We start from the raw sequence: 576716 nt of genomic DNA on the forward strand, positions 1-576716 counted from the left end.
TACTCAGGGCCATCAGTCCCATGTTTTAAAATTCAAGCACAACCCTCCCAAGTTAACATGGACACCACTGGAATCTCATCCTGACAATGGAAGAAGGATATTATATATAGATTACACAGAAAGTGTAGTTACTGTTTCGAATTTAGATATTTGCTTTTAACCGTTTCGAAAATAGACTCATCACACGAATTCTTTGAGAAAAATCCCACTCCAGTATACCCCCTGACATACCACTCCCGATGCAAGTTAACAAGACTAAGGATTATGGAATCGAGTTATTGTATTTTTGAGGAAACAACCTCACTAATGACTATGTGGGATTTAAAATACCATATTCCAGGTAACAGGGACTCAACTGACATAAAATTAATGTAGAAGAAAATAAGTGGGTCGTAGTTGTGATTGACTTGGCTCCCTAGAATCTGAGGATTGTTACCCTTACTTAAGGAGGAATACGGTATCTCAGCTCTCCAAACCCTTAATATAACGATAAGTTATATTCAATAAATCAACTCTCGTCGCTGCGACATACTATGGCAATACTGAAATGCAAGAAATGTGTAAACGAAGCCAGCAGTTTGCGGACCAATGCAGTAGTGTTACCCGTCATTTACACAGCAATATCTCCTGTTCACATCCGGTCATTCTAACCTCAGGAGGATGGAACGCTACCACTAGAAAAACGAACCGATCAGCTTGTCGCATATGGTAACTAAGCAACTGGCTACATCGCTGGACCCCGCTCACAAGATGTGAACTGCTCAAAGTTTGGGAAATATTACGAGTTCGAGAACATAATCGCAGTACTGAACTGTCAGGACAATCAGATATCGAGAAATATCAGCAAAACATGACTAGACGTGACCTTTGGACATGTTTCACACTTTCTAACTCATTAATAGTTCTCCAGGGCATTCTGTCGTTTCCAGCGTGGTCAGTCCAGGAGATTCTGAGTGTGCATCTATGGGCCCCGATCTCAAAGGTGTCCAGTGTCTTCGTTGTGATCTTGTTCAGCGTCAGTTCTACTGCAGCTTACTTCTACAGCAGTTCTGAAGTTCTTTTTTCTTCTGGAAGTGTCCCACACTCTGTCGTCAAAATGTTGGATAGAAATTAAACTGCCTAGTGATCTGGTTGTAAAATCTGAAGCAATTTTTACTTTAATCACATTAGCAAAGTTGTAAGTTTATGTTTCGGGAATCTTGGGACATCACGGCAAATCGTCCATGAAGCCACAGAGGTTCAGTGCTGCCATTAATGAGAACAAGTATTAATCATGTCGTATCACGGCCGGTGTGATATTAACCAGGATTCGTGTTTGCTAGGTGAATCGGGGACAAGTGTTCACTTTTGCACAAATCAATCGCTTTTACCCAGTATGGCGTAGGACAAGTAACGTAATGACGTCAATATTTTTGATAATTTCTCGTCATTAGATAACATCTAACTTTTCAGAAAGCGAGACTGTGGAAAAGGGAAGAAAGAGCAGGGTTAACAATGAATTGTCATTTCAGAGTGTTTCTAGTCCACACTGCATATTCTCGTCCGCAACATGGCCTTTCCATTTGGAGTGCGTTATTTTGCATTTGAAGAAACGATCAGTGAGTAACAAATCACACGAAGAACTGGAACATTCCTGATAATACACTCCTGGAAATGGAAAAAAGAACACATTGACACCGGTGTGTCAGACCCACCATACTTGCTCCGGACACTGCGAGAGGGCTGTACAAGCAATGATCACACACACTGCACAGCGGACACACCAGGAACCGCGGTGTTGGCCGTCGAATGGCGCTAGCTGCGCAGCATTTGTGCACCGCCGCCGTCAGTGTCAGCCAGTTTGCCGTGGCATACGGAGCTCCATCGCAGTCTTTAACACTGGTAGCATGCCGCGACAGCGTGGACGTGAACCGTATGTGCAGTTGACGGACTTTGAGCGAGGGCGTATAGTGGGCATGCGGGAGGCCGGGTGGACGTACCGCCGAATTGCTCAACACGTGGGGCGTGAGGTCTCCACAGTACATCGATGTTGTCGCCAGTGGTCGGCGGAAGGTGCACGTGCCCGTCGACCTGGGACCGGACCGCAGCGACGCACGGATGCACGCCAAGACCGTAGGATCCTACGCAGTGCCGTAGGGGACCGCACCGCCACTTCTCAGCAAATTAGGGACACTGTTGCTCCTGGGGTATCGGCGAGGACCATTCGCAACCGTCTCCATGAAGCTGGGCTACGGTCCCGCACACCGTTAGGCCGTCTTCCGCTCACGCCCCAACATCGTGCAGCCCGCCTCCAGTGGTGTCGCGACAGGCGTGAATGGAGGGACGAATGGAGACGTGTCGTCTTCAGCGATGAGAGTCGCTTCTGCCTTGGTGCCAATGATGGTCGTATGCGTGTTTGGCGCCGTGCAGGTGAGCGCCACAATCAGGACTGCATACGACCGAGGCACACAGGGCCAACACCCGGCATCATGGTGTGGGGAGCGATCTCCTACACTGGCCGTACACCACTGGTGATCGTCGAGGGGACACTGAATAGTGCACGGTACATCCAAACCGTCATCGAACCCATCGTTCTACCATTCCTAGACCGGCAAGGGAACTTGCTGTTCCAACAGGACAATGCACGTCCGCATGTATCCCGTGCCACCCAACGTGCTCTAGAAGGTGTAAGTCAACTACCCTGGCCAGCAAGATCTCCGGATCTGTCCCCCATTGAGCATGTTTGGGACTGGATGAAGCGTCGTCTCACGCGGTCTGCACGTCCTGCACGAACGCTAGTCCAACTGAGGCGCCAGGTGGAAATGGCATGGCAAGCCGTTCCACAGGACTACATCCAGCATCTCTACGATCGTCTCCATGGGAGAATAGCAGGCTGCATTGCTGTGAAAGGTGGATATACACTGTACTAGTGCCGACATTGTGCATGCTCTGTTGCCTGTGTCTACGTGCCTGTGGTTCTGTCAGTGTGATCATGTGATGTATCTGACCCCAGGAATGTGTCAATAAAGTTTCCCCTTCCTGGGACAATGAATTCACGGTGTTCTTATTTCAATTTCCAGGAGTGTAGAACCCATGTCGAACAGTGATCAGTGAGTCATACGATGAATGTACGTAGAACAACTGGTAGCAAGGTGGGAGATGGATAAAAAAATGGACAGAAGAGGAAAAATAATGTTTGACGTTTATTTAGAGAACAGAAAGCTCGACCAATGTCGGACTTGTGCTTCGTGGCGCGACACTCGCTATTTTCTCCCTCAAAGGAGCGGCCCACAGTGGCGCTCTCGGCCGGAGAAAGGGGTCAGGTCAGACGCCGAGCGACCGCCGGCGGCCGCGGTTCGCTGGTCAGACAGAGCACACCGGCTGGCACTGGCGAGGCGGCTGCGGGGGCGGCGCGCTGCGGGGGCGGCAGCCACGCAATTACGTGCGCGCCGGCGCTGTTTTATTGCTCTCCTTCCCAGCTCCTCCTCTGCTCGTCCTCTTCTGTCGCCCAACTTCCTGTGATTTCGTCGCTCACATGCCAGTTGCTGCCGTTGGAATACCTGACCAATTCCTCCAACTTTTGTACTTCAACTATGCTTTGCCTTTTCTTTCCCTTATATAAAGTAACTGGAATTTGGTGGTTACTAGTTATGTTACGATGATATCTTCTCAGCTATTATGTGCTCTATATATCCTTCCACTGTTTCATTAATCATCATTCTAACTACGTGTTAAGGTATACGTGTTAAGGTATACATGGTATGTATACCAAATGCCAGTAAACACATAATAAAAAGTAATAAATATAATAATAAATATGGAACAACAGTTGACTAAAACATTCAGACATACCATTTTAAAAGAGAACACAATAGTAAATAACTGCTGTAAACAGTTTTCTCTATACGTCTCTTTCTCTCCCCTTACTAAAACACACACACACACACACACATACACATACACACACACACACACACACACACACACACACACACACAGCTTAGATGTTTTTAGACTTCAGCTCCACCTCTGTTTCCCCTTTCCATCTTTTCCTCTAGTCACTAATACAGGATTTTCTCTGCCTCGTGATGGCTGGGTGTTGTGTGCTGTCCTTAGGTTAGTTAGGTTTAAGTAGTTCTAAGTTCTAGGGGACTGATGACCATAGATGTTTAGTCCCATAGTGCTCAGAGCCATTTGAACCATTTTTACCCGAACTGGTTACATTCAGATGTTCTTCATTACTAAAGTCTAGCAATTTGACGTTTTAATAGCCCGTTATTCTATATTATATAAACTGTTCTTGCATGTTGGATTCGTACGCTGGATCCTAGAACACAAGGTATTTCTCAGTTACTATTACAGCCTTGTGCCAGTTGTACAGAGGAGTTGCTACATAATACAAAGGATTAAAACTAAAGCAGAACTTGGAGCAGAAGATGGATCCCAGAGAATATGGAGGAGCCCCCAGCAGCATTCAGGCCGCAGCCACTGTTAAGCCGTCGGCACACGGACCGCGCTGTCGAACGTCAACGTTGAGCGTGCCAAGTTCAACGTGCTGCTGAACGCTCAGGAACGATGCGACTTGTGCATACGGTACGTGGGCCCCAAGGTGCTACACTCGATCGCAACGCACTCCGGCGGCAGTTGTGGGAAGTTTCTAGATTTGATTAGATTAGTACTTGTTCCATAGATCATGAATACGACACTTCGTAATGATGTGGAACGTGTCAGGTTAATAAAAGGTGTCTATACAAGATATTACATTAGACAAAATATTACATGACACTCAATATTTTTAATTTTGATTTTTTTTGTTGGGTTGGGATACTACCCACTTACTATATCCAAAAATTCATCTAATGAGTAGAAGGAGTTGCCATTAAGAAATTCTTTTAATTTCCTTTTAAATGCTATATGGCTATCTGTCAGACTTTTGATGCTATTAGGTAAGTGACCAAAAACTTTTGTGGTAGCATAATTTACCCCCTTCTGAGCCAAAGTTAGATTTAACCTTGAGTAGTGAAAATATCCTTTCTCCTAGTGTTGTAGCCATGTACACTGCCATTACTTTTGAATTCGTTCTGATTGTTAATAACAAATTTCATAAGTGAATATATATATATAGTGAGGCTACAGTGAAGATCTCTAGCTCTTTAAATAAGTGTCTGCAGGATGGTCTTGGATGACCTCCAGCAATTATTCTGGTTACACGCTTTTGTGTAATGAACACTCTTTTACTCAATGATGAGTTACCCCAGAATATGATGCCATACGAAAGCAGAGAATGAAAATAGGCGTGGTAAGCTAATTTACTCAGATGTATATCGCCAAGATTTGCAATGACCCTAATAGCATAAGTAGCTGAACTCAAACGTTTCAGCAGATCCTCAGTGTGTTTTTTCCAGTTCAACCCCTCATCAATGCACACACCTAGAAATTTTGAATATTCTATCTTAGCTACCGATTTCTGATCGAAGTCTATATTTATTAATGGTGTCATTCCATTTACTCTGTGGAACTGTATATACTGTGTTTTGTCAAAGTTTAATGAGAACCCATTTGCAGAGAACCACTTAATGATTTTCTGGAAAACATCGTTTACAATTTCACCAGTTAATTCTCGTCTGTCGGGTGTGATAGCTACACTTGTATCATCGGCAAAAAGTACCAGCTTTGCATCTTCGTGAATATAGAATGGCAAGTCATTAATATATATTAAGAACAGCAGAGGACCCAAGACCGAACCTTGTGGCACCCCATTCTTGATTGTTCCCCAGTTTGAGAAATCACCAGTTTTTTGCATATTATGTGAACTGTTTATTTCAGCTCTCTGCACTCTTCCAGTTAGCTATGATTTAAACCATTTGAGCACTGTCCCATTCATACCACAGTACTTGAGCTTATCTACAAGTATTCCATGATTTACACAATCAAATCACACTGTTTACTAAACGGTTGCCCGTAGAATTACTACGTTACCTCTATTAAAACGCACATTTCCTCCACTGTCCACGAAAAGGGAAGTACCATGTCCAATCAATAAGGACACATTCTTATATAAGTTCCAATACAAACAGTGCGATACAAATTTGCAATACTTCTCCACGTAAGGTAAACATTGTTTCATCATTCCCACATTTTAGTAAAGCCCCAAGGTCAGTCTTACTTGATCACTCTTCCTACCCAGTAGCAGAATCTTTGCAACGCGCGAATTACGAAGCGTAAAAGAAAAAGGGGTAAACTAGCTTTACACAAATAGCGAAAGCTGTCCTGTAGATCAAGCCAATCGAACACTCAAAGAAAGGTGAACTTATATTTACATAACATAAAAATTATAGTATATACTTATACTAAACTAATAATGAAGTAACAGAACCTAATAAAAACTCAAATGTTACGAAAAAAAAATTATGTACTGGCGAGTCGCGAACCACCGCCTAAACGTTAAAAATGCACTTATTAGTGACGCTACTCACCAAGCTAAACCAACATCATTTTGTTAACTGCTATATCTAGGATGTTACCGACCTTAGCACTTGATGAAAACTTTAATCGTAGCTATGTTACTAACTGAAATTTAATTATAACAAATTGTACCAAGGACAATGCGTTTTGGGTGAATCCTCAGTGTGTCGCTGCCTTCAAATAGCATACTCTCATAATACGCAAGTTACAATAATTCTTTTGTCACGAATATGATGTTTCTCATTATTTTATTGCAACGGATCACACAGTTAACAACGGGTTTTCTAGTGATTCTCAATTTGCTGGTGCTCAGAAACGGCATATGTACGTATAGGCTTGAAATGAATGCCAATATGGCATCTCACAACTTTGTGCTGAAGGGAGATGGCGTGCATGTGACGTAGGTGGCGCTGTGTCATCTCATTGGTCAACGCTCAGACGCACGCTCAGAGTATCTGACATGCTAGATATTGCTCTGCACGTTCGGAAGGACTCCCGAACGTGCAATTCCACGCTATGACGTCAGAAACTCGGCACGCTCAACGTTCGGATGCACGGTCCGTGTGCCGACGGCTTGAGCGAGTGTTGGTCATTGAGCAGCACGGTCAGCGGAAGCAACCAAGTCAGATATCTGTGACACGTAAGAATACAACTGGAAAGTAGTATTAGATTCGTCATGCTGAGCATTAAACAGCGTAGGTGGTGGTCATATAGACTCACTTGGTTCAATAGCGGTGAGTTTCCGAATATCGGGAGGTAACTTTTGGATTAATGTAGACGTTTTATCACAGTCAGCAGTGGTTACAAAGTCATATTCGCTTTACGTTTCCTGGTTGTACATCATGCCAAAACTAACTTAGAATGACGTATAGTAGAACTGGAAGTACCACTGTGTCATCTTAGTTTTACAGCCAAAAAACTATTTCAGTCATAAGGAACGGCTGACACATCATGTGGGGCACCTATGCTGTCTACAAATTCCCTTAAGGTGAACCCACAGGATATCTGTGTGCTGTTGGGCCTTTGCTTGAGAGTGAAGAGTTAGGTAAAGTACAATTTTCTGCATGTCTTAGTTTATCATACATACGGAAAATTGATGGAGATGTGCCTATCAGTATTGATAACTTTAGCTAGTCTAGTAGCTAATTTAGCAGTACTAGATGAGAACGAACTGAACAGGTATTTCATCTCCGACTACACAACACTGAGGCAATCTGGAATTTTTACTGCACTGAGGAAGAAAATAGCACATTTAGAGGAACAGGACAAGGGCGATACGGAAAAATTATTAGAAGAGTACATACGATTATTCGATCCCCCTGGACCATTGTCTGCCACACCATTAACCCTACGTCATATTCCCAAAGGGAATGAAGCACATGTCTGTAAGAAACCGTATTGAGTCCACCAAAATTTACAGCCTGTTGCTACGTGGCACCTATTCCCCGAAAGTGTCACACAGCATGTTTCATAGTATGCTCATTTTCTTTGGTCAATGTAGTCGATCTCTTACACTACATCGTAGCTGCATACACTATTCAGTGCTCCCAGTGACTGCCCAGCTAACTGCTTCTTCTCATCCCTTCTTTTATTATGACGAGAGCCTCTGCAGAGATAACAGCTTCCAGGCTGGCTGGGAAGACATAGAATTTTACTTAAATGGACGGGGAGGAACCATACATGCATTCAGAACTGAGGGCTGACTTCAGAATGGGTAGTCGAAAACAGAATTTGCTTTGCTCAACACCACAATTCAGATGGTATAAAGGCCAAGTTGTCTGCCAAAAAACAGTATTATTCGAGATATGGGGAATAATTCTTTTAGAAAAGATAAAAATCTAAGCCAAGTACAGACTGTCAGAGATGGAGCAGCATGAGAACCACCGTCTGCTTCGGCAGCCACGTCGTAGAAGCATGTTTGTTTCAAATTCTTACACAAGGTTTTCTGATTGGTTCATAGTGTTTGTTTCTGTAGAGTGCATCCTTTCTCCTGCATGTCTAAATGTAAGCCTTTCTATTTATCAGCTTCAGAATTATGCTATGTTGTGGGAGAGGTTTCCTGACTTCCTCCTCATGCAACAGCACTATTGGTTAATTATAGCAAAACCCACAGGAATAAGTGTTCTTTTAACCTTTTTTCAAAATTATTGCTAGATGGAACTCGCAATATCTGCTGCTACTGGCCAATGAGGTTCCTGCTCTGACAGAAACAGGCAAGATTCGGACCATTAAGATGCAGAACACATGTTGCTGGGAGACTGAAGGAAACATTTGCCACTGGGGAATCAAAGAGTGAACACTTACCAAGGATGAACTGGAGAATCTCCTGCCGTTACTGCTGCTGACTTCCACCTTCACGCTGTATGAGAGTGGTAAGAATGACATGGAGCTGGAATCACTGGTCCGGTAGGGATCTTCCATCTGGAGCTAGTTGTACGGTTATAACGGTTCATAGCCACCTAGTTGCTTCCATCACGCACGTTGGCGATCTTACTGGTGTCCATACTTATACTCCTGCAGTCATTGGCTGTATCTATTAATTACTCTAATAATTATACCTTTATCATGCTCACACACCTGTGCCTGTGTTAGATTTAACAGTTATAATTCCCTGTTCATTTATTAACTGATCATTCGCTTATCTCAGTGGGTAATTCATGCGTTGACCCTACACACTAATAAAACTGGGTATTACAGTGACGACTTGTTTATGTTATAGACAGATGATCCCTCCTCTCATTAATATATCCATGTGCGGTGTCACATTTCATTGGACCATCTCCATAAATTATCACTGAATAAGATATTTCCGTTTGTGCAACATTATCATTTTCTGAGAGTTGACATCATCTTATTGGGAGCTTTGCTTCTCTGTAGGTCACCAGAGATCAGACTTACAGCATCCTAGGCATATGACAAACAGTCCAGTGTGCACCCCACTATGCCATAGAAGAATTTACAAACCAGCAGCTTCAAGATCTGACCATAGAAACAAATAATAGACCCTGAGATGCATCTGTTGTCATTGTCCCAAAAAAATTGTCAGATGTGACCAAAGCATGTACGTTCTATTGGGACTACCGTTGTTTAAACTAGAATAAAATTTTAAATGCCTACCCTTGGCGAGATATAACAGAAATCCTAGATAATCTCAGCCAGTGAACCTATGAAGTGGGTACCACCAATTAGAGGCAGCAGACGATCATCTGAAAACAGCATTCTCAACCATTTCTGGTCATTATCAATATATTTGCATGCCTTTTGGGTGGAAAAACGTGCCAGCTACTTTCCAGCAACTATTAGATGGTGTTTTGTGAAGATTAAAACAGAAGCAACGTATGGTTTATTCAGACAACATCATTGTGTTCTCTAAGGATGTCCAGGAACATTTATGCAAAAATGCAGCGCGGCTAATTCTTAGCCTGGAAAAGTGCCATTTCGTTTTGGAAGAAGTCGATTACCTTGGGCCACATTATGAGTCGAAACGGTGTACACACCGAGCCATGACACCCACCATAATAAAGGAATTGCAGTCATGTTTAAGCCTAGCAAATTTTTATCGACAATTTGTTCCAAAATTCGCTGATACCTCATGACCTTTTCTCCCACTAATTGAAAAAAGGAGTAAGGTGTCAATGGCCTTCAGATAATTAAAAATCATCTGCAAAACTAAAGATTTATTCACCTCTAGTCCAACACAAGCATTTCCAGATTACCAAAAACAATTTATACTGTTGTGTGAGACCAGCAGTTTTTTCTTTTTAAGTCAGGAGATATATATACAAGAACATCATATAGTTTATGCCCTCAGATGTCTTAGTGATGCAGAAAAAATTATTCTTCTACTAAGAAAGAAATGTGGAGCAATGTACTTCTGATGTTAGTTATACAGATGACACTTCATAGTAATAACTAGTCATCTAGCACTTAACTGGACCTAAGATCTAGTTCGTAGGTTAACCAGATGGATGTTATGTTCGATTTTGGAGTAATACATTATCCAGGCAGATGGCACAAAAACGCAGATGGTCTGAGTCGCGAAATTCACACTGTGGACCATACCAGTGTGGACTCAGAAGAATGGAAGGAAGTGCAAAGCAGTGACCTAGACTATAAGCGGTTGGCAAAGCAACCACAGTTCAGCATGGAAGATGGAGTGCATAACAGAAAGACGAGATGTAGTTTAAATATAGTCATACCAGCAAAATTACGAAATGAGGTGTTGAGGCAAGGCCGTGATTCAATTCTGGTCAGACCCAATGCTCACAGAGCCACAGAGTGCAGAGCAGCGTAAAATTAATGGTGGATGACATGAAAAGAGGATGTCAGTCAATGCGTAAAGTCTGTATCCCTTGCTCTCAAAGGGCAGAACTCAGTCACCATTAGTTTACTTTACAAAGTTTGCCAGAGTCATATATACCATTTCAGATGATTGGCATGGATGTACTCAGAAAATTTGCTTAAACATCAACAGGAAACTGTTATGTGCTAACAATAACCGATTATTTTTTATGTTTCGTTTCCATGATTGCCATACCTAACCGGTAGGCAGAAACAGTGGCATGTATTGTGGTTAACCTTTGGATACTTAAGTTTCGAATATCAATAACAATGCTAACAGACCAAAGAACGTTTTATTTGACACACTTAATGAACAAGTTATGCTGCTTACTGCACATTAAGAAACTTAGGAGCAGAGCATTACACACAACTCTGGAACAGTGCATTATACCCACAGGCAAAAGCATGTACTGAGAGCATCCCTGAAATGATTACAAAAAAATGTTAAATTACTGTGTTAACTTTCATCACAACGACTATGACACCCTATTTCTGTTTGTTGAGGGAGTGTGCAGTTCAAAGCCCACAAGAGCGCAGGGTTATCCCTGTATGATGTTGATTTTGGCCAGAAGATACTTTCTCCTTTTGTACCTTGTAAGTCCCCATGAAAACAATGTAATGTCAATAAAAAATTTCTCTAAAAGGTTGTAGACTATATGCTCCCAGGTTAAGAAGATGAACACCAAAGCTTTACAATGATAAGAAAGAACTCATAATAAGAAGGCAGTTTTAGCAAAGTATCATGTAGGGCAGTGGGTTACAATGAGCAATCCCTACGTACCAAAAGGAAGGACAAAACCACTGTGATGTGTTGTCAGGGAGAATTTCAAGGGTTTCAAATGACATCAACAGTCAAACTCAAGTTACAGCTTCGAACTCACGTCACGGTAGTTCATGTAAGTCTTGTTAATCCTTCTAAAGGAGCCTCAGTTATTCTGATACATTGCTAAACACTTATGCCGTAAGCAGGAACACGTAGCTACCAAGAGGAATGCAGTATAATGGGGACGCCTGGTGTATGTGAATTTTGTGTATTTTTCTTATTACTATTAGGGATGTGAATGTATGTATGTTACAGCATGGTTAGGTTTATGATTTAGGGAGTACTGTATTATAGAGAGTGATGCTTTATGAAAGAGGCTCTTGTGTGAAAATGAGGGAAACATTTTATATAAGTACTAACCTGAAGCAAGTTGTAGCGAAATCTTATTTGCAATATTATTAATTGCAGAAAAACTCTAATGATTACAGTGGTAAGAAAAACATTGGTGTACAGTGTACGCACACAGTGCATAAAAATACAGGTTCGAGGATTATTGGTCAATGACACCTGATGAAATATTTCCAGACCAACTTTTCGATTACCTGCCACCATCACAAGAATTAACATCCTAAATATCAGTGGCACGACAAATTACCTACCCAACCAGCCTCTAGAGATTCGACCCGCTGTAAATCTGAATTACTTGAATAACACTTTGGACCCAACCCTGCTCGCCTCGACAGATCAAATACTAGTGACATAAAACGGCTGCATATCCACTGAACTCCTTTTAGATCACATAAAAAGTACCGCACAGAGCATCAACGCCAACTTGTAACTATGGGAACCTCAACCCCAGCAGCTTGTATGAGCCTAGCCATAACAGGAATTGCTTACCACCACTTCAGGTGGAAAGACGCACAAATTCCATCCGCACCAAACTTCAACTTACGGGTACAAACCAGTTATAGAATGACCAGCGAGAAACAACCTGACCAAGGACAGTATTAATTGCAAATGAACACTCTGGGTGTGAGACAATGTAAGTAGGCTTTTAGGTTTTCTTATTGGTAACGCCGCGTAGCGCTCTGTATGAAAAATCACTGGCTGTGCTGTGGGCAGTCTGTGGATAGTTTGCATTGTTGTCTGCCATTGTAGTGTTGGGCAGCTGGATGTGAACAGCGCGTAGCGTTGCGCAGTTGGAGGTGAGCCGCCAGCAGTGGTGGATGTGGGGAGAGAGATGGCGGAGTTTTGAAATTTGTAAGACTGGATGTCATGAACTGCTATATGTATTATGACTATTAAGGTAAATACATTGTTTGTTCTCTATTAAAATCTTTCATTTGCTAACTATCCCTATTAGTAGTTAGTGCCTTCCGTAGTTTGAATCCTTTATTTAGCTGGCAGTAGTGGCGCTCGCTGTATTGCAGTAGTTCGAGTAATGAAGATATTTGTGAGGTAAGTGATTTGTGAAAGGTATAGGTTAATGTTAGTCAGGGCCATTCTTTTGTAGGGATTTTTGAAAGTCAGATTGCGTTGCGCCAAAAATATTGTGTGTCAGTTTAAACATAGTCGTGTATAATTTTTCTAAGGGGACGTTTCAACAAGTGGTAGTGAGGTCAAAAGGAGTGTGAAAAAAAGGCCAAGTGACACCGTGAATGAAGTTAAAAATATAAAGTGAAAATACTTGTAAAATATTCAGAGTTTATGTTACAGCAAAATTTTCAGTGGAAATCTGAGGGCAGATTTTTCTTAGGTGGGATGAATTTATAGGGACTAAAATTAAAGCAGAACCTGGAGCAGAAGATGGAGCCCAGAGCAGTAATCAGGTCGCGGCCACTGTTGGGCAGTGCTGGTGACTGAACCGCGTGGTCAGCGGAAGCGACCGCCCCTGTGTTGTCAGACCACGCGTGCCGAACCCTGGGCCAGTGTCCAGGAAGTGCTAGAGACCCAGTCACAATGCTTCTGTTCCAGACTGTTCAGCGTGTTACACACATGCAGTCACTACTGAGCTGCGACATTGAAGCCCGTCCGAAGCAGCTCGTCGTCACCGGACTGTCGGGGCAGTCACATTATGCGCAGTCAGTGACGGGTCAGTGCCACGCCGTATCTACCGCCGCCTCGTCCCGAATCTCTGCCCATTGTCTGAGCACCTGGATGCCCCGGCAACTCAGCTGTTTGCCGCCGTCTCGACAGCACGACGTGAACGTCCAGCCATCTCCACCTCCGATGAGGTGACAACGGAGGACGTCTGCTATTGGCAGCACTGGACAGTGACGCAACCAGATGTACACTATGGATGGGAAAAACCGAGCGGTTAAATCGATATCGGCATTTTAGTTCTGAGTAACCGGTATTTTTCGGTATTTGTTTGGTTTCGGTGATAACATATATCTTTTAGTTTCTACTAACAACGGAGTAAAAAAAAAAAAAAAAAAAAAAAAAACGAAAACGAAATACCAATTAGCCATCGCAGCAGTGCTAAAATTTTTGGATTTTAAATAAATCGTTTTCAGGAAAAGAGTAATTTTTATTCGTTGAAAAACTGCGTTATTACAGAAAACGGAAAAGGCGATCAGTGCCATTTTAGTAAGAGGTGGTGCACAGGTGGTGCTTACGTTCCTATGGGACCAAAAGGCTGAGGTCATCAGACTTAATCAGACTTAATGAGACTTAAACTAACTTACGCTAAGGACAGCACACCCATGCCCGAGGGAGGACTCGAACCTCCGATGGGCGGAGCCGCGAGAACCGTGGAAGCGGCTATCCAGCGCGGCTTTTAGTAACAATGGTGGCAGAAACGAGCAACAATTACTTGGCATAACAATTGGTACAGCATCGCCTAGACAGTAATGTTCCTATTGCCGTGTGACGTGCCTTAAGGTACGCTTGCTTGTACGTCCAGTGTGCGAGACTTGGTCTGCACCTGGTCTGTTGGCTGTCGTTACCGGACTCCATTGTAATGTAGAATGGCACCAGCCCTAGACTGGAAACATTTTTACGAAGTGACGTAGAAATGAAGTAAAATGCTTCATTTCCGTTAAAAGATAAAAGATTCGTATGCCATTTCTATGGAATAATTAGAAGAAGGAAATTATGGTTAGGCTTATAGCCCTCGAAAACGGACAAATTAAAACGAAAAGATGAGTTCTTCAACCTCAGTCTACATCCTTTAGCAGTACGTTTTCGTAATGCCCAAATAGTGGTACGATTCTGATAACAGCATGAGCAGAGTTCCAAAAAATTAGATTCATTAAGAGAATACTGGTGATTTTTGTACTATTCAGCCACTTACCACTTTTTGAGAAGAGCGTCGAATAATGAACTGAGTAAGTTTTCTATTATTTGCTTATTTTGTTTAATATTTAGGTGCTATATATCTTGAAATTGAGGGAGCCAAAATTTTTCAATTTTTGTTGGATTTCTACGTGTTTTACACGAAATAATACGAATAAAAAGCCGAAAATCGGTTACTCCAGTAACGGTTTAATATGAGCAGGTTTAACACTCAGATTAAATCAGCGTGGACAAAACAGATATAGCAGCGAACCGGTTACTTCATCGATAACCGCCGTCGATAAAGTACGCAGAGCTACTACCGCTGGACTGCCCGTACTTCGGCCAGAGAAGAAAACAGCTTCTCGCAACGCGACAGCGGCGGCGGCGGCGGCGGCACGCACGGTCAGCAAGCAGAGGCAGTCATAGCGGGGGCGCTGTCGCCGTGACAGACTGTCCACCTAGCCCATTAGTGCAGCCTGCAGTTTTCGAGTCCCGGGACTGTAAAGTAACAGCAATAAAGAAATTACTGTAACCTCACCAGGACCTTCTTGTGCTGCACCACCATCCATCTTCAGCAGAGAACCGCCTCCCACACCCAGCCGTCCTCTCACCCCGTTGCAGTAAAGCTCTGATAGGCAACTCTGGAAATTTACCATTAAGTCTGAAGATGGAATCCCTTTCAAATCTGTTGCTTCACGGTGACAACACAGCAGAGGAAATAATGACTTTGTCCTGCACGCTGTACAGAAGACCGTGGCGTGGCCAGTGTTCTGAGTACTCATCCTCTGGCTTTGTTCTGCGTGACGGAGGACCCCCTGTTCAAAGTCGAGAGTGCAGCGCGCCCGTGAAGCACCACAGTCAGAGCCCTCCTAGTTGCGGCCGTACCACATTTCCCCAGACATTGTTTCTGTCAGATGAAAGTGGCATCTGATGACGTAACTACAATAGCAACTGATGAGGGCACCCCTTTCTCAGTTCTTGTGAGTGCCGTGAAGTGGGAGACTTTGAAGTCATTCGGTTCTTCAAACTTATTTTAAATCCAAACGGTACATTTTCGGACATTTGTTCCTCGTCAGAACTTCATCTACCAAGACCCTTCTACAACCCTTATAAGCTTGTAATAGGAACTGTGAAACTTCCTGCACATTCCTGTGTGAAATCACATGATTATTCAATAAAACATTTCAACCTGTAATTGTAATTTTCATGTTTTATTTCAATCTTTAACAGGAATACAAGATATTATTACTTTGTTCCATATAATATTTACTTAAGATTGTTTAAAAAATATGATTTTGTTGTCTAAGACGTATGTTACTTACATCTTTGTACTACTGAATATCCATTCTATTTCAATTGTCTTCGAAACTTGTAGTGGTATTTTTGAAAACTGTGTGAGCCATGTGTGAAACTTACTTCACTGTAATATCATTTTTTGTTTTAGGTCATCAGTCTTCTAACAGGTTTGATGCATCTCGGCACGAATTCCTCTCCTGTGCCAACCTCTTCTTCTCAGAGTAGGACTTGCAATCTACGTCCTCAATTACTTCCTGACTGTATTCCTGTCTCTGTCTTGCTCTGCAGTTTTTGCCCTCTGCCGACACATCTAGTATCATGGAAGTCATTCCCTCATGTCTTAACAGATGGCCTATCATCCTGTACCTTCTACTTATGAGTGCTTTCCATATTTCCTTTCCTCTCCGCTTCTGCGCAGAACCTCCTCATTCCTTACCTTCTCAGTCCACTCAATTTTCAACATTCGTCTGTAGCACCACATCTCAAATGCTTCGCTTCTCTTCTGTTCCGGTTTATCCACAGTCCATGTTTCACTGCCGTGCAATGCTGTACTCCAGAAGTCCATTCTCAGAAATTTCTTCCTCAAATTAAGGCCTACGTTTGATACTAGTAGACTTCTCTTGTCCAGGAATTCCCTTTTTGCCATTGCTAGTCTGCTTCTGATGTTCTCCTTGCTCAATCCTTCATTGGTTATTTTACGGCCTAGGTAGTAGAATTCCTTAACTTCATATACTTCGTGACCATCACTCCTGATGTTAAGTTTCTCGTTCTCCCCATTTCTGCTACTTCTCATTAGTTTCACCTTTCTTCGATTTACTCGCAGTCCATATTCTGTACTCATTAGATTGTTCATTCTACACTCCTGGAAATGGAAAAAAGAACATATTGACACCGGTGAGTCAGACCCACCATACTTGCTCCGGACACTGCGAGAGGGCTGTACAAGCAATGATCACACGCACGGCACAGCTGACACACCAGGAACCGCGGTGTTGGCCGTCGAATGGCGCTAGCTGGGCAGCGTTTGTGCACCGCCGCCGTCAGTGTCAGCGAGTTTGCCGTGGCATACGGAGCTCCATCGCAGTCTTTAACACTGGTAGCATGCCGCGACAGCGTGGACGTGAACCGTATGTGCAGTTGTCGGACTTTGAGCGAGGGCGTATAGTGGGCATGCGGGAGGCCGGTTGGACGTACCGCCGAATTGCTCAACACGTGGGGCGTGAGGTCTCCACAGTACATCGATGTTGTCGCCAGTGGTCGGCGGAAGGTGCACGTGCCCGTCGACCTGGGACCGGACCGCAGCGACGCACGGATGCACGCCAAGACCGTAGGATCCTACGCAGTGCCGTAGGGGACCGCACCGCCACTTCCCAGCAAATTAGGGACACTGTTGCTCCTGGGGTATCGGCGAGGACCATTCGCAACCGTCTCCATGAAGCTGGGCTACGATCCCGCACACCGTTAGGCCGTCTTCCGCTCACGCCCCAACATCGTGCAGCCCGCCTCCAGTGGTGTCGCGACAGGCGTGAACGGAGGGACGAATGGAGACGTGTCGTCTTCAGCGATGAGAGTCGCTTCTGCCTTGGTGCCAATGATGGTCGTATGCGTGTTTGGCGCCGTGCAGGTGAGCGCCACAATCAGGACTGCATACGACCGAGGCACACAGGGCCAACACCCGGCATCATGGTGTGGGGAGCGACCTCCTACCCTGGCCGTACACCACTGGTGATCGTCGAGGGGACACTGAATAGTGCACGGTACATCCAAACCGTCATCGAACCCATCGTTCTACCATTCCTAGACCGGAAAGGGAACTTGCTGTTCCAACAGGACAATGCACGTCCACATGTATCCCGTGCCACCCAACGTGCTCTAGAAGGTGTAAGTCAACTACCCTGGCCAGCAAGATCTCCGGATCTGTCCCCCATTGAGCATGTTTGGGACTGGATGAAGCGTCGTCTCACGCGGTCTGCACGTCCAGCACGAACGCTGGTCCAACTGAGGCGCCAGGTGGAAATGGCATGGCAAGCCGTTCCACAGGACTACATCCAGCATCTCTACGATCGTCTCCATGGGAGAATAGCAGCCTGCATTGCTGCGAAAGGTGGATATACACTGTACTAGTGCCGACATTGTGCATGCTCTGTTGCCTGTGTCTATGTGCCTGTGGTTCTGTCAGTGTGATCATGTGATGTATCTGACCCCAGGAATGTGTCAATAAAGTTTCCCCTTCCTGGGACAATGACTTCACGGTGTTCTTATTTCAATTTCCAGGAGTGTATTTACCAAATCATGTAATTCTTCTTCACTTTCACTTAGGTTAGCAATGTCATCAGCGTATCGTATCATTGACATCCTTTCACCTTGAATTGTAATTCCACTTCTGAACTTTTCTTTTATTTCCATCATTGCTTCTTCCATGTACGGATTGAACAGTAGGGGCGAAATACTACTTCCCTGTCTTACACACTTTTTAATCTGAACACTTCGTTCATGGTCGTTCAGCCTTATTATTCCTTCTTAGCTCTTGTGCATATATCATATACAACAGAAATGAAGAAAATTCACAGTGTGACGTCCCCTCTCCCCCTTGTTGTTGCTGTTGATGTTGAGCCGCTGCTGCTACAGCTCGGTCGGTGGAATGGAGACGCGACGCTCAGTGATGGTTGTCCCCGTCGGATAACGTGGAACAGCTCCTGAAAATCTCTAAAGAAAATTGTTCCTCGCGTAATGTATGAAAGTCCGTTTGCGAGTGCGCACAGTCTTCTCGGCGATGTGAACTGCTGATTTTAATTGTCTGTTATGGTTTTATGATTATTTGCTATGCCTGGTTAGTTACTTATTGCAGTATTGTGTGAATCATTCATCACCGGCGTCGTTTCACACCACTGAAGCGAGGAAAAATTCATTTGCGGTTCAGTATCAGTAGTTGCTGTTACGTTGCTAGGCAGAATTGTTCACTACGGCACGACGCAAATCCCGAGATAATCTATAATGCTATCTTGCTTTCGTGCGTCGTAATATTATTTCGGCAAAACACTCCTTTCAATGCTCAATGTTGATCAAGTCACACTTTCAATTAAAATGTTCACAGTTAATTAATTTTGATCATCAACTATCATACAGTTCAATTAATGATGGAGCCAACACGTGAGATTTCCATTACAGACGAACAATTTTTATTGTTCCTTCTTAGCAGCCGGCCGCGGTGGTCTAGCGGTTCTAGGCGCTCAGTCCGGAACCGCGGGACTGCTACGGTCGCAGGTTCGAATCCTGCCTCGGGCATGGATGTGTGTGATGTCCTTAGGTTAGTTAGGTTTAAGTAGTTCTAAGTTCGAGGGGACTGATGACCACAGATGTTAAGTCCCATAGTGCTCAGAGCCATTTGAACCATTTGAACCTTCTTAGCAGTTAGTTTATAATCATCACACCACACGCACACCGACGGATCAGATCAATCGGCGTAATTTGTATTATCTTCCCGTGGTCGTATTAATGTTTCCTACTTAAGGCTAATCAGGTATTGCAGTCTTCGATACTATGTTCATTCTTCGTTGTAACTGTTCACTTTGATGACGGTTGAGACCAACAATAATATCTCCGATAATTACAGTTCATTAAGTCGTCGTACAGTATAAGAATATCACTTCATTTCAAGTTCTCAAGTCAGAATAACTGAGAACAAAGTCCGCGCATCTCTGTCACGCAACAGTACTTTTTTTGAATAGAAACCATCTCGTAGCGTTCCGTTTGTAGTACTATAACAAACGATGCTCTCTCACGATTTGATAGCAAGCAAGCTAGCAAGCGACTAACATTTCCATGATCGAGCATTGTAGACGCATTGAAATTCCTTTTCGCCGCGTTTACAACTCTCTTTCACAATAAATGTTATCTCTGACCGGTATATTACTTTGGTCTTAACTTTCGTCGTACTGATTTGCAGTTATTACTGAGATGTTTGGTAGCTAATTAAAAATAACCTTTCTTTCTTTCTACCTTTATATCATGACATACTCAGTAATTATTGAAATTGGTGTTCATCAAAACTTTAAGGTGTTATATTATTGTCAAAGTTGTCGTACCTGTCAGGATAACACTTTTCCCTACTTTAAATTATTGTGACATTCTTATTTGGGTTTTCGGGTTTCTTGGGGTGTTACAACAGGTATACTATAAGTTTTAACAAAATATGCATATGTTATTGTGCTTTTCTACTTATGCTGTACCAGAACTTCACAGATTTCGATTAAGAACACGCTATAGCCTCACACAGACACAAGTTTCTGGCCTACTGACCCCACATTGAAGGTCCTTCGATAATCAGCTGAAGCCCTGATAACGAAGCTGTGTTTCGGAATGTATACTGGCGAATCAAGTACTTTACTGCAAAGATGGTGCGCGGATTTTATCATCAATTTTCCATTGCTCTCACTGTCTGTCAAAAACGATCACGTTGCATACGGTAGGCATGTGCAAGAGGGGTAAGATGGGACACTTATCTCCCCATCCCACGTAGTCTGCAATACATTTATTCTCTACCCACTCTACCTATAACAAATACTGAGTGGGTAACCGTTTATTTTCTGGAATACAGCTATGTTTTTTTATTCACCTACAAAATTTAATGCTTCCGGTATGACACATCTCCAGAATGATGTTCTCAGTTACATAAAAAATGGCATTTTTAGTATCTTTCGATTTTGTCTGAATCACTGTTTCTCATGTCTCCTCAGTAAACACACTCATCGGCTCTTGGAGAGCCATAGAGAGCCATTTGGGGCCCTATTGTGTTATCGTGTAATATCGTCAGGAAGAGCACTCCCCAAGTTTAGCAGCCGGTTGGGAAGGCAAGCGGCAGTTTAGAACGTAACGCCCGCAGCTTCACCCCTGCCTCCCTGCTCCTGACGTAATAACGGAGGGCGTGAAGGCTACAAGAGCGCCCCGCCTTACAGTACAAAACACGCCGTGCTGCGTGACGCATCGCCATCTGTCAGCACACCCCCACCCCGTCAGCAGGGACTCAGTACGCGCTGTCCCACACCGCACTGGATGCAGCCGACCAGAAAACACTTTACAAACACAACAATTATGACCATTCTTTACTGAATCTTGATCTGGCCCGGAAATGAGTCGATCGTGCCACGACAAAAAGCAACCTTACCTTAAATAGTCCAGCAACAACGAAACTACTGTTTCCTCTGTTAGACTAGACACGGTCTTCAACTTTCACTCCAAAACACATACACACACACGCATGCACAAACAGATCACAAATACTTAAAAAATTACACTCGGAAGTTGGCAATAACATTCGATCTTTGGCAATAGTATCCGACAGTCGATGTTAAGTCCCATAGTGCTCAGAGCCATCCGACAGTCGGCAACACAAACCAAAAAATTGCATCAACACATGCGTTCAGTACCTAGTGCTGTGAAATGTGGAAAAAATCCCAAGTGACAATTATAAGAAGAGGAACGGCACAAAAAATGGAACAGAAACGTGATATGTAAAATATCGTCCACGCAACCTGTTAGTAGAACTTAAACTATTACTACATCATGGCAAAAACCAGCCACGAGAACTGTTTATTACCTATCGGTACATTACCCAAAAATGTAAACTAAGTAGTAAAAATATGTACATATTTCGGGCCACTGAATAAGCCTTGCAGAGAATAAAGGCGAAAAGCATATGGCATGAAAATTGTTTCATTGAGTTGTAGTCAGACGGTCCAAAAAGTCTTGGTCATTGAGATTACCGCCGTCAAAGCCAGCGACCACAAACAGTAGATTCGACACTAATAACGGTCATTTACGAAGGGTTTCTTGTGTCACGATTCCCGGCGGGGTCAGGGATTTTCACCTGCCTCGAGATGACTGGGTGTTTGTGTTGTCCTCATCATTTCATCATCATCCAGGAAAGTGGCGAAATTGGACTGAGCAAAGATTGGGTAATTGTACGGGCGCTGATAACCACGCAGTTGAGCGCCCCACAAACCAAACATCATCATCATCATCATCTTGTGTCACGTCTTTCCTGGGCGCAAGCCTGCCCTAGCACTGTCCAGAAAGTCTTATAATAACAGTACTTTCCCTTTTCCAGTTAGAAGGTCATATATGTACCATGTTTGGTTGGAAACGAACAGTCATAGTTATTTTCACCTTTTTCCAACTTTTCATTCGCAATCCCTAATCCTAGCGTTGATAAGAGTGCCCTCAACCACAGAGATTTTTTAAAATTCTGTTTTTTTTTTCATTTTCAACGACATGTTTGTACCATGTGTGGTTGAAATTGCTCTATCAGTTCTACAGTTCTCACACGTATCACCTACCACAGGATAGAGGAAATCAACCAGACAATAAAGTGTGTGCGTATAGGGGGCGTCATGCTTTTCCAAGTATTCTCCAGCAACTCCGCAGTAGTCATGCCCCACCATCTAAAAACGAAGTGAAGGGATGAAGGTAGCCTTATTTCACCCATATCATCAACCACGGGATACAAAAAAACAACCAGACAATAAGGGGGCGCAGTACAGGTGACGTCGAAACGAACAAAATTTTCCAGACAACCGCAGGTCCGGAGTGCACCGTTGGAAGTGTGTGCATTTAAACTAACGTCGTAGTAAAACGAGCAGGAACAGACTGAATTAGTCAAAGGTAAGATTTCAATTGAACAATCAAAGTGAATTAATTCCAGTTAGTCAATAATAGCATGCTACCAGTTTACCTCCAAGGTTGAAATATGGACTAGTAGTTCGGTTGACAAATTAAACGACTGCTAATGCCGTTGACTATTAGCTAACAAACTTTTTTCCATTCGCGCGCTGCGCGGGGTAACCGCGCGCTCAGGCGTCTTGTCACGGTTCGTGCGGCTTCCCCCGTCGGAGGTTCGAGTCCTCCCTCGGCCAGGAGTGTGTGTGTTGTCCTTAGTGTAGGTTAGTTTAAGTTATATTAAGTAGTGTGTAAGCTTATGGCCCGATGACCTCAGCAGTTTGGTTCCACAGTACTTACCACAAATTTCCAATTTTTTTTTTTTTCATTCGCGCGAGGACGTCCGAGGAAAATCATGGAAGACTTGAAACAAAGCTAATTCAACGCTGTTCCTCATTCAGCAGTTTACAATGAATCAAGTATTCATGCGGTTACACAAGTTGGTGACACGTAAACAGTTCTGAATGTATCTGTTACTGTGATCAGTTTTCACTGAGTATGTAACAGTCAAAAATGCTACTCAAGACGTTGCACATTGATATATAGTTCTGGCATGGTTTGATTAAAAGGCTTTCCTTCAAAAGGTTCTGCTTAAAAGTTTCATTTCAAAACGTGTATGACGGAGTCGTGTGTGAAACCTATCAACACACAAACACGAGATACTGTGTACTGTAGATTCAGTTGGAGACGACATCACCACGACGTCATGTTGAGATGGCAGGGCAGATGATCAGGGTGTGAAGGTGAAGGAAGATCCTTCTTGATGCGGGAACCGGTGTGGATGTGCGGGAACAGGGCTGATCCTCAGACAAGGAAGCAGCAGTGACTCGACCCTCATAACACCACACTCGCCACAATAGAGTGTTGACACGAAAAGATTCCAGGCACGTATTAGCGTTTATTTAAATTTATATTCCTCGAAAAAACAAGTTACTTTAAACAGTTTATGCATTTCATTTATGGCCTGAATTCCTTGATTGAGAAAAAGTTGCTCACAAATCGGATTCAGTTTGAATCGATAATCAGTATTTCCCAAATGTATGTTATTCCATATCACAATCCACTTGTGAACATGAGACGACCTTATCAACAGTCATAGTGGCGTGGAAGGACTGACGTTTGAATATTGTAGGGAAAGTAGAAAATCTGAAAAGGGAAATGCTAAGGTTAAGTCTAAATATAGTGGGGGTTAATGAAATGTAATGGGAAGAACACAAGAATTTTTGGACAGACGAGTATAGTGTAATATCAACAGCTGCAGAAAACTGTATAAAGGGAGTAGGAATGCCGGCCGGGGTGGCCGAGCGGTTCTAGGCGCTTACGGTCTGGAACCGCGCGACCTCTATGGTCGCAGGTTCGAATCGTGCCTCGGGCATGGATGTGTGTGATGTCCTTAGGTTCGTTAGGTATAAGTAGTTCTAAGGTCTAGGAGACTGATGACCTCAGAAATTAAGTGCCATAGTGCTCAGAGCCATTTGAACCAATTGATTTGGAGTAGGACTCGCTATGAATAGGAACGTAGGGCTGAGTGTGTAATCTGAGATCACTTCAGTGAAATCGTTATTCTCGTCGTAATCGACAGCAGACTAACAACGACAGCAGCAGTTCAGGTATACATGTCAGCCTCGCAAGCTGAAGATGAAGAAATAGAGAAAGTATGTGAGGATAGTGAACGAGTAATTCAGTACGCAAAGGGAGATGAATATCTAATAGTCATGGGGGATTTCAACGTTGTTGTAGGGGAAGGAGTAGAAGAAACGGTTACAGGAGAGTATGGTGTTGATAGTAGGAATGAGAGAGGAGAAAGGATAACTGAGTTCTGCAACAAATATCAACTAGTAATAGCGAGTACTCTGTTTGAGAATCACAAGAGCAAGAGGTATACTTGTAAAAGGTCGGGGGCTACGATAAGATTTCAGTTAGATTACATTCAAGAATGGTAGTAGGAGTAATCCACTAAATTACAAGCCCATATCGCTAACGTCGATATGCAGCAGGATTTTACAACATACATTGTGTTCTAACGTAATGAATTACCTCGAAGAAAACAGTCTATTGACACACAATCAACATGGGTTTAGAAAACATCGTTCTTGTGAAACACAACTACCTCTTTATTCACATGAAGTGCTGAGTGCTGCCGGCCGCGGTGGCCGTGCGGTTCTAGGCGCTGCAGTCCGGAACCGCGGGACTGCTACGGTCGCAGGTTCGAATCCTGCCTCGGGCATGGATGTGTGTGATGTCCTCCAGTTAGTTAGGTTTAAGTAGTTCTAAGTTCTAGGGGACTGATGACCTAAGATGTTAAGTCCCATAGTGCTCAGAGCCATTTGAACCATTTTTTTGCTGAGTGCTACTGACAAGGGATTTCAGATCGATTCCGTATTTCTGGATTTCCGGAAGGCTTTTGACACTGTACCACACAAGCGGCTCGTAGTGAAATTGCGTGCTTGTGGAATATCGTCTCAGTTATGTGACTGGATCTGTGATTTCCCGTCAGAGAGGTTACAGTTCGTTTTAATTGACGGAAAGTCATCGAGTAAAACAGAAGTGATTTCTGGCGTTCTCCAAGGTAGTGTTATAGGCCCTTTGCTGTTACTTAACTATATAAACGATTTGGGAGACAATCTGAGCAGCCGTCTTCGGTTCTTCGCAGATGATGCTGTCATTTATCGACTAATAAAGTCATCAGAAGATCAAAACAAACTGTAAAACGATTTAGAAGAAATATCGGAATAGTGCGAAAAAAGGCAGTTGACCTTAAATAACGAATAGTGTCAGGTCATCCACATGAGTGCTAAAAGGAACGCGTTAAACTTCGGTTACACGATAAATCAGTCTAATCTAAAAGCCATAAATTCACCTAAATACCTAGGTATTACAATTACGAACAACTTAAATTGAAAGGAACATATAGAGATTGTTGTGGGAAAGGCTAACGAAAAGACTGCGTTTCATTGGCAGGACACTTAGAAAATGTAACAGAACTACTAAGGAGACTGCTTACACTACGCTTGTCCGTCCTCTTTTAGAATACTGTTGCGCTGTGTGGGATCCTTACCAGATAGGAGTGACTGATTACATCGAAAAAGTTCAAAGAAAGGCAGCACATTTTGTATTATCGCGATATATGGGGGAGAGTGTCACAGAAATGATACAGGATTTGGGATGGACATCGCTAAAAGAAAGGCGTTTTTCGCTGCGACGGAATCTTCTCACGAAATTCCAATCAGCAACTTTCTCCTCCGAATGCGAAGGTATTTTGTTGACACCGACTTACATAGGGAGGAACGATCACCACGATAAAATAAGGGAAATCAGAGCTCGTAGATGTAGATGGTGAGGGAGAGATTCGGAAATGAGACATTGGTTTGTAAGGCGTACCCAGGAGCAGATATAGATTCATATCACAATTTGATAATGATGAAGAATAGACTGAAGTTTAAAAGACTAGTCAGGAAGAACAAATGCGGAAAAGAAGTGGATATGGAGGTGTTAAGAAATGAAGAGATACTCTTGAAATTCTCTGAGGCTACAGATACTGCGATCATGAACAGCTCAGTAGACAGTTCAGGTGAAGAGGAATGGCCTTCTCTAAAAAGGGCAATTACAGAAGTTGGAAAGAAAAACGCAAGAAGAAGGAAGGTAACTGCATAGAGTCCATAGATAAGGAAGGAAATACATCAGTTGATCGACGAAAAAAGGAATACAAGACGTTCAGGTAAATTCAGCAATACAGAAATACGGGTCACTTAGGAATGATATAAATAGGAATTACAGGAAATCTAAGGCGAAATGGCTGCATGAAAAACGTGAAGAAATCGAAGCCGATATGATTATCGGAAGCACTGACTCAGCATATAGGAAAGCCAAAACAACCTTTGGTGAAATTAAAAACAATGGCGGTAACATTAAGAGTGGAATGGCAATTCCACTCTTAAATGCATAGGAGAGAGCCGATAGGTGGAGAGGTCTCTATGATGGGGAGGATTCGTCTAATGACGTAACAGAAGAAGAAACAGGAGCTGACAGGGAAGAGATAGGGGATCCAGTATTAGAATCAGGATTTAAAAGAACTTTGGACGACTTAAGACCAAATAAGGCAGAACGAATAGATAACATTCCATCGGAATCTCTAAAATCATTGACAGAGGTGGCAACAAAACGACTGTTCACATTCGTATGTATTGCAGAATGTATGATACTTGCGATATACCATCCGACTTTCGGAAAAACGGTATCCAAGCAATTCCGAAGATAAAAAGAGACAACAAATGCGAGAATTATCGCTCGTTGTTGTTGTTGTTGTAATGGTCTTCAGTCCTGAGACTGGATTGATGGAGCTCTCCGTGCTACTCTATCCTGTGCAAGGTTCTTCATCTTCCAGTACCTACTGCAACCTACATCCTTCTGAATCTGTTTGGTATATTCATCTCTTGGTATCCTTCTACAATTTTTACACTCCATGCTGCCCTCCAATGCTAAATTTGTGATCCCTTGATGCCTCATAACATGTTGTACCAACCGGTCTCTTCTTCTAGTCAAGTTGTGCCACAAACTCCTCTCTAATTCTATTCAATACCTCCCCATTAGTTATGTGATCTACCCATTTAATCTTCAGCATTCTTCTGTAGCACCACATTTCGAAAGCTTCTATTCTCTTCTTGTCCAAACTATTTATCGTCCACGTTTCACTTTCATACATGGCTACACTCCATACAAATACTTTCAGAAACGACTTCCTAACACTTAAATCTATACTCGATTTTAACAAATTTCTCTTCTTCAGAAACGCTTTCCTTGCCATAGCCAGTCTACATTTTATATCCTTTCTACTTCGACCATCATTAGTTATTTTGCTCCTCAAATAGCAAAAATCATTTACTACTTTACGTGTCTCATTTCCTAATCTAATGCCTCAGCATAACCCGACTTAATTCGACTACATTCCATTATCCTTTTTTTGTTTTTGTTGATGTTCATCTTATATCCTCCTTTCAAGACACTGTCCATTCCGTTCAACTGCTCTTCCAAGTCCTTAGCTGTCTCTGACAGAATTACAATGTCATCGGCGAACCTCAAAGTTTTTATTTCTTCTCCCTGCATTTTAATACCTACTCCGAATTTTTCTTTTGTGTCCTTCACTGCTTGCTCAATATACAGACTGAATAACATCGGGGAGAGGCTACAACCCTGTCTCACTCCCTTCCCAACCACTGCTTCCTTTTCATGCCCCTCGACTTTTATAACTGCCATCTGGTTTCTGTACAAATTGTAAATAGCCTTTCGCTCCCTGTATTTTACCCCTGCCACCTTTAGAATTTGAAAGAGAGTATTCCAGTCAACGTTGTCAAAAGCTTTCTTTAAATCTACAAATGCTGGAAACGTAGGTTTGCCTTTCCTTAATCTGTCTTCTAAGATAAGTCGTAGGGTCAGTATTGCCTCACGTGTTCCAACATTTCTACGGAATCCAAACTGATCTTCCCCGAGGTCGGCTTCTACCAGTTTTTCATTCGTCTGTAAAGAATTCGTGTTAGTATTTTACAGCTGTGACTTATTAAACTGATAGTTCGGTAATTTTCACATCTGTCAACACCTGCTTTCTTTGGTATTGGAATTATTATATCCTTCTATTAGTCTGAGGGTACATCTTGCTCACCAGATGGTAGAGTTTTGTCAGGGCTGGCTCTCCCAAGGCTGTCAGTAGTTCTAATGGAATGTTGTCTACTCCCTGGGCCTTGTATCGACTCAGGTCTTTCAGTGCTCTGTCAAACTCTTCATGCAGTATCGTATCTCCAATTTCATCTTCATCTACCTTCCATAATATTGTCCTCAAGTACATGGCCCTTGTATAGACCCTCTATATACTCCTTCCAGCTTTCTGATTTCCCTTCTTTGCTTAGAACTGGGTTTCCATCTGAGCTCTTGATATTCATGCAAGTGGTTCTCTTTTCTCCAAAGGTCTCTTTAATTTTCCGGTAGGCAGTATCCATCTTACCCCTAGTGAGATAAGCCTCTACATCTTTACATTTGTCCTCTAGCCATCCCTGCTTAGCCATTTTGCACTTCCTATCGATATCATTTTTGAGACGTTTGTTTTCCTTTTTGCCTGCTTCATTTACTGCATTTTTATATTTTCTCCTTTCATCAATTACATTCAATATCTCTTCTGTTACCCAAGGATTTCTACTAGCCCCTGTCTTTTTACCTACTTGATCCTCTGCTGCTTTCACTACTTCATCCCTCAGAGCTACCCATTCTTCTTCTACTGTATTTATTTCCCCCATTCCTGTCAATTGTTCCCTTATGCTCTCCCTGAAACTGTGTACAACCTCTGGTTTAGTCAGTTTATCCAGGTCCCATCTCCTTAAATTCCCACCTTTTTGCAGTTTCTTCAGTTTTAATCTACAGTTCATAACCAATAGATTGTGGTCAGAATGCGTTACCCCTATTTGATTTAATTATCGCTCACTCAGCTTAAAAGCTCTTGTTTACAAGTTGCTGACAAGAATAATATACGGAAGAATGGGAAAGGAAATTGAGGATCTTTTAGATGGTGATCAATTTGGATTTGTGGAAGCTAAAGGCAGCAGAGAGGCAGTTCTGACGCTGCGGTTGATAATGGAAGTAAGACTCAAGAGAAATCAAGAGAAGCTCATAGGATTTGTTGACCTGAAAAAAAAGCGTTCGACGATGTAAAACGGTGCAAGATATTCGAAATTCTGAGGAAAACAGGGGTAAGCTATAGGGAAAGGTGGGTAATATACACTGAGTGCAAAACCGAAGAGGGAATAATAAAACTGGAAGACCAAGACCGATGTGCTTGGATTAAAAAGAATGTAAGACAGCCATTTAGCCTTGTGCTGCTAACAAAGCTAACTCTTTCTCATCCCATAGGCTTTCTTGACTACCCCGTCTATCTGCCATTTCTATATTGTTACAACTAGTGATCTGTTGTGCTATTAAGCGTGCTTTCACCCTAGTTATCATGACGTAGTGCCTGATAACAGTTCACTCTTAAAAGTACACGCAATTTACACTACCCACATTTATTATGTAATGGGTAGTTAACATAAAACATCTACAACAAGCTAAACTTATGGCAACATCATGAACGAGCAGTGTCGTTTCAGTAAAAACAAAATACAACGACAAATGACGTAACATAAATATCAATAAATTGCCGCCAGCACGCTGAAGCACAGCGCCTATGAAAAGAAATACAATAATACACACAATTATTATTTCTAATGTTATTGTGTGACTTTATCACTGCAAACTATACACACAAGCTGGTGATCACTATCAGTAACACCCAAACATTGTAAATGGGATAAAAGTTTTTTGAAAATATCTGATGTTTCAAACCTCTTTATGACTACTATCAGAAGAAAGTAGGTTTCTGGCAGGGTCGCCATATCCAAGATGCTACTCCACGCGAGTGTAAAATGAATGTGCACAATGGAATATACGGAACACGAAAATGAAGATTTGGCCCTGTCTGACTACCCCCTGAAGCAGATCTTGGAATCTCTTAATGGTGATATTATCTCCTCCTTCTTGCTCTTTAACATACAAATGACAACATCAAAATAAATGAATAATTAAGGGAACTAGTAACTACTAATTGATAAATGTTGTTTCTGCTTATACATTTATTGTAGATTAAAACCCCTTCATATTACAAATGTTCATATTTCCTAACTAATGTTAGTGATCAGTTACCCAAATCTGCCCCTTTTTATGGCTACACGATGTAATATAAATAATGTGAGATGACAGACATCATCTACGTACCGAACACTAGAAGACACTATTTTTCAAAGATGATGTAAGTGGTGTGCAACCTCAGTGGAAATAAAAGTTATGTGATAACAGCTGTTTAGCTTTATAGCCCTAGGAAGCCGAATCAATTAGAAATATCACTGTATGTACTTCATCTGGTGCATAGGAGTGATGGTTCTGTACACGTCTGCGACGGCGGAAGAGCTCCAGCTATAAAATATAAAAAAGAACTCATTCAAACACTAGAACAGTAGAAGATGGTCCTCTGACTAGTATAATCTAATACTGTCTTCTCCTGTTAGGGTTCTACAGACGAGAAACGTGAACTCCCAGTCACGAGGGCGGAGTTCAGATAACGTCTCAACGTGAGTATAGGCAGAAGAAGTGCTCTCAATCACTGAACGCCGTATACTCAACGACGACTCCCTACCCGAAGGCGAAGTCCAGAATCGTGTAAGTTCGCAGCAGTACAGTGCCTAACCCTCCTACCTATAAAATCTGCTGAAAGAAAAGACAGCAAGTCCGTTCTATACCAACAAAGCTGATACTGAGCAACCGTCAGACACGAGCGCTCAAAACGGAAGACCTCATTCTCTCCACTGCTGGCTTCCCAGCAAAGCTCGGCTTCCCTCCCTCAGAACTGCAGAAGGTGAATCTTATTCTCGAAAACACGGAATATTCTCCCTCTCTACAGATTCCTCCGAACGCTAACCAACCATATTTTCGTCTTTAGTCGTCCAGTGCGGAAAGTTTGCGAGGAAATACCTACCCCTGTAAATTAGGAATTCATACAATGGTACGCAACTCAGAGTAAAAATCCTCGGAAACAACCCAGCCTGCGTGATTTCTGAGGTAACGCTTCCCCGTTCCTTTCTGCTGCGTCCAGGATTTTCAGAGTTTCCGAAGTACACTGCTGGCCATTAAAATTGCTACACAACGAAGATGACGTGCTACAGATGCGAAACTTAACCGACAGGAAGAAGATGCTGTGATATGCAAATGATTAGCTTTTCAGAGCATTCATACAAGGTTGGCGCCGGTGGCAACACCTACAATGTGCTGACATGAGGAAAGTTTCCAACCGATTTCTCATACGGGAACAGCAGTTGACAGGCGTTGACTGGTGAAACGTTGTCGTGATGCCTCGTGTAAGGAGGAGAAATGCGTACCATCACGTTTCCGACCTTGATAAAGGTCGGATTGTAGCTTATCGTGATTGCGGTTTATCGTATCGCGACATTGCTGCTCGCGTTGGTCGAGATCCAATGACTGTTAACAGAATATAGAATCGGTGGGTTCAGGAGGGTAATACGGAACGCCGTGCTGGATCCCAACGGCCTCGTATCACTAGCAGTCGAGATGACAGGCATCGTATCCGCAAGGCTGTAACGGATCGTGCAGCCACGTCTCGACCCCTGAGTCAACAGATGGGGACATTTTCAAGACAACAACCATCTGCACGAACAATTCGACGACGTTTGCAGCAGCATGGACTATCAGATCGGAGACCATGGCTGCGGTTACCTTTGACGCTGCATCACAAACAGGAACGCCTACGATGGTGTACTCAACGACGAACCTGGGTGCACGAATGGCAAAACGTCATTTTTTCGGATGAATCCAGGTGCTGTTTACAGCATCATGATGGTCGCATCCGTGTTTGGCGACATCGCGGTGAACGCACGTTGGAAGCGTGTATTCGTCATCGCCATATTGGCATAACCCCCCTGCGTGATGGTATGGAGTGCCATTGGTTACACATCTCGGTCACCTCTTTTTCGCATTGACGGCACTTTGAACAGTGGACGTTACATTTCAGATGTGTTACGACCCGTGGCTCTACCCTTCATTCGATCCCTGTGAAACCCAACATTTCAGCAGGATAATGCACGATCCCATGTTGCAGGTCCTGTACGGGCCTTTCTGGATACAGAAAATGTTCGACTGCTGTCCTGGCCAGCACATTCTCCAGATCTCTCACCAATTGAAAGCGTCTGGTCAATGGTGGCCGAGCAACTGGCTCGTCACAATACGCCAGTCACTACTCTTGATGAACTGTGGTATCGTGTTGAAGCTGCATGGGCAGCTGTACCTGTACACGCCATCCAAGCTCTGTTTGACTCAATGCCTAGGCGTATCAAGGCCGTTATTACGGCCAGAGGTGGTTGTTCTGGGTACTGATTTCTCAGGATCTTTGCACCCAAATTGCTGAAAATATAATCACATGTCAGTTCTAGTATAATATATTTGTCCAATGAATACCCGTTTATCGTCTGCATTTCTTCTTGGTGTAGCAATTTTAATGGCCAGTAGTGTATTATCCAGTTATCCTTCCGGCCGCACTACAGAACCGACCGGCCGCCGCTGTATTGTGCTTCAGCACTCAGGTGCCCCGACCAGTCCGTCTTGGCTACTTCCTGTGTCAAGCAGGACCGACACACCTGTATGGCCTTTTCCTCCCAGGTCTTGAGTTACTTCTGCCGTTTCGTTTCCACTGGCGTTCGAACCTCTGCTAGTATAGGCAATCATTCATTACTCCATTTTAATAATAAAGACACTCCGTCACCTTTCATGCAATAAGCGTTAACAACTATGTACAAGGTGTACGTGATAATGTCAGTCTTCTTTAAATATTCATATATACGATGTACAACCTATCAAATCATACCCAATTCCGGTTGTAAATCACGCCAAAGTATGTATATGAGTGCTTGTAAGGTGCGGAATTATAACCACCTTACACCATTATCCATTTTCTTTCCACACGAGTTGCCAACTGTACAGCTGGTGGCAGCCATCATTGTTTTTAAGGGACCGCAGATTCAACGTGGCTGATATTGTCTGTGTAGTGGTCACCAGTCTCCACTCCCATCGCAACATCACACATGTTTATTTCTTCAATCTCGTCATTATTGGCACATTTTTTTGTTGTGTAAGGTATGTAATGTTTGAGATAGGAGACTGGAAACGAGTTGCGTATTATGTTATTTATTTATCTGCCCTTTTTTATAATAAATTCTGATCCATCCATCTTTAATTTTACAGTAGGTCGATGATCCTGTTTTACTTTTGTTTGATAATAACGTACACAGGGGCACACCGCGACTCAGTTGTCAGAGCCACCCAATAAATTATTTCGGTTTCCGTTACGCACAGTCATAAGAAACACATTTTGAGGTCCGCAGCTCGTGGTCGTGCGGTAGCGTTCTCGCTTCCCGCGCCCGGGTTCCCGGGTTCGACTCCCGGCGGGGTCAGGGATTTTGTCTGCCTCGTGATGGCTAGGTGTTGCGTGGTGTCCTTAGGTTAGTTAGGTTTAAGTAGTTCTAAGTTCTAGGGGACTGATGACCACAGCAGTTAAGTCCCGTAGTGCTCAGAGCCATTTGATTTGAACCATATTTTGAGTCAGAGCGAGGTGGAATCATTCAAACTGATTCCCATTTCTGCATACCCAGCTACGAGGGCCGCGTTTCATTTAGGACCCCATCCATAAATGGCGGACCCTGCCGTGAGAGTTTAGGCCCCTTGCAATTTTAGCACCCAATTTTGTGCTATTCCAAACGAAGTGTCGCCGTACTGGACACACATCTGCCAAAGTAGAGTGAGCGGGAACAAGGATCCATTCCGGCTGCTGAAGGCACCTGATAGGGGAAGTTTGCTAGCAGACATTTTTGGTCTCCGAAAATACTAACAGCAGACGCGAACTAGTCCATTAAATGTATGGAAAACATTTATATTTCGAACTAACGTACAATTAGAGATTTCTTTTTGTATATAGTGAAACAATGTACTTACCTAGAAACGTTATCGTAGGGAAATTACACGAACATCTCTTTTATTGATGGGGTCGGTCAGAAGTACGAGTGTGTAAAGTAAAAACAGCAGTTAACAAATGAAGTTTCTGTGTGTGGTACAGTCAGTAGATATAGCAGTTGGCTATAAGCTGGTAAAGAAGTATTTGAAATCTACAATAAACTAAACATGTGTCAGTGTTGTGTATTTAATTTTATGTGTATGTAGCGAATTAAATTTTCAAAATCTTAAATGTGGCTGCGAATCAGCAGCTGTACAGATCTGAAGAGGTTGCAAAAATCTGTCAAGCAGCTGCAAACCGAAGTTTTACTTAGCCCGTGACCTAGGTTTCGATATTTCCTTCTTCAGAAGGAATGGGCGTTATTACGTGACATGGTGGTGAATTATATCAGCTGAAGCCGAGCGATTCTTGGCATATCTGAAAGTGATATAAAAACCAGAAACATCACAGGCCACGGCTAAAGAGAGCAGCAAGATTACCTTCAGCGTACGTCAGAATAAAGGCACAACGTATTCGCCAACTGGTAAAATTATAGCAGGAGTTCAAAAGATAAAATATTGGCATAACTTAAGTATTCACGATGCCAGAGACAGAGGCCATTGTCTCTGGCATGGTGAATACCGGCTTCAGCTAATGTAATTCATCACCATGTGGTACAATAAGGCCTACTCCTTCTCAGGAAGATATTTTTAGACGTATCGAAACCTAGGACAAGAGCTAAATAAACCTTTGTTTTGCAGCTCGTTGGCTGATTTTTTCGCCCTCTTCGAATTAACTTTTTCTGCTTAATGAAAGGTTGTTACCTGGACTACAATAATAAAAATATACAATAATACTCATGGTTTCTCTGTTTTCCTCCTACATGCGCGTATTCTTGCTGTCTCTATTGCTATAACGACCACATGAAAATAAAAATTTATTGGCCAAATAAGCAGCTTTCTGTGACGAAGCTCCCAGTATTGAGTTTCGACGGTTCATTCGCTAATGCGGACTGTGAAACTGCACGAGAGGGGAGAATTCTGGGGTCGGTGCGCTGCTGCGGCTTCCGCAGGGGAGAGGGCGTGAAGAATTCCGCTCCGGAGTCGCTCCCCTACGGCAAATCGGGAAACGCTTGTGGGCAGTGTTTGAAGAACACGGGGCCCTCTGTTTGGTTTGTCGGCGCCACGTGAAGACGCGAGCAGGGGAGCGGGCGGTCGTAACGAGCACTCGGGAATGCCGCAGCACGCGTTTAAAATTAGCGGCCTGGCTGGCAAACAGGGGGTGGCGGTTCCCGCTGCCGGCTCACGTGAACCCCCAGCCCTCCCTCTCTTCCACAGCAGCACGCCGACCCGCGTAGCGTTCTCTGCTTCTTTTCGTCCTCACGCGCCTTTGAAATAAACTGACCAGACGTCCCGTATTAAGCAGCACAGTCCGTTCTTTTATGAGTCTCTGTCCTGTCTCTTTTTAAAGGTAGAACGGGACGCCAAATGGCCCTTTTGTGTGGCATGACTTATTGTTGTTGTGGTCTTCAGTTCACAGACTGGTTTGATGCAGCTCTCCATGCTACTCTAGCCTGTGCAAGCTTCTTCATCTCCCAGTACGTACTGCAACCTACATCCTTACGAATCTGCTTAGTGTATTCATCTCTTGGTCTCCCTCTACGATTTTTACCCTCCCCTCAAATGCTAAATTTGTGATGCCTTTGTGGGGCGGCGGGTGGAATAATAGAATAATTTTTTTTGTATTTATGCTGTTGTTTGCCGTTCTCAACACTGGCTCTCTAACTACAATATTGGCAACCAGACATTGATTAGCGAAACGTGAAGCCTGTAATTAGAATTCCTAGTGCCCACTTCATCTGAGAAATAGATTTATAGCTACAGCTTATAGCTCTGAGGAATTAGGAGATTGTATGGGATTCATAATCAAAAACCATTCTCTCTAAAATGTTCACTATATTCTGAAAGTCACAGACCAAAAAGAATCCACACAATCCAACTACCAGAGCAGTTCAGAGTCTAATGCGCTGGTGCCACTATAACTGTTCAAATTAAATGTTTAAGTGAATGCTCGCCCTAATTTGATGATAATGTTCATCAAACGCCACGCTAATAATGGTAGAATGTCTGTCCTGCGGCGGCACGTGAAAATACGACACACGCAAACTGAAGATAGATCATCAAAGTCATCCCAGAATTAACACTTCACTCGAAAACGATTTCATGGTTACGCGTATCCCGAGTAACTTCTTACTGCATTGGAGGCTGTTTATATCAACGATACCGACGCGACGCGACGTGACTCCCGGCACAGGTGGTGCGCTAATCAGCATCTGGAGAGAATTGGGGCCTTTTTTCTCTTTCACGCAGCTTTCTTACATATAAAGCCGCGGTGCGGACGGCTAAGGGAACACCTGATCAAATCCACTCTCCGGACTAGCAGCTGGGCTAGTAATGCACTACTTTAAGTTATCGAATAAATCATTGCTTCCTTTGCTGATGGCCGATGAAGCTCTTAATTTAAATGTGCAATCAGCACACAGGTAAGTAATCATAATACAAGTCTGACGTGGCTAAGTCAAATATTTTGGGCGAGATAATTAATTTAATTACACTACACGCCGTAGACGAGCTCTGAACTTGCCCTTTGGAGATACGCTATCGCTATAGTTTTATAGTTATTGAGTTGAAACTTCTCACATCTTTATGATTATAGCGGATCTCCCTTCTACTTAAATTTAAACATCCTAGCTTTATTTATTCGCCTACTTAATCTATCTTGCTTCCTTAATTTTTAAGATAAAAACCAGAAAGTCATGAATTTCAACTAAAATTTTAATTTGTGAGATCCAGAATACTATTTCTACTAAATTATTATGCAAAAGGAATCTAAATATAAATTTTTAAGTTTCTAGCTCTTTTCTGTTGCGCCAATGATTTTTACAGAAAAACATCCAAATTTCGAAAATGGTTAAAGTTATTGAACTGATATTCAACACATATTGATTTAGTATTACTCCTGACATGCTAGAAACGTTTCAGGTTATTTACTTGATTTTTAAAGTATTGCGCAACATTTATGACGTCAGAGCTAGTTACAGCGGACTACTTTGAGTTTCTCATTTCCCTCAGCATTGCCTGATTTAATTTGACTACATTCCATTATCCTCGTATTGCTTTTACTGATGTTCATCTTGTATTCTCTTTTCAGGAAACTGTCCGTTCAGATGCTCTTCCAATTCCTTTGCTGTCTTTGACAGAATTACAGTTTCGTCGGGAAACCTCAAAGCTTTTTATTTCTTCTCCATGGATTTTAATTACTACTCCAAATTTTTCTTTTGTTTCCTTGACTCATTGCTCAATTTACAAATAGAATAACATCAGAGATAGGCTACAGCCCTGTCTCATTCCCTTGTCAACCACTGCTTCCCCTTCATCCACCTCGACTCTTATAACTGCCATCTGGTTTCTGTGCAGATTGTAAATAGCCTTTCGCTCCCTGTATTTTACCCCTGTCGCCTTGAGAATTTGAAATAGAGTACTCCAGTCAACATTCTCAAAAGCTTTAACTAAGTCTACAAATTCAAGAAACGTAGATTTGCCCTTCCTTAATCTATCTTCTAAGATAAGTCGTAGGGTCAGTATTGCCTCGCGTATTCCAACATCTCTACGGAATCCAAACTGATCTTCTCCCAGTTTTTCCATTCGTCTGTAAAGAATTCGTTTTAGTATTTTGCAGCCGTGACTCGTTAAATTGATACTTCCCTAATTTTCACACCTGTCTTGACTTGCTTCCTTTGGAATTGGAATTATTATACTCTTCTTGAAATCTGATGGAATTTCGCCTGTCTCTTACATCTTGCCCACCATATGTAAGAGTTTGGTCAGGGTTGGCTTTCCCAAGGCTATCAGTAGTTCTAATGGAAAGTCGTCTCCTTCGGGGCCTTGTTTTGACATAGGTCTTTCAGTGCTCTGTCAAATTTTTCTCGCAGTATCATATCTCCCATCTCATCTTCATCTACGTCCTCTTCCATTTCCGTAATATTGCCCTCAAGCACGTCTCCCTTGTTTAGACTCTCTATATGCTCCTTCCAGCTTTCGGCTTTCCCTTCTATGCTTAGGACTGGTTTACCATCTGAGCTCTTGATATTCATACAAATGGTTTTCTTTTCTCCAAAGGTCTCTTTAATTTTTCCGTATTCGGTATGTCTCTTAGGCCTAGTGATATATGCTTCTACATCCTTACATCCGTCCTCTACGTATTCTCGCTTAGCCATTTTGCACTTCCTATCGATCTCATTTTTGAGACGTTTTTATTCCTTTTTGCCTGCTTCATTTACTGCATTGTATTATTTTATCCTTTCATCAATTAAATTCAATATTTCTTATGTTACCCAAGGATTTCTACTAGCCCTTGTCTTTTTACATACTTATTCCTCTGATTCCTTCACTATTTCATCTCTCAAAGCTACCCATTCATCTTCTAGTGTATTCCTTTTCCCTGTTCTTGTCAATCGTTCTCTAATGCTCCTCTGAAACTCTCTAAAACCTCTAGTTCTTTCAGTTTATCCACGTCCCATCTCCTTAAATTCCTACCATTTTTCAGTTTCTTCAGTTTTAATCTATAGTTCATAATCAATAAATTGTGGCCAGAGTCCACATCTGCGCTTGGAAATGTCTTACAGTTTAAAACCTGGCTCCTAAATCTCTGTGTTACCATTATATAATCAATCTGAAACCTTCCGGTGTCCTGCTACGGTCGCAGGTTCGAATCCTGCCTCGGGCATGGCTGTGTGTGATGTCATTAGGTTAGTTAGGTTTAAGTAGTTCTAAGTTCTAGGGGACTTATGACCTAAGATGTTGAGTCCCATAGTGCTCAGAGCCTTCCGGTGTCACCAGGTCTCTTCCACGTATACCCCCTTATTTCATGATTCTTAAACCAAGTGTTAGCTATGATTAAGTTAAGGTCTGTGCAAAATTCTACCACGCAGCTCCCTCTTTCATTCCTGACCCCCAGTCCACATCCACCTACTACTTTTCCTTCTCTTCCGTTCCCTGCTATCGAATTCCAGTCCCCCCATGACAATTAAATTTTCGTTTGCCTTAACTATCTGAGTAACGTCCTTCATCGCATCATATATTTCTTCTCTCTCTTCATCATCTGCGGAGCTAGTTGGCATATGAACTTGCACTACTGTAGTAGGCGTGGGTGTTGTGTCTATCTTGGCTACAATAACGCGTTCACTATGCTGTTCGTAGTAGCTTAACCGCGTTCCTATTTTTTTATTCATTATTAAACCTACTCCTGCATTACCCCCATTTGATTTTGTATTTATAACCTTCTATTCACCTGACCAGAAGTCCTGTTCTTCCTGTCACCGAGCTTCACTAAATCCCACTATATCTAACTTTAATTTATCCGTTTCCGTTTTTAAGTTTTCTAACCTACCTGCCCGATTAAGGGATCTGACATTCCAGCCTCAGATCCGTAGAACGCCAGTTTTGTTTCTCTTGATAATGACATCCTCCTGAGCAGTCCTCTTCCGGAGATCCGAATGGGGGAATATTTTACCTCCGGAAGATTTTACCCAAGAGAACGTCATCATCATTTAGCCATACAGTAAAGCTGGATGTCCTCGGGAAAAATGCCGACCGTACTTTCCCCTTTCTTTCAGCCGTTCGCAGTACCTGCACAGCACGGCAGTTTTGGTTAATGTTACAAGGCCAGATCAGTCAATCATTCAGACTGTTGCCCCTGCAACTACTGAAAAGGCTGCTGCCCCTCTTCAGGAACCACACGTTTGTCTGGCCTCTCAACAGATACCCCTCCGTTGTGGTTGCGCCTACGGTACGGCTATCTGTATCGTTGAGGCACGCAAGCCTCCCCACCAACGGCAAGGTCCATGGTTCGCCTTGTGGAGATTCGCTTCGAAAACTATTGTTGCGGACGACAATTGAACTGTTTCGGTCTGCGTTATCAACTAAAAAATTGTAATCACTCGTATTTAATGTGAATGCCGCTAACAATAACGAAAACTGTTAACACGTATGCTTGAATGTTAGTCAAAAGGGATTAATTACATTTGTCACTTTGGTATAATCCAGTACCTGTTCTCCATTTGTGAAATAATAAAGTATAACGAACTTTTGTGAATTGCGAGTCCTAAATCACTTGAAATTAATATTGTGCCACCGCTGAAAAGCAAGTTTGTTTTTAATAGTGACATACACAAGGAATACCCATACATTAAAAAGAAAAAAATTCTGCCTCAAAGATCCGTTGCAATAAATGTGATTCTACTTTCAGTATAAGCCATGGCGGGCGATCGGATATTCCAAAACGTATAAACAGTGTGTGCAATCGCTTCTTCTATCATCGACTACTTTTTTAAAAAGTGGATGTTTTAGTAATGAAAATATGAAATTAGCAGTTGTTCAACGACCGTTCGCTTATCGCAACCATTCTTTCAGATCAATGGACTAGGCTGCTAAACTTATCCAATGTACTTTTGAACCAAAATTTACTTTTGGCGGTAGCAAACCTGAAGTAATTACATTAAATATTTCAACCACATTTGCCACTTCTCAAGTAAGATCTGATTTACAGAAAACTCATTTTATGTCAATAATGACTGATGCATCAAACTCTAAGGCCGTAAAAATATTTACATTGCTTGTTAGGTACTTTAATCCTACTAATGGGAATCAAGTTAAAATACTGAGTCTGAAATCTTTGCCTGGAGAAACTTCAGAAATCATTGCTACATTTCGTTGAAATTAATAATATGTCACTGTGCGTCTTTGAAAAAAAATCATAATTGTCTTTGTGCAGATAATACGGACTGTAATTCGGAGGCGTATCTTGAGAGGGTGTCAAGAATGTCTTCACAAAACTGAAAGGAAAGGTAGGCCATAACTTTCTTGGGGTTGGGTGTTCTGCTCATATAACCCATAATGCTATTCTGATGACTGCTGATGTCCTTCCTATTGATACTGAATGCATTAGTTCTAAAATATATTGTTATTTCTATGTGAATCCTGTAAGGGTCGAAAATCCTAAAGAATTTTGTAAATTTGTAGACGAGGGGTACAGGCAAGTATTAGGCTGTCGCAAACCAAGGTGGCTTGCTTTATGCCCTGCAGTTTAATGTCTTCTGACTGTGTTTTTTCTTCCGAAATCACATTTCGAATCTCAGAATAAATGTTCATTTGTTATCAAATTATTCTTGAAAATCCCTTATGAGCGGTTTGGCTATGCTTTCTTCACAACCAAGCATCAACTTTTCACATTGTAGATCAAAGAGTAAAGGGTGAAACAATAAACAATTAACAGTTTTGAAGCAGTTTCTTTGTTAAATGATTTACAAGTTAATTTAGTTTTTGTAGGTGAAGGCTGTTTCATAACATCAACTGTCAGATCAATTCTTGGTAAACTGGAAAATGAAAGTTTATCATCATATATTGCAAAATTTGAACATTATTACACATATTTTATTAAATTGCAGGTGAATATTTAAATAAGTGGTCTGAACCCACTGAGAGTTTGTGGGACTGCAGATGGGTTGTACTTAAGGCAGGAGTACCCCAATGGAAGGATAAACAAAAAGATTGAAGATTTCATTCGTACAGCGGCTCTTTCAACGATGACAGGTTGTAGGTGTGTATGATGAGTGCGTCTGTAATAAAAAATATATATATCATCAAAAATATTAGAAAAGTGAAAATTGGAAACATCACCCAGCGGCTATTGGCTAGAACTTATTTCACATTGTTACATGAACAATGTGTCTTATACTAATTTTCCTAAAACATTGGAATTTCTTCTTTGTTTTCATGGAACCAACGGCCCCACTGAACTAATGTTTTCTCATGTGACTGTTTGGTGGACAAATGGCAAGAAAGCTATTTCAATACAGACTTCGAGAGCTGTGTTGATCAATAAGATGACCTTCCATCACACTTTTACAACACATTGTGTGGTAAAGTGGACTTACTGAAGAAGATCCATTCATCAGCGAAAATACCCATGGGGACCGTCTCCTGCACTAATAATTCTACAGGACTGTTTGGCTGGAGCGAATTCAGAGCTACGACATACGTAAGTTACACATTATTTATTTATTTATTATTAGTTTAGATTTTTTTGTATTTATGAAGAAACAATTTTAAGTATTCTCTCTTGCCTCTTGTTTGATCGAGGAAAATTTAAAATGTCCCGTTTCCTTATTTCAAAGATTTGGCCACCTTCGTTTGAAAGCAAGTCAAAATGTTTGTGAGCGAATGTATATAATCGTAGGAGAAAACCTGAATCACATCAGGTTTAAACACTTACGAGTTCTGATGGATTTCATGGACGCACGGCTACATATTGTATGTCACTGACCCTTCGTAGCTCATATGCGATTATGTCAGGTGTGGTCATGATGTTGTAACTATCACCACGACAAATGAAATTACGTAAGTAATAATTTTAGTTTCTTTGCAAGTACATCTGCGAGGTCGTGGTACACACTGAAATTTTCGCGCCACAGTACCGTAGAGACGACATAACAATTGTCACAGACCACTACTAAAGCGGAGTTAGTTTTTCTTTTCCTGCCACAAATTCCTCTACGGTGTCAAACTATTCATCTCAAAGTAGCACTTGCAACCTACTGCCTTACGATTTTCCTGGAGGTATTCCAATCTCAGTCTTCACCTACAGATTTTACTCTCTACAGCTCCCTCGTATACCATGCGGAAAGAACGAACACCTGTATCTTCCCGTAAGAACTCTGATTTCCCGTATTTTCTCACGGTTTCTTCCTATGTAGGCCGGTGTCAGCGAAGTATTTTCGCATTCTGAGGAGAAAGTTAGTGATTGGAATTTCGTGAGAAGATTCCACCGCAATGAAAAACGCCTTTTAATGATGTCCACCCCAAATCCTATATCATTTCAGTGACACTCTCTCCCCTATTTCGCGATAATACAAAACGTGCTGCCCTTCTTTGAATTTTTTCGATGTACCCCGTCAGTCCCGCCTGGTAAGGATCCCACACCGTGCAGCAGTATTCTGATAGAGGACGGACACGCGTAGTACAGGCAGTCTCCTCAGCAGGTCTGTTACATTTTTTAAGTGTCCTGCCAATAAAACGTAGTCTTTGGTTAGTCTTCCCCACAACATTTTCTGTGTGTCCCTTCCAGTTTAAGTTGTTCCAAATTGTAATTCCTAGGTATTTAGTTGAATTTACGGTCTTTAGATTTCACTCATTTATCGTCTAACTGAAGTTTAACAATATTAGTCGATAAACGACAGCGTCATCTGCAAACAACCTAACATGGCTGCTCAGATTGCCTCCCAAATCGTTTATATACACTCCTGGAAATTGAAATAAGAACACCGTGAATTCATTGTCCCAGGAAGGGGAAACTTTATTGACACATTCCTGGGGTCAGATACATCACATGATCACACTGACAGAACCACAGGCACATAGACACAGGCAACAGAGCATGCACAATGTCGGCACTAGTACAGTGTATATCCACCTTTCGCAGCAATGCAGGCTGCTATTATCCCATGGAGACGATCGTAGAGATGCTGGATGTAGTCCTGTGGAACGGCTTGCCATGCCATTTCCACCTGGCGTCTCAGTTGGACCAGCGTTCGTGCTGGACGTGCAGACCGCGTGAGACGACGCTTCATCCAGTCCCAAACATGCTCAATGGGGGACAGATCCGGAGATCTTGCTGGCCAGGGTAGTTGACTTACACCTTCTAGAGCACGTTGGGTGGCACGGGATACATGCGGACGTGCATTGTCCTGTTGGAACAGCAAGTACCCTTGCCGGTCTAGGAGTGGTAGAACGATGGGTTCGATGACGGTTTGGATGTACCGTGCACTATTCAGTGTCCCCTCGACGATCACCAGTGGTGTACGGCCAGTGTAGGAGATCGCTCCCCACACCATGATGCCGGGTGTTGGCCCTGTGTGCCTCGGTCGTATGCAGTCCTGATTGTGGCGCTCACCTGCACGGCGCCAAACACGCATACGCCCATCATTGGCACCAAGGCAGAAGCGACTCTCATCGCTGAAGACGACACGTCTCCATTCGTCCCTCCATTCACGCCTGTCGCGACACCACTGGAGGCGGGCTGCACGATGTTGGGGCGTGAGCGGAAGACGGCCTAACGGTGTGCGGGACCGTAGCCCAGCTTCATGGAGACGGTTGCGAATGGTCCTCGGCGATACCCCAGGAGCAACAGTGTCCCTAATTTGCTGGGAAGTGGCGGTGCGGTCCCCTACGGCATTGCGTAGGATCCTACGGTCTTGGCGTGCATCCGTGCGTCGCTGCGGTCCGGTCCCAGGTCGACGGGCACGTGCACCTTCCGCCGACCACTGGCGACAACGTCGATGTACTGTGGAGACCTCACGCCCCACGTGTTGAGCAATTCGGCGGTACGTCCACCCGGCCTCCCGCATGCCCACTATACGCCCTCGCTCAAAGTCCGTCAACTGCACATACGGTTCACGTCCACGCTGTCGCGGCATGCTACCAGTGTTAAAGACTGCGATGGAACTCCGTATGCCACGGCAAACTGGCTGACACTGACGGCGGCGGTGCACAAATGCTGCGCAGCTAGCGCCATTCGACGGCCAACACCGCGGTTCCTGGTGTGTCCTCTGTGCCGTGCGTGTGATCATTGCTTGTACAGCCCTCTCGCAGTGTCCGGAGCAAGTATGGTGGGTCTGACACACCGGTGTCAATGTGTTCTTTTTTCCATTTCCAGGAGTGTAGATAAGAAACAGCAAAGGGCCTTGTAAGTAGGCTGTTTATGTTTTCTTATTGGCAATGTTACATAGCGCTCTGTATGAAAATCACTGGCTGTGCTGTGTGCAGTCTGTAGCTAGTTTGCATTGTTGTGTGCCATTGTAGTGTTGGGCAGCGGCACCTGGATGTGAACAGCGCGTAGCGTTGCGCAGTTGGAGGTGAGCCGCCAGCAGTGGTGGATGTGGGGAGAGAAATGGCGGAGTTTTGAAATTTGCAATACTGGATGGCATGAACTGCTGCATATATTATGACTATTAAGGTAAATACATTGTTTGTTCTCTACAAAAATCTTTCATTTGCTAACTATCCCTATCAGTAGTTAGTGCCTTCAGTAGTTTGAATCTGTTATTTAGCTGGCAGTAGTGGCGCTCGCTGTATTGCAGTAGTTCGAGTAACGAAGATTTTTGTGAGGTAAGTGATTTGTGAAAGGTATAGGTTAATGTTAGTCAGGGCCATTGTTTTGTAGGGATTATTGAAAGTCAGATTGCGTTGCGCTAAAAAATATTCTGTGTCAGTTTAAGCACAGTCATGTATAATTGTTCTAAGGGGACGTTTCATATGTCGACCCTTAGCCGAGGATACCTCACTGGAATCTTCTGATTTCTTCTTGTAGTTTGTGCAATTAGTGCAGCCTTTGTTTATTGCTAGCACGTAATTGTACAGAGAATTTCCTTTGTAGTTGTAGTTTTTCATTCTTGTACAGTAAAACAGTTGTGGCATCCATGTAGATTTGTACCAAGTATTTCGCAGCTGCGCTTGCAATTAACTAGATATTATTTTCAGTGCTATGTTATTGTGTTCTCTTATTGTTGCTCTTCAAATTGTGTTTTTCTGTGTTATCGTGTGAAATATTGTGACAATAATGGCGGGTGAAAAACGTTACACTAGGCTTCAAAGTAAACTGAGAAATAATAGTGACGACGAGCGTAGCTTATCACCACCACTGTGTAGTGAATTAACAGACATTCGAAGTAGTAATTTGGTAACTGTGCATAGGGAAATGGAGCGGGAGGCAAACAATGGCGTAGGCAGTGAAACAATTAGTGAACAGGGAAGCATTATCGATCGATCGCACGGCAACAGCTCGCCTCAAGAATCCGAAATGATAGGACACAATTTTGCAAATACCGTAGATTCAGGTTTTGCGTCCTCACCGTTTTCTCAAATAAGTCAAGACACATTTTCTGCTTGTCAAAATGAAAATGTTGCCGGTGCAAATGCACTGCCGAAAAGCGTAGAGGAACTGATTCCAGACACAAATGCATTGTTATTACAGTTAATTCAACAAATGGGACAAAGGCTACAAAAGTTAGACACAATGCTTGAACAAAATCAGAAACTAATGGGACAAAATCTCCAGAAGTTAGACGCAATGGAACAAAATCTTCAAAAGTTAGACACAATGGAACAACACCAGAGACAAACACAGCAACAGTTAGACACAGTGAAACAAAATCTTAAAAAGTTAGACACAATGGAACAAAATCTTCAAAAGTTAGACACCACACTTGAACAAACACGTGAAGATTTAACTACTGAGTTACATAACATCGAATCGAAATGTCAAAAAGTCTGTAATGACGTAAAAACACAAATTTGTGAGCATTTCCAACCTATTTTTTCGCGTCATGAAAATGCATTACAGAATCACGAAGCAGCCATAAAAGAACTGCAGACTATTGTTCATGAACATCATGAGACCTTGCAAGCTAAAATGGACTCAGTTGCATCTACAGATTCGGTTACGCAACTTGCAAAAACTCAGGAAAACTTAAAGGACACAGTAGAAAGACACATGAAGGAAATTAGATCATTATCAAAGAAAGTAGTTGAACTTTCGGATCAGCTAAATAATTTATCTACGAAGGTATATGATAATCTGAATGACACAAAACCAGTAGTCTTTAATGACACAGAAGAGTGCGTACAAATTAGGAAACTGAAACAAAATCTGAATCAAATTAATACGCAACACCAAAGAGAAATCCGGGAAGTACAAGATCAGCTGACACAGGTAATACAAGAATTACGTATTACAGAGGACACTCGCGCTCCAATACGGGAAGAGGGACATAGAAATACGGAACAGCCACAAAATAATAACACAGGACACTTCGGAAATTATGAAAGAAATTGGCAAGGTACACCGAATTTTGAGATGGAACGACGGAACAATGACCGACATGCGACTCGCCGACATGATGATTTTGACTAAAAGCTGTTCATTACTACACGTAAATTCAAAACGTTTAAGAATACTGCCAACGACATTCATCCACAAGCGTGGCTCCATCAATTCTCTCATTGTTTTCCTCCCAACTGGTCATTAGAGCACAGATTAGAATTTATGTGTGGCTATTTAGAGAATGAACCAGCTGTAAGAATGCGATCGGTCATTCACGATTGCTACAGTGAAGGAGAATTTTACCATGCCTCCCTCTCAGCATATTGGTCTCAAGCTACACAAGACATGATGAAACATTTCGAACAATCTGAATTTTCCAGTCTTGTGAAATATTTTGAAGACATGTTGCACAAGAATCAGTACCTGTCAAACTCATACAGCCCCTCAGAACTCATCCGCATTTGCTTAATCAAATTACCTGAACATTTAAGACATATTATTTTGGCAGGACGTTGCAAAGACGACATTGAAGCTTTTCAGGGACTCATACAAGAATTAGAAATTGACACTGACAATTGCGGAACGCGAAAACAGGAACACAACAATTACAGGTCACATCAGTCACAATTCCGCGATGACAGACATAATATACAAGGCTATTCTTTCAATGTAAATCGTGACTGAAAGAGACACCACCCGTATGACAACCGTTGGCAGAGTAGTAATAATTACAGGGAAAGATCACCTCTCCGCAGTAATGACTATCACAGAGACAATCAGAGAAACAGACAATATGGGAACCAAAATAATTATTATCAAGGGAGACAGAATAACTTTAGACGCAACGGTCCAGTGTGCAGTTACGACTCAGGGAGAAATTCTCCACCACGTGACCGACAAGAAAGAAGCTACAGGAACTACCGATATGACGACAGACGATATAATCGTAACGACAGACCTGAATTGCATCAGAACTGGCGAGATTTAAACAGGGCAGGGCCCTCTCGTCACGGTGAATTTGTAGAAGTTAGGTCTCCAAATCCCAATAACGACGCACGCCAACAAAGAGACAGACAATGACTCGCACCGCAGGCTGCTGCGTGCGCCGGCTGGCTCAGAGAAAAATAACATAGACACAAACCTTGAGAAAAATTCCAGTATTCTTTACCGACGTATACCACATGATAATTGCGTTAAAGTTGAAACTCTGCGTACTAGGAAGAGTAAAGGTTTACACCACATTTCACATGTAAAACCGTTTATTGAAAGATAATATGCTTTTTAACTTTGTCTTTGCCATAAAACGTTTCACTTCACGTTACTAGTATGCTTTAGAAACTGTTACAATGCAACAATGTTTGAAGTTAAATATCCAGTCAAGAACCAAGAGAACTTATTCAAACAGAAATTGCGAATGCATTGTTATTGCGAACAGACGACACAGTGTTATTGTGTGTGTACATTCTTGCTTGTTAGTTGCACGATTACGTAATGACTATAAGGCTCACATACTTAAGAAATTGCGAATGCATTGTTATTGCGAACAGACGACACAGTGTTATTGTGTGTGTACATTCTTGCTTGTTAGTTGCACGATTACGTAATGACTATAAGGCTCACATACTTAGAACATTTACCAGTACTGCTAATGAGATTTTAATGCAACATTTTGGTTTACTTGAAAATACATTCTGAATTAAAGTACTTTCTGAGAGATACTAGATGACACAGTGGTTAGTTTATGTGACAGCTACACTATTATATCACGACGTTACTAATGAGTGACAATTTACAATGTTGCTTTTGCGGTGTTTCTGTTTTATACCTGCACAGTTTTTCTGAATTATTCTGGAAAGTAAAACATGTTTTAGTAGTAACTTTTGTGGTATAGCTACAAGGAGACAGCCTTTTCCGTAGCACAACAATACGTTACAGCACAGTATGTTCCTCATCACAACAATAAGCGTTATAACTAAGATATCTATACGCAAAGCATTTCACTTTTATTTATCATGAGGTAAGTACATTGGCTTCTACAGAACTTAGCTTTCGGAGGACAATAACTACGATACTTCCACAGAGATTATCTTACAAGAAGATGCACATTTAGCGCTACAGGACACGCATTTCAGTGATTAATTTTGTACTTAAAACATATATTTTTAAAGATTTTTGAATTACAAAGAAAGTTTTCCATGATACATTTCATTCCATTGCTGTAATCAGTAACACCTGAGGGTATAATTACATTAATCCTCAGGGGGGTACACGCTTACTTTGTGTATCGTGTTTGGCAACCACAAGGAGCCCTAGCTAATACGATATTTGCTTATACAACTTTACACATCGGTACCATATTCCTCTAACACATAAATTATACAGCTATCTGATCATTCAGCTGAGAGACACAAACATTTTTTACTATGTCAGTGACACATGTTTACACAATTACACCGTTGGATAACTTCACACTTATGAAATTGTATTTTGTCTGTACTTTGTGAACTGTTCATATTTTTTCGGACCCATTGTGATATTATGAGAGCTTTGAATGATATATTTGGTATGGGATCATGATTTTTAAAGTACGTTTGAGGCAGATGACACTTTTGACATGAGCAGAGAATTTTTTAGGTTTTGAAATTATTGCAGAAAGCTACGAAGTTTTTGAGATTTGACTGAGATGTTAGGATATTACTACGATGACTATGTGTATTATGCTGTTGCGGTATGTTTATGATCAATAAGCTGATGCTATATGAGTTATTAGAGTATGCTACTTATCTGTTATGATGAAATATTGAAGAAGTGTCGACGAATATATATATGTGTATTAAGGTAAGGAGTAATGAATAGTGGTTAGGGACTCTGACTTGTGAAAAAGGATGTTGGAAACCAAGAATCGTACTTTAAGAGTTATGAAATGTGTGTATATGCATGAATGTATCACAATGCCGGCGAAAATTTTTTGGACACTGTTATATTTACAGGATTTCGTTTCTACACATTTGTAACGCTAATTTTCGACCTGTGAAATTTTTATATGAGACTGCCACTGTAGCGGAAACTCCTGTCGTAAATATTTCAGTAAGAAAGGTAAGTGACCTTGATGTAATGCGTTTTGGGCGCCCAGCTGTGAGGTAGTCGTCTGACAAAAGAAAGCCATTAGGTGGTGAAAAAAAGAGGCCATTATCCTCGCCGTTGACATTCCTTTAGAGAAAGCATCGCAAATACGACACGCTCATTACTTGGAAAGATACTTACATCTGCACACCTGATTATGACAAGCGTCTTTCTACGAGAGTTGAGAGAATTTCTACTAACTTATGAAATGTCACATGACTATTGAATGATATTTTTATGCTTTGCTTTTCATAGTTGCTTATTTCATTTGATATCTAGTTTCCAGCTGTGTTGCAGGATTGGTTTTATAAAATAAAATAAAATGCATTTGCTAATGTGAACACTTTCTGTCAACAGATCTATTAAATAATTATTTTCTGATCCACATTCTTCGAAAAAGGAGCTCTTGGAATGGAAAGAACAATAAGAAGGGACTAATAACAGTAACTGCATATATAATTTTCTTTTCAAGTACTTGGTAATTTTTTGTAGAATTAGTTTTTGTGGTGCACCACTTTAATTACATAGACATTAAGATGTGAATATACATTTCCCTTATCTGCATTGTTGTTTTTACTGTAATATTTTTTCTGCTTGATCTATGTCATGTTTAGGTATAAGTTACTGCTGTTTGCCAGGCATAGTGTTACTGAATTTGACTTTGTGTTACTCTGCTAAGCCAGTTTATTACTGATTTATTTTTCTTGTTTGCTGCTCATTGCCTTATATTAGTTGTAATATTGTTGCTTACTTTGCCAATTTGAATTTCTTTGTCATTGCTGATCGTGTTAATGGTTTTGTGCTGCTGCATTGCCTTGTCCCTTAGTTTAGCTTCTGAGCTCAGTAGATTTAAGTTAGCTTAAGAGGGGGTAGCCTATAAGAGAATGAGTTGTGAGGAATTTGAAGAAATGCACTGAGAGGTTATGTGAGAAAAATACAGAAAGCATGCTTGGATAGGATTTTTTTGGCTGGAGCAAATATTTTAAATAAGACGAAAGATCTATGGAATGAAGTTTTGGGTTGGGCTGCAGTACCAAATGTTACACTGAAAACAAACCCTGTCCTTTCCTTTTGTGTTATCCCACTATGTGTTTGTGTACCCTTGTGTATTTGTTTTCTTCCTGTCTCTGTGTAGTTTCATAGAATTTTTTCTTCTTCTAATACTAAGCTATATTCACTATGATGAGGAATACTGTTATCCTCTAATATAATTGGCATTAATAATATGTTATTTACCTTGTAAATATGCTTAGACATTATTTATTCTGTTTTGTTTTAATGATCATGTGTAAAGTTGGTGTTTCAAAAGTTATTCTGCTCTTTTATGTATTTACTTATGTCATAATTCCTGTAACCCTGATGTATATGTTATTTCTATTCTTTTGTAAAGCCTGTATTACTACAAATGTTATCTGTATTGTTATGTTCTTTAATGATGTATTTTGTACCTTTGTTATTGCATTATTATGCTATAAAATTGTAATTGACACCAGTTCATCGAATTAAGTAACTTGTAAGTTACATTTCACTGCACACGTTTCTGTTGGTCATAGTATATGGATAATATGTGAGAAGTAGGGACTGATAGTGTTTGCACGTGTGTTAATAATTCAGCAAGGGACTAGTTAACAGCATTGCTGGTTCTAAGGACAATTCCAAAAACCTTGTGAGTGCACAAGTGGTGGTTATGGACTTGCTATATTCTCCGCAAGACTCTTCGATGGTGATTGTGCACCTGCACAGTCGCAACAGATGGCTGCTGGCCGTCTCTACAAGGACTACAGTGGGTCCTCACCTTTGATGACCCACCAATACCATTATTTCTACAAGGACTACAGTGTGTCTACACCTTTGCTGACTCACCAGTACCATTATTTCTACAAGGACTGCAGTGGGTCTGCACCTCTGGTGGCCCACCAATACCACAATTTCTACCAGAACTACAGTGGGTCTGCAGCTCTGGTGGCCCACCAATACCGTAGTCTCTACCAGGACTACAGTGGGTCTACTCTGTGATGACTTACCTACCAATATTCTTCAAAACGTCGAATGACTCTGCTGTGGGTTTGCTCTGTTGTGGCCCATTACCTGTCAGCATGTCAAGAGTCAGCACTGTCTTTCCGTTGGAAGGACAACACTACTTCTTCGAGACTGCATGGAAATCCACTACTTCCGTGTGCATTTTCTTTTACTGCTCAGACTTCGGGAAAAACACTGCAATTTTAGTGTGATGACCAATCTGGACTGTCTTTATGGACTGTGAGAAAATTTTAGCTTTTGACCAACATTGTATTAATAAGTGTGTGCATTGGATATCTTTGTTATTGTAATTATGAAAAATTTAATCAAATCATTATTGGCCACTGCCCAAAACAATTTGTAAAATTTTTTGTGGGGAGCATGGGGGCTATGTAAGTAGGCTGTTTATGTTTTCTTATTGGCAACGTTACATAGCGCTCTGTATGAAAATCACTGGCTGTGCTGTGTGCAGTCTGTAGCTAGTTTGCATTGTTGTGTGCCATTGTAGTGTTGGGCAGCGGCACCTGGATGTGAACAGCGCGTAGCGTTGCGCAGTTGGAGGTGAGCCGCCAGCAGTGGTGGATGTGGGGAGAGAAATGGCGGTGTTTTGAAATTTGCTATACTGGATGGCATGAACTGCTGTATATATTATGACTATTAAGGTAAATACATTGTTTGTTCTCTACAAAAATCTTTCATTTGCTAACTATGCCTATCAGTAGTTAGTGCCTTCAGTAGTTTGAATCTGTTATTTAGCTGGCAGTAGTGGCGCTCGCTGTATTGCAGTAGTTCGAGTAACGAAGATTTTTGTGAGGTAAGTGATTTGTGAGAGGTATAGGTTAATGTTAGTCAGGACCATTGTTTTGTAGGGATTATTGAAAGTCAGATTGCGTTGCGCTAAAAAATATTCTGTGTCAGTTTAAGCACAGTCATGTATAATTGTTCTAAGGGGACATTTCAGCCTATAACACTACCATGAGGAACGCCAGAAATCACTTCTGTATTACTCAACGACTTTCCGTCAATTACTACGACCAGTGACCTCTCTGACAGGAAATCACAAATCCAGTCACATAACTGAGACGATATTCCATAAGCATTATCGCAATATCTACAGCCTTAGAGAGAATCATGCTTATCTCTTCATTCATTAGTATTTCCCATTCCGTAGTATCCCACTTCTTTGCACTTCCATTCTTCCTGAAGAGTCTCTTAGGCTTTATCCTACTCTTCATAACTAGAAAACTGAGATCTGAATGTATATCTGCTACTGGGTACGCCTTCCACCCCAATATCTTCTATCTGACTTCCTGCCTGACCATGGTGTAGTCTGACTGAAATCTTCGCGTATCTCCCGGCCTTCTCTTGTGACTCTTGAACACCTTATTCGCTATTAATAGCTCAAATTTACTGCAAAACTCAATTACTCTTTGTCCACTCTGATTCCTACTACCAAGCCCGTTTTCTCCCGTAAAGCTTTCTTCTACTCCTTGCGCAACAAGCGCATTCTAATCCCCCACGGCTATTAGATTTCCATCTCCCTTTAAGTATTGTACCCATTCAATATTCTCTCACACTTTCTCCAGCTCTCCATCTTCTGGTTACAAAGTCGGCATGTATACCTGAACTATTGTGTCGGTGTTGGTTTGCTGTTGCTTCTCATGAGAATAACACGATCACTGAACTGTTCACTAAATGACTATCTCTCTACTTTCCTACGCGTAACGAATCCTACTCCCGTTATACCATTTTCCGTTGCTGTTGTTACTGCCATGTACTCGTCTGACAGGAAATCCTTTTCTTCTTTTCATTTCGCTTCACTGAGTCCCGCTATCTCTAGACTGAGCCTTTGCATTTCCTTTTTCACTTCTTCTAGCTTCTCTACCACGTTCAAACTACAGACATTCCGCGCTTAAGCAGGTAAAGCGTTAACCTTTCGTTGGTTTTTCAGTCTTTTTGCCTTGGTCACCTCCCACTTGGTATGCTCTTCCCGGAGATCCGGATGGGGGTCTAGCCCGGAATCTTTTGACAATGGAGAGATCATCATGATACTTTTCAGTGACAGGCCACACGTTCTGTGGATACAAATTATGTGAATGCAGCGATTTACATTGTCTTCTGCATCCTCATGCCGTAAATCATTCCTGATTCTGCCGCCTTTTAGGGCAAGTTTCCGCCTCAAGGGCAAGGAAGTGACATGAACCGCTGCTGTTAAAATCGCTCAAAAGAGGAAAGGTCTCTGGACCTGATGGGATACCAGTTCAATTTTACACTGAGTACGCGAAGGAACTTGCCCCCCTTCTTGCAGCGGTGTACCGTAGGTGTCTAGAAGAGCGTAGCGTTCCAAAGGATTGGAAAAGGGCACAGGTCATCCCCGTTTTCAAGAAGGGACGTCGAACAGATGTGCAGAACTATAGACCTATATCTCTAACGTCGATCAGTTGCAGAATTTTGGAACACGTATTGTGTTCGAGTGTAATGACTTTTCTGGAGACTGGAAATCTACTCTGTAAGAATCAGCATGGGTTTCGAAAAAGACGGTCATGTGAAACCCAGCTCGCGCTATTCGTCCACGAGACTCAGAGGGCCATAGACACGGGTTCACAGGTAGATGCCGTGTTTCTTGACTTCCGCAAGGCGTTCGATACAGTTCCCCGCAGTCGTTTAATGAACAAAGTAAGAGCATATGGACTATCAGACCAATTGTGTGATTGGATTGAGGAGTTCCTAGATAACAGGACGCAGCATGTTATTCTCAATGGAGAGAAGTCTTCCGAAGTAAGAGTGATTTCAGGTGTGCCGCAGGGGAGTGTCATAGGACCGTTGCTATTCACAATATACATAAATGACCTGGTGGATGACATCGGAAGTTCACTGAGGCTTTTTGCAGATGATGCTGTGGTGTACCGAGAGGTTGTAACAATGGAAAAGTGTACTGAAATGCAGGAGGATCTGCAGCGAATTGACGCATGGTGCAGGGAATGGCAATTGAATCTCAATGTAGACAAGTGTAATGTGCTGCGAATATACAGAAAGATAGATCCTTTATCATTTAGCTACAAAATAGCAGGTCAGCAACTGGAAGCAGTTAATACCATAAATTATCTGGGAGTACGCATTAGGAGTGATTTAAAATGGAATGATCATATAATGTTGATCGTCGGTAAAGCAGATGCCACACTGAGATTCATTGGAAGAATTCTAAGGAAATGCAATCCGAAAACAAAGGAAGTAGGTTACAGTACGCTTGTTCGCCCACTGCTTGAATACTGCTCAGCAGTGTGAGATCCGTACCAGATAGGGTTGATAGAAGAGATAGAGAAGATCCAACGGAGAGCAGCGCGCTTCGTTACAGGATCATTTAGTAATCGCGAAAGCGTTACGGAGATGATAGATAAACTCCAGTGGAAGACTCTGCAGGAGAGACGCTCAGTAGCTCGGTACGGGCTTTTATTGAAGTTTCGAGAACATACCTTCACCGAAGAGTCAAGCAGTATATTGCTCCCTCCTACGTATATCTCGCGAAGAGACCATGAGGATAAAATCAGAGAGATTAGAGCCCACACGGAGGCATACCGACAATCCTTCTTTCCACGAACAATACGAGACTGGAACAGAAGGGAGAACCGATAGAGGTACTGAAGGTACCCTCCGCCACACACCGTCAGGTGGCTTGCGGAGTATGGATGTAGATGTAGATGTAGATGTCCGCTCCTCCGCCCTCTTTGACAAGGGCGATAGTTTCGTGTGGGTGTTTTCTTGTGCCGGAAGTCTTTGGCTTCCATTGCTGACGATTTTTATTCAAAATTTAAGCAGTGGCGGGGTTCGGACCCGTGACCGAGAACGTTTAGATCACTTGTTACGGACGGTGCCGCTAGATCGCTGGTGCGGTAGTTCGTTTCTCGTATTTGTTGCACTGTACCTCAACAATGCACCATCATATGTTGCAGTGGCACAGGCGCTTCCAGCGCGGTCAGTCAAGTCTGAATGGCGAAGAACGAAGTGGCAGACTGCCCCGCCGTGAAACACCGGGAACCGCGGAAACAGTGGAGGCGCCGGCGCTCCAGACGTGCTCGTCACACCCAAGGTGACGGTGGAAAAACTGAAAAGCAGTCGTAGATCAGTTGCCAACGTGTTGCACAAGATTCTAAACGCGACAAAGTCGCCGCCTGATGGGTTCCGCGATTACTCATTCAAAATGCCCGTCGGATCGGCCGACAGTGGAAGCGTTGCACCTGTGTCAGTAACAGTTCGGGTAACGTGTTCAGCCACCACTTGTATCACTGTGACACCGAGACGATCGAACAAAGCCAGCCGTGCACATATCTGGATTCATCGCCGCCGATTAAGGCGAAGACTAGACCATCGTCAGGTAAACTAACGCCGATTCTTTTTAGGAAGCGCTATGGCTGATGCTATCAAATTATGGTCGTTACGAGCAACCTGACACACTAACATCCTCGTGACATCTCCATACAACGTTACTGGAGTCTGTCAAGACGAAGCACCCCCGAGGAGTGGGCGGGTGTTCTTGTTCATCTACATCTACATTTATACTCCGCAAGCCATCCAACGGTGTGTGGCGGAGAGCACTTTACGGGCCACTGTCATTACCTCCCTTTCCTGTTCCAGTCGCGTATGGTTCGCGGGAAGAACGACTGTCTGAAAGCCTCTGTGCGCGCTCTAATCTCTCTAATTTTACATTCGTGATCTCTTCGGGAGGTATAAGTAGGGGGAAGCAATATATTCGATACCTCATCCAGAAACGCACCCTCTCGAAACCTGGCGAGCAAGCTACACCGCGATGCAGAGCGCCTCTCTTGCAGAGTCTGCCACTTGAGTTTGTTAAACATCTCCGTAACGCTATCACGGTTACCAAATAACCCTGTGACGAAACGCGCCGCTCTTCTTTGGATCTTCTCTATCTCCTCCGTCAACCCGATCTGGTGTGGATCCCACACTGATGAGCAATACTCAAGTATAGGTCGAACGAGTGTTTTGTAAGCCACCTCCTTTGTTGATGGACTACATTTTCTAAGGACTCTCCCAATGAATCTCAACCTGGTACCCGCCTTACCAACAATTAATTTTATATGATCATTCCACTTCAAATCGTTCCGCACGCATACTCCCAGATATTTTACAGAAGTAACTGCTACCAGTGCTTGTTCCGCTATCATATAATCATACAATAAAGGATCCTTCTTTCTATGTATTCTCAGTACATTACATTTGTCTATGTTAAGGGTCAGTTGCCACTCCCTGCACCAAGTGCCTATCCGCTGCAGATCTTCCTGCATTTCGCTACAATTTTCTAATGCTGCAACTTCTCTGTATACTACAGCATCATCCGCGAAAAGCCGCATGGAACTTCCGACACTATCTACTAGGTCATTTATATATATTGTGAAAAGCAATGGTCCCATAACACTCCCCTGTGGCACGCCAGAGGTTACTTTAACGTCTGTAGACGTCTCTCCGTTGATAACAACATGCTGTGTTCTGTTTGCTAAAAACTCTTCAATCCAGCCACACAGCTGGTCTGATATTCCGTAGGCTCTTACTTTGTTTATCAGGCGACAGTGCGGAACTGTATCGAACGCCTTCCGGAAGTCAAGAAAAATAGCATCTACCTGGGAGCCTGTATCTAATATTTTCTGGGTCTCATGAACAAATAGAGCGAGTTGGGTCTCACACGATCGCTGTTTCCGGAATCCATGTTGATTCCTACATAGTAGATTCTGAGTTTCCAAAAACGACATGATACTCGAGCAAAAAACATGTTCTAAAATTCTACAACAGATCGACGTCAGAGATATAGGTCTATAGTTTTGCGCATCTGCTCGACGACCCTTCTTGAAGACTGGGACTACCTGTGCTCTTTTCCAATCATTTGGAACCTTCCGTTCCTCTAGAGACTTGCGGTACACGGCTGTTAGAAGGGGGGGCAAGTTCTTTCGCGTACTCTGTGTAGAATCGAATTGGTATCCCGTCAGGTCCAGTGGACTTTCCTCTGTTGAGTGATTCCAGTAGCTTTTCTATTCCTTGGACACCTATTTCGATGTCAGCTATTTTTTCGTTTGTGAGAGGATTTAGAGAAGGAACTGCAGTGCGGTCTTCCTCTGTGAAACAGCTTTGGAAAAAGGTGTTTAGTATTTCAGCTTTACGCTTGTCAGCCTCTGTTACAATGCCATCATCATCCCGGAGTGTCTGGACATGCTGTTTCGAGCCACTTACTGATTTAACGTAAGATCAGAACTTCCTAGGATTTTCTGTCAAGTCGGTACCTAGTATTTTACTTTCGAATTCACTAAACGCTTCACGCATAGCCCTCCTTACGCTAACTTTGACATCGTTTAGCTTCTGTTTGTCTGAGAGGTTTTGGCTGCGTTTAAATTTGGAGTGAAGCTCTCTTTGCTTTCGCAGTAATTTCCTAACTTTGTTGTTGTACCACGGTGGGTTTTTCCCGTCCCTCACAGTTTTACTCGGCACGTACCTGTCTAAAACGCATTTTACGATTGCCTTGAACTTTTTCCATAAACACTCAACATTGTCAGTGTCGGAACAGAAATTTTCGTTTTGATCTGTTAGGTAGCCTGAAATCTGCCTTCTATTACTCTTGCTAAACAGATAAACCTTCCTCCCTTTTTTTATATTCCTATTAACTTCCATATTCAGGGATGCTGCAACGGCCTTATGATCACTGATTCCCTGTTCTGCGCTTACAGAGTCGAAAAGTTCGGGTCTGTTTGTTATCAGTAGGTCCAAGATGTTATCTCCACGAGTCGGTTCTCTGTTTAATTGCTCGAGGTAATTTTCGGACAGTGCACTCAGTATAATGTCACTCGATGCTCTGTCCCTACCACCCGTCCTAAACATCTGAGTGTCCCAGTCTGTATCTGGTAAATTGAAATCTCCACCTAAGACTATAACATGCTGAGAAAATTTATGTGAAATGTATTCCAAATTTTCTCTCAGCTATTCTGCCACTAATGCTGCTGAGTCGGGGGGTCGGTAAAAGGAGCCAATTATTAACCTAGCTCGGTTGTTGAGTGTAACCTCCACCCATAATAATTCACAGGAACTATCCGCTTCTACTTCACTACAGGATAAACTACTACTAACAGCAACGAACACTCCACCACCGGTTGCATGCAATCTATCCTTTCTAAACACCGTCTGTACGTTTGTAAAAATTTCGGCAGAATTTATCTCTGGCTTCAGCCAGCTTTCTGTACCTATAACGATTTCAGCTTCGGTGCTTTCTATCAGCGCTTGAAGTTCCGGTACTTTACCAATGCAGCTTCGACAGTTTACAATTACAATACCGATTGCTGCTTGGTCCCCGCATGTCCTGACTTTGCCCTGCACCCGTTGAGGCTGTTGCCCTTTCTGTACTTGCCCGAGGCCATCTAACCTAAAAAACCGCCCAGCCCACGCCACACAACCCCTGCTACCCGTGTAGCCGCTTGTTGCGTGTAGTGGACTCCTGACCTATCCAGCGGAACCCGAAACCCCACCACCCTATGGCGCAAGTCGAGGAATCTGCAGCCCACACGGTCGCAGAACCGTCTCAGCCTCTGATTCAGACCCTCCACTCGGCTCTGTACCAAAGGTCCGCAGTCAGTCCTGTCGACGATGCTGCAGATGGTGAGCTCCGCTTTCATTCCGCTAGCGAGACTGGCAGTCTTCACCAAATCAGATAGCCGCCGGAAGCCCCCCTCCCCCTCCCCTCCCTGATTGTGCACACAACACAGTGACACGTACTACTTCTCTGGGCAACCAAATTTTGCGTGAACGTCAGTTTTCTCCTGGCAGGTCACACAGTCACTTCTTCTCCTTCTCTAGCAGGACGAAACCATTGCGTAGCAGGCATTACCAGAATGACGACAAAGTTTACAAGTGAAACGTTTCCTGAACAACCAAAACGCAGACTTCTACAATCAGTGGCCCCCTACGACTAATCCATCGTTCAGAGAAACGTGTCGCACTGAAAGGTGGATGTGGAGTTAAGGAATAGCACCATCGCCATGTTTTACGATCCCAAATTGACTTACTTGAGTGTATAACATTAAAAATATGTTTTCCCTCGTATATAGTTTCCCTGTACATTTCAACGGGAGTCTAGTTAACCTAGTATGCAACGGGTCACCATTAATTTCGTTTACGGAACGAACGTTCATTTTCTTCGACATTCGTTGTCTTAAATGTGGATGTTAAAAGCTAACTCTTCCGTTTCTGCATAGTTATCGACTCCTGTATTACTTAGGATTATCTTTCTTGTAAGCGTCTGATGAAATATTTACAAAAAACTGTTCTGGGCTATTTTGTGACCTATGCAATCATATCTTCTTTGTTCGGATGTTTTGCTGAGTGTTCTTTCTTCACCTGCATAGTTCTTAGTTAGAAGGTAGATGCCATGTTTCTCGACTTCCGCAAGGCGTTCGATACAGTTCCCCACAGTCGTTTAACGAACAAAGTAAGAGCATATGGACTATCAGACCAATTGTGTGATTGGATTGAAGAGTTCCTAGATAACAGAACGCAGCATGTCATTCTCAATGGAGAGAAGTCTTCCGAAGGAAGAGTAATTTCAGGTGTGCCGCAGGGGAGTGTCGTAGGACCGTTGCTATTCACAATATATATAAATGACATTGTGGATAACATCGGAAGTTCACCGAGGCTTTTTGCGGATGCTGCTGTAGTATATCGAGAGGCTGTAACAATGGAAAATTATACTGAAATGCAGGAGGATCTGCAACGAATTGACACATGGTGCATGGAATGGCAATTGAATCTCAATGTAGACAACTGTAATGTGCTGCGAATACATAGAAAGAAAGATCCTTTATCTTTTAGCTACAATGTAGCAGATCAGCAACTGGAAGCAGTTAATTCCATAAATTATCTGGGAGTTGGCATTAGGAGTGATTTAAAATGGAATGACGATATAAAATTAATCGTCGGTAAAGCAGATGCTAGACTGAGATTCATTGGAAGAATCCTAAGGAAATGCAGTCAGAAAACAAAGGAAGGAGGTTACAGTACACTTGTTCGCCCACTGCTTGAATACTGCTCAGCAGTGTGGGATCCGTACCAGATAGGGATGATAGAAGAGATAGAAGAAGATCCAACGAAGAGCAACGCTCTTCGTTACAGGATTATTTAGTAATCGCGAAAGCATTACGGAGATGATAGATAAACTCCAGTGGAAGACTCTGCAGGAGAGACGCTCAGCAGCTCGGTACGGGCTTTTTTTGAAGTTTCGAGAACATAACTTCACCGAAGAGTCAAGCAGTATATTGCTCTCTCCTACGTATATCTCGCGAAGAGACCATGAGGATAAAATCAGAGAGATTAGAGCCCACACAGAGGCATACCGACAATATTTCTTTCCACGAACATTACAAGACTGGAATAGAAGGGAGATCCGATAGAGGTACTCGAAGTACCCTCCGCCACACACCGTCTGTTGGCTTGCGGAGTATGGATTTAGATGTAGAAGTAGATCAGTGTAGGCATCTCCAGCACCGTACCTCGGATGCTTTCATCCCTCGTATACGTTTCATAGCTGTCAAGTTTCATGCTCCAAATGCAGCATTTAAGCTGTTTCTTTTACCTCACTTCAGTATCACTGCCGTTAGACCACAACTCTCAAAAATTCATAAATATTAATTTTGTTTCTCTAATTCTTTGTTTGATTTTCTCTTTACCTCTTCTGTCTTCAGTTGTCTCACTTCCTAATTACTTGTATGATCTTCTTGGTCCCAAGCCGTACCTACAAGAAACAGTATCATATTTATTTCGATCATCTGTACTTTTCACTTAGGCTGAGACCCTATGAGCAACTTATTTGTAATGGCAGTGGAAAAAGTTTACTCTTGTCGCTATTACGGTTACTTTAAACGACACAGTCACTGACGTTGTTTAATATCGCGATCATATCCTCTAAAACGACCTCATTCTGATAAGGTTTTCCAATGATGTGTTTCCATTGGTTGACAACATTCTTCCCGTCTCCAGAGATGACTTCCGTAATACCTTTGCTGCTGAGTGCTTCGACTGCAGTTACAGCTTTCTATTGCTATAACTGGCAATATACACTCTATTATCAGTCCGTATCAATTCTATTGGATTGGAATGTAGGGACATAGTGGCAACCTGATGACTGTACGTCCGCATGTTTTTGACAGCTCGTCGGTGTCGTTGTGGGGAATCGTTGTTTACGGAGAGATATTAGATCCACAAGCTCCGCCTTTTTAAATTTAATCACTTACTTCGTCGTTTCGGCGCTGAAGCTGGCGATCTTTCCATGAGACGTCTTTCAGCAAAAAAATGGTTGGGAGTTTTATCGAGAACGGATGAAGAAACCACTTTGTGGTGGGCATTTACAAAGTGACGGTGTAGTGATGGAGCGTTTCCTGAACAGGCAGGAGGCAGACTTGTGTAACGAAGGTCTCCATCATGTCATCCGTGGCTGAGGAGAACGTGGCGCATTGGGGGTTTAACATGTAGAATAGGACTACCATTGTAACCAGGTTTCGGAGCTTGAGTTTTTCGAGGTAATAATGCAAACTCTACGACTACCCCTCGTATTTTCATAGCGACATACCGACAAGAAACGTTCTTCTCATCTTTCTCGAAAGACCAAAACTTTCTCCAGAGTTGTACGACTTGGAAATTACGTTGCTGAGAACTTGCGAATATTCCCAGCAGTAATACTCTGCAAAATGCTCCACGCAATTAAGGTTAATGAGGCGTCCGAGTTAAGTGGTCTCACAGGTGAAGAAGAAAATGAGACGGCCATGTAAACGTATGTGAATGACGCGTGCGTATTTTCTGTAGCACCCTGGCCAGCAAGTGGGAATTTCCGCTATATAATAGAACCAGAAATCACACTGAAGTAACTTCAGAGCATTCTGATATATGGACACAAGCACAGTGATGCGTGAACGAGAGAATGGAATGACTTTTCGCCTTCTCTGCTCCTTCGTTTCAGAACATGCAACCGGTCCACTTCGGCAAAGATTCGTTGACTCCTTTTCTTGTTATTAATATTTACTTTTATCTCGTGCGGCTCACTTACGTTTAAACTCTCGTCACTCACCCATTAGCGATATGATTTTTCTCTCGGTGATATTTTTGTCGAAGCACTTTTGTAGACGGTTGCTGTCTGATGAATTCCCACACGTCTTATGCCGATGAAGGCCTCACAGAGAACGTAGAACGTATAACCTTCCATAAAAAAAAGGTTTTGTCGCCATTGTATTAGCTATTTATAAAACCATCGTCGTCTTCGTGGTTCAGAGGGGATCTTCAAATATAGTGGGACATTTGGGTGTGAAACGAATTCTCCTTAAGAATTGATGTTAGTACGTATTCTTTGCCAAAACATGTATACAACAGGTAATCGTATAAGTCCTGCGAGTGTTTTTAGAGAATTTCTATGATAACCTGCGTCGTATATTCGTAACCCGTTTAAAAAACGCAATGTTGGTTTTTCTGTCTTAAAACACGTTTTACCATTTGAATTTCTTACAAGACAGGTACTGAACAGCGAACTGATTTCGAAAAAGACACATTTACGAAATACGATTTCATAAGAAAAAAAATAAGAAAAGAGATGTCCTGCAGGTACTTCGCAGACATCTAGAAGACGGACTACGCAGGTATCTCATTCTGCAGCAGACGTATTTTGTGCGCTTTGTCTTACTGAGGAGCCATAACTCCAAGTGTAGGGCTCCCATAAATTGCGAGTCCATGAACCGCTGAGCGGTGAAATAGGACCAGAGACGGACGAATGGGACCTAGAGGGAAATATTCTTACGAGCAACATTTTTCGAGTGTGTACTTTTCCAGCAAAAGGTAAAATTTCAATAAGTCTTAATTCTATTGAGATAAATAGAGCACGCAAATACAATATTTAAAATAAATAAATAATATGTAATTAAACCCTGAAACTGAAGAGCCTTATTGTTTTTTGTTTGAACTGTACGTTTTAATACCTCTCATAGAAATTTCTGTCGGATTTCTGATGTGATTGTTGGACAATATGTTTTCAGTGGTTCAGCCGGGTTGGCGATTCTATTTTTGTGCGCTGTATTTTGAAGAGTGAGCTAGTCGGTCCCTCCGGCTACTCGGGCTCTGGACTCGAACGTCACTGAAAGCTATTGTTTGACTTTTATTGTTCATTCGGTCGCATGTGAGGGAGCGCACTGCAGCTGCTAAAACCGCTCTTCAATGAAAAGAGTGCAAAGTTAACATTGCCTGAATAAAAAAGCAAAACAACTAGAAGCTCTGCTACAGTTTTAAAACATTTATGAATTTTAGGAATTAAGATAATTAAGACAACTGAATTACAGAAAGAAGCTGACTGTACAGACGCTACTATGATGTGATGGTTTTGCAGACGGAAATATGCTTACCGTAGCGGAATCTTTAAGAACACGCAGAAGACGATTAGCTATGAAAAAATGGTTCAAATGGCTCTGAGCACTATGGGACTCAACTGCTGTGGTCATAAGTCCCCTAGAACTTAGAACTACTTAAACCTAACTAACCTAAGGACAGCACACAACACCCAGCCATCACGAGGCAGAGAAAATCCCTGACCCCGCCGGGAATCGAACCCGGGAACCCGGGCGTGGGAAGCAAGAACGCTACCGCACGACCACGAGATGCGGGCATTAGCTATGATTTTGGAAGGGTGTGGGGTAGAGAAGAAAGGGTAACTCAACGGATAAACATGGATGGGGTTAGAGTGGACCATTCTTGACTCTGTATGTTACGACGGGAGCATATCAGAAAGCATTTTATGGTTAGGAAGTGGAAGATGGCTGAAATTACGGATGGAGAGGGTGCTTAAGATACGGAAATGCATAGCAGGAGGAATATGAGAGGAATAGTACAACAGGGAACCTAAATTAGTGAGTTATGATGTGGGGGCTGTGCTGGGGCTGTGATTTTTCAGTTGTATTGAAGAAGAAGGTGTGAGATGTACATGATTTTATATAGGACACGATATGAGAAAAACAGGTAATGTAGAAAGCGAGAGGGGCTGCATGAGTGGAGAGCTTTAAAGGATTTATAAATTATTGGAAAGGCCGAGAGGCAAGAAACATTTGTTTGTTTAAGACGGGATGAGTGAGGAATTAACAGTTAGGGTAACGGTAGGACAACGTAGGCACCAGTTGCAGTATGTTAATTTTAGTCTTGTAACAGTTGTGTTACTAAATGTGACGCTTCTGTCACTAAATGTAACTGGGTTTTCTCTTTTGATGCTGTCAATTGTCAGGATGAGCATTCTAAAGCATTCTGTCAGGGTGAAAATATTAAATAAATTAACTTTTCTCTCTTAACAACATGTGGGCAGGGTGGGTTCTTCCTTGGCTCGGGTATGAGGTCGAATGAAACATCATTTTTACATAAGATAACTTTTATTGAAGATTTGTACAACTGTATCTTACGGGATGTTCTGGTTCGGAGAGCGGCAGCTGTGTCGTTTACGTAGCCTTCTGCTGCGGCAGCGGCGGCGGCGGCGGCGGCGGCGGCGTCTGATTACGCGTAGCGGTGTGTATCTCGTGTCGCCGTCTCACCCAGCTGACCGGAGACGCGCAGCGCGAGGTGGCCCGTTTAATTATTGCAAGCGACGTCGTGCATCGGATGGTGATACCTTGAATGTGGCGTCCCAGTGTTTCTCTTCTCTAAGCGGCCGCGTGTGTTGTGCGTCGGCCAGCAGGGCGGCGCGGCGGGGGAAGGCCAGTGTCCCGGACTCGAACCACGGACTCCCGCTTGCCAGTCTTCGGCTGTCAGGTCTTCATCCCAGCTCACAGGTGACTGCTGAAGTGAGGCCGTCTCCTTCCCGTCCTCACGAGTCACCCGGGTACGTAAAGATCAGACTTCAAATGCCTTTTAACTTCTGTCTTCTGGCGCCGAGGCTGCTGCTTGCTATTCCATTACAGCGGCGGACTTGGTGCGTCTGTGCATGATGTAGTCTCTTCTTGCATGACGGTCTTCAGCACCGAAACTAACTTAAAACAACTGCTACGCTTCTTCACTTCTTCGTCTTCTTCGTCGCTCGTCTCCGTCTACGTCTCCGTTTTCGCCTTCGTCTTCCTCTCGTCTTCATCTGTCGGGCCCACTGCGTCTCGCGTATTTATTCACTTCAGTTTACTGGAGGTGAACGACTTCACGGCCATTGCCTCTTCTGTCACGTTGAAAAGATTCTCGAAGATTCTTCTTAACGTCGGTCATTGGCTCTTGGAATGTAGGCGAGGGCCTTTGCTCACATGCGACAACTGAGAAACACGTGAGCCGGTCATTGCCTCTTCTGTCACGTTGAAAAGCTTCTCGAAGAATCTTCTTAACGTCGGTCATTGGCTCTTGGGATGTAGGCGAGGGCCTTTGCTCACATGCGACAACTGAGAAACACGTGAGCCGGTCGGGCGATGCCCTGACGGCTGAATCGACAGCGCCCGCTTATGTGGAACTTGCTGACTTCACGGTCATTGTCTCTGCTGTTCTGCCCGCTGAATGCCAGTATGTAACTCTCTAAACTAAACCAAGTTTTTCATTTATATTCTAATTTCTACTTCACTTTGATTTCACTAATTTATTTACTTAAGTACCACTCAACAGTCTGTTGTAAACATAGGAGTGTGTGTTCCAGGTTAGTTTTCTGTTAAGGGTTAGTCTTAAATACACTAGTGTGGTAGTTGGGTGAGTTCGATGTGGACTGTAGGACGTGCAGTGTCGCTGCAATGTAGGCTCCCGTGCTGTGTGTGGAATTGTAGGCATGCTCAGTTTAAGATGATTTCGCGGATATCTCATTGTTTGTGGCATTCACGAGTACATCTCCAGTAGATCTTTACAGTGTTTCACGCACATCGATTTCAGGTATAATTTATTTGTGTATTTATTTAATCTGACAAGATTAGTATCATCGCATCTAACCAGGTATTATGTATGTATTTTACGTTACGTGAATTTCGGTAAGCATGTTATACTACATCTATAAATCTAGTATTTCAGTCATACAAATAGGAAAAAACATGCAGTTTATATTCTTACATGATAAGTACAACAATAATTAGCAACTTACAGTAAGGTAGATTTTAAATTATAAGTGTTGAATCCTGCCTAGTCGTTAAAGATGGGGCGTATAAGAAACCTGCTTTCTCGGATCGCTAGACAACAATTCAAGCAAATCGTATTAATAAGGTTCATTATAAAAAAATGACAATACTCAACTTTGAGAAATACAGATGTGTCGCAAGCAAAGGGTGACATACGAAATGAACAATCTCTTCAGCATAAAAATTCCAAGGTTGAGCTACATACGAGGGTCACTCCAAAAGAAATGCACACTATTTTTTTTTAATCCATCTTTTATTCTACATGTTTGAAAGTTTTACAGTGTGTAGATACATCATTTAGGAACAATATTTTCATTTCTCCACATAATTTCCATCCCTCTCAACTGCCATACGCCATCTTGGAACCAGCGCCTGTATACCCGCGCGGTAAAATTCTGGACCAACCTTTTGGAGCCACTGTTTGGCAGCGTGCACAAGGGAGTCATCATCTTCAAACATTGTTCCACGAAGAGAGTCTTTCAGTTTCCCAAAGTGATTATAGTCACATGGAACCACGTCAGGACTGTAAGGCGGGTGTTTCAGTGTTGTCCATCCGAGTTCTGTGATCGCTTCCACGGTTTTTTGACTGACATGTGGCCGTGCATTGTCGTGCAACAGCAAAACATCCTGCTTTTGCCGATGTGGTCGAACACGACTCGTTCCAGCATGAAGTTTCTTCAGTGTCGTCACATATGCATAAGAATTTATGGTGGTTCCACTTGGCATGATGTCCACAAGCAAGAGTCCTTCGGAATCGAAGAACACCGTAGCCATAACTTTTCCAGCAGAATGTGTGGTTTTGAATTTTTTTTCTTGGTTGAATTTGCATGATGCCACGCCATTGATTGCCTCTTCGTCTCTGGTGAAAAATGATGGAGCCTTGTTTCATCACCCATTACCTGTCACAATTCGTCCAAGAAATTCATCTCCACCATTCTCGTAAGGTTCCAAAAGTTTGCTGCATACCGTTTTTCTTGTTTCTTTGTGAGCTACTGTCAACATCCTGGGAACCCATCTGACACAAACCTTTTTTAACGCCAACACTTTCATTATTCTGCAAACACCTCCTTCCCCTATCCCAACGTAGTGTGACAATTCGTTCACTGTGATGCGTCTGTCAGCAGTCACCAATTCGTTAACTCTCTGCACATTGTCTGGAGTGTGTGCAGTACGAGGCCTGCCGCAGCGAGGACAATCCTCAATATTGCCGTGCCCGCTTTCATCACGTAACCTGCTTGCCCATCGACTAACTGTACTGCGATCGACAGCAGCAACTCCATACATCTTTTTCAACCTCTTGTGGATGTTTCCCACTGTCTCGTTTTCACAGCACAGGAATTCTATGACAGCACGTTGCTTCTGACGAACGTGAAGTGTAGCAGACATCTTGAAGACATGCTGTGACTGCGCCACTCACGGGAACAGGTTGAACTAAATTTGAAAACAAGCGGAAAGGGTGTATTTACACACTATGAAACTTTCACAAATGCAGAATGAAAACTGTATTTTTACAAAAATAGTGTGCATTTCTTTTGGAGTGACCCTCGTAGAATGTACGAGCAAAGTAATTAGCTTTGACGCTTCTGTCCTAGTTGCTAGTTTTCAAGCTGCTGTAGAACTGGACCGGGGCCAGTCGGGTGTGGCGCTTATGTTCTCTTCCCATAGAGGCCCTTGCAGTCGCGTTGTCATCTTTGAGAGGTGTCGGTCTGCGTGAAATTGGCTGGTGTCTTCTTTACAGCCCTCTCAGCTCTCTCGTTCCCGACTGGCATGTCGGTGCTCGACTTTACGCCTCAACATTGACCGGCAGCAGCAATGGGGCGAGAGAAAGCGGTGGAGAAGGGAGGAAAAGAGGAATGTGAAAAGATTCAGTTGAGGAATATAAGGGAAAAAAGGTGGCGTGACTTATAGAAAAAGGAGAATAACTGAGAGAAGATAGGAGCACTGGCGTTCCCAGTCGTCAGAGGGGAAGTTGGACCATATACGTTAAGCTTTTAGGAAAACATTATGAGGGTGTCAGAAAGAAGTGCCTCAACTTCTTTTTAAAGGCAGCAGGGTCCTGCTTTTGTTCTCAGAGCGCAGCCCAGTTTGTTCCAGAGGCGGGCAGAAGTGCCAGTGGAGGAGTTTGCGACTCTCTTTGTTTCGTTGCTAGACACGGGTAGGGTACTAGTTTAAGTGGGACCTTTTGTGTCGATCATGACGGCCTGACTGGTGTTTCACCTCTGATACGAGGTACCGGGGTGCCTGCGCGCTGTAGTTCAGGCATCGTCGCCCCTGTACCGTGAGACTTGCCTCCAGTCTGCGTTTCCGAGTCTGAAGGACGAGACGATAGGGGAGGTCTGAAGAGCTGTGTGCCGAATCAAAAACACTGCTTGAACTGAAACCACCTCCGAACCTGTCTACAAGGTTTTTCACGCTCTTGCGTCGATACACAGTTTGATGACGTCGCTCAGAATTTGGAGGCAGCTGCACGATACTGGCCTTGCCGTGTTTCATTTCTTGATTATATCCGCGTACGTGCGCGGCGACAGCTGATTTGTCTTGACGTTGTGTTACCGGACGTTAAAGCGATCGGTATAGGGTGCATTTAAACATTGCGTGTTACTGCTATGTCACCTTTTTGGTTTTCCTTGACACTGTACTATGATGTTCAATATTTTGAGCAAAGTGCGACATCAGCCTCCCGTATATAAATAGCATCGGCAGTCTCCGGGCACTTATTGGGATACGGCCATGAAATGAGATATCATCAGCATCGCGTAGCACGCTTTAAGCTTCTGGGACGGTTCGTAGAGTTGCTGGGCTGACACTAGTTCTCTTTGTTAGGCCGATTACAGGAGAGTCGCATCAGGAAATCTCATATTCGGCAACACCTGAGTTCACATCCAGGATTTTGGGCCGGCCGGAGTAGCCGAGCGGTTAAAGGCGCTACAGTCTGGAACAGCACGACCGCTACGGTCGCAGGTTCGAATCCTGCCTAGGGCATGGATGTGTGTGATGTCCTTAGGTTAGTTAGGTTTAAGTAGTTCTAAGTTCTAGGGGACTTATGACCACAGCAGTTGAGTCCCATAGTGCTCAGAGCCATTTGAACCATTTTGAACCAGGATTTTGGTTGTCTGTTATCTCCATAATCACTACACTTGAATGACAGTTTGTCTGTTATCTCCATAATCACTACACTTGAATGACAGTTTGGTGCCTTGCACAGACCACGGCCCCTTGGTTATGCGCCCATGTCAAAACGAGCGACTGTTCTGTCAATGACGGCCTGAACGTCAACAAAATATCTTGACCTCTACCCTTCTTCCATTTCTTACATCCACGGATTGTTAATAATGACCTTTGAACAGGTTATTAGTGAATTTCAAGCAACAGAAGCTTTCAGATCCGCTGCAAAAACTATTTTCGTTATCAACGGTCAAGAGGTGGTGATGGGCAGTGACTATGAGGAAAGACTGAAGAAAGGAGCTTAAAATGACGTGCTTTAACGTGGCATTAAATCATTTTACTTAACTCTGGAACAATTTCTGTAAACTGCTCTGGCTGCATCTCATTACTTTCTTTATAATTAAATTTGTATTCTGTTAAAGTTTGAAAGTATAAGGGCGGTAAAATGATAATGAGACAAGGGAAAGAAAATAATCGTGTTTCAAAAGCTGTTAATACATTTATCCCACTGTGATACAAGACGTCACTGCCTTCATGGAAACTGTCTGCGGCTAGCCACGAAACTTTGAATGTACGCACCTCTTCGTGCAAAGCAAATAAACAGCCACGAATGTTTTTCTTCAGGACTGCAAGAATATGAAAATCGCATGGGGTGGGGTCGGGAATGCGTGGAGGATGTGTAAGGGCTTCCCACCGAAACTTCTGCAGCTTAGTCGAAACCATCTACGCAACATGTTCGCCTGCTTACATGTCTCGACTACATTGCAGACGTTTCGCTGGGAAGCCTTTATACACTCCCATAGCCGTCCCAATGTCTCCCCATAGGATATTCATATTTTTGAAACCCTGAAGAAAGACATTTGTGGTCGTCGATTTGCTTTGGACGAAGATGTGCACTTCCGGGTACACTAAAAAAATCATGGTTCTGTAAGCAACCTCAAACATTTTTCCATGAAGGCGTTGACTGTCCTCCCTCACAGTGGAATAAATTTATCAACAGTTATGCCGATTACTTTTGAAATAACGAACCGTTTACTTACTTTTTCACATGTGTCTCGCCTTCATTTGACTGCTCCTTATAATTTCTATTTTTAAACTACAGACAGGGTGTAATTTTATAATCTGATAATAGCAGAATCTCAAATCTGCCGTGCGAAGTACGAGTGTAGCGGAACATAATGTGGCGTGTGCATTTCAACGAAAATACAGGGTGATTCAAAAAGAATACCACAACTTTAAAAATGTGTATTTAATGAAAGAAACATAATATAACCTTCTGTTATACATCATTACAAAGAGTATTTAAAAAGGTTTTTTTTCACTCAAAAACAAGTTCAGAGATGTTCAATATGGCCCCCTCCAGACACTCGAGCAATACCAACCCGATACTCCAACTCGTTCCACACTCTCTGTAGCATATCAGGCGTAACAGTTTGGATAGCTGCTGTTATTTCTCGTTTCAAATCATCAATGGTGGCTGGGAGAGGTGGCCGAAACACCATATCCTTAACATACCCCCATAAGAAAAAATCGCAGGGGGTAATACCAGGGCTTCTTGAAGGCCAGTGATGAAGTGCTCTGTCACGGGCTGCCTGGCGGCCGATCCATCGCCTCGGATAGTTGACGTTCAGGTAGTTACGGACAGATAAGTGCCAATGTGGTGGCGCTCCATCCTGCTGAAATATGAATTGTTGTGCTTCTTGTTCGAGCTGAGGGAACAGCCAATTCTCTAACATCTCCAGATACTGTAGTCCAGTTACAGTAGCACCTTCGAAGAAAAAGGGACCAAAAACTTTATTGGCTGAAATGGCACAGAAAACGTTCACCTTAGGCGAGTCACGTTTATACTGAGTTGTTTCCCGCGGATTCTCAGTGCCCCATATACAGACATTGTGACGGTTGACTTTCCCGTTAGTGTGGAAAGTTGCTTCATCACTAAACACAATCTTTGAAACGAAAGATTCATCTGTTTCCATTTGAGCAAGGATAAAATCACAGAAATCGATTCTTTTAATCTTATCAGCTGCAGACAGTGCTTGAACCAATTTCAGACGATAAGGTTTCATAACTAACCTTTTTCGTAGGACTCTCCATACAGTTGATTGTGGAATTTGCAGCTCTCTGCTAGCTCTGCGAGTCGATTTTCCTGGGCTGCGAACAAATGCTTGCTGGATGCGTGCTACATTTTCATCACACGTTCTCGGCCGTCCAGAACTTTTCCCTTTGCACAAACACCCATTCTCTGTAAACTGTTTATACCAACGTTTAATACACCACCTATCAGGAGGTTTAACACCATACTTCGTTCGAAATGCACGCTGAACAACTGTCGTCGATTCACTTCTGCCGTACTCAATAACACAAAAAGCTTTCTGTTGAGCGGTCGCCATCTTAGCGTCAACTGACGCTGACGCCTAGTCAACAGCGCCTCAAGCAAACAAATGTACAACTAAATGAAACTTTATAGCTCCCTTAATTCGCCGACAGATAATGCTTAGCTCTGCCTTTTGTCGTTGCAGAGTTTTAAATTCCTAAAGTTGTGGTATTCTTTTTGATTGATCCTGTACTTGTACTATCTAGGACAAAATGATTGTCAAGAACAAACCTTTGTCCGTTCTAGACAGTTTTAAAAAAATGAATTCTAGGAAGCAAACTCCTGTTTGGCTTTCGCTTTGAGAATGGTGAGGAATGTAATTCATCGACGAAGGATACTCGTTGCTAAAGTGATTTATTCTTGTGTACTGGTCCCCTTATCATGTGAAGAGGCAACGGCCTCGCCTCGCTGAACACACTGGTTCTCGTGAGATCACCGAAGTTAAGCGACGCTGGGCGCGGGCAGTACTTGGAAGCGTAACCACCTGGCCACGCCACATGCCGTTAGCCGTTAGTTGTTCTTCCTTTGCCTTTACTGGAAAGGGGTGGAGGGTAGTGTTGGCGGGGGGGGGGGGGGCGGGGGGGCGGGGTGAGAAATTCCTGAGCACCAGACTCTGCGCCAATGCCGTGGATTAAGTTCCACACCTCTCCGCAGTGTCTCGTGGAGCGAGGGCATGTGTGACACTTGCGCCTTTGGGTACTATTCAACAGGAGTATAAGCAGATGCTGGCACCGGCATCTGCTTTACCTCTTCTCTCGCCATCACAAACACGACACCGCACTACACACACCCATTATAGTCACCTACATTCGTCAGATGCCCCTAAGCACACATCTCCATTACTTTCCGAAGGGACGATGCCATTGTGCGCGAAAGACAAAAATATTCCCAATTAGGCGGCTGAACATGCCCTTCGGTATCTCCTAGCCAGCAATACCACACGAATTTACCTCTTATCAGAGAAACTAAGTATGCAAGAGAGAAATAGGTACAAAGATGTTCACAGCAGCACGGAAAATGATCACAGGCAGTGTACTAAGAGAAGCTGCTTGAGGCTTTCCCGACGGGCTAGTTGTAAATATGGTTCTCGGACGAGACGTCGAAAGTCGTAGAGTATTTTCCACAACATTTCATCGGCGCATCTGACGGACAGTTGCGGCGAACACTCCTGAAGACGTCGATCTGTTGTACCGAAGAAATATTGTGGAAAATACACAACGACATCCCACATCTCGTCCGAGAACAATAATTACAAATATACAGGGCTACTACAAATGATTGAAGCGATTTCATAAATTCACTGTAGCTCCATTCATTGACATATGGTCACGACACACTACAGATACGTAGAAAAACTCATAAAGTTTTGTTCGGCTGAAGCCGCACTTAGGGTTTCTGCCGCCAGAGCGCTCGAGAACGCAGTGAGACAAAATGGCGACAGGAGCCGAGAAAGCGTATGTCGTGCTTGAAATGCACTCACATCAGTCAGTCATAACAGTGCAACGACACTTCAGGGCGAAGTTCAACGAAGATCCACCAACTGCTAACTCCATTCGTCGATGGTATGCGCAGTTTAAAGCTTCTGGATGCCTCTGTAAGGGGAAATCAACGGGTCGGCCTGCAGTGAGCGAAGAAACGGTTGAACGCGTGGCTCATGCCACAACTCGAGACCGACAGCGCCGACTTCATCTTTCAACAGGATGGTGCTCCACCGCACTTCCATCATGATGTTCGGCATTTCTTAAACAGGAGATTGGAAAACCGATGGATCGGTCGTGGTGGAGATCATGATCAGCAATTCATGTCATAGCCTCCACGCTCTCCCGACTTAAGCCCATGCGATTTCTTTATGTGGGGTTATGTGAAAGATTCAGTGTTTAAACCTCCTCTACCAAGAAACGTGCCAGAACTGCGAGCTCGCATCAACGATGCTTTCGAACTCATTGATGGGGGACATGCTGCGCCGAGTGTGGTAGGAACTTGATTATCGGCTTGATGTCTGCCGAATCACTAAAGAGGCACATATCGAACATTTGTGAATGCCTAAAAAAACTTTTTGAGTTTTTGTATGTGTGTGCAAAGCATTGTGAAAATATCTCAAATAATAAAGTTATTGTAGAGCTGTGAAATCGCTTCAATCATTTGTAGTAACCCTGTACAAAGATAATAAGTATACTGGTGTATTTTACTGTTGATAATAGTTTCAATGATGCCGGATGACTTTTAAAATTTTTCTTTCGTCACAGCAATAGCGATACCACGTAGGTAGTCGTAAATAAGTTTATATCATCTGACACTGGTCGGACTTTCGAAATGGGTAACAATTAAAAATTGACCAGCCCCTCTTCAAGTTTTTAATACGACATTCTTTGAACATATATGAAGATAGTAACTGTTCTCGAAAGAACAGATACCATTGAAGACCGTGCAGCTTCTGTAGAATAGATAATAATTAACTGAAACCCTCACCTGCCGACAGGTGTCGTTGACATACACTCCTGGAAATTGAAATAAGAACACCGTGAATTCATTGTCCCAGGAAGGGGAAACTTTATTGACACATTCCTGGGGTCAGATACATCACATGATCACACTGACAGAACCACAGGCACATAGACACAGGCAACAGAGCATGCACAATGTCGGCACTAGTACAGTGTATATCCACCTTTCGCAGCAATGCAGGCTGCTATTCTCCCATGGAGACGATCGTAGAGATGCTGGATGTAGTCCTGTGGAACGACTTGCCATGCCATTTCCACCTGGCGCCTCAGTTGGACCAGCGTTCGTGCTGGACGTGCAGACCGCGTGAGACGACGCTTCATCCAGTCCAAACACGCATACGACCATCATTGGCACCAAGGCAGAAGCGACTCTCATCGCTGAAGACGACACGTCTCCATTCGTCCCTCCATTCACGCCTGTCGCGACACCACTGGAGGCGGGCTGCACGATGTTGGGGCGTGAGCGGAAGACGGCCTAACGGTGTGCGGGGCCGTAGCCCAGCTTCATGGAGACGGTTGCGAATGGTCCTCGCCGATACCCCAGGAGCAACAGTGTCCCTAATTTGCTGGGAAGTGGCGGTGCGGTCCCCTACGGCACTGCGTAGGATCCTACGGTCTTGGCGTGCATCCGTGCGTCGCTGCGGTCCGGTCCCAGGTCGACGGGCACGTGCACCTTCCGCCGACCACTGGCGACAACATCGATGTACTGTGGAGACCTCACGCCCCACGTGTTGAGCAATTCGGCGGTACGTCCACCCGGCCTCCCGCATGCCCACTATACGCCGTCGCTCAAAGTCCGTCAACTGCACATACGGTTCACGTCCACGCTGTCGCGGCATGCTGCCAGTGTTAAAGACTGCGATGGAGCTCCGTATGCCACGGCAAACTGGCTGCCACTGACGGCGGCGGTGCACAAATGCTGCGCAGCTAGCGCCATTCGACGGCCAACACCGCGGTTCCTGGTGTGTCCGCTGTGCCGTGCGTGTGATCATTGCATGTACAGCCCTCTCGCAGTGTCCGGAGCAAGTATGGTGGGTCTGACACACCGGTGTCAATGTGTTCTTTTTTCCATTTCCAGGAGTGTACCTCAATAGGGACAACTGAAAATGGGTTGGGAATGTGCGTCTCACAGGAAGCGTGCAAAGGATAAGTCCCTGCAGTCGCGTTATTTATCTGTGTCCTCGGTGGCTCAGATGGATAGAGCGTTTACCATGTAAGCAGGAGATCCCGGGTTCGAGTCCCGGTCGGGGCACACATTTTCAGCTGTGCCCATTGAGGTATATCAACAACACCTGTCGGCAACTGAGGGTTTCAGTTAATTATAATTTATTCTTCGAGTACTTGTCAGCTATGATGCACCACTTTCACAAAAATTGTTTCCTTATCCTGCACGTCTTGTCGTCCCTCCGAATTCAGTTGCTACGTAGGTAACGCCTGTGCCAAGTTGCTACTCAGGGAGAGTGCAATATACCTTTATCATTGGATGCCTCACAAAAATTTCTCCCAGTGTTGGAAGAAAGTGATGAGCTGCTAGGTTTCTGACAGGAGAAACACGCTCTCGGTCGCTTCCGCAGAAGTTGGTGCTGGATGCTGTCGCCAGATGCTCATCGACTGGCCGAGGCGTCTGTCGCGTAGGGGTGAGCAGGAAATCGCGTATCTGTTATAAATCACAGTGATTCAGAAGTCACAGATATCCCAATAACAACTTTACAGAAATTCGCTGCGATTTCAGTCACAACCAGGAGCCGCAAGTAGTATTTAACAATCAACGCCGTGTGGCATCTGCTGGCCGAATTTCGTACTTCTTCCTGTCAACCTTTTGTCTAGTTGCGGTTTCAGTGACAAGTCGCAAGTGAAAGTCGCCGGTAGCAACTAAAAAGCGCAGTTAACATAAGATGCCATCTGTTGACCAACATTCGTACCTCGTTCTAGGAACCTTGAGTTTTAACGACATGGATGTATTATTACATGCTTATGATCGAAGACAGAACCAAGAAGATGATTTGTTCTGAGAAAAATTTCATACTCGGTTGAGAATTGGTGCAGCCGAGGAATGTGAAGGCCGAATAAATTTTCGCCATAAAAGCTAAAACTGCAGGGTAATTTCGGAAAACAGATAATGGATAAGGTTCTGACGAGTATTTTGATGCAATTAGACACATATATCGTACATAAACTACTAAAAATGCAATCTGGGTTTACTACGTAACTTTTACCAAAAGCTTAACAACTGTGTTCACAAAATGGATATTTTTTTCCGACAGTGCAATTCGCAGTAAGACTTTTGTCGGTATTTTCAAATGTCAGCTTTCAACCGTAAGGTCAGTACTTCCCACTATTTTCACTTGCACATCATCAACCTTAAAACACAAAACCTTCCAGCCTTACCTAGATCCTGAGCTGCGCTACAGGTAAATCTGTCATAGCAATCAACTTTCAAGGCGGGAAGGATGGACGGGTTACTATCACACTCTAGCAAATCTTTCTCACTAGGCCGGCCGTTGTGGCCGAGCGGTTCTAGGCGCTTCAGTCCGGAACCGCGCGACTGCTCCGGTCACAGGTTCAAATCCTGCCTCGGGCATGGATGAGTGTGACGTCCTTCGGTTAGTTAGGTTTAAGTAGCTCTAAGTTCTAAGGGACTGATGACCTCACATGTTAAGTCCCATAGTGCTCAGAACCATTTGAACCATCTCTCTCACTAAATACACGACAGAAAAGTTTGGGGCATGGGATTAAAGGCGAAAATGGAAGTTTCATTATTCATTCGCAGTGTAGTTCACATTTATTTATCACCCCTTTCAAATCACATAATGACTTCAATGAAACACTGTACCAATACTCATTTTGCACATTTACGTCGATCTTTAACGCTGCAAATTTTTCAGGGGTCGTTTTGAATCTTCACGATTATCTCTTCTAGATGTGGATGCGTACACAGAATAGTCAGTAATCGAAATGGGAACTGCGTCTGGAAAATCACGAGGTTTATTAAAGTTTTTTACTGCTACCAATTACTAACAATATAATTCATATTATACAAGTGATAATATTTCTGGTAATGAAAACAGTTGAGTGTGGCGAGGTTTCACACTTTGCATAAACGATGGCCCTACGTTCATTCACAAACTTAGAAACTAAGACGATGTAAAGAAGCTGTGGCAGCTTTTCCAGTTCTGCTGTCACTGATATTTTGAAGTACGAGGGTCGTCCACAAAGTAAGTTGCGTTTCTATTTCTGTCCGCGGCAGCGCTACGATGTCAGTTCCGAGCACGCGCTCAAGGAGAAGACATGTACGCCATTTTGAGATCCCTGCTGCCGACGTGTGCTTTGTAGTGCTTCTTTATAATGTCAGCCGTAATTGAAAATGCCACCGCCTGTGAAATCAGATCTGTGATTCGTTTTCTAAATGCAATGAACGTTAAACCAAAGGAAATTCATCGGAAAAACTGCGAGGTTTACGGACAAAATGCTGTGAGTGATTCAATGGTTAGAAGATGGGTCAGACTGTTCAATGAAGGACGTGATCAAGTGCACGATGAAGAACGAAGTGGACGCCCGTCTGTGGTTACTGATGAACTGGAAAGCGTTTGATCATCCCCCGTACAGCCCTGACCTCGCTTCTAGCGACTTTCATCTCTTCTTACACCTAAAATCTGTCCTTGGTGGGCCGGCCGCGGTGGTCTAGCGGTTCTGGCGCTGCAGTCCGGAACCGCGGGACTGCTACGGTCGCAGGTTCGAATCCTGCCTCGGGCATGGGTGTGTGTGATGTCCTTAGGTTAGTTAGGTTTAAGTAGTTCTAAGTTCTAGGGGACTTATGACCTAAGATGTTGAGTCCCATAGTGCTCAGAGCCATTTGAACCATTTGTCCTTGGTGGTCAACACTTCAACGATGATGACGAGCCGAAAGAACATGCTACCACATGGTTGAATACACAGGCGGCAACCTTCTATGAAGAAGGCATATAACAATTTGCGCCGCGCTGTGACAAGTGCCTACATAATTTCGGAAGTTATGTAGAAAAGTTTAACAGCTCAATATTTTTGTACAATAAATATTTTTTCTGTATCTGTACACGTTTGTTTTATATAACCAAACGGAACTTACTTGGTGGACGACTCTCATATTGCTATTTCGAGTAACTGAGAATGTGGTTCAGATACTTGTGAACGTAACAACGTGGTTAAAATCTGTGTTCTAAACATGTGGCAATTTGTGTTATGATTCTCAACATCACACTACCAATATTTTCACATTTGTTCCGTCAACATAAAAAAGCCAAAGGAAGAATATAGGTAAAACATACTTAATACTGACTGTTTTGCCGAGATGAAATTTTGTCTGTGGCCAATCGTATCTTTCGTATATCGTGTAACAACTGAGGAAGAAACATTGGAAATATTAGTAATACATTTTCACTTAACTTTTTGTCAGGTGGGTTACTGAAGCGATACGTTAGGCCTGACAAATAATCGCCTATGCAGACGAGACATATTTCTCGGTTGCTTTGATACAGTTCACTTCTTACTTGCGACTAATAGCAGTGTAACATCTGCGGTGATAATTCGCAGAACTAGCGAAAGCGCAGAAGTCACAGAAATCACGTAAGTCGCAGAAATCGCGTAAATCCGAGGACTAGCAAAAAATCGCAGAATTTGTAGAAGCAGTGGAGCGATGCAAGTTGTGAATTCGTTAACTGCGATTCTCAACTGCTACAAATCGCAATTAAGAATCGCAGTTATCGAAAAGTAGCACTCACAGAAATCACCGATATCGGAAAATCGCAGTTGAGCACATCCCTACGCGAAAAGTAGCACTCACAGAAATCACCGATATCGGAAAAATCGCAGGTGAGCCCATCCCTACGCGAAAAGTAGCACTCACAGAAATCACCGATATCGGAAAATCACAGTTGAGCCCATCCCTATGCGAAGAGTAGCACTCACAGAAATCACCGATATCGGAAAATCGCAGTTGAGCCCATCCCTACGCGAAAAGTAGCACTCACAGAAATCACCGATACCGGAAAATCGCAGTTGAGCCCATCCCTACACGAAAAGTAGCACTCACAGAAATCACCGATATCGGAAAATCGCAGTTGAGCCCATCCCTACGCGAAGAGTAGCACTCATAGAAATCACCGATATTGGAAAATCGCAGTTGAGCCCATCCCTACGCGAAAAGTAGCACTCACAGAAATCACCGATATCGGAAAATCGCAGTTGAGCCCATCCCTACGCGAAAAGTAGCACTCACAGAAATCACCGATATCGGAAAATCGCAGTTGAGCCCATCCCTACGCGAAAAGTAGCACTCACATGAATCACCGATATCGGAAAATCGCAGTTGAGCCCATTCCTACGCGAAAAGTAGCATTCACAAAAATCACCGATATCGGAAAATCGCAGTTGAGCCCATCCCTACGCGAAAAGTAGCCCTCACAGAAGTCACCGATATCGGAAAATCGCAGTTGAGCCCATCCCTACGCGAAGAGTAGCACTCACAGAAATCACCGATATGGGAAAATCGCTGTTGAGCCCATCCCTACGCGAAAAGTAGCACTCACAGAAATCACCGATATCGGAAAATCGCAGTTGAACCCATCCCTACGCGAAAAGTAGCACTCACAGAAATCACCGATATCGGAAAATCGCAGTTGAGCCCATCCCTACGCGAAGAGTAGCACTCACAGAAATCATCGATATCGGAAAATCGCAGTTGAGCCCATCCCTACGCGAAAAGTAGTACTCACAGAAGTCACCGATATCGGAAAATCGCAGTTGAGTCCATCCCTACGCGAAAAGTAGCACTCACAGAAATCACCGATATCGGAAAATCGCAGTTGAGCCCATCCCTACGCGAAGAGTAGCACTCACAGAAATCACCGATATGGGAAAATCGCAGTTGAGCCCATCCCTACGCGAAAAGTAGCACTCACAGAAATCACCGATATCGGAAAATCGCAGTTGAGCCCATCCCTACGCGAAACGTAGCACTCACAGAAATCACCGATATCGGAAAATCGCAGTTGAGCCCATCCCTACGCGAAAAGTAGCATTCACAAAAATCACCGATATCGGAAAATCGCAGTTGAACCCATCCCTACGCGAAAAGTAGCACTCACAGAAATCACCGATATCGGAAAATCGCAGTTGAGTCCATCCCTACGCGAAAAGTAGCACTCACAGAAATCACCGATATCGGAAAATCGCAGTTGAGTCCATCCCTACGCGAAAAGTAGCACTCACAGAAATCACCGATATCAGAAAATCGCAGTTGAGCCCATCCCTACGCGAAAAGTAGCACTCACAGAAGTCACCAATATCGGAAAATCGCAGTTGAGCCCATCCCTACGCGAAGAGTAGCACTCACAGAAATCACCGATATGGGAAAATCGCAGTTGAGCCCATCCCTACGCGAAAAGTAGCACTCACAGAAATCACCGATATCGGAAAATCGCAGTTGAACCCATCCCTACGCGAAAAGTAGCACTCACAGAAATCACCGATATCGGAAAATCGCAGTTGAGCCCATCCCTACGCGAAGAGTAGCACTCACAGAAATCACCGATATCGGAAAATCGCAGTTGAGCCCATCCCTACGCGAAAAGTAGTACTCACAGAAGTCACCGATATCGGAAAATCGCAGTTGAGCCCATCCCTACGCGAAAAGTAGCACTCACAGAAATCAACGATATCGGAAAATCGCAGTTGAGCCCATCCCGACGCGAAAAGTAGCACTCACAGAAATCACCGATATCGGAAAATCGCAGTTGAGCCCATCCCTACGTGAAAAGTAGCACTCACAGAAATCACCGATATCGGAAAATCGCAGTTGAGCCCATCCCTACGCGAAAAGTAGCACTCACAGAAATCACCGATATCGGAAAATCGCAGTTGAGCCCATCCCTACGCGAAAAGTAGCACTCACAGAAATCACCGATATCGGAAAATCGCAGTTGAGCCCATCCCTACACGAAGAGTAGCACTCACAGAAATCACCGATATCGGAAAATCGCAGTTGAGCCCATCCCTACGCGAAAAGTAGCACTCACAGAAGTCACCGATATCGGAAAATCGCAGTTGAGCCCATCCCTACGCGAAAAGTAGCACTCACAGAAATCACCGATATCGGAAAATCGCAGTTGAGCCCATCCCTACGCGAAAAGTAGCACTCACAGAAATCACCGATATCGGAAAATCGCAGTTGAGCCCATCCCTACACGAAGAGTAGCACTCACAGAAATCACCGATATCGGAAAATCGCAGTTGAGCCCATCCCTACGCGAAAAGTAGCACTCACAGAAATCACCGATATCGGAAAATCGCAGTTGAGTCCACCCCTACGCGAAAAGTAGCACTCACAGAAATCACCGATATCGGAAAATCGCAGTTGAGCCCATCCCTACGCGAAAAGTAGCACTCACAGAAATCACCGATATCGGAAAATCGCAGTTGAGCCCATCCCTACGCGAAAAGTAGCCCTCACAGAAGTCACCGATATCGGAAAATCGCAGTTGAGCCCATCCCTACGCGAAGAGTAGCACTCACAGAAATCACCGATATGGGAAAATCGCAGTTGAGCCCATCCCTACGCGAAAAGTAGCACTCACAGAAATCACCGATATCGGAAAATCGCAGTTGAACCCATCCCTACGCGAAAAGTAGCACTCACAGAAATCACCGATATCGGAAAATCGCAGTTGAGCCCATCCCTACGCGAAGAGTAGCACTCACAGAAATCATCGATATCGGAAAATCGCAGTTGAGCCCATCCCTACGCGAAAAGTAGTACTCACAGAAGTCACCGATATCGGAAAATCGCAATTGAGCCCATCCCTACGCGAAAAGTAGTACTCACAGAAATCACCGATATCGGAAAATCGCAGTTGAGCCCATCCCTACACGAAAAGTAGCACTCACAGAAGTCACCGATATCGGAAAATCGCAGTTGAGCCCATCCCTACGCGAAAAGTAGCACTCACAGAAATCACCGATATCGGAAAATCGAAGTTGAGCCCATCCCTACGCGAAAAGTAGCATTCACAAAAATCACCGATATCGGAAAATCGCAGTTGAGCCCATCTCTACGCGAAAAGTAGCACTCACAGAAATCACCGATATCGGAAAATCGCAGTTGAGCCCATCCCTACGCGAAAAGTAGCACTCACAGAAATCACCGATATCGGAAAATCGCAGTTGAACCCATCCCTACGCGAAAAGTAGCACTCACAGAAATCACCGATATCGGAAAATCGCAGTTGAGCCCATCCCTACGCGAAGAGTAGCACTCACAGAAATCATCGATATCGGAAAATCGCAGTTGAGCCCATCCCTACGCGAAAAGTAGTACTCACAGAAGTCACCGATATCGGAAAATCGCAGTTGAGTCCATCCCTACGCGAAAAGTAGCACTCACAGAAATCACCGATATCGGAAAATCGCAGTTGAGCCCATCCCTACGCGAAGAGTAGCACTCACAGAAATCACCGATATGGGAAAATCGCAGTTGAGCCCATCCCTACGCGAAAAGTAGCACTCACAGAAATCACCGATATCGGAAAATCGCAGTTGAGCCCATCCCTACGCGAAACGTAGCACTCACAGAAATCACCGATATCGGAAAATCGCAGTTGAGCCCATCCCTACGCGAAAAGTAGCATTCACAAAAATCACCGATATCGGAAAATCGCAGTTGAGCCCATCCCTACGCGAAAAGTAGCACTCACAGAAATCACCGATATCGGAAAATCGCAGTTGAGTCCATCCCTACGCGAAAAGTAGCACTCACAGAAATCACCGATATCGGAAAATCGCAGTTGAGTCCATCCCTACGCGAAAAGTAGCACTCACAGAAATCACCGATATCAGAAAATCGCAGTTGAGCCCATCCCTACGCGAAAAGTAGCACTCACAGAAGTCACCAATATCGGAAAATCGCAGTTGAGCCCATCCCTACGCGAAGAGTAGCACTCACAGAAATCACCGATATGGGAAAATCGCAGTTGAGCCCATCCCTACGCGAAAAGTAGCACTCACAGAAATCACCGATATCGGAAAATCGCAGTTGAACCCATCCCTACGCGAAAAGTAGCACTCACAGAAATCACCGATATCGGAAAATCGCAGTTGAGCCCATCCCTACGCGAAGAGTAGCACTCACAGAAATCACCGATATCGGAAAATCGCAGTTGAGCCCATCCCTACGCGAAAAGTAGTACTCACAGAAGTCACCGATATCGGAAAATCGCAGTTGAGCCCATCCCTACGCGAAAAGTAGCACTCACAGAAATCAACGATATCGGAAAATCGCAGTTGAGCCCATCCCGACGCGAAAAGTAGCACTCACAGAAATCACCGATATCGGAAAATCGCAGTTGAGCCCATCCCTACGTGAAAAGTAGCACTCACAGAAATCACCGATATCGGAAAATCGCAGTTGAGCCCATCCCTACGCGAAAAGTAGCATTCACAGAAATCACCGATATCGGAAAATCGCAGTTGAGCCCATCCCTACGCGAAAAGTAGCACTCACAGAAATCACCGATATCGGAAAATCGCAGTTGAGCCCATCCCTACACGAAGAGTAGCACTCACAGAAATCACCGATATCGGAAAATCGCAGTTGAGCCTATCCCTATGCGAAAAGTAGCACTCACAGAAGTCACCGATATCGGAAAATCGCAGTTGAGCCCATCCCTACGCGAAAAGTAGCACTCACAGAAATCACCGATATCGGAAAATCGCAGTTGAGCCCATCCCTACGCGAAAAGTAGCACTCACAGAAATCACCGATATCGGAAAATCGCAGTTGAGCCCATCCCTACACGAAGAGTAGCACTCACAGAAATCACCGATATCGGAAAATCGCAGTTGAGCCCATCCCTACGCGAAAAGTAGCACTCACAGAAATCACCGATATCGGAAAATCGCAGTTGAGTCCACCCCTACGCGAAAAGTAGCACTCACAGAAATCACCGATATCGGAAAATCGCAGTTGAGCCCATCCCTACGCGAAAAGTAGCACTCACAGAAATCACCGATATCGGAAAATCGCAGTTGAGCCCATCCCTACGCGAAAAGTAGCCCTCACAGAAGTCACCGATATCGGAAAATCGCAGTTGAGCCCATCCCTACGCGAAGAGTAGCACTCACAGAAATCACCGATATGGGAAAATCGCAGTTGAGCCCATCCCTACGCGAAAAGTAGCACTCACAGAAATCACCGATATCGGAAAATCGCAGTTGAACCCATCCCTACGCGAAAAGTAGCACTCACAGAAATCACCGATATCGGAAAATCGCAGTTGAGCCCATCCCTACGCGAAGAGTAGCACTCACAGAAATCATCGATATCGGAAAATCGCAGTTGAGCCCATCCCTACGCGAAAAGTAGTACTCACAGAAGTCACCGATATCGGAAAATCGCAATTGAGCCCATCCCTACGCGAAAAGTAGTACTCACAGAAATCACCGATATCGGAAAATCGCAGTTGAGCCCATCCCTACACGAAAAGTAGCACTCACAGAAGTCACCGATATCGGAAAATCGCAGTTGAGCCCATCCCTACGCGAAAAGTAGCACTCACAGAAATCACCGATATCGGAAAATCGAAGTTGAGCCCATCCCTACGCGAAAAGTAGCATTCACAAAAATCACCGATATCGGAAAATCGCAGTTGAGCCCATCTCTACGCGAAAAGTAGCACTCACAGAAATCACCGATATCGGAAAATCGCAGTTGAGCCCATCCCTACGCGAAAAGTAGCCCTCACAGAAATCACCGATATCGGAAAATCGCTGTTGAGCCCATCCCTACGCGAAACGTAGCACTCACAGAAATCACCGATATCGGAAAATCGCAGTTGAGCCCATCCCTACGCGAAAAGTAGCACTCACAGAAATCACCGATATCGGAAAATCGCAGTTGAGTCCATCCCTACGCGAAAAGTAGCACTCACAGAAATCACCGATATCGGAAAATCGCAGTTGAGTCCATCCCTACGCGAAAAGTAGCACTCACAGAAATAACGGATATCGGAAAATCGCAGTTGAGCCCATCCCTACGCGAAAAGTAGCACTCACAGAAGTCACCAATATCGGAAAATCGCAGTTGAGCCCATCCCTACGCGAAGAGTAGCACTCACAGAAATCACCGATATGGGAAAATCGCAGTTGAGCCCATCCCTACGCGAAAAGTAGCACTCACAGAAATCACCGATATCGGAAAATCGCAGTTGAGCCCATCCCTACGCGAAACGTAGCACTCACAGAAATCACCGATATCGGAAAATCGCAGTTGAGCCCATCCCTACGCGAAAAGTAGCATTCACAAAAATCACCGATATCGGAAAATCGCAGTTGAGCCCATCCCTACGCGAAAAGTAGCACTCACAGAAATCACCGATATCGGAAAATCGCAGTTGAGTCCATCCCTACGCGAAAAGTAGCACTCACAGAAATCACCGATATCGGAAAATCGCAGTTGAGTCCATCCCTACGCGAAAAGTAGCACTCACAGAAATCACCGATATCGGAAAATCGCAGTTGAGCCCATCCCTACGCGAAAAGTAGCACTCACAGAAGTCACCAATATCGGAAAATCGCAGTTGAGCCCATCCCTACGCGAAGAGTAGCACTCACAGAAATCACCGATATGGGAAAATCGCAGTTGAGCCCATCCCTACGCGAAAAGTAGCACTCACAGAAATCACCGATATCGGAAAATCGCAGTTGAACCCATCCCTACGCGAAAAGTAGCACTCACAGAAATCACCGATATCGGAAAATCGCAGTTGAGCCCATCCCTACGCGAAGAGTAGCACTCACAGAAATCACCGATATCGGAAAATCGCAGTTGAGCCCATCCCTACGCGAAAAGTAGTACTCACAGAAGTCACCGATATCGGAAAATCGCAGTTGAGCCCATCCCTACGCGAAAAGTAGCACTCACAGAAATCAACGATATCGGAAAATCGCAGTTGAGCCCATCCCGACGCGAAAAGTAGCACTCACAGAAATCACCGATATCGGAAAATCGCAGTTGAGCCCATCCCTACGTGAAAAGTAGCACTCACAGAAATCACCGATATCGGAAAATCGCAGTTGAGCCCATCCCTACGCGAAAAGAAGCACTCACAGAAATCACCGATATCGGAAAATCGCAGTTGAGCCCATCCCTACGCGAAAAGTAGCACTCACAGAAATCACCGATATCGGAAAATCGCAGTTGAGCCCATCCCTACGTGAAAAGTAGCACTCACAGAAATCACCGATATCGGAAAATCGCAGTTGAGCCCATCCCTACGCGAAAAGTAGCACTCACAGAAATCACCGATATCGGAAAATCGCAGTTGAGCCCATCCCTACGCGAAAAGTAGCACTCACAGAAATCACCGATATCGGAAATTCGCAGTTGAGCCCATCCCTACGAGTGGCGCAACATCAGGCTTGAGATGGGGTCAGAGGGCCAGGGCGGTGGCCGCCTCGCCATACAAGGGCGGCGCGCGCCCTCTCTGGAGCCTCCGGCACCGCCAGCTGCCCAGTGTGGCCCCAGACAGAGATAGGCGGGGAGCCAGCAGCCAGCAGCCTCTGCATCTGGGTCAGCGAGAAAAGAGCCGCGAGGTATCTTGCTCCTGCCGTGGAATATGTGTCTGGCGGTTTTTCAAGAACGTCAGTCTTCCAACAGTAAATTATCTCTCTCCGTACAGAGACTTCCGAGAGCTGTGGTAGCCACGAATACTGTTATTCCATGTTACCGTAAAGTACAGGGATGTTAGCTGCTTAGTATTGACGAAGGAAAATATTTTTCTTATCTTTTAGTTGCATTTATCGGTGTTAGCTGTATGCGCTATTTACACTACTGACCATTAAAATTGCTACACCAAGAAGAAATGCAGATTATAAATGGATATTACAATGGCTCTGAGCACTATGGGACTTAACTGCAGTGGTCATCAGTCCCCTAGAACTTAGAACTACTTAAACCTAACTAACCTAAAGACATCACACACATCCATGCCCGTGGCAGGATTCGAACCTGCGACCGTAGCGGTCACGTGGTTCCGGACTGTAGCGCCTAGAACCGCACGGCCACTCCGGCCGGCTAATGGATATTCATTGAACAAATATATTATACTAGAACTGACGTGTGATTACATTTTCACGCAGTTTGGGCACATAGATCCTGAGAAATCAGTACCCAGAACAACCACCTCTGGCCGTAATAACGGCCTTGATACGCCTAGGCATTGAGTCAAACAGAGCTTGGATGGGGTGTACAGATACAGCTGCCCATGCAGCTTCAACACGGTACCACAGTTCATCAAGAGTAGTGACTGGAGTATAGTGACGAGCCAGTTACTCGGCCACCATTGACCAGACGTTTACAGTTGGTGAGAGATCTGGAGAATGTGTTGGCCAGGGCAGCAGTCGAACATTTTCTGTATCCAGAAAGGCCCGTACAGGACCTGCAACATGCGGTCGTGCATTATCCTGCTGAAATGTAGGGTTTTGCAGGGATCGAATGAAGGGTAGAGCCACGGGTCGTAACACAGCTGAATTGTAACGTCCACTGTTCAAAGTGCCGTCAATGCGAACAAGAGGTGACCGAGACATATAAACAATGGCACCCCATACCATCACGCCGGGTGATACGCCAGCATGGCGAAGACGAATACACGCTTCCAATGTGCGTTCACCGCGATGTCGCCACACACGGATGCGATCATCTTGATGCTGTAAACAGATCCTGGATTCATCAGAAAAAAATGACGTTTTGCCATTCGTGCAACCACGTTAGTCGTTGAGTACACCATCGCAGGCGCTCCTGTCTGTGAACTCCGAGCTGATAGTCCATGCTGCTGCAAACGTCGTCGAACTGTTCGTGCAGATGGTTGTTGTCTTGGAAAAGTCCCCATCTGTTGACTCAGGGATCGAGACGTGGCTGCACGACCCGTTACAGCCTTGCGGATAAGATGCCTGTCATCTCGACTGCTAGTGATACGAGGCCGTTGGGATCCAGCACGGCGTTCCATATTACCCTCCTGAACCCACCGATTCCATATTCTGGTAACAGTCATTGGATCTCGACTAGCGCGAGCAGGAATGTCACGACACGATAAACCGCAATCGGGATAGGCTACAATCTGACCTTTATCAAAGTCGGAAACGTGATGGTACGGATTTCTTCTCCTTACACGAGGCATCACAACAACGTTTCACCAGGCAACGCCGGTCAACTGCTGTTTGTGAATGAGAAATTGGTTAGTAACTTTCCTTATGTCAGCACGTTGTAGGTGTCGCCACCGACGTCAACCTTGTGTGAATGCTCTGAAAAGCTAATCATTTGCATATCACAGCATCTTCTTCCTGTTGGTTAAATTTCTCGTCTGTAGCACGTCATCTTCGTGGTGTAGCAATTTTAATGGCCAATAGTATAGATAGCTTTATTATAGGATTCATTGAATCAATGTAAACTCGCAAACTAATACTTACGCATGCATATTACACTTGAAAAACTCCTGTGTAACTACAATACTGGTGGACAACCAATAGACAACTGCTCTATATCAGTAGGGGTAGACAAAATCGCGTCGCCCTGGCACAGGCCATTTGTCTGAGTTTGGTACTACTTTACACTTCGGAACTTCTGTTTACAAATGTCTTGATCGCATTAGGTACATTTACGACAGTAACCGGTTGCGACTCTAAACAGTTATTACCCGAACTAAAAATCCTGAAGACAGAAATGCAAAATTACTATTAAATGCAAGCATTTATAACAACATTAAACACTGCAAGATATGACGAAATAATGAAGATATACACCTACTACCTCGTTAGGAAACTGCTGATTTACTTGAATGCACATTGAAACTTTAGTTTTAGAATACTTAATTTGTATGGTGTTAACTATCATTGATGACCAAACATTGTGACCACCTGCTTAATAGCTTGTTTGTCCGGTTTTGGAACGAAATTCGTCACTGAAAAAGGTTCAAATGGCTCTGAGCACTATGGGACTTAACATCTGAGGTCATCAGTCCCCTAGAACTTAGAACTACTTAAACCTACCTAACCTAAGGACACCACACACATCCATGCCCGAGTCAGGACTCGAACCTGCGACCGTAGCAACTCATTTGCGAATGTGGTGATGGCGCTCGACAACGACCCAGATGGATTCCATAGGACTTATATGAGCGGAATTTGGTCGCCGAGACACAACAAGAACCGATATTTTGATCAGACAGAATGGGCATATTATAAGCGAGTCGGAACAGTTCAAGTTCCTAGGCGTTCGGATAGATAGTAAGCTGTTGTGGAAAAACGCATGTTCAGGATCTTGTTCAGAAACTAAATGCTGCTTTATTTACCATTAGAACAATATCTGAAATAAGTGACAGTTCAACACGAAAAGTATCTACTTTGCATATTTTCATACGCTTATGTCGTATGGTATTATTTTTTGGGGTAATTCTTCTGATTCAAAATGGGTATTTTTGGCTCAAAAACGGGCTCTTCGAGCTAAATGTGGTGTAAGTTCGAGAACCTCTTGTCGACCCCTATTCAATAGTCTGGGAATTCTGACATTGGCCTCACAGTATATATTTTCTTTAATGTCGTTCGTTGTTAGCAACATTACCTTATTCCCAAGAGTTAGAAGCTTTCACTCAGTTAATACTAGGCAGAAATCAAATCTGCATGTGGAATGCACTTCCTTGACTCTCGTGCAGAAAGGACTGCAGTATTCTGCTGCATCCATTTTCAATAAGCTACCATAAGAACTCAAAAATCTCAGCAGTAGCCCAAACACTTTTAAGTCTAAACTGAAGAGTTTCCTCAAGGCTCACTCCTATTCTGTCGAGGAGCTCCTGGAAGAGCTGAAAAATTAAGCAAATTCCAGTGTTACATTGTTGATTTTCTTTATTTAAACGTACGACTTGTCGCCTGAATACGTTAGGAAACATAGTAGGTGAATATGGATTGGGGGGAAGGAATGAAAGAGGAAGCCGCCTTGTAGAATTTTGCACAGAGCATAACTTAATCATAGCCAACACTTGGTTCAAGAATCATAAAAGAAGGTTGTATACCTAGAAGAATCCTGGAGATACTAAAAGGTATCAGATAGATTATATAATGGTAAGACAGAGATTTAGGAACCAGGTTTTAAATTGTAAGACATTTCCTGGGGCAGATGTGGACTCTGACCACAATCTATTGGTTATGAACTGCAGATTGAAAATAAAGAAGCTGCAAAAAGGTGGGAATTTAAGGAGATAGGACCTGGATAAAATGAAAGAACCAGAGGTTGTAGAGAGTTTCAGGGAGAGCATAAGGGAACAATTGACAGGAATGGGGGAAAGAAATACAGTAGAAGAAGAATGGGTAGCTCTGAGGGATGAAGTAGTGAAGGCAACAGAGGATCAAGTAGGTAAAAAGACGAGGGCTAATAGAAATCCTTGGGTAACAGAAGAAATATTGAATTTAATTGATGAAAGGAGAAAATATAAAAATGCAGTAAATGAAGCAGGCAAAAAGGAATACAAACGTCTCAAAAATGATATCGACAGGAAGTGCAAAATGGCTAAGCAGGGATGGCTAGAGGACAAATGTAAGGATGTAGAGGCTTGTCTCACTAGGGGTAAGATAGATACTGCCTACAGGAAAATTAAAGAGACCTTTGGAGAGAAGAGAACCACTTGTATGAATATCAAGAGCTCAGATGGCAACCCAGTTCTAAGCAAAGAAGGGAAGGCAGAAAGGTGGAAGGAGTATATAGAGGGTTTATACAAGGGCGATGTACTTGAGGACAATATTATGGAAATGGAAGAGGATGTAGATGAAGACGAAATGGGAGATAAGATACTGCGTGAAGAGTTTCACAGAGCACTGAAAGACCTGAGTCGAAACAAGGCCCCGGGAGTAGACAACATTCCATTGGAACTACTGATGGCCTCGGGAGAGCCAGTCATGACAGAACTCTACCATCTGGTGAGCACGATGTATGAGACAGGCGAAATACCCTCAGACTTCAAGAAGAATATAATAATTCCAATCCCAAAGAAAGCAGGTGTGGACAGATGTGAAAATTACCGAACTATCAGTTTAATAAGTCACAGCTGCAAAATACTAACGCGAATTCTTTACAGGCGAATGGAAAAACTGGTAGAAGCCGACCTCGGGGAAGATCAGTTTGGATTCCGTAGAAATACTGGAACACGTGAGGCAATACTGACCTTACGACTTATCTTAGAAGAAAGATTAAGAAAAGGCAAACCTACGTTTCTAGCATTTGTAGACTTAGAGAAAGCTTTTGACAATGTTAACTGGAATACTCTCTTTCAAATTCTGAAGGTGGCAGGTTGTACAGAAACCAGATGGCAGTTATAAGAGTCGAGGGGCATGAAAGGGAAGCAGTGGTTGGGAAAGGAGTAAGACAGGGTTGTAGCCTCTCCCCGATGTTATTCAATCTGTATATTGAGCAAGCAGTAAAGGAAACAAAAGAAAAATTCGGAGTAGGTATTAAAATTCATGGAGAAGAAGTAAAAACTTGGAGGTTCGCCGATGACATTGTAATTCTGTCACAGACAGCAAAGGACTTGGAAGAGCAGTTGAACGGAATGGACATTGTCTTGAAAGGAGGATATAAGATGAACATCAACAAAAGCAAAACGAGGATAATGGAATGTAGTGGAATTAAGTCGGGTGATGCTGAGGGAATTAGATTAGGAAATGAGACACTTAAAGTAGTAAAGGAGTTTTGCTATTTAGGGAGTAAAATAACCGATGATGGTCGAAGTAGAGAGGATATAAAATGTAGACTGGCAATGGCAAGGAAAGCGTTTCTCAAGAAGAGGAATTTGTTAACATCGAGTATAGATTTAAGTGTCAGGAAGTCGTTTCTGAAAGTATTTGTATGGAGTGTAGCCATGTATGGAAGTGAAACATGGACGATAACTAGTTTGGACAAGAAGAGAATAGAAGCTTTCGAAATGTGGTGCTACAGAAGAATGCTGAAGATAAGGTGGGTAGATCACGTAACTAATGAGGAGGTACTGAATAGGATTGGGGAGAAGAGAAGTTTGTGGCACAACTTAACTAGAAGAAGGGATCGGTTGGTAGGACATGTTTTGAGGCATCAAGGGATCACAAATTTAGCATTGGAGGGCAGTGTGGAGGGTAAAAATCGTAGAGGGAGACCAAGAGATGAATACACTAAGCAGATTCAGAAGGATGTAGGTTGCAGTAGATACTGGGAGATGAAGAAGCTTGCACAGGATAGAGTAGCATGGAGAGCTGCATCAAACCAGTCTCAGGACTGAAGACCACAACAACAACAACAACATCTGTTTCTACTATCGTGTTATATTTTCATGTATTGACTCGTTTCATGACCATGGAGACTTCTCCTTAATTTGGTCCTACGGAACAATAAATAAATAAAACTAAAATGCTCCTCAAACCACTTTAGCACGGTCCTGCCTCCGACACACCGACAGCTATACTGCTGAAAGCTGACATCAAGGATGAAGGGATACTGGTGATTCGGAGCTCTCAGCGTGAGTTCGATTACTACCACAGATCCCATTCAAGAACAGGAGAATGCCTCTCATAGGATAACACTGCGTCCGTGGCACGCCGCACGTTTCGAGCCGCCGTTCACCTCGATGACTGTGTCTGTGGAGACAACCTGAGACCTAGTGCCAAAAATGTGATTCCTCGAAATCCGGGACGTTTGCATTGATCGACGGTCGAATCCGGATGGTCTCGTGCCCACTGAAATCGTAACTGACGATGTTGTTTGGTCAGCATGTGAGCACGTAGGGATGGTCTGCTGTGGAGCTCCATGTCCAACATTGCACAATGAACGGTGTGCTCAGGTACGTGCACCAACATTGTGTTCTTTCGGAAGAGATGCCACGGATCACCACCAATCTTACTACGCGTAGCAGACAAGCCTCCGAAACTCACGTTCTGTGAAGAGTCGTGGATGTCCAACCAATTAGCTCCTAGTGGTAGTTTCATTGTCATTCTACCTTCTTCTGTAGATGCTCACGACAGTAGCACGTGAACATTCGACTAGCTTCTCCGTTTTTGAGATACTCGTTCGCAGCCTCTGCATAATAATAATCCGCCCTTTGTCAAAGTTACTTATCTTGATGGATTTCTTCACTTGCAGCCCATATCTTCACTAAGGTGATACTCCGCCCTTGTCTGCTCCGCTTTCATACTTTTGTTACAGAGTCACGTGCCCGAACGCCACCAGGCGGCATCCAGCGTCGCAATGTGCAGTGGTCATAGTGTTTTGCGTATTCAATGCATACTTAAAGCGTCTTTCAAATGGGTAGCAGGCTAGTAATTAAAAGCCAATTAGAACATGCTGCAACATTTGGTAACAAATAAATGAAGTGAAATTAATCATTAGAGGAAATTAAGTTTTTTGCTACTTAATCACCTGTGGCCGACCGGTGCGGCCGAGCGGTTCTAGGCGCTTCAGTCTGGAACCGAACGACCGATCATGCCTTGGGCATGGATGTGTGTGATGTCCTTAGTTTAGTTAGGTTTAAGTAGTTCTAAGTTCTAGGGGACCGATGACCTCAGATGTTAAGTCCCATAGTGCTCAGAGCCATTTGAGCCAATCATCTGTGGGCCAGATCACAATCATAAATTGATTTAGTGGCACGACTGCTAATCTAGGGGCCTGGTTGTGCGCTGCTACATTGTGCCCTAACCAAATTCTTTTAAATCATAAAAGCCCTGCCTAATGAAAAGTCAATAAAAAACAGTGAACTATTAAAAATTACTCTGTTTCATTTAGCACAGGGAAACAAGTTTTGTAGAATGGTGGCTTTACAGTGGCTAATATTATACAATGTAGGCTTTCACGGCCGGTGTTGTCTTCAGTTAAAACTTGGGGGCTGAGAGGCCGTGGTCGATGTATAAAATTTCTACCTGACGTTTCGTCTCCATCTGCGGGAGACATCTTCTGAGGTCGTCCGGCTACAGTGGCTAATATTGTTCACAGTGAAACAAATATATATTATAAAATCTCAGTTCCTTCGAAGCAAGCAGAACATAGTCAGACAATGTTTCACTAGTGCTGGTGGCATTGTACAGGAACAAAATGGCGGTCACCTTATTTCTTGAACTGTGGCTTCTTGGTGGTAGATATTTGCGGATGTATACGTACAAGTGACTAAATGTCCTGGAAGGGACTCGCAAAGGTCTATAATTATACCGTGGCCCGCGACCCGCTGTAGGTGAAATGCGGCTTCAACTTTTCGCTGAGGCAAAAATGGAGCTCGCTTTGTCGCCGAGAATCTTGTTAAGGAAGTGAGAGGTGACAAATCGTGTGGTGCAAGGACACCGCATTTTCTGCCATCATTGTTGCCTCTGTCCTACGCGAGTGGTCACAACTAGGGTAGGAGATTCTACCGATCAAATCAACAAGTACGCCTTGGGCGCCAGAACTTTCAGGGTAAGCTGATTAATTAAACTACCAATAATACGCTTGTACTCAACCCTACCTCATAGAACTTTTTAATCCTTGCTCTCGCTCTCTGCGTCAATTTCTTTTTACAACAATTTTTTATGTCTTGTCTGTCACCGTTATTTCGAAGGAAAAGAAAACCGGTATTGTTCCAGTTTTAAGGAATTGTCCTCTTTGCAGACAATCTGCGGAGTATTGTGTATCTTCCCTTTCCTCCAGCTTCAATCGTTTCGCTTGAAATTACCGAGCGAGGTGACGCAGTGATTAGTACTCTGGATTAGGAAGTACAGGCGACGGTTCGAATAAGCGTCCACGCATTCAGATTTAAATTTTGCGTGATTTCCTCCTAAATCCCTCCAAGCAAATATAATTTGCATGGATGGTTCCTGTGAAAGGGCACGGCCGATTTCCTTCCCCATCCTTGAAAAGTTCAGAGCCTGTACTCCGTCCCTAATAACCTCCCTGTCGAATGGACATTAAACCTGAATCTTTCTTCTTTCGGTTGAGAATCCATCACGTCTAGGTTCCTTCTTTTTCTTCGTACCTCGAATGCCTGTACACCTCATGTGGTACTGCTTGCAGGATGTCATAATTCTCTTTGTTAACTTTGTCTCTGGTTGATCTGTTTCCTCTTGCCATTGTGGCTCTATCAGAATTAATTTATTTCTTGCAGTGTGAAATCGAATTGTCGGTATGAGGCGTAAGTATGTACAGAGAGTGAATCAATAGAAATTATCGTTAACGAAACACATTATTCGGCAGGGCCTAGGAGTCAAAAAAACTGTTTTTAATTCAGAAATACGATGCTAGTCGAAAATGCTTTGTTGTATTGGTCTTCCGACGGCCGAAAACGCTGAAATTTTTTATAAATAATACGGTTTACTCTTAAGCTGCGGTTTAACGATGTCATTTGCCAAGCACCACAGAACATTTGAGCCTCTACCAGGTTAAATATAAACCTCACAGAAAATAACGAATACGATGCGGGGAAAACGAGGCGCTACAATTTGTCACTAATGGCTGCTCTTTGTGTTTACCTCACGGGGAATTTTCTCCAACGCTGCGCTGCCCCGGTGCATGAAATCCTCTCAAACGCAATTGACAAATGTTTGCGTAACAGTGATCCATAATTGCGGTGTTTGTTCCACTAGACTGAGAGGGAATTTGCTATATAATTACAAAATTACGAAACTGTCACTCACCGGTGCTCAAAGCTCGCAAAACTGCTCGTTCTGAAAAGTTCTCTTCGTAAATGTGGCAATGTCACATGGCTATTATGCGTGAAGTATCGTGTGCAATATTTTCATTCAGCGGGACTGCAAGGCAAAATCATCGTTTGCTCTTCTGTGGTTCATAGGAATTTCAATTCTGTGCATAGCTCCGTATACAGGGTGGTCCATTGATAGTGACCGTCCCAAATATCTCACGTAATAAGCATGAAACGAAAAAACTACAAAGAACGAAACTCGTCTAGCTTGAAGGGGGAAACCAGATGGCGCTATGGTTGGCCCGCTAGATGGAGCTGCCATAGGTCAAATGAATATCAACTGCGTTCTTTAAAATAGGAACCCCCATTTTTTATTACTTATTCGTGTAGTACGTAAGGAAATATGAATGTTTTAGTTGCACCACTTTTTTCGCTTTGTGATAGATGGCGCTGTAATAGTCACAAACGTATAAGTACGTTGTACCACGTAACATTCCGCCAGTGCGGACGCTATTTACTTCGTGATACATTGTTGTTGTTGTTGTCTTCAGTCCTGAGACTGGTTTGATGCAGCTCTCCATGCTACTCTATCCTGTGCAAGCTTCTTCATCTCCCAGTACTTACTGCAACTTACATCCTTCTCAATCTGCTTAGTGTATTCATCTCTTGGTCTCCCTCTACGATTTTTACCCTCCACGCTGCACTCCAATGCTAAATTTGTGATCCCTTGATGCCTCAGAACATGTCCTACCATCCGGTCCCTTCTTCTTGTCACGTTGTGCCACAAACTCCTCTTCTCCCCAATTCTATTCAATACCTCCTCATTAGTTATGTGATCTACCCATCTAATCTTCAGCATTCTTCTGTAGCACCACATTCCGAAAGCTTCTGTTCTCTTCTTGTCCAAACTATTTATCGTCCACGTTTCACTTCCATACATGGCTACACTCCATACAAATACTTTCAGATACGACTTCCATATTACCCGTGTTAAAATGGACCGTTTACCAATTGCGGAAAAGGTCGATATCGTGTTGATGTATGGCTATTGTGATCAAAATGCCCAACGGGCGTGTGCTTTGTATGCTGCTCGGTATCCTGGACGACATCATCCAAGTGCCCGGACCGTTCGCCGGATAGTTACGTTATGTAAGGAAACAGGAACTGTTCAGCAACATGTGAAACGTCAACCACGACCAGCAACAAATGATGATGCCCGAGTAGGTATTTTAGCTGGTGTCGCGGCTAATCCGCACATCAGTAGCAGACAAAATGCGCGAGAATCGGGAATCTCAAAAACGTCGGTTTTGAGAATGCTACATCAACATCGATTGCACCCGCACCATATTTCTATGCACCAGGAATTGCATGGCGACGACTTTGAACGTCGTGTACAGTTAATGTTAATGTATGGTGATGCATTGTATAAATAGTGCAGTGAATGCTGATTTCCTACGTAATGTTCTACCGATGTTACTACAAGATACATGACAAAATGGCGATATACTTCCAACATGATGGATGTCCGGCAAGTAGCTCGCGTGCGGTTGAAGCGGTATTGAGTAGCATATTTCATGACAGGTGGATTGGTCGTCGAAACATCATACCACGGGCCGCACGTTCACCGTATCTGACGTCCCCGGATTTCTTTCTGTGGGGAAAGTTGAAGGATATTTGCTATCGTGATCCACCGACAACGCCTGACAACATGCGTCAGCACATTGTAAATGCATGTGCGAACATTACGGAAGGCGAACTACTCGCTGTTGAGAGGAATGTCGTTACACGTATTGCCAGTTGAGGTTGACGGACATCATTTTGAGCGTTTATTGCATTAATGTGGTATTTACAGGTAATCACGCAACAACAGCATTCGTTGTCAGAAATGATAAGTTCACAAAGGTACATGTATCACATTGGAACAACCGAAATAAAATGTTCAAACGTGCCTTCGTTCTGTATTTTAATTTAAAAAACCTACCTGTTACCAACTGTTCGTCTAAATTTGTGAGCCATATGTTTGTTACTATTACAGCGCCATCTATCACAAAGCGAAAAAAGTGGTCCAACTAAAACATTCATATTTCTTTACGTACTACACGAATATGTAATAAAAAAATGGGTGTTCCTATTTAAAAAAAAACGCAGTTGATATCCGTTTGACCTATGGCAGCGCCATCTAGCGGGCCAATCATAGCGCCATCTGGTTTCCCCCTTCAAGCTAGACGAGTTTCGTTCTTTGTAATTTTTTCGTTTGATTCTTATTTCGTGAGATATTTGGCCCGGTCACGATCAATGGACCATCGTGTATAAAACAAAAACCAAAGTAAGTTTGTACTATGTACTATTAAAAAACGCATGTACACAATGTAACAAGCAAATATAATCTCTCTCACAGCGTTCTAGACTCATTTTCAGTTTGTTTCGATTGTATGAACGAATAATGAACTCACAAAAAAATTCTAGCTTAGAGAAGGTGTGGATCACAGCCTACGAAGAAGATCGTGACAGGAGCAGACGCCCAGACAAACTTTTTTAAAACATATTTCTAGCCAGAATTCGATTACGAAACTTTGCATATGCTATCTTTAAAGAATGAGCCTAATAAATTACGCAATAAAGAGATTCTAAGTGTTTCGCACTTTTGCCCTACATCTGCCCATAAGTAACAGCTGCATCACAAGAGCAGGGCACTAGCCGAGAATAACACGGAAATGGTCGTCTGCTAGGAGTGTTGGCGCCTTTACCTAGAGAAGTAGAGAGATGATACGCGTCACGTGATCCTACGTGGCGCTGGAAATGGTATCCCTATCCTGCAGAGCCGCTCGCGGTGTAAAACGCTGTGGCACGCGTGTCAAGGCTGGTGGCGCCGCGCAGGCGCGATCCGACATGATATCCGAATCGCTGGTAGCCAACAGAAAGTATAATATCAATGTAATGTATTGTAAGAGGTCCATGGTTAAGGAATTTGTTGCTAGCGCACTCGAGCAGATGTAATTTCGATGGATTCCAATTTAAAAAAAACGCAGTTGATATCCGTTTGACCTTTGGCAGCGCCATATAGCGGGCCAACCATAGCGCCATCTGGTTTCGCCCTTCAAGCTAGACGAGTTTCGTTCTTTGTAGTTATGACGCTTATTTGGTCAGATACTTGGTCCGGTCACGATCAATGGACCATCCTGTGTTCTTTGTATGTACGAGACAAGTTTTATTCTCCATAGTGCCGTGAATGCGCAGAAGTCTCACGTATGGGGTTGTATTCCGCCACATGTTGTGCAGGAGTATCCACTGCACTCAGCTTATCTGACTGTTTGATGTGATTTGACTGGTGTGGTTTGACGAGCTGCTGCACTCTCGGTCCGGATGACACCTCGCGGGCCTGTTATGAGTACAGTGACGACTGCACATTTTAAAGACGTCATTGTGCAACAGGAGATTCCAACTTTGCAGGAACGCAACTGTGTCCACAACACTACATCTACATCTACGTGGATACTCTGCAAATCACATTTAAGTGTCTGGCAGAGCGTTCGTCGAACCACCTTCACAATTCTCTATTATTCCAGTCTCGTATATCGCGCGGAAAGAACGAACACCTATATCTTTCCGTACTAGGTATTTTCATGCAAGATGGAACGACGCTACGTGTCACTTGCCAGGTGGAAAGTCTGCTGCGAGAAGTTTTTCTCGGTAAAGACCGCATCATCTCTAGGAAAATTCAAGATGTGCGGCCTTCCAGCTCCCCCGACCTAAATGCATGTGACCTCTAGTTGTGGAGATACCCGACAGATCGTTTCTATCAAGGATGTAGCTGTGACTCTTCCTCATCTGACAGATAGTATACGAGGGCATATCGCTCTGATTACATCGGAAATGCTGCGAGCAACTGTTGACTATATCGTGCTAGCGTTGCAGCATGTTGCTGTCTGGAGAACGTATTGAACACACATTGTAAATTGTGACCATAGCCTAATAAACGTGCCAGAACAACCGTTATCATCTGCATATACACGACATTATGAATACTTACACTATCATATTTTCACATGGTGGCAGGAAGTGGAACTATTATTTTTTTTCAGCATTCTCTGTGAGCGCACCTGTGAATGAACATACATACGATGTTTCAATGTTCTCTGAAGTTATACAGCCCGCACTGCAGCGCTTGGATCATCGTCAGTTTAATTACAACCAGCCAGTACTACATATCTTCGTTTCAATAGCAAAGTATGGTTGTTTTTCTCATTTTTATTTTTATTCACGCACTGCAGGCAGTTTCGTGAGCATGTACAACACATGTCATTGCATTGAGAGTTAGATGGCCACAGGTATATTACGTGCTCTATCCACTGTTAAAAAAGTTACCTCATGATGATCGGCTGATCGATACTGAGAGTGAATAAAGATTTATTTCATAAGTCATTTTTGGTCGTTTACAAACACAATTTCATTCCAACATTTTACCACTGTGGAGCACCACGTGCTCAAAAAATTAATTAATTTCATTTGTAAAATATTCGATAGGCCTGAATAGCGCACGACATTTTGTAATAGTTTGCAATATTTATTATTTAACTGACTGGTGGTCGGCTGTTAGGCTTTCAGCAGATACGGAAATGAATAAGTGTCACTGTGAATTAAGTGAGACCTCAAATTTTGTGTTCGCTGTACCCAAATAGTCAACTGACTGTCAAAAACAACAGATGCAAACGATCGATATCAGACTAAAATGAGAAGAAATATTTCGATGAGAATGTATAGTAAGAAGTATTTAGCTTAGATAAAATATGTCCCACATTTATAATGTCTCATATATTATCTGCGCTAAATAATTCTTCTAAATTTAGTCTTATATCGAACGTTAATAACTGTTATAGTTGATGGCCAGTTGAGAGACTTTTTTATACACCTAGTTTAAAATTTTTGATCTCACTGAATTCACAGCCAGACATACTTATCTTTGTACCTGATGATGGTCTAACAGTGGAAAACTATTCAATTAAATAAAGAATATTGTAGAATATTACACAAACGTAGTGTATTTTTCATTCATAATCTATAAAATATTATACCATGAAACAGTAAAATAACATAAGCAGAATATTCATTACAGCTCTCTAATGTTTCATCGTCATACTGTCTAGGAAATCACTAGTTGCTCGGCACGAACTGCCATAATATCTAAATTTGTGTATTATGAAGAAACTGTCTGATTTTATTTTTTTAGTTTTTCAGCAGGATTTGGATGTACTGCAGTTACACCACGCTATCCTTCGCTAATATTCGAAACCTTTGCGTTCTATACTTGGAATTCTAAAGTTTGTGAAATTTATGGAGGACTCTCGTCGTTTTAACTATTTTTTTACGGCGAAACATTGACGACAGGATGTGGGATTTTACTGCCACTGAATAACTATGATTACTGAGGCCGTGAATGCGCGCACTGCAAATGAAGCTATACAGGAAACGCAGCCAGCGAAAAGGGACATTACTCACTCAGTGAGGTGAGTTTTACGGGCCACGTGGAAGGCAGCATCTCCATAAATAATGTGTGCCACCACCATTCCCATTATACTGCTTTCCCGCCATATTCGCCGCCAAAGTTTCCTTGTCCAATACGACCCGTTGCAGGCTGCGGTTTTGCTGTGGATTTGCCAAGGAACACGTCAAATATCAATGGCCAGACATAGTGGAAGTAGTTAAATAACTTTTTTTTCTGATCAAATAATGCTATGGATTATTATTTTTACGTCTCAGGATTTTCTTTGGTTGACGGTTCTTCAGTGAAACTCGTGCATTAGACAATATGACTAAGGTTTGGTCTCGAATAAAAACTACAGTGAACAGCATTTCTCTAAAGTCCATTCAGTGGGTGTTTGATTAGATGTAAAGACCACAAGAGTCTCACATTGAAATGTTTGATGTCTTCACAGAATACGAGTACTAATCCTGCGCCTGTAATATTGTTCTACTGTTGAGCTATTTTAGCATTTTTTAAGATTCCCTCTCGGTGTTGTAATTTCTACAATCAACATCACACGCGAAAAGCCTGTACATTATACACACGTCATAATACGACGTCGGAATGGAATATTAACGAAGTTTCTGGTTGAAACTGAAATCGTTGTCTTGCATTCCTGATTATTAAACAGTTGATCACAAGCAAATTATACTGTTCTAGAAATTTTTAAAAGTTGTGCTCAGTAGAAAATGATTTGTGGGTGAATTTTCTTGCAAGTAAAGCTTAAATTAATTGATTAGCTCTTACTCTTGAGAGACTATTTTTTTGTCTCTATCTTACAAGTGAAGATGAAAAAAATTGGTAAATGCTTCAATAGCGTTTCGTTTTAGCCTCCCTCTGGTTCTGAGCTGGAAAAGCCTCCCTTTTGCAGTGTGGAAGTACTCACTTAACGTGGAAATACACTCCTGGAAATGGAAAAAAGAACACATTGACACCGGTGTGTCAGACCCACCATACTTGCTCCGGACACTGCGAGAGGGCTGTACAAGCAATGATCACACGCACGGCACAGCGGACACACCAGGAACCGCGGTGTTGGCCGTCGAATGGCACTAGCTGCGCAGCATTTGTGCACCGCCGCCGTCAGTGTCAGCCAGTTTGCCGTGGCATACGGAGCTCCATCGCAGTCTTTAACACTGGTAGCATGCCGCGACAGCGTGGACGTGAACCGTATGTGCAGTTGACGGACTTTGAGCGAGGGCGTATAGTGGGCATGCGGGAGGCCGGGTGGACGTACCGCCGAATTGCTCAACACGTGGGGCGTGAGGTCTCCACAGTACATCGATGTTGTCGCCAGTGGTCGGCGGAAGGTGCACGTGCCCGTCGACCTGGGACCGGACCGCAGCGACGCACGGATGCACGCCAAGACCGTAGGATCCTACACAGTGCCGTAGGGGACCGCACCGCCACTTCCCAGCAAATTAGGGACACTGTTGCTCCTGGGGTATCGGCGAGGACCATTCGCAGCCGTCTCCATGAAGCTGGGCTACGGTCCCGCACACCGTTAGGCCGTCTTCCGCTCACGCCCCAACATCGTGCAGCCCGCCTCCAGTGGTGTCGCGACAGGCGTGAATGGTGGGACGAATGGAGACGTGTCGTCTTCAACGATGAGAGTCGCTTCTGCCTTGGTGCCAATAATGGTCGTATGCGTGTTTGGCGCCGTGCAGGTGAGCGCCACAATCAGGACTGCATACGACCGAGGCACACAGGGCCAACACCCGGCATCATGGTGTGGGGAGCGATCTCCTACACTGGCCGTACACCACTGGTGATCGTCGAGGGGACACTGAATAGTGCACGGTACATCCAAACCGTCATCGAACCCATCGTTCTACCATTCCTAGACCGGCAAGGGAACTTGCTGTTCCAACAGGACAATGCACGTCCGCATGTATCCCGTGCCACCCAACGTGCTCTAGAAGGTGTAAGTCAACTACCCTGGCCAGCAAGATCTCCGGATCTGTCCCCCATTGAGCATGTTTGAGACTGGATGAAGCGTCGTCTCACGCGGTCTGCACGTCCAGCACGAACGCTGGTCCAACTGAGGCGCCAGGTGGAAATGGCATGGCAAGCAGTTCCACAGGGCTACATCCAGCATCTCTACGATCGTCTCCATGGGAGAATAGCAGCCTGCATTGCTGCGAAAGGTGGATATACACTGTACTAGTGCCGACATTGTGCATGCTCTGTTGCCTGTGTCTATGTGCCTGTGGTTCTGTCAGTGTGATCATGTGATGTATCTGACCCCAGGAATGTGTCAATAAAGTTTCCCCTTCCTGGGACAATGAATTCACGGTGTTCTTATTTCAATTTCCAGGAGTGTATTTCGTCTGCGCCGGCCGAAGTGGCGTGCGCTTATAGGCGCTGCAGTCTGGAACCGCGAGGCCGCTACGGTCGCAGGTTCGAATTCTGCCTCGGGCATGGATGTGTGTGATGTCCTTAGGTTAGTTAGGTTTAACTAGTTCTAAGTTCTAGGGGACTATTGACCTCAGAAGTTGAGTCCCATAGTGCTCAGAGCCATTTGAACCATTTCGTCTGCTTTTGTGCTTTCACTCAATTAGAACAACGTGATGGTGCCGACGCTCACCATGTCCATCGCTTTCACAACCACAGTCTAGCGATAAGTAAACTTCTGTTGATACGTAGTATTACAGCTATTAAGAGGATCAGCCGTAAGTTCTTAGAAATTTTCTGTTTTGAAGTTGTCTATACAGATAAATGAAATGTACATACAAGGATAGGGATTTTGTTTTCTTGTTGAGCCATAGCACTAATTCAAAATGGTGTACCTTCAAAAAGTCTCTCATCAGTGGCGCAGGTACAGTGGTTGGGCCCAGTCCCTATAGCGTGGCCCCCCTGCTTCTCTAGCACGTCCACCCCCACACATTCCACATCCAAATCAGCAAAATACTGCCCACTCTCTCACAGCCAGCCCTCTCCCCCATGTCACACACTACGTTACACCGTTGCCCGGCCACTTGAGGGAAAATGTTAAGTAACTAAGACAAACTTTTATTTTAAATACATCGGTGGCGCGAAATATGATGTGAAAAATTTTTCTATATTATATCCGTGAATGAAACAGCTATTCGTCTTTATCATTGCACGAAACAGTTACTGCACACTTCTCAAGGTACATTTCTAGTAAATACGAAACCGAACTGTTGGTTACGATAGTCTGTATTTAGTTAGTAAGACATACTTTTGTTACCCCCAGACTAAAAAAAAAATATTTAAAATTAATTAAACACTGAATATTCTCGCAAAAGTGAAAAAAATCTAATACTTTACTGCAAAACAAAACAAGAGTATGCAGGTACTTTCAAAGATGTACATAAATTTAAACACCCACGAAAAATGTAAATTGCTAATGAAATATACATGTCCAGTGATCTATATTATTGTGACTCTTCAAACTTTCCCGGCAGATGTGTTGTAAACAGTCTTCACGGGTTTGTCGACCATGAAATAAGAAGTATGTTGAGGTAAGCAAGTGTTTCAATAATGCAACTATGGCCTCCTCAAACATGTTGCTAATGAATTCCAAAGGGGCCGGCCGCGGTGGTCTAGCGGTTCTGGCGCTGCAGTCCGGAACCGCGGGACTGCTACGGTCGCAGGTTCGAATCCTGCCTCGGGCATGGGTGTGTGTGTGATGTCCTTAGGTTAGTTAGGTTTCAGTAGTTCTAAGTTCTAGGGGACTTATGACCTAAAATGTTGAGTCCCATAGTGCTCAGAGCCAGCCAATTCCAAAGTGTCCTGCAAGGGCATCTTTGTATATAAAGACACAACATCGAAACTTACTGAGAGTATATGAAGATGGTATCTGTTCTTTCGTACATGTACGAAAGAACAGATACCATCTTCATATAGTTAAGTCTGACCGGCCATTGACCTTCCTCTTCTATGCTGGATGCACACGTATTGCCCGAACTCTTACGGGACTCGGTAAGACAGTCTGCCACGAATAATGAATGTAATGGTCAGGGGCACTACGAACGTAGTGTGTGGACATTAAGTTGGGAATGTGGGTCTCACGGGGAGCGTGTAAGGTATGAATCCCTGAAGCCGCCCTGTCGTCTGTGCCCTCGGTGGCTCAGATGGATAGAGCGTCTGCCATGTAAGCAGGAGATACCGGGTTCGAGTCCCGGTCGGGGCACACATTTTCAACTCTCCCCGTTGATGTATATCAACGCCTGTCGACAGCTTAGGGTCTTGATTTAATTATCATTTCATACTTACTAAGAGATCCGACGATTGCAATCTAAGAGTTTTCACGCGACCTATGAAATTTTCAGAGTTTTGAATATGACGGTCGCACTTGCCTACGAGAGGTCCCAATAGCGATTTCGGATATTTGGCAACAAAATAAGTAGGTGCTCCTATGTTACGATGGGATGGAGAGGCGCCCCATTCTTATGGATCTTGGGTAGGCCGTAGAGTCTAGGAGGAACTGCAGCCTGTTGACGCAAACCCTTAGCGACTTGCGCTGGAATCGAGCTCTTCCTGATGAGTTCCAAAGTCATTCTCTGGATCCTACCTGTCGGATCACTTTTTAATTTACTGTAAGCAGGATCGTCGAGCAGTCTGTATATCTTGCTGTTGTACTCTGTGCACGAGAGAAGCACAGTAGCATTTCCTTTGTCAGCAGGTAAGATGACGATGTCTTGGTCTTCTCTCAATTCTCGTAGAGCATTTCTTTCAGCTGAGATGATGTGTCACGCTTAATCTCTTCGGCAGCATCCATAGGAAGTTTCGAAACAGCATGCTCTTCTCCACTAATCACATCTCGGATGGGAATGGTCCCTGGTGTAGGTGCAAAATTCAGACCATTCTCTAGCACCGAAACTGCAGCTTCGTCCAAAGTCTTCTCCGTGAGATTAAACACTGTACGTGTTCTTGGTATGTCTTCTTGCGTTCGGGCTTCGAATCGATCGTATTTAGTCATTGGACGAACCTTAGCTTGTCGTTCAGTCCAGTCAGCCAGTGCCCAAGTGGCGCTGTCTACCCAGTTCTAGGAAGGTTCGCTGAAAGGTTCGCTGAAATCTGGGCAGCAAGCACATAGCGCACCCTTTCTCTCACAAGTGCCGCACTCGCCTGTCGTTTAATTATGATGACAGCCGCAGAATTTATACAATGTTTAAATTTAGCAAAGGTAAGGATGGTTTGCTTGTCGCGACATCTCAGTAAAAATGCAAGGCTGCTCAACAATCTACCTCTCTTGCGACGTAACTTGTCAAACTCACATACGTTCTTCGCCATCTCCTCCCGGTAAAGGTACCAGATGTGACTCTTCAAGCTTTCCCGGCTGATATGTTGTAACCACGTGAAAACTATTTACGATCTATATTATTGTTTTACTTAAACGACCATACAGTACAGTATCTCCGTCTTTGGTGTTTTTCATTTTATGAATGTTACGCCTTGGTCAAAATCACGTTTGCCGGCAGGAGTGGCCGTGCGGTTCTGGGCGCTACAGTCTGGAGCCGAGCGACCGCTACGGTCGCAGATTCGAATCCTGCCTCTGGCATGGATGTGTGTGATGTCCTTAGGTTAGTTAGGTTTGATTACTTCTTAGTTCTAGGCGACTGATGACCTCAGAAGTTAAGTCGCATAGTGCTCAGAGCCATTTGAACCAAAATCACGTTTCTCTGCATGACGCGTTCCCTTCCTAATGCTGGAGACGTCATCAGAGGCTATAAAAACTCAGACAGTAGTTTCAAACACAAACAAGGTCAGCATCTCGACGGCTGGTTTCGTGACGTCATCAGGCCTCCGCCTAAGACGGGCGAGTCGCGACGGCGTGTGTTGCGGAGTTTGTAGTGGCGAAGAGGTGACACTATTTGCCTAGTTAGGGCGCGCAGCTTGTCTAGTATCTGTCCTTCTTCCTTGAACAAAGCGAACAGCGTCAGCTATATAGAAGATAGACTGCGAGACTAGGTGAGCTTCAACAGTTGGGCCAGCTGAGCTTGTTTAGGATTGAAACTGCTGCCTGAGTCTTTACAGCCTCTGACGACGTCTTCACCATTAGGTGGGCGATGGCCTTAGGCTCATAAAACAGCAGTTGGGTAAATGAGTTTTTTCTCGTTCTTGTATGTGCAAAACGGTCGATTACTTAAGCAAAATCATTTCGTGGGCTTTCATTTTCTATGTAAACTTATACACCTACATTTTCAATTTTCCCTGCGAATGTTCGTAAACTGCGTGACAGAGGACAATTTCTGTGAACCGGAAATTGAAGTCTCCTCACGTTCCACCCTCGAATGGATCGTGTGCTTATAGGCTTGTTTCTTGGCCGAACTTCATCTGCACGATCTCTTCACGGCAGATATGCAAGAAGCTCAACATTTTCGGTTTCTGCGCTGAGAGACGGATCCTGGAGTTTTCCGAGCACCTTCTGAAGATGTCTGCGGCGTCTTGCATCAAGATTGACTAGTTAAGTCTTGTCAACATTTCTGTTCTCTCTCACCAGTCAAGTAAACCGGCGAGAATTCGCGCCACCCTTCTCCTGTTGACAGTGCTGCCAAACTCGACAGGCTAATTGTGAGATATTTTTTAACTTGGAAAAAGGACGCCCGGTTTTTGCAACAGCCGTAGCTGTTGCTAGACACACCTTGACGGCTACGTTTACGCCATGATAACTTGACATCTGCTGCGCTGTGTTTTGAAGGCCAGACATCGGGACTGCTTTCAGTTAAGTCCTTATCAGCATGATGAACTAGAAGAGATATGCCACAAGAAAATTCATTGAAAAACTTAACTGCATTATTTTTAACAACTTCGTCACTGACTGTAGATACGAAAAAAGGTTGTATTGATTTCTGTACAACCAGGTGTTTTAGTTGCAAATAAATGTTGTCAGTCTTTGGGCTCTTCATATCCCCGTCTGTCCATCCAGAATGCTTCAGGCGAATGTCAGGATGGTTCCTTTCAAAAAGGATTCGGCTGATTTCCTCATCCATCCTTCCTCTACCCGAATTTGTGCTCAGTCTCTATGACCTCGTCATCGACGGAACTTTAAACCCCGATCTGCAATCATTACTTCTGACAGCGCCGTTCCTAAGAAGTCCTATGCAGCTGCAACGTTCGTACTCTCAAGACTCAACGTTTTGCTTATCGTACGAACTTTTTAGTAGTTGATATTGAATCTGAGCTGGATAAGAGTATGTTTTAACTCCTGTTGCTACACTTCGTTTGTTACACTTCTTATTACTACGAACTGTCTTTGTCAGAGCCTCAAGAACGTCAATGAATCTCTCTTCAAGTGTAAAGATACTTTCTTATCTGCTAGCCCAACGCGCTGGATTTGGTGTCTTTCCCTACGAAAAACGAGCTTTTAAATCCTACCACTACAGTATGCTGTGACAAAAAAAAGTATAGATGTTCTCAAGTGGTTCGAAATATAGGGTTTGTTCCTGATTAGCCTCTTTACCTCTACAGTACCTTTAAAGATTAAATCTGAATTGATATAATTGTTTTTCCCATACTATTCTCTACGCCACATATGAAAGGTAGTTGGAGTAATCCACTAAATTACAAGCCCATATCGTTAACGTCGAAATGCAGCAGGAGTTTAGAACATATATTGTGTTCGAACATTATGAATTACCTCGAAGAAAACGGTCTATTGACACACAGTCAACATGGGTTTAGAAAACATGGTTCCTGTGAAACACAACTAGCTCTTCATTCACATGCAGTGATGAGTGCTATTGACAAGGGATTTCAGATCGATTCCGTATTTCTCGATTTCCGGAAGGCTTTTGACACTGTACCACACAAGCGGCTCGTAGTAAAATTGCGTGCTTATGGAATATCGTCTCAGTTATGTGACTGGATTTGAGATTTCATGTCAGAGAGGTCACAGTTCGTAGTAATTGACGGAAAGTCATCGAGTAAAACAGAAGTGATTTCAGGCGTTCCCCTAGGTAGTGTTATAGGTCCTTCGCTGTTCCTTATCTATATAAACGATTTGGGGGACAATTTGAGCAGCCGTCTTCGGTTGTTTGCAGATGACGCTGTCGTTTATCGACTAATAAAGTCATCAGAAGATCAAAACAAACTGCAAAAAGATTTAGAAAAAAATGTCTGAATGGTGCGAAAAGTGGCAGAAAAGAATAGAGAAAAAAATATAGAAAAGTGTGAGGTCATCCACATGAGTGCTAAAAGGAACTCGTTAAACTTCGGTTACACGATAAAGCAGTCTAATCTAAGAGCCGTAAATTCAACTAAATACCTAGGTATTACAATTACGAACAACTTAAATTGGAAGGAACACGTAGAAAATGTTGTGGGGAAGGCTAACCAAAGACTGCGTTTTATTGGCAGGATACTTAGAAAATATAACAGACCTACTAAGGAGACTGCCTACACTACGCTTGTCCGTCCTCTTTTAGAATACTGCTGCGCGGTGTCGGATCCTTACCAGATAGCACTGACGGAGTACATCGAAAAAGTTTCTAAGAAATGCTTCACGTTTTGTATTATCGCGAAATATGGGAGAGAGTGCCACAGAAATGATACATGATTTGGGCTGGAAATCATTAAAATAAAGGCGTTTTTCGTTGCGACGGAATCTTCTCACGAAATTCCAATCAACAGCTTTCTGCTCCGAATGCGAAAATATTTTGTTGACACCGACCTACATAGGGCGGAACGATCACCACGATAAAATAAGGGAAATCAGAGCTCGTACGGAAAGAAAGGTGTTCATTCTTTCCGCGCGCTATACGAGGTTGGAATAACAGAGAATTGTGAAGGTGGTTCGATGAACCCTCTGCCAGGCACTTAAATGTGATTTGCAGAGTATCCATGTAGATGTAGATGTAGATGTAGATATGATATACGCTCCGTCATAGCCTTGATCGATACTTTTGCTCACATCTAATTCCATCCATTCTATATATTCAGTTATTTCAGTATCTTCATGTTCATATCCTAGCGCAGAGTTTTGCCCTAGCTAAAATAGGTAAATGATAAGCAATATTTACGTAGAATGTCTTTTAAAAAGTGTTTCATTATTTTAACATACCGAAAGATTTCAGTTGACAGATCGATTTCACTAACTTTTTCACTTTTCCTTCTCATTTTAATTTTTCATTTCTCCTATTTTTTTTTCTTTTTCTTTCCCGAGGCACGTTATCCTCTGGAGCATTGTCTCGGTTGTCCCAGCCTAGTTACGCCCCGGCTGTTATGGTTGGATTTGAGCCGTGGCGGGACCGGCGCCAGTAGTATCTCTGACATGAGTACGATCGGTTTCCTAGTGCAAAGGTTTGTTTTGGGGCTTGGGCCGGCTCGGGATATAAGGTGGTGCAAACCTCGAGTAAAGGTACCCTCCATCTCTACACCCTACATCTCCTTTCCCAAGGTGGCTTCCGTCAGCTCCCCCTCCCGGATGATGCCCTCTCTCCCTCCATTTATCCTTCCTGTCAACTCTGATCCTCAACCCCCCCTCCTTTCCTCCGTCCTTTCCCTGGGCTCCCTCTTCCTCCCCCCCTTCCATCCTGTGATTTCTCCCCACCTCTCATCTCCTTTCTCCCCCCCCCCCCCGAGTCCTTTTGTACTCCCCTCCTCTGCCTTCCCCACTCCCTGGCCCGTCTGCTCAGCACCCCCCACCCCTCTTATGGGTCCTCCTCTCCCATTGGCTCCTTTCCCCCCTCCCCCTTCACTTTTCCTCTCCTTCCCCCCCTTTTTTCCGTCATCTGACCAGTTTCCCCCCACCTGCTGTCGGGTGTGGTATGTTGTATTTGTGCCAACTTTTAGCGCAGTGTTTAAGTGAGTGTTCAGTGTAGTGCGTCCTTCCACAGTGTTGCGAACGGAAATCATGCTGTCGCTGGGTGTGCTTTTTATATCTCTTGCGAACAGAACCCAGACTGTCGCCGTGTTTTTTTTAATTGTCTGTCTGTTGTTTTTCTGCTTCCTGTGTGTTCTATTAGCTTCATCGACCCTGTGTTTTATGTTTTATGCTCCAGAATTTTCTGCCATTTTTACCTTTAAGTCACCGATTTTATCGCCAACTGTTATTATTTTTTATTATCTTCATCTTTTTAACACAACTTCTGTAGGCTGAAGAGCGGCGTAATAAGCTGCTGCCAGCCCGCCCCCTTTAGGGGGAATCGAAACCCAATAAAGGAAAAAAAATCGAGTAAAGGGTAACAACGCTTTGAGAACGGAAGGCGGGGGTCGCGAGTCGGCGATTGGCTGGCGGGCAGAAGCGAAGTCGGCGTGACTCAGGCGGACCACCTCCAAAAACAAATCAAAAAGCCTATAATCTCAATACACCATCTGACAAAAATCTGATGAGGAACAAACTATGAGTGTAAACATCTAAGAGCTTGGTTCTAAAAATAATTCTGCAGACCGATGTAAAAAATAGTCATAATGAAGAGTACAGGCTAGCGAAAATTAGTTGAAAAACATACTAGTTTCGTGGACCTTAAATAGATCATATTCAGAAGCTAATTTTTTCAAACAGATGAAAATTACTGAAGGAGTCATTACTATGAATAATATTTAAGACAAAGAAAATGGTCAAATCATTGACATAACTTGTATCACAAACACTGTGTTCAGAAGTATCAGGACACCCCCAAAAACGTCCGCCGCTCGTGGTCTCGCGGTAGCGTTCTCGCTTCCCGAGCACGGGGTCCCGGGTTCGATTCCCGGCGGAGTCAGGGATTTTCACCTGCCTCGAGATGACTGGGTGTTTGTGTTGTCCTCATCATTTCATCATCATCCAGGAAAGTGGCGAAATTGGACTGAGCAAAGGTTGGGAAATTGTACGGGCGCTGATAACCACGCAGTTGAGCGCCCCACAAAACCAAACATCATCATCATCACCCCCAAAAACATACGTTTTTTCATATTAGGTGCATTGTGATGCCACCTACTACCAGGTACTCTATATCAGCGACCTCAGTAGCCAGACATCGTCAGAGAGAAGAACGGGGCGCTCCGCGATACCCACGGCCTTCGAACGTGGTCAGGAGACTAGGTGTCACTTGTGTCATACGTCTGTACGTGAGATTTACACACTCCTAAGCATCCCTACGTCCACTGTTTCAGATGTGATAGTGACATGGAAACGTGAAGGGACACATACAGCACAAAAGCGTACAGGCCGACCTCGTCTGTTGACTGACAGAGACCGCCAACAGTTGAAGAGGGTAATAATGTGTAACAGGCAGACATCTATCCAGCCCATCGCACAGGAATTCCAAACTGCATCAGGATCCACTGCAAGTACTATGACCGTTAGGGAAGAAGTGAGAAAACTTGGATTTCATGGTCGAGCGGCTGCTCATAAGGTACACATCACGCCTGTAAATGTCAAACGACGCCTCGCTTGGTGTAAGGAGTGTAAACATTGGACGATTGAACAGTAGAAAAACGTTGTGTGGAGTTATGAATCACGGTACACAATGTGGTGATCCGATGGCAGGGTGAGGGTATGGCGAATGCCCGGTGAACGTTATCTGCCAGCGCATGTAGTACCAACAGTAAAATTCGGAGGCGGTGGTATTATAGTGTGGTCTGTTTTTCATGGAGGGGGCTTGCACCCTTTGTTTTGCGTGGCACTATCACAGCACAGGCTTACATTGATGTTTCAAGAACCTTCTTACTTTCCACTGTTGAAGATCAATTCGGGGATGGCGATTGCATCTTTCAACACGATAGAGGACCTGTTCATAATGCACGCCCTGTGGCGGAGTGCTTACACGACAATAACATCCGTGTAAGTGAACTGGCCCGCACAGAGGCCTGACCTGAATCCTACAGAACACCTTTGGAATGCTTTGGAACGCCGACCACGAGCCAGGCCTCACCGACCGACATCGATACATCTCCTCAGTGCAGCACTTCCTGAAGAATGGGCTGTCATTCCCCAAGAAACCTTCCAGCACCTGACTGAAAATGCCTGCGAGAGTGGAAGCTGTCATGAACGCTAAGGGTGGGCTAACACCATACTGAATCCAAGTATTACCGATGGAGTGCGCCACGAACTTGTAAGTCATTTTCAGCCAGGTATCCTGATACTTTTGATCACATAGTGTGTAATTACTGATAAAAGATAAACTGAGGAGAAGAGGGGGTAGGTTGCTGGACGATTATTTTGTTTTAATAAAAGTAGTACACAGTTTTAAGGCGACGGGATGTTGTAGGGGGCGAGGGTGGAGGAGCAGCTGTATTTTTTAAAAAAGTCATGGTCCACCCCTCACGACCATTTGCCCTTCTCAGTTTACCTTTTGTTAGCTGTTATGTAATACAAATTAGGTCAATGTATGACTGCTCCAATAATTTTCATCTGTTTGAAAAAAATTAACTTCTGAACATGATCTGAGTTCTATATTCCTGGTATGTTTTTGAGTAAATTTTCGCTCGATTGCAGTCTTGGTTTATGATTTTTTTCTTTTATACGCAGATATCAAGAATTATTTTTCTAATCAAATTTTTACAGGTTTACGTCCGTAGCTTTTTCCTTTCCAGAGTTTTGTTGGATGGCGATTTTAAAATGCTGGCATTTTGTTGTACTCGTACAATTTTAGATGCACTTCATCTACATGCTCTATATATATATTTAGTGTTTTTTCAGCTGTTGCAAAAATTATGGAATCTTGCTATCCTTTTTGGTTTAATTTGTATTTTACACTAATTGATTTATGTAATGAAGTTATTTAGTACTCCAGATATCGTTACATTTACTGAACCGCTGAAAACCATGGTTATGTTTATTAAATACTGTGTATATGTAATGTTCTATTTTATTTCGTTCCTACTGTTGTGCAATTTTAATTAGAGTTAGAACTGTACGTTTTAGGCACTATGAATCGATAATCACTCAATCCTGTAATGAAAACGTCCTTAGGTTAGGAATGTTATTCTTCTTTAACTCTTAATATCTTTGCCTTGTTTTGCTTTCTGCTTATACATCGACTGCTCTTATTTTTCAACTCAGTCTGCATGTTAATCTCCTGTTTGGTCCCTGAGCCATGTTGCGGCTCGCGTTGGTGCCCTTGGTATGTGGGCAACATGTCACAGGGATAATGGCGTCTTGTTTTCTTCTTGTTTACTGGCGCCACTACGTTTGCTAACATTGACTGTCCGTGAGTGGCAGCAGCAGCGGTTATTGATATCTAGTACGGTGCTACTATCTTTGGAGGGGCATCAAGTCTTTTCCGGGTCGGAGTGTGTTCGGGAGTTTAGTTGGGACGGAGCAGCAGCGAGGACAGGCCGGGACTAGTGCTGCAACGCTCCGTGTTTGACCGGTCACGGTTCGCCTGTTGACGGGGGGGACCGAGCCACTCGTGTCCGGCCCACACCACTCGGCTCGGCCACGTACTCGCCCCATGTCTGTTGTCCGGATTCCGGACACGCGGATAACCGAGCATGACCGGTCACCGCTGACGACTCACCTCGCCTAGCCCCGGCTAGCCGCTCTGTACTGTACAAATCCAACGCCTCTCTCTCTCTCTCTCTTTCTTTTAATACAAAAGTAACATTTCCAAGAACGGGTACGTGACACAACTAAATTCATAAAGCACCTCGAAAGTAAAATGATATTTCAATACAATCGCGGATAGAAGACGAGTCTCATTTCCAAACAGAAGATTTATTTTTCCTTTCATTTACAGGAAACATTAAATAAGTGCTTTCCCTGTAATCTAGAAGACAACCATCTTCATAAAGAAAGCATACAAAGAACATTAAACATTTACAGACGTAAGTAACTTGTCATACTTTTCAAATGTTTGCAACATAAACAAAATTATAGTTATTGTTGATCAGCAGTAAATCACTAACGCGTTCCGGATTTAATTGGCTGCGGCAATTTGTTAGTAACATGCCGGCTTTACTAAAGCACCTTTCACTAGGTGCGCTTGTTGCTGGGATACATAAAATACGTCTTGCATCTGCAGCCAAATCTGGCAGATCTGTTTCATGTGTGCTCCACCACTTTAAGATGTCATCATCATCTCCGGAGTGCATTAAAATGTACAGATCTACTTCATCTGCTGCGGATGATCTGTTGTTCCTCCATTCCTTGAAACGATCTCTCTTTCTGGGTGGTGATGACACAGTACTTGAAGGATCTATGATAATAAACAAAAGAGACAAGTAATACAGAACTGATATTGAAATCGTCGAAACGTTCCCGTAAGAGACCGAAGACCTCGCTTTTTGGTCTCTCCCCTAAACAACCCGACCCCCGTTCCCATAAAAACGAGATGTTTTACGTTAATGAAATATTATACGAGTCACAACATTCCCGTTTCTCTATAATACACTTTCCACTAACTATGCAAAAACGATTATGTTAATGATTGCATGTTGTACCTGCGTACGTAGCACACATTGTCGCACATTGCTAAGAATTTATTGCTTTTCACTTATTTCAAGCATATTAAGATCACGGAAGGATGGCCAAAGAAACGACCTTTGTGAGGTTTCCTGCAACTGTGTTTCTTTAAATGAGTGGTTCCCGACTGAAAAACAATAAAGTGGAGCAGTTTATGCACGATAAGTACCCAGCAGACCAACTGTTTTCATCTACAACCAACAGAAATGTACTCCATACTTGGCTTTTTAGACCTTCCCGTTTCTTTAATGTGTAAACATTGGTTTCAATCTTACGTCTTACTACACTGGCTTCCTCGCGCTGCTTGATTACAGAAAGAGAGACACCACAAATGAGAAGCCCGTACTGGCTACAGTGTCTCACGGATAATAACACGTGTAATGTGTTTGAAGTTATGTGCTACGTATTCGGTCACGGCTTCTATGCTCGGTCACCAGAACTAGTGCAGGTAGCCTATCTAGTTAGGGTGTGCTCGCCCCAACTCGTATTTTGTGCTCGCTTACTCGGTCATGCAGGACTCTAGCCGGGACCTCTGACGGCACGCAGGCACTGCCGGTTCGAGGGGCTGTAGTTGCGAGGGCCACAACCTCGTTGTCCACCGGACCCAGGACGTTTGAGTTGAGTGAACATTAACCCAGTAGCGAAACCTGCACTATTTTGAGATCACGCCGTTTGTTCGTCTTTGCTGCTCGTAAGGTCGCTGAGACAAAGAGCAAGGAGCGGAGAGTTTGGAGTTGGTGAAATTAATTAGCTGTCCTCCACTTCTTATTATTAATCATTGAATTCCTTGTGTTATTATTGGTGAAGTTCAACCGGCAGTATTTTTCTGCCTAATGGCCGCTGACGCCCCAGTTACCTGCCCTGGAGGTTAGCATATTTTCGCGGCAGTGTACCTTTCCTCGCCTTGCCACTGCTGTCTAGTAAGGCGTGTAGTTCGACAGCCTCCTTGACTGTGGTTCGGATATTTTGTTTCTTTTGGACTAGTTTGGTCGTAGTGGGTACTTCTGCTTCTGGATGTTCTAAACACCGGATTCTGAAAACGCAGTGCTGTCTGCCAGTTCCACCTTGCCTGGGTTGTTCCATCGTTTTGATGGTTATTAGACGTTAGGTAGATTTTGCAAGAGTTTGCCATCCGGTTAAGTGAATACAGCTCTTGGCTGCCTGTCTCATCATTCACGAAGTTGAGCGACTTTCCCAGCTCGATCCTTGGAACACTGTCTGAGGCGCACTTCCCTCTTGATTTGATCAGATGGTGATAATTGTTATTTTAAAAAAATTAATTTTAATTTTGAATTATTACTGTTTGGGCCTTCAGCAGACAAAGATTTTGAATTTCTTGTTAATAAGGCCTTCAGCCGTGAGTGTAACTTGTCTTAAGAAATTTTAATTAGACAAAATATCTTAACACAACAAATGTTGACTATTGTCCTTCAAATATCTCTCGAAGAAGTTTAATTGCTTCTCGAAAATTCGCTATCCAGGCCTTCAGACGTGCATCTGTTTTTTTTGAGTTATTACTATTCAGCCGTGAACGCAATTGGTCTTAACAATTTTTTAATTAGATATTCTCTTAATAGTGAAATTTTGATGATAGTCTTTTTTAAAATATTTTAGTATCTCTTGGAGAAGTTTAACTAGTTCCTAAGAATTTGCTATCCAGGCCTTCAGCCGTCGAATTGTTTTTTGAGTTATTACTATTGAGGCCTTCAGCCAACAAATAATTTGAATTTCTGGTCAATAAGGCCTTCAGCCATGAGTGCAACTTGCTTAAGAATTTTTTTAAAATTAGACATAGTGTGTTAACAGTCATATTTGATAATTGTTCCTTATTGTCAAATTTATTTGCAATTGTTTCCAAATAAAGTGTACGTGATTTTGAAAAAAAAACTGAGCAACCAATGGTTACCAATTACGGCCTCGTCCACACCGAATCCTGCCTTCCCCTAAGTGCCAGTTCTCAGTCGCATTTGTTGTTAAAGTTGATTTATGTAATGTCTTTAGATCTTCGAGGCAATTCACGTATTCCTCGTTAACTTTATCTCAAGACATGTATATGTAATATTTTTCGTCAGTATCTGGTTCTTTCTACTGTATTTGTGGGTTTCACGTTTTATTTTCATTGTTACATTAGGTAATGTTTTATACCTGCCACAAAGATGGTTTAAAATGGAAACCAGCTGCAAATAAATATTATTATAAGTCTCACGCATTTCTTGAAGCCTCTACAGAAGGCCTTATTTGATTTTTAGTGCCGGAAGAAAACACGGCTTTGGCTGTATCAGTGGTTCAAACGCAACATTTTTTCGGTGAATGACTATCTCTCCCGTCAACCTTTCGGTGAATAATGCTTGTCCTATCGTAGGGGCTTGGTGTGTAATAACCGCTTCGGAGGAGTGGAAGAGCCGGTATCGGACAGTCAGGAAGACATTCGGCTCTCCCACCTGGGCGATGCGGCTCAGTGGGCTGGCGAGGACCACAGGAGTGAGTGGCTGCAGGTGTGCGGGGAAACTCTTCACTTCTCCAACAAGCACAGACTAGTTGCAGGTACGTGCCCCCTCGTCTGGTGCAGCCTGGCGTCGAACCTCCCCCTCCTCCCCCCACCCTCCCCCACCCCCTACCCACGTTCCACAGGCGCTCTTTGGCCCACGGACTGGCCGTCGGCTGAGGAGGATGCTAAGTTCACCGGACTTGGATACGATGTGACGTTGAAACGTCCCCTTAGAAAAATTGTACATATGAAACGTCCACTTAGAACAATTGTACATGACTGTGCTTAACCTGACACACAATAATTTTAGCGCAACGCAATCTGACTATCAAAAATCCCTACAAAAGAATGGCCCAGACAAACATTAAACTATACTTTTCACAAATCACTTACCTCACAAAAATCTCCGTTACTCGAACTACTGCAATACGGCGAGTGCCACTACTGCCAGCTAAATAAAAGATTCAAACTACTGAAGGCACTAACTACTGATAGGGATAGTTAGCAAATGAAAGATATTAATAGAGAACAAACACTGTATTTACCTTAATAGTTATCAATAGTCATAATATATACAGCAGCTCATTACATCAATTTTTACAAATTTCAAACTCCGCCATCTCTGTCCTCACATCCACCACTGCTGGCGGCTCACCTCCAACTGCGCAACGCAATCTGCTGTTCACATCCAGCTATAGCAGTTCATGACAACAATGGCAGGCAACAATGCAAACTAGCCACATACTGCACACAGCACAGCCAGTGATTTTCATACAGAGAGCGCTACGTAACGTTGCCAATAAGAAAACATAAACATCAAACTTACATAAAGGAAACATAAACAGCCTACTTACATAGCCCCCATGCTCCCCACAAAAAAATTTTACATAATATTTTTGGCCAGTGGCCAATACAGATTTGAAAATTTTTTTCATAATTACAGTAAGAAAGATATCAAATGCACACACTTATTAATACAATGTTGGTCAACAGCTAAAATTTTCTCACAGTCAATAAAGACAGTCCTGATCATTCACCACAGTAAAACTGCCATTTCTTTTATCAAAGTCTGAGCAATAAAAGGCAATGCACACGGAAGTAGTGGATGTCCATGCAGTCTTGAAGAAGTAGTGTTGTCCTTCCAACAGAAAGACAGTGCTGACTCTTGACATGCTGACAGGTAATGCGCCACAATGGAGCAAACCCACAGCAGAGTCAGTCGACGTGTTGAAGAGTATTGGTAGGTAGGTCATCACAGAGCAGACCCACTGCAGTCCTGGAAGAGAGTATGGTATTGGTGGGCCACCAGAGGTGCAGACCCACTGCAGTCCTTGTAGAAATAATGGTGTTGGTGAGTCATCAAAGGTGTAGACCCACTGTAGTCCTTGTAGAGACTGTGGGGCCACCAGAGGTGCAGACCCACTGCAGTCCTTGTAGAAATTGCGGACAGGCCCACTGTAGTCCTGGTAGAGATGAGCAGCAGCCATCTGTTGCCACTGTGCAGGTGCACAATCACCATTGAAGAGTCTTGCGGATAATAGAGCAAGTCCATAACCACCACTTGTGCACTCACAAAGTTTTTTGGAATTGGCCTTAGAACCAGCAATGCTGTTATCCAGTCCCTTGCTGAATTAATAACACACGTGCAAACACTAACAGTCCCTACTTCTCACATATTGTCCATATACTATGACCAACAGAAATGTGTGCAGTGAAATGAATGCTTACAAGTTACTTAATTTGATTAACTGGCGTCAATTACAATTATATAACATAAGAATACAATTACAAAGATACAAAATACATCATTAAAGACATAACAATACAGATAACATTTGTAGTAATAGGGGCTTTACAAAAGAATAGAAATAAACATATACATCAGTGTTACAGGAATGATGACATGAGTACAAAAAGAAAAGATCAGAATCACTTTTGAAACATCAACTTCACACATGAGCATTAAAACAACACAGAATAAATAATGTCTAAGCATCTTTACAAAGAAAATAACAGAGTATCAGAAAAATTCTACAACATAGCTCTCATCAGCTAAACACATAAAGACAGGAAAAACACAAATACACAAGGGCACACAAACATATAGTAGGATAACACCAAAAGGAAAGGACAACACACAATTACATATTGGGAAAAAGCAGCAAAGAGGAAAGGACAGGGTTTGTTTTACTGCAGTATTTTGCTTGGAGATCTCCCTTCATTCCATAGATCGTTCGTCTTATTTCAACCTCTGCTTCCACCAAAAAAATCCTATCTAAGCATGCTGTCTGTATTTATATGTTCACACATTGCTTACCTCATCATTTATTTCCAAGAAAATCCTACCTATACCTCCTTCCTGTATTCTATTCATATTTCTTTCAAAATAATTATTTCTGATTGTACAATACTCAGTGGGGCCCAAATCTTTCTTCGCAATGCATTCTTTACCTATTCTTCATAGTCAGTTTCTTATATAGTCTACCCCCTCTTAAGCTAACTTAAATCTACTGAGTTCAGATATATATATACCAAGGGACGAGGCAATGCAGCATCACAACAAATCAACACAAACAGAAATGACAAAAAAAATGCAAATTGGCAAAGCTAGCAGCATAAATTAGCAAAGCAAGTGCAATATTACAACTAATATAAGGCAATGCAGGAAACAAGAAAAACTAGCTTAGAAGAGTAACACAAAGTCAAATTCAGTAACACTATGCCTGACAAACAGCAGCAACTTATACCTAAACATGACATAGCTCAAGCAGAAAAAATATTACAACAATGCAGACAAGGGAAATGCATATTCACATCTTAATGTCTATGTAATTAAAGTGGTGCACTATAACAACTGATTGTAAAAAAATATTACCATGTACTTGAAAAGAAAATTTTGTTTTACTGTTGCTAGTTCCTTCTTATTGTTCTTTCCTTTCCAAGTGCTCCTTTTTTAAAGAATGTGCATCATAAAATAATTATTTAATAGATCTGTTGACAGAAAGAGTTCACACTAGCAAATGCATTTCATTTTATAAAAGCAATGCTGCAACACAGCTGGAAACCAGATATCAAATGAAATAAGCAATTACGCAAACCAAAGCATAAAAATATCATTCAATAGTCATGTGGCATTTCGTAAGTCAGTAGCACTCAACTCTTGGAGAAAGACACTTGTCATAATCAGGTGTGCAGATGTACGAATATTTCCCACCAATTCATAAGCATTTCAGTAATTAGCACAAAGTGCAAGTAATCATATGTTTTTAAGTAACAAGGGTGTCGCATTAGCGATGAAAGGCACACCCTAATGGCTTGTTCTCCAGGTGTTTGACACAGCTGTGTGCCCACAACGCATTACAAACATCATATGTTTTCAAGTAACGAGCGTGTCGCATTAGCGATGCCCTCTACAAAGGAATGTCATTAACAGTGGTATAGGCCTCTCTTTGTCCTTCTCTTCCACCTGTGCCTCTGGCACACCCTAATGGCTTTCTTTTCTACCTGAGCGTCTGAAAAGGCTTGTTCTCCAGGTGTCTGACACACCTGGGTGCCCACGTCGCATTATGTGCAGGTGGTCACTTAACTTTCTTACGGAAATATTTACGACAGCAGTTTCCGCTACAGTGACAGTCTCATATAAAAATATTTCACAGGTCAAGAATTTGCGTTACAAATCTGTAGAAACAAAATGCTATTGATATGACAGTGTCCAAAAAATTTTCGCTTGCATTGTGATACATTCACGCATTTACACACACATTTCATAACTCTTAAAGTACGATTCTTGGTTTCCAACATCCTTTTTCACAAGTCAAGAGTCCCTAACCACTATTCATTACTCCTTACCTTATTCGTCGACACTTTTTCCATATTTCATCATAACAGATACATAGCATAATCAAATAACTCATATAGCATCAGCTTATGGATCATAAACTTACCGCAACAGCATAATACACATCGTCGTCGTAAAAATAACATCATAAAACCTCAGTCAAATCTCAAAATCGTCGTAGCTTCCTCCAATAATTTCAAAACCTAACAAAATTCTCTGCTCATGTCAAAAGTGTCACCTGCCTCCAACGTACTTTAAAATCATACTCCCTTACCAAATACATCATTCAAATTTCTCATAGTATCACAATGGTTCCAAAAAAATATGAACAGTGCACAAAGTACAGACAAAGTACAATTTCTTAAGTGTGAAGTAATCCAACTCTGTAATTGCGTAAACATGTGTCACTGACGTAGTAAAAAGATGTTTGTTTCTCTGTTAAATGATCAGATAGCTGTGTAATTTATGTGTTAGAGAAATATGGTACCGATGTGTTAAATTGTATAAGCAAATACCATATTAGCTAGGGCTCCTTGTGCTTGCCAAACACATGGTACACAAAGTAGGCGTGTACCCCCCTGAGGTTTATTGTAATTGTATCCTCAGGTATTACAGCTTACAGCAATGAAATGAAATGTATCACGAAAAACTTTCTTTGTAATTCAAAAATCTCTAAAAATAAATGTCTTAAGTACAAAATTAATCACTCAAATACGTGTCCAGTAGCGCTAAATGTGCGTCTTGCTCTAAGATAATCTCTGGGAAGTGTCGTAGTTATTGTCCTCCGAAAGCTAAGTTCTGCAGAAGTCAATGTACTTACCTCATGATACACAAAAGTGAAATGCTTTGCGTATAGATATCATACTTATTACGCTTATTGCCGTGATGAAGAAAGTACTGTGCTGTAACGTATTGTTGTGCTACAGAAAAAGCTGTCTCCTTGTAGCAATAGCACAAAAGTTACTACTAAAACATGTTTTACTTTACAGAAGAATTCAGAAAAACTGTGCAGATATCAAACAGATACACCGCAAAAGCAACATTGTAAATTGTCACTCATTAGTAACGTCGTGATATAATCGTGTAGCTGTCACACAAACCAACCACTGTGTCATCTGGCATTTCACAGAAAGCACCTCAAATCCAGAATCCACTCGTAAGCAAACCAAAATGTTGCATGAAAATTTCATTAGCAGTGCTGGTATATGTTCTAAGTATGTAAGCCGTATATTCGTTATGTAATCGTGCAACTAACAAGGAGGAATGTATAAATAACAACACTGTGTCGTCTGTTCGCAATAAAAATGCATTCGCAATTACTTGTCTAAGTTACCTATGTTCTTGACTGGATGGTTAGTTAACTTTAAAAACATAGTTGCATGTTAACAGTTTCTCAGTGGGACAAATTGTACAAGTAACGTGAAGTGACAATTGCAAAGACTAAGTTAAAAAGCAGATTATCTGTCAATAAATGGTTTTACATGAGAAATGTGGTGTAAACCTTTACTCTTCCTAGTACGCAGAGTTTCAACTTTAACGCAATTAACATGTGGTATACGTCGGTAAAGAATACTGGAATTTTGCTCAAGGTTAGCGTCAATGTTATTTTTCTCGGAGCCAGCCGGCGCACGCGGCAGCCTGCGGTGCAAGTCATTGTCTGTTTCTTTGTTGGCGCGCGCCGTTACTGGGATTAGGAGGCCGAACTTCCACAAATTCGCCTTGCCGAGAGGGCCCAGCTCTGTTAGAAACCCGCCAGTTCTGATGAAATTCACGTCTGTCGTTTTGTCGGTAGTTTACATAGTTTCTTTCTTGTCTGTCACGTGGTGGAGAATTTCTGCCTGAGTCGTAACTGCGTGCTGGACCGTTGCGTCTGAAGTTATTCTGTCTCCCTTGATAATAATTGTTTTGGTTTCCATATTGTCTGTTTCTCTGATTGTCTCTGTGATAGTCATTACCGCGGAAAGGTGATCTTTCCCTGTAACTATTACTCTGCCAGTGGTTATGATATGGGTGGTGTCTGTTTTGGTCACGACTTACGTTATAAGAATAGCCTTGTCGTGTATTATTTCTGTCATCGCGGAATTGTGACAGATGTGACCTGTAACTGTTGTACTCCTGTTTTCGCGTTCCGCGATTGTCAGTGTCAATTTCCAGTTCTTGTAACAGTCCCTGAAAAGCTTCAATGTCGTCTTTGCAACGTCCTGCTAAAATAATATGTCGTAAATGTTCAGGCAGTTTGATTAAGCAAATACGGATGAGTTCTGAGGGGCTGTATGGGTTTGACAGGTACTGATTCTTGTGCAACATGTCTTCAAAATATTTGACAAGACTGGAAAATTCAGATTGTTCAAAGTGTTTCATCATCATGATGCTATGTTTCACGCGATCTTGTGTAGCTTGTGACCAATATGCTGAGAGGAACGCATGGTAAAATTCTCCTTCACTGTGACAATCGTGAATGACCGATCGCATTCTTACAGCTGGTTCATTCTCTAAGTAGCCACACATAAATTCTAACCTGTGCTCCAATGACCAGTTGGGAGGGAAACAATGAGAGAATTGATGGAGCCATGCTTGTGGATGAATGTCGTTGCCAGAATTCTTAAATGTTTTGAATTTACGTGTAGTAATGAACAGCTTATAGTCAAAATCATCGTGTCGGCGAGTAGCATGTCGGTCACTGTCACGTCGTTTCGGCGGTTCCATCTCAAAATTCGGTATACCTTGCCAATTTCTTTCATAATTACCGAAATGCCCTGTGCTATTATTTTGTGGCTTTTCCGTATTTCTAAGTTCCTCTTCCCGTGTTGGAGCGCGAGTATCCTCTGAAATATGCAATTCTTGTATTACCTGTGTCAACTGATCTTGTACTTCCCGGATTTCTCTTTTGTACTGTGTACTGATTTGATTTTGGTTTTGTTTGAATTTTCTAATTTGTTCATACTCTTCTGTGTCAGTGAAGGCTATGGGTCTTGTGTCATTCAGATCATCATCTACCTTTGTAGACAAGTTAGTGACCTGATCCGAAAGTTCGGCTACTTTCTCCGATAGTGAACACATTTCCTCAGTGTGTTTTTCTGAACCAAGTTTCAGAGTGTCCATTTGTGTTGAAATCGAATCTACTGTGTTCTTTAAGTTTTCCTGAGTTTTTGCCAGTTGCGTAACCGAATCGGTAGATGCAACTGAGTCAATTTTAGCCCACAAGGTCTCATGATTTTCATGAACAATGGTTTGCAGCTCTTTTATGGCTGCTTCGTGATTCTGTAATACATTCTCATGACGCGAAAAAATAGGTTGGAAATGCTCACAAATTTGTGTTTTTACGTCATTACAGACTTTCTGACATTTCGATTCTATTTTATGTAACTCAGTAGTTAAATCTTCACGTGTTTGTTCAAGCGTATGTTCCACTGAGTCTAACTTTTGAAGCTTTTGTTCCATTGTGTCTAACTTTTGAAGATTCTGTTCCATTGTGTCTAACTTTAGAAGATTTTGTCCCATTTGTTGCATTAATTGTAATAACAATGCATTAGTGTCTGGAATCTGTTCCTCTACGCTTTTCGGTAGTGCATTTGCACCAGCAACATTCACATTTTGACAAGCAGAAAATGTGTCTTGACTCATTTGAGAAACCGGTGAGGACCCAAAACCGAAGTCTACAGTATTTGCAGTATTGTGTTCTGTCATTTCGGATTCCTGAGGCGAGCTGTTGCCGACCGATCGATTGATAATGCTTCCCTGTTCACTACCTGTCTCACTGCTTACGCCATTGTTTGACGCCCGCTCCATTTCCCTGTGCACAGTTACCAAATTACTACTTTGAACATTAGTTAACTCATTACATAGTGGGGCCAACACACTGCTTTCGTCTTCACTGTCATTTCTTAGTTTACTTTGGAGCCGAGTGTTACGTTTTTCACACGCCATTATTGTCACAATATTTCACACGATAACACAGAAAAGCACAATTTGAATAGCAAAAATAAGAGAACACATTAACATAGCACTGAAAATAATATCTAGTTAATTGCAGCTGCGAAATACTTGGTGCAAATCTACATGCATGCCACAACTGTTTTACAGTACAACAATGAAAGGCTGCAACTACAAAGGAGATTCCCTCTACAATTACGCGCTAGCAATAAACAAAAGCTACACTAAATACACAAACTACAAGAAAAAATCAGAAGATTCCAGTGAGGTATCCTAGGCTAAGGGTCGACATATGAAACGTCCCCTTAGAAAAATTGTACATATGAAACGTCCACTTAGAACAATTGTACATGACTGTGCTTAACCTGACACACAATAATTTTAGCGCAACGCAATCTGACTATCAAAAATCCCTACAAAAGAATGGCCCAGACAAACATTAAACTATACTTTTCACAAATCACTTACCTCACAAAAATCTCCGTTACTCGAACTACTGCAATACGGCGAGTGCCACTACTGCCAGCTAAATAAAAGATTCAAACTACTGAAGGCACTAACTACTGATAGGGATAGTTAGCAAATGAAAGATATTAATAGAGAACAAACACTGTATTTACCTTAATAGTTATCAATAGTCATAATATATACAGCAGCTCATTACATCAATTTTTACAAATTTCAAACTCCGCCATCTCTGTCCTCACATCCACCACTGCTGGCGGCTCACCTCCAACTGCGCAACGCAATCTGCTGTTCACATCCAGCTATAGCAGTTCATGACAACAATGGCAGGCAACAACGCAAACTAGCCACATACTGCACACAGCACAGCCAGTGATTTTCATACAGAGAGCGCTACGTAACGTTGCCAATAAGAAAACATAAACATCAAACTTACATAAAGAAAACATAAACAGCCTACTTACAACGTCATTATGACGTATACACGCTACATTGAAAACGATAGAAACCGTATATGAACTATTCGACTTTTGTGAACTTTCGAGAGGTTGTGACAGGGTAGCGCTGTGCTCTGCGCCATTCGTTTGTGAACAGTGGACTCCAAAGCTGAACTGAGTATATGATGACCTAACACATTGGTTCTCCGAGTAAGAGATCTTTACTGTTGCCATCTTCTGCAAGCTGCATCCAGCAAAAGTAACGACTTCTGTATAGTTTAAGGTATCCGCTCATGTTGTGATGCAATTCGTATTTTGCATAATCTTGTCTTAGCAAATTATACTGCTGACATAAACCACATTGACATGGCCAGGTACATGCTAAAACTGTTGTGGTTGTATACATGACATAATAAACAGTACGTCTGGTTTATCATACCACCGTGGAATGCTTTGCCACTGCATTCAATTATTTCATACGTCAGTCAGTACTAGACACTGACCTTTGGTTAAGATTACATTGAGAAATCTACTTCCCCTCGTATTTCATCTCCGGTCGACGATTTTACTTCAACAATGCCTCATATTTTTCTTTTTAAGTTCGAAATTGAATCATTCTACACACCAGTCATTACTGGACACTAAGGTACCTGTCTCTGCAGTCCGAGTGTAAAATTACTTGGAAGTATGGTTGATAAAAGACTATCTTGGGATGGACATATAAATTACTTAGCTAACAAACGTGCACGAGTTCTCTTTCAGCTATATAAATTAGGAAAAAGTCACCAAGAGTATGCTGCTACAATCTAATATGTACTGACAAGACCAATTGCATGAAACCATACTAAAATGTTGATAGTAAATAAATATTATTTTCGGCGTAAGCATTCAATACAACAATCACACAATCTAATCTGGTCGAGACATAAGAAGACTTCACTTTTTTTACGAAACGTGTTGTCCGTGGTGTTTTCAAGGCCACGGTCAGGAATATTTCTACTAATATCCAGCTCTTCTACTTTTATTTTGGCGAAATACATATACGCTGCCACACTGAGCTGTTTTCAGAATCGCGCGTGTCAAAACAAACCACTAGCAGACGACAGTTTAGTATCTCGAACGTTCGTAAAAGTCGATAGGTGTGTTAATCGACTAAAGCGTATATACGTCATAATGACGTCACATCATATCCAGGTTGGGTGAACTTAGCATCCGCCGTCGGCTGAGGCCGGTCCGGCGTCCCCTCAGGCCGGTGCCTCACCACGGGCGCCACCAGCTGGAGGACGGCGCCACCTGCGGCTGGGGGGCTGGCCGGCGGCGCGGTGCGCAACAACGCACGAGGTGGACTCTCAGCTCCTGGACTTCCGCGTCAGTCAGAGGCTGACACAGTCACACTCCATAACACGACGAGTCGCCGCTGCGACGGATCATCAAACTGGCCGGAGCGTGAACCCGTGTGCTTCGGTGTCGCGGCTGCACCAGTCACGTTTGTCGCGTTCCAAAGTGTCCCTGGTTTCGGTATACCTCGGGGCATCGTTCGGCAGGCAGATGGAGGTGAGCGCTATGGTGCAACGTTGCCTTAAGTGCCCCGCTTTAAGGAATCGTCATTCCGCCTACGCTGGTGTCGTTACACTGTCAACATTTTTCTCATATCAGCATGCGTTTGTTTTGTTTCAGCTGCATACGCTACAGAAATACCCTTAGGTGACAAGTTATTGGTTAACAATATGCGTATAGAGGGTGAAAAGTATTTAAACCGACAGACTCTGGGATGTTGTAGGGGACATCAAAACAAATATTAAAAAAAAAATGGTTCAAATGGCTCTGAGTACTATGGGACTTAACTTCTGAGGTCATCAGTCCCCTAGACTTAGAACTACTTAAACCTAACTAACCTAAGGACATCACACACATCCATGCCCGAGGCAGGATTCGAACCTGCGACCGGAGCAGTCGCGCGGTTCCGGACTGAAGCACCTAGAACCGCTCGGCCAAAATATTTTTCCATAATATCATTTTTTCCTACGAGGATTATTTAAACCGGTGGAGGCCGAATTACGCTCTTCAGCTGTTAGAGGCAGTATTACGATCTTCAGTTGTTTGAGGGCGTATTACGCTCTTCAGCTGTAGGCAACTGCTGTCCACCAGTGTAGTAGCGCATTGTCTCTGTCTACTAATGGAGCGATACACCTGGAGTGAGTACACTGATATGGTTGGTGCGTACTACGTAGCGCACCGCAACGGACGAGTTGCACAGCGGGTTTATCAACAGCAATACCCTAATCGCCGTATCCCACATCATACGGCCTTTGCTGCTGTGTACCAACGTCTGTGCGAGACTTGGTCATTTAGCAGATTACCTGGAAAGGGACGCCGTCGCACTGTAAGAACGCTGCAATTTGAAGAAGCTGTCTTGCAGCATATGGAGCGGGATCCTCCAATCAGCACTCGTGCAACTGCACGTAACATGGGGACAAATGTAACAGTCCTTCGAGAGCAATTGTTACGTCCACTCCACTTACAGTGTGTCCACAACCTGGAACCAGTTGATTATCCACCCAGAGCACAGTTTTCGCAGTGGTACCTGGAACAGTGTGAAATGCATCCTACATTTCCATCCGCCGTCTTGTTTACCGATGAAGCAACGTTCGGGCGTGATGGAGTCTTCAACATGCACAATTCGGATATTTTGAGTGAGGATAACTCACATGGCACAGTTACTAGCGCTCAAGTGCGGTTCTTCGTTAATGTGTGGGTCGGTGTTGTTGGGGACTGTTTAATTGGACTGTATCTGCTACCTAGGCCATTAAATGACCCGCACTATTACAATTTTCCCGCCAGAGCATTGCCAGAATTGCTGGAAGACCTCCCGCTCCCTGCAATACGACGCATGTGGTTCCAACATGACGGGGCGCCGGCACATTTCAGTTGTCGTGTGCGTCGATTCCTGCCCCGACGGTTCCCAGAAATGTGGATTGGTAGAGGTGGTCCTGTACCGTGGCCTGCTTGATCCCCAGATATGTCCCCTATGGACTTTTTTGTGTGGGGAGAGATGCGCAACCTTGTTTACGCAACTCTTGTTGCTTCAGAAGAGGATCTGGTTGCCGGGATAGTAGCAGCAGCAGCAGGAACAATTCAGGATACTCCTGGGGTTTTTGCCCGTGTCAGACAGAACACGATCCGACGGTGTAACCTTTGTTGACGTGTCAATGGAGGCATTTTTGAAAATCTACTGTAGTTGAAATTGGGTTGTGTTAATGTGTTGTCTCTAGGTCACAAAAAAATGGAAAAGTGTTTGTTGGTTTAACTGATTTGCTGCCAGAGAAATCTTCCTCTACCGGTTTAAATACTCCTCACAGGAAAAGATGATGCCGGCCAGAGTGGCCGAGCGGTTAAAGGCGCTACAGTCTGGAACCGCACGACCGCTACGGCCGCAGGTTCGAATCCTGCCTCGGGCATGGATGTGTGTGATGTCCTTAGGTTAGTTAGGTTTAAGTAGTTCTAAGTTCTATGCGACTTATGACCACAGCAGTTGAGTCCCATAGTGCTCAGAGCCATTTGAACCATTTTTTTGAACAGGAAAAGATGAAATTAGGGAAAAGTATTTGTTTTGATGTCACCTACAACCTCACTGAGTTTATCGGTTTAAATACTTTTCACCCTGTATACAGATGGCGTTAGTATGGCGTAAACAAGGTAAAAAATAGCAGTGCATTGACGGAGCTGACGTTTGTACTCAGGTGACTAATGTGAAAAGGTTTCCGACGTCATTATGGCCGCACAACAGGAAGCGACAAACTTTGAAAGCGAAACGGTTGCTAAAGGCAGACGCATAGAATATTTTATTTCGTAAGTTGTTAGGAAATTCAATATTCCGAGATCCACAGGGTGAAGAGCATGCTGAGAATACCAAATTTCAGCCATTGCCTGAGCTGTGGCTGGCTCATGCTATGCGCTGCATTAAACCTTCATTGCCATTCTGTCTTTAGTCTGTCGCAGTTATCGCGATTATGCTGTTATCCTCTCCTTCCGCTGGTGGCAGCAGCGGTGTGGATCGATACTGGCACCTTGGACTATCTTTGGCCTGGCGCTTGTATTTTCCAGCTGGGCAGTGTGCGAGGAGTCGGTCGGTTGGCGTGGAGCAGCGAGGAATTCTCGGCGGGACGTAGTCTGGCCGGGGCCCGCTGGCGGTCTCTACGCGGTGTCGAAGAGTGCGGCGCTGTTCCCAATGCTACGAGGTCCGTGACTCGCCGACCCAGGACACGAAAGATGAGTTTTGATTTAAACTACCAGCGAGTCAAAACTGTTCACATTGTGTCGTTTGGAGTTCGTTGTCGGCTGTTGGGATATCCCCGCGAGCAACAACGTGGTTTTCAAGTTGGAAAATTCAAGCAACCCTCCGGTGGAGTTTCACTGTATTTGGTTATTTGAACTGAAGTGCACCAGCGGAATCTTCTGTCTTGTGGCCGTTAACGTTCCGGTTACCTGCCCTGGGCGTTGACGTATATTTGAGGCAGTGTAGTTTCCTCGTCGCGTTGTTGCTGTCCAACACGATGTGTAGTTTCACAGCTGCGTGTATGATTGGTAGTGGGCGCCAATATCTTCTACGTTGTTCCGTTGAACTCCCTGTTGTGCCCTGGTCGGGTGAAGTGGAAGTCGCGGTTCTAGGCGCTCAGTCCGGAACCGCGTGACTGCTACGGTCGCAGGTTCGAATCCTGCTTTGGGCATGGATGTGTGTGATGTCCTTAGGTTAGTTAGGTTTAAGTAGTTCTAAGTTCTAGGGGACTGATGACCACAGATGTTAAGTCCCATAGTACTCAGAGCCATTTGAACCATTTTTTTGAAGTGGAAGTTATCTTGTCGGTGGGTCCGCTGACTGTCGGTCGGTTGGGTTGTCGTCGGATCGTGAATGGTTGGCCCGACTGCCTGTCTCACCTAAGCGAGCGTTAGTGTTTGAATTACAGGCCGACCCTCAAACATCTGGGCGTCCTTGTGGAGACTGCCTTATTTTTTTAATTTCTTGTTGTTGCTGGTACTTGCATGGGTTCTAGCCGGTTTTGTGTTTTAAATTAGGTATTTTATTCTTAAGGCCTTCACCCTAGTTTAAAGTACTGTTTCACGTAAGCCCTTTGGCATTTTAAAAAAAATTTGAATTTTTAAGTCTTCGCCTTCAGCCAATTTGAATTTAACTTGTTTACTTCAATGTATTGAATTTTTAAGTCTTCGGACTTCAGCCGGTTTGAGTTTCAGTGGTTTGTTCTTAAGGCCTTCAGCCTAAATTAAAGAACTGTTTCACGTAAGGACTTTGGTATTTAAAAACATTTTTTTGATGTTTTGGAGTTTTAAGTGTTCGGCCTTCATCCTAATTGAATTAAATTTGTTCACTTCAGCCTAACTAAAGAACTGTTTTAAGATAAGGTTTGCCTTTTAAATTTCTGATTTTGCTTGCGTTTTAAGTTTTTGGCCTTCAGTCGTTTTTAAATTAAAGTGGCTTTCAGCCAGTAATTAACTCCCAAAGATTAAAGCTGTGGGTTTAAAAATTTTTTTCGGCTCTTGTAATGTTTGATCAGATAATAAAGTTCTATGTTCGGATGTAACTGACAGCCGCTTATTTTGGCCCCTTTCCACACTTTTATTCTATCTGCCCTGTCCTGCGGGTTAAGCAGGGCATTTCATTACCTCTCATCACGAACAACGCTTAACGAACGGTAGCAGCGGCGTTTGCATACACCTGTCAAAGCCAACAGACAAGTGACTCTGCTGCAAGTAACCGGAGGAATCAATGTGGGAGCACGACGAACGTGTCCGTTAGGGTAGTGCGGTGAAATCTGGTGTTACTGAGTTCTGCCAGCAGATGAGCGACACAGGTGCCTTTACTAAGACCACGACATCGCCTACAGCGCCTCTCCTGGGCTCGTGACAATATCGGTTTGTAACGCCTACGCTCGGGCGGACGTTAACTCTTTAAAGCCTGTACTATGGTAAGTTGACGGGCTTCACCTTATAAGAAAGGATTTTAGTAAATATGTTGACCGCGTGTACCTGAATGGAGGCAAAATCAGACTTACACCCACTCAGTAACAACAATAATACGTCAAGCAAGTCTAAAGTGCAACTACACGTTAGAATGGACAAGAAACACACACAGCAGATGCTACCAATTGTTAATAATACGGTCGCCAGCCTAATTAGGCATTAACTGAGTTTCTTCCCTGTACAAGAGGAAGTACGTTCAAGCATAACAACACGTAGTAACACTGCATTATATGGTAAATTTAGACCAAAAAAAATCTACTGGACTAATATTTTCACTATCTGTACTAATTTGGACAAGCTATAAATACACAACATTACACTATAATGATTACTACAAACTGCGTTTTGTCTATTGATCCGACTAAAATCGGGCATAGGTTACCCTAGAAACAGCACTTTTGAAACACACATACAATGTCAATTTTAAGAAGGGTAAAAAACTGATAAATTTAGGTTTTATATTGACTTTAACTTTGCTGGTCAAAGCAGTTCAGCACACTTCAGGATTCAAATGAGTAGAAAAGAAAGAAAGAAGGGGGAGGGGGCACCCTGAAACTATTATGAGCACTGTAGTGAAAGTTTGATCATTCAGAGCCTTAAGCATTCTAGATTTCCAATATATGATTTACCACTCTTTTTGTCTTATTTCCTGCTCATTTAACTACCGTTATTTTGGTCTCAATTTAAATAAACTTCATTACTAAACCAATTTCAATATTATCTTCCAACTTGGTCAGACCTATATTATTCGTCCAGTATTTCATTAACAACAAAGTTCTTTAAACATCATTCTATCATAGATAGGTCTGCAGGTAATAATTATTAACATAAACTTTAAATCTTCATCTTGGGAAACTCGGATTGCACAACATGTGGAAAGGATCCTGTCTAGGTTAGTTGTGAGGATAATTGATAGGACAGTTCTGGTAAAATTTAAGTTATTATTGAACAGTATGTAGCAAAAGTAACACTGGTCCACACGAATACAGTACTGAAAGTTTCAACCTGTTCGTATCGATGAGGCAGTCGGCAGGCGGCGAGATGGCGAGGCACAAAGCACACGTGCGATCACAGCAGTGGCTCATGAAATATCGGCACTTTACTTCTTCATGGCGTCGCAATGCTTTTCCATTTAGTGCCTGTTGTCATGCTGTATAGACGTCGGAAACAGCGCGTCCGAGACTCAACGAAACCACTTTTTCCAGGAGAGCCTCCTCGATCCAGCACGTGTTTCTCAGATCGATGCCCAACTCCGACTACTACTACTGAGCCCGTTATGCCGTGCAGCGCCCGTGTGCATTTTCCCGCGCTCGCCTGCCTCCACCTTTTCCTGCTCCCCTACAGACAGGGTATTCACCAAAGGTTTTACATTCCACATATTCTAATACATTGCCTACGTATGGACCAGGCGTACAAATACAACTTTCACATCTTACAATAGTTTCAACATTAGGTACACTTCCCTTCGATTACAACATTGCTTGAAATTTGACATAAATATTAAAATTTACATCGAAAATTGTTTATAGCTTCAACATAATGGCATGAAACAAACAAAAAAAAAGAAATCAGAACATCGATTATACTAACTTATTGAAACTCAGAAGAAAAAATGTATTACATATATAGTAGGATAACGTTAGTGTTGTTACAGGTTGGCCTCCAGACGACAGGAAAGCCGTCGCCTGGTCAGATGAGTCGCGACTTCAGTTGCTAACAGCTGATGGCACAGACCCCACAAAGCCATGGACTCTGTACTGTCAACAAGGCAATGTGAAAGCTGGTTGCGGCTCCATAATGGTCCGGGCTGTGTTTACACGGAATAGACTGGGTCCTCTCGTCCCAATGAACCGGTTATTGGCTGGAAATGGACATATTCGGCTATTTGGAGACCTATTGCAGCCATTACTCGACTTCATGTTCCGACACAACAATGGAATTTTTATGGACGACAATACGCCAATGTCATCGAGCCAGAACTATTCGCAATTGGTTTGACGAACATTCTGGAAATTCGAGCGAATGATGTGGCCACCCACATCGCCCGCCGTCAGACCCATCAAACTTTTGTGGCACATAATCGAGACGCCTGTTCGTGCGCAAAATCCTGTACGGCCGTCACTTTGGCAATTACGGACGGCTGTAGAGGCAGCAGGGTTCAGTAATTCCGCAGGGGACGTTCAGACGATTTGTTGCGTCCGTGCCGTGTCGAGATGCTGTCCTACCCGGGCAAAAGGGCGTCCGACGCGTTATTGGGAGACATCCCATCACTTCTGTCATCTCAGTGTGTAAGCAGTGTTGACGCCATTATCTGCAACTGTTCTTTTAAGACTTTTCTTCGAAGTGTCAATAAAGAGTCGTCAGTGATTAGGACCGTGCGTCATTTGGGGACGACCATTACTTACGCGAGGTTTTCTCCTTTTTTAAATTTCACCCCCATTCTCTCTTAGTGAGATTTGGTGAGATGTGATAGGCCCCACACTCCCCATCACGTGAGATTTACCCTGCAATTTTTAAATAATTAAATTTATATGAAATGTTCATATTTTTTCTGCATATCACGAGAAACACCTGTCACGATGCTCAGAATTTATTTTATAAAATAAAATGTTATTCGTTATAATAATACGTATTCTCTAAATATTCTCTTCCGTTCGGCAGCTTTCAAGACAATTAATTTAATTTAATTCGTTATTATGCACCTCAGAAGTTATTTTCATCTCTAATTTCACAGAAAAACGCAGTAGTTACATTTAGAAAGTGTATCAAACAGTGTTTATAACAGGTGATTAAATTAAACAGGCTTCATTCTAAACGTGCCAAGCCTGACCAGCATTCGAGTGGAAAGATCGAGTCAGACAGGCAAGTGGGGAAAAAGGCTCTGCGGAAACACTAAGTTATTAACCGTTCTGGTGCTTCCCTAAAAGACTGACCTTCTACTGATTTATTATATACATTAAATGTCATCGATCTTTACGAACTTTGCACATGTAAAGCAAAACTGTTCGTATCTTTCTTCGAATTGTACCAACACCTAGCTTTCGAATCTCTCCATTTATAGTATCACTAAGAATTACTGGCGGTGAACTTCATCTTAGCTTCCGTCCTTCAACATCTTACTGGCACGAAAGCATTCAGTTCAGAGAGGCCATAAAAATTCGTGCGCGCTTTAATATTGTCTACACTCGGCAGTAATTTTGTAAAGCAAAATCTTATCCGTTACAATAATGTAAAGTCTCTGAATTAAAAAGTTGACGGGAAATCTTTATATCCTCTTCCCCCTTCGTTAAGTGACGTCTGGGGACTTTTCTGGTTCCCTCCCTCCCCCCCCCCCCCGCCCCTCACCTCATTTTAACCTTAGCTCTATTGAGAAATTGTCACTTTTTAGGAGTCTTGTAGATACTTCAGCTGTTTCAGACGTGATGACGAAAGTTACGACTTACTTTCTGGAAGTTCTGATTCCCTGACTTAGTCACTGAGTTGCGCTTGTCTTACCTTGTGAATCGAAGAAGAGGTGCTTGTAGAGAATCGTTGCCCTCTCGAACTCGAAGGTTTCTCATCTCAAGTTATCGATTCAGTAGAGCTCGCAGAAACCTATTCTGTAGGTTCAGTAACAGAAAGTTGAAGTTCAGGGTGGATTCCTGAAGGTGTATCTGGGTACAAAGCTCTCCGTTTTCTCGTCACGGAAACTTTTTTCTTTGCACGCCAACCACAGAGAAATATGCTTTTCAATATATTAAGTACACAGCCAACCGGTTGTGTAAGTTTAACGTAAAAACGTTGTCCAGGTTTCGATACCACCAAGGGCACCTTTTTCAGAAGGAAGTCACATAAATCACAGGACGTTAAAATTGTATGTTGTTGTGGTCTTCAGTCCAGAGACTGGTTGGATGCAGCTCTCCATGCTAATCTATCCTGTGCAAGCTCCTTAATCGCCCAGTACCTACTGCAACCTACATCCTTCTGAATTTGCTTAGTGTATTCATCTCTTGGTCTCCCTCTACGATTTTTACCCTCCATGCTGCCCTCGAATGCTAAATTTTCCCTTGATGCCTCAACACATGTCCTACCAACCGATCCCTTCTTCTAGTCAAGTTGTGCCACAAACTTCTCTTCTCCCAATCCTATTCAATACCTCCTCATTAGTTACATGATCTACCCACCTAATCTTCACCATTATCCTGTAGCACCACATTTCGAAAGCTTCTATTCTCTTCTCGTCCAAACTATTTATCGTCCATGTTTCACTTCCATACATGGCTACACTCCATAAAAATACTTTCAGAAACGACTTTCTGACACTTAAATCTATACTTGATGTTAACAAATTTCTCTTCTTCAGAAACGCTTTCCTTGCCATTGCCAGTCTACATTTTATATCCTCTCTACTTCGACCATCTGTTATTTTGCTCCCCAATTAGCAAAACTCCTTTACTACTTTAAGTGTCTCATTTCCTAATCTAATTCCCTCAGCATCACCCGACTTAATTCGACTACATTCCATTATCCTCGTTTTGCTTTTGTTGATGTTCATCTTATATCCTCCTTTCAAGAAGACACTGTCCATTCCATTCAACTGCTCTTTCAAGTCCTTTGCTGTCTCTGACAGAATTACAATGTTATCAGCGAACCTCAAAGTTTTTATTTCTTCTCCATGGATTTTAATACCTACTCCGAATTTTTCTTTTGTTTCCTTTACTGCTTGCTCAATATACACATTGAATAACATCGGGGAGAGGCTACAGCACTGTCTCACTCCCTTCTCAGCCACTGCTTCCCTTTCATGCCCCTCGACTCTTATAACTGCCATCTGGTTTCTGTACAAATTGTAAATAGCCTTTAGAATTTGAAAGAGAGTATTCCAGTCAACATTGTCAAAAGCTTTCTCAAAGTCTTCAAATGCTAGAAACGTAGGTTTGCCTTTCTTCTAAGATAAGTCGTAAGGTCAGTATTGCCTCACGTGTTCCAACATTTCTACGGAATCCAAACTGACCTTCCCCGAGGTCGGCTTCTACCAGTTTTTCCATTCGTCTGTAAATAATTCGCGTTAGTATTTTGCAGCTGTGACTTATTAAACTCATAGTTCGGTAATTTTCACATCTGTTAACACCTGCTTTCTTTGGGATTGGAATTATTATATTCTTCTTGAAGTCTGAGGGTATTCATACGTCTTGCTCACCAGATGGTAGAGTTTAGTCAGGACTGGCTCTGCCAAGGCCGTCAGTAGTTCTAATGGAATGTTGTCTACTCCGGGGGCCTTGTTTCGACTCAGGTCTTTCAGTGCTCTGTCAAACTCTTCACGCAGTATCTTATCTCCCATTTCATCTTCATCTACATCCTCTTCCATTTCCATAATATTATCCTCAAGTACATCGCCCTTGTATAGACCCTCTATATACTCGTTCCACCTTTCTGCTTTCCCCTCTTTGCTTAGAACTGGGTTTCCATCTGAGCTCTTCATATTCATACAAGTGGCTCTCTTTTCTCCAAAGGTCTCTTTAATTTTCCTGTAGGCTGTATCTGTCTTACCCCTAGTGAGATAAGCCTCTGTATCCTTACATTTGTCCTCTAGCCATGCCTGCTTAGCCATTTTGCACTTCCTGTCGATCTCATTTTTGAGATGTTTGTATTCCTTTTTGCCTGCTTCATTTACTGCATTTTTATATTTTCTCCTTTCATCAATTAAATTCAATATTTCTTCTGTTACCCAAGGATTTCTACTAGCCCTCGTCTTTTTACCTACTTGATCCTCTGCTGCCTTCACTACTTCATCCCTCAGAGCTACCCACTCGTCTTCTACTGTATTTCTTTCCCCCATTCCTGTCAATTATTCCCTTATGCTCTCCATGAAACTCTGTACAACCTCTGGTTTAGTCAGTTTATCCAGGTCCCATCTCCTTAAATTCCCACATTTTTGCAGTTTCTTCAGTTTTAATCTACAGTTCATAACCAATAGATTGTGGTCAGAGTTCACATCCGCCCCTGGAAATGTCCTACAATTGAAAACCTGGTTCCTAAATCTCTGTCCTATCATTATATAATCCATCTGAAATCTGTCAGTATCTCCAGGCTCCTTTCATGTATACAACCTTCTTTTATGATTCTTGAACCAAGTGTTAGCTATGATTAAGTTAAGCTCTGTGCAAAATTCTACCAGACGGCTTCCTCTTTCATTTCTTAGCCGCAATCCATATTCACCTACTATGTTTCCTTCTCTTCCTTTTCCTACTGTCGAATTCCAGTCACCCATGACTTAAATTTTCGTCTCCCTTCACTACCTGAATAATTTCTTTTATCTCGTCATACATTTCTTGAATTTCTTCGTCATCTGCAGAACTAGTTGGCATATAAACTTGTATTACTGTAGTAGGCATGGGCTTTGTGTCTATCTTGGCCACAATAATGCGTTCACTATGCTGTTTGTAGTAGCTAACCCGCACTCCTATTTTTTTATTCATTATTAAACCTACTCCTGCATTACCCCTATTTGATTTTGTATTTATAACCCTGTATTCACCTGACCAAAATTTTTGTTCCTCCTGCCACCGAACTTCACTAATTCCCACTATATCTAAGTTTAACCTATCCATTTCCCTTTTTAAATTTTCTAACCTACCTGCCCGATTAAGGGATCTGACATTCCACGCTCCGATCCGTAGAATGCCAGTTTTCTTTCTCCTGATATCGACGTCCTCTTGAGTAGTCCCCGCCCGGAGATCCGAATGGGGGACTATTTTACCTCCGGAATATTTTACCCAAGAGGACGCCATCATCATTTAACCATACAGTAAATCTGCATGCCCCCGGGAAAAATTACGGCTGTAGTTTCCCCTTGCTTTCAGCCGTTCGCAGTACCAGAACAGCAAGGCCGTTTTGGTTAGTGTTACAAGGCCAGATCAGTCAATCATCCAGACTGTTGCCCCTGCAACTACTGAAAAGGCTGCTGCCCCTCTTCAGGAACCACACGTTTGTCTGGCCTCTCAACAGATACCCCTCCGTTGTGGTTGCACCTACGGTACGGCTATCTGTATCGTTGAGGCACGCAAGCCTCCCCACCAACGGCAAGGTCCATGGTTCACACATAATTAGCTAAGGAGCTCAAGTCAGAAGGTGAAAACATGAAATAAAGTTCTTATGTAAGCAGTAAAAATTGTTACAACAGGTACAGCTTGTTAAAAGGATAGACATAGACTGAACTTGTTGAGAGTGGACATTAAACATCAGACTGAATTGGTTGGTTATGCGCTTTATATATTGAAAATTTATTTACAGTTGCTGCTGTAAGCCATATTTGAAATTGACAGAGAAATATGGTTTGTGTACTTCCTCCAGATCTTCAAGAATCCAAATTATACAGAAGTTATTTTCCAGTTCATCCACGCGTTCGGGATGGATGACACTTAGTACAGCATTTTTTAAAAAAAAAAAACAGTCGGTGTCACTGAACACTTCCTCGAAGTAAATGTCACTTCACTGTGAATACAGCAGAAGTTATATGCGCTATGGACACATTCTAGAGACAGTATTAAACACGCTCGTTTTAATATTTTTTTTGTGGGATCTAAAATTTGAAAACCTCTCACACCGGCCTGATTTAGCTTCACTGATCAGGATAGTAAAAACATGCGTATATTAAGGGAATTTTCATTCACAATGCAGGCTTATCACATTCACATAGTTCAATACTGTTCTATCCTGATTAAATTGAGCTTAACTTAAATTCTATAAGGCAGTGAAGCAATTTCGAAGTCTCGGTGCGACGAAAATTGTCAGTCGATCTCCTGAAAACATTTGTAATAATTATTAACTTTCGGTGGGGAAGATCGGGGATCTGCTGGTAAGACCGTGTTAGCCTATTTATTTGAAGTAACTGGATATCTTGAGCATTCAAAACGGCAGGTTCGTCCAGTGTAAATCAGACGTTCCCCACTGATCCCGTGCAACACAGCGTAGTAAGCAGACACTGTCAATAATAATCAGTTAAATAATACGCGAACACACTTACTTTAGTTTAGTTCATGTTTTAAATTCCTTCTCATACAGAATCTCATCAAGATGGCGACTAGCTCAACAATGAATACATATACATCCTCCTTCTTTCACGGCTAATCGGCAAGATTCCGTCATTCTTTTCATAAGAGAAAACATAGGTAACAAAGAAGCTATTCCATGGAGTAAATGGACGCTCCAAGGAATAATAGGGCTTGAAACTACTTTGCACTGATAATCATCGTATATTAAAGTTTAGGAATCGGTAAGATAATAAGACATATTTTGAGGTATATCCTGAGTTATATAATTTATAAAATTTCTGAAAATATCGCGGAGAGAGCGCTGCAAGAGACATTACACCGTTAATAGTAGATTTGCCACCTGGAGGTATATAATAACGTTATTCTCATGAAAGCATATAAAGAAGTGTCAAAACATGACCACATTACTGTAATAAGTCTTAAGAACTTGGTGATGTTACCCTCGACAGGAATCGCGAACTGTTATCGCCCCATCACAATTAGTGTAATTAGAAGTTAACAACAGTTTGAGGTTAGCAATCATGTTAACTGGTTATGACTACTATTTAATTACTGATTTTATGTGAGTTATAAGGGCGAACGGGAGATACACAGTAAAGAGTAGTGACGCCACGGTACAGACATTTTTTATATTTGTTGCAAGTCGCAATTGCAGCTAATCAGAAATTACTGATTCTCGTGGAAATGGCGTTCCCCGTTGTAACGGCCCCTTCGTACTGTTTTAACAGCTCTTCGTGCTCGAATAGGCCAGAGAGGTGCCAGAGGAGTGGCAAGCTAACAAATCTAAGCGACTTGCCTAAAACGACGTAGACGGGCACAGTTAAGTTGGCAGTGCCCTGTGTGCTGTTGGCCGTTTTCTTTGAAACCCGCTGGTACACAAGTTCTCACGCCTTGCAGATGCCTCCACAACACACAGCTCTGTCGCTTAGGCGCCATGTCGAGGCAACTGAGTGTCGCAGGCGCCAGAAGGACGATAAGAGGTAGCCGGTTAGCTAGAGCTACAATGAATGATATTATCGCTAGCCAGCTGCAACAATCACATTATCCGGAATTAGGATGGTAAGTCGTCGTTAGGATCAAATCCAGACCATTGACGCTGAGGCAGTCTGCTTCTACTGCCGCCTGCCACCGTTACCTGCTGTCTCTCTATCTCGCCTTTACTTAAGTGTTTTATTTCTTCATTTTGTGTCTTGAGTGCGTGGTTCTTCTGACTGACCAGGTGCTGTTTACCTCTACAGTAATAACGTTCGGCTCTCCAGGAACTTTTCTACATCTACATAGAAGGAAAAACGACTGTCTGCCTCCGTATGAGCCCTAATTTCTCGTATCTTCTCTTAGTGGTCCCTACGCGAAGTGTATGTTGGTGGCAGTAGGATCGTTCTGCAGTCTTCTTTGGATGCCGGTTCTCTAAATTTTCTCTATAGTGTTTCCCTCTATGTATTCCCATTTGAGTTCCAGAAACATCTCCGTAACACTTACATGTTATTAGAATCTACCGGTAACAGATCTTCCAGCCCGCCTCTGAATCGCTCCGATACCTTCCTTCGATCCGACCCGGTACGGATGCCAAATACTCGAGCAGTACTCAAGAATAGGTTGCACCAGCGTCCTATATGCGGTCTCCCAGTAAACCGAAGTCCACCATTTGTCTTCCATACCACAGTTCTATCCCCCCCCCCCCGATAGCTGGGTGGTCAGCGTGACAGATTGCCGTCCTACGAGCCTTGGTTCGATTTCCGGCTGGGTCGGAGATTTTCTCCGCTCGGGGACTGGGTGTTGTGTTGTCTTTATCATTTCATCCTCATTCGACGTGAAGGTCGCCCAATGTGGAGTCGAATCTAGTAAGACCTTCACTAAGGCGGCCATACCTGCCCCGCAAGGGGCCTCCCGGCCAATGACGCCAAACGCTCAAAAATTGCTCAAATGGCTCTGAGCACTACGCGACTTAACATCTGAGGTCATCAGTCGCCTAGAACTTAGAACTAATTAAACCTAACTAACCTAAGGACATCACATACATCCATGCCCGAGGCAGGATTCGAACCTGCGAACGTAGCGGTCGCCCGGCTCCAGACTGCAGCGTCCAAAACCGCACGGTCACTCCAGCCGGCCCCCAAACGCTCATTTCCATTTGCCACAGTTCTCACATTCTCGTTCCACCTCACATTGCTTTCAAACGTTATGCCTACTTATTTAATCGACTCGAATATGTCAAGCAGGACATTAGTAATACTGCATCCGAGCATTACAGGTTGGATCTTCCTACTCATCCGCATTAACCTACATTTTTCCACATTTAGGGATAGCTGCCATTCATCACATCAACTAGAAATTTTGTCTAAGTCGTCTTTTATCTTCCTATAGTCATTCAACTTCGATGCCTTACCGTACACCACTTCATCTGAAGCAACCGCAGATTGCTACCCAGCCTGTCCGCCAAATCATTTATGTGCACAGAGAATAGCAGCTGTCCTGTCACACTTTCTGGGTCACTCCTAACAATAGCCTTGTCTCTGATGAACACTCGCCGTCGAGGACAACAATCTCCGTTCTATGACTTAAGAAGTCTTCTAGCCCCTCACATATCTGTAAACCTATTCCATATGCCACCCATTTAAAAATCTTTTGGCCCTCTTAAAGCTGTGAGCTTAACTGTTGATTTGTTTACGGCCATTTATGAAAAAATATATATTTCACTGAGTAGACTTACAGTTAAGCAGACTACCGATATCGCCTTCCGTGCTTAAAGTATCCACTGTGGTTGTGAAGACAAGGTCGAATTACGCCTGTAGTCCGAGGCGAATTAGCTGCTTTAGGCACGGCCGGGGAAGTAGGGTAGTGCGTGCTCGCTTCCAAGCCTCACGCGGATTCATCTTTTAATAAACTGAAGAGTGTTACCTGGCTACAACGCTAGTGACCCCATGATGAATACGCACAGAGCATGTATCCGATGACTGATGACCATAGATGTTAAGTCCCATAGTGCTTAGAGCCATGTATCGGATCACGGCACCCGATATTACAGAAGCTGTAATTCGAATACCAGGTCTAATATGCGAATTTTAATATCAGTTTCGAATTCAGTGGCACCAAATGAAGAAAATTTAGCTACTTTGATTTAATTACAATAACATTTTGCGTGCTGAATAGTGTTTCCCGTCTGTCGTATATCAGATTAAGGGGACACTGCATCAAAGGATTCGAAGCGTCGTCTGGTTTGATAATTTTGCGGCATCTGCTGCGGCGAGGACTGTTCGTGAGCATTCCACTTCAGAATATGACTTTATTTTCGGATCATTGGCTTTGTCCGATGCAATTAGGAAGCATAAAATTTCGCAGGAATTGACAGTAGTTCTTATTTTCGAAAGAGCCAAGCCATAGCCGGGACTTGCGTCATGAATGCTAACAACGCATAAGACAATAGTGTGGTTACCGTGATATTCCATCGTCACATTCCGTAGTTTAAAATGAAGAAATTTTAGCTAATTTCATTTAACTGTCATAACGTTTCATGGTTAAGGGATGTCACTGTGATTTAGCAACATCCACGGTCTTCCCTGTTAGGAACAGACAAGACCTTTCACGTCAGCTGTTACTTAACCGACTTTGTCTCACTAATCTAGGTTTGAAACTATCGCATTTTTGACGCAAAACAAAGGTTTTTATGACGACTTTTTCGATATATGACAATTGTCACCGACAAGCCAACGATATTCGCTTTTAACTGAATAGGAACGATACTTGGAACAGACGTGGTGAAGCCAAAGTATGCGTGATAAATCAATCTGTGCGCATGAAAGAAAGAAATAAGTCAGAGTAGTGTGAAAAACATGAAAAATGGCACCGATATCGTGTATGCTGGTAAAAATGTTCCTAACACTTTGCCGGGTGGCTTCATACGGCAGTTGCACAAACAACAACGCAGGACCAGAGCAGATGTGCCCAATTTACTAACAACATGCACCAAAGAAGACGAAGTAAATATTCCAGAATTCCAATCAAGAACAACTGCCAAGATGAGAAACTTAGAATTAGATATCCTCGGAGTAACGAAGCACCTCAAATTGCTTAATAAAGGCTAGGCCTCCGGTCCAGATTGTACACCAGTCAGGTTCCTCGGAGAGTATGCTGATAAAATAGCTCCATATTTAGCAATTATATGCAACCACTCGCTCACAGAAAGATCCGTACCTAAAGACTGGAAAATTGCTCAAGTCACACCAATACCCAAAAAGGGAAGTAGGAGTAATCCGTTGAATGACAGGCCCATATCACTAACGTCGATTTGCAGTAGGGTTTTGGAACATATACTGTATTCGAACATTATCAAGTACCTCGAAGAAAACGATTTATTGACACATATCACGGATTCAGAAAATATCGTTCTTGCGAAACACAACTAGCTCTTTATACTCGTGAAGTATCGAGTGCTATCGACAGGGGATGTCAAACTGATTCTATATTTTTAGATTTCCAGAAGGCTTTCGACACCGTTTCTCACAAGCGTCTTCTAACCAAACTGCGTGACTATGGAACGTCGCCGGAGTTGTGCGACTGGATTCGTGATTTCCTGTCAGAAAGGTCACAGTTCGTGGTAATAGACGGAAAATCATCGAGTAAAACAGAAATAATATCTGGCGTTCCCCAAGGAAGTGTTATAGGCCCTCTATTGTTCCTGATCTATATTAACGACGTCGGAGACAATCTGAGTAGCCCTCTTAGATTATTTGCAGATCATGCTGTCATTTACCATTTTGTAAAGTCATCAGATGACCAAAATGAAATGCAAAGTGATTTATATAAGATTTCTGTGTGGTGTGAAAAGTGGTAGTTGACCCTGAATCAGGAAGAGTGTGATGTTATTCACATGAGTACTAAAAGAAATCAGCTAAATTTCGATTACGAAATAAGTCGCACAAATCTGAAGGCTGTAAATTCAACTAAATACTTAGGGATTGCAATTACAAATAACCTAAATTGGAAGGATCACATAGATAATATTGTGGGTAGAGCAAACCAAAGACTGCGATTCATTGGCAGAACACTTAGAAGGTGCAACAGGTGTACTATAGAGACTGCTTACACTAAGCTTGTCCGCCCTATTCTGGAGTATTGACGTGCGGTGTGGGATCTGCATCAGGTGGGACTGACGGATGACGTCGAAAAAGTACAAAGGACAGTTCGTTTCGTATTATCGCGAAATAGGGGAGATAGTGTCAGACATGATACGTGAATTGGAGTGGCAATCATTAGAACAAAGGCATTTTTCGTTGCGTCGGGATCTTCTCATGAAATTTCAATCACCAGTTTTCTCCTCCGATTGCGAAAACATTATGTTGGCACCCACCTACATAGGGAGAAATAATCATCATGATAAAATAAGAGAAATCAGGGCTCGCACAGAAGAATTTAAGTGCTCGTTTTTCCTGCGTGCCGTTAGAGAGTGGAACGGTAGAGAGACAGCTTGTGTAAGTAGGCTGTTTAGGTTCTTATTGGTAACGCCACGTAGCGCTCTGTACGAAAATCACTAGCTGTGCTGTGTGCAGTCTGTGCCTAGTTTGCATTGTTGTCTGCCATTGTAGTGTTGGGCTGCTGGATGTTAACAGCGCGTAGCGTTGCATAGTTGGAGGTGAGCCGCCAGCAGTGGTGGATGTGGGAAGAGAAATAGCGGAGTTTTGAAATTTGTAAGACTGGATGGCATTAACTGCTATATATATTATGGCTATTAAGGTAAATACATTGTTTGTTCTGTATTAAAATCTTTCATTTGCTAACTATGCCTATCAGTAGTTAGTGCCTTCCGTAGTTTGAATCTTTTTATTTAGCTGGCAGTAGTGGTGCTCGCTGTATTGCAGTAGTTCGAGTAACGAAGATTTTTGTGAGGTAAGTAATTTCTGAAACGTATAGGTTAATATTAGTCAGGGCCATTCTTTTGTAGGGATTTTTGAAAGTCAGATTGCGTTGCGCTAAAAATATTGTGTGTCAGTTTAAGAACAGTCATGTATAATTTTTCTAAGGGGACGTTTCACTTGAAGGTGGTTCATTGAACCCTCTTCCAGGCGCTTTATTGTGAATAGCAGAGTAATCGCGTAGATGTAGATGTAGAAGAACAAATTGCGTTCTGTTGCCCATATTATACGTTTGAGACCTACTGAAATTGATCGGACGATGGAGGCCCCTCAGAGCACAATTGTCACAGCGACAAGCCTACAAATGAAATTGGAAGTCCGTAATTGGTACCACTTCCGCGACCGATGCTAGCTGTCTGTGTGGCGCGTACAGCACCCAGAAAACACTGCAGCCATTGAAAACTTCATCACGGAAAATTGCAGAGCTACAGTGAATGAAACTGCAGCAGCTGTAAGAATTTGTCATCATTCAGCACACTACATTTTGCATAATGTGTTTCTGTTCCTCACTTCCGGCAGGATGGTTGCCCTCGTAGCTGGCTCACTTCTGAATTGAAACAGCGACCTGTTGACGACTGTAACCAGTTTTTGCAGCGCACTGATCAAGAAGGTGATGCCTTCCTTGCATGAATCGTCATCTGGAACAAAAGCTGTGTCCACTCCCAACAACTGTATTCAAACATTCCTCGAAGGTAACGATCTTTTGATACGTAATCAGAATGGTTTCAGAAAACGTCGTTCTTGTGCAACGCAGCTAGCTCTTTATTCACACGAAGTAATGGCCGCTATCGACAGGGGGTCTCAAGTTGATTCCGTATTTCTAGATTTCCGGAAAGATTTTGACACCGTTCCTCCTCACAAGCTACTTCTTATTAAGCTGCGGGCCTATGGGGTATCGTCTCAGTTGTGCGACTGGATTCGTGATTTCCTGTCAGGAAGGTCGCAGTTCGTAGTAATAGACGGCAAATCATCGAGTAAAACTGAAGTGATATCAGGTGTTCCCCAGGGAAGCGTCCTGGGACCTCTGCTGTTCCTGATCTATATAATGATCTGAGTGACAATCTGAGCAGTTCTCTTACGTTGTTAGCAGATGATGCTGTAATTTACCGTCTAGTAAGGTAAACCGAAGACCAGTATCAGTTGCAAAGCGATTTAGAAAAGATTGCTGTATGGTGTGGCAGGTGGCAGTTGACGCTAAATAACGAAAAGTGTGAGGTGATCCACATGAGTTCCAAAAGAAATGCGTTGGAATTCGATTACTCGATAAATAGTACAATTCTCAACGCTCTCAGTTCAACTAAGTACCTGGGTGTTAAAATTACGAACAACTTCAGTTGGAAAGACCACATAGATCACATTGTGGGGAAGGCGAGCCAAATGTTGCGTTTCATTGGCAGGACACTTAGAAGATGCAACAAGTCTACTAAAGAGACAGCTTACACTAAACTCGTTCGTCCTCTGTTAGAATATTGCTGCGCGCTGTGGGATCCTTACCAGATGGGAGTGACGGAGGACATCAAAAGGGTGCAAAAAAGGGCAGCTCGTTTTGTATTATCACGTAATAGGGGAGAGAGTGTGGCAGATATGATACGCGAGTTGAGATGGAAGTCATTAAAGCAAAGATCTATTTATGAAATTTCAGTCACCAACTTTCTCTTCCGAATGCGAAAATATTTTGTTGGGCCCAACCTACATAGGTAGGAATGATCATCAAAATAAAATAAGAGAAATCAGAGCTCGAACAGAAAGGTTTAGGTGTTCGTTTCTCCCGCGCGCTGTTCGCGAGTGGAATGGTAGAGAGATAGTATGATTGTGGTTCGATGAACCCTCTCCCAAGCACTTAAATGTGAATTGCAGAGTAATCATGTAGATGTAGATCAGAGGTGTGGCGCGCGTAGGGAATGACAGCATTCCCCATAATTTGAAGCGAAGTAGTCCTGAACACAACCCACAGCAGAGAAGATTAGCTGTCCGTCTTTTAGCATTGAAAAGGCATCATCTTGGAGCAAAACATACTGAAAGGAATCCCAATCACTAGTGCATCATTCTGATTCTTCGTGAGAATTATCTTCGACCTAAAATCAAATAAGAAAATTGAGCATATGTTTTTGGAAATGTGTGATAGCACATATCGATACCATCCTACCGGCATATTCAAATGTTCAAATGTGTGTGAAGCCTTATGGGACTTAACTGCTAAGGTCGTCAGTCCCTAAGCTTACACAATACTTAACCTAAATTATCCTAAGGACAAACACACACACACCCATGCCCGACGGGGGACTGGAACATCCGCCGGGACCAGCCGGACAGTCCATGACGGCAGCGCCTGAGACCACTCGGCTAATTCCGCGCAGCTACTGGCATATCAAGTTGGTGGCAGAATAGAAAGTTTCCATCTGACGACAACAATGGTCGTGCTGGATCCGGCGGACCCAATGGAGCGCACCCACTGGGCCACACCTCCGGCGGCCGTGCACTTGGAGCGCCCTCTGCCGCCGCAGTGTAGGCCAGCTCGCGGCAGCGACTCAGCCCCACTCGCGCTCGAGTAAGTAACACCAGTGCTGCATACCGCAGACGAAGCAGTAACAGTGGAACAAAGCAGTAGTTCCGCTCACTCAAATGGAGATTTTTGGAACCCCAAAATAGCCACTTTTTGTTTATTCACGACTCCGTTCTGGTCGAAATGCGCTTCAGCTGTGCAGCCAACATCAAAAACTCCGTTATCAATCGTTGTGTTATCTGGTTCGCAGAGTCAGCCCTCTGTCGCACAGCTCGTACATGTGGCTCTGGATTGTGAATGGAAACATATGTAGGCTCTGTCTCAGTATTTTCCTGGTGTTGGAACGCTTCAAACCAGTCTCTGCTGCAATTATTCTCGACGGATTTCTTCGAATTTTGCTGAATAATTCCGAAAACTGTGGCGACATTTTCAGGAGTAACTATAGTTTGCCTCGGGCCAACATTTTCAACTACACACATAAAAAAAAATCTTGCATCAGTCGGCCGGCCGTGGTGGCCGAGCGGTTTTAGGCACTTCAGTCCAGAACCGCGCGATTGCTACGGTCGCAGGTTCGAATCCTGCCTCGGGCATGGATGTGTGTGATGTCCTTAGGTTAGTTAGGTTTAAGTAGTTCTAAGTTCTAGGGGCTGATGACCTCAGATGTTAAGTCCCATAGTGCTCAGAGCCATTTGAACCATTCCACCAGGAAGTACACGGCTTGTGTTGTCTGTAGTTCAACCATGCCTAGACGGTCAGTACCGTGGTTCGATCGCGTCCGCATTGTTACTTTGTGCCAGGGAGGGCTCTCAACGAAGGAAGTGTCCAGGCGTCTCGTAGTGAACCAAAGCGATGTTGTTCGGACATGAAGGAGATACAGAGAGACGGGAACTGTCGATGACATACCTCGCTCAGGCCTCCCAAGGGCTACTACTGCAGTGGATGACCGCTACCTACGGATTATGGCTCGGAGAAACCCTGACAGCAACGCCACCATGTTGAATAATGATTTTCGTGCAGCCACAAGACGCAGTGTTACGACTCAAACTGTGCGCAATAGGCTGCATGATGCGCAACTTCACTCCCGACGTCCATGGCGAGGTCCATCTTTGCAACCACGACAACATGCAGCGCGGTACAGATGGGCCAAACAACATGCCGAATGGACCGCTCAGGATTGGCATTTTCTCTTCACCGATGAGTGTCGCATATGCCTTGAACCAGACAATCGTCGGAGACGTGTTTTGGAGGCAACCCGGTTAGGCTGAAAGCCTTAGATACATTGTCCAGAGAATGCAGCAAGATGGAGGTTCCCTGATGTTTTGGGGTGGCATTATGTGGGGACGACGTACGCCACTGGTGGTCATGGAAGGGGCCGTGACGGCTGTACGATACGTGAATGCCATCCTCCGACCGATAGTGCAACCATAGCGGCAGCATATTGGAGAGGCATTCGTCTTCATGGACGAGAATTCGCGCCCCCATCGTGCACATCTTGTAAATGACTTCCTTCAGAATAACGACATCGCTCGACTAGAGTGGCCAGCATGTTCTCCATATATGAACCCTATCGAACATGCCTGGGATGGATTTGAAAAGGGCTGTTTCTGGACGACGTGACTCACCAACCACTCTGGGGGATCTACGCTGAATCGGCGTTGAGGAGCGGGACAATCTGGACCAACAGTGCCTTGATGAGCTTGTGGATAGTATGCCACGACGAATACAGGCATACATCAGTGCAAGCGGACGTGCTACTGGGTATTAGAGGTACCGGTGTGTACAGAAATCTGACCACCAGCTCTGAAGGTCTCGCTGTATGGTGGTACAACATGCAATTTGTGGTTTTCATGACCAATAAGAAGGGCGGAAATGATGTTTATGTTGATCTCTATTCCAATCTTCTGTACAGGTTCCGGAACTCTGGGAACCGAAGTGATGCAAAACTTTTTTTTTGATGTGTGTGGATCGTCAGCCACTCTGCCTGTCCGTTGGAATTTGGCGAAGAGCTTGCGAATGGTTTTCACGTCGGGTCCTTTTGGCACACTGAATCAAGTTTAAGACCTGCGTCTAGTTGGCATAGAGCTGTGCTATTCGACTTACGTGATTTCAACCTCTTCCTCTGGTTCGCTAATCTCCTTCCACGTTTCAGCAGCGGAAACGAACTGCAGAGCACTATTTATAGGCCCTTTGAATTGCGATTACAGAACCGTCTGTTAGCAGCGTTTAGAACTATTTCGGAACGTCTGTATAAAATTCTCACAGCTTTCGCAATAAACATAGTTTATTGCATTCATCTGTCGATCGTAGTCTTAGAGATATTTAATTTTGAAATCAGAGACACTTTCGCTGGACATCCTGTACACCTTGCACGGGAACTGGACTGCAGTTATAAACGCTGAAGGACTTTAAAGGGAAGCAGTAATTGAGAAGGCTGAAGTAAAGAGGATATAAAATGCAAACTGGCAACTACAACAGACTTCCTGCGATGGGTTTTTAAAAAATATATATCCGTTGTTTTTGCCTGTCTTTGATTTTTAATTTAAAACAGAAAACAGCCCCACATTTTGTTTGTATTTCTCGTTAAAATTTTTTTAATTAATCTGACTGAAGAGAGGAGGAGAGTATCGCTGACAGCTCGCCTCCGAGACTATGTGGGAAAAGAGGGGTGAAATAACAGTAAAGGGAAAGAAAACTGCAAGAGAAGCATTTCTAGGAATTTGTTAACATCTAAAATAAATTTAAGTTAAATATCTTCAACATTTAGCGGCCCTGTCAGCAACTGTGTAGGTATTAATTTTAATTTTAATAATTAACAGCCTCAGTTGCACCATTTAACTAGATTTTACCTAGGCTTCAGTCGGGATAACCCAACCTTCTTCAGAATAACAGTAACTACCGTTTGTCCATAGTGGACATCGTCAAGCTGAAACTACAATTCAAAAACCATCGTCAGACTATTAAACTTATTTGGAACTGCCTCGGCCGCACTTCGCGACCGCGATGCGGCAGCCACTAATGCTGTACTGGAACTGGAGATCCACTACAGCACTAGTGGCTGGCCTGTCGCGGTCGCGAAGTGGGGCCGAGGCAGTTCCAAATAAGTTTAATAGTCTGACGATGGTTTTTGGATTTGTAGTTTTAGCTTACGATGTCCGCTATGAACAAACGGTATTTACTGTTGTTCTGAAGGTTGGGTTATCCCGATTGAAAGCTAGGTAAATTCTAGGTAAACGCTGCAACTGAGGCTGTTAACATTTAAAATTATTAATTTTAATTTTAGTAATTATCAGGTCCTTCCTGAAGGGCCGGCCGGTGTGGCCGAGCGGTTCTAGGCGCTTCAGTCTGGAACCGCGCGACCGCTAACCGCGCGACCGCTAAGGTCGCAGGTTCGAATCCTGCCTCGGGCATGGATGTGTGTGATGTCCTTAGTTTACTTAGGTTTAAGTAGTTCTAAGTTCTAGGGGACTGATGACTTGAGATGTTGAGTCCCATAGTGCTCAGAGCCATTTGAACCATTTTGAACCTTCCTGAAGGTATTTGTCTCAAGCATAGCCTAGTCTGGAAGTGAAACGTGGGGCAATAAAACAGTTCAGTGTAGAAGCAAATAGAAGCTCTTGAAATGTGGTACTACAGAAGAATGGTGAAGATTGGATTTGTAGATTGTATAACTAATGAAGAGATACTAAAACGAACTGGGAACAAAAGAAAATTGTTGGACAACTTGATTAAAAGAAGGGATTAGTTGAAGGGAGGCAGTATGAGACAACAAGAAATCGTCAATTTGTCATTAGAAGGAAGTTTGGGAGTAAAAAATTCTAGAGGGAGACCAAGACTTGACTACAATAAGAAGGTTTAAATGGATGTGGGTTTCTGTAGTTTTAAAGAGCTGAGACGGCTCGCACCGGATGGCCTAGTGTGGAGACATGCACCAAACGACACCTTTCTACTGAAGACGACAACAAATATATAGTGATGTGATTACACGTAGCCATGAAACATTTTAAGGGTTTAAAATAAGCAAGAAGCCTAGATGCAAACTGAAATAAAAAACGCAGATACAGAGTGAGTTCATCTTGTGACGTATCAACAGGTTTCGATTAAAATTCATTAGCCCACACGGAACATCGTAAAAAGTAATGTATGCCATACGACTGTATTATTCTTTGACGAAATATCGAAAGCTGTTAAAAAAGTGCATCATTCCATAACAAAGCTATGGTTACTTCCATATCTCGGTGAATAAAACAGTTTCGGTTATTAGTCATACAATTAAGTTTGTCTCTCTTTGCGGGCTGTCATTTGCAAAAAAAATCCGATTTTAGTGCCTTGAATCGCTTATGAAATATGTCGATTGTTCTGACCACGTTGTTCCTAATGAGCTGGGACAGAACTGGGGGCGGTGCACTTGACCCATGTCTATATATAAAAAAAGCAATACACAGAGAACGAAGAGGGATGTCATTCTGCTCTCAATTTCGACATGTAGGCTACATTTCATGCATTATAACGTATGACCTAAAATGAGCCAAACGCAAAATTTATGCAGTACGTTTTTACCTTTGCAAACTGTTTAAAATTTCGTACATCATTTTACTTAGTTTCATGCAGCGTAGCAACTATGCCGAATAACGAAATGAAATTCATTCCTTTATCGAGCAAAGATACGAGGCTGTAAAATGTGGAGGAATGAAATTTTTTCACCAAATAGTTTCCTTAAAATGGATGGTAAGTATTTAGTAGTGACCAGTGCGTCGGTGCTGGAGATTCGGCGACAGTTCGTGTGACTGGATCATCTACAGCTACACGCGCCGCGCGCTTTTGTGGACCTGCAGCATGGCAAGTGGCACCGGAACCAATTCGACGTGTAGAAACCGCGACGGTGAGCCTGCTGCGACACGCCGCTGAGGCTGTGTCCACGGGAACCCTAATGCTGGTGCCGCGTGCTCTGTCGAACCCTTCCGGCATATCAGCACGCTCATGTGCCCACTCAAAGTTCTCCAAGGCACTGTTACGGAGATATACCAGTCCTAAACTCTACAATTGCCTTCGCCCTGTCTGATCCCAGATTTTGACAGTTTGTTGGTTGGTTGTTTGGGGAAGGAGACCAGACAGCGTGGTCATCGGTCTCATCGAATTAGGGAAGGATGGGGAAGGAAGTCGGCCGTGCCTTTTCAGAGGAACCATCCCGGCATTTGCCTGGAGTGATTTAGGGAAATCACGGAAAACCTAAATCAGGATGGCCGGAAGCGGGATTGAACCGTCGTCCTCCAGATTTTGACAGTTATTCATTAACATCACAAGCATGGAGGTTTTGATTAAAGTGTGCTTCATAAGAAATACACAGGGAACGATAAATCTGACTAAACTACTATACATTTGAGAAGTAAAAATAATTGTTCACAACTGACACTGTTGGGACAGGACGGTCGTTCTGTCTGCAACCCGCCAGGGTAGCCGAGAGCGCTAACGCGCTGCTTCCTGGACTCAGGTAGGCACACCGGCCCCGGATCGAATCCGCCCGGCGGATTAACGACGAGGGCCGGTGTACCGGCCAGCCGGGATGTGGTTATTAGGCGGTTTTCCACATCCCGCTAGGTGAATACCGGGTTGGTCCCCACGTTCCGCCTCAGTTACACGACTCGCAGACATCGGAACACGTTCGCACTATTCCATGGATTAGACTAGACGCAGATAGCAGGGGTACACTCATTCCGTCCCAGGGGGTACGGGGTGGCGGCGCGAGGGGCATCCGGCCACCCCTTTACACTTGCCAAATCCGTTCCTAACAAAGCCGACCCTGTGTCAGTGTGGGACATGGCTCCAGTGAAAGAAAGAAAGAAAGAAAGAAAGAAAGAAAGAAAGTCGTTGTGTCTGCACTGTGAGCTCGTCCTAGTAGCTAGTTTGGTTGTTGGAGCCAGTTTCTAGCGTTCATAGTAACAGAGCTTTGTTTAGACTGGAGATCGTAGGCCAATTTTTCTCTGCTCTTTCTAAATAAGTCGTGGTCAGGGCCTCCTATGCTGGGTTAAGGTCTATTGATTTTTCGCATTATTACAGGAGTTTTTGTAGCACCTGCTGGTGACAAACTTCTGTATGTTCTGGCAAGAAGCAGCATTTTGCAGAGGAATGTTGCCAATGGGGGCAGAAAATGGCCAAAAAGATTTCCTCCGTTCCTCGTCCTGAGGTTCGCTGGCTGAAGGGCAAGCAACTGAAATAGTGTCTCGGAGAGGCTGGGAGGCCCGGGTGTCAAACAGTGGGCTGACATCCTCGCGGCTGCAGGAGGCGAGTAGTGGGCTGGGAGTGACGTTATGAGAGAGCCTTGTGTATCCAGGTGGGAGTCAGTGATCGTTTGTGGTCTACAGAGTCTTTTTCCTTCAATGGAGAAAGCTTCAAAGCTTACGTAAGTGCTTTTCCTGGTGCGGGCGCAGAATTCTAAGTGCTTATTTTGCAGTTGTCTTTAGAGTGTTGTAGTCGTGTGAGCGTGCACGTGCTCAGCAGCCAGGGGAAAGACATGAGACCGCAACCCAGCAGCCGGCTGCAGGTGGAGTTCCGTGATAGAGGCCGACTTGGTGGGGTATAATCGAAAGCAAAATATTCAATCTGTTTCCGGGGAAACTTGAAGCGTGACGTATTTATGGTGTCATTTGGTCATCTGGCTTTGAACTGTATTCCTATTTTGTCTTTGTGGACACTATCCAGTTTAGTTGTCGGATCTCAGGAGTGTCTGAAAGTACTTGGATAAACTGTCTGACAAAAAATAGTGAAGCGTCTAGCAGGCGAGGTATTGAAGTGAAACTTGGCGTGTTGAGAGGTTGCGTACAGTATTGAGTCAAATTTACGGAGAACGTGGCTGTATGAGCCCACCGAGCAGTGCGACGCCGCATCCACTCTGGCCCGGCTGCAGGCTCTGATTCGTTTGGGAAATGTGTCATAAGGCTGCTGTATTCTCTCCTGCCATCTGAACAGCCTTTTCCAGATGCCAACATCTGGTTGCAGTCTTTTTTGATTTACGTAAAGCATACAACACAAACTGGCGACATACAGGGTGTTTCAAAAATGACCGGTATATTTGAAACGGCAATAAAAACTAAACGAGCAGCGATAGAAATACACCGTTTGTTGCAATATGCTTGGGACAACAGTACATTTTCAGGCGGACGAACTTTCGAAATTACAGTAGTTACAATTTTCAACAACAGATGGCGCTGCAAGTGATGTGAAAGATATAGGAGACAACGCAGTCTGTGGGTGCGCCATTCTGTACGTTGTCTTTCTGCTGTAAGCGTGTGCTGTTCACAACGTGCAAGTGTGTTGTGGACAACATGGTTTATTCCTTAGAACAGAGGATTTTTCTGGTGTTGGAATTCCACCACCTAGAACACGGTGTTGTTGCAACAAGACGAAGTTTTCAACGGAGGTTTAATGTAACCAAAGGACCGAAAAGCGATACAATAAAGGATCTGTTTGAAAAATTTCAACGGACTGGGAACGTGACGGGTGAACGTGCTGGAAAGGTAGGGCGACCGCGTACGGCAACCACAGAGGGCAACGCGCAGCTAGTGCAGCAGGTGATCCGACAGCGGCCTCGGGTTTCCGTTCGCCGTGTTGCAGCTGCGGTCCAAATGACGCCAACGTCCACGTATCGTCTCATGCGCCAGAGTTTACACCTCTATCCACACAAAATTCAAACGCGGCAACCCCTCAGCGCCGCTACCATTGCTGCACGAGAGACATTCGCTAACGATATAGTGCACAGGATTGATGACGGCGATATGCATGTGGGCAGCATTTGGTTTACTGACGAAGCTTATTTTTACCTGGACGGCTTCGTCAATAAACAGAACTGGCGAATATGGGGAACCGAAAAGCCCCATGTTGCAGTCCCATCGTCCCTGCATCCTCAAAAAGTACTGGTCTGGGCCGCCATTTCTTCCAAAGGAATCATTGGCCCATTTTTCAGATCCGAAACGATTACTGCATCACGCTATCTGGACATTCTTCGTGAATTTGTGGCGGTACAAACTGCCTTAGATGACACTGCGAACACCTCGTGGTTTATGCAAGATGGTGCCCGGCCACATCGCACGGCGACGTCTTTAATTTCCTGAATGAATATTTCGATGATCGTGTGATTGCTTTGGGCTATCCGAAACATACAGGAGGCAGCGTGGATTGGCCTCCCTATTCGCCAGACATGAACCCCTGTGACTTCTTTCTGTGGGGACACGTGAAAGACCAGGTGTACCGCCAGAATCCAGAAACAATTGAACAGCTGAAGCAGTACATCTCATCTGCATGTGAAGCCATTCCGCCAGACACGTTGTCAAAGGTTTCGGGTAATTTCATTCAGAGACTACGCCATATTATTGCTACGCATGGTGGATATGTGGAAAATATCGTACTATAGAGTTTCCCAGACCGCAGCGCCATCTGTTGTTGACAATTGTAACTACTGTAATTTCTAAAGTTTGTCTGCCTGAAAATGTACTGTTGTCCCAAGCATATTGCAACAAACGGTGTATTTCTATCGCTGCTCGTTTAGTTTGTATTGCCGTTTCAAATATACCGGTCATTTTTGAAACACCCTGTATATCCTTGCCACATTGTATGAGTAGGGAATCCGGGGCCCGCTTCCGATTTATCCAAAACTTCCTGTCGCTCCGTACTTTCCGTGTCCAAGTCAGTGCCTCCCATAGTTTCACCCGTATTCAGGAGAATGGCATTCCGCAGGGCTTTGCTTTGAGTGTCTCTCTATTTTAGTGGCTATTAACGGTCTAGCAGCAGCTGTACGGCCGTCGGTCTCGCCTTCTCTGTATGCGGGTGACTTCTGCATTTCGTACTGCTCCTCCAGTACTGCTGTTGCTGAGTGGCGCCTACAGGGAGCCATTCACAAGGTGCAGTCATGGGCTCTAGCCCACGGCTTCCAGTTTTCAGCTGTGATGTAATGTGTCACGCATTTCTGTCGGTGTCACACCGGTCATCCAGAACCAAAACATTATTTTAATGACGATCCACTCATTTTAGTGGAGACATATCGATTCTTAGGACTGGTTTTCGACGCCCGATTGATATGGCTTCCTCGTCTTCATTTGAAGCGAGAGTGCTGGCTACACCGCAATGCCCTCCGTTGCCTGAGCAACACCAACTGGGGTGTACATCGCTCTACGGTGCTACAGCTCAATAGAGCCCTTGTTCAATCCTGCCTTGACTATGGGAGTCTGGTTTACGGTTCGGCGGCGCCAGAAGCGTTGCGGTTACTCGACCCAGTGCACCACTCAGACATTCATCTAGCGACAACAGCTTTTAGAACGAGACCGTTGACCAGTGTCCTGGTGGAGACAGGAGTCCCTCCATTGAAAGTTTTGCGTGCACAACTGCTCGCCAGTTACGTTGCACACGTTCCTAGTTCTCCTGCACGTCCAAATTACCGTCTCCTTTTCCCAACCACGGCGGGTAATCTGCCGCATTGTCGACCCAGGCCAGGACTTACGATTGCGGTTCGCGTCCAGTCCCTTATGTCTGAGCTGTAGTCCTTCTCTTTACCGCCTGTCCTCGAGGTCCACTCACGTAGAGCTCCACGGTGTACATCTATGCTGCAGATTCTTCTGGACCTCTTACATGGCCCTAAGGACCCCGTTAACCCTGTGGCTGTCTGCTCTCACTTCCTCTCGACTGTCGACATGTATTGGGTCCATGAAGTGGCTTATACCGACGGCTCTATATATCCCATATACTGGCACAGCCAGATAGATATTGATAGTCGACATCCGAGCTGAGCTGATGCCACACGTGTTCTATCGAGGACACATCTGTGGACCTTGCTGGCCACGGGAGTACCTCGGCATAACGCAGAAAGTGTTGAAAAATGTTACAAGATACTATCACATGAGTGGTACACATCAGGACCCACCGTTGTCCCAACACATTTCAATCATTACCAGCCGTGAGCTAAAGTCATACACTTTACTAGGAATAACACCGCTGTGTCTCTCCAAATCGTTGCAAGAGAGAGCCCTCTGCGCACGTCATCGACTTATTCGCCCATACGATGGCCAGCCGGGGCATTGCAGAACCGTCGTGCACCGCTGAACACAGTACCACGATGTTCATCAGCACTCGGCGCTTCCTGTTTATGAAACCATTCCATATGCTGTGTTAACAGGTGTCTGTGTATCAGACGGTAATTTCCGACCACTTGTATGGGGAGGACCTGGAAAGTGGAAGTACGTCCGTTACTTCTTCTCGCATGGCAGACACACCTGTGAAGGGATTACGAAATGATTGGCGTATGATACGACGATCCTTCCCGGTGGTGGTCGAGCGTGGTTGGCGATAATCGTGATGACGTGCTGTGACTTCCCCTCTCCGCCGCGTGCTGGTGTTGTCGACACCGTGGAGCTGTTACTGCTACAGCTCGGTCGGTGGAGTCGAGAAGCGATGCGCAATGGTGGATGTCTCCGTCGGTTAACGACGGACAAGATCTGAGAAAGCTCGTAAGAAATCGTTCCTCGCGTAATGATTAAAGTTTGATTGCGAGTCCGCACAGTTTCCTTATTAATGCGAACTGCGCACTCTGATTGTCTCTTATGGTTTGAAGTTGAATTATTATGTGCCCGGTTAACACTTTAGTGAAGTAATTGATGAATCTTCCCTCATGCGCATCATCCACATCACCAAAAGCGAGGAAAAAGTTCAATTGCAGATCGTATTGGTCGTTGTTTGTTAGTTGCTAAGTAAAATTGTTCCCTCTGTATGTCGCGAGATCCACAGATACTCTTTAACAATGTCTTAATTATCTTGCGTCGTGATATTATGTATGTCCAAACCTTCCTTGTCACAACTAAAAGTCCACGAATTTACTTCCAAGTTAGTCACTCTTCATTAACTCCGATGAGCAATTACCAAATATTCATAGAATGATGGAGGCGACACGTTGAATTTCCACTTTTGATGAACAATTTCATTGTTCCTTTTCGCTAAATACTTTATAAACATCACGCCACACGCACACACGGTTAATTAGCACTGGCAGTTCCGTTAGTTTCAAGTATCGTGACAATTACGACAGCTTTAACCCTCGGCGTAATTGTATCTTCTTCACGTATTCATGTCAGTGTCTCCAACTCGAGACTAAACGTGTATTATAGTCTTTTCAAACTTTGTCCATTCCTTTCTATAAGTTCATTTATATGAATGTTGAGTCCAATATTGCCTACTTCCGTTAATAAAGTCCAACAAGTCGGTATACACAGACTATCTCGGTTCAAGTCTCTAGTCTGAATATCAGTTCACATAATCCGTGCGTCTACGTCACGCAACAGCGACTCTTGAAAATAAAACAATCTCGTCGCACTCCGTTCGCTCAACTATGGCAAGAGCTGCTCTCGTATGACTTGATAGCACGATAGCTAGCAAGCGACTTACTTTTTCCGTGAATGAGTATTGTAGACGTATTGAATTTCTTCGTTGCGTTTACAACTCTCTTCCACATAAAAGTTATCTCTGACCGACGTTTCTTTGAACTTAGCTTTCATGGTATTAATTTGCAATTATTTCTTAGATGTTCGGCAAATAACTAAAGATGACCTTTCTTTCTTCTTCCTCTCTACCAAAACACACTCTGTAAAGCTTAATGTTGGTGTTTACCAAGACTTTCTGGTGTTGTATCATCGGCAAAGTTCTCGTACCTGTCAGGATAACTTTTCGCTGCTTTACATCATGATGGTCTTCCCTGGTTGGGTTTTTGGGTTCATTAGGGTGTTACAATGCGTCCCTGCCCTCACTTTCGGATACCAACCAGCGTCAGGCCGCTGTCGCATCTGACTGCCCCGAAAATCTGGATAGTTTGTTACCTACCTAGTTAGTTAATTAGTTAAGTGTTCCATTCATCAATCTCACGGTAACCGTTATGATGTGGAACCTGCCAAGTGCATAAGAAATGCACACATGAACCAAGATTCTTCTTTTTTAACCTTAAAATTTTTATTACGCACCCAATTCCACTAAATGTCAAAAAATTCATACATTATACCTATAGATTTATTTATTTCTGTTCAAGAATTCGTCTATGGTATAAATTTCAGTTTCTTTTTGAAACTATTACTGCTGTCTGACAGACATTTTATTTCATCTGGTAATTTATCTACATCTACGTCCATACTCCGCAAGCCAACAGACGGTGTGTGGCGGAGGGTACCTTGAGTACCTCTGTCGGTTCTCCCTTCTATTCCTGTCTCGTATTGTACGTGGAAAGAAAGATTGTCGGTGTGCCGCAGTGTGGGCTCTAATCTCTGATTTTATCCTCATGGTCTCTTCGCGAGATATACGTAGGAGGGAGCAATATACTGCTTGACTCTTCGGTGAAGGTATGTTCTCGAAACTTCAACAAAAGCCCGTACCGAGCTACTGAGCGTCTCTCTTGCAGAGTCTTCCACTGGAGTTTATCTATCCTCTCCGTAACGCTTTCGCGATTACTAAATGATCCTGTAACGAAGCGCGCTGCTCTCCGTTGCATCTTCTCTCTCTCTTCTATCAACCCCATCTGGTACGGATCCCACACCGGTGAGCAGTATTCAAGCAGTGGGCGAACAAGTGCACTGTAACCTACTTCCTTTGTTTTCGGACTGCATTTCCTTAGGATTCTTCCAATGAATCTGTCTGAGATCTGCTTTACCGACGATTAATTTTATATGGTCATTCCATTTCAAATCACTCCTAATGCCTGTTCCCAGATAATTTATGGTATTAACTGCTTCCAGTTGCTGACCGGCTATATTGTAGCTAAATGATAAAGGATCTTTCTTTCTATGTATTCACAGCACATTACACTTGTCTACATTGAGATTTAATTGCCATTCCATGCACCATACGTCAATTCGCTGCAGATCCTGCTGCATTTCAGTACAATTTTCCATTGTTACAACCTCTCGATATACTACAGCATCATCCGCAAAATGCCTCAGTGAACTTCCGATGTTATCCGTAACTTCATTTATATATATTGTGAATAGCAACGGTCCTACAACACTCCCCTGCAGCACACCTGAAATCACTCTTACTTCGGAAGACTTCTCTCCATTGAGAATGACATGCTGCGATCTGTAATCTAGGAACTCTTGAATCCAATCACACAATTGGTCTGGTAGTCCATATGTTCTTCATTTGCTCACTAAACGACTGTGGGATCTGTATCAAACGCCTTGCGGAAGTCAAGAAACACGGCATCTACCTGGGAACCCGTGTCTATGGCCCTCTTAGTCTCGTGGACGAATAGTGCGAGCTGGGTTTCACACGATCGTCTTTTTCGAAACCCATGTTGATTCCTACACAGTAGATTTCTAGTCTCCAGAAAAGCCATTATACTCGAACATAATACGTGTTCCAAAATTCTACAACTGATCGACATTAGAGATATAGGTCTATAGTTCTGCACATCTGTTCGACGCCCCTTCTTGAAAACGGGGATGACCTGTGCCATTTTCCAATCTATTGGAACGCTACGCTCTTCTAGAGACCTACGGTACACCGCTGCAAGAAGGGGGCCAAGTTCCTTCGCGTATTCTGTGTAAAATCTGCAAGTTTTACAGCAGCATATTTTCCCCCTTTCTGTGCCAAAGATAGGTTAAGTAGAGAATAGTGTAAATCTTTCTTTGTTCTGATATTATCATCACGAATGTCACTGTTGTTTTTAAAATGGTCCATGTTGTTGACAACAAATTTCACTGCTGAGTAAATGTACTGTGAGGCTGTTGGAAGAATTCCTAACCTTTTAAAGAGATGCCTAGATGATGTGCGGCTATGAGCCCCACACATTATTATTACCTCTTTCTTTTGAGCAGTCATTACTTTTTGCCTAAGTGTTGAGCTACCCCGAAAATATTATTCCGTGTGACATCAGAGAGTGAAAGTATGTTGGCTTACTAATTTGTATATCCTCAAAATTGGCAATTATTCTGATTGCAAAAGTTGTTGAACCTTGTCGCTTTAGGAGATCCAGAATATGAATTTTCCAATTAAGTTTCTGATCTATATGTACACCCAAAAACTTAGTGTCCTATACCCTGGCTACTGCATTCTCTTGATGTGTTATATTTATTGAAGAAACTGTACTCCTTGCAGCAGAAAATTGGATGTACTGTGTTCTTTCAAAGTTCGGAGCAAGTCCATTCACAGAAAAAAATAGTAACTTTTTCAAAGACATTATTTGTATTACTTTCTATTGGAGTTTCTTTTACTGGATTAATAATTATGCTTGAATCATTAGCAGACGGTGTCAGTTTAGCTTCTTGTTTCAGATAAGAATGGAGGTCATTCACATATATCAAGAACAGAAGGGGACCCATGAAAGAACCCTGTGGAACTCTAATTTTCACCACAGTTAGATGAAGTGGCAAACTTCCTTAAATCACTTAAACCATATAAAGAAACGTTTTCCTTCCTGTTCTGTAGATATGACTTAAATCATTCATGTACCGCTCCGTTTACACCATAGAATTGTAATTTCTGTAACATAATGTCATGGTTCACATGATCAAATACTTTCGATAAGTCACAGAACATATTGATATTTTTCTACTCAAAGACTATATTATGTGGACAGTGAAATTGTATATTGTTGCATCTGTGGAACAGCATTTCCGAAATCCGAACTGTGATTTACTAAGTATTTCATTACTGTTGAGATGGCTAAGCACTCTTGAGTACATTACTTTCTCGACGATTTTGAAAATGCTACAAGCAAGGATACTGGCCGGTAAGTATTGACATCTGTGGTTTCCGCTTTTTTGTAGAGAGGCTTCGCAATGGCATATTTTAACCTGTCTAGCAAAGTACCTCGAGTTAGTGACACATTACGTATGTGACTCAGATCATCAGCTGTAACTGCTCCACATTGTTCTAATGTCTTGTTAGAGATATATTATTTTCCAAAGATTCATCCAATCGCCCAAATTGAGACTCACACTGAAGCTCTTTTCAAACTCTGTAAGGTTCTGGTAACTCTGCCCCGCACTATTTGTCGGCATCTCCGTGTCACTCAGCATGTGACGCTGTTCGCGCTACCTCTATGTAACATACCAGTCCCGGTAACAACAATAAACACAAGCAACGCTAATGCACTCTGGCGGCCGTTCCACTCGTCACAGAGAACAGCAACTCTTAATGATTTGCATTTCCGACGACGGCTTGTACGTGTACCAACGTACACTGACATCCGGCTACATTTTCTGAGTGATTCACTTTTTTTTGTCGGACTGAGTAGTTACAGGCTTTAATTATTGATTTCGGAGTATTGACGAGTTTAACCGCACTTCGCTGCTCAAAGCGAGACTGGCAACCATAATTTAGATTGGTTTTAATTATGCATCAATCTACAGGAGTAATCTGGAACCGTCAATAAACGTTTCCGAGAAACTAGGGGTGAGTTACGTCGGGTAATTTGTCTCGCGCGCTGCCCGCAGCCAGACGTACGTGTATTCTGACCGCAGAGCGGGTGGGACTTGGTGGGAAGCCGTAGTACGTGCGACACGCAAGCGCGTCTCATAGCTCCGATCTGATGAACCGGTACGACACGCGATAGGTGAACGCTTGCAAGGACTCTCAAACTAATTCTTTTCTATAGAAATTCAGTTGCTTCATAAGTGACGACGAAGGTGCGGCAAATCATCTCGGAAGATAACGCTGTTCGAGCCGAAGCCGCGCAGTAAGTACGAGGGTCATCGAATAAGTAATGCCTCACATTTTCTTTCTCAGAACATATTTATTGTTAAGAGTCAGAATTTGGTGACAATGAACAACATGTCTTGACCATGTCCTATTTTTCTACGTAGTCTCCATCACGTGTTAGCGCCGTACGCCAACGATGTGGAAAAGCATGCATTCCCTGCTGGTAAAAGCTCTTGTCCTGTAGGCGTAGCCTAGTGGCGCACCCAGCTTTCGTCTCCCGTAACGAACCGTGACAGAAAGCCCTCTCCGTCGGTTCCAAAACGCTACAACAATTCAGATGAAATGGCCTTTCTTTGAATCTTGTAGTCCAGTGTGAGCATTCGTGGAACCCATCGTGAGCACCTTTCTGAATATCCGAGAGTCACGATCATTGCAGATGCACTTCCAATGCTGACAGACAACTGTAAAGCCAATTGTCGAGTTGTGATGTGCCGGTCGGCACGAATAATGGTTTCCGCACGATTCAGCATGTCTGGAGCAGTGGCTGTGACAGGACGTCCCGATCATGGAGGTCTGTTTCTGCATTTACTGAGGTTGTAACTTTCTTTACCCATCGCCCAACTGTACTCTTATCCACTGCAGCATCGCCATACAGTGCACACAAACGTTGATGGAGGTTCACCGCGGTTTCTTTTTCTGCACACAAGAATTTAAAAACAGCACGCTACTTGTAACGTGAGTCGTATGTGGACGACATTTTGACTCTTTACTATGGCTCTGCCATCTGCACAGAACGCTTCGGAACTTCATCGGCACACAGAACAAACATCAAAGGTGGAGCACCAACAATGACGTTTGTCATGTATGTTAATGGCTTTTTGAAAAGTTTGGGGCATTACTTATTGAACGACCCTCGTAATACACGTAATTTTTTTTGAAAGGTAGGTCGTCATTTGACTCAAACCTGTACAGATGCAGCAGTAACATCAGCTTGGAATTGCTTACTGTTTGGATTCAAGATAGTGCTGTCCAAGGAAATATTTTTGTCTCAAGCACTTGCTTCGTCGTAATTGCGTCACAAATTCAGTACTTCGAGATACTTCAGTAGAGAGTGAGTGCAATTTCATTATGAGGCAAAGATACGAGTACTCATTGACGGAGAAAAAGCAGTCTAAATGACAGCAGTATGAAGCACAGGACGAATGAATGTTCTGTACGACACGAGCTTAAGTACTGGGTATAGCATTAATGTCCGCCTCAGTAAAGATTGGATGACAGTTTCACTGTGGCAATCACTTCTGTCACGCCATTTCCATAGAGCAACTTCCTGTGTTTCATTCTATTGGAGGTTTCATTAAATCACCCTGGACGGTTTGTGGACTGTTGAATTAGTTACAAGTATCTCATCACACAACTACGTGCTGAAATGTGTATTCTTATAGGACAACTATCCAAGGAGTTCCACCCAATAATATCCAAACAGCAGACTCTGCACACAATTTATTAAATTGCCAATACTAAAGTCTTTTAAATAACAACAAATTCATATAACTTACAGAACCTAACAAATGGTTAAAAGAATGAACTTTAAAAACAACGGCGGCTTGCCACCATAAAATCAAAGAACCTTTTACAATAGTGCTTTTAGAGTTTACCCAAGAGACAAACTCCAATAATAAGTTAACTTGGCATTACAATTTAAGATCATTCATATAAAAAACTTTGAGAAAGATAATGGCGCTTGGCACCTTAAAATGAAAGAAGCGCAACACACAACCAGTAAATATAACAAAATAATAATTTGATACAACCAAAGGACAACGCCCAACGCAGTCACAGACGTTCGAGCTCTCAACACTTCGGAGCCTTCCCCCTAGAAACGGTCCCCGAAATCAACAGCTGAGAGCTCCCCGACATGCCTTCCACAACTACCCATCACTTACGCACCTTGGTTATGTTCTGTAACACACGACAGATAACATCAACACAAGATAAAACTCAAAAATCTTATAACAATATAACATCCCGACAGCACATGATAACTACGGCGCCGTTAACTCGGGCGCTCTTAACAAGTGCCGGAAGCCAACACACACAAATCTTAATAAACAATTCTCGCTTCTTAAAACAAAACAATAAAAGCCAGGCGCACATGAATAGTCAAACTACAGTCTTAGAAGTGCCTTAATGACACCAAACGCGTCTATTCCACAAAGTTAATAATAACACAGTGAGATAAAAATACAGAACATACCTCTAAATGCTGTTACACTTGACGAGATCGTGTTGTTCAGGTGGGCGAAGACCACATATACCAAGCAGCAGTAATTCACTATGCATATACTGTCCTAAACCGCCTTTCTTAGGCAGATTTTACCTAACACATCAAATGTCAAATATACCGTAAACGAACGTAACTCCGGGCAGGTGACAGGAACCACCTACGTGAATTCCTTCAACAATGGGCAAAGAAGCAGCACCAAAGGTAACGCTGAGCAGACCGGGTGGGCAACGACCCACTCAGAGGGATAATCAAAAGATACTCCATTTGAGCAAATAAATTAGTACTAACAAATGTCGTAACGTGCCACACACACGTCTAATTTTTCAAAAACGAAAGACGATTAAAAGTGAAAATATCTTCAGAACTAATTTGGACCTTTTATTAGCATCATGCCCATACATTCATACAAAATAGTATTGATTTCAGACGTTCTGAATGTGCATTTTTGTTTGACTTAATTGTATCAATTTTCGCTATTACCATTTTTATTCTGCTGTGTATCTTGGAAATGTGACGTCAGAGAGAAAAACTGATTTTACCAGTGTATTCAGCACCCCAAAATTAGGTAAATCCACTCGTTTACAAACCAGATGCAGAAAAATGTTTAAATTTGCTAACTAGTGTTGTTATAGCTTCCAAGGTAAATACACAACGACAGGGAGAGCTGTGTGCCGACCGCACGCTACTCCACAGCGCATCCGGTGACGCCATTGGCAGAGGCTGAAAAAGCCCGTCACTCGAGCTCTATTGGCCCGTGTGGGACCAGAAGTTGGAACTTCACCTCTTTTTAAAGCTGAGAATAATATCTAAAATAAGAACACTTTAACCACCCGAAGGAAATTGTTAAAGTACACGTAAGTAAAAGAATTAATATCAAACTGGATGGGTTATTTCGAGCAATTTTGTGTAGTGGCCGAAAGTGTCTATATGTTACATAAGACACACCGCCGTGTCATCCTCAGTGGAAGATGCGGATAGGAGGAGTGTGGGGTCAGCACACCGCTCTCCCGGTCGTTATGATGGCATTCTTGACTGAAGCCGCTACTATTCGGTCGAGTAGCTCCTCAATTGGCATCACGAGGCTGAGTGCACCCCGAAAAATGCAACAGCGCATGGCGGCCTCGATGGTCACCCATCCAAGTGCCGACCACGTCCGACAGCGCTTAACTTCGGTGATGTAACGGGAACCGGTGTATCCACTGCGGCAAGGCCGTTGCCTTACGCGTCATGATGGACGAGAGAAAAGGAGAGGGAGGGCGCAGTTTCACGCCGGGATGTAAAGTGAAACAGCAGCAGTACTGCAGGCTTCTATTTCCAGCAGCCTTGTACAGCCCAGCGTGCGTACGGGCGCAGACGCCTGTGGAATGCGTTGGCGCCCCGATGCCGCCTACACAGTCTGTTTCCGTGGGTCACGGGCGGCTGCTACCGTCTGAGCTGCCAGTGGGTGAGGAACGGGCGTGGTCCGCCAGGAGATTCGCTGGCTACGCACCCCTGCACGCACTCGCGGTCTCCAGGTGGTGCACTTTCCCTAGATGCTAGAAGCAGCGCAGGAATGTCTCGGTCACCAGCATGGATCGACCAGGACGGTGGCCGATAACGTCTAGGTGGCTAGGAGGCCTCGACACCCCCCCCCCCCCCCCAACCTAGATGGATCGTAGCTTTGCAGTCCATCGGCCAAAGTCCGTCAGAGGGTGGATGGCCGGCGCGGGCAAACATTCCTCGTCAGTGAAGTTACCGAAGCCCCGCAGCTGCGACGCCACAGGTACGGCTCGCCTCGCACCAGAACTCGGCGAGTTAAGCACCGGGCAGCAGACTTTCACCACCAAAAGTTACTCGCGGCTCCTCTGAAACTGAAGTTTCGTCATTCTCTCTGCCTCACGATGCAGACGGAATCGCGGCACAACTGAACGCCTTGAGCTTCTAAGCTCGATTATTTATACCCTCACAGCTACGCTTTTGACGTAGTGCTAGGGGGTGGGGGGACGATGGGGGAGGGGGTAGATTAGTGATATTACTCCTCCTGTCAGTTTTTCATAGCTCGCCCAGCACTGCACTGCTAGGCCCTGTTAAATTTGCAACGTGCGAGTTTCTACGTAGCGCGGGACTGCTGCGAGTTTCAAAATGTTACCTCATTCTTGGTCACACCGAATTGCATCGTTAGCTGTTCTATGCACTTCAGCCATGATCGTTGTCGCAAATTCCTTTCCAGCCAGTGTATTTTCGGAAATTTTGGAAGTTTGTGGTAAGTTCCTATGGGACCAAAATCCAGAGGTCATCGGTCCCTAGGCTTGCACACTGCTCAATGTAACTTAAACTAACTTACGCTGAGGACAACACACACACACACCCATGCCTGAGGGTGGACTCTAACCTTCGACGGGGGGGGGGGGGGGGGGGAGCCACGCGAATCGTAACAAAGCGCCTGAGACTGCGCGGCTACCCCACGTGGCGCCAGTGTTTTGACTTACGAGTACTGCCCAGTGGCTTACCTCATTAGCACATCACCGAGCAGGCCTCCCTTGCCTGGGACCCTATTCTGTATCGTTCGTACCGATCGGTGTAGTAGGTTAGTCTCGGTAGTGACGTCATTTTCGGTTCTTTATCGAAATATCCTATTCAGTAAGCTTCTGAGACCTGCTACCGAACGGTCCTCCCACGGATTTTACGATAATTGCACCAAGAGGTTTTGGATTTCGGTGTGGCCCTGTCGATCGGTGAGCTGTTGTTTATGTACACCTATAATCTGTTATTTTAAACATATTTAGCGTTTTTAGCTTTGGAGTTAGTGATTGTGTTACTAAAGAATCACTAGAAGACGCATCCAGTTGGAAAGTGTGTTCATAGTAGACAATTTACCTTTGTTAGAAATTTGTTAGGTTAGGCTTTTACTGTGAATGATTACATCAAAAAGAAAGAAACGTTTTCGGTCAATATTCTCTCAAAATACGTGTTATCTTTATGCAAATAAGAGTTTAAAGATCATTAAATATCAAGAGATTGGCTCTGCTTATGTATATTACATCAGTGTGAACTGACGTAACTAGCGACTTTGTGTACTTTTTCCCACAAATGGTTTAGTTAGTAATTATCGAAACGTGTTCACAAATTTCAAGTAACAATGGAAAGCAATTATTTGAAGCTTGATATTGGAAACCTTCCTATCTATCACGCATTTATGACTTCCGCAGCACCGTTTGGCAACGAAGTCAGCCTCCGTTCCTCTACGCAATAGTAAAAGAATTGAGCTGTGTTCTTATGTTGTTTGGCGTGGCCAAGTGGTTAGCGCGCGGGATATATATGAAAGGACATGGGTACGCGCACAGAGGAGCACAAAAAGTTATTTTTTCTCTTCATATATGCAACACGTTCAGAGACATTGTTATTCGTGTAAGTTAAGATTTTCCTGCAATATTCGTTATTACTTACATGTAAGTGCGCACTTCCTCAGTAATCATTTCGTGATTTCTGTGTGTTTAGAAAAAGAAATATGATATTGCTCGAGATGAAGTTGCTGTGAGTGAAACAACCTGTAAGGTGCCAGGCAAATCCAACACCTTCCATGAAAATCCTGACATGATAAGCAAATCCAGTAGTATGTCACATAGCTCCGAATAAATCGTGACATTAAATTAACCAAAGTAATACGAGTAATGAGTGAGCAAATGGAATACCACAGACTAACACAAGAATACCTAAATGCATGTCATACCTTCCCACCGTAAGACAGACGCAATTCCGTGGGGAGAAACGAGAACAGAAGCCGAGAGCAGAACTGTGTTAAGCTAGAAGGCCCTACAATAAGGGACGGACACCCACGTCGCCAGCTAACCACCAGGACCACCCCCCAGCCCATGTTATAAGCTAGAGCCCTCCAGAAGAACAGTATAGATCTTACGATAACACTAAAAGGGCCAGACAAGCCGCGAGTTTTAGGGTGAGACTTTTTCGCGTCTCTGTTACGTTGCAAACGTTAAAAACATTGCCCCACCACGAAAAGTATAACGTTTCTCAATGGATAGACAGAATTTTTGTAGGCGGAGCTTAAGGTTAACATTGAGACCCTGATTGGTCAGATTAGAACACAGCCAGACAGTTTTTTTTAACCAACTTCGGTAAATTGTAGTAAGGAGAAGTTAGGAAGGAGTTGCTTCCGAGACGGCGAGCTGGATGGAGCTGCGCCGGCCGCCGCCCCGTGACGGAACACCGACAAGGTAATGAACGCACGCGCTGCCGCATTTTTGAGCGCATAAGGCTTCACTCAGAACTGCAGAAGTCTAATCTGTTACATCCCCTTTTTACGTAATACTAGTGTCGATCGTCAATTGAAGCTCATGGTATTCTCATTAGCTACGTAAGTTAAAATCTGAAACGCGGTGATTTTTCTGTTATATAATTATTGAGAAGCCACATCAGCCACTGTAATTTACGACAAGTTAGATAAGTAATTAAAGATAATTGAGGGTCACTGTAGACCATTTTGATAGTTTTCTTTTTTGTGAAACTTAATTTAAACCTAGATTATAGATGTGATACGGCATAGGTCATCCTTCGATCCATTGTAGAACTTGGAAACCCATTCAGGGAATATTCGTTCACATTTTTGTTGAACGCAGTGCAGTGGAGCTGACGCTGAAATAATTAAGCATTTGGTTATATCATCGCTAGTCTCACTGAATGCTTCTGAACTCTACATGTCATGTGTGGTCTAGCGTCTCCTTACCAGCAACAGGTCCCAGGTTCAAACTAGTCAATTCCCTAAAAAAACACGCTCCGAGCGTCGTTGCGCGAAAGTGATAGGGAGACACGACATAGAACAACAGACACCACGCAGAATGTTAGAAACCGACAGTGACCTTTATATTTTTTCTTGTCAGAAATAATTCACCATTATTTCTGAATAAGTAGCAATTTCCGAGTACGCGGTTAGACAGGTATCTAACACCACAGATTAAATTACTGGGAATGTAACTAGCAGCAGTCATCTTCATAATCTTGCTTGTCACAAGTATTAATCCTCAACAACAGTAGACAGAGATGAAAGATCTCTGCTGTAATATTTTTAGCTTGTAGCATCATATACGAAACATTTTCATTCATGAGATGCGTGTTATAAACTTCGACGAACTGCAGGAGCTCGCGAAAAAGCGTTTTTTCAATTTTTTTTAAAGAGCCAAATCGTTGACGTATCATATAGAGAAGTCGGCTAATCAATCATTTTGATCACTAGGATCGACTTATAACCACATTCTGTTTATCTTCTTATTCTTTGATACTCTCAGAATCAATTTTTCGGGTGTTTTTATAGATGTATTAGTTTTCGTTTTACGAAACGAAAAATCCAAAACACGATGTCATTGTGAATGAGAATAAGAAGACATAATGCAGCATTTAACACAATCTTCAGACAACAGTCAAATACGTTATCGTTATTATGCATGCATGGAAACACGAGGTCAGGGAAATTGTAAAAATATCTATGCATTTCAGCTGAGAGTCATGGAAATGGATACACTGCGCCTGATACTGTTAAGGAGGAGGCAAGGGCGATGAAGGCGGGCACAGCAGCTCGATGGAATGCGCCCTCATGCGTTATGGCAATGTAAACGCAATTTTCGGTACTTGGAAGAATAACGCCCCTTGTCGCCTGCTAGCCGCTTTGTGTTCGTGGCGCTGTGCGCGCTGCAGTGCGCATGCGCGAATGTGCTGCCGCTCGGTTTTGATTGGCTTGCGCGACGCGAACCGACAACAGCACTTCGGTTCTCTAGACCCGAACGGTATCGCTGCCGAAATGCAAGCTGAATAATGCAGGGGCTCTAATTCGAGTACTAGACCGTTCGTTGCTCTTGAGTACCGAAACGATCTGCACAATGGCGGAAAGATACAGAACAGGTACCCTGACCGCAGCTAGGAATAAAAGCTTTTTCGGATCACAGCACTGTTTTCATTCGAACCCATCGCTTTGTAAAAGATTGATCGGTTTTAATCGATCGTTGATTTATGAAAAGTACGGCGAACCGAACAGATTTATGTCTCAACAGCGCCACTTCGATTGGTCGACCGGTTACAAGGAGGTCACCTGTGTCGGGAAGCCCAGGCGCCTTTCTCTGTGTCTCCTCCACACTGGCAGTTCGCTCCCACGCACTGCTGACATTGTAACCGTTGTCCCGATATGAAATTAAACGAGCATGTGAAGATGAAGATGATGGTGGGGAAGACGAATGGTCGACTTCAGTTTATTGGGAGAACTTCAGGAAAATGCAGTTCATCTGAAAAAGGAGACCACTTGTATGGAGCGAGTTACTGCTCCATTATTTCCCATCCGCACCAGGTCAGATTACAAGAAACATCGAAGCAATTTGCAGGCGGGCAACTAGATTTGTTACCATTAGGTTCTAACAAAAGGCAAATTTTGCGGAAATGCTTAGGGAATTCAAATGGGAATTCCTAGAGGTAAGGCGACGTTCTTTTCGAGAACACTATTCAGAAAATTTAGAGTACTGGCGTTTGAAGCTGACCATACCGCCGCCGCCTTGTAGAAGAAGATAAGATGGCTAACCTGGAGCCATGTAGGGGGTAGTTTTCCCGTCACTCTATTTGCGAGTGGAACAGGAAAGGAAACAAGTAAAAGCGGTAGAGTGTACTCTTCATTACACACCGTACGGTGGCATGTGAAGTATGTATGTAAATGTATACGTAGATGTAGAAACTGTTCCAGGTGTGTGTGTGTGTGTGTGTGTGTGTGTGTGTGTGTGTGTGTGGTTTGAGGTTTTCGGGCGCTAAACAGCGTGGTCATCAGCGCCCAAACGCATAGAAACAGGAACACATGCGGTGAAGAGACGAAGACGGACAGCGAACAAGGAGAACGGCTAAAAGACACAGGTCTGACGCAGTTCCAAATCCTCACATACAGAGGAAAAACAAGAGGAAAAGAAACGCACTAAAAAAGGAAAGGAAACACAAGGAAAAGAGAACAGAAATCGAAGTGCAACAAGTAGGTAATCGTTCCATCATATTGTACTTTCTTTAGTGGCAGAATATAGACGACATTTTAGTTTCGTCGAACATTGTTCTGTGTTTATTTGCGACAGTGTGTTTAGCAAAGGCTGATCCCTCCAGTGCTCGACTTTTAATGTGCCTTTGGTCTTCTATCGTTAGTACATGTTGTAACACCTCCGATTTCATTTTTAGCCGACCTGTTCTGATCGTATAGCAGCCCAAATAATTATTAATTAATGTGACCGTGTACCTAATGGGGCTGGCAATCGTAATTGACTGCTACGGAGTTGTTACTTTCCAGTTTGTCCTTCTCAAATGCTGTAATAATAAAATGTCTGGTAACAAGAAGAACACCAACACAGTTTCACTAATCAAAAACCTATATTCGTCTGAAAAACACAAAAAGGAGGAGACAGCCACTGCCTTCGTCATACATATTTAATTACGGCTAATCTCAGCACAGGCTTCTTCGTTATTCATTATCGTCACACGCTAATCCAATCACTGCAATCCAACACTGCAATCCAAAATGATGCCGGCGCGGTAGACGCGAAACCAAAATATCGGCACTAGAAATATCACTGATCACTGTCGTAATTATACTTCTTCACTTTCCCAGTATTATTCTAACACAAAGGGGTTAAACCGCGGCGATGGCCACTCACTTTGTCGGTAAAGCCTTGCATTACAACAACTGGCCTCCACACACCTCGAGCACGGGGTCCCGGGTTCGATTCCCGGCGGGGTCAGGGATTTTCACCTGCCTCGAGATGACTGGGTGTTTGTGTTGTCCTCATCATTTCATCATCATCCAGGAAAGTGGCGAAATTGGACTGAGCAAAGATTGGATAATTGTACGGGCGCTGATAACCACGCAGTTGAGCGCCCCACAAACCAAACATCATCATCATCATATCCACACACCTCGGCCCGCAACATGGGACTGACTCAACTCCACACTCGCTCTCGCAACACGACACAATCGATTGTTTGCCCTATCGACCTGTGCCGAGTGCAAACTTATAGTAAGGGCCTACGGACCCCTTACAATGTCCTCCCATGTGTTAATATTAACTGCATTGAACAAAATAAATGTGGAAACATATTTTTAAAATGGGGCTTGAAGTGATTTTTGAGGTGGCTAGGACCGTTGAAAGGTGCTGATAATCGTGCATCACAGGTGTTCCATGTAAGTTTATGTGACTGTATTTCATCGGAATAATGTTTTTAAAGGATATTACGTGTATCGTATTTGTATACCATGCTCGTGTACTATGCAAGCATGCATATTTATCAGTAAAATATATTTATGGCGCCGTGCTAAGAATATGCAATACTGTAGGTTTTAGGAGTAGGACGTCTTCAGACAAACTGCTTTGGAGAAACGTCCATAGCACCGTCAGTCCGCCCACAAGATGATTTATTTTTGTGCGCCTGTTGACTACAGTCGATGGATTGTAGCTGATCGAGAGTGAACACACGAGGCGCTCACATTATAGCTGCGTGTTGCGTGCTGGCTGTCACTCTGTGGCAGTGGTGGCCACGGTCGCAGGTGGGAGAAAGACCGCTTGCATAATTACATTTCCCTGTGCTGATCCAGAGTATCCCAGTTAAGGGCCGTCTGACGGCAGACTGGCGTCGTGTATCACCACACGACACAGTTACTGCGTTTTCACCATCGCTGGCATCGTTTGAATAAGAGCAACTATTTAGATAGAATTTACGTTGTAGTTGTACCAGTGATAATTTTTTATCAGGATTCATTTCAGAATATAATTCAGTTGTAAACCGTTTTCTTTTCCTTAGCCATTGTTATCTGGGATAGGATGTTGTTTCCTATTGTCCCACTTGAAAGTCTGAATATAATCACCATTAAAAAACTGAGTCAAATGCGCCTTTTCAAATTCTGTTTATGTAAAATGTTCCTTGAATTTCGTAAAAGGATGTAAGTTTTGGTTTGGCAGCTTAATTACTTGAGCGCTTATTAGGTTAAAATCAGTTACATTAAAAAGAAAGAGATGAAAACACAAGTATACTAGATGATTAAAAGTATCCGGACATTTATTAGCAGACAGTAGTACGGGGTTTTGTCCACGCTTGACCCTTATGTTGGCTTCAACTATACTGGAGAGACTTTCAGTGAGGTGTCTTAATGTCTGTGGAGGAACTGGCTGCACGTTCCTCAAGAGCTGAAACAAGAGAAGGCAGTGAAGTTAAACCCTGAGGTCTGAGTGGAGTCGACGCTCTGACTCGCCCCAAGGGTGTAACGGAGTCTGAGCAGGCCAGTCCATTTCAGGAATGTCATTGTCCACAAACGGTTGCCTCACAGATGTTACTTGATATCATGCTGCACTGACATACTGACAAAAACAAACATCGGTTCTGATCTGTTCCTCTATTGTACGTAGTACACAATGCCGCAAGATGTGTTCATATCCATCTCCGCTCAGACTTCTCGTAAGTACCTATCCAAGAAAAATATCCACTGACTGTAACATCTCCTCCTCCCTCCACTTTGGCACTACACACGATGGTAGGTAACGTTCTCCAGGCTGTCACGTCACAGAGTAGAAAAGGGCAGGAATTAGTTCGCTCTGGTGGAGCCACAGGTGACACCAGGCAGAGGTGGTGACACAGCTATTCAGCGGAAAAAAACAATCAACAGTGTAAGTCTGTCCCAAATATGAGCACACCTTGCTGCATCCGCACCAGTTGCCAGGTATAAGCTACACACTCAGCAAAATGTGCACTGAGAGAGTGAGACAGAGATATATTCGTTACCTCTTGTTATGTGGAGCCATAAGCTGCGACTCGGACACAATAACATGCATCAGAGACTTGACAGTGCAGTCTCTCTGTCAGGCACTTAACTGTTCAAAATGGTTCAAATTGCTCTGAGCACTATGTGACTTAACATGTGAGGTCATCAGTCCCCTAGAACTTAGAACTAGTTAAGCCCAACTAACCTAAGGACATCACACACATCCATGCCCGAGGCAGGATTCGAACCTGCTACCGTAGTGGTCGCGCGGTTCCAGACTGAAGAGCCTAGAACCGCTCGGCCACACCGGCCGGCCACTTAACTGTGAATTGTAGAGTAATCACATGGATGTAGATGATAAGAACCTGTAACAGACCGTCAAGCAAACATACAGAGCTTCTCGTTATTGCTTCCATCTCCTTAAATACAGTAGTTCGCCTGATTGAGTTGGTCATTAGGATCGATGCGTTCATACTGAAGCACTCAATTTAGTGATAATTCATACACTGGATGTTCCAGCACTTCACACGAATAAACTGCCAGCCCTTCCTGAGACCTGCCGCTTGTGGGATTTGCACTGGCCGCCTCCTGATCCATCGCCAGTCCATCCTGCAGCAGTTATCCCACTAACATCACCGCCACTGCTGCGTGCGAAGGCCGTCCAGCGCCTCTGTCCCTGATCGTCATTACAGGCACTTCTGGGAGCCAGGGCCCATCTGTCCAAAAGGGCAAGGATCAGCCGACTCCATGACTCCCGACATCACAGTACGTCCCCATAGGCCACCATGGTGTCATCGTCATCTTCCAGGGAAGGATCGAGGATGATCTGACGCAAACCCGTGCTCCAGCTTTGCCTACCGGACAGCAGCCTGCGAGACTTCGGCTGAATTTTTGGAGCAGCAGCTGTGGCTGACAGCACAAACGAGCCGACAACAACAGTCAGCGGAACCTCGCCGTGTCACTACAACTCGGCGCCAGCTGAGGCTGACGAGAAGGCCTGTAAATCTGAATGAGTAAATACTGACTTGCTAATCACACTTTATTAGCCCCCAAAGATGCTCTACAGGACCCACAACACCACACTGACGACGCAGAGGTGTTCAGCTATCTTTGCAAGGCATACACCAAAGCCACACCCTTCCGCCGGACTGTCATTGTTAAAAGACTTATTGTTGTTCTTAAATACGTGCGTGTCACAAATTAGGCAATTTCTCCTGCATGCACGAGTTCACCCCTCAACATCGACGTTATATGTCCGAAGACCTAATAGTTGCAAGGGAATTCGTCCTTAGTCGAATGGAGACTTTTCCTTGTAGTTATTCAGTTTCTTTGCAACAAAACATATTATTACTGCATACACTAGTTCTTCAGATCACAACTATTACAATTTTGTGCTCAGAGGTTGATAGGAGGATTACAGTAATTTATGACAGTATGTTTTACAAATTCTTCACTATGATTTCCCTTGTTTCGGAATCTACGTCCTTTTTTTGGATCCATTCAGGTGGCCCATCACTTGGTCTACAGATTGAGTGATCGAAGGTAAAGGGTGTGCATCACATGGTGACTTCAAATTGTTATTTAAAGATAGACTGGAAGATCCCTTAGATAATGCAACAGAAATAGGCATACAGATAAATTTTCACTACACATATTACTAAAGAACGTCGTCTTATGACGCTAAAATTGATTAGAATTTTGTAACTATCGACTTTCAGAAAGTTACAAGTGTTAGAAAGAAGGTTCCAAAAATTTATAAAGAAGTTTACCTTCGAGGTAAGCGCTAATCCTGAGTGTTAATGCAGAAATCGCATTTTTTGGGTGGAAAGAAATGGGTGGTTGTTGGCGGTTAGGCAATCCACAATACAGTCGTGCATGTCGCGTGACCTGATACCCTGTCCGGTATCCAATCCTAAAGCAAATGGCATACAAAATTGAGAATTTAACACTGGCTAAGACCCGCTTTCATATCTAGTGACAACATATAACTTTTCACTACGTGTATTAGGGAGTGGATAGAGAGGGAAACAACAGGCAAATGATGGATACTGCAAGAGCTGCATGTCATTGACGGGTGGTCAACATTTCGAGGACATCCTGTAATTATATAGTTATATTCGAGGCAGGTGAGACAGTGTTCGGTGGGAGCTGAATAACTTGGCTACATTTGTGTTTTTTGCGTCTTCGTTCAACCGTTTTTGCACCTTTTTCAACAAGAATTGAACTTAAATTTATTAATAGTCAAGAAATTATGACAATAAGCACATATAGAATGACATCAACTTAAAACTAAATAGCAAGATAATTAAACAGAAGCAATTGTGAAATTTTGTTATCTCAATGAGATTAGATTACATTTAGTTTTCGTTCCATAGACCCAAAAATGAGATATTCTCGCAGGTGTGGAACATGTTGGAAAGTATATCTTAAAAAGCATGCTCACTTCCCTGAAAGACTGCCAAGTAAGTGAGTAAATTACAGCAAACTAGAACTCATAATAGTTACAGAAATAATACACTTTTTGTGGTTGTGCACTGTTGTGATGAAGTGCGGTCAACACTATAATCTAATAGACATTTTTACTTACGCTGGTCTAACAGTCCATGTTAGGATATTCACTTATAGAGTACAAGGGGTTGTCTATTAAAAAGTCTCTCAAACTCTGTATAAACCTAACTTTATCTGAAACCAAGTTTTTTAATGGTTGCTGGCAATGTATTGAAAATGTGTTCCCGAATATTAACCCCTTTTTGGACCAAGTTAAGCGATTTTAAGCCTTTATGTAAATAGTTCTTATTCCTCGTACTGATACTATGTATTGAGCTATTGTTTGGAAAAAGAGGCACATTACTTGCAACAAATTTCATTAAGGAATAAATATGGTGAGAAGCAGTGGGTAGAATACACAGTCCCTTGAACAGGTATCTACATGATGTTCTTGAATTACCACAAACGAGTCTTGGAAGCTTTTGCGCTCTAAGAACTTTTTCTCGGTTTGACGATTTACCCCAAAATATGATCCCATATGACGTAATAGAATGAAAGTAAGTAAAGCATGAAAGTTTTTTTTCCAGTTTTATCTGCTACATCTGACATAATTCTCACTGCAAATACAGACTTCTTTAGGCGCTTAAGCAATTCTGTGGTGTGTCCTTATCAACTGAATTTGTTATCAAATTGTAGTCCCAGAAATTTAACACTGTCAACCTCTAGATTTCCTGGAAGGAAATCACTTACAGGTTCTGAATTAGATGTTGTGGGTCTTTTCGAAGCTTAATGACACTGAATTAGGTTTAAACTACTTATTTATATCAGTAAAAATTTGATTAGCAGCCATTAGTAAATTTGTATTTGACTTGCTGTTTATTGCAATCTTTCTGTCATCTGCAAACAAAACAAACTTTGCATTTGGCAGTGCAACAGACGGGAGGTCATTAATGTACAAAAGAAAAAGCAATGGACCCAAGATGGAACCTTGAGGAACACCTCATGTAATTAATTCCCACTAAGATGAAGGCTGATTTCTTACTCCAAACTTTTCGCAACAATACCCTTTGTTTTCTGTTACTTAGGTAAGACTCTAACCATTTCTCTGCACTGCTCAGTGAAGGAGGATGGTCGTTATTAACACCAACAACCAATTCAGTCTTCCTTTCTTGCCGCAATGGAGACAGGAGGGCGGGCACACGTGCCACCAAGGTCCCGGTAGTCGATGACCGACCACCACAAGAGACGATCGCCGTATTGTACAACAAGCACAAGATAACAGCCTCATATGTGCGCCTGCTGTCGCACAACAGGTAACGTACTCCCTGCGACATTGGTTGAAGAGTTGCAACAACAAAACTACGGAATCACCATCCCACGCGTACGCTGCCTTTACGACTACAATAGAAATGGCTGCGTTTGCAGTGCCGCCGTGATGGATAAGCATGGCCCGCTGAAGAATGGCGTCGCAGTGTGTCCAGCGATGACTCCTGCTTTTGGACCGCCCCAGAAGGCCGTCACTGGCGAGTACGTCCGCAACCCTGGGGGAGACGGGCCCCACTCATCCAAAGTTTTGCAGAGGTACAGCGGCGTTACTCTTGGCGTCGCGGTGAAGGCAGCCATCTGGTCGCCGCTGGTAGTGACAGCACAACACGGAACGTCGCAGACATCCTACTTCCTCACGTGATGTCCCTCGTGCAGTAGGTAACAAGTCAAGTACGGACTCAGAAATAACTGCTAACCAAATTTTTAGTGACATCAATAAAATGTTTAAAGCTAATTCGCTGTCACTAAACTTTGAAAAGACCCAGTCATCTTTCAAAAGATGGAGTTCACAACCTGTAAGAGATTTCCTTCCAGGATGTGTATAACATATGAAGACATGCAGAACGAAGAAGTTGACAGTGTCAAATTTCAGGGGCTACAGTTTCATAATAAATTAAGTTTGCAAGGGCATACCACAGAATTGCTTAAGCGCCTAAATAAGTCTGTATTTGCAGTGAGAATGATGTCAGATGTGGCAGATAAAACTAGAAAATAAACTTTCATGCTTTACTTACTTTCATTCTATTATGTCATATGGGATTATATTTTGGGATAAATCGTCAAACCGAGAAAAAGTTCTTAGAGCGCAAAAGCTTCCAAGACTCGTTTATGGTAATTCAAGAACATCATGTAGATACCTGTTCAAGGAACTGTGTATTCTATTCACTGCTTATCTGTATACTTATTTCTCAATGAAATGTGTTGCAAATAATATGCCTGTTTTTCCAAACAATAGCTCAATATATAGTATCAGTACTAGGAATAAGAACAATTTACGTAACACAACCATTAAAAACTTGGTTTCAGATAAAGTTACGATTATACAGAGTTGGAAGACTTTTTAGTAGGAAACCTCTTCTAGTGCATAAGTGAATATCCTAACAGAGACTGTCAGACCAGCTTAAGTAAAAATGTCTGTTATATTTCAATGTTGACAGCACTTGATCACAACAGTCAACATTACGAATTTGGTGCATGAGAAATTTATTAAAAGTGCATAACAATGTTTCATTCCCACAGAGTATTAATTCTGTAAATATTAGCAGTTCCAGTTTACTGTAATGTATTAACTTATTTTGACAATGTCCTGACTAATGGCGAGGGCAGTAAATATTGTATTCAAATGTTATATGTTTTTTATGTTATACTTTTTGACATGTTCCACACTCACGAGAATCATCTCAATTTTTGGTCTATGGAACTAAAACTGAATGTAATATAATCTATCGGTGTGCTACTTTTCGACAGGACAATGATCGTCCATGCATATAGAAGAGATAGGGGACTCAGTATTAGAATCAGAGTTTACAAGAGCTTCGGAAGACTTAAGATCAAATAACGCTGACTGCATAGACAACGTTCCGCCACAATTTCTAAAATCGTTGGGGTAAGTGGAAACAAAACTACTATTCTTGTCGGTGTGTAGAATGTATGCATCTGGCGATGTACCACCTGACTTTCGGAAAAAATATCATCCACACTATCCGGAAGATTGAAACAGCTGAGAAGTGCGAGAATTATCGCACAGTCAACAGTTCGTGCATGACTGGAGATCACGAAGAAGATGAAGTTAAGGAACTGTGCTACCTAGGCAGCAAAATAACCAATGATGGACGGAGCAAGGAGGAAATCAAAAGCAGACTAACTCTGGGAAAAGGGGTATTCCTGATCAAGCGAAATCTACTAGTATCGTACATTGACCTTAATTTGAGGAAGAAATTTTCTGAGAATGTACGTTTGGAGCACAGCATTGTAGGGTAGTAATACATGGACTGTGGGAAAACCGGAACAGAAGAGAATCGAAGCATTTAAGATGTGATGCTACAGAACAGTGTTGAAAATTAGGTGGACTGAGAAGGTAAGGAATGAGAAGGTTCTCCGGAGAATGGGAGAGGAAAGGAATACATGGAAAACACTGATCTGACGGGAACCGTTGTTACCACTGCGGCAGGGCCGTTGGCACTGGATGAATACAGTGAGGTAATTTTGCGCGCCATGTTCTGTGGAGGCCCAAGAAGTACACAGTATCTAACTGTAATGCTTCGCTTAGTGAGTTAAATCTTTAACATAAGATTATACCTCTTAATAGTTTATGCCAGCACTTCAAATTTTTAAAATCGGTCAGTAGAAGTACGGTGCGAGGTGCCGGGGTGGAGAAGAGGTTGCACCTCTTTAATTCAGACGAACTTCGCATGCGAACGAGACATGCATTCGACCCCCTCCTTATCTACCAGCTAATTAATTATGCACACATCGGTAATGGAAGGAAATTATGGTGAACCCTGCTAGTTGGTGAAATAAGGAGTGCACACTCTCAATAATTTAATAAAAATCGTAATTTACTCAAAAAAAGACAACTTTATCATAATGAACAAAAGGAAATGAGATTCTGCCTATATCTACGAAATGATATGCGGATTAAATATTGCAATCAGATTTACTATATATCAGAACATAAATGCACATGATTGTCGACACACACAGTAGGTTAAAGGATAAGGTATACTGAAATATTATGAGAATAAGAGTTAGCTCGAGAACAAGCGGGTCCTACCCTCTGTGATGCAATAGACTGACGATAATGACTTGAGGTCCTAATGAATCGAATATTAATCTCTCGACTATATAGCAGTATTGCAATTAGTAGTGAGAGCTCAAATGGGATCACACGGAGAAACAAGCAAGGTGACTTGTAGCAAAGCGAGCGCGCGTGCTGCTGAGGGATTCAGTATAAAATTAATAAGGTGCTACAATGCCGGAGCCGTAAAATGCTGTACCAGTACTGAAATGTGCAGCACGTCGTCGGTAGGCAGCGTCCTGATGACGTAGGCGCCGACTTCTGCCGTGCAGCAACTCTGTGTCAACCCCTGGCCGCGAAGGCTGTCCGAGAATTCTAAGTTCTTGCGAAAACCAGCGACCAAGTCGCAAGACCGTCCGACTCCGAGGAAGATCAGATCCCGAATACTACTGCCCGTGCAATGCAAGAGCGAAGCCAACATTGCTCTACTCCCTATTCTCCTCGAAAACTGCGAATCAGCATTCAGTTCTGATTCCAGAATTCCCCCACACTGTCTCAGAACAACATTCGCGCCAATGGCGACAGTTCCCGCCAATTTCGAGCAGGGCTTTATGACGTCAACTAGCCTCAGTTTAAGTTGACCAATCATGCCTCTGCTATTCAGCTGAGGGCACTGAACTTGCCGTTTGACTGGCTACGAAAACAACATGCGTAGACCACCGGTCATCCGGCGCCAGACAGTCACACCCAGCAGGGCACAGTCCACAAGTATTCTCAGAATCAAGACGAAAATGCAGTCGGTTGGAGTCAGGAATCTTCGTTCCGGACGTGCCGGAACGGTAAACACATAAAGTGCGGTGACACTCACATGCCTCGCAGGTCATTTCGCCCTGCATACAATAGGCGAGACTCGACCGACGTCAGTTGTTCCGCCAGGCGCTTAATCCTATTGTAAGAACGCCTCAGAATTCAGGGAAGTGCAGCCCCCAACCGGAAACGCAGTGTGCCGCGTCCTCCGATGCTCGACTCGCACAGGCCACCCAGGGAAGTAACCCAATATGTTTAGGAATCGAGTGAAAAGTATTTTTTGAGCTGTCAGTACAACTACTTTCATTACAATAACCTTATTCGGTGTGTTACTACCGTGCAATGGCATAGAACATTAATAAAATTGATGAAAATGAGAGGAGACATGCAAAAGAGGGCATGAAACCTCTCAACGGAATATTGAAAATCAAATTTTCGTTGTCCCCGGAAGCCGTTTGAAGGGAGAGTACGACTATGACCGTGTCCCGGTTGATCCGTTGAAACAAAACTGTACATCGTCCTCTCTTACGAATGATGGACTCCTTTCTGTAAAAGGGTAGAAGACGTACCGAAGGTGACAAAACACTAGAATTATCGAGAAATGAATAGAGCAGCACAAAATAACGAACAGTGCTTGCGGCGGTAAGGCACCGCCGTTAGATGACGATGGCTGCGGTGATAAAGACGACAATTACGATGAGGTGAAGACAGGCGGAGTATTAAATCGCTGTACGAAACTCTCCGCTGACTGTGGTGTGTGAGGCTGGAGCAGTTACACGGCGGCCTGCATCGAGCCTGACACCTGCTTTACGCTGATGGCTGACGGCGCCACAATTCCAGATGTCAGCATCGGAGGAGAGACGGCGTCAGCATCCGACGTCGCTTTGCTTTGCCGGGGGCGGCAACTCGCGCGCGTGCGTCGCGGCGCCTAATGAACGGCGGGCCCGGAACGCAATACGGCAGCCGCCGCGTCCCCTGGACCGTGGCGTGGCGTAGCGTCGGGCGGGGGCGGAGGCGGCGTCGAAGCCGTGAGAGTGTATCAGTGTCTGAGGCTGCCTTACTCCGCCTGAGGTAGCGGCCCCAGCGGAGGCCCTTAAAGGCCCCCGGTAACCGAAACTGCGCGGGTGAGCGCTATTTACTCGCCGCGGTGTGCTGCGCCCCTTTGTATCCGCTACGGGAACAGGTGGCGCCGTAGTGACAGTCAGGCGGGGTGGCTAACACGGCTAGTAAGCGGAGAGGAACTGCAGTACAAACTCACACCTACAGCAGGGCGAATCTGAGTTGAGGCGAGAAGCAATAACAGCACAATGCGTCGGGCAGGAGCGCTAAGTGACGTCGAACGTGAACCACTCGTAGGGTATCGCCTGACAAGGGAACCTCCCCATCGCAACCCCCTCAGATTTAGTTATAAGTTGGCACAGTGGATAGGCCTTGAAAAACTGAACGCAGATCAATCGAGGAAACAGGAAGAAGTTGTGTGGAACTATGAAAAAAATGAATAAAATATACAAACTGAGTAGTCCATTCGAAGATAGGCAACATCAAGGACAATCGGAGTCAGGGAGCGCCGTGGTCCAGTGGTTAGCGCGAGAGCTGCGGAACGAAAAGTCCCTGGTTCAAGTCTTCCCTGCACTGAAAATTTTACTTTCTTTATTTTTGCAAAGTTATGATCTGTCCGTTCGTTCATTGACGTCTCTGTTCACTGTAATAAGTTTAGTGTCTGTGTTTTGCGACCGCACCGCATAACCGTGCGATTAGTAGACGAAAGGACGTGCCTCTCCAATGGGAACTGAAAACATTTGATCGCAAGGTCATAGGTCAACCGATTCCTCCACAGGAAAACACGTCTGATATATTCTATACGACACTGGTGACGGCATATGCGTCACATGACAGGAATATGTTGTCGGCCCACGTAACTTGTACACTTAGCGAATGGGTAAAAAGATTTTTCTACCTTGCCCGATTTAGGTTTTCTTGTGGATGTGATAATCACTCCCAAAACAGTGATGAAAACATAAGAGTTTGTCACATATACTGAAAATAAAAAATTAAACTTTTCACTCGATGGAAGACTTGAACCTGGGACCTGTCGTTGCATAGCTGCTCTCGCTAACCACGGGACCACGGCGGTCCTTGATTCGCCTTGTCCTTGATGTTGCCTATCTTCGCATGGACTACTCACTTTGTATATTTTACTAATTTTTTTCATAGTTCCACACAAGTTCTTCCTGTTTTCTCGATTGATGTGTGTTCAGTTCTTCAAGGCCTATCCACTGTGCCAACTTACAACTAAATCTGAGGGGGGTGCGATGGGGAGGTTCCCTTGTGGGTAATAAATCCAGGAGCGAAATTACAAGCCTTCAGCCAAAGTCGACTGCTGATGATATTATTGTGAAATGCAAACGCAAAGGAACAGTCACAGCTAAATCGAGGCCAGTGTGCCTATTCTGTATCTCCGCCATTGTGCCAATAGTTTCGGTACTCAAGAGAATCGAACGGTCTAGTACTCGAATTAGAGCCCCTGCATTATTTAGTATGCATTTCGGAAGCGATACCGTTCGGGTCTATTGAACCGAAGCACTGTTGTCGGTTCGTATCGCGCAAGCCAATCAAAAGCAAGCGGCCCCAGGTCCGCGCATGCGCACAGCAGCGCGCAAAGCGCCACGAACACAAAGCGGCTAGCAGACGACACAGGCGCGCTATTCTTCCAAGTACCGAAATTTGCGTTTACGTTGCCATAACAGATGACGCCGCATTCCATCGAGCTGACGTGCCCGCCTTCATCGCCCTTGCCTCCTCCTTAACAGTATCAGTCGCAGTGTATCCATTTCCATGATTCTCAGGTGAAATGTATAAAATTTTTTACAGTTTCTCTGACCGCATGTTTTATGCGTGCATAATAACGATAGTGTATTTGACTGTATTCTGCAGATTTTCGTAAATGCCGCATTGTCATCTTGTTCTCATTCACACTGACATCGTGTTTTGGATTTTACGTTACGGAAAATGAGTTAGGAATAGTGTATAGTACCACATTGTACTAATGCATCTATAAAAACACCCGAACAACTGATTCTGAAAGTTTCAAAGAATAAGAAGATAAACAGAATGTGGTTATAAGTCGATCCTAGAGATCAAAATGATTAAGTAGCCCACCTCCCTATATGATACGTCAACGATTTGTGTCTTAAAAAGAAAATTGAAAAAAAAAACGCATTTCCAAGAGCTCCTACGGTTCGTCGAAGTTTACAACATGGATCTCATGAATGAAAATGTTTCGCATATGGTGCTACAGTCTAAAAATATTACAGCGGAGATCTTTCATCTCTGCCTACTGTGGTTGAGGATTAGGTCGCAGACAAATACTTGTGACAAGCAAGATTATGAAGATGATTGCTGCTAGTTACATTCCCAGTAATTTTAGTTGGGCTCTTAGATTCCTGTCTAACCGCATACTCGGAAATCGCTACATATTCGGAAAAAATGGTGAATTATTTCTAAAAAAAATGTAAAGGTCACTGTCGGTTGTTTCGCTCCAGCAATTTCATCTCCAGCAATTTCATATTTCGCATTTTAAACACATAGAAATGACGAAATCATTACTGAGGAAGTACGGTCTTAAATGTAAGTAATAACGAATATTGCAGAAAAATCTTAACTTACACGAATAACAATATCTCAGAACGTGTTGCATACATGAAGAGGAAAAAAAAAATTATTCTACCCATCCGTGCACGAACCCATGTCCTTACATACAGCATTCCCTGGCTCTAACCACTTGGCCACGCCAAACAACGGAAACAGAGAGCCCAATTCTCGTACGATTGTGTAGAGGAACTTAGGCTGACTTCGTCGCCAAATGGTGTTGCGTAAGTAATGAATGAGTGATAGTTTGGAAGGTTTCTAGTATCAGGCTTCACACAATTGCTTTCCACTGTTACTTGAAAGTTGTAAACACGTTTCGCTAATTACTAACTAAACCATTTGTGGGAAAAGTACACAAAGTCACTAGTAACATCAGTTCACACTCATGTAATATAGGTAAGCAGAGCCGATGTCTAGATATTTAATGATCTTTAAAGTCTTATTTGCAAAAAAATAAGACGTGTTTTGAGAGAATATTGACCGAAAACGTTTTCTTTTTTTTTTTAAGTTGTAATCATTCATAGTAACAACCTAACCTAACCATATTTCTAACAAAGGAAAATATTCTATTATGAATCACTTTCCAACCGGATGCGTCCTCTGGTGATTATTTAGTAACACAATCACTAAATCCAAAGCTAAAACAGTTATATTTCTTTAAAATAACAAATTATAGGTGTACATAAACCACAGATCACCGATCGACAGGGCCATACCGAAATCCAAAACCTCTCGGTACAATTGTCGTAAAATCGGTGGGAGGACCGTTCGGTAACAGGTCTCAGAAGCTTACTGAATAGGATATTTCGATAAAGAACCGAAAATGATGTCACTACCGAGACTAACCTACTACACTGATCACTATGAACGATACAGAATAGGGCCCCAGGCAGACCTCACGCACTAGCGGACAGCGACTGTCGAGCACTGCGGCGGCTGGTTGTTGGGAATGGCGTGGGACTATTGGGAGAGACCAGTCGTTAGTTCCAGAGTGCTGCCAGCAGACAAGCCAGCCCCGCTAGTGTGCTCAGGGAGTTGAAACGATTGGAGTACAAAGGTCGATCAGCTCCTCAGAAGCCACACATTGATGTATTCATTACTAGCGTAAGTGACGATTTTTGTGGTGTGAAGAGCAGGTGACTGGACATGACTGATTTGGAGTGACCAGTCACTCTGCATCCCGAGTTTAGGTTTCGCGAATACCTGGAGAACGCTACTTGCCATCATGTATATCGGGAACAGTGCAATATGGAGAAGGTGTTGTTGTTTCGATATGGGTGTTGTTTTTTTGTGGTTACAGTGTGGTTCCCTTATTGTGCCCAAGGATATGCTGAACGCTGAAGGATATAACACATTTTACAGCGCTATGTTCTGCGTTCAGTAGACGTGCCCGGTTGTATTTGGATGACACTGCACCCTGTCATAAAGGAGCATCTATGAGGCAATGGTTTGTGGAAAATAATTTTCCTGATCTGACTGGTCTGCCCGGATCCCCGGCGTGATCCCATGGGACACCTACCGGATGAGTGTAATTAAAACTGCAGGTGATTCTGCGATGAGTTGGTACTGTTGTTCTACATCTACGTCGATAGTCCGGAACCCAAGTTACGGTGTGTGGTGGAGGGTACTTCGCGTACGGCGATCACTACAACTTGGTCATCACTCCATACTCCATCATCTAAAATGACTGCCTTTTCTGGTTTCGACTTCTGACAGATTCAGACACCCGACTGGAAGTGTCCCCGGCACAGTTCAAGCTGAATGTAGAAGATTAAGAACATACTTTCAACATACAGACGTAAGGTGACGTATGAAAATTTGTGCTGGACCGGGAGTCCATGCTGGATTTCTCGCTTATCATGAGAGGTTGCCTTACCAGTTAGGCTATCCGATCACGCTCCTTGGACCGACCTAAACTTGCATATTATAACGATATGTTTACGTAATGAGTATACATAAACATACAGCTATAAACGTCCCCGTTCGTAGTCGCTAATTATAACAATATGTTTACTTTTGTGCTGTAACATATAACTAAAATCAGCGGTGGAAACATATTTGCGAACGCCGACCGTGTGCGGCTGATTCTTCTTTGATCGTCTGATCAGTCGGAAGTTGCATTGCAGAGGAGAGTAAATGCCTATTCAAAATATAATTATTTTGGATAGCTCAACATGAATTTCCTAAGGGACCGTAGTTTATCATGCATTTACCAGTAGAATATGGCGCGGAGAAAATATTTCGCCGCATGCAACTTCCGTCCGAACTCGACGAAAGAATTCGTGACTGTGAACTCTCTATTTGGCAGAAACATAAAGAAAATTAAATAACTTCATGAAGGAGTGAGACATAGATTCTATAGTAAATGAGTAGTCCATACACCATTTCCATGAAACTCTGAATTTATGGCAATTAATAGACGAACTTACACTGCAATGAAGGATTTAACATGGATGACGTTTTGACTGGCACTTCTCTTAATGAAAACAATTCCTTCGACGTTTTCACATACACGTCGCACAATAAATATACTGCTAGGCACTTTTAGTATTACACATTTACACTAGAACAATATTAATTTTAACAATAATAATACGGCGGCAAGACATGCGCGTCCGACACAAGTTACAGGAGACAAGAGAAGAATGAGTAACTGTTCATCGAGAATATCTCGTACCTCAAAAAAAAAAAAAAAAGTGTAAAAGTGTTCTTCTTCTGTCTGTTTTTCGCGCCGCGGTTTTCAAAGTCTATAACTCACTGCATCTCTGACGGCGCTTCGACAATAAACAAGTTACGTCACAGGTCGTTCACCTTTTACATTCTCGCAACATTATTTGCTAACTGTAGCTGTTGCCGAGCGACTGCTCGATTAGTGAATGATTTAAAATGATAAGACAATCACATAATGTTACATTGCCTTCCATGGGAATCTTGGAAATCAAGGAGATTACCAAGATTCACATGTCGCCGTTAACATTATGGGATTGAGTACTTTACAGATTTACTTTGATCAAACACAGTATTCCTGTCATTTGATTATTAGGATTACACAAATATGGTGATCTCTCATTCATAGACAAAGACAGTTCTTAAGGTAAAGATACACAAAAAAAATTAAAAAACTAAGACAGTAAATCTACGAAGTTTACAAAGGACATTATACATTATACTCATTACAGTCTTTTTTTTTTTACAGAGTTCATACCGACCATCCTTGTGGCCTCAAGTTATTGTCCAGAGCTCATAGGCTCTTTGCTCCTGAAAGAAAACACATAGGATTCATGATTCATCTTTTTATACGCACATAATTCTCACACATGGAATTTCTCACACGTGTCCATTTTTATACACATATAATTCTCACACATGGAATTTCTCACACGTGTCCATTTTCCATTGCTCACTAGTTGTCATGATTTTTACGCTTTCACTGTTTGTGTATTGACAGGTAAGTTAAAATTTGATTCTTCTCCAGGTGAAGCTTATGCCTTGAGAAGTTGGATCGCTACTTTGCGGTCTCCGAGTAGAAAACTTTTCATCAGTTCTGGCGGGCGAGTCTCACTCGCACGTTACGTACACACGTTACATGTAACAAAAGAAATATAAATACCCATTAGTCTAAAAACTAAGCTTAAATCTATTTTAGGACTTGGGATTCATAGGAATTTGACTTTGTCACTATTCGCATGTGGTTTGGCTGTTCACATTTCATCCACGGGATATAACATTAGCATTGTATGTGATATGTTGTGAACTCATATAAGAGTCTTTTATTTTGGGAGCGGCTTTCATGGAAAGTCCGTTTCGTCGAACTGCAGCGGGAGTGCTGTGCTAGTACATCACTTTAAATTTAACGCGTTTGTTGCGTCGATGTACGTTGACACAGGCTGATTGTTAGAGCTGAATCGCAACTCGAGGCGCTCACTAGCCTCCACGCGGTACTTCAGCTTTTCCGCGCACGGTTCAGTGAACACGTTGCGTCGATGGTGTTGTGGTATTTTGTGGTTTGCTGAGGCTGGTGAGGAGGGACGAGGATTACCAGGGACAGAGGCTCCATTGAAACCATCCCTGTCTCCACATTTTCCAGCCGATTTTGAAGATTTTAAGGTAGGCTAGCGCTCGCACTTTGCAAAGCAGCTAACACACTTGGTTTCCGATGCACTGCACGCAATCACATCACCGCCTTCGGTTACACAACCGGACTATCATTGTCCGTCGGCCTATCTGCACGTTTAACACTTTTTTCTCTTCACCGTGAATGAAATTATCACTTACTAATAACAACGATGCATTGCTTCGTGTCTGTGGCAGACTTCCACACCATTTTAAGCCTTCACTTATACACTACTATGTGCACAATTTTTTTTACAGTTTATAATCAAATAGTTTGTCTCACTTTGAAGCTTGTTAATTCAGAGCTTTGATTATCATGTCCATTTCAATTTCTGTTACTTTGTTGGTAACTACCTTAACATTTCGCTTTACATTGTTCCTCATCTTTCTCTAAGACTAATTATGCTTTTAGTTCACAGTCACAATACATTAGTTTCTCCGATTTGCTAGCAATTATTATTATTTTAATTCATTTCAATCGTTCTTTCTATTTATTAGATTCATTAAAGTTATCACTGTCATTTCAACAAAAATTCTCTTTTTACTAGATGTGAGGATCAATCAGTCACATTTGATCGCCCTCTCACATGAGAACAGAACACCATTCAAGAAAATTTCAAATTCCTTATCGCGATCTCGGTTTGCGTCTCGGATTGACTTTAAAAGGAAAAATAAAGACATTTCAAAACTAGCTTTTCCCGATTTCGTTCACGCGCTTCCTTTTGAAAATCGTATGCCAAACCAGCCTTCCACGTCAACCGCATTTCTCAATCTGTGACGTCAAGTCTACGGGACGGGTTTAGGCGGGTTAGGGTATTTACACAAATTCAAAAGAAAGACATAGATATAATAGTACATAGAAGAAGAAATCTAGCAAACAACTCATTGTTCCTTATGTCTCAGAAATTAATTTTCCTTTGCGCCGTACGTCTGCGTACACGCTCCAATTACAAACTAGCTACTTTGTTTTGCCGGCGGTTTCATTGTCATTTTATTCTCGCCTTGACGCCTGCTTGCACTACACTGCATTGGCCTCTATATATGACCTTAACTCATAATTGCTTTGTCCTTGCCACTTACACTCTTATACTTGGTATTTATTTCACTTATGGCTTTGAATGTATCTGTCCTGCGTATTGCAATTACAATTAATGCTACTTTGTTTATCTAGCTGAAGGATAGCGCTTTCGTGGTCATGTTGGTACTTACAAGTAACTCACATGCTTCGTAAACATTACGTTATTTTAATGCAGAGATGAACCTGTTCCAGATTTCTATGTACATTGGAACTTAATCTAGACATAGCTGACTTAGAAACTAGTTACTTGTTTTCCTTTTTAGTGGGATCAGGAACCAATAATTGTCAAGCGACCCTTGTCCTTGACGAAAATAAATTTCGTTTCTGGATCATTGCTCCTTGAACTTAAAAAAAAATTCTTACATACTATGTTTTATTTTCACTTCTTTAGCATTTCATATCGCAGAAGCCGGCTTGTTAGGCACATCCTTCGCTTTATATTTCATTTCTCTCTCTTAAATATTATCTCCTTAAAACTAAATCTTAAAACTAGAGTTCTTGGAGTTGATCACTTTCTTTGTTAAACAAGATTTTTTTTATCAGGTTGTCTGTACTTAAATTATGGCTCAAGATAACATATTTTAAATTGTCTGCTGTATAGCAAGATAGACTCACTGTCGTGTAATATATTCTAAGCATTTTTTTTTTTAACGAAGTCAAATCAGTTGTCACTTAGTCACTAGCGGCTAACCTTCTCTTGTCATTATAAAGCTTTCCTTTTGACTTATTCTGTAGCATGATATTTTTTAAGATCAGAGTGATGGTATAATCCTTTTATTTTTCCATTTGCGGGATCAGAAATCAGATAACAACCTATATGCGGTATACGAAGGATCTCGTAAGGTCCCTCAAAAAGACTTTGCCATTTTCGATTTTTGTGTAAGAGCAACGATGGTTTAAAGTGTGTTTTTAGCAAGACCTTTTCGCCTACTTTATAAGTTAACACCTTATTAATATGTTTGTCATACGCCTTCGTGCGTAAATTGGCTTGGGTGGTCAACGTTGTTAGAGCTTGTCTTATTCTGGCGTCTAAACTAGCACTTGCGTTGTTACACTTAGGAATTGAATTGACCTTGAACATCCTTGGACTGGTAATGTTGGAATTTTAGTTAATGTACTAATTTGCTTATAGAAACATAAGGACATAGCATTAATATTTGCACCTGTATCTAGGATTACAGTCGTCAAAATTCCGGCTATAGGAAATTTTGTCATAGCTTGCACTTGGTCATCTATCGGTTCATCACCGTCAGTTGTCTCTTTCTCTTGTAATAATTCTTGTCTCATGTCAATCCCGTCATTGTATCTCAGTACAAGTACGTCATGGTTAGTCTCTCCGTCGAAGTGGTAGCCCCCATTCTGTCTCACAGCATCACTTAGGGAGCTTTCAGATGCTGGACTTAGTTTTCCTGCTTGTGTGGTTTTGATTGGCCTTCATCATTAGAAAGTTCGACCAATCTGACATTGTGAGAACACTGAGGAACAAAATTACTGTTATGCACAAACCTCGTGTCAAAATGTTGCTGCGTTGGTTCTGGTGTCCAATACGTGTTACTGTCTTCCGCGTTTGCGAAAAATACAGGGGGATTGTAATGCCTTCGCGGGGTCTGATGATTTTTATTACTATTATGATTTCCGTAATTGTTACTGTGAAATCCACCTTCACACTGTGGTTTGCCGTTAAACTGTGTGTTTCTGTGCATTCCCTGCGCTTGATTTTTACTAGGCGCGGAGTTGTATTGGTATGAGTGGGCGTTATCAACTGTTTGTTGCTGCCCGTAATCTGAGTGTTGGCTGCGCGAGTACGGTGCATTCCATTGCGATCCGCTCTGCTGTTTCCAACCTTTTTGACTGAAACCGTTTCCAAACTTCTGCTTGTACGGTTGATTGCCGTACTGGTTACCAGTCGTGTTATAAACGGGATTGAATCGGTTGTGTTGATTATGTCTATTCCTTTTGTGCGGATACCCACTGCCTTTACTTCCGTTTTGCCAATCGTTACTATTTTTTTGAACCGTTCCCTGGCTTTTAATAGCCGTTACTGTCGTAATGTTGTGGCCAAGAATTGTGCGGAGTATTCCGCGGTTTGTTAGCTCTCATGTCCTCATAGATCAGGTCTAGGGAATCTAATATCGACAGAAAGGTATCTGGATCATCATCTGGTATGGCTATCAGCTTTTCACGAATCGAAATGGGTAATTTAGACTTGAGAATCATTATTACATCTTTACTATTGATGGGGTTATCCCAATACCTAATTTTGCCAAGATATTTTTCGAAGTACTTTCTCAGGCTACTATTCCTGGGGTCAAATTGTTCTGCATTATAGACTTCTTTACGAAGGCGCTTCTGAACACCTTCGCTCCAAAATTTGCTGAGGAAACAGTGCTCAAACTCCTCATATGTTCGACACTTATCAACCATTTCTGTTCCCCATATTGCCGATTCGCCACCTATATATCCGGTAACAAATTGGATACGCTGTCTATCAGTCCACGAATTTGGAAAAATGCCGGAGAATCCACGAAGAAAGACAATTGGGTGGATATTTCGTTTTTCTGGGTTAAAGGTTTGAAAAACTCGATGCTTTATCATGCTTTCTTCCTTCATCATTTTTACTACTGAGTCAGATTCTTGATTTCGGTGACTAACTGGAATATGTGGTGGTGAAGTGTGTTCATTAGATACAACAGGTATTCGGAATTGCCGAAATAATTCATCTTCTTCCTCTGAGGCTAAAGAGTTAGGATAATTCGGTCTCTGTATTCGGGAACTACTACTCACTTGTGCCTTCAGGTTATTTAGCTGTTCCGTTACCTCTTGCTTCCAATTTGGTAATTCTTGCTGAAGGGTACGCCTAATGCTACCGAGTTCAGACATTACGGTATCTCCGGAGCTTCCAGGAGCTGACAAGATACCAAGAGTGGTTGCTTTCACAGTCTCTACTAGGTCTTTGTTAATTTTATCTTCGACAAATTTGTCCTTTCCAGCAATCCAGTTCTCATACTTTTCTCTAAATTCTCTCTCATGACTATCTAGCCTCTCCTTTACTTTCGTTTCCGTTTCCAGAGTCAAATTTGACATTCCCTCAGTTAGTTTTTCTACCTGCGTAGTTACTCTGTCTAATCTGTGATTAACCGTGGTTACGGTGGAGTCAAGATTCTTGGTTGCGTTTCGGATGTCAGCTGTCTCGCTTTGCATGGTAGCTAAAGTGTCATTCAGTTCGAAAATTATTCCACTTCGCATTTGAGAAACAGCATCCTTAACTTGCTTTGCTACTTCTTTGGCTACGTTTTCTCTAACAGTTTTTATTTCTTCGCTTACTGTAGAAAGTTTATCTTCAATTGAGGCTAACATTTGTCTATTTTCGTCTTTCAAATCATTTTTAATGGAATTCACCATTTGGCGATTTTCCTCTTTCAATTGGCGATTTCCGTCCTGCATCATTTGACTTATTTGACTCAGTAGCTGTTTGAATACATCGTCTGTCACTACCCCTGAATTGCTTTCACCTGCCTCCCTTGCAACCGGTATATGGCTACGACTACTAGTGGCAGAAACTATGCTGGCATTGTCTAGTTCAGTACCAGTAACATTATGGTGTGAGGCACTAAAGTCCGTAAGATTTCCCACTTCACTTTCTACAATTGTTTCAATTGGTGTCTCAGCCCTACTAATTACCCTGCGGGACCGTAAGCGACGCGACAGTTCACTCGTTTCATTCTGTTCATTTGAATCTAGTGATGACATTTTATCGTCTGCCATAGCTTACTTATTTACAAACAGTAAGTCAATGAAGTTCGTTTGAGCTACGGCCGTCAGCTGTCGACAGAGATGTAATTTATCGGTTGCGAGTCGGTTGTCACTGCTACGTCACAAGATCGGAATGTCGGGAGATGCACGTCACGAGAACAAGAGACTATTCTGGACCGTAAAGAAAGTATGGCTGCACACTGTTCAAAATAAATGAAAACTAAGGCTGGTCAGCTCCGTGAACAGGCAGCGGACATTTAAAAACAAATGATATGCAATACACAACAATGGAATTTAAACAATACTTGAAGAAATTACTAATCTACTAAATGCAATCTACTGAATTCAAAGCAAATTTTACTGCAACTACTAAAGATCGCCACAAATTGATTAATGTCGGCTGAAATTAAGGAAGCTTGGCTACGGCTAACAAAATTTTAACTTGCGTTACTGATGACTTGGGCGTTGCAACTAGATTTTCGCACAAATTCTGTTCCACAAAAAAATCTCTCTTCCGTAATTTTCTCTGAATATCTCGTTTCTTTCGCTCAATGGAAATTTTATTGGATGGCGTTTGATGTCATGTAACAAATAAAAAGCACAAGATTAGCTACAATTATTTATGAATATTCCCACAATGCGTATCTTATATAAATTATTATTCCATTGAGTATATTTTTTTTTTTAATTCGGGTCCCTGTTCGGGCGCCAATTATAACGATATGTTTACGTAATGAGTATACATAAACATACAGTTATAAACGTCCCCGTTCGTAGTCGCTAATTATAACAATATGTTTACTTTTGTGCTGTAACATATAGCTATAATCAGCGGTGGAAACATATTTGCGAACGCCGACCGTGTGCGGCTGATTCTTCTTTGATCGTCTGATCAGTCGGAAGTTGCATTGCAGAGGAGAGTAAATGCCTATTCAAAATATAATTATTTTGGATAGCTCAACATGAATTTCCTAAGGGACCGTAGTTTATCATGCATTTACCAGTAGAATATGGCGCGGAGAAAATATTTCGCCGCATGCAACTTCCGTCCGAACTCGACGAAAGAATTCGTGACTGTGAACTCTCTATTTGGCAGAAACATAAAGAAAATTAAATAACTTCATGAAGGAGTGAGACATAGATTCTATAGTAAATGAGTAGTCCATACACCATTTCCATGAAACTCTGAATTTATGGCAATTAATAGACGAACTTACACTGCAATGAAGGATTTAACATGGATGACGTTTTGACTGGCACTTCTCTTAATGAAAACAATTCCTTCGACGTTTTCACATACACGTCGCACAATAAATATACTGCTAGGCACTTTTAGTATTACACATTTACACTAGAACAATATTAATTTTAACAATAATAATACGGCGGCAAGACATGCGCGTCCGACACAAGTTACAGGAGACAAGAGAAGAATGAGTAACTGTTCATCGAGAATATCTCGTACCTCAAAAAAAAAAAAAAAAAAATGTGTAAAAGTGTTCTTCTTCTGTCTGTTTTTCGCGCCGCGGTTTTCAAAGTCTATAACTCACTGCATCTCTGACGGCGCTTCGACAATAAACAAGTTACGTCACAGGTCGTTCACCTTTTACATTCTCGCAACATTATTTGCTAACTGTAGCTGTTGCCGAGCGACTGCTCGATTAGTGAATGATTTAAAATGAGAAGACAATCACATAATGTTACATTATGTCACACACATATTTCTTTCTTTTCGTAGGGTATTAATTCATTTACCCAGACTCGCACATCTAGTGGTTTCGGTGCAGATTTTAGAATCAAGTCAACGAGAAGTCGTAGACTATCTTTGGAGTTGTCGTCACAGATCCGCTTTCGTCTTAGATACATTTACATCTGATGACGAACTACAATTTCAACTACTGCAATTTATTCGTGAAATGCATCTTAATTTTAATAGGTGCTGATGTACTACCTAGACAGAGCATCATATGAAAATTTGTGCCATACCGAGTGTGGGTAAATGAATTAATAATCTACGAGAATAAACACATATGTACATATGGAAGTTTTGAGCGGTCCGGGGAATGTGCTCGGATAGCCTAAGTGGACGACGACTAAGTATAGGCACCTACTAAAGACAGTCCAAACGAGTGTCAGCAGGTACTAGTTACGAGCGCTGGATATGATCCGACGGGTCACCTATGTCAACACATACATGGCATCCAAAATACCGCACCTGGCTCAGAATTTTCCAGACGATGCCGTGATAGCACGGCAACTACATGCGGTATTCGGTTGTTTCGTCAGCGCTGGACGTATCCTCAAGGTACGGTACGACAGCCTCACCCTCCACACACGCGACGCTGGGTCGGCACTCGTCAATGTCCGTGCGACGGCAGCGGCACTGTATGTCATCAGAGCGGCTGAGCTGTGGTGTCACAGCCTCAGTAATGTCGCTGGTCTCGTGCCTGCAGCGCTGTCGGCTGCGTCTCGGCTTCCGGCCATTGCCGTCGCACACATCGTGCCATCTTTTTCACATATAAAGACCTTTCTCCTTGAATATAGTTACGTTTGTGCTGACTTCCCCAGCACAGACAACTAACGGTGAGGGACATATATCACATGACGATGATCATCCATGCCCGGAATGCGACCGAGGGTCGGCGTCCCAGGGCTACGTGTCCTTTGGTGTGGCGTACCATCCACCGTGGCTTTCTCGGTACGGCGGTGCGCGCCTCCTGGTGTGTTGTGATCAGTGGGAAAATCGAGGCGCGGATTCGACTGCACGGTGCCGGTAACGGTTGACTCCCACCTCCGCTCACAGCGTCGCCTGATAGACACGGACGAACATCGGCTGATGTACGGACCTTCAGCAGCCGTGTGGCTGCTGGTACGGAGGATCCTCGCCATTTATATTCTAACTACGCGATCGAGCTAGGGATGTTACTCTGCCTGGAAGACACCCATTTTCCATCAATGAAGGTCCACGCTGTGACGTGGATGAAGGGGCTATCAGTTTACAGTCTCTTTCGAGATAGTACATAGGATCTGCTACACAAATTGGTATTCTTACAGGAACGACAAGACTCTTTAATCAAACTTTCTCGATATCGTCATCTTTTTCGCCAATTACTTGTGTATTGACATCTTGGGTTGTGATGATGATGATGTTTGGTTTGTGGGGCGCTCAACTGCGTGGTTATCAGCGCCCGTACAATTACCCAATCTTTGCTCGGTCCAATTTCGCCACTTTCCTGGATGATGATGAAATGATGGGGACAACACAAACACCCAGTCATCTCGAGGCAGGTGAAAATCCCTGACCCCGCCGGGAATAGAACCCGGGACCCCGTGCTCGGGAAGCGAGAACGCTACCGCGAGACAAACACATCTTGGGTTGTCGGGTGTTCTGCCGGATATCAGCGTCGTACTTGCACGATATTTCGGTCACGTAGCTCGTGACCTTCATCAGGTGCGACCTGAGGAATCTGTAGAAATCAGCATGGGTTTCGATAAAGACGGTCGTGTGAAACTCAGCTCGCGCTATTCGTCCATGAGACTCAGAGGGCCATAGACACGGGTTCCCAGGTAGATGCCGTGTTTCTTGACTTCCGCAAGGCGTTCGATACAGTTCCCCACCGTCGTTTAACGAACAAAGTAAGAGCATATGGACTATCAGACCAATTGTGTGATTGGATTGAGGAGTTCCTAGATAACAGGACGCAGCATGTCGTTCTCAATGGAGAGAAGTCTTCCAAAGTGAGAGTGATTTCGGGTGTGCCGCAGGGGAGTGTCATAGGACCGTTGCTATTCACAATATACATAAATGACCTGGTAGATTACATCGGAAGTTCACTGAGGCTTTTTGCAGATGATGCTGTGGTGTATCGAGAGGTTGTAACAATGGAAAATTGTACTGAAATGCAGGAGGATCTGCAGCGAATTGACGCATGGTGCAGGGAATGGCAATTGAATCTCAATGTAGACAAGTGTAATGTGCTGCGAATACACAGAAAGATAGATCCTTTATCATTTAGCTACAAAATAGCAGGTCAGCAACTGGAAGCAGTTAATACCATAAATTATCTGGGAGTACGCATTAGGAGTGATTTAAAATGGAATGATCATGTAATGTTGATCGTCGGTAAAGCAGATGCCAGACTGAGATTCATTGGAAGAATCCTAAGGAAATGCAATCCGAAAACAAAGGAAGTAGGTTACAGTACGCTTGTTCGCCCACTGCTTGAATACTGCTCAGCAGTGTGGGATCCGTACCAGATAGGGTTGATAGAAGATATAGAGAAGATCCAACGGAGAGCAGCGCGCTTCGTTACAGGATCATTTAGTAATCGCGAATGCGTTACGGAGATGATAAACTCCAGTGGAAGACTCTGCAGGAGAGACGCTTAGTAGCTCGGTACGGTCTTTTGTCAAAGTTTCGAGAACATACCTTCACCGAAGAGTCAAGCAGTATATTGCTCCCTCCTACGTATATCTCGCGAAGAGACCATGAGGATAAAGTCAGAGAGATTAAAGCCCACACAGAGGCATACCGACAATCCTTCTTTCCACGAACAATACGAGACTGGAATAGAAGGGAGAACCGATAGAGTTACTCAAGGTACCCTCCGCCAAACACCGTCAGGTGGCTTGCGGAGTATGGATGTAGATGTAGATGTAGATGTAGAGACTGCTCCTCGAGTTTTTTTTTTTTTTTTTTTTTTTTTTTTTTTTTTTTTTTTTTTTTTTGCACTTTTCATTCTCTGCCCTAAGGGGGCAGAGCGGGCTGTTGTAGGGCTTGCTATTTGCCCTTTTCAGCCATGGGTTTTTGTTGTTCTGTTGGGTCTCTGTTTATTATTTTTCTTGCTAGGGGGCGGGGAAAGGGGTGGATATCTCCCAATTGGGAATTTATTTGTATTTATGCCTATGGCCTTCCCCCTCCATCAACGGCGGCAGGCGCTTCCTCTGTGGTCCGCGCCCATTCCCTGCGACCTGCTGGAGCGTTGTTGCTCCGTTTTCCGTCCGCTGCGGCTCTAGATGTTCCCTCTGCGGTCCGCGCCCACCACTCCCACTTCTGGGTGTTCCATCTTCGGTCTGGTGCGCCTGGCAGTCCGTCAGGGGCTCGTTTTCCATCTCCATGTCTCTGGTTCTTCTGTTTGTGTAGTGTTGCAGCTGGCCCCGTTGCTCCTTTAACAATTCCAGAGCCGGATCCCAGGCTTTGCTTAGCTGGTACCCTGTGTCACGGTTCATAAGATCGTCAACCATTTTAATTTCTATCGATTCTCTTATAACACTGTCCCAAAATCTGGGTGTTTGTGCAAGAATCTTGGTATCCTCATACTTCATGGCATGATCTAGTTCTAGACAGTGTTCAGTAATGGCTGACTTAGTCACCTGTCTTAATCTAGTGTGCCTCTGATGTTCTTTGCACCTGATCTCCACAGTTCTTGTCGTCTGGTCAATGTAGGACATGCCACATTGACAAGGTATATTGTAAATCCCTGGTTTTCGTAACCCCAGGTCGTCTTTGACACCCCCCAATAGTCCCCCGATCTTGTTGGATGGACAGAAAACACACTTGATATTGTGTTTACGGAGGATCCTACTGATTCTGGCAGAAATAGAGCCAGCATAGGGCAGATATGCCACCTTCTTTGCTTCATCTTCGTCTTCTTCAGGAACCTGTGGTATAGTGGCTGGTTGGAGTGCCCTCTCAATTTGTCTGTCCGCGTATCCATTCTTGGAGAAAACTGTTTTGAGACGTTCTATCTCTATAGGTAGATTCTCTTGGTCTGACAGGGCACGTGCTCTGTGGACAAAAGTCTTCAGAACCCCATTCTTCCGTGCAGGGCGGTGACAGCTGCTCGTCTGCAGATATAAATCAGTGTGTGTTGATTTTCGGTACACACTGTGGCCGATTGATCCATCTGCTTTCCTGTGGACTAGTACATCCAGAAATGGCAGCTGGCCATTCTTCTCCAGTTCCATGGTGAACTTGATATTAGGGCGGCATGAGTTAAGATGTTCAAGAAACTCATTGAGCCTGTCCATCTCATGTGGCCAGATCACGAAGGTGTCATCCACATACCTAAAGAAGCATGTGGGTTTAAATGTGACTGTCTCCAATGGTGGAGGGGGAAGGCCATAGGCATAAATACTGGACCAGGTCCACTCGAGGAGCAGTCTCAGGTCGCACCTGATGAAGGTCACGAGCTACGTGACCGAAATATCGTGCAAGTACGACGCTGATATCCGGCAGAACACCCGACAACCCAAGATGTCATTAGATCGCCGGGAAAGCCTGAAGAGTTACTTGTGTATTGTTTTCACGGATTCCCCACCACAGTTGGGGTGCACCGGGCAGGAGAAGATGACCTGCTGCTCCTCTTGCTACGGTCCCTGACGTGAACACGGAGCCACGACTGTGTGTCTTCCACGCGCCAGGGGCCTACTACTCGTTTATTCTTTTTGTGTTATACTGTGTTCGCCGACATTGTTTTGCTGTTGCCTGAGAGGGTCTTCCGTATTTATTGCTTGCATACAGCTAAAAAAAAAAGGCGGTTAAGACTACGTATTGCGTAAAGCGGGAAATCTCTATTAGAGTCCTTAAATTAGAGAAAAAAAGAAGTCTTAACGCGACCGCTTGCCACAAGCGCGAAATCCGGATAAGAGTCCCAGTCTGGCACAAATTTTGTAAGCTGGCTGTAATTTCGCCACCGTACAAGCACTCATCCACATACTTTGCCGTGATCTGCAACCACATTAGGTATTATTTGATAGGTGGTACATCGTATATATGAATACACTACTTGCCATTAAAATTGATACACCAAAAAGATGACGTGCTACAGACGCGAAAGTTAACCGACAGAAAGACGATGCTGTGATATGCAAATGATTAGCATTTCAGAGCATTCACACAAGGTTGCCGCTGATGGCGACACCTACAACGTGCTGACATGAGTAAAATTTCCAACCGATTTCTCATACACAAACAGCAGTTGCCCGGCGTTGCCTGGTGAAACGTTGTTGTGATGCCTCGTGTAAGTATGAGAACTGAGTACCATCACGTTTCCGACTTTGATAAATGTCGGATTATAGCCTATCGCGATTACCGTTTATCGTATCGCGACATTGCTTCTCGCATTGGTCGAGATACAATGACTGTTAGCAGAATATGGAATCGGTTGGTTCAGGAGGGTAATACGGAGCACAGTGCTGGATCCAAACGGCCTCGTATCACTAGCAGTCGAGATGATAGGCATCTTATCCGCATGGCTGTAACGTATCGTGCAGCCACATCTCGATCCCGAAGTCAACAGATGCGGACATTTGCAAGACAACTATCATCTGCACGAACGGTTTGACGACGTTTGCAGCAGCATGGATTACCAGCTCGGAGACCATGGCTGCGGTTACCCTTGACGCTGCATCACTGACAGGAGCGCCTGCGATGGTGTACTCAACGACGAACCTGGGTGCACGAATGGCCAAACGTAATTTTTTCGGATCAATCCAGGTTCTGTTTACAGGATCATGATCGTCGCATCCGTGTATGGCGACATCGCGGTGAACACACATTGGAATCGTATATTCGTCATCGCCATACTGGTGTATCACCCAGCGTGATGGTATGGGGTGTCACTGGTTACACGTCTCGGTCACCTCTTGTTCGCATTGACGGCACTTTGAACAGTGGACGTTACATTTCAGATGTGTTACGAACTGTGGCTCTACTCTTCATTCGATCCCTGCGAAACCTACATTTCAGCAGGATAATGCACGACCGCATGTTGCAGGCCCTGTATGGGCCTTTCTGGATACAGAAAATGTTCGACTGCTGCTCTGGCCAGCACATTCCCCAGATCTCTCACCAATTGAAAACGTCTGGTCAATGGTAGTAGAGCAACTGGCTCGTCACAATGCGCCAGTCACTACTCTTGATGAACTATGGTATCGTGGTGAAGCTGCATGGGCAACTGTACCTGTACACACCATCCAAGGTCTGCTTGACCCAATGCCCAGGCGTATCGAGGCCGTTATTACGGCCATAGGCGGTTGCACCCAAATTGCGTGAAAATATAATCACATGTCAGTTCTAGTATAATATATTTCTCCAATGAATAACTGTTTATCATCTCCATTTTTTCCTTTGTGTAGCAATTTTAATGGCTAGTAGTGTATTTAAAGGAGACTGACATTGTCACGTACATCTTGTAAATAACTGTTAATGCTTATTGCATTAAAGGTGACGGAGTGTCTTTATTACCACACTAGTAGAGGTTAGAATGACAGTGAATACAGTGAAAATGAAATGGCAGACGGAACTCAAGCCCTGGGTGGAAGGCCAAGGCAGGTGTGTTGGTCCTGCTTAAACACAGGAAATAGCAAGACAGACGTCTTAGCACCAGCACCTAAGCGCTGGAGCATAATAGAGTCGCGACCGGCCAGTTTTGCAGCCGAACCAGAAGGATAACCGGATAATACTTCCGAAAGCTGAAAATCTTGGACGCAGGTGAGAGGAACGAAGAAGCGGCACCTTGGAAACCATGCAGACTGGCTTGTTTAACAAGAAATTTTACTCAGAAGCATACCACTGTACAAGTATAGGTTTTTCCTCGCAAACTTTCCGCAGTGGACGGCAAAAGACTAAAATATGGTTGGTCGGCGTTCGGAAGAATCTGTAGAGATGGAGAATATTCTGTGGTTTCTGGGATATGATTCGTTTTGGGAATTACGAGGGTGTGGAGCCGAGCCTTACTGGGAAGACAGCAGTGGCGAGACATGGTTTTCCGTTGTGAGCGCCCATGTGAGACGGTCGCTCGATATCTGCTTTTTTTGTTACAGACGGACTTGCTGTCTTTGCTTTTAGTAGAGTTTATAGTTAGAACAGTTAGGCACTGTACAGTTGCGAACCTATACGATTCTGGACTTCACCTCCGGGATGGAAGTCGTCGTTGAGTACGCAGCGTTCAGTAATTGTGAGAGCACTTTCTCTGTCGATACTTACGTTGAGACGTTATCTGAACTCTGTCCTTGTGGTTGGGAGTTCGCGTTTCTCCTTTGTAGAATACGGAGAGGAGAAGACAGAGTATATTAGTCAGAGGACCGCCTTCTGCCTTCCGAGTGTACGGAAGACTTTATTTGTGGTTGGCGTTCTTCCATCGTCGCACCAGACGCAGTTCATACGGTGATAGCGCAGATTGCTTCGGCTTATTAGGGCTATAAAAGCTAAACAGCTGTGATCACGGTAGTTTATTTCCACTGAGGTTCCACACCACCGTAGATCATCTTTGAAAGTAGTGTGTTCTAGTGTTTGGTACGTAGATGAAGTCAGTCATTTCTCGTTATTGATATTAGACGGCGCAATCATAATAAGGGGCAGATTGAGGGGCAATTGATTAGTAATTTTACTTAGGAAATGTAAACTTTGTAATATATAGATTTTTTTAAATCTACAATAAATATATAAGCAGGAACAACGTTTATCATTTAACAGGATTAGTTGCCTTCATTCATTTATGTTTAGATTGTAATTTATAGAATTAAGGGATCCTGAGATCTGCTTCAGGGGGTAGTCAGACAAGGCCAAATCTTCATTTTAGCGTTTATTATTCTCCGTTGTGCACGGTCATTTTGTACCTCGCCTGGAGTAGCATCTTGGAATTTTCTTACATCGGTTTAGGTAGTACAGCCATACCTATTACATGTAAGTTAAATTTCATAAATAAATTTCGTATTAGAATCTGTAGTACATCATAAAATATACACTCCTGGAAATGGAAAAAAGAACACATTGACACCGGTGTGTCAGACCCACTATACTTGCTCCGGACACTGCGAGAGGGCTGTACAAGCTATGATCACACGCACGGCACAGCGGACACACCAGGAACCGCGGTGTTGGCCGTCGAATGGCGCTAGCTGCGCAGCATTTGTGCACCGCCGCCGTCAGTGTCAGCCAGTTTGACGTGGCATACGGAGCTCCATCGCAGTCTTTAACACTGGTAGCATGCCGCGACAGCGTGGACGTGAACCGTATGTGCAGTTGACGGACTTTGAGCGAGGGCGTACAGTGGGCATGCAGGAGGCCGGGTGGACGTACCGCCGAATTGCTCAACACGTGGGGCGTGAGGTCTCCACAGTACATCGATGTTGTCGCCAGTGGTCGGCGGAAGGTGCACGTGCCCGTCGACCTGGGACCGGACCGCAGCGACGCACGGATGCACGCCAAGACCGTAGGATCCTACGCAGTGCCGTAGGGGACCGCACCGCCACTTCCCAGCAAATTAGGGACACTGTTGCTCCTGGGGTATCGGCGAGGACCATTCGCAACCGTCTCCATGAAGCTGGGCTACGGTCCCGCACACCGTTAGGCCGTCTTCCGCTCACGCCCCTACATCGCGCAGCCCGCCTCCAGTGGTGTCGCGACAGGCGTGAATGGAGGGACGAATGGAGACGTGTCGTCTTCAGCGATGAGAGTCGCTTCTGCCTTGGTGCCAATGATGGTCGTATGCGTGTTTGGCGCCGTGCAGGTGAGCGCCACAATCAGGACTGCATACGACCGAGGCACACAGGGCCAACACCCGGCATCATGGTGTGGGGAGCGATCTCCTACACTGGCCGTACACCACTGGTGATCATCGAGGGGACACTGAATAGTGGACGGTACATCCAAACCGTCATCGAACCCATCGTTCTACCATTCCTAGACCGGCAAGGGAACTTGCTGTTCCAACAGGACAATGCACGTCCGCATGTATCCCGTGCCACCCAACGTGCTCTAGAAGGTGTAAGTCAACTACCCTGGCCAGCAAGATCTCCGGATCTGTCCCCCATTGAGCATGTTTGGGACTGGATGAAGCGTCGTCTCACGCGGTCTGCACGTCCAGCACGAACGCTGGTCCAACTGAGGCGCCAGGTGGAAATGGCATGGCAAGCCGTTCCACAGGACTACATCCAGCATCTCTACGAACGTCTCCATGGGAGAATAGCAGCCTGCATTGCTGCGAAAGGTGGATATACACGGTACTAGTGCCGACATTGTGCATGCTCTGTTGCCTATGTCTATGTGCGTGTGGTTCTGTCAGTGTGATCATGTGATGTATCTGACCCCAGGAATGTGTCAATAAAGTTTCCCCTTACTGGGACAATGAATTCACGGTGTTCTTATTTCAATTTCCAGGAGTGTAGATATGATGACAGCATTGTCTGCTGGTAGAAAATGAAAACAATAAAAACATCGACATAGAGAGCGATGGCAGTCAACGAGAGACAAGAAATCTGCATCGATGTATGAACAATTCTTGTGCGGGAGAAAAGAAAACATCTATACCACAGACACGGGTTCTAATAGTCCCGGAATAAGCTACACGGCGCTAATATTATTAATTACCCACCAGGCTAGCCGAGAGCGCTAATGCGCCTCTTCCTGGGCTCGGGTAGGCGGATTAACGACGAGAGCCGGTGTGCTGGCCAGCCTGGATGTGGTTTTTAGGCGGTTTTCCACATCCCACTAGGTGAATACTGGGCTAGTCCCCACGTCCCGCTTCAGTTACACTACTCGCAGACATTTGAAAACGTTGGCACTATTTGATGGCTTACACTAGATGCAGACAACTGGGTTGCACTCTTTCTGTCCTGTGGTGGGGGGGGGGGGGGGGGGGGAGGTACTGGGTGGCGACAGTAAGGGCATCATGCCACCCTCTGACAGCAACATCACCACATCCATAGTAACAAGGCCGACCGCACGATGAAGTGGGCAAACGCCCCAAGAAAATAATGAAAATGATGAGCTTTTATTATTAATTCTTCTCCCTGAACTTTCTTTCTCGTTCCAAATACCTCCCCGTTAAATGCGATGTAATCTCATCGTTCGCTACCGGCAATGCGGCTCGCGCGGTCAGAAGGCGCCCGGAGGTTTCCTCAGACAGAAAGCGGTGGCTCTCTGCGCTGCATTTATCTACTGCGCCGCCGACAGAAAGAGCCCCGTCCCGGTTTATAAATACCCGGACAGAATCCGGAGGCAGACGCAGGCCGCGGCGGGAGGCAAACAGGCAGAGCGCTGGCTGGCGCCCTGTTTACGGCGCCGTCGCCACCTGAATAAACCCAGTGCCACTGTGCCTGCCTGCGTCTGTGTGTGTGTGTTTGTGTGTGTGTGTGTGTGTGTGTGTGTGTATGTGTCTGCGTGCTCGCGCTCTGCTGCCCGCCCCAGCACCGCGCCGCATCCCGGCCAATAACAAAACTCTGCCGGCTGGCGCAATTAACAGCTCGTCTGGTGTGATCGAGCACCCACCCTTCCCAACTCGACGTTGTCACGCGTCCCATGCTTGGGATCTGCGGCCACACCGAGTCGCGCTACCTATCCAACTTGTGGAGTTCATAAATATTATCTGCTGAATTTCAGTGGATGCAGTCGATTCCAGAATTCTGATCCAAGAGTCCACTTTTCCTATCAGGTTCCTCTACGAACACAGTGCAACAAATTTAAAGGTTACTTTTTCGAAACTCCGTAACTGTCTCCCATTCCTATGGAGAAATTTGGCCAGAAGGTGCTTACAACATTCATCTGTAAAGGTCCATAAGCAGGGAACCCCGCCACGTCACCCTTGGGCTTGGAGACACTTCAAACATCAAGGTGTCGACATCCGCAAAAAATGGGGCAGAACACAGAAGCTCACGTGAGGTTGAAAGTGGGTTGATGATGTCACATTGGCACCAAAGTTCACCATGCTCAAAGCCACCGGGCAAGTGGCATACAAAGAGTCAGAACCGCGACGCTCTGAGATGAAATCACACGGGTTTCCTATCGGTGCCCGAGGACATTACAGAGGCATTCAGAGTCGACACGTAAATGTCTCAGAGGGTGGCATAAAGGGTGTCAATGAAACCACCGTTTTCCCTGGGCCGTTCATTCCCACACATTTCGCAGTGTGCTGTGCAACAGGTCGACGTTTTTGAAAAACTTTGACACTCTTGTCTGCCCCGGACGATTCATTGGTTTGTTGGCTGACTCGGGGGAGGGTACCAAACAGCGAGGTCATCGGGCTCATCGGATTAGGGAAGGAGGTGGAAGGAAGTCGGCCGTGCCCTTTCAAAGGAACCATCCCCTGAAGCGACTTAGGGAAATGACGGATAACCTAAATCAGGATGGCCGGACGCGAGTTTGAACCGTCGTAGTCCCGAACGAGAGGATAACGTTCTACGAGTCGGGGCGTGGAATGTCGGAAGCTTGAACGTGGTAGGGAAACTAGAAAATCTGAAAAGGGAAATGCAAAGGCTCAATCTAGATATAGTAGGGGTCAGTGAAGTGAAGTGGCAGGAAGACAAGGATTTCTGGTCTGATGAGTATCGGGTAATATCAACAGCAGCAGAAAATGGTAGGATTCGTTATGAATAGGAAGGTAGGGCAGAGGGTGTGTTACTGTGAACAGTTCAGTGACCGGGTTGTTCTAATCAGAATCGACAGCAGACCAACACCGACAACGATAGTTCAGGTATACATGCCGACGTCGCAAGCTGAAGATGAACAGATAGAGGAAGTGATGAGGATATTGAAGGGTAATGCAGTATGTAAAGGGGGACGAAAATCTAATAGTCATGGGCGACTGGAATGCAGTTTTAGGGGAAGGAGTAGAAGAAAAGGTTACAGGAGAATATGGGCTTGGGACAAGGAATGAAAGAGGAGAAAGACTAATTGAGTTCTGTAACAAGTTTCAGCTAGTAATAGCGAATACCCTGTTCAAGAATCACAAGAGGAGGAGGTATACTTGGAAAAGGCCTGGAGATACGGGAAGATTTCAATTAGATTACATCATGGTCAGACAGAGATTCCGAAATCAGATACTGGATTGTAAGGCGTACCCAGGAGCAGATATAGACTCAGATCACAATATAGTAGTAATGAAGAGTAGGCTGAAGTTCAAGACATTAGTCAGGAAGAATCAATACGCAAAGAAGTGGGATACGGAAGTACTAAGGAATGACGAGTTACGTTTGAAGTTCTCTAACGCTATAGATACAGCAATAAGGAATAGCGCAGTAGGCAGTACAGTTGAAGAGGGATGGACATCTCGAAAAAGGGCCATCACAGAAGTTGGGAAGGAAAACATAGGTACAAAGAAGGTAGCTGCGAAGAAAACATGGGTAACAGAAGAAATACTTCAGTTGATTGATGAAAGGAGGAAGTACAAACATGTTCCGGGAAAATCGGGAATACAGAAATACAAGTCACTGAGGAATGAAATAAATAGGAAGTGCAGGGAAGCTAAGACGAAATGACTGCAGGAAAAATGTGAAGACATCGAAAAAGATATGATTGTCGGAAGGACAGACTCAGCATACAGGAAAGTCAAGACAACCTTTGGTGACATTAAAAGCAACGGTGGTAACATTAAGAGTGCAACGGGAATTCCACTGTTAAATGCAGAGGAGAGAGCAGATAGGTGGAAAGAATACATCGAAAGCCTCTATGAGGGTGAACATTTGTCTGATGTGATAGAAGAAGAAACAGGAGTCGATTTAGAAGAGATAGGGGATCCAGTATTAGAATCGGAATTTAAAAGAGCTTTGGAGGACTTACGGTCAAATAAGGCAGAAGGGATAGATAACATTCCAACAGAATTTCTAAAATCATTGAGGGAAGTGGCAACAAAACGACTATTCACGTTGGTGTGTAGAATATATGAGTCTGGCGATATACCATCTGACTTTCGGAAAAGCATCATCCACACAATTCCGAAGACGGCAAGAGCTGACAAGTGCGAGAATTATCGCACAATCAGCTTAACAGCTCATGCATCGAAGCTGCTTACAAGAATAATATACAGAAGAATGGAAAAGAAAATTGAGAATGCGCTAGGTGACGATCAGTTTGCCTTTAGGAAAAGTAAAGGTACGAGAGAGGCAATTCTGACGTTACGGCTAATAATGGAAGCAAGACTAAAGAAAAATCAAGACACTTTCATAGGATTTGTCGACCTGGAAAAAGCGTTCGACAATATAAAATGGTGCAAGCTGTTCGAGATTCTGAAAAAAGTAGGGGTAAGCTATAGGGAGAGACGGGTCATATACAATGTGTACAACAACCAAGAGGGAGTAATAAGAGTGGACGATCAAGAACGAAGTGCTCGTATTAAGAAGGGTGTAAGACAAGGCTGTAGCCTTACGCCCCTACTCTTCAATCTGTAAATCGAGGAAGCATCATCATCATCATCATCATCATCATTTAAGACTGATTATGCCTTTCAGCGTTCAGTCTGGAGCATAGCCCCCCTTATACAGTTCCTCCATGATCCCCTATTCAGTGCTAACATTGGTGCCTCTTCTGATGTTAAACCTATTACTTCAAAATCATTCTTAACCGAATCCAGGTACCTTCTCCTCGGTCTGCCCCGACTCCTCCTACCCTCTACTGCTGAATCCATGAGTCTCTTGGGTAACCTTGCTTCTCCCATGCGTGTAACATGACCCCACCATCTAAGCCTGTTCGCCCTGACTGCTACATCTATAGAGTTCATTCTCAGTTTTTCTTTGATTTCCTCATTGTGGACACCCTCCTGCCATTGTTCCCATCTACTAGTACCTGCAATCATCCTAGCTACTTTCATATCCGTAACCTCAACCTTGTTGATAAGGTAACCCGAATCCACCCAGCTTTCGCTCCCATACAACAAAGTTGGTCGAAAGATTGAACGGTGCACAGATAACTTAGTCTTGGTACTGACTTCCTTCTTGCAGAAGAGAGTAGATCGTAGCTGAGCGCTCACTGCATTAGCTTCGCTACACCTCGCTTCCAGTTCTTTCACTATGTTGCCATCCTGTGAGAATATGCATCCTAAGTACTTGAAACCGTCCACCTCCTCTTACTTTGTTCCTCCTATTTGGCACTCAATCCGTTTATATTTCTTTCCCACTGACATTACTTTCGTTTTGGAGATGCTAATCTTCATACCATAGTCCTTACATTTCTGATCTAGCTCTGAAATATTACTTTGCAAACTTTCAATCGAATCTGCCATCACAACTAAGTCATCCGCATATGCAAGACTGCTTATTTTGTGTTCACATATCTTAATCTCACCCAGCCAGTCTATTGTTTTCAACATATGATCCATAAATAATATGAACAACAGTGGAGACAGGTTGCAGCCTTGTCTTACCCCTGAAACTACTCTGAACCATGAACTCAATTTACTGTCAACTCTAACTGCTGCCTGACTATCCATGTAAAGACCTTTAAATGCTTGCAAAAGTTTTCCTCCTATTCCATAATCTTGTAGAACAGACAATAACTTCCTCCTAGGAACCCGGTCATATGCCTTTTCTAGATCTATAAAGCATAGATACAATTCCCTGTTCCACTCATAACACTTCTCCATTATTTGCCGTAAGCTAAAGATCTGGTCCTGACAACCTCTAAGAGGCCAAAACCCACACTGATTTTCATCCAATTGGTCCTCAACTAATACTCGCACTTTCCTTTCAACAACACCTGAGAAGATTTTACCCACAACGCTAATTAAAGAGATACCTCTGTAGTTGTTACAATCTTTTCTGTTTCCATGTTTAAAGATTGGTGTGATTACTGCTTTTGTCCAGTCTGATGGAACCTGTCCCGACTCCCAGGCCATTTCAATTATCCTGTGTAGCCATTTAAGACCTGACATTCCACTGTATTTGATGAGTTCCGACTTAATTTCATCCACCCCAGCCGCTTTATTGCACTGCAATCTATTGACCATTTTTTCCACTTCCTCAAATGTGATCCTATTTCCATCATCATTCCTATCCCATTCTACCTCGAAATCTGAAACATTACTGATCGCATTTTCACCTACATTGAGCAACTCTTCAAAATATTCCCTCCATCTGCCCAAGGCATCCACAGGATTCACCAGCAGTTTTCCTGACCTGTCCAAAATACTTGTCATTTCCTTCTTACCTCCCTTTCGAAGACTGCTAATTACACTCCAGAATGGTTTTCCAGCAGCTTGACCCATAGTCTCCAACCTGTTTCCAAAGTCTTCCCACGATTTCTTCTTGGATGCTGCAATTATCTGTTTGGCTTTGTTTCTTTCTTCAACATAACTTTCTCTGTCTACCTGGGTTCTGGTATGTAGCCATTTTTGATACGCCTTCTTTTTCCTTTTACAGGCTGCCTTGACTGTATCATTCCACCAAGCTGTTTGCTTCATCCTACTTTTACACACTACTGTTCCAAGACATTCTTTAGCCACTTCTAGTACTGTGTCCCTGTACCTTGTCCATTCCTTTTCCAATGACTGTAATTGACTACATTCATCTAACTGGTACCTTTCTGAGATCACTGTTATGTACTTGTGCCTGATTTCCTTATCCTGAAGTTTCTCAACTCTTATCCTCCTACATATGGACCTGACCTCCTGCACTTTCGGCCTCACAATCTCAATTTCACTGCAGATTAAATAATGATCAGTGTCATCAAAGAATCCCCTGAATACACGTGTGTCCCTCACAGCCTTCCTGAATTCCTGATCTGATATTATATAGTCAATGACAGATCTGGTTCCCCTGCCTTCCCAAGTATACCGGTGAATGTTCTTATGTTTAAAAAAGGCGTTTGTGATTACTAAGCCCATACTGGCACAGAAATCCAAGAGTTGTTTCCCGTTCCTGTCGGCCTCCATATCCTCTCCAAATTTACCCATAACCTTTTCATAACCTTCTGTTCGATTTCCAATCCTGGCGTTAAAATCACCCATGAGCAGAACACTGTCCTTGTCCTTTACTCTAACAACTACATCACTGAGTGCCTCATAAAAACTATCCATCTTATGTTGATCTGTCCCTTCACAATGCGAATATACTGACACAATCCTAATTTTCTTGCTAGACACTGTCAAATCTATCCACATCAGTCGTTCGTTTACATACCTTATTGCAACTACGCTGGGTTCCATTTCTTTCCTGATGTAAAGCCCTACACCCCATTGTGCTATTCCTGCTCTGACTCCTGACAGGTAGACCTTGTATTCTCCCACTTCCTCTTCTTTCTCACCCCTTACCCGAATGTCACTGACAGCTAAAACGTCCAGCCCTATCTTACTTGCAGCCTCTGCCAGCTCTACCTTCTTCCCAGAGTAGCCCCCATTGATATTAATAGCTCCCCATCTCATTACCATTTGTTTGCCAAGTCGTATCTTAGGAGCCCCTGGTTTGTCAGTTAGAGGTGGGACTCCGTCACCTCCAAAGGTCCGAGGCATTTTGCTCTGATTATTGCCAGCATCATATTTAAAGTACCAGGGAAGCAGGTTGCTAGCCTTACTTGCCCCGAGTCCCATTGGGTTTTACCCCTAACGGCTGAGGGACTAACCGGTGGATTTGGTAGTCTTTGCCGTATGAGCACAAAGGTGACCACGACTCAGAATATGCCCGAGATGCCCAGCCTTATTCCAAAGTAACTGGTATCCCGACTGTCGGGACCACTTACTTGGCCACTCATACGTTGCCCGTGGTTCATGAACTAGGACATGACTACAGGAACCCACACCATGAACCATCGAGGAAGCAATGATGGAAATAAAAGAAATGTTCAGGAGTGGAATTAAAATACAAGGTGAAAGGATATCGATGATACGATTCGCTGATGACGTTGCTATCCTGAGTGAAAGTGAAGAAGAATTAAATGATCTGCTGAACGGAATGAACAGTAATGAGTACACAGTACTGTTTGAGAGTAAATCGGAGAAAGACGAAGGTAATGAGAAGAAGTAGAAATGAGAACAGCGAGAAACTTAACATCAGGATTGATGGTCACGAAGTCATTGAAGTTAAGGAATTCCGCTGCCTAGGCAGTAAAATAACCAATGACGGACGGAGTAAGGAGGACATCAAAAGCAGACTCGCTATGGCAAAAAGGCATTTCTGGGCAAGAGAAGTCTACTAATATCAAATACCGGCCTTAATTTGAGGAGAAATTTCTGAGGATGTACGTCTGGAGTACAGCATTGTATGGTAGTGAAACATGGACTGTGGGAAAACCGGAATAGAAGAGAATCGAAGCATTTGAGATGTGGTGCTATAGACGAATGTTGAAAATTAGGTGGACTGATAAGGTAAGGAATGAGGAGGTTCCACGCAGAATCGGAGAGGAAAGGAATATGTGGAAAACACTGATAAAGAGAAGGGACAGGATGATAGGACATCTGCTAAGACGTGAGGGAATGACTTTCATGGTACTAGAGGGCAATAACTGCAGAGGAAGACAAAGATTGGAATACGTCAAGCAAATAATTGAGGTCATAGGTTGCACAGGAAAGGAATTCGTGGTGGGCCGCATCAAACCAGTCAGTAGACTGATGACCAAAAAAAAAAAAAGTCCCGAATGCGACGCGAGTGTGGTAACCACTAGCCCACCTGGCTTGCTTCGGACGATTCAACCTTTGTCTAAGGACTTCGTGGCCCCACAACTGCCATTACATGCTTGTCCCACTTCATATCGCTCTGCAATGTTACGCCCAAATATTTAATCGACGTGACTGTGTCAAGCGCTACACTACTAATGGAGTATTCAAACATTACGGGATTCTTTTTCCTCTTCATCTGCATTAATTTACATTTATCTATATTTAGAGTTAGCTGCCATTTTTTACACCAATCACAAATCCTGTCCAAGTCATCTTGTATCCACCTACAGTCACTCAACGACGACGATGACGACGACGACGACGACGACGACGACGACGACACCACAGCATCATCAGCAAACAGCCTCACATTGCTATCCACCCTATCCAAAAGATCATTTATGTAGATAGAAAACAACAGCGGACCTACCACACTTCGCTGGGGCACTCCAGATGATACCCTCACCTCCGATGAACACTCACCATCGAGGACAACGTACTGGGTTCTATTACTTAAGAAGTCTTCGAGCCGCTCACATACTTGGGAACCAATCCCATATGCTCGTACCTTAGTGTGCAGTGGGGCACCGAGTCAAACGCTTTCCGGAAGTCAAGGAATATGGCATCCGTCGGATACCCTTCATCCATGGTTCGCAAGATATCACGTGAAAAAAGGGCGAGTTGCTTTTCGCAGGAGCGGCCAGCAGACACGTAGCGCCACTCAACTGAGGTGTATCGAAATGGCTGCTTGTCACACCGGCGTCTAGGAATAAGCGAATCACTATCCCTGTCGAGGCACATTTTTAAAGTGGGTAACAAAGGTGTGCGGATGGCACCGAAATTGTAGCCGAACAGGGCAGACGCTTTGACGTACCATCCTCCCTCACACTCCCTCGGCATCACACCACACGAGAGAGCAAGAGAGGATTGCGGGAAAAGCATAAACGCCCTTTGCCAGCGGCTGCGGTCTTCTCGTGTAGATTCTGAGCGGTCATCCGTAAGGAAATCACGTGATTTCAAGGCTGGGCGTTAAGAGAAGGGGGTGAAATGTGGATAAGAGGGTGTGTAGCGACTTTCCTGTCGTGTGACACATCCTAGTGGCGTTAAGCGGAATTGTGGAGAAATTTTGTGCCAATGTGGCGTCATCAACACAAATCACACCACAGACGAACTTCTGAGCTCGTGGAGCCCGAGGGTGAGGTCGCAGGGTGCTATCCTTTTGTATCATTACAAGTTTTTGACACCTGAGACCCAAATTTCAAACTTCTGCATCGCAGTAACAGACAATTAAGGGATTTCGAAACAGTGAACCTTTAATTATGTTGTGCAGTGTATGTGCCATGTAAATACTGTTAAGTCAAAACTTGTCTGCATAGCACAACACATTTTACGTAAAACAACTGGCAAAAGGTTTTCACCATAACTACTTCGTACTTTTTGCAGTCTACATTTGGATAACTGTCACAGAAAGCGAAAGTATTAGAGGTCCACACGACCTACCACAACGTCAGTTCACCCTGAGCTACCCTTCGTCCTCTCTCTAAACCCTACTTATGCTGGACGCGCTGTTTGAGGCGCCATGCCACGGATTACGCGGCCCCTACCGCCGGAGGTTCGAGTCCTCCCTCAGGCATGAGTGTGTGTGTTGTTCTTAGAATAAGTTAGTTTAAGTAGTGTGTAAGTCTAGGGACCGATGACCTCAGCAGTTTGGTCCCTTAAGAATTCACGCACATTTGAACCCATTTGTTGACACGCCTCTCCCCACCAATTCAAGGTCACGAAAACGAGATATGAATATTAACTCAGAAATAGTATTAAACTTCCTGAAGACTAGCGCTGGTTTGCTGGTTTAAAAGAATTTTTCCTTCACATACTAATTTTTTTGAATTGTATATGAATGTGTATGGAAGTATATTTGACTATACTAATGTTTCCACAGCTCTGTCTGTCATCTTAGGAAAAGAAAATATACGAACTTTGTACGAAATCTGAAACGACTGATAATTGATTGTAAAGTGTTTCATCTCAAAGGAATCTGTCTCCAAAAGTGGTCTTAGAGTTTGCGTATCTGCAATATTTCCGAAGTTATGGAGAATTCGATATTATGATTTATATTTTAGGAATATTAATTCAGTTCATTAGTTTGGATTAATATGGTAAGTATAAAACACGATGTTATGTTCTCCAGCATCAGTTTAATAAACGTTATATTTCAAAACAGTGATTTAACTAAATTTTTATGTTCTGCGACAGTTTCTTTTGTTAATAGATGTTCTAATTTTGAAACTAGTCGATCGAGTATATCCACCATGAAACTTGTTATTCTATTATGGTCTTTATTTGTTAGTGATGCTCAAATTGTGATAGAAAAATATGAAGTGACGAATTTAACTGGTTTCAACAATCGAAATACGGTTTTCTTACAGGAATCTCTGTACACAGTTTCAGGGAAGTTGTGTAGTACGACGGAATCAGTTATGATTTAGTAATATCACAAGCTGCGACATGGTCGCGTATCGAACAGTGACCGGAATATAGAATAAATTTCTTTTACTTCACGTCTATGGTCACAAATTTTTTGTCATCAGACTACCGGTTTCGGTCTGTAATGACCACCTTCAGATCTGTTTTGTAAATACCTGTCCTAATGTACTGCAGCTACTATGGCTCCAGTATATTATGACATGTTTTCGTAAAGCAAATGTGAAGATGGTCATTACAGACCGAAACCGGTAATCTGATGACAAAAAATTTGTGACCATAGACGTGAAGTAAAGGAAATTCAGTAATAATGTGCTGTTGTTGTAAATATGTTTTTATGTATAGGAAAAGAGAGGGATTAAAGTATTTGAAACGTGCTATTTGCTTCCAGTGATACGATAAGAAGCAGCGGGTCCATATTACCAAACATACACAGCTTGTGTTAAACAATGTTTATTATCTAGTACAATACAATAAAATCGATCAATTTAAAAAGCACAATACATTTTTTCTTAAATCCCTGTTGAAAGCTGCATAATAAATGCATAAAACATTAACAAAATTTCTGTTGATGTAAATACTTAAGACAGTCAAAACTTTCCAAACTCTGAACCCACAAGACTCTCCTGTACAATGACTTCTCCTTTGCAATATAAACTCATAGCAAGGTAGAGTATTAAGGCATAACGGCCGACCGGTGTGGCAGAGCGGTTCTAGGCGCTTCAGTCTGGAACCGCGCGAGCGCTACGGTCGCAGGTTCGAATCCTGCCTCGGGCATGGATGTGTGTCATGTCCTTAGGTTAATTAGGTTTAAGTAGTTCTAAGTACTAGGGGACTGATGACCTCAGATGTTAAGTCCCGTATTGCTCAGAGCCATTTGAACCATTCTGATTAAGGCATAACATAATGCACACAAGTAACCTTAAGATAGCTTCTAAAACTTGATCGCTCAGCAATGAAGATACCGGGCACACAAACTTCTGACTAAATAATAATCCAATTGAAATTTGCACTCTGCAGCGGAGTGTACGGTGATATGAAAATTCCTGGCTGATTAAAACTGTGTGCCAGACCGAGAATTGAACTCAGGACTTTTGCCTTTCGCGGGCAAGTGCTCTACCAACTTTTTTTTCTACTTTATTTATTTATTTATTTTTATATATTTGTTGACATCACATAGGACGCCCTCCAGGCGAAAAACAATTATGTGTTATTACCATCAATAACAAACAAAATAAAGAGGAAATTATAGAATTTAAAGAAAACGCCCTCCTGGCAGAACAGACAAAATGGCATCCGCGTCCCGCCAAGTTGTGGGTAGACGCACTTTGAATCCCAAGGCAGTCAGGTATGTTCCAGGCACGTCTTCACGAAGAGTATTGCATTTGCCGACATATTGGATCGAGTCCTGCTATTACACAATCTCACTGAAATCACCTTCTCATACCTGGGACACCCCACCTGCAGGGAGGATCGAAGAAGGCACTACCGAAAAAGTTGGCATAGTACTGACTGTATCACGGATGGTGCACGACAAAGGTAAAGCGATCTTGTAGGAACGTCCAAAAATCAAGAACGCTCTTATCACCTTCATGGAGCAAATAAGAGATCGAAATGCCTTTTATCCAGTTCACAGCGTTGGTCTTCGTAAGGGGGAAGTATGTCTCATCTAGGAACAGAAGAGATTGCAGTGTAATGGCATGGGGAGCCGTACGTAGAAGAAAGGCAAGCATCTTCTGAATCAGCTGCCACACCTCTGCAGAAAATCCACACATCAGTCGATGTTCGTCCGTATCAAGCGTGTGACAACGAGGACACAGCGGCGAATCTGTCATTTTTATGGCATGTAGACGAAGTTGTGCCACGGATTTTCCATTAACGACGAGATACCAGGTCGCACGAGCGCTCGTCTCGAGTATGTGGTGTACAGAACGCCAAACCAGCGGCCATGAAATCGTAGGATGTCGGCTTTCCACAATATTCCGAGTATGATTTCTCACCATTAGGCGGTAAACATCACGTGCGGTAGGGTTTCTGGTACTAGGCAAGTCGGCATGGACATAACTATAGTTGATGAGAAAGGTCCTGACATGTGACAGCGAGGAAGAAATATGGGATACTGCAACAGGTGCCACACCTGAGGGAGGGGCCAGTTCGTCAATCAGGCTTCCCGATAACCCGGTTCAGTGGCGCGTCCACGATTTAACCATCGTACTTACATAAAGGACAGCTGATCTCGCTTGGACGTTGACAAGGCCGAGGCCGCCATCTCGAGGAGGAAGTGTCAGCGTGTCGTAGCGGACTTTGAAGATAAGAACCGTTCTTACAAAGTAGCCGAACGCCGCCTGAAGTCTGTGTGCCATTTCCTTTGGCATCGGTAAAATCTGTGCTAAACGGGGCGAGACTAGTATGAGTGTTAACAAAATCCACCCTTTGTGACATGTCCAATGCTCTCAGGAGGTTGCCACGAACGTTCGCGCGGATAGCTTGAAGCAGGCAATTATAGTTAAATGAGATCGTGCGCTGTATATCACAAATGAAGGTGATCCCCAAATATTGTCCACTAATGGCAATGGAGCCACACTCTCTGCTGGATACCTCTACCGACGGACATAGCACTAGATTTCGTCAGGTTTACACGGCTACCCGCTGCAGTCCCGTACTGGTTGATCCATAGCAGAGCCTCTCGCACTTCATCCTCCGATAGAACCAATAACACCACGTCATCTGCATAGGCGCGGCAGATGAAAGCATTCCCCCTCATTGTTATCCCTGTGAGCCAGCTCCTCAAACCGTGTAATAGTGGCACAATGGCGATGGCCTAGTAACTAGTATCTAGTTACTGGTTACTAACCACCTTCCACACGGAGCACGTCCGTATCTCACCACTGACTTCTAGTATCAGCCGCACGCAGTTGACGTCAACAAGTGTATGGGTCTGAAGATTACGTTGTTACAACGTTGAAACTAGTTGCCAAAATAAAAGCGACACCTTAAATACAGGTGGAGGAATTTCCTTATTTTTAATGTAAATTTATACCAGCTGACGTCCCACTGTCCTCTATTTCAACTATGGATGTACGAAGATTCTTCCCTGTTAGAGCTTCCCATGATGGGGTAGCCTGCCGGTGTGGCTGTGCGGTTCTAGGCGCTTCAGTCAGGAACCGCCCGACCGCCACGGTTGCAGGTTCGAATCCTGCCTCGGTCATGGATGTGTGTGCTGTCCTTAGGTTAGTTAGGTTTAAGTAGTTCTAAGTTCTAGGGGACTGATGACCTCAGATGTTAAGTCCCATAGTGCTCAGAGCCTTTTTTTTTTTTTTTTTTTTTTTTTTGTGCCAGGTAACGCTATCTAGACATTTGCTGAACCCAAAGCCTTCCATCGGGCTGCGACAGGGTACAGCGTGACTCATTCCTCCAAATCACTTTTTTCCAGTCGTCTGTTGTCCAGTACGTCGCTCTTTACACAGCCTCAAGCGTAGCTTCGGATTGAATACAAATGAGATGAAATGTCAGCTTGTCTCTATTTGCCGGGAGTCTCATCTGTGATGTTCGGTCGTCTTGTGCAAGTCGTTTGATTTGACGCCATCGCCACGCCTGCAATTGCGCGTCTATAAATTGAATTTAGCACTGGAGGGCAGCGTGGAGGGTAAAAAACGTAGAGGGAGACCAAGAGATGAATACACTAAGCAGATTCAGAAGGATGTAGGTAGCAGTAGGTACTGGGAGATGAAGGAGCTTGCACAGGATAGATTAGCATGGAGAGCTGCATCAAACCAGTCTCAGGACTGAAGACCACAACAACAACAACAAATTGAATCACACACACACACACAATTATCTGGAAAAATAGATATGACGCAGAGATTCATTGGAAGACTCTTAAGCTCACCCACGAAAGAAGTGGTTTGCAAAACAATCGTTCCGCTGAATATTGAGTATTTCTCACCATTCTCGGACGCTTATCATGTTGAATTAATAGAAGAGATAAAGAAGATTCAGCGAACACGGGTGCGTTTCGTCACGGGATCGGTTAGTCGGCGCGAGAGCGTTGCAAAAGAGCTCAACAAACTGCAGCGGCAGACGTTGCAAGAGAGGCGTTGCGCGTCACGAAGACGTTCACTGTATAATTCCGAGAGAATAGGCTCCTGGAGTAGTCGGGCAATGTCTTACTTCCTCCCGTGCCCGTTTCGCGAAATGACCACCACGAGAAAAATACGAGAAATTAGAGCTAATACGGAAATTTAGCGACAATTGTTCCCGCGCGCCATTCGTGAACAGGAAAGGGGGGAGCAGTAGTGGTACCAGAAGCAGCCTCCGCCACACACCGTAGAGTATCTTCCGTTGTGCAGACGTAGATGCAGATGTACAACGGGAAACCGCAGTCTCGAAACAAACCACTGTGTACCAGAGCGGGACCCCGAAAACTTTAGTAAGCGTGGAAGGCAACAGAGACCTATAGGGCGAAGTGAAAAGTGTGAGGGCAGGTCGTCGGTCTTCAGTCGGCGGTGCACTTGCACGCCAAAGGCAAAGGTCTTAGGTTAGAGCCCCGGTCCGGCACACGGGTTTCATCGACCAAGAAATTTTAAATCATTGCAGATTCCACCGCAGCGCGAAGATTCATTGTGGAATCAACATTCAAATGCGATTCCTGAACGAGAAACCGACCGCGTAATATTTCATTATACGGTGTGGTCCAGGAGGAATGATAAACATTTAGCGATATCACATGAACGATCATTCGAAGCGTAAAAGTCAAGCGGACATGGGCTCTAAAATACATACCTTAAGAGCTTTGAACACTTGTTCTGTAGAAGAAATGTCTTGAACACTAGCGAAGACGAACAAGTTCTCACAACTCTTAACCTATGCACATTAGAGGCCATGTATACTTGACAATTTTCTCTAGTCTTCGTTCGTACTAACACTGCTCGAAATACGGAAAGCTTGCAGTATAATAGGTATGATTCACAGTTCTTAACGTATGGGTTCTAGAGCCCATGTTCCTTCATATCCCTGAATACTCACCATTGCAGACAGAAAGTATAGGGCATTGCTCCTACTTTGGCGGCTGCTAATGATAACAGTTTTTGTGTCCAGGCGTGTAGTAAGTACACTCCACGCCAGTTTCACGTTTGTTCCACTCTGCCTTCATGGTTTTGCAGTTTTAATGGCCAGCATTGTACGGATCATCTTAAATTCACATTTCTGACAAGGTTTGCACTTTTTGTCAAAGTCATTTAATGGTCTCGCGGTTGATTTTCGTAATAAAAGCCGAACTGCCTTCTGCATAGATTAGGTTTTTAATACTGATTACATTTCACAAGTTATCTACTTGTCTGCTATCTGGCAGTCTCTAAGTTAGCAGTACTCTTGTGAGTCGGCTGAAGTCCATTTTATGTGCCAGAAATGCTAACAACTGATGCAATTACTTATCATATGAGGCGTGTTTTTTAAGTAAGTACCGTTTTGAAACTAAAAAAAGACGTGCTAAGATACCTCAATAATTTTATTTTTACATGAAAGCCTGTACCTTAATCTACGCACTGACGCCCTTACAGTCTGATTGTTCCTTGTTTACTTTGTGTACTGAGTGTTCAAGATGCCTCAGATAATCGTGAGTCCCGCCGACTGTGAAGTACGGGCTGTTATAAGATTTCTTAGTGCTAAAGGTCTAAAAACGATCGATATTCATCGTGAGATCTGTGCAGTTTACGGAGAAAACGTTATGAATGATTGAATGGTAAGAAAGTGGGTGACAGTGTTTAAAGATGGCCGCACAAATGTGCTTGATAAACAACGGTCGTTAATGAAAGTTTGGTGCAGGAAGTGGACAATAAGGTGAGAGAAAACAGACTCTTTACAATTTCCTCCTTGCGGGATGACTTTCCTAATGTTTCTCGTAGTGTTTTGTATGGCACTGTGACCGAGCACTTGAATTACCGAAAGTTGTGCTCACGTTGGGTACCGAAAATGTTGATGGATGTGCACAAAACCAAACGTTTGGACAGTGCATTGACTTTCCTTGAGCGGTACCACAACGACGGTGATGATTTCTTAAGCCAAATTGTTACGGGCGATGAAACATGGGTGGCCTACGTCACACCAGAATCACATCTTTTCGATGGGAAACTCTAGATCATCCTCCGTACAGACCCGATCTTGTTCCTGCACTTGAAGAAACAGCTGGGCGATCAGTGTCTTCAAGACGATGACGAAGTCAAACCAATGGTGATGCAGTGGTTAACAAGTCAGGCGGCAGACTTCTATGAGGAGGGTATTCGAAAACTGGTACAACGTTATGACAAGTGCCTCAGCATTGACGGAAATGATGTAGAAAAGTGGATTAAGGTACAGGCTTTCATGTAAAAATAAAATTATTGAGGTATCTTAGCACGTCTTTTTTTAATTTCAAAACAGTACTTACTTAAAAAACGCGCCTCGTACATCCGAATGGTTTTAAATCTAGCTGCTGTCGCATTTGTTCGTTTCTGATGTACTTTGCTCTTGACTAACCTTTCGTTCGTCTGTGAAATTTTATGTGTGTATTTCGTAATTTGTGTAAATTTCTTTTCGCAGGTACCCATCACTTACACTTACGAATTGCACAAATAATTTTATGAAACTTTACATTTGTTTGTTACGTCAACTCGTTTTTAAACTTGTATGGATGGCGGCACAACTGCATATCAAAAATTTTTCTGTCTGTATGTCAAGGCTAATCTCAGAAACTACTGTATGTATTTTGATACGGTTTTCACTAATAGACAAAGCGATTGCCGTGGGAAGTTCGTGTATGTAACGTACTACGGCTACGCCAGATACGCCATCCGGCCGTAGAGAAGATACCCCTGTCAAGCCGGCTGCAGGTCTCGGGTTGTATATCTAGAGCCTTCCTGGCTTACTGGCTGCATTCGTATTTTTCTTTACGCAACTTTCACAGCCCCAAAAATAAAAGAATGTTTTTTTTCTCAATTATGCTGTTCATAAATATGTTTGGGCCCTAATCTGTACTTTGTTGGGTGAAGAGTCTCTCTGTTACACGGTTATGACGCAAGGCAGTGCTATATTTCGACAGGTGACTTTATTTTCACTGCCAGTAAAGACCTAAAGACACTTGCAGGAGCTGTTTACTGTTGCGTGGTGGAGAGGTGTTCCAGCGATGAAGATTCTTACGAGACAAAAGAGACGACTTATCATGGTCGACATGAACTTTATAGTCATCGTGAACTGCAGAATGTGTAACTGAAACACCGAATGTGATTGCAGAATTTTTATATAATTTTAAAAGTAAAAATGATGGTTTTGTTTGCTGTTTTTTAGGGAAGTACTTGCAGCTAAATGATTCAGTACAGTAAATTGGATTAAAAGCTTATTGTTTTCTGACTAAATCAACGGGAATTATTTTTTATTTCTACAGGAAAGTATTACGAAAATATTTTATGTGCATATTTTATGTTTTAATCTATAAATGCGTGTATATTTGATGAGTTATTTCTGATTCCAGTCTATATTAATTAGACTCTATTTGGGAGACGGGGACCATGTATTGGCACGTAATGCCTGCCTGCGATTCACAGGAGAGACATAGTTTCTGAAAGACCGTTGTTTAGAGGAGAAATGTTTCACTTGTGGACACTGTTTTCTTTTTTATAAAGGTTGTGACATTGTCAAACATATATTTTACAGTAATTTAAGAGGAAGGCATCGAGTTGTAGCATGTTCTCGCATTCATTGTTTCATTTGCGGTTTGTCGGCTGAATTTGGTGGACTTACGTATACTCTATATATTATCTCGGAGATGACTGTGGAACTGTTGACAGGTTTCATTTCAAATGGACTACCGAAGGAACACAATATGCAAGCAGTTCTAAAACAACGTGTAATGCGTTTCATAACCAGGTGATACAACAAAATGGACGGTTCATATTTATTCGGAGGTTTCCATATGAACTACGTTAGTAGCGCCGAATCTAGAGAAGTTCGTACCTAATGACACTTAAGGACGTTGTTGTTGTCGTCTTCAGTCCGCAAGCCTCTTCATCTTCCATCCCTACTGCAGTGTACATCCATTTGAATACGCTTACTGGTGCGAAGCCTTGCTCTCTCTTACACTTTTACCCTTCCGTCAGTCGCACTCCTTCTGAAAAATTGACGACTCTTTGATGTCTCAGGATGTGTGGCATCTCTTGTTTTGATCAGGTTGTGCCGCAAATCCCTTTTCTCTCCAGTTCGATTTCGATTCAGTACCTCCTCGTTAGTTATCCAATCAACCGCCCCCCCCCCCCCCCCCCCGTCAATCTTCAAAATTCCTCTGCAGCACCATATTTAAAAACTTTCTGTCTTATTTTCTGAAGCGTCTATTTGTAGGTTTCACTTCCATACACGGCAGACGCCACACAAATGAGTCCGATACCTTACCACTGAGCCAGATGCAGATGCCTCTTTTTCAGAAATTGTTTTCTTGGTTTTACCAGCTGCCTAAGTGCAAGCTTTGTCTTCTACTTTTAGTGTCTCAGTTTCTAATCTAATTTCCTTTGTATCATCTACTTTAATTCAGATATTAAAAGTTACACTTATTTTATTTTTTTTATGTTTATCTTGTAAGCTCTTTTCAAGACACTATCCATTCCGCTCAACTTATCTTCCATGTCCTTGCAGGCTCTGACAGAATTACGTAATCGTAAAACCTAGTTTTGAACTTTAATGGCCTTTCCTAATTTTCCTTGTTTTCCAAAACTGCTACTCAGTGTATAAGTTGAATGCGTGGGCAGAAAGACTGCAACCCTGTCTTACTTCCTTCCCAACTGCTACTTCCCTTTCGCGTCCCTCGACTCTTAAAATTGCGGTATCGTTTCTGTACAAGTTGCGGATTACCTTTCGCTTTCTGTATTAACCCTGCTGCCTTCAGAGTTTCAAACAGTGTATTCCAGTCAACGCTAAAAAAAGCTTTATTTGAATCGAGAAATGCTATAGATCAATGTTTGCCTTTTTTCAGCCCATCTTCTAAAATAAATAGTCAAGTACAACTGGGCTGTCTGCAATGCAGAGGACCTGAGTTCGATTCCTGATACTACCAGGCATCTTTCCTTGCTGTGGGAATTGGAGTGGGGTGCATTCAGCCTACTCCACACCACATCCGCGTGATGTCATTGGCTGAGGATGACACGGCAGTCGGTCGGTCCCAGTTGGGCCGCCTGTGGCCAGTACGGCGGAACTTTGGTTTCTTTCTGAAATACACTCCTGGAAAATGAAATAAGAACACCGTGAATTCATTGTCCCAGGAAGGGGAAACTTTATTGACACATTCCTGGGGTCAGATACATCACATGATCACACTGACAGAACCACAGGCACATAGACACAGGCAACAGAGCATGCACAATGTCGGCACTAGTACAGTGTATATCCACCTTTCGCAGCAATGCAGGCTGCTATTCTCCCATGGAGACGATCGTAGAGATGCTGGATGTAGTCCTGTGGAACGGCTTGCCATGCCATTTCCACCTGGCGCCTCAGTTGGACCAGCGTTCGTGCTGGACGTGCAGACCGCGTGAGACGACGCTTCATCCAGTCCCAAACATGCTCAATGGGGGACAGATCCGGAGATCTTGCTGGCCAGGGTAGTTGACTTACACCTTCTAGAGCACGTTGGGTGGCACGGGATACATGCGGACGTGCATTGTCCTGTTGGAACAGCAAGTTCCCTTGCCGGTCTAGGAATGGTAGAACGATGGGTTCGATGACGGTTTGGATGTACCGTGCACTATTCAGTGTCCCCTCGACGATCACCAGTGGTGTACGGCGAGTGTAGGAGATCGCTCCCCACACCATGATGCCGGGTGTTGGCCCTGTGTGCCTCGGTCGTATGCAGTCCTGAGTGTGGCGCTCACCTGCACGGCGCGAAACACGCATACGACCATCATTGGCACCAAGGCAGAAGCGATTCTCATCGCTGAAGACGACACGTCTCCATTCGTCCCTCCATTCACGCCTGTCGCGACACCACTGGAGGCGGGCTGCACGATGTTGGGGCATGAGCGGAAGACGGCCTAACGGTGTGCGGGACCGTAGCCCAGCTTCATGCAGACGGTTGCGAATGGTCCTCGCCGATACCCCAGGAGCAACAGTGTCCCTAATTTGCTGGGAAGTGGCGGTGCGGCCCCCTACGGCACTGCGTAGGATCCTACGGTCTTGGCGTGCATCCGTGCGTCGCTGCGGTCCGGTCCCAGGTCGACGGGCACGTGCACCTTCCGCCGACCACTGGCGACAACATCGATGTACTGTGGAGACCTCACGCCCCACGTGTTGAGCAATTCGGCGGTACGTCCACTCGGCCTCCCGCATGCCCACTATACGCCCTCGCTCAAAGTCCGTCAACTGCACGTACGGTTCACGTCCACGCTGTCGCGGCATGCTACCAGTGTTAAAGACTGCGATGGAGGTCCGTATGCCACGGCAAACTGGCTGACACTGACTGCGGCGGTGCACAAATGCTGCGCAGCTAGCGCCATTCGACGGCCAACACCGCGGTTCCTGGTGTGTCCGCTGTGCCGTGCGTGTGATCATTGCTTGTACAGCCCTCTCGCAGTGTCCGGAGCAAGTATGGTGGGTCTGACACACCGGTGTCAATGTGTTCTTTTTTCCATTTCCAGGAGTGTAAATCCTTGTGCCAGTAGCGCCTCGAACGGTAACACATTTCTCCGAATCACATTTTATCTCTCCTCAAGTCGCATTCTCAGTCTTACTAGTCTTCTGAAAATAACTTGTGTTAGTATTTTGCAACCTTGACCTGTTAAACTGATTTGCGATAGTATTCATACGTGCCTCCACATTCCTTCTTTGGAACTGAGATTATTAAAAGTCTTCTTGCAATCTGAGTAAATTTCGCCCGTCTCAAGTATATCCCCGATGCCATATTTTGTAGTATTGGCGTGGTTGTTTCTCTCAAGCATGTCAATATTTCTGAGGGAATGTCGTCTACTTCAGGCGTCTTCTTTGGAGTTAGGTGTTTCAGTGCTCTGTCCAGGTCAGCTCGCAATATCACATGTCGATTTTCATTATCTAGTTCCTCTCTCCTTTCAATGCCTTCAAGTTCTTTATCTTTATTTAAGGGATCAGTAGACTCCTACCTTTTACGCTACCCTAGTATACTTAGTACACGTGAGGTGTCACTTTTTTTCCTTGAAAGTACTTAAATCACAGTATAACAGAGATAAGGTATTAAGAAGATCATCCAATTTCAAATTATTTTGTTCATTATCTTTACATTTGAATTTCCTTTTTTTTTTATAACTAACGTTTCGAGCAACCTAATTTTTTCAAACAGGAAAAGATCTACCTTAGCTGCGTTGTTTTTTTGAAGTTCAGTTATCTCGAAATTTTTCAAGGTAAGCTGTGCCAGTTTAGATGCGCTATACTGTAACCTCCCAACAGAAAAATTATATAATAACCTCCCAACAGTAAAAATACAATATAATTATATCATTCACATTCAGTGTAACTACCCAACAGTTAAATTCCGCAACCTACCAATAATAAAATGTGACTAACCTCCTAAATAAAAAATCTGACTCATATACAACCTTTCAATAATTGACTGTGAATTTAAACTGGTAAAACATGGACGTCTGATTTTTCTTTACAATAATCGGCATTACCGTGGATTGGAGAAATTAGTAAATTCTTGAAATTGAGATGAATTATCGTCAAAAGTTACTTTTTGTGAGAAAGATTATTATTAAGAGATTTTTTAAAACATTTACATGGGACTTGATATAACAATACTACATATGCGCGAGGCTGCTTTTACCTTATACTACAATACTCATTCTCCGCCATCGCTCCCCACGACCGGCCCAGCCAACTCGATACACCAGACTACTAGCTACTACTAACTCCTACTACCACACAGTTCCTACTGCATACAACACTGCTCTCTGGTCTGAGATTCTCTTATAGCTTACATTTCGCAGGCAGCGCGTGAGAAGGAGGAGGATATTAGTGTTTAACGTCCCGTCGACAACGAGGTCATTAGAGACGGAGCGCAAGCTCGGGTGAGGGAAGGATGGGGAAGGAAATCGGCCGTGCCCTTTCAAAGGAACCATCCCGGCATTTGCCTGAAGCGATTTAGGAAAATCACGGAAAACATAAATCAGGATGGCCGGAGACGGGATTGAACCGTCGTCCTCCCGAATGCGAGTCCAGTGTGCTAACCACGCAGCGCGTGAGCAATCCATCGAAATTACATCTGCTCGAGTGCGCTAGCAACAAATTCCTTAACCATGGACCTCTTACAATACATTACATTGATATTATACTTTCTGTTGGCTACCAGCGATTCGGATATCATATCGGATCGCGCTTGCGCGGCGCCACCAGCCTTGACACGTGTGCCACAACGTTTTACACCGCGAGCGGCTCTGCAGGATAGGAACACGATTTCCAGCGCTACGTAGGATCACGTGACGCGTATCATCTCTCTACATCTCTAAGTAAAGGCGCCAACACTCCTAGCAGACGACCATTTCCGTGTTATTCTCGGCTAGTGCCCTGCTCTTGTGATGCAGCTGTTACTTATGGGCAGATGTAGGGCAAAAGTGCGAAACACTTCGAATCTCTTTATTGCGTAATTTATTAGGCCCATTCTTTAAAGATAGCATATGCAAAGTTTCATAATCGAATTCTGGCTAGAAATATGTTTTAAAAAAGTTTGTCTGGGCGTTTGCTCCTGTCACGACCTTCTTCGTAAGCTGTGATTCACACCTTCTCTAAGCTAGAATTTTTTTGTGAGTTCATTATTCGTTCATACAATCGAAACAAACTGAAAATGAATCTAGAACGCTGTGAGAGAGATTCTATTTGCTTGTTTCTTTGTTTACATACGTTTTTAATAGTACATAGTACAAACTTACTTTGGTTTTTGGTTTATACACGGTTGTCCATTGATCGTGACCGGTCCAAATATCTCACGAAATAAGAATCAAACGAAAAAATTACAAAGAACGAAACTCGTCTACCTTGAATGGGGAAACCAGATGGCGCTATGATTGGCCCGCTAGATGGCGCTGCCATAGGTCAAACGGATATCAACTGCGTTTTTTTAAAAATAGGAACCCCCATTTTTTTATTACTTATTTGTGTAGTACGTAAAGAAATATGAATGTTTTAGTTGGACCACTTCTCTCGCTTTGTGATAGATGGTGCTGTAATAGTCACAAACACATGGCTCACGATTTTAGACGAACGGTTGGTAACAGGTAGGTTTTTTAAATTAAAATACAGAACGTAGGTACGTTTGAACATTTTATTTTGGTTGTTCCAGTGAAATACAAGTACCTTTGTGAACTTATCATTTCTGAGAACGCATGCTGTTACAGCGTGATTATCCGTAATAACCACATTAATGCAATAAATGCTCAAAATGATGTCCGTCATCCGCGATGCATTTCGCGATACGTGTAACGACATTCCTCTCAACTAAGAGTAGTTCGCCTTCCGTAATGTTCGCACATGCATTTACAATGCGCTGACGCATGTTGTCAGGCGTTGTCGGTGGATCACGATAGCAAATATCCTTCAACTTTCCCCACAGAAAGAAATCCGGGGACGTCAGATCCGGTGAACGTACGGGTCATGGTATGGTGCTTCGACGACCAACCCAACTGTCATGCAATATGCTATTCAATACCGCTTCAACCGCACGCAAGCTAAGTGCCGGACATCCATCATGTTGGAAGTACATCGCCATTCTGTTATGCAGTGAAACATCTTGTAGTAACATTGGTAGAACATTACGTAGGAAATCAGCATTCATTGCACCATTTACATTGCCATCGATAAAATGGGGGCAAATTATCCTTCCTTCCATAATGAGGCACAATACATTAACCCGCCATGTCGCTGATGTTCCACTTGTCGCAAGCCATCGTGGATTTTCCGTTGCCGTATAGTGAATATTATGCCGGTTTACGTTACCGCTGTTGGTGAATGACGCTTCTTCGCTAAATAGAACACATGCAAAAAATCTGTCATCGTCCTGTAATTTCTCTTGTGCCCAATGGTAGAACACGAAGTTCAAGGTCGTCGCTATGCAATTCCTGGTGCATAGAAATATGGTGCGATGTTGATGTAGCATTCTCAACACCGACGTTTTTGAGATTCCCGATTCTCGCGCAATTTGTCTGCTACTGATGTGCGGATTAGCCGCGACAGCAGCTAAAACACCTACTTGGGCATCATCATTTGTTGCAGGTCGTGGTTGACGTTTCACATGTGGCTGAACACTTCCCGTTTCCTTAAATAACGTACCTATCTGGTGAACGGTCCGGACACTTGGATGATGTCGTCCAGGATACCGAGCAGCATACAAAGCACACTCCCGTTGAGCATTTTGATCACGATAGCTACACATCAACACGATATCGACGTTTTCCGCAATTGGTAAACGGTCCATTTTAACACGGGTAATGTATCACGAAGAAATTACCGTCCGCACTGGCGGAATATTACGTGATACCACGTACTTATACGTTTGTGACTATTACAGTGCCATCTTTCACAAAGTGAAAAAAGTGGTCCAATTAAAACATTCATATTTCTATACGTACTACACGAATAAGTAATAAAAATGGGGGTTCCTGTTTAAAAAAACGCAGTTGATATCCGTCTGACCTATGGCAGAGCCATCTAGCGGGCCAACCATAGCGCCATGTGGTTTCCCTCTTCAAGCTAGACGAGTTTCGTTCTTTGTAGTTTTTTCGTTTGATGATTATTTTGTGAGATATTTGGACCACCCTGTATATATCAACCTGTTTTGTTCGAAATCGGTCGTAACAGTGGACGCATATCCAAAAAAGTGAGGACATGTTGAATTTCAGGTGTAAAAGATACAGGAAATTTAAACAACACTGTTACAGATGCTGCTCGACGTCACTGAGTTCATCGATGAAGAAATGATGATGCTGTGTACAGCGCCAAACACTAGATTGCCAGTGATTTAGGTTAACTGACTTACAAATACACTCCTGGAAATGGAAAAAAGAACACATTGACACCGGTGTGTCAGACCCACCGTACTTGCTCCGGACACTGCGAGAGGGCTGTACAAGCAATGATCACACGCACGGCACAGCGGACACACCAGGAACCGCGGTGTTGGCCGTCGAATGGCGCTAGCTGCGCAGCATTTGTGCACCGCCGCCGTCAGTGTCAGCCAGTTTGCCGTGGCATACGGAGCTCCATCGCAGTCTTTAACACTGGTGGCATGCCGCGACAGCGTGGACGTGAACCGTATGTGCAGTTGACGGACTTTGAGCGAGGGCGTATAGTGGGCATGCGGGAGGCCGGGTGGACGTACCGCCGAATTGCTCAACACGTGGGGCGTGAGGTCTCCACAGTACATCGATGTTTTCGCCAGTGGTCGGCGGAAGGTGCACGTGCCCGTCGACCTGGGACCGGACCGCAGCGACGCACGGATGCACGCCAAGACCGTAGGATCCTACGCAGTGCCGTAGGGGACCGCACCGCCACTTCCCAGCAAATTAGGGACACTGTTGCTCCTGGGGTATCGGCGAGGACCATTCGCAACCGTCTCCATGAAGCTGGGCTACGGTCCCGCACACCGTTAGGCCGTCTTCCACTCACGCCCCAACATCGTGCAGCCCGCCTCCAGTGGTGTCGCGACAGGCGTGAATGGAGGGACGAATGGAGACGTGTCGTCTTCAGCGATGAGAGTCGCTTCTGCCTTGGTGCCAATGATGGTCGTATGCGTGTTTGGCGTCGTGCAGGTGAGCGCCACAATCAGGACTGCATACGACCGAGGCACACAGGGCCAACACCCGGCGTCATGGTGTGGGGAGCGATCTCCTACACTGGGCGTACACCTCTGGTGATCGTCGAGGGGACACTGAATAGTGCGCGGTACATCCAAACCGTCATCGAACCCATCGTTCTACCATTCCTAGACCGGCAAGGGAACTTGCTGTTCCAACAGGACAATGCACGTCCGCATGTATCCCGTGCCACCCAACGTGCTCTAGAAGGTGTAAGTCAACTACCCTGGCCAGCAAGATCTCCGGATCTGTCCCCCATTGAGCATGTTTGGGACTGGATGATGCGTCGTCTCACGCGGTCTGCACGTCCAGCACGAACGCTGGTCCAACTGAGGCGCCAGGTGGAAATGGCATGGCAAGCCGTTCCACAGGACTACATTCAGCATCTCTACGATCGTCTCCATGGGAGAATAGCAGCCTGCATTGCTGCGAAAGGTGGATATACACTGTACTAGTGCCGACATTGTGCATGCTCTGTTGCCTGTGTCTATGTGCCTGTGGTTCTGTCAGTGTGATCATGTGATGTATCTGACCCCAGGAATGTGTCAATAAAGTTTCCCCTTCCTGGGACAATGAATTCACGGTGATCTTATTTCAATTTCCAGGAGTGTACTTGTCCATATGATTAATGTTTGACGTCCATGTGAACTTTAAACTGTATGATGACAGTAACAGAACTGGCGTCGTAAGTAATATACATATTTTGTGTAAAGTTTGTAAGTATGATGTTCAGTTCAAGACTTGTGCTGTCTATAAGAAGATGTATGCCCCGAATACAAGATTTGGTTACGCCATGAGATGCTTAGGGGTAGGCGGAGAAGGCACAAATTTGTTTTGTGGTTTGATGAATATGACTGCATCAGTGACTAGATTCAGTTAGTGCTCTTGAAGCTGAGTGCGAGATGGACATGAACGCATCTGTTGAGGAAACTGTAGAGATTAACAAGGATGGGGAAGAAGAACAGTTTGTAGTGAGGACAGATCTGCGTGTCTCTTGTAATCGAACCTGGATGAATGGGGCCGTACATCACTTCATCGTGTATTATCTGTCATTTAGTGTGGATACAGTGAAAATCTTAGACTTGCAAGTAATGAGAAAATATTGCTCTCAGTGTGACACAAGAAAGAATGATGGCAGTGAAGAAGAAGGTAGCAGCAGAACATAAGGAAGTGTGCAGCAAGAATTACCAGTGGTCAAGTGGTGGGATGGAAGCAGCTGGGATGAAACTAATATTCCAAAGTTCAGTTTAACAATATGGTGTTGCGTATACGAAGAATTTAGGTGATGGAGATTCCACTGCTTTTAAGATTGTTTTAGAGAGCAATCCTTATGGCTCAAAAACTAAAATTGAAAAACTGGAATGTATCGGGCATGTTCAAAAGCGAATCGGAGGAAGACTTCTCAGAGTCAAGAAAGAAATGACAGGCAAGAAACTAGAAGATAGAAAGCCACTGTGCAGTGTTAACAGACTGACAGACTAGGAGATTCACACTTTACAAATATATTATGAAAAAGTTATCAGGGATAACTTACACAGTGTGAAAACTAACAAGCCGTGTGGCAATATTCTTTCACAAACTTTCCACGGATGATAATCCTCAACATTCTCTTTGTGACATTATGTGGTGCAAATATCATCAGGCAGAAGCTAGTGGAAAGTCATACACCCACAAACATGGTTTGCCACTTGCTGTTTTAGATGTTACAAAAACCAACTTTCAGGGACATATCTAATCCTAAACTGCTGAACAAATGTCAGCATGGGAAAACACAGAATACAAATGAGAGCTACGGTCACCTTATGTGGAGTATTTGTGTCCTCAATTGTTATGAAGATATCTGCATTCGATGCCTGTATAGTGCTCAATAGTGGAAATGTAGGTAGTATTAAGGGGAGTCGTACCGCCCTGTCTCGACAATGTTAAATTGGCTATATAAATGCACCGTTTTCTCAGGAACTGTTGAGTATATAAATATGGTGTTTTTATCACATGTTCTCCCATGTATTGTGACTGTATTGCTCTACAATCACTTTAAAATAAGAACTGGAAAAAAAGTTATGATTTTTTCCCTAAACATGTATTTTTTGGTGTAAATTTTCACAATTTTAATTTCTTGAATTTTATCTGTTACAGTAAATACTACTAAAGTAGAGCTGCAACATCATTGTACTATCTATGTTATGTGGTAAATAATTCATTATGTAGATTCAGAAGTTTCTAAGAAAAAGGGGCTTTTACACCGAAAAATGTTATGTTTAGAAAATTGCGTTTGAGAAAAAATTTTAATGTACAGACAACTGATACATAAAAAATACTTTAGAATCCCCCTGGATGGTAGTCCTCATCTCCTCCTTCATCTTCCTCACCCAGTGTTGCCCTCTTTCTCTTGGACCTGGCTTTAGTTGACATATTGTTTGTTGCAACCTCTACCTTCATAATTCGCAGTTGGTCCGAGTCCATCACACTTTTAGTGGTGTTGTAACCTTTATGAATGCCAAGATATTCCAAAACCTGTATTCTTCCAGAATAGCCATAATTAAAAGTAAGAACAGCATCCAAAACACCAAATTCAAAAACTGACCTTCCAAGAAACAGACTTTTTGGTATCCTTGACCATACAACAGTGTTAAATGATTCATTCGCATTTTGTGTTTTGCCCCTGAGACATTTATTCAACAGCTCTGGTTGAGCAAGATCCTGAAACACAGGTTTCATGGCAAGCATAAAAGCATTTGGTATAGTAATTTTGTGTGAGAAAGTGTCTACTTTACCCTCCTCTTTTGCCTTCAAGTATTTACACAGGTTGTGTATGGGTTCAGCATCTGTAGACAGCTTGTGAAAATAAATTGCCCAAACAGCTCCCTTCATACCATCTAAATTATCTCTGTTACTTCTAATAGCCATACCATAATATTATGTAATCTGATCAATTTGTTTGTCAGTCAGTCGACGTCTTATACTTAGACCATCAGATAACTTGGTACTTCCCAACTGCTGTTCAAGTCTAGTAGTCTCGTGCCCATCCTCTTTTGCACATGATTAATGCACTCTAGTTTTGTAATAGACAAATTACCATAGGGTTTACTCTCCACCCCCAAGAAAACTCATGTAGCGAACAGCACGGTCATGCTGGGAACGTTGAAACATTTTCACTGCAGAAGCAACTTCCATCCCTCCACTAGTTCCTTCATAGTTTCTCTGACAATTCATTTCATGCTTAGTTTGCTTTTCAGTACTCTTGCCTGCTTGCCTACAACCCTGAAAGTACATGGTCAACACATCAATATCCAACACTTTCCCATTGTCTATGCTGATAATAGATGCACATGAATTCTTTGACTGGAAACCTCTTTTTTGCCAGGATCCGTCAAATGATAATGTTATGTCAGAACTACCATTGTCTGCTACAGCCTGCTCTGCTGCTGTAGTCATTGACTCCATAGCACACGCCTTGACACTGCTTCTTACTATGGAGTTGTATTTGACAGATTTTGTAGGGGGGCTAGGGAGGTTCAGCAAGCCACAAAGAACCTTACCAGCGTAATGGCCTTTCCCACATAAGTATCTTAGATTAGTGTCAAAAAGTCCCTTCTTTACACTTACTTCTGAAGTCTTGAAAGTCTTTTCACTTTTACAGTTCACACACATTATTTGTAAAGTGCACACCAGACCATTAAGTTGAGATAGCTTTTCAGAAATTTCAATTTCCCGTCAACATACACGGCAACACACTGTTTCACACAAAGCTGAACTAAATATATGGAGATTAATAATGCTATTGCAGTTTGTTTCACTGTCTGAAGCTGCGTACATCATTACCCAGCAGTTTTTTCTAGGAAGCACTCGGAGGAGTAGGACTGTCACTACTTACAACCAAATTATCACGCCCTTCGGCGCTAACCACTCTTTTTACTGCTGCTATATTTGTTCTGTAGTATCTGTTTCCTTTGTTTCCTATTTTTTTAAACACTCCTTTTGGTTTAGTTATGACGAAAACTATCACGGGAAACACACAAACTAAAACGCGGATAGTGGATAACTGTTGTTGTCACACACAAATATATGTACAGTTCAAAGAGTTTACTGCGAAGTACCGCAAGTGTAGGCAACTTATGAAACGGACAGTTCTCTACAAAACGAAAGAAACCACAACCTTCTAGACTATATGGATCCAGAGAAAAATGCCAATATGCGAAATGATGGAAAACAAAATTCTAGGAAATGTCATTGCATGATTATTTTCAAATATTTATTTAAAATAGTAAATAATCGAATATTTCAGTACAACCAACACCAAATTAAGCATAAACATCCATATTTTCATAATTTGCATGAAATTAAAAATGTCAGATTTTGTCATTTTGGGCGGTACGACTCCCCTTTGCCTGCAGCATCTAGGCTTCTGTCCAGATGCATTCACACTGAAGATACTCAGAAGCATCGATGAAGAGCGGCTAGACAAAGCTCAGGCAGCAGAAGAAAAAAAGCAAAAGTTGACTAGGCAGTGGGGGCATGGGAAGAAATTACTCCAGGAAGACGAGGAAGAGACTAAAGATTATGGATGTGGAGAGGTTTAGTCACTAGAGGTGTAGCAATACTGTCAAAAATTGAAAAACAAATTTTAAATGCGAATTGCCATAAAATGACTTTTTTGAGCTGTAATGTACCTTTTCTTAACACTATAAAAGCTAACATTCTGAAATTTGCAGTTTGTAAGAATTACATACTGAACAATCCTGTGCAGTACTTCTCTGTTATCTTCTCTCTGAGGAAAGCTCTCCTTTAAAATTTGAGATAAATAAAGCTGTCCTGGGTAAAACAAAACTGAAAAATTAATTTTAAAGCAACTATGACCTTAAAAAAATCGGTTCCACTCGTTTTATTAGCTTCTTATGCAGATGAAACTGTGAAATTCCAGTTTTGTTACTTGATTAGTTTACGAAAAAAGGTACATTATAGAAGCAATGTTAATTAAACATTCAAATCCTTATAAAATGTACGTCGAAGTTCATCTTCAAACAAAAATTGCTCAGAATATCAAGCATTATGTTGTACACAATAGTCTCAAGCTTTACTATTTTAGCTGTAACATTTTTGGAGATATACAGGGGGGTCCATGATAGTAACCGGGCCAAATATCTCACGAAATAAGCACCAAACGAAAAAAGTGCAAAGAACGAAATTCGTCTAGCTTGAAGGGGGAAACCGGATGGCGCTATGGTTGGCTCGCTAGATGGCGCTGCCATAGGTCAAACGGATATCAACTGCGTTTTTCTAAATAGGAACCCCCATTTTCTATTACATATTCGTGTAGTACGTAAAGAAATATTATTTTTTTAATTGGACCACTTTTTTCGCTTTGTGACACATGGCGCTGTAAGTCAACGTATAAGTACGTGGTATCAGGTAACATTCCACCAGTGCGGACGGTATTTGCTTCGTGATACATTACCCGTGTTAAAATGGACCGTTTACCAATTGCGGAAAAGGTCGATATCGTGTTGATGTATGGCTATTGTGATCAAAATGCCCAACGGGCGTGTGATTTGTATGCTGCTCGGTATCCTTTACGGCATCATCCAAGTGTCCGGACCGTTCGCCGGATAGTTACGTTATTTAAGGAAACAGGAAGTGTTCAACCACATGTGAAACGTCAACCACGACCTGCAACAAATGATGATGCCCAAGTAGGTGTTTTAGATGCTGTCGCGGCTAATCCGCGCATCAGTAACAGAAAAATTGCGCGAAAATCGGCAATCTCAAAACCGTTGGTGTTGAGAATTCTACATCAACATCGATTGCACCCGTATCATATTTCTGTGCACCAAGAATTGCATGGCGAGGACTTTGAACGTCATGTACAGTTCTGCCACTGGGCACAAGAGAAATAACGGGAAGATGACAGATTTTTTGCACGCGTTCTATTTAGTGACGAAGCGTCATTCACCAACAGCGGCAACGTAAACCGGCATAATATGCACTATTGGGCGACGGAAAATCCACGATGGCTGCGAAAAGTGGGACATCAGCGACCTTGGCGTTTTAATGTATGGTGCGGCATTATGGGACGAAGGATAATTGGCCCCCATTTTATCGATGGCAATCTAAATGGTGCAATGTATGCTGATTTCCTACGTAATGTTATACCGACGTTACTAAAATATGTTTCACTGCATCACAGAATGGCGATGTACTTCCTACATGATGGTTGTTCGGTGCTTAGCTCGCGTGCGGTTGAAGCGCTGTTGAATAGTATATTTCATGTCAGGTGGATTGGTCGTCGAAGCACCATACCATGGCCTGCTCGTCCTCCGGATCTGACGTCCCTGGATTTCTTTCTGTGGGGAAAGTTGAAGGATTTTTGCTATCGTGATCCACGGACAACGCCTGACAACATGCGTCAGCGCATTGTGAATCATGTGCGAACATTGCGGAATGCGAACTACTCGCTTTTGAGAAGAATATCGTTACACGTATTGCCAAATCCATTGAGGTTGACGGACATCATTTTGAGCATTTATTGTAATCACGGTGGAAGAGCATGCGTTCTCAGAAATAAGTTCACAGAGGTACATGTATCACATTGGAACAACCGAAATAAAATGTTCAGACGTACCTACGTTTTGTATTTTAATTTAAAAAACCTACATGTTACCAACTATTCGTCTAAAATTGTGAACCATACGTTTGTGACTATTACAGCGCAATCTATCACAAAGCGAGAAAAGTGGTCCAACTAAAACATTCATATTTCTTTACGTACTACACCAATATGCAATAAAAATGGGGGTTTCTATTTTTTTAAAAACGCAGTTGATATCCGTTTGACCTACGGCAGCGCCATCTAGCGGGCCAACCATAGCGCCATCTGGTTTCCCTCTTCAAGCTAGACAAGTTTCGTTGTGTGTAGTTTTTTTCGTTTGACGCTTATTTCGTGAGGTATTTGGTCCGGTCACCATCAATGGACCACCCCGTATATGTTTACGTACAGCAATGCATTTTGCCCTCTGTCTTTAAACAATGACCACTGTGGCGGTCTTAGATATAACGAGGTTTAGTGTACGAACAACAAAATTCGGTGTCTCTCGATGTGGGACGGCACATCATTAGATGGCTTAAGAAATATCGATTATGAGGGATAGTGATGTTACGACTGTTAACATTTGATCGGGTAACCGGTGGCCGGGCTTTCCTTGGGGGGATATCACAGGGGCCAGGGGCAGTTCGGGGAGAGAGTCACTGGAACGGGAGGGGCGGGCCGTTGGTGACTGATGCGCCGCTGCTGCCGGCAGGCTGCACTGGACGTGGCTCTTGTCGGCTCGGAGCGTTCGTTCTGGTGAGAACAGCCTGCAGCGAGGGTTATGACGGGAACAGAACGATTAGGTTTTCGCTTCGTTTCTTTTAAAGTCATTGGATAACGTGTCTTGATATTATGTCTTGCATCAGAGTGCTCATCCAGGAACGAGCAGGTTTAGATCTTTGCATGTGAAATCAATACCTCGTTTCGTGGTACGATTGGGGGAATTACGACATACCCAGTACTGGTTATGTGTTTGAGAGGAGGACTTGTTGAGAAGATCGTCTCTCTTACATTATCCATTCCTTGTGCAGCTGTGTAATGAATTTAAGATGCAGTTAAAGTATCCCAATATTGTAATTCTTCAGGCTTTACCGGCGACTGTTGGCATGTTGAATAATCGAGATACGTGCTGAATTTCGCGTCGTTCTCGCACGGTATTTCGACTGTGTAATTCGCTGTCTACTTGTGCTCGCGAGAATGTTCCTTGGATGGATCGAGCCCAATGGTGCAGGGCGCTCCGTAATAGGTCTTCCGTCCGCGGTCCGGGCCGCCAGGCGCCCTCCACTGTTGCAGCTCCAGCTCTCCCTACTGACGTCCCTGATCTCATCCGGGAACGAAATCGCCTCAACACAGTTTGGCATGAAACATGCCAGCCTCAGCTGAAGCGTCAAATCAACCATCTACGCCGCACCATCAAGGCTGCACTTGCTGCCCATCGTATACGCCAATGGGAGGAGAAGTTTGCCTCAGTTGATCCTGGGGCTGACACGTGGGAGATTGTCCGTTCCCTCAGTCGACATCGGCCACAACTGCCGCCACTCACTACCACGGACGGATCTGCCTTTACACCTGCAGCTGAAGCAGAGGCCCTGGCGACGACGTTCGAGGCAAACTTCAGGCCACTTGTGGAACCAGTTAACCTGGAGAACGTCCAAACTGTCGAGATCAGACTTGCTGCCTTCCTCGATGGAGACCGTGGTGACGTCACCATTGTACCGACGTCTGAACAGGAGGTTACGGAACACATTACACGTTTGCCTCCGAAGAAGGCCCCAGGGCATGACAACGTTGATGGGAGATCAAATGGTTCAAATGGCTCTGAGCACTATGGGACTTAACATCTCTGGTCATCAGTCCCCTAGAACTTAGAACTACTTAAACCTAACTAACCTAAGGACATCACACACATCCATGCCCGAGGCAGGATTCGAACCTGCGACCGGAGCGGTCACGCGGTTCCAGACTGAAGAGCCTAGAACCGCTCGGCCACCAGCGGCCGGCGTTGATGGGAGAGTTCTCCGCATGCTGCCCAGGCTAGCCATCTTGAATACAGTAGCTCTCTTCAGCGCCATCTTTGAGCAAATGCGGTTTTCTGAAGCTTGGAAGAAGGCCGTCGTTGTGGCGGTCCCAAAGCCGGGCAAAAACAGGACCTTACCGACGAATTATCGCGCCATCAGCCTCCTCCCGGCGTTGAGCAAAGTGTTTGAGAGAATCCTACTCTCCAGATTCGGCCAGCTGCTTCAGCAGGACAACGTCAGTCCACGGGAGCAGTTCGGATTTCGTCAGCATCACTCTACTACTCAGCAGTTGCTCCTCGTCGTCGAGGAGGCAACGCTGCCCTTCAGCAACCGGGAGTTTTGCGGTCTTGTGCTGCTTGATGTGTCAAAGGCTAAAAGCTGTTCCACCTTGGAATCCTATCGTGCTTCGTACGCCTCCTTGCCAGCTACCTCGAGGGGCGTACTTTGGTCGTCCGGGTTGGTACTACGACTTCTGTTCGCCAAGTCCTTGCCGCAGTACCACAAGGGAGTGTTCTTCGCCCGATCCCGCAGAAGGTCTACATCTCTGACCTGCTAGTTTCCCCGAGAGTCGTTCGCGCCATCTACGCAGATGACACGGCACTCTTCTCGCGACATCGGAATATTGATGCCGTCCTCTGACGTTTACAAACCGCACTGCAAGACCTAGAGCGTTGGGCTGCCGACTGGAGGATCGGCTTCAACGCCACCAAGGCTCAGGGGACGATATTTACCCGCCGTCGCCTTCGTGACGCGCAACCATGACCTGGACAACTACTGCCATCTACCTTAGAGTCCTCCACGATCGCCAGCTAACCTGGAAGGCTCACATCGCCGCTGTCCGCCAGAAGACGTCTCAGAGGGCCGGGGCATTATACCCCAAGCTTAACGCAACCTCCTCGCTCCCAGTCGACAATGGTCTGCGCCTATACCGCACCTGCATCCGTCCAGTCATGGACTACGCATGTGAAGTCTGGGGCAACGCTGCCCCCTCGCACATACAGAAGCTCCAACAACTACAAAGCGAGATTTTGCGACGCATCTACCACGTACCAAACGACTTTCCCCACCGTCTCCTTCACGAAGCTGCAGAAAAACCCCTAGTAAAGGAGCGATTTCAAGAAGCGGCGCCCCGGTTTTACAACACCACCCGCACTTCCGACGACCCACTCGTCCAGCAGCTAGGACGACCAAGTGACAATCACGACCACCATAGGCGGCCCGTTGCCCTGATCGAATAGACAGGTCAACATAGAAGCTTCACCATCACCGAGTCCTCTCCGAGACTAAAACCATCAAACAAGATGTCCACCACCACCTACAATCCACAGCAGTGGTAGGAAATGCCCTTCTGGGTAAATCCTACGTTACAGATAGACTTGGGCTACTCAACACCCAGTCCAGAAGATACGAGACTTCCTCTCCAGACTTCCCCTCTGGTTGCCGGCGTTCCGACTGCCGCCCGCGTCCGGCTCGGCTGTCCTCTGGGGTTGTGGTCATCATCTGAGGTCTGTCAAATCCGACCTGTAACGTCTGGTGCTCTGTCTCATGGCTGTTTTCTCGGTCTGCACTTCTGTTTCTTGCGAAATCTCGAAACGTCCTACGTTGAGTTTTCAGAAGCTCAAGGTCTGGATCCCGGGCATTGCTGAGGTGGTCTCCAGTGTCACGATTGGTGAGATTCCCGTGACCTCAATCTCGATGGATTCTTTTATGTCATTGTAGTTCATCGAGAGACCAAGTTCAAGACAGTGTTCTGCTATGGCTGATTATATTACCTGTCTGAGTCTGGTGTGCCTTTGGTGTTCTTTACATCTGACGTGCACAGTCCTAGTGGTCTGGCCGATGTATGACGTCTCACACTGGCGTAGAATGTTGTAAACACCTGGCTTGCGTAGCCCCAGCTCACCCTTTACGTTCCCCAGCATTCTCCCAATTGCAAAGTCAGAAAGGATAGAAAACACTGAAATTTTACGTATTTGGCATATTACAGGAAGAATACAAGATTGACTTTGGGGCATACAGTGAAATGTAACACATAGCTGCCACTTCAGGCAGCAGCAGTGGTTCGAACCCGGCTGGTCATAGCTTCAGACTGATCTCGGATGGCGAACACGGTTTCGTCATTCAGTGCTGCTTCACCTCTGTGCCAGAGATCATTAATCGCAGGGGTTGGGGTGTTGGCGTGCAGTCCGTGACCAGATGTATTCAGTGGGTGAGAGGGATCTGGAGAGGGTGCAGGCTGAATTACGGTCTGGACTGCGTTCGCATCGTCGTAAGTAGTTCTTGTTGTCTAACCGATAGGAGCACACTGTGTTTACAGCCTTGCACACTATCTGCAACCCTTTGCGCCACTAGTGTACTCTGACGGAGCTGCTGCAACAGGACATTGCGACATGTGACTGGTCTTTGCTTTCGCACAAATCTTTTGATGAAAACTTCAAAGAATTCGCAACTGTCTCTTAACCCCACACATCGCATAATCTAAACCCAATCGACCATTTGTGAGATGCACTCGATACTTCTGTACGCCCAATGAAAATACCAACTGCACTAGATCATCCGCAGGATGCGAGGATGAATATCTCTGCAGAACGATTCCAACATATAGTAACATCTTTGCCTTGACATGTTACTACAATCTTGAAGGTTCGTGTAGGAGAAATTCGCTGTTAAGATCACTTCCAGTGCCTTCCCATGCCATTTGGCCTCTCAGTGTGTGTGTACATTTGGAAACATAGTTTCGGGAAGTCCTTGCAGCAAGCAACTCTCTGCAGAGGGGGTGCAATTAGCGGGACCAGCAAATGGCCAATGCATGCTGCACTCCGGGTTGACTGGTTGAAAGGCATAGATGTTAAAACATTTTGTAGAAGACTTCGAACTTCAAAAATAGAGGATTCGGCAGGAAGCTCTCGTAGAACTTAGCGAGTGCCAATACTGCTTCCAAACAGGCAGGTCTGTTGAAGGCGGAGTCATTGAGCACTTGAATCTGTCGATGGATCTAGAAGTAAGTACATAGTAGAAATCATGATAGACATCACAGGTGCATTTGACAACGTCTGGTGGTCTACAATGTTCGAGCACCTCAGGGATCTAGGAGTCTCATGGTATCTCCACAACAGCTTCCAAGATTATTATTATGGACACACCGTTGAATGGTACACGGGGAAACAAAAAGTTGTTAAACGATAATAAAAGTCCGACCACAAGGCTCTATAATTGGTTCCATCTTCCGGAACTTAACCGTTGAATCCCTCCTGTTTCTCCTCAGTGAGGGAAACACTGTTGATAAGGTATTGGTGCACCAGATAATGTCCTGTTGGTGATATCTGTGGACTCTCGAGCGGAGATGGAGGAAAAGGCTAGTTATGTGCTGGAGGGGATGTGGCGATGGTCTTCAAATAACAAACTAGCCCTATCAGAACACAAAACTGCCGAAATACTAATCAGACGACGATTACCTCAGACTAGAAACCCTATGATTAAAATCATATCACACAGCAAGGTCTGCAGATATTCGGGAGTCTAATGGGATCAAAACAACAATTTTACACCACATATTAAGGTATCCACGCCAAAAGCAATGAAAATTATCTACACGTATCACGAATTACAAGGTACCAATGCATGCTGATAGGGCACACCACAATGCTGTTTTCAGTCTCATACTTGGTTTCGCAGTCTGTATGGACACGTGGGCAGCAATTTCAGAAGTGCAGATGTATCTTTGAACGAGTGCAGAGGAAGCTCCTCAGGCATTCTGGGCTTCGATATAACCTGTCGAGGCTACACTTGTAGTGATGGGGATCTGATCGATATAGAGCAGTGTGCTGCCGCTTGAGTAGAGGGGATTCGACCGAGTGTGAGTGAGTACTGCGGTAAACATCAATAGCAAAATTGAACTTCGGGCCTGCAGAACAGACGAAAAAATGGCAACATGAGTGGAACGACAGGACCAACGCTAGGCGCGTGTGTAACTTTTTCTTAAGTGTAAAGAACGACTCGGTGTATGACCAGATGACCCAGCTAAGGGAATGGAGGACTTCAGCACTGGACATGGTCTTTACCGCGTCTATTAACACAAAATATGTAAACGGGCAACAGCTCTCTGCATTTGTGGAGAAATGGGGATGCCTGACCATGTGCTGCTCCATTGCAATATACACTAACTGCAAGGGGTGTCGGACTGGATGATCTGAACTAGCAAGGAATACGCCAAGACCTCTACCGCCAGTAAAACATCAACAGAGCTATACCTGGCAACCGAATGGGTCACCATCAAGGAGGTCTGAGTGTATGCTTTCAAGAAGAAGAGCAGCAGTGATACAGCCTCGAGAACGAGTTCAACAATCGAACTGTGAGCAGGAAAGCTGAGAGGACATTACAGGTTCGGAAGGAGACGACGACTAGTCGGAATGGGATGCTGACGAGCTGGCTAATTAATCATGTAATGTGTTCATTAAAAGTGCACAGCTGTTTAAATTGAGCAAAAAAGAAAAAAAAAAAACAAGTGGTAATGCGAATGCTCGAATGCTACCGAGTCACGCAGGATTATGTTTCAACAGTTTGATATAGAGATAAACTTAGATGTAGTAATCTCCAAGATCAGTGGTCACCACTGTAACGGAATAGGGAGAGAGGGTCATGTGACGGTGGGTTTTTCTTTCACCTCTACTTCACTCCTCTTGCTTTCTTCCATTTATAAACTGTTCTGTAGATAAGGTATTAGAATTTCGTTGCAGATGTTTGATATTGTTTATTCAGTGTCATATTGAAAGGAATATAGAATGTGTAGACTGTAACAAGCCGCCTTAGGGTGACGAAACGGTGGAGTGAATTGTAACAACAATAAATAAACAAATAAATAAATACACTCCTGGAAATGGAAAAAAGAACACATTGACACCGGTGTGTCAGACCCACCATACTTGCTCCGGACACTGCGAGAGGGCTGTACAAGCAATGATCACACGCACGGCACAGCGGACACACCAGGAACCGCGGTGTTGGCCGTCGAATGCCGCTAGCTGCGCAGCATTTGTGCACCGCCGCCGTCAGTGTCAGCCAGTTTGCCGTGGCATACGGAGCTCCATCGCAGTCTTTAACACTGGTAGCATGCCGCGACAGCGTGGACGTGAACCGTATGTGCAGTTGACGGACTTTGAGCGAGGGCGTATAGTGGACATGCGGGAGGCCGGGTGGACGTACCGCCGAATTGCTCAACACGTGGGGCGTGAGGTCTCCACAGTACATCGATGTTGTCGCCAGTGGTCGGCGGAAGGTGCACGTGCCCGTCGACCTGGGACCGGACCGCAGCGACGCACGGATGCACGCCAAGACCGTAGGATCCTACGCAGTGCCGTAGGGGACCGCACCGCCACTTCCCAGCAAATTAGGGACACTGTTGCTCCTGGGGTATCGGCGAGGACCATTCGCAACCGTCTCCATGAAGCTGGGCTACGGTTCCGCACACCGTTAGGCCGTCTTCCGCTCACGCCCCAACATTGTGCAGCCCGCCTCCAGTGGTGTCGCGACAGGCGTGAATGGAGGGAAGAATGGAGACGTGTCGTCTTCAGCGATGAGAGTCGCTTCTGCCTTGGTGCCAATGATGGTCGTATGCGTGTTTGGCGCCGTGCAGGTGAGCGCCACAATCAGGACTGCACACGACCGAGGCACACAGGGCCAACACCCGGCATCATGGTGTGGGGAGCGATCTACTACACTGGCCGTACACCACTGGTGATCGTCGAGGGGACACTGAATAGTGCACGGTACATCCAAACCGTCATCGAACCCATCGTTCTACCATTCCTAGACCGGCAAGGGAACTTGCTGTTCCAACAGGACAATGCACGTCCGCATGTATCCCGTGCCACCCAACGCGCTCTAGAAGGTGTAAGTCAACTACCCTGGCCAGCAAGATCTCCGGATCTGTCCCCCATTGAGCATGTTTGGGACTGGATGAAGCGTCGTCTCACGCGGTCTGCACGTCCAGCACGAACGCTGGTCCAACTGAGGCGCCAGGTGGAAATGGCATGGCAAGCCGTTCCACAGGACTACATCCAGCATCTCTACGATCGTCTCCATGGGAGAATAGCAGCCTGCATTGCTGCGAAAGGTGGATATACACTGTACTAGTGCCGACATTGTGCATGCTCTGTTGCCTGTGTCTATGTGCCTGTGGTTCTGTCAGTGTGATCATGTGATGTATCTGACCCCAGGAATGTGTCAATAAAGTTTCCTCTTCCTGGGACAATGAATTCACGGTGTTCTTATTTCAATTTCCAGGAGTGTACATAATGAGGAAAGTCACGCGCCCAGTGGAGTGGAGATTATATTTTAAGGGTGTTGTGTGTAAGAGTCTGGGAGTGAGTGATCCCCAGTGATCCATAAAGATACTCTGCCGGAGCAGAGAGCATAGCAGGATTCGAAAGTGCGTTGCTGTGGGCGGAATTATGCCGTTTTCCAGTTTCCTAGACGAGTGTTGGGACTGAGGAAGCGAGCACGTGCTCGCCACGTGGAGAGGCCTGGCCTCATGTCGGACCGTCGAGCGGCTGGCCAGCGGGAAGTGATGTCTGGTAAAACATTCGTTTCTGTGGAAACTTTAAGCAGGTTCTGTTATGTGATTTTCACCTATTGGTTTTGAACCACTTTTTTTGTTTACACATAATCGGCGGAAGTTATTAGAAACCAGCTGCTGTCGGTTAATCAAGTGGTCTGTTGTACATTCTATAGCCCATTCAGAGTAATTAATGTAGTTTACAAGATTTTAAGAACTTATGAAGTGCATGATACACACTGTGGTGTCTTACAATACATTTATTCACTATCCCCGATCATGGACCCTCTTCACAGCGGAAAAATATTTGTGGTAACTGCACATGGCATATTTAACCAGGAAAGTATGTGCCATTGCTGATCAGAAAACGTAAGAAAATTGATACTTAACTCCGTAATACAGTCTTAACCAAGCAGAAAATATGAAAACAAGTGCAGTACGTGCACAGCACCATTGCTCAGGCACAACAAGCAAACTATGCCCGGGCCACTGAAACACGTCACTTCAAGGTCACTCCCCAAGCGCCGTAGAGTTGGTAGTATAACTAACAAACAAGTGAAGCACAGGAGGCGCCGCGTCTTCTGAACCAATAACAGCACCGAACAAAAGCCGGTTCAGGCGTCGACGCTACCACGTTGCCGGCTTCCGTGTAAACATTGTATATTAGTGCGCGAACGCCTGCTGTTGTGTTGTGTTACCGGCTTGATTAGAGTTTTTGTTTGTTAAACAATGTCACCAAAACGATGTCGTTCACCAAGCGACAATCCGTTGCGCTTTGGAGTGCCATTAAATAGTCAGGCTTCGGAATTGCTACGGAGGACGCGTGAGTTTTATGAGCAAGAAAAAGAATTTGTTTCTGTTCATGGGCTTGCGTCGATTCCTGCCGATAAAGTTTTAGAGCGTACCTCGAAAACTCTAGGACTCAGTGAAAGAACAGTTATAAGGAAAGGGGTGCTACTTCAAGACTTACAAGATAGTGAAGTAAACAGTGTGGAAGAAAGCTCCTGTGGAAGAAACAGTGTGTTTTTAAGTACTCCAGGAAAGAAAAAAAAGCAGCCTCGTCCTGTTACAGATATTGATTCTTTCCAATCCGATGCAATTCGTCGTCACATATAGGGATACTATAAAAGGAAAGAATACCCCTCAATAGCGACGATCCTAATTTCTTTAAAAGAAAACAAACTTTTCTCTGGGGGGAAAACGTCACTTAAGATGATATTAAAAAGTTATGGCTACCGTTTTAAAAAGTTAGATGGACGAAAACTGTTACTAGAAAAAGCTCACGTCGTTGCAGCTCGTACCATTATCTTACACAGAATTGTAGGAAAGGACACACACTCAGTCATATGGTTAGACGAAACCTGGGTCAACGCTGGAGAATCAGTTGAGAAATGCTGGGCAGATGATACTTCGAATAGCAGCGATCATCAGCCAACGGGAAGAGGATCAAGATTAATTGTGGCCTATGCAGGATCTTCAAACGGCTTTGTGCCCGAAGGACTTCTAGTTTTTCGATCGAAAAAAACCGGTGACTATCATAAGGATATGGACCATCCACGGTTTCTACAGTGGTTTAAAAATTTGTTGCTACAGTTTAGTGTTCCAACAGTTTTTGTGATGGACAATGCACCGTACCATTCCGTGATTTTAGATAAAACTCCGACCACTAGTGACCGTCAAGAAACTATGGCGCAGTGGTTGCAGGCGAGAGACATTGCTGCGGACATGAGCATGACAAAGCTGCTGTTATACTCTCTCGTGAAACAAAATAAGCCTGTGCAACCTAAATACGTTGTAGATGAAATTGCCAGCAAACAGGGTCACTTGGTAATTAGGCTATCGCCTTATCACTGCCATTTTAATCCAACTGAATTGGTTTGGAGTGAAGTGAAGGCGTACATTAGAAGCAACAACAAGACTTTTACTATAACAGAAGTGGAACGACTGTTACTTGAAGGTCTTGCAACTGCAGACGCTACCTCATGGAGGAAAAAAGTAGACCATGTTGCTAAACTGATAAGAGAAGCACAGACTGTAGATGGTATTAAAAATGAAAACGAACAATTAATGAGTTCTCTTAATGATGATGACGATGATGATGATGACGAAGACAACGGTTTTGGTGCCGATTTCGATGATAGTGAAGGAAAACTGGATGGAAGTGCGCTGTTGACATCGTAAACTGGTGAGTGTAAATGTATACAGAATTAATTGTTTTTCTCCCTGCAATCGGGTAGGCTACGTATGTTTTGCTTTATTTCTTTCTATGAGTGTGGATAGCGTGTTATTTGGTATGCTTAGATGTACATTATTATACGATGTCTTACATGCACCTTTACTGTAACAATTTGGAACGACTTTTCATAGATATTGTCATTAACTTCGGGTGTTTTTATTTCCCGGTTTCATATACCATCAAACGGTTAGTCTCCGTCGTCGTTCTCTCCATTGTTAGAAAAACGTACTTTGTTGCACTTAACCGTATAAACATTGATTGTAGCTTATATTTACAAAACGTACTTCGGAGTTGTAGGCGTGTGCGGTGGCAGCTATTGCAACCTCGCAATCGCAGTGTGGCCAACCACACGCGAGCTGTCAAATGACATGTTTCACCGGCCCGTGTATACCATCCAGGCTGCTCGAAACGGTGGTGGTAATAGTGTGGTCTGGCCGACATTTCACGTGGACCTCCATGGGACCTATGGCAGTATTCAGAGGCACCACGACAGCTTCGGACTAGATGAATATTATGTACAAATGCTTGCTGTCGCGGCGATAACCTTTAATACGACATTCTCAGTTTTCAAGCAGCGTCAAGGGGTTATCCGTCCAGTTAACTACTGACGTGGCGTGAAACCGAAGAATGTTTTATTAAGCGAACGTTATTGCGAAGCACGTGGATCTCTTCCTGCCTGGTATCTTAAAGCAGGATAACTGTCTTTTATAGTTCTTATTTTTATTCTTCCTAATACATGAGCGTTTTATTAATGTGATTACGTATTATTATTATTATTTGATTTTTTATTTATGGTTTGGCTTACCGATTCCTTTTTACTGTTTGCTCCTTTTATCTGAGTCCTTTTAATGATGTTTGCGGTGGTTATGAAGTCTAAATTCCTTACTGTTGTCCGTAAGTTAAAGAATACGGCAATGCCATGTGAGTTTCGCAGCAGCAGATCCCCTCGAGTCTCCGTGATGGAACTTCTCCACCTGAAATCGCTAAAGATAATTTACCGCTGTACGGAAATCGATCGCTACAGCCAAGTGCTATGCTGTGTCATGTGTATGGAATGTGGCGTCCAACTTGAGTTCGTGAAATTGTTTAGGTCTTAGGAGACATATTCTCGACGAATCCCAAAACTGTGTAAAACTGCAGGTTCGCACCATCAAACCACACAACACTTCCGAACGACTTGCGTCCTTACAATCACTGAATATTTCTTTTGAAATGATTAAGGGTTATGAACTCTACACGCCTGAAACTCCTTTTGTGCTTTTATAAGTATTTATTTTCTTCATTACCATAAAACATAGATTACTGCCTTTATGGCGGCTTCCAACAATCTCCTCTCAATCCGACATAGAACATCTCCCATCCAATGTCCAACATGGAATAACTATCTCTTTGCCGTAGCTTAATACAGTCTGTATATCTTTGTTGTCGAGTTCGCACGGAGATACTTAAATTCCACAGTTTTTATCTCTCGCGCAGGTATTTTACATTTATCGTCGTATTAGTAGTCTTCCGCTCTTAAAGCAGTGGCACCTGCCAATGTTAGGCAATAAATTCTGCCTGACTCATGTAATATCACCGTCAGAGGGTGGTACGGGACTACAAGTCCCACCGCCACACCTCCAAAGTGAATTGCAGTGACGCAGTCACTGCACAGTGGAAATTTACTGGCTCACCAACACAGCTAGACCGCAACAGACCGGTGATGCTGTATTGTAACCTATCACCTCGGACTACAAGTCCTCGAAGCTCAAAACCGCCTTCTTGTCCAGGACCTTCTTACAAATATTCTAAACTGTTGTCTCACGCCTGGCCCTTTTTCGCCCTCAGCGGAAACAAGCCAAGTTGATTGCGATCCACAAGAGGTTCAAGGACCCTACGGTCACCACCAAGCCCATCAGCCTCATAAAATACCATGGCGAAGGTCCTTGAATCTGTGATCCTTCACCGAATTTCCCAACCTCTTGCGGCGGCTGGGACAATCCGTCCTGAACAGTTTGGATTCACTTCGCACCTCTCTGCTGAACTTCAGGTCCTACGGTTCACTGAACACGTCAGCAAAGGCTTCAACATTGCCAAGTCGACAGCTGCCGTTTTTCTGGACTTGCAAAATGCCTACGACAAGATCTGGCAAGACAACCTCGTACACAGGATGCTGACACAGACCCCTATACCGGATATTTATGTCAAGATCGTGGATGACTTCCTCCGTGGTAGGACTTTCCTAGTTTCTCAACTGGGAATGCGTTCTGGCATTCGCCAATTGTCGGCAGGCACTCCGCAAGGATCGGTGCTATCTCCCATCCTTTTTAATATCTATGTAAATGATATGCCAGTCACCCCCGAGTGCCACCTTGCACAGTATGCTGACGACACAGCACTATACACCACAGGCCGCATTACTGACGCCGTCGTCGCCCGCCTCCAGCGACAGGTGGACGCCACCATCACCTGGTGCCCGACAAACAATATAGCTCTCAATACCGCCAAAACTACGGCAGTCTATTGCACGGAACGGCTCCCAGTCCTCCGGTGCAATATTTCGATTGCAGGCGTGCAGGTGCCCCGGTCCCCGACAACCACCTATCTCGGGGTCCAGATGGACCACAAGTGCTCTTCCACTGTCATGTGGAGTATGTCGCCAACAAGGGACAAAAGCTGACCAAGGCTTTGTACCCACTCTTTCGCAATAGGGAACTTAACCTGCATACCAATCTCCGCATCTACCGAACAGTTATCCTGCCTGCCCTCACGTATGACTCTGCTGCATGGTCTACGATTAGTGTCACCAGGATGCGGAAGTTGCAGGGCCTGCAGAACAAGGTGCTCAGGTCGAGCCTGCACGCCCCGCCACTCACGAGAATTGTCGCTCTCTACGAGAAAGCGGATATTGTCCCCCTCAAGACGACCATACGTAACAACGCGCGGCGGCTCTATGAGAAAGTGGATGGCTTGCGGGACACTGTCCATGGGTTACGCCACGTTGGGACCACACTTCCACGCCGCTGGCATCGACATCCGGTTCCCCTAGAGGAATCGGATTCCGACCATGGCTAACGATAGGCCTGGCATGCTCACCATGGATGCATCCTTTGGCGGTACTAGCCCCGATTCTACGGCCAATACTTTCCCACCCTACCTGCCCACGTTAGGCTAAATTTTTCTGCCCGACTGATGTAGTACTGTCACCGTCGGAGGGTGGTACGGGACTGCAAGCCCCACCGCCCTATCTCCAAAGTGTATTGCAGTGACGTTGCGTCACTGCCCTGAGGATAAATTTACTGCCTCACCAACACAGTAAGACCACAAAAGACCGCTGATGCTGTATTGTAACGTATCACAAAAAAAGTGGGTTGTTGCATCACAAAACGCTACAGTCTCAAAGCCACCACTGTGAACCCGGTGGAACACGTCTTGGATGCTACCGACCGTCAGTTTCACATCTACAGATCAAATCATGGATCACTGTTTAGCGCCCAGTGGACTACAATATTGTCTTGGAATACAAAATAGTTGTTTAGAATGGCAGACAGGCCTTTCACGTGATCTGCCAACCACTGTGCTCTTCTCATTACAAGACACACATCGCAGATGCTGTATCCTCGATGCGGATACCACTAAGCAGTCGGACAAGGGACGTCACTGAAACGAGCTGAACGCCTACTAACGAACCGTCGCCAAACATCGACGCCTCCCGCGACATGGCACGCGTTCCGTGCCTGCTAGCCTAGTCTACTGAACTCGACATGGCAACGGACAGCGCGCCGCCAGCAGGCGCCGCCTGTTCGACACGCAACCCGCCACACAGCGGGCCGCGGTTGCGCCTCCCCGAGGACAGGCAGCGGCCGCACGTGCGCGCTGCACATCTCTGCGCACAATCGTGTTTGGCACGCGGCCTGCGGCTGCGCGCCGTGTGTACGTGTAGTCGCTCCATCGCTCCCGCGCACTTTGCTTTGCTTTACTCCGCTTTCGTTCGCCGCTGCTACACGTCCGCCGGCGATGCACACACTACCTTGTCGGCCCGCAGCTCCCGCTCTGAAAGAGGAAACGTCAGAACGTGGCCAGCAGCACGCTCGACCATCACGGGAACGCGGCTACTGTGGGAACTTCAACCACACAAAAAAAAGTGAAAATTTGGTTCCTTTTAATCTCTCTCGTCTGGAATTTTACTCATTTAAACTCCGCCAGTGTTCGCATTCTCCAGTCCAACAAAATTTTTCTTCTCCGTTACACTCACAAACTTTGTTACTGGCGCCCCGCGTGCATATGCGTCTGACTGCCCCGGGTGGTCACGAACTTTATCACCTCGAAAATATTAGGCTGCCTCCGTGACATTTAACGTAAGCCCTACTCCACACATTCACCATTAAGTGCGACATATTTTTCCCAAATGTGGATGATTTGTTGGATGGTTCAAATGGCTCTGAGCACTATGGGACTTAACATCTGAGGTAATCAGTTCCCTAGAATACTACTTAAAGCTAAGTAACCTAAGGACATCACAAACATCCATGCCCGAAGCAGGATTCGAATCTGCGATCGTAGCGGTCGCGCGGTTCCAGACTGAAGTGCCTAGAACCGCTCGGTCACTCCGGCCGGCGATGATTTGTTGGAGACGTTCATTGTACGGATCTGCGGTTTTTGGAGTTCAGGAAACGTTCTATGAGGAAAATAACGCTGGAAATACCTCGCACACACGCGTTTCAGTATCCAAAGAGGGAACAAAGAAGTCATAGTGCACTGCTGTCAAGAGACTATTTACCCACTACGAGCACAGTCTGTCCACACCAAGCATCGAGCTCCCAGAAAACAGTCGGCGCTACATTCTGTATCTACATCTACATACATGCTGCGGAAACTACTGTGCGGGGTGCGGAAGAGGGTACCCTGTACAATTACTAGTCATTTTCTTCTTTGTTCTACACGCGAAAACATCTACATCTACATCCATACTCCGCAAGCCACCTGACGGTGTGTGGCGGAGGGTACCTTGAGTACCTCTATCGGTTCTCCCTTCTATTCCAGTCTCGTATTGTTCGTGGAAAGAAGGATTGTCGGTGTATCAACCCTATCTGGTACGGATCCCACACTGCTGAGCAGTATTCAAGCAGTGGGCGAACAAACGTACTGTAACCTACTTCCTTTGTTTTCGGATTGCATTTCCTTAGGATTCTTCCAGTGAATCTCAGTCTGGCATCTGCTTTACCGACGATCAACATTATATGATCATTCCACTTTAAATCACTCCTAATGCGCACTCCCAAATAATTTATGGAATTAACTGCTTCAAGTTGCTGACCTGCTATTTTGTAGCTAAATGTTAAATGATCTATCTTTCTGTGTATTCGCAGCACATTACACTTGTCTACATTGAGTACTTTCAAAAATTTAAAATAATATTTCATAAAACAATTACATTACCAATAAACTATAATCTAAAAATCAATTCTACAAAATATACTAAGACAAAATTTGACAAAATTATTTTTATTAAATAATTAAATAAACAAAAAATAAATATAATAAAATAAATAATCAAGATATCCTGATTTGCACAGAAAAATTTTCAGTGTAAATGAAACACTTTACTAATAAGTTATATCTTGAAACTCTTACTAGATACACTTTCCAGTACATCTACTATGTTACGACTTATCTCATCAATTGCCATTCCCTGCACCATGCGTCAATTCGCTGCAGATCCTCCTGCATTTCAGTACAATTTTCCATTGTTACAACCTCTCGATACACCACAGCATCATCTGCAAAAAGCCTCAGTGAACTTCCGATGTCATCCACCAGGTCATTTATGTATATTGTGAATAGCAACGGTCCTATGACACTCCCCTGCGGCACACCTGAAATCACTCTTACTTCGGAAGACTTCTCTCCATTGAGAATGACATGCTGCGTCCTGTTATCTAGGAACTCCTCAATCCAATCACACAATTGGTCTGATAGTCCATATGCTCTTACTTTGTTCATTAAACGGCTGTGGGGGACAGTATCGAACGCCTTGCGGAAGTCAAGAAACACGGCATCTACCTGTGAACCCGTGTCTATGGCCCTCTGAGTCTCGTGGACGAATAGCGCGACCTGGGTTTCACATGACCGTCTTTTTCGAAACCCATGCTGATTCCTACAGAGTAGATTTCTAGTCTCCAGAAAAGTCATTATACTCGAACACAATACGTGTTCCAAAATTCTACAACTGCCTATACGCCTCCGTAAGAGCTCTAATTTCTCGTATGTGACCTTCATGGTCCTTACATGAAACATCTGTTGGCGGCACTATAATCGTTCTGCAGTCAGCTTAAAAAGCCGATTCTCGAAATTTTTTCAGTAATGTTCCTCAAGAACGTCGCCTTCCGTACAGGGATTCCCATTTGACATCTGGCATCATCTCCGTAATATTTGCGTGTTGTTCGACCTACTGGTAATAAATCCAGCATCCGATTTCTGAAATCATTCGATGTCTTCCTTTAATCCGACTTGGCGCAGATCTCAATCAGTCGAGCAGTACTGAGGAATAAGTCGCACTAGGGTACTATATGCAGTCTCCTTTACAGGTGTACCAAACTTTCCGAAAATTCCTCCAATAAACTGAAGCCGACCATTCGCCTTACCTAACACTGTCCATACATGCTCGTTCCATTTCATAGCGCGTCGCAACGTTACACGCAGATAGTTAAACGAAGTGACTGTATCAAGCAGTCACTTTTGATTTACCTTCTCATTCGCATTAACTAACATTTTACATTTTTTTTTTCATTTATAGCCAGTTGCTATTCATCAAAACAACTATTTATTGCCCACCCCGTCCACCAGATCATTTATGTACATAGAAAGTAATAGCGGTCTTATCACACATCCGTGGGGCACTCCTGACGGTACCCTTGTCTCTGATGAACACTCGCCATCGAGAACAGCATCTGGGTCCTGTTACTTAAGAAGTCTTCGAGTTACTCACACATAAGTGAACCTGTTCCATATGCTCATACCTTCGTTAACAGTTTACAGTGGGGCACCGTTGAAAGAGGTCCGAGCAGATGTAATTTCGATGTATTGCTCACGCGCTGCCTGCAATATGTAAGGTATAAGAGAATCTCAGACCAGAAGGACAGTAGGAACTGTGTAGCAGTAGCAGTAAGTTGTTGCTAGTCTGGAGTCTGCTCTGGTCTGGCCTGGTGCAGCGATGCCGGAGCATTATTGTATAAGGTAAAAAGCAGCCTCGCGCATATGTAGTATTGTTATCTCAAGTCCCATGTAAATGTTTTAAAAAATCTCCTTATAATAATCTTTCTCATAAAACGTAACTTTTAACAACCATTCATTTCAAGTTAAAGAATTTACTAATTTCTCCAATCCATGATCATCCCGATTATTGCAAAAGAAAAATCAGTTGTTTCCTTTCATAAATGACAAATCTATCGGCCAGCATTGCACAGGGCTGTGCCAAAAAATTTTTTGTAAGAGGAGATATATATGCGTTATCCGGCGACCTTCATTGAGGTAAGAATTTTTCTTTTTTATTCAGAATGATCTTTCAAGGCCATGAGGCAGCACTGCTGACGTCCAAAATCTACCAGGTTAAATTCACAGTCAATTATTGAAAAGTTATAAGTGAGCGACAATTTAATTGAGAGGTTAGTTACATTGTATAATTACCGGGTTACTGAATTTATTTTTTGTTGGGACGTTACACTGAATGTGAACGACATAATTATAATTTTTTACTGTTGAGAAGTTTAGGAATTTTTCTGTTTTGAGGTTACACTAAATGAGAATTAATTTTTTGTGGGGAGGTTACACCGTGTCAAATGGTTTTCGGAAATCCAGAAATATAGAATCCACCTATTCCTCTTGTGCATAGTTCGCAGTGTGTCATGAGAGATAAGAGCAAGCTTTTTAAAACCGCGCTGATTCGTGGACATAAAGTTTCGATCTCAAGGAGCTCAGAATATGTGCAACAGTTCTGCAGCAAACCGATGTTAGGGATATTGGTCTGTAATTTTGCTGGTCCGTTCTTTTAAGAAATTATGGAAATTTGTGGTAAGTTCCTATGGGACCAAACTGCTGAGGTCATCGGTCCCTAGGCTTACGCACTACTTAATCTAACTTAAACTAACTTACGCTAAGGCGAGCGGTCTAAGGAGCTGCAGGCATGGACTGTGCGGCTGGTCCCGGCGGAGGTTCAAGTCCTCCCTCGGGCATGGGTGTGTGTGTTTGTCCTCAGGATAATTTAGGTTAAGTAGTGTGTAAGCTTAGGGACTGATGACCTTAGCAGTTAAGTCCCATAAGATTTCACACACATTTGATTTTTACGCTAAGGACAACACACACGCGCCCATGCACGAGGGAGGACTCGAGCCTCCGACGGGGGAGCCGTGAAAACCGTGGCAAGGCGCCTCAGACCAGGAGGCTATCCTGCATGGCGTTCTTTTAAGCTTTTTATATTCGGGAGTCACCTGCGCTTCATTCCAGTCACTCGCGATTTTGTGCTGGGCGAGAGATTCGCTATAAATGCAAGCCAAGTTAGAGGCCAGCGCCATAGAGTCTTCTTTGCCAACCCGAATTAGGATTCCATCCGGACTTAGTGGCTTATTTGTTTTCAACTTTTTCAGTTGTTTCTCAGCTGTTAGGAATGCTTGTTACCACGTCTTCCATACGGAAGTCTATTCGATTATCAAAATGGGTCAAATGGCTCTGAGCACTATGTGACTTAACATCTGTGGTGATCAGTCCCCTAGAACTTAGAACTACTTAAACCTAACTAACCTAAGGACATCACACACATCCATGCCCGAGGCAGGATTCGAAACTGCGACCGTAGCAGTCCCGCGGTTCCGGACTGAGCGCCTAGAACCGCTAGACCACCGCGGCCGGTTATTCGATTATCAGACGACAATATATTTACGCGACTGTCCTGCGCGAACGATTTCTCAAAGGCGGAATTTAAAACTTCGGGTTTCGTTTGGAAGTATTGGACCCTCTTATCGATTTTACACAGGACCATAAGTTTGTTGCCTCATGGTAGTTGGGTCTGCGCGTTTTTCGAAGGTGGTGAATCCGAATGTTTTTCTTGCTCGCTTTGCTTCTTTGTCTCAGGGTCGTTGTATATATTTAAGACTCGTCCATCAGACGGCTAAATAGCCACCTGGAGTGGTCTTCATGGCTGCGACATTTCCCGCTGTTGACTGAGTCCGGTGAGCTTTTGAACTGGTGGCTGTCGGCAGTCGCGGAGCTCAGACATCGCTGAGCGTTGTCGCACTCAGTAATCGTGCAACATGTCAAATGGCTCAAATGGCTCTTAGCACTATGGGACTTAACTTCTGAGGTCATCAGTCCCCTAGAACTTAGAACTACTTAAACCTAACTAACCTAAGGACATCACAAAGATCAATGCCAGAGGCAGGATTCGAACCTGCGACCGTAGCGGTCGCGTGGTTCCAGACTGTAGCGCCTAGAACCGCTAGGCCACCCCGGCCGGCGCCCAACATGTCGAAAAGTGATCCGTGAATGATATTCATCGTTTCCACTACAGCATCGACTGCGACGCGCTAGTCTCGCAGCACCAGAGCTTGTAATTATCTCACTATTCCTGGTTTTCCACTGAAAGGCGCTCAGCCACTTAGCTCTTCGTCGTTCAGAATTGTCTGACCACACTGGAAGCGTTCGATGCGCCTGCCCACTGCCTCACGTGACCCTGCACTGTCGCCGTATACCTGCTGAGCGGGGGTTGCCCCTGCAGGGAACGCGGCAGGCTACCGTGCGCTACTCCCCTCCGTCAGTGTGTTGCGCGACTTTGCTTTGATCCCTCTGGTAGAGTGCTACGACTTTGGCGACGCAACTTCCTAGAATACTACATCTGCACACGTGTACCTGCAAACAAATAAAAAAATTTATGTTTATTTTTAGAGGCGAAAATAAAACCTTTACGACTGCCGCTTCTATAAATTACGCTTGTTCCCAAAATTGAACTGTAACGCATCGAGCGGAAATATTACAAATTATAAGCTGTATCACCTTCAAAAAACTAATCCTATCTTCCAATACAGAATTTTTTATTAAACATACGTTACCATAAACCTACATTCTCGGACGTAGCTACTACTATAAACCAGATTAAAGTCTTCACGTTCTTTTGTTAGTTCCTAGAAAGTGTATAGTGTATAGTTCTGCTAAAAGAAATAACTGTGTTGATAGTAGTTTCTCCAGTATACTAGTATATACTAATACGTAGTGATATTCCAAACTCTGAACGCCTGTAATGCCTCACTATTAAACTCAATATTATTATAAGGTACATGAGACATTACTCTCGTCAATATTTGAACAAACTGATCTAAAAATCATTTTACGGTTGAGCCTTTATGCCAATGTACGTGTAACTGGTACACGAGGGCGTGCTGAAAGGTAATGGCTGCGGTTTATTTATGCGAAATCTCTTAGAGCCTTTTAATAAAACAAACGTCATTAACGTTCTACATTTTTATTCTTTATGTCTACACATTTATTTCTCAACACCGCCACCCTGGCGACGAACACATTTCTCCCAATGAAAGACCAGTTTGTTGATACCGTCACTGTAGAGTAGTTACGTTACATACCGCCATGTTACACACTACAATTCGAAGTTATCTAGTGGCAAAGGGCTGTAGATAAGCAGACATGGAGAATCGAGTTGAAGAATGTTAACAACGTTCGTTTTATTTTAAAAAATTTGACAGTTTTCACGTTAAAAATTTGGAGGCTTACTTTTCAGCACGATCTCGTGTAACTGCTGGTTTTTGAATTCTGTTTTCGTAATAGAGGAAACGTACTCTATTTAGCAGAGAACAACTTCATCTATCGGATGCAGTATCTGGGTACGCATATTGTATAATAGACCTCTTTCATGGCTGAAGTGTCCTATAAGTAACGTCCCTTAAGGCTATATTTTAAATCGGTTACGTATATCTCTTCCTTTGTAAATATCGTAACTACCTCTCGCTACATATTTTTTCTTTTTAAGAGCTGGTGTAACCACAACTGTTACCAAACTTATGCTTAGTCTTGAACCACTAAATACGTAATTACATAGGCATTAAATCAACATATTGTACGCCTGTGTAAAACTCTACTAAACTATTGAGAAAAGTATAAATGAATCTAATAAACAAGCTCTAAATTGGCTTTACCGTATTATTCCTTCCTCTTCTATTTATACTAACAATAAAACTGTAAAATCGTCGTTTCTATCTGTTTGTCTGATTCACCACGGTCATCTCCAAAACTGCTAGACGAATTTTCACGGGTTTACATAGGTTACTTGAACGTAGCTTTAGTCAACGTACAGGTTTTATTTAAAAAATCGAATAACGGAAAAAATATATCGTGATCTAAAGTTTTATCTAAAGCTGTGGAGTCTGTCTGTTTCAACACGCTGATCTCCAAAATTACTAGACGAATTTTCATAGTGTTTTTCCAGGTAACTTGATTGTGGCTCGGGGCAAAATATACATTTCGTTTCAACAAAATCGGCTCAAGACAAAAAAAAAAAAATCGTGATTTTAAGTCTTACCTAAATCTTCTGTTCAGCTGAGAAGTACGGATGTTTAATCATGCAGAGAACCAATAGAAGGCGCTGTTAGTTTTTCAGTACACCAAAGAACCAACAGACGACGTGGTTAGCGTTTTTTAACTCATTGTCATATGTATTTTCTGGAGTTTACGTCAGTGAAAGAGTTACGCACCACTATCTTATATTAGCGAATACAAGCGAACAACGAGTTTACTTGCCTAGGATATATGGATTCACTAGTTTCATTTTGTGATTAAAAAAGTTAACGACATTGCTTTGCTTCTTTCGGAAGATTTTATTTATGTTCTCCGCTATGAAAAGAAATTTAGTAAGTTTGCTCTATGATTTGGGTGTCTATTCATTCCATTCTTATTTCGTTCTGTTTACAGATAAAAATGCCTAGTAAACAGTTGAGTCTTGCTCAATACATTGAAGGTTTAAACTAATGAGGACTACACGGTCTCAAGAACCCAATGAAAATCGTGAGGCGAGACTTACTACGGTTCGAGAACATCAAGCTTTAACGGTTTTTTGAAACTCCTTCTAAAAACGAGGTACTATGTAACGCTGATCGAGAGCATCCTGTATATTCTCGCTCCTTAGAACCCTTCACACACAGAGGCTTAAAGTTACTTCTCTCCGACGTAACACCATAGAAGCGGAAATTTTGAAGGGAGGTAACGCAGGCAAGCGAGCCTTTATCCCTCAAATCCATTTTAATCGAACTAATGTATCATGTCACTTTAAATGTGCACAATTGCCGGTGAGTTTATGTTATGCCATGACCATAAACAAGGCACAAGGCCAGACGCTGTGCGCTGTGGGCGCGAACCTTAGCGTCAGTCGCCTTTCCTACGACCAGTTCTACGTGGGTGTCTCGCACGTTAGTGAAGCAAACAAGCTCTTCGTTCATGTCCCCAGTCACACTACTCAAACATTGTATACAGAGAAACTTAATAAGAAAAAATAAATTCGGCACTTACGATTCTTGGGGACAGCTATAAATAAATACCTGTTGCAATGCCACGTTTCTCATCTATTAGATAAAATTTACACGTTCGGATATCTTCTGTCCTGTGTAACTGCTTATTACAGGTGCAAAGATACAATTACTGGTACAGTAAACGGTATCATTTTCGTGCTTCCTAGAAGTCATGGATTATAACAACTAAATATTTTTCTTTTATTTCTCTTCTTGTTGCTATTTATTCCTCGAGTGAGCTGAAGTAGGGTGTAAGAGGTGCATGACTAAGAAATTTATTTCTAGCGCACTCGAGCAGATGTAATTTCGATGGATTGCTCACGCGCTGCCTGCGATATGTAAGCTACAATAGAATAGCAGACCAGAGAGCGGTGTCGGCTGCTGTAAGAGCAGTGTTGGCAGCAGTACGAGGTGCATTCAAGTTCTAAGGCCTCCGATTTTTTTTCTCCGGACTGGAAAGACATAGAAACATGTGCATTGTTTTAAAATGAGGCCGCGTTCATTGTCAATACGTCCCAGAGATGGCAGCACCGTACGGCAGATGGAATTTTACCGCCAGCGGCGAGAATGAGAACTGTTTTAAATACTTAAAATGGCGACGTTTTCCTTACTTGAACAGCATGCAATCATTCGTTTTCTGAATTTGCGTAGTGTGAAACCAATTGAAATTCACCGACAGTTGAAGGAGACATGTGGTGATGGAGTTATGGAAGTGTCGAAAGTGCGTTCGTGGGTGCGACAGTTTAATGAAGGCAGAACATCGTGTGACAACAAACCGAAACAACCTCGGGCTCGCACAAGCCGGTCTGACGACGTGACCCAGAAAGTGGAGAGAATTGTTTTGGGGGATCGCCGAATGACTGTTGAACAGATCGCCTCCAGAGTTCGCATTTCTGTGGGTTCTGTGTACACAATCCTGCATGACGACCTGAAAATGCGAAAAGTGTCATCCAGGTGGGTGCCACGAATGCTGACGGATGACCACATGGCTGCCCGTGTGGCATGTTGCCAAGCAATGTTGACGTGCAACGACAGCATGAATGGGACTTTCTTTTCGTCGGTTGTGACAATGGATGAGACGTGGATGCCATTTTTCAGTCCAGAAACAAAGCGCCAGTCAGCTCAATGGAAGCACACAGATTCACCGCCACCAAAAAAATTTCGGGTAACCGTCAGTGCTGAAAAATGATGGTGTCCATGTTCTGGGACGGCGAGGGCGTAATCCTTACCCATTGCGTTCCAAAGGGCACTACGGTAACAGGTGCATCCTACGAAAATGTTTTGAAGAACAAATTCCTTCCTGCACTGCAACAAAAACGTCCGGGAAGGGCTGCGCGTGTGCTGTTTCACCAAGACAAAACGCACCCGCACATCGAGCTAACGTTACGCAACAGTTTCTTCGTGATAACAACTTTGAAGTGATTCCTCATGCTCCCTACTCACCTGACCTGGCTCCTAGTGACTTTTGGCTTTTTCCAACAATGAAAGACACTCTCCGTGGCCGCACATTCACCAGCCGTGCTGCTATTGCCTCAGCGATTTTCCAGTGGTCAAAACAGACTCCTAAAGAAGCCTTCGCCGCTGCCATGGAATCATGGCGTCAGCGTTGTGAAAAATGTGTACGTCTGCAGGGCGATTACGTCGAGAAGTAACGCCAGTTTCACCGATTTCGGGTGAGTAGTTAATTAGAAAAAAAAATCGGAGGCCTTAGAACTTGAATGCACCTCGTATTACAGGTGCAAAGATACAACTACTGGTAAAGTAAACGGTATCATTTTCGTGCTTCTTTGAAGTCATGGATTATAGCAACTAAATATTTTTCTTTTATTTCTCTTCTTGTTGCTATTTATTCCTCGAGTGAGCTGAAGTAGGGTGTAAGAGGTCCATGACTAAGGAATTTATTTCTAACGCACTCGAGCGGATGTAATTTCGATGGATTGCTCACGCGCTGCCTGCGATATGTAAGCTACAATAGAATCGCAGACCAGAGAGCAGTGTCGGCTGCTGTAGGAGCAGTGTGGGCAGCAGTAGTAGTTGTAGCTCGCAGTCAGGTGGTTGGGCCGGTCGTGGGGAGCGCTGTATTATAAGGTAAAAGCAGCAGCGTGAATATGTAATTTGTAACAACTGGTTTTGTACTGTTGTTGTATCAAGTCCCATGTAAATGCTTTTAAAAATCTTTTAATAGTAATCTTTCTTATAAAGATAACTTTTGACAATCATTCATTTGAATTTAAAGATTTTACTAATTTCTCCTATTCATGATCATCCCTATTATTGTAAAGAAAAATCAGTTGTTTCTTTTTATACATAACAAATCTAGTGGCCAGCATTGCACTGGGCTGTGCCAGAAAAATTTCGTATAGGAGCAGATATATACCCGTTATCCGGCGACTTCATTGAGGTAAGAATTTTCAGTTTGTTCAGAATGATCTTTCAGGGCCATGACGCAGCACTGTTGACGTCCAAAATTTATCAGTTTAAATTCACAGTCAGTTAATTATTGAAAGGTTATATGTGAGCCACAATTCTATTGGGAGGTTGCAAGGGTTTACCCTCAATACTCGTTCGATAATTACAGGTTTTTCCATCCTTATTATATTCTCTTTCTTATGTTTTCTTTCAAATAAAAAAAAATGCTAGACTTTTAGTAACAATGCTATTTTTGCTACACTAGTATTTCAGCCTACTCTCTACACATTACAAATTTTTTTTATCTTTTCCTTAATTTTCGTTTACAAGCATGTGTAAATAAATTCTCCTAGCCAAAATTGACTAGTGCGGTACTGTTTTTGCTTGTAAGAAAGAAAAGGTTTTATTTAAGCACAAGTTGATATAGAAGTCATCTCTGAGAACGGCTACCAGTTTGCTTAAGCTACCAATAAATCTACTGTGTATAAAAAATGTGCTACTGTCACTGCAGTTTGCCCTATTAGTTATGCAGATCATCGAGACTCTACCTCATCAAGAGTTGACGGCTACACTATCGTTCTCCTCAAATGTTTGGACACTCGACACAGATTTTCCTAAGTGGACATAACGCAGAAAGTGAATCAGGTTAACGGTTCCCATTAAAATTCGGGAATAGATCTTGTCTACCTAAGGGATAATTATGCTGCGTTGCAAATCACGAGTTCTGGTATCAAACACCCAGTGGGTGCAAAACAATACGCTCAGTCCCGAACTGCGCGACTACTACGGTCACAGGTTCGAATCCTGCCTCGGGCATGGATGTGTGTGATGTCCTTAGTTTAGTTAGGTTTAAGTAATTCTGAGTTCTAGGGGACTGATGACCACAGATGTTAAGTCCCATAGTGCTCAGAGCCATTTGAACCATAACAATAAAACGCACTGGAGTCGCTCACGAATTCAATGGAACTTCATTTACCCACCAAAAATAATCAGGAACCATCCCTATTTACTGCAGGGTTCTGTATAGGACCACTGGTACCATTAATACCGATTCTAAACCACTCTCAACATCCAATCTCCACTCAATAGTTATTCTGCAAATTCATAGCCAATAGTTATCGTCCGTTATTGATTCCGCAACCTATCTATAGTCCAAGAGTACACTGGTGCTATACAAGATCTTGATTGAATTGAACTCCATACCGTGGTTGAACTTAAAGTCATAAAATATCCCAACGAACCATATGATAATCGTTTGAAAATCAGCAAGTGCTAGCAGTGGACTCAGGTAATTCATAGGCAGCGAAACGATTACCTTGATTTTCCGAATTCGCACCTTCGAATCCGACTGAGTCATGTGGGGAGGTCGATACCTCGTATCCGACGAACTTGGCTGGTTGATTTGGGGGAGGGGACCAAACAGCGAGGTCACTGATCCCTTCTGATGATGGAAGGATGAGGAAGAAAATCTGCCGCGCCCTGTCAAAGGAACCGTCCCAGCATTTGCGTATAGCGATTTACGGAAATCACGTAGAAGCTAAATCAGGTTGGCCAGTCGCGGGTTTGAACCGTCGTCCTTCCGAACGCGAGAACAATGTGCTAACCACTGCCCGGCGAACTTGATCACCATCTTAGTGCCAACGTACCACCGAAAATGCAGGATGCATGGCACCTGATACCTATATCTATATTTTTTTCTGAATTGTATGTAAATATTTGTAATTTAAATGCTTTCTTTTAATAAGTGTGGACATTGCTTCACTGTATGTGTATATTTAGGTAGAAGTCTGTAGACGTTTCGTTGTATTTAAATGTGTTTTACTGTGAAACTTAAAAGATCTGGGAAAAAGCCAAAAGAACTGTTGTTTGCATCGACTAGCAACGATAATGGCAGTGCTTGTCCGTTGTAAAATCTTTGGGTAGGGGGTTGTTGCGCAGAGCGCGCGGAGAGAGTGAGAGACGGGTTCCAGCGCTTGTAGTGTACGGAACTGTGGTGTTACCGGTCTCGCAGTAGAGAGTACCATTTTCGGCGCCATCATGTACAGATGTCTAGACCAGGAGTGCGGACAGTGGACGGGCGAAAGAGGCTGTATTAATTATGATTGCCCGTTCCTATAATTAGTCGTGGCTCCACAATATGCTACCGTCTTCAACAACGGCAGCGGTTCCAGCAACACAGTTTCGTCGTAGGCTCCGAGTTTCGTCGTATGCACAGCACTGAAGTAAGACTGTTCATTGGTAGAAGGTATTAACGGTTAACCTAACAGCACAACTGAATGTGATTTTATTGATAAGATTTATTTAAATAATAATCAGTTAAACTCAGGGCGATTGTGTCATCATTGCCCCCAGACATTGTTACCAAGCAGGATCCTTGTTCCTTTTTTCCTAATAAATTAATTGATTGTCATAAGAAACAAATTGAATAGTTACAGCCAGTATATTAATGATAAATTCTCTTTTAATAATTTTAGCTCAGTCTACTTTCAATTAACTGTTAGACAACAGAGGCTTCAGTACGAGATGCATTCAAATTCTAAGGCCTACGATTTTTTTTCTAATTAACTACTCACCCGAAATCGATGAAACTGGCGTTACTTCTCGACGTAATCGCCCTGCAGACGTACACATTTTTCACAACGCTGACGCCATGATTCCATGGCAGCGGCGAAGGCTTCTTTAGGAGTCTGTTTTGACCACTGGAAAATCGCTGAGGCAATAGCAGCACGGCTGGTGAATGTGCGGCCACGGAGAGTGTCTTTCATTGTTGGAAAAGCCACAAGTCACTAGGAGACAGGGCAGGTGAGTAGGGAGCATGAGGAATCACTTCAAAGTTGTTATCACGAAGAAACTGTTGCGTAACGTTAGCTCGATGTGCGGGTGCGTTGTCTTGGGGAAACAGCAGACGCGCAGCCCTTCCCGGACGTTTTTGTTGCAGTGCAGGAAGGAATTTGTTCTTCAAAACATTTTCGTAGGATGCACCTGTTACCGTAGTGCCCTTTGGAACGCAGTGGGTAAGGATTACGCCCTCGCTGTCCCAGAACATGGACACCATCGTTTTTTCAGCACTGGCGGTTACCCGAAATTTTTTTGGTGGCGGTGAATCTGTGTGCTTCCATTGAGCTGACTGGCGCTTTCTTTCTGGATTGAAAAATGGTATCCACGTCTCATCCATTGTCACAACCGACGAAAAGAATGTCCCATTCACGCTTTCGTTGCGCGTCAACATTTCTAGGCAACATGCCACACGGGCAGCCATGTGGTCATTCGTCAGCATTCGTGGCTCCCACCTGGATGACACTTTTCGCATTTTCAGGTCGTCATGCAGGATTGTGTGCACAGAACCCACAGAAATGCGAACTCTGGAGGCGATCTGTTCAACAGTCATTCGGCGATCCCCCAAAACAATTCTCTCCACTTTCTCGATCATGTCGTCAGACCGGCTTGTGCAAGCCCGAGGTTGTTTCGGTTTGTTGTCACACGATGTTCTGCTTTCATTAAACTGTCGCACCCACGAACGCACTTTAAACACATTCATAACTCCATCACCACATGTCTCCTTCAACTGTCGATGAATTTCAATTGGTTTCACACTACGCAAATTCAGAAAACGAATGATTTCACGCTGTTCAAGTAAGGAAAACGTCGCCATTTTAAGTATTTAAAACAGTTCTCATTCTCGCTGCTGGCGGTAAAATTCCATCTGCCGTACGGTGCTGCCATCTCTGGGACGTATTGACAATGAATGCGGCCTCATTTTAAAACATCTACATCTACATCTACATTTATACTCCGCAAGCCACCCAACGGTGTGTGGCGGAGGGCACTTTACGTGCCACTGTCATTATCTCCCTTTCCTGTTCCAGTCGCGTATGTTTCGCGGGAAGAACGACTGTCTGAAAGCCTCCGTGCGCGCTCTAATCTCTCTAATTTTACATTCGTGATCTCCTCGGGAGGTATAAGTAGGGGGAAGCAATATATTCGATACCTCATCCAGAAACGCACCCTCTCGAAACCTGGCGAGCAAGCTACACCGCGATGCAGAGCGCCTCTCTTGCAGAGTCTGCCACTTGAGTTTGTTAAACATCTCCGTAACGCTATCACAGTTACCAAATAACCCTGTGACGAAACGCGCCGCTCTTCTTTGGATCGTCAACCCGATCTGGTACGGATCCCACACTGATGAGCAATACTCAAGTATAGGTCGAACGAGTGTTTTGTAAGCCACCTCCTTTGTTGATGGACTACATTTTCTAAGGACTCTCCCAATGAATCTCAACCTGGTACTCGCCTTACCAACAATTAATTTTATATGATCATTCCACTTCAAATCGTTCCGCACGCATACTCCCAGATATTTTACAGAAGTAACTGCTACCAGTGTTTGTTCCGCTATCATATAATCATACAATAAAGGATCCTTCTTTCTATGTATTCGCAATACATTACATTTGTCTATGTTAAGGGTCAGTTGCCACTCCCTGCACCAAGTGCCTATCCGCTGCAGATCTTCCTGCATTTCGCTACAAATATCTAATGCTGCAACTTCTCTGTATACTACAGCATCATCCGCGAAAAGCCGCATGGAACTTCCGACACTATCTACTAGGTCATTTATATATATTGTGAAAAGCAATGGTCCCATAACACTCCCCTGTGGCACGCCAGAGGTTACTTTAATGTCTGTATGTACAATGCGCATGTTTCTATCTCTTTCCAGTCCAGAGAAAAAAAAAATCGGAGGCCTTAGAACTTGAATGCACCTTGTATATGACTAAAGTAAAGCAATTTCATTTTTCGAGTTTGAGAATCAATCATTGAAAAAACCCAAATCTAAAGAAATGCACAAATTAAGAGTGCGGAAGTTTTATTTATTTTACATATATGTTGGAGGACATGGCTGTTTGGTTAATTTTAATGTCGTGTGACGAGGGGCCTACCGGCGGGTAGACCGCTCGCCTGGTGTAAGTCTTTCGATTTGACGCCACTTCGGCGTTTGCTCGTCGATGGGGAAGAAATGATGATGATTAGGACAACACAACACCCAGTCCCTGAGTGGAGAAAATCTCCGACCCAGCCGGGAATCGAACCCGGGCCCTTAGGATTGACAGTCTGTCACGCTGACCACTCAGCTACTGGGGGCGGACATGGCTATTTGGTTTGGTACGTATTCTAGTATTTAATTTTGTTCAAGTCAGTAATAAAGGCTCAGTTGTTCAGACAATAATATGAAATCCAATTTGCAAAATAAGTAACGGCAAAGTAAAACGTGCTTCCTTTTTTTCTACATTTCTTTGATGACGTTATGCTGAGGTCATTGAAAGTCATTATTCACGTAACGAAGTTCAGTACTAACATACAGTTTGGTTGCATATTTTCAAAATTTAATGCCAAACATAATGTAAGAGTGACTTCTCAGTTTTCTTTATCATTACATACTCACTTAAGATTACTGCCAAAAAAAAAAAAAAAAGGGCTGGCAACCTTTAGTTGCCACGACAGTGTTTAATAATACATATTTTTCTTTCCCACCATCTTGTACAGGATTCTGGATATAAATTGCCCTTGTGGGCTGGCGACCGTTAATTACTTCCTTTTCGTTCATTAGTGCAACTTTTGAATTCATGATCAGTGGTACCCCTTTCTGTCCCGTGTTGTTCGTGAGTGAATGCACAAAATAACTTTAATTTTCCAAATTATAGCCCTGTTCGGTTTAATTACTTTTATTTTTAATAGAATTTCCATCAAAACGGTCGGTTGTACACTTTCCTCCTACTTATCGGTATCACTTCTTCGGGAAAGATAGCCTGATACAATTAGAAAAAAACCATCAGGCATACACGCGATCCACGATCATACTTCATATCGCAAGCAGGATAGGCCGAGTAGTAAGAGGGAGGTTACACGTTCTCTGGCGGAAGAATGGTGGAGGTGACAGTCGGGCCGAGACTTGGGGGAGTCTTGGAGAGGGCGGTGCGTGAGGCAGACCAGCTGTTCCAGTGTGCACATGTTCCAGCAGCAGGCACCGTGTGCTGGACCTATTTTTACAGGGCTGTGCGGCAGTTACTGCTACGTGCCAGCCGTTTGGTGAGTAGTTTGACCGGACATTCGCCCGGCTGGCTGGTCGTGTTTGGTCGAAGACACAGTTTTGGATCTGCAGCTACCTGTTTCAATGGTGAACGTTCTTTGACATTTCTGCGACACTTGCTCCGGCCAGTGTCTCTCGTGTGCGCTGCACTGGTTTAGTGGTTACTGGCTGTTTGGTGCTCAACTCTCCGCCACCCGTTTTGTAGTCCTGCTTTCTTAACGTCTATTTCTGAAATTTGGTCACGTGTGCTCAACTCTCTTCCTTGTAGGCACCTATTATGGCTAATTTCTCTTAAACTAAAAAGACAAATACCGCAGGGAGACCAGTTTAGGTGATGGTTATTCGTGTTAATTCTTTCAGAGGGTCTTGCGACCTGTATGTATTGTTTTATTTTAACTGTTCAGCTGCGTTTATCAACAAGGGAGCTCCCCTTGGTAGTAGTAACAACCGTTACACGGAGGCATTAGTGATTTGTAATTCTCGTCAAGTTTTAATTAATAGTTGCCTGAGTAATCCGTTGGACGTAGTGAACTGCTTGTTTCTCGTCGGCGCGTTTACCTCAAATCCTCTAGCCTAGCATTTGTTCACGGTTGGGGTAACCGGTTGCAGGTGTGTTTCACCTTGCATTGTCTGGCAAGCTTGATGAACTGGGGGAGACCGGCATCTGCCGAATGACAGCACTATCATTATTAATGATGTCACTCAGGTGAAGGGGCAGTCTTTAGGTTGTGGGGATTCGGGGCATTTCGCTCTATCGCTCCACCGAAAACCTAAATCCCAGCAGAGCAGCTGACACCAGTTGTTGAACAGACACCGTGGTACGTACTTTATGCCTAGCGTCTGTAATCATCTGAGTATGGGTAGTTTAAATCCCCTCCCTTCTGCTTGTGCAGGAATCAGTGTGAGGTTTTTTAGACACTGGAAGCTCAGTGTCTGTGTTGAGCTTTGGGTGGTATCTTAGACGCCTTACTATTTGTAAATTTAGTAGGTTGCTGCCTGTGGTTGCCAGGTGCCGTACCGTTAGCTGGGAGTAGCTCGCCACAGTGGTTTCACTGCGACGAGGTGACTTTTCATGACCCTTAAAAGACTGAGTGTTGATTTTCTCCTGGTCTGCAACTTCATTAGTAGGACAGGACTTGTCTTGGATTGAGGCCAAGGGGACTTCTATTTCAGCTTTGCTCTTTCGGTGAGATTCCCCTTTTGTTGGCGTGCTTATAAGTACGAGGGTCGAATCGGCAGATAAAGGGCATCTGTCCGTAGAGGAGGCGCAGAAAATGTGGACTGTGCTGCGGCAATACCCTAATGTCCTTACGGAGAAATTGGGAGTGACAAATAAAATCGAATATCGTATTTAACTGACAGATAAGGTGCCTGTTAGTCAATCGCCCTATCGCCTGGCATAACCAAAAGTGAAGTCCGCCGCTCGTGGTCTCGCGGTAGCGTTCTCGCTTCCCGAGCACGGGGTCCCGGATTCGATTCCCGGCGGGGTCAGGGATTTTCACCTGCCACGAGATGACTGGGTGTTTGTGTTGTCCATTTGATCATTTCATCATCATCCAGGAAAGTGGCGAAATTGGACTGAGCAAAGGTTGGGAAATTGTACGGGCGCTGATAACCACGCAGTTGAGCGCCCCACAAACCAAACATCATCATCATCATCACTGCCTTGGGAGGAAGAGAATATGTTGGCAGAAGAGGTTATCTCGCAATCCATTTCACCCTACACTTGTTCCATTTTCCTTGTAAAGAAACCTAATAAGGAAGTTAGGCCTCTCAATGATTACCGTGCCTTGACACAGTCGTTCTGGAATCGGTTCCATTGCCCGATCTGCGCCATTGTTGTTTATGGTTTGCCGGGGCAAGGGATTCGACCGTCCTGGACCTCTAACAAGCCTATTATCAAACTCCCCTGGCGGAGGAATCAAAGGCCGCGACGGCATTTGTTACAGTCTGGAATTCGTAAGAATTCAGTCGTGTCGTTTTCGGGTTGTCCGCTGGAGCAGTGGTTCTGTACCGCTTCCTCGATTGTGTATTGGGTGATATCAAGTTCTAGTTTGTTTGCAGTGGTTTGGATGACGTAATTACTTTCAGAAAGACATTTATCAAACACCTGTACCACCTCCGTCGGGTGTTGGTAAGGCTAGGGGCAGCGGGGTTAATGGTTAAACCTTCAAAAGTTAACCAACTGCGGTCCAAGATTTCGTTTTTAAGGTATTTAGTATCATTTGACGGGATTCAAGTGGACCATACCCGAAATCGAGTATTTGAAATTTTCGTCCTCCTAGAACAAAAAAGAGAGTATCTCGGTTTGTCAGTATGATAAACCAACAAAACACTTCCGCACTCTTTCGTGACTCAAGTTGCTCTGCTTTCTCTGTGCTTGCAACGCGACAGAGAGTCGCCATGCGCAAAGATAAACAACGGTACAGCTGTTACCCAGCGATTTACAATATTTTCATTATAATTACAATCAATTATATACAGTCAAAAATAAATACATAGTAGCTCGATTACGTATTAAATATGCCTTCTATAATACAGCTTGCAGCTTCAGAATCAAAAGTACAGAGCAAGTTATCAAGGAGTATTAAACGGTGAAAATTTTGGATGGTGCAGAAGGTATTTTATCCGCATTTTCGGTGTTACAGAATGTTAAGTGGGTACCGGCCCGTGTATGTGTGCGGTAAACATTCGTTGTGCGGGACAGTCTGGAAGTGATGCCACTCGTAAAGGACGCTTCGTCCTGGACTCCCTTTGGGTGGCGGGCGCGCAAGACGCTTGCGTGCCGGCGGGCAGCACTGAGCAGGGTGGTGCACCACACCACTGAGCTGTTGTGTCTCAGGTGACTTTCTCCACTTGCATTGGTTTTCCCTACTCAGGGAGAATTCGCGGCCTAGTCACTTTACAGCAAATAATTAACACAGAACGGCGGCGTTTCCAGAAGTTAACCAATAATGTTTTATAGTAGGTGATTAACTATTGTAATAAAAAGTAGCCTTACCCCGACGTATCTCTGTTTATTCCGTGTTGGGAACGTTTTGGCGGCCTTCGCGTTTTTGTTAGTTCCTGCTGCTTCACATGCTGTATGCAGTGTGTTGGGTGTATCCTTTGTGCGATGCGGCACACCGGTGTAGGCATAGGTAGGAGTCGGTTGAGCTTTGGCTGTACTAACAAGGGAACCTCCCCATCGCACCCCCCTCAGATTTAGTTATAAGTTGGCACAGTGGATAGGCCTTGAAAAACTGAATATAGATCAATCGAGAAAACAGGAAGAAGTTGTGTGGAACTTTGAAAAAATAAGCAAAATATACAAACTGAATAGCCCATGCGCAAGATAGGCAACATCAAGGGTAGTGTGAACTCAGGAGCGCCGTGGTCCCGTGGGTAGCGTGAGCAGCTGCGGAAAGAAAGGTCCTTGGTTCAAGTCTTCCCTAGAGTGAAAAGTTTACTTTCTTTATTTTTGCAAAGTTATGATCTGTCCGTTCGTTCATTGACGTCTCTGTTCACTGTAATAAGTTTAGTGTGTGTGTTTTGCGACCGCACCGCAAAACCGTGCGATTAGTAGACGAAAGGACGTGCCTCTGCAATCTCCAATGGGAACCGAAAACATTTGATCGCAAGGTCATAGGTCAACCGATTCCTCCACAGGAAAACGTCTGATATATTCTATACGACACTGGTGACAGCATGTGCGTCACATGACAGGAATATGTTGTCGACCTACCTAACTTACACACTTCGCGAATGGGTAAAAAGATTCTTCTACCTTGCCGGATTTAGGTTTTCTTGTGGATGTGATAATCACTCCCAAAAAAGTGATGGAACCATAAGAGTTTGTCATGTAAACTGAAAATAAAAAATTAAAATTTTCACTCGAGGGAAGGCTTGAACCAAGTACCTCTCGTTCCGCAGTTGCTCTCGCTAATCACGGGACCACGGCGCTCCTCAGCTCACCTTCTCCTTGATGTTGCCTATCTTGCACATGTACTACTCAGTTTGTATATTTTGCTTATTCTTTCATAGTTCCACACAACTTCTTCCTGTTTTCTCGACTGATCTGTGTTCAGTTTTTCTAGGCCTATCCACTGTGCCAACTTATAACTAAATCTGAGGGGGGTGCGATGGGGAGGTTCCCTTGTAAGCAAGTCTCGGTGTGCTGTTTTCTAGAGGTTACGGAATCTGCACGGGGAAGTACAATACAACAACAGTTTTAAATCCGTTACTGTCACAAGCAAGTTATGCCATTACAATGTTCACAAAAAATTCGCGTTATTACGTACTTTTGTTCTGGGCAATGCATAGATGGAGGCTAATGAGCAAATAAAAAGGCCGTCCGTTTTGTGTAGCAAGGTACGTAGCCCGGCCATAAGCACGGCAATCCAGCGCTTGAGCTTCACCAGGCTTGTGTCTGTTGCAGTAATTCAGAGTTTTGGTAGCACATAAGAGCGATGTTCGTAAACCCAGCAATTAAAGCAATAGTCCTTCCTGCGGAGCCATTCGCACCAGTTGGAAGGCACAGTACGGTTAAATCCCGCGAAACGTCTGACCAGCGTGGCAGCACTTTGTGACGTCAGACGCCGCCAGGACTCCTAATTGGCCAGCGCTGAAAGCATTCAAAGAATCCTAAAGCGAAAATAGCACGGGAGCTACCACCAGAAAACACACACAGGTTCCTGCTGGGAAACAGGCTCGCAGCCACCGGCGTCTGCTTGCGAGCCATCGAGCAAACGTATGGCTTTACATCAGCACCGTCATCGACATGTCTGCTCCGCGCAGCACCATACGGTGTGAGGCGGAGAGCATTTCCGCCACCAGCATCATTTTTCCCATTCCCTTCGTGAGTGGTGAGTGGGAAGGACACTGTTGATGGACCTCTCTGTGGGCTCAATAGTACCTAAAACATGTAATAGAAACGCAGCAGTTTCAAATGATGTCAATATTACACTCGTCTTGCTAGTTGAGCAAGTACTGAAAAACTGAAATAAACTCTATAGTCAAAAGGAAGGGTCTCGCTGAAACTCGCTGCCAGTAAGATGCAAAATGTGAATTTGCTGTAACTGTTGCTGCTGGTGTTGTCTCCTCCAGTCCGGAGATGGTGTGACGCAGCCCCCCACGCTAGACCGTCTCTCTTTCCTTCTGCATAACGACTGCACCCTTCATCCATCTTAACCTGCTTGCTGCATTCGAGCCTCCGAAGCTTGGTTCCCCTCTTCTATTGTTACCCCCCACCCTCCTACACTTCCTTCCATTACCAGACTGGCGACTTCTTGATGTCTCTTAGTGTGGTCTATCAACTGATACTTTCTTTTAGTCAAGTTTTCTTTTCACTCCAGTTCGGTAACGTTCATTAGTTACTCAGTCTACCCATCAAACCTTCAGAATTTTTCTGTAGAACCACATTTGAAGAACTTCCTTTTTTGTCTGAATTGCATATTGCCCTCATTCCAGTAAGGTATAAGTCTATGGCTTCACAGAAGACCTTCAAGCATTTAAATTTATATTCTTGTTACTGAACTTTTCTTTCTCAGAAATGCTGTACTTGCTATTGCCAGTAAGCATTTTATAACCTCTCCACATGTCGACCATCAATTATTTTGCTGCTCAAATAGCAGAACTCACCTGCTTTTAGTGCCTCATGTCCTAGTCAAGTTCGGTCAGCATTACCTAATGCAGACTGTTTTGTATTCCCCTTGTTTTTCTTTTGTTGATGTCCGTCCTATAACTGCTCTTCAACATACTATCCATTAAGTTCAAATATTCTTACAAATCTTTTGTACATATTTCGTTCTCCTTGAGCTTCAATTCTCTTTCCAAATTTCTCCTTGTTTTCCCCCACACCTTCCTCGGTGTATACAATGAACGACTTCGGAAATGGGATACAAGTATGTCTCACTAAATCCTCGACTACTGCTCACTTCCAGGTCCTTTGACTGTTATATGGCTCAAATGTCTCTGAGCACTATGGGACTTAACATCGGAGGTCATCAGTCCCTTAGAACTTAGAACTACTTAAACCTAACTAACCTAAGGACATCACACACATCCATGCCCGAGGCAGGATTCGAACCTGCGACCGTAGCGGTCGCGCGGCTCCAGACTGTAGCGCCTAGAACCGCTCGGCCACTTCGGCCGGCTGACTGCTATAATTGCAGTCTGCTTTCTGCACAAGTAGTAAGCAAGCTTCCGCTGCCTGCATTCTATCCCTGCTGCCTTAAGAATTACAAATATTGTCAAATGCTTTGCGTAAATCGACAAATGCACAGATGTATGTTCATCTTTTTGCAATCTATCTTCTAACAAGGAACCGCTTGAGTGCGACGTCGGAAGTTCAGTCTTCAGTGAGGCTCGTTTAAAAGTGTTCTATTAACAACTATGACAGGAAAAATACTAGCTGCTAACGACCCATCACGCGCACCAGAAGGGCGACAGAAGACGAGTATCCACTCTTAAAGAATCCAAATAGAATCATATTTGTGTGACGTGGGGGGCTGAGAAATGCTGGAATGTGATGGCATACAACCGAATGCGAAACAGTCTGTCGTGGAGCTTGTCGTGAAACGGGGTATCCTGTGAGACGTTGCTGCAGACAGTCGTATAATATGTTTTATAGGCACACATCCGGAGACTGAATTAGTCCACTGGTTCCAGATAGTACGAAGTGCAATGCCACAAACTTTTCAAGAACGAAATTTTCACTCTGCAGCGGAGTGTGCGCTCGCACGAAACTTCCTGGCAGATTAAAACCGTGTGCTGGACCGATATTCGAACTCGGGATCTTTGCCTTTCGCGAGGAAGTGCTCTACCAACTGAGCTACGCAAGCACGACTCACGACCTCTCCTCACAGCTTTAATTCCGCCAGTACCTCGTCTCTTACATCCCAAACTTCACAGGAGCTCTCTTGCGAAACTTGCGGAACTAGCGCTCCTGGAAGAAAGTTGCGGAGACATGGCTTAGCCACAGCCTGCGGGACGTTTCCAAAATGATACTTCCATGATGATATTTATACGTTGACCAGCAATCAAGCAAAAGCAAGTTATTTTGACCAGATATTGGCGAAAGCAGTGATCGTAGCATAGTTGTAGTTCTGTTATACCCATTTTCCCACTCTTGCTTGGTTTGACGTGAATATTCCCTGCTGCCCTTGTAAGATCACGCGCACAAGAAATAATCGTAGGGGGAAGAACACTTCCAACTTCTCGCAGCAGAATAAATAAATTACAGCCAATTTACCATCTTCATTAACAGTCGACATAATTGTATACAGATGAATTAAGACATTGATGTTAGTTGATCTTGATACGACTCTCTTGATACGTCTGATGTCCAGGGTTCCTTTCATATCCATTTCCTTTTCAAATCCCGTTTGGTCAGAGTTGAAAACAAATACCCTACTGAACGGAAGCTAGACCTATATCTCTGTCGTCGATCAGTTGTAGAATTTTGGAACAAGTATTATGTTCGAGTATAATGACTTTTATGGGGACTAGATATCTACTCTATAGGAATCAGCATGGGGTTCGAAAAAGACGATCGTGTGAAACCCAGCTCGCGCTATTCGTCCATAGAGGGCCATAGACACGGGTTCCCAGGTAGATGCCGTGCACCTTGACTTCCGCAAGGCGTTTGATACAGTTCCCAACAATCGTTTAATGAACAAAGTAAGAGCATATGGCCTATCAGACCAATTGTGTGATTGGATTGAAGAGTTCCTAGATAACAGAACGCAGCATGTCATTCTCAATGGAGAGAAGTCTTCCGAAGTAAGAGTGATTTCAGGTGTGCTGCAGGGGAGTGTCGTAGGACCGTTGCTATTCACAATGTATATAAATGACCTTGTGGATAACATCGGAAGTTCACTGAGGCTTTTTGCGGATGATGCTGCAGTACATCGAGAGGTTGTAACAATGGAAAATTGTACTGAAATACAGGAGGATCTGCAACGAATTAGCGCATGGTGCAGGGAATGGCAATTGAATCTCAATGTAGACAAGTGTAATGTGCTGTGAATACATAGAAAGATCCTTATCATTTAGCTACAATATAGCCGCTCAGCAACTGGAAGCAGTTAATTCTATAAATAATCGGGGAGTACGCATTAGGAGTGATTTAAAATGGAATGACCATATAAAATTAATCGTCGGTAAAGCAGATGCCAGACTGAGATTCATTGGAAGAATCCTAAGGAAATGCAGGCCGAAAGCAAAGGACGTAGGTTACAGTACACTTGTTCAACCCCTGCTTGAATGCTGCTCACTGGTGTGGAATCCGTACCAGATAGGGTTGACAGAAGAGATAGAGAAAATCCAACGGAGAGTAGCGCGCTTCGTTACAGGATCATTTAGTAATCGCGAAAGCGTTACGGAGATGATAGATAAACTCCAGTGGAAGACTGCGAGAGAGACGCTCAGTAGCTCGGTACGGGCTTTTGTTGAAGTTTCGAGAACACACCTTCACTGAGGGGTCAAGTAGCATAGTGCTCCCTCCTACATATATCTCGTGAAGCGACCATGAGGATAAAATCAGAGATTAGAACCCACACAGAGGCATACCGACAATCCTTCTTTCCACAAACAATACGAGACTGGAATAGAAGGGAGAACCGATAGAGGTACTCAAGGTATCCTCCGCCACACACCGTCAGGTGGCTTGCGGAGTGTAGATGTAGATGTAGAACGGTGGGATAAGTTTGGTTATCTCATCTACAAATTTTTGAGCCGATTCTGAAGTTGACTGCGCATTATCAAGTTGAGGCTTTCATTGAAATTTCTTCATCTTACCTCTTGCAATTGTGTAGCACTGTTTGAAGTTCTGCAAGCATCCACTGCTTCCCTTGAAATCACTGTAATCCATGAAGCGCCCAATTTGATGTGCATAACGTAGTAGGTCACCATCATGCACAATCTGTAAAGTATATCGAGCATCTCTCAAACTCGCAAACACCAGTTTTTGTAAGAAGTGCGTATTGTCCTCCCTCGTCCACATTGTCGAGCATATACAACATCACACATTCCACTGCCTCATGTTGCAGAGAAGCTAACATTTCATCTGACACATCTTTCCCACTCTGCGAAATTCCTTGGGTTCCTTGCTGTCGAAATGTCAACTTCGGCACCTGTTGTTGTAGATATAACGTAATGTTTGCGTTGCTTTGCATTAAGACCACTAGCACTGTCGACTAAGCAGTTCAGCTACGCCCCGTAGCGTCCTGCTGTGCTCGGCACTGGATACGTCCGGTGCCGCCCCCTATTGCCATTAGCAGCCAACAGTGTGGTTGCATGGTAAACAATATGTTGGGCGTCGAATGCCGTAAACATAACTGGCTTTTTGCGACCTCCCACTCTTGGGGTTCCTTGTAAGATATGTCGCGAGGCATACATTTCTCCGGAACCCAAACTAACTTCCCCAAGGCTCGTGTCTTAACAGTTTTTGCAATCTTCTGTAGGTAATACGTGTGAGTATTTTGGAACCGTGACTTGTGAAACTGATGGGTCGATAATATTCATAGCTATCAACACCTATCTTCTTTGGAATTGGAATTATTAAATTCTTCTAATAGCCTGCGGGTACTTCTGCACTCATATATTTTGCAAACCAGGTTGAATACCAGGAGTGTTCAATAAACAATGCAATAACTTTTTTCTCGACTGTTTCGGTTGCAAAAGTGAAGAATTTATCGTGGTACTTCGTGCAAGATTCCCGCTTCAGCCCCTACAGTTTGTAACGTATTACTATCTTTACGACAATTCTCCTCTCCAAGGATCAACTGTGCACTGTGTTGAGCTACCCTCAGGAGCCTGTAGAAACTATGGCTTCACATATAGATACCGCCCCATGGGCGTTCCATAATTGCTAACGGAACAGCAAGTTTGCATCTGACACCGCTAGCGGTCGCGCGGGATTTGCAGACCCAATGGTGCGCGCCTGCTGAGCCACTCCTCCAATGGGCCCGGACTACGAGCGCCCTCGTCTGCAGCGATACTGGTCGGCTGGCGGCAGCCACTCTGCTCTGTCGCGCTTCGAGCCTCTTCCTTGTGATATCGACAGCTCGACTCCGTATCTTGTTGCATTATTTGTAATGAACCTTCATATGCTTAGATAAATGTTAAGTAAATCTGCTTGCTGTGCTGACACGTTCGCTAAATCTTTCTGCTCCTGTCCAGCTTTCCTACGACGACATTTACTGCTCCACTCTGTAGCCTACCTCTCCTTACCATTGTGTACAAAGCCGTACAAGGCAGAAACGACTTCAGCGTGGTCATCGCACCAAAAATGCAAAATAACTCCTCCTTCGCCATGACAACGCAAGGCCAGACACCTCTGGACATCAGAGAGGAGCTCACAAAACTACTTTGGACTCCTCTTCCTCATCCACCCTACGGCTCAGATCTCGGAACTTCCGACTTTCATATTTTTGGCCCAATGAAGGATGTACTCCGCGAGAAGCAGTACGTGGATGTTGGGGGGGTTATTGATGCAGTAAGTCGGTGGCTCCGACGTAGACCAACAGAGTTACAACATGCGGAATCTAGGCCCTCCCAGTAAGGTGGCGTAAGGCAGTCGCAGTGAACGGAGATTATGTTGAAAAATAGTATTTCGTAGCCATATATACACCTACATCTACATCCATACTCCGCAAGCCACCTCACGGTGTGTGGCGGAGGGTACCTTGAATACCTCTATCGGTTCTCCCTTCTATTCCAGTCTCGTATTGTTCGCGGAAAGAAAGATTGTTGGTATGACTCTGTGTGGGCTCTAATTTCTCCCTTCTATTACAGTCTCGTATTGTTCGTGGAAAGAAAGATTGTCGGTATGACTCTGTGTGGGCTCTAATTTCTCAGATTTTATCCTCGTGGTCTCTTCGCGAGATATACTTAGGAGGGAGCAATATACTGCTTGACTCCTCGGTGAAGGTATGCTCTCGAAACTTCAACAAAAGCCCGTACCGAGCTACTGAGCGTCTCTCTTGCAGAGTCTTCCACTGGAGTTCATCTATCATCTCCGTAACGCTTTCGCGATTACTAATTGATCCTGTAACGAAGCGCGCTGCTCTGCGTTGGATCTACTCTATCTTTTCTATCAACTATATCTGATACGGATCTCACACCGGTGAGCAGTATTCAAGCAGTGGGCAGACAAGAGTACTGTAACCTACGTCCTTTGCTATCGGACTGCATTTCCTTAGGATTCTTCCAATGAATCTCAGTCTGGCATCTGCTTTAATGACGATTAATTCCATTTTAAATCACTCCTAATGCGTACTCCCAGATAATTTATGGAATTAACTGCTTCCATTTGCTGACCTGCTATATTGTAGCTAAATGATAAAGGATCTTTCTTTCTATATATTCGCAGCACATTACACTTGTCCACATTGAGATTTAATTGCCATTCCCTGCACCATGCTCTAATTCGTTGCAGGTCCCCCTGTATTTCAGTACAATTTTCCATTGTTACAACCTCTCGATGTACTACAGCATCATCCGCAAAAAGCGTCAGTGAACTTCCGATGTTATCCACAAGGTCATTTATATATATATTGTGAATAGCAACGGTCCTACGACACTCCCATGCGGCACACCTGCAATCACTCTTACTTCGGAAGACTTCTCTCCATTGAGAATGGCATTCTGCGTTCTGTTATCTAAGAACTCTTCAATCCAATCACACAATTGGTCTGATAGTCCACATGCTCTTAAAGTCATAAACCATAAGGTTGTGCTGTAAAATGGTATATTGGAATCCTGAATAAAACCAAGCTGCTGCCAGAAAAAAATTGCTGCATTACTTCTATAACGCCCCTCGTAATTTCGTCATGGCAGGCTTCCCCAAGTACCTCAATAATTTTGAGGGAATGTCGTCTGCTGCTTGTTTGGACGTGTATATAAAGTATATAGTTAGTGAGACTGTGCCTCGTAGATACACCAACACGTAATAACAATGCAAACGAAACTTAGCAACCAGTTCGGTTTTGCTTGCAAGCTCGTAATACACTACTGGCCATTAAAATTGCTACACCACGAAGATGACGTGCTACAGACGCGAAATTTAACCGACAGTAAGAAAATACTGTGATATGCAAATGATTAGCTTTTCAGAACATTCACACAAGGTTGGTGCCGGTGGCGACACCTACAACGTGCTGACATGAGGAAAGATTCCAACCGATTTCTCATACACAAACAGCAGTTTACCGGCGTTGCCTGGTGAAACGTTGTTGTGATGCCTCGTGTAAGGAGGAGAAAGGCGTACCATCACGTTTCCGACTTTGATAAAGGTGGGATTGTAGCATATCGCGACTGTGGTTTATCATACCGCGACATTGCTGCTCGCGTTGGTCGAGATCCAATGACTGTTAGCAGAATATGGAATCGGTGGGTTCAGGAGGGTAATACGGAACGCCGTGCTGGATCCCAATGGCCTCGTATAATTAGCAGTCGAGATGACAGGCATCTTATGCGCACGGCTGTAACGGATCGTGCAGCCACGTCTCGATCCCTAAGTCAACAGATGGGGACTTTTGAAAGACAACAGCCATCTACACGAACAGTTCGACGACGTCTGCAGCAGCATGGACTATCAGCTTGAAGACCATGGCTGCGGTTACCCTTGAAGCTGCATCACAGACAGGAGCACGTGCAATGGTGTACTCAACGATGAACCTGGGTGCACGAATGACAAAACGTCAGTTTTTCGGATGAATCCAGGTTCTGTTTACGGCATCATGGTTGTCGCATCTGTGTTTGGCGACGTCGCGGTGAACGCACATCGGAAGCGTGTATTCCTCATCGCCATACTGGCATATCACCCGGCGTGATGGTATGGGGTGCCATCGGTTACACGTCTCGGTCACGTCTTGTTCGCATTGACGGCACTTTGAACACTGGATGTGTTACGACCCGTGGCTCTACCTTTCATTCGATCCCTTCGAAACCCTACATTTCAGCAGGATAATGCACGACCGCATGTTGCAGGTCCTGTACGGGCCTTTCTGGATGCAGAAAATGTTCGACTGCTGCCCTGGCCAGCACATTCTCCAGATCTCTCACCAATCGAATACGTCTGGTCAATCTGGTCAATGGTGGCCGAGCAACTGGCTCGTCACAACACGCCAATCACTACTCTTGATGAACTGTGTTATAGTGTTGAAACTGTATGGGCAGCTGTACCTGTACACGCCATACAAGCTCAGTTTGACTCAAAGCCCAGGCGTATGAAGGCCGTTATTACGGCCAGAGATGGTTGTTCTGGGTACTGATTTCTCAGGATCTACGCACGGAAATTGCGTTCTGGTATAATATATTTGTCCAATGAATACCCGTTTATCATCTGCATTTCTTCTTGGTGTAGCAATTTTAATGGCCAGTAGTGTATAGTGCACCAACAAACCGTCTACGCTCCGGTGCTGCTCGAACGGAGTGGGGCCCTGAATGAGGAGTGTGTGCTTCAGAAAAAAACAGAGACAGAGAGAGAGAGAGAGAGAGAGAGAGAGAGAGAGAGAGAGAGCGGGCCACGTCGAGTAGCTCAGGTCGGCGACCGCCCCGTGTGCTCTGGAAGTAATTCTGCGCAGCGGACAGCCTCTCCGGCTTACTCTTAGCTCTTGTGATCCAGAGCGAGGGATTCCCCTGCGGCCGAGATACTGTGCGGGCAGGCGCTGCCCTCAGCAGTAATCCGCCGACGGCGGCGGCCGCCTCGTGTTTGCGGTGTGCTCAGCAAACGCAATAACAGTAGTGCACTGTGTGGCCTCCGACACCGCCGGCGCTAACGTAAACACGCGCCGCAACTACGCGCTAGGTGTCCGAGAACTTCGGGCGCCCTCTTCTGAGCTGAGCTTCGCGACGGGCAGGTACCGAAACGCTCGCACAGGGCAGAATGTTTCCTTTGTTGTCTCTCTCGTGGATACAGTTCAGCACTTCATTTTCAGGGAGTTGACATCAGAGGAATATCTTTCCTCGTACCCTTCCTTTCACGCTACCCGACGGTTTAGTTACCTCCACGTTTCGCGGGCCGTAACTGCGATAAAACATTGACGTGGAACGATATAATTTTACAGTTATGACGATTCATCAAGAACTGTTAATTATCAGCTCGAAAAAATGAAGTTAGGTAATTAATTTCTTGTTTGTTTTGTCTGCAGGTACATGTGTAAAGCCCTCGTACACACTGCAAATCCCTCGACACACTACTGTAGCATGGCGCTCAGGGTGACAAAATAAAAAAGGCGTTTTCCATTTTGAAAGACTGTAATGCCGCACTGTGATTTGTTTTCCATATCTGAAGAGAACAACGCATCAACAATCCATGTTGAGTTGATGGAAGTATATGACAACAATGCACCAACGCCTAAGACGTTGGTTAGTGAGGCGTAGCGCTGTATACCGATCCTGCCTTAGAGGCTAACCGCCTCGGATGTGTCTCAGAGCCGGATAGTGACAGATGGTGACGCGAGACTGGACGCGCACGTAGTTTATGTATCAGCCGATGGAGGACAGTATTGGAAAGGGGACTGTGATTCAGTTTCGATTGTGCCCACTAGAGTGCATTAAAGTAATAGAATGTTTTTCATAAACCTTTCTAGTATTTTAATAAAGTGTTATGTCTTTTTGTGTATGTAAAATGCTATACATGTGTTTTAGCAATATGAATGATGCGTGAGTGTGGTTTAAAGTTAATATGAAGATAATTGTTTAACGAGGTACGTAGTGGGATTTAGTGTGGGAACATTTCGAAAGAGTATGGAGGTGGACAAAGGGGATTTTTGTAGAATAGATTTGTAAAGTAAGTTTATGGTAAAGGGAAAGTTAATTCAGGTATAAATAACAATAGCAAATAACTTTATGCATAAGCAAAACTTCAGCATATTAGATAATTACGTCGGTGAAAAGTGCAGTCGTTAGTTTTACTATTTTGCGATTGGTTATTGGCGAAAAGCGCGGACTGACGGGGGAGAATGTTGCTTTGCTATTACCTGTTGGTAAACTGACCAATGGTAAAGCAATATTCTTCACGCGCCTTTCTCTGCAGTTAGAGAAGACTTGGAGTATTGTAGAGAGGAGTCGGAGCCTAGTCGTGAAACAGTTCGGACGTGTGTAGTAGCAGTTCCGATGGAAATGATAAGTTGCCGGATCTAGCAGTGTTTCATACATCAAAAGTGTTGTGAAGTGACGGCAGAATTATTCCGATGGGTGTGTAGAAATTTCGGAACTTTTAAGTGAAGTTTGTGACAAGAAAAGACATAAATTCCGGTGGCTAAAAACTGTGACTGCATTAGATACCGACAGACTTAATATTTGTCGAGCATTCTCAATCAAAAACAATCGGTATTTTTGTAGCTATTACGTTTTCGGGAAAATCAACACCATAAACTTGCTAACGTGAGTGAAAGGGATTGTGAGTGACTGTGTTAAGACTAGCACGGGCTTGGCAGTGATACTTGTTCACCTAAGTTTCAGAATATATTAATTAACGACAAAATTTCCAACATTTCATTTCGTGTGAAAACTGTCTCCCGAAACGTAGATTAGTGAGTTTAATTGCAGCCTGGATCACGTCGAAATACAGTAGGTTTCCCTACTGATGATCTGCTGAGACAATGTTCACAGGTAGGTGCAGGTCCGTCGTAAAAGGGACGGAAGGAACCGTGCCGCCGCAGTTAGGTAACGCAGACACTTTCATTGCGGTCCATTTGGTCTGAATGTGGAAGGGCGATGCGACACAACGCGGGAAGAACAGGCGGTCGTTGGGGAATTGGGGCCGGTGCTCTACAACCTGCATATCACAAGCGAGCAGACAGCGTAGAAAGTGAAAATTAATGGCGGCTAAGTTTTCGACATGTTGCACGACATTCTGGGTGTGTCAGAGAGTGCGGATGGCTGGGCTTCTCTTTCAGAAAGCCCGCCGATTTCTCTACCCGTCTAATCACCATGCATGAATGCTGGGTGTATGACTGACTTCAAGATAGAGGAGCAAAGCAAACCGAGGAAACGTGTCGATTCCCCACCGCTGAAAAAGGTGAAGACCGAACTGTCGACCGGCGGGGTGATGCTGTATGGTTCTTTGCGACTGCCATGGTGTCGTGCTAATAGACAACTGTCGTAAGGGGGCAACCTTTAAGGAGCAAACCACCAAACTCTCCTCGAGGAGTCCCGGCAAACTGTGAATACGAAGCGACAGTAGCCCCTCTGACAAACACTTTCTCAGTCAGAAAAAAAATTATATATATATTTTCTGACTGAGAAAGTGTTTGTAAGAGGGGCTTATATATATATATATATATATATATATATATATATATATATATATATATATATATATATATATATTAACGGCCTTACCGCAGTGGATACACAGGCTCTCGTCAGATCACCGAAGTTAAGCGCTGTCGGGCGTGGCCGCCACTTGGATGGGTGACCATCCGGGCTGCCATGCCATGTTGCCATTTTACGGGGTGTATTCAGCCTCGTTATGCCAATTGAGGAGTTACTCGACCGAATAGTAGCGGCTCCGGTCAAAGAAAACCATCATAATGACCGGGAGAGGGGTGTGCTGACCACGCTCCCCTCCCATCCGCATCCTCAGCTGAGGATGACACGGCGGTCGGATGGTTTCGATGGGCCACTTGTGGCCTGACGACGGAGTGCTTATATATATATATATATATATATATAACAAAACTTATTTTATACAACGATAGAGCTAAAAATGCTGTAGGTCACAAAATCCGGTCGGTTTATCGTTTCTGTCTGCATTTAATGCCCTAGATTTAATATAAAATACTTTTCCAATCAAACAGAACTGTAATTTAATCTTCCTTTCCTAAAATATGCTATATCTTCGTATTAGTGCATTGCACTTCCTTGACACCCATGTAGTTTGTAAACTCTTTGTTGTAAATCGAAACGTGTGGTGGACGTCGAAAATAATTTATATCACCAAACGAAAGTGTTTTACAATGCAAAACAACGTATGTGATTGCGAAAATATAAACATCCTTGACAATGTGTTTCATTGCAAGAAAACTGCTAAAAGAAATGCGCCAGTTTCACGTAATTTGCGTTCCAACACAAAACTGTATGGCAACCATTTTAATTACACGTTTCTTATTGTGAATTTTTGTTTTTAGCCTAGGGCAACTGACATGAAACCAATATATAACTTGTTTTGATGAAAGCATGAAAAAACCGTCAGATGATGAATTGTGAAAAATTCAAACCCAATAACGTCACTTTCTGAATAAAGTAACTCAAAGATTTGTTATTGGAGAGTGTCTGCCTTGGGTAAAACATAACTTTAGTTAGTGGTAGGCATAACCATTACATGCCCAGTTGTACATTTTCGAAGTAAATAACTGTTCCACGTTTTCAGTATGGTTGCAGGTGACTAACTGCGAAACAAAACAACTGCATTAAATAACTTAAAATTCAGAATACTCAGAGTATGTTGTAACAAACATGTAAATACTGTCTTAAAAAAACTTACTGTGCAATTAGTAAAGAGCATTTTTTCTCTTTTATAGAAGGTAATAAAAAAACCCTAATTATGCTGAAACTTCAGCGAAACATGTCTGCGGAATAAAAATAAAAATTGTGCTTTGCTCAAGGTGAACCTCTCCAAAAACAAATATATTTGCAGACAAATATGGACAGAAGAGCTTCGACCTCAAGATGATTTAAAGTAACATAAAACAAATTTGTGGCTTGTTGCTTTACACCAGGAACAATTTGTTACACAATACTAGTAATTTTATACATATTGTAAGTGCTTTGTAGTCTTTGGTTTACTCTTCCATGTGATCTAGACACCGTTGTAAAGGAGGTGGCAGCAGTTCTTACAGCATATGGCTGATTATGTACCCAACGTGTGTCCCGTGTGTTCGATTGGGCACCACGTGACAAGGGGAATCGTAATCCCAAAAACACAGTGCAAGTACACGGAGCTTTGCTGTAGGTTTTGGTTTGCTGCACAAAGATTAAATATACGTGTCTCCTTAAAACATGAACACATAACGGAGAAAGCTCGGAAAAAGAGGTAACGCTACTCTGTTATGTCACCGCCGTCGTATGTCCGGCGTAGAAAGCATAAGAGTGATTAGGGCACGTGGAAAGACAAAGACTATCATTATTCTACCTCAATCAGTATGTATGATTGGAATATGAAAGACAATCAATAATACTACCACAACGTAACCTCCGAGATTCACCGGACAGAAGCTTGTACAGTACGCGGTTAGACGTATATGTAGACGGTGCTATAGGGGGGCTGCAACGTCAGTAGGCCGTAACGAAATGCACGAATAAGAACAGCGTACGATCGACTACTGATATAGTCGCTGTCTGTAAATAAATGTAACATATTGTGTATATAAAGAGAAAAAGAGGTCCATTACTGCTCGATTACGCTATTAATAGTAAACCACTGGAATCAGTAACAAGCATATAACACCTTAATGTACAATGTTTTCATAATACAACTCGTATGGAGAACAGGATGCCGTGCTGGTGCTCGCTGGCAGAATCTTACGGAAATGCGATCCATTATCTAAGGAATACATGGCTTACAAAATACAATTTTGACGGTGTCGTCCTCTCACACACGTCTCTTGAAATTACAGTTATTGTGAAGGCTCAGTCAAAGGATCACTACTACAGTCCTGTATATGTGTAAATTACGAATGCGGTAATATCATTGTTGTGCGTAACATTGTCAAGCAATGCAAACCTCGGTGTATAGAATCCAGCCATCTGCATTGTTACTGTTCCCAGAAATATTATTATTGTGCAGGTCTTAAGAAAATCCCTGAATGTGGTATCGGACTCGGTTACTAGCAATGACACTGTCGAAGACACGACGTTAAGCTACAGTCTTCCTTTAAATTTTTTTTTAGCCCTCCATCAAAATAGTGTCCAGTGTCAGTCACCATGCAGTGAGTCATGGATTTTTTTTTCTTTCCCCGCTCTAGTGAAACGGTTACTGTGACTCGGCATTATGCTGAGCTGTATAAAATGGAATGTCACTTCTGCCGGTTTTTGATGTTTAAGACTGAGACCAGCCACTCTTGTATAATACGGCTGCGTCCATCCCTTAATCGCACAAAATACTATACAGATAAACAGCGACATTCGATAAGAAGAAATCCCTCTCGCTCACTTATAACATTCAGCATTGTTTTTTAGCTTCTTGTCCATTATAGGAAATTTTGTTAATATGTGATTCAGAGACCAGTGACATGGGTTCTTGACTTAATTCATCACAGAATGCTGCCGGTGACAGAAGGATGGAAACAATGAGTGTAATCCGCACCCAAGGAAAACAATGTTATGGCGCCAGCTAGCGCCCCTTAGGTAGGTAACACAATTTCAAAGAGCACTCATTGTGACGTGACTTTGCAGATTACAGTAGTTTCTATGGTTATGGAAAACAAAAAAAGTCAATTGGGTTACAAGAAACTGTGGTAAAGTAATCTCACTCAAGATGATTGATCAGTAATACCAGGCAACTGGAGCTCTTGAAGTGTTGACATAAATGCCAACACCGTTTCTTGAGGAGGCCGAAATGCACGCTGTAAAAGCTCACGCAAGCTGTCGTGAGGTCTGGAACAGGTCAGAGAAATAAGACTAGCAAACAGGAGGTAACTGGTAGAATACTTAACTTTATTCCATAATTGGAGAACATAGGTCTGACGGTACAGGCTGTATAAGATAACCAGCAAAAGATAAATCACGCCTTGCTAGGTCGTAGCAATTGACGTAGCTGAAGGCTATGCTAACTATCGTCTCGGCAAATGAGAGCGTAATTCTCAGTGAACCATGGCTAGCAACGTCGGCTGTACAACTGGGCGAGTGCTAGTACGTCTCTCTAGACCTGCCGTGTGGTGGCGCTCGGTCTGCAATTACTGACAGTGCGACACGCGGGTCCGTCGTATACTAGCGGACCGCGGCCGATTTAAAAGCTACCACCTAGCAAGTGTGGTGTCTGGCGGTGACACCACAGCTCTAAGCGTACCACTACTTGCAAAAGTACATATGCAACAGGTCTCTTCTGCTCCCAGCTGGAAACCACGTTTGCGCAACTCGTCCGAAATTCCCTGCAACGAAAGAATTTTACAATATCTCGCCCACGCTACATGTGTAGGAAATAAAAGATGGAAAAAATAACGCAAGGAGTCACGGTATTACTGAACGACTATAAAAAGTTCGTCATTTATTGGGTTTCCAGTCTTCTTCGTAGAGAACTATTGTAGTTAACAAGACTTTGCATTACAGTGTAGAAACCGACACGAGGACGCGTAATGCACAATGACATGTGCCACGTAATCAGTGGCATCCGACAGCTTGTTAGATACACGACCATACAGATACACGACCATTTGTCAGGGTGACAATGTTAATAACGACTCACTACTGGGAACATTCTCGAGAATAAGAGACATATTATAATAATAATAAAAAATGCAGCAGTTAACACAGACCGCATCCTGTGTCCTAGCCATCTTATTGAGGTTGCTGCTGCCCGAATCTCGATAAAGGTGTTCCAAAAGGATAGGCTAAACACGGTTGGCGGAGGCGTGTTAGTTGCTGTCAGAAATACACTCCTGGAAATGGAAAAAAGAACACATTGACACCGGTGTGTCAGACCCACCATACTTGCTCCGGACACTGCGAGAGGGCTGTACAAGCAATGATCACACGCACGGCACAGCGGACACACCAGGAACCGCGGTGTTGGCCGTCGAATGGCGCTAGCTGCGTAGCATTTGTGCACCACCGCCGTCAGTGTCAGCCAGTTTGCCGTGGCATACGGAGCTCCATCGCAGTCTTTAACACTGGTAGCATGCCGCGACAGTGTGGACGTGAACCATATGTTTAGTTGACGGACTTTGAGCGAGGGCGTATAGTGAGCATGCGGGAGGCCGGGTGGACGTACCGCCGAATTGCTCAATATGTGGGGCGTGAAGTCTCCACAGTACATCGATGTTGTCGCCAGTGGTCGGCGGAAGGTGCACGTGCCCGTCGACCTGGGACCGGACCGCAGCAATGCACGGATGCACGCCAAGACCGTAGGATCCTACGCAGTGCCGTAGGGGACCGCACCGCCACTTCCCAGCAAATTAGGGACACTGTTGCTCCTGGGGTATCGGCGAGGACCATTCGCAACCGTCTCCATGAAGCTGGGCTACGGTCCCGCACACCGTTAGGCCATCTTCCGCTCACACCCCAACATCGTGCAGCCCACCTCCAGTGGTGTCGCGACAGGCGTGAATGGAGGGACGAATGGAGACGTGTCGTCTTCAGCGATGAGAGTCGCTTCTGCCTTGGTGCCAATGATGGTCCTATGCGTGTTTGGCGCCGTGCAGGTGAGCGCCACAATCAGGACTGCATACGACCGAGGCACACAGGGCCAACACCCGGCATCATGGTGTGGGGAGCGATCTCCTACACTGGCCGTGCACCACTGGTGATCGTCGAGGGGACACTGAATAGTGCACGGTACATCCAAACCGTCATCGAACCCATCGTTCTACCATTCCTAGACCGGCAAGGGAACTTGCTGTTCCAACAGGACAATGCACGTCCGCATGTATCCCGTGCCACCCAACGTGCTCTAGAAGGTGTAAGTCAACTACCCTGGCCAGCAAGATCTCCGGATCTGTCCCACATTGAGCATGTTTGGGACTGGATGAAGCGTCGTCTCACGCGGTCTGCACGTCCGCCACGAACGCTGGTCCAACTGAGGCGCCAGGTGGAAATGGCATGGCAAGCCGTTCCACAGGACTACATCCAGCATCTCTACGATCGTCTCCATGGGAGAATAGCAGCCTGCATTGCTGCGAAAGGTGGATATACACTGTACTAGTGCCGACATTGTGCATGCTCTGTTGCCTGTGTCTATGTGCCTGTGGTTCTGTCAGTGTGATCATGTGGTATATCTGACCCCAGGAATGTGTCAATAAAGTTTCCCCTTCCTGGGACAATGAATTCACGGTGTTCTTATTTCAATTTCCAGGAGTGTAGTTTAACTTGTCGCGAAATTGAAGTAGATACTTCCTGTGAGTTATTATGGGCAGAGGTCATTGTTGGCAAACGGAATAAAATAATAATTGTATCCTTTTACCGACCTCCCAATTCAGATGATACAGTTGCTGAAAGGTTCAAAGAAAACTTGTTTGATTTCAAACACGTACCCGAATCATACGATAATACTTGGTGGTGACTTTAATTTACCCTCGATATGTTGGAGAAAATACATGTTTAATTCCGGAGGTATGCATAAAATATCATCCGAAATTGTGCTAAACACATTCTCCGAAAATTATCTCGAGCAATTACTTCAAGAGCCCATGCGAATAGTAAACGGTTGTGAAAACACACTTGACCCCTTAGCAACGAATAATCCAGAGTTAACAACGAGCATCAAAACCAATTCAGGGATTAGTGAACACAGGGCTGTCGTAGCAAGACTGAATATTGTAATCCCCAAATCCTCGAAAAATAAGCGAAAAATATACCTATTCAAAAAAGCAGATAAAAATTCACTTGACGCCTTCCTAAGAGACAATCTCCACTCATTCCAAATTAGTAGTATAAGTGTAGACCAGATGTGGCTTAAATTCAAAGAAATAGTATCGGCAGCAATTGAGAGATTTATTCTAAATAAATTAACAAACGATGGAGCTGATCCTCCTTGGTACACAAAACGGGTTAGAACACTGTTGCAGAAACAACGAAACAAACATGCCAAATTTAAACAGACGCAAAAACCCCAAGATTGACGATCTTTTACAGAAGCTCGAAATTTAGCGCGGACTTCAATGCGAGATGCTTATAACTTTGTCTCGAAACCTGGCAGAAAATCCAAAGCGATTCTGGTCGTATGTGAAGTATTTTAGCGGCAAGAAACAATCAATGCGTTCTCTGCACGATAACAATGGAGATACCATCGAAGACAGTGCTGCCAAAGCAGAGTTACTAAACACTGCCTTCCGATATGCCTTTACAAAAGAAGACGAAGTAAATATTCCAGAATTCAAATCGAGAACAGCTGCCAACATGAGTAACGTAGAAGTAAAAATCCTCGGAGTAGTGAAGCAACTTAAATCACTTAATAGAAGGAAGTCTTCTGGTCCAGACTGCATACCAATTAGTTTCCTTTAGGAGTATGCTGATGCATTAGCTCCATACTTAACAATCATATACAACCGTTCGCTCGACGAAAGATCCGTACCCAAAGACTGGAAAGTTGCACAGGTCACACCTACAGGGTGTTTCAAAAATGACCGGTATATTTGAAACGGCAATAAAAACTAAACGAGCAGCGATAGAAATACACCGTTTGTTGCAATATGCTTGGGACAACAGCACATTTTCAGGCAGACAAACTTTCGAAATTACAGTAGTTACAATTGTGAACAACAGATGGCGCTGCGGTCTGGGAAACTCTATAGTACGATATTTTCCACATATCCACCATGCGTAGCAATAATATGGCGTAGTCTCTGAATGAAATTACAAATTACCCGAAACCTTTGACAACGTGTCTGGCGGAATGGCTTCACATGCAGATGAGATGTACTGCTTCAGCTGTTCAATTGTTTCTGGATTCTGGCGGTACACCTGGTCTTTCAAGTGTCCCCACAGAAAGAAGTCACAGGGGTTCATGTCTGGCGAATAGGGAGGCCAATCCACGCCGCCTCCTGTATGTTTCGGATAGCCCAAAGCAATCACACGATCATCGAAATATTCATTCAGGAAATTAAAGACGTCGGCCGTGCGATGTGGCCGGGCACCATCTTGCATAAACCACGAGGTGTTCGCAGTGTCGTCTAAGGCAGTTTGTACCGCCACAAATTCACGAAGAATGTCCAGATAGCGTGATGCAGTAATCGTTTCGGATCTGAAAAATGGGCCAATGATTCCTTTGAAAGAAATGGCGGCCCAGACCAGTACTTTTTGAGGATGCAGGGACGATGGGACTGCAACATGGGGCTTTTCGGTTCCCCATATGCTCCAGTTCTGTTTATTGACGAAGCCGTCCAGGTAAAAATAAGCTTCGTCAGTAAACCAAATGCTGCCCACATGCATATCGCCGTCATCAATCCTGTGCACTATATCGTTAGCGAATGTCTCTAGTGCAGCAATGGTAGCGGCGCTGAGGGGTTGCCACGTTTGAATTTTGTATGGATAGAGGTGTAAACTCTGGCGCACGAGACGATACGTGGACGTTGGCGTCATTTGGACCGCCGCTGCAACACGGCGAACGGAAACCCGAGGCCGCTGTTGGATCACCTGCTGCACTAGCTGCGTGTTGCCCTCTGTGGTTGCGGTACGCGGTCGCCCTACCTTTCCAGCACGTTCATCCGTCACGTTCCCAGTCCGTTGAAATTTTTCGAACAGATCCTTTATTGTATCGCTTTTCGGTCCTTTGGTTACATTAAACCTGCGTTGAAAACTTCGTCTTGTTGCAACAACACTGTGTTCTAGGCGGTGGAATTCCAACACCAGAAAAATCCTCTGTTCTAAGGAATAAACCATGTTGTCTACAGCACACTTGCACGTTGTGAACAGCACACGCTTACAGTAGAAAGACGACGTACAGAATGGCGCACCCACAGACTGCGTTGTCTTCTATATCATTCACAGCACTTGCAGCGCCATCTGTTGTTGAAAATTGTAACTACTGTAATTTCGAAAGTTTGTCCGCCTGAAAATGTACTGTTGTCCCAAGCATATTGCAACAAACGGTGTATTTCTATCGCTGCTCGTTTAGTTTTTATTGCCGTTTCAAATATACCGGTCATTTTTGAAACACCCTGTATATTCAAGAAAGGTAGCAGGAGTAATTCACTAAATTACAGGCCCATATTGTTAACGTCGATGTGCAGCAGGATTTCAGAACATATATTGTGTTCGAACATTATGAATTACCTCGAAGAAAACGGTCTATTGACACACAGTCAACACGGGTTTAGAAAATATCGTTCCTGTGGAATACAATTAGCTCTTTATTCACGTGAAGTGCTGAGTGCTATTTACAAGGGATTTCAGATCGATTCCGTATTTCTGGATTTCGAGAAGGCTTTTGACACTGTACCACACAAGCGGCTCATAGTGAAATTGCGTGCTTATGGAATATCGTCTCAGTTATGTGACTGGATTTGAGATTTCATGTCAGAGAGGTCACAGTTCGTTGTAATTGACAGAAAGTCATAGAGTAAAACAGAAGTGATTTCTGGCGTACCCCAAGGTAGTGTTATAGGCCCTTTGCTGTTCCTTATCTATATAAATGATTTGGGAGACAATCTGAGGAGCCGTCTTCGGTTGTTTGCAGATGACGCTGTTGTTTATCGACTAATAAAGTCATCAGGAAATCAAAACAAACTGCAAAACGATTTAGAAGAAATATCGTAATGGTGCGAAAAGTGGCAGTTGACCTTAAATAACGAGAAGTGTGAGGTCATCCACATGAGTGCTAAAAGGAACTCGTTAAACTTCGGTTACACTATAAATCAGTCTAATCTAAAAGCTGTAAATTCAATACCTAGGTATTACAATTACGAACAATTTAAATTGGAAGGAACACACAGAAAATGTTGTGGGGAAGGCTAACCAAAGACTGCGTTTTATTGGCGGGACACTTAGAAAATGTAACAGACGTACTAAGGAGACTGCCTTCACTACGCTTTTCCGTCCTCTTTTAGAATACTGTTGCGCGGTGTGGGATCCTTACCAGATAGGACTGACGGAGTACATCGAAAAAGTTCAAAGAAAGGCAACACGATTTGTATTATCGCGAAATGTGGGAGTTAGTGTCACAGAAATGATACAGGATTTGGGCTAGGAATCATTAAAACAAAGGCGTTTTTCGTTGCGACGGAATCTTCTTACTAAATTCTAATCACCAACTTTCTGCTCCGAATGCGAAAATATTTTGTTGACACCGACTTATATAGGGAGGAAGGATCACCAGGATAAAATAAGGGAAATCAGAGCTCGTACGGAAAGATATAGGTGTTCATTCTTCCCGAGCGCTATACGAGATTGGAATAATAGAGAATTGTGAAAGTGATTCGATGAACCCTCTGTCAGGCACTTAAATGTGATTTGCAGAGTATCCATGTAGATGTAGAAGGTGCCCTGCCGGTGTTGCGTCAAGCGTGTGGGACGCTTATATGCTTATGACTGCCGCCGGCCAGCAAGACAGAGAGCACTCGAGAGGCCGTTCTCGTCCTCACCTGCCTTCCCTCCAGTAGCATTACCTGTCACGTGTGGGCGTTGCTTTGACGGCTGGTGCGACAGAGAGCGCCCAAGGTGCCACCGTCTCACTTTCACTCCCTCCCTCCAATACTCTCCTTCCCCAGGCAGGTGCGCGCTCGGCAGCTGCCTGTCTCACTCGCACCCCAGCAGTGATGTAGCGAAAGGTATGTGAGTGGGACGATTCTGCCTTTTAAACATCCGATGTCTCGTATTTACGTGCGTCTTTAGAATGGGGAGCTGGAGAAGTTCAGCCAAAAATTATCCCAACTTTGTTAATAGCAATGGGAGGTGCTCATATGTTGGAGTGCTTAGAGAAAAGCTATGCTTTTAGCAGACTATTATAACACTGACAAATAGACGTCAACAATACTTACATTCGACTGTGCAGTTTGTTTTTATTATGCCTGGGACCGTGACTGACCTCTCTGCTGTTCACCTCACTACGGTGCACAGAACGAAAATGACTGGAATCACGCAACTAGCCTAGAGAGAGATAGAGATAGAGATAGAGAGAGAGAGAGAGAGAGAGAGAAACCTTAATTTCTAGCCGCTTTTAAATCATCCAGTTTTGTCTAGAACAGTGGAGCGGTGGGGAGGGGGAAGGTGACCATTTTCCAGCAATTTTTAGTCACACAATTGGCCTACAGCGTTTGGCAGCGAAGGGGGAGGGGGGCGGGGGAGGGCGTTAGCTGACAAGTGATAGTGATTGGCACCGACCTACAAGCTACATAGTGACCTTGAATTTACCACACACACTTGTCCGAGGGGTGTGGATGCGATATTGGGTTACATAGTGACCTCGAAATAGGTCGTTATCTGCCCCAGAATTCTCTTTAATATCGAACTACATAACTAGTAGTCATTAAGGGGCTATACCGAAAACTCATACAGATGAATGGGAATTCTTGTTCATTTTATTCGTAATAGTGCAGAGAAAAACAGATATTCACTCTGTAGAGGCTGTCACAATATACGTATGATAAGCTACTGTCAGGTTTAGTGAATGGTTTTTTCTTAACCTTACTAATACGTATACAAGGGTTTAATGTGCAAAAAATTTAAACCCAAGTTTCACTTAACAGTGTACCAATCGGAGCCTCTTTTCTTCTGTGTATAAATACTGTACCAATCACTGTCATACCATAGAGACGAAGTTTTTCGAGTGACTTAGTCGGAACAGAAAATTCTTAGACATATAGTGCGTTACCTAAGGTACAACTTAATAACCACGTATTTTCTAGTTTTCTTTGTGTGGTTGTGATGTCCCACTACTCTATTTCCGTTCTATTTCTTTAGCATGTCGTTGACGACTGAGAATTTTCTAATTTATTTAATCTCTTGAGGGCGTGCTCCACGGGTCACCTAAGATCCTTTCACTTCTCCCTGTGGTCAACGTAATGCGAAAACTGTGGTATGTGCAATACACCTTGGAAATCACGTGTTTTCCTTTTGCCGATTTCTTATCCCTTTTAGACAGAAACTAAAAGGGCAGGCGAAGAAAACTGGAAATTTTGCATGAAATCGCTGGAAAAATTGATATCGAAGGATGATATGAAAAGACAGAATATATACGGAACAGAAACACAAGGGAGAAATGTTTGGAGGTAAAATAATGGTCAGTTAAGAGGGCAGACCAACCAAAATACTTAGGAGCATGGCTCCAACACGATGGACTGGATAAAGAGTTGGTGAAAGGAAGAGCCAGAAAATTAGACCTTGCTTAACAAACTAACACACAACAGTACAACAAAGGAGCTATATACTACGAGGCCAAATCATGCACTATAATTCACTTATAACCAGAAGGTCTATGGTTTCTAACTCTACCACTGTGTAAGGTGTCAGGCAAATCCAACACCTTCCATGAAAACCCTGACATGATAAGCAAATCCAGTAGTATGTCACATAGCTCCGAATAAATCGTGACATTAAATTAACCAAAGTAATACGATTAACGAGTGAGCAAATGGAATACCACAGACTAACACAAGAATGCCTAAATGCATGTCATACCTCCCACCATGAGACAGACGCAGTTCCGAGGGGAGAAACGAGAACAGAAGCCGAGAGCAGAACCGTGTTAAGCTAGAAGGCCCTACGATAAGGGACGGAGACCCACGTCGCCAGCTAACCACCAGGACCACCCCCAGCCCATGTTAGAAGCTAGAGCCCTCCAGAAGAACAGTATAGATCTTGCGATAACACAAAAAGGGCCACACCAGCCGCAAGTTTTAGCGTGAGACTTTTTCGCGTCTCTGTTACGTTGCAAACGTTAAAAACATTGCCCCACCACGAAAAGTAACCGCCAGGACTAGCCCCCTAGCCCATGTTAAAATATAGAGCCCTCCAGAAGAACAGTACAGATCTTACGATAACACTAAAAGGGCCACACCAGCTGCAAGTTTTAGCGTGAGACTTTTTTGCGTCTCTGTTACGTTGCAAACTTTAAAAACATTGCCCCACCACTAAAAGTATAACGTTTCTCATTGGATAGACAGAATTTTTGTAGGCGGAGCTTAAGGTTAACATTGAGACCCTGATTGGTCAGATGAAAAAACAGCCAGACAGCTTTTTTTTTAAAACCAACTTCGGTAAATTGTAGTATAGAGGAGAGAGTTGCTTGCGAGAAGGCGAGCTGTATGGAGCTCCGTCGCCCGCCGCCCTCTGACGCTGCATAACCAACGACAAAGTAAAGAACTCACGCGATGCCGAATCTTTGAGTGCATAAGGCTTCACTCAGAACTGCAGAAGTCTCATCTGTTACATCCCCGTTTTGCGTAATACTAGTGTCGATCGTCAATTAAAGCTCCATTTGCAACGTGAAGTAAAAATCTGAAACGCGATGATTTTTCTGTTATATAATTATTGAGAAGCCACATCAGCCACTGTAATTTACGACAAGTTAGATAAGTAATTAAAGATAATTGAGGGTCACTGTTGACTATTTTGATAGTTTTCTCTTTTATGAAACTTAACTTAAATCTAGATTATAGATGTGATGTGGCATAGGTCACTGCAGAACTTGGAAACCCGTTCAGGGAATATTCGTTCACATTTTTGTTGAACGCAGTTGGTTTTTATCATCCTGTATTAAAACATTTCCTTTTATCAATAGTGCAATTTATAAACAATGTTTTGTGAGTAGAATAAAATTTCCAATGGTGAACTTAACTGCTTTTTCGACGTTATTTTAGCAGCTAACTAAAAATAGGAAAGCCTTGAACCCCTTCCACTAAATTTAGTTAGTATTCAGATTCTTTAAAGAGAGTGCAGTGGAGCTGACGCTGAAATCATTAAGTATTTGGTTATATCATCGCTAATCTCACTGAACTCTAAATGTCATGTGTGGTCTGGCGTCTCCTTACCAGCAACAGGTCCCAGGTTCAGACTAGTCAATTCCCTAAAAAACATGCTCAGAGCGTCGTTGCGCGAAAGTGGTAGGGAGACACGAAATGTTAGAACTGCAACGATCACGGGCACAATGCGAAAACAGTCACTGAATTTTTATGGACACCGAATAGCAAAGGACAAAAACCATCTGGACAAAAAGATCTTCGGTTACATCACACCATTAAGTCCACCTGTAAGTGGGTAGAAGAAGTCGAAAGAAATGCACTGCTGCCGTAATGGAGTTGAATGAAAATAGAGAAGGGTTCAGAAGCAAAGTCAACAACGTAAAATTATTTGAAGAAAGCCATTAAAAAGGAGATCCATACATTACGTTTCCAATGGAAGAAGAAAGAAAAGATGTGAAAGAATGTGTAAGTAGGCTGTTTATCTTTTCTTTATGTAAGTAGGCTGTTTATGTTTTCTTATTGGTAACGCCGCCGCCACGTAGCGCTCTGTATGAAAATCACTGGCTGTGCTGTGTGCAGTCTGTGGCTAGTTTGCATTGTTGTCTGCCATTGTAGTGTTGGGCAGCGGCAGTTGGATGTGAACAGCGCGTAGCGTTGCGCAGTTAGAGGTGAGCCGCCAGCAGTGGTGGATGTGAGGAGAGAGATGGCGGAGTTTTGAAATTACATATACACTCCTGGAAATTGAAATAAGAACACCGTGAATTCATTGTCCCAGGAAGGGGAAACTTTATTGACACATTCCTGGAGTCAGATACATCACATGATCACACTGACAGAACCACAGGCACATAGACACAGGCAACAGAGCATGCACAATGTCGGCACTAGTACAGTGTATATCCACCTTTCGCAGCAATGCAGGCTGCTATTCTCCCATGGAGACGATCGTAGAGATGCTGGATGTAGTCCTGTGGAACGGCTTGCCATGCCATTTCCACCTGGCGCCTCAGTTGGACCAGCGTTCGTGCTGGACCTGCAGACCGCGTGAGACGACGCTTCATCCAGTCCCAAACATGCTCAATGGGGGACAGATCCGGAGATCTTGCTGGCCAGGGTAGTTGACTTACACCTTCTAGAGCACGTTGGGTGGCACGGGATACATGCGGACGTGCATTGTCCTGTTGGAACAGCAAGTTCCCTTGCCGGTCTAGGAATGGTAGAACGATGGGTTCGATGACGGTTTGGATGTACCGTGCACTATTCAGTGTCCCCTCGACGATCACCAGTGGTGTACGGCCAGTGTAGGAGATCGCTCCCCACACCATGATGCCGGGTGTTGGCCCTGTGTGCCTCGGTCGTATGCAGTCCTGATTGTGGTGCTCACCTGCACGGCGCCAAACACGCATACGACCATCATTGGCACCAAGGCAGAAGCGACTCTCATCGCTGAAGACGACACGTCTCCATTTGTCCCTCCATTCACGCCTGTCGCGACACCACTGGAGGCGGGCTGCACGATGTTGGGGCGTGAGCGGAAGACGGCCTAACGGTGTGCGGGACCGTAGCCCAGCTTCATCGAGACGGTTGCGAATGGTCCTTGCCGATACCCCAGGAGCAACAGTGTCCCTAATTTGCTGGGAAGTGGAGGTGCGGTCCCCTACGGCACTGCGTAGGATCCTACGGTCTTGGCGTGCATCCGTGCGTCGCTGCGGTCCGGTCCCAGGTCGACGGGCACGTGCACCTTCCGCCGACCACTGGCGACAACATCGATGTACTGTGGAGACCTCACGCCCCATGTGTTGAGCAATTCGGCGGTACGTCCACCCGGCCTCCCGCATGCCCACTATACGCCCTCGCTCAAAGTCCGTCAACTGCACATACGGTTCACGTCCATGCTGTCGCGGTATGCTACCAGTGTTAAAGACTGCTACGGTCGCAGGTTCGAATCCTGCCTCGGGCATGGATGTTTGTGATGTCCTTACGTTAGTTAGGTTTAACTAGTTCTAAGTTCTAGCGGACTAATGACCTCAGCAGTTGAGTCCCATAGTGCTCAGAGCCATTTTTTGTTAAAGACTGCAATGGAGCTCCGTATGCCACGGCAAACTGGCTGACACTGACGGCGGCGGTGCACAAATGTTGCGCAGCTAGCGCCATTCGACGGCCAACACCGCGGTTCCTGGTGTGTCCGCTGTGCCGTGCGTGTGATCATTGCTTGTACAGCCCTCTCGCAGTGTCCGGAGCAAGTATGGTGGGCCTGACACACCGGTGTCAATGTGTTCTTTTTTCCATTTCCAGGAGTGTATTATGACTTTTGATGATATTAAGGTAAATACATTGTTTGTTCTCTATTAAAATCTTTCACTTGCTAACTATCCCTATCAGTAGTTAGTGCCTTCAGTAGTCTGAATCTTTTATTTAGCTGGGAGTAGTGGCGCTCGCCGTATTGCAGTAGTTCGAGTAACGAAGATTTTTGTGAGGTAAGTGATTTGTGAAACGTATAGGTTAATGTTAGTCAGGGCCATTCTTTTTTAGGGATTTTTGAAAGTCAGATTGCGTTGCGCTAAAAATATTGTGTGTTAGGTTAAGCACAGTCGTGTATAAATTTTTCTAAGGGGACGTTTCATATGTCGACCCTTAGCCTAGGATACCTCACTGGAATCTTCTGATTTTTTCTTGTAGTGTGTGTAATTAGTGTAGATTTTGTTTATTGCTAGCGCGTAATTGTAGAGAGAAACTCCTTTGTAGTTGCAGCCTTTCATTGTTGTACAGTAAAACAGGTGTGGCACGCATGTAAATTTGCACCAAGTATTTCGCAGCTGCGCTTGCAATTAACTAGATATTATTTTCAGTTCTATGTTAATGTATTCCCCTATTTTTGCTCTTCAAATTGTGTTTTTCTGTGTTGTTGTGAGAAATATTGTGACAATAATGGCGTGTGAAAAACGTAATACTAGGCTCCAAAGTAAACTGATAAATGACAGTGAAGACGAAAGTAGTGTGTTAGCGCCACCATGTAATGAATTAACTAATGTTCAACATAGTAATTTGGTAACTGTGCATAGGGAAATGGAGCGGGCGGCAAACAATGGCGTAGGCAGTGAAACAATTAGTGAACAGGGAAGCATTATCGATCGATCGCTCGGCAACAGCTCGCCTCAGGAATCCGAAATGATAGGACACAATTTTGCAAATACTGTAGATTCAGGTTTTGCGTCCTCACCGTTTTCTCAAATAAGTCAAGATACATTTTCTGCTTGTCAAAATGTGAATGTTGCTGGTGCAAATGCACTGCCGAAAAGCGTACAGGAACAGATTCCAGACACTAATGCATTGTTATTACAATTAATGCAACAAATGGCACAAAATCTTCAAAAGTTAGACACAATGGAACAAAATCTTCAAAAGTTAAATACAATGGAACAAAATGAGGGACAAACACAGCAAAAGCTTCAAAAGTTAGACACCACACTTGAACAAACACGTGAAGATTTAACTACTGAATTACATAACATTGAATCGAAATGTCAAAAAGTCTGTAATGACGTAAAAACACAAATTTGTGAGCATTTTCAACCTATTTTTTCACGGCATGAAAATGCATTACAGAATCACGAAGCAGCCATAAAAGAACTGCAAACCATTGTTCATGAAAATTATTATCAAGGGAGACAGAATAACTTTAGACGCAACGGTCCAGCGGGCAGTTACGATTCAGGGAGAAATTCTCCACCACTTAACCGACAAGAAAGAAAGTACAGGAACTACTGACATGATGACAGACAAGGTAATCATAACGGCAGACCTGAATTTCATCAGAACTGGCGGGATTCAAACAGAGCAGGGCACTTTCGACAACGTGCATTTGTAGAAGTTAGGTCTCCTAATCCCAATAACGACGTGCGCCAGCAAAGGAACAGACAATGACTCGCACCGCAGGCTGCCGTGTGCGCCGGCTGGCTCAGAGAAAAATAACATAGACACTAACCTTGAGAAAAATTCCAGTATTCTTTACCGACGTATACCACATGATAATTGCATTCAAGTTGAAACTCTGCATACTGAGAAGAGCAAAGGGTTACACCACATCTCACATGTAAAACCGTTTATTGAGAGATAAACTGTTTTTTAATTTAGTCTTTGCTATAAAATTTTTCACTTCACGTTACTAGTACTCCTTGTCACACAAACTGTTAACATGCAACCATGTTTTAAAGCTAATTAACTATCCAGTCAAGAACCAAGAGAACTAATTTCAACAGAAATTATGAATGCATTGTTATAGTGAACAGACGACACAATGTTGTTATTTGCACATTCTTGCTTGTTAGTTGCACGATTACATAACGACTATAAGGCTCACATACTTAGAATATTTACCAGTACTGCTAATGAGATTTTAATGCAACATTTTGGTGTACTTGAAAATACATTCTGAATTAAAGTACTTTCTGAGAGATTCCAGATGACACAGTGATTAGTTTATGTGACAGCTAGAAGATTATATCACGACATTACTAATGAGTGACAATTTACAATGTTGCTTTTGCGGTGTATCTGTTTTATATCTGCACAGTTTTTCTGTATTATTCTGGAAAGTAAAACATATTTTAGTAGTAACTTTTGTGCTATAGCTACAAGGAGACAGCCTTTTCTGTAGGACAACAATATGTTACAGCACAGTACTTTCTTTATCACGGCAATAAGAGTAATAACTAAGATATCTATACCCAAAGCATTTCACTTTCGTTTATCATGAGGTAAGTACATTGACTTCTGCAGAACTTAGCTTTCGGAGGACAATAACTACGTCAGTTCCACAGAGATTATCTTACAACAAGACGCACAGTTTAGCGCTACAGTACACGTATTTGAGTGATTAATTTTGTACTTAAAACATTTATTTTTAAAGGTATTTGAAGTACAATGGTACAAAAGTTTTCCGTGATACATTTCATTCCATTGCTGTAATCTGTAACACCTGAGGGTATAATTACAATAATCCTCAGGGGGTACACGCTTACTTTGTGTACCATGTGTTTGGCAAGCACAAGGAGCCCTAGCTAATATGGTATTTGCTTATATAACTTTACACATTGGTACCATATTTCTCTAACACATAAATTACACAGCTATTTGATCATTTAACTGAGAGAGACAAACATTTATTTTACTACATCAGTGACAGATGTTTACGTGATTACACCGTTGGATAACTTCACACTTACGAAATTGTATTTTGTCTGTACTTTGTGAACTGTTCATATTTTTTCGGAACCATTGTGATACTATGAGAGCTTTGAATGATGTATTTGGTATGGGATCATGATTTTTAAAGTACGTTTGAGGCAGATGACACTTTTGACATGAGCAGAGAATTTTTTTTGGTTTTGAAATTATTGGAGGAAGCTACGACGATTTTGAGAGTTGACTGAGGTGTTATGATATTATTACGATGACAATGTGTATTATGCTGTTGAGGTATGTTTATGATCAATAAGCTGATGCTATATGAGGAATCTGATTATGCTACATCTTTATTATGATGAAATATTGAAGTGTCGACGCAAGATTGACGTGTCGACGAATAGGTATATGTGTAATAAGGTAAGGAATAATGAGTAGTGGTTAGGGACTCTGATTTGTGGAAAAGGATGTTGGAAATCAAGAATCGTACTTTAAGAATTATGAAATGTGTGTAAATGCGTAAATGTATCACAATGCCGGCAAAAAATTTTGGACACTGTTATATTCATAAGATTTTGTTTCTACACATTTGCAACGCAAATTCTCGACCCGTGAAATTTTGTATATGAGACTGTCACTGTAGCGGAAACTGCTGTCGTAAATATTTCCGTAAGAAAGTTAAGTGACCACCTGCACGTAATGCGTCGTGGGCACCCAGCTGTGTCAGACGCCGGGAGAACAAGTCATTAGTGAGTGCCTCGTCAGGGGCACAGGTAGAAAAAAAAGAAAGGGGAGGCCATTGTCCTCGCTATTGACATTTCCTTGTTGAAAGCATACTGTGGAGCTCGTAATTTATGATATTTACTAAAATGCCTAATGAAATGATTAGAAACATTTTACATCTATTGTCTTTGTAGTTGAGAGATTGCTCATTTTGTTTAATATCTGGTTTCCAGCTGTGTTGCAGCATAAGGTTTATAAAATAAACTTAGATGCATTTGCTAATGTGAACACTTTCTGTCAACAGATCTATTAAATAATTATTTTATGATCCACATTCTTCGAAAAAGGAGCTCTTGGAATGGAAAGAACAATAAGAAGGGACTGATAACAATAACTGCATATATAATTTTCTTTTCAAGTACTTGGTAATTTTTTGTAGAATTAGTTTTAGTGGTGCACCACTTTAATTGCATAGACATTAAGATGTGAATATACATTTCCCTTGTCTGCATTATTGTCTTTAGTGTAATGTTTTTTTCTGCTTGAGCTATGTCATGTTTAGATGTAAGTTATTTCTGCTGCTGTTTGCCAGGCATAGTGTTACTGAATTTGAGTTTGTGTTACTCTTCTAAGCCAGTTTACTACTGATTTATTTTTCTTGTTCGCTGCACAGTGCCTTATATTAGTTGTAATATTGCAATTTGCCAATTTGAATTTTTTTGTCATTGCTGTTCGTGTTAATTGTTTTGTGCTGCTGCATTGCCTCGTCCCTTAGTTTAGCATCTGAGCTCAGTAGATTTAATTTAGCTTAAGAGGGGGTAGCCTATAAGAGAATGAGTTGTGAGGAATTTGAAGAAATGCACTGAGAGGTTATACGAGAAAAATACAGAAAGCATGCTTGGATAGGATTTTTTTGGTGGAAGCAAAGGTTGAAATAAGACGAAAGATCTATGGAATGAAGTTTTGGGTCGGACTGCAGTACCAAATGTTACACTGAAAACGAACCCTGTTCTTTCCTTTTGTGTTATCCCACTATGTGTTTGTGTACCCTTGTGTATTTGTTTTCTTCCTGTCTCTGTGTAGTTTCATAGAATTTTTTCTTCTTCTAATACTAATCTACATTCACTATGATGAGGAATACTGTTATCCTCAAATATAATTGGCATTAATAATATGTTATTTACCTTGTAAAGATGCTTAGACATTATTTATTCTGTTTTATTTTAATGCTCATGTGTAAAGTTGATGTTTCAAAAGTTATTCTGATCTTTTATGTATGAAATTATATTATAATTCCTGTAACACTGATGTATATGTTATTTCGATTCTTTTGTAAAGCTTGTACTACAAATGTTATCTGTGTTGTTATGTTCTTTAATGATGTATTTTGTACCTTTGTAATTATATTCTCATGTTATAATATTGTAATTGACACCAGTTCATCAAATTAAGTAACTTGTAAGTTACATTTCGCTGCACACGTTTCTGTTGGTCGTAGTATATGGACAATATGTGAGAAGTAGAGACTGTTAGTGTTTGCACGTGTGTTAATAATTCAGCAAGGGACTGGATAACAGCATTGCTGGTTCTAAGGACAATTCCAAAAACTTTGTGAGTGCACAAGTGGTAGTTATGGACTTGCTACATTATCCGCAAGAGTCTTCAATGGTGATTGTGCACCTGCACAGTCACAACAGATGGCTGCTGGCCATCTCTACAAGGACTACAGTGGGTCTACACCTTTGATGACCCACCAATACCATTGTCTCTACAAGGACTACAGTGGGTCTGCATCTCTGATGACCCACCAATACCATCATTTCTACAAGGACTGCAGTGGGTCTGCACCTCTGGTGGCCTACCAATACCATAATCTCTACCAGGACTACAGTGGGCCTGCTCTGTGATGACCTAGTTACCAATATTCTTCAAAACGTCGAATGACTCTGCTGTGGGTTTGCTCTGTTGTGGCCCTTTACCTGTCAGCATGTCAAGAGTCAGCATTGTCTTTCTGTTGGAAGGACAACACTACTTCTTCAAGACTGCATGGAAATAGTTCAAATGGCTCTGAGCACTATGGGACTTAACATCTGTGGTAATCAGTCCCCTAGAACTTAGAACTACTTAAACCTAACTAACCTAAGGACATCACACACATCCACGCCTGAGGCAGGATTCGAACCTGCGACCGTAGTAGTCGCGCGGTGCATGGAAATCCACTACTTCCGTGTGCATTTTCTTTTACTGTTCAGACTTTGAGAAAAACACTGCAATTTTACTGTTTTGAACAAACTGGACTGTCTTTATGGACTGTGAGAAAATTTTAGCTTTTGACCAACATTTTATAAATAAGTGTGTGCATTTGATATCTTTGTTATTGTAATTATGAAAAATTTTTTCAAATCATTATTGGCCACAGCCCAAAACAATGTAAGTAGGCGGTTTATGTTTTCTTTATGTAAGTAGGCTGTTTATGTTTTCTTATTGGTAACGCCGCCGCCACGTAGCGCTCTATATGAAAATCACTGGCTGTGCTGTGTGCAGTCTGTGGCTAGTTTGCATTGTTGTCTGCCATTGTAGTGTTGGGCAGCTGGATGTTAACAGCATGTAGCGTTGCGCAGTTAGAGGTGACCCGCCAGCAGTATTGGATGTGAGGAGAGAGATGGCGGAGTTTTGAAATTACATATATTATGACTTTTGATGATATTAAGGTAAATACATTGTTTGTTCTCTATTAAAATCTTTCATTTGCTAACTATCCCTATCAGTAGTTAGTGGCTTCAGTAGTTTGAATCTTTTATTTAGCTGGCAGTAGTAGCGCTCGCCATATTGCAGTAGTTTGAGTAAAGGGGACGTTTCAAATGAAGCGCGGAAAAGAAGCCTGAAGTTCTACATTCCCATTCATATAGATGAATTTCAACAGTTTGATTCAACATTCATTGCCCACTTTCATAAAAATGGCAAAAGGCAGTGGTGTGAATAAAAGTATGTGCGGCACTTGGATTAGCATTCAATTCTGTATACAATTGAGGCTCCTCAAATGACAGTATCCACCTATTAGTTGAAGTTTTTTAAACTTGTGATACATACAACATGAAATTACGTTATCTAGAGCTTATATTCTCATTAAAGCCTTTCTCAGAGTCAACGTAAGAAACTGCGACCTAGTTCCCAACACGCGCCTTGACAGGAGAACTTCAAAGAACGGGCAATATTTCGCGGTTTCTAAGCTCTGTACGCGTTGCTTGAATTTTGTTTAAGTCTCCTCGGCAACCTTCGGGATGTAAAGATGTCTCCTAACAATAAGAGAATTGCAATTTACATTTCATAATTTCAATACGGAGTACGTCTTTCAACGAATGCGCGGTTGCGGCGCCACACCGCCATCTCCTTACTGGCCGTACATAGCAGCTTCCGCGAACCTCGGTTTCATCGACAGTCGTTCGCGATTAACCAATATATACACCTAAACTACCAGATAGGGAGCTGATATTAACATAATTTCCGACACAAACGTAAGTGCCATAACACTTGTAAATATAATATTATTTGCAACTGAACACCTGCGAGTTTAAAAGCGCGTAGTTCACTGGTAGAATACATGTTTCTAGCGCATTCTTGAAAATTAGCGTAATGTAATTTCACCTTTGTCATGCTTTTCCCCGTTTCAAATATCGCTGAGTATTTTTTGTAATGTATGGATGTCTATTTCGAATGTCATTGGCAGTTTGTTTGTTATATTTGAACTGCCAAGAAAGTTGCTTCTCAGATTCTGGAAACACATAATCACCAACTCAGTAAAAAGTAAAAAAAAAAAAAAACAATAAAAATCGCAGTAACAGTCGTAGTACCGGACAAACTAGCAAACATTTCAAGATTTTTAGCCGGCCAGTGTGGCCGTGCGGTTAAAGGCGCTTCAGTCTGGAACCGCGTGACCGCTACGGTCGCAGGTTCGAATCCTGCGTCGGGCATGGATGTGTGTGACGTCCTTAGGTTAGTTAGGTTTAATTAGTTCTAAGTTCTAGGCGACTGATGACCTCAGAAGTTAAGTCGCATAGTGCTCAGAGCCATTTGAAGATTTTTAAAATCAATTGAAGTTTTTTTTCCTGCTTGGCCACTAAAACATAGAACCGAAAAAATTGGCAATTTGGAAATGTGTTGTAAGTTCCTTTGGGATCAAACTGCTGAGGTCATCGGTTCCCAGACTTACACACTACTTAAGCCAACTTAAACTAACTTACGTTAAGGACAACACACACACCCATGGCCGAGGGAGGACCCGAACCTCCGACCGCGCGAACCGTGACAAGGCGCCCAAGACAGCGCGGCTAGAAAAACGAGGAAATTTCATAAATGGTAAATAATGAAAACATCAAAAACAGCCCCAAATTTTCCAATACATTTCTTTAGTTGACGGTAGATAATTTAGGTCTGAACGCTTACTTAGTGTACTGCCCAGAAAGCGTTCGTTACGAATACTCCTGTCGCTCTGATAAACACGTCAGTTGATACTACTGCTGATGTCGGAAGATGCAAACTTGGAAGATAGGAGAAAATACGTCTCACAGTATTTTTTAGACAGAGGCGGTGAGCGTCACGAGCCCGCAAAATCAAATTTAGTGGTAATGTTGACAGAAAGTTGCAGATAGTTGGAGAAAGTCATATTCATAAATTTTTCGTACATACTACAACATTAAAAAAGAATATATAATGAAGACACTTTTCTACATCTACATCGCTACATATATACTCCGATGGCCACCAAGCGGTATGTAGCAGAGGGCACAATTCGCGCCAAAGTCATATTTCCCCCTCTGTTCCACTCGCGGATCGCGCGAGAGAAAAGCGACTGTCTGAACGCCTCAGTACGAGCTCTTATTTCCCTTATCTTTGAATGATGACCATTACGCGATTTGAAAGTTGGTGGTAATAATATATGCTCTACATCCTCGGTGAAGATTGGATTTCGGAATTTAGTGAGCAGCCCCTTCTGTTCGGCGCGTCGTCTATCTGCAAGTGTGTCCCACTTCATACTTTCTATGAGATTTGTAACGCTCTCGCGGTGGCTAAATGTACCAGTCACGAATCTTGCCGCTCTTCTTTGGACCTTCTCAATCTCTTGAATCGGACCCAACTGGTAAGGGTCCCATACAGACGAACAAAACTCCAATACCGGACGAACTAACGTATTGTAAGCTATTTTCCTTTGTTGAAGGACTGCATCGCTTCAGGATTCTACCAATAAACCGCAACCTAGAGTTCGCCTTACCCGTTACTTGTGTAATCTGATCATTCCATTTGAGGTCATTTCGAATAGTCACACACAGATACTTCACTGATATTATCGCTTCCAAAGACTGATCATTTACTTTGTACTCATACGTTAATGGGGATTTTCGTCTTGTTATACGCAGCAAGTTACACTTACTAATATTGAGAGATAACTGCCGGTCATTACACCACGCATTTATTTTCTGTAAATCCTCATTGATTTGTTCACAACTTTCGTGTGATGCTACTTTCCTGTAGACTACAGCATCATCGGCAAACTGTCTAAGGCCGCTGTTAATACCATCAACCAGATCGTTTATGTAAATCGTAAAAAGCAGCGGACCTATTACGCTACCCTAGGGCACACCTGAAGTTATTCTTGTTTCTGTTGAAGTTACCCCGTTCAGGACGACATACTGCTCCCTGTCTGTTAGAAAACTTTCTATCCAGCCGCATATGTTATTGGATAGAACGTAAGCGCGCACTTTTTGTAGCAAGCGACAGTGCGGAACTGAGTCGAACGCCTTTCGGAAGTCGAGAAATACGGCATCAACCTGGGAGCCGGTATCTAGAGCCTGTTGTATATCGTGCAGAAAGAGGGCCAGCTGTGTCTCGCATGACCGCTGTTTCCTAAAACCGTGCTGGTTTCTGCAGATGAGCTTCTCAGAGTCTAGAAACGTCATTATGTCTTAACACAAAATATATTCCATGATTCTACAACAAATCCATGTCAGTAAAATTATGTGATCCGGTTTTCTACCCTTTTTATAGATTGCTATGATCTGGGCCTTCTTCCAGTCCCGTGGAACTTTCCGCCGTTCCAATGATCTCTGATAGATGACGGATGGGATATAAAAGTGAGACTACGATTAAACAGGAAATTATTTAGTTTTTTCAAAGTAATACAGCATTTCAAGAAAACGCAAGGTAGAGCATGACAAACTGGTACTGGCTAATACTTCGTGAACTTTTAACGCCGGTTGTGTCATAGGAAGTCCTTGCTTATTACAAAGGTCGTACCCAAGGAGAGGCGAGACAGACTTCCAAGATTGCAAATACAAGCGAGGGGCGGTGCGTGAGTACTCCTTAACCCCCTTGTTCTGTCGTTTGCCTACGAGAAGAAACCTTACCCTCTGCCCGCGTCTGTTAACGCACGCTGTTGTCACAGTGTTATTTCGAACTGTAACGGAATCACCCTAGATAAACGACTGCTACCGAGCAGATCCATGGCGTCCATCGCTAGCGTTGTTTCTGTGGCAGAGCGAGTGCACTTGGTTCCCGCGGCTGTCGTGTGGAGTTTTCACTGCAGCTGCTCTAAGGTACTGTAGGATCTCAGAGGTCAGCGAGCGGCTGCTGAAGCAATTAACGTGCTATTTAATTTAACAAATGTCCACCGATATTGATACAACTGAACCAGTTCACAAAATACCTACCTTCAATTTTTTTCCCTCCAAAGTGTGAGCTCAGAGATGCTTGTCCACATGTCGAAATGACTGAGGATATGTATGACAACAAACGGGATTTTCTGGCACTATCAAATCCTAAAACGTGGATGCATTCATACAGTGTCATATCATTAAACATGCACACGAAGCACCACATTAGTTGAAATATACGGCATTAAAATTCAATTCTATAATTAGTTCTGTTTTCTTGTAAAACAGTACACGACAACCAGTTTCTCCACAGTTTCTTCACTTAGGCTCATGCCTTTGTCAGGCCAAAACGTTTTGTATATAGGCCTTTCTACGTCACAAGATGTGTCAGGTGCATACTTAAGTGGAGAAAAATATGACAAACCCGGATTATGTTGAAAATCTTTACGTTTTCGGCATAATTTCTTTCTCTCAACTTCATAAATTATAAATCAGATATGACCTAATAAATTCGTTCATCTTATCTTTTGCTGCAACATCCGCTTCTACACAGGATGATTGCAAAGATTTTTCAAGCTCTTCAATAACTCTCAGAGATCCCACCAGTTAGCTGTCACAAATGCGCAAAGTTTGAACTGATGTAAATCATGTCTTTCTTCAAATTTGTTTTCTTGAATGGTACTTTCGCAAGCTGCGCAGTGGATTCGATAGTGTATGCAACCCAAAACCAGAAAAAAATTAGGAGTGAGTGACTTAAGGCTTTCCAACAGAATAAAGCAAACAAATGTTAACTTCAATAAATTTGCGGGAATTTTCATTCTCTTAGCGACTTAACATCATCAGAACTATCATAGCAAAAGATGGCAGCGTTCGTCCAGGTACCTGACCTAGTTAAAATAGGTTGCGGTAGTTTGCTAAATCTGGCAGTATATCTCTAAATGTGGGAGCACGGACAGGTGTTTTCAAGAATATCTTCAACAGGAATGAGAGTAGGAATGTGTATGACTTAATTAATCATGTCAGAGTTATCAAACCTTTTTCGTAAAGGATATCAGCGTATTCACACTGTCATGTATTTCAGCTACACGAATTAGCGTATGGGCTAAGAACGTAACGTGCATTAAAATTAGGAAAGAATATCCTAGTTCCATTCGCGGCCTTCATCATACACAGGACAGCATAGTTATAGGGTCCTTTTTCACACGAATTTATCGGCACGAAGTATACTGATTTCTACCTACATCTAGAGAACTTCATCTCACTATGAAGTTCAGAGACCGTAAAGAAAAGTCTATTCTGCACTTTTGGCGTATAAAGAAAACGTCAGTAAAAGGTACTGTCATGCACTGAGGCCAGAAAAATGATATAATGTGCATTATAAATTGCAGTAAACACAAAGAAAAAGCTGTGTCTTGGGACAAATTAGTAACAGATAGAGAGCAAAATTGTCGGAGTACTGAGCCGCCTCTCTCCCTCCACCGAGTCTCGCACAGTTAGCGCCAATGAAACGGGGTGGGGAGGGGGGGGCAAGGGGGCGTTTTAATGATCACGTCATGCCAGGGAGAGGCAGGTAACGAGGGGAAATTACGAATCGGGGGGGGGGGGGGGAAATGGTACAAATGGCTCTGAGCACTATGGGACTTAACAGCTGTGGTCATCAATCCCCTAGAACTTAGAACTACTTAAACCTAACTAACCTAAGGACATCACACACATCCATGGCCGAGGCAGGATTCGAAACTGCGACCGTAGCAGTCGCGCGGTTCCGGACTGTGCGCCAAGAACCGCGAGACCACCGCGGCCGGCAGTCGGGGGAAAAACTCGGAATAAACCTAGCGGAGCCGGACACTACCGGGCAGAGTAGCGGGGCAGGTTAGGAAACAGAGTGATGGCCAGAGAGTAATGAGCAGGGAGCTCAGAATGAGATGTCTACCGTGGTAGCAAGAGCCAGGCGGCGCCGAACAGGAGTATCAGTAGCGATGAGGCGCTAGGCGGAAGCAGCTGCATTAGCACCAGCGTAGCTCCTCAGGTCACAGGCGAGAAGCTGAGGAACCCCCGCGTGTTGTGTCGTGGGTACAGGTCACAGAAACATCGTCGTTTCAGAGCAGACTAAGACTTTATGCGAATATGGACTTTCTCGGCGAATCTCTATGCTGAGTTGTCGGGTTATCAGCCGAGTCAAAGCGTCGTTCTGTGGCAACGTTTCATCAACTTTCCTACTTTCAACTAAATTTTTCTGGGTTTATGACCGCATTGTCAATATTCAGGGTGGTCCACTGATAGTAACCGGAACAAATATCTCACGAAATAAGCATCAAACGAAAATATTACAAAGAACGAAACTCGTCTAGCTTGAAGGGGGAAACCAGACAGCGCTATGGTTGGCCCGCTAGATGTCGCTGCCATAGGTCAAACGGAATCAACTCCGTTTTTCTTTTTAAATAGCAAACCCCATTTTTTATTACATATTCGTGTAGTACGTAAAGAAATATGAATGTTTTAGTTGCATCACTTTTCTCGCTTTGTGATAGATGGCGCTGTAATAGACACAAACATATGGCTCACAATTTTAGGCGAACAGTTGGTGACAAGTAGGTTTTTTAAATTAAAATACAGAACGTAGGTACGTTTGAACATTTTATTTCGGTTGTCCCAATGTGATACATGTACCTTTGTGAACTTATCATTTCCGAGAACGCATGCTGTTACAGCGTGATTACCTGTAAATACCACATTAATGCAATAAATGCCCAAAATGATGTCCGTCAAACTCAATTCATTTGGCTATACGTGTAACGACATTCCTCTCAACAGCGAGTAGTTCGCCTTCCATGATGTTCACACATGCACTGACAATACGCTGACGCATGTTGTCAGGCGTTGTCGGTGGATCACGATAGCAAATATCCTTCAACATTCCCCATAGAAAGAAATCCGAGGACGTCTGATCCGGTGAACGTGCGACGACCAATCCACCTGTCATGAAATATGCTATTAAATACCGATTCAACCGCACGCGAATTTTGTGCCCGACATCCAGCATGCTGGAAGTACATAGCCATTCTGTCATGCAGTGAAACATCCTGTAGTAACATCGGTAGAACATTACGTAGGAAATAAGCATAACTGCATCATTTAGATTGCCATCGATAAAATGGGGGGGGGGGGGCAATTATCCTTCCTCCCATAATGCCGCACCATACATTAACCCGCCAAGGTCGCTGATGTTCCACTTGTCGAAGCCATCGTGGATTTTCCGTTTTCCAATAGTGCATATTATGCCGGTTTACGTCCCTAAATAGAACGTCTGCAAAAAATCTGCCATCGTCCTGCAATTTCTCTTATGCGCAGTGGTAGAACTATACGCGACGTTCAAAGTCGTCGCCATGCAATTCCTGTGGCATAGAAATATGGTACGGCTGCAATCGATCTTAATGTAGCATTCTCAACACCGACGTTTTTGAGAATCCCGATTCTCGCTCAATTTGTCTGCTACTGATGTGCGGATTAGCCGCGACAGCAGCTAAAACACCTACTTGGATATCATCATTTGTTGCAGGTCGTGCTTGACGTTTCACATGTGGCTGAACAGTTCCAGTTTCCTTAAATAACTATCCGGCGAACGGCCCGTTGGGTTCAAATGGTTCAAATGTTTCAAATGGCTCTGAGCACTATGGGACTTAACTTCTGAGGTCATCAGTCGCCAAGAACTTAGAACTAATTAAACCTAACTAACCTAAGCACATCACACACATCCATGCCCGAGGCAGGATTCGAACCTGCGACCGTAGCGGTCGCCCGGTTCCAGACTGTAGCGCCTAGAACCGCACGGCCACTCCGGCCGGCTCGCCCGTTGGGCATTTTGGGCATCTTGATCACAATGCCCATACATCAACACGATATCGACCTTTTCCGCAATTGGTAAACGGTCCATTTTAACACGGGTAATGTATCACGAAGCAAATACCGTCCGCACTGGCGGAATGTTACCTGATACTACGTACTTATACGTTTGTGACTATTACAGCGCCATCTAGCACAAAGCGAAAAAAGCGGTCCTACTGAAACATTTACATTTCTTCACGTACTACACGAACATATAATAAAAAATGGGGGTTCCTATTAAAAAAAACGCAGTTGATATCCGTTTGACCTATGGCAGCACCATCTAGCGGGCCAACCAGAGCGCCATCTGGTTTCCCCCCTTCAAGCTAGACAAGTTTCGTTCTTTGTAGTTTTTTCGTTTGATGCTTATCTCGTGAGATATTTGGCCCGGTTACTGTCAATGGACCACCCTGTATATAAAAATATTGACGTTTAGGTCCCTGTTGCAAGCGACCTTCTTCAGGGTGTTTTTGTTTACTGAATGAGAAAACTTTATATCTTAAACAGAGTGAGTCACAAACAATTGCCACCAAGAATAACTCCGAAAAATGATAGGAGCTGAAATGTTTGTGGGACAAACGTTGCATGCGACAACGGGGGCTATAATGACTTTGGCTTTTTGTTGCTAGGTGGGGTCGCTTCAGAGATGTGAAGCTCAACTTTGTTTTTTTTAAAATGGGATGCTATAGATTCGTACTTATTTACTGATAGCGGCTATCGAGACGAATCCAGTGATGTGTAGCAGTAGGGTGCTTTGAAGGTCAACGAAGGTCACAACGGTGGCATGACGTCCATTTAGAGAAAGTGTTCGAAGTGATGACCATTGGTATCAATGCAGTGCTGCAATCCTCTTATCATGGATTGAGTGGTATTCCTTACCACATCGGCAATCATCGGAGCACATGCTCTGACAATTCTCTCTAGCATATCGTCAGGTGTGGTTGGAACGTCTTTATAAACAATGTCTTTTACAAATCCTCACAAGAAAAAATCCGGAGGCGTCAAGTCCGGCGAACGAGCCGGCCACGACACATCTCCTCCGCGTCCAATCCAACGATTTGGGAACTGTCTCTGCAACACATTTCTAGCCATCAGCAGAAAATGTGCCGGACATCCATCGTGTTGATACCACACACTGTTCCTTGTTCCTATAGGTATTTCTTCCAATAACAGACGTAATGTTTCTTGCAGGAATGTGGTGTACTTCTTACCATTAAGATTTCCTTCGATGAAATAGGGGCCTATAATTCTGTCCTCCAGAGTCACACACCATACGTTCACCGACTACGTTTTTTGGTGTGCAACTTTCCGCAGCCAACATGGATTTTCAGTTGCCCAATAATGCATGTTATGCAAATTAACATTTACATGGTTCGTGAATGTAGTCTCGTCAGTAAATAAAATCAAATTAATAAATCTGTTATCCCTCTGAATCTCAAGTTGAGTCCATCGCCAGAATTCAATACGACGCATATAATCCGTTTGAGTTAATTCTTGGTGGATACTGATGTAGTAAGGATGATATTTATGGCGATGAAAAACACGAACAACATTGCTCTGGCTCATGACAGATTGCCTTGCGATTTGAAGCGAATAACACAAGGATATCGAAATACAGTGGCATGAGTGACAATTTCCGTTTCCTTGTTAGTAACTTTCCTTTCCCGGATATGTTTCTGATGCGTTAAAGATCCAGTTATTCTCGATTTATTATACAAATATTTAAATCTACGACGTGTAGGGTGAGTACGTTAAAGGTATCTTTCAGCGTATAAGTCTCTAGCTCTCACTGAAGTTCGTTGGCATTCTACGTAAATGAGAAGCATATCGACTTCTTCTTCGAAGGAATACATCATTCACATTCGCTTGATTCGACGATACTAGTCTTACCTTTCCTATTAATGTTGTATTGTGAAACTGTGGAATAGTGTTTACATGTCAATGACGCGTTATGTGTTCAAATGTATGTGAAATCTTATGGGACTTAACTGCTAAGGTCATGAGTTCCTGAACTTACACACTACTTAACCTAAATTATACTTAAGGACAAACACACACTGTAAGTAGGCTGTTTAGGTTTTTATATTGGTAACGCCACATAGCGCTCTGTATGAAAATCACTGGCTGTGCTGTGTGCAGTCTGTGGCTGGTTGGCATTGTTGTTGGAATATTCGCCATTGTAGTGGGCAGTTGGCTGTTAACAGCGCGTTGCGTTGCGCAGTTGGAGGTGAGCCACCAGCAGTGGTGGATGTGGGGAGTGAGATGGCGAAGTTTTGAGAGCGGATGATCCGGACAGAGACAGTAAATTTGTAAGACTGAATGTCATGAACTGATATATATATATTACTCCAGGAAATGGAAAAAAGAACACATTGACACCGGTGTGTCAGACCCACCATACTTGCTCCGGACACTGCGTGCGAGAGGGCTGTACAAGCAATGATCACACGCACGGCACAGCGGACACACCAGGAACCGCGGTGTTGGCCGTCGAATAGCGCTAGCTGCGCAGCATTTGTGCACCGCCGCCGTCAGTGTCAGCCAGTTTGCTGTGGCATACGGAGCTCCATCGCAGTCTTTAACACTGGTAGCATGCCGCGACAGCGTGGACTTGAACCGTATGTGCAGTTGACGGACTTTGAGCGAGGGCGTATAGTGGGCATGCGGGAGGCCGGGTGGACGTACCGCCGAATTGCTCAACACGTGGGGCGTGAGGTCTCCACAGTACGTCGATGTTGTCGCCAGTGGTCGGCGGAAGGTGCACGTGCCCGTCGACCTGGGACCGGACCGCAGTGACGCACGGATGCACGCCAAGACCGTAGGATCCTACGCAGTGCCGTAGGGGACCGCACCGCCACTTCCCAGCAAATTAGGGACACTGTTGCTCCTGGGGTATCGGCGAGGACCATTCGCAACCGTCTCCATGAAGCTGGGCTACGGTCCCGCACACCGTTAGGCCGTCTTCCGCTCACGCCCCAACATCGTGCAGCCCGCCTCCAGTGGTGTCGCGACAGGCGTGAATGGAGGGACGAATGGAGACGTGTCGTCTTCAGCGATGAGAGTCGCTTCTGCCTTTGTGCCAATGATGGTCGTATGCGTGTTTGGCGCCGTGCAGGTGAGCGCCACAATCAGGACTGCATACGACCGAGGCACACAGGGCCAACACCCGGCATCATGGTGTGGGGAGCGATCTCCTACACTGGCCGTACACCACTGGTGATCGTCGAGGGGACACTGAATAGTGCACGGTACATCCAAACCGTCATCGAACCCATCGTTCTACCATTCCTAGACCGGCAAGGGAACTTGCTGTTCCAACAGGACAATGCACGTCCGCATGTATCCCGTGCCACCCAACGTGCTCTAGAAGGTGTAAGTCAACTACCCTGGCCAGCAAGATCTCCGGATCTGTCCCCCATTGAGCATGTTTGGGACTGGATGAAGCGTCGTCTCACGCGGTCTGATCGTCCAGCACGAACGCTGGTCCAACTGAGGCGCCAGGTGGAAATGGCATGGCAAGCCGTTCCACAGGACTACATCCAGCATCTCTGCGATCGTCTCCATGGGAGAATAGCAGCCTGCATTGCTGCGAAAGGTGGATATACACTGTACTAGTGCCGACATTGTGCATGCTCTGTTGCCTGTGTCTATGTGCCTGTGGTTCTGTCAGTGTGATCATGTGATGTATCTGACCCCAGGAATGTGTCAATAAAGTTTCCCCTTCCTGGGACAATGAATTCACGGTGTTCTTATTTCAATTTCCAGGAGTATATATATATAATGACTTTTGAACACTGTTAAGGTAAATACATTGTTTGTTCTCTATCAAAATCGTTCATTTGCTAACTATGCCTATCAGTAGTTAGCGCCTTCAGTAGTTAGAATCTTTTATTTAGCAGGCAGTATTGGCGCTCGCTGTATTGCAGTAGTTTGAGTAACGAAGATTCTTGTGAGGTAAGTGATTTGTGAAAGATATAGGTTATTGTTAGTCAGGGCCATTCTTTTGTAGGGATCATTAAAAGTCAGATTGCGTTGCGCTAAAAATATTGTGTGTCAGTTTAGTGTTGATCAGAATAGGGAAAGAGCGAAATGTCTGAGTACGTTCAGTTTTGCTCAGCTGTTTGGAAATCAAATAATATAAGAGGTTTATCTGCAGAGTAATTCATTAATTTTTCTAAGGGGACGTTTCATATGTCGAGCCTTAGCCGAGGATACCTCAATGGAATCTTCTGATTTTTTTCTTGTAGTTTGTGTAATTCGTGTAGCTATTGTTTATTGCTAGCGCGTAATCGTAGAGAGAATTTCCTTTGTAGTTGCAGTTTTTAATTGTTGTACAGTAAAACAGTTGTGGCATGCATGTAGATTTGCACCAAGTATTTCGCAGCTGCGCTTGCAATTAACTAGATATTATTTTCAGTGCTATGTTAATGTGTTTTCTTATTTTGCTCTTCAAATTGTGCTTTTCTGTGTTATCGTGTGAAATATTGTGACAATAATGGCGTGTGAAAGACGTAATACTAGGCTCCAAAGTAAACTGAGAAATGACAGTGAGGACGAAAGCAGTGTGTTAACGCCACCATGTAATGAATTAACTAATGTTGAAAGTAGTAATTTGGTAACTGTGCATAGGGAAATGGAGCGGGCGTCAAATAATGGTGTAGACAGTGAAACAGGTAGTAAACAGGGAAGCATTATCGATCGATCGGTCGGCAACAGCTCGCTTCAGGAATCCGAAATGACAGGACACAATCTCGCAAATACTGTAGATTCAAGTTTTGGGTCCTCACCGTTTTCTCAAATAAGTCAAGACACATTTTCTGCTTGTCAAAATGTGAATGTTGCCGGTGCAAATGCACTGCCGAAAAGCACTGAGGAACATGTTTCAGACACCAGTGCATTGTTATTACAATTAATACAACAAATGGGACAAACACAGCAAACCTTCAAAAGTTAGGCACAATGGAACAAAATCTTCGAAAATTAGACACAATGGAACAAAATCTTCAAAAGTTAGACACCACGCTTCAACAAACACGAAGATTTAACTACTGAGTTACATAAAATCGAATCGAAATGTCAAAAAGTCTGTAATGATGTAAAAACACAAATTTATGAGCGTTTCCAACTTATTTTTTCGCGGCATGAAGATACATTACAGAATCACGAAGAAGCCATAAAAGAACTGCAAACTATTGTTCATGAAAATCATGAGACCTTGCAAGCTAAGATTGACTCTGTTGCATCTACCGATTCGGTTATGCAACTTGCAAAAACTCAGGAAAACTTAAAGGACACATTAAATACGATTTCAACACAAATGGACACTCTGAAACTTGGTTCAGAAAAACACACTGAGGAAATAAGTTCACTATCGGAGAAAGTAGCCGAACTTTCGGATCAGTTCACTAACTTATGTACAAAGGTGGATAATGATCTGTATGACACAAGACCTGTAGCCTTCACTGACACAGAAGAGTACGAACAAATTAGGAAATTCAAACAAAATCAGAATCAAATTAATACGCACCATCAAAGAGAAATCCGGGAAGTACAAGATCAGTTGACACAGGTAATACAAGAATTATATATTTCAGAGGACACTCGCGCTCTAATACGGGAAGAGGAACATAGAAATACGGAACAGCCACTAAATAATAACACAGGGCACTTCGGAAATTATGAAAGAAATTGGCAAGGTACACCGAATTTTGAGATGGACCCGCCGAAACGACGTAACAATGACAGACATGCGACTCGCCGACATGATGATTTCGACTATAAGCTGTTTATTACTAAACGTAAATTCAAAACATTTAAGAATTCCGGCAACGACATTCATCCACAAGCGTGGCTTCATCAATTCTCTCATTGTTTTCCTCCCAACTGGTCATTAGAGCACAGATTAGAATTTATGTGTGGCTACTTAGAGAATGAACCAGCTGAAAGAATGCGATCGGTCATTCACGATTGCTACAGTGAAGGAGAATTTTACCATGCCTTCCTCTCAGCATATTGGTCTCAAGCCACACAAGACCAAGTAAAACATAGCATCATAATGATGAAACATTTCGAACAATCTGAATTTTCCAGTCTTTTGAAATATTTTGAAGACATGTTGCACAAGAATCAGTACCTATCAAACACTTACAGCCCCTCAGAACTCATCCGCATTTGCTTAATCAAATTGCCTGAACATTTGCGACATATTATTTTGGCAGGGAGTTGCAAAGACGACATTGAAGCTTTTCAGGGACTGTTACAAGAATTGGAAATTGACATTTACAACCGCGGAACACGAAAACAGGAGCACAACAATTACAGGTCACATCTGTCACAATTCTGTGATGACAGAAATAATAAATGGACATGGCAAGGCTATTCTTACAACGTAAATCGTGACCAAAACAGACACCACCCCTATGACAACCATTGGCAGAGTAGTAATAATTACAGGGAAAGATCACCTCTCCGCAGTAATGACTATCACAGAGACAATCAGAGAAACAGACAATATGGCAACCAAAATAATTATTATCAAGGGAGACAGAATAACTTCAGATGCAACGATCCAGCGCGTAGTTACGATTCAGGGAGAAATTCTCCACCACGTGACCGACAAGAAAGAAACTATGGAATCTACCGACATGACGTCAGACGATATGATCGTAACGACAGACCTGAATTGCATCATAACTAGTGGGATTCAAACAGGGCAGGGCCCTCTCGACAAGGTGAATTTGTAGAAGTTAGGTCTCCAAATTCCAATAACGACGCGCGCCAACAAAGAGACAATAGGCAATGGCTCATACCGCTGGCAGCGACAAAACGTACTTCTGAAACTGACGACGCAGCTGCCGTAGCTAGTAATTACGTAAAAATGGAAGACATTAGGGACATCTTACTCCAGGAACACGACGTAAAACATAACAACATTGCATATCCTGTGATTCATATTACTGTAAATGACGTAAAATTTACGGCAGTACTTGACTCTGGCAGTCCCATTTCAGTAATTAGTGAAACAGCTTTTAGCAAATGCAACAAATCGAACGATTGCCCCACACTTCCGTTACGTAAGATTAAATCACAAGGTGCAATCCTTGGAAAAAGTGTAGATGTACGCCAACAAACCAACTTAGAATTCTTTTGTCAAAGCCACAGCTTCTCTATAAACCTTCTTATTGTTCCATTATTGTCGACGGAAATTATATTGGGAGTAGACTTTCTGAATGAATACAAAGCAATCTTAAACTTTCACGATGCTGAAATAAGTTTAGAGAAAGAAGGTAAATCAATAGCTTTCAAATTTGAAGATTGGCTCTCAAACCATGAAAAGGAAATTAATCGGCTTTACCTCCTGTTGAACAGATTTTACAAGCACATTCCACAGTTTTTACTCACGAAACAAGAACAATCAAGGGATTTCAATACCAATTTCGTGTTCGTGAGCATACTAAATTTTGTGTTAGACCATATGTAATTCCAGCACATTATAGGGACCGTGTAAGAACAGAAATACAATCTATGCTTGACGAGGGCATTATTGAGCCTGCAGTAAGCTCATACAACAATCCGTTACATGTTGTTGAGAAGAAAAATGGATCGGTCAGGCTTGTCTTAGATTCGAGACAAATCAATACTATCATTATTCCTGAAACAGACAGGCCGCAGACGATGGAAGAACTTCTTCAAAATTTTAATGGTGTAAAAGTGTTGTCTTCCATTGATCTCAGATCCAGCTTTTATCAGATCGAACTTCATCCAGAATGTAGAAAATACACAGCTTTTCTTTGTTTCGGCGTTTGTTATCAGTTTCGGAAACTTCCTTTTGGTTTGAACTTTTCTTCGGCAGCATTCATTCGCGGGCTAAATTCCATATTACCTGAGTTCTTAAAACGTCACATCACCTTATATGTGGACGATATTCTGATAGCAGAAGCCTCATGGGAACAACATAATCGCATCCTCAACAGCGTGTTACATATTGTTGCAGAATCTGGAATTACAGTTAACTTGGAAAAGTCTGAGTTCGGTAGGACAAAGGTGAAGTTTTTGGGACATATTATTTCTTCTGAAGGCATTCAGCCGGATCCTGAAAAGTTAGAAGCAATCAGAGCCATTCCAGTTCTATCCACAAAAGAACAAGTCCGCAGTTTTCTAGGTCTCGTAAATTTTTACCGTCGTTTTCTGAATATGCAAATTCTAGTTACACCAAAACTTTGTTCTCTCACTGGAGAAAATACTATTTGGAACTGGAATAAACAAGCACAGTTGGAATTCAATTCTATGAAAGAATCGCTACTTAACGCGCCAATACTAGCTCATCCAGATCTGTCACAAGATTTCTGCCTCAGCACGGATTCTTCTAAAGCCGGTCTTGGTGCCCATTTATTTCAAGAAGCCACAGAAAATGACACTACTGTTCAGAAAACCATTGCTTTTGCTAGCCGAGTGCTAACAAAATCTGAAAAAAATTATTCCGTTACTGAATTAGAAGCTTTAGCTATCGTTTGGGCATTTAACAAATTCCGTTTCTTTCTTTCTGGTAAGCACGTAAAAGTATACAGTGATCATCGTGCATTACAATTTCTTATGTCTTCAAAATTAAATCATGACAGGTTAAAACGTTGGGCATTGTTTCTGCAAGAATTCTACTTCACAATAGTCTACATTCCCGGCAAGGAGAACATTGTTGCAGACGCACTGTCACGCGCACCGGCTGGGTTTGAGAAAAGTAACACACAAGGCAACCTCGAGAAAAATTTCAGAATTCTTTCCATTCAGAAAGTCGCCTTTGAAAACTTCATCTCCACATCTTTAAAGGACATTGCTCATGGACAAGATAAAGATCCGATTTGGAAAGACATCAAAAGTAAATGGCATGAAAAGACACACACTCAGATTTGGCATTATTATCTGGTTAGAAACAACATACTCTTCAAACGCTGCACTGTTGATGACAAGTTATGGGTACTTTGCATTACAGACGATTTTGTTAATAAGCTCATTTGGTACATTAATTTCAGCTGCGCACATTTTGGTCCACGAAAATGTTATCATATTCTTCGAACGACTTGTTATTTTAACAATATGGAAAAGAGAATTCGAAGAGTCTTGTCTGTTTGTAAACTTTGTCAAAAGGCGAAACCATCTACTATCTCACATCGTGCTCAGTTGTTTCCTATCATTCCTTCTAAATTAAAATAATTTGCTGCTGTTGATCTCTTTGGACCCCTTGTCAGAACATCGAATGGATTTTCGTACGTTCCAGTCGCTGTTGAACTTAGTTCAAAATTTGTTTCTTTCACTCCGTTACGTAAAGCCTCTGGACGGTGTGTATCCAACGCCTTTGTTAAAAATTTCTTACGTGAAGTTGGACACGTTAGTAAAGTCATTTCAGATAACGGACCACAATTCAGGTCTGCTGTTTCGTCACGCATGCTTCAGAATCATAAAATCAAACCTGTTTTTATTTCATTGAACTCACCACATTGTGGCAGTTATAAGAGTCGAGGGGCATGAAAGGGAAGCAGTGCTTGGGAACGGAGTAAAACAGGGTTGTAGCCTCTCCCCGATGTTATTCAATCTTTATATTGAGCAAGCACTAAAGGAAACAAAAGAAAAATTCGAAGAAGGTATTAAAATCTGTAACCTCCCCACAAAAATTTAAAAAGACAATATTTAATAAAAATGGGAGCCAAGTGTAACCTCCCGCAATGAAATTTACTGACAAAGGCAACAAAAATGTGAAATTCACAATCTGACTCTGCTGTAAGCTCCCACAAAAATAATGAAAAACAATTCACTACTAATGAAATCTCAGTGATAATGATAATTCAATTAAACCGAAATATCGGTCTTTGGCCCTGTGCAAATCAGAATTAAATTCTTACCTCATTGTAACTGCTAGTCAAATTTCTGCTCTTATTCTTGCGCACAGCTTGAAGGAACTGCATTGCAAATAATAATATTCCTTTTTTTTGTAATTTAACTGAAACTTTTCTTTAAGGGAAATGGAACGAAATCGTTAATTCAATTAAATAAATTTTTTTTTGTAAAATTGCTTTTGAAATCAAAATTATTATTGGGGCACTTGTTGGAAATTAATTACAATAAATAAACTTTACATTATCTGATGATTACCTTAATTAACAATATACCTGATTCAGCATCTTGACCAGTGTTGCCGACAGACTACATCACACAACCGCACTGGGCTGCTACTACTGACCGACTGTTCTGCATGACGACTACTACAGAACTGCTCGCAACACTCGCGCGGTCAAGCGCAGACTAACCACGAAAATAGGCTCTCTGGTCAAAGATTTTAACGTGCCTCACCATCGCTGCTATGTTACATACGTGTTTCAAATCCATGGAGAAGAAATAAAAACTTTGAGGTTTGCCGATGACATTGTAATTCTGTCAGAGACAGCAAAGGACTTGGAAGAGTAGCTGAATGGAATGGACAGTGTCTTGAAAGGAGGATATAAGATGAACATCAACAAAAGCAAAACGAGGATAATGGAATGTAGTCGAATTAAGACGGGTGATGCTGAGGGAATTAGATTAGGAAATGAGACACTTAAAGTAGTAAAGGAGTTTTGCTATTTGAGGAGCAAAATAACTGATGATGATCGAAGTAGAGAGGATATAAAATGTAGACTGGCAATGGGAAGGAAAGCGTTTCTGAAGAAGAGAAATTTGTTAACATCGAGTATAGATTTAAGTGTCAGGAAGTCATTTCTGAAAGTATTTGTATGGCGTGTAGCAATGTATGGAAGTGAAACATGGACGATAAATGGTTTGGACAAGAAGAGAATAGAAGCTTTCGAAATGTGGTGCTACAGAAGAATGTTGAAGATTAGATGGGTATACCACATAACTAATAAGGAAGTATTGAATATGATTGGGGAGAAGAGAAGTTTGTGGCACAACTTGACCAGAAGAAGGGATCGGTTGGTAGGACATGTTCTGAGGCATCAAGGGATCACCAATTTAGTATTGGAGGGCTGCGTGGAGGGTAAAAATCGTAGAGGGAGACCAAGAGATGACTACATTAAGCACATTCAGAAGGATGTAGGTTGCAGTAGGTACTGGGAGATGAAGAAGCTTGCACAGGATAGAGTAGCATGGAGAGCTGCATCAAACCAGTCTTAGGACTGAAGACCACAACTACAACACCACACTGTAACCTGTCTCAACGGATTATGAAAAATCAATAAGCTTCGCAGACTTTATTGTCACAGAAAGCATCAGCATTGGGACAGATATTTACACTTATTTCAAAACGTGCTGAATGAAATGTCTCATGACTCCACTGCTTTATCACCTATTCTTGTACTGAAGAATGAAGAACCTCTGAACAGAATCAGAGAGCTTGTACCTTTTCCAAACATACATAAACTTCGACACAAAGACATAATTGATTTGGCTATTAAAAATATAATATCTGCAGCAGACAAAAGGAGAAAACTACACGGTAAAGCAAATGCAAAAAAATTATATATTGGTCAGAAAGTTCTCATTAAAGCCCATTCATTGTCACATAAGAAGAAACACTTGAATCACAAATTCTTTCTGATGTACAATGGACCTTACAGAATCCCACGTATACCACATGATAATTGCGTTGAAGTTGAAATTCTGCGTACTAGGAAGAGTAAAGGATTGCACCACATTTCGCATGTAAAACCGTTTATTGAGAGATAATCTGTTTTTTTTTTTAACTTAGTCTTTGCTATAAAATTTTTCACTTTACATTACTAGTATGTTTTGTCAGACTTAGAATCTGTTAACATGCAACAATGTTTGAAGTTAAATATCCAGTCAAGAACCAAGAGAAGTTATTTAAACAGAAATTACGAATGCATTGTTATAGTGAACAGAGGACACGGTGTTATTGTGTGTGTAAATTCTTGCTTGTTAATTGCACTATTACGTAACGACTATAAGGCTTACATACTTAGAACATATACTGCTAATGAGATTTTAATGCAATATTTTGGTTTAGTTCAGAAGACATTCTTTATTTGAAGTACTTTCTGTGAGATTAAATATGACTTAGTATTTGGTTTCTTTGACAGCTACACAATTATATCACGACGCTACTAATGTGTGACACAATTTACAGTGTTGCTTTTGCGGTGTATCTGTTTTATATCTGCACAGTTTTTATGTATTATTCTGGAAAGTAAAACATGTTCTAGTAGTAACTATTGTGGTATAGCTACAATGAGACAGCCTTTTCCGTAGCACAACAATACGTTACAGTACAGTACTTTCTTCATCACAGCAATAAGCGTAATAACTACGATATCTATACGCAAAGCATTTCACTTTTGATTATGATGAGGTGAGTACATTGACTTCAGCAGAACTTTGCTTACAGAAGACGATAACTACGACACTTCCACAGAATTATCTTACAGCAAGACGACATTTAGCGTTACAGGACACGCATTTGAGTGACTAATTTTGTTCTTAAAACATTTATTTTAAAGATTTTTGAATTACAAAGAAAGTTTTCTGTGATACATTTCATTCCATTGTTGTAATCTGTAACACCTGAGGGTATAATTACATTAATCCTCAGGGGGGTACACGCTTACATTGTGTACCATGTGTTTAGCAAGCACAAGGAGCCCAAGCTAATATGGTATTTGCTTATACAACTTTATACATCGGTACCATATTCCTCTAACTCAGAATTACACAGCTATCTGATTATTTAACAGAGAAAGAAACATTTTTTTTACTACGTCAGTGACAGATGTTTACGTAATTACACAGTTGGATAACTTCACACTTATGAAATTGTATTTTGTCTGTACTTTGTGAACAGTTCATATTTTTTTGGAACCATTGTGATACTATGAAAGCTTTGAATGATGTATTTGGTGTGGGATCATGATTTTTAAAGTACGTTTGAGGTAGATGACACTATTGCAATGAGCAGAGAATTTTGTTTAGGTTTTGAAATTATTAGAGGAAGCTACTGAGATTTGACTGAGGTGCTATGATGTTATTATTACGATGACGATGTGTATTTTGCTGTTGAGGTATGTTTATGATCAATAAGCTGGTGCTATCTGAGGGATTGGATTATGCTACATATTTATTATGATGAAATATTGAAGAAGTGTCGACGAATATGTATAAGTGTAATAAGGTAAGGAATAATGAGTAGTGGTTAGGGAGTCTGACTTGTGAAAAAGGATGTTGGAAACCAAGAATCGTACTTTAAGAGTTATGAAATGTGTGTAAATGCGTGAATGTATCACAATGCTGGCGAAATTTTTTTGGACACTGTTATATTTGTAAGATTTTGTTTCTGCAGATTTGTAACGCAAATATTTCGACCTGTGAAATCTTATTTGTATCAAACTGTCACTGTAGCGGAAACTGATGTAAATATTTCGGTAAGGAAGGTAGGTCACCTTGATGTAAGGCACTGTAAGCACACAGCTGCGTGACAATCGCCTGGAAAAAAGCCATTAGTGTGTGCCTTTCAGAGGCACAGGTGGAGAAAAAAAAAAGAGGCCATTCCGCGCTATTGACATTCCTTTGTAGAAAGCATCGCAAATATGACACGCTCATTACTTGGAAACATATTGCACTTTGTTCTACTTACTGAAATGCTTATGAACTGATGAGAAATATTCTTATATCTGCACACTTGATAATGACAAGTATCTTTCTACAAGAGTTGAGAGAATTTCTTATAAAATAAAATTTCTTATAAAATGCCACATGACTATTGAATGATATTTTTATGCTTCACTTTAGATAATTGCTTATTTTATTTCACATCTGGTTTCCAGCTGTGTTACGGCATTGGTTTTATAAAATAAAATTAAATGCATTTGCTAATGTGAAAACTTTCTGTCAACAGACTACTAAATAATAATTTTATGATCCACATTCTTCGAAAAAGTAGCACTTGGAAAGGAAAGAACAATAAGAAGGGACTAATAACAGTAACTGCATACACAATTTTCTTTTCACGTATGTGGTAATTTTTTTGTAGAATAAGTTTTAGTGGTGCACTACTTTAATGACATAGACATTAAGATGTGAATAGACATTTCCCTTATCTGCATTGTTGTCTTTAGTGTACTATTTTTTGTGCTTGAGCTTTGTCATGTTTAGGTATAAGTTATAGCATTTGCTGCTGCTGTTTGCCAGGCATAGTGCTACTAAATTTCACTTTGTATTACTCTGTTAAGCCAGTTTTACTGCTGATTTATTTTTCTTGTTGCTCCACATTGGCTCATATTAGTTGTAATGTTGCATTTGCTCTGTTAATTTAGATTTACTGCTGCTTGCTTTGCCACTTTGAATTTTTTTTGTCACTGCTGTTTGTGTTAATTGTTTTGTGCTGCTGCATTGCCTCGTCCCTTAGTTTATGCATCTGAGCTCAGTAGATTTAAGTTAGCTTAAGATGGGGTAGGCTGTATAAGAGAATGAGTTCCGATGAATTGGAAGAAATGGATTGAGAAGTTATACGAAAAAAGTACAGAAAGCAGGTATAGATAGGACTTTTTGGGAATAATGAATAACGAAGGGAGATCTCCAAGAAGTGAAGAAAATTTTGTTTGCAAAATACTGCAGTAAAAAAACTCTGTCGTTTCCTTGTGTTATCCCACTATGTGTTTGTGTACCCTTGTGTATTTGTGTTCTCCCTGTCTTTATGTGTTTATCTGATAAGACATATGTCGTAGAATTTTTCTAATAATATGTTATTTTCTTTGTAAAAATGTTTACAGACATTATTAATTCTGTTTTGTTTTATGTGTGAAATTAATGTTTTGAAAACTATTCTCATTATTTTATATATTTACTTATGTCATAATTCCTGTAACACTGATGTGTATGTCTATTTCTATTCTTTTGTAAAGCCTGTATTACTACAAATGTTATCTGTACTATTATGTTCTTTAATGATGTATTTTGTACCTTTGTAATTGTATTCTTATGTTGTAAATTTATAATTGTATAGACACCAGTTCTTCAGATTAAGTTACATGTCAGTGCACACCTTTCTGTTGGTCATAGAAATGCACAATATGTGAGAAGTTGGGACTGTTAGTGTTTGCACATGTGTTAATAATTCAGCGAGGGACTGGATAAGAGCATTGCTGGTTCTAAGGACATTTCAAAAAAAAAATTTTTTGTGAGTGCACAAGTGGTGGTTCATGGACTTACTATATTGTCCACAAGACTCTTCGATGGTGATTGTGCACCTGCACAGTCACAACGGATGGCTGCTAGCCATATCTACAAGGACTACAGTGGGTCTAAACCTTTGATGACTCACCAATACCATTATTTCTACAAGGACTGCAGTGGGTCTGCACCTCTGGTAGCCCACCAACACCGTAATCTCTACCAGGACTACAGTGGGTCTGCTCTTTGATGACCTACCTACCTACCAACATTCTTCAAAATTTCGACTGACTCTGTGGTGGGTTTGCTCTGTTATGGCCTATTACCTGTCTGCATGTCAAGAGTCAGCACTGTCTTTCCATTGGAAGGACAACACTACTTTTCAAGACTGCATGGAAATCCACTGCTTCCGTGTGCATTATCTTTCACTGCTCAGACTTTGAGAAAAAAAAAACACTGCAATTTTATTGTGATGAATGCTCAGGACTGTCTGTATGGACTGTGAGATAATTTTAGCTTTTGATCAACATTGCATCAATAAGTGTGTGCATTTGATTTTTTTGTTATTGTAATTATGAAAAATTTTTTCAAATCTGTTTTGGCCACTGCCCAAAACAATTTGTAAAATTTTTTGTGGGGAGCATGGGGGCTATGTAGGTAGGCTGTTTAGGTTTTTATATTGGTAACGGCACATAGCGCTCTGTATGAAAATCACTGGCTGTGCTGTGTGCAGTCGGTTGCTGGTTGGCATTGTTGTTGGAATAATCACCATTGTAGTGGGCTGTTGGCTGTTAACAGCGCATTGCGTTGCGCAGTTGGAGGTGAGCCGCCAGCAGTGGTGGATTTGGGGAGTGAGATGGCAGAGTTTCGAGAGCGGATGATCTGGACAGAGACAGTAAATTTGTAAGACTGAATGTCATGAACTGATTATATATATAATGACTATTGAACACTGTTAAGGTAAATACATTGTTTGTTCTCTATCAAAACCTCCATTTGCTAACTATGCCTATCAGTAGTTAGCGCCTTCAGTAGTTAGAATCTTTTATTTAGCTGGCAGTATTGGCGCTCGCTGTATTGCAGTAGTTTGAGTAACGAAGATCTTTGTGAGGTAAGTGATTTGTGAAAGGTATAGGTTATTGTTAGTCAGGGCCATTCTTTTGTAGGGATTATTAAAAGTCAGATTGCGTTGCGCTAAAAATATTGTGTGTCAGTTTAGTGTTGATCAGAATAGGTAAAGAGCGAAATGTCTGAGTACGTTCAGTTTTGCTCAGCTGTTTGAAAATCAAATAATATAAGAGGTTTATCTGCAGAGTAATTCATTAATTTTTCTAAGGGGACGTTTCAACACATCCATTCCCGAGGGAGGACTCGAACCTCCGTTGGGATCCACGTCAGATGGATACACGGTATTTAGCGAATATTTACTATTTGCACGATATACGAGAGAGAATTGTCAAAGCATGTGCTTCGATAAGTGCCCAAGTGATAAGGAATACCACTTAATCCATGATAAGAAGATTGCAGCACTGCACTGATACCAATGGTCATCACTTCGAACACTTTCTGTGAATAGACGTTCATGCCACCTTTTGAACTTCATTCACCTTCAGAGACCATACTGTTACACGTAACTGGATTCGCCTCGATAGTCGCTATCAGAAAATAAGTACCAAACTATAGCACCCCAATTAAAAATAACAAAGTCGACCTTCATATCTCCGACGAGACCCATCGTAGCAACAAAAGGCCAACGTCATATTATGGCCCCCGTTGTCCCATGCAACATTTGTCCAACAAACCTTTCAGCTACTATAATACTTTCGGAGTCATTCTAGGTGGCAATAGTTAGTGACTCACCCTCTATACCTGCAGACATGGCTGTTATCTAATTCTGACAGGCCGTTAAGTATGAAGGGGAGGGATATTACAAGTCTTTATTGGTGTTTTTATTGTTTCTTTCCAGTGGTGGAAACTGACGTTTTAATAGGTGTTTGCATTACTGCTTGGATTGGTGGAAACCGACGAATGGAAAACCAGGCGGCAGCTGTGACGTGACTTTGTTTTTCTGCTTTCTGGCTGCGGCCGCTGCGGTCACCCTTGCGTCTGTGTGTGTTGATTCACGTGATCTGTCGGCCCGTAACGCTGTTTTTGCTGGCAGCCAAGACGTCGGAAGTCGGTACCTGTCTTGCCTGTTCATGTTGGCTGGTCGGTTGGCTATTTCTATTGCATGTCTAATCTTCCTCCCGAAAGTAAGAGGCTGTTTCGCCAGCACGCGTGCTTCACCAAAATAAATCTGTTTGCTGCACTCATCCTGGTGTTCTGCCACCTCTGACTTGGTGTGCTGTCTTAGTCGGATATATCTTTCGTGTTCAGATATCCGTGTGCCGATGGCTCACCCCGTCTTGCCTATATACACTAATCCACATTCGCACTTGATTTCGTAAACTCCAGCAGCATGTAGCTTATAAACTGCATCTTTCGTTTTGCGAAGAACGTCTTTTACTCTGTTGCTGCTTCGTAAAATCGGCTTGATGCCTGCTCGGTGGAGAATTTGGCCCACCTCTTGTGAGCCAAAGTTCTGAGTTGGCGACCACCTCTCGGGCCGCGCGGCAGGGCCGAGCTCGTTAGCATCCGCGTGGTGCGTCACAACGGCCGGAGCACGTGGCTGGCAACTCCTTGGTGACGCTGTGCGCCGTGAGGGCCAAAGATGGCGGACTTTGTGAAACCTCAATGGCAGACATTTCACAGTTCGTATAGAAATTAATAGTAGCCAGATGAATCATCTCAAAAAGAAACATGTACATTACTATTATTTGCACGACGATACTGATGGTGCAAACAGATTTTCAATATATTTATTAGTTTAAAGTTTAGTATCTGACAGTAAATTATACAAGTAACACCCAGCAACGATTTTCCAAAATATAAACGCTTCATCCGATTTTGTCGATCGCCGTGTCTTTAGAAAGCTATTAGAGTAAACCTAAATTGGTACGAATTACATGCATGTAACTTGAATAATACACGAGTTATTGGAGGTCAAAGTGGTCGATTACTATCGATCGCGTCAGGCCATGAGTACTGCACAGTTACACGAAAAAACGGTAGCAGCATGCTTATAAATATATTTATTCATCTGTCTTTGTTTATATCCGATATATGCTATTCGTGAAGAAATTGGTCAAATATTTACTGTGTTTTAGAAAGCGCAGAGACCTTAGGCTACTGGCCTACTTTTGCAGGCTTTTCCTTTGATATATGTTTATTTAATTTGTTTATGTATTTAATAATGTATGTTAGAGCGTGTTTATGGTCCAGCCGTAGGGATACTTATTTAATTTTAAGTTATTTAAATGTAAATCCAGTATTTCGAATGTGTTTCATTATATAAAAAGTTCTCGATTTACTTGCCGCGTCAAATTTGGATAAAATCCCAAGCTTTCGATGACTACCTCCGTCATCTTCGTCAGGGGTAAAACTGACTGTCGTGAACAGGTGAGGCTTCCGCTTGTATAAGCAGTGGACGGCTTCTCATTGGCTGGATGACGTCACGGTGAAACCGATGCGTACTGAGGTGGCGGCCTCTATATCCATAGATTTTGTTTGCGCGCTTTATCCAGCGTTGCTTGCAGTGCCATCCATCGCAACAGGCGGAGAACTGCGAGGAATGTAATAAGTCTCCCTCTGCGCTCTTTCTATATCCTCAGTACGCATCGGTTTCACCGTGACGTCATCCAGCCAATGAGAAGCCGTCCACTGCTTATAAAAGCGGAAGCCTCACCGGTCCACGACAGTCAGTTTTACCCCTGACGAAGATGACGGAGGTAGTCATCGAAAGCTTGGGATTTTATCCAAATTTGACGCGGCAAGTAAACCGAGAACTTTTTATGCAAGGACTCCGTCGCGAAAGACTTCGTAGTCATATGTTTCATTATGCTTGTGTGGGTGCGTTGGCATGAAGACATGGCGCGAGCGCTCTAGCCAGTCACAGCGCTCGTGAATGTGGGGACTGGATGGAAGCGAGTTCGGGTGGAGGGAGCTGGAGAGTGCGGCACTGGAGTCGGGAAGTGCTGGACGCGACGGCGCTTCGGACGCGGAGTCGGCGGGAAGACTTGGACAGTGGAGCAGTTTGCGCGTGGTCGCGGCAGACGGAAATACTTCGGGGTGGCGACTTGTGCACTTGTGAGATTTCCGTGGCTTCTACGGTGAAGACGTAGTGTGCGTTTAGAGGTGAATATTTCGCGATCTATGTTGTTGTTCGTAACTAATTACGTGCAGTAGGAATCTAGACAGGATATGAGGATAATGAGATAGACAGGAAGTGCAAAATGGCTAAGCAGGGATGGCTAGAGGACAAATGTAAGGATGTAGAGGCTTATCTCACTAGGGGTAAGATAGATACTGCCTACAGGAAAATTAAAGAGACCTTTGGAGATAAGAGAACCACTTGTATGAACATCAAGAGCTCAGATGGAAACCCAGTCCTAAGGAAAGAAGGGAAAGCAGAAAGGTGGAAGGAGTATATAGAGAGTCTATACAAGGGCGATGTACTTGAGGATAATATTATGGAAATGGAAGAAGATGTAGATGAAGATGAAATGGGAGATACGATACTGCGTGAAGAGTTTGACAGAGCACTGAAAGACCTGAGTCGAAACAAGGCCCCCGGAGTAGACAATATTCCAGTAGAACTACTGACGGCCTTGGGAGAGCCAGTCCTGACAAAACTCTACCATCTGGTGAGCAAGATGTATGAGACAGGCGAAATACCCTCAGACTTCAAGAAGAATATAGTAATTCCAATCCCAAAGAAAGCAGGTGTTGACAGATGTGAAAATTACCGAACAATCAGTTTAATAAGCCACAGCTGCAAAATACTAACACGAATACTTTGCAGACGAATGGAAAAACTAGTAGAAGCCGACCTCGGGGAAGATCAGTTTGGATTCCGTAGAAATACTGGAATACGTGAGGCAATACTGACCTTACGGCTTATCTTAGAAGAAAGATTAAGGAAAGGCAAAGCTACGTTTCTAGCATTTGTAGACTTAGAGAAAGCTTTTGACAATGTTGACTGGAATACTCTCTTTCAAATTCTAAAGCTGGCAGGGGTAAAATACAGGGAGCGAAAGGCTATTTACAATTTGTACAGAAACCAGATGGCAGTTATAAGAGTCGAGGGGCATGAAAGGGAAGCAGTGGTTGGGAAGGGAGTAAGACAGGGTTGAAGCCTCTCCCCGATGTTATTCAATCTGTATATTGAGCAAGCAGTAAAGGAAACAAAAGAAAAATTCGGAGTAGGTATTAAAATCCATGGAGAAGAAATAAAAACTTTGAGGTTCGCTGATGACATTGTAATTCTGTCAGAGACAGCAAAGGACTTGGAAGAGCAGTTGAACGGAATGGATGGTGTCTTGAAGGGAGGATATAAGATTAACATCAACAAAAGCAAAACGAGGATAATGGAATGTAGTCGAATTAAGTCGGGTGATGTTGAGGGTATTAGATTAGGAAATGAGACACTTAAAGTAGTAAAGGAGTTTTGCTATTTGGGGAGCAAAATAACTGATGATGGTCGAAGTAGACAGGATATAAAATGTAGACTGGCAATGGCAAGGAAAGCGTTTCTGAAGAAGAGAAATTTGTTAACATCGAGTATAGATTTAAGTGTCAGGAAGTCATTTCTGAAAGTATTTGTATGGAGTGTAGCCATGTATGGAAGTGAAACCTGGACGGTAAATAGTTTGGACAAGAAGAGAAAAGAAGCTTTCGAAATGTGGTGCTACAGAAGAATGCTGAAGATTAGATGGGTAGATCACATAACTAATGAGGACGTATTGAATAGGATTGGGGAAAAGAGAAGTTTGTGGCACAACTTGATCAGAAGAAGGGATCGGTTGATAGGACATGTTCTGAGGCATCAACGGATCACCAATTTAGTATTGGAGGGCAGCGTGGAGGGTAAAAATCGTAGGGGGAGACCAAGAGATGAATACACTAAGGAGATTCAGAAGGATGTAGGTTGCAGTAGGTACTAGGAGATGAAGAAGCTTGCACAGGATAGAGTAGCATGGAGAGCTGCTTCAAACCAGTCTCAGGACTGAAGACCACAACAACAACAACAACAGGAATCTATTGTTTCCCTGTTATTCAACTTATATTTTATTTAATTGCTGGACCATCGACACCAATAAGTGTTTTGCAGAAATATACCGCATTCTCAAAAGTACTTCTTCTGTCGTACTCATCATTTAAAGTCGTTAAGATAGTACCTACAGATTTTACTTAATTGCAATATTTCATTTATAAATTTATATGTTACATTCGTAATTCGCAATTGCCGAGTGATAGAGACCTTTCACCATTCGATTCATGTGTGTATTCTTATCGTATACTGTAGACTCAGCAGTATTTGGCCGGTAATGCGGCAACTACGTATCCCAGCCCCTAGACAAGGAAACCAGCCAAAACTATTAAGGGGGGTAGAACGTCAAACGGGCTGACTTGGAGCAGGAAAGGCACCACAGGACATTTTAATTTGCATTGTCTATACTTTTACAAATAAATTCATAAAACTTTGTCAGCATGACCAGGAAGGACTCAGAATTCACACTCATAGCATTGGAAGTTCGAAAACATAACGAAATGATTTTTTTTTACATGTGAAATTCTATCATTTTTCTCATTTACTAATGGCAGCATTTGTTGCTATAGGTACACTGTTCTTCATAAGTAAGAGAGATCCTTCGACGAATTTTGCCCAGCATACAAACCATACTTAAAGGTGTATGAAACTCTAGAATTTTCCAAATCTATTAAAAACAGTGGTAAAAATTGAGGTAATTAACTATAAAATTTGTGTTTTTTTCTAAACATGAAATTTAAAATGTAACAGCTCATTCGTTTTTTCATAAATTAAATAAATTCTATAGTTTCATACACTTGTAAGTATGGTATGTATGCTGTGCAAAATTCATCGAAGAATCTCTCTAACTTATGAAGAAATGTGTAACTATAGCAACAAATGCAGCCATTAGTACGTGAAAAAATAATGAAATTTCGCACGTAAAAAAGAACATTGTTTTGTTAAGTTTTAGAACTTCCACTGCAATGAGTGCGAATCCTGAATCCTTCCTGGTGATGCTGACAAAATTTTATGAACTTATTTGTAAAAGTATAGACACTGGAAATTAAAATGTCATGTGATGCCTCTCCTGCTCCAAGTCGGCCCGTTTGAAGTCCTACCCCCCTTAATATTTCAACTCTGAGTCGGAGGGTGCTTAGTTATTTTAAACCCCGCACTATTCAGTGACAATAATAGAGCGATGTTTTGTGCTTCCTTTTGCTCTGCTCTATTGCCTTGATTCTTTGTCACCATAGTTTTATCTACTACTTTCATTACATAACCATTGACGCCAAAAATGGACTCAAGGGTTTGTAGTTCACCCTTTAGTTGTTCCTTATCGCTGGATCCTGTGAGCCCACTTGGTTAAAGTGTGCAGGGCAGATTTTTTCTGTGTAGGGTGATGGTGAGAGCAGGCATGTAGGTACCTGTCAGTACTGCTTGGCTTCCTATGTGCTCTATGGCCTAGTTTACCATCAGGCTTTCTGAAAACTTCCACGTCGAGGAAAGGCAGCACCCCATTCTTTTTTATTTCTTAGTGAATTGAATTCTGCTGTGCTGCTGGTTGAAGTGTTGGTGGAAATTTCGTAGCCACATGGAGAACAAGAGCTAAGGATTGTTCTCATTCGGCAGTAAACAAAAACACTCTGAAGACGGTCGCTTTCAACAGGGACCGAAACGTAGGCAGTTTTATATATATTGACAATGCGCTCACAAACCCAGAAAATTTTATTGAATGTCACAATGGGTTTCCTACTTGTCATCTTCAGGCGAAGTGTCGGGTTAGTGACCTGTCCGGGTCCTTACAGCCGCTGGACCGCGCTCCTCCGGAAGGGGTGGTGCTGCCCGTGGCGTGTGGGGGGGGGGGGGAGTCGCGACCGGTGATGGTGGGGGTAGTTCCTCGCATGATGGGGTGACCCGTCCATTCCATCTGGTGTCTTAGGCGTTTTCGCATTGGAGCGGTCTTGTATTTTTGTTATCGCTACATCTGAGTTGGAAACCGCTATTTCGGTTAACAAGGTTGTCATTGACTCGTATCTCCATAGCCTCTTTAGAGATCGAATACCAGAAGCCATATGATAGAGGTCACTAGCTGACGGACACTGTTTGAGTCGCAGTCAAAATACTGTCAATTTTATATCCGGTTTTGTTTGTTTAATTTTCCAATTGTTTATTAATTGCTACTATTATTCGGTTTAGTTACGAGAGTGAAAGAAGGTGTGAATGTGAAATACTTTATGTAAAGTTTTTATACCAATCATTGAAGTAACAGGTCACGCGAGGAGTGTTCGAGAATCACGTGTGTGTTAGTCATTCGCACCAGGGAATTTATTGTACACTATTTCGTCAGTTTATGCTACTGGGGAAATGAGATTATGATTTTCGTAAAATAGTTTTGTTAAGAGGGAGTTAATTTTATATTTGTGGGATTTCAAAATTTATTTATGGTAATTCACTCTTCTGATTCAGCGACAAGTTTTGATTGGTTCTGTATACATGCGTCGCTGTAAATGATGCATCAAGGTTCAGGAAATTTGAAAAGCTGTAAAGAAGAAATTGGAAATTTGTGGCAAGGACTATGGAACCAAACTGCTGAGGTCATCGGTTCCTAAGCTTAAGCACTACTTAATCTAACTTAAACTAACTTACGCTAAGGATAACACACACACACACACACACACACACACACACACACACACACACACACACACATGCCCGAGGGAGTATTAGAACCTCCGACGGGGGGAGCCGCGCGAACCATGACAAGACGCTTTTGACCGCACGGCTACCCCCTACCCCGCGGCTGTACAGAAGAGACCCACCATCGAGAATAAATGTGAAAATGATTAGTGTCGAACAGCGATAAAAAGACTGGATAGAACAGTGTGTGACAAAGTGGAAAAGCAGGACACTGCTCTTCCGTGTGAAAGCCAGCTTGCCATTTTTTCACACGAAACACTGAAAGCTATGGCTGAAGGGGAACAGACAGATTCCATATTTCAAGATTTTCGAGAAGGATTTGACACGGTATTCCGCCGCAGGTTGTTAATGAAGGTACGACTGTATGGAATGGATTCACAGTGGCTCGAAGGCTTCTTAAGTTATAGAACCCAGTATATTATCCTCGGCGGCGAGTGTTCGTCGAGGTCAAGGCTATAGTCGGGAGTGCCTCCGGGAAGTGTGGTAGGACCACTATTATTTTTTATGGGCACCAATACGCTGTGGTGCACGGGAAGATGGCTGTAGGATGATGCAGGATATCTTAGACAAAATTTCTACTTGGTTTGATGATTGGCAACTGTTTCTGAATGTAGAAAAATGTAAGTTAATGCGGATGATTAGGAGAAACAAACCTGTAATGTTCGGATGCAGCATTTGTAGTGTCCGGCTTGACAAAGCCACGTCGTATAAATACCTTGACGTAAAGTTTCAAAGTGAAGTGAAAGGGAATGAGCATGTGAAGATTATGGTAGGGAAGTCGAGTGGTCGACTTTCGTTTGTTGGGAGAATTTTAGGAAACTGTGGTTCATCCATAAGGAAACCGCTTATAGGACGCTAGCGCAAATTTTTCCTGAATGTTTGGAATCGGCACCAGGCCGGATTAAATAAAGACATCCAAGCAGTTCAGAGGCGGGCTGCTATATTTGTTATTGGTAGTTTCGAACAACATGCAAGTATTGCGCATATGCTATGGGAACTCATACGGCAATCAATGGAGGGCAGATTGAAAGTTTCATTATCAAAAATTATTGTTATTATTAGCCTGGTAAGAGTTTTACTATCCAAAATTATTATTACGGTAACAGACGTTCGGAAATGTGTAAAGCTCTATCTCTGACAATATTATCGTTATCTATACTGCTAGGCTGTATAGTGAAACTTTATTATCACTATCGTAAAATGCGATATGTAGCCATACAACTTCTATCATGAAAACTCTTATTCCGAGATGTCAGTAATCAAACTTTTATGGAACTTCGTAATATCGGACATGTCAGTATTCTGACGGAGAACAAAAAGAAATTAATTGCTCTTCCTATAAATCATGAGAAATCAATTCTCTTGCATCTGACTGCGATTTTTAAAACGTTCTCGGTAATGTTTCTGCACGCAACAGACAGCCTTCCTCGTTTTTCCGCTGCAACTACTTGAATACTCCACATTCAGCAACATGCTAAAATAATTCAAAAGAAATACTGCGATCCATGCAGGGCGCAATGCATGGTCACAACTACCGATGCAACTACTCCCCTTTTTCTTTTTTTTTTTTTTATAGAAATTAAATGATCAGGAGGGGTTTAGTCAACAAGCCAAAAGTGATGTAAAAAAAATCAAAGGAGTCAATAAAAACCTTTTAATTTACTATATTCTGAAAATATGAGAGACTTTGCTCAGATATTTCTTTTGCTTCGAAAGTTTGTTTAGCAAAAACTTTAATTATTCTACAATGTCTTTAATCAATAATCACGTATCTGAAACTTCCTGGCAGATTAAAACTGTGTGCCCGACCGAGACTCGAACTCGGTCCCGCCATGAAGTTTCATATCAGCGCACACTCCGCTGTAGAGTGAAAATCTCATTCTGGAAACATCCCCCAGGCTGTGGCTAAGCCATGTCTCCGCAATATCCTTTCTTTCAGGAGTGCTAGTTCTGCAAGGTTCGCAGGAGAGCTTCTGTAAAGTTTGGAAGGTAGGAGACGAGGTACTGGCAGAAGTAAAGCTGTGAGTCGTGCATCGGTAGCTCAGTTGGTAGAGCACTTGCCCGGGGCAGGCAAAGGTCCCGAGTTCGAGTCTCGGTCGGGCACACAGTTTTAATCTGCCAGGAAGTTTCATATCAGCGCACACTCCGCTGCAGAGTGAAAATCTCATTCTGAATCACGTATCTGGTCACAACAAAGATACGAATATAACTTTCAATGTACACATACACAAATCTGACAAAATTCCTCCAGGGCGCAAGCAGCAACAACGCGCAGCAAAAAAGACAGATTAGCAAAAACCTTTGGTTGATACAAAAATCTCCTCTGGCGCCACTAGTACGGTCAGGGCAGGCTGCGATCTCTCCTTACGCGCGGCTTCTCTCCAGACAAGGCTGCGCCCGACTACTCTCGACAGCTGCTCGCTTGTTACCACTCGCGATAATAATATCCCAGACTCAGAGTTTGTGCATGCACGCAACAGCAGAATCAACAGCCATCTTTCCAAAGAAAAGATGCGGACGTCCAACTTCCAACATGACGTTCTTTTCGAGGAACACTATTAAGAAAATTTGAAGAACTCGCATTTGAAGCTGAAGGAACAGTCCTACTGCTGCAACATACGTTTGGCGTAAGAACTACGAAGGTAAAATACGAGAAAGCAGGGCTCATATGGAGGCATATAGACAGTCATTTGTCTCTCGCTCTGTCTGCGAGTGGAACAGGAAAGGAAATGACTATTAGCGGTACAGGGTACCCTCCGCCACGCACCGTATGGTGGCTTGCCGAATATGTACGTAGATGTACGAGTGTAAGTCAATTATTATCCGCAAATTAGTTACATTTTTGTTTATTTTGGTAGTACTGTCGTTTTACGTTGATGACGCATGCTTTGTGTATTTGTTGTTACATTGTGCAATTTTCAAATTGCTAGGTTAGTTTCGTTATCGCTGCCGTGCTGTTAATCATGGCTGTTCCGCTGTCTATTTGCACCAAAGAAGAGCAACGTTCAGTGATACGTTTTTTGTGGTCAGAAGGCGTGTCAGGGGCCGAAATTCATCGTAGACGTTCGGTACAGTACGGGAACAGTGTTTTGCCACAACGGAGTGTCTACGAATTGATTGAAAAATTCCGAAATGGTCGCACAAGTGCTACGCAAGATGAAGGAGCCGGACGACCGTTTACCGCCACAAATGAAGAAACCATTGAGCGTTCACGTGAAATGATTCTCTTACACAGACGATTAACTATTGACGAAGTGGCACATCGTCTACAAATTAGTCACGGTTCTGCCTACGAAATCATCCACAACAGACTTGGGTTTCATAAAGTTTGTGCAAGATGAGTCCCGAAGCAACTCACACAGTTGCGCAATCAAATGCGCTTGGACAGTTGCGAAAAACATTTAGATCGCTACGGCAACGAAGGGAACAACTTCTTAGACAGGATCATTACTGATGACGAAACATGGATCCATCATTACGAGCCGGAGAGTAAACGGCAGAGCATGGAATGGAAACATCCAAATTCGTGGTGCAAGAAAAAGTTCAAGACTCTACCGTCAGCAGGAAAACTGATGCTTACGGTTTTGGGGACGCACAAGATCTAGTACTGGAACATTATGGGGAAAGGGGCACGACAATAAATAGTGCACGTTACAATGAGATGCTTGCTGCCAGGGTAAAGCCTACAATTCGAAGCAAACGCCGAGGATTGCTGTCAAAAGGTGTTGTGTTGTTGGACGACAATGCCCGTCCGCATACTGCTGCCCAAACTGTTGAAACGCTCCAGAAACTCAAATGTGACGTACTGGATCATCCTCCATATAGCCCCGATCTTGCCCTTTCTATCACTTGTTTGGTCCACTCAAACAGGCATTAAGGGGCCGTCGATTTGCCTCGGACGAAGCAGTGAAAGAAGCGGTGCATTCCTGGCTCGCAGCTCAACCGAGAACCTTCTTTTATGAGGGCGTTAGGAAGCTTGTACAACGATGGACCGAGTGCGTTGAAACGCAAGGAGACTATGTCGGAAAATGATGTTCTTGTAAATTTCCTATTTGATTGCAATAAAATTTTATAGCTACTTTGAAGATTATAATTGAATGGTTCAAATGGCTCTGAGCACTATGGGACTTAACTGCTGAGGTCATCAGTCCCCTAGAACTTAGAACTACTTAAACCTAACTAAACTAAGGACAGCACACACATCTATGCCCGAGGCAGGATTTGAACCTGCGACCGTAGCGCGGTTCCAGACTGTAGCGCCTAGAACCGCTTGGCCACTTCGGCCGGCATAATAATTGACTTATCCTCGTAGATGTAGATACAGAATCAGAAGTCTTGTAAAATTGACAGATACTGGCGCTATAGTTTTATTTAATATATTCATATACCTATTATTCGTTTAAGGTTTGGAACTTGTTCCTTACTCCTATATGCAGCTTGATACTCACCAATTTCTTTTACCTAATTCAGGATATTTTTTATAAAGTTTATAAAATTTGTAATTTATTTGCATCTACATTACATCTACATCTACATATACATGGATACTCTGCAAACCACATTTAATTGCCTGGCAGAGGGTTCATCGAACCACCTTCACAATTCTCTACTATTCCAATCTCGAATAGCGCGCGGGAAGAATGAACACCTATATCTTTCGCCGGCCGCGGTGGTCTAGCGGTTCTAGGCGCTCAGTCCGGAACCGCGCGACTGCTACGGTCGCAGGTTCGAATCCTACCTCGGGCATGGATGTGTGTGATGTCCTTAGGTTAGTTAGGTTTAAGTAGTTCTAAGTTCTAGGGGACTGATGACCACAGATGTTAAGTCCCATAGTGCTCAGAGCCATTTGAACCATTTGAACCTATATCTTTCCGTACGAGCTCTGCTTTCCCTTATTTTATCTTTGTGATCGTTCCTCCCTATGTAAGTCGGCGTCAACAAAATATTTTCGCATTCGGAGGAGGAAGTTGGTGATTGGAATTTCATGAGAAGGTTCCGTCGCAACGAAAAACGCCTTTCTTTAAATGATGTCCATCCCAAATCCTGTATCATTTCTGTGATACTCTCTCCCATATTTCGCGATAATACAAAACGTGCTGCCATTCTTTGAACTTTTTCGATGTACTCCGTCAGTCCTATCTGCTAAGGATCCCACAGCGCGCAACAGTATTCTAAAAGACGACGGACAAGCGTAGTGTAATCAGTCTCCTTAGTAGGACTGTTACATTTTCTAAGTGTCCTGCCAATGAAACGCAATCTTTATTTAGCCTTTCCCACAACACTTTCTATGTGTTCCTTCCAATTTAAGTTGTTCGTAATTGTAATTCCTAGGTATTTAGTTGAATTTCAGATTAGACTGATTTGTCATGTAACCGAAGTTTAACGCGTTCTTATTAGCACCCATGTGGGTGACCTCAGACTTTTCGTTATTTAAGGTGAACTTCCACTTTACGCACCATTTCGATATTTCTTCTAAATCGTTTTGCAGTTTGTTTTGATCTTCTAATGACCTTATTAGTCGATAAACGACAGCGTCATCTGCAAACAACCGAAGACGGCTGCTCAGATTGTCTCCCAAATCGTTTATATAGATAAGGAACAGCAAAGGGCCCTTAGCACTACCTTGGCGAACGCCTGAAATCACTTCTGTTTTACTCGATTACTTTCCGTCGGTTACTATGAACTGTGACCTGTTTGACAGGAAATCACAAATCCAGTCACATAACTGAGACGATATTCCAGAAGGATGCAATTTCACTACGAGCCGCTTGCGTGGTACAGTGTCAAAAGCGTTCCGGAAATCCAGAAATACGGAATCGATCTGAAATCCCTTGTCAATAGCACTCAGGACTTCATGTGAATAAAGAGCTAGTTGTGTTTCACAAGAACGATGTTTTCTGGACCCATGTTGTCTGTGTGTCAATAGACCGTTTTCTTCGAGGTAATACCGCGGGACTGCTACGGTCGCAGGTTCGAATCCTGCCACGGGCATGGGTGTGTGTGATGTCCTTAGGTTAGTTAGGTTTAAGTAGTTCTAAGTTCTAGGGGACTTATGAGCTAAGATGTTGAGTCCCATAGTGCTCAGAGCCATTTGAACCTTCGAGGTAATTCATTACGTTCGAACACAATATATGTCCTAAAATCCTTCTGCATATCGACGTTAACGATATGGGCCTGTAATTTGGTGGATTACTCCTACTACCTTTCTTGAATATTGGTGTGACCTGTGCAACTTTCCAGTCTTTGGGTACGGATCTTTCGTCGAGCGAACGGTTGTATATGATTGTTAAGTATGGAGCTAATGCATCAGCATATTCCGGAAGGAACCTAATTGGTTTACAGTCTGGACTAGAAGACTTGCTTTTACTAAGTGATTTATGTTGCTTCACTACTCCGAGGATATTTACTTCTACGTTACTCATGTTGGCAGGTGTTCTCGATTCGAATTCTGGAATGTTTACTTCGTCTTCTTTTGTGAAGGCATTTCTGAAGGCTGTGTTTAGTAACTTTGCTTTGTCAGCATACATTTCATTTGTTGTGTGCGTTGTGGGTAAAATCTTCTCAGGTATTGTTGAAAGGAAAGTGCGAGTATTAGTTGAGGACCAATTGGATGAAAATCAGTGTGGGTTTAGGACTCTTAGAGGTTGTCAGGACCAGATCTTTAGCTTACGGCAAATAATGGAGAAGTGTTATGAGTGGAACAGGGAATTGTATCTATGCTTTATAGATCTAGAAAAGGCATATGACCGGGTTCCTAGGAGGAAGTTATTGTCTCTTCTACAAGATTATGGAATAGGAGGCAAACTTTTGCAAGCAATTAAAGGTCTTTACAAGGATAGTCAGGCAGCAGTTAGAGTTGACGGTAAATTGAGTTCATGGTTCAGAGTAGTTTCAGGGGTAAGACGAGGCTGCAACCTGTCTCCACTGTTGTTCATATTATTTATGGATCATATGTTGAAAACAATAGACTGGCTGGGTGAGATTAAGATATGTGAACACAAAATAAGCAGTCTTGCATATGCGGATGACTTAGTTGTGATGGCAGATTCGATTGAAAGTTTGCAAAGTAATATTTCAGAGCTAGATCAGGAATGTAAGGACTAGGGTATGTAGATTAGCATCTCCAAAACGAAAGTAATGTCAGTGGGAAAGAAATATAAACGGATTGAGTGCCAAATAGGAGGAACAAAGTTAGAACAGGTGGACGGTTTCAAGTACTTAGGATGCATGTTCTCAAAGGACGGCAACATAGTGAAAGAACTGGAAGCGAGGTGTAGCAAAGCTAATGCAGTGAGCGCTCAGCTACGATCTACTCTCTTCTGCAAGAAGGAAGTCAGTACCAAGACTAAGTTATCTGTGCACCGTTCAATCTTTCGACCAACTTTGTTGTATGGGAGCGAAAGTTGGGTGGATTCAGGTTACCTTATCAACAAGGTTGAGGTTACGGATATGAAAGTAGCTAGGATGATTGCAGGTACTAGTAGATGGGAACAATGGCAGGAGGGTGTCCACAATGAGGAAATCAAAGAAAAACTGGGAATGAACTCTATAGATGTAGCAGTCAGGGCGAACAGGCTTAGATGGTGGGGTCATGTTACACGCATGGGAGAAGCAAGGTTACCCATGAGACTCATGGATTCAGCAGTAGAGGGTAGGCGGAGTCGGGGAAGACCGAGGAGAAGGTACCTGGATTCGGTTAAGAATGATTTTGAAGTAATAGGTTTAACATCAGAAGAGGCACCAATGTTAGCACTGAATAGGGGATCATGGAGGAACTGTATAAGGGGGGCTATGTTCCAGACTGAACGTTGAAAGGCATAATCAGTCTTAAATGATGATGATGATGATGATGATGAGTATTTTAAATCAATATGGGCCATTCAAGTATTACTTGTCAGCACCGCTTCATTTTTGTTGCAGCTACTCGCGTAGTTTTGCAGGACTGGGGGTGTCGCAGCATCACCAGGGCGCTGCCCGGCTGGTGAGGCGCGGCCAGAGCCGGCTGTGGGAGCACCTCTACCCCTCGGCGCCCGTCCCAGGTGGGCTGGGCAGCACTCGCGGTGATAGCGTTCCCCGCAAATTGCCCGGCCGTATCTTGTGTGAACAGGCCGGCACGGCTCACGGGCCCAGGCCTATTTAATCCCGGCCACATGGCAGAGAGCGCCCTCATCTTGGCCTTTCCTCACTGCTGCTACCACCTACCCACCACCTCCGTAGACCGCATCTCGTATTCATTCGAGACTCAAACATCCATATTATATGAAAAGTGCTGTACCGGAGTGCCGCTGCCAGTGCTGCTACAGCACTTTACCTTCATTCTTGAGCTCCTGCTTAGTCTCGTATGCATAAACGCCTCAGTCTTCTGGCAGATCACACGCTTACGAGGATCATTCCAAAAGAAATGCACACTATTCTCTAAAAATACAGTCTTCATTCTGCATGTGTGAAAGTTTTACAGTGTGTAGATAAATCCTTCTCGCTTGTTTTGAAATTTAGTTCGACCTGTTCCCGTGAGTGGCGCAATCACAGCATGTCTTCCAGATGGCTGCTACACTTGACATTCCTCAGAAGCAACGTGCTTTCATAGAATTCCTGTGCTGTGAAAACGAGACAGTGGGAAACATCCACAAGAGTTTGAAAAAGGTGTATGGAGATGCTGCTGTCGATCGCAGTACAGTTAGTCGGCGGACAAGCAGGTTACGTGATTAAAGCGGGGACGGCAATATTAAGGATTGTCCTCACAGTGGCATGCCTCGTACTGCACTCACTCCAGACAATGTGCAGAGAGTTAACGAATTGGTGACTGCTGACAGACGCATCACAGTGAACGAATTGTCTCGCTACGTTGTGACAGGGGAAGCAAGTGTTTGCAGAATACTGAAAGTGTTGGCGTTAAAAAAGGTTTGTGCCAGGTGGGTTCCCAGGATGTTGACAGTGGCTCACAAAGAAGGAGGAAAAACAGTATGCAGCGAACTTTTGGAACAGTACGAGAATGGTGGAGATGAATTTCTTGGAAGAATTGTGATAGGTGATGAAACATGGCTCCATCATATTTCACCAGAGACGAAGAGGCAATTAATGGAGTGGCATCATGCAAATTCACCCAAGAAAAAAAAATTCAAAACCACACCTTCTGCAGGAAAAGTTATGGCTACGGTGTTTTTCGACTCCGAAGGACTCTTGCTCGTGGACATCATGCCAAGTGGAACCACCATAAATTCTGATGCATATGTGACGACACTGAAGAAACTTCAAGCTCGACTGAGTCGAGTTCGACCACATCGGCAAAAGCAGGATGTTTTGCTGTTGCACGACAATGCACGACCACATGTCAGTCAAAAAACTATGGAAGCGATCACAAATCTCGGATGGACAACACTGAAACACCCGCCTTACAGTCCTGATCTGGCTCCATGTGGCTATCATCTCTTTGGGAAAGTGAAAGACTCTCTTCGTGGAACAAGGTTTGAAGATGATGCCTCCATTGTGCACGCTGCCGAACAGTGGCTCCAACAGGTTGGTCCAGAATTTTACAGTGTATGTATGCAGGCGCTGGTTCCAAGATGGCGTAAGGCAGTTGAGAGGGATGGAAATTATCTGAAGAAATGAAAATATTTTTCCTAAAGGAGGTATCTACACACTCTTAAACTTTCAAACATGTAGAATACAAGATGAATTAAAAAAAATAGTGTGCATTTGTTTTGGAGTGACCCTCGTATTTGTAAAGAGGTATGTCTAAAGAAAGCTGCACAAATTTACCGTCAGATCTTGATAATGTTTCAGAGTAGTGGTAATTTGTCTTAAATATTCAGAAATGTAAAATCGTTCATTTCAAAAAGAAAAAAGAAACATAGTACGCTATGACTTTATTATCAACGAGTCATAAGTGCAATCGGCCAATTCATACTAACCAGTGGATGTGAATTGGAGCGACCTCAAATAATTACTAGTACTGAGAGACGCAGAGCATGTGGCAGATTTAGTTTCATTGATGGATGGCAAGGAAACGCAATCAGAGCTATCAATATTGCTCAAGTGTGTGAGACCTGTACCAAATGTGACATTGAACATAATATACAAAGAAGAACAGCGCCGATATTCACAGATTTGTTTACCTCACGTAAACGTTGAGAATCATGAATTGGCAAACACCTGAAGAGAGACGCAAATTATACAGCGAAAGTTGCAAGGTAGATACCCGGTCTCCTAAACGGTCCCATCCTCAGGACTTCAGTTACCTGTCTACATCCTACTCTGATTAAAGCCGGACTGTTCTGACCAACCTACGTGAAAATAAGTGCAGTGAAAAATGGTTTCCACGAAAATGCTTAACACGAAAAATCGTTCGACATGGAACAATATTGCGGCCCGACAAAATACTGTGTGATTGCATGCATGCCTTTTTTTTTTAAAAACGAAGCAAAAATTGTTTATCACGAAATATTTCGATACATGGAAGGACAAATACACCTGCTCTCCGACGCCTCCAAAATTATTGTACTATTATTTTTTTATTTACGTCGAACAAAGAAAACAGCGGTTGCTGCGCTTTCTTCGTTATCGCTTGTCTTTGGGTACTGCCATATATGTAAGCCGTTTGACTTAGCTAACTGTACATTCTCAACCATAATTAAATAGAGAAAAAATGACAACAATGTTGTAGAGTACTACGACCGCGCTAGAAGGAGAGAAAAAAGGAGAGCGCGTTGCTCATTGCTTTCAAATAAGCAAGGTCTTACAGTTATCACATACCAGAAATTCTATTTCTGGAAAGAGTTGGTGAACTTGCAAAAAAATATTAGTGAATATTTTGTATATCCAGCCTGTCTGGGGCGTTTTAAGAAGAGCAACGACATAATGTTAGGGAATATTTCACCTGACTGTAGATTAGTTGTAGTATACTTTGCAATCAGCACTTGAAATACCCAAGAACGTTTTATCGTTTGAAGGGAAAAAGTGTAACGGAAAAATACTGTATTGGTAGTCTGCTGTACTGGCGGATATGAAAAACTATCATAATTTTTCAATCGAAAAAATTGAAAACTGCGATGCTAAGAAATATAATACAAAAACTAGTCAAATATACGGTTAATATAAAAATGTAAATCGTGACCGCTATATTCAGCTACTGGATTTTCAAAACATAAACAAATTATTTTATCAAAAACAGTAACATGCTGTATATAGAATCTGAATGTATTTTACTTATCTAAAAGAAAAAATTTTAGGAGAAAGTGGAACTACCGTTCAAAATGTGTGTTCAAATGTGTGTGAATTCCTAAGGGACCAAACTGATGAGGTCATCGGTCCCTAGTTTTACACACTACTTAAACTAAGTTATGCTAAGAACAACACACACATCCATGCCCGAGGGAGGACTCGAACCTCCGGCGGGAGAGGCCCCGCAGTCCGTGACATGGCGCCTCAAACCGCGCGGCAACTCCGCGGGGTGGAAGTACCGTACAATGACGAAATTTGATGAGATTGAAAATATAGTGCTTTTTTCGTTTGCGTCGTTTAACGTGTGCGGAATGCGAGAAGTTTGATTTTGGCAGGAAAGCCAGAAAATCTGAAAAAGGGAAATACAGAGGCTCAATCTAGATACAGTGGAGGGTCAGTGAAGTGAAATGGGAAGAAGACAAGGGTTTCTAGTGAGATGAGTATCAACAAATGGCATAACGTGAGTAGGATTCACTAAGAGTAGGAAGGTAGGGCAGACAGTGAATTACTGTGAGCAGTTCAGTGATGGTGGTGTTGTCATCAGAATCGACAGCAAACCATCACCGACAAAAAAAGTTCATGTATGAAGCAGAGGATGAAGAGATAGAGAAAGTATATGAGGACAATGAATGCGTAATTCACTATGTAATGGCAGACGAAAATCTGATAGTCAGGGGGTTTGTAGGGGATGGAGTAGAAGAAAGGGTTACAGGAGATATGGGCTTGGTAGTAGTAGCGAGAGTGGAGGAAGACTAATTGAGTATCGCAATAAATATCAGTTAACTGTAGTGAATACTCTGTTCAAGAACCACAAGAAGAGAAGGTGTACTTGGAAAAGGCCGAGAGGTACCGTAAGATTTAGGTTGAATTACATCATCGTCAGGCACAGATTCCGAAATGAGGCATTGGATTGTAAGACGTACCCAGGAGAAGACAAAGACTCAGATCACAATGCAGTACTTAAAGAAGTGGGATATGTAAATACTAAGGAATGAAGACACAAAATTGAAGTTCTTTGAGGCTATAGATATAGATAGGAATAGAGAATATTCCGTCGGAATTTCTAAAATCATTGGGGGAGGTGGCAATAAAATGACTACTCACGTTGGTGTGTTATGCGATTGGCTACATACCATCAGAGTTTCGAAAAACATCATCCACACAATTCTGAAGATAGCAAGAGCCGAGATGTGCGACAATTATCGCAAATCAGCTAAACAGTTAATGTATCTAAGTTGTTGACAAGCTTCATAAACAGAAGATGGAAAAGAAAATTCAGGCTCTGTTAGATGATGATCAGTAGAGACCGGATTATATGCATTTGCATGTTGCACACGCATTTGCATTTTTGGCTCCTTTTCACCGGTTATTGCATATTTCAACTAAAAACTACTGACGATGCATATTTTGGCTCTATGTTTACAATATTTTAAAAATTTAGACAGGCGATCAGTAGCTCGATCTGGTTTTGAAGTCTCACAGATTGACTGCCACCTAGAACTGCGTGCAATTACTAAACGAGAGGTTTACTAGCCTAGCGAAATCATTACAGAAGAGGAACAGGAACAGGCAGAAAGAGTCATTGCTCCTGCAGCCGCGATTTCATCCCCTCCGCCGTCGTACCGTACGCGTCGGCAACAATTAAATTAAACTACGCAAGCTTTTAGCTGCACATCCATTGTTTCAGTTTAGCTTTGTATTTACTTGCACACAGTTGAACGTGTTTACGACGTGTAGTGTGTAACGTGTTGTGCGCCATGCGGCCCGAAGAAAGAAACGTCATTTCGTGGACAGCTGACCATCCTGGAACATTTACATATGACGGAATTGTTTTATATTGTCGAGTTTGAGAGAAAAACGTTTCGTGCAAAAAGAGTTTGAAATAGACCAGCATGACAAGACAAGTCTTCATATAACGGGAATGGTGAAGAAACGACCACACCAACTTCTGACAACAGCAGGGATTTGTGCTAAGGTAACCAAAGAAGTCGGTTTAACGTGGATCTATGTGAAGCATTCTTTGCAAGCAATATTCCACTTCACAAACTTACAAACCCTATCCTCAAAGGCTTCCTGCGCAAATATTGCTCAAATCAGAATATACCAGATGAATCAACATTGCGTAAAAATTACATACCGTCGATTACGTTAATCAGAAGAAATACGCAGTGAACTCGAGGACAGCATTATTTGGATTTCAGTTGACGAAACTACAGACACTTATGGCCGTTGCATTGCAAATTTAATTGTTGGTGCTTTAAAAGAAGAGCCTTCTTCTTCTTGTTTAGCGGCTTGCAGAGAACTTGAAAAATTAAATCATTCTAGGATCACCAGATTTGTGAATGAGGGTATTAGAAAAATATTTCCAAAATCTTCGGCAGATGAAGGGTTGTTTGTGTTTATTTCAGATGTTGCTCCCTATATGATCAAAGCAGGAAAAGCCCTCCGAGTATTTTATTCCGATTTGATTCATGTGACGTGCTTTGCTCATGGTGTACAACGCCTTGCTGAAGAAGTACGTTCTACGTTTGTGAATGTAAATCAACTGATTTCATCCCGAAAGAAAGTGTTCCTAAAGGTTCCTGCTCGCATCAAGACCAACAAAGAAAAGCTAACAAATGTGCCTTTACCTCCCGAACCAGTGGTGAACGTAGGTCGAAGCTGTGTTGTTTTACAATGAACATTTCGAGGCCATTTGGGGGTTAGTAAAAGACTTTGATAGTGCAGAGTCTTTGGAAGTTTGCCAGCGCAAGTAAGTTTTTAATGATTCCGGTATTAAAAAAAACATTGCTACGATTAGCCCATCATTTTTCCCGTATACCTGTAAGTATTAAAAAGCTTTAAACTCAAGGTTTGGCGTTGAATGAGTGTGTTAAGTTAATGAATAAAATTATTTTAGAGAACGGAGGTATTCCCGAGAAAAGTTAAAGAAAAATTTGAAAATATTTTAAGCAGTAACCCAGGCTTTGAACCCTTGAGCCAAATTGATAGTTTTATTACTGGAATGGGTGAACTTTTACCAGAAACAGTAAGCGCCAACATAGCACCGACATTCAAATACTGCCCAGTTACCTCAGTTGATGTAGGACGATTCTTTTCCTGCTTATAAAAGTGTTATGAGTGATCGAAGACACAACCGCACTACCGAACATTTGGAACAGTACTTGGTCGATTATGTTTACAATAGTAGAAAAATAAAATAAATGGTAAATGATGCTTTGGTCGATAGTGTTAATTAAAATTTAATGCTGTTAAAAAAATTCAAGAGAGTATGTTTTTTTTTAAATGAAATATTACTGAGTCAATAAAATTCGTCTAGGTTTGAGGCGGCATTGTCAACTATAAAACTCCGACGTTTCGGCCACTATTGCAAGACGCCATCCTCAGGGTGTACTGCAGATTTATAGTTGACAGTGCGGCCTAAAACCCAGAAGAAGTTTATTGACTTTGACACCGGCCGCGGAAGCCTACGTTTACACAAAATATTACAGAGTTTTTGAGAGTTCCCCTCTGCGTGTGATGTATCTCGGAGTTAGTCCTGTACATATCCATTGTTTCGCTGCGACCACTCGCATCGCATCCGCTTGTTACCAACAACAATAGCAATGGAGGAACAATTCTTGAAACACGGTATGATTTCCTATTTCTAAATGTACCGATTTTCCCCGTGGCCCGCGCTCTTCCTCGTAATTGATAGGCACAGGTTCGACTTTGACATATAATGCACGCAGTAACTACCATGTTTTTTTTATTATTTAATTCTCATATTTCGACACTTTTCATGCATTTTTCACATATTTACATTCATATTTTAAGGTCTTTATGATGCATATAATGCAGTATCAAATGATCAGTTTGGTCTTAGGAAAGGTAAAGGTACCACAGAGGCAATTCTGATGTTGCGGTCGATAGGATCTGCCGTTCTGAAAAAAGCGTTCGACCGTGTCAACTGGGTCATGTTCGAAATTGAGAAAAATAGTGATAAGCTATAGGCAAAGAAGGGTAACATGTAACATGGGCAAGAACTAAGAGGGAACAATAAGAGTGGAAGACCAAAACCGAATTGCTCGGATTGAAAAGGATGCACGACAGGGATTTAGTCTTTTGCCCCTTCCGTTCAATTTGTACAACGAAGAAGCAATGACGGTAATAAAATATAAGTTCGAGAGTGGGATTAAAACTCGGGTCGAAACGATAACAATGATATGATAAGATTCACTGATGACATTGCTATCTGCAGTGGGGGGGGGGGGGTGGGGAGGGGGGGTTGGGGTTGTTTGGGGAAGGAGACCAGACAGCGAAGTCATCGGTTTCAACGGATTAGGGAAGGATGGGGAAGGAAGTCGGCCTTGCCCTTTCAAAGGAACCATCCCAGCATTTGCCTGGAGTGATTTAGGGAAATCACGGAAAACCTAAATCAGGATGGCCGCACGCGGGATTGAACCGTCGTCCTCCCGAATGCGAGTCCAGTGTCTAACCACTGCGCCACCTCGCTCGGTTATCTGCAGTGAAAGTGAAGAAGAATCATAGGATCTGCTGAATGGACTGGTCTAATGAGCAAATAATATATATTGAGAGTAAATCGAAGAAAGGCGCAAGACATGAGAAGTAGCAGAAATGAGAACAGCAAGAAACTTAACATCAGAATTGGGTACCACATAGTAGACGAAGTTAAGGAACTCTGCTATCTAGGTTGCTAAAAAACCTGTGACGGACGAGCAAGGAGGACATATGGTAAAAAGCACACTAGCAATGGCAACAAGGGTATTCCTGGCCAAGAGAAGTCTACTAGTATCAAAGAGAGGCCTTAATTTGAGGAATAAATATCTAAGAATGTACCTTTGGAGCACAGCTTTGTATGGAATGGACTGTGGGAAAACTTGAACAGAAGAGAATCGATACATTTGAGATATGGTGCTACAGAAGTAAACTGAAAATTAGGTGGACTGATAAGGTAAGGCAGGAGGAGGTTCTCTGCAGGATCGGCAGGGAAAGAAACATATAGAATACACTGAAAGAAGGGATAGGGTGATAGGATATCTTTCAAGAAATCAGAGAATAACTTCCATGGCACTAGAGTGAGTAGAAGGTAAAAATAGAGATTGGAATACATCTAGCAAATAACCGAGGACATAGGTTGCAGTTGCTACTCTGAGAGGAAATGGTCGGCTCAGGAGAGGAAGTCGTGGCGGGGTGCGTTAAATCAGTCAGAAGACTGAAGAGAGAGAAAGAGAGAGAGAAAGAGAGAAACACATGCATGCCGAAAACATAAAAGACTTTCTTCTAGACTAGCCTTGCAGTCGTATAGAAGGATGTCTCCACTTTAATACTGAAGTGTGAGTACAGCGGGCGAGGTTACCTCAGAATCTCCAGCTTTTACCGCCACCACCGTCCGCATTCACTCTGCACGAATGACATTAGAATGGGCCGGCATCTTAATCACCAACTCGGTGTGGATGCGATGTTTGTTAGCTTCAGCAGCCGACAGGACAGTTTTAAAGTTGCGCAGCTAGCTAGTCGCTTTCCTCGTGCGCTTTGGCGATGTTACTGGTGTTCATACTGATTTTTCCATATTCTTTCTTTAGCCATTAACCACCGTCGCACTCATTGGCTGTACCGTTGAATTATTCTCATGACAATACTTTTATCATGTTCACGTACCCGTGCCAAGGTTATATTTATCATTTAGAGCTGCATGCCCTTTTAATAAACGTTCACTGAGTAGTCCAGACGTTGAAGCTTTATGATAATTAACCTGATTGTTACAGAGATCATTTGTTTCTCTTACAGACAGGTGATTTCTCAATAATACAGGGTTATTACAAATGATTGAAGCGATTTCACAGCTCTACAATAACTTTATTATTTGAGATATTTTCAAAATGCTTTGCCCACACATACAAAAACTCAAAAAGTTTTTTTAGGCATTCACAAATGTTCGATATGTGCCCCTTTAGTGATTCGGCAGACATCAAGCCGATAATCAAGTTCCTCCCACACTCGGCGCAGCATGTCCCCATCAATGAGTTCGAAAGCATCGTTGATGCGGGCTCGCAGTTCTGGCACGTTTCTTGGTAGAGGAGGTTTAAACACTGAATCTTTCACATAACCCCACAGAAAGAAATCGCATGGGGTTAAGTCGGGAGAGCGTGGAGGCCATGACATGAATTGCTGATCATGATCTCCACCACGACCGATCCATCGGGTTTCCAATCTCCTGTTTAAGAAATGCCGAACATCATGATGGAAGTGCGGTGGAGCACCATCCTGTTGAAAGATGAAGTCGGCGCTGTCGATCTCCAGTTGTGGCATGAGCCAATTTTCCGCGGGCTACGCGTGAAACTTGCCCGCACGCGTACAACCGTTTCTTTGCTCACTGCAGGCCGACCCGTTGATTTCCCCTTACAGAGGCATCCAGAAGCTTTAAACTGCGCATACCATCGCCGAATGCAGTCAGCAGTTGGTGGATCTTTGTTGAACTTCGTCCTGAAGTGTCGTTGCACTGTTATGACTGACTGATGTGAGTGCATTTCAAGCACGACATACGCTTTCTCGGCTCCTGTCGCCATTTTGTCTCACTGCGCTCTCGAGCGCTCTGGCGGCAGAAACCTGAAGTGCGGCTTCAGCCGAACATAACTTTATGAGTTTTTCTACGTATCTGTAGTGTGTCGTGACCATATGTCAATGAATGGAGCTACAGTGAATTTATGAAATCGCTTCAATCATTTGTAATAGCCCTGTATATTTATGTGTGGCGTGCTACCCATATTATCATGCTTGATTGAGCCAGATCTATCAATTATAGTTGAATAAAATGTTTCCATTTGTACGGCATTGTAATTTCCTTCAAGTTTGTACGATCTTATACGATGCTTTTCTTTTCTGTAGATCATAGAGACAGGACTGTAGCACCTTTGGGGTATGCTAAACAGCACAAATACACCCCACATACGATTTTGACGACCTTTTTGGGTTAATTTCCGAAATCCCACGATCTTCTGATTTTCGTAGTCAAATTTTCTTTTAATTGATCGAACTTTAACCCAAAAAGTAAGAATGCTCTTTTAATTGTAAAAGAACTTGAAGAATATAAAACTGGCGCTTTTACGAATTTGTACTCTTGTGCAGGAAAGCTTGGTGAGTAAATGTCCATCACTGTCCTTAGACTGCACCATTGAAATTTTTGGGGGATATATCTCTATGTATTTCCGGTTGATGAGGATTTGATTGTCTTTCGCGAAGTATAGGGTAGGGATTTGTTTATTAGGAGGAAATATCCAAATGTATTTGTAATTCTGGTATGTTTTTAGTGCGTATTGTTTCGTGTATGAGCAATCAGTGAAGATCAGGCAATATTCAGAGAGATTAAATGTCTGGCGGTAGTTCGTGTTCATTAGGCATTGACACGTCGTGACATCTACCGGTACAAGTAACGTTAGCGTGCTTTCTACCATATCTGCACCCGAATTCTGTGAGACGTGCAAGGCAGTATGTGCATGCTACACGCAGTTGTCAAGAATGTGCTTCGCTGTGTCTGAGAAAGAGATAGTAGAGATGAACTCGTTGTTAATTTGTGACATCAATAGGCCATGAAGCAGGTTAATGATTTAGGTATGTCTAATGATGTAACAACTGCTGGTTGGTAATGTGAGGAACTTGTATCGGGCATAGAAAATGGCGAGGCCGGCATTGTAATCTGGAACTGTCGGGAAATATTTTGGGCTCAATGCGTTTTTGGTTTGCTTTGTGGTCCTACGCATCTCTTTGTGATATTAGTATCGCTGGATATGGAATAGTCGTATTAACTCATCTGCTATGTCACTGTTGTGTAAACATGTTGCTCTATGTGACATGTGGAGAGAAGACACAAGTGTTCTATAGTAGAGTACAGAAATAAGAAAATGCGCACACCTTTCTGTGGGAGGCGACTGACAAGAGATATGGTTACCACCAGATAGTGACCCTTCTGAGGGAGATATTTCAATGTATCCTTAGCGTAGGTGGATGCAAAACAAAGTTTTCTGCAGTAAGCTGAGCACTGTGTGAGGACGGAACATCTCGAACAAGTAATGTGTAGGCTTATTATCAGCAATCAAGATCAGCACAGAAACGGCGCATGTGAAAATGAGAAAGGGAGAGGAAGATAAGTGTCGGACAGAAAAGGTTAAGATGAAATAACCCCCGAATCAAACAAGAATAGTTGAGATCCCGCCTGCAGTAACCGCCAATGGGAAGTCAAAACTGAGAGGTCCCGCATCCGGCCATCCTGATTTAGGTTTTCCCTGATTTCCCTGAATCGCTCCAGGCAAATGCCGGGATGGTTCCTTTGAAAGGGCACGGCCGACTTCCTTCCCCGTCCTTCCCTAATCCGATGAGACCGATGACCTCGCTGTTTGGTCTCTTCCCGCAAACAACCCAACCCAACCCTCAAAACTGAGAGGAACAAAGATGAGTTTTCCAATGAATCAGTATCTGGAGAATCGACACTACACAATTTATTGGAAATTATCCAAGTAAACGCACAGTATGCGGCGGAAATGAGCCAGTAGACTGCAGAATTACAGGGAGACATCACGAAGCAAGAAGAGGCGTAGTGTACATTTTAAAAATTTGTGGTAAGATCTTATGGGACCAAACTGCTGAGGTCATCGGTCCCTAAGCTTACACACTACTTAATCTAACTTAAACTAATTACGCTAAGGACAACACACAAACCCATGCCCTAGGGAGGACTCGAACCTCCGGCGGGGGGAGCCGCACGGACCGTGACAAGGCGCGTCCGACAGCGCGGCTAGGCGCTGTATATAGGGAATGGAGCAATGCTTAGAGCAATGGAAGAACAGAGGACTACTTTAGAGAGGCAAGGACACACATCAGAAAAATACAGGCCGACTTAGTAGTGCAAATTACGGAACGATTTTCGAAAATTCAATAAAATTTGGAGGTTCATGGGAAGTACACTGAGGAACGTGTTACGGATTTGGAAGAGAAGAGTATGGGGAAATTCCATCACGGCAAAGAGAAAATTCTTGCAAAACTAGACGAAAGGTTTCGCTGAGTAGATTCAGGAATAGAAACAGTAACGGAAGAGCACCGCAGCCTGAAGAGCGCAGCGTAAAGAGTGAGGTTAAAGCATTGATGAACGTGTTGAACAAAAACAAGCAGGAGTGAAGCTGTGTGAGGGAAGTCACAAGAAGCATAGTAAAGCAGTAGATAGTCTGGATAATATCGACCCTAACTTGGGAGAGGAAAACAATGAGAACTGGACGGAATTTGCACGTGAGAGGCGTGAGAAAAATGTTAGTGATCACTGCACAACAGAGGCACATGAATCAGTTGAGTACAGTATGAAACGTCCCCTTAGAACAATTTATATAAGACTGTGCTTAAACTGACACACAATGTTTTTAGCGCAACGCAATCTGACTACCAAAGATCCGTGCAAAAGAATGGCCCTGAGTAACATTAAACTATACCTTTCAGAAATCACTTACCACACAAAAATCTTCATTACTCGAACTACTGCAATACAGCGAGCGCCACTACTGCCAGCTAAATAAAAGATTCAAACTACGGAAGGCACTAACTACTGATAGGGATAGTTAGCAAATGAAAGATATTAATAGAGAACAAACAATGTATTTACCTTAATAGTCATAATATATATAGCAGTTCATGACAAATTACAAAACTCCGCCATCTCTCTCCCCACATCCACCACTGCTGGCGGCTCACCTCCAACTGCGCAACGCTACGCGCTGTTCACATCCAGCTGCCGCTGCCCAACACTACAATGGCAGACAACAATGCAAACTAGCCACAGACTGCACACAGCACAGCCAGTGATTTTCATACAGAGCGCTACGTAACGTTGCCAATAAGAAAACATGAACAGCCTACTTACAACAGTCAAGCAAGTATTGAAGAGGGCGTCGTGCTAGAGGGTATATTGGGATCCAGAATGTAAGTGTTTTTCCGAATCAGTCCGGCGAACTTCACCCAAGAGCTTGGATCTGTCACTTTGAGCACATTCCGCCACAGTCATGATCACGCACGAGAAGAATAAATTTCGTGTGGACACACCTATGTGGTGAACTCGCGACAATTACGAGGATCGATGGAATTGCCTACCAAAATTATAATGAATTTCGACGGGAGTACATAGAGCAACAATACTGTCCTGAGGTACGGCAGGAACATTAACATAGTGGACTACTGATGCTGCCGAAGTATTTGATACTGGAACGCAAAAGTCCAGTAGAGGTGTTGCACACTGGAATACTACCACAGGCTGTTCTCCTCTGGTGATGCCAGGAGTCAAGGTGCCTGAGTCAATAACCGAAAAACTGACAGCTAGGAGAAAATGCTGAGCAGCCCGAGGTAAAGATGGAAGTGAGTGCGACAAGCTGGACTGGCTGAGTGCCCCAGACCACAAACAAAGCACAGTGACATCATGGCAACAGACATATATCTTCATAGTGGTGACAGAGCAGAGTGTCACGAAAAAGCTCAGCTGTAACGCAACAGTAACTATTCAGCTGCCGGCCGGAGTGGCCGAGCGGTTCTAGGCGCTACAGTCTGGAACCGCGCGACCGCTAGGTCGCAGGTTCGAATCCTGCCTCGGGCATGGATATGTGTGATGTCCTTAGGTTAGTTCGGTTTAAGTAGTTCTAAGTTCTAGGGGACTTATGACCTCAGAAGTTAAGTCCCATAGTGCTCAGAGCTATTTGAACTATTCAGCTACCGATGCAGCAGAAAAGAGTATCTGAAAGACCAAGTTATGAAGCTCTGAAGCCACTAGGAAAGCTGACCACACGCGACAATTAGTACACATGATATCAGCGCTACGCCCAAAGCACCAGAGCGCAGGGAAGCACCAGTATAAATACGACGCCTTTCTTAAGCTCACTCTCAGTTTCAGCTGTCCCATGGTGCAGGGGAGGCTGTAACACCGAAAATGCAGGATGCATGGCACCTGCTACCGATATATAATTTTTTAAATTGTAAGTAAATTTTTGTAATTTAAATGCTTGAAACGTCCCCTTTGAAAAATTATACATGACTATGCTTAAACTGACACACAATATTTTTAGCACAACGCAATCTGACTTTCAGAAATCCCTACAAAAGAATGGCCCTGACTAACATTAAACTATACCTTTCACAAATCACTTACCTCACAAAAATCCTCATTACTCGAACTACTGCAATACAGCGAGCGCCACTACTGCTAGCTAAATAAAAGATTCAAACTACGGAAGGCACTAACTACTGATAGGTATAGTTAGCAATTGAAAGATGTTAATAGAGAAGAAACAATGTATTTACCTTAATAATCATAATATATATGCCATCCAGTCTTACAAATTTCAAGTCTCCGCCATTTCTCTCCCCACATCCACCACTGCTGGCGGCTCACCTCCAACTGCGCAACGCTACGCGCTGTTCACATCCAGCTGCCGCTGCCCAACACTACAATGGCAGACAACAATGCAAACTAGCTACAGACTGCACACAGCACAGCCAGTGATTTTCATACCGAGCGGTACGTAACGTTGCCGATAAGAAAACATAAACAGCCTACTTACATGCTTTCCTTTTAATAAGTAAGGACATTGCTTCACTGTATGTGTACATTTAGGTAGAATGTCTGTTGACGTTTTATTGTATTTATCTGTGTTTCACTGTGAAACTTATAAGCTCTGGGAAAAAGCCAAAGGAATTCTTATTTACATCGACTAGCAACGATAATAGCAGTGCTTGTGCGTTGTAAAATCTTTGGGTAGGGGGTTGTTGCGCAGAGCTCGCGGAGAGAGCGAGAGACGAGTTCCAGAGCTTCTAGTGTGCGGAAGTGTAGTGTTAACGCTCTCGCAGTAGAGAGTACCATTTCGGCGGCATCATGTAAGCGCTCCAACCAGATGACTAGTAGCAGGAGGAAGGACAGTGGACGGGCGGAAGAGGCTGTATTTATTACAGTTGCCCGTTCCTGCAATTAGCCGCGACCCCACAAGATGCTACCGTCTTCAACAACAGCAGCAGTTCCAGCAACACAGATTCGTCGTCGGCTCCGAGTTTCGTCGCACGGACAGCACTGAAGTAAGACTGTTCATTGGTAGAAAGTATTAACGGCTAACCCAGCAGCACAACTGAATGTGATATGATGATGATGATGATGATGAGCGTTTGGCGTCATTGGCCGGGAGGCCCCTCGCGGGGCAGGTCCGGCCGCCTTGGCGCAGGTCTTATTACATTCGGCGCCACATTGGGCGACCTGCACGCCGGATGGGGATGAAATGATGATGAACACAACACAACACCCAGTCCCTGAGCGGAGAAAATCTCCGACCCAGCCGGGAATCGAACCCGGGCCCGGAGGACGGCAATCCGTCACTAATGAACTTTATTTGAATAGCAATCAGTTAAATTCAGGGCGATTCTGTCCCCATTGCCTCCAGACATTGTTACCAAGCAGGATCCTTCTTCCCTTTCTTCCTTATACGCTATCGGAAGTTGGAGAATCTGTCACTGGAAAAAATCCAAATCTAAAGAAAATGCACAAATTAAGAGTGCGGAAGTTTTATTTATTTTACGTATAGCTTGGAGCACATGGCTGTTTAGTTTGGTACGTATTCTAGTATTTAATTCTGTTCAAGTCAGTAAAAAAGGCTCAGTTGTTCAGTCAATAACATGAAATCCAATTTGACAATTAAGTAACTGCAAAGTAAAAAGTGCTTGCATTCCTCTAAGTTTCTTTGATGACGTTATGTTGAGGTCTCTGAAAGTCATTGTTCACGTAACGAAGTTCAGTACTAACATACAGTTTAAGTGGATACTTTCAAATCATTACTCGATGGCCTTTTTCAAAATTTAATACCAAACTTAACGTAAAACTGACTTCTCAGTTTTCTTTATCATTACCCATTTACTTAAAATTAGTGTCAAAAAACGTGACGACCTTCAGTTGCGACGTCAGTGTTTAATAATAAATGTTTTTCTTTCCCATCATCTTGTACAGGATTTTGGTTGTAAATTGCCCTAGTGGGCTGGCGACCGTAATTATTTCCTTTTCGTTCATTAGTGTCACTTTTGGATTCATGATCAGTGGTACCCCTTTTCTGTCCAGCGTTGTTAGTGAGTGAATGCACAAAATAACTTTCATTTTTTCCAAATTGTAGCCCTGTTCGGTTTAAATATTTTTTTATTTTTAGTAGACTTCTCTACCAGAAAGATCGGTTGTACACTTTTCCCCTACTTATCGGTATTGCTTCTTCGGGAGAGATAGCCTTATCCAATTAGAAAAATTCCATTCGGTGTACACGCGATGCACGGTCATATTTAATATCGCAAGCAGGATAGGTCGATTAGTAAGGGGGAGGTTGCAAGGCTATGACACTCGATCCTCTGCATCCTTAATCATCTGCAATCATCTATGGAGTCGTAAATCTCGCTGGAGAGACTCTGCCTCTCATCACTGATGAGGTGCAGAGACTACCAACAGTATGCTGGTCTATTGCATTCTTGACCAGCAGGGCAAAGAAGCTGTACGCCTCCCTCCATCGTGAGGGGACAATTCCTAACTGGAAGGTGATCGTCGAACTCTACACGACAGCAACTACTACAGGCTGGGTTGGACAGTTATTCTCCTGGTGACACTTCCTCAATTAGAGAGCTTCGGAGGGTCTGCTGTCTGCCATAGTCCCTCAGGAGCCTCGCCTAGCCTGATGTGGTGTCTGGGGCAACTGACCGCCTGTGACATAACGGAGGCCACGCGAGCCTTCCGTCGACATAGCATAACTAATGGCAGACACGAACCCGCTGCTGGCCCATCTCAGATGCCGGCACATGGTTCTGACTGATAATTGTATTCGTTGTGAATAAGATTCCGCCATGCTCTCGAGTGTGAACAGATCCTCCTCACTGCAGTCCTCAGCTCGTGGTCTCGCGGTAGCGTTCTCACTTCCCGAGCACGGGGTCCCGGGTTAGATTCCCGGTGGGGTCAGGGATTTTCACATGCCTCGAGATGACTGGGTATTCGTGTTGTCCTCGTCATTTCATCATCATTCATGCAAGTGGCGAAATTGGACAGAGCAAAGGTTTGGGAATTTGTACAGACGCTGATAAGCGCGCAGTTGAGCGCCCCACGAACCAAACATCATCATCATCATCATCCCCCCTGCATCCTGCTCGGGACGATCCTGACAACCATAGGGGTCTTGGACTGAACCCTGCAGATTATTTTAAGGCTGTGCTCATGAGAAATAGCACGTAGATGATCCGTTTACATCAAAGGACATCATTTGGTGTTGTTTGGTGGTGAGAAGAGAGATCAAATCAAAAAATGGCTCTGAGCACTATGGGACTTAACATCTGTGGTCATCAGCCCCCAAGAACTTAGAACTACTTAAACCTAACTAACCTAAGGACATCACACACATCCATGCCCGAGGCAGGATTCGAACCTGCGACCGTAGCAGTCTCACGGTTCCGGACTGAGCGCCTAGAACCGCTAGACCACCGCGGCCGGCTAAGAAGAGAGATCATCTTGGCCAGTAGAGGAATGTGTGCCGAGGGCGAATTTCAAGAATCGTCGGGAGAGTCACGGTATGAACGTGAAATAGGCAGGTGGAAGTCGTCACACATGACATTGCTAAACAGGACAGAGGACAGTTAGCGATATGTATAGGATCAGGATGTTTGTGCGCATGTAGAATTAATGTGTAAGACTGGTAATGTTATGAGTGTTTTCACTGTGTGTGGTTCGGTTAGCTGTTCATATTATGTACGAGGGTGAGTCAAATGAAAACCTTAAATTTGTAATAACAAATCGAAATTTCGTTCCGTTAACCTGTAAGTTGGTAAGCGTGCTACAAACAGCGTGCACAATGGCCTGTAGGTGGCAGCATAGTGCAGATGCACACATACCGTCGCAGTATCAGTATAAAGATGGCCGCCCCACTTGCGACTTGCACCGGGGAAGAACAGCGTTCTGTTATTCGGTTTTTGCGTAGTGAAAGTGTGAAACCTATTCACATTCATCGACGAATGAAGGTTCAGTACGGTGATGCATGTTTGTCACAGCAGCAAGTCTAAAAATGGAGTAGGAAGTTCGCAAATGGATAGAAGATGCTCCACGTCCAGATCAGGCACAAGGAGTTGTGACTCCACAGAACATTGCAGCAGTTGAATCCATAGTGAACGAAAACCGCCGTGTGCCACTGAATGACATTGCAGCATGTTTACAGATTAGTCATGGGTCACCACACTACATTGTGCATGATGTGCTCCAGTTTCACAAAATGTCTGCAAGATGGTTGCCGCGGCATCTGACTCCTGAAATGGGAGAACGACGTGTTGATGCTTGTGAAGAACTTCTTCGGCGCTTTGAACGAGAAGGTGATGACTTCCTTGCAAGAATAGTTACTGGGGACGAAACCTGGGTTCATTTCCACCAACCGGAAACGAAGAGAGCGAACGAGGAATGGTGCCGTTCCTCATCACCAAAACTAAAGAAGCTTCGAAGAGAACCATCAGCAGGGAAGGTTATGCTGACTCTCTTTTGGGACGAAAAAGGCGTCATTTTGGAGCATTACATGCCTAGAGGGACCACTGTCACCAGTGCATCACACACAGATCTCCTAAAAATCATCTGCGGCCTGCAATCAAATCAAAGCGACGTGGATTGCTGTCAGCAGGTGTCCTTTTGCAACATGACAATGCAAGGCCCCGCACTGCCCGTACAACAGTTGCAACAATCACAGACCTGCTTTTTGAGTGTCTTCCTCATCCACCATACTCACCAGACCTTGCCCCAAGTGACTTCCATGTGTTTGGACCACTCAAAGACGCAATGGGTGGAAAGAAGTTCCGTTCTGATGAAGAGGTACGCTACGCGGTGCATGAGTGGTTGCGCAGACTAACAAAAGAATTTTTTTCTAAAGGAATTTATGTACTTTTTAAGCGCTGGAGGACTTGCATTGAGCGTGGGGGAGATTATGTTAAGTGATACAGGTTTGTATCACTTCTGCACAATAAATAATATTTTAAAAATATTTAAGGTTTTCATTTGACTCACTCTCGTACAAGTTGCGTGTGACGTGTTACGCTTTTCGTACTAGGATGGTGAGTTAGGTAGAATTTTGGGTGGTATGATTTGTTGCAACGATTAAATGTAGGAATATAAGACGACGTAATAGAAGAAGTTTCTGGGCATCAGTGAATCTGGTCTGCAGGAGAGCTTGTTGGTAGCGCCGCCGACATGTACCGATGAAAGCAGGAAGATAAGGAGTTGCTCTGTGCTGAACTGGACTGCTGGAGGCGAGCTCACGCCATACTGACTTGCAGTAACGAGAACCGAGGATGCTAGTACACGTAATTCATGATCAAGAGCTTTGCTTAGTAGTGAGGTGACGTCACGCTTGGTGGTTATTTTCTTTGTCGCGTGATGGAGGTCGTAATTCATACGGATGAGTGTACGTCTGATATCAGAAGATGCGGCATTCACTTGTGTATTTTGTACTGTTGGCAGTGGACACGACTGTATCCGGTGGGAGTCCAAGGAATTTTACAGGAATAGGAATACTCCTCGTGGTCGCTAGGATAAGCAGTTCCCAGCATCGCCCTTAGATAATGAATGGCCATCATTTAGTTCCAGTAACATGGAAGAAGAGAAATTATGGGGAAAGTTTCAATAGACTGTAAATCACGCTCTGGGGAAGTAGGTGCCACGTAAGTGGATTAAGAATGGGAAAGACACAATGTTGTTTAATAAGAAAATTCGCTAAGTGCTGAGGAAGGAAAGACTATCGCACTCTCGGTTCAAAAGAGATCGTGCAATTGTCGAGATGCAAAAGTTAGAAGAGGTTAATGCATCTATAAAAAGATCAAAACACGAAGCATACAACAATTACCACCGTCATGCCTTAGCGAAGGATCTGCCTGAGAAAATTCTGATGCTACGTAAATTCGCTTCTAACCAGTCACTCGTTGACATGGTGATGGGCATCCATGGCATAGAGAAGCAGCTGAGAGAGGCGAAAACCAGTGAGTCGCCAGGTCCAGATGGAATCTCAATTCGGTTTTACAAAGAATACTCTGTGGGATTGGCCCCTTACTTAGTTTGTACTTATTGCGAATCTCTCGCCCAGCGGAAAATCCCGAGCGACTGGAAAGAAGCGCATGTGTCTCCTTCATACAAGAAAGGTAAAAGAACATACACGCAGAATTACAGCCAATATCCTTAACATCGGTGTGCTGCAGGATTTTTGAACGTTTTCTCAGTTCGAATATAACAAATTTCCTAGATGTTTCCAGAATGAGATTTTCACTCTGCAGCGGAGTGTGCGCTGATATGAAACTTCCTGGCAGATTAAAACTGTGTGCCCGACCGAGACTCGAACTCGGGACCTTGTTTGGAAGGTAGTAGACGAGATACTGGCAGAAGTAAAGCTGTGAGACCGGGCGTGAGTCGTGCTTCGGTAGCTCAGATGGTAGAGCACTTGCCCGCGAAAGGCAAAGGTCCCGAGTTCGAGTCTCGGTCGGGCACACAGTTTTAATCTGCCAGGAAGTTTCAAATTTCCTAGAGACCGAAAATCTGTTCAAATATCAGCACTGTCTTAGAAAACGTCGTCCGTGCGAAACTCAGCATGCTCTTTTCTCACATGATATTTTGCGAACTATGGATGAAGAGAAATAGGCAGTTTCCACAGTTCTAGATTTACGTAAAGCGTTCGATACAGTGCCCTATTGCAGACTGCTAACCAACGTACGAGCATACAGAATAGGTTCACAGATATGCGAGTGGCTCGAAGACTTCTTAAGTAATAGGACCCAGCATGTTGTCCTCGACGGCGACTGTTTATGAGAGACAAGTGTATCGCCAGGAAGTGTGATAGGACCACTGTTGATCTCTATATACATAAATAATTTGATGGGCAGGGAGGGCAGCAATCTGCATCTGTTTGCTGATGATGCTGTGGAGCACAGGAAGGTGTTGTCGCCGGCCGCAGTGGCCGAGCGGTTCTAGGTGCTTCAGTCTGGGACCGCGAGACCGCTACTGTCGCAGGTTCGAATCCTGCCTCGGGCATGGATGTGTGTGATGTCCTTAGGCTAGTTAGGTTTAAGTCGTTCTAAGTTCTAGGGGACTGATGACCTCAGAAGTTAAGTCCTATAGTGCTCAGAGCCATTTGAACCATTTTTTGAAGGTGTTGCCAGTCAGTGATTGTAGGATGATGCAAGAAGACTTAGACAAAATTTCTCTTTGGCGTGATGAATGTCAGCTAGCTCTAAATGTAGAGAAATGTACGTTTATGCAGTTGATGTAATACAGCATTAGCAGCGTGTTACTTGACCCAGTCAAAATGGTTCAAATGGCCCTGAGCACTATGCGACTTAACTGCTGAGGTCATCAGTCGCCTAGAACTAGGAACTAATTAAACCTAACTAACCTAAGGACATCACACACATCCATGCCCGAGGCAGGATTCGAACCTGCGACCGTAGCGGTCACGCGGTTCGAAACTGAAGCGCTAGAACCGCAAGGCCACACAGGCCGGCTTGATCCAGTCAGGTCGATTCTGTACCTATGCTTAATGTTGCAAAGTGATATGAAATGGAACAACCATGTGAGAATTGTAGTGGAAAGGGGAATGATCAACTTAAGATTATTGGGAGTTTATTGGGGGTGTTAAACAATTCAGGTTATTCACTTCCTGAGGTAGTAGAGGAGACTTAGTAGACCACGTATTACACAGAAACTCACCTCCGGAAACGGTTCGTTTTCATGTTACAAGGAGAACAAGAGCTACTCAGTCGCATGCTAGATGTTTCTTAGGCACTTTGCCTGTCACAGTAGGCTACCCATATTCATGAATGGTATGATTATTCCGTCACGTGATGTCCTCTACTCCTATCTGCCTCGTTTTCATACTTCCTGATTTTGCGGCAGTTGATATTACAATGACTAGTACTGCAGTAGCAGGATGCCTGAATACACCGATCTGTCGTTAACTTACGGCGGAGCTCTCTGTAATGGAAGAGAAGCTCAACCTCTGTACCACGAGTACTTTCCAAATCGTGTGATTCCATCTCATCCCATGTTTGCCAGAGCAGGACAACAACTATGGGGAAGCGGGAAATACACAAGCGATAGAGCAAACTGTGGTGCTCCAGTAATGTGGTGCACTTCCAAGGTTGCAGAATAAATGAAGGTCAATTTAGCACCTTACATAAGAGTTCATACATCATAAGGGGAAGGTGAATATGACACCTAACTTACTTCGGAAGTAAGGAGCAGATTTGCCTTTAAGTATGTAATGCAGTAGGAATGACACTCAGTCGACGGTATTAACGCACCACTCCTACACTCCTGGAAATGGAAAAAAGAACACATTGACACCGGTGTGTCAGACCCACCATACTTGCTCCGGACACTGCGAGAGGGCTGTACAAGCAATGATCACACGGACGGCACAGCGGACACACCAGGAACCGCGGTGTTGGCCGTCGAATGGCGCTAGCTGCGCAGCATTTGTGCACCGCCGCCGTCAGTGTCAGCCAGTTTGCCGTGGCATACGGAGCTCCATCGCAGTCTTTAACACTGGTAGCATGCCGCGGCAGCGTGGACGTGAACCGTATGTGCAGTTGACGGACTTTGAGCGAGGGCGTATAGTGGGCATGCGGGAGGCCGGGTGGACGTACCGCCGAATTGCTCAACACGTGGGGTGTGAGGTCTCCACAATACATCGATGTTGTCGCCAGTGGTCGGCGGAAGGTGCACGTGCCCGTCGACATGGGACCGGACCGCAGCGACGCACGGATGCACGCCAAGACCGTAGGATCCTACGCAGTGCCGTAGGGGACCGCACCGCCACTTCCCAGCAAATTAGGGACACTGTTGCTCCTGGAGTATCGGCGAGGACCATTCGCAACCGTCTCCATGAAGCTGGGCTACGGTCCCGCACACCGTTAGGCCGTCTTCCGCTCACGCCCCAACATCGTGCAACCCGCCTCCAGTGGTGTCGCGACAGGCGTGAATGGAGGGACGAATGGAGACGTGTCGTCTTCAGCGATGAGAGTCGCTTCTGCTTTGGTGCCAATGATGGTCGTATGCGTGTTTGGCGCCGTGCAGGTGAGCGCCACAATCAGGACTGCATACGACCGAGGCACACAGGGCCAACACCCGGCATCATGGTGTGGGGAGCGATCTCCTACACTGGCCGTACACCACTGGTGATCGTCGAGGGGACACTGAATAGTGCACGGTACATCCAAACCGTCATCGAACCCATCGTTCTACCATTCCTAGACCGGCAAGGGAACTTGCTGTTCCAACAGGACAATGCACGTCCGCATGTATCCCGTGCCACCCAACGTGCTCTAGAAGGTGTAAGTCAACTACCCTGGCCAGCAAGATCTCCGGATCTGTCCCCCATTGAGCATGTTTGGGACTGGATGAAGCGTCGTCTCACGCGGTCTGCACGTCCAGCACGAACGCTGGTCCAACTGAGGCGCCAGGTGGAAATGGCATGGCAAGCCGTTCCACAGGACTACATCCAGCATCTCTACGATCGTCTCCATGGGAGAATAGCAGCCTGCATTGCTGCGAAAGGTGGATATACACTGTACTAGTGCCGACATTGTGCATGCTCTGTTGCCGGTGTCTATGTGCCTGTGGTTCTGTCAGTGTGATCATGTGATGTATCTGATCCCAGGAATATGTCAATAAAGTTTCCCCTTCCTGGGACAATGAATTCACGGTGTTCTTATTTCAATTTCCAGGAGTGTATATAATGCATGTAAATGAGCAGAAGGTGAAACAAGCAGTGAGAGGTAACATTTTGCGTGGAAGCCAGCGTGGGCAGGCGCAGAGGCCGCGCCCCAGAAGGCACAACAGAAAGCTTTTAAGGGGGCGCATCACGTAGCGGTTCAGTGACAGAACAGGTGACGCATACTGCAGGGCGAGTAACGGACTGCCAAAAGTAGGACAGAAAGAAGCTATAGAAAACTGCATTTCGGAGTGACAAAGGGATACGAACGAAACCAGTGACGCATTCGATCCCGTGAACTGCAAGTGGTATCCACGTGATAGACAGATGTAACTTTTTAGGCGTCTGGAGCAGGCACAGAACGTCCGATTGGCGGAAACGCACCGGGAAGGAGTAAAGTGCCGAGATTTCGATGCAGTTTAATGGTAGGACCCTTGTGATCGGTAGAGTGAGTCTCCACAAAATGAGAGGAACCCTCCTATTGGTCGGAAAAACTGTGACATGGAGAACGAAAGAACGCAGGTGGGGAGAGACTTCGGCTACGAGAAAGTCGAGAGCGAAATTTTCGGGGCTCTTCTCTGAGCTGGCGTCAAGTGCAGAACAAAGCGGATAACGCTCTGTACGATGGAGAGGAGAAATTTGTGTGAGCTCTGCGTTCACAGCGGCTGACATCCAGCTAGAAATTAGCTGTAGCATCGTTGAGCTCCAACTGTGGAGAAACGAACCAGCCAGTTAGTTAATTTTTCTTGCGAGAACTGAGAGGGCGTTATAATATGCACCCTGCTCCAGCCATGTGCATGTATATTGCCATAGTCTGAGACTAGGGATGAGTTAATGTTTTCTCGCATATCGAGAGACGTAGGTAGAGTTTCTGCTGGAAAATTCAGCAAAGGCGTAATTAGATTTTATAGGAATTTCAGTGGGCGAGAGCAGCCAGGCAGACGACAACTCATTGCAGCTAAGGTAAACACCGCGTGCAGAGGTGTAAACTTGTTGGTTCACCAGTTTGAGTCCACCGTAAACTTGAGTGACCTTGGATAATTTTTTGCTCTACTTCTCACGAAACTAACCATCCTCCGTAGACTTGATTGTCGTCCTAGAAATAGTACCGAACTTTGAACTGGAATCAGATGATTTATCGTAGTACTGGCCAACATCATAACGTAATTGTAAGAATAATTTTGTACAGAAACTTTTAGTTAAAATTGTAAGTAGGCTGTTTAGGTTTCCTTATTGGTAACGCCACGTAGCGCTCTGTATGAAAATCACTGGCTGTGCTGTGTGCAGTCTGTGGCTAGTTTGCATTGTTGTCTGCCATTGTAGTGTTGGGCAGCGGCAGTTGGATGTGAATAGCGGGTAGCATTGCGCAGTTAGAGGTGAGCCGCCAGCAGTGGTGGATCTGGGGAATTGAGATGGCGGATTTTTGAGAATGGATAATCTGGAGGTGTGTCCATCAGGAACAGCGCATTTGTAAGAATGGATGTCATGAACTGCTATATATATTATGACTATTAAGGTAAATACATTGTTTGTTCTCTATCAAAATGTTTCATTTGCTAACTATGCCTATCAGTAGTTAGTGCCTTCCGTAGTTTGAATCTTTTATTTAGCTGGTAGTAGTGGCGCTCGCTGTATTGCAGTAGTTCGAGTAACGAAGATTTTTGTGAGGTAAGTGATTTGTGAAAGGTATAGGTTAATGTTAGTCAGGGCCAATCTTTTGTTGGGATTATTGAAAGTCAGATTGCGTTACGCTAAAAAATATTGTGTTTCAGTTTAAGCACAGTCATGTACAATTTTTCTAAGGAGACGTTTCATATGTCGACCCTTAGCCGAGGATACCTCACTGCAATCTTCTGATTTTTTCTTGTAGTTTGTGTAATTAGTGTAGCTTTTGTTTATTGCTAGCACGTAATTATAGAGGGAATTTCCTTTGTAGTTGCAGTCTTTCATTGTTGTGCAGTAAAACAGTTGTGGCATGCATGTAGATTTGCACCAAGTATTTCGCGGCTGCGCTTGCAATTAACTAGATATAATTTTTAGTGCTTCGTTGATGTGTTCTCTTATTTTTGCTCTTCAAATTGTGCTTTTCTGTGTATTCGTATGAAATATTGTGACAATAATGGCGTGTGAAAAACGTAACACTCGGCTCCAAAGTAAAATGAGAAATGACAGTGAAGACGAAAGCAATGTGTTAGCGCCACTGTGTAATGAGTTAACTAATGTTCAAAGTAGTAATTTGGTAACTGTGCATAGGGAAATGGAGCGGGCGTCAAACAATGGCGTGGACAGTGAAACAACTAGTCAACAGGGAAGCATTATCGATCGATCGGTCGGCAACAGCTCGCCTCAGTAATTCGAAATGATAGGACACAATCTCGCAAATACTGTAGATTCAGGTTTTGGGTCCTCACCGTTGTCTCAAATAAGTCATGACACATTTTCTGCTTGTCAATATGTGAATGTTGCCGGTGCAAATTCACTGCCGAAAAGCACTGAGGAACATGTTTCAGACACCAGTACACTGTAGTTACAATTAAGACAACAAATGGTACAAAAGCTTAAAAAGTTAGACACAATGGAACAAAATCTTCAAAAGTTAGATACAATGGAACAAAATCTTCAAAAGTTAGACACGATGAAACAAAATCAGAGACAAACACAGCAACAGCTTCAAAAGTTAGACTCATTGGAACAAATGTATGAACAAACACGTGAAGGTTTAACTGCTGAGTTACTTACAATCAAATCGAAATGTCAAAAAGTCTGTAATGACGTAAAAACACAAATTTGTGAGCAGTTTCAACCTATTTTTTTGCGGCATGTAATGCATTACAGAATCACGAAGCAGCCATAAAAGAACTGCAAACTATTGTTTATGAAAATCATGAGACCTTGCGAGCTAAAATTGACTCAGTTGCATCTACCGATTCGGTTATGCAACTTGCAAAAACTCAGGAAAAATTAAAGGACACAGTAGATACTCTGAAAATTGGTTCACAAAGACACATGGAGGAAATTAGTTCATTATCAGAGAAAGTAGTTGAACTTTCGGATCAGCTAAATAATTTATCTACGAAGGTAGATGATAATCTGAATGACACAAAACCGGTAGTCTAATGACACAGAAGAGTGCGAACTAATTAGGAAATTCAAACAAAATCAGAATCAAATTAATACGCAACACCAAAGAGAAATCCAGGAAGTACAAGTCAGCTGACACAGGTAATACAAGAATTACGTATTTCAGAGGACAATCGCGCTCCAATACGGGAGGAGGGACATAGAAATACGGAACAGCCACAAAATAATAACACGGGGTACTTCGGAAATTATGAATGAAATTGGCAAGGTACCCCGAATTCTGAGATGGAACCGCCAACACGAAGTAACAGTGACCGATATGCGACTCGCCGACATGATGATTTTGACTATAAGCTGTTTATTACTACACGTAAATTCAAAACATTTAAGAATTCCGGCAACGACATTCATCCACAAACGTGGCTTCATCAATTCTATCATTGTTTTCCTCCCAACTGGTCATTAGAGCACAGATTAGAATTTATGTGTGGCTATTTAGAGAATGAACCAGCTGTAAGAATCCGATCGGTCATTCACGATTGCCACAGTGAAGAAGAATTTTATCATGCCTTCCTCTCAGCATATTGGTCTCAAGCTACACAAGACTGAGTAAAACATAGCATCATAATGATGAAACATTTCGAACAATCTGAATTCTCCAATCTTGTGAAATATTTTGAAGACATGTCGCACAAGAATCAGTACTTGTCAAACCCTTACAGCCCCTCAGAACTCATCCGCATTTGCTTAGTCAAATTGCCGGAACATTTACGACATATTATTTTGGCAGGACGTTGCAAAGACGTCACTGAAGCTTTTCAGGGACTGTTACAAGAATTGGAAATTAACACTGACAATCGCGGAACGCGAAAACAGGAGCACAACAATTACAGATCACATCCATCGCAATTCCACGATGAAAGAGATAATAACTGGAAACGACAAGGCTATTCTCACAACACAAATCGTGACCAAAACAGACACCACGCGTAAGACAACCGTTGGCAGAGTAGTAACAATTACAGGGAAAGATGACCTCTCCGCAGTAATGACTATCACAGAGACAATCAGAAAAACAGACAATATGGGAACCATAATAATTATTATCAAGGGAGACAGAATAACTTGAGACGCAACGGTCCAGCGCGCAGTTACGATTCAGGGAGAAATTCTCCACCACGTGACCGACAAGAAAGAAACTATGGAATCTACCGACATGACGACAGACGATATGATCGTAATGACAGACCTGAATTGCATCAGAAGTAGCGGGATTCCAACAGGGCAGGGCCCTATCGACAAGGTGAATTTGTAGAAGTTAGGTCTCCAAATCCCAATAACGACGCGCGCCAACAAAGAGACAATAGGCAATGGCTCATACCGCTGGCAGCCACAAAACGTACTTCTGAAACTGACGACGCAGCTGCCGTAGCTAGTAATTATGTAAAAATGGAAGACATTAGGGACATCTTACTCCAGGAACACGACATAAATCATAACAACATTGCATATCCTGTGATTCACATTACAGTAAATGACGTAAAATTCACGGCAGTACTTTACTCTGGCAGTCCAGTTTCAGTAATTAGTGAAACAGCCTTTAGCAAATGCAACAAATCGAACGATTGCACCACACTTCCATTACGTAAGATTAAATTAATAGGTACAATCTTTGGAAAAAGTGTAGATGCACGCCAACAAACCAACTTAGAATTCTTTTGTCAAAGCCACAGCTTCTCTATGAACTTTCTTATTATTCCATTATTGTCGACGGAAATTATACTGGGAGTAGACTTTTTGAATGAATACAAAGCAATCTTAAGCTTTCACGATGCTGAAATAAGTTTAGAGAAAGAAGGTAAGTCAATAGCTTTGAAATTTGAAGATTGGCTCTCAAACCATGACGAGGAAATTAATCGTCTTTACCTCGTGTTAGACAACAGCTCAGAATTTTCGACAGAACTTGACACTAACAATCACTCTTCAAGTAACGACAGGGATCATATCGACGGCGCATTTGATACTAATGAGTTAATTCAGAATAAAATTCAAACAATTGAGAATTGTAATGACACTGATAGGCAAGACCTTTTTGAGATTTTACAAGCACACTCCACAGTTTTTACTCACAAAACAGGAACAATCAAGGGATTTCAATACCAATTTCGTGTTCGTGAGTGTACTATATTTTGTGTTAGACCATACGTAATTCCGGCACATTATAGGGACCGTGTTAGAACAGAAATACAATCTATGCTTGACGACGGAATTATTGAGCCTGCAGTAAGGTCATACAACAATCCATTACATGTTGTTGAGGAGAAAAATGGATCGATCAGGATAATCGCATCCTCAACAGCTTGTTACATATTTTTGCAGAATCTGGAATTACAGTTAACTTGGAAAAGTCTGAATTCGGTAGGACAAAGGTGAAGTTTTTGGGACATATTATTTCTTCTGAAGGCATTCAGCCGGATCCTGAAAAGTTAGAAGCAATCAGAGCCATTCCAGTTCCATCCACAAAAAAACAAGTCCGCAGTTTTCTAGGTCTCGTAAATTATTACCATCGTTTTCTGAATATGCAAATTCTAGTTACACCAAAACTTTGTTCTCTCACTGGAAAAAATGCTATTTAGAACTGGGACGAACAAGCACAGTTGGAATTCAATTCTTTGAAAGACTCGCTACTTAACGCACCAATACTAGCTCATCCAGATCTGTCACAAGATTTCTGTCTTAGCACGGATTCTTCTGAAGTCGGTCTTGGTGCCCATTTATTCCAAGAAGCCACAGAAAATGACACTACTGTTCAGAAAACCATTGCCGTTGCTAGCCAAGTGCTAACAAAATCTGAAAAAAATGATTCCGTTACTGAATTAGAAGCCTTAGCTATCATTTGGGCATTTAACAAATTCCGTTTCTTTCTTTCTGGTAAGCTCGTAAAAGTATAGAGTGATCATCATGCATTACAATTTCTTATGTCTTCAAAATTAAATCATGACAGGTTAAAACGTTGGGCATTGTTTCTGCAAGAATTCCACTTCACAATAGTCTACATTCCCGGCAAGCAGAACATTGTTGCGGACGCACTGTCACGCGCACCGGCTGGGCTTGAGAAAAGTAACACAGAAGGCAACATCGAGAAAAATTTCAGTATTCTTTACATTCAGAAACTCGCCTTTGAAAACTTCATCTCCACATCATTAAAGGACATTGCTCATGAACAAGATAAAGATCCGATTTGGAAAGACATCAAAAGTAAATGGCATGAAAAGACACACACTCAGATTCGGTATTATTATCTGGTTAGAAACAACATACTTTTCAAACGCTGCACTGTTGATGACAAGCTATGGGTACTTTGCATTACAGATGATTTTGTTAATAAGCTGATTTGGTACATTCATTTCAGATACGCACATTTTGCTCCACGAAAATGTTATCATATTCTTCGAATGACCTGTTATTTTAACAATATGGAAAAGAGAATTCGAAGATTCACGTCTATTTGTAAACTTTGTCAACAAGCTAAACCGTCTACTATCTCACATCGTGCTCCGTTGTTTCCTATCATTCCTTCTAAATTAAAAGAATTTGCTGCTGTTGAGCTCTTGGGACCTCTTGTCAGAACATCAAATGGATTTTCGTATGTTCTGGTCGCTGTTGAACTTACTTCAAAATTTGTTTCTTTCACTCAGTTACGTAAAGCCACTGGGCAGTCTGTATCCAACGCCGTTGTTAAAAATTTCTTACGTGAAGTTGGACACGTTAGTAAAGTCATTTCAAATAACGGACTGCAATTCAGATCTGCTGTTTGGTCACGCATGCTTCGGAACCATAAAATCAAATCTGTTTTTATTTCATTGTACTCACCACATTGTAACCTGTCTGAACGGATTATGAAAGAAATCAATAAGCTTTACAGACTTTATTGTCACAGAAAGCATCAGCATTGGGACAGATATTTACACTTATTTCAAAACGTGCTGAATGAAATGTCTCGTGACTCCACTGCTTTACCACCTACTCTTGTACTGAAGAATGAAGAACCTCTGAACAGAATCAGAGATCTTGTGCCTTTCCCGATTACATGTAAACTTCGACACAAAGACATAATTGATTTGGCTATTAAAAATATAAAATCTGCAGCAGACAAAAGGAGAAAACTACACGGTAAAGCAAATGCAAAGAAATTATATATTGGTCAGAAAGTTCTCATTAAAGCTCATGGCTCATGGACCTTACAGAATCCGACGTATACCACATGACAATTGCGTTGAAGTTGAAACTCTGCATACTAGAAAGAGTAAAGTTTTACACCACATTTCACATGTAAAACTGTTTATTGAAAGATAATCTGCTTTTTAACTTTGTCTTTGCCATAAAACTTTTCACTTCACATTTCTAGTATGCTTTGTCAGACTTAAGAAACTGTTACCATGCAACAATATTTGAAGTTAAATACCCAGTCAAGAACCAAGGGAACTTATTTAAACAGAAATTACGAATGCATTTTTATAGTGAACAGACTACACAGTGTTGTTATTTGTACATTCTTGCTTGTTAGTTGCACTATTATGTAACGACTATCAGGCTTACATACTTAGAACATATACTGCTAATGAGATTTTAATGCAACATTTCGGTAGTTGAAAAGATACTCTTTATTTGAAGTACATTCGGTGAGATTAAAGATGAATTAGCATTTGGTTTCTTTGATAGCTACACGATTATATCACGACGCCACTAATATGTGACTCAATTTCCATTGTTTCTTTTGCGGTGTATCTGTTTTATATGTGCACAGTTTTTCTGAATTCTTCTGGAAAGTAAAACATGTTTTAATAGTAACTTTTGTGGTATAGCTACAATGAGACAGCTCAAATGGCTCTGAGCACTATGGGACTCAACATCTTAGGTCATAAGTCCCCTAGAACTTAGAACTACTTAAACCTAACTAACCTAAGGACATCACACACACCCATGCCCGAGGCAGGATTCGAACTTGCGACCAGAGTAGTCCCGCGGTTCCGGACTGCAGCGCCAGAACCAATAGACTACCGCGGCCGGCAATGAGACAGCCTTTTCCGTAGCACAACAATACGTTACATTATAGTACTTTCTTGATCACGGTAAAGTATGCAATAACTACGATATCTATACGCATAGCATTTCGCTTTTGTTTATGATGAGGTAAGTACACTGATTTCAGCAGAACTTTGCTTACAGAGGACGATGACTACGACACTTCCACAGAATTATCTTACGGCAAGTCGCACATTTAGCGCTACAGGACACGCATTTGAGTGATTAATTTTGTACTTAAACCATTTATATTTCAAGATTTTTGAATTACGAAGAAAGTTTTCCGTGATACATTTCATTCAATTGCTGTAATCTGTAACACCTGAGGGTATAATTACATTAAACGTCAGGGGGTACACGCCTACATTGTGTACTATGTGTTTGGCAAGCACAAGGAGCCCTAGCTAATATGGTATTTGCTTATACAACTTTATACATCGGTACCATATTCTTCTAACACAGAATTACACAGCTATCTGATTATTTAACAGAGAAACAAAGATTTTTTTACTGTGTCAGTGACACATGTTTATGCAATTACACAGTTGGATAATTTCACCTTATGAAATTGTATTTTGTCTGTACTTTGTGAACAGTTCATAGTTTTTGGAACCATTGTGATACTATGAGAGCTTTGAATGATATATCTGGTATGGGATAATGATTTTTAAAGTACGTTTGAGGTAGATGACACTATTGAAATGAGCAGAGAATTTTTTTTAGGTTTTGAAATTATTGCAGAAAACTACGACGTTTTTGAGATTTGGCTGAGTTTTTATGATGTTATTATTATTATGACAATGTGTATTATGCTGTTCAGGTATGTTTATGATCAATAAGCTGATGCTATATGAGGAATTTGATTATGCTATGTACTTATTATGATGTAATATTGAAGTGTCGCCGCAAGATTGACGTGTTGAGGAATATGTATATGTGTAATAAGGTAAGGAGTAATGAGTAGTGGTTAGGGACTCTGATTTGTGAAAAATCTTTCTTTAAGAGTTATGTGTGTAAATGCGTGAATGTATCACAATGCCGGCGAAATTTTTTGGACACTTATATTTATAGGATTTTGTTTCTACAGATTTGTAACGCAAATATTTCGACCTGTGAAATTTTATTTGTATCAAACTGTCACTGTAGCAGAAACTGATGTCGTAAATATTTCGGTAAGGAAGGTAGGTTACTGTAAGCACTCAGCTGTGCGACAGTCACCTGTAAAAAAGCCATTAGTGTGTGCCTTTCAGAGGCACAGGTGGAGAAAAGAAAAGGAAGGCCATTATCTTCGCTATTGGCATTCCTTTGTAGAAAGCATCACAAATACAACACGCTCATTACTTGGAAACATATTGTACTTTGTGCTACTTACTGAAATGCTTATGAACTGATGGGTAATATTCTAACATCTGTACACCTGATTATGACAAGTGTCAAATGGTTCAAATGGCTCTGAGCACTATGGGACTCAACTGCTGAGGTCATTAGTCCCCTAGAACTTAGAACTAGTTAAACCTAACTAACCTAAGGACATCACACACATTCATGCCCGAGGCAGGATTCAAACCTGCGACCGTAGCGGTCTCGCGGTTCCAGACTGCAGCGCCAGAACCGCGCGGCCACTTCGGCCGGCTATGACAAGTGTCTTTCTACGAGAGTTGAGAGAATTTCTACTAACTTATGAAATGGCACATGACTATTGAATGATATTTTTATGTTTCGCCTTAGATAGTTGCTTATTTCATTTATATCTGGTTTCCAGCTGTGTTACAGCATTGGTTTTATAAAATAAAATTAAATGCATTTGCTAATGTAAAAACTTTCTGTCAACAGATCTATTAAATAATAATTTTATGATCCACATTCTACGAAAAAGGAGCACTTGGAAAGGAAAGAACAATAAGAAGGGACTAGTAACAGTAACTGCATACATAATTTTCTTTTCAAGTACATGGTAATATTTTTTTACAATAAGTTGTTGTGGTGCACCACTTTAATTACATAGACATTAAGATATGAATAGACATTTCCCTTATCTGCATTGTTGTCTTTATTGTACTAGTTTTTCTGCTTGTGGGTTTGTCATGTTTAGATATAAGTTATTACATTTACTGCTGGTTGCTTTGCCAATTTGCATTTTTTTTGTCATTGCTGTTTGTGTTAATTGTTTTGTGTTGCTGCATTGCCTCGTCCCTTAGTTTAGCATCTGAGCTCAGTAGATTTAAGTTAGCTTAAGAGGGGTAGGCTATATAAGAGAACGAGTTGTGATGAGTTGGAGGAAATGCATGGAGAAGCTGTAGGAAAATGGTTTGGCCAAAAAAGTATTTTGAAAGAGGATATGAACAAAGAAGTAGGGTTTAAGGACAACAGGTTTAGGTTGGATTTTCTTGGAAATAAGTGATTAGGTAAGATAATGGAAAATAAATAATGAGGTAAGAAACATGTGAACATATAAATACAGAAAGCATGCTTGGATAGGATTTTTTTGATGGAAAGAAATGTTGAAATAAGACGAAAGATCTATGGAATGAAGTTTTGAGTTGGACTGCAGTACCAAATGTTACTCTGAAAACAAACCCTGTCCTGTCCTTTCGTATTATTCTGCTATGTGTTTGTGTACTCTTGTGTATTTGTGTTTTTCCTGTCTTTATGTGTTTAGCTAATAAGATTTATGTTGTAGACTCAGCTACATTCACTATGATGAGAAATACTGTTATCCTCAAATATAATTTGTATTTATAATATGTTATTTACTTTGTAAAGATGTTTAGACATTATTTATTCTGTGTTGTTTGAATGCTCAAGTGTGAAGTTGATGTTTCGGAAGTTATTCTGATCTTTTATGTATGTACTTATGTCATAATTCCTGTAACACTGTTGTATCTGGTTATTTCTATTCTTTTGTGAAGCTTGTACTACTACAAATGTTATCTGTATTGTTATTTCTTTAATGATGTATTTTGTACCTTTGTTATTGTATTCTCATGTTATAAAATTGTAATTGACACCAGTTCATCAAATTAAGTAACTTGTAAGCATTCATTTCACTGCACACGTTTCTGTTGGTCATAGTATATGAACAATATGTGAAAAAAAAGAGGAATGTTAGTGTGCGGATGTGTGTTAATATTTCAGCAAGGGACTGGATAACAGCATTGCTGGTTCTAAGGACACTTCCAAAAACTTTGTGAGTGCACAAGTGGTGGTTTAAGGACTTGCTATATTCTCCGCAAGACTCTTCAATGGTGATTGTGCACCTGCACAGTCGCAACAGATGACTGCTGGCCGTCTCTACAAGGACTGCAGTGGGTCTGCATCTTTGATGGCCCACCAATACCATCATTTCTACAATGACTGCATTGGGTCTGCGCCCCTGGTGGCCCACCAATACCGTAATCTCTACCAGGACTACAGTGGGTCTACTCTGTGATGACCTACCTACCAATATTCTTCAAAACTTTGACTGACTCTGCGGTGGGTTTGCTCTGTTGTGGCCCATTACCTGTCTGCATGTCAAGAGTCAGCACTGTCTTTCCCTTGGAAGGCCAACACTACTTCTTCCAGACTGCATGCAAATCCACTACTTGCGTGTGCATTTTCTTTTACTGCTCAGACTTTGAGAAAAAAAACTGCAATTTTACTATGATGAACGATCAGGACTGTCTTTATGGACTGTGAGAAAATTTTAGCTTTTGACCAACATTGTATCAATAAGTGTGTTCATTCGATTTATTTCTTATTGTAATTATGAAAAAAATTTTCAAATCTGTATTGGCCACTGCCCAAAACAATTTGTAAAATTTTTTGTGGGGTGCATGGGGGCTATGTAACTAGGCTGTTTAGCTTTTCTTATTGGTAACGCCACGTAGCGCTCTGTATGAAAATCACTGGCTGTGCTGTGTGCAGTCTGTGGGTAGTTTGCATTGTTGTCTGCCATTGTAGTGTTGGGCAGCTGGATGTGAACAGCTCGTAGCGTTGCGCAGTTGGAGGTCAGCCGCCAGCAGTGGTGGATGTGGGGAAGTGAGATGGCGGATTTTTTAGAATGGATAATCTGGAGGTGTGTCCATCAGAAACAGTGCATTTGTAAGAATGGATGTCATGAACTGCTATATATATTATGACTATTAAGGTAAATACATTGTTTGTGTGACCACTGCGTTCACAGCGGCTGACATCCAGCTAGAAATTAGCTGTAGCATCGTTGAACTCCAACTGTGGAGAAACGAACCAGCCAGTTAATTTTTCTTGCGAGAACTGAGAGGGCATTATAATATACACGCTGCTCCAGCCATGTGCGTGTATATTGCCATAGTCTGAGACTAGGGATGAGTTAATGTTTTCTCGCATATCGAGAGACGTAGGTAGAGTTTCTGCTGGAAAATTCAGCAAAGGCGTAATTAGATTTTATAGGAATTTCAGTGGGCGAGAGCAGCCAGGCAGACGACAACTCATTGCAGCTAAGGTAAACACCGCGTGCAGAGGTGTAAACTTGTTGGTTCACCAGTTTGAGTCCACCGTAAACTTGAGTGACCTTGGATAATTTTTTGCTCTACTTCTCACGAAACTAACCATCCTCCGTAGACTTGATTGTCGTCCTAGAAATAGTACCGAACTTTGAACTGGAATCAGATGATTTATCGTAGTACTGGCCAACATCATAACGTAATTGTAAGAATAATTTTGTACAGAAACTTTTAGTTAAAATTGTAAGTAGGCTGTTTAGGTTTCCTTATTGGTAACGCCACGTAGCGCTCTGTATGAAAATCACTGGCTGTGCTGTGTGCAGTCTGTGGGTAGTTTGCATTGTTGTCTGCCATTGTAGTGTTGGGCAGCGGCAGTTGGATGTGAACAGCGCGTAGCGTTGCGCAGTTGGAAGTGAGCCGCCAGCAGTGGTGGATGTGGGGAATTGAGATGGCGGATTTTTGAGAATGGATAATCTGGAGGTGTGTCCATCAGAAACAGTGCATTTGTAAGAATGGATGTCATGAACTGCTATATATATTATGACTATTAAGGTAAATACATTGTTTGTTCTCTATCAAAATGTTTCATTTGCTAACTATGCCTATCAGTAGTTAGTGCCTTCTGTAGTTTGAATCTTTTATTTAGCTGGCAGTAGTGGCGCTCGCTGTATTGCAGTATTTCGAGTAACGAAGATTTTTGTGAGGTAAGTGATTTGTGTAAGGTATAGGTTAATGTTAGTCAGGGCCATTCTTTTGTAGGGATTATTGAAAGTCAGATTGCATTGCGCTAAAAAATATTATGTGTCAGTTTAAGCACAGTCATGTATAATTTTTCTAAGGGGACGTTTCGAAATTTAATATTGTTGTCTTTAGGATTATTTAACTTTCTGAGAGTTACAATTTAATACTGTTGTGTTTAGGAGTAGTTCACTTTCAGAGGCCGAGATGCATCATTTTGACAACTGCCTTAGCATTGTCACATTGTAAACTGTGTAAAAGCGTCCATTTTCATGTCAAAATTTCAATATTAAACAATGTCATTACAGCTTTCACAGTTGTGTTCAGTCATAGAATAAGAAACCACCTAACTGTAACCTTACACACTGTCATATTGGAAGAGGAAGTGTTTCATCAAGTTGAAGAGAACCTGTCGACGGGACGTCATCCATCGTGCTTGACTTGCATGTGTGTCACTCGTCTGTGTGGCGTGTTCTGCATGAACGACAACTCCACCCATTTCACCCTCAGAAGGTACACGCTATGCACCTGGCTGATTTTATGCCACGTCTCAATTTCTGTACTTGGTTTTTACACAGTTGTCTGGATTTCATCAGCTTCCAAGGCGAATTTTGTTCACTGAGCGTCCTGAACGCTCGAAATAGCTACATGGAATGTATTCTCTCATGTGTTTAGCATTCTGTAAAAACAATCCATCTGAAAAACAGTCTGTTACTCGAGAACAGAATAGTGACTGCGGTTTTATGTTTTGTATGTTTTCTACTTTACGGAGATATTGTAAAGACTGGCCAGTGGACCCAACGATCACTTATTGACTGATTCTAACACTTGATATCAGCGGCAGTACTAATTTCTTTGCCTCTTATGTTTCTTGTTCTTAATTCATTACTCACACAGTAACTGTAACACTTGCCATCAGCGGAGTCACAATTTGTGACTTCTTGTAAACTGGTAATACTTATGACGAAAACATGTTGTGGTTGTGTCAGTTATGCCTCATACTGTCAAAACTGATGTTGCAAAAAATGGTTCAAATGGCTCTGAGCACTATGGGACTTAACATCTATGGTCATCAGTCCCCTAGAACTTAGAACTACTTAAACCTAACTAACCTAAGGACAGCACACAACACCCAGTCATCACGAGGCAGAGAAAATCCCTGACCCCGCCGGGAATCGAACCCGAGATCCCGGGCGTGGGAAGCGAGAACGCTACCGCACGACTCTGCGGACTCTGATGTTGCAGTTACGATACTTATTTACCAATAGGTATATCGGCTTACCTACACAACAAGTGTTTGCATACGAGAGACTTTTAATAGTCGTTTCTGTAGTACCATTTGTTGTATGTATGCCTTCAAGAATTTACAAATTTGTTCCACTACACAACCGTACATTGTGTAACACAAGTGTAATTAGTTTCGTTTTGTTGGGATCTTCTTTATTTTCAACATCTGTTTCTATAATTGTCATTCGTTTGTTATTCAGCATGATATACTGTACAGATCATTCTGTAAGCGTCATTGTTAGTGTTTCACCTAATACACTATGTAACTGGTGTTAAATGTGATTAACTGTTCAGGTGCTTTTATAAATGTCATTCTTACTGTGAGCGTATAAGCTGTGGTTGGAGGTTTAGAGCGGCAGTTTCCCGCCGCAGAGCACGTGGTTGGCGGTTGCTGCGGGGCGGTGGCGAGCGGCTAGCGTTACGCACCCTTGGGAAAACCCGAGCGCTTCGCATGGGCGCGTATAGCCGTGTTTTCGCGCTTGGAGAAATTGATGTGACATAGAAAAAATGATAAAAACAAAACTCAAAGTGACACGGAGGTGCGAGTTGGCACTCGTGGACAGAAAAATATGTAAAGCTAAATTGTTTAGACGCGCCACAAAAATATATAATAATTTAAAAGTTATTGTTGTCTTAAAAATTGTAAATTTACGAAAGTTCGGAAGCTAATATCTCGGCAATGCTTTGGCCGATTAATTTAAACAAAGTGTCTACGGCTGCGGCTAGTAGAGCTATATCGCGCAATCATAGCCAATTTAGCATAGTGTGTACCATTTTTGAACGAGAGGTCGGAATATGGGATTCGACTGAGAGAAACTGTGTTTCTGGTAATAAACAAATTTGAAGAGACGAAACTAGCGGCAGCATTCTAAAGTTTAAAGAGGTAGATGAGTAATTAAGTATGTACTTTCATTTGTTTATTTACGTTTAGTATAAAAATATACGGAAAAGCAATATCACGCCACAAGAACATTATTTGTGAAAAAACGGTGGCAATCACAGAAAATTGGACCTTAAATTGTTATTGCCCGGAAATTTTCCATATTTTACAGTGTGTTTAGTTTTAGAATATCCGTAATTATTTTTGCCAAACATTGTTTTGAGGTAGTCGTTTCGAGGGTGCATAGGGCGGTCATCTTTGATGACAGGGAGTTGATTTTGAGCGACGCTAAGAGCCGGACGTTCCGCGCATCTGGGGCTGGTAGTGGATTAGTGGCCACGTTTGGGGCAAGTGTGTATGTAGCGACGTTCCAAAGCGATCGAGTGGAGCGCAATATAGTGGATTAGGACAACAGACAGCAGTGTATTTTGTGAACTGTGAGCAGACTGTCGTGTGCTGTGATCGTGACTGATGAATCTTATAGCGAAGTGTTGCAGCATCAGTTTTTAAAGGCCGTCCTTAGGTAAAAGCCTCTCGGGCTGCATTTTGAGTGTTTAGTGAATATGTTAAAGAGAAATAAACTACTTGTTAAAAGTGTAAATCAACGCGAGTGACTCAATATTTTAGATTTCACCGCAATCCCTGCCGGTATTGTTTTGTTATATTTTTATTTCAGCTTAAGAAATTGAGTTTACGACAGGTGTCGTTCAAATGGCTCTGAGCACCATGGGACTTAACATCTATGGTCATCAGGGCAGGTGTGAGCAGGCACGCTATGTCGAAAACGTAGCCAAACATTGAGACCAGCCACATCTCTGGGCCACTCAATTAAGCTGAGTGTAACAAGTATATACAGGGTGGTCCACTGATGGCCAAATATCTCACGAAATAAGCGTCAAACGAAAAAGCTACGAAGAACGGAACTTGTCTAGCGTGAAGGGGGAAACCAGATGGCGCTATGGGTGACCCGCTAGATGGCGCTGCCATAGGTCAAACGGATACCAACAGCGTTTTTTTAATAGGAACCCCCATTATTACATATTCGGGTAGTACGTAAAGAAATAAGAATGTTTTAGTTCAACCACTTTTTTCGCTTTGTGGTAGATGGCGCTGTAATAGTCACAAACATATGGCTGACAATTTTAGACGAACATTTGGTAACAGGTAGGTTTTTTAAATTAAAATTCAGAACGTAGGTACGTTTGAACATTTTATTTCGGTTGTTCCAATGTGATGTACGTTTGTGAACTTGTCATTTCTGAAAACGCATGCTGTTACAGCGCGATTACCTGTAAATAGCACATTAATGCAATAAATGCTCAAAATGATGTCGTCAACCTCAATGCATTTGGCAATACGTGTAACGACATTCATCTCAAGAGCGAGTAGTTCGCCTTCCGTAATGTTCGCACATGCATTAACAATGCACTGACGCATGTTGTCAGGCGTTTTCGATGGGTTACGATAGCAAATATGCTTCAACTTTCCCCACAGAAAGAAATCCGTGGACGTCAGATCCGGTGGACGTGCGGGCCATGGGCCATGGACGTGCTTCGACGACCAATCCACCTGTCATGAAATATGCTATTCAATACCGCTTCAACAAACGCGGGCGATGTCGGAAGTACATCGCCATTCTGTCATGCAGTGAAACATCTTGAAGTATCATCGGTAGAACATTACGTAAGAAATCAGCATACATTGCACCATTTAGATTGCCACGATAAAATGGGGGCCAATTATCCTCCTCCCATAATGCCGCACCATATATTAACCCACTTGTCGCAGCCATCGTGGATTTTCCGTTGCCCAATAATGCATATTGTACCGGTTTACGTTACCACTGTTGGTGAATTGACGCTTTGTCGCTAAATAGAACGCGTACAAAAAAGTCTGTCATCGTCCCGTAATTTCTCTTGTGCCCAGTGGCAGAACTGACGTTCAAAGTCCTGGTGCATAGAAATATGGTACGGGTGCAATCGATGTTAATGTATCATTCTGAACACCGACGTTTTTGAGATTCCCGATTCTCGCGCAGTTTGTCTGCTACTGATGTGCGGATTAGCCGCGACAGCAGCTAAAAACACCTACTTGGACATCATCATTAGTTGCAGGTCGTGGTTGACGATCACATGTTGCTGATCACTTACTGTTTCCTTAAATAACGTAACTATCCGACGAACGGTCCGGACCCTTGGATGATGTCGTCCAGGATACCGAGCAACATACATAGCACACGCCCGTTGGTCATTTTGATCACAATAGCCATGCATCAACACGATATCGACCTTTTCCGCAATTTTTTAAACGGTCAATTTCAACACGGGTAATGTATCACGAAGAAAATACCGTCGGCACTGGCGGTATGTTACGTGATACCACGTACTTATGCGTTTGTAACTATTACAACGCCATCTATCACAAAGCGAGAAAAGTGGTCCAACTAAAACATTCATATTTCTTTACGTACTACACGAATACGTAATAAAAAATGGGGGTTCCTATTTAAAAAAAATAGGCAGTTGATATTCGTTTGATCTATGGCAGCACCATCTAGCGGGCCAACCATAGCGCCTTCTGGTTCCTCCTTCAAGCTAGACGGGTTTCATTCTTTGTAGTTTTTTCGTTTGATGCTTATTTCGTGAAATATTTGCCCCGTCACGATCAGTGGACCACCCTGTATATTTTCGTGCCACAGTATGTGGCGGTTCGAGCCAAACTATTCAAACTTTAATTGACTGAACAGGCTTGGTAGGCAGTGCAGGACTGAGTTTGAAAGTGAGGAGGAGTGTGAGAAACGTGTTGCAGATCGCCGAGCAGTACGCTGAGTCTGACGTTGACCACCGAAGAGGGAGTTGAAGCGCCGCTGGCCGCCAAACATGGACGCGCCGACTTCATCGCCGCACACCGGAGCTGGGGCAGCTTCCGCACCTCACCTCACGGCAGCCTACACCATAAGGCAGCAGTCGTCACGCAGCAGCAGTCTCAACAAAGCCAAGTGTTGGCAGCAGGAGCAGTAATATCTCAGTTCTCCATCTCACAGCCAGTTTAGCGGGACGGTGATAAAGAAGTCAGCTAGTGGTATTGAGTCTACAGGGAGTGGGAGCGAGCCTCAGAGCCCACACGGAAAGGGAGAAGAAGCAGAAGCTAGTGTAGTGGCTATGCTTAGATCATTAATGAGCCAAATTGAGGAATTCAGAATTGAATTAAAAACTGATATGGGGGACATGGAAAGTTCTTTGGGGGCGAAAATCAGAGAATTAAATGACAAATTGGGGGATTTATCAGAAAAATTTGAGGAGGTAGACGGAAATTTGAATGCTAAGATTGATGCAGTTGCTGTTGAATTAAGGGGTAGAACTGATTCAGGCAGGCAGTTATGTGACGCGAGGAATGATGAGACAAGGCAAGCTCTGACTGATGTGGATCGGAAGATTGTAGCTAGTTTTGATAAAACCTGGACTTTATTATTAGGTCAACTGGCAGAGACAGCTAGCGGTCTAAGAAACGAAACTGAAAATGTGGCTGCTGATACTGTAAAGAGTAATGTAGAATTTGACAAAGTTAACAGTAGATTAAGTAAAGTAGAATTAAGTGGAGCTAATGGAAGTATGGGGTGGCCTATGGTGCAAGTGTCCAGTTGTAAGACCTTTTCAGGAGAAAGCAAGTGTCGTGCTGTAGATTTTTTGGCAGCATGGAGATATGGTAATTGTGACAACAGCAAAAGCAAACAGGTAAAAAGACTCTTGGAGGGTTCCCCGGATAGGCCATGGGGAATTTTGACTGAGATTTCTACTCTAAGAAGAAGGTTACCCGAAAAGGTACAGTGGGAACTGATACATTGTCCAACAGCTTCTATAGAAAATTTCATAGATGTTATTGAGAGGATGGTTCAAAATGGTTCAAATGGCTCTGAGCACTATGGGACTTAACAGCTATGGTCATCAGTCCCCTAGAACTTAGAACTACTTAAACCTAACTAACCTAAGGACATCACACAACACCCAGTCATCACGATTGAGAGGATGGACAAGGCAACCTGCTATAAGCCAAACTATTCAAACTTCAGTGTGTAGTACCCAGTAGAGCCGTATTACTGTTCGATGTAATATGCTACGTAGTTGGTGTTCGTTAAGATGTGCTGTGGACGTGTTATGGTTGTGTCATTCTTGGCCGGCCAGTGTGGCCGAGCGGTTCTGGGTGCTTCAGTTTGGAACCGCGTGACAGCTACGGTCACAGGTTCGAATCCTGCCTCGGGCATGGATGTGTGTGGTGTCCTTAGGTTAGTTAGGTTTAAGTAGTTCTAAGTTCTAGGAGACTGATGACCTCAGTAGTTAAGTCCCATAGTGCTCAGAGCCATTTGAACCATTTTTGTCATTCTTGGCTATGGCTACAACAGAGTGAATGATCAGGTGTTGCAATAACATAAATGTGAATGGAGTAATTACTTGTAGACTGGTTTGAGTATGTATGGACTTTGACAGCAAGCCATCTATGTGTCTGTGAATCCATCATGTCACTGCCTTCATATGAGTGTGTAAGAGTGTAATAGCTATTGTTATTATTATTATTGTTGTTGTTGTTGTTATTATTATTATTATTATTATTATATGTTTCGTCAAAGAAGGACCCCAGTGTACAAGTACATAAGAGTAAGTATGTGTGTGAGTACTTAAGGGACCAAACTGCAGAGGTCATCGGTCTCTAGATTTACACACTACTTAAACTAACTTAAAATAACATATGCTAAGAACAACACACACATACACAAACACACACACACACACACACACACACACACACACACATGCCCGAGGGAGGACTCGAACCTCCGGCGGGAGGGGCCACGCAGTCAGTGACATGGCGCCTCTAAACGCGCGGCCACTCCGCGCGGCTTGTACATAAGTGTGCTTGTACATAAGTGTGCTTGTACATAAGTGTGCTTCCGTGTTTTCATGTTGTTTATCTTTGCACCAGACTGAACCTTGCATGAAGCTCGTCAGATGATGAGCGTGTGAAACAAAACACAAAAATAGTATCGACTCTCACTTAAAACGTCCTTGGTGAACTTCTGCTACAGATGAATCCTAATACAGCTTCATTGGCATCCACTTTATTCACGGCAGGAAGGTGATGTTACAAGGCAACTTTTTCCAAAAACTGTCACGCAACACATTTCATAATGTTATATGTATATCCCTTGCGGTCAGTGTAGACGCCCTCTTACTCTGCATCACAACTGCAGACCATATTCGGTACTACCAGTGACTGCCCACCTGATTGCTTCTCCTCTACCTTGGTTTTATTACAGTGAGGGCTTGCTATTTTTTTGCAAACCTGAAAGCGTCCCAGCTGGTGGGAAAGAGAGAAGAATTTACTTAAGGGAACAGGGAGAAGCATCAAATACGTCAGATTTGAAGGTTCTCTACCAGCGCAGGTAACTGAGAATGGAATTCGCTTCGCCAACGCCCATACTCTATGTGGGACGCAGCGCCAACTACCTGCCGAAAAAACAGAATTGTTCGAAGAATCGCTTTACAAAGATTAAAAAAAAACTAAGCCATGTGTAGCCATTCAAAAAAGCTGCAGTGTGAGAAATGCCGTTTGCCATGGGAACCACATTATGGAAGAACGTTCAGTCTAAAATTTTGGAAAAGCTTACTCATTGGTTCATAGTCCTATATTTTGTAGAGTGCATGCTTTGTTGTGCAGCCTTCGTATTTGTCAGTTTCAGAATTGTACCATGGAGTGGAGAGGTGTCATTTCCTCTGTCGCTCACCACAGCACTGCTGGTTAATAATAACGAAATCCGCAGGAGTAGGAATTCGTTTACTCTTATTAGAAAATTATTACTGCGCGGAACTCACAATGCCTACCACTATCGCCTGGAGGGATACCTGCTCTAGCACAAACAGCCAAATTTCAGAGTAGTAAGAAAGAGAAAAGTTGCAGGCCAATGATCGAACAGTAAAGACTTTCTTCTACACGAACCTAGCAGCGGTATAGAACGATGTCTCCACTTTAGTACTGAGTACAGAGGGTGTGCTGAACTCGGAATCTCCAGCAGTTACTGCCGCCGCCTTCCGCATTACTGCTGCACGAGTGTGATAAGAATGGGCTGACATTGCAATCACCGACTCAGTAGGGACACGATGGTAGTTAGCTCCCAGAAGAATCCAGTTGCACAGTTTTAACGTTGTGCAGCCAGCTAGCTAGTTTCTTCATGCACTTTGGCGATCATACTGGTGTTAATACTGATTTTTTTGTGTTCTTTCTTTAACCAATGAACACTCTTGCAGTCACTGGATGTATCCATGAATTATTCTCATGATTATGCTTCTATAGTGCTAACCTGCCTGTGACCAGGTTTGACTTATCAGTTATATTCCCTCGTCCTTTTAATCAATCAACCAATCACTTAACTCAATGGGTGATCACTTGCTTCTGTTACAGATACATGATTCCTCGTCTCATTAATACATCTGTGTGTAGTGTTACACCCATATTATCATGCTTCATTGGGTAATCATTCAATAAGATGTTTCTGTTTTCGTGACTTTATCATTTCCTTAAAATTTTCAAGATGTTACGGGATGCTTCCCTGATCTGTAGATCCCCATAGATCGGAATGTAGGATCCTAGGAGTGCGCTAAGCAGCACAAACGACACCGCACAGAGTGCACAATGCATAACGAATATTTATTCACGGCAGACAGTTTCGGCATTCATAGCCATTGTCAAGTACGTTTAGATTTATGTGACGTCCGTATTACATCGTTAGGAAACTACCTTATAACTACCACTGTTTTAATAAGATGAAAAATGACGTAAATATATTGAAAATAAAACGTTGATTACGGTATGATAGTAGTCTGACAGTTCCACTCTTACGCCGGTATACGGTGTTTTCGATATATTTACTTCATTTACCATTTTGACAGTTGTAAGACAGTTCACTAATGACGTAATACGGAAGTCGCATTTGTCTAGACGTACTTGACAATGGTCATAAATGACGGAACAGTCTGTCGTGCATAAAGATTAGTTATTATTAGGAGCTATTTTGGTACACCTAATTCTAAAAACCACGTTGTTATCAGGCATATATTATGCTGCTGGTCCTGAAGAAGAAAAGCTCCAAATATATTCCACTAACCAAAATCCTCGGAGTAGGCGTTGAGAGGATTTGAGGCTATATTGATTCAACGATTGACTGACGCTGCGATAACTTCAGAGAAAAATTTTGGCGGTATCCATCCCCCACATTCGTATTAGCTAATAAAGAGAGTTTTCATCCGCGATACTTGATACTGAGTATTGACAATCTGTGTCGTCGAATGGCGAGAAATGGTAGCCGTGTATAGGTCACGCAGAGACACACCTCGTCCAATGGCGGAATTACCCACCCACGGCGTGCTAAACTCTGCCTGTATCTAAACTTCGTTACGCAGGGAGAAAGGGCCTTTAATTTCGTCGTGACTGCAACTTCACTGTGTATCCCTAACACGTAATTCATTCTTGATTTTTCGCGCCTGCAGCCAGTAGCTTTTAACTTGTGAACGAACGAGTTTCACCCATTCTACGTATTTTTTTAATTTTGTGTAGTAATTATCGTCAGCTTTTTCAAAAGCTAGATCGATTGAAGTATCATTTCTGACTATTTAGTTAAGAAGAGAATAAAACGTAACAGTAACGCATTTAAATAATTTATTATTCATCTAGAAGTAAATGGATTTTCTCCTAGGTGCGTTTAATTTAGTTGCTGTATAGCGATCTCCACTGTCTACAGGGCAACTTTGTGCATCATTTTGCAAATTAAGTATGTTAAATTGTTCCCTAGAAAACTGAAGCATTGCATCACCTACTGCTGGCCTATATCAGTTCTCGAATTCGTTCAAAATACTCGTTGTCAACTGAGACGCCCGATAAACCCTCTGGGCAGAACAGGTAATAGGATTGTGGAAAGGGCCAAGGGTTGAGGTCAGTTTTCGCTTCTAATTGTCATTTATCGTAATTTAATAACCTTTACAACCAAAGCGGCACATAGCCGAATCTTTCACGGCCGAAGGCCTCCAACAAGAAATCTTAACAAGATAAAAATCCAGTTAAGATAGCAATAAAATAATTCAAAGAACAACATACGTAAAGTGCAATACAAATGGCTGAGGGCCACAATTAAATTCCAAAATTTTAGAATATATTACCACAGACCTTTAAAGGCAGAAGGCCAACAAGAAATCTTAGGAAAATCAAAATTCAATTAACATAGCAACAAAATAATTTAAAACCCAAAAAAGGCAACATATGCAAGGCGCAACACAAATAGCTGAGGGCCACAATTAAATGTCAAAACTTCAGAAGATACTACCGTACACCTTTAAAGGCAGAAGGGTGCAGTGTTTAAGCTTGAAAGGAAAATTTAAAAATTAATTTTGCAAAATTTTAAGAAAACAAATAACCATAAGCCTAAAATTTAAAATAGCTGACAACAGATAATTAAACACCGGTGGCACTCAGAATGCCTCCAGGGAGGTTGGTCTGCCCTCGTTCACTTGGTGAGACAGGTGGTGAGCCCAACTATACTTGATCCGCAGAACCCAGCCAGGGGACAGCTACAGACTGACCGACACAACGACTTGCTTTCCGTCAATCAGTACATGAGAACTCAAACCGGCAATGTTACAACGTGATAATCCACAATTAGCTGTCAAAATTACACACCATGTTGGACAGCGACAACAGGTGAGGAAAGGACGCTGCCTGAAATTACGTTAGTAGCCAGGGCATGTAACTAGAACACTAACGGCCACTAGGCAGAAAATTCCGCTGCTACACTTAAATTTGGAACACGGTAATAGTTAACTTCCCTCAAAATAATACTGCCTGAATTTACGTCAGTGCCCAGGGCAGGTAACCAGAGCACTAACGACCACAAGACAGAAAATTCCACTGGTGCACTGAAATCACAGTCGACCAAAAAAAGTTAATTGCACCGCATAGCGGCTAAATTTCAGCAGTAGAAACACTCGGTGTTGCTCACTGAAAACCTCCCAAACAGCAAGCCACCGAAGCAAACCACCACAGCATGAATGGACGTGGCTTGGGTAGTTGAAACCACTACTCAACTTTGACGTCCTGGGTCGGCGAACCACGAAGCTCGTAGCGATCGGACAGCTCCACACACGCTCCGACACTGTGCAGGGACTGCCAGCGGCCCCAGCCGACTGCACAGCGAGGAGATAACTTCCCTGGTCCGCAACAACCGACCGATTCACTGCAGACCCCCTTGCCGGAAACTATATGCACCAAAGCAAAGATGGTACACGGCGCAAATATCGACACACATCACTGCTGCCATATGTAGAAGGAAGAAGAACCACAACGCAACCGCGACAAGGACGGGAAACCAAACACAGATTGACAGCGAAGTTCACGAAAAAGCATAGTTGGGAGAGAGCGCAGCTTATGAACTATTCATGTTGCTATAGCAATCGCAAAAAAGGGTCAATTTTGGATAAGCGATAACCGCAATATTATTTCTTTTTCAATCACAGACTCAGGCTTTTGGATTAGACTCCAGTGAAGAACTACAAACTTTCAGGTGGAGAGTTAGATGAAAGATAGAATCAGTGAAAAAAAAAACTGGTTGTTGTAATAACAGAAGGCTCCAGAGAAAGATTTGCGATAGAGATCGATCATTACCGTTTTGAAGTACCAATACCTTCGTTCTCAACTGAGTTAGCAAAATCTAAGTAAGATAGGCTGCTTGGTTGTTTTGCGACAGGGGACCAAACAGCGAGATCATCAGTCCCCTCGGATTAGGGGAGGATGGGGAAGGAAGTCGGCCATGCCCTTTCAAAGGAACCATCCCGGCATTTGCCTGAAGCGATTTAGGGAAATCACAGAAAACCTAAATGAAGATGGCCGGACGCCGGTGTGAACCGTCGTCCTCCCGAATGCGAGTCCAGTGTGCTAACCACTGCGCTACCTCGCTCGATGCAAGATAGGCGTGACGTAGATTTAAGCACCACTCTTCTCGACTATTAGCGCAAGGTCGTAACCACTGTCGCATCACTTTCCGTGCAACACGTGAGACACGAACAGTTTCGGACTCACAGTGATGTGCGACTTAAATGGAGCTTTTGGTAGTGTCAGAGCTGCGATGTCTGCCGCAGTACGGAGGAAACGAAGTGATAAATTCGTCCTCGTTAATTACGATACAGAGTGGCGGAGTGTCAATGGCGCGGCGAGATAAGGCGGTATCGCCCGCCTTCCTTTCTGCCGCTGCTGTCGATGTGCGCAGCCCACGGGGTTCCCAGCCTGCCCGCTCGTGATTAACGGCCCGCTTGCAGTCAGTTAATAAGCAGCGGCCGTGGAGCAAAATCTGATTTAGAGCGCGCATAACTCACGCCCAGTGCTTTCTTATATCGCTGGCCGTTTTAGCACAGCAGCACTAAAGTTTTTATTCTGCGTTTTTCAGGAAGCTCAGCGGTACAGAAGTCTATGTTTGTCCCCGAATACCGTACGTGAGCGGAAAGCTTTCACTGAAATGGTACATTAATCAATAACGATAGAATTTCACGAGGCAAAGCCACCTGACTACTGATAATTAAACTGAACGATGTGGTGCAACAGTCACCACATGAGTCTGGTATTTGGGGGGGACTCCGGTTCAAACAGCCGTCTGGCTAGCCAGATTTAGATTCTCCATCATTTTTCTGAATCGATCCAGGGAATCGCAGGGATGTTTCCTTGAAAGGGCATGACCAATTTGATTCCCTACTCTTTTCCAAACAAAACTTGTATTCCTCCTCTACATCATCATCGTAGACGGTACAAAAACGGCACTCTTTCTTCCTTCATCAATAATTAAAAGCTTGTTTCCCAGACATACAGCAAAATAAAAGAGCCGCCATGGAAGCTTTAAGAAAGAAGACGTGTTGCGACCACAGTGTAAAATACTACAGAAGTAAAACGTATTTAACCGTTTCCTGTGGACTCGCTCGAAGCTCACGCCAAATTTACGTACTGCTATTGCGGCAAACAAAAATTACAAGAGGCTGAAAGATCATCTAGAAGGGTACGGCAATAAGGACCGAGTAAAGCAAGTACGGGAGTGTGAAATAAAAGAAAATATACTCTTCTTAGCACCAGACGGGTATATCTGATGAGATTTTGCAGAAAGTAGTCATTCTGTAAGATGAAGACACTGACAACAATGCATTTAGAGTTAAATTGAAAAAAATATTTACTAATATACACTAAAAATATTGAATACCCTGACAGATTTTGACTAATATTTGTGATTATATATATATATATATATATATATATATATATATATATATATATAGTAACCTCCCCACAGAAATAGTTAAAAAATGAAAATGAACCAAGTGTAACCTCCCACGGAAATAATAATTAAATGAATTTTAAATATTGTAACCTCTGAACAAAATTGGTTCCCATTTATTATCTCCGTGCAGAAATGCATTCACATTTGATGAACCCACAAAATTCAATTCCTAAACCCCGAAATAATAAAAAAATTTTCAGTATCCTGGTAAATTTTAGGACGACAGCAGCGCTGCGCCCTGGCCCTGTATTCTGAATAAAAAAAGCAAAAATTCTTACCTCAATAAAAGTTGCGAATATATCTGCTCTCACATAAAAAATTTTCGGCACAGCTCCGTGCAATGCTGGCCTATGCTTTGTGATTCATGAAAGGAAAGATAATCCATTGAATAAAATCTTTAAATTGAAATGAATGCTTTTACTCGTTGCCTATACATTTTGTGATTTCCTGATATGTTCTGTACTACAATGCGTGTGCACTTTTGCCATTTGTTAATATGTATTGTACTCATTGTGTATACATTTTGTCATTGCTTGATATGTTCTGTACTCAGTGCATGTGCACTATATTTTATTTCATGTTCTGCACTTATATATATGTATATATTCTGTGATTGTAAACTTAGTTAATTAAGAAAAATTTGTTGCTCATGGCAAGTCCAATTGACTCACCATCGCTGCCAAATTTTTGCCCCCCCCAGTGGATGGTTATGTAAGAGGTATGCGCTATATGCGCTGCCTGCAATAGGCAAGGCATACGAGAGTCTCTGACCAGAGAGCAGTATGTAGTTAGTTGTTGCTTGTCGCTAGTCGGCATTAGTCGGCAGTAGTCTGCGTGAGTCGGCAGTAGTCGGCGGTAGTCGGCGCGTGTGTCGGCAGTCTGCTCTGGTCGGGACTCTGGAGGATGAGTATTATTGTAGAAGGTAAAGAAGCAGCCTTGCACATATCTAGTAATGTATGTTAACTGTCATCCAATTTCTTTTAAAAAATGCCCCAATAATAATTTTTACAATATAAAGTAATTAAAAGAAAATTTTTTTTTTTAAATTACATTCTAACTATCTGTACCAATTTTTGTGAGTTTAAGTTCAGTCATTTAGGAGAAAAGTGTACTTGAATGATGAAAATTCAAGTTTTCGGTGAATCGCAAAAGAAGGTTTACAGATTTATTAACTTACCACTAAGCTCGTTTAGATGGTTCAAATGGCTCTGAGCACTATGGGACTTAACATCTATGGTCATCAGTCCCCTAGAACTTAGAACTACTTAAACCTAACTAACCTAAGGACATCACACAACACCCAGTCATCACGAGGCAGAGAAAATCCCTGACCCCGCCGGGAATCGAACCCAGGAGCTCGTTTAGAACCTTCCAGCTCCATACTCCAGTTGTCCTTCTGTTTCCTTATCCTTCATACTCTTTCTCTTCATTCTTTTCTTCATCCTTTATTCCTTGGTAGCATCTTCTGCAGCTGTCTCTGCTTTGGTTACCCGTTGTTTATCAATAGCCGTTAGAGCTGAAGCCATATTCCTTGCCGTCTGAATGTTCAGTTACTTCATAACATTGATCCTTGAAATTGCACCATCATTGAATGTTATTATTGCATCCATTACACCAATCTTCAGCACCGTCAGCCCAACGAATACAGTTTTGGGTATTCTCTCCCATATACAGCTGTTGAAACTTTCTATTTGTATTCTGAGAGAGACCATGCATACATTTCCTAAGTAGATTTTTATTTGCCAGATCCCTATATATAGGCCTAATTGTCTCCATTGCAGCAAGTGGTAAGGAATGCTTCCGGGTATATTGTATGCCTGTAGCATTGCTCAACCAATACTAGCACCACGAATCTTCCCCTTTTGGACACAAGCCATGCTGTGGAGTTTCATCTGTTGACACTTTGTGAAACCATTTTGCACAAACTGCTAGTCTCATGTTCTCCAAATCTCCTACATTTGTCCTTATTGCTAGTCCATAATACTGAGTCAAAGAATCAATTTCACTTTTTGTAAGACGACCTGGACCACATATATGTTTTCCGTCTGACAGTTTTTTTTTCACTGAAGTCTTTATATGATTTTCTGAGCCGAGCTCCCATTCTTTTTTGTACATGCCCAACGCATTCAAGATTTTCTATAAGTCCCCATATGGTCTGCATTAACGACTGTAGTGTGTCCTTTACAGTCTTCATCCTGAAGGTAGCCTACGTACTTCACACTACAACTGACCTCTGATCTTCTAAATATGTTTAGAACTCCTTTCGTTTCCATGTTTCCACTTGGGCCATCAAAGTTGTTTACACAAACATGGATGCCAATAAATGTACATTAACAACCCTGGCAGTGCCTTGTTGGACATTCATAATCTAGTACCTTACCAGTTTCAATAAATGTGGCAGTTACACCCCCATTCAGAGAGGAATGATTTCTCTTCTGCCAAGATCCATCAAATTCTGCCACAATATCTGTATTCTCAGTCAGGCTACTGCTTCTTCTGCTGCTCTTTTCATTGAATGTTCACTTACACCACATAAAACATTATATATTAATTTTTTGCATCTGTCAAACCTCAGTGGAGGTGGAGGCAAATCCAACACTGCACAAAAAGTGTGGCCAGCACTCCTTCCCCTTCCAGTACATCGCATTGCATAAGCAAGCTGAATATTTACACTTTAATGTCGACTATCAGTTGCTGACGATGTTACAGTATCACTGTGCATCTTACACGAGTTACAGGCAATCACTAACCGACTTGAAAGGCCCTTCCTTGCTAAAATCTCCTCGGAAACGTCAATACTATCTTCAAAATTGCAGTACTTACATTTCACAGCACTCTTCAAAAGTCGTGACAGCATATTTAGGTTCACAATAACATTTCTATCGTTATTGCTGCTCGCAATATTACTAGGCTTGTTCTTTTTATATTCAGAAAGCGGAAGTTTACGTCTAGAAGCAGTGCCTACAGACACAGTTTCCGCAGGCGGCTTTTGAAGCAACTGATGTGTATTATTCGGTTGTGTTTGAAACTGGTTACCGCGAAACTTTCGTTTGGGGCTAATTTTCTTTACTCTCGGCATTTTTAGCACAGGAAACATACTCACAGAAACAAAACAACATACAATATCCGAGGCATGACGCCCCGGGATGGTAGGTCCCCAAATGTTCAGTAGTGAGGAAACTGGATAAATTTTTTTATTTCGTCCGTCTCAGTTGCGCTGATATAAAATTCAGCGGTAGTGGCGCGACCGTACGGGTTGTATGTGAATGTGCATGTGGTGTGGATGACGAAGTAAAATAGAATCTCTCTCATCAAATCTCAAAAAAATGAAAGTTCTAAACGGTTCACAGGTAGTATATCAGTTCGGGGCCCCCACGTACTACTGCACGAACAGCTTTACCTACACATTACACAGCGCAAACATTTCAATGAGCCCCCTGAATGTGGTTGGACTTATAAGTTTGGCTTCGTTTCGCATACGAGGCGCCAACTCACATCCGTCTCAATGTACCCAATGTTCCACAATACTATTTAATATAAATGCAGGCAGGATTTGCTACGCAGAAATCATGTACTTCCTCACACATTTTTTAAAGTTTCACAAATTCGAGTTTATTTTCCAATAAGAACATGAAAACATCGAAAGTAACAGCTCACACTAAGTTAATTACAGAGCCTCACCGAGTTTCTTAATGTCTTTCAGGCGGTTCAATAAACAACAATTAAATGCGTGAGTTATCTCTAGAAAACAGTTAAAGTTCCACAATTTATCAAACTATAAATTCCGCAATGGCTACACACTGAAACCTTGTAAGTGCGACTTATGTCACAAGCAACCTGAAAAGTAAGAAGTTTATTAGATGCCGAAAATTATCTATATCCGAAAGTAGGAACTCAGAATAATTCACACCCACGAACTAACGGCTATTTCATCGTTCTTCATGCAAAAGGTTCTCTTAACACAAACTAACACAGTCTGACAGCCTCCAACGGCGTCCGAACCTTAACTCCCCTCCAAATTGGCGTTGTTCACCCAGGAAAAGTCGGTTAAGCACCACTGAAGTCACTTAAACTACTGAGCACGAAAATTGCTGAAATTCTTAATTTTATAGCTTTGTACACATATTGTAAGTAGGCTGTTTAGGTTTTTATATTGGTAACGCCACGTAGCGCTCTGTATGAAAATCACTGACTGTGCTGTGTGCAGTCTGTGGCTGGCTGGCATTGTTGGAATATTCGCTATTGTAGTGTTGGACAGTAGGATGTGAACAGAACGTAGCGTTGAGCAGTTGGAGGTGAGCAGCCAGCAGTGGTGGATGTGGGGAGAGATGGCGGAGGAGAGATGCCAGAGTTTTGAGAGGTTGCTGTAAGCGGACGATCTGGACGTGTGTCCACCAGAAAAAGTAAATTTGTAAAGATGGAGGTCATGAATTGATACATATAATATATATGATGACTTTTGAACATTATTAAAGTAAATACATTGTTTGTTCCGTATCAAAATCTTTCATTTGCTAACTATGCCTGTCAGTAGTTAGTGCCTTCAGTAGTTAGAATCTTTCATTTAGCTGCCAGTAATGGCGCTGGCTGTATTACAGTAGTTCGAGTAACGAAGATTTTTGTGAGGTAAGTGATTCATGAAAGGTATAGGTTATTGTTAGTCAGGACCATTCTTTTGCAGGGATTATTGAAAGTCAGATTGCGTTGCGCTAAAAATATTGTGTGTCAGTTATTGATGATCAGAGTAAGTAAAGACAGAAATGTCTGAGTACGTTCAGTTTTACTCAGCTGTCTTTGTATCAAATAACGCAGAAGTTTAGTAGCACAGTCATTCATAATTTTTTCTAAGGGGACGTTACAATATGAAGCATCAAATCACACGGAAATTTTCCGATAAATATTATGTTGCTATCAGTTTTCTTTTATCTACCATAGTTTATTAATGTACAGTAATTTCTATGCTTTTCCTCCGCTTTCGGATTTATAGATGTGAATATTAACAAACAATTTAAATTATACATTAAATAATTTCCTATGTCTCTAAAGTTTACAGGACTGCCGCTATTTTTAATGCTTCTCTATTTATGTAGTAAGAAAAGCTATTTTCATTTGTGTGAAATCCTCTTTTCGTCCTCTCATTTAAATATGTGAATAATTTCAGTAAATCTACTATCACATTCCGATACAGTCCTACGAGATGTGTCCGCACACACATAGTTTGTTGCAATCAGATAATGCGTTATCGAGATTCTTCTAATAATTTCCGGGTATGCAGCCGGATCCCGTCTACATTCTGCCACGATATTTCGGCCCAGAGACGTACGGCGATCATCAGGTGAGTACACAACTACTGAAGAGGACAGGTGCAGTCATTTATGCCGAATCGAAGGCGCGTCATTTATGCCAATCGAAGGCGCGTCTTCACACTCGCAATCGTCCATCTTTTCTGCTTCAAATGAGCCTACTTCTTATGACACCTGTGGTTCAACATTTATTAATTTTGGGGTAAGCTCGCCACAGCGGCCGGTGGAAGTCCCGAAACAACTCCATCCGCGGAGCATGGTGTGAAACTGGCTCCCCTCACGTGCGCCTGTTAAGCTGATTTCAGCTGTCAACACGAATATGACCCGATCTTACCTGCCGCCTGTGCGTTCGCAGTCGCCTGTTTGTGAGTGAATGGAGTGCTTCTTCCCTTTACAAAAAGGCACGAACAGCTTGTGTACAGCAGAGTACACAGTGGGCAACTAATACCCTCATCGATCTTAACCTTTGTGCTCGCTGTAGATGTGTCAGTCACAATTTCCTTTGTGTCACACCATCAGCAGGTACTGAAATCAGGTGTTCGTGGCGGGATGTTATCACTCAGGTTCCCACTTTCAGCAAAAATTAGCTGAGGGTGGGGGAGATCATAGCTATCTACTGTTCCCTCAGCTAATGATCTGTACCCTTTTAGCACTAGGTATACACACAAATCATCTTATCCTTTGGTATGGAACCATCACTAAGCAGGTCTGTACAGAAATCTTCTTGTTCCTTTGTACGTCGTCAAGGTAATTCTGTGATCGACCTTAAGATTCATCGGAACACAGCATTACTTTACCAGATGGTGTCCTGTTGGAGGTCGTATGTCCGCTAGAGATGGGCAAAACTGTTCTTTTCAGAGATAGGATCTGAACTGTTCACTCCCTGAAATGAATTAGCTCTTTTTCATGACTCACCACTCATTTACAATAGAAAATAAATGGAAGGCACATTGCCCTTTAAACTTGGTTTATTCCAGTACTATACCTGTATTTTGATCTTATTTGATCCTATTTTGAAGTAACACAGATAATGAGTAAGAATTTTGTATTGTTTATTGAAATTTCCACGATATGACAAAGTTTTTGATTATTGATTTATTTTGCACTATCGTGGTTTTTTGGGTGATCGGAAAATGTTGTAACTTGAGATTTACATTAACAATATATTTGGCTATAATGTATTAAAATTTCATTAACCTCATACAAATACATCACAAGCCATATATTTTTAAAGTGAACGTTTCCTTCCGAAGACGCCTAAAATCGCAAAATCCGTACCAGAATAAGAAAAAAAAATATAAATTTGACTGTAAAACGGAAGTGCTGCATATAGCCTTACGCAGAATAAAACAAGGAAAATATTGGTGTATCACATTTTGCGATACGTTTATCGGTTCGCTCGTAATTAAAGCGTAAATTCGAGTGTCCATAATAAAAATCCTACAGTAAGAGGAGTCATCAGGAACCTAATCTAATCAGTTTAAACAAATAAAAATAAAATAAAAACAATTGATGAATACATAACATAATAATGTAATATACATAGCGGTATTACTACGAAGAACAATATCCAGTAGGGACGAACTCCGATGCAGAGGCGCTGAGTCGAGCAGGTCGAGCCGCGAGCTGTATTACTGCGTGAGCTGAGACCGCAGAGACCAGAGTGACACTTGAGTCGCTTTGCTCAACGCTCTGGCTAGAGTCGAGACAGTGGGGTGAGCGTTGAGCGGGCGAGTTCCGAGGGTGGGGGGAGCGGTGAACTCACACGCTCCGAGACAAATCGTCCGTTCCCTTGCGAGCAGGTTGTTGCAAGTAGTTCATATGTTATCCGCTAGGTGGCTGTCTGTCCTGTTGCTCGCATCAACTGCCCAGAGGGCAGGACGTGCGACTGAAACGATCGCCGACAGAGTGCGATGCGAAGTTAAGCTGCGCCAGACACTGCGCAGCAGACGACGCACAGAGATGGCACGGCATACGTGAAACACAAAATCCAATGGGGCACTGCACTATGCAGGCAGCCAAGGTAGAAGCAGGGCAGAGGCAGGCACTGGCTGTGTTGTGTGGCGTGCACTGTGCTCTGACCAGCAGAGGCGCTGCTGATATGCTCTGTCTCTCTCTCTCTCTCTCTCTCTCTCTCTCTCTCTCTCTCTCTGCCGTGGGAAACGTTTGGAGCTACCGTTCTTTTTTTCTGAATCACTGATTGTTCACTCCTTTGAAAGATTGAACTCTATGAATTAGTTCAAGAGCGGATCCCCCATCTCTAATGTCCGCGCATTCCTCCGACCTCTGAACTGACTCTTCCAGCCAGTTATGCAAATAAGGAAACTCCGAGAAAGAGGCACGATTGAATATTAATACAGCTTCTAGCTGTTGTCTTTGACAACGAACCGCACATACGCCGTGTCGCCACTACGTCGCAAGTGTCATTAGTGGTCAAAACGGTTATGCTGGAGCCAAGGTAGCCCCTGAGGGCCGGCAACCCATATTACACCACAGAGGACGGGGTTGTCTATGTCCAAGGCTTACCAAAAGCACCACGGTAAACACCGGCTATTTACATACAAGATAATGGAAACAGACATTCCGAGCGCCGCTTCCTGCACGGAGAGCTCGAGCCACGGCCTGCAGGAAGTATCACTACGCCAAAACCTGATTGGCTGGAGACTGCTATTTAGGGGCTGGAACCAGTTCCGAAGTTCAGTTCACTCTCGACGCCGACCTTGTGGATTTACATCGCTGAAGATTACGTCTTCGTCTCTGAATTGGACTTTTACTAGTGTATGTGTGTTACCACGAACCTTTGTGGAAAATTAGAAGTGCAATTTTTGTTTGCCTCAGTTAGGAGACTTTTACTGACATCTTTATTGTTGCCTTTCTTTTGTTGTTCAGTCGACAACCTAGTAAACGTACATAAAGAAAAGTTGTGTTTGTGAAAAATTGCGAATTGTCAGTCACTACAAAAGCAGTGTTCTGTTTAGTTGTGAGTGCGTTATGTCAGAGAAAAGTGAATTCTAACGCGGCAAATTGTTGGTGTTCGTGTGGTGGGTGCTTCCATAGACAAGATAGCCGAAATGTTTGGTGTTTCAAGAGTCACCGTATCGAAGATTTGTACAGCATACAGGGAAAACGAAGAAACCGTCATGGGCTTAGTCACAACGCCGACGAAAGTGTGTGTTGAGTAATCGTGACTGACGGTGAGTTGAAGAGTATTGTGACCTAAAATAAGATGACGGCAGCTGCGAGAGTCACTGCAGAACTGAATGTCGCCCTCGTGAACCCTGTGAGCACCAAAACAACACGAAGCTGGGAACTGCAGCGTGAGCTGGAAATCCAAAACCGGTCGTCAGTGATGCAAATGTCCGTAACAGGAAAACGTGGCGCCCAACCCATAAAACACGGACTCGGGAGCAATGGAAGAGTGCCATTTGGTCGGATGAGTCTTGGCTCACACTCTTTCCAACGTCTAGCCGAGTCCCCAAGAGTGAAACGTGGCGGGGGTTCTGTGATGATTTGGGTAGCCATATCGCAGTATTCCATCGGCACTATTGGTACTCTGGAAGGTAGCACTACTGCTAAGACGTATGTGACCATTTTGGCTGGTAAGGTCCATCCTATGGTATAATGTTTGTTCCCCAATGGTGATGCTTTGTTCCAAGGCGGAGGGCCCTGTTATCACAGCCTGTATCTTTCAGGAGTGGTTGTGAGAGCACGAGGATGAACTGTCTCATCTCCCATGCTGCCACAGTGGTCATACCTCAATATTTGGGGAGAAGGGTGCCTGATCGCTGTCCACTTCCTCAACGTTACCCGCACGTGCGACTATTTTGCAGGAAGAATGATATACTACTTCCCTGAAAACCATACAGGACTTGTATTCATTCCTAGATGACTGGAAGCTGTTTTGAATGCAAAAGTTTCTCCTACACCGTATTAGGCATGGTAATAGAAACCTGGTAGTCAAGGAAGGCAGAATTTGGTTACTATTGTGGACGGGGCCGTAATCGTTGCTATTGGTTCCCTTTTTCAATTACACACATTTATTTTAAAACGGTAATTCCAGACTCAGCAATAAATAAAGATATCACACGTTATTAATGAAAGAATAAACAACTGTTTAATAATTATAGTGCTTTCAGTGTCTTACAATTTACCAAATGAGCATAAAATACAGACACAGCAAATATTGTTTTAAAAACAAGCCAACTGATCCCAATTAGAATTTTAAGGCAAGTAACCACAGTCAAGGCTGAAGGCCTTTAAGGTCAAGAACGGCAATTATAGAAAAATTAACAAACATACAGTAAAACAGCAATGAAATAGCAAGGTTAACTTAAAAAGACAGGCAACTGGTCACCAAACGGGTGAGACAAAATGATGGTAAACTTGGTAGCACAACCATTTAAACCTGCTGTAACGCAAAGAATGGTATTTACATAAAAAATTTAAAAGACGTAGAGTAAAATAGGAAATACAACAGCAAAGGTTAATTTAAAAGGACAAGCAACTGATCATCAGGCAGGTGAGACAAAATGATGGTAAACTTGGTAACACAGTCATTTAAACCTGCTATAACGCCAAGAATGGTAATTATATAAAAATTATAAACATACAATAAAACAGCAAGTAAAATAATAAAATACAAAGACCCGTCTCAGACGGTGCACGACGAATCGACCTCTGAGTAGGTCTGGCAAATAACACTTTCGCGAGCGGTGAGATAGGCAGACAAGAGCTGCATTCACTTCACAAGATGGTAACTCAGACTAGTGGCAGTCTAACGAATGACTAATGGTAATCTTGCTGGGGCTACCTGACGTCCAATAAACCAAATGCAAAGATTTTAAAATACGCCCAAGCCGGACCGGCAGTCTGGACTCCGCCTGCAGAATACTGTGTTTAGAGGGCCCGGAACGAGAAAGGAATCACTACCACCAGAGTAGAAGACTCGCAAACCAACGTACAATCAAGAAAGCTGTCAAAACTACACACCTCACCAGACAGCAGCGGCAAGGCGAGGAAACGTACACTGCCGTTTGTACTGGTTGTTACCTATCTCGTTTCTTGATAACTGAATGATGTGGAATCTTTCGCGGTATATTGTGGTAGGACCACATTCGCACCACGTGTATGTAATTGAGAATAGTACGAGTAGTTCCAGCACAATTTCAGCAAGGCTTATTTATTAGTAGCTGCTGAAAGATTACACACTGCAGATCTCGTTTGTCTAGGGGTTTTCGAAGTTTTGTCTGCAAAATCATTACTCTAACAAGCATGGTCTGGGTTTTCTTCTTGTTTGAAATAAACACTACCGGATTCGAATTACTTCCGGCTAAAAATAATATTTATTCGTACTTTTTGTTTAGTCACTACAATATTTTCACTACGAACATTGATACTCTAAAAATGCATTATACTGTACTGGTCACGTAAACACGTCCATGTCCCTCTAATACTGACAAAGAAGTACTGGGCAAGCCAACATGTGCCCGGAAGTTGCAGACATTCCTGCATTCCAGATTCTTTGGCCTCCTGACTCCAAAGACACATATAAATAAATACACATAAATATACAACATTTAACCTCTCAAACAAATCCATTATTTATCATAAAAGAAAATATTCATAAATAAATAAATTAAATACATTGTATGGCAACATAATGAAGTTACCTTAACTCTTTAGTGTGGGCATCGTACTTTTCACATGAGATAAACTTTATCTCCGACAGTTAATTACATTACACGTTACATACACTAACCCGCAGCGCAGGTAACTGGGGCGATAGCGACCACGAGGCAGGAAAAATACCGCTGGTTGAACTTAACAAATAGTAACAAACTGAACGAAATAAATAGTAGAAGTCCAGATCCGCCTTCCCCAAGAACTCCACTCGCTGCTCTTCACCTCGGCAGCACTACGAGCAGCAACACGAACCGAAGTCACTGGAGAATAGCAAGATCTCACAATGGTGAAGGTTTCTCTACTTGAATCCAAATGCACTCAACTTAAAGCTTGCAGGATCCGGTTTACGACGAGGTCGTGCACTTTCGTGACCACAGGTCTTCCATCCGGCAGTCCATGCGCGCCGCCAGCGGTCCTGGCGTGTTCTTGCACTGCGTGGACCTGGCTGCTCCTGAGTCCCCAACCGAAGTCCACACTGACTCGACCTGGAAGAACAACGACATCACCCCAAAGATAGGGCCACAGTTACTACACATCGATAGTCGCCGCTGCTGCCACTTACGGACAGGCAACGCTTGTGAAACCAGGAGGCGCCAGTCAACACGAGAAGAAGACAAACAACCGCAACCATGTCAACCAAACGAAACGGTCTGGTCTCCAACAGAGGACGGAAACCTACAAACAGCACCAACGCGAGCCGCAGCATGGCTCACTAATATTTTGCGTTTTTGGGGTTTCCATATTTTTGTCCACCCTCTTGAAGAACTTTCAGCGCATACTCTGAACCACGGAGGAAACTGGTATTTTTCACATAAACAAATCGTTGTCAGATGTGAAGGAAGCATCAAGTAATAGCAAAAAAATCTAGAACGGATGGAGGATTCAACGAAATGCCTTTGGGATTTTTTGTCGGACATCCACTGAACCACCGAATCACTGCGTCGTTTTGTTGGTGCAGTGGGAGAGGATTTTACGCCAGAAGACGCCTACGAAGGGCTCATCTCAAGGACGAACATCTGTAGCGGAAAACAATGTCTAGTGGCTAAATGGCGATTAAGCCTTCGTACCAGCTCGGATTCGTGTTTACCACCAACCCTTGATTCGGCTGAGGGCGCAGCCGTTTATAACTGTGTTACATGGCGTAACCAACTCCCGCGAGGCGAGGGGAAAACGTATTACACGTAATTGATTGGTCATTATCTGACTCTCACAGAGAATTGCGTGTAGTCCGTTAGATGTGTGTATACCTACTTCGCCAAGATACCTACCCCAACCGAACGTTTTCTATATTTATTTTGTTCATTTATTTATGTCTAATTTCATTAAATGTACTCCTTTTTCCACTACACTGATCACTCAAATCCAGCCTTCGATCGATATACACTATTTTATATGTAGGGCAATCACAGCCGAAACATTCCAGCATTTGAATGAACAAGACCACTGCAACTGTTAAACAATTCTTTATTGGAGAACACGACCGGTTTCGCAGATTAAATTGGCACCTTCAGGCGCTTCACTGTATACAAAAAAATAAAAGTACTTATCAGAAATTTAGCCATGCCAAGGAACGAACAAATACAAAAGCGATAGGGTCTGTGTCCACTTACAGTCAAAGGAATAAAGTTGTATTTAAACCAGATAAAGCCATTCCCAACATTTACATCTGACTCACCAATGTACAAGCGTCTATGATATCCAATCTAAGAGATTATTAATGTAAAAGGCTTTTCATTTCTGAAAACAATTTTAGTAATTCTGAGGACACTGTATTGGACAGTGCTGGCATATGGACCCTAGAAAAATCAGGAAGCCTTCTGAAATTAGTTGTAACGGTGATACTGGCTTACGCGACTTGTAAACGAGTGTACTATTTTGGATTATTGCAGTTTGGTAACTTAAAGTGTGCAGCCAACCTCCAAAATTTCAATCAAAGTGTGTGGTTACTTAGTGTTTGCGACACTGCGCATGCGCGGCTTTCCGCGTAAGACTCGCTCGTAGTGGTTAGTTGGCGCCGGTATCATCAACGCTATATTAACATATAAGAATACGTTTAAGACACATTCTAGTCCGAAATTAATAAAAGCCAAACAAATTACCTTTATTTCTCAAAGGCATTCTGAAATTGCTGTAAAAAGTAAAAAGCTTTTTAGTAAAGTAGATCACCTACTGAGAACACGCAAAAACGAAAACAAGTGACGCACTAAAAGTACTTGGTGTAAAGTATATGCTACAATCACACACAATGAGTTTAATTTATTCCACGAGATAGGAAAAAAAATTTTTGCTGTAGCATATCCACTACATAAAAGCTGACGAGATTAAATAGCTCGTCATTTCTCTTTAACTGTTTCTACACTGAGATATCCATGTTCCAATCGTCGTGAGTGTTCCCCGATCAATTTCTCTTCGCCAGAGCTTGCTTATCCACCTGCAGCTTTGATCAGACATCCCGAGACCTCGTTTCGTTCTATGACACTCCGTATCCAAGTTTCGCCTTGGTAAGTCCCTTGCTTGTTGGATACCGTGTGTTTGCTAATCAACTATCACAAAAGCAGTTTTGTAAATCGGAGCTGAAGTGCTAGTAGAGGTGTGCGACCATAATAACAGTAACTATGAAAGTGAATTTAAAAATGCTGGTAAGTCGCATAAGTGTTGCAGATCCGACTGGTATTGAATCCTTTATTGTGCTAATGACGCGTTTCGGGCGTAGCCCATCACCAGATGACCTGGTGACAAGTAATAAAGACAAATGCAAATACTGATATCATACAATAAATCGTAATCAAAGAAATGAGATAACATAAACCTCAAATGAAATTAATTGTGTACATTTTTGGAGAACATGAATACGTACTATTTAGCAGTATAGGGACAACTATTCCGTTCCCCACCATGAGCTGCCACCGACTCAGCTACAGCACGCCTCCGAGCCACGACCTTTGGCCGTTCTGACACTGTTTGTGTGTGTGTGTGTGTGTGTCCTACTGACGTTTCTGCTCCTCTTTCGACATTAGTTTACACTTAGTCAGAGATTGCCTCCAACACTCGTGATTCTCAAATTGCACTCATGCTACTTTTTGCATTGTTTCCATTTTCCCTCTGTCGTACTCGAAAATTATCCGTTTAACCTAATCGATGAGGTTATACATCAGAAGTGAATACAGGTACAAACAAACGTATAATTCAGACAGCAGAATGTTATGGGACTTTGCACAATCTACAGCAGCTTTCTCCATAAGAAAATTTTGATAACACAATTGAGTTAACTCATTGATGAGAATATTTGGTAGTACGTTCTGTAGGCCTCCTGGACAACAAATTTAGAATACAGAACCCTGCATGGCAAGAAACAATTGCAGATCAGTGTGACAGTATATGAAGTGGTGGATGGATCGGATTATAAAACATATACTTCAAGATTTGCAAAACTTGACGTAACGTCTATGGAGAAAAGTGTATAATCACTAGTCAAAACATATGTTTTAATTGTCCCTTTGGTCTTCTTAATTTTTAAAAATGATCCGTATCGGTCCAACAGTCTCTGATTTAATGAGATTGTTCATGAGCAAATAGCGTTGACCGTTGGACGGCATACTCTTGTAAACGATACGTTCAGATCTGACGATGGTTCATGTTGAACCGAAAGCGGTCATTTCAACAAATTAATGCACTCAAGACGAACATTAAAAAGTCTATATTTCAAGACACAAAATCCACACCAAATGTGAAATACATCGACAATTTTTGGAGTGGAGGCGGAAGAGGAGGTGGTATGACAACCACTGAATAACTGAAGAAGTAGCAAAGAACTATTTGTTTCGGCGTCGCGTAAAAGAAGTGGATGTAATTTCCAGGAGTTTGCCAGCGATGTGCTTTCCGTGTGATGAAATGTAATTTCTGTTCCAAGTATACAGAGATAACACACTAGAGGCGAAAGTACATAACATGACTTGTCGAAAATACACTCCTGGAAATGGAAAAAAGAACACATTGACACCGGTGTGTCAGACCCACCATACTTGCTCCGGACACTGCGAGAGGGCTGTACAAGCAATGATCACACGCACGGCACAGCGGACACACCAGGAACCGCGGTGTTGGCCGTCGAATGGCGCTAGCTGCGCAGCATTTGTGCACCGCCGCCGTCAGTGTCAGCCAGTTTGCCGTGGCATACGGAGCTCCATCGCAGTCTTTAACACTGGTAGCATGCCGCGACAGCATGGACGTGAATCGTATGTGCAGTTGACGGACTTTGAGCGAGGGCGTATAGTGGGCATGCGGGAGGCCGGGTGAACGTACCGCCGAATTGCTCAACACGTGGGGCGTGAGGTCTCCACAGTACATCGATGTTGTCGCCAGTGGTCGGCGGAAGGTGCACGTGCCCGTCGACCTGGGACCGGACCGCAGCGACGCACGGATGCACGCCAAGACCGTAGGATCCTACGCAGTGCCGTAGGGGACCGCACCGCCACTTCCCAGCAAATTAGGGACACTGTTGCTCCTGGGGTATCGGCGAGGACCATTCGCAACCGTCTCCATGAAGCTGGGCTACGGTCCCGCACACCGTTAGGCCGTCTTCCGCTCACGCCCCAACATCGTGCAGCCCGCCTCCAGTGGTGTCGCGACAGGCGTGAATGGAGGGACGAATGGAGACGTGTCGTCTTCAGCGATGAGAGTCGCTTCTGCCTTGGTGTCAATGATGGTCGTATGCGTGTTTGGCGCCGTGCAGGTGATTGCCACAATCAGGACTGCATACGACCGAGGCACACAGGGCCAACACCCGGCATCATGGTGTGGGGAGCGATCTCCTACACTGGCCGTACACCACTGGTGATCGTCGAGGGGACACTGAATAGTGCACGGTACATCCAAACCGTCATCGAACCCATCGTTCTACCATTCCTAGACCGGCAAGGGAACTTGCTGTTCCAACAGGACAATGCACGTCCGCATGTATCCCGTGCCACCCAACGTGCTCTAGAAGGTGTAAGTCAACTACCCTGGCCAGCAAGATCTCCGGATCTGTCCCCCATTGAGCATGTTTGGGACTGGATGAAGCGTCGTCTCACGCGGTCTGCACGTCCAGCACGAACGCTGGTCCAACTGAGGCGCCAGGTGGAAATGGCATGGCAAGCCGTTCCACAGGACTACATCCAGCATCTCTACGATCGTCTCCATGGGAGAATAGCAGCCTGCATTGCTGCGAAAGGTGGATATACACTGTACTAGTGCCGACATTGTGCATGCTCTGTTGCCTGTGTCTATGTGCCTGTGGTTCTGTCAGTGTGGTCATGTGATGTATCTGACCCCAGGAATGTGTCAATAAAGTTTCCCCTTCCTGGGACAATGAATTCACGGTGTTCTTATTTCAATTTCCAGGAGTGTACTTATCACAGAATACATGTTCGATTTAGCGAGTATGAGAACACAAGCGGAAGTTTCTCAATTTATTAACTGGCAAAACAACCAAGTCCACGCACAATATGTGAATGCCATTCAAGTATATTTCTATCCAATGCTTTAACTTGGAAAACTTAGTCTCACATTACATACATTTAATTGTTTTACCTATCTAAGCAGGTTCGTCAGAAGAAAAAATGAACCCAAATTAATTTTCATGTTTTGTTACAATTTATGAATTGCACAAATATGCAGGTGTTACCAACAACATTTAGTTTCCTAAGATGAGATTAGTTGTTTGCTTCCGTAGACAAGTGCGTAGTTAGTTTCTCTTTTGAAACTAAAGAAAATAATACCGGTAAGTTATTTTAATTATTATGTTTTTCGGTTTTATTTTCTCTATTTAATCGAAAATACCTGTTGATAGGTTACATTCTTATACGATTCACATTTCTGTAAAAAAATTATTCAAGAAGTCGATGAGGACAGAAACGTTATCTTTCGGAATGGTGTGTACTTTCATTAATATAATTCAGCTACACGTTCTAAAAGAACAAAAGAAATTATTATGCGTAAAACATGTTAGACTTCGGATTTATTTATAGGTCTATATTTGGATTTATTTGTAGGTCTATATTTGGATTTATTTGTAGGCCTACATTTGGAGCAATACTCTCGGCAGTGCAGAGATTGATGAATGATGTACTGGCATTCTATCCTTACTTCATGTTTCGCTCGGTAGAAAATGAATATCGCTTTCTCCTTGGCGAATTCAGAGATGCAGCATAAAGAATAGGTTTTTTACCTCCTGCAGTCACAATGTTTTCAGTACTTCAGCGGTAAATGTTCTACAGCTTTACTATGCGAGGTGGCGTTCAGGTTCAGGCGCTACACATTCCAACAGCCGTATGTATTGTATAAATTTATTTTATGAACTTCTTATGTGCTACCAGTTTCGGCATTACATTGATGCCATCTTCAGGCCCCACACGTCATAGTGACTATTTGATCACACATCGATGTTTGCAAACTGCCTCAGTCTGTGTCGCCTGGCCACCGAGAACTGTTGCATAACGATTTGATTCACGGACCCAATTATATAGTTCCTTCCGTTTTTTCGACTATGACGTGTGGGGCCTGATGATGGCATCAATGTAATGCCGAAACTGGTAGCACATAAGAAGTTCATAAAATAAATTTATACAATACATACGGCTGTTGGTAAATTATTGCATAAACAAATTCACAGTGAAGGCTGTCTCCGTAAAAGGTGTACCATCTCTCTTCTTCAGTTGACTCCAAGTTTTCACCTTTTTGCTTCATTGTCCAAGACGAATGAAATAGATGTTTCGGACACCGCGTTGCTGTCGAGAACATGTATGATTTTTAATTTTTGTGTTTTTTTATATCAGTTGCAGTTTCCCGGTGCTGATATAACGTAATAGTGGGCGTACGGTAGTAATAGATGTGGTGGTATACGATTCCAGATCAGGTGGTGAAACAGACTTGGTTGGTTCGGATGACAGAAGTGACGTCGTACAATTGTTCACAACCAGACTGTGTTCTTTGCTCCGGAGTCAAATCTAAAATACTTCTGGAGTGACAGTAGGAGGCACTGGTGACAGTCATTTGTCAGTGCAAGGGGGAACTCAAACTTGACGTTCTATTTGGTGGTTTTAGAAAGCACTGGCTTATGGAAAAGCACGTCTTTCTTTTTAATTTCCATATTCATAATAAAAATGTACAGTGCTGCAATCATCGCGGTCACTGACTTTTCACACATTTAAGAGACAATGCTAAATAATCTCTGTTAAGACTGACACAGAAAAGCCAAAGGCACATTTTTGAGTGTTAAGTGTTATTTTTCATTCCTCGTAGAGCTGGCAAACCTTGACGGATTAGAGTATCAACCAAATAACTTGAATAGTGTAAATATATTGAGTTTCTCACGTAACATGGATAATTTTCACATACATCGTTCAAACTATTGAAATTAGGTTTTTGGTAAGTGTCACTATGCACAGGGAATGAGTATTTCGCTCCATGGCTGAACAACTAAAGTATATTTGTTTTGTACCAGTACACGGAAGGAACCATAGTTTTTATAAATGGAGCAATGCACCGGAAAACGTACTATTTGTGGCCGATCTGTACAACACCAACACAACACACTCCTTTTTTTAACACGCTAACACTGAAACGCATTCAAAAGCTGAGAATCCACCACTGGGCACAAAATCTAGCACGCTGGTGCACCATTAGGGAAGTCCTTCCAAAATACTCGATACTTCCAAATAATCCTTATCATAAAAATGTCTGTAGTAGAAAATGAGCGGCGGTCAATACCTGGTGTGATGTCTCAGGCGGAGCGATCGTCAGAGTGGCCAAGGCAGGCGGACCTCTTACCTGAAACAAAAACAGATTTTGGGTCATTAACATTATCATTCATGGGAAAAGAGTAATTATGATTCAATAAAGTGAACAATGCAATTATTACGAAAGTCTATTTATTACTCTTGTCTAATAGTTACATTTTACTGATACCTCTGTATTCGTACGTTTTTGCAAGTGCAACGTGTAGGAGAGTAGAGGCAAATCACAGTAAACAAAATTTGCTGCTAGACCTGCATTTTAGCTTCAGGGGAGGGGTAGCGACAGAAAGTGCAGTTTATTCTTTTCTGTGTGTTTAGCAAATGCATTCGCTTGTATCGACCTTACAATACTTGTGCATAAGTTGGAACTTAATAGTATTGTCACGCAGAAGAAGGTGTAATTACATGACTGACGGACACTAACTTCACTTAACGAAGATCTATTCAGTACTGGCACTTACAAGAGCGCGGAGTGAGCTGCCTCCGGCCAGAACACATACGGTATATATACAGTTACAGAAAATTCCAAGGCCGGCCGCGGTGGCCGAGCGCTTATAGGCGCTTCAGTCCGGAACCGCGCGACTGCTGCGGGCATGGATGTATGTGATCTCCTTAGGTTAGTTAGGTTTAAGTATTTCTGAGTTCTAGGGGACTGATGACCTCAGATAGTACTCAGAGCCATTTTTTTTGCACAACGCTACGCGATGTTCACATCCAACTGTCCAACACTACAATAGCAAATATTCCAACAATGCAAACCAATTTTGGTAGAGAATATTTCCCGTAACAGTGTTCAAAAGTTTTATATATATATATATATATATATATATATATATATATATATCAGTTCATGACATCCAGTCTTACAAATTTCCTTTTCCTGACCACTGCTGACGGGTCACCTCCAACTGCTTGCGCTCCGTCTCTCATGACCCCGTTCTCGACGGGACGTTAAACACTAACCTCCTCCTCCTCCTCCTCGTAGTGTTAGCGCTAATTTCGCCCACAGATTCGGCATCGGAGGTTTCTATGACGCTCAGCTGTTCTGCAATTAATGGCTCAGCGTTTGTTTCGCACATGCGTCTTCGAAGGATCTGCGATTCTCGGCGACAGTTAACTATCCACAATTCACCGAGTCCATTCTTAAACGAGACGACAGAGGCTGGGATGACCAAGTTATTCTTCAGTGGTAGGCTTCTCTTACATTCCACTTCAAGATCCATGGATTAATGCTTGACATGACACATGACAGTTACCTTTCTAGCGCTGACTGCAGGAATGATCACTTAATCCAGCATACATAGTCGCCAAACCCTCGGATGCGCATCTTCCTGTCCACAGTATCTCATCTCGTCTAGCATAATCTTCGAGCAACCACAATCTATAATTCGATGAGAAGCTTTCAAAAAGTCCCATCCAAGAATGACGTCATGACTACACTCTTGTAAGACGATGAATTCTAAGGGCTGTGTATGGCCACTTATACCCACACGAGTGACATCTTCCTGTAGGTTGTACATATTTGCCATTAGCCACCTTCAGCAGAGATGTTTTGTTGTCGATGAATACGGTTTTCTGCCACTGTCGACGGTACTTCTCCGAAATGACTGAATATGGTACTCCAGAGTCCACAAGAGTTTGGGCTGGTCGGCCATACATGAAGATATCGACGTAGTTTCCTATCGTTTATGTAGTGATCGACGGCGGAGGATTTTTCTCTTTGGCGTCCTCACCTCGAAGGAAGGTCGCACCCTTTAGTTTTCCAGGTTACGGCGGTTAGGTGGTCAGTTGGAGCTTCTAAACGGCGATGGAGACCTTGATCGGCGTATTGGGGAGCGTCCTCTCCAGCGGCTAGCTTGCGGCGACGGTGACCTACCTACACCCACATCTTCTTGTTCATCTTCGTCGTCCCGGAGTTGGCGTTGGCTGTCTTCTGGCGCGGGCTTCATAAAATATCCGCCGCCTTTCTCGACAATAGCGCACCACATGTCCCGGTCGTCCGTGGTGGTAACATACTGGTTGGTTATCCTGGGTCCTCCGGACGTCAGTCTTCCTTGGTGCTCAAACAGGTTCCGCATGCGGCATTGTAGGAACGTAACTTCGCCTGGGTCTCGACTTTTTCACCGTTTTAAAGGGAAATTAAGGACGATAGATTGGGTTCAATGTTTGTTCCACTATCTTCCGTATGACCTCTTGAAGTATCTCGGTTTTTTGCTCGCCGTGCAATCCAAGTGCTTTCTGAACTTCCTCTCTCACTATCTGACGACTATCACTTGAGAAATCAGTTTCTTACTCCGTCAAAGACATCGATAGGACGTTTGGAAACCGTTCAAACTTCTTGCCTGTAACTCTTTATTGATACATTGTCTCGATATACTGGCACCATTTTATGAAATTGTCGGCTGTCGAAACCTCCTTCAGGAGTAAGGCTTGATACATGTTCTCAGCAACACCCTTCATGAGATGTGCAACCTTATCTTCCTCCTTCATTCCAGGATCCACTATTTTACACAGCTCCAAGACGTTTTGAATGTAGGATACTGTAGTTTCTCCTGGACGCTGTGTCCTGCACTTTAATTTATATTCAGCCTTGCAGTTCTTTCGTTGTGTCTCGCCGAAATACTTGCGCAGTACCGCCTGGAATACTTCCCAGCTTGTGAACGTCTCCTCGTTGTTCTCATACCATTGCTTGGCAGTGCCCTCCAAGTAGAAAAATACGTTAGCCAAACACACGGTGTCATCCCATTTGTTAAATTTGGCTATACGCTCATATACCTTCAGCCACTTGTATGGATCTTGGCCGCAGTCACCAGCGAACTCGGAAGGATATCTCATGTGGTGGCACACAGTTGCTGTCATCGTAACGCCCTCTTCTTCTACTGTCTCCGATAGAATTCGATCTGTTGAATATGGCTCGATCCCGGGTTTCTCGCCACGTAAACGGTGGCTCTGTCGTGGCCTGATGGGAGCCACTGTTTCGTCGATAATGTGCGCTATCACAAGCTCCAATACCCAGCGTCTCCACCAGAATAATGTCACGTAGGAGAAGGTGTACTTAGACGAATGACGAACACTAACTTCACTTAACGAAGGTTTATTCAGCACTTGCACATACACGAGCGCGGAGCGAACTACCATCAACCAGAACACATACGGTTATATACTGTTACAGAAAATTCCAGTACAATGATTCCTGACATTTGTGGATACTTCTAGAATGTACTCTAACCGAATATAGAAATTAAATTTTTACAGTCGTGAGTTTTGAACTCACGAACCTCCATGCAATAGTCTAGTATCATGACGACTATACCATGGTTCCTGTGCTAACGAGCTTCTGCGACAGTGTCACTGAAATAGTTTAACAATGGTTCAGCTCATGTTTGGAAAGTAGGTAATACAGGATTGTCCTCCAGTGTCAACAAAGAGGGAAGAGGTCTAGATTTGAACTGGTGTCTTATAAAGTAGAGGGCCCCACAGGATTCTGTTTTGGGTCCGCTGCTTTTCTTGCTGACATCAGCGACACGGCACCAGATGCGACAAGCGATTAAAAAATTTTTCCTTTTGCAGATGACTCTGGTGTTATTCAAACAACTTAGGGATTGCAGTCAGGTGACGTTGTCGACAAACGACAACTAGTGTTATTGTTACAGACAGGGGACATACCATAAATGATGTAGCTAATACGGCAGTCGGCAATAAAAACATCGTGCTTTCACAACACAGATTGCCGGCCGGTGTGGCCGAGCGGTTTTAGGCGCTTCAGTCTGGAACCTCGTGACCACTACGGTCGCAGGTTCGAATCCTGCCTCGGGCATGGATGTTTGTGATGTCCTAAAGTTAGTTAGGTTTAAGTAGTTCTAGGGGACTGATGACCTCAGATGTTAAGTCCCATAGTGCGCAGAGCCATTTGAACATACGACACAGATTGATGTTTAACTGCAACGCAAGAAAATAAAACACAGTGCATAGAGTTTCCCCACACTGAACTCTCGTAAAAGCGATATTTCATTGTTCCATACTGGTTAAACAGTCGGTAAAGTGGACAGTTCTAAATTATTAGGAATGAGGGTGGAGGGAAGACTTTCTTGGGAGTGTCATGTCAAGGTCTTATGCAGAAACTGAATGCTATCTTCAGGATACCTCTATATTAAACTGCTTGTTCATTATAGTTTCAGTGATAGCATTTGTGGCTAACCACCTATTTCCGTGGCAGCCTTCTCGATAATTTCCTCACAGAGCAATCACAGCTTAAAGCAATAGCGAGAACGAGTAGTAGAACTATCCACGGTTGCTAAAACTACGAGAGGCGCTTCAGTGTCGGTGTCTAAGGCGCTCACATGTGCTTCCAAGTGTGGCGACCTTCTTCCGGCGAACGAACACTGAGGCATCTTCAGCTCTCTGAGATACGTCATTCCGGTTGATCACTTTTCCTTCATTTTGATAACAGATTCGATTAAATGATTCAAATGGCTCTAAGCACTATGGGACTTAACATTTGAGGTCATCAGTAACGGCCGGCTTGAGTGGCGGAACGGTTGTAGGCGCTACAGCCTGGAACCGCGTGAGCGCTACGGTCGCAGGTTCGAATCCTGCCTCGGGCATGGATGTGTGTGATGTCCTTAGGTTAGTTAGGTTTAAGTAGTTTTAAGTTGTAGGGGACTGATGACCTCAGAAGTTAACTCCCATAGTGCTCAGAGCCATTTGAACCAAACGCTTCCTGGACTTCAGTCTTGGCTTGGCAGGTCGATGTCCAAAGAGTGGACGTGAGGTCACTGTATTTGATTTATGCCTGTCGATGTTAGCGGCAACCTCTCTTCTGACGTCACATGGAACAATCCCAGTGAGACATTGAAGTTTGTCCATGGGAGTTGGCCTTAGGCAGCCTGTAACAATCCTACAACTGTCATTTAAGGCTACATCAACCTGCTTTGCATGTATTGAATTGAACCACACTGGGCTATCATACTCTCCTGCAGAATAGCACAAGGCAAGAGCTGTTGTTCTTAATGTTTGTGGATGTGTACCCCAGTTAGATCCCGCCATTTTTCGAAGAAGGCAGTTTCTAGTGGATACTTTCTGTTTCAGCTTCAGACGATGTTCCTTGTAGGTCAGTGTACGGTCGAGAGCGACACCCAAATACCGGGGGGGGGGGGGGGGTAACAATATTCTAGTGCAACTCCATTCTAGAATATTTCAAGTTTCCTGTCGGCTTGTTTATGTTTCAGATGGAATGAACACACTTGCGTTTTCTTAGGATTGGGTGCGAGTTGATTCTTTTCATAGTAAGTACCAAGCTGTTGTAGACCGTGTGTAAGCATTATCCCTACATCTTCAAACCGATTGCACTGGGCAGCAAGAGCAAGGTCATCAGCGTATATGAAACTTTTGCATCCTTGAGGCTGTGGTTGATCGTTAGTGTACACATTAAATAAAATAGGCGACAGTACACTTCCTCGGGGGAGACCGTTCTTTTGAGTCCTCCGTCGGCTGTGTTTTCCTTGGAAGTGCACGAAAAACCATCGATTCTGTAGGAGTGTTGCAGTTATCCTCGTCAGCGCGTAGTCGTTAGTCAGGTTGTAGATTTTGTGCAGTAACTCTCTGTGGTTTACGGTGTCAAAGGCCGCCGAAAGGTCACCAAAAGCTACACCTTTTTCTTTCTCTGCTCAAAGCCATCATCTATGAACTGAGACATAAGTCACATGAACACAAAAAAAATGGAAATTTGTGGTAAGTTCTATGGGAGCAAACTGCTGAGGTCATCGGTCCCTAGGCTTACGCACTACTTAACCAAACTTAAACTAACTTATGGTAAGGATAACACTCACGCCTGTGCCCATGGGTGGACTCGAACTTCCTACGGAGGCAGCCGCGCGAACCGTGGCAAGGCGCCCTAGACCGCACGGCTACCCCGCGCGGCCATGAACACAAAAGACGTTAGTTGGGAACGCAATGATGTTACTTACCATAATGCTCACCAATAATAATCAATGACTAGCAACACTTCATAGAAACTATACTGTGTTACGTCACTCACGATAATGCACTCGGTTCGAAAGAATGCTGATCGTGACAAAAACAGTTTATCACTCTCTCCTTATTCCGCTGCAACTCATTGACTTTCAGATAGATGCAGTAAGAACTTTCACTCATTGCAACAACTACTTTTTAACAGTTATGGTACGCTGTCCGCATCAATAGCTGGGCGGTCAGCGTGGCGGATTGCTACCCGAAGTGGGGCCCGGGTTCGATTCCAGGCCGGGTCGGAGATTTACTGCTTTTGGGAACTGAGTGTTGCGTTGTCTTTACGTTCCTATTGTCATCAGTGACATTACATTATTCAGATGGCTAAATGGTCACTGCGACGTCTCCTGGAAAACCATATAAAAAGGAAACTATAAAACTATACCAGACGTGTAAACGTGAAGTGTAACTAAAGCAAAAAAACTGAGTGTATTTCAGTCGATACATACGGCAGATAATTATAAAATGTACAGCTGGTTGATATGATATTTTTGTGTTACATTGTCCATAATATGTGTATTTTAGTATCAAAGAATAACTATACAATGTAAAAACATTCTTTGTAACCATGGAAATCTTACCTCATTAATGTTAGAAAGACTGGGTTCAGAGATGAAAGGCTATCTATCGTCTGTTGAAGAATTACGTCGCATAGCTGTTTTGAAACACTAGTTATTTTATGTACGTATTTTGTGTTGAAATATATGGTAAAAAGTGATTTTCTCCTGTTCTTATTGAAAGCCTCTCCCTCCTTATGGAAATATTTAAATGAAAATAATTATTTAAACTGAGTTTTAAAGAAGATTGCCCATTTCGCTTTTTTCTGTCGTAATGGCGGACAGGCGACCATTACGTGGAATTTAAATAAAATTTTAAATATTGTGGTTCATTCTCAAGTTAACATAATAAATAATGTGAATACTGATAATAATTTTCAAGCTGTAATAATCGCAAAGTTCATTTTATCAGTATTTTTATGGAACTGCAAGGATAAATTTAACTGCAGTAGGGAACAAGGCTTAGTTTTTGCTCCACGATATCTTTGAGTTTGTAATTAAATGTATTTCAGTCAAGTAAATGACTAACCAAACTGAAGCCAGTGTGATATAAATGAAACTATTTATAGTGAGTACAAATCCTTACGCTACGTATATCGCCTCTCTCTTCGCAGCTATTAATTTATCGGGCATTAAAAGTAATAGCTTCATGGTACTTCCGATTATCTTTGAGCTAGCAGCGAGTTGGGATAACGTTATTAAACCGTTGCAAGAAAAACTGTACACATTTTTATTAATGTTTTTGCCCGCATAGCAACTTTGATTATCGTCGGAATATAGGTAAGCCACACTTACGAGCTTGCAGAATATACGCCGTCCTTTGCCTTTTTCCAATCAATCCCGATCACATCTTACATTAAAATAAAAACACTTTAATACCAAATAAGAGAGAGAGAGAGAGAGAGAGAGAGACGATATAGCACGCCCTGAAAGCAAATAAATAATGATTTAAAAAAGTCTTGTGTAGATGTATGCACATAATATCATTTATAAAATACAGGAGGAAATTCTAACACTACTTTAACTTCATGAAAGCCAGCATACTTTTGTCATAGAATATGAACTTCACTTTAACGAATTTCAATTTGAACTGATTGCCTGCAGTAGTGGTGCAACACTACATGAGCAACCATACTGCCTTTTGTTGCAGTAACTACTTGATTAAAAATCAACTCTAAATTTAACTAGTTTGACTTTCTTCGACTATTTCTTTCACTAGTGACTTTATTGGAACTTATGGTGAAACGATAGGACCCTGATGATGATTAATGATTCCCGTCAATGAAGTTTCTCTCGACAAGTTTGTTCTCTGACTAAACACACTATAATATTCCAAAAAGTTACTAAGACGCTGGTGTGTCTTTTACACAACTACAGAATACTGGCTGGATCTTACTTTGCAATGCGTTGCTTGTGGTGCGTAGTAGTGCTTATTATGAGGGACATTGTTAGCATTAGGCTCTTCTCGGTTGGTGAGGAAATTTGACAAATTTGGGCCACACAGCATTCTTCATTAGTTCCAAATTCTTCCTGCGACCATGTACTGTGCCCAAATATTTGCTCGCCAACCTATAATTTGTCTGCCCACGTATTACAACAACATTTTCGACGTAAAACACTCTGGCATTTGTGTACCAACACGTACGTCTGTTTTACATCACAGGTGTTTCACTACTACTTCTCTGCTTTCGCATCCACGACTGCGCGCACTCGTGTCAACATTACTATTATTATTATTATTATTACATGGAAGACATTCTCTTTGTTGTGTACAATAAAATTTCCCTGACATATTTAGCGTATTTGCGACAATGATTTGAGATAAATAATTCTTACTTACATTTTTGTAAACACTAATTACTGACAAGATTCATTAATACATATATTTACAAAAATAGTTTTAAAATCTAGAAATCAAGCAGCTGAGAAATACGTGAACACTGAGTTGTATTTATAGTTTTACATGGCTTAACAAGAAACGTGGTTCACTCGACCACATATCAACTTTTGTTGATACTAAGTCTGCAAGAGGCGATCGAAAAGATCGCTGTGTTAAAAAGTATTCTACGGATACCAGTCATAGTGTGCTGGCCACTATTTTTATGTACAAGAGGTGAGTTTCTCCTTACACATCGGTCAGCAGGCCTGAAGATGGCGTAGCGTAACGCTGAAACTGATAGCAAAAATATAATAAAACTGGAAATTTATACGACTGACGGTGTTGTGATCTGACATTTTCTACTGAATAGCCGATGTCCTGCAACCATCCTGTTTAAAAATGGACTTATAGAGACTATTCTCGCCTGGTTGATAAATTTCTGTTTTATACGCATTTTCGTGGATAGTCACTGCCACACTCTGCACAAGGATAGGTCTTGGAATACAGAACTGAACTACGCCAACTTTGCTTCACCAAAACAAAATAAGTATGATTTGTAATCCTATCCCCAGGATAAACTGACGTGTAGCGACGTCGTGGATGATGCGGGGGAAAAGGTATTACAGACAGATAAGTTTTTTTGTGTTTAATTCCATTAGGAACTGCGTGGACCACGACGGTATTAGTGTCAATAAATTTTGGATAAATGGCAGTATCGTTCATAAATACTGAAATTTTTTATTTTACAGATCGGTATCAGCCACTGTGTGACCATCTTCAGTGCAAAAAATACATAAGAACCATCAGACATGAGGATCTTAACACAAATGTGGCCCTAGACAGCATAAAATAATACAGAAACAGAAAAATATATACAAATAAACAGATTAACGTACACGCCAAATTAAACGAACCTTTTAGGCCCATATCATAACAGCACAATATTTTCTATGAAATGTAACATATACTGTGATGATTACTTGCAACAGATGTCTTCACTTTTACTGCATACAGAAAATTTACAGAAGAGCCTATCTTGCAGCCTTAGCAATTAACCTTATTAGTTGCAGATCCAACATACATTGAGCTTGTAGCTTACACAGGCAACTAAGCTCAGTATTGCAAAAACAGGCATCATAATGCCCTGCATATTCCAATGCCTGCTACGCGCAAACATCAAATACAACAAATACAGTCAATAGAAGAACCAAAGCTTACATAAAAAGTAACCTTTAAAATCAAATCACGACTTTTGACCCTCCAAGGTCATAGCAAAACTTTAAAAACGCAGTACAGGCATAATTTAAAAAAAATACAATAACGTTACGCCCTATGCCGTAAAGTACAAGATAAAATTCTATAGGAATATATCGAACCTAAAAGCACACAGTAATTTCTTAAAGACAAATACAGAAATGTTAAGATGAGAACTTCCCATTCTGCTTTTCCAAAAACATTGCTTAAATGTAAAAACATTAACCCTTTACAAAAGGACGTTACGCCCTCTCTTATCCTACTCGAAGACTTGACGAACCTAATAATTCACATTATCAGCCCAAATTCTTAACAGACATTTACAAAAAGTAATAAAAAGACGTTAACAAAAAAACAATAATCTCGCGTACGATGTAAGAGCTGTAATACATCTATTTTTCATGTGGGGAAATCAAGTCAAATTTCAGTAACGACAAAGTCGGTTACTGTGGTAACTTCAAAGAATAAACAGGCATGTGCCAAATATACATTGCAAATAGGGCTCAAAAATGAAACTAATATCCACCATTTCCTGTTAGAAAACCTGTTAAATACCTCATTGCAAGAAATTGCTGAAGAAGAGACTTGCCTAAATGCGCACCAAGTTTACGCTCATATCGTGAATCAACATATTGCACTGTATAAGACCGTCATACTGGCTATCGAGGTACTTGCCTGTTCTTCGATGTCAGGAGGGACATGGCCAGTATCTTTTTTCTTTTCTTTATTGTAATTTTAATCACCTCATACAAGGCGGGCTGGTAGTAGCATATTACGCTGCCCTTCAGCCTTGAGTGGTACAATAATATGACATATAGGTGGCACAACAATACAATAAAAACGGCGGGCAAAAAATGTAGATACAATAAACATGAAGCCGTTCACGCTGGACGAGAAAAAACACTAACACTTGTTGACAGGCGCACATAACACGCATGACTGCGACGGCACACGTGAACAGTGGTGGCGTGACGGCGAAAGAACACTAAACACAAAACGAAGGCACACACACGAGACACTGGTGGCGATGATCTCCGGCGCGCGAAGGTCCACTGAGCGTGTACGAGTCCGGGGACCTGCCAAGAGAGGAGGAGGGGGAATGCGAGAGGGAGAGGGGAGAGCAGAGATGCCATGGGCAGGGGAGATAGGGGGAAGGAGGAAGGGGGAGGGGAAGCCCGGGGGAAGAGGGGCGGAGGAAGGGGGACGGGGGAAAAGGAAAGAGAAGGGAGGGAGGGTGCCTAAAGCAAAGGACACAGGAAGTGGGGGGAGGATCAAAGTTGATAGGAGGGGTAGATGGAGGGGAGGACGACATCATCAGGGAGGAGGAGATGGTGGAAGCCACCGTGGGAGAGGGTAAGGAGGGTGGAGAGATGGAGACCGGGTGGGACGTGGGAATACAGGCGCGGCAGCAGGCGGGGGTGGGAGAGGATGGGTGAGACAAGCAGATGAGGAGGATCGAGTTTGCGGGAGGTGTACAGGATCTGTATCCTTTCAAGGAAAAGGAGGAGGTGGGGGAAGGGGATGATATCATACAGGATCCGCGTGGGGGAGGGGAGACGGATGTGATAGGCAAGGCGGAGAGCATGGCGTTCAAGGATTGAGAGGGATTTATAAGAGGTAGGGGGGGCGGAGATCCAGACCGTATGGGCATAACAAAGGATAGGGTGGATGAGGAATTTATAGGTGTGGAGGATGGTGGAGGGGTCCAGACCCCACGTACGGCCAGGAGCGTGCCTTGGCTTGGATTGTCCGGAGATGGGGAGTCCAGGAGAGGCGATGGTCGAGGGTGATGCCAAGGTACTTAAGGGTGGGAGTGAGGGCGATAGGAGGGCCATAGATGGTGGGATAGAAATCAAGGAGGCGGAAGGACGGGGTGGTTTTGCCTACAATTATCGCCTGGGATTTGGGGGGATTGACCTTGAGCAACCACTGGTTGCACCAAGCGGTGAACCAGTCAAGATGGGATTGGAGAAGGTGTTGGGAGCGCTGCAGGGTGGGGGCAAGGGCAAGGAAGGTGGTGTCATCGGCAAACTGGAGAAGGTAGACAGGGGGTGACGGCGGCGGCATGTCCGCCCTGTACAAAAAGTACAGAAGGGGGGAGAGGACGGAGCCTTGGGGCACACCGGCGGAGGGGAAAAAGGTGTAGGAATCTGTGTTATGGATGGTGACATAGGAAGGACAGCGGGAAAGAAAGGAGCCGATCAGACGGACGTAGTTAATGGGAAGGGCGAAGGTTTGGAGCTTGAAGAGAAGACCGGAATGCCATACGCGGTCATAAGCTCGTTCGAGGTCCAGGGAGAGGAAGATTGCGGAGCGACGGGAATTAAGCTGTTCAGAAAGGAGATGAGTGAGGTGAAGGAGAAGGTCGTCGGAAGAGAATGGCCAGTATCTTTTTTTTTTTTTCCTTTATTGTGTTTCAATTCCCCATCGGGGCGGGCTGGCAGCAGCATAGGCGCTGCTCTTCAGCCGAAAGACAGAACAAAACAATAGAAGATATTTAAAAACAGCAAAGGAGAGAATAAGGTGAACATAGATATAAAAAAAGGGGAACAGCATGGAAGGCAATAGACAAAAAACGGGGTGACTGTAAAATGGAGATAAAAAACTGTTTAAAAGTAGCACATATAAAAAGCCACACACTGCGACGGTTAAAAGAACACGAGACACAGTATGACTGGAACATAAAGGTAGCGACGGATGGCATAGCACATAACGTAACACTGACGGCGAACCTCAAGGCAGGACACAATTAAAATCACATCTCTTGACGCACACGAGTAACAGCACTAAACACAACACTGATGTGGCACACTGATGATGAGCAATACAGAGGATCTGCCAGGCGCTAGGAGATGAGGGAGACCTGAAGAAGGGAGGGAGGGGAAGAGATGGGGGTTGCGAGCAGGGGGCACACGGGAGAGGGCTACGTAGGGTGGGAAGGAGAGAGGCAAGTATGGGGTGCAGGGTCTCAGGGGAGGGGGGACGGAGGGAAATCCGCTCTGGGAGAAGGAGGAAAGAGGAAAGGGGGCCCTGGGGAGGGGGGGGGAACAAGGCTAGGTTATAGTTGGAAGGAAGGGTAGATGTCACGGCGAAGTTCGTCATCCGGGAGGGGGAGGCGTTGGAAATTGCCCTGATGAAGGAGATGGAGGGTGTGGAGGTGGAGAGAGGGAGGGATACAGCGATAGAGGCGCGGCAACGGGCGGGGGGTGGAGAGGAAGGAGGAAACCAGAGGGTGGGGGAGATCAAGCCTGCAAACAATGTAAAGGAGGCGGAGATGTTGGAGGAACAGGAGGAGGTGGGGGAAGGGGATCAGTTCATACAGGAGCCGTGTGGGGGAAGGAAGGCGGATACGGAAGGCAAGGCGGAGCGCATGGCGTTCAAGGATTTGGAGGGCCTTGTAAAAGCGGGTGGGGGCGGAGATCCAGGCAATGCTGGCATAACAGAGGATGGCCAGTATCAACCAAATATCCGTCTTATCCAGAGCAACATGATATCTTACTACGAGTTTTCCCTCTGCCTATCACAGATAAATAGCATTACAATCAGCAAACTGTGATGTGTAAACCCCTGACTCTTGCAAAAATTTTAATAAATAAATACAGGGTGGTCCATTGAACGTGGCACGGTCAAATATCTCTCGAAATAATCGTCAAACGAAAAAAGTACAAAGAACGAAACTTGTCTAGCTTGAAGGTGAAAACCAGATGGCGCTATGGTTGGCCCGCTAGATGGCGCTGCCATAGGTCAAACGGATATCAACTACATTTTTTTAAATAGGATCCCCATTTTTTATTACATATTCGTGTAGTACGTAAAGAAATATGAATGTTTTAGTTGGACCACTTTTTTCGCTTTATGATAGATGGCGTTGTAATAGTCACAAACATATGGCTCACAATTTTAGACGAACAGTCGGTAACGCGTAGGTTTTTTAAATTAAAATACAGAACTTAGGTACGTTTGAACATTTTATTTCGGTTGTTCCAATGTGATACATGTACCGTTGTGAACGTATCATTTCTGAGAACGCATGCTGTTACACCGTGATTACCTGTAAATATCACATTAACGCAATAAATGCTCAAAATGATGTCCATCGAACTCAATGCATTTGCCAATACGTGTAACGACACTCCTCTTGCCGGACGGTGGGGCCGAGCGCTTCTAGGCGCATCAGTCTGGAACCGCGCGACCGCTTCGCTCGCAGGTTCGAATCCTGCCTCGGGCATAGATGTTGTGCTGTCCTTAGGTTAGTTAGGTTTAAGTAGTTATAAGTCCTAGGGACTGATGACATCAGATGTTAAGTCCCATAGTGCTCAGAGCCATTTGAACCATTTTGAACAATCCTCTCAACAGCGAGTAGTTCACATTCCGTAATGTTCGCACATGCATTGACAATGCGCTGACGCATGTTGTCAGGCGTTTTCGGTGGATCAAGATAGCAAAAATTCTTCAACTTTCCCCACAGAAAGAAATCCGGGGACGTCGGATCCGTTGAACGTGCGGGACATGGTATGGTGCTTCGACGACCATTCCAACTGTCATAAAATATGCTATTCAATACCTCTTCAACCGCACGCGAGCTTTGTGGCGGACATCCATCATGTTGGAAGTACATTTTGTAGTAACATCGGTAGAACATTACGACGGAAATCAGAATACATTGCACCATTTAGATTGCCATCGATAAAATGGGGGCCAATTAGGTCTACCCTTCCTCCCATAATGCCGCACCATACATTAACCCGCCAAGGACGCTGATGTTCCACTTGTCGCAGCCATCGTGGATTTTCGGTTGCCCAATAGTGCATATTATGCCGTTTTACGTTACCGCTGTTGGTGAATGAAGTATGTCATCGTCCAGTAATTTCTCTTGTGCCCAGTGGCAGAACTGTACACGACGTTCAAAATCGTCGCCATGCAATTCCTTGTGCATAGAAATATGGTACGGGTGCAATCAATGTTGATGTAGCATTCTCAACACCGACGTTATTGAGATTTCCGATTCTCGCGCAATTTGTCTGCTACTGATGTGCGGATTAGCCGCGACAGCAGCTAAAACACCTACTTGGGCATCATCATTTGTTGCAGCTCGTGGATGACGTTTCACTTGGGGTTGAACACTTCCTCGAGCCGGCCGGTGTGGCCGTGAGGTTAAAGGCGCTTCAGTCTGGAACCGCGTGACCGCTACAGTCGCAGGTTCGAATCCTGCCTTGGGCATGGATGTGTGTGATGTCCTTAGGTTAGTTAGGTTTAATTAGTTCTAAGTTCTAGGCGACTGATGACCTCAGAAGTTAAGTCGCATAGTGCTCAGAACCATTTGCACCAGTTTGAACACTTCCTGTTTCCTTAAATAACGTAACTATCCGGCGAACGGTCCGGACACTTGGATGATGTTGTCAAGGATACCGAGCAGCTTACATAGCACATGCCCGTTGGGCATTTTGATCACAATAGCCATACATCAACACGATATCGACCTTTTCCGCAATTGGTAAACGGTCCATTTTAACACGGGTAATGTATCACGAAGCAAATACCGTCCGCACTGGCGGATTGTTACGTGATACGACGTACTGATACGTTTGCAACTATTACAGCGCCACGTATCACAAATCGAAAAAAGTGGTCCAACTAAACCATTCATATTTCGTTACGTTGTTGTTCTTGTGGTCTTCAGTCCTGAGACTGGTTTGATGGAGCTCTCCATGCTACTCTATCCTGTGCAAGCTTCTTCATCTCCCAGTAATTACTGCAACCTACATACTTCTGTATCTGCTTAGTGTATTCATTTCTTGGTCTCCCTCTACAATTTTTACCCTCCACGCTGCCCTCCAATGCTAAATTTGTGATCCGTTGATGCCTCAGAATATGCCCTACCAACCGATCCCTGCTACTTGTCAAGTTGTGCCAGAAACTCCGCTTCTCCCCAATTGTATTCAATACCTCCTCATTAGTTATGTGATCTACCCATCTAATCTTCAGCATTCTTCTGTAGCACCACATTTCGAAAGCTTCTATTCTCTTCATGTCTAAACTATTAATCGTCCATGTTTCACTCCCATACTTGGCTACACTCCATACAGATACTTTCAGAAACGACTTCTTGACATTTGTATATATACTCGATGTTAACAAATTTCACTTCTTGAGAAACCTTGCGACTGCCAGTCTACATTTGATGTCCTCTCTACTTCGACCATCATCAATTATTTTTCTTCCCAAATAGCAAAACTCCTTTACTACTTTAAGTGTCTCATTTCCTAATCTAATTCCCTTGGCATCACGCGACCTAATTCGACTACATTCCATTACCCTCGTTTTGATTTTGTTGATGTTCTTTACGTACTACTCGAATAAGTAATAAAAATGGGGGTTCCTATTTAATAAAACGCAGTTCATATCCGTTTGACCTATGGCAGCACCATCTAGCGGACCAAACATAACGCCATCTGGTTTGCCCCTTCAATCTAGACAAGTTTCGTTCTTTGTAGTTTTTTCGTTTGACGATTATTTCGTGCGATATTTGGCCCGGTCACTATCAATGGACCACCCTGTATATTATTAATTAACAATTTATGGAGCCTATCTTCACTTGAATCTTTTTTTAAAAAAATCATAGCAATTCTCTTTTATCGTGCTCGAAGACTTGATCGTCCTAATGACTGGCGGTCACACAGTGACAAAAATCGATCTGCAAAATAAAGGATTTCATTTCTTACGACCAAAGTGAGTGTAGGAAAAGTGAGAGAAGGAAACGTAGTAGGTGAATATGGATTGGGGCTAAGAAATGAAAGAGGAAGCCGCCTGGTAGAATTTTGCACAGAGCACAACTTAATCATAGCTAACACTTGGTTTAAGAATCATGATAGAAGGTTGTATACATGGAAGAACCCTGGAGTCACTAAAAGGTATGAGATAGATTATGTAATGGTAAGACAGAGATTTAGGAACCAGGTTTTAAATTGTAAGACATTTCCAGGGGCAGATGTGGACTCTGACCACAATCTATTGGTTATGAGCTGTAGATTAAAACTGAAGAAACTGCTAAAAGGTGGGAATTTAAGGAGATGGGACCTGGATAAACTGAAAGAACCAGAGGTTGTACAGAGTTTCAGGGAGAGCATAAGGGAACAATTGACAGGACTGGGGTAAAGAAATACAGTAGAAGAAGAATGGGTAGCTTTGAGGGATGAAGTAGTGAAGGCAGCAGAGTATCAAGTAGGTAAAAAGACGAGGGCTAGTAGAAATCCTTGGGTAACAGAAGAAATATTGAATTTAATTGATGAAAGGAGAAAATATAAAAATGCAGTAAATGAAGCAGGCAAAAAGGAATACAAACGTCTCAAAAATGAGATCGACAGGAAGTGCAAAATGGGCTAGAGGACAAATGTAAGAATGTAGAGGCTTATCTCACTAGGGGTAAGATAGATACTGCCTACAGGAAAATTAAAGAGACCTTTGGAGAAAAGAGAACCACTTGTATGAACATCAAGAGCTCAGATGGAAACCCAGTTCTAAGCAAAGAAGCGAAAGCAGAAAGGTGGAAGGAGTATATAGAGGGCCTATACAAGGGCGATGTACTTGAGGACAATATTATGGAAATGGAAGAGGATGTAGATCAAGATGAAATGGGAGGTACGATAATGCGTGAAGAGTTTGACAGAGCACTGAAAGACCTGAGTCGAAACAAGGCCCCCGGAGTAGACAACATTCCATTGGAACTACTGACGGCCTTGGGAGAGCCAGTCCTGACAAAACTCTACCATCTGGTGAGCAAGATGTATGAGACAGGCGAAATACCCTCAGACTTCAAGAAGAATATAATAATTCCAATCCCAAAGAAAGCAGGCGTTTACAGATGTGAAAATTACCGAACAAACAGTTTAATAAGCCACAGCTACAAAATACTAACACGAATTCTTTACAGACGAATGGAAAAACTAGCAGAAGCCGACCTCGGGGAAGATCAGTTTGGATTCCGTAGAAATACTGGAACACGTGGGGCAATACTGACCTTACGACTTATCTTAGAAGAAAGATTAAGGAAAGGCAAACCTACGTTTCTAGCATTTGTAGACTTAGAGAAATCTTTTGACAATGTTGACTGGAATACTCTCTTTCAAATTCTAAAGGTGGCAGGGGTAAAATACAGGGAGCGAAAGGCTATTTACAATTTGTACAGAAACCAGATGACAGTTATAAGAGTCGAGGGACATGAAAGGGAAGCAGTGGTTGGGAAGGGAGTAAGACAGGGTTGTAGCCTCTCTCCGATGTTATTCAATCTGTATATTGAGCAAGCAGTAAAGGAAACAAAAGAAAAATTCGGGGTAGGTATTAAAATCCATGGAGAAGAAATAAAAAACTTTGAAGTTCGCCGATGACATTGTAATTCTGTCAGAGACAGCAATGGACTTGGAAGAGCAGTTGAACGAAATGGATGGTGTGTTGAAGGGAGGATATAAGATGAACATCAGCAAAAACAAAACGAGGATAATGGAATGTAGTTGAATTAAGTCGGGTGATGTTGAGGGTATTAGATTAGGAAATGAGACACTTAAAGTAGTAAAGGAGTTTTGCTATTTGGGGAGCAAAATAACTGATGAATGTCGAAGTAGAGAGGATATAAAATGTAGACTGGCAATGGCAAGGAAAGCGTTTCTGAAGAAGAGAAATTTGTTACATCGAGTATAGATTTAAGTGTCAGGAAGTCATTTCTGAAAGTATTTGTATGGAGTGTAACCATGTATGGAAGTGAAACATGGACGGTAAACAGTTTGCACAAGAAGAGAATAGAAGCTTTCGAAATGTGGTGCTACAGAAGAATGCTGAAGATTAGATGGGTAGATCACATAACTAATGAGGAAGTATTGAATAGGATTGGGGAGAAGAGAAGTTTGTGGCACAACTTGACCAGAAGAAGGGATCGGTTGGTAGGACATGTTCTGAGGCATCAAGGGATCACCAATTTAGTATTGGAGGGCAGCATGGAGGGTAAAAATCGTAGGGGGAGACCAAGAGATGAATACACTAAGCAGATTCAGAAGGATGTAGGTTGCAGTAGGTACTGGGAGATGAAGAAGCTTGCACAGGATAGAGCAGCATGGAGAGCTGCATCAAACCAGTCTCAGGACTGATGATCACAAGAACAACAACAACAACGACCAAAGCTGCCATTTATTCAGTATACCCTGTATACAGACAGGTAAGTTGTCATACCCTCAGAATTCCAGTAACCGCACCCAAAGTTAATTACTCACGCTCAAGCCGTGGAGTCCAGCCATGGGTATCACGTGTATATCTTCTATAGTCTCACCTACATTCATATTAAAGTCACCCCGGTTGAGTAATATTTCCTTTTTAGGTATCTTTCTCATGATATTTTCCAGAATCTCGACAAAGTCATCGATTTTTATGTCCAAAGAAGCAGAAAAAACACGTACTCACGTTGGTCAGCTGGAAAAGGTGTTTCCTGGCAAGCAAAATGGATTCTTCTCGTTGATCACTTTGTGGCAGAAAAGAAAACTAGCGACTAGTATTAAAGTTTTCTGGACCAACTCTATGAAAGGAATCTCTGAAGAGACGTAAATGATCTCCTTTTTTCATCTCGCCTTGTAGGGAAGCAGCCTAGTCACGCCGTATAAAATTCTCATCAGTCTTTCCATTATGTGCCAGCCTAGTCCGCTGTAACTAGCTCTGACGTCGTAAATGTTGCGTAATACTTTAAAAATCAAGTAAATAGCCTGAAACGTTTCTGGCATGTCAGGAGTAATACTAAATCAATATGTGTTGAATATCAGTTCAATAACCGTAAACATTTTCGAAATTTGGACGTTTTTCTGTAAAAATCATTGGCGCAACAGAAAAGAGCTAGAGACTTAAAAATTTATATTTAGATTCCTTTTTCATAATAATTTAGTAGAAACAGTCTTCTGGATCTCACAAATTAAGATTTTATTTGAAATTCAATAGTTTCTGGTTTTTGTCTTAAAAATTAAGGATGCAAGATAGATTAAGTAGATTAATAAATAAAGCTAGGATGTTCAAATTTAAGTAGAAGGGAGATTCGCTATAATCATAAAGATGTGAGAAGTTTCAATTGAATAACTATAAAACTATAGCGATAGCGTATCTCCAAAGGGCAAGTTAAGAGCTCGTCTATTGCGTGTAGTGTAATTAAATTAATTCACTCGCCCAAAATATTTGACTTATCCACGGCAGACTTTTATTATGATTACTTACCTGTGTGCTGATTGCACACTTAAATTGAGAGCTTCATCAGCCATCAGCAAAGGAAGCGATGATTTAATCAATAACTTAAAGTGGTGCATTACTAGCCCAGCGGCTAGTTGGGAGAGCCGATTTGATCAGGCATTCCCTTAGCCGTCCGCACCGCGGCTTTATATATAAGAACGCTGCGCGAGGAAGGAAGGCCCCAGTTCTCTCCAGACGCTGAATAGCACACCACCTGTGCCGGGAGTCGCGTCGCATCGGTATCATTGCTATAAACAGCCTCGGATGCCGTAATAAGTTACTCGGGATACGCGTAACCATGAAATCGTTTTCGAGTGAAGTGTTAATTCGGAGATGACTTTAATGAACTACACTCCTGGAAATGGAAAAAAGAAGACATTGACACCGGTGTGTCAGACCCACCATACTTGCTCCGGACACTGCGATAGGGCTGTACAAGCAATGATCACACGCACGGCACAGCGGACACACCAGGAACCGCGGTGTTGGCCGTCGAATGGTGCTAGCTGCGCAGCATTTGTGCACCGCCGCCGTCAGTGTCAGCCAGTTTGCCGTGGCATACGGAGCTCCATCGCAGTCTTTAACACTGGTAGCATGCCGCGACAGCGTGGACGTGAACCGTATGTGCAGTTGACGGACTTTGAGCGAGGGCGTATAGTGGGCATGCGGGAGGCCGGGTGGATGTACCGCCGAATTGCTCAACACGTGGGGCGTGAGGTCTCCACAGTACATCGATGTTGTCGCCAGTGGTCGGCGGAAGGTGCACGTGCCCGTCGACCTGGGACCGGACCGCAGCGACGCACGGATGCACGCCAAGACCGTAGGATCCTACGCAGTGCCGTAGGGGACCGCACCACCACTTCCCAGCAAATTAGGGACACTGTTGCTCCTGGGGTATCGGCGAGGACCATTCGTAACCGTCTCCATGAAGCTGGGCTACGGTCCCGCACACCGTTAGGCCGTCTTCCGCTCACGCCCCAACATCGTGCAGCCCGCCTCCAGTGGTGTCGCGACAGGCGTGATGGAGGGACGAATGGAGACGTGTCGTCTTCAGCGATGAGAGTCGCTTCTGCCTTGGTGCCAATGACGGTCGAATGCGTGTTTGGCGCCGTGCAGGTGAGCTCCACAATCAGGACTGCATACGACCGAGGCACACAGGGCCAACACCCGGCATCATGGTGTGGGGAGCGATCTCCTACACTGGCCGTACACCACTGGTGATCGTCGAGGGGACACTGAATAGTGCACGGTACATCCAAACCGTCATCGAACCCATCGTTCTACCATTCCTAGACCGGCAAGGGAACTTGCTGTTCCAACAGGACAATGCACGTCCGCATGTATCCCGTGCCACCCAACGTGCTCTAGAAGGTGTAAGTCAACTACCCTGGCCAGCAAGATCTCCGGATCTGTCCCCCATTGAGCATGTTTGGGACTGGATGAAGCGTCATCTCACGCGGTCTGCACGTCCAGCACGAACGCTGGTCCAACTGAGGCGCCAGGTGGAAATGGCATGGCAAGCCGTTCCACAGGACTACATCCAGCATCTCTACGATCGTCTCCATGGGAGAATAGCAGCCTGCATTGCTGCGAAAGGTGGATATACACTGTACTAGTGCCGACATTGTGCATGCTCTGTTGCCTGTGTCTATGTGCCTGTGGTTCTGTCAGTGTGATCATGTGATGTATCTGACCCCAGGAATGTGTCAATAAAGTTTCCCCTTCCTGGGACAATGAATTCACGGTGTTCTTATTTCAATTTCCAGGAGTGTATCTTCAGTTTGCGTATGTCGTATTTTCACGTGCCGCCATGGGACAAACATTCTACCATTATTTAGCGTGGCGTTTGATCAACATTATCATCAAATTATGGCGAGCATTCACTTAAACATTTAATTTGAACAGTTATAGTTGCATCAGCGCATTGGACTCTGAACTGCTCTGTTAGTTGGATTGTGTGGATTATTTTTGATCTTTGACTTTCAGATTATAGTGAACGATTTTAGAGAATCGTTTTTGATTATGAATCCCAGACAATCCCCTAATTCCTCAGAGCTATAAGCTGTAGCTATAAGTGTATTTCTCAGTTGAAGTGGGCACTAGGAATTCTAATTACAGGCTTCACGTTTTGCTAATCGCTTTCTGGTTGCCAATATTGTAGTTAGTGAGCCAGTGTTGAGAACGGCAAAAGACTGCATAAATAATGGGAACATTAATAAAAATTATTCCACCCGCCGCCCCACATATGTTGCTATTCGGCCGGGAATGCATCATTTCTACTTTACATTCTACATTATATATTAACAATAAATTTCGCCCGCCACCCCACATATGGTGAATCGGCCGGGAAAGAAACTGAGTAAAAGTGAAAGTGAGTTTTAAATATTCGGATTCGGGAGTGAAATGCGACACGCAACTGAGTAATAGAACAGTGATAGTGTTACGTGTGCATGTGGGCGTCGCAATTGGATTAACAACGCATCTGGATTGACGAAGCTGGCACTGAGTCTAGTGGCGCTGCCTGCATCGCGAGAAGCCAGTTTCGCCTCACCGCAGTCGTCCGTTGGAGCGACCGGAGCCGCTCCTGCAGTTGCGGGCCACGCAGACACACAGCAGCCGTCGAAGTGCCGTCTGCAGTTCAGCGCGCCACGTCGCATCAGTAATCCTGGTACGCCGCGCCGGCAACGCCATACGTCGTGCAGAAGGAACTAAGTTAAGTGAAAAGCTGTTAAACATTTTACTAACCTGCACTAAAAGACTGTCGGCGATGGAACTGCCAGAAGAAACTGAGGTTAAACTTAAATCAGAATCTATGTCTGTTAAGGGAACTGTAAATCCAGACAACGATTCAAGTGTAAATATGCATGAAAATAGAAATGTTAAAGTGAAATATGAAGTATTGTCTCCTGACAGTAGTGTGAAAAGGGGGAATGATTAAATAATAGAGACTGCTGTAGTAAATCAGAAATCAGAAATTGTTAATTTATTGGATGATAGTTTATCTGATGAGTTAAAAACGAAACAGTCATCAGAGGTGGTAGAGTTTAAAAAGAATAAGTTAGATCAATCAGATGTTTCATTTCGTTTTGATGATTCTGGTATTGGAGCTAGTTTCTCGTCACCTGAGTATGATAAAAAACCAGCTAGTGAGCAACCCAAAGATACTGGGGCTATTGATTTAAATGATATATTACAAGCAATAGCTACCAGTACTACTGAATTAAAGTCTGAAGTAACTGAGGTCAAAAGCAGTAATGCAAAAGTGTCAGCCAGTAATGCTAGAATGACAGCTGATTTAAAATCTGATATAATTGAGGTAAATAACTGTATTGTGGCCAGCCAAACGAATTTTAATAAACGATTGGAGGTAATGGACAATACCTTCAAGGCTGGTTGCAATAAGTTGAAAGAGGATCTGGACAGTTTGAATTATGAAATTGATAACAATCATGAGGAGATTAAGAAAAAGGTTGCTCAACAATTTTCTGAAATGTATAAAACAGTAAAATCCGAAGTTGCTGAGGTTCGCAAAGACTTCCAAATGGAAGATGCGAAGCTGGAGCTCAAGTTAGCAGAAAAGATCGAGGCGGAATCTGAATTGTGCTCAGATAGGTTTAAAGATGTTAATATAAAAGTAAACATATGTCAAGCAGAAGTAGATGCAATCAAAACTGATACTACTCATATTGTACAAAGAGTAGATAATGCTGAAATGTGAGTAGACAATATTAGTACTAACATTGGTAACATTGAGAGTAAAGTAGCTTCTGTAACTTCTAGTAATGGTAGTATGCAACAAGTTGTAGCTGCAAACGCCGCTTTTATCGGGTGTCGGCAGTTCTTGCGGTTCGATCCAGATAAAAATATCCACCCGCTAGATTTCTGGAACGATTTTGAAGATTTGATCCCACCAACTTGGTCTGAACGAGAGAAAATCTCATTTATTAGAAGCCATTTAGCAGGTGATGCCATGCGTTGGTCAGCTGATGTTATGTTGAAGTGTAAAACTTTAGCGGAATTTAAAAAAAGCTTTTATTAATGAGTATTGGTCTAGCAATAAGCAAAATGAAGTGTTGAGAGAATTTTGGAGTGGAAAACGCTTCAATGTAGGCAAGGAATCTATTAAAGAGTTTGCCAGGTCATGGATCTCCCGTTTGTCACATTTGGCCGAAAAGCTAAAACCTGAAATGATAATACTAGGTCTTGAAGTCAAACTGCCATGGTATTGGTAAACTAGAATTATATCTGCCCCTAGAGACAATCTGGATCGTTTCATTGAGTATTTGGAACGTGTAGAACGTGTTGCTGCCAATGAGGAGCAAGCACGTAATAACAGAAATGCTAATAACACTAGTAGTAATTTTAAGAACGAGCAGAATGGCAATGTAAACATCAGAACAGTAGGTGTTCGCCATCCTAAGAGAGGTAGGAATTGGAGAAATAATTATCAGAACCAACCATGGCATCGAAATGATAGTAATTTTGTTCCGAACAAAATTATGCAGGTAAACAACAGTGTGGAAAGCAATGCTGTGCCAGTTAACTATAATGGAAATAAAGGAAACAGTAGTAGGCCGAGGCAGGAAAACTAGTTCCCGTCTATGAGGACACTGGCGCTCACCAGGCGGTTACTTTTCCTAAGCCAGTAATTACAATAATTGGTAAGACAGATCAGAATACTCAAACTGAACATGTGGATGAAGGATCGGTAGCATCTAAGGATACAGCAGAAATATTAGATCACTCACAGTATTTGATAGATACCGTGTTGGAGACGCTTTCTAAGTGGGAAGAGAAAGAGAAGGCGCAGCAGTGTAACAGTAGGGAAGAGCTACAAAATACTGAATTGTCAGGTGAAGAAGCAGAAGAAATTCATGCTTATATTTACGATGAGGATGATGTGCTCTTATCTAAAGTGCCTGTGCAGGATGTTGATACTGTACTTATAGATTTAGGACAGGAGGTATGGCGGCCAAAGTGGCCGTGCGGTTCTAGGCGCTACAGTCTGGAACCGAGCGACCGCTATGGTCGCAGGTTCGAATCCTGCCTCGGGCATGGATGTGTGTGATGTCCTTAGGTTTAATTAGTTCTAAGTTCTAGGTGACTGATGACCTCAGAAGTTAAGTCGCATAGTGCTCAGAGCCATTTGACAGGAGGTAAGTGAGAATGTAGAGGGTAGCCTGTTGGGGGTCGATGAACCCAAAAGCTGTGACCAGTTGTCACTTGAGAAGGAACCCGACGATAATGGTGATAGTGGTTTAGCTGTAACTAGTATTATGCCCGGTCTGGAGGCGCAGAATCACTCAGACTTCAGTAATTTGGGTCATGTTCAGCAAACCAAATGTAATGAAGTCGTGCGGTGTTTCGATTTGAAATTAATGGACCGACTGGAAAAGGCAGCGGAAAATGTAATTCAGAAAACCCCTACACTCTTTGACCTAAATGTAATGAAGACAGATGTCGATCACTTTAGTTGGAGACAAATCCAAAAGGAACTATTGGATGAGTTGGAGGAACCACCTGTACAACCTAGAGTAAGCCACCCTATAATAATTGTGAATATGTTGGGTATCAATGTACGTTGCCTCTTAGACAGTGGAAGTGAGGTGAGTGCGATATCTCAGTCCTTCTTTGATGCATTACCTGGCAAAGACAAGCTTACAGTAATGAGGGTATCAGGACTAAGAATAATTGGTGCTACTGGCAAGGTGTCAAAAACGGTAAAGCAAGAAACTTTGCTGCCCTTTAACATTAATGGTAATTTAATTGAACATCCATGCTTAATTGTAAATAATCTCAGTATTGAGGTTTTAATTGGTATAAATTTCTTGTCGAAAAATCAGAGTGTAGTTGACTTTTAAAAAAGCCAGTTAAAATTGGTCTTGCCGATAACCGGAGTAATTACGGTACCTTTTATTGATAAACATGTAGTAACTGATGATGAAACTTGGGAGCTGCCTATACGAGTTCTGAAAAATAGGAGATATTGGGACGAAGGTGTTAATCTTAGTAAAAGTAAGCTAAACACAGAAGAATAAGAAGCAATTATTTTGGACAAAATATAAGCTAAATTGCAGGAAATCGATAAAATTTCAGCTAATCAGAAGGAAGAACTGAGACAGGTTTTAAAAAGCCATCATAAGGTACTTTCAAATCGACCTGGCGTGGTCAAAGGTTATGAATGAATTCTGTAGTGAGGAGGTTGTTCTGTAACCTCTACACAGTGTGGCAGCTTTGCAGTCCCAGCTGTGTGAGATCTTCTTTCCCATTTCAGGTCTCACTCATTCTTCATCTTTCCTATCTACAAAAATTTTGACCACTTCTTTCCAATACGAAAATTTTCTGAAACTGATGAATTCTGTAGGGCGGCGGTTGTTCTGTAACTTCTACACAGCGTGGCAGCTGTGCAGTCCCAGCTGTGTGAGATCTTCTTTCCCATTTCAGGTCTCACTCATTCTTCATCTTTACTATCCATCTAAACTTTCGACATCTTCTTTCCAACACATTAAATTTTCCGTTATGGTTATCAAGCCAATAATAAACTAATGAATTCTGTAGGGAGGAGGTTGTTCTGTAACCTCTACACAGTGTGGCAGCTGTGTGAGATCTTCTTTCCTTTTCAGGTCTCACTCATTCCCCATCTTTACTATCCACCAAAAATACGGCTCGTTCTTTGCAGTACAAGAATTTTCCGTCATGACTATCAAGCCATGAGTTCTGTAACCATTCTATCCACCGATTAGTGAAGAAAATACCTAATGTGACAAACCTAACAGTGACATAAACAACAGAGAAGTGAGATTTAATTAAGATAAAAGGTATTTGAGTAACAAGTATGTATAGAACCCTGGTAATATTGTAAGTTCAAGTTGTTGTTTTATTGGAAATGGTCCACCAACAGTAATTTAAAAAGGATATACAAATTCGTGTACAAGCAGGATCTGAAGTGGCAGTTAAACCTATTGTATGCTGTAGAGCTAACTAATTAATAGTAAAAGAGATTGCTTAGTGTTATGAAAAATATGCAGATAAGTTGTAAGAATGAACTGCCCTTGTGTAGCAAGGAATGGCAGTGTAATAGAATTGAACAGTGTTTGAGGTTGAGACGTGAAGGACACGTCTTTGATATATTTATAAGGTTGGAGCTGGCCGTTATTTGGTGTAGTGTGTGACAGGACACACCTACACGTATTGAGGTTATGAGTTGGAGGCGTGAATGCGACCATAGGTACCCTTATGTTAGATGAGACAGAGTAGCTCGTGGTGTCCTATAGGTTTAAGGAATTTAGCATTACGCTCGTCCGTAATTACTTAATGCACTTTAGTGGTAGGTCGAGAGAGACTACCTGTGGTTTCAGCGTCCGATCGAGTGGAAATGGATTGCCACGTGAGCAAACTGATCAGCTGCAATACACTATAGATACGAAATAAATGTGCTATCCCATGCTTTAAATGTTAATAGAGTGAGTGTTAAATAAGTACATACACTAGCAACATATTTGAGTAACATAATGGCAGACGTGAAACATTATTTATAGCTCAGCATAAATACACTTCGATGAAGTAAGTACATAATTGCAGATGTGGAACTGACACAGCAGCAGAGGACCAATAAGTGGAGTTAGTAGTCAACTAAACGTAGTGTGTATTGAACACTCAGTACTGTACTATTACCACAAGTTCAAATGGTTCAAATGGCTCTGAGCACTATGGGAATCAACTGCTGTGGTCATAAGTCCCCTAGAACTTAGAACTACTTAAACCTAACTAACCTAAGGACAGCACACAACACGCAGCCATCACGAGGCAGAGAAAATCCCTGACCCCGCCGGGAATCGAACCCGGGCGTGGGAAGCGAGAACGCTACCGCACGACCACGAGATGCGGGCTACCACAAGTTACTCACATGTACAAAGAAGCTGAGAATACAACTACTAATCAAATATACGCATACTATCTCTAAGAATAAGGTAATTGAAGATGAGTCAGCTAAGTAAATGAAATACAAATTTATTAGGAATGTACTGAGCATTGGTTCAGTGTTCCGGCCCAGAAATGATAAATTGAAATTAAATGTGATTTATGATTGTATGCCTTGAGCATAAATTTTCTCTAGTACGTCACTAAAGGCGTTTTGAGCCATTTGTTTACCGATTTTATGACAGTTAAGTAACCGCGAGAGTAAAATTGAAAAAGTTCTGTTAACTTTGTTCCAGCAAAATATTGAAAGATAAAATGTGTATATCCCCATTTCATTGTGACCCACCCTTAGATAATAAGTGAACAGAGTCTGAGGCACTCTTTTTGTTTGTTCTACAGGACAAACCAAGTGATGGCAGCCTGGTAGCTGCGTGAAAGCGTGGAGTGACTTGGACACAGCTCACAGTGACCCCTCCCCTTTCCCCATGCAATTTAGAGTGAACGTGAAGGACGCACACCATAGCAACTTCCCCGCCTCTACCCTTGTGAATGGAAGTGTAGAACGCTAGCCAAAGCGGCTACAGCCACGTGCGTAAAAATGAAATTGTGATGATGGTGAAATTTTCTTTCAGATTTAGTAAAGACTGCTAAGATATAATCATCTGTTTATGTATCATGAATAACTGTAATATTTTCTTTGAATTTGTGTATGTAAAAATGTATTTAATGGATTTAAGATCTTTCATAATTTTACATATTTTATGTGTTTGTTTGTCTAAGGCAATATGTATGACAAAGTGTTTCATTGATTTTGCTTAAATTTTGAGTGATAATGTTGCTTAAGAGGCAGTGAACATGCCAGCAATTTAAATAATTGAAATAGGTAATCAGTTTACTTTTAATATTTCTATATGTTTACATTTCAATTTTAATTTTCATAGGGAGTTAAGCTGTACTCTTGCTTCCCTTTTTGTAATTATTTTTTTTCGTTCATTAACATTGAAAAAAATAAGTAGAGGGTGATGTAGGGAAGCAGCCTACTCACGCCGTATAAAATTCTCATCAGTCTTTCCATTATGTGCCAGCCTAGTCCGCTGTAACTAGCTCTGACGTCATAAATGTTGCGCAATACTTTAAAAATCAAGTAAATAGCCTGAAACGTTTCTGGCATGTCAGGAGTAACACTAAATCAATATGTGTTGAATATCAGTTCAATAACCTTAACCATTTTCGAAATTTGGACGTTTTTCTGTAAAAATCATTGGCGCAACAGAAAAGAGCTAGAGACTTAAAAATTTATATTTAGATTTCTTTTTCATAATAATTTAGTAGAAACAGTCTTCTGGATCTCACAAATTAAGATTTTATTTGAAATTCAATAGTTTCTGGTTTTTGTCTTAAAAATTAAGGATGCAAGATAGATTAAGTAGATTAATAAATAAAGCTAGGATGTTTAAATTTAAGTAGAAGGGGGATCCGCTATAATCATAAAGATGTGAGAAGTTTCAATTGAATAACTATAAAACTATAGCGATAGCGTATCTCCAAAGGGCAAGTTCAGAGCTCGTCTATGCATGTAGTGTAATTAAATTAATTCTCTCGCCCAAAATATTTGACTTAGCCACGTCAGACTTTTATTATGATTACTTACCTGTGTGCTGATTGCACACTTAAATTGAGAGCTTCATCAGCCATCAGCAAAGGAAGCGATGATTTAATCAATAACTTAAAGTGGTGCATTAGTAGCCCAGCGGCTAGTTGGGAGAGCCGATTTGATCAGGCGTTCCCTTAGCCGTCCGCACCACGGCTTTATATATAAGAACGCTGCGCGAGGAAGGAAGGCCCCAGTTCTCTCCAGACGCTGAATAGCACACCACCTGTGCCGGGAGTCGCGTCGCGTCGGTATCATTGCTATAAACAGCCTCGGATGCCATAATAAGTTACTCGGGATATGTGTAACCATGAAATCGTTTTCGAGTGAAGTGTTGATTCGGGGATGACTTTAATGGTTTATCTTCAGTTTGCGTATGTCGTATTTTCACGTGCCGCCGCGGGACAGACATTCTACCATTATTTAGCGTGGCATTTGATCAACATTATCATCAAATTATGGCGAGCATTCGTTTAAACATTTAATTTGAACAGTTATAGTTGCATCAGCGCATTAGACTCGTTGCTAGCTGTGATGTCCCACGCTGTGGGATCAGGTGCCTGTCGAACAGTGCGTTCCTCATCTATGCACACTGGCCCCTTTCTTTGCGGAAACGTGAGGGTTGTGTCGTAAGTGAATTTGTAGAAGGCAGCTCGTGTAATCGATGCTTGCACTGTTTGATAATGGTGTTGATGATGATGGGGAGGAGAAGAGTGAAGGCAGAGGGTGAGACCCGGTGCCAGCACATAGCATACTCTTTTGGAAATGCACCATGGGGGCCCACCGATCTTAACGCTCCATCTGACCGGATCACAACCAACAGTGTCACAAGACCTCACTTTACGAGACAGTGCGGTGCGCTTTGGAATGTAACCCAAGACACTGGCACAAGGGCTGGTGATCACGAACTTTACGCCGACATATCTGTTTCCCTTACCGGCCATATAATGGCAGTGACAATTTCACCTATCACTAAGATACCAATGGGCTTACCTCCACGTCCAGCGCCAAGGCATGCGTACGCCTTGAGATCTCGGCTATAGATATCAGATGAGTGGAAAACGCCGGGAGTACTTATGGTGAATGTTTAGACTAAGTAATAAGAAAGCAAACAGCAGATTCTAGTGGAAAAGGCTATTGAACTTTCGGTAGCAGACCGGGGAGATGTGTCCTCCAGCTTATACACGTTTCCAATCCAGGGACAGCGTTGGTAAATACTTGGTTAAAAATACTTCGCTACTTGTACATGGAATCATTTAATGGAAATTGTATAAATTATATTTTGTAGTTCCATTTATAATCGTGTGCTTTTCATATTACTGAATGGTTCAAAGGGTTCTTATATCGTAGGTCGGATAGCTTCCTGAGCATACGGTAGTAGTTCATCGCAGTGCCCTTCCTATCTGTTTTTTCATCGGCACCCACTTCCTCTGTTATTTTTTCTTACAGATTTGTCTTTCGGTACCTTATTTTCCTTTGCCCTTTTTCGGCATTCACTTTGTTACCATTTCTGGCAGTAAATCACACCAAGAGAGTGCGTCGAATTCGTTAAAAACGATCTTCTGCAACTGATGTACACGTCCTCCTATTCGGCAAATTTTTTACAGACTACCTCTTACGACCAAGCGATGGCCACCCTGTTGTTTAGGTCCTTTCGGCCGCGGGTTTTTGACCTGCTACCGCTGGCGACTCGTGCAGGGAACCCGTTAACGCGTTCGAGAGCCGTCCCTCTAACCCGATGTGTCCGCGAATTCCTTGTGCGACAAATGCTGCCTGCAACAGCTGCCCATCCCATCTGGTCTCTGGATAACTCAGAGTAAAATCAAATTAACCTGTTAGTAAAAATAATCAGTCACCAGTCCAAAGCCGGCCGGGATGGCTGAGCGGTTCTAGGCGCTGCAGTCTGGAACCGCGCGACCGCTACGGTCGCAGGTTCGAATCCTGCCTCGGGCATGGATGTGTGTGATGACCTTAGGTTAGTTAGGTTTAAGTAGTTCTAAGTTCTAGGGGCTGATGACCTGAGAAGTTAAGTCCCATAGTGCTCAGAGCCATTTGAACCATTTTTGAACCAGTCCAAATGGACAAAATATGTTCGTTGCCCAATCGATAACCGGGACAGTAATTCTTACGTCTTAATTTAAGTAAATGTGTGTCGAGAGAATATTGATACACACGTAACCAGTACAAAACACTGTACAAAATAACAGTGAAAAATGTTAGCAATATCTTTAAATCGTTACGAAAATCAAAAGCAATAATTTTGAAAAATAAACTAATGATCATTACTGAACTGGCTGACAGGTGAAATCTCTCCATTACAGCAAACATAGCCTTACAGTAAAGTTCACTTGTACGTACGAGGCTAACGGAATATGCAAATAACGCTCGTTGAAATCACCTATCATAAATAATTTGGAAATTATTTGAATGAAATAATAACAATTGTCCTTAAGTACAATTGCAACGCCGGAATACGAACCACCAGACCAGCAGTTTGTGAAATAAGCATGGGATAAAATAATACAAATTTATATTTTTAGTTTAAATCTTAATTTTTCAATGTTATTTTAATTAAATTTACTTTAGTAATAATTTCATTCCAACTCTAATAAATAGTATTCCCTCTGATCGCTATTAAACAGTTTAACTAACTTCTTGAGGCGTCATTACTCATTTATTTTAATGACATTTTACCAAATACCAAACTTGGAGCACTGCTCTCTCTTAATATTCTCTTTCTTTAATGTATCAGCAACAATCAGTTTTCGTATGCGAGGAAGGGTGAAGTATTCTATTGTAGATAACAATGATGTATGTGAATGATGATATCAGGAAGTTAGAATTTTAGCTTGTTACTATTATTATTTAACATTTCTAATGTGAAGTAATGTGAACGTTTTCAGTTCGAAGGAAGCTGTTGGGACGGCGGCTCTGATGTCTGCGAAAACGTTCCATTTACTCCATTCGTTACGGGCACGCCTTGATTCATAGCACCCGATTATGAAGCAGAATCCTGATGCTAATTAGAGCCTGACACATCAGCCCACTTGCGTCACGCTTTTGTGCCCCATAACTCGTAATTTGGCCTCACGTGCAAATAACTTCTCACATTGCACCAGGTACGCGATTCTACCGCCGCATCACTACCAGTAGAGTGGTCAGTGTTCACACTCCGTATGGCGTCACAACAGATATTGTGCTTGTACTTTTACACTCTGACATCCATACAAAGTTTACGTAACATTCCTAATCGTTTTCCTATCGGCAGTGACCTAGTGTGTGAGGTAACGGGCGAGTTGTGGCTCCCTGAAAATATTCTAAGTTCGGAGTTGGCGTGGCCGCACGGGTTGCTCGGCAAGCCGGGCCTCGTCAGCAATAGAGTTGGGCAAAACTGTTCTTTTCAGAGATTGGATCAGAACTGTTCACTCCCTGAAATGAATTAGTTCATTTTCATGACTCACCACTCATTTACAGTAGAAAATAAATGGAAGGCACATTGCCCTTTAAACTTGGTTTATTCCAGTACTATACCTGTATTTTGATCTTGAACACAGATAATGAGTAAGAGTTTTGTATTGTTTATTGAAATTTCCACGATATGACAAAGTTTTTGATTATTGATTTATTTTGCACTATCGTGGTTTTTTGGGTGATCGGAAAATGTTGTAACTTGAGATTTACATTAACAATATATTTGGCTATAATGTATTAAAATTTCATTAACCTCATACAAATACATCGCAAGCCATATATTTTTAAAGTGAACGTTTCCTTCCGAAGACGCCTAAAATCGCAAAATATAAATTTGACTGTAAAACGAAAGTGCTGCATATAGCATTACGCAGAATAAAACAAGGAAAATATTGGTGTATCACATTTTGCGATACGTTTATCGGTTCGCTCGTAATTAAAGCGTAAATTCGAGTGTCCATAATAAAAATCCTATAGTAAGAGGAATCATCAGGAACCTAACCTAATCAGTTTAAACAAATAAAAATAAAATAAAAACAATTGATGTATACATAACATAATAATGTAATATACATAGCAGTATTACTACGAAGAACAATATCCAGTGGGGACGAACTCCGATGCAGAGGCGCTGAGTCGAGCAGGTCGAGCTGCGAGCCGTATTACTGCGTGAGCTGAGATCGCAGAGACCAGAGTGACACCTGAGTCGCTCTGCTCGACGCTCTGGCTAGAGTCGAGACGGTGGGGTGACCGTTTAGCGGGCGAGTTCCGAGGGTGGGGGGGAGCGGTGAACTCACCCGCTCCGAGACAAATCGTCCGTTCCCTTGCAAGCAGGTTGTTGCAAGTAGTTCCTATGTTATCCGCTATGTGGCTCTCTGTCCTGTTGCTCGCATCAAATGCCCAGAGGGCAGGACGTGCGACTGAAACGATCGCCGACAGAGTGCGATGCGAAGTTAAGCTGCGCCAGACACTGCACAGTGCACACGGCAGACGACGCACAGAGACGGCACGGCATATGTGAAACACAAAATCCAATGGGACACTGCACAATGCAGGCAGCCAAGGTAGAAGCAGGGCAGAGGCCGGCGCTGGCTGTGTTGTGTGGCGTGCACTGTGCTCTGACCAGCAGAGGCGCTGCTGATATGCTCCGACTCTCTCTCTCTCTCTCTCTCTCTCTCTCTCTCTCTGCAGTGGGAAACGTTTGGAGCTACCGTTCTTTTTTTCTGAATCACTGATTGTTCACTCCTTTGAAAGATTGAACTCTATGAATTACTTCAAGAGCGGATCCCCCATCTCTACTTCCCAGCAAATTAGGGACACTGTTGCTCCTGGGGTATCGGCGAGGACCATTCGCAACCGTCTCCATGAAGCTGGGCTACGGTCCCGCACACCGTTAGGCCGTCTTCCGCTCACGCCCCAACATCGTGCAGCCCGCCTCCAGTGGTGTCGCGACAGGCGTGAATGGAGGGACGAATGGAGACGTGTCGTCTTCAGCGATGAGAGTCGCTTCTGCCTTGGTGCCAATGATGGTCGTATGCGTGTTTGGCGCCGTGCAGGTGAGCGCCACAATCAGGACTGCATACGGCCGAGGCACACAGGGCCAACACCCGGCATCATGGTGTGGGGAGCGATCTCCTACACTGGCCGTACACCACTAGTGATCGTCGAGGGGACACTGAATAGTGCACGGTACATCCAAACCGTCATCGAACCCATCGTTCTACCATTCCTAGACCGGCAAGGGAACTTGCTGTTCCAACAGGACAATGCACGTCCGCATGTATCCCGTGCCACCCAACGTGCTCTAGAAGGTGTAAGTCAACTACCCTGGCCAGCAAGATCTCCGGATCTGTCCCCCATTGAGCATGTTTGGGACTGGATGAAGCGTCGTCTCACGCGGTCTGCATGTCCAGCACGAACGCTGGTCCAACTGAGGCGCCAGGTGGAAATGGCATGGCAAGCCGTTCCACAGGGCTACATCCAGCATCTCTACGATCGTCTCCATGGGAGAATAGCAGCCTGCATTGCTGCGAAAGGTGGATATACACTGTACTAGTGCCGACATTGTGCATGCTCTGTTGCCTGTGTCTATGTGCCTGTGGTTCTGTCAGTGTGATCATGTGATGTATGTGACCCCAGGAATGTGTCAATAAAGTTTCCCCTTCCTGGGACAATGAATTCACGGTGTTCTTATTTCAATTTCCAGGAGTGTATTTTATGAAGTAATAGCATTTTCATGAGATGAGAAAACATTTTATTTTCCAAGCATAGATCAAAAACTGACAAGAATAAACAACTCGTAACCAAGCCGACTACGGCAAAGATAAATATCTATCAGCTGCAGCTTTCACCCGCTGTTTTTGGCGCAGTGGATAATTGACGTCGCCACAATTTCTATCTCCCGCGACCACGCGCAAACTGCTCAACACTCTCCAAGTATTTCCGTCGCGCCTCTCTCCAAGCTTGTGCGACCAGATGCTCTTCGCCCACTTCCATACAGTCTCTCCACTGACTTCGGTAGTCGCCTACTGTTGTAACGAGCGCTGTGATTCGCTAGAGCGCCCCCGCCATGTCTCCAAGCCAACGCACACTCACAAACGTATTGAAACACATACGAAATGCTGGATTTGTATTTAAATAACTTGAAATTAAATAAATATGCCTACGGCTGGAACATAGACACGCTCTAACACACGTTATTAAATACATAAACAAATTAAATAAACATATATCAAAGGAATAGAAGCAAAAGCAGGCCAGTAGCCTAATGTCTCTGTACTTTCTAAAACACAGTAAATATTTGGCCAATTTCTTCATGAATAGTATATATCGGATATAAACAAAGACATAGACGAATAAATATATATGTTTATAAGCATGCTGCTACCGTTTTCTCGTGTAACTCTGGAGTACTTATGGCCTGACACGATCAATAGTAATCGGCCACTTTGACCTCCAGTAACTCATGTGCTATTCAAGTTACATGCCTGTAATTCACACCAATTTAGGTTTACACTAATAACTTTCTAAAGACATGTCGATCGACAAAATCGGATAAAACGTTTATATTTTGGAAATTCGTTGTTGGGTGTTACTTGTATAATTTACGGTCAGATACTAAACTTTAAACTAATAAAGATTTTGAAAATCTGATTATACCATCAGAATCGTAGTGCAAATAATGGCAATGTACGTGTTTCTTTTTAAGGTATCATGATTCCTCTGGCTATTATTAATTTCTACATGAACTGCGAAATGTCTGCCATTATGGTTTCAGAAAGTCCGCCATCCTTTGGCACTTCCAGCATACAAATCTCCTTCATTAACACAAAGCCCATTCCTCGACACAGCGTCAACATGGAATTTCCAGCCATGCAGTCGGCCTGGACCACACGCTGGTGCTACCCCCTTGCTCCGGCTAATGTTCAGCACCACGCGGTTGCTGACTAGAGATGGGGGATCCGCTCTTGAACTAATTCATAGAGTTGAATCTCTCAAAGGAGTGAACAATCAGTGATTCAGAAAAAAAGAACGGTAGCTCCAAATGTTTCCCACGGCAGAGAGAGAGAGAGAAAGAGAGAGAGAGAGAGAGAGAGAGACGGAGCATATCAGCAGCGCCTCTGCTGGTCAGAGCACAGTGCACGCCACACAACACAGCCAGCGCCGGCCTCTGCCCTGCTTCTACCTTGGCTGCCTACATTGTGCAGTGCTCCATTGGATTTTGTGTTTCACATATGCCGTGCCGTCTCTGTGCGTCGTCTGCCGCGTGCAGTGTCGCACTCTGTCGGCGATCATTTCAGTCGCACGTCCTGCCCTCTGGGCAGCTGATGCGAGCAACAGGACAGAGAGCCACCTAGCGGATAACATAGGAACTACTTGCAACAACCTGCTCGCAAGGGAACGGACGATTTGTCTTGGAGCGTGTGAGTTCACCGCTCCCCCCCACCCTCGGAACTCGCCCATTCAACGCTCACCCCACCGTCTCGACTCTAGCCAGAGTGTTGAGCAAAGCGACTCAGGTGTCACTCTGGTCGCTGCGATCTCAGCTCACGCAGTAGTACAGCTCGCGGCTCGATCTGCTCGACTCAGCGCCTCTGCATCGGAGTTCGTCCCTACTGGATATTGTTCTTCGTAGTAATACCGCTATGTATATTACATTATTATGTTATGTATACATCAATTGTTTTTATTTTATTTTTATTTGTTTAAACTGATTAGATTAGGTTCCTGATGATTCCTCTTACTATAGGATTTTTATTATGGACACTCGAATTTACGCTTTAATTACGAGGGAACCGATAAACGTATCGCAAAATGTGATACACCAATATTTTCCTTGTTTTATTCTGCGTAAGGCTATATGCAGCACTTTCGTTTTACAGTCAAATTTATATATTTTTTTTCTTATTCTGGTACGGATTTTGCGATTTTAGGCGTCTTCGAAAGGAAACATTCACTTTAAAAATATATGGCTTGTGATGTATTTGTATGAGGTTAATGAAATTTTAATACATTATAGCCAAATATATTGTTAATGTAAATCTCAAGTTACAACATTTTCCGATCACCCAAAAAACCACGATAGTGCAAAATAAATCAATAATCAAAAACTTTGTCATATCGTGGAAATTTCAATAAACAATACAAAATTCTTACTCATTATCTGTGTTACTTCAAAATAGGATCAAATAAGATCAAAATACAGGTATAGTACTGGAATAAACCAAGTTTAAAGGGCAATGTGCCTTCCATTTATTTTCTATTGTAAATGAGTGGTGAGTCATGAAAAAGAGCTAATTCATTTCAGGGAGTGAACAGTTCTGATCCAATCTCTGAAAAGAACAGTTTTGCCCATCTCTACTGGGAAGTGGCGGTGCGGTCCCCTACGGCACTGCGTAGGATCCTACGGTCTTGGCGTGCATCCGTGCATCGCTGCGGTCCGGTCCCAGGTCGACGGGCACGTGCACCTTCCGCCGACCACTGGCGACAACATCGATGTACTGTGGAGACCTCACGCCCCACGTGTTGAGCAATTCGGCGGTACGTCCACCCGGCCTCCCGCATGCCCACTATACGCCCTCGCTCAAAGTCCGTCAACTGCACATACGGTTCACGTCCACGCTGTCGCGGCATGCTACCAGTGTTAAAGACTGCGATGGAGCTCCGTATGCCACGGCAAACTGGCTGACACTGACGGCGGCGGTGCACAAATGCTGCGAAGCTAGCGCCATTCGACGGCCAACACCGCGGTTCCTGGTGTGTCCGCTGTGCCGTGCGTGTGATCATTGCTTGTACAGCCCTCTCGCAGTGTCCGGAGCAAGTATGGTGGGTCTGACACACCGGTGTCAATGTGTTCTTTTTTCCATTTCCAGGAGTGTATAAAGGCTCCCATAGTGGTGACCCCGAAAAATCGTAGCAGAAGCATAAAGAAAATATATATACCGACGAGAATAATGAATTCAGAGACAAAAGCATGGGACAGTGGAATCAAGATTGACGACTACAGTCTGTTCGACCAAGGATTGCGGTCCACGCCCTTTGATTCGCCACAAAACGGAACGACAGATGTTAACGCAAAATATGGGAGTACCTACGCGCGACACGGAAATGTTAAGCTTTCCGCGTTGTGGCCGACGCGCCCCCAGCTTTGGTTTACGCAGGCTGAATGCATATTTCGGCAGCGTGGGGTGTCTAACAACATTGACAAATTTAATATAGTGGTTTCACATCTAAATTTAGAAGTGATAGAGCAAGTAGAAGAAACCTTGTCGCAACAAAATTATTTTGTGCTAAAGGAAGCTCTCATACAGCATTATACGTTGTCACCGGATTCGCGACTACAAAAAATGTTCGCATAGGAAGATTTGGGCGAGAAGACTCCGTCACAAGCACTCAAAGCCTTACGTACATTAGCCGGCCCGGAACTCCTATCTGAAGAGTCTTTACGTCTAATATGGCTTCGTAAACTTCCTGCCAACATCCGTGCCGTTATTGCGGCAGAAACAGACTTACCATTGCAAGTCTTAGCAAAAAAGGCAGACACCATCGCAGATACCTTAACCGAAGTTTCTGCGTGTTCTGAATTCAACTACAGCCAGAATAGAGGCCCAAGAACGTGTAGTGTGATGGAATCTGACGTCAGTGAGCCAGGAACATGCCATAATACTTCCCAACAGCAGTGCTCATCGACCGAACCCACCATACAGCAACTGGCAGCACAAGTGGCAAAACTCAACGTGCAAGTAACTTCACACCACCAGCAGCTACGAAGTCGCAGTTGGAAAAGACGAAGAAATGCTATCCAACAGGATTTGACAGATCAATGGTGCTGGTACCACAGACGCTTCGGTAACACTGCCCGTCAATGTATTCAACCCTGCAGCTACCCAAACTTAAAAGGCGGGCGTTAAAGGGCGCTAACGTTCGTCAACAACAACATAGGCGCCCGAGTCATAGCGTGATTCAAAGAGGTGAAAACGCCACGGTATCTGCAGTCAACCAATCACACCGATTGTTCGTGTTGGACCTCTCTTCAGGTGAGATGTTTCTGATTGACACAGGTTCAGAAGTCAGTGTTTATCCAAGAAAGAGAGGTGATATACTCACGACAACAACGCAACATGTGCTGACTGCGGCAAACAATTCCAGAATATCTACCTATGGTGAGAAACAGTTGGCATTACATTTGAATTCCAACTTCCATCCAAAATGGACTTTTGTGGTCGCTGATGTGCCGAGTCCTATAATTGGCGCGGACTTTTTACGGAGCTACCGACTTATGCCCGACCTGGTTAACCGTCGTTTGGTGACAGTTCCCACAGAAGGGATATTGCCTACTGCGTCTTCCGCGTCGGTTCAAGTGCAGTGCGATGTGCCCGTAACTTTCCGCACGAAGATTTCCGGATCCTCTACCGCGTCATCCGCGTCGGGATATTGTGATACGATTTCGTACCCGCAACTAAGCGGGGCGCACACGTGTGCGTCACGCAAGAAGACACCCGACAGTCGTAACGATTCGTATACTGTAGGCAATATCAGAGCACTGTCGGAGGAATCACTTTCTCGTAAACTGCTTCAAGACTTTCCAGCACTTACCGAACCCGTCAACGCAACCAGAAAATGCAGACACAATACTCAACACCACATCAGCACGACACAAGGTCAACCCGTTGCCTTCCGCCCACGGTGTCTGCCTCCGGAGAAGCTGCTCGCGGCGCGAGCTGAGTTCGACAGACTTCTAAAAACAGGTATTGTAAGTAGGTCTGATAGTTCATGGGCATCTCCAGTTCACATGTTCCGTAAAAAAGACAATTCATGGAGAGTATGTGGAGACTACAGGGCGCTCGATGCCCGCACAATTCCCGACCGCTACCCAGTACCCAATGTGACTGATTTTAACAGTACGATTAGCAATGCCAAAATATTTAGTGTGATTGATTGCGCCAAAGCATTTTCCCAGATTCCCATGGCTCCATCTGACATTAAAAAAACAGCAGTTATCACACCATTCGGTTTGTTTGAGTACAATTTTATGCCATTTGGCCTCAGAAACGCTGCCCAAACATGGCAAAGATTCATGCATGAGGTGCTTCGAGAATTACCATTCGTATTTTGTTATATGGACGACATTTTAGTATTCTCTGGTTCTGTATATCAGCATGTCGAACATCTGCGGCAGCTTTTCCGCCGTCTGACAGAGTATGGCATAATTATTAACGAAACAAAGTGCACGTTTGAAAACGCGAGGTTAAGTTCCTGGGATATTTGGTTTCAGCAGCAGGCCTGTCACCTTTGCCTGAGCGGGTTGAAGCAGTACAACAGATGCCCCTTCCCACAACTTACAAAGGACTTCGCAGATTTTTAGGCATGCTCAACTACTACAGACGTCACTTACCTAAATTACCTGCCGCCCAAGAGCCACTCACAACGTTACTTGCATGTAAAAATACAACAGGAAATCGTAAAATTCCATGGAGTCCAGATGCTGAAGCAGCTTTCCATGACTTAAAGAAATGTCTTTCTCGGGCAACACTACTGGGACATCCAAGATTGAGCGCTCCTTTAGCGCTCATGGTTGATGCGAGCCAAACAGCAGTGGGTGCAGCGCTACAGCAAGAAGTTGATGGCAGATGGCAGCCGCTCGCATTTTTCTCTAAAAACCTGACTCGACAGCAGCAAAAATAGAGTGCTATTGACCGTGAGTTGCTTGCTATTTACGTAGCCATAAAGCATTTTCGCACGTCTGTCGAAGGGAGGAACTTTGCAATTTTTACCGATCACAAGCCGTTAGTAGCTATATTTCAACGAGACACAGAGCTCAATTCACCACGTCAGTGCAGGCAAGTCGAGTACATTGCACAGTTCACAACTGACGTGCGTCACATTTCAGGAAAAGACAACCTGGTCGCAGATTGCCTGTCTAGGAATTGTGCCAGTTTAAATTCAATACGTTGGACTGAGTTAGCGTCTAAACAACGAAAGGATCCTTTCTTGCGCCGTCTAATAGAGGAACAGAGAACTGCGCTGCAGCTCAGACGTGTGTCTGTCCCAAATGTTCCAGACGGAATTTGGTGTGATGGAGCAAAAGGAAAGGAGCGACGTTACATACCAGAACAATATCGTCGCGAGATTTATAGTGCACTACATAACCTATCACATCCAGGAGTACGAGCTACAGCCAAGTTAGTTTCCTCCAAAGTAGTGTGGCCTGGAATACAAAAAGATTGTCGTGCATGGGCGCGTGCATGCCTAACATGCCAGCGTAATAAAATCAGCAGACATGTCTTTGCACCTATTGCTGACTTCCCGACGCCATCTGCAAGATTTTCACATATACATGTGGACATTGTGGGCCCGCTATCATGCTCTTCAGAACAACGCTATTTGCTCACAATCATTGATCGTTTTACCAGGTGGCCAGAAGTAGTTGTAATACAAGACATTTCTGCGGAATCGGTTGCAAAAGCACTGTTGCATTCATGGTTCTCCAGGTTTCGCGTTCCGCAAGACATAAGAACAGATCGCGGAAGGCAGTTTGAAAGCCAACTTTTCAATGAACTTTTACTACTGTGCGGGTGCAACCACCTACGCACCACAAGCTATCATCCATCTAGTAATGGAATGGTGGAACGCCTACACCGCACGCTCAAAGCTGCATTAATGTGTAGTTCCACTTCATGGCCTGAAGCACTACCGCTGGTCCTACTCGGATTGAGAACGGCCGTGATGGAGGACTTACAATGCTCTTCCGCAGAATTGGTTTATGGCGAGCAATTGAGGGTTCCTGGAGAATTTATCGTTCCAGCGTCTACACAGCCGTTCGCCCCTGAGCTATGCACGCAATTCGCGAGACAACTCAGCGTTAGAATGAGAAACATCAAACCCACTAACCCTGTCTGACATGGAGACCGGAGAGTGTTTGTACATAAAGACCTGCAAGAAACGTCCCACGTGTGGCTTAGGGATGATACGGTGCGCCCGCCGCTTGTTTCGCCTTACTCTGGACCATACAGGGTAATCACAAGAGGAAGCCACAGCTTCAAAATCGATAAGGATGGTAAAGAAGAGACAGTCTCAATTGAGCGGCTTAAACCTGCTTACACCGAAGAGGGTACACTCCTTCCTCGGTCTGCAAAATCACCCTCAAACGTGGAGGCCAAAGAAACAGCAGAGAGTCTCGCCGAACCCTCGGTTTCAGAAGAGGACAACGAAACAGCAAGTTCAGAACAGGAGCAGCCATTGCCTGCACCAGATGTTTTCACGAGAGCTGGTAGAAAAATCAAGTGCAAGTTTCCCCACATACCTGGTGCACCCGGTTTCAAAAGGAGGGGGGCTGATGTGGCGACGTCATTTATCTACTGCGCCAAAAACATCTGGTGAAAGCTGCAGCTGATAGATATTTATCTTTGCCGTAGTCGGCTTGGTTACGAGTTGTTTATTCTTGTTAGTTTTTGATCTATGCTTGGAAAATAAAATGTTTTCTCATCTCATGAAAAAGCTGTTACTTCATAAAATATAAAGGCTCCCATAAAATATTTCGTGGTGCCGACTTGTGCACCTCTGAGATTCTCACGTGGCTTCTGCAGTGAAGACGTAGCATGCATCTAGAAGTGAATATCTCGTCAGCTATATTGTTGTTGGTAACTAATTACGTGAAGTAGGAATCTATTGTTTCCCTGTTACTCAACTTATAGTTTATGAAACTGCTGGACCATCGACACCAATAAGTGTTTTGAGAAATAAACGGCATTCTTAAAAGTATTTCTGCTATCGTGCTCATCATTTAAAGTAGTTGAAATAGTACCTGCAGATTTTATTTAATTGCAATCTTTCATTTATAAATTTATATGTTACATTCAAAATTCGCAATTGCCGAGTGACAGGAACCTTCGATCATTCGATTTGTGTGCGTATTCATGTTGTACAATGTAGACTCAGCAGTATTTGGCATGTAATGCGGCAACTACGTATCCGAGCCCCTAGACAACGAAACCAGTCAAAACTTTTAATATTTCAACTCTGAGTATGAGGGTACGTAGTACATTTTTTTATCTGAAAACCCGCAAGAGTAATCAGAGTGTACTTTACATCACTAACGTAATTTTAATTGTTTTAACACTATTTGAATTAATTACAGAAACGTACTTCGTCTTCACTGTTACAGATAATATTTACAGCACACAATGGAAGAAAGATAAGTAGCATTGGTATACGGCAGACCATCGACGATCGTACTTTATGGACGAATTCCATTCCCAGTGAAATGCTGCAAAATACGTGTTGCCCCAAAAGAGGAGTACATACAGAGCTGACAAAATAAAACTGGGCCGGAGGATGTTTATAAGACTGACATAGAGCTGACCCTTGTTAGTGAACAGGAGAACTAACTGTACATAAGATGTTGGAAATCGTGATTTTGACCCACCATTCGGGTGCTGTCACAAGTCTGCGCATGCGCATCTTTCACGTGCTCTATCACTACCTTACTATGTCACTACGTTTGGGTAAGCGTTTAGTGACACCACAAAATTGTGCACACGATAAAACAGCGCATGTTTATTCTCTAGTGTTATGTAACACACAATTCATGGAAAAAGTGTGCCAAACTGTGAAACGTCCCCTTTGAACAACTTATACATGACTGTGCTTAAACTGACACACAATATTTTTAGCGCAACGCAATCTGACTTTCAAAAATCCCTGCAAAAGAATGGCCCTGACTAACATTAATCTATACCTTTCACAAATCACTTACCTCACAAAAATCTTCATTACTGGAACTACTGCAATACAGCGAGCGCCACTACTGCCAGCTAAATAAGAGATTCAAACTACGGAAGTCACTAACTACTGATAGGGATAGTTAGCAAATGAAAGATATTAATAGAGAACAAACAATGTATTTACCTTAATAGTCATAATATATATATAGCAGTTCATGGCAAATTACAAAACTCCGCCATCTCTCTCCCCACATCCACCACTGCTGGCGGCTCACCTCCAACTGTGCAACGCTACGGGCTGTTCACATCCAGCTGCCGCTGCCCAACACTACAATGGCAGACAACAATGCAAACTAGCCACATACTGCACACAGCACAGCCAGTGATTTTCATACAGAGCGCTACGTAACTTTGCCAATAAGAAAACATAAACAGCCTACTTACAACTGTTTCATCGAGAGTTCAACATTGCAAAAGTTTTGGCAACATCTCCATCATAGACTGCGGACCAAAACTTTAGTGGTAAAATGGCATGGTAAGGACTCTGTAGGGAACGAAAAAAATAACTAACCAGAAAACGTTACCCAAGTCAATTCCGGGACAGTTTTACTTTGTCACACGTAGAAAAGGAAAAGCGTTTCTGAGCTAAGGAAGCTAGCATTCCACAGCCGAGACGAGAGTAAATCAACTTCTCTCTCCCTGCGTTTTGCCGTTTAGTACGGGGTCCGCCTTTTCAGGATCTTGCCAGTTTTGTTATTTAGTTTCAAGGTAAGCTGAAGGAAATAACTCGTGTACGCCAAGTGTTCGTAAACTTTGACCTGTGTGTGGCCGTAACTCAACCGTTTCTGCGTCTTACTTTCTAAGCGGGAATTTAGGGACGAGCCCTGCACTTGCGTAACTGCGTTAAAATCACACACACACACACACAGACCACTGCATCACCCCACAATCGCTTCCTCCGCTGGGATTTAATCCACATCATTCTCACTTCCTTGTGTTACGAGCTAGCGCGCCGCGCGTTACGCTGCACAGACAAGCCTTTCCAAGTTTTCCTCATACAACAGAAAACGGCAACGAGCACTCCTATCCATAAGACTTCCGCTAAACCTCAGCTGCTCCATCTCTTTCCATGCACGTGTGCTAATGAGACTTAATAAGCCCTGTAGCAGCCTGTGTCCCACCATCCACATTTAGCTTTCCCATAATTTTCCTAAATCTCCTCCATAAAATTACGGGACGGTTCTTTTGAAAGAACACGGTCTATTTCCTTTCCGAACTTGAAATAAACCGAGCTTGCGATCCTGCTCTGATGACCTCGATGTCGACGGGATGGTGGTGGTGGTTAGTGTTTAACGTCCCGTCGACAACGAGGTCATTAGAGACGGAGCGCAAGCTCGGGTTAGGGAAGGATTGGGAAGGAAATCGGCCATGCACTTTCAAAGGAACCATCCCGGCATTTGCCTGAAACGATTTAGGGAAATCACGGAAAACCTAAATCAGGATGGCCGGAGACGGGATTGAACCGTCGTCCTCCCGAATGCGAGTCCAGTGTGCTAACCACTGCGCCACCTCGCTCGGTGATGTCGACGGGACGTTAAACCTTCCTCTTACCCCTGTTCTACTCATATTACCGAGAAAAAGTATCTCTTGACAATTTATATTCAATCAGGGAAGCTGACTTGAGCATATAAACAAATAATTGTAAGGGGCGTTCAAAAAAGTTTCCGTTTGAGGGCGTTGGTGCAGCGTGTATGTAACCCAGCGCGACTCCGATGCGGGAATATAAGCACCTACATGTAGTTAACGGGTCAGTGTGGCCTTCGAACGGAAAGTTTTTGATCGCTTCTTACACATCATTACTGTTATTCAGTTGATTTAAATACATTTCTTCGCATCACGCGAGATATATTCCCTAGATGTACAAGAGATGTTTGGTTTTATAACGCCGGTACTTATTCGTTGCATCATAAAGGTAAACACTGCATGAAAGGTTATAGAATAACCATGCAGTAGTTAATAGATCTTCATTGGTCATTTGTAGTGAAAAAATGACGGTTCTAAAGTACATAAAAATTTTGTTGCCTTAAGCTCTTTCAGATTTTTAAAATTAACGTTTCGTTATTTCATCGTTCACTTGCACACGATGACCTTATTTTGGTGTGAGGTGATTATAAAATCAAAAGATAGGATTTTGAAGTTCGGCCTTAATGACACCCACGCGCTATAATCAGCTGATGGTGCACAAACGAATGCCAAAATAAAAAAACAATATCGATTTTAAAAAGTTTAAACAGCTGGAGGTAGTAAAATGATTTTAATCTTCAAGAGATTTGCTGTAACTGTTGACATTTGGTCATTAAAATTAATGGGCTATATAAATACAGCAATGAAGTTTTTATCATAGTTTTATGTACGTTTTGTGACGCGTATTGGCAGTGTAAAATCGAATCTTAAACATGATTTTTATGACCCTAGTTAGAAATATAGTATGAGATGCTAGCAAACTGCAGAGCGGGAGTTTTATAAGGTCGTGATATCAAAAGCCAGTGTCATCAGCAGGACGAAACCATCAACGAGTAATTATCATCAAAGGAAATAGTCCTAGTAATATCCGTACGTAGGAAATGCCACTCCAAATAGAATGCGCAGATTTTTCAACAGTAACAACGAGATGTAAAATTACGTCGACGCCCAACAAAAATAGAGAATCGATTTCTTTGAGATCTCGTGCTGTTTCGCTAGAAGAGACAAGCTGATCCGGTTCGTTCTTGAATAATATCAATGAGTGTTGAAATATTTCAACTGCAGTTGGTGCTGAGAGGTTATGAATATTCATGCACTTTACAGAAGAAAGGAAGTGTGATTAGAGATTAATGTTCCGTCGACAGCGCGGTCATTAGAGACGGAGCACAAGCTTGAATTATGAGAGAATGGGGAAGGATATGGGCTGTGCCCGTGCCCTTTCGAGGGCACCATCCCGGCGTTTGCCTGTAGCGATGTAGGAAAATCAAGGAAAGCGTAAATCTGGATGGTCAAACGCGCATTTGTACAGCAATCTTTCCGAATGCGAGTCCAGTGTGGTAACCCACTGGGCCGTGTTACTCGGTTGTACTTCACACACTGCTGAACACTTACATGAGTGGTACTCCAGAACACACATAACAACCACAATAATTCTCAAAATAGTATTTTTGAATACTCATTTTCCTATTTCTGCAAAGATCTCAAGATTTTAAAGTTTTTTTGTACAGTGGCACAGTCCATAAACTCTTGGAAGAACGGATATTGCTGAGATATGGCTTAGCCACAGCCTGGGAGATGTTACCAGAATGAAATTTTCAGTTTTTAGTGGAGTGTCCGCTAACATGAAGCTTCTTGGAAGATTAAAATTCTGTGCTTCACCGAGAATCGAAGTCCGGACCACGAATATGGCGTGCTGAGGACGCGAAATTTAACCGACAGCAAGAAGATGCTGAGATATGCAAATGATTAACTTTTCAGAGCATTCACACAAGGCTGGCGCCGGTGTCGACACCTACAACGTGCTGACATGAGGAAAGTTACCAATCGTTTTCTCATACACAAACAGCAGTTGACCGGCGTTGCCTGGTGAAACGTTGTTGTGATGCCTCGTGTAAGGAGGAGAAATGCGTACCATCACGTTTACGACTTTGATAAAGGTTGGATTGTAGACTATCGCGATTGCGGTTTATCGTATCGCGACATTGCTGCTCGCGTTGGTGGAGATCCAATGACTGCTAGCAAAATATGGAGTCGGTGGGTTCAGGAGGGTAATACGGAACGCCGTGCTGGTTCCCAACGGCCTCGTATCGCTAGCAGTCGAGATGACAGGCATCTTATCCGCATGACTGTAACGGATCGTATAGCCACGTCTCGAGTCCTGAGGCAACAGATGGGGACGTTTGCAAGACAACAACCATCTGCACGAACAGTTCGACGACGTTTGCAGCGGCATGGACTATCAGCTCGGAGACCATGGCTGCGGTTACCCTTGACGCTGCATCACAGACAGGAGCGCCTGTGATGGTGTACTCAACGACGAACCTGGGTGCACAATCGCAAAACGTCATTTTTTCGGATGAATCCATGTTCTGTTTACAGCATCATGATGGTCGCTTCCTTGTTTGGCGACATCGCGGTGAACGCACATTGGAAGCGTGTATTCGTCATCGCCATACTGGCGTATCACCCGGCGTGATGGTATGCGGTGCCATTGGTTACACGTCTCGGTCGCCTCTTGTTCGCATTGACGGCACTTTGAACAGTGGACGTTACATTTCAGATGTGTTACGACCCGTGGCTCTATCCTTCATTCGATCCCAGCGAAACCCTACATTTCAGCAGGATTATGCACGACCGCATGTTGCAGGTCCTGTGCTGGCCTTTCTGGATACAGAAAATGTTCAACTGCTGCCCTGGCCAGCACATTATCCAGATCTCTCACCAATTGAAAATGTGTGGTGAATGGTGGCCGAGCAACTGGCTCGTCACAATACGCCAGTCACTACTCTTGATGAACTGCGGTATCGTGTTGAAGCTGCATGGGCAGCTGTACCTGTACACGTCATCCAGGCTCCGTTTGACTCAATGCCCAGGCGTATCAAGGCCGTTATTACGGCCGGAGGTGGTTGTTCGGGGTACTGATTTCTCAGGATCTATGTACCCAAATTGCGTGAAAATGTAATCACATGTCAGTTCTAGTATAATATAGTTGTCTAATGAAAACCCGTCTATCATCTGCATTTCTTCTTGGTATAGCAATTTTAATGGCCAGTAGTGTTATTTAAATGTGAATTTCGTTATTCGCGTCGTTTGGAAGTTTCGTGCGAACAGTGTGGTGAAATTGGTACTGAATCTACAGTAAATCTGCGAAGATCAGCTGCGTAAAGGCGAACTTTTGTGAGCTCATGTGACTATAGGTTTCATTTACCGCGAAACGTTATTCGGGTCCCCTCGTCTGCTTTGATACTGTGTTCACGTGCTTCCTCTCCGATGTTCCTCTATTTTCGTCAGACTCGTGCTTTGCGATCGTCGCCGTTACGCATCAGCTGCCGCGGGAATCTCGTTAGCGGATGGCGCGAGGTGTTTGCGATATCGAATACCGCCCATACGTAGCGCGATTACCGATAAGCAGCCTCTGCTTATCGGGTATTCCTCGCTTCTGTCTTCGGCAAACTCCCTCGCGGCAGTGTTAACACCAAGATACGCCCGAAAGCCTTCATGGGCACCAGCCGCTCCGAATGGGACCCTGCATCCAATCACAAGACACATAAGTGGTTTCAATAGCAGCGGTTTGTTCGCTCCATATGCTGCGGCGGTCCGTGTAGATTGGATTACACGCGATACGCCTTATGACAGCCACATTATAGCGTCAACAGCTACTTCAGGAAGTAGAAAACAAACTTTTTGACTTCCAGTCATATTAAGAAGCCAGTATTTATTTATGGATTTTCTTCACCTGGTGAGATTACGTCTCATCAGACGTCACCTCTGAGGAGGGGAACACACAGCATGGATTTTTGTAATTTTTATTTTTATATTTTTGGTGTATGAAGTTTAGATCTCAAATACAAGTCTTCCCAAAACAGTTAGATGCGAGATAAATCGACCAAGCTTTAGCATATTAAAGGTGGTCGAAAAGCTTCAAAGTCGATTTTTTAGAGAGTTTTTGAGAGTCGCACCGAACCGCTCGGTTGTATTACGTGTTCCCACCTCTCGCCATATGATGGTACGCCCAGCATTGTTCCGTCGTCCAGGTCTTACGGTGTGGCGAGTCATAACGTTACATGAGCGTAGTGACCTACAGATCTTGGAACGTGATACACTCACCGGTCTAAGCTATTCTGGCACTGTACTCCTTCCCGACGAGCGACTTAAATCCCATAGAATACGTGTCAGGTGCACTGGGGAGCCATGCTGCAGCACGTCCCCATACCGTCCAACAGCGTTGTTGGGAGAGTGGAACGCCTCGGCCGCGTGGAGTGGCCGCGCGGTTAGAGGCGCCATGTCACGGATTGTGCGGCCCCTCCCACGAGAGGTTCGAGTCCTCCCCCGGGCATAGGTGTTGTTCTTAGCATAAGCTAGTTTAAGTAGCGTGAAAGGCTAAGGACCGATGACCTCAGCAGTTTGGTCCCTTAGGAATTCACACACGTTACTTTTTTTTTTTAATGCCTTACCTCAAGAGTTCCGTAACAACCTTGTGGTGATCATGAGAGCACGTTGCAGAGCATACATTACCGTCCGTGGTGAACATGGTGTTTGTAATGTCTAGGGGACCATCATGAACGCAGTGATTTCGGTGCAAATACAGTACTGTGTTTGAATAAATGTGTCATCTCTTTTCGTCTCATTGCATATTTCTTTCGATTACCTTCGCTACTGTACTATAATTTCTGTATATGGTCGATGTTTTATCGAACTATGTTACTTGCCAGACACACATCATGCGTAAGTTACTGCTGTCCTTGAGATTTGCACACCAGTGCGCCAAACGATTCACCCGGTTGATATTTCACGGTGAAACGTGTTCGCAATTATTGTTTGTTTGTACGGAAATGTATGGCGTTGCATCTCTGGCAATAATAGAATTCTGATTGAGAACAAAAATAAAATTGTGGGTAACTTATCCTCGCTTGCGCTTACCCTCGCTTGACAGTCTAAAGACTATCAGCTGACTGACTGACTGGTGGTTCCTCCCTTGGCGCCCTCACGCCTTTTGCTGTGGCGTGCTAAGAACCTCCTGTACACAGAGGGACTAGCCTCTGGCTCCCATTCTCGAAGAATTACTACAAATAGTAAAAAATATACACATTTATCAACAGACAATAACACACTGATGTAACAAAAGTAATTCAATACCTGATAATATCGTGTTGGACCTCCTTTCGTCCGACGTAATGTAGCAACTCGACTCAACAAGACGTTGGAAGTCCCTTGAAGTGGCGCCGGCCGTTGTGGCCCAGCGGTTCTAGGCGCTTTAGTCCGGAACCGCGCTGCTGCTACTGTCGTACGTTCGAATCCTGCCTCGGGAATGGATGTGTGTGACGTCCTTAGTTTAGTTAGGTTTAAGTAGTTCTAAGTCTAGGGGACTGATGACCTCAAAAGTTAAGTCCCATAGTGCTCAGAGCCATCTGAACCTGGACGTGGTATGGACTCAATAAGACGTTCGAAACACGTGCAGAAATACTGAACCATGTTGCCTCTATAGCCGTCCATACCTGCAAAAGTGTTGCTAGTGCAAAATGTGCACGATCTCACCTCTGGATCATGTCTCACAAACGTTCAGTGCGATTCATGTGGGGAGATTTTGGTGGCCAATTGATTGACTTAAGTTGTCCGGAATGTCATTCAAACCAATCGCGAACAGTTGTGCTCAGTTTCGTGACATCGTTGTTTGGGAACATGAAGTCCATGAATGGCTGCAGATGGTTTCCAAGATAGCCGAACATACCCATTTACAGTTAATGATCGGTTCAGTTTGACAGAGGACCAAGTCCAGTCCAAGTAAACACAATCCACATCATTGAGGAGCCCCCAGCAGCTTACACAGTGCCTTGTTGATTATTTAGGTCCATAGCTTTGTGGAGTCTGCGCCACATTCGAACTCTACCATCAGATCTTACCAAACGAAATCGGGACTCATGTGACCGAGCCGCGGTTTTCCAGTCGTATAACAACCGACGTGGTCGCGACCCGAGGGAGAGGTGCTGCAGTCGATGTCGTCTTGTTAGCAAAGGCATTCGCGTCGGTCGTGTGCTGCTGTAGCTCATAAACGCCCAATTTCGCAGCGCTGTTCTAACGGATACGTTAGTCGTACGTCCCACATTGAGTTCTGCAGCTGTTTCACGGAGTGCTTCTTATCTGTCAGCACTGACAACTCTACGCAAGTGCTGCTGCTCTCGGTCGTTAAGTTAAGGCTGTCGGCCACTGCGCCGTCGATGGTGAGAGGTAATGCCTGAAATTCTCGGCGCGCTCTTGACACTGTGGCTCTCAGAAAACTGAATTCCCTATCGATTTCCGAAACTTAATGTGCCATGGGTGTACCTCCAACTGCCATTCAGCGTTCAAAGTCTGTTAATTCCCTTCGAGCGGTCATAACCACGACGGAAAACTGTTCGCTTGAATCAACTGAGTACAAATGACCATCCGCCAGTGCACTGCTCTTTTATACATTGTGTACGTGGTACTACCAACATCTGTATATTTCCATATCGGTATCTCAAGACCTTCCCCCCCCCCCCCCCCCCCCCACCACAGTGTGGCACAAAGTGTTGGTGTTACACCTTTGTTCATTCCCTATTTACGTTGTTTGCCACGAAGTGTACGTTGTTCGTACATGTGTATGTGTAATGCATAAGCCACTTCGCGGTGTGTGGATGAGGGTGCTTGGTACCACTACCGTTTCCCCCTTTCCTGCAGTCGTAGGTGGGCAGAACGACAGTCGATAAAAGTACATATGAGCTCTAATTTCTAGAATTTTAGCGTCGTAGGACGTGTATCGGAGGAAGTAACTTGTTGTCAGATGCTTTTGGAACTTACGCTCCCGGAATTTCAACAGCAGGCCTCTCCATGATGCACGAAGCCTCTCTTGCAGCGTCTTACAAAATTCGGCCAGAGTTCGTTATTCGTGCTTAGGAAACGATCCCTGACGAAATGCACCTCTCTTCGTTCGATCTTCTCTGTTTCTTTTAGTATGGATCCCAGACTGATGAGAAATACTCAAGAATTGGTCGTATAAGTGTTCTCTAAGTCACTTCTTTCGTGAACGACTTCATTTCCTACAATGTTTTATGTAATATTCCATTTTAGGTGTCGCTCTGGACGGTTACTCCTAGGATTTTTAAGGCTGTTTTTCCAGTGGTACTGCTGTAAATTTGCTGCCTTTTCTGTTACTACGTACAAGCTTTCCAACCATTCGTATTTCTACGCGGTTAAGCCACCATTAAAGACGAAACTATGATAATGAAACAGGGCCGCCATCAACCCTACCCCTTCCTAAGTATTAAGAATGATTGGACAGGAACATCAGTCGAATAATTAATTCAGTGGGAAAATATTATTCTCATTTAGATTAACTGGACAATTGATGAGCGTAAATGAGATGCCAATAGCTTGAAATATTAGTCATTCGTCTTTAGCTGAACATACTGATCTCATGAATTTACCTGGTTACAGTGCTCCTCGGTGAACATATAAGAGCAGCATGAAACCATAATTTTAGAAACTGGGAAGAGCACTTCAAGCAATTGTAAATGAGCGAACATGACACAGGAGGTTAACTTTCACGAATCAGGTTTATTCACTGAAAGAAGACATTAAAACGAGGGGAATATTCAGGTAACATTCTAACCTGGCGCTTGGGCACTAAATCATTAAGATGAGGCAGTAAGATGAAGCACTTCATCCTGTAACTTGGGTGAGGTGCGAGAGGGGAAGGTGCGTGGAACATTCACTCACACACTCACACGACAGAACAGATCAAGTCACAGTTTACCACCACTAAGTGCATGCACGAACCCGCAAAGAAGTCTAGCCCGTGTACAATAGTTTACAAAAGTAATGTCAAAGCATAATGAATCGCGCCCAACAACCAAGAGCCGACGTCTCCATGTGGGAAGTTACCATACACATTTAAACGAATTGAAACGTTTCCAAGAAAGCAGAAACACCAAGAATAGCTGACAGTTGACTAAAACCACGACAAGATTAAATGATCGCAAGCCACACGTGAGAGAACTAACCTCGCAGAAATGAACACTGAGAACGGTTTTACCGTACACATGGCTCTCCACTGAGCAAGTCAGCCCTCACAAATTCGCATAAAATACTCAAATCTGGAAGTTCAAATGATCTACCGGTACAATCCAAATTTAAAACCAATCAGGAAACACGATTACAGACTGCGAGTAGCATACATGGCTCGTCGCCTAAAGTACTTGAAGTTCGAACAAGAGTATGGACCAGACAAAGAAATCATACAGTAAAATACGGAGAAAAGGATAAATAAAAGCACACACTCATGTACATCCAATCACACCATATTGAGACGATATTTTCAGTTACTGGCTTACATGAAACTACCCCGCTGTTCCAAAGAAACAAGGGAATTTTCGATCACTGATAAACTTCGAAACAGACACATTCCACTCCAAAATCTCAACACGAACAGAAAAATATGAGGTGCATTCAAGTTCTAAGACCTCCGATTTTTTTTCTAATTAACTACTCACCCGAAATCAATGAAACTGGCGTTACTTCTCGACGTAATCGCTCTGCAGACGTACACATTTTTCACAACGCTGACGCCATGATTCCATGGCAGCGGCGAAGGCTTCTTTAGGAAGCTGTTTTGACCACTGGAAAATCGCTGAGGCAATAGCAGCACGGCTGGTGACTGTGCGGTCACGGAGAGTGTCTTTCATTGTTGGAAAAAGCCAAAAGTCACTAGGAGCCAGGTCAGGTGAGTAGGGAGCGTGAGGAATCACTTCAAAGTTGTTATCACGAAGAAACTGTTGCGTAACGTTAGCTCGATGTGCGGGTGCGTTGTCTTGGTGAAACAGCAGACGCGCAGCCCTTCCCGGACGTTTTTGTTGCAGTGCAGGAAGGAATTTGTTCTTCAAAACATTTTCGTAGGATGCACCTGTTACCGTAGTGCCCTTTGGAACGCAATGGGTAAGGATTACGCCCTCACTGTCCCAGAACATGGACACCATCATTTTTTCAGCGCTGGCGGTTACCCGAAATTTTTTTTGTGGCGATGAATCTGTGTGCTTCCATTGAGCTGACTGGTGCTTTGTTTCTGGATTGAAAAATGGCATCCACGTCTCATCCATTGTCACAACCGACGAAAAGAAAGTCCCATTCATGCTGTCGTTGCGCGTCAACATTGCTTGGCAACATGCCACACGGGCAGCCATGTGGTCGCCCGTCAGCATTCGTGGCACCCACCTGGATGACACTTTTCGCATTTTCAGGTCGTCATGCAGGATTGTGTGTACAGAACCCACAGAAATGCCAACTCTGGAGGCGATCTGTTCAACAGTCATTTGGCGATCCCGCAAAACAATTCTCTCCACTTTCTCGATCATGTCGTCAGACCGGCTTGTGCGAGCCCGAGGTTGTTTCGGTTTGTTGTCACACGATGTTCTGCCTTCATTAAACTGTTGCACCCACGAACGCACTTTCGACACATCCATAACTCCATCACCACGTGTCTCCTCCAACTGTCGATGAATTTCAATTGGTTTCACACCACGCAAATTCAGAAAACGAATGATTGCACGCTGTTCAAGTAAGGAAAACGTCACCATTTTAAGTATTTAAAACAGTTCTCATTCTCGCCGCTGGCGGTAAAATTCCATCTGCCGTACGGTGCTGCCATCTCTGGGACGTATTGACAATGTACGCGACCTCATTTTAAAACAATGCACATGTTTCTATCTCTTTCCAGTCCGGAGAAAAAAATCGGAGGCCTTAGAACTTGAATGCACCTCGTAAATACGGGGCTTCAGCTAACCTGGAGGAACTTAAATATTTTCAACGATTCCCTTAGAAACTACAGACGCGCTTAACATCATATTCTAACTCAGCAGAAGGCTTATTTAATCCTATGATCATACTCACCGGCGAAAAGACGAAGAGTGCCGCCCTGAACAAAGCTCCCAGAAACCCTGGATTACGGACGGAACTGATCAGAAGGGTTGCTTCCGCCACCAACCCAACAATGAGCGACCCCCGTGCATAAAGGTTGGTTGGTTGGTTTGGGGAAGGAGACCAGACAGCGTGGTCATCGGTCTCATCGGATTAGGGAAGGATTGGGAAGGAAGTCGGCCGTGCCCTTTCAGAGGAATCATCCCGGCATTTGCCTGGAGTGATTTAGGGAAATCACGGAAAACCTAAATCAGGATGGCCGGACGCGGGATTGAACCGTCGTCCTCCCGAATGCGAGTCCATTGTCTAACCACTGCGCCACCCCGCTCGGTAATCCCTTGCATAAAGGGTAGACCTCTGCGCACACGTGAGAGGGACTCTAGTTGGTCACCCTGTACTCAAAGCAGAGGAGAGGCAACTTCTCTTCTGCGCCGAGCACACGACACTCCACGCAGCTACTGCTACTACCCCACAAACCCCGAAACATACACAAAAATACTCATTCGCTCACATTCAGATACACACATACCATTTCAGATGAGAATATCTCGAGGTTTTGTCGAGATCTTCTCATCTGAAATAGATAGAAATAGGCCATTATTAACCAACATGCTACATAGACTGTATTACACATCCAAATACAGCACATCACTTCCCTCTGCATACTACAAATTATTTTCACCACGCTCATTGTGTTACATTTTCTTTTTTTTATTTTTCTTTGACATTTGCATTACATAAATTAATTCTTATCAGCTAGGTAGTAACAAATTATATGGAACCATGTCTACAATTGTTAAGCATTCATTCAGTTCGCTGTAACCTCAGAGAAATCTTTATACAGGATGATACAAAAAGGTACGGCCAAACTTTCAGGAAACATTCCTCACACACAAAGAAAGAAAATATGTTATGTGGGCATGTGTCCGGAAACGCTTAATTTCCATGTTAGAGCTCATTTTAGTTTCGTCAGTATGTACTGTACTTCCTAGATTCACCGCCAGTTGGCCCAATTGAAGGAAGGTAATGTTGACTTCGGTGCTTGTGTTGACATGCGACTCATTGCTCCGCAGTACTAGTATCAAGCACATCAGTACGAAGCATCAACAGATTAGTGTTAATCACGAACGTGGTTTTGCAGTCAGTGCAATGTTTACAAATGCGCAGTTGGAAGATGCCCATTTGATGTATGGATTAGCACGGGGCAATAGCCGTGGCGCGGTACGTTTGTATCGAGACAGATTTCCAGAACAAAGGTGTCCCGACAGAAAGACGTACGAAGCAATAGATCGGCATCTTAGGGAGCACGGAACATTCCAGCCTATGACTCGCGACTGGGGAAGACCTAGAACGACGAGGACACGGGCAATGGATGAGGCAATTCTTCTTGCAGTTGACGATAACCCTAATGTAAGCGTCAGAGAAGTTGCTGCTGTACAAGGTAACGTTGACCACGTCACTGTATGGAGAGTGCTACGGGAGAACCAGTTGTTTCCGTACCATGTACAGCGTGTGCAGGCACTATCAGCAGCTGATTGGCCTTCACGGATACACTTCTGCGAATGGTTCATCCAACAATGTGTCAATCCCCATTTCAGTGCAAATGTTCTCTTTACGGATGAGGCTTCATTCCAATGTGATCAACTTGTAAATTTTCACAATCAACATGTGTGGGCTGACGAGAATCAGCACGCAATTGTGCAATCACGTCATCAACACAGATTTTCTGTGAACGTTTGGGCAGGCATTGTTGGAGATGTCTTGATTGGGCCCCATGTTCTTCCACCTACGCTTAATGGAGCACGTTATCATGATTTCATGCGGGATACTCTACCTGTGCTGCTAGAACATGTGCCTTTACAAGTACGACACAACATGTGGTTCATGCACGATGGAGTTCCTGCACATTTCAGTCGAAGTGTTCGTACGCTTCTCAACAACAGATTCAGTGACCGATGGATTGGTAGAGGCGGACCAATTCCATGGCCTCCACGCTCTCCTGACCTCAACCCTCTTGACTTTCATTTATGGGGGCATTTGAAAGCTCTTGTTTACGCAACCCCGGTACCAAATGTAGAGACTCTTCGTGCTCGTATTGTGGACGGCTGTGATACAATACGCCATTCTCCAGGGCTGCATCAGCGCATCAGGGATTCCATGCGACGGAGGGTGGATGCATGTATCCTCGCTAACGGAGGACATTTTGAACATTTCCTGTAACAAAGAGTTTGAAGTCACGCTGGTACGTTCTGTTGCTGTGTGTTTCCATTCCATGATTAATGTGATTTGAAGATAAGTAATAAAATGAGTTCTAACATGGAAAGTGAGCGTTTCCGGACACATGTCCACATAACATATTTTTTTTCTTTGTGTGTGAGGAATGTTTCCTGAAAGTTTGGCCGTACCTTTTTGTAACACCCTGTATATTATGTTCTCCATATTATTAAAAAGGCATTAACAAATATATACCAATAAGACCGTAACAATGAGAAGACTTTGCTATTAGATTCGGAAGCATCCGACCCACCTTACATTTCAAGGCGGTGAGTTACTCTGTACTGTTATGAAATAATTAAATAAATAAATTCAGACACACATCCACTAAAATAAGGAAGGAGATGATAGGCAAGTTTGAACATAGAGAATGGAGCATAATCAAGTGAATTGCTGATGCAAACAGACACAGGTTGCTTGTATTCATGCCATGCAGACATAAAATTTGATATCAACTGTTCAGTCTTCCCGGGATGGCTGAAGAACTAAACCGCAAACCTGCGGTGTGCAAAAGTAGGTGACAAGGGGGCAACAGCTGTATGGAACGGCTGTGCTGATACGTTTCACTGCCAATAGCGTAACTGAACAGTAACCGGTCTCTTCTTCGTCTGTTCGTGCACGTTCCGGTACATTTATTTACGTTCAGTGCCGGCCAGTAGTTCCGGTACCAACCATCGAGCCTCGCCATGTCTTCCTGCAGGCCGCTGCAATCTTCTGTTACGTCAACTTCCTGCAGACAGCAGCACCATTTGCAAACAGTTTCTTGCAACTTCCTACCATTTATGTACAGGGTGTTTCAGAGTCCGTGCACTGAACGTTTGCGATTGCCCCACTTCACGCAGAACAACTTTTGTGAGAGACAAAATGTTCACTGACGCTCGGTATCCTCTTGAATGGGTTATGCCCCTGCAAGGCGTCAGGGCCTACGCACTCTGCGGAGTTCGTGTGCTACGTGTGTTGCCTACAATCCAGTTATCTGCTCTGCGTGACGGGGATCGGCTGAGCAAAATTAACATTTCCTGATTCACTTCTACAACATCTTTCTCCGCTTAGAGACAATCGTTCTTAACGTTTTCCTGTTGAAACGCTGTCTGTTAATTTACTGATGTAGGTAGTATGCTCATACGGCATACTTGGTTCGTAGACACTGCTACAGCTCGTGAAATGTCGCCGCCCCATAGCCGGAAAATGCAATAAAGAGACGCTCAGCGCGATCACGAAGCTTCAGCGAACGTCGTGTCTCTAGCAAAGTTGTTCCCCGCGAAGTGACCAGTCACAGCTAGAGGTTCGATGGGAAGATTTTGAAACACCCTGTATACTGCATATCGGTCTCGTAAAGTGACATACGGCCGGGAGAGCGGTGTGCTGACCACATGCTCCTCCATGTCAACATCCAGTGACGCCTGTGGGGTGAGGATGACACGGCGGCCGGTCGGTGCCGTTGGGCCTCATGGCCTGTTCGGGCAGAGTTGAGTTCAGCTTTGTATACTGTATACGGTAAATACCCTATTACGCTCCCTCCGGATACTCCAGAAATTACATTTACTACTCTTCATTTTGTCCCATTAAGAACAATGTGTTGAGTTCTATCTGATAGATGGTCCTCAGTGTGGTGTCACCGCCAGACACCACACTTGCTAGGTGGCAGCTTTTAAATCGGGCGCGGTCCGCTAGTATACGACGGACCCGCGTGTTGCCACTGTCAGTAATTGCAGACCGAGCGCCACCACACGGCAGGTCTAGAGAGACGTACTAGCACTCGCCCCAGTTGTACAGCCGACTTTGCAAGGAACGGTTCACTGACAACTACGCTCTCATCTGCCGAGACGATAGTTAGCTAGCCTTCAGCTACATTTGCTACGACCTAGCAAGGCGCCGTATTCAATTGATATTGAGTTTCTATTAATGTATCATCAAGAGCGATGTTCTACAAATGTAGATTAAAGTTAAGTATTCCAGAAGCTACGTACTTTTCTTTATAGCATTCATTACGTGTCCTGTTTCAGACCTCACGCCAGCCTGCGTGAGTTCAAGCCTTTCGGCTTCCTCTCATTGTGTCTAGGCTGTCTTGTCTAGACACAACACAGGATCTCACACGCTCTGTATAATGTTTACTCAGATTTAACTTGGGATACTCTGTGTACAGTTTTTCAAATTAAATATAAAGTTTAGATTAATATTAGTTCTAATCTTAAAACTAATTACAACATTAGGTGATAATGCTTAAATAATACAAATATGTCGATCCTTATGTTAGTTCAGCACCAGCAGAGGTGTACTTGTTGGTGCTTTTATTTGTTAGAAATCACCAGTTCCGTATTTACGGCATATACTCCTTAATACAGCTTCCAGCAGGCAAATAAAAAGAAAAGAAAAATACAGCGATGAAATACTGATATCAATTAATAAATTCACTACGTTTGTAGCACTTTTCGTCTGATTACTTTTGAATACATTATGGGAGCGGTAGTGATCAATGTCTTACAAATGTTTACAATTAAAAACAGTCTTGATCATGATTTATTTATCAGGGTGGCCGGTTTCGATCACTACTGTAGCATCTTCAGACCATTGAGTAAGAACCTCTTTCTGTTGGAGAATCTCTACTGATTCTCCAACAGAAAGAGGTTCCTACTCAATGGTCTGAAGATGCTACAGTAGTGGTCGAAACCGGTCACCCTGATAAATAAATCGTGATCAAGACTGTTGTTAATAGTAAATACTTTTAATCTGAGTTGAAACTAACAATCTTCCAGGTGATATTGCTGTTGTAAATGTTGTGCATTTTCGGGGTAGTTAAGTAACAACCCCCACATCACTTTCCTAAGAAGACATTAACCTACTGCGGAATCCGGGGTTGGAGCCCCCCCCCCCCCCCCCGGGAAGTCTGTGTTATCAAATACAAAGACCGAAACGATGTCTGAGTCCGAAGAACGAAGGTTAAAGCTTTGTTTAAATATTGATCGTTCTTTAAATTTCATTTTTCTATGTGCATGGCAACAAGCACTCGATTCTCAAAGGGCACAGGAAAATAAACTATATCAACCTCCACATAATGGAATCAGCTTCGCAACGTATGTTACTCCCTCACAGACACCGACATAACCTCTAGTTGCATACGGTAGTTCCGATAGTTTGTAACCTGTCCATGGCACAATTCGGCCATCTGAATACGATACGGCCACACGGCCTATTAGCATGATAGACAACTGCTGGCGATGACGATACAGAAAGGTATTCAAAGCTCAAATTTACAAACAAATCTCACGCGGTGAAATATCTGAGAAACACTTATCCAGTACCGTTTTTGTTTGTTTTTGTGATAATCGCCCACGCACAGTGGTAACGTGCGAATGATTGTGGTAGCTACTCGCTGCAGAGAGAAGAGCTGTTGTTACACACACTGCCGTAACGGGAACCACATACCAGGCTCCTTGATGGAGCCCCTCCAAATGAACAGCATTCCCTGCACCTATATCGGAGTTTCTACACACACACACACACACACACACACACACGCACACGGGGGGGGGGGGGGGGGAGGGGGGAGAGAGGCAGCAAATCACAGTCTCAGTAACAAGGCGTCCCTGTGTTCCTAGCACACCAGCCAAACGGAGAGAGGTCCGCAATTACAGCAGGAATTTTACAGGGCTGAACGTAATTTGATTATCGCGAACTAGCCTTTGATACGCGGAAAATGCCGGGCTGCTGTCGTTAATTAACGCATTACGTGAGAATTGCCCTACTGGGCAATTCCACCGCATTACGCTGCAATAATGCGAGCCGTGGAGTTTATTATTGTTTTTTTTAGTTATTACTTACACCTGCCCTTTAGGCAGTTGTAGGACACTGTGTCTACATGTATCCAGTTAGGTTACTTGTAACGTAGCTCTACATCAGCGGTGCTCCTCTGATTATCATGGAGCAGATGCATACGCCATAACAATATCCAAAACATGCAGTAAATTTCCGAAAATGTGTAATTAACTGTGGGAAATATACTCTACAAATAGATAAACCAAACTTTAAAGAACTCACAAATACACTACGGGCCATTAAAATTGCTACACCAAGAAGAAATGCAGATGATAAACGGGTATTCATTGGACAAATATATTATACTAGAACTGACATGTAATTACAATTTCACGCAATTTGGGTGCATAGATCCTGAGAAATCAGTATCCAGAACAACCACCTATGGCCGTAATAACGGCCTTGATACGCCTGGGCATTGAGTCAAACGGAGCCTGGATGACGTGTACAGGTACAGCTGCCCATGCAGCTTCAACACGATACCGCAGTTCATCAAGAGTAGTGACTGGCGTATTGTGACGAGCCAGTTGCTCGGCCACCATTCACCAGACCTTTTCAATTGGTGAGACATCTGGAGAATGTGCTGGCCAGGGCAGCACTCGAACATTTTCTGTATCCAGAAAGGCCAGCACAGGACTTGCAACATGCGGTCGTGCATAATCCTGCTGAAATGTAGGGTTTCGCAGGGATCGAATGTAGGGTAGAGCCACGGGTCGTAACACACCTGAAATGTAACGTACACTGTTCAAAGTGCCGTCAATGCGAACAAGAGGTGACCGAGACGTGTAACCAATGGCACCGCATACCATCACGCCGGGTGATACGCCAGTATGGCGATGACGAATACACGCTTCCAATGTGTGTTCACCGCGATGTCGACAATATGGATGCGACCATCATTATGCTGTAAACAGAACATGGATTCATCCGAAAAAATGACGTTTTGCCATTCGTGCACCCAGGTTCGTCGTTGAGTACACCATTGCAGGCACTCCTGTCTGTGATACAGCGTCAAGGGTAACCGCAGCCACGGTCTCCGAGCTCATAGTCCATGCTACCGCAAACATCGTCGAACTGTTAGTGCAGATGGTTGTTGTCTTGCAAACGTCCCCATCTGTTGACTCAGGGATCGAGACATGGCTGCACGATCCGTTACAACCATGCAGACGCCTCTCACCCCGACTGCTAGTGAAACGAAGCCGTTGGGGTCCAGCACGGCGTTCCGTATTACCCTCCTGAACCCACCGATTCCATATTCTGCTAACAGTCAATGGATCTCGACCAACGCGAGCAGCAATGTCGCGATACGATAAACCGCAATCGCGATAGGCTACAATCCGACCTTTACCAAAGTGGGAAACGTGATGGTACGCATTTCTCCTCCTTACACGAGGCATCACAACAGCGTTTCACCAGGCAACGCCGGTCAACTGCTGTTTGTGAATGAGAAATCGGTTGGAAACTTTCCTCATGTCAGCACTTTGTAGGTGTCGCCACCGGCGCCAACCTTGTGTGAATGCTCTGAAAAGCTAATCATTTGCATATGACAGCATCTTCTTCCTGTTGGTTAAATTTCGCGTCTGTAGCACGTCATCTTCGTGGTGTAGCAATTTTAATGGCCAGTAGTGTACAAAAATCCGAACTCGTTACAGGCTTAAACCGATTTTCGTGAAGACACTGCAGTGTCTGTGTTGTTAAGAAGAATGATGCAATTTTGCTTCGGAATTGCATGCATGTCCCAAGGAACAGGCTTTGCGATGACTACCGCCTTTATGCGACACATGAAACGTATTCGCACTTGCGGATACCAACAACCACTAGCTGTATAAATGAGTGACGACAGTGAAAATTTATGCCTGACCGGGACTCGAACCCGGGTCTCTTGCTTTACGCATAAAGAGGGAAATCAGGTTTCGATACCTGGTCCGCCACAAATTTTCATTGTCGCCATTCCCTTGTGCAACTGATGGTTGGTACTGCTTAAAGGCTGTAGTCACCGCAATGCCTGTTCCTCTACAACACCAACGCATCAACTTATTAACGACTATAGAATGCATTACTGAATATTTTTCCAAACTCTCTCGAATGAAAGCGTTTTTCTGTCTACGAAGGGGCCCTTCCCGCTGCACACGACTTTAGAGGACAAAACTTCACTGTGAAATCTCGCTGTGACAGTAATCTGGTTGCCACCTGTAAACTAGCCGACAACACGCAAAAAACCACTTATAACTTGGGAACACGTTATTAATTTAAAAAGAAAGTGAATCTCGAGAGCCACCATATGGCAACCTCTTGGTAACTGAAAAGTTCAATTCCAGAGCTGACGCTAATGGACATCCAGTTGTCTCCAATCGTCTGATTACTGGTGCCAATTTACGAAAGTGTGATTTGACGTCTGGATGTCCCACATGCTTTATCGGAAGCCTCGATGCTGTACAATTCCTCTGGTTTTAGGGCCAATGTAATCAAATGTGACGATGTTAAGGAAAACCACAAGCTTCGAACACGATTTACTCTGGAGAATAATTTTGCTCTTTGGATTAGTGGAAGTCAGAATCACACCTCCAACCGACGAACACGAGGAGTTTCTGGTAATTTTCGACGAATGTGAACAGAGCTGCGCCGGTGTCTGATAAGGCTGGTGCTAATCTAACGGTTTGGATGACAATGAGTGTGTACAACAGGAATTGCTGCTTAAATATATATATTCGAGAAACATACTTTCGTAACATTTTTCCAAATGACCACAATAGTCCAAAGATGGCTCAAGCGATGCGCCAATCTAGCTATAACAGGTTCGAAAGAGGGGTTTTGGAAATGGACAACGCTGTTCTGGTAACATCTGCTCGATAAGTTTTACCGTTGAAGAAGCTTTAACTAACTCTTCACTCACGCTAGAAATAGTGTCTATCCCTTCAAGTTGCAGGAATATTGATGAAATAAAATGCTCCCTGTACTCTAGATGTGACATTTGAGTTAATTTGGTGTTGCAAATCGTGAGCACTTCTTCCTCTTAAATCACGCATGATGAACTTGTCTTTAGTTTATTTCCTAGGCGATAACATATCTAAAATTAAAATTCCGGAATCGCAGTTAATGGTATTGTATCACTGTTCTTCACTTTGTTGCAGACTTGGCAGCATATAGCTACTGAGCACACTGATAGCACTGTCTTTGTTGCAATCCACAATTTTGCAAATTTGAGATCCACGTAAACCTGTCACAAAGAGAAGTGAAGCCTGTAAGCGAAAAACTGCACGGAATCGTGACTCGTCTAATGAATCAGTACCATGTTAACATAAAAAAGTGGTTCAAATGGCTCTGAGCACTATGGGACTTCACATTTGAGATTATCAGTCCCTAGACGTAGAACTACGTAAACCTAACTAACCTAAGGATATCACACACATTCATGCCCGAGGCAGGATTCGAACCTGCGACCGTAGCAACAGCGGTACGGAACTGATGCGCCTAGAACCGCTCGGCCACAACAGCAGGCCCATATTAGCATAAAAATGATCGTTTTACATCCTACTCAAACCAAGAGTGCTCCCATCGTCTGATATGCCTTTCTCATTGTTCTTTCAATAACATAGAAGGACTGTTTAACAAAAATGTAAGTTGCTATAAAAGTGAGACTTGACGCTTGTTCAGAAACTAAATGTGTGTATACGCATGACTATTGTTAACTACTTTTCTTTCGTAAAGTATGTCTTTTTTTAAAACTCACTGAGACAACAAGGTACATTTGACGGAATATTCACTGTACGCACGGACTTAAACGGATATGCACTTAACATCTGATATATGACTTACACCCACACACGCACTAATCTACCCCTGTTTGTAGTAGATGTGATAGAAAAAGAGAATGATAGCAAAGTTACCATAAGAATAATAGTAACGAGAGATGATTACTCCCATTAGAATACAGCTACATCTAAATATAGCTCTATAAACAACCGCAAAATGCGAGGCACAGGGACCCAGTGAGCGACGGATTAAGGTTTCTTCCCGTTCCTTCGTGCATGCTGTGCAGGGGTACTGACTGCTCTGAGCAGCCTCTAATTAGCATAAGCTTGTCTTCGCAGTCTCTAACACGTAACACACGTCTGTCGTTTGTGTATGTTGTAAATTTCCGCTATTTTCGAGTCTGTTACCGGAGCTGCTAGCGGGTGTAGCCTCGACAAAGTAAAAGTGCCTGACACAAAGTTCCGAGTAGCTTGAGGGAATAAATATATTTTATCCGAAGTTTTTGACTTGGTATAACATTAGAAAATCTGAAAGCGGAAATGAAAAGGCTCAATCTAGATATAGTGGGATCAACGAAGTGAAATGGAAAAAAGACAGGGATTTCTGATCAGTTGAGTACAGGGTAATATCGACAGCAGCAGAAATTGGTATAACGGTAGTAGGATTCGTTATGAGTAGGTAGGTTGGGCAGAGAGTGTGTTACTGTGAACAGTTCAGTGATAGGGTTGTTCTGATCAGGATCAATAGCAAACCGAGATCGACAACGATAGTCCAGGTATACATACCGACGTCGTCAGCTGAAGATGAAGAGATAGAGAAAGTGTATGAGGATATTGAAGGGGTAACACAGTATGTAAAGGGAGACAAAAATCTAATATTCATGGTGGACGGAATGCGGTTGTAGGGGAAGGAGTAAAACAAAGGGTTACGAGAGAATATGGGCTTGGTAGTTGGAGTGAGAGAGGAGAAAGACTAATTCAGTTCTCCCATACATTTCAGCTAGTAATAGCGAATACTCTGTTCAGGAATCACAAGAGGAGTAGGTATACTTGGAAAAGTCCGGATGACACGGGGAGTTTCCAGTTACACTACTGGCCATTAAAATTGCTACACCACGAACATGACGTGTTACAGATGCGAAAATTAACCGAAGGAAGAAGATGCTGTGGTATGCAAATGATTAGCTTTTCAGAGCATTCACACAAGGTTGGCGCCGGTGGCGACACCTGCAACGTGCTGACACGAGGAAAGTTTCCAACCGATTTCTCATACACAAACAGCAGTTGACCGGCATTGCCTGGTGAAACGTTGTTGTGATGCCTCGTGTAAGGAGGAGAAATGCGTACCTTCACGTTTCCCACTTTGATAAAGGTCGGATTGTAGCCTATCGCGATTGTGGTTTACCGTATCGCGACATTGCTGCTCGCGTTGGTCGAGATCCAATGACTGTTAGCAGAATAAGGAATCGGTGGGTTCAGGAGGGTAATACGGAACGCCGTGCTGGATCCCAACGGCCTCGTATCACTAGCAGTCAAGATTACAGGCATCTTATCCGCATGGCTGTAACGGATCGTGCAGCTACGTCTCGATCCCTGAGTAAACAGATGGGGACGTTTGCAAGACAACAACCATCTACACGAACAGTTCGACGACGTTTCCAACAGCATGGACTATCAGCTCAGAGACCATGGTTGCGGTGACCCTCGACGCTGCATCACAGACAGGAGCGCCTGCGATGGTGTACTCAACGACGAACCTGCGTGCACGAATGGCAAAACGTCATTTTTTTCGGATGAATCCAGGTTCTGTTTACAGCATCATGATGGTCGCATTCGTGTTATCGATATCGTGGTGAACGCACGTTGGAAGCGTGTTTTCGTCATCCGCATACTGGCGTATCACCTGGCGTGATGTTATGGGCTGCCATTGGTTACACGTCTCGGTCACCTCTTGTTCGCATTGACGGCACTTTGAACAGTGTACGTTACATTTCAGGTGTGTTACGACCCGTGGCTCTACCCTTCATTCGATCCCTGCGAAACCCTATATTTCAGCAGGATAATGCACGACAGCATGTTGCAGGTCATGCACGGGCCTTTTTGGATACAGAAAATGTTCGACTGCTGCCCTGGCCAGCACATAATCCAGATCTCTCACCAACTGAAAATGTCTGGTCAATGGTGGCCGAGTAACTGCCTCGTGACAATACGCTAGTCACTACTCTTGATGAACTGTGGTATCGTGTTGAAGCGGCATGGGCAGCTGTACCTGTACACGCCATCGAAGCTCTGTTTGACTCAATGCCCAGGCGTATCAAGGCCGTTATTACGGCCAGAGGTGGTTGTTCTGGATACTGATTTCTCAGGATCTATGCATCCAAATTGCGTGAAAATGTAATCACATGTCAGTTCTAGTATAATATACTTGTCCAACGAATACCCGTTTATCATCTGCATTTCTTCTTGGTGTAGCAAATTTAATAGCCAGTAGTGTAGATTACATCATTGTCAGGCAGCGATTTCGAAATCAGATATTGGATTGTAAGGCGTACCCAGGAGCAGATGTAGACTCAGACTACATTTTATTAGTGATGAAGAGTAGGCTGAAGTTTGAGATTTGTCAGAAAGCATCAATTCCCACAGAAGTGGGATATGGAAATACTAAGGTATGAAGAGATACGCTTGAAGTTCTCTAAGGTTATAGATACTGCGTTGAGGAATATCTCAGTAGACAGTTCAGAATAGACATCTCTAAAATGGGCAATCATGGAAACTGAAAAGTAAAACATAGGAATAAAGAAGGTAATTGCGAAGAAACCATGGGTAACAGAAAAAGTACTTCAGTTGATCGATGAAACAAGGAAGTACAAAAATGATGAGGGAATTACAGGCATACGGTAATACAAGTTTCTTGGAAATGAAGTAAATAGGAAGTGCACAAAAGCTAAGACGAAATGACTGCACGAGAAATGTGTGAAGATTGAAAAAGAAATGATTGTAGGAAGGGCTGACTGAGCATATAGAAAAGTCGAAACAACTTTCGGTGAATTAATTTCAAGAGTCATAACATTAAGAGTGCAATGGGAATTACACTGTTAAACGCAGGGGACAGAGTTGATAGTTTGAAAGAGTTCATTGAAGGCCTCTATGAAGAGGAAGTTTTTATCTGTTTCGACAGAAGAAGAAGCAGGAGCCGATATAGAAGAAATAGGGGATTCAGTATTAGAATCAGAATTTAAAAAAGTTTTGAAGGAGCTAAGATAGAATAAGGCAGAAGGGACAGACAACATTCCATCTTAATTTGTAAAAACCATTGGGGCAAAAAAAAAAAAAAAAAAAAAAAATTCGCATTGGTGTGTAGAATCTATGAGTCTGGCGATGTACCATCTGACTTTCGGAAAAATATCCACACGATTCCGAAGACTGCAAGAGCTGTTAAGTGCGAGAATTATCCCATAATCAGCTTAATAGCTCATGCATACATGTTGTTGAAACAACAAGATACAGAAGAACGTAAAAGAAAATTAAGGATGTGTTAGATGACGATCAGTTTGGCTTTAGGAAAGGTAAAGGCACCAGAGAGGAAATTCTTACGTCGCGGTTGATAATGGAAGCAAAAGTGAAGAAAACTCAAGACACGTTCATAGGTTTTGTCGATTTAGAAAAAGAGTTCGTCAACGTAAAATAGTGCAAGATGTTCGAAATTCTGAGGAAAGTATGGGTAAGCTATAGGGCGAGACCGCTAATAAACAAAATTTACAAGTGCGAAAAGGGAGTAATAAGAGCGCAAGACCAAGAACGAAGTGTAAGGATTAAAAAGGGCGTAAGACAGGGATACAGTCTTTCGCCCCTACTGTTCAATCTACATATCGAAGAAGTCATGATGGAAATAAAAGAAAGGTTCAGGAGTGAATTAAAATTCAAGGTGAAAGGATATCGACGACAGGATTCGCTGATGACATTGCGATCCTGAGTGAAAGTGAAGAAGAATTACATGATCTGCCAAATGGAATGAACAGTCTAATGAGTACAGAGTATGTGTTGAGAGAAAACCGAAGAAAGACGAAAGTAATGAGAAGTAGTAGAAATGAGAACAGCGAAGAACTTAACATTAGGAATGATGGTATCGAAGTAGATGAAGTTAAGGAGGTTTGCTACCTAGGCAGTAAAATAACCAGTGACAGACGGAAGAAGGAGTACATAAAAAGCAGACTAGCAGTGGTAAAGAAAAGCATTCCTGACCAGAGAAGTCTACTAGTATCAAACATAAGTCTTAATTTGAGGAAGAAATTTCTGTACGTTAGGAGCACAGCATTGTATGGTAGTGAAACATTGACTATGGGAAAACCACAGTAGAAGAGAATTGAAGCATTTGAGATGTGGTGCTGAAGAAGAATTTTGAAAATTAGATGGAGTGATATGCTACGGAATGAGGATGTCCTCCGGAGAATCGGCGAGGAAAGAAATGTAAGAAAAACACTGAGAAGGAGAAGAGACAGGATAATAGGACGTTCGTTAAGACATCAAGGAATGACTTCAGAGGCACTAGAGGGGACTGTAGACGGTAAAAAGTGTAGAGGAAGACAGAGACTGGAATATACACTACTGGCCATTAAAATTACTACACCGCGAAGATAACGTGCTGCAGACGCGAAATTTAACCGACAGGAAGAAGATGCCGTGATACGCAAATGATTAGTTTTTCAGAGCATTCACACAAGGTTGGCGCCGGTGGCGACACCTACAACGTGCTGACATAAGGAAATTTTCCAACCGATTTCTCATACACAAACAGCAGTTGACCGGCGTTGCCTGGTGAAACGTTGTTGTGATGCCTCGTGTAAGGAGGAGAAATGCGTACCATCACGTTTCCGACTTTGATAAAGGTCGGATTGTAGCTTATCGCGATTGCGGTTTGTCGTATCGCGACATTGCTGCTCGCTTTGGTCGAGATCCAATGACTGTTAGCAGAATATGGAATCGGTGGGTTCAGGAGCAATTTTAATGGCCAGTAGTGTATATAGTAAATAACTGAGGAAGTTGTTTGCTAGTGCAATTCTAACAGCCATTCAGAAGAGAGAGAGAGAGAGAGAGAGAGAGAGAGAGAGAGAGAACGCTAACCACTTTCTTGAACGTTCAGATACTGTTCTTAAAGGATGTATGTAGTCTTTGTAGGGTTAGGGACTATGAAATTAGAAGCGAACAAACGAGGTTTATTAATGTTCTTTATTTACTGTTCTGGGAAACAGTGCACTTGTAAATGCAGCCACATTGTGTGTGCTGTTTCGAGCCTAGGATTAATAAGTTGCTACGAATGGGTGAGTTGGGTGAATTACCGAGAATCACGTAGCACAGATAACGTAAGTACTTCAGTATATCCTCTCCCACGGATACAGTGACCCCTCTAAGAAAAACAGACCTATGACTACTCGCCGCGTTGACTGTAGGTGCGATGAGGCTAGAGGTCCCGTAGAGGGGACTAGGAAGAGCTCAGGGTACTCCCCTTTTAAAATGCAGTAGCTAGAGCGCTGTGGCACTCGGGCACTGCCGGCCAGTGATCTGACGGTTGGCAATACGTGATGAACCGAGTTCTTTTTGGGCGCTGTTTATAATCTCACCAGACAAAATATTAATCAACCCATTAAAAGAGCACGTGGAGTGCTTTAGACGGTGTTTGCCTGGTAACAGGCGCTTATGTGACGCTTCACCACAGACTTCAGTCATGACAGCGAAAAGGTGTGTGTGTGTGTGTGTGTGCGCGTGCGCCAGTCGGTTGTGTGGAATCAGTGCAGTGGGACGGACCGACGTGGAGACATCATAAAACAGATGGGAGTTATCGTGTCTGGACATTCCCATGATCACGATGTCAAATGTAGCTGCCCAGTTTGTTGCTCTGTCTGCAGGCTGTCCAACAAGGAACGGTGTACCGCTCACAGCCGTGTAGCGTGGCGTAAGAACAGTGGGCGTGACGCTCGGGGCAGGGACTGCAGACCACTGCGACGCCTTGGCTGTGACAACCAGTTTGAAACCCAACTGACATTTCTACGGCAGTGAATGGAGGTCCATCGCAGCCAGTTTCCGAGTGAACTTCGCACATCGTCAACGAGCCAAATAGTGCAGAAAGTGGACAGTAACTGTGGCAGTCTGTAGAGCATTGTATACGAACTACTGCCGATCACTATGTTAAACATCAAGTGTCCCCTCAGCACGTTAAATGTCGTGCGAAATTACAAGCAAATCTCCGGCAGGCCAAATGCGCTGCTTAGAAGTATGCTTGTACTGTTGTGCAGCAATACCAAGTGCACTTCCAAGAGCCTACTAGGGCCATGTTAGTCACAGCAGTAGAAGATAATTACAAAAATGGTTCAAATGGCTCTGAGCACTATGGGACTTAACTACTGTGGTCATCAGTCCCCTAGAACTTAGAACTACTTAAACCTAACTAACCTAATGACATCACACACATCCATGCCCGAGGCAGGATTCGAACCTACGACCGTAGCAGTCGCGCGGTTCCAGACTGTAGCGCCTAGAACCGCTCGGTCACGCCGGCCGGCCATATAATTACATTTAGAACGAAATGATTATTGATATTTATTCGATTTGTTGAGCATCAACACTATTTTGTCTTGCTCATCGTTTCACACACCGGAAAAGATTTCATAGTAATCGATTTGGGGTCGGGGATCTGTTTAGGTTACGACAAAGCAACACAAACGTTGTAGAACAGTTTGAGGTTTATACCTTATTCGTTCTTGGTGCAGTGCAGACAAACGTCTGTCTTTAGCCTTGGAAATGTCCGCCGAAGAGTGTGCAAGCGACAATAGTGAAATTATTTTGTGCTAAAAGACGGTATAGATTGGTTGTGTTTCCGTCATAAGACGAAGAGGTGGAGAGTGTTGAAAAATGGCACCAAAGTTTACACCTTTTGCCCGCGCTTCTAGGTACACAACGGAAAATTTGAATGTAAGTTAAGCTGTAGCGACAGAAACCTGCTACGAACTATTTGTGCCGTAGAAATTGATCGAAGAAATCGGCGAACAAACTAACTTACCCATATTGAAGCAGTAACAAAGGTGATACTCGCAGATCTTGTGCAAATGTACGGTAACAAGCAAAATTGAAATAATATGATATTTTTGGGCTATTTATATGCATTGGTTTACTGAGACTTCCATCCGTACATTTGTATTGATTCTATAATCCTGCATATACGCAAACATTCCAGAAAAAAATTATCTCCAGAAACAGACTTGAAATATTATTGAGCTTGATACTTTTTGTAGACAACAGAAAACTTGTTTCTCCAAAATACAGCCACTTGTAGACACTTTGGAAATACATTTAAAAAAAGATATTGCAGTGCAACGGAAAGTATATGTATTGTTGAATCTCACATTCAGTTTCGTGCCCACATTATATGTTGGCAATACTTAAAACAAAAGTGCCAGAAATACGGAACTAAAGCATTTAAGTTGTACTGTGTGTCAGGTTACAAAAAGATGGTTCAAATGGCTCTGAGTACTATGGGACTTAACTACTGTGGTCATCAGTCCCCTAGAACTTAGAACTACTTAAACCTAACTAACCTAATGACATCACACACATCCATGCCCGAGGCAGGATTCGAACCTGCGACCGTAGCGGTCGCGCGGTTCCAGACTGTAGCGCCTAGAACCGCTCGGCCACTCCGGCCGGCTATCAGGTTACACTTATGCCCTTTGCGTATATACAGGGAAACTCTTAGAAAAGGGAAACACTACGCCCACTAAAATCGTAATGCCTCATTGTAGAAATTTATTCGATGAGGAACACCGACAACTGGTATACGAGTTCAGAAAATTACTCGACAGCAAGCTCATTTAATGGGAACATCACCTTCAAATTGACAGAAAATCCGCAACAACTGAAAACGTTGACATGGGAAGAAATTATCGCAGAGGCGAATAAAAAAGGAATAGCCGTTTTAAAACTGACTGTCGCTCCCTGAACGCAAACTCCAGGATAAATAACGGGTGAGTGACGCAGTCTGAACGGAAGGCTGAATGTCAGTCACCGGTAACTGACGTGGCACTCAACGTGTCAAATACGAGACTTTTGAAAAATCAGCAAAGCCCATCGCAGTCTAATAAATAAAGACGAGATTGTTACTGAACACACGACAATTCTGGCTCAGGCCTCCAGCTACTAGAATAGCAGAGAATGTGAGACTACAACATGACAACTTGAATAGAGACATTGGATATAAACTTAATGATGTATGGCAACGTTCGTATCATAAAGACGGATCACGGAGGGAGACCCCATACAGTTTGACGCCTTTTATGAATGGTGGCGGTGCAAGCGGAGCTGACAGAGAACGCAAATGAGATCTGTGCACGCAGAGAACGCCACCTCCGTTTGCGGCATCTCCGTGACGTAATCTAGCTAATCAGATGCTTTACTTAGTGCGTAGAAGTGGGAACTTCGGCAGTTTTACCACAGTTAGACTTAGTCCCTGACAAGGAGGATGGACACAGTAATCGAAACTTCGCTATTTTATCCGAATTTGACGCGACAAGATAACCGAGAGCTTTTAGTCCGTTGGCAGGAGCTGACAGGAGGCAAGTAGTGTAGTCCGGCGAACTGCTATTTCTGGGCTCGCCAAACGACTAGAGATGTTGAGTGCCGGATGGCACATAGAGGCCTTTAACTCAGATTGTGTTTTCATAACAAAGGACATTAAAACACTCCAGAATTAGCTTCCACTACTCAGCGGAGTGTTCACTGAAGTGATACTTCCTGCCAGATTAAAACAGTGTGGGGGACCGGGATTAGAACCTGAGACTTTTGCCTTAGCTCTCAGGTTCGAATCCCAGCCGGGCACAGAATTTTAATCTGGCAGGAAGTATATCAGCGAACACTCCACTGCAGACTGCAAGTTCATTCTGCATATAATGCCCCAGTCTGTGGCTAAGCCATGTCTGCTTCGGTAGTGCCAGTCCTGCGAGTTTCGCAGGAGAACTTAAAAAAAAAATCTTTACTTCAATAACATCTATAATAGCTATACAAATTAACCCACCACCTTAGTGATTAGTGGGTCCTAATGTTAATACAGCATTATATGTTATCAGCAGCTATTATTGTTATTACAATGTTACAATATTTATTTATGAGCTACAGACAGTATGACACAGTACATGTTAATAGGCAGATTACGATGGGTAATCTATACGCTACTACCTAGTTGTTAATTTTCCTACCTACTTGTTAATTCCTAACTGCCTGCAGCGTTACAGGTGTGTCAGCCTAGATATAAACCTACTTCAAGGCCCTGCTCATCGAGCTAATCCCGATGAGCGTGCCCCTGACACCGGGCAGGCCAAAATTGCTTGTCGCTGCAGGTTCCTAATTTAGTATCTACTTCTAATGCTACTAACTACTGTACTAATCTACGTCAAATCCGGTGCTGTCTTAGTCAAGTATAGGTGTACCCTCCAAAGCGCCACAGTCACACTCAGGTGTAGCCCTTTTCCCAAACCGACATGGATATGTTGGGTAGGGCCCATGACCAGTGAGAAAATGTATTAGACCCCGTGTTGGTTCGAAATACCTCATGCCTAACCTTTCTTTAACATTTGGCAGGAATCCGAAGGTTCTTCTGCCAGATTCATCAGTTTCCCAAGATTCCTGCTGTAAGTCCTCACCCCTTTTTCGTATTTCTCCCTTGTCACTAGCCAAAGCTCCCAGTATATTCTCTATTTTCATGTAGTTCCCTTTCTTGACCCAATACTATGCTGCTTGTTCCCGCATTTTGATATCTAGAGGACAGAGCCCCATTATCACTAATAGGGCACTTCCTGGGGATGTTCTGTAAGGAGAAATTTTGCGTGGGTTGGAAGGTGGGTGAAGAGGCACTGGCGGAAGTGAAGCTGTGTGGACGGGTCGTCATTCGTCGGTAGAGCAGTTGCCCGCGGAAAGCGAGGCTCACGGGTTCGAGTCCCGGTCCCATACGGTTTAAATCTGCCAGGAAGTTTCGTATTGAAGTACTGTTTAAAGACTTTGTATAGGTTGGTAATTTGATACGTGGTAATGGCTTTATGCGTAAGACGCTAAAATGATAGCAGCTGTAGAACATTTAAAAATTGTGTATAATACAAATCGGAGATTGTTAATCTTTTTCCACAGAAAAACTTCCAGTTTAACAAACAATAAATGGACAGAAAATGGGTTCAGAAGTCGTCAATATCGGACGCTGGGGAGTGAGCAAAGACTCTCATATGTTGGGGACTGGGTGCTACTTGTTTTCAGAGCAACTAGTTTTCCACCAAGTTCTGCCACTTCCCTATGCCACGCATCTTTTGACATACACACCTTATTATCACACATGCGATACGGTGTTGCCAGTTACTGTTCAGGGCGTTTGTAGATCATGACACATAAATTAAACTCGCTTTACAAGTCAATAATGGCGTACTTGGTATTCATGCACTTTAGTTGTTGCCTTTCAATTACGAACTTTGGAAATAATGTAGAATGTCCAAAAAACATTCATCTTATTTCACACGACTCTGTCTGCTACTTGAATGAAGGTAGAAACTTGAATGTTAACCAAAGGAAAAATGCTCCGATCGGAACACCAAAAAGGCGAATATGTTCTGTTTAGAAGACTCTGGACAGTGGGGTACCAGCTACCTCATTCTACCGTCCAGAGCATCTTCATGACATGTGAACATATTCGCGATCTTTTAAACGTGCAACTCACCTCTGACTACCCCATGCTCCACTAACTGTAATTCACTCATACTCAGTAGTGTATCGCTGTAACTCCCTCATACCCATTTACTCTCACTTGCTCATTCTCATTCAGCTCAGTTCATTGTCGCTGTCTCTTTGTGCCTTACTAATTGTCACTGCCTCCTGTCTGACAGCCACAGTCTCCTTCGTTCTGTCCTACAACTGTAGCCTCCTCTCGCTGTTACTGCCTCCCTCCTGCTCCCTCTTACCGCTACTCTCTCATTCCTCCTTCCTACTCCTGTTCCCTCTTCTCACTGCCACTACCTCTCTCTTCCCCATTGTCATTTACTCTGTCTCTCATTATCACTGGCTCTCACCCACTTTCACTTTCTTTTTCCCTTTGTCCACCTACCCACCTCCGGCACTGTCTCCCTCCCTCACTCTTTTCGTAGCATTGTTCTGTCACTGTCGACTATGTTCCTCTGCGACTGCGTCCCTCTCATTCTCTCAAACTGCCATTGTCTACACCGCACTTTCTGTACCACAACCACTATCAACCATCTTCCAGTATCTATTACTTTTCCGTCTGTTTCCCACTGCCACTTTCTCCTCCTCTCTCCGCACAAAAAAACGCGAATATATACGCATGCCAAAATTTTTGGGAAACATTTTGAAGGTGCTGAGAAAGGCAGAATGATGCAGCTGTAACCCCACTTTTCAATCAGAGCATATTCGCCTTTTTTGTTCCCTGGTACGTACATTTTCCGCTGGTTCTCTTCTTTTCCCTTCTACAGCAAGGTATGCCACTGGTGTGGAAAGAACTTTATGGGTCAGTATAAATCTGATAGCTTGCTCATGTGAAACTGAAAAAAATGCAAAAGTAATTTTTCGCCTGAGACTGGATTTTATGTGCACAAAAATTTTGCATGAGCTTCAGTCTTACAATATGTGGTTGCAGAACCCTTCTGATGATAACGGGTACACTTTCCAGCACATTTCTCCGTGCTACGTCACTTTATAAACTACGTTTTCGCCTCATACCTGATTTTATGAGTAGGTTGGTATTTTACATGTACGAGTAGGGTAACGTCGAACGTCTGTATCTCGGAAACGGAGAAAAATATGAAGAAAAATTTCAACGTTGTTGAAGATCAGGATCCTGGGAATATATCGTAAAAATGACAGGCATCTGCAGTGCGTAGTCGTCTTGGAATCCGCTGCTCGGTTTTGGTTCCCAAAAACGATGTTTCCCGATAACCATGTTTCTTGATAACGGATAAGAATTTCTGAATAGCTTTTAGAGAAATTTCTAGAGAACATACTGTTAAAATTAGACCAATTTGGTGCAGTTAGTTTCTAAGAGGTCCATGACTAAGGAATTTATTGCTAGCGCACTCGAGCAGATGTAACTTCGATGGATTGCTCGCGCACTGCCTGCGATATGTAAGCTACAATAGAATTGCAGTGTCGGTGGTAGTAGTAGCAGTAGTAGAGTAGTAGCTCGCAGTCGGGCGGTTGGGTCAGGTCGCTCTTAGACAGCAGCTGTCTACTTGTATAGCTCACAGAGAGCACTTGTGTCCTGTATGGAATTACCAAGGCCGGTCGTGGAGAACGATGGCAGTGCCTGAGCGATGTAGTATAAGGTAAAAGCAAAACTTATTACCATAGTCATGCCAGTTATCGTAAATAAAATCAGTTGTTTTTCATACATAACAAAACTAGTGGCAACCATTGTACTGGGCTGTGCCAGAAAAATTTCTTATAGGAGCAGATATATACGCGTTATCCGGCGACGTAATTGTGGTAAGAATTTTCAGTTTATTCAGAATGACTTTTCGGGGCCATGGCGCAACATTGCTGACGTCCAGATTTACCAGTTTAGATTCACAGTCAGTTAATTCTTGAAAGGTTATATATCAGTCACAATTTTATTAGGAGGTTAGTCACATTTTTATTGCGAGGTTACGGAAATAATCTGTTGGGAGGTTACATTTAGATATCAGCAGCTGACCGCGAAAAAAATGGTGGAAAATGCTTTTTTCGGGTTTTCTGAGGAACCACCCGTGAAGTAAATGGTGCCTCCTTAAGCCGCATCGTAGGCAACATCTAATGCACAATGAACGAACCGGTTTGTTCGATTTGCCTAAGCTGGAGGAACTGTAATATTAAAACTGTGACCACGTACTGTAGCATAGTCACAGCAAGGTGAACGTTCTGGTGGGTGTAGAAGTGGTCGCTGACCCAAAGGCTATCCAGAACGCTTCACTCCACCTTCCTGTCACCAACAGAACCCGAGGTACGAGCCCTGAAAAAAATCCTGTTCAGTGCGCAGCGTTTTGGAACACACTGGGTAGAGCATACTGTTGCATATATGCTGACGTAACCACGGAGTTTTTATCTTCAAAAGAATCATTTGATTTAACAAGCGTATACTTTTTACATGCACGTGCTTATAAAATTGGGGCTGTTCTTAAAATTACGTGTAGATTTATAGTTTTCATTTACCTTTCACGATTACTCAATGCAGCCTCCACCGATCACAAAACAAACAGGCTACAGCCCCTGACGAACTATCCATCGTCTAGTCCGCGCTCTCAACAAATATCGCACCTCATAGTTCTGACCGAACTGCATCTGTTGAAACGGCGCAGTGTTACTACCACCTCGATTCGACGAACATTGGGTAATGGACAAGCAAGCGAGCCACTGCAACTGACGCCAAGGTAAAGTTTTAATTTGTGTCAGATAAAATTCACCTAAAGTTTCCGCCTCATTCCTGTAGAAGATATAGCCTTGGGTATTCGCATGGATGATTTTGAATCACCCTGTACTTCCTTCAGGGACTCACAGAGTACAAGTAGTCAGGAAGCTTTCTAAGTCTGATGATTCTTAGGTAGCTGTGTGTCTTCACTACAGTGACGAACATATTTATTGAATATATTCGTTTCGATCTCGTTCATTATATTAAACGAGTGCTGTTGAAATGCTTGAAACTGCCTTTGATGAGCGAAGTACACATCGGATTGGACTGGCAATAAAAAGAAAATAGGGAACTACTTCACAGAGCTTCTCTAATAAGAGTGCATGTCTCTCTGTGAAGGACTACGCTACACTGACGAGTCAAAATATTGTACGACGGGTGTCCAGAAAGTAAGTTCCAATCGGTTGCGAAATGGAAACGACTATGAAAATCCGATAAAACTTTGCACAGATGTGTTGGGCAGTGTCTCTAGTATGACGCTAGACAGCATCACGTAGCTCTTCTCATTTCTGAGCTCACGGTGAGCGCGTAAAAATGCTTAGAAAATAGTGTCTCCCGCCAAGTACGAGGGCCTGCTGCGTCAAAGTGTTCGCAGCGTTAATGCGGAGGATGGCCTTCATTGTTGCATCCTGAAGAAACGATCGTTGCTTACTTTTTACTCTTTTCATTGCTGAGAAAAGCTGCTCACAAAAATATGTAAATCCAAACATGCACATGATCTGAGCGGCATTGTTGTGAAGCCTGGGAAATGTTTTTTCCTGTAAAGAACGATACTATCGCGACAAATCCAACGTGTTGTAGTACCTCTCTTGCAACAAAGTTGAATTTTGCAAATCAATAATCTCCAATTGAAGTGACGGTAACAACTCATCGGGGGAAACTAAAAAAGGAGTGCTGAACACCTTAAGTTCTATTTGCAAACTAGTGAGGTCTCGGAATCGTGTTTCAAACGACGTGATGAGCTGCTTTAACTTTGCTTGGTAATCGCCGAAAGTAGTACCTTCAGGTAGTTTTAAAGAAGCAAGACGATTGAAGAACAAATGTCCATTACTCATCTGCCTCTCAAATAAACTTAACTGTTCCATGAACACTTTGATCTGGTCGTGCATGTCAACGATTAGCTGCCCTTTGCCCTGCAATGACAAATTTAAATTATTCAGATGCATAGTTACGTCAACTAGGAACGCCAGGTCTGATATCTATTTTATATCTTTCAGACAACGCATTTCTTCCCCTTCCATTTCGAGAAAAAGAGATATTTCCTCACGAATGGCAAAGAAAACATCAAGAACTTTTTCCCGACTCAGCCAACGAACTGTACTGTGGTAAGGTATATCCCGCTTCCATATCTTTCAGGAATCCTTTGAATTGGCGATGATTCATAATGTGACGTAGCACTAAATTCACACACTTCACAACATCTTTCATTACGCCACCTAGCTCTACTATTTCACCACACATTGCCTCTTGGTGAATGAAACAATGAAGAGTGAAAATGTCTTTCCAGAATTCGTCCCTGAGTTTATTTTTCAAACCAGAAGCAAAACCTTGGTGACGCCCGATCATTTGTGGTGCAACGTCTGTCGCTACAGAATGGAGCTTATCCCACGGCAAATTCATATTGTCCACTGATCACAAACAGCTTCAAAAATGTCGCGCCTGTTGCGGTGTAATCGAGTGGTACTACATCCAAGAGTTCTTCAGTTACTTGCAGCTCCATGTCGACACCACGCACAAAGACTGCAAGGTGAGCACAGTCCGATGTGTCGGTGTTTTCGTCAAGCGCTAGCGAAAATGCAACAAAGCTCTCCGCGTTTTTCCTGAGCTGTGTCTCTAAATCCGCTGTCATGTCCAGGATTCGACGAGACATTATTTGCTTCGACAGGCAAACCCCTTCAATTGCCTGCACCTCCCTCGGAAACAAACATTCTGCAACTGCTACCATGCACGATTTTACGAGTGGTCCCACCGAAAACGGCTTGCCACTCGTCGCAATGATGTGAGCGACCCTGTAGCTTGCTCGAATTGCAGATTCAGTAGTGTTTTCTCCGCTCTCATTCGCCTCAAAATTATAAACGCATTACAGAACACGAACTATGTTGCATATTTTGATACCCTCTGTATTACGAACCCGTTTTTAAACTTAGGTCTCCTGGTATGTCGTTCTTAAGCCTGGCTACCAGTTCTCTGCGTGCAACGCCTTCTACCTGATTGTAGTGCGCTGCGTGAAGACGTCTATAATGTCGTTGTATATTGTACCTCTTCACAGAATTAAATACTTTATGACATACAAGACACTGCGGACGACCACCCTTCTCAATGAATAGAAAGGTATCCTCCAATAGAGGTACAGGGCTCCCGTGGCTAGTCATAGCTGTCATTGAACACGGATTATTGCGTCAGTTGCGGCTGCATGCGGCCAGGGGGCAGTCAGTTCGCTTTCCCCCTCCACACGGGCTCCGAGCTGCAGCAGTGAGCGCTCCGGAGCGCTCCGGCTCCCTGGAGCTTGGTTGGAATAGCCTGCTGTAGAATGTGGCTGAGAGTTGTCTTGAAGAAGAAACTGCATGACAGTTATGTGGTGTTGGCTGCATAGCTTTAGGCGAAATTTCTCAGCAGGCCCTCGTACTTGGCGGGAGACACTATTTTCTAGACATTTTTACGCGCTCACTGTGAGCTCAGAAATGAGAAGAGCGACGTGATGCTATCTAGGGTCATACGAGGGACACTGCCCAACACATCTGTGCAAAACTTCATCGGATTTTCATAGTCGTTTCCATTTCGCGACCGATCGGAACTTACTTTCTACATACTTCTCATATGTGCACAATGCTACCCCATGACTTTTGTCATGACTCAGCGTAATGTGAACTTTCATAGCATAGCTTTCATTATACCCTGAATATTGTACTTCATTAATATCGTACCTCTGAACCGGTTTCATTTACATTCTCATGTAATACTGTGTGTGACATCCCTTTATGTGTTTGTCTGCTGTCTTGTAACAATATTGTGTAGACCTGAAAATGACGTGACTGCGTCGTCGACACTGGTTTGCCTGATAAAATCACATCACAATAACGGCTGTCGGTACAGTATCATTAAATTTCATCGACTAGCCGCTCGTCCCCCCCCTCTCATATTTCTGTCTTACTCTGTGTAATTCGATTTTCCTCTCTAATTACACGCGGTGAGAAGTTGCTATTCCTTCACACGCGGACTTCCCATGCAGCGTCTCTCGTTACCTGGGTGGCTCGGTGACAGGCGGGTTCTGCTGATCTTGAAAGGGTTAAGCCGGTGGGTGTGAGGGAATCGAGTGGATGCTTTCAGATGCCGACATTGTCATAAGAGCGGGAGCGACACGCCCAGGTGGGCCTCAAGGGGCGGCTGGGCTAGAGATTCCGTTACTTCACAGAAACTTAGTGAAAACACTTTCTGGCGGGCTACCAGCGAGGCGTGGGAATGACTTGTGTTCCCAGGTAGTCTTGGCGGGCAAATTCCCGCGTTTTTTTTGCAAAATCGTAACTGTGATTGGCTTGCTCATGGGATAGCTCCGTGACGTAGCAAAATCGGCGCAGAAATTGGCGCCAAACATCTCCACTGGTGGATTAGTAGTGCGTCGGCAAGAGAGTGGAATTTTTCGCCGGTTTTCGAGTTGCTGATTGGAACGTTTAACCACGGCCACTGTCGTGGGGGTGGGAATGTTCTGTGTTCGGCTTGTATGGGTGCCCTTGAGAGAGCCGGCTCTCGCCTTTCGGTCGGAGTAGGTTACAACACTGAGCTCTCGCTGCTCTGGACAGCCAGCCTTCCGTTGGCTGTCTAATATACTTTTATTTAATTGTAACTGTTTGACAAAGTTGGTGAAGTTTCGACTTCAACGTAACTTTCCGAGTACAGTTGACAATTGAGCGTTCTGCATACAAGCGGCCTATGTTGTCTGTCTTGAGCAGTTTTGGCTAAAGTTGACTGTATCAGAGTTACTGTGTGACTTCGCTTGTTAAAATCAATCACTGTACCGTCAGTGATTATGTGGCGGGCCTTCTTAGTCTCCCTCAGAGGCGCATTTGTATTGCTAGGAAGTCTTTAGTCTGAAACAACCAGACCAGGATAATTTGTTTCAGGCTATACTCGCGACATTATCACCACGACGGGACGTCGAAGCAAGCAACCATCGCCTCTGGTACGCCAGGTCGTGTTCTTGCAGTTAAGAAGACAGCTTGGTAATGTATGTTCACAGCACCGGCAGATTAGGGAATTTTGCTAGGTGATAATCAGAGCTCAGCAGGCGCCTGTTCGTCTTTTCTAACTTTGTTCTGTCTTCGGTGTTCGTTGTCTGAGTTCTCACTACTGTAGCAGCAATTAATGTTGGGTTGGCTGGGTGTTTCTCTTAAGACTTGAGTTGCAAGGAATTGGCTCCACATACCACTTTGTCATAAATGTCACAATCTAGTTTATGGACAACTTCACATTCACAGCATTTATTTGAGTATCCAATTTGATCCAGTTTGATGTATTGTAAATGTTTCATGTGTTTTGTTTATTATTTTGAGTTTAGTCATAATAAATCAAATCGTTATTTTGGACAGAACTTTCATTCTGTTAATCGGTAGAGCAACCCTTTCATTTCTCACTACGTTAATGAAACTTTCCTTTATTTAATTAATTTCAATCAAATTAAATTATTTCAGGTGCCAAACTCTTTAAAATCTTTTCTACTCCACTTGCAGGGTCGATTACAGTCAGTTCGCGTTTCTTCTTAATCCATGTGCAACAGCAAAAGTCGGAGTTAGAAAAGGGGGGGGGGGCCTTAGAGCATCATTTCCATAAGAAGATTCTAGAAGAATTTAGTGTTAAATACACTGCTAGCCCCGGCACCTCGCACATTTACCGAAACTAGCCCGTGACCCAAAGGAAACGTGTCACTTCATCGGACGAATCGCTTTTCTTGTTACACCAGGCCGATGGTACGGTCTGAATACGCCGTCTTGCACGTGAATGGCTGGGGGCCCTAATGGGCAGTGGTGTGCTGTTGGGGCAATCAACTGGGCCTTCACGTGACTTGTGGTATTCGAAGGTACCGTGACAGCTGCCGACTAAATGATCATTATTGTGGACCACTTGCATCCCTTCAAGATTGACGTCTTCCCCGATGTCGATGGCATCTTCCATCAGGATAACTGTCGGTGTCAAACGGCCCTTAATCTTACTACAGTGGTTTGAGAGCGTTATAGTGAACTGACGTTGGGACGCTATCGGCCGCCAGCTGCACTACTACAAAGCGCTGGCCCTTAATTTCCGGGAGATGCGTACCTACGCGTAGACTTCTGGAGCCATGTATCTCTGGAAACCTTGTAAGGACCTCTCGAATCCATACCATAGAGTATGGTTACTGTGTTGCGATCCAAAGTTTTGTCAACGAACTTTCAATCCGTATTTATAATCTTTGACTCATCACTCTATAACTACTATAATAGATAAGCTGGTATCATGGCTGAGCCTGTAGACCATACAATCAAACTATCTGACTTACAAGTTAGGGCGTACCTTTGACGGTGAAATGAAGCTCAAGGGAATACAATACAATACTTGCAGTTTTGTACAAACTTATAAAGCCTTCTTGCTTGTTGTATCTTCATCCTAATTCCAGTAAAATAGGAGTGTACGCATTCCATCAAAGGAACAAGGTTGTCGACATAAAACTGAAAACTTCTGCAGAGCAAAGCTAAATCACAATCCTCAACCTAATTATGTAGGTATAATATTTTATCGTTTTCTGAGGTTTAGATAACATCTGGAATTGAACAGACCAAAAATAAAAACTAAGAGCATTATCAGGAAGGACGCTCGAAAAGACGGGCAGCTTATGTTGACACTTTCTGTCTAGTAACGCAGTCTGTTGCGTGTTCTGTTGCCGAATACTGTGCTCTTTTGTGTATAATGAGCAGTTATGTCATCAGTATTACCGTCCAGCTTAAGGACGCAATGAGAGCTGTCACAAACGCGCTGTAATCAACTCCTGTGTCCTGTCTTCACACCTTGTCTAATTAAGCACCTTCGGATCTGACGCTATAGCATCCATTGTATGGTGACTGGAGTCTGGTACACAGGCCCTAGTTACTAGAAAGTCTCAAACCAACGAAGTTTTTTCGCATCATACTCACAAGAGGCTTAGGGGCATAGGCCTCTTTGTACACATGAAAAACGTGATAGTCTTTTCTTTTGTTTTTTAAGTAAAATGAAAAGTATGTTGAATCTCATGATATAGTTTAATTCATTATACTTTCATCTTTAAGAAATCATTTTTGTGTCCACATTGGCACATTGGGCACGCACAAGAGACAGAATCGCGGGGTGCAGAGGACCTACTACTTCTTGCAACTTTCCAGCTTATTTACCATCCAGATAAACGGTCGGCATAATTGTATAAGAATGTATTAAGGCATTGATGTTAGTTGATCTCGATACAGCTCTGTTGACACCTCTGATTTCCAGGTTCTCTTTCAGATGCATTTCCACTTCAAATCCCGACTGACCGGAGATGAAAACAAATTACTTACTGGACGATAGGATAAGTTTGTTCATCTCATCTAGAAATTTTCGGGCCGATTCCAGAGTATACTGTGCATTTCAAGTTGACAGTTTGTTTGAAATTTCGTTATCTTACGTCTTCCCGCTCTGTAGCACTTTTTATAGTTATGCGAATATCCACTGCTTCGTTTGAAATTACTGTAATGTATGTCGCTCGCAATTTGGTGTGCATAACATAGTAAGGTATTGGCCTTCACATCCTGTAAATTGTATCGAACATCCTTGAAACGCACAAACACCAGTTTCTGCAACAAGTGTGGCTTGTCCTCCCTTGAATATCTGTAGTTTTTCTTATGCGCTACTCGGTCATATCCTTGAGGACTTGATATATTTTGATAACAGTTTTTTAGTATACTGTGGATGATCATCCATGTGTGTAGTTATGTTTAGCATCCGCTCCCTTGGACAACGATTGTCCTTTACTTCGTTTTACTGGAGATGGGATTTGTGGCTCCCTGTCCGACAAAGATGGTGAACTACATGGGGCGCCACCTGTTTCAATATCACTTTTACTTGTTAAGCACACATCGCCATCATTGTACTCTACATATACATTGTCCGTACACTCGACCGTTTATGACACCACATATTACACTCACTCATTTTGCAGGGACGTTAATATTTCATTTGCTACTTCTTTCTCACTCTGGAAATTCCTTCGGTTTCTTTGTGACGAAATGATTGCTTTGTTTAAGGTTGCCATTTCTCTGCTTTTTACCAACATGGTAGCACTCATGTGAGTTACTCGTCGACTAAGTAGTTCAACTAGGATATTTCCAGAATGAGATATTCACTCTGCAGCGGAGTGTGCGCTGATATGATACTTCCTGGCAGATTAAAACTGTGTGCCAGACCGAGACTCGAACTCGGGACCTTTGCCTTTCGCGGGCAAGTGCTCTAAGTTTCAACTAGGATACCTCCAATCCCGCCCTCTCTTTCTATTAGCAGCCAATATTGTTGTTGCATGGTAGACAATATGTGGGGTGTCGAATGCCGTAAACAACATTGGTCTTTTGCGACCTTGCATTCATGGGGGTACATTGTGAGTCAAGTTTTGTTGTGACCACTGGCTGAAAAAACATACAACACAGCATGCTGGAAATAAAGAAAAAAAAAAGCCCTGGATGTTACTGTGGTCCAGTGGAGCAAACAGTAGATCACATTATTCGTGGTTATCCATTAAGAAGATTTAAACTACAAAACCCGGCCGCGGTGGCCGAGCGGTTCTAGGCGCTACATATAGTCTGGAACCTCGCGACCGCTACGGTCGCAGGTTCGAATCCTGCCTCGGGCATGGATGTGCGTGATGTCCTTAGGTTAGTTAGGTTTAAGTAGTTCTAAGTTCTAGGGGACTGATGACCTCATAAGTTAAGTCCCATAATGCTTAGAGCCATTTGAACCATTTTTTAACTACAAACTCCAAAAGCTATTACTTATATAAGCCTTTTGGACATAGAGCCGTGGTGAGCTGTGAAAGTTGTAATGTCCCTCAATGCTGACTTGCTATGCCTGTTTATTAAGCCGGCCGAAGTGGCCGCGCATTTCTGGCGCTGCAGTTTGGAACCGCGAGCCCGCTACGGTCGCAGGTTCGAATCCTGCCTCGGGCATGGATGTGTGTGATGTCCTTAGGTTAGTTAGGTTTAACTAGTTCTAAGTTCTAGGGGAATAATGACCTTAGGAGTTGAGTCCCATAGTGCTCAGAGCCATTTGAACCATTTTGAACCTGTTTATTAATGATTTGACATGTTTGCATTGTACCTTATTTTTCTATTTTACACGTGCCATGCCGGCCGGTGTGGGCGTGCGGTTCTAGGCGCTTCAGTCTGGAACCGCGTGACCGCTACGGCCGCAGGTTCGAATCCTGCCTCGGGCATGGATGTGAGTGATGTGTGAGGTTAGTTAGGTTTAAGTAGTTCTAAGTTCTAGGGGACTGATGACCACAGATGTTAAGTCCCATAGTGCTCAGAGCCATTTGAACCATTTGTTAACACGTGCTATATTTTTCTTTGATTCAGCCATATGTTATATAAAAAGATAATCTCCTCTTTACTGTTGCTTTCAGTGGAAATGCATTCACCATAGAAAATATCAGATTTTTAACTGATCTTTAGGAATTAATAACGCTCAGGTGAAAGAGGCTTTCTAGTCACTAGCGAAACTATGAAGAAGTCTATAGATTTTCGAGCCTGCAACACCACAGCTAACCTGCAGACTTCAGTGCTGCCGTCTGCTAAAGTTAAACAGCGCACAGAATCAGTGGCTGTGCTCTTCAGCAAAGCAATACGCCTCACCCGTGAAATTACCTATAATATGGTGATACTCGTGTGCTGTCGTAATAAGCAACATTGGTAGCACTCAGGCAGCGCTAATTTGACGCTATTAAAACCGCAGGGCTGACTTACGGAGCGAAGAGGCGCGTAAACACGTAACGCGCCGTGAAAAGCACAATAGCGCTTTGTGTAGCCTCGTCGGCCGCCACAATATGCATAAAGCGGACCTCGCTACCCCATTGGGTACGCTACGCGGTAGGAAACAAGGCCACACTGCTACTGCAACACACTAAGGGGCAATATTATGAAAATCCTTCCCTCCGCTGTTGACCAACGTTTAATCAGTAAATTCACTGTACGTGCCAATATTTTGGCATTCGCGTCAAGATATGAAACAAGTCGCTGTACATCGGAAAGCAATTCGACGGTCCCCTTCTACAGCAACTTAACCTCGCATTGCGTGCGGCACTAATATTCATGTGTGTCTACGGGGCCCACAGAGGAGATGCTCACTTGTTGTTGTTGTCATCTTCAGTCTGAAGACTGGTTCGATGCAGCTCTCCACGCTACTCTATCCTGTGCGAACCTCTTCATCTCCGAATAACTACTGGAATATTTCTGAATCTGCTTACTGTGTTTATCTCTTTGTCTCCCTCTACGATTTTTACCCCCCACACTTCCTTCCAATACTAGACTGATGATGTTTTGATGTCTCGGAATGTATACTATCAGCCGATTCCTTCTTTTGGTCAAGTTGTACCACAAATTTCTTATCTCCCCAATTCTAATCCTTACTCCCTCGTTAGTTACGTGATTGACCCATTTAAATTTCAGCATTCTTCTGTAGCACCACATTTCGAAAGTTTTTATTCTCTTTTTATCTAAACTGTTATCCCTGTTTCACTTCCATACATGGCTACACGACAGACAAATACTTTCAGGAAAGAGTTCCTAATACTTAAAACTATATTTGACGTTAACAAAATTTCTCTTCTTCAGAAATGATTTTCTTGCCATTGTCAGTCTACATTTTATATCCTCTCTACTTCGGCCATCGTCAGATATTTTACTGCCCAAATAGCAAAACTCATCACCTACTTTAATTGTCTCCTTTCCTAATCTGACTCCCTTGGCATCACCTTATTCAATTCGACTACATTCCATTATCCTTCTTTTGTTTTTGTCGATGTTCATATCCTCGTTTCAAGACAAATGGTTCAAATGGCTCTGAGCACAATGGGACTTAACATCTAAGGTCATCAGTCCCCTAGAACTTAGAACTACTCAAACCTAACTAACCTAAGGACATCACTCACATCCATGCCCGAGCCAGGATTCGAACCTAGCGGTCACGCGGTTCCAGACTGAAGCGCCTAGAACCGCACGGCTACACCGGCCGGCATTTCAAGACACTATCCATTCCTTTCAGCTACTTTCCAAGTCCTCTGCTGCCTTTGACAGAATCGCAATGTCATCGGCAAATCTCGAAGTTTTTATTTCTTCTCCCTGAATTTTAATTCCTCTTCCAAATTTTTCTTTGAATTTCTTTACTGCTTCTTCAATGTACGCAGTAAATGATATCGGGGATATCCTACAACCTCGTCGCACTCCCATCTGAACCACTGCTTCCCTTTCATTTCCCTCGGGTATTATAACGGCTGCCTGGTTTCTGTACAAGTTGTAAATAGTCCTTCACTCCCTGTATTTTACTCCTGCTATCTTCAGAACTTCAAAGAGTGTATTCCAGTCAGCAGACAGCAAAGGACTTGGAAGAGCAGTTGAACGGAATGGACAGTGTCTTGAAAGGAGGATATAAGATGAACATGAACAAAAGCAAAACGAGGATAATGGAATGTAGTCAAATTAAGTCGGGTGATGCTGAGGGAATTAGATTAGGAAATGAGACACTTAAAGTAGTAAAGTAGTTCTGCTATTTGGGGAGCAAAATAACTGATGAAAGCGTTACTGAAGAAGAGAAATTTGTTAACATCGAGAATAGATACAAGTGTCAGGTAGTCGTTTCTGAAAGTATTTGTATGGAGTGTAGCCATATATGGGAGTGAAACATGGACGATAAATAGTTTGGACAAGAAGAGAATAGAATCTTTCGAAATGTGGTGCTACAGAAGAATACTGAAGATTGGATGGGTGGTCACATAACTAATGAGCAGGTATTGAACAGAATTGGGGAGAAGAGGAGTTTGTGGCACAACTTGACAAGAAGGAGGGATCGTTTGGTAGGACATGTTCTGAGGCATCAAGGGATCACAAATTTAGCATTGGAGGGCAGCGTGGAGGGTAAAAATCGTAGAGGAAGACCAAGAGATGAATACCCTAAGCAGATTCCGAAGGATGTATGTTGCAGTAGGTACTGGGAGATGAAGAAGCTTGCACAGCATAGGAGAGCTGCATCAAAACAGTCTTAGGACTGAAGACCACAACAACAACAACAACGTATTCCAGTCGACTTTGTCAAAAGCCTTCTCTAAGTCAACAAATGCTATAAATGTAGGTTGTCCTTTTGTTAACCTATCTTCCAAGATAAGTCGAAGGGTGAGTATTGCGTCGTGTGTTTCTACATTTCTCCGCAATCGAAACTGATCTTTTCCGAGGTCGGCCTCTACCAGTTTTTCCATTCTTCTGCAAACAATTCATATCAGTGTTTTGCAACCGTGACTTATTAAACTGATAATTCTGTAATTTTCACGCCTGTCAGCAGCTGATTTCTTTCAAATTTAAATTAATACATTTTTCTTGAAGTCTGAAGGTATTTCTCCTTTCTAATACGTCTTGCACGCCAGATTAAAGAGTTTGGTCATGGCTGGCTCTCGCAACGCTGTAGTTCTGACGGAATATCGTCTACCACTGGGGCCTTGTTTCGACTTAGATCTTTCAGAGCTTTGTCAAATTTGTTGTTTTAATTGTGGACACCAGTGTAGTAGGCAATAGATTTTTCACCTTCATGCAGGGTGTGAGCGAGAAAAAAGTTTTGAAACGCTTTGAAATTTGTGTAAAGATTGTTGCAAGTCACTAAGTACTCTCATTCTAAAATACTGGATGAATGTTGTGGTGTGCGTACTGTATGACCTTCGGTACACACACCATCGGATTATTTGACTCGTCGCTCTAGCGAAGTAGGCGAGTGTCAGCAATATGTCTCGTGGTCTTATCGTGGCGTGTTTATCTTCTGCCATTAGGTCAGACGATAGAAATCCCACTTGCACGCTTAGAGTAGCAGATTGACGGTGACCAACTTTAAACAGAACTTGATTACTTTTCACACATATTTATTAAAATAATAACAATCATAAACCTTACTTAACTTGATTCTGGATGCTATTTACAATTGACAATCTGAAGTTCCTTTGGTCTTGGTACGTTAATCTTATTCTCACATATCTCTGATACTTGACAAAGTGTCTATACATTTATCTTCATGGCTATGTACAGGAATATGATAATCTTATTAGACGCAGACTGACACTTGACTATAGACTGGTACAGACTAATGCAGACTGGTATAGACTGGTGCAGACAAACGCAGACTGACTAATCGGAGGTCTGTACACTCATTATAATACCTCGTGCGTTCAGGTATCATTGCGCGAGTGTGATCCGCGAGGAGAAAAGGTTCTACGTTAGCAGCTATCTCATTGGCTGCGTTACATATTAATACGCAGATCGGCGGAAGCAGAACTTGGTCTGTCTCTAAGACAGCGCCATCTCGTAGTGTGGAGACGGACGAGCGCTACGCCTGCGCTGTTCTGCTTAGCGGGGCGCGCTCTAGTGGGAAAGTTGTGTACGTGCTGACTACGCGGAACTATGTACACAACAAATGTAGTCTGGGTAATTTACGTGCTGCCAGTTGTTGTGGCTCGAGACGTGCGTGTAGTTCCCAACTTTAATACTTAACTTCTGTGTAAAGCCATTAACGCAATTTAACATCTCCTAATTAGTTGATGGTGACAGCATTTTAAACTTATAAATTCGGTCAAAAATTGTATTGATAGTTTGCCAGTCGTTATTGCTAGCCTGATAGTTATTGTTTTTTATGTGGAATCTTGGCCACTCGTCGCTTAAAAGGTGCCAAAGGGATGCTGCATTCTCGGAACACTATACGACAATTCAAGCAAATAACATTAGTACTTTTTTTTCTATAAAGCAGAGTTCCAATACTTAACTTTGGATATAGAAAGGTGTCGGGGCGAGAGGCGACACGCAAACAGTAAAGTTCTTGCTCTACACAAAGTCCAGACAAGTAACTGATAAAGATCACAACTAGTTGTTCTTGTAGCACGCTCCACAATTACGTTCCACTAATGTATGTCTTTGGAGAAAAGAGAACAAAATGTTCAAATGGCTCTGAGCACTATGGGACTCAACTGCTGAGGTCATTAGTCCCCTAGAACTGAGAACTAGTTAAACCTAACTAACCTAAGGACATCACAAACATCCATGCCCGAGGCAGGATTCGAACTTGCGACCGTAGCGGTCTTGCGGTTCCAGACTGCAGCGCCTTTAACCGCACGGCCACTTCGGCCGGCCAAAAAGAGAACCACTTGCACGAATATCAAGAGGTCAGATGGAAATACAGTCCTAAGCAAAGAAGGGAAAACAGAAAGGTGGAAGGAGTATATAGAGGGCCTATACAAGGGCGATGTTCTTAAGGACAATATTATAGAAATTGAAGAGAATGTAGATGAAGATGAAACGGGAGATTTGATACTGCGTGTAGAGTTTGACAGAGCACTGAAAGACCTAAGTCAAAACAAGGGCCCTGGAGTAGACAACATTCCATTAGTACTACTGATAACCTTGGAAGAGCCAGCCCTGACAAAACTCTACCATCTGGTGAGCAAGATATATGAGACAGGTGAAATACCCTTAGACATCAAGAAGAATATAATAATTCCAATCCCAAAGAAACCGGGGGTTGACAGATGTAAAAATTACCGAACTATCAGTTTAATAAGCCACGGCTGCAAAATACTAACGTGAATTCTTTACAGACAAATGGAAAATCTGGTACTAGCCGACCTCGAGGAAGATCAGTTTGGATTCCATAGAAATATTGGAACACGTGAGGCAATACTGATCCTACGATTTATCTTAGAAAATAGATTAAGGAAAGGCAAACCTACGTTTCTAGCATTTGTAGACTTAGGGAAAGCTTTTGACAATGTTGACTGGAATACTCTCTCTCAAATTCTGAAGGTGGCAGGGGTAAAATACAGGGAGCGAAAGGCTATTTACAATTTGTATATAAACCAGATGGCAATTATAAAAGTCGAGGGGCATGAAAGGGAAGCAGTGGCTGGGAATGGAGTGAGACAGGGTTGTAGCCTATCCCCGGTGTTATTCAATCTGTATATTGAGCAAGCAGTAAAGGAAACAAAAGAAAAATTTGGAGTAGAAGTTAAAATCCATGGAGAAGAAATAAAAACTTTGACGTTCGCCGATGACATTGTAATCCTGTCAGAGACAGCAAAGGACCTGGAAAAGCAGCTGAACGGAATGGACAGTGTCTTGAAAGGAGGATATAAGATGAACATCAACAAAAGCAAAACGAGGATAATGGAACGTAATCGAAATAAATCGGGTGATGTTGCGGGAACTAGATTAGAAAATGAGACACTTAAAGTAGTAAATGAGTTTTGCTATTTCGGGACCAAAATAACTGATGATGGTCGAAGTAGAGAGGATATAAAATGCAGGCTGACAATGGCAAGGAAAGCGTTTCGGAAGAAGAGAAATTTGTTAATATCGAGTATAGACTTAAGTGTCAGGAAGTCGTTTCTGAAAGTATTTGTATGGAATGTAGCCATGTATGGAAATGAAACGTGGACGATAAGTAGTTTAGACAAGAAGAGAATAGAAGCTTTCGAAATGTGGTGCTACAGAAAAATGCTGAAGATTATATGAGTATATCGCATAACTAATGAGGAGGTATTGAATAGAATTGGAGAGAAGAGAAATTCGTGGCACAACTTCACTAGAAGAAGTGATCGTTTGGTAGGGCATATTCTGAGGAATCAAGGGATCACCAATTTAGTACTGGAGGACAGCGTGGAGGGTAAAAATCGTAGAGGGAGACCAAGAGATGAATACACTAAGCAGATTCAGAAGGATGTAGGCTGCAGTAGGTACTGGGAGATGAAGAAGCTTGCACAGGATAGATTAGCATGGAGAGCTGCATCAAACCAATCTCTGGACTGAAGACCACCACCACAACAACAACAACAATAATATCTGTACACTGAGCCGATCCGAGTAGCTGAGGCCGGCAGCAGCGGCGCTTGTATTCACTTCCTGCAGGGGGGGGGGGGGGGCCTCAAGCGCGGCTCAGTCCAATTCCGCGCACCATTGGTCGACGTTTCCTCACCGCCTTCTCTGGTCTTCGGTTCGTCGTCTTCGTTCCGGCGCTTGTGGTTACGCCAGAACATTAGAGGCGTCCGTTACCTCGGTTGCAGTCTTTGCTGTATCTGTGCTCGCTAGTTGATTCTGTGTAGTAATTTTGCGTGGGTGGTTTGTTTTAACTAAGGTCTTGGGAGCGAGTGGTGGCTCCTCCAATGAAAAATGGAAGCAGCCAGAGACACGGTAATGCCTGTAGTTTTGATCAAGAAGAAAGGTTCCTATTGTGTTCTGGCTCTGATGGTGTTCGTTTCTAGTCTGTGTGATGTGGTGTCCGCAGCTCGTGGTCGTGCGTGGCGTTCTCGCTTCCCGCGCCCGGGTTTGATTCCTGGCGGGGTCAGGGATTTTCTCTCCCTCGTGATGACTGGGTGTTGTGTGATGTCCTTAGGTTAGTTAGGTTTAAGTAGTTCTAAGTTCTAGGGGAGTGATGACCATAGATGTTAAGTCCCATAGTGCTCAGAGCCATTTGAACCATTTTTTTTTTTTGTGATGTGGTGTGGTATGCAACGTGGCAGTTCCGGAATATACTGTAGGAAGCAGTGGGATGTGTAACTGTGGGGTGGATTCGTTTCTGTGGTAATATTACGAGAACTGCAAACAGCATTTACTCTGTGTAAAAGCAGCGGTCGATAAGGCAATACAGTATCTGCGCCAACTGCATTCTTGACGAACCATGTCGAGGTAAGGTCTACTTGCGTACATTGAACCACTATGGTTAACAAGGTAAGACTTGCAACTTCGATTTGCGTGGGAAGTTCTTGTCTTCTGTACGGTATACAGGGTGGTCCATTGATAGTGTGTGGGCCACATATCTCACGAAATAAGCATCAAACGAAAAAACTACCAAAGAACGAAACTCGTCTAGCTTGAAGGGGGAAACCAGATGGCGCTATGGTTGGCCCGCTAGATGGCGCTGCCATAGGTCAAACGGATATCAACTGCGTTTTTTAAAAATAGGAACTCCCATTCTTTATTACATATTCGTGTAGTACGTAAAGAAATATGAATGTTTTAGTTGGACCACTTTTTTCGCTTTGTGATAGGTGGCGCTGTAATAGTCACAAACGTATAAGTACGTGGTATCACGTAACATTCCGCCAGTGCAGACGGTATTTGCTCCGTGATACATTACCCGTGTTAAAATGGACCGTTTACCAATTGCGGAAAAGGTCGATACCGTGTTGATGTATGGCTATTGTGATCAGAATGCCCAACGGGCGTGTGCTATGTATGCTGCTCGGTATCCTGGACGACATCATCCAAGTGTCCGGACCGTTCTCCGGATAGTTACGTTATTTAAGGAAACTGGAACTGATCAGCCACATGTGAAACGCCAACCACGACCTGCAACAAATGATGATGCCCAAGTAGGTGTTTTAGCTGCTGTCGCGGCTAATCAAACATCAGTAGCAGACAAATTGCGTGAGAATCTGGAATCTCGAAAACGTCGGTGTTGAGAAAGTTACATTAATATCGACTGCATCCGTACCATATTTGCCGGCCGAAGTGGCCGCGTGGTTCTGGCACTGCAGTCTGGAACCGCGAGACCGCTGCCGTCGCAGGTTCGAATCCTGCCTCGGGCATGGATGTTTGTGATGTCCTTAGGTTAGTTAGGTTTAACTAGTTCTAAGTTCTAGGGGACTAATGACCTCAGCCGTTGAGTCCCATAGTGCTCAGAGCCATTTGAACCATTTGAACCGTACCATATTTCTATCCACCAGGAATTGCATGGCGACGACTTTGAACGTCGTGTGCAGTTCTGCCACTGGGCACAAGAGAAATTATGGGACGATGACAGATTTTTTGCACGCGTTCTATTTAGCGACGAAGCGTCATTCACCAACAGCGGTAACGTAAACCGGCATAATATGCACTATTGGGCAACGGAAAATCCACGATGGCTGAGTCAACCGGACCATCAGCGACCTTGGCGGGTTAGTGTATGGTGCGGCATTATGGGAGGAAGGATAATTGGTCCCCGATTTTATCGATGGCAATCTAAATAGCTCGCGTGCGGTTGAAGCGGTATTGAATAGCATATTTCATGACAGGTGGAGTTGTCGTCGAACTACCATACCATGGCCCGCACGTTCACCGGATCTGACGTCCCCGGATTTCCTTCTGTGGGAAAGTTGAAGGATATTTGCTATCGTGATACACCGACAGCGCCTGACAACACGTGTCGGCGCATTGTCAATGCATGTGCGAACATTACGGAAGGCGAACTACTCGCTGTTGAGAGGTATGTCGTTACACGTATAGCCAAAAGCATTGAGGTTGACGGACATCATTTTGAGCATTTATTGCATTAATGTGGTATTTACAGGTAATCGCGCTGTAACAGCATGCGTTCTCAGAAATGATCAGTTCACATGGGAACAACCGAAATAAAATGTTCAAACGTACCTACGTTCTCTATTTTATTTTAAAAAACCTACCTGTTACCGGCTGTTCGTCTAAAATTGTGAGCCATCTATCACAAAGCGAAAAAAGTTGTCCAACTAAAACATTCATATTTCTTTACGTACTACACGAATATGTAATAAAAATTGGGTTCCTATTTTTAAAAAAAACACAGTTGATATCCGTTTGACCTATGGCAGCGCCATCTAGCGGGCCAACCATATCGCCGTCTGGTTTCCCCCTTCAAGCTAGACGAGTTTCGTTTTTTGCAGTTTTCTCATTTGACGCTTATTTCGTGAGATATTTGGCCCGGTCACGATCAATGGACCACCCTGTATATACAGGGTGTTACAAAAAAGTACGGCCAAACTTTCAGGAAACATTCCTCACACACAAAGAAAGAAAATATGTTATGTGCACATGTGTCCGGAAACGCTTACTTTCCATGTTAGAGCTCATTTTATTACTTCTCTTCAAACCACATTAATCATGGAATGGAAACACACAGCAACAAAACGTACCAGCGTGACTTCAAACACTTTGTTCTTTGTTACAGGAAATGTTCAAAATGTCCTCCGTTAGCGAGGATACATGCATCCACCCTCTGTCGCATGGAATTCCTGATGCGCTGATGCAGCCCTGGAGAATGGCGTACTGTATCACAGCCGTCCACAATACGAGCACGAAGAGTCTCTACATTTGGTACCGGGGTTGCGTAGAGAAGAGCTTTCAAATGCCCCCGTAAATGAAAGTCAAGAGGGTTGAAGTCAGGAGAGCGCGGAGGCCATGGAATTGGTCCGCCTCTACCAATCCATCGGTCACCGAACATGGGGGCCAATCAAGACATCACCAACGATGCCTGCTCAAACGTTCACAGGAAATCTGTGTTGATGACGTGATTGCACAATTGCGTGAGGATTCTCGTCAGCCCACAAATGTTGATTGTGAAAATTTACAATTTGATCAAGTTGGAATGAAGCCTCATCCGTAATGAGAACATTTGCACTGAAATGAGGATTGACACATTGTTGGATGAACCATTCGCAGAAGTGTACCCGTGGAGGCCAATCAGCTGCTGATAGTGCCTGCACACGCTGTACATGGTACGGAAACAACTGGTTCTCCCGTAGCACTCTCCATACAGTGACGTGGTCAACGTTACCTTGTACAGCAGCAACTTCTCTGACGCTGACATTACGGTTATCGTCAACTGCACGAAGAATTGCCTCGTCCATTGCAGGTGTCCTCGTCGTTCTAGGTCTTCCCCAGTTGCGAGTCATAGGCTGGAATGTTCCGTGCTCCCTAAGACGCCGATCAATTGCTTCGAACATCTTCCTGTCGGGACACCTTCGTTCTGGAAATCTGTCTCGATACAAACGTACCGAGCCACGGCTATTGCCCCGTGCTAATACATACATCAAATTGGCATCTCATAAGCACGGAAAACTTAAATGAAAACTGCCAGCCGAGGGTTTGAACCACCGCCCTCCCGAATGCCAATCCAGTTTGTCGCCACTGTGCCACTTCGCTCGTTGCCAGGACACTTACTTGACCTCTCTGGATGAGACACTATGGATAGGTCTTGAATGTAACACAGGATATTAGCTCAGAGTATTGCTGTTGTGAAATTTATACCACACATTCTCTTCCCATTCCGACAAAATACGGACGATGAAAATTTTATCCACTACCAGTATTCGTGTCAGCTATTTTGCACTGCAACGCCACAACACAAGCGACCCTTAGCTTCCGCGGTTACGAAGAAAGACTGGTAATTAAGATTTTCGAGCGGAGAGCAACAAAGAAAACGAGTTGGCATTACCGGGCGGCTGCAGGAGACGGCAGCTGGAATGGAGTCCTCCGGTGCCTGCCCTATCTCTCGCGACCAGCCGACTGCACTTTAGGCGGTCGCTTCTCTGCGGACGGAGAATCCCGGCTAACGCCTCCGCCGTGTGTTCAGTCACGACCGCAGACTGCCCTGCCCACATCACAGCAGCGGGATACGTTACCGAGGCACGAGCTGAGCTTCCTCTGACAAGAATACCATTCCATAGCTGTTACTGGAAAAAGGGTCCCGATGGCTGTGCGTCAAATGTCCGCAAGTTTGCTATGAAGAGGAAAGCGAAACGTGTCCACTTCTAAATTTACTAACGAACACCGTATTCAACGCATTCAGTGCCATTTATACTTCTCTTTTATGTTCTCAACATGTTTCACTCATTACGTTCATTAAACAGGCCAAGTAAAAGTATCTTTTATATTGCTATTTGTTAGATAATAGCTGAATCTTAGCGGTTTTTGGCTGTACCTGACCTCAATTTATTGTAGCCTAGTACAGTTCTGTCATAATGCCTCTTCAGTATCTGTATTACTATATGAAGCCAAGTCCCTGTTTTAACCTATTACCAGAAGTCTCGAAAAGTTCTAGACCGAGTTACTTGAGTTTTTACACGTTACTCTAATTACTCTAATTAGTGATCAGAGTGTATATACTATATAAAGGCGAAAGTTCATAGTATAAATATCGAAATCCTCTTGACCGATCCATTTCAGATTTTTAAATGTTACTCTAAAAAAACGACCGCTACGGTCGCAGGTTCGAATCCTGCCTCGGGCATGGATGTGTGTGATGTCCTTAGGTTAGTTAGGTTTAAGTAGTTCTAAGTTCTAGGGGACTGATGACCTCAGATGTTAAGTCCCATAGTGCTCAGAGCCATCTAAAAAACGTTCGGAAGAATATACGAGGGTAATCCCAAAAGTAAGGTCTCCTACTTTTTTATAAGTACATAGATCTGTTTGTCTCTAAAATGGTTTACATCAGTTTACAGCTTGAACATTTAGCTATTTTTTTGACATAATCACCATTTCTGCAGGAGAGCAACGGTTTGCCGAGCGATGTGTGGGCGAGCGATGTCATGGAGAACGTGTACGCCCTTACTCAGCATTCCTCTTCTCCGATTCTTAATTGCCCGACCGACAGTACACCATCGTGTTCGGCGTATGGCTGTGGCGCACCGTAGTGCATCTGCAGCAGCTGCGGTTTGCACCACAGTGACACAACGAACTGCTTCAAATTGCAGAATGAGATTTTCACTCTGCAGCGGAGTGTGCGCTGATATGAAACTTCCTGGCAGATTAAAACTGTGTGCCCGACCGAGACTCGAACTCGGGACCTTTGCTCTCAATGTAGACAAGTGTAATGTGCTGCGAATACACAGAAAGATAGATCCTTTATCATTTACCTACAAAATAGCAGGTCAGCAACTGGAAGCAGTTAATACCATAAATTATCTGGGAGTACGCATTAGGAGTGATTTAAAATGGAATGATCATATAATGTTGATCGTCGGTAAAGCAGATGCCAGACTGAGATTCATTGGAAGAATCCTAAGGAAATGCAATCTGAAAACAAAGGAAGTAGGTTACAGTACGCTTGTTCGCCCACTGCTTGAATACTGCTCAGCAGTGTGGGATCCGTACCAGATAGGGTTGATAGAAGAGATAGAGAAGATTCAACGGAGAGCAGCGCGCTTCGTTACAGGATCATTTAGTAATCGCGAAAGCGTTACGGAGATGATAGATAAACTCCAGTGGAAGACTCTGCAGGAGAGACGCTCAGTAGCTCGGTACGGGCTTTTGTCAAAGTTTCGAGAACATACCTTCACCGAAGAGTCAAGCAGTATATTGCTCCCTCGCGAAGAGACCATGAGGATAAAATCAGAGAGATTAGAGCCCACACAGAGGCATACCGACAATCCTTCTTTCCACGAACAATACGATACTGGAATAGAAGGGAGAACCGATAGAGGTACTGAAGGTACCCTCCGCCACACACCGTCAGGTGGCTCGCGGAGTATGGATGTAGATGTAGATGTAGATGCCTTTCGCGGGCAAGTGCTCTACAATCTGAGCTACCGATGCACGACTCACGCCCGGTCTCACAGCTTTACTTCTGCCAGTATCTCGTCTCCTACCTTCCAAACTTCTCAGTAGCTCTCCTGCGAAACCCTGCAACACCAACACCGGGCGTGAGTCGTGCTTCGGTAGCTCAGATGGTAGAGCACTTGCCCGCGAAAGGCAAAGGTCCCGAGTTCGAGTCTCGGTCGGGCACACAGTTTTAATCTGCCAGGAAGTTTCATATCAGCGCACACTCCGCTGCAGAGTGAAAATCTCATTCTGGAAACATCCCCCAGGCTGTGGCTAAGCCATGTCTCCGCAATATCCTTTCTTTCAGGAGTGCTGGTTCTGCAAGGTTCGCAGGAGAGCTTCTGTAAAGTTTGGAAGGTAGGAGACGAGATACTGGCAGAAGTAAAGCTGTGAGGCCCGGTCGTGAGTCGTGCTTCGGTAGCTCAGATGGTAGAGCGCTTGCCCGCGAAAGGCAAAGGTCCCGAGTTCGAGTCTCGGTCGGGCACACAGTTTTAATTTGCTTCAAGTTGGTTACTTCAAGGACATATCCGAGCCAGACGCTCTGCAGCGAGAATTCCACTGGCCCGAAACCACCGCTATTTGCGACTTCAGTGCTGTCAAATGAGAGCTCATACTGATGAAAGCTGGTTCTACCTCGGTTCCAGTGACAGCCGTGTGTTAGTAGGAGGAGGACAGCTGAAGACCTGCAACCAATCTGTCTGCGTGCTAGACACACTAGAGGACTAGCCCAACACCTGGAGTTATGGTCAGGGGTGCGATTTCGTATGACAGCAGGAGCACTCTCGTGGTCATTCCACGCTCCCTGACTGCAAATTTGTACGTCAGGCTGGGGATGGGATCTGTTGTGCTGCCATTCGTGAACAGCTTTCCAGTGTGTGTTTTCTAACGCTCGCCCACATACCGCTGTTGTAACCCAACATGCTCTACAGAGTATCGACTAGTTGCCTTGTCCTTCTCGATCACTAGATCTGTCTCAAATCGAGTGCATATGGGACATCATCAGACGATAACGACTGCGTCATTCACAAACAGCGTTAACCGTCCCCGAATTGCAAACTATTTTATATTCTCGGCGTCAGCCGCTGTTGAAAGGTATGATGTTAAGAAAAATTCCGCTAACAGCTGATAAAATTGATGTTTATTGTAACACAACCGGTTTCGTGTCCTAAAGCCACCCCGTCAGGTGCAACCTACATGGTAAAGAGTAAACAACAGTGTCACTGTGGTGTCACCGCCAGACACAACACTTGCAAGGTGGTAGCCTTTAAATCGGCCGCGGTCCGGTAGTATACGTCGGACCCGCGTGTCGCCACTGTCAGTGATTGCAGACCGAGCGCCGCCACACGGCAGGTCTAGAGCGTCTTCCTAGCACTCGCCCCAGTTGTACAGCCGACTTTGCTAGAGAGGGTTCACTGACAAATTACGCTCTCATTTGCCGAGACGATAGTTAGCATAGCCTTCAGCTACGTCATTTGCTACGACCTAGCAAGGCGCCATTATCATTTGCTATTTATCTTGTGATGCATGTACCATCAGACCGATGTTCACCAATTATGGATTAAAGTTAAGTATTCCAGCAGCAACGTACCTTATTGCCTATATTAATTACATTGTCCTGTTCCAGACCTCACGCCAGCCTGCGTGAGCTGAACACGTGCCTTTCGGCTACCAATCATAGTGGCTTGGCTGTCTTGCCAAGTCACAACAAATTGGCGACGAGAATTTTGCGTTCGTATTGATTTACATGTGTAATGGCTTCGCCACATTTTCCAGATGTACTGTCCGAATTTTATCGCCTGCAGAATCAGCAGACGCAGGCCTTATTGGATGCCCTTGGACAACTCGTCCAGGGTCAACGTGCACTGCAAAACGATGCTGCAGCCGCCGCTTCACCGCTACCGCAGCCACAACACGCAGTTGCACCACCTTTTCGTCCTTTTGATGCGGCACTGGAAAGCTGGACGGAGTGGTCACGCCAATTTGGATTTCATCTCGCCGCCTACAGAATTCAAGGTAATGAGCGGCAGCCTTATCTCCTCTCTTGCGTCAGAGTATCCACGTACCGTGTGATAGTGAAATTATTTCCCCGACGCGACATAGCAACTCTGTCCTACGAAGAAATTTTGTCTGCATTAGAAGCACATTTCAGTCAATGTAGTTGCCAAACGGTATACATTCTTTCATACAAAACGTATGGCAGGTCAGACTTATAGGGAGTGGGTTGCAACCTTGCAGGGCCTTACTATGGATTGTGCTTTTGAGTGTCAATGTGGAGTCCTTTATTCAGATACTATGGTACGTGATGCAATTGCACAGATCGTTTCTGATGTTTGTATACAGGAACAGATTTTGAAACTAGTCAATTCCTCCCTTCAACAAGTGATGGACATATCGGATCGGCAGGACACACTTGATTTTGCTCAGGAATCATTTGAAACTTCGCCACCCGTGTGTCAGGTTAACCAGCCCTCCGGGCGAGCTGCACGGAACAGTAAACAGTCCTCGCACCCGGCCGCGCCAAAGCCACCTGGCTCTCAGCCACGTGTCCCGCGCCAGCAGTGAAATCATGCCCGCGGTGTGCTACTAGACATTCGCTTGAGAATTGCCCGTCATGCCAGGCTATTTGCTTTTTCTGTAATAAAAAAGGACATGTTCAAAGTGTTTGCTAGAAACAGCTCCGATCGGACACTCACAACCATTCCAGGCCCTTTGCTTCATGCTGGAATCGGAATTGAACCAAGGATACTCAGGCTCGCGACACTTCGCCCATGGAAATTCACGTTGTAAATTCCACTCCGCCCAGTGCCAATCTCTCTAACAGTGACTGTGTTCGTCCCACAAAACGTGTGCATCGACATCGACGGAAATCCCGTCAAGTCGCAAGTGATTTTGTACCAGTGTCCGTTCACGTTGCACGAGACAGTCGCTCTTGTCGTCAGCAGGACAATAAACTTTTTGTGGACTTGGACATTCATGGCAAAGTGATCCCGTTCCAGCTTGATACCGGAGCCGCGGTTTCCCTAATCAATCACGACACGTACAAACAGCTGGGCAAACCTCTGTTGTGTGCCGCCAATGTTAAGCTAACTAGTTATTTAGGTCACGAGCTCCCTGTGTTAGGACAGTGCAGCCTTCTTGCAACATACAAGGGACAAAAGAAACTTGTGTCATTTTACGTCCTTCGTTCTTCTTCTGCAGTGAACTTGTTTGGTTTAGATTTATTTCAGTTGTCTAACTTGTCTTTAGTCAATCAGGTCCTATCAGTGAAGCAGACTGTGCCTTCAGCCAGTGTTTCTCGTCTCTGTGACGAATTTGCAGACATTTTTGCACCGGGCCTTGGTTGCGCTAAGAACTATAAAGCACATTTGGAACTGAAAGTCAACGCGCAACCGAAATTTTTCAGAGCGCGCAATGTTCCCCACGCAATTGCGTGATGAGGTCGCAAGAACATTACACGATTTGGAATCACAGGGTGTAATTGAACGTGTGCAGGCTTCCCTCTGGGCATCACCCTTAGTAATTTTGCAAAAACCTTCTGGAAAATTGAGACTTTGTGTGGACTTCAAGGCAACGGTGAATCCACAACTAGTGACTGCAACTTTTCCTTTACCCCGCCCGGAAGATCTTTTTGACAAACTGTGCCCGGGTAAATATTTTTCGAAGTTGGACCTAGCAGATGCATACTTGCAAATACCGGTGGACGAAGAATCCCAGCGCGTTTTGATGGTTAACACGCATCTTGGTTTGTACCGATTCAAACGACTGCCATTCGGGTGTGCATCCGCCCCTGCATTGTTTCAGCAATATCTACAAACTGTTTGTGCGTCGGTCCCTACTGCAGCAAACTCTCTGGACGATATTGTGATCTCCGGAAAGACGGAAGAAGAACATTTAGCCAATCTCAGAACATTATTTCAGGTCTTGCGACAAAATGGTCTTCGCTTGCGGAAGGACAAATGTGTGTTTTTTGCTCGTGACTTGCCCTACCTGGGACATGTACTCAATGCCCAAGGCATACATCCCAGTCCCGAGCACCTCCATGCCCTACAAGACTTGCCTTCGCCGCAGAATTTGAAGCAGCTACAGAGTTTGCTGGGAAAAATAAATTACTACCACAAATATGTGCGCCACGCCTCTTCCATTTCAGCTCCGCTTCATCGCTTACGCTGTGTGGGTGTTCCGTTCGTCTGGACGACGGAATGCGAACGCGCCTTTCGCCAGTTGAAATCGGCGTTGCTTTCCAATACTTGCCTGACGCCATTCGATCCCCGGAAGCCCCTTTTGTTGATGGTGGATGCATCGGATTTCGGGATCGGTGCTGTGCTTGCGCACAAAGATCGCTGGCACGATCGGCCTATTGCCTTTGCGTCCAAATTGCTCTCGTCTGCGCAAAGAAATTATTCACAGATCGAGAAAGAAGCATTGGCTCTCTTATTTGGTGTTACAAAGTTTCATGATTTCTTGTATGGTCGTCACTTTACCATCATCACAGACCACAAACCTTTGACATCGCGTTTTCATCCGAACAAGCCTGTACCTCCACGTACAGCGCAGAAATTCATTCGCTGGTCCATTTTCCTCTCGCAGTACCGCTACGATATCTTGTATCGGTCCACTGCTAAGCACGGAAACGCCGATGCGTTGTCCCGTTTGCCTGTTGCTGAGGATAGAGCATTCGCTTCCTCCGAACTTGCTTGCCTGTTCCTTGATTCGGAAACCGATGACGTGGTAGGCTAGTTTCCGACTGATTTTCGTCGTGTAGCTACAGATACAGCTGCCGACCCTGTCCTTGCTACCGTTCTGCGTTTTGTTGCTACACAATGGCCCTTGTCAAAGTCACGGATCGAGGATCCGTTGGTTCGCCGATTTTTTGCTCCCAAGGAGAGACTTTTTGTACGACGTGGTATTTTGTTGTTGCGTTCAGATAATGATCAGTCCAGGGTCGTGGTACCACGTTCGTTACAGTCCTCTGTCTTATGGCTTCTCCACCAAGGACATCAGGGTATAGTGCGAACGAACCAACTTGCTCGTCAGCTCTGTACTTGGTTCAGAATCGATGCTGCGATTACGAATATGTGCTCTTCTTGCATGGCGTGTGCCGAACAACAATCAGCACCACCGCAGAAATTCTTTGCATGGCCAAAAGCCACTTCCCCTTGGCAACGCTTACACATCGATTTTGCTGGTCCCTTCTGGAATGCTCGATGGTTGGTTCTGGTTGATTCATTCAGTAATTTTCCTTTTGTTGTCCGGATGTCTTCCACGACGTCTTCTGCCACCATCCAAGCGTTATCCGCTATCTTTTGCATTGAAGGTCTTCTGCAGACTATTGTTTCCGACAATGGCCCACACTTCATGTCCGCAGAATTTCAGTCATTCTGCAAGGCCAATGGTATTCAACACCTAACGTCCGCCCCGTTTTCACCACAGTCAAACGGTGCCGCTGAACGTTTGGTCCGGACTTTCAAGTCACAGATGTTGAAGTTGAATGAGTCGCATTCTCGGGAGGACGCGTTATTGCTCTTTTTGTCCTCGTATCGCTCTCAGCCCCGAAATGGTCGCTCGCCGGCTGAGCTGCTTCACGGTCGCCCTCATCGAACCTTGATGTCTTTGCTACATCCGCCGCATCAGGTTTCTGTGCAGCGGCAGACACCTGCTTTTGCCCTGAACGACGTTGTATACTATCGCAACTATCGCGGTTCACGGCGTTGGCTCGCAGGGCGCATTCTTCGCTGCCTCGGCCGCGCGATGTATCTGGTTTTGGGGGCCTCTGGTGACGTGCGTCGGCATGTCAATCAGCTGCGCCTCTGTCGTCGCACGGGATCTGCCGCTCCCCGTCTGCTTTCAGCGACGGTGCCGTCCGGTCAGCGCCCTGGGGACCCATCTACTGGCTCGCCTCAGCCCCAGGTGTTACCGACGCTGCCTTCCATTTTGCCCCATGGCGACGCGCCGCCTCCGCCGCCGCCGCCTGTTCTCTCGCCGGCGACGCCCGCAGTGGACGCGTCGCTGCAGCCGCCGGACGCCTCCCTGGGTCACACGCCGCCGATCGCATCCCTTGACCAGTTGTCCTCCGCCATGGAACTCTTGCCCGCTCCGGACCATCTGTCGTCTTCGCCCGTCGGGTGCTCCGACCCGATGGAGGTCGACCCTTCGGCACCTCCAGTCTCTCTACGGGCGCATACACCGCATGTTGGCGTGCACCCTGGACTAGGTTTTTCCTAGGCGTTTCCTAGCTCCCCTCGAACCGAATGGCAGGGTGCGGGTGGCACAGCCTCGCCTGTTGTTAGGCTCCCCACCTCGTCGCATACGTCAACATGGGGCCCTCCCCACGGCGGGCGGAAGCCTTATAACACGACCGTTCGCCGATTTGCGGGGGAGGAATGTGGTGTCACCGCCAGACACCACACTTGCTAGGTGGTAGCCTTTAAATCGGCCGCGGTCCGGTAGTGTACGTCGGACCCGCGTGTCGCCACTGTCAGTGATTGCAGACCGAGCGCCGCCACACGGCAGGTCTAGAGCGTCTTCCTAGCACTCGCCCCAGTTGTACAGCCGACTTTGCTAGAGAGGGTTCACTGACAAATTACGCTCTCATTTGCCGAGACGATAGTTAGCCTAGCCTTCAGCTACGTCATTTGCTACGACCTAGCAAGGCGCCATTATCATTTGCTATTTATCTTGTGATGCATGTACCATCAGACCGATGTTCACCAATTATGGATTAAAGTTAAGTATTCCAGCAGCAACGTACCTTATTGGCTGTATTAATTACATTGTCCTGTTCCAAACCTCACGCCAGCCTGCGTGAGCTGAATGCGTGCCTTTTGGCTACCAATCATAGTGGCTTGGCTGTATTGCCAAGTCACAACAGTCACTACACTTTCAGGATATTAAAATTAATAAAGGAATGTCTAAAATATACTAACAACAATTTACTACTCAGCAAATATTGTCAGTGCTATGGCGGGCGAAGTGCTCCTTTCATTTAGGACAATTTGCTGATAGAAGAGCTGCACGGGGTAGCCGTGCGGTCTGAAGCGCCTTGTAACGGTCCGTGCGGCTCCCCAAGTCAGAATTTCGAGTCCTCCCTCGGGTATATGTATGTGTGTGTATGTGTGTGTTTTGTCCATAGCAGCCGGCCGGGTGGCCGAGCGGTTCTAGGCGCTACAGTCTGGAGCCGCGCGATCGCTACGGTCGCAGGTTCGAATCCTGCCTCGGGCATGGGTGTGTGTGATGTCCTTAGGTAAGTTAGGTTTAAGTAGTTCTAAGTTCTAGGGGACTGATGACCTCAGAAGTTAAGTTCCATAGTGCTCAGAGCCATTTGAACCATTATTTTGTCCATAGCATTAAGTTAGACTAACTAGTGTGTAGGCTTATGGACCGATGACCACAGAAGTTTGGTCCCATAAAACCTTACCACAAATTTCCAGAATTTTCTGATAGAAGAAATTTGCAGTTACTGAGACATGTTTTAAAATTTGTGTACATCTAAAACGAGAAAAAAGTATATTATAGTGAGAGGACCGTAAAATTTGTTAAAAGGGCCGTGGTGGCGATTAAAATTCGTCACTGCTAACATTATCTGAGACGGCACAACGCAAATTGCTACGTGGAATGTATCACGTGGCTGTGCTTTAGAGGTGCGACGGCGTGGCAGACCCGGTGTTGGGCAAAGCGACCCTGCGCTCCTAGCCATGAGTGTATGACGCCACACTGACCACGTGGATAGCTTCCTTCTCGCCAGCCAATTAGTCTCTCTTAGTCGTTCGAGCGGCTCGCTTTTGCTTTGCCCAATACCGAATTTCGCGTATCAGTAATTTGTCCTAAACGAATGGTGCATATCTTCTTTACGTTTGACTCGCCATAGTATCCACTGAATAAAATTTTTTGACTAGGAGCCATAGGTACGCCTATGACCTTTTAACGTTGTTAGTATACTATAGACGTTCCTTTATTACTTTTAATACCCTCAAAATGTAGTGGCACTGTACTTTACTCTTTACCATATAGCACCTGATGACATGGCTGTAGGACGCGAAAGCGATTGTGTTTCAATAAATAACAATTTCAGCAGTTGTCAGCGAAATTCTTCCTAACGTCGCTCCTGTATTGACCGACCAAGCGCAACAGGAATCGAACTCCGTCCCACGAACTCACATCCGGCACCTGTATAACACAATGCACGCACGTTTCCGTTCTTGCATTCAACATTCTGGGGGTTTCACCGGTCATTAATTTACCAGAATTTCACACTTGGAACAGATTATCTCACGCTTATACCTGTGATCTTGCAATTTAGCCACTTAAATATGTTACCTAGGCAAATGCATTCCCGAAAATTCAATACTCCACATTAAGTATTTTTTTGTGTTGCGATTCATTTCCGTCACAGTATATACACTGATCAGCCAGAACATTATGACCGCCGACCTACTATCGATATAGTCCACCCGGTTAGCCGTGCGGTCTAATGAACTGATTCCCGGGCAGGAAGGCGTGCTGGTCCCCGGCACGAATTCACCCGGCGGATTAGTGTCGAGGTCCGGTGTGCCGGCCAGTCTGCGGATGGTTCTTAAGTCGGTTTTCCATCTGCTTCGGCGAATGAGGTATGGTTCCTCTTTTTCCGCCTCAGTTACACTGTCTCCACGTACGTGTACACCATAATTACGCTACCACGCAAACATTGGGGCTACAATCGTCTGGAATGAGATGTTCCCGGGGGGGGGGGGGAAATACTGGGGGGGGGGGCGAACCACGCAACAACACAGCGTTCGGTATGTGGCGGCCGAGGGGTGAGTGGACTGCTGTAGCCTGTTGTGGGGTTGAACCACTTAGGCCTACGACGGGGACGAAGCCTCTCCATCGTTTCTAGGTCCCCAGTTCGATACAATACTATCGGTATAAACCCGTCCGGGCGATGGTAGCTTCACCTGGGGAGGAATGACTGCTAGCCAGACACAAGCGCCGGCCGCGGTGGTCTAGCGGTTCTGGCGCTGCAGTCCGGAACCGCGGGACTGCTACGGTCGCAGGTTCGAATCCTGCCTCGGGCATGGGTGTGTGTGATGTCCTTAGGTTAGTTAGGTTTAAGTAGTTCTAAGTTCTAGGGCACTTATGACCTAAGATGTTGAGTCCCATAGTGCTCAGAACCATTTGAACCATTTTCAGACACACGCACGGTGCATGCAGTATCAGAGAGCGTGCTGTCCATGTGTAGCATGAGGAAGGCATACTAGCCGTATGAGTTTGACCGAGGGCAGATTGTGGTGGCCCAGAAACTGTACGACCTGTCGGGTGTGCTAGGAGTGTTGTGATGAGTGTCTTGCACATATGACGAAACCAAGGTGAAATCACGGCTAGACATCGTCGGCTGTGCAGACTGGTAAAACAGGGCAGGTGGCGAACTGTGGCGGAACTAACATCAGACTTATTGCTGAACAGAGTACAAGTGTGTCTGAAGACACCGTGCACCAACACTCCTAGCGATGGGCCTCCGCAGCCGACAACCCACGCATGTGCCAATGTTAACATTGTAAGTAGGCTGTTTATGTTTTCTTATTGGTAACGTTACGTAGCGCTCTATATGAAAATCACTGGCTGTGCTGTGTGCAGTCTGTGGCTAGTTTGCATTGTTGTCTGCCATTGTAGTGTTGGGCAGCGGCAGCTGGATGTGAACAGCGCGTAGCGTTGCGCAGTTGGAGGTGAGCCGCCAGCAGTGGTGGATGTGAGGAGAGAGATGGCGGAGTTTTGAAATTACATATATTATGACTTGTGATGATATTAAGGTAAATACATTGTTTGTTCCCTATTAAAATCTTCCATTTGATAACATCAAAAATTTTTTCATATCATTATTCGCCACTGCCCAAAACAATTTGTAAAATTTTTTTTGGGGAGCATGGGGGCTATGTAAGTAGGCTGTTTATGTTTTCTTATTGGCAACGATACGTAGCGCTCTATATGAAAATCACTGGCTGTGCTGTGTGCAGTCTGTGGCTAGTTTGCATTGTTGTCTGCCACTGTAGTGTTGGGCAGCGGCAGCTGGATGTGAACAGCGCGTAGCGTTGCGCAGTTGGAGGTGAGCCGCCAGCAGTGGTGGATGTGAGGAGAGAGATGGCGGAGTTTTGAAATTACATATATTATGACTTGTGATGATATTAAGGTAAATACATTGTTTGTTCCCTATTAAAATCTTCCATTTGATAACATCAAAAATTTTTTCATATCATTATTCGCCACTGCCCAAAAGAATTTGTAAAATTTTTTTTGGGGAGCATGGGGGCTATGTAAGTAGGCTGTTTATGTTTTCTTATTGGCAACGATACGTAGCGCTCTATATGAAAATCACTGGCTGTGCTGTGTGCAGTCTGTGGCTAGTTTGCATTGTTGTCTGCCACTGTAGTGTTGGGCAGCGGCAGCTGGATGTGAACAGCGCGTAGCGTTGCGCAGTTGGAGGTGAGCCGCCAGCAGTGGTGGATGTGAGGAGAGAGATGGCGGAGTTTTGAAATTACATATATTATGACTTGTGATGATATTAAGGTAAATACATTGTTTGTTCCCTATTAAAATCTTTCATTTGCTAACATCAAAAAATTTTTCAAATCATTATTCGCCACTGCCCAAAACAATTTGTAAAATTTTTTTTGGGGAGCATGGGGGCTATGTAAGAAGGCTGTTTATGTTTTCTTATTGGCAACGTTACGTAGCGCTCTATATGAAAATCACTGGCTGTGCTGTGTGCAGTCTGTGGCTAGTTTGCATTGTTGTCTGCCATTGTAGTGTTGGGCAGCGGCAGCTGGATGTGAACAGCGCGTAGCGTTGCGCAGTTGGAGGTGAGCCGCCAGCAGTGGTGGATGTGAGGAGAGAGATGGCGGAGTTTTGAAATTACATATATTATGACTTGTGATGATATTAAGGTAAATACATTGTTTGTTGCCTATTAAAATCTTTCATTTGCTAACTATCCCTATCAGTAGTTAGTGCCTTCCGTAGTTTGAATCTTTTATTTAGCTGGCAGTAGTGGCACTCGCTGTATTGCAGTAGTTCGAGTAAGGAAGATTTTTGGTGAGGTAAGCGATTTGTGAAACGTATAGGTTAATGTTAGTCAGGGCCATTCCTTTGTAGGGATATCTGAAAGTCAGATTGCGTTGCGCTAAAAAAATATTGTGTGTCAGTTTAAGCACAGTGGTGTATAATTCTTCTAAGGGGACGTTACAACACCAGAACGACTGAAATGGGCACGTGACCACCGGCATTGGACGTTGGCACAGTGGCAGAGCGCTGGATGGTCTCATGAACCCCGATACATTCTTGATCATGGCGATGGGAGAGCGCGAATCCGACGTCTTCCAGGGGAACAGCTGCTCGGCACCTGTACTGCGGGCCGCAGACAAGCTGGCGGCGGCTCCATTACGCTCTGAGGAACAGCCACCTGGGCATCCGTGGGTGCAGTGGAGCTCTTTCAAGGTGCCATGAAGGCCGAGGAGTGCCGTAGAGTGGTTGCAGACCACGGGCACCCCTTCATGAATACGATGTATGGCGATGGTAGTAACTCCATGCCACAAGGCTAGGGATGTGACGGATTGGTTAAACGAAAACAATGGGGAGTTCCAATTGATTTTCTGCCCCCTCCCGAACTCGCCATATCTGAACCCTGCTAAAGACGTCTGGGATGTGAGATGTGATTGAACGTAGCGTCAGAGCTCATCGCCCCCCTCCCCGTTAATAAGGGGTATTAGGTGTGTGTGTGTGTGTGTCTGCAGATCTGATGCCAAATTCCTCCATCGACCTACCACGGCCTCAGTGCTTCCCTACCACGTCGCGTCGCCACTGTTCTCCATTCCAAATGTAGACATACCGGCTATTAGGCAGGTGGTCATAGGTATGTGGTCATAATGTTCTGGCTGATCAATGTAGACGCATAACATATGTTTGGCTCTGAGCACTACGGGGCTTATCTGATGTCATCAGTCCCCTAGAACTTATAACTACTGAAACCTAACTAACCTAAGGACAGCACACACGAATCCAGGCCCGAGGCAGGATTCGAACCTGCTACCGTAGCGGTCGCGCTGTTCCAGACTGAAGCGCCTAGCACCGCTCGGCCACAACGGCCAGCTAACATATGTTTATACCACGGTACTCATGCAGCCTGTTGTTTACTCGACGAGTATGTCCGAAGTGCTTTGACACCCATATGCATTAATAGCTCGATGTGTAGCTATTCTTGGCACTCTTAGATTCTTCATGGTGACAACGACTTTCACTAGAGTTGCTTCATCTTCGCAACGTTGCTTATATTGGGACGAACCCGTTTCCCGCAGGGATCTACTGAGAGTATCGATGGCTAAGCAACCGATAAATATTAGGCAGAAGTTGGTACTTGTTCCTCACACAAATTTAGAACACTTTCTGTCTGTATTAGAATCAATAGCTGTAATACGTGAGGAATCGAAAGACAATGGCGATAACGGTGTGAGGCAATCCGCTCCGTCCAATATCCAGTCAAACAATCAGGGCAATAATGTTATTAACAGAATAAATGAAACACGTAAGGTACTCACCATTATTGTCCAAAACAGAATTTCCGATGCTGCTGGCGTCAAATCCCAGAGCGCCAAAGTGCAGGATATGGTAAATTTTGGAAATGGAGCAGTAAGTTACACATTCCAAATTGTGGAAGCGTTATTTCTGAACTGCATAATTGGCAAGGATAATTTACGTGAAAGGGACGCCCAGATTGAACTATCACGTGGGAAATGCTACGACGGCGTGCTGAAAAGCTCCGAATATTTTACTCCGTTTTCAATGTCGGTTAAAGTATTACATGTCATGCACATTACTGTCAGATTTCCTGCTTTGCTGACGCAAGTAGCAGCTCCCTGCTGCTAGAGGGCTCCGGATTGTGGCGTGTAGCACAGCAGTATGTGACGTAACAGTGTAGGCGACAGAGAAACGGCGTGCTGTAATCGAGTTCAACGAATCTGAAGAGTTCGTTCACACGTGGCGCACCATCTCCTCCTACAGTGCAGTGCCAAACCACGCACTATAGTTCAATTCTTTTATCTTCGCGGTTCGCGCATGCCCGCCCAAACGCGGGAGATTGCTGCGCTGCCAGTTGCACGCGCCAAGCAAACTTAAGTTAATGGGGGAGCGCGCAGTTTATGAAGTAAAGCCACCACGGCCGCCTTAACCCTTTCGCTGCTACAGAGACATGCTCCCCCGCATTCCGCGCTGTGCGCGATTTTGTCATCACTGCAGTGCTCGCCTGTGCAGACACATGGTGTTCCGACTGCTTTGACACACTTATCATTCGATTTCACAAAAAATATTTGGTCCAAAAATTTGATTTTTACACATCTTCTTGACTGATACCTTCCCCCCATAAATGACTTAATTTTGTTTCGATGTTCAACGCAGTTATTCTGCAGCATTAAATGTGGTAAACCACTGCACGAAATTTTGAAGAGTTTGCAGAGGTAAAAGTCCATAGCGTATACTTTCCGTATGGTTGATTTCAGTTGCGACTAGAAATTTCAAAAAATTGCATTCAAACAAATAAAATTCATGACGTAAGACACTTCGATATTATTTTTAAATAAAGAAAATATTAAGCACTGAACAAGTTTAGAACTCGGAACCTTTCGCTTAGTAGCCAAACACTTTAACATTACGCTAACGCAGCTGGACATTTAATATACTTCCTGGAGGACTTTAAATTAGGACGCAAAATACCGACAAACATTGTTGGTATGCCTATGAATTACTCACGTTTCGTCGAAGTACAATAGGAAATAAACAATTACCATTGTACTTCATTGCGAAAAAGCGGTTAGTGAGAATGATACAAACACCTTTCCTTGCTATCGCCTGAATTAGGCGGCTTATTGCTTGTTTGGTTTAATTAATTAATAGAATATGAAGCAGTTGGTATAAAGAATGTTTTTTCCAAACTTTCTATAAAAGAAAGTCTGCTATCAAGACATTGCTTTTCTTCAATTACTTTATTTATGACTGAACGTTTCTAAAACTGAATATGGAGGAGGAGGAGGAGATTAGTGTTTAACATTCCATTGACAACGAGGTCATTAGAGACGGAGCGAAAGCTCAGGTGAGGGAAGGATGGGGAAGGAAATCGGTCGTGCCCTTTCAAAGGAACCATCCCAGCATTTGCCTGAAGCGACTTAGGGAAATCACGGAAAACCTAAATCAGGATGGCCGGAGACAGGATTGAACCGTCATCCTCCTGAATGCGAGTCCAGTGTGCCAACCACTGCGCCACCTCGCTCGGTTAAAAAAACTGAAGACACTCGTCCAAGCTCTGCACTGCAGTCGAGCTCTGGCAACGTCATTCTCTGTTCATTGGTTGACTGTGATTTGTGACATCAGATGCGCAGAACGAACCTAAACTCGGCCGCCGTCATAAATGACGCGCACTTAAGTGCTGTAACATCTGCAACAGTCTGATGCCTTGTGTTGCCTGTCGCAGATCATCCTCCATACAGTCGCGACTTGGCCCCATCCGAGTTTCATCTGACTTTCAACATTTCCCTAGCAACATTGTGAAATACCGAATGAAGCGATAATTTTTTTTAGCTGTCCTCTGACATGTGTGTTGTGTGCATATGTGAAATACCACACAACTGCCCACAAGGTGAATGTCAGATAATCCAGCACAAGTATCTGAAAACCACAAGAAGAAATTAATTTGACCCTTGACATTCAATTAAAGTCTGGCATTCGCACAAGATACTCCTGCTCCAAACTATTTGTAATAAAGCATCTGACTTCAACGAATTGAGTTTAGTACTCCTTAATAATGTATCTGACTTTCACGAATTTAAATTTACTACTACTTTATAACACATCTGACTTAGGTGAACTGAAAGTATGTAAGGTGTCAGGCAAATCCAACACCTTCCATGAAAACGCTGACATGATAGCACATCCGGCAATATGTCACATAGCTCATCAAAAGATCGAAGCAAACTTCTTGATTATACCTAAACTAACTGTAGATTTGATTATAGGTGCAGATTTTTTAAATGAGAGATGATCAATAATAGATATGGCGAAAGGTAGTGTAACTTTCGGGAATGTCACACTTCTCTTTGAGCAAAAGCTAAAATTAGAAGAAATACCAGTTATAAACAAACAATTAAGAATGGCGCGAGATAAAGAGGATGAAGAATTAGAATGATATGCACAAAAGGGGGAATCACCTCAACTCATGTTAGAAGTCCATAAAGAAATCGACAAAAAATTGGAAGAAGTTCAAGTAAATAATTAGCGCAATATTTCAAGTTTATGTTGCAGATAAAATCGTCAGGAGAAAGAAGAATGAAGAGAGAGGAAGGTGGGAAAAAAGTAGATTCAAAATAAATAAGTAAATAAATAAATAACACCAATAGTAGCATAGATTAAGGTTAAGGGATGAAGCATAGGTAGTCTAACAGCATAAAATACTAAAATACTATACACCACAAAACTACACAAAAATAAAAAAACGAATTTGAGGATTGTTGTAGAAGCATTAAGACTCACTATATGTTAGAATTGTAACATGGAAAGGGTGCTAAAATTTGTAAAGCTTTTAAAAAAGGCGTAAAACAATGTAGGTACTAGACATATGTTAGATGATTATAAGTAAAACTTTTTGTAAGAACCATTGTAAAAAACTTCAGCAAGCACCAGATGCAACGACCCACAAATTGCAATGAGAGAAGTATCAAGAAATAAAAGGACGTAATTAGCAAGGCATGATTCCTACAAGGCAGAAGCGTCGAGAGAAGGGAAAGGACAGCGAGACCAACAAAGGGCACTTGTATCCAAAGTTGGCAGAAAATCTACTGCTAAGGGGAACCCTGCAGGGACAGGACATGGGGAAGGACAGGAGGGTCCCGGGACGCGGAGCCAGTCCGATGCAGTGCATCGAGCAAAAAACGGCCCAACGAGAATACAGCTTTGGCAAGACACCACTGGCAAAAAATAAGTGTGAGAGTCACACTACTGCTATTAAACAGCAATGCTGAAGCACAAAAATGAAGAAAACTTCCACAAAGTAAAAATGACATGTCCAAACAATTTATCAAACTATTACTAAGAGGAGAACTTCAAAGCGACTAGTTATCAACAAATATTCACATATCCTGCCCAGGAAAGAACCAAGAATCAAGCAAGAAGCAGAGAAAAAGCAGGAAGAACAGAAGTTGAAGATTCGCAAGATTGAGACCAAGAAAGAAGATGGGTGAAGAATAGACGACATACCTTCCCAAATCCCTATCCTATTGCAAACTAGTCGTCTGCGAAGTATTACAATGAAAAACAACTGCTTTCAGCGGCATATAACGATGACTTTCATGTGTACAAAGCCAGTAAACCACAAGATTCAGCACTCACAGCTCCATTCCGTTATGAGACCTACACAACAGCAACACACAGTTGCAAAACCAACAAGGAAAAACGAACAAGACTGTATATCAAATACTTGCCCACATCCATCTCACTTGAGTCCATCAACTTTGTGCAAAAACATTCGTCAACCTCATGCATAAACATTCATAGGATTGTGAAAATATGTGAAATCATGTGATGTAGGAATTGTGCAAAAGACACGTGTGAAAAACTAAATGAGTAAAGCACATCAGACAACTAATAAACTACAAAATAGCAGTCATTGACTATGGACTTAAGTAAAAATAGACTATCGATAAAAATAAGTCATTAGTTCTGAAATGGACAGTGTATATAGAACAAACATAACGCATAATAAACACTAAAACTATATGCTACTTAATTTCTCCCCATAAAAATAAAACAATAAATATATTTTACTTATTTTCTCCTTATAAAAACAAAGAATAAGAAATTATCTTGTTGGATGTTTTCCCTTCTTTAACATTTGTACCATTTGTTAGGATAATATCTCAATACTTGTGTATGTATATTTCTTTGTCAAAGCAATTCTTGGAAATAATTCTTATTTGTTAGTGTAACAATGTTGAAATGAGTGTCTAGAAACAAAAACATTTTACTTGTACATGATATTTAGAAAATGTATTAGGAATAGATTTTACTTAATTACTACATTTACAAAAAAAAAATATTTCTAAGAAAGTTGATGTGAAAGACTCCTCACTTTCGATAACAAACTTCTTATAAAACAAACTTCACACTTAAATAAAGAAAGAAAATAATAAAAAATTAATAATGATAATAGCATAAAAATATTCTTCTCTTGTCAACATAAGCTTATTTTTGAGAATAATGTGGAAGAATATAAAAATATAAATCAGTAATACAAACTAGCATTGAACTAGAATAATGTGGCTGAACAGTAGGCAACAAAATTTGGATAAAGGAATAATTTTTGACTGACTTAGTGATCCAATCATTGCCTAATTTCAGTGTAAAAATTAAGTTCGAAGGGTGGTGATATGTAAAGTGTCAGACAAATCGAATACCTTCCATCTAAACCCTGACATGATAGCAAATCTGGCAGTATTTCACATATCTCCGAATAAATCCTGACATTAAATTAACCAAAGTAATACGATCAACGAATGAGCAAACGGAATACCACAGACTAACACAAGAACGCCTAAATGCATGTCATACCTTTCCAGGTCAGGTCAGGTGATTACAGGGTTATAAATACAAAATCAAATAGGGGTAATGCAGGAGTAGGTTTAATAATGAATAAAAAAATAGGAATGCGGGTTAGCTACTACAAACAGCATAGTGAACGCATTATTGTGGCCAAGATAGACACAAAGCCCATGCCTACTACAGTAGTACAAGTTTATATGCCAACTACCTCTGCAGATGATGAAGAAATAGATGAAACGTATGACGAGATAAAAGAAATTATTCAGGTAGTGAAAGGAGACGAAAATTTAATAGTCATGGGTGACTGGAATTCGTCAGTAGGAAAAGGGAGAGAAGGAAACATAGTAGGTGAATATGGATTGGGGGGAAGGAATGAAAGAGGAAGCCGCCTTGTAGAATTTTGCACAGAGCATAACTTAATCATAGCCAACACTTGGTTCAAGAATCATAAAAGAAGGTTGTATACCTGGAAGAATCCTGGAGATACTAGTAGGTATCAGATAGATTATATAATGGTAAGACAGAGATTTAGGAACCAGGTTTTAAATTGTAAGACATTTCCTGGGGCAGATGTGGACTCTGACCACAATCTATTGGTTATGAACTGCAGATTGAAACTGAAGAAACTGCAAAAAGGTGGGAATTTAAGGAGATGGGACCTGGATAAACTGAAAGAACCAGAGGTTGTACAGAGTTTCAGGGAGAGCATAAGGGAACAATTGACAGGAATGGGGGAAAGAAATACAGTAGAAGAAGAATGGGTAGCTCTGAGGGATGAAGTAGTGAAGGCAGCAGAGGATCAAGTAGGTAAAAAGACGAGGGCTAATAGAAATCCTTGGGTAACAGAAGAAATATTGAATTTAATTGATGAAAGGAGAAAATATAAAAATGCAGTAAATGAAGCAGGCAAAAAGGAATACAGACGTCTCAAAAATGATATCGACAGGAAGTGCAAAATGGCTAAGCAGGGATGGCTAGAGGACAAATGTAAGGATGTAGAGGCTTGTCTCACTAGGGGTAAGATAGATACTGCCTACAGGAAAATTAAAGAGACCTTTGGAGAGAAGAGAACCACTTGTATGAATATCAAGAGCTCAGATGGCAACCCAGTTCTAAGCAAAGAAGGGAAGGCAGAAAGGTGGAAGGAGTATATAGAGGGTTTATACAAGGGCGATGTACTTGAGGACAATATTATGGAAATGGAAGAGGATGTAGATGAAGACGAAATGGGAGATAAGATACTGCGTGAAGAGTTTGACAGAGCACTGAAAGACCTGAGTCGAAACAAGGCCCCGGGAGTAGACAACATTCCATTTGAACTACTGATGGCCTCGGGAGAGCCAGTCCTGACAAAACTCTACCATCTGGTGAGCACGATGTATGAGACAGGCGAAATACCCTCAGACTTTAAGAAGAATATAATAATTCCAATCCCAAAGAAAGCAGGTGTTGACAGATGCGAAAATTACCGAACTATCAGTTTAATAAGTCACAGCTGCAAAATACTAACGCGAATTCTTTACAGACGAATGGAAAAACTGGTAGAAGCCGACCTCGGGGAAGATCAGTTTGGATTCCGTAGAAATGTTGGAACACGTGAGGCAATACTGACCTTACGACTTATCTTAGAAGAAAGATTAAGAAAAGGCAAACCTACGTTTCTAGCATTTGTAGACTTAGAGAAAGCTTTTGACAATGTTAACTGGAATACTCTCTTTCAAATTCTGAAGGTGGCAGGGGTAAAATACAGGGAGCGAAAGGCTATTTACAGTTTGTACAGAAACCAGATGGCAGTTATAAGAGTCGAGGGGCATGAAAGGGAAGCAGTGGTTGGGAAAGGAGTAAGACAGGGTTGTAGCCTCTCCCCGATGTTATTCAATCTGTATATTGAGCAAGCAGTAAAGGAAACAAAAGAAAAATTTGGAGTAGGTATTAAAATTCATGGAGAAGAAGTAAAAACTTTGAGGTTCGCCGATGACATTGTAATTCTGTCAGAGACAGCAAAGGACTTGGAAGAGCAGTTGAACGGAATGGACAGTGTCTTGAAAGGAGGATATAAGATGAACATCAACAAAAGCAAAACGAGGATAATGGAATGTAGTCAAATTAAGTCGGGTGATGCTGAGGGAATTAGATTAGGAAATGAGACACTTAAAGTAGTAAAGGAGTTTTGCTATTTAGGGAGTAAAATAACCGATGATGGTCGAAGTAGAGAGGATATAAAATGTAGACTGGCAATGGCAAGGAAAGCGTTTCTCAAGAAGAGGAATTTGTTAACATCGAGTATAGATTTAAGTGTCAGGAAGTCGTTTCTGAAAGTATTTGTATGGAGTGTAGCCATGTATGGAAGTGAAACATGGACGATAACTAGTTTGGACAAGAAGAGAATAGAAGCTTTCGAAATGTGGTGCTACAGAAGAATGCTGAAGATAAGGTGGGTAGATCACGTAACTAATGAGGAGGTATTGAATAGGATTGGGGAGAAGAGAAGTTTGTGGCACAACTTGACTAGAAGAAGGGATCGGTTGGTAGGACATGTTCTGAGGCATCAAGGGATCACAAATTTAGCATTGGAGGGCAGTGTGGAGGGTAAAAATCGTAGAGGGAGACCAAGAGATGAATACACTAAGCAGATTCAGAAGGATGTAGGTTGCAGTAGATACTGGGAGATGAAGAAGCTTGCACAGGATAGAGTAGCATGGAGAGCTGCATCAAACCAGTCTCAGGACTGAAGACCACAACAACAACAACAACAACCTTTCCACCATGAAACAGACGCAGTTCTGAGGGGAGAAACGAGAACACAAGCCGAGAGCAGAATTGTGTAGGCTAGGAAGCCCTACGATAAGGGACAGAGACTCACGTCGCCAGCCGACCGCCAAAACCACTCCCCAGCCCATGTTAAAAGATAGAGCCCTCCAGAAGAACAGTATAGATCTTACGATAACACTAAAAGGGCCACACCAGCTGCAAGTTTTAGCATGAGACTATATGCATCTCTGTTACATAGCAAACATTAAAAAACATTGCCCCGCCATGAAAAGTATAACGTTTCTCATTGGATAGACAGAATTTTTGTAGGTGGAGCTTAAGGTTAACATTGAGACCCTGATTGGTCAGTTGAAAACACAGTCAGATACCTTTTTCTTAAACCAACTTCGGTGAACAGTCATAAGGATAAGTTCGAGAGAGTTGCTACCGCAATGGCGAGGTGTGTGGACCTGCGCCGCCCGCCGCCCCCTGACACTGCCTAACCACCAACAAGGTAATGAACTCACGTGATGCCGCATAAGAGCACATAAGGCTTCACTCAGAACTGCAGAAGTCTCATCTGTTACATCCCCTTTTTACGTAATACTACTGTCGATCGTCAATTAAACTTCGTGGTATTCACATTTGCTACTTGAAGTTAAAATCTGAAACGCGATGATTTTTCTGTTATATAATTATTGAGAAGCCACATCAGCCACTGTAATTTACGACAAGTTAAATAAATAATTGTAGATAATTGAGGGTCACTATAGACCATTTTTGATAGTTTTCTCTTTTATGAAACTTAATTTAAACCTAGATTATAGATGTGATATGGCATAGGTCATCCTTCGATCCATTATAGAATTTGGAAACCAATTCAGGGAATATTCATTCATATTTTTGTTGAACGCAGTTGGTTTTTATCATCCTGTATTAAAATATTTTCTTTTATCAATAGCGCAATTTATAAACAATGTTTTGTGAGTAGAATAAAAATTCCAATGGTAAACTTAACTGATTTTTCGACGTTATTTTACCAGCTAACTAAAAACAGGAAAGCATTGAACCCCTTCCACTAAATTTAGTTAGTATTAAGGTTCTTTTACAGGGAGTGCAGTGGAGCTCACACTGAAATCCTTAAGTATTTGATTATGTCATCGCTAGTCTCACTGAACTCTTCTGAACCCTACATGTCATGAGTGGTCTGGCGTCTCCTACGAGCAACAGGTCCCAGGTTCAAACTAGTCAATTCCTAAAAAAAAATTGACGTGGCGCTTCTTTGAATCTGCACTGATAACATACAAATGTCAGAGGCGAATGGAGCTACTACTTGAAACAAGACGTTATGTTCGATGAATATCATTTATATTCACCACGTAAAATCGACAATGAACACTATTACTACACTATTGCATCAAAAGTATCCGGACACCTGGCTGAAAATGATTTACTAGTTCGTGGCTCCCTCCATCCGTAACACTGGATTTCTATATAGTGTTGGCCCACCGTTAGCCTTATTGACAGCTTCCACTCTCGCAGGCACACGTTCAGTCAGGTGCTGGAAGGTTTCTTGGGAAATGGCAGCCAATTCTTCACGGAGTACTGCACTAAGGTGAGGTATCGATGTCGGTCGGTGAGGCCTGGCATGAAGTCGGCGTTCCAAAACATCCCGAAGGTGTTCTATAGGATTCCTATAGGATTCAGGTCAGGACTCTGTGCATGCCAGTCCATTACAGGGATGTTATCGTCGTGTAACCACTCCACCACAGGCCGTGCATTATGAACAGGTTTTCGATCGTGTTGATAGATGCAATCGCCATCCCAGAATTGGTCTTCAACAGTGGGAAGCAAAAAGGTGCTTAAAACATCAACGTAGACCTGTGCTGTGGTAGTCCCACGCAAAGCAACACCATAACACCACCGTCTCCGAATTTTACTTTTGGCACTACACACGCTGGCATGTGACGTTCACCAGGCATTCACCATACCCACATCCTGCCATCGGATCGCCAAATTCCTGTGTTATGGACTGGATAGATATCTGCGTATTATGCATTACGACCCTTCTCAACTGTCGGCGATCTAAATGGTTCAAATGTCTCTGAGCACTATGGTTCTTAACATCTGAGGTCATCAGTCCCCTGGAACTTAGAACTGTTGTTGTTGTGGTCTTCAGTCCGGAGACTGGTTTGATGCAGCTCTCCATGCTACTCTATCCTGTGTAAGCTTTTTCATCTCCCAGTACTTACAGCAACCTACATCCTTATGAATCTGCTTAATGTATTCAGCTCTTGGTCTCCCTTTACGATTTTTACCCTCCAGTGATAAATTTGTGATCCCTTGATGCCTCAGAACACGCCCTACCAAACCGGTCCCTTCTTCTAGTCAAGTTGTGCCACAAACTCCTCTTCTCCCCTATTCTATCCAATACCTCCTCATTAGTTACGTGATCTACCCATCTAATCTTCAGCATTCTTCTGTAGCACCACATTTCGAAAGCTTCTATTCTCTTCTCTTATCGTCCATGAAGGCTATCACGACCGGGTGACATGGCTGTTGATATACTTTCCGGGATGTGAGGTCGTGGTCCAAGACCTTTTCTGCTCCTTACGTTTCGTCCAGAACTGCGCTGGAGTCTTGCCGACTCAGGCGGAGCAGCGCCTCTGAGGCAGTCCAGCGCAGTTCTAGACGAAACGTAAGGAGCAGAAAAGTTCTTGGACCATGACCTCACATCCCGGAAAGTATATCAACAGCCATTTACCGTCCATGTTTCACTTCCATACATGGCTACACTCCATACAAATACTTTCAGAAACGACTTCCTGACACTCAAATCTATACTCGATGTTAACAAATTTCTCTTATTCAGAAACGCTTTCCTTGCCATTGCCAGTCAACATTTTATATCTTCTCTACTTCGACCATCATCAGTTATTTTGCTCCCCAAATAGCAAAACTCCTTTACTATTGTGAGGGTCTCATTTCCTAATCTAATTCCCTCAGCATCACCCGACTTAACTCGACAACATTAAATTATCCTCGTTTTCCTTTTGTTGGTGTTCATCTTATATCCTCCTTTCAAGATACTGTCCATTCCGTCCAACTGCTCTTCCAAGTCCTTTGCTGTCTCTGACAGAATTACAATGTCATCGGCGAACCTCAAAGTTTTTATTTCTTCTTCATGGATTTTAATTCCTAATCCGAATATTTCTTTTGTTTCCTTTACTGCTTGTTCAGTATACAGATTGAATAACATCAGGGAGAGGCTACAACCCTGCTTCACTCCCTTCCCGACCACTGCTTCCCTTTCATGTCCCTCGACTCTTATAACTGCCATCTGTTTCCTGTACAAATCTTAAATAGCCTTTCGCTCCCTGTATTTTACCCCTGCCACCTTTAGAATTTGAAAGAGAGTATTCCAGTCAACATTGTCAAATATAGAACTACTTAAACCTAACTAACCTAAGGACATAACACCCAGCCGTGTCCGAGGCAGGATTCGAACCTGCGACCGTAGCTGTCTCGCGGTTCTGACTGAAGCGCCTAGAACCGGTCTGCCAGAACGGCCGCCTGTCGGCGACCACTGTCACTCAACAGACGAAGTGGGCCTGTACGCCTTTGTGATGTACGTGTCGCTTCACGTTTCCACTTCGCTATCACACCGGGAAAAGTGGACCTAGGGATGTTTAGGAGTGTGGAACTCTTGCGTACAGGCGCATGACGCAAGTGACACGCCATCACCTGACCACGTTCGAAGTCCGTGAGTTCCGCGGAGCTCCCCATTCAGCTCTCTCACGATTTATAATGACTACTTACCTGGCAGTAAGTGGCAGCAAAATGCACCTAATATGAAAAACGTATGTTTTGGGGGGTGTCCGGATACTTTTGATGCTGATCCAATTAAACATGTACCATAAGCTACATTAGAAAAACGAGAATGAATTAACTGAATTAATTGACGTGTGATTGGTTACTGAAAAGAAGGAAACAGAAACCAACAGATTTCCTACATCTAATTTACGAGACGAATTGTCCTTCCCAAGGGACAATGCGTTATAGATGTTAACGGAATTGTGTATGCGTTGAGGAGGAGAGAAAAACCATTGAATCGAATGAAATTGCCCTGAGTCTTGCCACCTGACTTCCCTACCGTGCCGGAGCTGAGCTGCACTTTGCCATGTCGTGCTACTGTACTGTGGCGCCGTGGCCGCGACCGACTGGCGCTGGTCGGCGAGCGTTCCCGTCTCGGGATCAATGCTTACACACTCGTCATGTGGTGGTTGAATCATGGCTAGACCTGCCCCACGCTGAAGAAATTAGATAAAGAGGACGACGGTATGCGTCCATAGCAAAAGCAAAACCTGTCTTTAAGTTTGTGCAAAGCTCAACGAAAAGTCACTTCAAATTGGCTCTGAGCACTATGGGACTTACCATCTGACGTCATAAGTCCCTATTACTTAGAACTGCTTAAACCTAACTAACGTAAGGACATCACACACATCCATGCCAGAGGCAGGATTCGAACCTGCGACCGTAGCAGTCGCGCGGTTCCGGACTGAAGCGCCTAGAACCGCTGGGCCACCACGGCCGGCGAAAAGTGACTGGCCTGTGTGGCCGAGCGGTTCTAGACGCTTCAGTCTGGAACCGCGTGACCACTACTGTCTCAGGTTCGAATCCTGCCACTGGCATGGATGTGTGTGATGTCCTTGGGTTAGTTAGGTTTAAGTAGTTCTAGGTTCTAGGGGAATGATGACCTCAGATGTTAAGTCCCATAGTGCTCATAGCCATCAACGAAAAGTGAAGAAAAACGTCTAATGGATCCTAAGTGATCCTAAGAGAAGCTTCCGAATAAACCTGCACTCAGAGCCGGAACTCCTTTCCACTTTCAGTGATCATAACCAGCAATCTGTGAATCTTGCATCTATGAACAGAGCTTGGTCTGTCACAAGTGAAGGTTAATCAAAGAACTGCCTAGTTGACTGTATGCTAAGGCAGATGGACGGTGTGCCCTTGCTAATTACCGAGCTGAACAACTCGTGTCCATCGTCAGCGAAGCCGGACATACACTCCTGGAAATGGAAAAAAGAACACATTGACACCGGTGTGTCAGACCCACCATACTTGCTGCGGACACTGCGAGAGGGCTGTACAAGCAATGATCACACGCACGGCACAGCGGACACACCAGCAACCGCGGTGTTGGCCGTCGAATGGCGCTAGCTGCGCAGCATTTGTGCACCGCCGCCGTCAGTGTCAGCCAGTTTGCCGTGGCATACGGAGCTCCATCGCAGTCTTTAACACTGGTAGCATGCCGCGACAGCGTGGACGTGAACCGTATGTGCAGTTGACGGACTTTGAGCGAGGGCGTATAGTGGGCATGCGGGAGGCCGGGTGGACGTACCGCCGAATTGCTCAACACGCGGGGCGTGAGGTCTCCACAGTACATCGATGTTGTCGCCAGTGGTCGGCGGAAGGTGCACGTGCCTGTCGACCTGGGACCGGACCGCAGCGACGCACCGATGCACGCCAAGACCGTAGGATCCTACGCAGTGCCGTAGGGGACCGCACCGCCACTTCCCAGCAAATTAGGGACACTGTTGCTCCTGGGGTATCGGCGAGGACCATTCGCAACCGTCTCCATGAAGCTGGGCTACGGTCCCGCACACCGTTAGGCCGTCTTCCGCTCACGCCCCAACATCGTGCAGCCCGCCTCCAGTGGTGTCGCGGCAGGCGTGAATGGAGGGACGAATGGAGATGTGTCGTCTTCAGCAATGAGAGTCGCTTCTGCCTTGGTGCCAATGATGGTCGTATGCGTGTTTAGCGCCGTGCAGGTGAGCGCCACAATCAGGACTGCATACGACCGAGGCACACAGGGCCAACACCCGGCATCATGGTGTAGGGAGCGATCTCCTACACTGGCCATACACCACTGGTGATCGTCGAGGGGACACTGAATAGTGCACGGTACATCCAAACCGTCATCGAATCCATCGTTCTACCATTCCTAGACCGGCAAGGGAACTTGCTGTTCCAACAGGACAATGCACGTCCGCATGTATCCCGTGCCACCCAACGTGCTCTAGAAGGTGTAAGTCAATTACCCTGGCCAGCAAGATCTCCGGATCTGTCCCCCATTGAGCATGTTTGGGACTGGATGAAGCGTCGTCTCACGCGGTCTGCACGTCCAGCACGAACGCTGGTCCAACTGAGGCGCCAGGTGGAAATGGCATGGCAAGCCGTTCCACAGGACTACATCCAGCATCTCTACGATCGTCTCCATGGGAGAATAGCAGCCTGCATTGCTGCGAAAGGTGGATATACACTGTACTAGTGCCGACATTGTGCATGCTCTGTTGCCTGTGTCTATGTGCCTGTGGTTCTGTCAGTGTGGTCATGTGATGTATCTGACCCCAGGAATGTGTCAATAAAGTTTCCCCTTCCTGGGACAATAAATTCACGGTGTTCTTATTTCAATTTCCAGGAGTGTAGATATGCCAGTTAATCTCGCAAAGCAGTTCGCCTGACTCAGAAAATCCGAGAAATGGCAGAAGAAGAATGACGCCAGACTCTTGCATAGAAAATTACGAAGCTTCACATTTCCCCTCTTTCTATCATTTCTTCCATGCCACTCCCAGCCACGGGACAAATGAAAGTGCAGAGGTTCTGTATTAGAGAACGAAAAAAAAAAAAATCTTTCCGGTCCCACATGTTTTTACACTTTATGCTCGCCAGGGAAGCGTCTCCTACCGCCCCTATGACGTCATGGCATTTTCGCCAATCAGCATTTCTTTCTACTCATTGCCTAAGTCATAGCATTCTCACACTCAGTTTTGAGTTTCTCTAAATACAGGCAAACTAAACAGTAGTTATCGGGGGACGAATTCCATCGTCCTGTGCGGAAATTCTAAACGTTTTGACTTCCAAGAGAGATGCCACTGCAGCGTGTGATGAAGAGCGCTCTATCAACCTGCAATGGAGTGAAACGGTGGCGACGAGAAAGCTTGTTCTGAGTTTTCACTGAGCCTGTAGCCCTCCGCAAAACCGCAGTGTCTGTCCCAGCGGATGGTGCCGACCTTGTGGCTCACCGGTTACTGTAAAGGTATATATATGAAGGGCTTATTTCAATATTGGTACAAGTCCATTTTTGTTCATATTGAGATAGAGAGTCCTAAAGTTAAATGAGCGCTGAAAAATCTGCAGTTCAGATACCAGAAATATTCAAGCACATTGCTTTTTGCTAGATATGAACCTTCCTTTCCGTTTGTTTGGCACATTAATTTCAGAAGCGTTATAGACAGAAAAGTGGAGGTAATGGACTTGTACCACTATTGTAATAAGCCCTTCATATGTGCCCGGAGGCCCAGGGGCCGTCTCATGTGAAACATGCCTTCGTGCTCAGCCCTGACAGAGACTGCGCTGCTTCGAGCCAACTCATTGCAACTAAAACCCGAACTGCTATCGTCACAACAAGCAGAAATAAGGTTACTGAGTTAAAGAATAAAGCAAGTAAGAAGGAGGAAATGTGAGCACAATCATTGACTGCTCATACTTGTACAAATTTGCATAACCTCTCGATTTAATGCACTGTCAGGCACTCAAAAAGGTAGTTTTAAATGAATAAAAATACGAAAAACGACACGTAAATCAGCGAAATTTCTCAACGTATTAGAGGACGCAGACTCCATTCGTTTCTCAAAGCCATTGACACTCGCAAAGTGAAATTGCTGCACGTCTTAGCAATACCTAGCTGTAACACGTTTTCCATTGCCAGGAAAAGTGGTATATTAACTGCCTGCATCACTTATTTCAACTGTGGGTTATAGTACTGTAAATTAGGAAACAACTACAATATCCTCACAAATGTACCCTCAGGCTAACACGCCTTTCCTAGCCGTGACTCCTCTGAGCCCACGGAATACGCAGCACCCAAGTTCATTACTTGCTATGTCCTCATGATTCACGGTCACAGTTTGTCACGTGCTATCCTTGAACAAGCAAGAAACTGCTACACGCTGATAGACGTTTGTGAATTGTACAGGAGTGAAATCTCGTACCAAAGGGGAAAATCTTGACCAAGGGACAAAGTAAAGCTCTCAACAATGAGAAGCTGTAACACCATAACTCTAGTCCTCTACTGATTTATTTTGCTTTTGTTTTATTTAATGTTACATCTTTGAGCTTCTTGAAATGTGTTTGATTGAATTGATAACACAAAATTGTTTACTCCTTTCTTTGTAAAACCTTTGATGTCATAATTTGATTCTATGCAAAGTAGTGTATCTGTCATTTAAATTCTTTGTCCCATTTGGAGGGAACAAAACTTACTGTATATAATTGTAATTTCTGTGTGAATGATTTTTGTAGAAATGTCAATATGTGCAAATGTTCTGTTTTATTTAATGTGTTTGGTTGCTGTTATGTAAACTGCTGATCTTCACTTAGGGTTCTTAGTTATTTAATATATAAAAGGTGTATGGTTCCCCTCGGGAACGGAACTGTGTAGCGGGCGCAAATTGTGGTTGGGCTAGGTAGAAAAGGTGGAACAAGAGTCAGTCGGGGACGAGATACCAAACTGTGAACTGCCGTGTAAAAGTTGCATATTGTGCTGGTTCCGAGAGAGGCTTTTTCTGCCTCTGTCCAATGCCTCGGATGGATGGATAAATAGCTGGAACGATTCTGGAATTGGTATCCATCATCGCCACCAAGAAGGGACAGAGTCCAGCAATTCTGCCTGTAAATCCACCTACCAACATGCAGTTGCCACGACATTGCGCAATCACTGTAACGGAATACTATAATAATGTACAGTGAAGGATCAGCTTATTGGATGTGTTAGTGTGCTCAAATATAAGGTAACTTATAACTGAATTTATGTACCTACCTTGAATTTTTCCTTATCACAACACCTCTTAGGTTCCTCTCCATTTGAACTACGATTACCGAGTGTCCTAGTTTGTGGGAAAAATCAAAGCCTCAAAGCCAAACAGTTTCTTGTTCGATCTTTGGTAAGAAGGGAATATTCAGATTTGCTGTGGATTCAGTGACATTGGGGGAGGTAGTAAATGTAGTTTTGTGAAGTTTCAAAGACACCTATTTAATCATTTACTTGAAGGTAGAAGACTGTGGTAATAAAGACAATTTGCAGTTTATTTTAAAGATTAAAAGCTCTTAAAATTGAGGCTTATAAAGTGTTGCTTAGTTAATGATCATAGTGCTGCCTGTAGTATATTTTAAAAGGTGAGTCAGTTTCTTGCAAATTTGTCAAAATTATGTTTCACTGTAGTAAAACTGGAAAACAGCAATAGTGGATAGTTATACACTCCTGGAAATTGAAATAAGAACACCGTGAATTCATTGTCCCAGGAAGGGGAAACTTTATTGACACATTCCTGGGGTCAGATACATCACATGATCACACTGACAGAACCACAGGCACATAGACACAGGCAACAGAGCATGCACAATGTCGGCACTAGTACAGTGTATATCCACCTTTCGCAGCAATGCAGGCTGCTATTCTCCCATGGAGACGATCGTAGAGATGCTGGATGTAGTCCTGTGGAACGGCTTGCCATGCCATTTCCACCTGGCGCCTCAGTTGGACCAGCGTTCGTGCTGGACGTGCAGACCGCGTGAAACGACGCTTCATCCAGTCCCAAACATGCTCAATGGGGGACAGATCCGGAGATCTTGCTGGCCAGGGTAGTTGACTTACACCTTCTAGAGCACGTTGGGTGGCACGGGATACATGCGGACGTGCATTGTCCTGTTGGAACAGCAAGTTCCCTTGCTGGTCTAGGAATGGTAGAACGATGGGTTCGATGACGGTTTGGATGTACCGTGCACTATTCAGTGTCCCCTCGACGATCACCAGTGGTGTACGGCCAGTGTAGGAGATCGCTCCCCACACCATGATGCCGGGTGTTGGCCCTGTGTGCCTCGGTCGTATGCAGTCCTGATTGTGGCGCTCACCTGCACGGCGCCAAACACGCATACGACCATCATTGGCACCAAGGCAGAAGCGACTCTCATCGCTGAAGACGACACGTCTCCATTCGTCCCTCCATTCACGCCTGTCGCGACACCACTGGAGGCGGGCTGCACGATGTTGGGGCGTGAGCGGAAGACGGCCTAACGGTGTGCGGGACCGTAGTCCAGCTTCATGGAGACGGTTGCGAATGGTCCTCGCCGATACCCCAGGAGCCACAGTGTCCCTAATTTGCTGGGAAGTGGCGGTGCGGTCCCCTACGGCACTGCGTAGGATCCTGCGGTCTTGGCGTGCATCCGTGCGTCGCTGCGGTCCGGTCCCAGGTCGACGGGCACGTGCACCTTCCGCCGACCACTGGCGACAACATCGATGTACTGTGGAGACCTCACGCCCCACGTGTTGAGCAATTCGGCGGTATGTCCACCCGGCCTCCCGCATGCCCACTATACGCCCTCGCTCAAAGTCCGTCAACTGCACATACGGTTCACGTCCACGCTGTCGCGGCATGCTACCAGTGTTAAAGACTGCGATGGAGCTCCGTATGCCACGGCAAACTGGCTGACACTGACGGCGGCGGTGCACAAATGCTGCGCAGCTTGCGCCATTCGACGGCCAACACCGCGGTTGCTGGTGTGTCCGCTGTGCCGTGCGTGTGATCATTGCTTGTACAGCCCTCTCGCACTGTCCGGAGCAAGTATGGTGGGTCAGACACACCGGTGTCAATGTGTTCTTTTTTCCATTTCCAGGAGTGTATATTCATGTTTGCTAAGTGTTTGTGTGTCTTGTGTATTGGAAGTGCATATTAATAGTATAACAGGATCCACAGTTTGTCTATTGTGTTAATGCTAGGTAACAAGTAGCGGAAAGACCACTATTTATGAAAACAATAATTTCTTTATTCAAAAGATAGTGAGAAGCAAACTGTTAGTGGATTCCAATTAACTTTCATTTTAAATAGAAAAGTAAATGACTGAGAGAGACTTAACCTGTGACCAGTTCATAATTTTGCAGTGAACTACACTTATAATTTTATGTCAACTAGGAAAGTGTTTGAAAAATAATACTTAATCTGTGTCCAATTTATGATTCTGCAGTGAATATTAAAAGTAATGTTATAAAACTTATTCGGTTTGAATAAGTCCTGAAAGTAATATTGTGTTCCGTTATCTGTAATATTTATGCAAATAGTCTGTCCTGCTCAGTCAGCTTCCCATCTCAACCGTGATCATATGCAGGTGTCAGAGTTCATTGCACTCGCGTGTGGCAAAGTATAGGTTGTGTTTGTCTGTTGAAGTTGTTGTTGTTGTGGTCTTCAGTCCTGAGACTGGTTTGATGCAGCTCTCCATGCTACCCTATCCTGTGCAAGCTTCTTCATCTCCCAGTACTTACTGCAACCCACATCCTTCTGAATCTGCTTAATGTTTACATCTCTTGGTCTCCCTCTACGATTTTTACCCTCCACGCTGCCCTTCAATGCTAAATTTGTGATCCCTTGAAGCCTCAGAACATGTCCTACTAACCGGTCCCTTCTTTTTGTCAAGTTGTGCCACATACTCCTCTTCTCTCCAATTCTATTCAATACTTCATCATTAGTTATGTGATCTACCCATCTAATCTTCAGCATTCATCTGTAGCACCACATTTCGAAAGCTTCTATTCTCTTCTTGTCCAAACTATTTATCGTCCATGATTCACTTTCATACAAGGCTACACTCCATACAAATACTTTCAGAAACGACCTCCTGACACTTAAATCTATACTCGATGTTAACAAATTTCTCTTCTTCAGAAACGCTTTCCTTGCCATTGCTAGTCTACATATTATATCTTCTCTACTTCGACCATCATCAGTTATTTTGCTCCCAAAATAGCAAAACTCCTTTACTACTTTAAGTGCCTCATTTCCTAATCTAATTCCCTCAGCATCACCCGACTTAATTCGACTACATTCCATTATCCTCGTTTTGCTTTTGTTGATGTTCATCTTATATCCTCCTTTCAAGACACCATCCATTCCGTTCAACTGCTCTTCCAAGTCTTTTGCTGTCTCTGACAGAATTACAATGCCATCGGCGAACCTCAAAGTTTTGATTTCTTCTCCTACTCCGAATTTTTCTTTTGTTTACTTTACTGCTTGCTCAATATATAGATTGAATAACATCGGGGAGAGGCTACAACCCTGTCTCACTCCCTTCCCAACCACTGCTTCCCTTTCATGCCCCTCGACTCTTATAACTGCCATCTGGTTTCTGTACAAATTGTAAATAGCCTTTCGCTGCCTATATTTTACCCCTGCCATCTTTAGAATTTGAAAGAGAGTATTCCAGTCAACATTGTCAAAAGCTTTCTGTATGTCTACAAATGCTAGAAACGTAGGTTTGCCTTTCCTTAATCTATTTTCTAAGATAAATCGTAGGATCAGTATTGCCTCACGTGTTCCAACATTTCTATGGAATCCAAACTGATCTTCCTCGAGGTCGGCTAGTACCAGATTTTCCATTCGTCTGTAAAGAATTCACGTTAGTATTTTGCAGCCATGGCTTATTAAACTGATAGTTCGGTAATTTTTACATCTGTCAACCCCCACTTTCTTTGGGATTGGAATTATTATATTCTTCTTGATGTCTAAGGGTATTTCACCTGTCTCATATATCTTGCTCACCAGATGGTAGAGTTTTGTCAGGGCTGGCTCTTCCAAGGCTATCAGTAGTACTAATGGAATGTTGTCTACTCCAGGAGCCTTGTTTCGTCTCAGGTCTTTCAGTGCTCTGTCAAACACTTGACGCAGTACAGTATCTCCCATTTCATCTTCAACTACATCCTGTTCCATTTCCATAATATTGTCCTCAAGTACATCGCCCTTGTATAGACCCTCTATATACTCCTTCCACCTTCCTGCTTTCCCTTCTTTGCTTAGAACTGGGTTTCCATCTAAGCTCTTGATATTCATACAAGTGGTTTTCTTTTCTCCAAAGGTCTCTTTAATTTTCCTGTAGGCAGTATCTATCTTACCCCTAGTGAGATAAGCCTCTACATCCTTACATTTGTCCTCTAGCCATCCCTGCTTAGCCATTTTGCACTTCCTGTCGATCTCATTTTTAAGACGTCTGTATTACTTTTTGCCTGCTTCATTTACTGCATTTTTATATTTTCTCCTTTCGTCAATTAAGTTCAATATTTCTTCTGTTACCCAAGGAGTTCTCGTCTTTTTACCTACTTGATCCTCTGCTGCCTTCACTACTTCATCTCTCAGAGCTACCCATTCTTCTTCTACTGTACTTCTTTCCCCCATTCCTGTCAATTGTTCCCTTATGCTCTCCCTGAAAATCTGTACAACCTCTGGTTCTTTCAATTTATCCAGGTCCCGTCTCCTTAAATTCCTACCTTTTTGCAGTTTCTTGAGTTTTAATCTACAGTTCATAACCAATAGATTGTGGTCAGAGTCCACATCTGCCCCTGGAAATGTCTTACAATTTAAAACCTTGGTCCTAAATCTCTGTCTTACCATTATATAATCTATCTGATACCTTCTAGTATCTGCAGGATTCTTCCATGTATACAACCTTCTGTTGAAGTTACTCATATCTAATTTCTTTAACAAGAATGTTAATTATTCTTTTGCCAATTAGGCTGGCGACCGTTTCTTTACTCTTTAAACAGTGTAGCTAGATAAAACATTATTTGTTACTGTTTGGATATTTACGTAATTCTGACTCTCACTTCTGATAAGCCACCTCCGTTGGGTAGAACACGGCCAACACAACAAAATTCCTCTCAGTGGGTAACACTGCCCTGTTGCTTTACTCCATAATTGCTTTAACTACATAGTTTTATTTCACGACCTGCCTCTTACTTTAAGGTTATGGTATAGTAGTAGCAGATGGAAGTGTTATAAAGCCAGCCACGTTCTTTAAGGTTTGAGCTGCAGTACGTTTATTGTTCGATTGTGCTGAAAGCAATAAACCCAGCAGCTACGACGAACCTGTACGGTGTTCAATAGAGAAACACAGTATACAGCGAAGATAAAAACTTGCTAGAAAGTGCGGTTATCGAGTATCATTCCCCTTATCTTTATCAGTGTTTTCCGCATATTCCTTTTCTCTCCGATTCTGAGCAGAAGCTCCTCATTCCTTACCTATCAGTCCACGTAATTTTGAACATTCGTCTGTAGCACCACATCTGAAATGCTCCGATACTCTTCTGTTCCGGTTTTCCCACAGTTTATGTTTCACTACCAAACAATGCTGTACTACAGACCATTTTCAGAAATTTGTTCCTCAAATTAAGGCCGATATTTGATATTAGTAGACTTCCCTTGGCCAGGAATTTTACATAAAATTGTGCTTTACACTCGTAACTACTGTGTTCACTTTGTTCAGAATGAGACAAAGTATGCCAGTATTCGTTCTGTAGAAGAAATTATATTCTTGCTGACTAGCTCAATGATGTTCCCATGCATGCGTCCTACAAATAGTACTGCATCCAACAGCGCCATGACTGTACAGGTGTGAAAGCGGAGGGCAGCGGTAGTGGAGTGGTAAGGTGTCGGTCCAGAATACGTGTATTAAGTTTTAAACAAATGTCTTTATTTAAACAAGCAACAAAAGTTTTCATGTAAGAGAAACTTTGAGACAAGCTTAAAACACATAATGACAACAGATACTATCAGAATTTATCAATGAATATTTACCAAAAGGCAACTGGTAGGAGAACTACTAAAAATAAAGATACAGCAAAATTACTCTCGCGATTTTATGAAAGCAACACTCAGCAGTTTTCATACAGACAAATTAATTACGTCAGTATTAAGCATCACTGCCAACAAGATTTAGTATTGCAACTTAAGAAAACATCCCATGCCACAATAAATACGAGCAACCACAGTCAACAGAATTTACTACAGGAGGTTAAGAAATGCAACTGCTGGGAGAATTTAATAAAATGATCAAATGAGCACGAACTTAAGCAGCAACTGCCAACAAAAGGACCATAAAAACTATTGACGTAATTACATTTAGTATAACGCAAGCAATTTAAGTGAATGTTTTAATTCAGAATCGGTAGTCCACCGAAATACTGGAGGAAATATATTTACTAGTACTGGACCTGCAAATTCCTGTTTAATAACGAAATTCAAACCAAACGGTACACACTTTCAATCAGAAAACTTATTACAGAAGAGACACTCAGAATTTAGCTAGACCAAATCTAAGTTGATAATCATATCATGAAATTGTATCAGGATACACAAAATTTTGTCCGTAACATGTGACTATTAGATGCTAACGGAAACAGGAAAGAACAGGCTTAGCTTTTTTCGTTGTAAGTGGACAGCCTGTTTAATGGATGCGTTACTTATAATATGCCGGTTCTGGTGTCCATGGCTACACAAAATAAGTATAAAGAGTTTCAAGACCAAACCATGAACAAAATTAAAAACTACCAAAATATCCATATACGGAACAAGAGGACTTGAGATAAAGAGAACCACCCGTTTTACAAGGTGCGATAAACAGCCTTAAGTGAAATTTAACTATATCATTGCTGTAGCGACTTAATTGACGACAGGTTTACAATTCTGAACGGGGCCCTCAAGCAACACCAAAGTACCTTGCCAAGTGGCTCCATTAATACAGAAAATTCAGTTCGACACTGTCTCTAGAAAACCACTTATAAATAACCTGACGTAAATAGTTCATTGATTCTATTGCGCTTCTGACAGAGTTGCGTAACCGGGATGGCGATCAATACAGATGACAAGATCACATAACAACATAACGGTCGTTAAAACAAAGAATAAATGCTCACCGTAATTTCAGAGTATTGGTGCATAAACAAACAGCAGTCCAAATAACAGAGATTGCAAGGAAGCAGGAATTTCCTCAATATAACTGTAGTTCAGGAACCTTGCAGAGTTTGCGACTTTTCCGATAGACGCACGGCTCCCTATTAAAAAGGCGAGAAAAGTTAATAGACCTTAGGGAGGGGTTATTATTGTGGAGCTGTCAGACAATAAAGCTGTTCACCCAAAACGTTTCTCAAACACAAGTGACGAGGATTTACGGTTCTTAAATGTTTGCAGCGTATCGATCTTCTATGACTGGACTATAAATGGCGTGCACATCGTGTCTTTCTCCACTGACAATGAGTGAAAGCTTTTTCTCTATATTCAAGGTATGTGCCCCTAACAACACTCTTTTTTTTTACACATGTATACGTTTAGACTGAGTGCATTACCTTATTTTTCAGGTGTGTGAACAAACCAAGGTTACGTTCTTTTATTATCGTATAGGTCACTGTGATAGAATTAGAAGATACTGAGGCGATCAACGGTCGCAGATGCCACTGCATTGACAGCGTTTTTTTTTTAAAATGAAAGTCGTCATGTAAGTTGTGGTACTATCAGTGTCGCCAACTTAGGGGTTTTCCCTCCAAATTTAGGGGGAAGATAGATGGAAAGGGTTTTTTGTAGGGGCTTCATTTTTACTTGCCGATTTTTGGGGGGGGCTCTGAGAGAAAGACAGAAAGCGCTCGCGAACGACAGCGGTTGAGATCATGGAGACTAGAGCAAAGGAATGTGCACAACATGCTTCAGCAGTGGACACGAAATCCGTACCTCTTGTGGCAGCGCTGCGGTCGGCAACTTCTAAGACGTATATATATGTAGACGGGGCTATGATGGGAATGGTTTATTCTAATCTCCAAGGTTAAATTAGAAGAATTTCCATTATCATTGTTGTCTTAACTTTCAGATTGACTAACCTCGAAGATAGTTAACAAACAGCGTTCCTAAGTTTTTCAAATAATGAATCAAACATCCTTACATAAAAATGTCTATTTTTATATCAATTGACATCATCACAACGCTTAAGGATTAGTCGAAAAAGTTCGCCAGTGTCTGTTTATCATAATAGGATATTTAGATTATAAGTTGTACTGTATAAAATACAACTATGCAAACAAAATCATCATTTCTTCCTACCCGGGTGTTCTTTATTAATATTACAATGTTCAGGATAGACAGGTAGGGAAACAAATTTATGTAATCGATAAATATGATGCACCCCAAGCAGGTCTTCATCGTGTTCACACTTCACTGCTCTCTTCAGTTACTCCTGCCGAACAAGCTTCTTGTTCTGAAAGATTAAGTTCTATATTTTAACATATGATGCATACTTGCATTAACTGCCAACTACAATCATCTGCCAAGGCTGATTCTACTGTCTATGCTCTGCATTATTAAAAATAGATATTGCTTTAAATTTTTTAAGTTATAACAGTACTGTTGTGAAAGAGCTTTTAATGTTCGCATTCAACAGACACATTGCTAAAAATCGTGTACATTCACTCTTGTCAAGTAAAACACGAAATGCTACCAATAATAAAGGAGCAGTGGAGCTTTCTTCGGCGGCAGGGAAAAAACAACAGCACTTCAAAAGTTCCACAGCAATATGTTTCTATCAAACACAGATGCCTATTCGGAATTTTAGGGTGTTCGAGGGAAAATTTGAGGGGATTTCGAATTGATCCTAGGGGGAACGTTTTTTTAGGAGTTGGCAACACCGGGTCATATATTGTACAAAAATTTAATGTGAAATAAATATTTATTAGTAAACCGTTTTTCTCCCATGTCACAACATGCAGCCGGCTTCCTAATGAAAATAGCTCATTAAGGCATTAAATATAGCAGCTATACTCAGGGACAGGAAAATTACACACCTTATTTATTACAATTTCTAGAATACTACAACAACAGCAAATGCGCCAATTGTGTCCACCGATGACTACTCATTCTGAATTTTAAAAAATCGATCTTCATACACAATTTTATATACTTGTGTACTCAGACATTTAATTTACTCACATTCACTATCACTGCTGCGAACAGAACTCTTCAACCCGACAGGTCGTGCTGTGGAATCTTAGCAGGGCAAAGTGAGATTGGTGGACTTGTGTTTTGGAATACGGTGGCTGACGTCTTCAGCAATCGTCGTTATTGCCTTGACACAAATGCAGCTAAGCATGGAAATCAAAAAGCTACAACCGAAGAAGTTCATCGTCTGTTATCCGCAATGATTATGTGACCATGTGGATATATGGAAGGTGGTGGGAAACAGTCTGAAAAGCTTTTAAGAGTGTTGCAGAGGAGGCTGTGCTGAGAAATAGTTACTTAGAAAGAAATTCAACACGTTGCGCCGTTTCCGACATATTTACCATTGAAGTTAGCCAATCAGATCGCCACGTGCGCAAATCCAAGCAACCTGCCAGACACAGTGTCGCCAAATTTGTTCTTAGTTTGGTTTCCTCAAACTGAACAAACGCACCTTTTAGTCATCTAACTTAGATGTATCCTCTCTGAAAGAGGCAAATTTTAACTGGAAATGAGCATCTGAACAACTCGTAACTCATAGATCCACATATGTCTGTTCATTACCACATTTTAGTGCGTGCAAGTGCTTGAATCTAAGAGCTCAATGGTCTTATTGGCTGACTTCAATGTCAAATAACTCGGAAACAGCGCAATGTATCGAATTTCTTTCTCATCAGTTATTTCTCAGGGTGATCTCTCCTGCGACACCCTTACAAGCGCTTCATATTATTTCTGACCACCCTGTATACACAGGTCTAGGCGGTAGACCTGAGCCGTTGCCATGGCTGCACAGAGCGCAAATATGTCCAAATTAATTTCCAGAACCAACAGTTCAATACAGTTCTGCTCATTTTGTAGGTACCATCTGTCGAACGGAAACTGCGACAATTACGACAAACATGTGTTAAATATTAATCTTGTGGGACATATTTCGAACAAAGTAGTATCCATGTGAAGAACATGCGGTTGAGGGTACTCATCCGGGCAAAACATGCTTCTGCGATCAGATGGTGCAATGTTCCATCCATGTGGATACATTACTACCTGCTTTAAATGTGCACTCTCAGTTTCCTCGCGTGTTGTGTGTTGGAAGCCTGTAGCATCTACAGTTAGACTATTCATTCGACATAACTTGGACTCTGACAGCATATAGTTCGTTTTTTACTTTGCAGCGCGTAAACTCCACCGTTTACAGTTTAGTATTTGTCTCTTTTTTGTTAACCATGAAAAGTGGAGCACAATACATTTATTTTCTTTTGTAACCAAGATCACATATGTAGCTATATCCAATTGAAAACCAGACCCACGAAATATATATGTTATATATCTGTATTGCCATGCTGTCACTGAGTGTCTGAATCATACACAACGACATTCCGACTATGAGATGTTGACCTTATTGGGAAATTCACATTAGCAGCCAGTGCTATATGCCGCTGTCCTGAAATAAGCTAGTAACTCACTTAAGTGCTATATCTACAGCCAACCACTTCAAGACCCAAGCAAACTTAATGATGTATTACACATAGAATGATCTGGTTTGAGAGCACTTTGTCATCAGTTTCAGACTTGACACAGTAGAGCTCATAGGTGATGGCTTATTGTTCATAATTAACGCAGCTGCAAATCCACCTTCCTTTACATTATGTTGTTCAACAACAATGTTTATTGTAACACATAAAAAATTGAATTATAACAAATACCCACATCCTGATCCTCATCAGCGGATGATTGATGGACAATTTTTCACCACGAAGTTATTTATGAACATTGATGTCGAAGTGTGTGACACAGTCAGATCGTTTACAGCACATGTGATAACTAGATGCCATATGATAACTGATAATGTGGTCCATTTATATATTGATACATTTATTTATTTTATACACATATGAGAATTTACAGCCACTTAATTATAGCATGCTCTACTCATTGCATTTCACTGCCCAGTCCAGTAACGTGTCTCCTAGACTTGTTTGCTTTGACTCTGGCATTAGCGTGTTTCTTTCTGCCATTTCTAATAGCATAGGATCACGAGCTCTTTGGGCTGCAGATATTTATTTGCTGTTGCTGCTGCAATGGTTCAGGCAGTACCACGTTGACGCAAACATCATGTCCTGATCAAACAACTCCAAGTACCGACAACCACGGAGCATACAGTGGCATGCGGGGTGTCGCTGTGATGTGCAGGTAAAGTTACTGTGTGTTATTTTTTTTGTAGAAGTCTGCTTGCCACCTAGGCTACTAATGCAGCACTGTCATCGTGTATTGAACCTTGCCGCATAGGCAGGGTTTGTGTAGGACAGATGCCGCTGCCATTTGTAGCTTGTGGTAGAGTTCCTCGTTCAGGCCCTAGACGGGAAATCGGTAACGACCGACCGCCTTGTCATCCTCTGCCAATGGTGTCACTGGATGCGATATGGAGTGACTTGTGATCAGCACGCTACTTTGCGGGCCGTTGACGGGTTTCTTGGCCCTGGAGTAGCACTTCAATAGGCGTCACGAGGATGAGGCCATCCCACAGCTCCGTACCAGTCCTCACACAGAGGAACAATCTCTGACAGTAGCGGGAATCGAACCCGGGTCCCCCCACAAGTCAATCAAAGGCGCTTACCACTCAGCTACGGTTGAAAACTAGAATTAATGAAAAACCTAGTGACATATTACCTGGTGCGGTGAACAAAGTGGATTCCAGTGACAGCTGTTCCTGTAGCTGCATGTATCGCAGAACCTTTTTCTTTTTAAGAAAGACAGTGGCGAAAGTGCTCCAAAATTAAATCCTGTGGCCTATGAATATCACGCCATGTAAGCGAATGGGACTCGTTCTCAATATGGAACGCTTAATATGCACAGGAGTAAAAGAGGGAAAGGCTAGTAGGCACAGAAGTGAATTTACGAACGCCGGAATCACAGGAAAAGCACTATAGTGGAGAAACTCTGATGAATTACTGACGTCTCGGGGACGAAAATAATACATTACATTCAGGAAATTCACCATCGCCATTTTATATTAACACGCAGGATAATTCTATAGTAATACTACAAAGCTGAATATCGTGATTTTACGAAGAGTGTATCGACGGATGTACGAACTAAAACCTGATACTTGCTTCCATGTGCTATTTTAAAAATAATTGGCCACAAAGAATGCAAGTTCTCTCAGTAATACGAACGAAAACACAAGATAAGAAGTTAGTGCGAAAGAACAAACACTACGCATTCATAAAACTTAAAATGAACATAGATAGTCTCGACCCCAAGAAACATATACAAAAAAAAAAAAAAGCCGTTTTGCATCACCCCTGTTCCCACATTCCCACAACTTCTGAAGAAGACGTTGACTGTGGATATTGTATCACATACACAGTCCCTTTGACTGTTCAGAGATGTCACTAAACCCACCCACGTATGGAAACAACCAAGCATGAGCAGCGCCTATTAGATGGAGGAGTCAGACAGCCGATCAGTTCCAGTCATTCCACCAAGAAGGAGGTACACGGCTCGTGTTGTCTGTAGTTCAACCATTCCCAGACGGTCAATACTGCGGTTCGATCGCCTCCGCGTTGTTACCTTGTGCCAGGAAGGGCTCTCAACAAGGGAAGCGTCCAGGCATCTCGGAGTGAACCGAAGCGATGTTCTTCGGACGTGGAGGAGGTACAGAGAGACAGGAACTGTCGATGTCATGCCTCGATCAGGTCGCCCAAGGGCTACTACTTGCGCAACTTCACTCTCAACATGTCGAATGGACCGCTCAGGATTGGCATCACGTTCTCCTCACCGATGAGTGTCGCATATGCCTTCAACCAGACAATCGTCGGAGACGTGTTTGGAGGCAAGCCGGTCAGGCTGAACGCCTTAGACACACTGTCCAGTGAGTGCAGCATGGTGGAGGTCCCTTATAATTTGGGGTGGCATTATGTGGGGCCGACGTACGACGGTGGTGGTCATGGAAGGCGCCGTAACGGCTGTACGATATGTGAATGCCATCCCCCTACCGATGGTGGAACCATATCGGCAGCATATTGGCGAGGCATCCGTCTTCATGGACGACAATTCGCGCCCCCATCGTGCACGTCTTGTGAATGACTTTATTCAGAATAACGACATCGCTCGACTATAGTGGCCAGCATGTTCTCCAGACATGAACCCTATCGAACCTGTCTGATAGATTGAAAAGGGCTGTTTATGGACGACGTGACCCACCAACCACTGTGAGGGATCTACGCCGAATCGCCGTTGAGGAGTGGGACAATCTACAGCAAGAGTGCCTTGATAAATTTGTGGATAGTGCGCATCAATGCAAGAGGACGTGCTACTGGGTATTAGAGATACTGGTGTGTAGAGCAATCTGGACAACCACCTCTGAAGGTCTCTGTTACGAAATAATCAAATGTGAACTTTTAGATTTGAAGGAATCACCTTTCTTCTACCGAAGGGACACGAAATGATTTGCACAAGCTACTTGACTCCGGCCTTAGTTTTAGTCATAACTCGGGTGACAATGTTATACAAAGTGTCTTAAAATAAAAACAGGGACTCTGGGGTTTCCAGTGTTGCCTTACTAGGAGTCTCGAAATTTTTTCTTTGTTACGTGGGTAAACATCACTGCAAAGTATCAGTACAGTGTTAGCTGTATCGGACATTTAATCTGTTATCAGCTGTAAAAATTTCTCTGATTTTATCCTCATGGTCTCTTCGCGAGACATACGTAGGAGGGAGCAATATACTGCTTGACTCTTCGGTGAAGGTATGTTCTCGAAACTTTAACAAAAGTCCGTACCGAGCTACTGAGCGTCTCTCCTGCAGATTCTTCCACTGGAGTTTATCTATCATCTCCGTAACGCTTTCGCGATTACTAAATCGCCTGTTGGCAGTATCTATCTTACCCCTAGTGAGATATGCCTCTTTATCCTTACATTTGTCGTGTAGCCATTCCTGCTTAGCCATTTTGCACTTCTTGTCGATCTCATTTTTGAGACACTTATATTCCTTTTTGTCTGCTTCATTTACTTCATTTTTATATTTCCTCCTTTCATCAATTAAATTCAATATATCTTCTGTTACCCAAGGATTTCTACTAGCCCTCGTATTTTTATCTACTTGATCCTCTGCTGCCTTCACTATTTCATCTCTAAAAGCTTCCCATTCTTCTTCTACTGTATTTCTTGCCCCCATTCTTGTCAATCGTTCCCTAACGCTTTCTCTGAAACTCTCTACAACCTCTGGTTCTTTCAGTTTATCCAGGTCCCACATCCTTAAATTCCCACCTTTTTGAAGTTTTTTCAATTTTAATCTACAGTTCATAACAAATAGATTGTGATCAGAGTTCACATCTCCCCCTGGAAACGTCTTACAATTTAAAAGCTGGTTCCTAAATCTGTCTTACTATTATACAACCTATTTGAAACCTTCTAGTATTTCCAGGCCTCTTCCATGTATACAACCTTCTTTCATGATTCTTGAACCAAGTGTCAGCTATGATTAAGTTATGCTCTGTGCAATATTCTACCAGGCGGTTTCCTCTTTCATTCCTTACACCTATTTCATATTCACCTACTACATTTTCTTCTCTTCCTTTTCCTGCTACGGAATGTGTTTTGGTAGTATCGACGATTATCTGCTTTGTATGAAAATTGATGAGACATTTTGTGTTAAAGTTGCTATAAAATGAAAGTACAGTGCAGTAAGCTTTTACAAATGTCAGGTCTTACTTTTGCTGAGTCTGCTGCTACTAACGGATGACCGAAGCGTTTCGAAGATGGCAGTGACAACGTTCAAGACCATGAACGCCCTGGTCGCCCCAGCACCTTATCAGCCGATCAAACGGCGGACAGAGTCAAAGCAATGTTTGTGGACGATAGTCAAATCGTATTCTGAGACGTCTATGATGATACTGGTATATTAGTCCACTCATGCCATTAAATTTTTTCGGATGTTTTGGGTGTGAAACATGTGACAGTATAATTTGTTGCAAAACTGTTGACTTTCAAATAGAAACAGCGACAAGTGCAAGTTACTCGAGAAGCGCTGGATGCAGAACTACTGAAGGGTGTCATAACAGGAGATGAAACATGTGCTTACGAATATGAAGTCGAAACTGAGGCTTAGTCGTGTCCGTGGAAGCATTCTCGACCGCCAAGACTGAAAAATGCTCGCCAAGTGCGGTCGGATGTGCTGGCTATTCCGTGTTCTTCCAGTTTAACAGCACAGAGCACCGTGATGTTTTCCCGTAACGTCGATCTTGCCTGTTATGCTGCAGTCACGGTCACACGGTCAAGTGACTCCGGCCATGTGCCATTTTCAAGCGCTACTCCTATCATCACAATTTACGCCGTCGCGCTGCATATGTGTAAACATACGTTTGTATGCGTTTTAATGTGCAACTGCAGTCGTAGTAGCTACGAGCGAGAACGAATTAAAATGACATTACCGTCCAAGTGGCAGTGTCGGACCAGTCAGTGCAAAGCAAATGTTCTTTATGATATATTACGATTACATACGAACTCCGCTTCGGCAGTAACGACATTGTAAATCGTTGTCGTTTTCCCTCATGTCTACTATGAAGATGGCTAGGCATTAAAATGACAGACGCATATCTCTTTACACACACACACACACACATATACACACACGCACGCACTTGCGCGCGCGCCGGATGGCGGTGCAGAATTGCGACGACTGGGGTAGCGCTCGAAAACGGCATAGGGCCGGAATCAGTTGACTGTGTATTATAAACGACAGTGACTGTACAACGGGAAAGGTGGGAAGCAGAATTTTCTGTTAATAAATTTGTGACTGTGGCAACCGACGTGAAAAAATTTACAAATCAATGAGGATTACTTCTTACGGCTCAAAGCTACGAGGGTTGGAACTTTAATAGTGGCAACTATTGATTTACAGCTCGTACAAAACAGATACGTGTTTCAAAGTTTTACTGACCTTCAGAGTAGTCACCAGCATTGTTTCTAACCCGTTACCAGCGATGTGGAAGTCGTAGGATATCTTTAGCAATGCCAGTTGTGCTGACAGTTCGAGCGGCGCGGTCTATTGCCCAACGAATTTGTAGCAGTTCTGAAGCAAATGCAGTGAAGTGTTTCCTTCAGTTTAGAAATCGAACTCACGAGGGCTTAAGTCAGGGGAGTGCAGTATGCGGTATAGCACTTAGCAGCCAATCAGTCAAACAAAACTGTAACACTGTACGTGCTTGAGCATTGTCCTGCAAAATGATGGTCAGGTCCTGTACTTCTGTCTCTAAGCTGGTCGTAGGTTGTGTTCCAAAAATGAACAGCATAGAGACAGAAGTGATGACACTTTCTGCAGGACCTGACCATCATTTTGCAGGACAGTGCTGAAGCACGTACAGTGTAAGCTGTTACTGATTTGTTTGACTGTTGGGGCTGCTAAAGTGCTATACCACCTACTGCACACTCCTGACTATAGCCCTCGTGCGATCAACTCTATTTCTAAACTGAAGGAAACCCCCTCACGGTATTCGCTTCAGAACTGCTACAAATTCGTCGGGCAATAGACCGCGCCGCCTGAACTGTCCACAGAACTGGCACTGCTAAGAGTATCCTACAACGTCCACAACGCTGGCAAAAGGCTATACACAATGCTGGTGACTACTTTGAAGGTCAAAACACTTTGAAACACGTATCTACTTTGTACGAGCTGTGCATAAATGGTTGCCATTATAAAAGTTCCAATCCTCGTAGTTCGCTAGTTTCTGAATTTTTGGCCGAAACAATACTGTAAAGATGCGCCGGACATGGCCTCGTGCGACCTTTATCCATTGCCAGAAGTATTGGAAATTTTAAGGCCGTCGTTTTACAAACGCAGCGCTTAGAGAATTAAAGCTGTCCGAAAGATCGAGACCCGGAAGTGTTTCTGGGAGTGAAAAAAGACGTGAAACTAGTGTATAATATCTAATGAGGATGATTTTGGAGGGGATTTCATTGATGTAGCCGAATAAATAAGATTAAGTGAGTTTTTCGCCGGTGCTTGGCAGAACATGGCAATGATATTAAAAAGGAGAAACACTTCCGGATCTTCTGGAAAAAATATATTTATTTCGTCTCGAATCGGCTTTCGGCTTTTTCGGCCATTTTTACGTGACAACTGAATGTAGTGAACACAGAATAAATGACACGCGACTCATAGAGGTATTATTTACGTAGAAGATTCAAAAGATACACGAATGATGACATACCGGGTGTTTCCATATTTTTGTCACATTAGATACATTAACGAAAATAAAATCCGGATAAGTGCGCGTACGACTCACGCATCAAGGTTTCCGTACAAACTTAATTCTGGCGCAGATTTTTTTCCTGTTATCGACATCGAAGGCAACCTATACGTCTACGAATTCTTGAGAGAAAAGGGTCTTAACTGAAAGGCGACAGACATTCGGATAACAAATCACAAATTTTTTTCGTGTAATATAATTACTAAGTAACAATTTTCAGATTATATCCTTTCCTTGTGCTGTGAAACCTTGCTTCTTGCCCAGTTTCTTACTTCTAAGTGAACGGTAAGCGTTGTTATTGTGATCTTCAGTCCAAAGACTGGTTTGATGCAGCTCTCCGTGCTACTCTATCCTCTGCAAGCCTCTTCATTTCCAAGCAACTACTGCAACCTACATCCTTCTGATCTGTTTAGTGTATTCATCCCTTGGTCTCCCATTACGATTTTTACCCTCCACGCTGCCCTCCAATACTAAATTGGTGATCCCTTAACGCGTCAGAATGTATCTTACCAACCGATCCCTTCTTCTAGTCAGGGTGTACCACAAATCTCCAATTCTATTCAGTGCCTCCTTGTTAGTTAAGTGATTTACCTATCTAGTCTTCAGCATTCTTCTGTACCATCACATTTCAAATACTTCTATTTTCTTCTTATCTGAACTGTTTATCGCCTACATCCTTCTGATCTGTTTAGTGTATTCATCCCTTGGTCTCCCATTACGATTTTTACCCTCCACGCTGCCCTCCAATACTAAATTGGTGATCCCTTAACGCGTCAGAATGTATCTTACCAACCGATCCCTTCTTCTAGTCAGGGTGTACCACAAATCTCCAATTCTATTCAGTGCCTCCTTGTTAGTTAAGTGATTTACCTATCTAGTCTTCAGCATTCTTCTGTACCATCACATTTCAAATACTTCTATTTTCTTCTTATCTGAACTGTTTATCGCCCATGTTTCACTTCCGCACGTGGCTACACTCTGTACAAACACTTTAAGAAAAGACTTCCTGACACTTAAATCTGTACTCGATGTTAACAATTTTCTCTTTTTCAGAAACTCTTTTCTTGCCATTGCCAATCTACATTTTATATCCTCCCTACTTCGACCATCATCATTTATTTTGCCTCCCAAATAACAAAATTCATCTACTACTTTAAGTGTCTCATTTACTTATCTAAATTCCCTCGGCATCACCTGATTTAATCCTATTATGTTCCATTATCCTCGGTTTCGCTTTTGTTGATGCTCATCTTATATCCACTTTTCAAGACACTGTCGATTCCGTTCAACTGCTGTTCCAAGTCCTTTGCTGTCTCTGACAGAATTACAATGCCATTGGCAAACCCCAAAGTTTTTACAAAATTGTTAAGGCATTTGTGGCCACTTGTTGACAAACTGCCTATTGGCTTATGTCTCGGGTTCTTCGGCCGACGTTCATCTAATGATTTTACCGACGTTTTAATATTGCCCTCAAGCACATCTCCCATGTATAGACTCTCCATGTACTCCTCGCACCTTCCTGCTTTTCCCTTCTTTGGTTAGGAATGGTTTTTGATCTGAGCTCTTGATATTAATACTGGTGGTTCTCTTTTCTCCAAAGGTCTCTCTAATTTTTCCGTGGGCAGCATCCACTTTCCCCTTGTGATATGTGCTTCTACATCCTTACAGTTCTCCTCTAGCCATTCCTGCTTAGCCATTTTGCACTTCCTGTCGACTTCATTTTTTAGACGATTGTATTCCCTTACCCATGCTTCATTTATTGCATTTTTATATTTTCTTCTTTCATCGATTAAATTCAATAACTCTTGTGTTACCCAAGAATTTCTATTAGCCCTAGTCTTTTTACCTACTTGAACCTCTGCTGCCTTCACTATTTAACCTCTCAAAGCTACCCATTCTTCTTTTACTGTATTCCTCTCCCCTGTTCTTGTCAGTCGTTCCCTAATGCTCCCTCTGAAACTCTCTACAACCTTTGATTCTTTTAGTTTATCCAAGACCCATATCCTTAAATTCCTGCCATTTTGCACTTACTTCAGATTTAATCTGCAGTTCATAACCAATAATTTGTGGTCAGAGTCCACATCTGCCCATGGAAATGTCTTACAATTTAAAATCTGGTTCCGAAATCTCTGTCTTACCACAATATAGTCAGTGTGAAACCTTCAGGTATCTCCAGGTATCTTCCATGTATACAACCTTCTTCCATCATTCTTAAACCGTTAGCTATGATTAAATTGTGTTCTGCGCAAAATTCTGCTAGGCGGCTTCCTCTTTCATTCCTTTCTCCAAGTCGATATTCACTTACTACTTGTCCTTCTCTTCCTGTTCCTACTATCGAATTTCAGCCCCCATAGCTATCTAATTTTCGTCTCCCTTAACTATCTGAATAATTTATCTCCTCATACATTTCCTCTATCTCCTCCCCATCTGGTGTGTTGAAAATGGAAATGAAGTCCCATGCTTCTTTACAGAGCGTAGGGGAACGATGCGGGAGACCCGCACCGCCTTACTAGGCAAGGTCCTAATGGAGGTGGTTTACCGTTGCCTTCCTCCGACCGTAATGGGGATGAATGATGATAATGAAGACGACACAACAACACCCAGTCATCTCGAGGCAGGAAAAATTCCTGACCCCGCCGGGAATCGAACCCGGAACCCCGTGCTCGGGAAGCGAGAACGCTACCGGGAGACCACGAGGGCGGACATATGGGGTGTTAGTTGCATATAAAGTTATAATACCGTGGTGGGTGTCTGCTTTTTTTATCTATCTTGGCTACAATAACGCGTTCACTATGCTGTTCATAGGAGCTTATGGGCGTTCCAATTTTTTATTCATTATTGAACGCGCTCCTGCACTACCCCTATTTAATTTTGTATTTATAACCCTGTCTTCACCTAACCAGAAGTCCTGTTCCTCCTGCCATCGAACTTCACTAATTCCCACTAGATCTAGCTTTAACCTATCCATTTCCCTTTTTAAATTTTCAAACCTACTTGCCCGATTCCAGGATCTGACATTACACTCACCGATCCGTAGAACGCCACTTTTGTTTCCCCTGATACCGACGTCCTCCTGATTAGTCCCCGCCCGGAGATCTGAATAGGGGCTATTTTATCTCCGGAATGTTTTGGAAGAGAATGCTATCATCATTTAACCAAACAGTAGAACTGCATACCATCGGAAAAAGAATTATGGCTATAGTTTCCGCCCAATTTCAGCCGTTCACAGTACCAGCACACGCAAGGGCGTTTTGGTCGACGTTACAGGGCCAGATTGGTCGGTCATCCACACTGTTGCTGCTGCAACCACAGAAAAGGCTGCTGCCCTCTTCAGGAACCACACGTCCGTCTGGCCTCTCAAAAGATACCCCTCCATTGTGGTTATACCTACAGTTCGGATATCTGTATCGATGAGGCACGCACGCACGCAGGGGCAGGAGTAAGTACCGTACACGTTTCGATGAGTGAGTTCATAAGGATATCAAAATGTGTGACGTAAACGGTCGTATCTTTTGATTCCGTTGATTTAGAGCCCTGTATTTGTTACACAACCAAGGGACTATAAACCTTTGTATGCGACATAAGTTTCAACTTGATACGTTAGACCATTCCTGAGGAAAAAGATACAGCCAGACAACAAATTACCAGAAATAATTTTTTCCAAAAATGGTTCAAAATTCAAAATGGTTCAAATGGCTCTGAGCACTATGGGACTTAACATCTATGGTCATCAGTCCCCTAGAACTTAGAACTACTTAAACCTAACTAACCTAAGGACAGCACAGAACACCCAGTCATCACGAGGCAGAGAAAATCCCTAACCACGCCGGGAATCGAACCCGGGAATCAGGGCGTGGGAAGCGAGAACGCTACCGCACGACCATGAGCCGCGGACTAATTTTTTCCGTTTGTTATAATTCCAAATTTACAATTTATTAGATTTTCCCATACTTCTGATGCGAAACTTTGCTTCTTTCCAAATTTCATGGTTCTAGATCATCGGGAAGTACCCTACAGGTTTTGGCTAGTGAATTTGGGCGTACGAAAATATGAGATAAAACGGCCGTATTTTTTTATTGCATTCAGTTCTAAACATCATTTTTTACAGCGCCAAGGGACCGTGGACGTTAATATATGACATAAATTTCAACACGATACGTCAAGCAGATCCTGAGGAAAGAGATTTTTAAGAGTAAAGCAGACAGACGGATAACAAAGTGGTCCTATAAAGATTCCGTTTCCGCCGACTGAGGGACAGAACCCTAAAAATGGAACAAAGTTTTTTTTTATCTGGAGGTATATTTATCAACTGATGAAAAAAACAGTTGAATTTACTATTTGAATACAACATTCTAAGTAAAGCTTAATTTAACAGAGAGAAAAAAGAAAATTGGGTTTAATCACTTAATAGTAAGCTGGCATTCTATAGCATATGCTTGTTGATTTCCCGTATTTCAGCAGGTATAAAATCACATACAAGCACTGTAGAAAATATGCAGAGTGGTCCATTGATAGTGACCGGGCCAAATATCTCATGAAATAAGCATCAAATGAAGAAACTACAAAGAACGAAACTCGTCCAACTTGAAGGGGGAAACCAGATGGCGCTATGGTTATCCCGCTAGATGGCGCTGCCATGGGTCAAACGGATATCAGCTGCGTTTTTTTAAAAATAGAAACCCCCATTTTTTATTACATATTCATGTGGTATGTAAAGAAATATGAATGTTTTAGTTGGAACACTTTTTTCGCTTTGTGATAGATGGCGCTGTAATAGTCACAAACATATGGCTCACAATTTTACGCGAACAGTTGGTAACAGGTAGGTTTTTTAAATTAAAATACAGAACGTACGTACGTTTGAACAAATTATTTCTCTTGTTGTAATGTGATACATGTACCTTTGTGAACTTATCATTTCTGAGAACGCATGCTGATACAGAATCATTACCTGTCAACAACACATTAATGCAATAAATGCTCAAAATGATGTCTATCAACCACAGTGTATTTGACAATACGTGTAACGACATTCCTCCCAACAGCGATTAGTTCGCCTTGCGTAATGTTCTCACATGACATTGACAATGCGCTGACACATGTTTTCAGGCGTTGTCGGTGGATCAAGATAGCAAATATCCTTCAACTTTCCCCACAGAAAGAAATCCGGGGACGTCACATCCGGTGAACGTGCCGGCCATGGTATGATACTTCGACGACCAATCCACCTGTCATGAAATACTCTATTCAATACTGCTTCAACCGCACGCGAGCTATGTGCTGGACATTCATTATGTTGGAAGTACATCGCCATACTGTCATGCAGTGAAACATCTTGTAGTAATTTCGGTAGATCATTATGTAGGAAATCAGCATACATTGCACCATTTAGATTGCCATCGATAAAATGGGGGCCAATTATCCTTCCTCCCATAATGTCGCACCATACATTAACCCGCCAAGGTAGCTGATGTTTCCCTTGTCGCACCCATCGTGGATTTTCCGTTGCCCAATAGTACATATTATGCCGGTTTACGTTACCGCTGTTGGTGAACGACGCTTCGTCGCTAAATAGAACACGTGCAAAAAATATGTCATCGTCCCGTAATTTCTCTTGTGCCCAGTGGCAGAACTGTACACGACGTTCAAAGTCGTCGCCATGCAATTCCTGGTGCACAGAAATATGGTACGGGTGCAATCGATGTTGATCAACACCGACGTTTTTGAGATTCCCGATTCTCGCGCAATTTGTCTGCTGCTGATATGCGAATTATCCGCGACAGCAGCTAAAACACCTACTTGGGCGTCATCATTTGTTGCACGTCGTGGTTGACGTTTCACATGTGGTTGAACACTTCCTGTCTCCTTAAATAACGTAACTATCCAGCGAACGGTCAGGACACTTGGGTGATGTCGTCCAGGATACCGAGGAGCATTCATAGCACACGCCCGTTGGTCATTTTGATCACAATAGCCATACGTCAATGCGATATCGACCTTTCCCGCAATTGGTAAACGGTCCATTTTAACACGGGTAATGTATCACGAAGCAAATACCGTCCGCACTGGCGGAATGTTACGTGATACCACGTACTTATACGTTTGTGACTGTTAGAGCGCCATCTACCACGAAGCGAAAAAAGTGGTTCAACTAAAACATTCATATTTCTTTATGTTCTACACGAATATGTAATAGAAAATGGGGGTTCCTATCTGGAAAAACGCGTTGATATCCGTTTGACCTATGGCAGCGCCGTCTAGCGGGCCAACAATAGTGGCATCTGGTTTCCCCCTTCAAGCTAGACGAGGTTTGTTCTTTGTAGTTTTTTTGTTTGATGCTTATTTCGTGAGATATTTGGTGCGGTCACTATCAATGGACCACCCTGTGTATTGGTCGGTCTGCCAGAGCTGTGACATTTACGCTGTCGGTATATGAGAGAAACTGAAGATTAAGACAGGTAAATTCAACCTTTACCGATCATGTTTTGATAGAAAACACTCACATGGCATAGAATGTGAAGTATTACATACTGTAAGGAATAGTAGCAAGTTGAACCGACTGAAAATACTGAAAACCAACAAAAATTTGACACACAGTGCCAGCTTAGTATTAAATGAACGAATTCCGCCTCCCTTTCCTTCTCTTACATTAAATTTTAGTTAAAAATAATAGACAGAAGTTCTAAATTGAACTTTATTTTCATCAGTTGTTACATGTATTTCTACATAAAAACTTTGATTTTATTTAGTAACTGTAACTATTTCTGTGTGACGAAAACTGTAAGTCTTTCCTATGTAAACACTCCAGATGTCATCATTTTTGTATCTTTTGTATCCTTTGTGTAAAAAAATAACTGTGTAAGTCGCATATCATTCAGTTGCCACCTGGAGATGGCCTAAGAAGGAGAGTGAAGAAGATTCTTTCAAAAAGAATTCCAATTATTTTTTCAGCTCACCTCGTACTTCTGATAGGAAGCCACAAATGTGGCTCCGTATATCCTCAAAGCACTGCGTTTCGATTCCAGTTCACTCTACGCCGGATCTACTTTTCGTCATTACAGCACGCCAGTCGTGAGTCGACTTCCTACACTCACGGAGGTGCATTTCGATTTCCGTCGTGTGGCTCCCTTTGACGTGAACGCAGGTCTGCCTGTAGTGTACGGGCGGCCACGTTGCGGCCTCCTCTGTGACAATGCA

General features: G+C 43.4%; 1 non-coding gene across 1 annotated transcript; it reads left to right on the top strand.

The window, feature by feature from the left end:
• The first annotated feature begins 106964 nt into the window (after positions 1-106964).
• Trnat-ugu (transfer RNA threonine (anticodon UGU)) lies at positions 106965-107039 on the top strand. Its single transcript has one exon. It is a non-coding gene; the product is annotated as a tRNA-Thr (tRNA).
• The last annotated feature ends 469677 nt before the right edge of the window (positions 107040-576716 follow it).

The sequence above is a fragment of the Schistocerca cancellata genome, chromosome 6 (assembly GCF_023864275.1).
Source record: "Schistocerca cancellata isolate TAMUIC-IGC-003103 chromosome 6, iqSchCanc2.1, whole genome shotgun sequence".
NCBI lineage: Eukaryota > Metazoa > Arthropoda > Insecta > Orthoptera > Acrididae > Schistocerca > Schistocerca cancellata.